Below are 571001 nucleotides of genomic sequence, written 5' to 3'. Positions count from 1 at the left end.
GGGTTTCCTTGATGGACTTGAAAAGCCATTGATGGCACTTGCAAACATCTGTAAAATATCTATTCATTTATTTGAGAGAGAAAGAGAAACACAGAGACAGAGAAGGAGAGTGAGAGAGAGAGAGAGAGCACTCCCTTTGCTGGTTCACTCTCCAAGTAGGCACAGTGGCCAGCACTGGGCCAGGCTAAGCTGGAGCCAGGAACTCAGCCCAGGTCTCCCAGGGCTGGCAGGACTGCAATTACTGGAGCCATCGTTGGCTGCTTTGAGGACGTGCATTAGTAGGGAGCTGGAACCTCAGGAGGCCTCCCCTTGGGAGAGTCGTCCCAGCCGCACTCCCTGGCAAGTAGTCCTGGCCTTCCACTGCCCGCACAATGCGTCTGGCGCTGCGCTGCCTGTGGGGGACAGGAGGAAGACCACACACAGTCCTTGTCTGCCCGTGTCGGGCTCCCAGATCGGGGGCCTTGGGCACCAGACCAGAACCTGTTGCCTGATTGGTACAACACAACAGTCACTAATCACAGCTGTCGGGAGAGCCGAGCGACGTCAGGTCTGCAAGTGCATCCACAGAATGCAACTGGAAGTGGGATCTGGCTTCTGGGAAGCTCTGGAAGGGCACCGGAAGCAGCATCGGCACGGCCTGGGAGTCGCCCTTTGTGCCAGCTCAGCAGCTTCTGTGCTGGGACTTGGAGAGACTCATTTTTGATAGCGGAGCCGTGTTCAGATCGGTGACTCGGCAATTCTGGGCTCAATGATGCAGCAGTTTGAAGGCTGGTGGATACAGGCACAATTACATACACAGGGTGTTTATAAACCGGGGTTGCTGACAGTCACAAGAATAACCATGGCTAAGAGTGACAGAGCGCTCGCTGTGCGCCGGGCCCCAAGTGAGTTTACGGATTGACTCGCACAGTCGTTGGGTTGCAGGCACGGAGGACACCTGGCACAGGCTCCTCCCCCTGGGCTGCGGCCACCTTCAGGGCCGGTTCATTCTCGTCGTTCTCACTGAAGCCTCCCATAAGCCATGTCCCCTCTCCTCAAAGTCCTAGAAGGTCAGAGCCAGGGGACCTTGGTGAGCCCCTGCCGGGCTCCTCATTTCGCAGATAAGGCAATAAAACCCACGAAAGGGAAGCTCATGCTTTTCTAGACGACCGAGAAGGGCTCTCTGAACGCCCCGGTAGGTGCTCAGACATCTGGCCTGGAGGCGGGGCCACCTCTCACTGACCACCAGTGATCTTGGGTGGGGTCTTCAGGTTAAGGGTCACGCCGGGGTCAAGATGGGTACATGCGTGCTCCCCAGGATTTCCGTCCATTCCACTCTCCTTTGGGGCTATCACTTCCTGCTGTGGTCCGGGCCACCTGGGGTCCCCTCGGGTCAAGCGACTGAGGTGGGGGCTCGGGGGACACCTTCAGCGAGGCACGGAGACTCCGCTGCGTGACAGGGACCCGAGCTGGTCACTGCAGCACTGTGCAAGGGGCAGAACCCTCACCTACTTGTGGCCACCCTAGGAAATCGAAACCACCATACACCCAGCTAGCTGGGGCTGTGCTTGGCTTCCCATGACCCCCCAGGCCCCAGCCGGTCTGTAGGCCAGTGCCTGGGACCCAGAGGCAGACCTCCGGTTGCCCCAGAGCCTCTGCTGTGTCCCTTTCTCTGTCTCTTGGACTAGATAGCCGTCCTCCATGCCACCTGAGCCTCCCTGGGCCAGGCTGAGCTCCCGCCTCAGCTTCCCAGAGTCCTGCAGGGGCAGCATCTCCCCAGGGCCCTGCTCACACGGCACAGCCACCTGTGCATTGACTTCTACCCGGAGAGACAGCTGTGTGCACGCTCATGAGTGCATGTGTGTGTGGGTGTGTGTATGTGTGCATATGTGTGGGTAGATGTGCCTGTGTGCAAGTGTGTGCATGCATGTGTGTGAGTGTGCATGGGTGTGTGTGCAGTGTGTGTGGGTGGATGTGTGGGTTTGTGTGTGCATGTGTGTGTGGGAGGCTCACACCTTCGCTGCTCCCTGCCCACGTGTGCTTTTCCAAGTTGGAATTATTCTTCCCTTCTAATGGTGGCCGCCTCTGGGCCACCCCCAGCCTTTCTCTTCTCCTCAGGACTGGATCTCCACCCCTGAGTCTCCTTAGCCCACGCGCCACACTGCAGGAGCCCAGGGAGCAGGTGGCAGGGTGGCCGCACCCATACATGCAAGGACTTCACGACCCCCGGGAGGACTGGCAAAGCCCGCAGCCGGGCCCCGCCCCTGGAGTTTCTGATTCAGAGGGTCCCGGTTAGGGCCCCGGGTGGTGCTGCTGCCGCTGCCCTGGGGTCAGCTCCGGAACGCGGATCCCTGCGTTGTACAGGCAGCAGCCCCAGAACTCGAGATCGGGGTGAGGCGCGGGGGGGGGGGGGAGCCAGAGGAGCGCCGTGCACGCGTCCTGCTCTGTGCGGAACGGAACGGGGGCGTCCTCGGTTCTGGGTTCCGCCTGCGCAAGCCGTCAGGGCGTCTGCTGGGGCCAGCGCCGTCAGGGGAACAAAGGCCGCGTTCAGCCTCGGCTCAGCCCCAGTGGGCTTTGCACTGCGGAGCTGCCGGCGTGGAGGGACTGATATTTTATTCAGCGCGCTAAATGGCTGACAGGAGTTGAGTGTGGTGAGGGAGTGTCCTGGAAATGCCTCCCCAAGGCCTGGTGCCGGAGAAGCGGAGGCCCGGCCCCTCCGCCGGTGGACAACCTCGTTCGGGGGAGCTTGTCCGGGGAAGGAGGGTAGAGTGGCTCCCGTGAGACTTTGGGGTGTGTTTGCTTTTCACTAAGAAGTAGCCGTCTGGGAGGAGCGGGAGCCCGCGTCGCTGTCCTTGACAGTCCAGGGTGAGGCTGGAGACGGAGGGGGGCCAGCCCTGAGGGTGTGGCCTGTTGAATGGACCTCGCAGGGGCGCCGTTGGGATAGGGCCGCCACGATGGCCCGGCCTGGCACAGCGGCCCCTCGGGATGGGAGAGGGGCGCCCCCGGATGCCCCCACCCCCGGAGCCAGCAGGGCGGGAGGAAGACCAGACGCACCGCAAGCTGAATTGGGAAGGCACACCTGCTTCCCCGGGAGAGCGGCGGGCGGGCGGGGTGCTGGTGTATGCGTGGGCGACCACCTGTCTCACGGGCTCGGGGGCCTTGCTGTGGGGAATAGGACGCCAAGGCTTCCAGGCTTCCGCTGGGGGAGAGGAGGGCGCCAGGCCATCATCCTACAGAGCCTGGAGCCCCACCTGCAGGCTTCTGGGGCTGTGGCTCAGGCACCGCGGCCACTCCCAGGGCACTGGAAATACCAAAGGGCAGGAGGTGGGGGGAACGCTGCCTGTGGGCGGGAGTGGGCAGGCTGAGGCTCCCTCTGGGAGGTCCCTGGGTCCAGCCCTGCTCTGGCGCTTGGCTTTGGGAACGCCACTGGAAACCCTGAGCATGGAATTAAAGGGCTTTACTGCCGGGCAGAGGTGGGTTGGCGTCCCAGCTCTACCGAGTCCTAGCTGGATGACTGCGGCGACCTATTTGGGAACTCCCAGTCTTGTGTGAAGTGAAATGTTGCCGGTCATTTCCCACCCACCAGCCCACACCCCTTCTCCTTCACTTGTACTTGGATGGAAGGTGCTTAGGGAAGGAGAACCATCCATCCATTCAATGCCAGCACCATCGGGTCACTTTCTATTAGGGACTGATTTAGCAGCACACATCTGACCCAAACAGACCATGAGATGTAAGGGGAAGGCTGTTGGGAGACTTCACAGAAGAATTTTTCTTCCTGATATGACTAGAAGTCCTGCTTTCATCTCCCTGCCAGGAATGAGATGGGGTGAAGATGTGTTCCTGGAGCTGTGGCAGTCATCTTGTCACCATGAGGCAATACACCTAAGAAAGGAAAGACAGCAACCGAGCATGATGGAACAGAAACTCGGGGAGGGACTGGATCTTGACTGCTTGGCTGAGCTGCTGCGTCAGCGCTGGGTTGTCCCTCCTGCTGACTCGCCATCTGAGAGTGAAGAATTGTTTCTCTGTAGGGCATTGGCAGTTGGGTGCCCCGGCGCCTGCAGGCAAAGCGTTCCTCCCAGGACACAGCCGCCTCAGCAACCTCACAGGGCAGTCGCGAGAATGAAGTCAGACCAGAATCACGCAAAAATTCCAAGCCCGAGACCTGGCTCAGACTCTGTGTTCAATACACACTAATTTCTTCCTTCCCCTCTATTTTTGTCTTTTAATGTTAGATTTTTTTCCCTCTCTGCCAACCTCACAGGGTTGTGGCAAGGACCAAGCGAGGTAATTGTTATTTATTGCCTCGGCGATGGTGCATACCGCGCCGCCACAGAGCCTCAGTGGTGTGCCGCGGCTCCAGAACGGGAGGCACCGCCAGCTTGCATCACGAAGGGGCCCACGCGGGGCTCTGAATCCTAACAGCCAGCGAAGAGAATCGTATCTCAATAAAGCCGTTGGAAAAGAGATGACTCCAGGCGGAGGAGCGAGGTGACCCCCGGGGGGGCTACTTCCGGTGCCCTCCTCAGTGTCAGGGCCACCTCGGAGCCTCGCCTTGTTCAAGTCCCAGCCCGCAAGGTTTCCCCCAGCGTCCTTGGCAGCGAGCGCTGGATTGACGGGGGGCTCTGTGGGGAGGGCGAGGGGGCGGTGATAGCCGTTCGCAGTGCGGCTTGCACACACCTGGAGCTGGCCACGAGCCGCGCCAGCGCAGGGGTCTGGCCGTCACAGAGGCGCCGTGTGCCGAGCACGTGGGCTGTGCACTTGGCCTCCTTGACAGACGAGGAAACGGAGGCTCAGAGAGGGGAGGAACTTGCCTCGGGTGGCACAGCTGGGCCTGGGGGAAAGCAGCTCCGCTACCAGACAGGCTGAGCCCGGAGCCCTCCCTCGGAAACACCAGCCCCAGCCACCAAGGGGAAGCTTCCGCAGGAAGGCTGCTGGCCATGGGGGAGGCGCGGGCCTGGGCTGCTGTGTCTTGGTGGTCCTGACCTCGCGAGCGAGCTGCGTGAGACAGTCTTGTTGCCACTCAGCCTTCCGTGCTGGGCGGTGACTAGGACGCTTCCAGGTGTGATGCTCCAGGTAAGCTTGGTCTGAGTTCGTGTGTCCATCCATCCATCCGTCACCTGTCCGCCCGCCCACCCCCCCACCCATCCATCTACCCGTCCACGTACATCCGCCGTGCAGCCGGCCGGCCAGCCAGCAGATAATCTGTGAGTCCCCTGTGTGCCGGGCACTGTTAGAGACACTGAGCAAACAGCAGTCGCGAGACTGGGGGTGCCCTGGCCGTCGTGGCCAGCGGATCCTGGGTCCTGTCCCTGCGGAGAGGTGGCAGCGAGCATCGTCACACCTGTAAGAGGCAAGATTGGCATCCTTTAGGCTCATAGTCGTAGGTCCTCACAGTCACCACGCTGCCGTTCAAGCTGCAGAGAGCAGACGACAGGCGCGTTAGAGCACAGCCATTAGAACACAACTTTACTTGCAGACACAGGCCTGGGGTGGGGGGGGGAGACTGTCAAGAAGCCCAGCGCTGGGAGGGGCTCGGAGCCCCGTGGTTTTCAGCCCTGGCCGCGCATTGCAATCACGTGGGAAGCTTGCAAACAGCCCTGGCGTGGGAGCCCCGTCGTTCCGTCAGACTCCGGGGAGGACCTGGGCCCAGGGACTCACTCCTGTTCCACAGGTTCTTACCTGCAGCTCAGCGGTCGCACAGCCTGAACTCAGCGACACACCCAAGGTGGCAGAGGGCCCCTGGGTTTGATTTGCTGACTCAGCGCTGAGCTGAGCTGCCTGGCAGAGGGACTTCCGCCTGTAAGGGCCGGGGGCCTGATCTGTGAGCTGGGCTGAAGACGTGATGGCGACGGTGCCGACACGCCCTCCGGGGAGAGCTGAGTCCTCCCCCTCTGAGCATCAGCACCCAGGGCAGTCGTCAGGTCGGGCTCTGGGGAGGACCAGAGCCCCTGTACACTGTGACGCTGGGCAAGTGACACAGCCCCTCTGTCCCGAGGCTCCCCTCCCCCACTCGGAGCACAGGGACGGTGACAGCGCTGCCTTGCGGGAGGGCTGTCGGATCAGAGGAGGTTGCACAGGGTGAGGGTTTGGCATCACTGCCGGCACGGAAGCCGTGCTGATAAACAGCAGCTGCTCTGGGCACAGCGCTCCCCTGTCATCCTGGTGTTAGACTCAGTCCATGCCTCCCGGGCCGTGCTGTGGGATGCTTTCAGCAGTCATTTGGGGAGTAAAAACCAAATGACTCTCTCTGTAACTGCCTTTCTTTTCTTTTTTATTCTTTTTTTAAAGACTTATTTATTTTTATTTGAAATAGTTACACAGAGAGAGAAGGAGAGGCAGAGAGAGAGAGAGAGAGAGATCTTCCATCTGCTGGTTCACTCCCCAAATGGCTGGAGCTGTGCAGATCTGAAGCCAGGAGCCAGGAGCTTCCTCCAGGTCTCCCATGCGGGTGCAGGGGCCCAAGGACTCGGGCCATCTTGTACTGCTTTCCCAGGGGCATTAGCAGGAGCTGGATTGGAAGTGGAGCAGCCAGGACTCAAACCAGCGCCCATATGGGATGCCGGCACTGCAGGCGATGGCTTAACCTACCATGTATGCCACAGCACTGGCCCCAGAAGCCATCTCATCTTTCGGAGGGCAGTGATTGGCAGAACTGGAACCCAGAAACTGGGATTCTGTCCCAGACCAGCCCCAATAAGAGGGTGTAGCCCGTGAGGGGAAAGTGCCCTTAGGCTATAATACAAATGAGTGGAAACTGTGTTTGGGTTTCAACAGGAGCCACTTGTCTGGCCAGACGCCTGATAGGAGGGGAGGTTACTTAAAACAGGACATGCCCAGGGAGCAAACTCAGTAACCTGCCCAGTCACCTGACTCCTGCGTGGTCCTTGTCCTGGGGAACGGGGTGGGGGTGGGGGGGCACCAGTCTTGGGCTGAGTCTTGGTGGGTGGCAGGAGTGGGCCACACAGGTGGAGGGGCAGGCATAGTGGGGGGAGTTCTGAGCGGGGGTGGGGGCACATTCAGAAGCACATACCTGGCTTGGCCCGATGAGGGCTTCAGGGACAAAGGGCAGCAGGTGGCCCTCAGTGGCAGGTGGAGCCCTGTCCCAAGGGCCCCGCGTGCCACACCAGGAAGGTCCTGGCTGTCCATCTTTGGCCTTTACCCATCCTGGACGGTGAACCCCTCAGGGGCAGGGAGTGAGGCCAGCAAGGTGCCCCGGGCGGAACAGCATGTCGGGTGTGGAGTGGACGCCCTGGGGGTGGCCCCCCTGTTCTGTCACTCTCTGTGGATCTTTGTAACCCCGAGGCCTGCAGCAGTGCCCGCCCACAGTAGGAGACAGGAACCGCTGGTGGATGAGTGAACAAGGGAGCAAACCCCTGTCGGGGATGTGTCCCCTTCCTCCTGGCCAACTGGGGGGCAGGGTCATCCTTTATGGCTCACCCCCTCCCTGTAGCAGCCCCCACCAACCCTGCCTGGATCCTCAGCCCTTATGTCTTGCACATGGCCAGGCTGAGTTCTTCTGTCTTGGGAAAGGATGAAGACACGGTGGGTGCTCTGTCCCTGCCCTTTGGGTGGCAAAGACAACTGTCCCTGTGACTGCTGCCCCCTCCTCCGTTTCCTGCTCTTCGTGGGGCCAGACTCAGAGAAGTTGCTTGCAAGCAGTGGCTCCAAACTGCCCCTGTGTGCAGACCATCTGCTCGTCCAGCCTGCTGCCCTCACTCCGCCCCTTTGGGCCGGGCCCAGCTGGCTGATGCCCAAGCGGTGATGAAGGACCCGGAAGTCCCTGCCTCGCCCGCCCCTCCTGCTGGCTCTGCTCGCTGAGAATGGAACCCACGGGGTCGTGGCTAAGACAGGGTTGAACCTGGATGCGCACCTTGCAGCAGGGATGGTGAAGGAGGCTGTTCAGGAAGGGATGGGCCCCTCGTGTTTCTGCCCCGCGGAGAATCCGTTTCAATCAGGAGGCTGCTCCGTCGTCAAAGAAGCCAGCATTCCTGTCCCCTCCCGTGTTCAGTCGGCCGGGACTGGGAGGGCAGGCCCAGGGCACCCTGTGTGCAGTCGCGGAGTGCCTGGGGGAGAGAGCATCCAAGGAGGTGGCGGCTGCCCTGGCATCCGTCACGGGCTGACATCCTGCAGACTGCTTCTCAGAGGGCACAACCTGAAGGATCTGAGCTCATGGGCCGGTGTTGTGGCACGGTGAGTAAAGCCGCCTGCAGAGCCGGCATCCCACATGGACGCCGGTTCAAGTCCCGGCTGCTCCACTTCTGATCCAGCTCCCTGCTATGGCCTGGGAAAGCAGTGGAGGATGCCCAGGTGCTTGGGTCCCTGCACCCGTGTGAAGCTCCTGGTCCCTGATCTTAACCTGGCTCAGCCCTGGCTGTTGCAGCCATCTGGGGAGTGAACCAGTGGATGGAAGACCTACCTCTCTGTCTGTGTGTCTCTCTCTGTAACTCTGACTTTAAATAAACATCTTTAAAAAAATAGTTAAGCAAATGCATCACAGGATGAATCCATCTGCAAATAGCAACAAAGGTCGCTGCCCAGACCTCCTGCAAACAGCACGGGCCTCCAGGAGGTTCAAGGCCTGAAAAATGAAGAAGGTTTTTTACTGTCCTAGTGAAAACCTTGTTACCACTGTTTGGTGATCTATTGTGAAACAGCGCCAACATTCAGTGGCGTAAAATCACAATAAACATTGATTGCCCCCCTCCAAAAGAGGGGACAAATTCTAATTCAACCAGGGAAGAGCTGGGGGCCCCTCCGAGCCAGTCCTCACTATCGGCTTCTTGACTGGTTGCGTGGCTCTTAGTTACACTCACGCTGAGAAGCAGCGAAGGGCACTGGTGATGAGTTCTGAGCTGGACTCTGGACAGAGGCTTTTCTGAGCTTCACACAGTGTAAACTGAGGCACGGGGCGGGGCGGAGTGGGGGCATGGAGACCCGGGCTTTTACACAGAGAAATCTGCAGGCCAGGCTTTGGCTTGTGCCGCTCTCCCCGGCATTTGGCTGTGGCCTGGGTTTGCGTTCTCCGTAGGCCTAATGATGCTGAACGTGGTCAAGCTGCTTATTTTCTCTGCTTCTCTTTTTTTGATGCATTTTTAGGACAAATAAAGATTGACATTTTTTGTTCATTTAAAAAATATGCTGTTTATTGGGTTGTTTTTTTTTTTATTGGCTTGTTATTGAGTTTTGTTTTAAAAAGCTTATTTATTTGAAAGGCAGAGTGAGGGAGAGCGGTCTTCCCTCCGATGGTCCACCCTCCAAATGCCTGCAGCAACAGGGGCTGGGCCAGGCTGAGAGAGAGCCAGGAACTCCAGGCAGGAGTGGGGGGGATCCAAGCCCCCCAGGGTGCACATCCACAGGAAGATGGACCAGAAGCGAAGTGGGATTCGGTTCTGATGGAGGACGTGGGCACCCCCGGGCAGTTAACCCGCTGAGCTCTGATGGAGGATGTGGGCACCCCCGGGCTGAGCCGCGGGCCGTCCTGTTACCAAGCTCTGCGAGTTCTTTCGTGCCCTGGACCCAGTCCTTTGCTAGAGACACGCTTCGCAGGCTGTTTCTGTGTCTGGGCTCTGTCTCTCTCTCCCTCTTCATCCTTATCTCTTGCCGAGCAGATTTCTGTCTTGATGTGGTCCAACTTCCCATTGTTTTCTCTTGTGCCCTGGACCCAGATTCTCAACCCAGGTCTGGGCTTCCTCATGGTGCATTTAGCAGGGCTCCCCCCACCCGGGCAGAATCCCCCAGGGAGCGTGCTGGGCCAGCCGAGCCGGGGTCTCCACCCTGGAGGAGCTCCTCCCTGGGCCCAGGTGGCTCTGGGAATCTGCATGTTTCACAAAGCCCCAAATGGTTGGGTGATCAGCCAGGAGTGGCAGAGGCTTTAGCGCAGGACCCCCTGCCCCCTGCCCAGCCCCCCTGAACCTTCCAGACCTGCTCACTTCCCACCTTCCTGGCTGCGTCCCTGCTGCTGCTCCTGGTGGTGTTTCTGGCTCCGCCTCTGGTGTGGCCTCTCCCCCCGGCTCCCCCCCAGCTCCTCAGCATAGTATTTGACATCCGGAAAATGATCGGGACACGCTCTCCAACCAGGAGGCCCACTCTCCGCCAGCAGTGGGGAGAGGCAGCCCCACTCCACGCAGGCACTAAGTGGGCCAAGCCAGAAACCTTGTCATTACTGACCTTGGTTCCTGAGTGCTCTGTGTCACGCCCCTGGCTGTGGGCGGCCACTTAAGCCCAACCAGAGGGCTGCCCACCTGCAGAGACTTTTATCTTCAAGGAGCTCCAAGATTGGCTCACAGGGGCTGAGAGGGACACTTCCACAGGGAACAGCCGAGGAGGCCTCCAAATAAAAGAAAACGGAATTCGGAATTCGCTCACAGCAGTGGGTGGAGGTGGGGAAACAGAGTGAGTTTTGGTTTAAGAGCAAAACCAGCGTCGGGAGGGTTGTAGCAACTCCCAGCCGCCTCAGAGTGCCGCCTGCTTTTCCCAAGCTGACTAGGAGTTTGTGGGGCCACAAAGTATTTTTCTCCTCAAATTGTGGGCTCCCAAAGCAAACAGCAGTGAGGAGACCCAGATCCAGGGCTCCATACAGTATTTTATTTAATTCTTCCAATAACCCACGAAGTCAATGTCACTATTCATATCGTTACAGGTGGCGAAGTTGAAGTTCAGGGAGTGCGGGAGCCAGCGTGTTGAAGGTCCCAGAAGCTGAGCTCCTGTAGGAACAGGCCTGAAGCTGGAGTGGTTTATAGAACGTTGGTGGGGTTTCTTCCTCACGGGACATCCCAGGTCAGCAGGAGGGCTGTGCACCTGGAAGTCACTCAGGGACCCAGGATCCTCTGCTCCGTGGCTTCGCCACCTTTTCTGCAAAGAGAGATAGCGTTTTAGACTGTGCAAGGCATGCATGTGGTCTCTGTCCTCGCTACTCTGGATGGTGACAGCAGCCTGGGCCACTGTGCAAATGAAGGGGCGTGGCAGCGTGGCAATTAACTTTATTTTCAGAAACAGGCTTTACGTGGCCCGGGTCTGTAAGCTTGCAGCAGCCTCGGCCCCACTGCCTCCCTGCTCCCACACAGACACACAGGGGGCTGAAGCTGGGATCCAGGAGTGTGGGTGACAGGGACCCAAGTACTTGAGCCGCCACCTCCCAGGGTGTGTATTAGCGGGAAGGAGCTGGGCCTGGAACCCAGGCACACCGATATGGGATGTGGGCATTGCGTGTGGCATCTGAAACACTACACCAAACGCCCACCCCATCTCTGTGAGTTCTGTGGACACTCCCACTCCCCTCCACCCAGCACAGGGAAGGCAGAGGGCTGGGGGAGGCGGGGCATGAGGCCCGCTGGCGGAGGAGGCCCCAGGCTGCACAGATGGGCGAGGCACCCAGCCTTCCCTCTTCCTGAATGGCTGTGGGAGGAACGAGGCCGCCCCCCACGCCTGTCACGGAGCTGCTGCCCACGTGTGAATGAGAACAGCTTGCCAGGGGCTCTCGCGGCCGTGGCCTGCTGGGGAGCCCTTTAGTCACCTTCCCGACCTGGCCTGGAACCAGAGCACAAGTTGCATGACCCCCGGTGCTGTGACCTCTCAGCCTCCTCTGCTGGGCTCCTGGCTCAGGTCCCCAGGACCCTCAGCTCTGCAGGGAGCTTGACCTGCGGAGGAGCACGGGTTTGCCCGGGGCAGAGCCCCGAGTGTGTGAAATCGATGGCTCGGTGCACACACACACACACACACACACACGCTTTTCTCTCCTGCAGAGTCTGCAGCTCCTTAAAGGGGTTTGTGACCTATAAAAGGCTCTGGCTCGGGGAGGGGCTCCAGCGCAGGCCCACGCGGCGGGTTGTGCCCAGCGAATCTGGGTTCCTAGCTCCGGGGCTACTGATGCCCAACCTGATGCAGGGCTCGCCTCTTCCCTGCGAAACCCTGACAGCCTTCTCCAGGGCAGGTCCGAGATCACATCGGCCTGACAGGTGCTCTTCCATCCTCCTCCTCCTCCCTCTCCCCCTCCTCCTCTTCCTCCTGCTCCCCGCCCCCCTCCAGTGCAGGCCTAGTTCTTGCACGCACAGGAGCCAGCCTCCTGTGGCAGCCACACTCCAGGCTGCTGGCAAGGCTCCCAGCGTCGGGGAGTCACGTGCTCCATGTGGACAGCAGCATCCGAGCAGCCCTCCCCACGGGCTTGGTTTTTCAGCCGCCTGGGCTCGGCCTTGCAGAGGAGCTCGGGGGTTCCCCAGCCCTGAACTTGGCTCCCTGACGTGAGGAACTTGGCTCCCTGACGTGAGGAACAGACAGGCCGTGAGCACGCTGACGCCCTGGATCATGGCCAAGTGCGGCCCACCTTGGTTGCATCTACATTCCTCCCAATCCTCCCCCCCACCCCAAGATTTATTTATGTATTTGAAAGGCACAGTAATCCAGAGAGGAGAGACAGAGACAAAGAGATCTGCCATTGTCTGGTTCATTCCCCAAGTGGCCACAACAGAAGCCAGGAGCCTGGAACTTCATCCGGGTCTCCCACGTGAGTGGCAGGGGCCCGAGTACCCAGGCCATCTTCTGCTGCCTTCCTAGGTGCATTAGCAGGGAGCTGGGTCAGACATGGAGCCGCCAGAACGCTAACCGGCACTCAGGTATGGGATGGCGGCAGCGACTTACCTGCCAGGCCCCACACCAGCCCCTCCCCGGTTCTTCTGCAGGGGAGGGAGCTTCGGCTGGTGGAGCTGCTCTTGCACATTTCGGCTGCCTTCCCGGGAGCGTTAGCAGGAGGCTGGATCGGAAGCAGAGTGGCCAGGACTTGAAGCAGCCCTCTGATGTGGGAGGCAGGCAGCCCACGGGGCAGCTTAGCCCGCGGCGCCACGACGCCCGCCCGCCCCTTCTCATTCACTCTTCCGGAGAGTGTCCTGCACTATAGCTGAAAACTCTCACTAGCATCTCCATTTCTTTTCATTAAAAATTCTTCATTTATTTATTCTATTTATTTGAAAGGCAGAGGGAAGGGGGGGGGGAGAGAGAGAGAGAGAGAGTCTCTCATCTGCTCCAAATGCCCACACCGTCAGGCCTGGGCCAGGCTGAAGCCAGCATCCAGGATCTCGATCCAGGTCTCCATGTGGAAGGCGGGGCCCTGCCACCTCCCAGGGTGCTCATTAGCAAGAAGCTGGGCCTGGAACCTGAAGGACGCTGGCGTCCAAGAGACAGCTCAGCCGCTGTACCAAAAGCGCACTCCGAGAGCCCCGGCTGTGTTGTCGCTTTAGCGAGCAGGGTTCAGCGGGCCAGAGGCGGAGTTCTTCACTTCCCTTCCCAGTAGGGTCTGTGGAGCTTGTATTCCCCCGACTCTGACGGCTTTGTTCTAGAAACTGGGGGGCACGTGTGCGTCTGGGCGGCGTGTGTGACACCGCGGCCTGGGAGGGGGGGGCCTGCGTCACGGAGGCTTTCCCGGGCGGTGGGACAGCCCCGTCTCTGGCAGCAGCCAAGGTTCCTGGTGCACGGATGCCGTCTCCGTGAGATGAAGCATGGAACTGTGTCCCCGCCATCCCTGAGTAATGGCCTCCACTTTGGAATTCTGGGAGAGTGAGGGCTGGCTAGCTTGACAAGGGATGGTGGCTGCGCAGGCTTCAGGGTGACATTTGGGTCACAGGAAGCTACAAATGCCTCCTCTACTTCTTCCCCTCCCGCATCGCGCCGGTGCACGTGGGAAGTCACCAGTGCCATCTGAGCTTCCGAAGGTCAGCATGGCTGCCACTGTCCCTGCGTCAGCCAGGGGCTCCACGGCAGTCCCAGAGGCCAAGGGCAGCTTGATGCTGCGGTCCCGGCCGGATCCGAGAGTCGTCACGGAGCTTGGCAGGCCTAAGGCGTCTCCGGTCCACGAGGGTTTCTCCCAGCCCTGTCCTGGCCACTCTCATGAGGCTCAAGGCCTTGGCCGTGTCTCCGGTGAGGGTTCCTGGTGCTCAGCTTGCCCTCGGCGTCCCCAGACTCCTGCGCCATCATCAGATCCCCCAACCACAGCAAGAGCGGGTACTGGACATGCGCGATGCCTACGTGGAGAGTTCTGGAAAGAAAACCCCTGCGCACCTTACTAACCCTGGGAGCTCAAGCTGCAGTGAGGGTCGTTCACCTCAGAGGAAATGTGACAGAACGATTGAGGCCCACTCAGACATCCTATATGATTTTGCTGCTCTTAGGGGCTGGTGCTGTGGGGCAGTGGGTAAGCTGCTGGTTGCAACACCAGCACCCCGCAGGGGCACCGGTGCCAGTCTCGGCTGCTTCCCTTCTGATCCAGCTCCCTGCAATGCTCCTGGGAAAGCAGTAGAAGATGGCCCAAGTGCTTGGGCCTTTGCCATCCATGTGGGAGACCTGGATGAAGCTCCTGGCTGCCTGGCCCAGCCCCGGCCATTGTAGCTATCTGGGGAGTGAACCAGTGGCTGGAATCTCTGTCTGTCTGTAACTCTGCCAGCTTCCCCGGCGCACGGCACTTTAGCTACAATTCTGCAGCTGGCATTTTTCACTCTGTAGAAGCAGAGCATCTCCCCAGCTCCGTCCTGTCAGCCTCTCATCTCCAGAAACAGCGTTTTAATCACGGCTTGATATTTCTTTGTCTGGTTGCACCAGAAGTGACGTTCCCAGGCCTCTATTTGCAGGCAGCTATGCGGTTTGCGATTTCTCACGATGATAAACGCTGTGCAGGTGAGGTCTTTATTTGGGTTGTTGACAGACAGAAACCAGGGAGTCAGCCCCTGGGGCCGCCCTCTCTCCCTAGGGGCTGGTCTTGGCTCAGGCCTCCTCAACACCTTGTTCATGCTGCGAAGAGCCACCGGGAGTCCCTGAGCACCCCAGCCGGCTCCCAACTCCTCACCTGAGCCTGCTCCATGCAAAGAGAGCTCTCCCCCGCAGCAATCATTTCCTAATTAACTTAGAGACCACAGCATATGTAATTAACCATGGCAACCCTGCCGGCCATCTGCCTGTGTTTAGATTTTGAGGAAGATGGCTCATCTTGCTTTCCTTAGCTCCCTCTTTTCAAGGGCTGGAGCTCATTTCCAGGACCCAGGTTGCTGTAGGGATGGAGTGGGGGCCCTGCCCTGCCTTGCTGGTCGCCTCTCCAGAGTGACAGAGGCAGGGAGCGGGAGGTGGGAAAAGCCCTGGGCGCTGAGCCCCTGCCTGGGGTTGAGGCGGCCCAGGGAAAGGCAGCACTCGCTTGTGGGTGTGCTGGTCCGGGCCCGGCCTCCACCTGCTGGCTGCTGTCCTGAGGTGTGGCAGTGTCCGATGGACAGGTGAGGCCTCAGGTGGCACTGGCTCAGACCCCACCTAGTTCCTCTGGTGAAACCGCAAAGGGAAGGGGGCGTGGCTTTAGCCCCTGAAAGTGTGCAGACCGCATTCTCCCACCAGGGACTCTGGGGTCCTGTGATCACATGGGGCTGACATGGGAAACGCAGAGTGATCTCTGAATCCCCAGTACAGCAAAAATGCCTTTTTTGTCCCCGGTATTCCTCACATAGCCTGGACCGGGAGTTCCTGGAAAAGGCCCAGTGGACCATTGGTACAGTGGGTTCTGGTGACACCACCTCCTCCAGGGAGTCTTCCTGGACCATCCTCCCAGGCTGAGTTGGAAGGGAGAACTGGTTGTCTGCCCCTTTCACAGCCTGCAGAATTCTACCCTAGGCTCTGAACTCCAGGCTGTAGCCGGAGTCCCAGCAGAGGGCAGGTAATGTTGGACTGAATGCGACCAAACACAGACACAGGTGTTCAGGCTTCAGCCTCCACCCCCGCCCCCCTCCTTTGCCCAGCAGCTCCTCTGAGACCTTCTTGGGGGTGGGTGTCACACGTGCTTTGGGATGGCCCCCCAGGGCTGCCATATGGACCTGTTCCTGCTGCCAGGCTGGCCGTGCACCCCAGATCCTGGAGCTGCCCCCGCTGGGCAGCGTTCCCTTTAACAGATGTGCAGCCAGGCCTGGAAGGCGCTGGGGTGGGTACTGGGAGCCAGGTAGCCTTGTGCTTTTTGGCGAATCATTTCTGCCCCTTGAGGCGCCTCTCTCAGACCCGGCGATCTGATTGGCCCCTTCCCTTCCCCGTGTCCTGTTACTTTATAGCTAAGGATCCCTGGCAGGGGTCAGCAGCGGCGAGGACAGGGACCAGGACAAAAAGATCGAGAGTCCGTTTGAGCAGGAGCTCAGGAGACCAGAGCTGCCAACCAGACTGCAATGCAGCCTGCAAATAAAAGACCCACGAGCGCAAACTTCCCAGGGCTCCTGGATCGACTTCCGCCGTCCTGCAGCCCTGAGCAGCTCTCTGCCTTCGAGATGGGGGAGATCTGCTCCCTGAGGCTCATCTGCATTTCCCCTCCCCGCGCAGCCGCTGCAGCCTGCGCGGAAGTCGGGGCATCTGTGTGAGGAATCAGGCGCCTCTGGTTTGTCCCTCCCCAGGGCCGCACGTGTTCAACCCCGGCCCCACTGCAGCAGCTGGGGGACTTCTTTTCTATCAAGGCCTGAACGGAAAACTGAGCGGAGGGAGACGACAATGAGATACGGCCTCACACGGGGAGCCCTGGAGAATGCCTGGGAAGGTGTCTGCGGCCACACCCACCCTGAACGTGCCCCATCTCGGAAGCTAAGCAGGGTCGGGCCTGGTTAGCACTTGGATGTTTTATTTTGAAAATAAAACTTTTGGATTATAGCGTTTTTCCCCCCATAACCACCCTCCCACCCACAAACCATCCCATCTCCCACTCCCTCTCCCATCCCATTCTTCATTAAGATTCATTTTTAATTGTCTTTATATACAGAAGATCAACTCTATACTAAGTAAAGATTTCAACAGTTTGTGCCCACACAGACACACAAAGTATAAAGTACTGTTTGAGTACTAGTCTTACTGTTAATTCTCATAGTACAACACATTAAGGACAGAGATCCTACATGGGGAGCAGGTGCACAGTGACTCCTGTTGTTGATTTAACAACTGACACTCTTATTTATGACGTCAGTGATCACCTGAGGCTCTCATCATGAGCTGCCAAGGCTACGGAAGCCTCTTGAGTTCACAAACTCCGACCTTATTTAGACAAGGCCATAGTCAAAGTGGAAGTTCTCTCCTCCTTCAGAGAAATGACCTCTGTCTTTGATCCCTGTATTCTTCATAGACCTCTCCGGTGATTCTGTCACTCGGGGAAATTTGAGACTTACCTCCTAGCAGGGGTCACTAAACAGTCTTAGCAGTGACCTTGGCCTTCCATTGTGGGTACCCTGTGGGGCTCACAGTCGGGATAGTGATTAAGCCCAGGGGCAGAGGTGCCAGGCTGCCGGGGGGTCAAGTGCTGGTTCTTCCATTTCTAACTGTGCAAGCTGGGGCAAATGACTTGATGTGCCCATGCCTCAGTCTTCTCATCTGTCGTGTGGGCTCAGCCACATCCTTGTCTGAGGGTCTTTGTGAAGATTAATGAACAGAAGCCCTTAGCACGTGCCTGGCAGGTAGGAAATGCGTCCTCAGGGTACCAGTCCTCTTCCCCCCAGGGTTTAGTGCTGATGCTTGCCCAGGGTCTGAAAGGGCTCACGGTCCCGTCTTAGTGCCCTCACGCGCTTGCTCCCATGGTGCTAAGCCCTGCAATCTAAGTGGCCTCTACAGGTAGAAGAGGCCTGAGTCTCCCCAGGTGACTGGAGGGGCAGAACTGGGACAAACAGGGCGCTGTTCCTGGCAGGGTCACGTCCCTCTCGTCTTTGGCTCAGAGAGGAAACACTTCTCACCTCCCCAGCCCTGGGGTGCACATACCAGAGGCCCAGAATCTTCTCTCACCAACGCCAGATGGCCATGTCACTCTCAGCATCCGTCCCCAGGGGAGGCCAGAGCCAGGGCGGGGTGGGGGTGGGAGCGGGAAAGCAGCTCCATCTGTGTCAGGTGCCACAGCCCGAGGCTTCTGCTTGCACCACGCTGGCCCCAAGCCCTGGCACGCACGGCTGCCTTTGAGTCTTTTTAAAAAAAGATAAATGTGTTTATTTATTTGAAAGAGTGACAGAGAGCGGGAGACAGAGAGGGAGACACACACACTCCACATACACACGGAGATCTTCCAGTTCATTCCCTAAATGTCTGCAGTAATCGGAGCCTGGCCAGGCAGAAGCCAGGAAGTCCATTCTGGTCTTCCACATGGGTAGCAGGGGCTTAACCACTTGGGCCATCCGCCACTGCTTTCCCAGGTGCATTAGCAGGGAACGGGATGGGAAGTGGAGGAGCCGGGACTCGAACCGGTGCCCATATGGGATGCTGGCACTGCAAGCCAGGGCCTTAACTTGTTGTGCCACAGCACCAGCCCTTATTTATTTGAAAAGCAGAGTTAAGAGGGAAGGACAGAGAGATCTTCCGTTTACTGATTCACTCCCTAAATGGTCGCAACAGCCAGAACTGGGCCGATCTGAAGCCAGGAGCTTCATCCAGGTATCTCATGTGGGTGCAGGGGTCCAAATACTTGGGTGCTCTTCTGCTGCTTTCCCAGGCACATTAGCAGGGAGCTAGATCAGAAGTGGAGCGCTGGGACTTGAACTGGCGCCCATATGGGCTGCCAGCATTCCAAGTGGCCGCATACCCTGCTGCGCCACAGCATTGGTCTCTCCTTTGAAATTGACAATGACCCTGGGGAGTGGGTAGGGAGGTCCTGCCTGCCCCACTTAAAATTCTAGTTTTAGAAAAATTTTACTATTTTCATTTTATTTGAAAAGCAGACACACACACACACACACACACACACATCTTCAATGCAGTGGTTCACTCCCCAAAGGCCCACAACAGCCAGGCTGGGGCAGGCTGAAGCCAGGAGCCAGGAGCTCCATCTGGATCTCCCAACTGGGTGCAGGGGCCCAAGCACTGCTTTCTCAGGCGCATGAGCAGAGAGCTGGATCAGAAGTGGAGCAGCTGGGACTCGAACCGATGGCCATATGGGATGCCGGCACTCTAGGTGCTAGCTTTACCTGCTACGCCACAGCGCCGGCCCCTGAAACTCCATTCCTTAACCACACATACACACTGAGTGGGCTCTGGGTGGGAACAGGGGAGCGAGCCAGCGGGGGTTTGGCCCAGAGGACACGCTCACCCCCTCCCCCCAGGCTGGTGTTTGGGGCACAGAAATGCTTCGTGGTGGAGATTTCCCTGTAACCGGCTCATCTGTCCCGGCTTTTCACACTTGCGTTCATAATCGCAGCCACTGATGTGTGCTCACTTATTCTGTTTTGCAGGAGAGGAAAAAAAAGCCAATGAATTTTTAATCAAATTCTGCTTGAGGATGTGAGCAGTGAGTCAGAATTCTTCCGCGTGGAGGGGAGGTCGTGGGGCTGGGGTGTCCTCCCCACGGGTGCCTGAGGCAGAGCAGCATCCGGTGAGGCTGCTTCCCAGGGCCCGGCGCAGAGGGCCCGGTGCCCCTGCACGCCTTCTGTGGCAGGGTCCCCAGGCCTCAGGAGGCAGCAGTCGGCGGTGGGTAAACCCGGGGCGGCGTGGGGGCGTTCCAGAGCTGGCGCCCAGGCAGATATTTCCACAGTCAGCCGTGGGATTGGCAGGGCTCCTGCGGCCCAATTATGCATCCCCACTCCCCCACCTGCTGCTCCCCCTCTCTCCTCTGCTTCCAAAACCATTTAAAAATGTAAAGCCTGGGGGCCAGCACTGTGGCGTCGTGGGTAAAGCCTCCACCTGTAGTGCCGGCATCCTATATGAGTGCCGGTTCTAGTCCCAGCTGCTCCTCTTCTGATCCAGCTCTCTGCTATGGCCTGGGAGAGCAGTAGAAGATGGCCCAAGTCCTTGGGCCCCTGCACCCATGTGGGAGACCCGGAAGAAGCTCCTGGCTCCTGGCTTCGGATCAGTGCAGCTCCAGCCATTGCAGCCAATTGGGGAGTGAACCAGTGGATGGAAGACCTCTCTCTCTCTCTTTCCCCCTCTCTCTGCCTCTCCTCTCTCTCTGCAACTCTGACTTTCAAATAAATAAATAAATCTTTTTTTTTTTTAATGTAACACCTGGGGGACTGGCGATGTGGTGTAGTAGGTAAGGCTGCCACCTGCAATGGGGCAGGTTCAAGTCCCAGCTGCTCCACTTCCAATCCAGCTCCCTGCTAATGCTCCTGGGAAAAGCAGCAGAGGATGGCCCAGGTGCTTGGGCCCCTGCACCCACATGGGAGACCTGGATGGAATTCTGGGCTCTCGGCTCTGGCCTGGCCCAGCTTGGCTGTTGTGGCCATCTGGGGAGTGAACCAGTGGATGGAAGATCGATCGATCGATCTCTAACTCTGACTTTCAAACAAATAAACAAATCTTTAAATAAGTAAGTAAATAAAAATGTAAAACCCATCCCCGGCTCATGGGCTCTGTGGGAGCCGACAGCAGTGGGTTTGCCTGTGGGCCAGCACCGGCAAGCCCATCTCTGGCTGTATCTTGGCAAATCACCAGACGAACTGTTCTGCTTCTCAGAGCTTCACATAACACAATTACTGGGCCCCTCTGTGTGCCTAGCTGCTTAGCGGCTGCAGTGGGAAGAAGGCGGAGATAACTGGGGAAGCTGAGCTCTCCTCGTGGGAGGTGTGATGTGGAAGAAGCAGCGACCCTGGAGCGGGTGGGTGAGCTGGGGCCACGCCTGCTGTGCCTGCAGGAGCCAATCCGGAGGCTGCCGCATTCCTTGCAGGATTAAAGCAGCTCAGGAGTGCGCCCGCCCGCCCGTGCTGCAAAGCCCTGATTCACAGGGTCTGCATTTGGAGAGCTGAGCTTACACATAGCGAGCGAGAGCGAGAGCCGACTGACAGCCTGACGACTGTCGAAAGTTCTGATGCCAGAGCTGTCACAGACGCCGAGAGCAAAGAGGCTGATTGAGCTGCTGTCCTGGGGGACTCCCTACGCCAGGTATTTGCACCTGCGCTCATTTGGGAGGGATTTACACCGTGTATCAGTGAGGATTGGATTTAGCTGCACTCTATGGAAAAGCCAAAGTAATAGTGGCTTAACAGGGATAGAAATAGGCCTCTCTCCGGGGCCAACGCTGTGGCGTAATGGGCTAAGCCTCCACCTGCGGTGCCAGCATTTCACATGGACAGCGGTTCGACTCCCAGCTGCTCCTCTTCTGATCCAGCTCTCTGCTACGGCCTGGGAAAGCAGTAGAAGATGGCCCCTACACTCACGTGGGCAGACCCTGATGAAGTTCCTGGTTCCTGGCCCAGCCCTAGTCATTGTGGCTGTTTGGGGAGTAAATCAGCAGATGGAAGACCTTTTTCTCAGTCTCTCCATCCCTCTCTCTGTAACTCTACCTCCAAAATAAATAACCTTTTAAATAAAAAAAAATAAAAAATAAATAGGCCTCTCTCAGTTAAAGTGGAGGCAGGCAGTCCGTGACAGCGTTAAGTCCCCATAGAGCCAAGAACTCGGCTATTTCTCTTTTGCTCTATCATCCTGGCTTGTAACTCCCATTCCACAGACATCTCATGGTCCACCATGGCTGCTAGACCTCCATCCATTGTGTCTGCATTCCAGGCCTGTGAGAGGGGAAAGAGGCAAAGCAGAGGACTAAAGGGGCCTCTCCAGGGATTCCACAGACGCTGGCTTCCACGCTGTGCTCTGCGTCTGATCTGCTATACCTAAAATACAAGGTTCTGCTTTTAAAAGCGGGGGAGCACATTTAGCCTGGTGGTTAGGACGGGTCCCACATCAGAGCACCTGGGTTCAAGTCCCAGCTCTGGCCCCTGGCCCCAGCTCCCTGCTAATGCAGACCCTGGGAGGCAGCAGTGATGACCCGAGTGACGGGGCTCCTGCCGCCCACGTGGGGACCTGGATCGCCATCGTGGTCTGTGGCCCTGGCTCTGCCCTGGCTGCAGTGGCATCTGGGGAGGGAATCAGCAGACGGAAAATCTTTCTCAAATAAACAAAGATGAGGAGAGCAGCCCCAGGGCGCCAGAGCGCAGACAGGATGGCTGTCTGGGTGGCCACACGGAGGGCTTCGCTGGGGCAGCGAGGCTGGGCCTGGCCTTGAGGAGCTGGGCTGGACTTCAGTCGGTGGACATGAGCGGAGGGGCCTCCAGGCTGGGGAAAGCGCGGAGCAAGGGCTTCGAGGAGGCCCTGGCAGATGGGTCTGGCCCGAGCCCCCGCGCGGCAGAGTCCGAGGGTGAACGCCGGGCACAGTAATGAAGTGGGACACCGGGACAGCGGGGACCCTACTCTCCTCCCCACTCATGGCCTCCCCTTCCCTCAGTGCATCGCACACTCCCACAGGGTGCTCCTGGGCCCTCTTGCAGGGGCTTCCTCAGCATGGTGCCAGCCGCTGGTCTCCCCCCACCACCACCACCGCTGCCGGCCTCCCTCCAGCTCCACTCGGCCTCTGGCCAGCACAGTGCACTCACCTGGGGTCGCTCCAGCCCTCGCTGTTGGCTGAGAATTCTGAAAACTCCCCTTCCTCCAGTTCCCTCCACGGACCTCCAACCTGCTCGCCAGGGTCCGCCAAGGTGGGCTGGGCCGCGGCTGCCAGGCCAGGGCCTCTCTCTCTGGGGGCCGCAGGGGAGACTCCACTCGCTCAGGGCAAGTCGGTGGATGGCTGTGTTCCATGCACAACTCCCGACAGCCACCTGCGTGCCAGGGCCCAGGAGCCCACCATGTGAGGCTGCTGCAGGTGAGGAGCCTGGGAGAGAGGGGAGAGGACTGGACTCTCGTGGGAAAGCCCCGAGGGAGGAGGTGGGGGGACCGCTTGCCAAGGAGGTCTGAGGGCTAAATCACTGAGCCCGCCAGGCAATGTAGGAGGGACTGTGTCCCCCCCAGCCCCAGCACCTGGAGGTTGCTACGTGTCTCACGGTGTTGAAAGCTTGGTCTCAAAACGGAGGTGGGATGGGCTAGAGAGAGCAGTGGTTGTCTTCCCGTACAGCATGGGTCTGGGGAGGGGGTGGGTCAGGGGAGGAGAGAGAAGAGGGGCGGGAAGGAGGAGGGAGGAGGGAGGGAAGGGAGCCATCCCTCCATTTCGGACTTCATTTGCTTAAAAGGAGGCACAGGGCTACTGAGCACCTGCTGTGTGAGAGAGGGGCTTGGATAATGGCCAGCGCCCCACTCAGGACCGCATAACGTGGAAGGAAGAGGAGGGGCCTCCATAAACACCGCTGCACCTGTTCTGTGGAGTGCGCAGGACAGATGTTCTCACGCCCATTTCTTAGGTGACAGAGCTGAGGCATAGGCAAGTACACCTGCTCAGGGTGACTACCCAGTGCCCCTTCTGCTACATCAGGAGACCTGCCCAGAGCCCTGGGGGATGTGGGATTGGGCAGAATGGTCAAGGGCTGCGGTCTGGAGCTGGACTGCCTGGCTCCAGAGCCTGGCTCCTTGCCAGGCTGTGTGGACCTTGGGCAAGTCTCTTAACCTCTCCTTTACCTGTAAGATGGGAGGAATGGCAGTTACCTCGACTGAGACACGACACAGGCCTGGCCCAAAGTAAGCCCTTGCCAAATGACCTGCAGCCCTCTCACACCTGGAGGTGGGCGGGCCGAGGCAGGTGCTCCCGGCAGAAGCAGGGGCTGCCGGGACCCAGACCCTGGCAGGACCTCCTTTCTGCGCCCAGACCCGCCGTGTCCCCTGCTCTGTCCCTGCTTCCTCTCCCTCGCTCCGGCTTTCTCGCATCGATTCTTCCCTGCTGCCCTGGCTCAGCACTGGCACGAGCCCCAGGGGCTGCAGATTTTACGGACCCCTCCCTCAGCCCCTGCTGTGGCTGTGGGCCCAGAAGCAGCTCCAGGTTGCTTTGACATCCTTGAGGAGCACATTCCAGAAATATCAGCTCGGGTCACGGTCAGAGCCTGTGGCTTTTCTTGGGGGGGAGGGAAGGGGGAGAAGAGGCATCTGCAGGCAAACACCACCCCCACCCCTGCTGCTTCTGATTCTCAGTCCATGTGGTCCCCTAGTTATTAAAAGAGAGATACGTAGATTGCCAGATCAACCGATAAATTGATAGATGGATCTATAGATGGACAGATAGAGATTAGATGTGTTATTACAACCGGCCTCTGGCTTTGTGGAAGCAATGAGAAAGAGCTGAAGGGAGTGCCAGGCTCTGAGGCTTTCGCTGCTGTTGCTGGGAGATTGTTTGTCAGCCTTGGAAAGCAGGTGATCACCAGCCCAGGTGGCTGGCCAGGTCGGGGCGCCGGGAGGAGGGGGTGTCACTTCTGATCCGCTGGCTTGGTGAAGAGGTTCAAGTGAAAAGGTTAATTAAGAATCAGAGGATTGGCCATCAGGGCAAGTCCTGTGTACACAGCACGTGGGCCCCGTGTAGACACCATGACTGCTTTCAAAAGCCCATTCATTTCGGGCTTGTTGGCATTCAGCCCGCCCCCGCCAGCCCACTCACGACTGCTCCGGGCCAGGTGAGCACTAGGTTTGTCGTTCCTTGCGGGAACCATGAGAGCAGATGAGGCACGGGCGGTGCTTTTCTGGTGCTCATTCGGGAAACGGGGCAGAGCAGCCACACGGGCGTGGCTCCAGTCCAAGCAGCTGCTTGCCTGCTCGTGTCAGTCCTCTGTCTTGGGGCAGGTTGGAGTAGATCAGCTGTTCCTAATCACGATGACACTTCCTTCAAACTTTGCCCCTACAGCTGGCTGATGCAGCTCCTCCAGCCCAGATGGCCTGCACTGGTTGGCTGACGCGTGCAGAAGATGCTGTGAAATGTCACCCCAGCCCCTCTTCGGGTCTGAGGTCCTCACCTCTCCAGCTGCTGCTGGTAATATTGGCAGTAGGGTCCCTCTCCAGGAGTGCCTCAAAGGCAGCTGCCTCACCAAGGGCACATCACCTTCCTGGGGGCAGCCAACTCTGGGGGGGGGATTCAAATACTCACCTGTCTGGCCTCAGGATTGGAGGCTCTTCCAGCTCTGGAGTTCCCAGTAGGATGGTGTGAGGTCCTGGTTTTAACTTCAGCCAGTTCAACTCCTCTTTGTTTAATCTCACTTCCTTCAGTCTCCTCCTCACTCCCCACCCTCAATTGTTGATGCCAAAATTTCTTGCATGGAAATCTCCTTTTCAGAGTCTGTTTCCCAGGTAACCCAACCTAAGGCTGCGCAAAATCTGAGAATGGCCAGATCCAGCCATCACCAGGGGCCATCCGTGTACTTGGCAAACAAGTGTCTGGCGCCTCTGGCAGCCCCTACCCTGGAAGGCTTCCTGGGTGAAGAAACTTTCCCAGGGGCCATGAAGGGTGAGCAGAATGTGGGAGGAAGGGAGGAGACAATGAATTTAGTGGAGTCATTGTGTGTGTGTGGCAGTGGTCAAGGTTTTAGTGCAGCACATGGCAGTGACCCAGTGAGTGCCAAATTCATTCATTCTAACTCTGGAGGGTCATGCCTGGCTTCTCATGGGTGCTGTGCTGTTGCCCACTGAAAATCCTCTCTTGGTCCTGCCACCCGCAACCTTTAAAGCCATGATCCCTCTCTGCCTCTAGTCAACGTCACACAAGGCTAAGCTCCAGATCCATGGTATTGTTTTAAGCTGTTGTCCTGAATCTGTCATTCATCCCATTTAGAGTCTTCTCTGAACCGGCCCCGGAGGCCTCAGCTGCTCTTTTGCCCTGTCTACTGGCCGGGGCCTCTCCATGGTTTCTTTGATCTTAATGTTGCCCTCCCAGCCCTCAGCCTTTGACTCCCTTCTCATTTGTAATCCAGGCATCACCCTCATCCCATCCGTCTGCTGCTGTGCCAGGCATCTCTGCAGCCCAGCCCTAAGCTCTGCTCCAGGTGGTCAGATGGCCTGCTGGCCTGGCAGCCCTGTGACCGCAGATGAAGTTCAGGAGTATTGCAATGGGGGCCTGCAGCCCTTGGGGGAGTTAGGGACTGCGACTGGCTGGGAAACCTGACTGCTGTGGTTGGCTCATTCTAAGCACGGCAGGAGATGCTGTGAAGTCCCCTCCTTTCCAAGGGTCTTCATCTCTGCTGTCACCTGCTACAGCTTGGCTCTGCTTCCCAGTCCACTCTCCCAGGACAGAGGCAGGTTTGAGTGGGGCTGAGTCCTCATTGAGGCAGCTGGAGACTTCATTATGAGGGAAATCATGAAACAGAGTCACGGGAGAAGGGAGAAGAAAGGGCGCTGTCCACGGTGCTGAAGAGCAATCCTAGACATGATTCGCTGCTGCGCTTCTGTTGGGGGTTCACTGGACTGTGCACTGGGAGAAACTAAGGAATGCAACTCTGCTTCTGCCACAAAGGTCTTTTTTTTAAAAAAGGTTTTTTTTTTCTTTATTTGAAAGGCAGAGTTAGAGAGAGGGAGAGGCAGAGGGAGATCTTCTAGGCACTGCAGTTCACTCCCCAAATGGCTGCAATGGCCAGGCTGAAGCCAGGAGCCAGCAGCTTCATCTGGGTCTCCCACATGGATGCAGGGGCCCAAGAACTTGGGCCATCCTCTGTCGCTTTCCCAGGCACATCAGCAGGGAGCAGGACTGGAAGTGGAACAGCCGGGACTCAAACCAGTGCCCATAGGGATGCCAATGCTGCAGGCAGCGGCTTAACCTGCTGCACCAAAAAAGGTCTTTTAGGCCAGTTGCACACAATAAAACACCCACATGAGAACATATCAGGATAATCCCAAACAGTCCAAATCACAGCAAGTCTCAGAAAACTGCACAGGGGACAGTTCTGGCTGGCTTAATAAAGGCATGCCTAGGCCAAATCCCATTTTAGGATGTAGGTGCTTTGCACAGAACCACTTTATGATGAAGTGCTTTCTTTAATCATCATACTATTCCCTGCAGTATTTAAAGCCTAAAGGTCTTGGGTATAAAACTAGTTGATTTAAATGTAGCAGTGCAGCAGTTTAAATTTAGGTGCTATTGCTATGTTTGAACTGTAAGCATGTTATTGGCATTGAGTTATGTCTTTTAAAAGGGATTGCTGAGTAATTTTTTCTGGGTTTCCCAGCCCTAAACCATATGGCCATGGTCTTTCAATCCTTGACCCTATAAACCCCAGAACATGTACATGACAGTGACTCTGCCACATCCACTGCTGATGGGGGTAGAGTTTCTTTTTAGGTCTCCTCTTCTGTCCTTCCTGCCTCCAATATTCTGGGGACTTCCATATATGAAGACAATGCCTGTCTCTCCCTTCTCCACTCCCCATGTGTCCCCTCTTGTCTTGAAAGAGTAGAGTTTGCAAATTTAAACTCCTCCAGCTGGGAGCCTCCCCTGCTTTTCCCATTGGCTCTCAGGAGGCAGCCTGCCTTTGCCTCCATCCAGACTCTGTACCACTGAGGAGGCCAGCTCAGCTAGTGAGCAAAGGAACAGCTTTAGCTCTATCCTTGGGGTTGGAAAAATTGGTTCTTGTTGCATCAATACACTGATCCCTGACCAACTTGCTGTATGAGGTGCGGGCTACATATCTGTTGGCCTAAGTTTTTCCTTTCAAATGAGGAGTTGACTGGATAATCAGACTGTTCCTGGTGACTCATCTTTCTGTGAGTCAGGAGGTATTGGCTGGGTCTTGACTTGCCTTGGATGAATATGCACCTCATCTATTCATCCACACATCCATCCATTTGTCTCACCTCCTAAAGTCTTTCCTCTCTGAGAGTTAATACTCAGGGAATTCTTCACCCATGGGCTCACTCTTTTATTCTTATCAGGGACTGATTCTCTCAATTTTATGTGATTTCCTACCAATAGACTTGGGCTAGCCACCATGGACCCTACTCCAACCCAGAACCTTTCAGCCATCAGCCCCAAGACCTTAATCAGAGCCAGCGTACTTGTGAGCTCCTCTGACTTCTAGAAACTCTCAAAAGAAAAGGCAGAGGGCACAGCCAGCCCCAAAGCCTCCCACTTTGGGAAAAGAAAAGAATGAATACTGTCGCTCCCCCTCTTCGTGGAGGAACGACACTAAACCCTGCCTAGGCTTCATATCCGAGTCACGGCCCCATTATGTCGCTCCCCGTCTTCGTGGAGGAACGACACAGGACCCTGCGTTGTTCTTTTGTCTGCTCGGTCCTCCCCGGGTTTGCTGCTGGTTCTTCCCGGGTTGGCTGCCGTCCCTTCCACCTCCGAGGAAGGGCGGTTCCCCCTGCCACATTCCCCACTTCCATGGGGGAGCGGCACACCGCCGGCCGGCTCTCTCGGGGGCTGCTCAGATGTTCCTCAGGTGTTCCCCTTAGATGTTCCTGGTGCATGTTGTCTCTCTCCTCCTTTATAGTCCTCTTCCACCACTCCCAACTCTGCTACCCACACGCCGAGTACGCTGCTCTCCTCCAATCAGGAGCAGGTCCTACAGTTTATTGGTTGAACTGGAGGCAGCTGTGTAGAAGCTGTTTCTCCCTTCTCAGCGCCATATTGTGGGAGAGCAGATGCATAGAATAAGTCTTAATTCCAGTAACTTAGTCCAGTCCGAGTTGCTCCCCACAAATACCTTTCCCTCTCTCTGGACAGAGCCTGCACTCTAGTCTTTAGGGACAGACTGGATGAGCCCAGGAGGAGGCTGGTGCAGAGAGAAAGGTGTGGGGATAAGACACAAGCCCCAAGTCAGAGGGTGATAAGAATTAGTCAAGATTTCTCAGAGAATCTTTTTGAAGAGGCGCTGAAGGAGAATTTGCAGAGATATGGGGAGAACTGTGTGTTGTCAAGACAGAGGCAGCAATTGGCAAGTTGACAGTGCTTGGGGAGCAGGGAGCGCCAGTGGGCTCCAGTGGGCCAAGAGAAGGGAACACGAGATGTGTTTGGTGAGGCAGAGCGGTGGGGTGGGCATATGATGAGGGCCTTGCCTGCTGGAGTTGGCTGACTGCGCTGGGAACGAAAGACAGGTTGGTCCCGATGCAGCGTCCCTGTGGGTTGGGTGTTTGTCCCAGGGCTCCCAAGTGAGGGGAGATTGCAGGGTGCAGACAGAAGTCGATGTGAGTGTATGAGCACGTATGAGCACATGGCATTTCATTTGGGTCATTCTGGTTTGATCCAAATTAATTTTAATTTGGTCAAGAGTGTTAACGCGATGTTTATTAGTGATTGGTAATTAGCTTCAACTCAAGCCAAGACCCCCGGGGCTGGCTGTCAGGCTGCATAATTGCTTCCCTGCCAGAAGAAAGGAAAATGAGCTTAAAGGTTTAGTAAATACCGGGGTGAGGAAGAGAAATGGATTTTTTTCCTCTTCAGTCCATCAATGTTGTTATTCTCAATTGCTTCCCCTTGGGCTCCACGTGGCCCCCACATCCCTGAAGTTCTGTCATATCTGGCAGGATGGCGATGGAAGAGGAGATGCCGGGAGGGTGGAGGGTCTGGGGTGTTTCTCAGGGGACGCTCAGCCATGCTGGGACAGGCAGCGGCACTGCCCAGCCACCTGGATCCAGCCGACTCCCAGCTCTTGCCTCCTGCCCGGCTGCCATTCAACTTTCCAGATGTCCCAGTTGTCTATAGCTCTCTTTCAGGGGCTCCAAGGGTTCCCTTCCAGGTCTCCCACTTGTTCCCACCCCGGCTGCAGCAACAATGGGGCCAATGGAGAATTTGCCACCGCTGCCCCATCTGGCGACAAGGGCCAGGCTTGGGACCTGCAGGAAGGTAGAAAAGCACGTTGGGCTTGTTGACACACGTGAGTCACCCTGCGTGGGAGTAGATGACAGAGATTATGACTCAGTGAAGGAGAGAGAATGTGGGTGAAGCTGGGGGTGGGGGGTAGCTTTACCTGCCCATGGAAATGTGGACATTCAGGGACCTGGTGTAGCCTCAGCTGGGGTCCACTGATGCCACATTGGCTGTGGCTCCGCTGATCTCAGGTCTCTCTCCAGGTCACCAGTGTGTGTGGCTTGGGGGACCCTACTGTGCAAGGTGGGGGACTCAGCAGCACCGCCTCCTTTCCACATTGCCAAGTTTTGGCGTCTGTCTCCATCCCTGACTGCTGTTTCTAGGTGTCCATCATTCTCAGAGAGAAAACACTTCGGGTACCCTTGGATCAGCTAACAGATGGGGAAGTCCCTGGCCTACCCCAGAGGGGGACGAAGTCACGTGGTGCATGGAGACAGGGCTCTCCACTTACTGCCAGAGGGCAAGGAGAATTGGCCTGCAAAGGCAGCTGGGCAGACGGCCACAGGTTCAAGACCTTACTCCCATCTTGCAGACCAGGGATCCCGGGGTGGATTCTGCGAGAAAGAGAAAGGGCTATTCCCATGGGGACCGCCCTGAACTTGAAGCTTTCCCTTCCCTGGCTCTTCCCTCCAGCCCAACTTGCCCACCCCAGAGCCCAGCACCCCTCTGCACCTGAGCTGCTCCCTGCCTGCTCTCCTCCGTCCTGCAAAGCTCAGCCCTGCCTCGCCGCCGCTGCTTTCCCTCAATCGTCCGTGCCTGCTCCTCTCCTCCTATCACTCCCGTCCCTTCCAGGTCATCCTTGGCACCACAGCCCTTCAAGCAAACTGTGTGGTGCCGATGCCGGTGCGGGGTCCTCCGGTATTGTCAGTGATTTCTACTTCTCCTGCCTCGTTTTCCCGCTGGTCCATAGAACAAAGCCCACACTCTCCTCGGCTTCTGTTGGGATCATGAAGATCCTCGTAGGATGGGGGAACCATTCACTCTGGGGACCAGCAGGGGTTTTGAACACCATTGGGGAAAATCTCCCCACTGTAGAGATGAGAAAACTGAGGAGAGGAGCGTTTGGGCCAAAGTCAAGTGGCCGGGGGCAGAACTGGAGATCAGGTCCTCCTGGCTCTTTGTACAGGCAAGGAGGACGAGAAGGAAGGGGCTTCAGCTGGGAAGCAGGCACCGTGGTGCTGCAGGTTGACCAGGGCCAAGGCGGCCAGCGGGGGTCAGGGAGGCCTCGCATGTCAGGGAGCAAGCGGCCATCTGCCTGGGTTGACGCAAAGGCCTCGGGGTGTGCTGTGATTTCCAACGGGCAGGTGAACAGAGAACAGCCCAGGGTCTGGGGAGAAGAGGTGCCGATGAACGGTTTATTCTCAGGTTCTGCTGCTGTTTTGCGGGGGGGGGGGGGGGGGGGGGGGGAGGGGCAGGCTAAGCTGCACAAACAGGTGCGGTGGGGCGGGGCTTGCCCAGAAGAGGCACTGTTCACGGTGGCAGCAGGGAGGGGGTGTTTGGTGCAGGGAGCACCGCGCTGCAGGGCCTGGCGGTCCCAGCCTCAGTCAGGGCCCAGCTGTCTGATCTCAGCCTGCTTGTCTCTGCTCCCGTGGAGAGCTCCCTGGAGGCCTTGAGAGTGGGATGGAATGGGAGTTATCCCCCTTTTCTGGAGTGGAAAAGTGAGACTCATGGTGGCTGAGTGTGTGCAGAGAGAATGGGGAAGCAGACACGGAAGTGAAGAGACCCTGGTCCAGGCTCCACCTTCCCCGCTGAGTGGCTTTGTCCAAACCGTTTCGGGTTCCTCACTGCAGGGTGGGGGCCGGACTGCATGAGCAGCTGCCAGGCTCCTGTGATTGTCGCAGCCACGGCAGGCACATGCTTGCGTCTTCTGGGATCATCACCCCTGCCCCAGCCCCAGCGCATCACAGCCGTGGCCCCAGAGTGGCCGCGTGGGCGCCCCAGCCTAACGATAAGTGTTCAAAGCTTGCTCCGTGCTTGGGAAGGAGCCCCGTGCAGAGCAGCAAGGTCACGGTCACGGGGACCTTCGGCCTCCCCAGGCCCTCCCCTCCTGGGCTGGGTGTGTCCTGGGGGGTCACCCACTGAACAGGCAAGACCGGGTGCCCTGCCCCTCTCTGGGCTCAGGTAGCTCCAGTGCCCCCCAGGGCTCCGAGCTGGCTTTTCCTCCGTGTGTCTCCAGTGGATCCTGCCCCACGGGAGCCTGATTTAGCAAGCGGCAGAGATGCTAATAGATTCCCTGGGGATGGCACGCTGGGCGGGAAGCTGGCAGCGGGCGGCCCACTGCGCCGGCAGCTCCCACGCCAGCCTGGCTCCCGCACTGCTGCGATGTCCCGGTCAAGGGCATGCCCAGCCCTCCAGGCCTTCAGGCTGCATAAGGGGGCCCCGTGCAGCTCTGATTCCAGCCCGAGTGCGACAGCTTCGCAGCAGGGCGCACCACTCCAGCAGGATCTGGGTGTGTGGGGGGTGGGCAGAGGATGGAAATAACCATTTAGGAAAACCTGGTGGGGGAGGATGACTTCTGCAGGCACCACCTCTTCTCTTCCGCTCCTCCCCTCTGCTCTGTGCTACAAACCAGAGAGGCCGAGCAGCCGGCCCAGGGCCACACAGGGGGCGGGGGGCAGAGGCAGGGTTTCTCCAGGCCCACCGCTCGCCCCACTTCACCCCATCAGGGGCCTGGCTGTGGGAAGGAAGGCCAGCACTTGGAACCCCGTTCACAGGCGGACGGAAGGGGGCTCTGATTCTTTTTTTTTTTTTTTTTGACAGGCAGAGTGGACAGTGAGAGAGAGACAGAGAGAAAGGTCTTCCTTTGCCGTTGGTTCACCCTCCAATGGCCGCCGCGGCCAGCATGCTGCAGCCAGCACACCGCACTGATCTGATGGCAGGAGCCAGCTGCTTCTCCTGGTCTCCCATGGGGTGCAGGGCCCAAGCTCCTGGGCCATCCTCCATTGCACTCCCTGGCCACACCAGAGAGCTGGCCTGGAAGAGGGGCAACCGGGACAGAATCCAGTGCCCCAACCAGGACTAGAACCCGGTGTGCCAGCACTGCAAGGCGGAGGATTAGCCTAGTGAGCCGCGGCGCCGGCCAAGGGGCTCTGTTTCTTTCTGCCCTCTGCCCCCGCGGGAGTGAGGACCCTCTTTCTGACCGACCAGCCTCAGCTCGCCACTGCTCGTCCTCGCTGCAGCATCTTCCACTCATGAAGACTGCCCCCCCCCACTGCCCGCGAACACCCGCCTGGACTCCGGCTGCAGGCAGAGCAGTTTCCCACGCTGCTTCCACTGCGGTACCCACGGGTCTTCCAGAGCGTGAGCATACCTGGATTAGGGGAAATGAATGGTTGAGGGGCCGGCTGGGCTGTGGCTGCCCAGGCAGGAGAATCTTGGATCCGGGCTGGCTGGGCTGGCTCAGCACAGCGCCTCGGGGCTCTGAGCCCGAAGCCACTGCGGCTCAAAGGGGTGGTGCCCTGAGTAGAGGGGGCAGGCCCAGTGAAGGCCGGGAAGGGCTTCCACCCCTCCAGCAGCGGCCACGAGTGGCCAGGCCCAAGAGCACAGTGGATACTAAACTCTGCCTTCCTGGGACCACCTCTGCTAACAGCTGGGCCCCTAGGCCTTCCTGTGGGCAGTCGCCCTCCGAGGTGGCGGGGCTGTGGTTTCCCAGGTGCTTGCTGTCGCCCCATCACTGTGCGGGCACCGAGCACCCGGGCTTGGGCTGAGGAGATGAGTGGGCGTGGCTCCTCGATGCACTTGGACCCCTGGGCTCCCTGTACTCCTCAGCCAGGGTCCAGGATGGGATGCCCGCGGGACACAGCTGAGCCCCGCCCCAGCCCAGAGTGGGCACTGTTACCAACCTGCAGACTCTTGGGTTGAGGCCCTGCGATGCGGGGGTTGGGTGTCACCCGGCATCATCGCAGAAAAGTGACCCCTCCTGCCTCGCCCCTGCGTTGTCAGAGTCACACCTGTCTTCCTCTCACACCTGAGCCCTCGCGTAGGGCAGAACAAGCTCTCTGCTCTGCCAAAGCTTGTCACAGCCCCTAGGGTCAGGGGTCATTGAGGGGGACCCTGTGGGAGGAGGGATTGAGTGAGAAATGGCAGCTTTGAATTAGCCCCCCCACCTTTTTTTTTTTTTTTTAAGGATTTACTTATTTATTTGAGAGGCAGAGTTACAGACAGAGGGAGAGACAGAGAGATCGTCCATCTCTGCTAACTCCCCAGATGGCCTCAATGGCTGGAACGGGGCCAATCTAAAGCCCGAAGCCAGGAGCTTCTACCAAGTCTCCCACATGGGTGCAGGGGCCCAAGCACTCGGGCCATCTTCTACTGCTTTCCCAGGCTCATTAGCAGGGAGCTGGATTGGAAGTGGAGCAGCCAGGACTCAAATTGGCTCCCATATGGGATGCTGGCACTGCAGGCAGAGGCTTAGGCTACTACACCACAGCTCTGGCCCCATTCAGTTACACTTTAAAACTGATGGTATTTTTAAAAAAGATTTATTTTATTTATTTGAAAGACAGAGTTATAGAGAGAGGTCTTCCATTTGCTGGTTCACTCTCCAAATGGCTGCAATAGATGGGGCTGAGCTGATCCAAAGCCAAGAGCCAGGAGCTTCTTCCAGGTCTCTCATGTGGGTGCAGGGGCCCAGGGACTTGGGCCATCTTCTACTGCTTTTCCAGGCGCATTAGCAGGGAACTGGATCAGAAGTGGAGCAGCCAGGACTTGAACTGGTGCTCTTATGGGATGCCAGCACTGCAGGCCAGCGCTTTAACCTGTTGAGCCAAAACACTGGCCCCAACTGATGGTTTTTTAATGTCTGTTTTATGCAGTTGAACAGCAGTTTACAACCCAAAGCACATATGCAAACATAAAAGGTGTAGTGTTTATTCTACAGTTCCTGGATACACTCCAGTTGCTTTGTGGATTCCTGGTGATCCAAGACTCACAGGGATGGAGGGAAAATGCGTGCATTTTGTTGGCCAGTGGGTCACTTGTCAGTAGGTCACTTAAACTCCCCAGGCCTCAGTGCTGTCTTCTGTAAAGTGGGCTTCCTTAAGCATGAAAGTGATACCGTGAGTAGTGAAGAGCTTGGCGGACATGGGATGTGCTTGGCCACTGGTGGATTTCACACTTGCTCTCATGGCTGCTCAGCCAGTGCTGTGTCCTGGGGCCTGATTTGGAGTTGACTCGTGGCCTCGATGTCCTCGTCTGCAGAATGGGCAGCAGCACTCAGATCAGAGCGTTGGCAGGGGATAATTCAGAGCTCAGAGTGTGAGTGCGCTGGGGCAGCCTGGACGCCGGGGTGGCTTTATCCCTTCTCTCTCCTCTGCCAGCACCCCCCACCTACCACCACCCCTCCACCGTGCACTAGGCCCAGCCTCTCCAAGACCCTCCCCACCCCGCTCAGCCTCTGCAGCGACACATCCATCACAAGCCGGGAGCCCTCGCCGGGGCCAGGAGCGGAAGCCCTAATCGCAGGTTGAGACCCTGTTTACGGGTCTCCACCAGGCTCACAGGCTCCTGTGACCCTCGGTCCTGTGCCTTAACGAAAGCACTGACTGTGCAGGGGGAGTGCAGGCTGCGATTTCACAGGCCTCTGCCAGTTTCACACTTGCCTGCTTTCCCGGGGCACAGGCTGGGGCAGTCTGTCCACACCTGGTCTTTGCATAACGTGTCCAGGCTCTCACCTCAGTGACTCGCTCACGCCTCCCAGCAGAACTGGAAATAGGAGCCTGCAGCGCAGGGCCCAGACAAGGCAGGAGCAGTGCGAAGCTGACGCGGGGACTGCACCCTTTCTTTTAGCACCCCCCTTCTAATTTTCACACCAGGAACTGGGCCACAGCATCTTTCTCCTTCAGCCTCCCCAGGGGCCAGGATGTGCGCTCCCAGCCCACCTGCCCCTGCCCCTGCCCCTGCCCCTGTCCCTGTCTGGATCCTCCTACCTTGGCCTTGGCTGTCTGCTCTGAGGACAGTGGCAGGAGATCAATATCCTAATGGCTGGGATCGGCCAAGCACACGGCTGGTTCTGGAAGTTCCTGTGAGACAGTGGCCGTCACCAGGAAGCCTCAGGGAGACCCCGCCCCACTCGTGTTGGAGACGCTCAAGGCTGACCGTGATGTCAAAGAGTGCAGCTGTCACGGAAAGGGGAGTGTGGCACCTCCTCAAAAAATTAAAAACAGGGGCGAGGGCTTGGCCGAGTGTCTAAGATGCTGGTCAGGATACCCACATCCACACCGCAGTGCTCAGTTCCAGTCCTGGACCAGCTTCCTGCACACGCCCACCCCCGGAGGCAGCGATGATGGTTCAAGTCCTCAGGCGCGTGCCACCCATGGGAGAGACCTCGGCTTTTCCCAGCTCCCAAGTTCAGCCCAGCCCCAGCTGGTGTGGACATGTGGGACATGAACCAGTGGGTGGGAGCTGTGTCTGTGTCTCTGTTCCTTGAAACAAATGAAAAACAGAGCGTCCATGTGCTCCTCCATGGCCTGGTGGAGGACCTGTCTGTAGGAAGTGGGATCAGCCTGGAACAGAGACATCTGCATCACAACTCACAGCAGCCAAGAAATGGGCTCTAAGTGTCCATCAGCGGACGAGTGGATCAAGACAGGGTGGCACCTACAGACAGGGAGTAGTATGCACCTGTTACAAAGGTGAACTCCTGGGATTTTTGACAGCGTGGATGAACTGGAGGATATTGAGTGAAATCAGTCACAGAAAGGCAAATACTGCATGATTTCACTTGTACATGGAACTTAAACAGAACTCCCAGAAGTGGAGACCAAAACGACGGTTTCCAGGGGCTGGGCGAGTGGAGGCGGAGCTGGGGCGACCCTGGCCCAGGCAGGCACAGTTTCAGGGAGACAGGAGATGCGTTGGCGCCACTGAATTCATGCGCATTGCTGAGTGGATTTTAAGTGTTCCCACCGCAAAAGGCTCAACTTGCGAAGTAATGCATGCGCTAATTACCTTAATTTAGCCCTTGCACAATGCACACACGTTCAAAACACTCTGTTCAGGAGGAGGGGTACGTACACTTTTATTTGCCAGCTGCAAAATATAAAAGGAGCAGGCATCTGGCCCAGCAGCCCAGCCGCCAGCGTAGATACAGCGTCCTGGAGCGGAGCGCTCAGGTTCCAGGCCTGGAGCACAACGCAGATTCCATTCCTTGCGGTGCATGTGCACGGGGGGCACAGTGGCAGGGGGTGGCTACCCCAGCACGTGGCTCTTTCCAGCTGGAAGAAAGTGGCATCCGTGCCCCTGGATTTTCCCCCTTGACTCAGCCCCAGTTCGCCACACATGTATCATCTACCATGTTGCCACACAGAGAGTAGCCACAGTTGAAATTGTGTTTTACTCTTTAGTGTTTACTTTTTTTTTTTTTGTTCTTTTTTTGAGAAGTGAAGAGACAGATGCGATCCCATCTCCTGGTTCACTTCCCAAAGGCCTGCAAGGGCCAGCGGGTCTGAGGCCAGGAGCTGGGAGCTCCATCCGGGTCTCCCACTTGGGCACCAGGAACCCAGCTGCTGAGCCACCACCGCCGCCTCCCAGGACGCTGGAATCGGGAGCCGGAGCTGGGCATCGAACCCAAGCGCCCTGTTGCGCAATGCAGGGGTCCTGATGCTGGCCTGGATGCCTGGCTGCGCATATTCAGAACGGTTTCTTGTGTCCACCTTATAGACAGCTCATCTCGTCAGTTTCTTCTTAGCCAGCTCCGTTTTTTCCACGGCACGCGTCAATACAAGAGCCTGGCATCTGAACGTTCAATCTGTGGAATCAATACATAGGAGCAGGAAATGTCTGGGTCAGCGGGCATACGCAGTTCTGATTCTGAGTGGCTCAAATCGCCTTTGTCAGCGATGACACGACTCACCCAGCAGCACGTGGAGTGCGCGACGTTGCTGATGCGATGACAGGGGAGGCCTTATTTGCATTCCTTTTCTGAGTGGGGTGGAGAGGCTCCTGGTCCTTTCCTGAAGACTGCTCACCTGCCGCACCTGCCAGCCCTGCCCCGGCAGCTCTTCTGCGCTCCCAGGTGTGGGGGAAGCTTCGCGTGCTGAGACCAGGCATCTTACCCTAAGTCTGTCCCCGCCCCTCGGAGGAAATCTCAACTTTTACGTAGTCAGACTTACTGACTTTTTTCTTTGGGGCTTCTGGCTTTTGTAGCATGTTTTGTTTCTTTTCCTTTCTTCTTCTTCTTCTTCTTCTTCTTCTTTTTTTTTTTTTTTTTTTTTGGACAGGCAGAGTGGACAGTGAGAGAGACAGAGAGAAAGGTCTTCCTTTGCCGTTGGTTCACCCTCCAATGGCCGCCGCGGCCGGCGCACTGTGGCCAGTGCACCGAGCTGATCCGAAGGCAGGAGCCAGGTGCTTATCCTGGTCTCCCATGGGGTGCAGGGCCCAAGGACTTGGGCCATCCTCCACTGCACTCCCGGGCCACAGCAGAGAGCTGGCCTGGAAGAGGGGCAACCGGGACAGAATCTGGCGCCCCGACCTGGACTAGAACCCGGTGTGCCAGCGCCGTAAGGCGGAGGATTAGCCTAGTGAGCTGCGGCGCCGGCCTTCTTTTCTTCTTATAAGACTTATTTGAAAGGCAGAGTTACAGAGAGAGAGAGAGAGAGAGAGGCCGGCGCCGCGGCTCAATAGGTTAATCCTCCACCTAGCGGCGCCGGCACACCGGGTTCTAGTCCCGGTCGGGGCGCCGGATTCTGTCCCAGTTGCCCCTCTTCCAGGCCAGCTCTCTGCTGTGGCCAGGGAGTGCAATGGAGGATGGCCCAAGTGCTTGGGCCCTGCACCCCATGGGAGACCAGGAGAAGCATCTGGCTCCTGCCATCGGATCAGCGCGGTGTGCCGGCCCCAGTGCGCCGGCTGCAGCGGCCATTGGAGGGTGAACCAATGGCAAAGGAAGACCTTTCTCTCTGTCTCTCTCTCTCACTGTCCACTCTGCCTGTCAAAAAATAAAAAATAAAAATAAAAAAGAGAGAGAGAGAGAGAGGGAGGTCTTCCATCCACTGGTTCACTCCCCAGGTGGCTGCAATGGCCAGGGCTGGGCCAGGCTGAAGCCAGAAGCCAGGAGCCAGAGCTTGTTCCGGGTCTCCCACATGGGTGCAGGGGCCCAACCACTTGGGCCATCTTCTGCTTTCCCAGGCACATTAGCAGGGAGCTGGGTCATAAGTGGAGCAGCTGAAACTTGAACCACTGCCCATATGGGATGCTGGCACCACGACACTGGCTCCTGTAGCATATTTTAAAAGGACTTCCAATATCCAAATTAATTTAAAATCTTCTAACAGCATGTTTACAGTTAAGTCTTTATGTTTCAGACTTTGAGAATTATTTGACCCAGGCCCTCGTGTCTGGGCAGAGGCTTTGAACTCTTCCCGTTCATTTCAGTTCATCGCCAAAGCGAGCCTCGTGCACACTCCGGGGCGTGCCAGGGAGGTTGCCTCTACTCCACTTTTTGGACAAAGAGAGACTCAGATCAACTTCATTTTCCAGAGAGCTACCCAATCGCTGCATTTATTTAATAAATAATTCATCTTAAACCCAGTGATGTGAAACATGAACCTTGCCCCATTCCACATGGCTGCTTTCGCTCCATACTTTTTTTTCCGTCCCATTGATCTGTCTGTCATGTTGTGTTCATGGCCATAGCTTTGCGTGATTCTGACTATCTGGTGGGTGGAGGCTGCACTCTTTTTCCGAGTGTTCTTGCTCCGTTATTTTCCAGTGTGAACTTTAAGGAGAGCTTGACTAATTCCACAAGGGAAGACCTTGGAGGGCTGGTGTGGGACGCAGGGGCCCCTGCCCGCCCTGGGTCCCGGCATGCACAGCAGGGGGAGGAGCTGCCCAGTTACAGACGGCTCCGGGATGCTTCCTTCTCTTTCTCCATCTCTCTCCTTTTAAGATTTATTTATAGGCCGGCGCCGCGGCTCACTAGGCTAATCCTCCGCCTAGCGGCGCCGGCACACCGGGTTCTAGTCCCGGTCGGGGCGCCGGATTCTGTCCCGGTTGCCCCTCTTCCAGGCCAGCCCTCTGCTGTGGCCAGGGAGTGCAGTGGAGGATGGCCCAAGTGCTTGGGCCCTGCACCCCATGGGAGACCAGGAGAAGCACCTGGCTCCTGCCATCGGATCAGTGCGGTGCGCTGGCTGCAGCGTGCTGGCCGTGGTGGCCATTGGAGGGTGAACCAACGGCAAAGGAAGACCTTTCTCTCTGTCTCTCTCTCTCACTGTCCACTCTGCCTGTCAAAAAAAAAAAAAAAAAAAAAAAAAGATTTATTTATTTATTTGAAAGGCAGAGTTAATGCAGAGAGAATCTTCCACCTGCTGATTCACTCCCCAAATGGTCACAGCAGTCAGGGCTGGGCCAGGCTGAAGCCAGGAGCCAGGAGCTTCTTCCAGGTCTCCCACGTGGGTGCAGGGGCCCAAGCACTCGGGTCATTTCTGCTGCTTTCCCAGGTGCGCTAGCAGGGAGCTGGGTGGGAAGTGGAGCAGCCAGGACTGAAACTGGTGCCCACATGAGAGTCAGGTGGCTGACTAACCCTCTGTACCACAATGCCAGCCCCTGTCCCGATCTTTCTAACCCCATCTCTTCCCCGCCTCCAGCCCTGTCCTCTGCCCCCCATCTGTGGTTCGTTCTCTGAGCCACACCTTCTCCGCCCCATCTCAGGTGTTAACTCTGTTGTGCTGTCAGGGACTGTTCTGGAAAGTTTTTTCAGGGCTTCTGGTCAAACCCCTCCCCGTCTTCTGCCTCTGATCTGGCCCTTTAATGTGGCCACTGAAACCCCCAGACTCCCCGCAGCCCCGGGGCTGTGGCTGGGGATCCCTGCTTACCCAGCCGGGGCGGTCAGCCCATCACAGCCCACACACAAGTGCGCTCAGCCGGAGTGAGCTCAGCTCTGACTTCCTGTAGTCTCTCCCGAGCTCTCCCGCCTTGACCCCTTGTGCACATCGTACATTCAAACAAACAAACAAACAAACCTCCACGTTCCGATCCTCAGAGCTCCTCAGAGGTGCGTGCAGGCCTCGCTCTCAGCTCCACACGCTGGCCAGGTCCTGGCCTAGGTCGCGATCCGGGAAGCTTGGCCGGCTTCTCACGTCAGGAGCAGATTCAAGGAACCCGAGTGAATTCCGGATCTGCCCGCGAGGGAACGGGGGTCTGTCCTGTCTCGCTGGCGCCTCTCTCCCCGCCTGGACTGAGCCCCACTCCCTCATCCAAGCAGGCTCCCCCCCCAGGATTGGGGGTCCCGGGAGCGCATCCTCTGGAGGCAACTGAGAGGGCCCTGGGGACGTGCGCGGTGACAGGAGGCAGAGCCAGAGGGACAGGCGCCCAGCCCCAGGAATGGGAGCCAGAGCTGGCGATCGGGGTCCCCTTCCCAGGGCTCCTAGCACCTAGCGGTGCCCCTGGACCCCCAGGCAGAGTCCCTACACTGCCCGCTCCGTCCGCGTCTTGTCCAATGGTCACAACCACTCCGGTGAGCCGAGTTCAAGGTCTGCCTCTGGCTCCCGGGTCCAGAGGGTGGGACCCTGGGTAGAGACCCTGGGGAGTCTCGGGAGAGACTACAGGAAGTCAGAGCTGAGCTCACTCCAGCTGACGCAGACCTCCGAGAGCAGCCACGGGCTCCCGTGGTGGGGACCTGGACTAGGTGGCCAGCTCCTGGCTTTGATTGCAGGCCTTTGGGAAGTAACCCAGAGGATGGGACTCTCTCCTTCTCTCTCTCATTCTGTCTCTCAAATGAGTAATAACATTAATAATAACAATAAAACACAGACCAGATCATTTCGCTCACTGGTCTCAGCGTTCCAGCAGCTTCTCGTGATGTACGGACCTCCCCAAGGCCGCGCAGAGGCAGCCGGAGCTCAGCAAAACCCCCCTCCATTCCCCTGTGCCACAGCCCGCCGCCGTGCTGCCCCCACCACCGCACTGCACTGCTCAGTCCCTCACGTGGGCTGGGCGATGGGGAAGGGGGAGACGGGCTCATCTCCCTGAGCTGACTGGCCCAGCGTGCATGGACAGAAAGTGCTAGAAGTGTCTGCACCACTTCCCCAGGTTCCTATGAAGGTTTCAATCTGGAGTTCCAGGCTGGATTCCACGGACCTATCACACTAGATGTGCTGTCACTGGAGTTTGTCCTGGGGAGGAGGGCCAGCCCTTGGACCTAGCTATGCACCTGTTCCTCCCTTCACCCTGTCCCCACTCCTCATCACCTGGGGACCTCTGTGCCTGTCTCCAGGCCTCACCATCCTCCCTTCCTTTGGAGAAGCCTGGCCAGAGGCTCTCTTGTTGTGTTCATGCCTGTTCTCATAACAGTCCCTGTGGATGGAAAGAAAAATGTCACCCAGATAAAGACACACAGCAAGAAAACCAAAAAAGACAAAGAGTGACATTTGGAAAAGTTTAGACAAGAATGGCTTGAGCAGGGCTGAACTTGGGAGGAGGGAGAAGGTCAGGGCCTGGGGGAGGAGGGCAGTCAGAGCTGATGCGGCCGGGAGATGTCCCGTCTTCAGTTCTACCTCTGTGGCTGCTAAGGCTGCCAGAGCGCCTGCTGTCTGTCGGCACCTCCCACCTACCTTCTCATTTAATGCATACAACAACCGCGGGAGGCCATCAGTATATCTGACTCAAATGGAAGGTGGGAAGCTGCGTTTCAGGAGGTGAAGAACTTACCCAGGGTCCCATCTTCAGGCTGCACACGGTCCCATTTCCATCTGACTCCAGATCTTAACCACCCAGGCTGTGGGGCTGCGGCTGGACCCTGCCTCTCCGGTCCTCTGTGGTTAGCAGCTCCGGGTCACCTTGAACGAGGCTCGCTCCCACGGGCGTCCTGGTGCTCCTGGAGAGCAGAGTGGGGCTGGAAAGAAAGTAGCTTGGAAGCCAGACACGACTGAGTCCCAACCCAGGCTTTGCTTCTTACAGCCGCGGGACCCTGAATCCCGTATTTTACTGAGTGAGCCTCAGCTTCCAGGCCGGCTCTCGCAGGCCAGGCTCCGGCAGACGCTTTAGGACTGGCCCTGGTGGCTTTTCTGCTGGGGCTTATGCAACGGGGCAGCCACTCGCCAGCAGGAAGCCACACCAGCCCCACCCCGAGCCTGGGACGGCTTCCGGGAAAGCCAGGTCGGGGAGCTCTTGTGGGCTCCGGTTCCAAAACACTGGTGGGACAGGAATGCCTTAGGGATCTCCGCCCACTGCCTCATCTCTGCTTCTCTGAGGGTCAGCGTCCCCTAAGCTGCTGCTCCCCGACTCAGTGCTCCCAGTTGTACCCCTGAAGTCCTAACTCTTCTCTCCAACTCCAGTTATGGCAAACGGAAAGAAACTTGGATTGGCTAGGCTTGGATTTCCCACCATCTTCTTGACCAATCATTGAGACCCAGGGGTAGAACAGTACTGTGATTGGTCAGGCTTGTGTCAGGTGATCACGCCTTAGCAAGATGGCTGCTCCCATTCAGAGTACGGCAGGAATGGACAGGGCTTTGCACAGAACAAAGGAGTGGACGGGTCTGAGAAAATTAACAAGTACTTTTAATCTTTAAAATCTCAAGTCTCAAAAAAACAATAACTAAAACGCCAATCCTCTGTTTCTGGTCATTCCCATCCCATGCTGAAGTATTGCTGTGAGAATTTACCTCTTGCCCCCTCGTCCCCAACCTCATGCTTACGTCTCTGCTCACCACCCAGTAGGCTCAGCTGGCCTGATGGGTTCTCAGAGTCCAAGGAAGCCCTCCCTTTTCCATCCACCTTTGTAAAAATTACTATTATTTTAGATTTGTTTATTTATTTGAAAGGCAGAGTCACAGAGGGAGAGACAGAGAGAGAGGTTTTCCATCTGCTGGTTCACTCCCCAAAAGACTGCAACAGCCAGGGGCGGCACCAGCCAAAGTTAGGAGCCAGGAGCTTCTTCCAGGTCTCCCGCATGGTTGCAGGGTCCCGAGCACTTGGGCCATCCTTTGCTGCTTTCCCAGGCACATTAGCAGGGAGCTGGATTGGAAGTGGAGCAGCAGGGACAGAGATTGGAGCCCATATGGGATGCTGGTGTCACAGGCAGCAGCTTAACCTGCTACGCCATAACTCCAGGCCCTAACCAGCCATCTTTAAAAAGAAAAAAAGCTTATTTGCTTTAAAAATTTATGTGAAAAGCAGAGTGGCAGAGAGAGAAAGATCTTCCATCTGCTGGTTCATGCTCTAGATGCTTGCTACAGCCAGAGCTGGGCCAAATTGAAGCCAAAAGGGCCCGGAGCTCTGTCCAGGTCTCCCCCAGGGGTGGCAGGGACTCGGATCCTTGAACCATCATTGCTGCCTCCCAGGATGCGCTATAGCAGGAAGCTGGATCAGAAGCAGAGAAGCCAGGACTGGAACTGGCACTCCGCTACGGGATGCAGGTGTCCCAAGTGGTGGCTTAACCTGCTGTGCTAACACCTGCCCTTCCAGCCACCTTGAACGTCTTCCCTCCTCCCACTGAAATGTGCAGCCCTTGTGAGTAGGCACTGTCTGTAAGCAATCGCCTGTCATTCAGTGCTAGTGGCTTGATCAGCTTGTCCGCATTTCATTTCGGCAGGAAAGAGAACGAGGCCTCAGAGGACCTGCTTGAGGTTGTTTGAGAGAGAGGACGAGAGGATGACGTCCTCCTGTGGCCAGAATTCCCATGTATCTATTTTAACTGTTTTATTTTGAGATAACTGAAGATCCCCATGTTGTAAGAAATAGCACAGAGAGAGCCCAGCTGCCCAGTATTCAGTTTCCCATGGTAGTATCCTTTTTTTTTTTTTAAGGTTTTATTCATTTACTTGAAAGGCAGAGTTATAGAGAGGCAAAGGAGATAGAGAGAGGGAGAGAGGGAGGGAGAGAAGATGGGAGGGACGAAGGGAGGGAGAAAAATTTTCCATCCACTGGTTCACTCCATGAATTGCCACAATGGCCAGAGCTTGGCTAATTCTAAGCCAGGAGCCTGGAGCTTCCCACATGGGTGCAAGGGTCCACGGACTTGGGCCATCCTCCGCTGCCTTCCCAGGCACATTAGCAGAGAGCTGGATTGGAAGTGGAGCAGCTGGGACTTGAACCTGTGCCCACATGGGATGCCGGCACTGCAGGTGGAGGCTTTATCAGCCACACCAGAGCAACAGCCCCCGTGGTAGCATCTTGCAAAACCATACTGTGATATCACCACCAGGATACAGTGCGTTGACATTGACATCGACACAGTCAAGATGGAGACCATTCTACCCCAGCAGAGGTCTCCACGCTGCCCTCTCATAGCCATGCCTCCTTCCCTGTCACCCCGCCCCTCTCCGTGACTGTCCCCTGCCATCCGGACATCCTTGGCAGTGAGTCCTCTATTGTCTTCTACCCATTTTCTAGCTGGATTGTGTTTTGTCTGCTGAGTTTTGAGCGTTCTTTGTGGATTCTACAAGCTCTTCACTGGGTACATGGTTTGCAAATAATTCTTCCCCTGGGTGTGTGACTTTTCTCTCCTCTCAATGGGCCTTTCACCAGCGTGTGTGAGCTTATAACCATGAGGAAGTCCAGCATGTCCATTTTGCCTTTTATGTTGATGCTTTTGCTACCTTGTCTAAGAGCCCTACCTAGTTCTACATCCTAAAGATCCCCCAGTTTTTTTCCCATAAAAGTCTTATGATTAAATCTGTGATCATTTTTGTGTTAATTTGATCTAAGGTAGAAGACTTGGAGACTTTTAGCATCCTCTGTTGCGAAGCTGTTTTCCTCCTTTGAATCGGTTTTGTGCCTTTGTCAAATACTTGTGTGGATCTATTTCTGTCTCCCCGGTTCTGTTCCGTTAATCTATGTATCTCTCTGCCAATCACACACAGTCCAGACTCCTGGAGTTACACAGCAAGTCTTGAAACTGAGTATACTGATTCCTTCCATTTCTTCCTTTTCAAAATTGCCATTCTGGTTCATTTGCCATTCTATACGAATGTTAGAATAATATTGTCTGCACTCGCAAAAAAACCTTGCTGAGAGTTTCAAAGAAATTTAATAAACATCAATTTCAGAATTGACATACTTAGCTGACTTATTTCATCTACTTGGTAGAGCTTTTGTCACACAAGTTCTGTGGATTTCCACTTCCTTTTTTCTCCTCTTTGCTATTGTGTCCTTAATTTTTGTGTTCAAGGGTTTATTTCTGGCAGATAGAAACATAACCGATTTTTGTGTGTCCATCTTGTGTTCCGTAACCTTGCGGGGTCTACTTATTAGTTCTAATGCCACTGGTGTTGCAGGAAGCAAACAGTTGAGACAGTGCTGTAGATGGTGAAGGAATTCTCTAGAGCAGTCAGGTGGAGTGAGCAGAACGAGATTTATTGAACACACCGCGGGGAGCAGCGGGCAAGCAAGACAGCTCTAGCCGACTGCTGCTTCAACATCGACGCCAAGCCAGGAACATACTTGTAACTGCAGTACCTGCTGCTTAGTGACGGTGAGGTTTTCCCATGTTGGAACAGGTTTTCCCAGATAGGTGATTTGCATTTCTGGGTGGAGCTGGGGACCCTGTGCTGACCTTCGCCTTGGGGCTTTCCCAGTGGGGTAACCCTCCACAGTTTGCCCATGGAGCAGTTTTCTCCCTTCCTCTCTTATCTGTGTGCCTTTGATTTCCTTTTCTTGCCTTATTGCCTTGGCTAGAACTCCCTCAGCACTTGTATGAGAATGGTGTGAGCAGGAATTCTTGCCTAGTCCAGAAAATAAGAGGAAAAGCATTCCGTGATACATCTCTAAATATAATGTTAACTCTGGGGTTTTGGCTGGCGCTCTTGATCAAGTGAAGGAAGTTCCTGTCTACTCCTATTTTCCTTGGAGTTTTATCATGAGTGGGCGACGGGTTTTTGTCTAATGGGTGCTGAATTTTCAGAATCAATTGATACCGTCATGTGAGTGTGGTGGATTTCAGTGATTGATTTTCTCTTCTTTTCTTTTCTTTTCTTTTCTTTTTTTCTTTTTTTTTTTTTTTTTGACAGGCAGAGTGGACAGAGAGAGAGAGACAGAGAGAAAGGTCTTCCTTTGCCGTTGGTTCACCCCTCAATGGCCACTGTGGCCGGCACACCGCGCTGATCCGATGGCAGGAGCCAGGTGCTTCTCCTGGTCTCCCATGGGGTGCAGGGCCCAAGGACTTGGGCCATCCTTCACTGCACTCCCGGGCCACAGCAGAGAGCTGGCCTGGAAGAGGGGCAACCGGGACAGAATCTGGCGCCCCGACTGGGACTAGAACCCGGTGTGCCAGTGCCGAAGGCAGAGGATTAGCCTATTGAGCCGCGGCGCTGGCCAATTGATTTTCTCTTTTTTTTTTTCTTTTTTTTTTCTTTTTTTTTATTTTTTGACAGGCAGAGTGGACAGTGAGAGAGAGAGACAGAGAGAAAGGTCTTCCTTTGCCGTTGGTTCACCCTCCAATGGCCACCGCAGCTGGCACGCTGCGGCCGGCACGCTGCAGCCGGCGCACCGCGCTGATCCGATGGCAGGAGCCAGGAGCCAGGTGCTTTTCCTGGTCTCCCATGGGGTGCAGGGCCCAAGCACCTGGGCCATCCTCCACTGCACTCCCTGGCCACAGCAGAGGGCTGGCCTGGAAGAGGGGCAACCGGGACAGAATCCGGCGCCCCGACTGGGACTAGAACCCGGTGTGCTGGCGCCGCTAGGCGGAGGATTAGCCTATTGAGCCGCGGCGCCGGCTTGGCCAATTGATTTTCAAATACTGAGTCAGCCTGGGCTGTGGGATGGACTTCACTTTGCACATTGCTGAGTTCTAATTGCTCCTACATTTTAAAGGATGTGCGTGTCTACATTCAGGATGTTTGCGTTACTGCCTTTCTCTGACTCCACTTCAGGGAAGTGGGGAGGGTGTTGTCTCTCCATTGCCAGGTGCCAGTAGAGACCCAAGTTCCCCACTCAGAGTTCATTGGCACCCAGTGGAGGGGAGGGCTTCCTGTTGTTGCTGGCTGGGGGTGGGAGCGCCAGCCCCCACCTGGTCCCCACTGACACTGCAACGGCCTCATTCCCACTGGGTCATGGTGGAGCCCCTGGCTGTCCCCGGGGGCTCCCCTGACGTCCCCTCTGCGGACTGTTGGGGTGCCTTGCTGCAGAAGCCCAGGCTCCTTTGCTGACGTGCAGGACAAAACTTGTGTCCTGTGGCTTTCAGCTGGAGCAGAGTGATTATTGTCTAGAAGGTTTTGTGTTGTTGGCGGTCCCGTTCCCACTCCTTTAGCTGGAGAGAGAAGGCTTTTGTTGGGGCTGTTTTTGTCTGCACCTGTTGGTGTTTCCGGGTCATCTGCTCTTTCAGCTCCCGGTCTGGTCTGAAGGAGACACAAAGAAGCAGGGAGCTCATGGTCCCCTCCTTCCTTGGGCTACGAGGGCTCTGGTCCGTCCACCTTCCCTCCACCTTTCAGTCTTCGGATGCTTGCTTGGACGTACAATGTGCAGCCTTTTTCATTGCCCTGGGTGGGAGGAATGGGGAAAAATACATGCTGGGGTCTGACTGTGCCCCCAAATTCACATATTAGAGACTTAATGCCTAGTGCACCAGAGTTGGGAGGTGGGGCCACGTGGGAGGTGTTCATAGGTCACAAGGACTCCACTCCCATGAATGGGTTGATGGCACCACAGAGAGGGTGTGTAGGGGCCAGTTCACCGTCTTCTGCCATGCCCATGCACTGTGTTGGAAGCGGAGGCCAGGCCCTCCCCAGAGGCCGGTGCCTCCAGAGCTGGGAGAGAAGCTTCCGGTCCTGTGAGTCACCCAGGCTCACAGATCGTGTGTTTCCAGCACAGAGGGACTGGGAAGAGATGTTTACTGCATCTGCCCAGCAAGAGAAACCTTATTTTAAATAAAACTCTCAAACACACAAAGCAGAAGGGTATCCTGAGCCCCATCACTTGTCTTTTAAATTAAAAATATTTTGCCAGTTCTATTTTAATCTCCTGCCAGAAACGCACGTCTTCCTACGTATGCATTGCACGTCTCAGCTTCGCACTCCTGCGGGGAAGCAGCCTGCGGAGCTCCGCAGAGCACAGAGGCTCCCGGGCTCGTGGTCCAGGGTCGGGTGAGGCCCTGGGTTTGGCCTCTGCCGGCGGTGTGCTTGCTGGCGCGGTTCAAGGGCAGCACAGGACAGCCCATGATGCGAGGGAGGGTGTGTCTCTGTTTCCAGCCATGTGACCTCCTAGAAGGCCATCAGGATTTAATCTCGGGGCTTCACCCTAATGACCTAATGTAGTCCAATCGCTTCCCAGAAGCCCTACCTCCCAACACCAGAGCTGGGTTGAATTTCCACCCTCTCCATAACGTTAACGTAAGATGTTGGTGACCAGACCTTTAACACATGGACCTCAATATCCCAAGTAATACTCAAGCAATTTGCATATATACATATGTAGATGTAGTATATTTAATGTGAATTAATATACTGTTAATTCATACAAATCATTTTAACATAACTTGAGGTTTACAGAAAAGCCGTAAGAATGATGTGGACTTCCTGTTTTCTCCCCGCTTGGCTTCCCCCATGTCAGCATCTTACATTACAAGGACACGCGTCGCGACAGGGAGACGGACACTGTTACAGGATCACCAGCAGGACGCCAGCCTCTCTGGGTTTCACTGGTCTTTATGTGAACAGCTGTTTGTTGTTGTTATTGTCCCAGGGGTCAGTCTTGGATCCCACACTGTATTTAACCACAGTTGGTTCTTTGTTTTTTGCACTATGGGATATGGTAGAAAGCTACTCTGGGGGCCAGTGTCTCGGCAAGTGGGCAAGGCAATGCCAGCATCCCATCTGAGCACAAGGTCAAGTGCCAGCTGCTTCACTTCTGATTCAGCTCCCTGCTAATGCACCCGGGAAAGCAGTGGAGGGCGACCCAAGAGCTTGAGCCCCTGGCATCCACATAGAAGACTGGAAGATGCTCCTGGCCCCTGGCTTCAGCCTGGTCCAGCCTGGGCCGTTGTGGCCACTGGGGGAGAGAACCAGTGGGTGGAAAGTTTTCTGTCTCTCTCTCTTTCTCCCCGTCCCCTGCGAATTTTCCTTTTAGAAAATAAATAAAGACGTCTTTAAAAAAAAATAAAGCACGTAGGAGGAAGCTACTGTGGAAGGGAGATGGGATGAGGTTTTAGAAACACCACTGTGGTGCAGGTTTGCATGGTTCCATCGAGCCTGTGCGGGGGACAGGCCCCCAGGGGTTTTAACAAATGCGTAGCCATGTCATCACTCCGGCAGGCGAGATCTAGAACATTTCCGTCAGCCCCCAAGTTCCAGCCTACCCCTCGGTCATCACCCCCTCCCCCGTCTCCAGCCCTATAGCTTGCTTTTTCCGGAAAGCCACATAAGTGGAATTGCATCGGTGTGTTGATCCAGTTTACCGCGACAGGGCATCGTGGAGCTTCCCTTGCCGGCCTGCTCGCGGGTGGCCGCCTAGGAGCGGGGCTGCCAGGCTGTGCGGGGAGCATGCGCGGACTTCACGGGAGGCTGCCGCTTGTTTTCAGAGGTGGCCGCTACCTGTCCGTGTTGCCACCTGCAAGCTGTGCAAGTTCCAGTTGCTTTGTTCCAGCAGCATGTGAACTGTCAGTTATTTTTACTCTCTCTTTTTTTTTTTTTTTTTTTTTTTGACAGGCAGAGTGGACAGTGAGAGAGAGAGACAGAGAGAAAGGTCTTCCTTTGCTGTTGGTTCACCCTCCAATGCCCGCCGCGGCCGGTGCGCTGCGGCCGGCACACCGCGCTGATCCGGAGGCAGGAGCCAGGAGCCAGGTGCTTTTCCTGGTCTCCCGTGGGGTGCAGGGCCCAAGGACCTGGGCCATCCTCCACTGCACTCCCTGGCCACAGCAGAGAGCTGGCTTGGAAGAGGGGCAACTGGGACAGAATCCGGCGCCCCGACCGGGACTAGAACCCGGTGTGCTGGCGCCGCTAGGCGGAGGATTAGCCTAGTGAGCCGCAGCGCCGGCCTATTTTTACTCTTTTAAACGATTTATTTATTTATTTGAAAGTCAGAGTTACAGAGAGAGGGAGATCTTTCATTTGCTGGTTCTCTCTCCAGATGGCTGCAATATCCCCAGGGCTGGGCCAGGGAGAACCCAGGAGTTTCTTCCAGGTCTCCCATGCAGGTGCAGGGGCCCGAGTACTTGGGCCATCCTCCACTGCCTTCCCGGGCGCATTAGCAGGGAGCTGGATGGGAAGTGGAGCCGCCGGGACATGGTCCTGCTGTTGCTGATACACAGCTTGGTGAGTCTCAGAGCTTCTTAGCCCTGTTTCTCTCTGCTGCCTCCCCTCCGCGGTGCCGGGAGAGCAGGCGATGACCACTCACGGTCGAGAGAAGCAGGACTGGCTCTCGGGATTTCCTGCACGCGAGGAAGTTCAGGCCCGCAGGCTTCAGGGAGGAGTGGCAGCAGGTGTGTCGAGGAGGAGAATCAGGACAAGGGCCAAGGCGGGAGGGGCTCTGGGGGCGCGGGGCTGGCAGGGATGGGGCTCGGTGCCAGCCGCCCAGGGCAGCGGGGCCTGGAAAGACCTGGCTCGTTGCTCGGGCTTCTTGGGAGTGGGAAAGGTTCACCGAGGGCCCAGAGGAGGCCCTGCTGCCCACGCAGCCTCCCTCGCCCTCCCAAGCCTCCCAGACATTTCCAGAGCCGCCTGCACTCTCCAGGGATGCCTGCAGGCAGGGGGGTGGGGGGTGGGGGGTGGGGAGAATGGCCTGGGAACCAGAGCCTGGCCTGGAGCCCAGCTGTGTGGCATCTGACTCTTGGGGAGGGTGGCAGAGAGGCCAGGTCCCTGGGGCCTCCCAGGACAGGCGGGGACAAGGAGGAGCAGCTCAGGTTTCGCCACTGCTTGGCATATGGCCTGGGCTCCAACTGGCCAGGCCCTAGCCCCTGTGGGTGGTGCCTCCCACCAAGAAATGGCCAACCTTGCCCTGCTCCACGGGGCCACCCAGGCTGGACCGTGGGCCCTGGGGCCTAGCGGCAAAGGGCCCAGATGTGGGTCTTGGGAATGAGGACGCTGGGAGGCCTGGATGAGGAAAAGAAGGCAGGCGAGGGCCGTGTGCACCTGTGGGTGTCTGGGGGGAGGGGCAGGGAGGGGCATCCTGGAGACTTGGAGCCTCCCAGCTGGGCCTTGGTTTATTGTGTTTTTTGTTTTTGTTTTTGTTTTTGTTTTTACTCCAAATTGTATTGAACAATCCCAGCATTACCTGGGATTTGTTTTTAAAAACTGTGAATGCCCGGGCCCTGCCACAGAGGGCTGAATTAGCATCTTGGCCTCGGGTCCCTGCATCTGGGTGTGGAATGGGCGGGCGCAGGCTGGTTTCCGTGTGGCTGGGCTGGTGCCAGCACCTGGAGAACCCTGTCCTGAGTCCGGCAGCCTGGGGCAGTCTAGGTTAGAAGACAGGGCGGCTGGTTCAAGGAGGTGGGAGGAGCCAGAGGAGGGAGCCAATCAGGAGCAGCAGGTGCAGTAGGGTGGGGGTCGTCTGGAGGGAGAGGGAGCTTCAGTGGGGCCAGATGGAGCGCTGGGGCTGGGTCCAGGGAGAGAGGGGCCTGCACTTGGGCTGCAGGACCTCCCAGCGCCATAAGTAAGGCGGGTGGTTCAGAAGGGTTGGCACACCCCGTGCTACTTGGAAGCCCCCTCTGCCTGTGAACCCAGAGCAGCCCTGGGCCCCAGCCGGTCCACCTCCCTGTCTGACTGGGCTTGGAGGGCGAGAGTCCCAGCTGCTGCTTGCTGACTGTGCCACGTGCAAGTCACTGAAGCTCTGACGGTGCTGCTGCTTCTGTAAAGCGGGGGTGACAATGACACAGCACCCCCCCCCGGCGTTCCAAAGAGGGGCTGCAGAGGTGACAAGTGTTATGTGAATTTGGTGTGACTCTTGACATTTTTTTACATATAAATAATGTGCCCACAGAAAAAATATAATATTGTGTGAGTGTGTGTGTGTGTGTGTGGCTGATTTTACACAAAGTGTCACAGCTCCATGTCATGCAGAAAATGCTTCTTTGAAACCCAAGGCTGTGTGCTTGAGGTCTAATTAGGGCATTCCTTTTATCTGCCAGGTAGCGGTTCCAGTCCCGTCTCTCCCACCCATCATCTGTGTTTGTCTGACATTAAAATGGAGGTAAATGGCCCCTTTTTTGTCTTGCCTGGGCCTGGCCAGACGGGCTGCCTTCGGCCACAAGCCTAGTAGACTTGGGAGAAGCCAGAGGCTGCTGGGGAGGCCGGAGGGTGAATGTCGCCTCTGAGCCTGGAGGCTTTATGCCCTCCGCGGGGCTGCCGCCTGGTTTTTTCACAACCTCCTGGAAGGAGACAGAGACAGAGAGGGAGCGAGTGGCTCACATCTCCATAGGGGAACTGGAGTGGAGAGACGAGGGATCACCGTGATCCCAGAGAGGGGGCCGGGGCCACGGGGTGGTTGTACCACCACCGCCCCCTGCAGGTGAACCGGCATTTAGCCCAGTGGTTAAGATGCTGCGTCCCACCTGGACTGCTTGGGTTCTAGTCCTGGGTTCAAATCCTGCCTCCAGCTTCCCGCTAATGCAGACCCTGGGAGGCAGCAGATGATGGCTCCAGTGATGGTGTCCCTGCCACCCACATGGGAGAGCTGCACGGAGTCTCTGGCCGCCGGCTTCAGCCCAGCTCAGCCTCAGCTGTTGCAGGCATTTGGGGGAATGAACCAGCAGATGGGGGCATGCTCTGTCTCTCAAATCAAAATGAATAAAATGTTTTCAAAATCAAGATGGGCTACATAAATTTGCAAGGATCGGGTTGAACTATAAATGCAAGGCTTGTGTTCAGAAAGTGTTAAGAAGGTCTTCAGCCAAAGCAGGCTCCTTCTAGGCTCTGGCTGACTACACAGGCTGCATCTCCATGGATCGACCTTGCCTGAGACTCCCCCAGGGGGTCCTATTGGGTGGGGGGAGGGCGCAAAGCTCTGTAAAGGGAGCATTGTAGGGAAGCGCTGGGGGCTTTGTGTGCCGCAGCAGAGCTGGGGAGCTCACTGCCCTGGATGGGTTGTGGAGCTCTGGTCCGCCCAATGTGGGCTGGGATCTGGCCCTGGGAATGGATTCAGGGGCCCAAGCACTTGGGCCATCTTCCACTGCTTTCCCAGACCACAGCAGAGAGCTGGATCGGAAGTGAAGCAGCCGGGACTTGAACCAGCGCCCATGTGTGGGATGCTGGCACTGCAGGCAGTGGCTTTTCCCCACTATGCCACAGTGCCAGCCCCCTGGGTGTCTTGTTAAGATGCAGATTTTCATCCAGTGGGCCAGGGGTGGAGCCTGAGTTCCCAGTCGGAGACACCGCATGCCACCAGCCGCAGTCTGAGTGGCACGGGTACTCTGTGTTGTCCCTTTAACGGGTGCTGAAGTCTGGAAGAGAACTTGCAGTGACGGCCATGGCTTATCCAAAGGCGTGACTACCTAACAGTGAGCCGTGGGGTGTGCTGGTGCTGGGGGTGGGGGGGGGCTCTCCAGGGACCGGCCTTTTGGGAGGCTGGTTTGTCTATCTGTGCAGCAGGCTCAGCCTTCCGGCCCTGGCTCCTTAGCTCCCTACTGCGCCTGCCCAGCTGGGCCATGGGTGAGAACATCTGGAAGGGATTCCCTGGAACTGGAGGGAATTTCCAGGCAAATGAGGCTCTGTCGGCACTGCCGGGAGCACCCACCCCTGCCATCTGCTCCAGACGTCAGTGTCTTCTCTGTGAGAAGTGGCAGTTCCCAGCTCCCGTCTCTGCGGCTGCCGCCTGGGCCCTGCTGGGTGGCCCGGGGTGCCGAGGGCTCCTCCCAGCAGGAAGCAGGCCCCTCCCTTTCCCCTGCAAGGTGAGGTACCTCCAGATTCCAAAATCCAAGCTCCTGGGGCGGTGTTAGCACTCCGAATTTTCTCATCCCCAGCCAGCCTGACCGTGTGAGCTCTGCTCTGCGGGGCGTCCCCCACTACATGCCCACCTCCGTGCCTGATGGCCTGGGGGCCAGGGGCTTTCCTGTCTGGCCTTGTGTGACCCCCATGGGAGCTCTGAAAACTGCTCCTCTTCCAGAGGTCAGGTCACTGCAGCAAGGGCAGAGCCAGGATTTCAAGCAAAGCCACTTGCCACCAAAGCCCAGGGTGAAGCCCTCGGTCACTGCTTCGCTGTGTCCTCCAAGAGCAGGTGGTGGCCAAGGGGACAGCAGGACACCTGGGAACCCATTCAGCCAAAAGCTTCCCCCCACTCCCCTCCAGCCCTGAGGGACCTGTGGGCACTGGGTTTTGGGTGGGCAAAGAGTTTCGAGTGGGCATGTCCCTACTTGCTGCTTTGTACGACAGGAAGGACATCAAGTCAGAGAGGTGCTCAGAGGCCCAGTGCCAGTGCGGGAACTCCCCAGGGACTGCTGGGAAGAGCTCGCTCTGTGCCAGGGCAGCAGGTGGGAGAGCCAGGGCCTGGGACAGCCGCGGGTCCTCCTGCCATCCCCCGCCACAGGGACTGGGAGGGGTCATCAGACGCTAAGCCCAGGTTACCCCTCTGTTATTCGTACCTTTCCCCACTCCGTCGGCCTTGCCCCTCCCCCCTGACCTGCGTGCCCCTGGCCCCGGAGTCCTGTGCTGATGGGCAGGTGGGTGAACACGTGTTGGTGTGAGGACCTCGAGCCCCTCTTCCTGCAGGCAAGGCTGGGGCTGCGAGGCCACCCAGACACCACAGCAGCTCTGTCTGCACCGCCCTGCTGGCCTCTCTGTCGGCTCTGCCCCCGGCTTTAAACCTGAGCCGGGCAGGTGTGCCGGGGGAAGAGGGCCCCTGGCCACGATTGCCAAGAGATGGAGGGCCCCTGAGGAACAGCCTTTGTTCTGGTCTTCTGGTTTCACAGCTTGGGGAGATTAGAGACAGCTCGCATTCCCCTGAGGCTGCGGTTCTGCAAAAGCCGGCCAGCGGGGCCCTGCCCTTAAATGGGAGGACAGACATGGTCATTTTACAGGGATGGCACCATCTCAGTCCTGGGAGAGAACAAAGGGGCAGTGGCCACCGTGTCAGGCTGCCTGGGGACAGGGCAGCCAGTGGGCCACCTCCCTGGGCCCCAGAGCCCATCTGGAGGAGGGAGGGGGCAGTTCAGAAGCTCCGAGCGTGGATGCGAGGGGTGAGGGTTGGGGTGCAGCTGGGAAGAACAGGCGCCAGGTTGCTTAGCAGTGGCCGGGAGATGGCACAGGCCAGAGCGAGCTGGCCCCAGAGGCCGAAGGGCCCTGTCTCAGTTCTTTTTCTGTTGCTTTTACGAGAACCTGAGACTGGCGACCTAACAGAGAAAGAGGTTTATTTTGGGTTATGGAGGCCCAAGAGCATGGGCGTGTGCAAAGGGAACCGTGTGTGCGACAGCAGGGGGCGCCAAGTCAGCCTCGCCCCCACCACGGCCACCCGCTCCTTCCTCCTGGCCAGGGTGCCCCTTGTGTCGGGAGCCGGCGCCGAGCTGGTGCTGAGCTGGCAGATGGGTCCCCGGGTCTTGATGTAGAAGTCACAGGAGCCGCAGCGACGCGGCCCTGGCCCGGGGCTGCTGGACATCCAGCTGCAGGGTCGGTGCTGCCCCCGGCTCCGCTCCCAGGTTTCCCGGGTTTGGTGAGAGCTGCCGGAGTCACCTTGCATCTTCCTGGTTCTGTTGCAACCCAACCTTCATCCTGGGCCCAGCTGCACAGTTTCCCCCACACCCATCTGTGCCCGGAGTCTCAGCTCCCGCCTTATAAAGTGAATCCAATCACAGTGCCTGCGGCCCGGGTGTCTCAGGATTGCAGGAGCTCCCTGGGGCTGCGGTCGGCACTCCTGCCGTATACGGCACTCCCTTGTCCCTTGCTGTGGCCTCCCTGCCTTGTTTACAACAGCCTGGTCCTGTCTGTCCGTAACTGAGGGGTGTGGGGTGACTGCCTGCGGCCCTGTCAGTGGCACAGGGGCGGAGCGACCAGAGCTGTCATGTAGTGAGTGTTTGGGAGGACGGACCCTCTGCATACAGCAGTCACACCGTGCTCACAGCGAAGCTGCTGGGAGGCCTTGCTTACGCCTGTTTCAGAACCGAGGGCACAGAGGTGCAAGATTCTCAAATATGCTATCTGCGTCCCACAGCCAGTGAGTGGCGGAGCCTGGATTCAAATCCAGCCCTGATTCCCAAGCCAGCTGGGCTCTTTGAAGCACCCCACCGTGTGAGAAAGGGTCACCCACAAGCAAAGTCCCCCAAATCCCAAAGCCAGGACAGCAAGACGAGCTCAGGTGAGCCCAGAGACCAGGAGCAGGGCAAAGCAAATGGCCCTGGAGACCCCAGGGCTGCCAGAGTGGGCAGCAGGCAGGCAGAGGTTCTGCCTCTACAGAGGCCTGTTCACAGCCACGGCTGGTGCAGGGGGAGAAGTCTGGGCCATGGTGGCCGGTGTGCAGACGGAGGGGGGCTTGTGCGATGCCCCCGGGCCGCACATTCTCCCCAGTCTGGCAGTAGCTGAGAGGATAAACTCTTGGCCCCCAGTCGCCATCGTATTTCTAAACCAATCTATTTCTCCCAGAGCCCGAGAAAGGGCCAGGCGACATGCAGACTCACCTAAGGTCAAAGACACTATTCCAGGTATGACTGCTATGGTAACCAGGTGACAGGTGAAGTGGCTCAGAAATCGGGCGGGTGAGAGAAGTCCCTGCTTGTACTACGTAGCACGGCCTGCAAGGAAGAAAGGGCTCTTTGTGCGGCTGTGAAAGGCATCCAAGCCCCGCCCTCCCCACCAGACACATCTCCCCGGGCAGCCGCTGCCCCGCGCGGCCCTGTGCGGCCTGGTCCTGAGGCACCTGGGCCCCACCATGTGAGAATGTCACCCAGGAGCCGGGTGGCTGGAGGAAGCAAAGTCCCTCAAATCCCAAAGCCGGGACAGCAAGACGAGCTCAGGTGAAGCCTGGTTCCCCCCGGGCTCCTAGCCTTGCGGCTCACGAGGCCTTGGGGCGGATCCATCGCAGCTGTCCCTTGGAGACGTTTTGACATGCAGTTTCTTTGAAGGTGCTATTTCCCCTCCTCCCTTTTGGTTGTTTATTTATCTGTTCATATATTTTTTTTTGAAGATTTATTTACTGGGGCTGGCGCTGTGGCGTAGCGGGTAAAGCCGCCGCCTGCAGTGCCGGCATCCCATATGGGTGCCAGTTCAAGTCCCGGCTGCTTGACTTCCAATCCAGCTCTGCTATGGCCTGGGAAAGTAGTAGAAGATGGCCCAATCTTTAAATTTACTTATTTATTTGAAAGTCAGAGTTACACAGAGAGAAGGAGAGGCAGAGAGAGAGAGAGAGAGAGAGAGAGGTCTTCCATCCACTGGTTCACTCCCCAATTGGCTGCAACGGCTGGAGCTGCGCTGATCCGAAGCCAGGAGCCAGGAGCTTCTTCAGATGCAGGGGCCCAAGGGCTTGGGCCATCTTCTACCGCTTTCCCAGGCCACAGCAGAGAGCTGGAGCAGAAGTGCAGCAGCCGGGAAGTGGAGCAGCAGTGCCCATATGGGATGCCGGCACTGCTGGCAGCGGCTTTCCCACTTCGCCACAGTGCCGGCCCTATTCATTTATTTTTAATTCTGTCTGGGGAACAGTGTCGTTCTCTAACACAGCCATGGGGGAGTCTCAAAGGCAGAGGTGGCAGAGCCCCAGGAAGAGCGTATGCCCAGGCGGCCCCCAGCCCCGCCACAGCCCCCAGGCGCATCCTCTCCCCAGCTGGAGCTGTGGGGAGCCATGTTCCTAAGTCTTCTTTCTATCCCAGGATATTCGTAGGAGAGGGGTGCCCAGCACAGGAGGCCACGGGGCTGGGTGAGGGATTCCTGTTTGGGAAACAGGACACTCACAATGTCAAGGTCAGGGCCTAGGTGGGCAGCAAGGCCGTTTCAGCCCTTGAGCGGTCCTGGCCCCGGCACGTGCAGGTGTTTCAGTCATCTCCGAGGCCGCAGCGGAGAGGGCGGGGCTGTCATGTGGACACCGTGCAGAGGAGGTGAGACACCACGCTGTCCCACGACGGCTGCCTCCACCCCTCCCGGGCCCCACGCTCAGTCCTGACCCATGGCGAGGCGTGCTGCATGCCTCCCCCTCCTCCTGAGGCTGGGCTTGCCTTGGGGACTGGGGCCGAATGATTGAGGTCCAGGGTTTCTAAGGCAACATCCTCAGGACCTCACTGCTTCTGCCGGGGCTGCTTGAGGAAGAACCAGGGCGACCCTGGGAGAGGCGGAGGTTTGGGCTCTCCTGCCTCCTGGGTAGGTAGGGGAAGAGCTGGGGGGGGGGGGGTTGCCGAGTGAGGCCGAAGCAGCCGCAGGTGGGAAGGCGTGAAAGCCCACGTGCGCGTGACGCCACTGGGCAACTTCCTCCGTGCAGGGGCTCCCTCCACCCAGCCCCCTCTGCCGCTCAGGGCCAGCACGTCCGGCCGCCTGCTGGACTCTCCCCTCCTGAACCAAAGCCTTCTCCACCCTCAAGGCCCTCGCTGGCCTCCCTCATGTCTGCTGGGGGTGGGGGCTGCAGAGTCACCAGGGTCCCCCCAGGTGTGGGCATCCAAGCCTCCAGGGATGCAGCCTGCCCAGCTGGAGCCCAGGCCTGGAAGAGCCTTCCCAGAGGGCTGGAGGTTGAGGGTAAGGGCTGGTAAGTGCAGGTGGGGGGTCCTCTGGGCAGGGTCCGAGATGGGAAGACTGGCGGCCAAGGTCACAGGCCTCCCCCACCCCGGCATCCCTCCTGGGGGGTGAGGGCCATGTGGGGGGGCAAGGAAAGGCCCACAGGAGCCCCCAGTACCATCTCCAGGTTAATAGTCACCCTGCCTCTCCACCACCCGCCCACATCTGCCACTTCCAGCTGCACGCCCAGGGCCCCACTCCGGGCCTTTCCCCTCGGTTCCCTGGGCTGGGCTGGCTTGTGCGGGCACCGTCCCCCCCACTCCCCTCCAGCCCATGCCTGCACCCCCTGCACTGCTCTTCTGACGCCTCCTTCGCCACGGCCTCCACGTGCTCACAGTCCTCCCGCTGTCTCGGGTGGAGCCCGACCCACCCGAAGCCCAGTGGCCTCCGACCCTGGACCCTGCCTGTCCACAGTGTGGCCCCTGGGTGACCTTCTGCCTCCTGCACTCTGGCCTCCCCGTTGGGCCCAGCCCTCCTCTGCGTGGCCCCACTGCTCCGCCCTCACACCCCTTTGCCCCCTAGTCTGCCCGACCTGCACCTGCTGAGGCTCCAAGCCTGCTGTCTGCTGCCCCCAACCCCGCCCTGGGACGGAGCACTTGGGCTGTGGCTGGTGCCCCCGAGGAGCCAGATCCTGAATTTCATTTACATTCCTCTAAATTTATCACTGTGGTCTCAGTTCAGTCACTGGAAAATTTTAAACATGTTTGGAGCAATATGGGTAAGTGTTTAAACTGTAAGTCTAATGAAACCTCCGCACAACACCCGTTAGCCCACGAAATGCCCGCATCTCGATTTGCCATCCACGTGGAGGTGCGCTCGCGACTGTGACACACACTGGATTTTCAAGACTGAGCACTCAAGAAGAGACCTCACAGTGGGATTAGTCGTGTCTACTGCCTACAAGTCGAATGATCACATGATGATACATTGAATTAACACAGAGAGCAAGCAGCAAAAATGTAGCTTAAAATTAGTTCCATCTGTTTTCTATGTACTCTTATAAAAAGATTTATTCACTCATTTGCCAGAGTGATGGAGAGAGAGGGGGAGGGAGGGAGGGAGAGAGGGAGAGAGGGAGAGAGAGAGAGAGGTCCTACATATGTTGGTTCACTCCCCAATGGCCACAAGAGCCAGGGCCAGGCCCGGCTGGAGCAAGGACCTGGAGCTCCATCGGGGTCTCCCCTGTGGTGGTGAGGGACCACAGCATCTGGGACCTGGGTCAGAAGCAGAGCTGCTGGGACCTGAGCCGGTGCTCCAACAGGATGGGATGCTGATATTCCAGGAGGTTGCTGAACCCACTGCATCACAATGCCAGCCCCTCTATACACTTTTTAAAAAAATATTGTGGGGCCAGTGCTGTGGCATAGCAGGTAAAGCCCCCACTTGCAGTGCCAACATCCCATATGGATGCCAGTTCAAACTCCAACTACTTTACTTCTGATTCAGCTCTCTGCTATGGCCTGGGAAAGCAGTTGAAGATGGCCCAAGTGCTTGGACCCCTGCACCCACGTGGGAGACCTGGAAGAAGCTCCTGGCTCCTGGCTTCAGATCACCGCAGCTCTGGCTGTTGCAGCCAGTTGGGGAGTGAACCAGCAGATGGAAGACCTCTCCTTCTCAATCTCTCTCTCTCTCTCTCCCTCTCCTTCTCTCTTTGTGTAACTCTTTTAAGTAAATAAATAAGTAAATCTTTTAAAAAATATTTATTATATTTGAAAGGCAGATTGACGGAGGGGGGGCGATTTCCATCTACTGGTTCACTTCCCAAATGCCCACAACAGCTGGGCTGGGCCAAGTGGAAGCCAGGAGCCAGGAGCCAGGAGCTCCATCTGGGTCTCCCACATGAGTGGCAGCAACCCAAGTACTTAGGCCATCCCCTGCTGCCCCTAGGCCCATCAACAGAAAGCTGGATTGTAAGTACTGAGTAGCTGGGACTCGAACCAGCACCTGGTATGGGATGCTGGCATTGAAAGCGGCAGTTTTGGGTACTGGACCACACGGCTCACCCCTCTTTGTGCTTTTAATGTGGCTGCTTCCTGAGGCTCAGTCCCCGGCCGCACATGGTACATTGGCCTCAGTAGGACACACACGGCTGCAAGTGCATGTGTGTATTGATGTGGCCTTGGGTCCACACGTGTGCGTGCACAGCTGGCGTGAGCACACAAGAAGGCAAGGAGGCACACCCAGGCGAGGGTTTGCAGTGGAGCCCGGTACTCATGGGGAGTTGACATGGGGACAGGGCCGAGGGTGTGCAGCCGGAACAGACAGTGTATCCTTGGCGAGTTGATGAGAATGTCATGTAGGACAGAGCCAACAGCTGCCCTGGAATCAAGACGGATGACAGCCCCTGCCCAGAGCTCGCCGATGAGCCCTGTCACTCTATCACTGAACGGAAATTAAATTGGCCTGGCACAGTTTGCTGCTCCCAAAGCCAATTTGGCCGCGGCTGTGTGGTGTGTTACGTTCTTCGGGGTGGTGTCTAATTGATCATGAATGACAGAGGTGTGGCCTGCAGCGCTAACCTCGCCACAGGAAATCCGGAGGAAGTATTTGTTCCTTCTCGAAAGATGTGGCAGCCGAGCCATCCGCCCATCCGTGGGCCACCGAGCCAGCCACCCGTCCACCAGTCCATCCACCTGCCTGTCCATCCTTCCGTCCGTTCACCTGCCTGTCCACCACTCCATCCCTCCGCCCACTGAGTCACCCACTGACTCAGCCATGAAGCAGGTTGCCTGCAGCGTCCCGGGCAGTGTGCAGAAGAGCAGGCACTAGGGAATGGGTCAGAAAAGCCAGATTCCAGCACCCATGCCTGGGCAGGTCTCTGGCCTCAGTTTCTCTCTGGAAATGAGGGAGTTGGACCAACACTCTGGAAACCCTTCTGGGTTCTGGGCCACTTTCTGGAGAGACAGTTCATATCCCAGGCTCCAGGGTCCTGTGCATCACTAACCACTAAACCCCGCAGGTGGAGAGCTGGGCCGGCAGAAATGGGGTGGCACTGAGATGTCCAGGGTGCAACTCGGAGGTCTTGTGTGCGTTTGGTGACACCGCAGGCACCGGGGGACCAGGTCAGTGAGCCGAATCTGACATTAGGGTTTTGGGCGGTGCATCTTCCTCACCATTTCCACCAGCAGTGTCTCTGTTGGGGCAGTTCCCTTCCGAGGTCCATCAGATGAGCTCCCACCCTTCCTATCCCCGCCCCCTGCCCCCTTCCTCTCTGCGCCTTGTCTCGTCCCTCGCCCCTGAGGCCCTGGCCATCCCCCTCCAGCTGGCATCTCAGCCCCCAGCACCAACCCCAGGCCCTGGCTAATGGGCACAGAGTCGCAAAGCTGGATGATCTGGGCACGGAAGGCTCCATACCGCATGGCGAACAGCAGGCAGAGAGAAAGCTCCCCAGGATCCCAGTCGGGGGAACATCAGTCTTCGTAATGGAGGTGCCGGGTTGTGGCTGTCTAGATTGTGGGTGGGCGGAGACAGAGGCGAGAGGAGACGGCTCCCTGCTTTGATGCTGCCAGCCAGAGCAATTTCCACTGACTCCTCCTCCCACCTGCCCACCTCGGTCTGCAAACCCAGGAAACGCACAAACACCAACCACAGGCATGATGGCACATTGCAAAATCCTGGCATGCAGGGGAGAGGCTGGAGGAAGAGGGCTTTGAGAGTCCCTCTCCGACTTGACCTCCCCTCTGCCATTCAGCCCGCGAGCGGACCTTGCTTCTGTATCCCGGAGCCTTGCCCAGAGCTTGGTCTGCAGTTGTTGGCCGCTGAACCCTGTGCACAAATGGGAGTCTAACTCAAGGATCGCTCTACGAAGATTTCTCCATGATGAGCCGACTCTGGAGCAGTGAAGGCACGATTCAGTCATTCATTAAGCATCACTCATTCCTGGTACCATGCTGGGTGCTAAGGTGCAAGATAACCAGGAAATTCAACCATTCAAAAACAGGCATTAAGCTTCCCAGTGCTGTGCTGGGCCAGGGAGACAGACAATAAGCAAATAAACACCCAAAAGAACCCGATGGCTTCAGGTTGTGGAGATGCTGTGAAGGGAGTGGGGGCGGGGGGAGGCTGTGACAGGGAGCTGCTGGGTGGCCCAGTGTGGACAGGGACAGTTAAGGGACAGCCCTCCGGGGCCTGAAGTCTAAAGAGGCAGTGCCAGCACATGCAAAGGCCCTGGGGCAGTTCTCAGTGGGTTTGAGGAACAGAGAGGAGACCAGTGCAACAGGAGTGCAGGACATGAGGACGGACAGGTCACTGCTCTCCAGGGGGGCAGCAGACAAGCCAAGAGTCAGTGCAGAGAGTTGAGTGCCTCTGTGAGGGTGGGAACACTCAGGGAAGCCCTGAGCTCAGCCTGGAGGAGGCAGCCTTAGCACGAAGTGCTGACACTGTGTTCAGTACTTGCCTCCAGCCCAGTGGGGCCTCCTCCTCCCATCCCCAAGGACCTACCTTCGGGGACGCCCTCCTTCCCAGGCCGAGAGGGCAGCACGGGGGTGGGACCAGCTGCACCTGCTGAGGCCCTGAGGGACTTCCTTGCCCGAAAGTTTCTGGAAGCCTCCTCCTCCGAAGCTGCAGACAGCGGCTGGAGCAGCCAGGGCGAGCGGGCTTGGCGGACGCCTCCTTTCATCTCCCCCGTCTCCCGGGAGCTTTCATAGTCTGGAGCTCGGCTCCAGCAAATAGCCCCGTGCTGCCTTTTATCTGCTGGCTTTCAACAGGAGGCGTCCTCTCCGAGGGCCTTGCCCGGCGACAGCAGCGCCAGAGCTGTCTGAAACGCCAATCCACGGAGCGGGCCACCCAGGCCTTTGAGTGATGATGAAAAGTGACCGCGCAGTGGCAGCAGCAACATCAGCGCTGCCCCTATTAGGGCCCGGGCGGGCGAGGCGCTGGGCGAAACATTTTCTCTGCACCATTGCCCCCACATCCCACTACCACATTACAAGGCTGCGGTAGGAGGCTCAGAGGGGTTAAGGAGCTTGGCCAAGCTTGCACAGCAAATAGGTTCGCCCGAGGACTGTCCACTTCCCCTCTCTTTCCTCGACAGCCCCTTGGTTCCCGATGCCAGCCCAGCTGCACCTACATCGTCTGGGAGCCTTGTTAGAGACGACGGTGTCGGGTCACTCCTTCCTCATTCTGTAGTTTAGACGGGGCCCCGGAATGGCTGCTTTGGGTTGGTTGGTTTCTGTCCCAGCAGGTTCCCATAACAGATCTGGCTAGAGCCAGTGCACTTGGGTGCAGGTGCAGTTAGGTCCCTCTGGAGGTGAGCGCAGGTGTACGCTGGCCCCTGGAGAGCAGAAGGCAGAGAGGGGAGCTGGGCTGGGGGTGGGGAGGTCTCCGTAAGGGGCACCTCTGACTGCCCGGGCCCTCCCCTGCCTCTCCTCCCCGCCCCTCCCCCCTCAGTCAAGAGCCAGGAAATCCTGGCAGCGGGGAAGCCACGGCTGAGAACGCCAGAGCGCGCAGGGGTCTCAGGGCACACAGGAGGGGCCGGGGAGAGGGGCTCTGAAGCTGAAAGCCAGCCAGGCAAAAGGCAGAGGGAAAGTGGGATGGGGCTCTCTGAGGTCCTGGCCCAGGGTGCCCGAATGGAGACTCTGAAGAACCACACCCGCAGACCGCGAGACTGTCCACTGAGCGAATATTCCCGGGGCTGATGTGTGCACCAGCTCCACTCGGAGAGGGACCGCGGGGCAGAGGGGGGTGCACACGCTGCCCGGGGCCGGAGCCTCCGTGCTGGTTGGCACAGGTCAGTCCTTTGACACAGTTTCGTGAAAGGAGCGAGGGTCTTCAATCCCAGTGGGTAGGCGCGTCCCGGGACTGTGGAAATGAAGTGTGTGAACACCGCAGCTAAGTGAAGCGAGCCAGGCCCAGGAAGGCCACTGCCCTGCGATTCCGATTCCGATTCCACATAGCTGGGGTGCCTGGAGCGCTCCAGGGCGTGGAAACAGGCAGTAGAATGGTGGGCGCCTGGGGCTAGGGTGGGGCAGGGGAGCTACTGTTTAATGGGCTCTCGGTTTCAGTTCTGCAAGATGCAAAGATTTCCGGAGGCCGTTGTTCCACAGTGGATTGTTGGCACTACTGATCTGTGCACTTGAAAATGGCTAAGAAGGGGGCCGGCGCTGTGGCGTGGTGGGCTAAGCCTCCACCTGCGGCGCCAACATCCCACATGGACGCCTGTCGAGTCCCGGCTGCTCCACTTCCGGTCCAGCTCCCTGCAAGTGGCCCGGGAGAAGAAGCAGAAGAGGATTGGGCTCCATCACCCACGTGGGGGACCCAGATGAAGCTCCCGGTTCCTGGCTCTGTCCTGGCCATGGCAGCCACTTGAGAAGTGAACCAGCAAATGGAAGATCTCCCTCTCTCTCTCTCTCTCTCTCTCTCTCTCTCTCTCTCCCCCCCCCACTCCCTCTCTCCCCCGTCTCTGTAACTCTGACTTTCAAATACAAAAATAAAACTTTAAAAAGAAATAAGGAAAAGCTGGACCCGCAGGAGGTGGTGCCCTGAGTGACGGGTGCATTATTTTAATCGCCCAAAGGAGAGGAGGAGAAATTTTCCTTGGGCAGATGGAATCGCCGTGTGCAGAGCGGGAAGCAGGTGAGTTCCTGCCTACGTAATTAGTAGTGCTGGCTCAATCAGCTTGGCCGAGGGGGGCCTGCAGGAAGGCTTTTAACAAAAATAAGAAATTGCAAACTGCTGGCAAATGGCCCTGAGTGGGTTCTGGGTTCGGAACCACGGGTTTTGACAACCAAAGGGTTTCCCGAGTGGGCGGGGAGAAGCCGGCTTCGAGCAGGAACTGGGACCTGTCGGTAGCGGAAGGCACTCGCCCGTGTGCAGCAGCAGGGTTAGGCTGCATCCCAGTGCAGCCGAGAGATCTCACTTCAGCTAGCAGAAGGGCTGGGACGTCAGCGTAATCGGTCCCTGCATTACGGAAAACAAATCCCCCTGAGGATGGACGTGCATCCCACGTCACAGGTTGGTGACCCCAAGGATAAACCGTTCCTCTGGTTTGTGCTTGTTGGTGGCGCCTGCTGGATTTGCAGACAGTTGGCCAAGGAGAAAGCAGTGGCCCCGCTATGGCGCTGTCCTCCATGGTGCCCCCCAACCATGTCAACAACAGCAAGTGCACAGGAACTGGCGCCAGCAGGCAAGTGAGGGGGCCTGAGACTGGGCAGGGCCCACCCTGAGCGGGGCGGGGCGGGGGGGAGGAGAAGGGGCAGCCAGAGTCCCTCCCCCTCCCTTGCCCCTCAGGAAGACTTTATTTATTTATTTATTTATTTATTTTGGACAGGCAGAGTGGACAGTGAGAGAGAGAGACAGAGAGAAAAGTCTTCCTTTTTTCCATTGGTTCACCCCCCCGTGGCCGCTGTAGCCGGCGCACTGCGGCCGGCGCACGCTGATCCGAAGCCAGGAGCCAGGTGCTTTTCCTGGTCTCCCATGTGGGTGCAGGGCCCAAGCACTTGGGCCATCCTCCACTGCACTCCCGGGCCACAGCAGAGAGCTGGACTGGAAGAGGGGCAACCGGGACAGAATCTGGCGCCCCGACCGGGACTAGAACCCCGTGTGCCAGCACCACAAGGCGGAGGATTATCCTAGTGAGCCGCGGTGCCAGCCTATTTATTTATTACTTTTAAATACTGGGTCATCCCCCTGATAAACACTGCCTTGTCCAGAGTCAGCCCTGTTTCTTTTAAACATTTATTTATGTATTTGAAAGGCAGGGTTACAGAGACAGAGAGAGGTCTTCAACCTGCTAGTTCACTCCCCAAATGGCCCCAAAAGCCAGGGCTGGGTCAGGCGGAAGCCAGGAGCCTGGAACCCCATCGGTTCTCCCAGGTGGGTGTTAGGGTCCCAGGACTTGGGCCACTTCGCTTGCTCTCCCAGGTGCATTAGCAGAGGGCTGGATGGGAAGCAGAGCGGCCCTGGGACTTGAACCTGCCCTGGCGTGGGCTGCTGACATTGCAGGCGGCTCAACCGCTGCACGGCCATGCTGCTGGCCCCCTGGGGACACATTTAGGTTCTGCTGTCATCACAGCATTGCATTCGCGTGCCTTGGACAGAGCACACAAGGGCGGCGTCAGCCCTCTGAAGGGGACCTGGGTCCCCAGCTGGCACAGCTGCCAGGTGGCATGGGGTAGGCACCAGCACCAGGCAGGCTAGGGTGAGTAATGGTGGGGGGGGGGGGGCTGCCTGGGACGGGGCAGGTGTCTGCGCAGAGGCACGACTGAAGGGAGGGAAGCGTGCCTGCTCCAACCAGAGGGCTGCGTTGCAGGAGGGAGGGTGCGGGCAAGGACAAAGCCCGGTGTCCGGTGCCCACTCACCCGCTCTAGCACCCCTGTGCATCCAGTGGGGAGAGACCACCTCCCTCCTCCAGGAAGCGGCACCCAATCCCAAGCCGTTGGAGCCGAGCGTCCTGTCTCCATGGGCATCCACCTCATTTTTCTTTTTCAAAAAATCAGAATGAATTCCATTAAGAGAAAATCGATACACACAGCATAACCAGCAGCACTCGTGTGCCTTTCGCGGGCTCTGTGCCTTTTGCAAGGATTCTTTGGAGCTTCTTCCCCCTCCCCTGGCCAGAAACCTCCGTCAAGGGGTCTTCCAGGAGCTGGCCCCACCCTCTCCTCCTGCAGGCCTCTGCTCTGAAGCCCCTACCCACAGCCTGGCTGCTCCCCAGGCAGGCCCCACCCAGGCCAGCCTCCCGCACACCTGCTCAGTCCAGCTCCCAGCTCCCTGCTCTACCCCCTCCTCCAAGAAGCAGGCTCTGGTCTCCACTCACCGCCTGTGTGACCCTGGGCCCTGGCCAGCCTCTCTGGGCTTTGGGTTCCTCCAGGTGTTCTTCCTCCAACACCACTTTGAGTGCATTAGGACCAGGGCCGTGAGCTGCTATTCCCACGTAACAGCCTTCAGTCTGCTCAGCAAATGGGGGTCTCTTGGTAATGTGCTCCCTTCTCTGGGCCCCCAGTGCCCCTGCTCCTTCCTCCCACCTTGGGCACTTAACTGCCAGAGGATTTACCCTTGGAGGCAAGCAGCGGAGCCCTGGCTCCTCTGTATCCCCCTCCCACAAGGCCCCTGCACTTGGAATCGCCGTCAGGGGACCAGCCTGGTGGGGACAGGTGTAGGGAGCAGTGGCAAGAGTCCCGGGGCGCTTGGGGGTTAACAGCAGCCCTTGGAGCCAGCTCTGCCATCTGTGGAGCCCCGGGCTTCGGGGCTTCAGCCTGGGCTGGCCCCCGGTGTCCTGAGCTGTGGTCTCTCTGCAAGGGTTCCCATGCAGGATGTGGCTACTGGAGTCAAGGACGAACAACCTTAGCTACTTAACCAGTAGCTGCTGTTGCCTGGTGGGTGGGTGGGACGGGGGAGGCTGAGAGCCGTTTCTCTTCAGGGAGCTTAGGGTCTCACCTGTGCCTGCCTCGTACCTTCCCCAGGGCTCAGCAGCCCCAAGGGAACTTGCCAGGGCACACTCACCCGTGTCAGATGGACCCGCTTCTTAGGCGTCCGCGCTCGGCCCAGGAAGGGAGTCAGAATACCCGTGTGTCGCTGGGATAGGTGTGGGCCGACAGGCGCCCTGCATTCTGGAGAGCCAGGTGTCCCTGTCCCTCAGTGGGATGAGGCTCCAATCACCCGTGGAGGTAACCGCTTGCTCCCTTCCTCCCCGGTCTCACCTCTGCACTCCCCAGCTGGGACTGCCTGGGATCATCCCCTAAATAAACCTCTCGCCTTTGAGTCCTTACCCCAGGGGCTGCTTCAGGGAAAACTCAACCCCAGACGGTAGATACAGGCGCAACCTGTCTGGGGGCAGATCCAGAGGTAAGTATCAAAGGTAGCAATGTTCATGTTGACGGCCCAGCAGGTGCACTTCTGGGGATTTATCTGTTGACACTCTTGCTTGTGCCAAGTGATCTAAGAATAAGGTCACCTATCATGGCAGTGCTTGTAAGAGCCAAAGGTGATCAACACCCAAACGCCTGTCACTGGGGATGACTTGGCTAACAGCTCCAATTGGTGGAATATTATACAGCCATTAAAAAGAAATGCAAGAGGGACCAGCACTGTGGTATAGTGGGTAAAGCAATCCCCTGCAGTGCTGGCATTCCATATGGGCATTGGTTTGAGTCCCGGCTGCTCCACTTCCGATCCAGCTCTCTGCTAATGGCCTGGGAAAGCAGTAGAAGATGGGCCAAGTCCTTGGGCCTCTGAACCCACATGGGAGACCTGGAAGAAGCTCCAGGCTCCTGGCTCTGGATTGGTCCAGTTCCGGCCATCAGAGCCATCTGGGGAGTGACCCAGTGGATGGAGACCTCTATCTGTCTCTCTCTCTCTGCCTCTGTGACTCCGTCTTTCAAATAAACAAACAAGTCTTAAAAGGGGCGGGGGGTGCAAAGGAACATTCCTTATGAACGGATTTGTAACAAACTCCAGGGTAAATTGTCAAATGAAAGGAAAGCCAAGGTGTAAAACAGAAAGATATAGAGCCGCGCGCACAGGCATCTCTGGGGACAGGAGGCACCTGGACACGGATAACCCCGGGGCCTCCGGGGAGAAGATCGAGGAAGCTGGGGCGGGGAGGGAGAGTTTCAGGGTATGTTCCGGGCCTTTGGATTTTCCTATCACATGCAAGTTTAGTGGAAGGTGACCCAGGTGCTTGGGCCCCGGCACCTACGTGGGAGACCCAGATGGAGCTCCTGGCTCCTGGCTCCTGGCTCCTGGCTTTGGCCTCCTCCAGTATGGGCTGTGTGGCCATTTGGGGAGTGAACCAGTGGATGGAAGATTTATTAATCTATCGTCTGTCTCTCCCTTTCTCTCTCTCTCTGTTGCTCTGCCTTTCAAATAAATAAATGGTAAATCTTTTAAAAATACGCACACACGGCTCAGGAATAATGAAGACAACAGGTGCACGCCACGCTGTTCTCGCAGACCTAGCCTGTCTCAGGTGAGAGGAGCCGTGGCCCTCCTCCTTTCTGGTTCTGCACTGCCTCCCCGGGGGCTTCCACTGCAGGGAAGGAGGCCCGAGTCCAGCTTTCCCCCAAGTCCATGCCGGCCTGCCCGGGACAGCAGCAGTTCCAGCCCTTCCTTTCCCGGGCGCTGTGGACGGCAGCATGCCAACAGAGGAGAGGATGAGACTGGGGCGGGGTGGGAGGATGCAATCGCCCTCCCGGGTGAGCTCCCGGCGAGATCCTGGGCGGCCCCAACTGCTGCTGTGGCTCCCAGGACCTGGCGCAGTGCCTGTACGCTTGCGTACAGCGGGCAGCTGGCTGGAGGCATGTCTCTGCCCCAGGGTTCCAGGCATGCCCCTCTTTCCACCAGCAGAGCCCTGGCATTGCACACATTCAGTTCATACTCCCAGCTCTGCCCTCCTCACCGCCAGGTGAGCTTAGGTGGGTCTCGTCACCCGAGCTTCAGGGCCCTTACCTGTGCGATGGGTGCAAAGTCTGCACTGAGGACTACCTAAGATGCCAGCAAGGTGGGCGACACACACTGGGCTGTGCTGGGTACGTGCCTCGCCCCCTGCCATCCTCGGACAAGTAGACATCACCCCCTTGCCTCCATCACCCCACCTCCTACTGCGACCGAAGCCTGCCCCACAGGCAGGGGGAAAAGCTGCCCCCTCACCAGACCCAAGGTCCCCAAAAAGTCAGGTCTGAGTCCCAACAGCCATGAGCCCTGCACCCCCAGCCCCTCCTGCTGGGCACCCAGTCCCCCACTGCTTCCCTCCTTTCTGCCTCCCCCATCCCCGACCCCCGGGCCCAGAGACTCCCCTGCGCAACCTCAGCTGCAGCCGTCCGGGGTCAAGGGCACCAAGGGCACGATCCTGCCCTGCCCCACCACCCAGGGAGTCAGGAAACAGTTCCGGTGACAAGAAGCAGGGGCCCAGGCTGGCAGGGACTGACAAGATGCACCTCCCAATAAATCCCCACAATTAGACCCTGCAAACAGCGCCGCGGTCGCTCCTTAATCTATGGCGGGGAAGTAGCTTAATATTCCTGGCAACCAATTCTTGAACTAAAAATAGTTGGCGTGTGGCTTCGCCTCTCCCTCTTCAGCATCTGGTGTCTGTCGCTGTCAGGCAGGGCCAGCCCTGGTGCCCAGCTCCTGTCCTAGGGCTGGGGGGCGGGGCATCAAGGGTTAACCCAGCCTCCGCTACAGTGGTGTGGGGGAGGGGAGCCAGCCAGAGCTGTTTTATGTTAAGTGTGGAGGCTCTGAGAGGAGGCAGCCTGCCGCCCACCTCCGCTGCCCCACCCAGGCCACTCCCGCCCTCACCAGGACGGAGGAGGGGCTAAGTGAGCTGATGTCTTGGGTGCGTCTTGAGTTCTTGCTCGTCGTGAGCCCTGGCAGCTGCCAAGTCTTCTGTCCCCAAAGCATCAACATCTCAAATGCCAACCCCTCCCGAGCGCCAGGCGGCATGCACAGAGCCACCGCCCTCTGTCCGAACGCACGCACTCACAAGCACAAGACACACCCAGAGAGACACACGCGCACACACACGCAGCTGTGCAGACACACGCGCACACGCACAGCTGTGCAGACACACGCACACACGCAGCTGTGCAGACACACGCGCACACACACAGCTGTGCAGACACACACACGCACTGCTGTGCAGACACATGCACACACGCACAGCTGTGCAGACACACGTGCACACGCACAGCTGTGCAGACACACACACACACGCAGCTGTGCAGACACACGCGCACGCACAGCTGTGCAGACACACACACACACACACAGCTGTGCAGACACACGCACACACACACGCAGCTGTGCAGACACACGCACACGCACAGCTGTGCAGACACAGGTGCTGGTGCACCCGCAGGAGGTTGCTGCACTCCACTTCTTTACATTTTTTTTTGACAGGCAGAGTGGACAGTGAGAGAGAGAGACAGAGAGAAAGGTCTTCCTTTGCCGTTGGTTCACCCTCCAATGGCCGCCGCGGCCGGCGCGCTGCGGCCGGCACACCGCGCTGATCCGATGGCAGGAGCCAGGAGCCAGGAGCCAGGTGCTTTTCCTGGTCTCCCATGGGGTGCAGGGCCCAAGCACCTGGGTCATCCTCCACTGCACTCCCTGGCCACAGCAGAGAGCTGGCCTGGAAGAGGGGCAACCGGGACAGAATCCGGCGACCCAACCGGGACTAGAACCCGGTGTGCCGGTGCCACTAGGCGGAGGATTAGCCTAGTGAGCCGCGGCGCCGGCCCCACTTCTTTACATTTTTATTTATAAAATAAACTTACCTTATAACTCCATTTTTTTAAAAATTTATTTATTTATTTGATAGAGTTATACAGAGAAAGAAGGAGAGGCAGAGAAAGAGAGAGAGAGAGAGAGAGAGAGAGAGAGGTCTTCCTTCCGATGGTTCACTCCCCAATTGGCCGAAATGGCCAGAGCTGCGCTGATCCGAAGTCGGAGCCAGGAGCTTCTTCCAGGTCTCCCATGCAGGTGCAGGGCCCAAGGACTTGGACCATCTTCTACTGCAATCCATCTGGGACTGGAAGTGGAGTAGCCAGGTCTCAAACCGGTGCCCATATGGGATGCCAGCGCTTCAGATCAGGGTGTTAACCCACTGCGCCACAGTGCCAGCCCCCTAACTCCATTTTTCCATGAAAAATCATTCATTCATTCTTTGAAAGGCAGAGACAGGGTGGGGATGGGGGGGCGCCCCCCCAAATGCTTGAAACAGCCCGGACTGGGCTGGGCCAAAGCCAGGAACTCAATGCAAGTCTTGCAGGAACCCAGTGAGTTGAGCCATCACTGCCGCTGCCTCCCTGGGCCCGCACTTGCAGGAAGCTGGAGTCTGGAGCCAGAGCCAGGAGCTAAACCCTAGCAGTGCAGTGTGGGGCCGTGGGGCCCCGACTGCTCCGCTTCTTGTTTTGAACTCTGGCTTGGACGGACAGGAAACTTGTTTCCCAAACTGCAGGTGGGAAAGCATTAACCTAGTGCAACCCCTTGGCTACAAACTGAAGCCAAGTCCAGAGAGAGGCGGGTCCAGCCCAGGCTGAGCGGCGGGCACGTGGCCAATCCCAGGCAGGGCCCCGATGGCGCTGGCTTCACAGCGGTTGCCCTCTCCAATGCCGCCGCCGTTGTGGTCCCTCCTGCAGGGCTGGAGTTCCGTGAGGGGTAGGGGCTTGCTCAGCAGGTGCCTGCTCCCCCGCTGGATGGCACGCTGATGGGGCCAGAGTGAGCCGTAATGGCCCCAGCGCTGCTGCAGCCTGGGACAAGGTCAGCTTTAGCTCATTAGCTGCTGAGCTTCCCCCGAGCTTAGGAACCTGGCAATGACCATGAAGCAGAAATGCAGCCGCTGGCAGGGTGGGCAGGGGGCGCGGGAGAGGAGGCGGGCCAAGCTTCCATGACAGTCTGAGCAAGCTATGAAGAGAGTGTGGCCTCTCCCTCCCCCTCTCCCGCTGGTCTCTCTCTCTGAGAAGCAGCAGAGGAGGCCAGGGAGGCAAGGCCCTGATGTGCAGAGAGAGGGAGCCGCAGGGATGAGTAATTTTGACATAGCTCCGCCAAGTTAACCTCAGAGGCCGCGCTGCTCGGGGGGCGGCCAAGGAGCCACTTGAAGCCTCTGTACCCCCTCTCCCCCCACTCCCCACCCCTCTGGGAACTGCATCTCAGCATGGGGGCTAGCGGCTCAGGGCCCACCAGAGCCTGGCCTCAGGCCTCAGAGCCTTGTGGGAATGGCAGCTAGGGAGCTAGGCAGGTTGGGCGGGACAAACATGCACTCCTGGACAGAGGAACGTGTGCTGGACTGGGGAGAAGCTGGGAGCTGCAAGCCAGCTGGGGGTTGGGGGTGGGGGCGGGTGGGTGAGGAGGATCCGGTCCCCTCCCCTGCGGCTGCTGCCCAGGGAGGCGATGTGATTGTATAAGACGTGGAAGAGGAGATGCGGGCTGTCTGGGCTGGGTCCAGGGCTGGGAGTGCCAGAGCAGGCCTGGGACAAGGAGAAGCCCACAGCGCCAGCCTGGGCGCAAGGTTGGGGGGCTGCGATATGCCCCTGGTGAGGGAAGCCCCTCCCATGTCTTGCTGAGTCCGGGAGGAGTTGTATTGTTTCGGGGGCTCCAATGGGAATCTGACTCACAATAAACAAAGCTTCCAGAGCCTGAGTCACACGTCAAAATGCCAGTTTGTTTTTCTGTAATGGGAGTCTGTTTGGCTGCCTGTGTCAGCAGCCTGCTTTAGGAGCAGAAGCCCAGCGTGAGTCTCCACACCATATCATCCAGCTAAGAAACTTGCAACAAAGCTGTGATGTTCTCCGGACTTCCGTTTCCCCTTCCGAACCGGGCAGTAGCGAAGGCTGCTCACCCGGGATGCAGGGAGCGTACACAGAACAGCTAGTGCTTCTTCGCCTTGCATTTATTTTTGGCTGGTGATGAATGCCCACAGCACAAAGTTCCAAAGGCAGTGAAGGGAATTAAGCTGACCCGTGGATCCCCTCCTGCCCCACACCCCCACAGCAATCGCGCCACCCAGACCCCTCGTTATCAGCCTCTGCTGTGATTGTCCTTTCACTGTGGTGCTGATATATATAACTCACTGTTTAAAAAAAATCTAGGAGTGAGACTTTGGCACAGCCGTTAACGTGCCTCTGGGGATGCCCGCACCCACGTCAGGGTATCTGGTTGGACTCCCGGCTACTCTACTTCCAATCCAGCTTCTTGTGAACGCGCACCCTGGGAGACGACAGGTGATGGGTGAGTCCCTGCCACCCACGTGGCAGACCCAGGCTGAGCTCTGGGCTCCTGGCTTCCACATGGGCCGGCCCAGGCTGTGGCAGGCATCTGGGAAGTAAATCAACAGATGGAAGATTTCCTTCTGTCTTCCTCTCTGTCCCTCTGCCTTGCAAACAAAAATGAAAATAAATAAATAAATAATTTGAAATAAGATTCCACCAACCACTACCCCCCTGCCCTTCCACTTCTCCCCCCATCCCCCTGCCCTGCTGGACCTCTCCCCTAGGTCTCTGTACTTTTGTTTGGGGTTGATGCCCATCCTGCCTTCAGCCTTTGGCCTTGTCTGTCTGGCCAGGCCCCTGGGAGGCCTCCCCACCCCTCCGCTCAGTGGGGTCCCGTGGAAGGACAGCCTCACTGTGCACTCACTTCCAACCAAGGTCTCTGCAGGAAGGGGTGACTGAGACGTCTCCAGATCATTCGAGGGACTTATTCAAGGGACTGGCTCTAGATCCAAGCATGGGATGGGGAGACCATGGTGACCACGTCTCCAGTCCAAGGGGAACGGAGCTGCTGCCAGCCTTAGGTCCCAGGGGGCAAGGAGGAGAGGTTCCGGGACCCTGGAGGAGAGTCCCAGAGAGAGGCTGCCGGGAGAATATCAGGGACCCTCTGGCAACAGCCAGCCGGTCACCACCAGGCAGAGAGGTGAGGGGTAAATCCCCGCCCTCACACTCTTCCTCCAACCGTGGCTTCCTATTGGCTGAACCCATCGGGAAGGGGGCAGGGGAGAAAGCCCAGGACACAGAGCAGATGGGGAAGGGGAGGGGGCGGAGGGGAGGCAAACCGGAAGTCCCCAGCTCAGCACCTGACCTTCTCACATCCCCCACTGACCCCTGTTCTCCCAGCCCCCCAAGTCTATGAGGCAGCCCCTGACCAGTCCTCCCATGCAGGCCTTCCTCTTCTGGAATGTGCTGCTGCTATGTGGCCGGGGGACTGCGCCCCGGTCAGCACTTCTCTGACATAGGCTTGCCTGGGAGGTGCTGGCCCCCGTCCAGGCTGCAGGGGCCTGGCCAGATGGCGAGCAGCAAAGCCCAGGCTGGCTTGGAGCCACAGGCAGCAGGAGGCCTGAAGGAGGCAGCGAGGCCTCGGCCACTTGGGGGCAGGAGTGGCAGGGCCCAGCCCCCATCCCCGCTGTGTTACAGGACCTCGGCTCCACTGAGACTTGCAAGGGTTGTGGCGTAGCGGCCTGAGGAAGGCAGTGTGGTGCAGTGCGGGTGCAGGAGGCCAGGCTCAGGGGCCTAGGCGTGGCCCAGCTCTGCGGCAACACACCTGGGCATGGGCAAATGTCTCCATCCTCCCCGTGGACCCCTTCTCCCATAGACGCCACCCTAGACAACAGGGTGAGGGGCCAGAGCTGTAGAGCAGCGAGTTAAGCCACTGCTTGAGACACCCACATCCCACATCAGAGACCCGGTTCCAGTCCCGGCCGCTCCACTTCTAATCCAGCTCCCTGCTATTGAGCTTGGGAAAGTGTGGATGGTGGCCCAAGTGCTTGGGCCCCTGCACCCACATGGGAGACCCAGATAGAACCTCAGGTACCTGGCTCCAGGCTGGCCCAGCCCTGGCCATTGTAGCCATTTGGGGAGTGAACCAGAGGATGGATGCTCGCTCTCTCCCTCTCTCTCTCTCTCTCTCTGTCACCTGCTCTGTGTCACTCTGCCTTTCAAATAAATACATAAATCCTTTAAAACCAATAAAACGAGTAAAAATGGAAATGTGATCTCACCCCCAGTCTGTTCTCCTCTTCCTCCCCACCCCCCTCTAGCATCAGTCCCAGAGGCGTCTCTTGACTCTTGGGATCCTGGGGAAAGTGACTTGGAAACCCTGGCCCAGGGGCTCCCTCAGTGGCTCTAGGCAGCTCTCACATGCTGTACATTATAAAATGTGTATAAAAATAGATGAAATATTATCACAAATCCCCATGCAGCTACCCCCCCCCCAGAGCCAACAATTAATACCTGGTGGCACGTCTTGTTTCATCAATAGCCACATGTACTTCCTCCCTTACCACATTATTCGAAGCAAACCCGGTGCATCGGGTCACTTCATCTGTACACATTCCAGTCCGTGTCTCTAACAGGTGACGACTCATTCTCAATACATAAGCACGGTGCCATCATCACACTTTTTAAAATCAACAGTCGTACCCGAAATCGTCAGATGTCTAATCAGACTTCGTGTTTCTAATTGTGTATTTATAGGGCTGGGTGGAGGTGGGGGTTTATTCATTAGAATCAGAGTCCAGATGAGGCCACGACACACAGTGTGGCTGCTGAGAAGTTGCTTGGGCCTCTCGGTCTTGTTCTGTGGATCTGAAGTGGCCAGTGCAGGTCAGAGTGGTCACTTGTGTGGGCTTTTCTGGGGATGGCAATGACATTTCCAGGAGACCTGTCCTGCCTTGAGCTGTTTGTAAGGCCAGAGGGGAGGGGAGGGGAGGGAGGCAGTGAAGAGGAGGGGCTGAGGTCTTGAGCATCCTGCAGGTGTAACAGCCACCTGCTGGGGTTGGGGGCGCGTCCCCATCCGGGGCTGGGGTGACACCAAACTCTAGAAGAGGGGCTGCCTCCCTGGTGTAGAGAAGGACCCAGAAGAGGAAGGGAACAACGATCGCCCTCCCTGGAAACAGGAGCTGGGGCCCAGTCAGCTGACAACAGCGCCTGTGGACTGCAGACTTCCCATCCTGCGTCTGCGGAGACACGACTTTGCAGGAAGCTGCAGGAGCTCACAGAGAAACCGCCCGTTGTGTGCTTAACCTCTAAACTTCTGTAGGACAGAAATGGCGGTCCCTTCCCCGCCAGCCCAGCTGTCTCCTGGGAGAGCTCTTCTCACTGTAAAATGCAGTTTCATGAATAGGAAAAGAGACAAGGTATCACATAAAGGAGGTAAGGGGGCAGGGCCGGGGACCAATCTGGGGGAGGGGAAGAGCTTTGCCAATGGCCCCAGAGTCGTAAGTCCTGGTTCCACTAGCTGCCATGCGGTGGCTTTAAGCAGGACCCCCCATTGCTATTCCTGGGGTACCAGTGTATTAGGGATTATGGGGTTCAGGAAGTATAAGGGAGGAGGGTACTCTGGCCTTTCTGATTCTGATTCAAAGTCTTTCAGACTCTGACCAGTTTGATTTTCAGACTGAATAGGAGGTCTAGGTTTGGCGTAGGAACGTGTCGGGAGCTGTCCATGGTGCTAGGCTGTGGACCAAGCCAGGGTTCCTCGGCACTGCGGGTAACGTGAGCCAGATGACCCTCAGCCATACAGGGGCTGTCCTGTGCTTTGTAGGCTGTTATGCAGCACCCTGGGCCTCTACTCATCACTCCTCAAGTCAATGAAAAATCTTGGGGTGCTGTCAGATGTCCCCCACAGGGGGACAGCAGGACAAGAGGATCTGGGCCCTTCTTTCGATGCTGTCTTTCTAGCCACCACCTCTGAAGTTTCCAGTTCCAGGACATTCCCAAGGTGCCTCCCATTCCCCAAGCCTTCTTCCTTCAGTGTGTCTTAATTGTAAAAGTTTTGTTGCGAACACACACACCCCAGTGCCACCATCCCCAACAAGCTTCAATAGTACTTTTGACCACACTTAATAAATGCAAAAATATGGTAATCGTGCCCAGGGTAAGGACACTTGCCCTTGGCAGATAACTGACAGGACTGAGACTTGGGGGACAGGAAGGGAGGAGTTTGCAGGTCACCTGGGGAGTCCTCTGGCTGAGCCACGCCTTCTCCTGCTACCACTGCCAAACTCTGCCCCGGCACTGTCTCTCTTCTTCATTTGTGCCCATCCCTGGGGAAAGGGGAAGGGGGAGACTCGTCCTGCCCACCTTCCTGGAGCAGGACCTCCTCCGGGTGAGGTCCTGTACCAGAGCCAGCTATGTGATGTCCTGATGTCGTGCAAGGTCTCCCCCTCTGAGCTCAGCTTTCTCATGTGAATGGTGAGGCTGTGAAGGAAAGCCTGGGTCATGGTGTGTGTGTGTGTGTGTGTATGTGATGGGGGGTTGTTCTTACAAGGACTGAACCGGAAAGAGCCGTGCCATCCCAGCGACCCAGAAAATCCACAGCCACCCCCGCTATGATTCTGTCCAGCCTTGCCCAGTCTCCTCCCCTGCCCTGCACCTGTTCCTTGGGCTGTGCCTGCCTCGAGTGTCCCGCTCACCTGTCCACATCAGCTTCCTTCACTATCCAACTCCACATCCACCTCTTCTAGAAAAATCTTGCCCCTGACACAGTGGTGGGGTCCCTTTCCTCCACTAAGCTCCTGTGGTGATGCCTACAACCCCATGCCACAGTGGAGCATGGTGCAGGGCAGAGCTAAGCAGTTGATAATGATGACAATGATGATCATTGATAATGTTTAGTAATACAAGTAGCTAGTGCCAGGCACAGTGCAAAGCATATGATACATTTTAGTTCACTTAGTGAGAGCGGCCCCACAGCTGCCTGCCTGCAGACCCCCGAGCAAGCATCGCCCCCTTGACAGAACCTTTCCTGCTGGCCCCGGGCAGAATTCATCCTGCTGCCTCCATGCTCACAGTGCCTGCTCTGTTTTTGACCTAATTTCTCACTAGCTTTTAATTATTTATCAAAGCAACTGCTTCCCCTCCCGGGCTGTGAACATCTTGAGGGCTAGAAGTCTGTTACATTCATCTTCATTAACCACGGGGTCCAACAGTGACTGGCATGTAGTTGCTACTCATTCAGTGTTTGTTGAATGGCTGCACAAACCAATGAAGCAATTAACACCGTATCATCCCACGGTGGAGGGATTTTAAAAGCTGCTCCCTACACAGGGTCATTTTCCAGGCCTCATTCTCCAGAAGCGTTGTAGCTCAGTGCTATCCCAAGCCTGGTCTACACACGGGCCTGTGTCTGCAAACCATCTGCTGTCAGTCAGGGTGACAAGGTGCAGAAATTGAGAGTGAGCATTTAGGACACTTCGAGCAATTTGGCAGAGTAGTTTTATGTCCATTGGCTCTACCAGGGTTTTTGCACTGGGCTTTTTTTGGTCTTGTATGTCTTTATTATTTCATTTTTCTAGTAATTCATTCCCACTGTATTTTGCGGTTGTATCACTCTGCAACAGACTAGAAATTGAAGAATGAGAGCCAGTGCTATGGCATAGCAGGTAAAGCCACCACCTGCAATGCTGGCATCCCATATGGGTGCCAGTTCGAGTCCTAGCTGCTCCGCTTTGGATCCAGCTCTCTGCTATGGCCTGGGAAAGCAGTGGAAGATGGCCCAAGTGCTTGGGCCCTGCACCCGCATGGAAGACCCAGAAGCTCCTGCCTCCTGATTAGCACAGCTCCAGCAGTTTTGGCCAAGTAGGGGGTGAATCAGCAGATGGAAGATTCTCTCTCTCTCTCTCTCTCTCTGCCTCTCCTTCTTTCTCTGTGTAACTCTGACTTTCAAATAAATCTGAAAAAAAAAAGAAGAAACAGATATCACAGATCACAGCACTTTAAAACAAGATTTCAGAATAAAGAGCAGCGTCTGTGTCCCTAGTAGCCTGAGAAGCCCAGTTCCCGAGTATCAGTCAGCACCAGGCTGCTGATGGCCCAGCCAGCAGGACCCGGAGCAGGTACGTATGTGGGGCCCGGCCACCACGATCTCTCCAGTCTTCTCTCCGGCTGTCTGGAAAGACGTGAGTGCCTCTCTCATTCCTGTTTGGATTCCTCACTTGTCTCCGTTCTTCCCAAGCTGATGGGTTAAATGAAAGGCAGCTGACTGTGGCCTGGGTCCAGGCAGGAAGAGACCACAAAGGAGGGGCGGGGCTGGAAGAGCTGCTCAGGTCCGGGCTGCCGAGGACCTAGGGGCAGACGCTGGCATCCTCAGGCCCCAGCATTGGTCCTTGAAGGGGAAAGGAGATGGTTTCAGGACAAATGCAAGGGAATAGTGAAGCTTTTCCAGAGGCGGTGTGAAACAGGAGGCTCCCCTGACTCCCCAGGGGCGGTCAAGGCCAAAGCTATACAGAAGCAGGTTGTGGAGTGAGGCAGAAGCCCCCTCCCCCCACCGCCCTCCTCTCCACCTCTGAAATCAACACAGGCAGGATAAAATGCGCTCTCTGTTGACACCACTTCAGGAGGAGAGAAGGGTGTGCTCCCAGGCTAAGAAGGCAGGAAGAGCAAGACTTGATTACAGCCGAATCGATGGCATTAGCATATTTAAAGATCAAGTCAAGGGGAGGACGACGGAGCTCGCCGAGGCAAAATCTGCTGGTGTTAATGAAGCAGACAGAAACACAGAATCTAAGAGAAATTCAGATCCTGGGGCCGACTGGTCCCTGGGAACGGGGCTCCAAGGTGGGGCTGGGGAACCAGGCTTTCTCTCCCCTGATTCCACCGCCCACCTGCTCATCACAAATCCTCCTCGGGAGACCAACCACGCTGCCCCCAGCACGGTAGTGTGTGACCCAGCCCCCCGTGAGAACGATGGTGACGGGGAGTGTACAGATTCTGCATGAGGCTCTTGCTTTGAGCTCTACAAATATCAACTCACAGCCAGCATCATGGTGCATAGGCGTAAGCTGCCGCCGGCTGTGCTGACAGCCCAAATCAGGACGCCAGTTGGAGTCCTGAGTCCCAGCTACTCCACTTCCAATCCAACTTCCCGCTAATGTGTCTGAGGAGGGTAGAGGAAGGTAGCCCAAGTGGGAGACCAGGATGGAGTTCCTGGTTCCTGGCTTCAGCCAAACCTGGGCGTTGTGGCCATATGGGGAGTGAACCATGGATGGAAAAACTCTCCCTCCCTCCCTCTCCCTCCCTCCCTTTCAAGTATATAAATAAATAAATAAATAAATAAATCTCATGGGGGGGTAGTCAACTCACTTAAACTTATTCAAATCCCCAATGAGCCCCCATTTTACAGATGAGAAAGTTGAGGCACTGTCAGATGCTCTTCCAGAGAGCTGAGACCCAAATCCAGGCGTCTGACTCCAGAAGGTGCACTCCAGCCGGCTCCCTTTGCTTTTGGCTGAGAACAGTCAGCTGGCTTTCTGGTAGGTAGGGGCACCTGTTCTGGGATTGGTGGTGGTGACTCAGCGCCTGACTCAGCACGACCAGCTCTGGGGCACTAACCTAAGGGGGTTTTGTAAGATACAGGACTGTGGTGGGCTTCGCCTGGAAAGTGCGGGCTGTGTGGTTGGGCAGTGCCCCGAACGCCAGGGGAGGACTAGGCATGGCAGCCGTGGGGCTGTGGACAGTCACCCTTCTGGGCGCTCGGTTTCCGGCCCGTGAACCGTGTGCGTGGGATCACACGGCCTCCTTCGAGAACTCCAGCCCCACGCCAACGCAGTCGGACCCCTGAACGCAGCGGCGACGCCACGCTGTGCTGAGAAGGGAGTGAGAGGGAGCTGGCTCAGGCCGACAGTCCCCTGCGGCGGGCTCTGGAGCGGGCGGGGAGCTGCCCGGGGCGCGGGGGGCCTGGGGTCTGCAGCCCGGAGAGGTTTCCTTATTTCTGCCTTTCCAGCTCTGGCGGGAGGAGGAAGAGCGACGAGGAAGTCAGGAGTTCTGACCACCTAGGGAGCTCATTCCGGAGCTGAGCTGGGCTGCGAGCTGCAGAGCCAACCGGAGCGAGACCCCGGGCTCCGGCTCGGCAGCCGACCCCTACCCTGGGGCCGCGGCCGACAGGGGGCGCTGTGGCCTCCTCTGCGCCGGGACGCGGGGTGCCCAGCCGCCTTCCCGCGGCCCCACGGCCGCGCTCTGGTGCCCGCCAGTCCTGCCTGGCACCACCACCTCCCCTTCCTCTTAGGCTTCCTAGGTCCAGGCAAGGGGCGAAGTTTGTAAAATGACTGAGCGAGCGAGAGAACGAATGAATAAATAAGGGCTCCTTCTGCAGGACTTGGTGTCAAAGCAGAACGCTGGCCGGGGTCCGTGGCGGTTGAAGGGGGGGGGGGGGGCGAGGACCTCCGGGCCGGCCGCCGGGCGGGAACTGCCCAAACGCAGACCTCGGCTTTTCCCGGCTCCCGCGGCGGCTGCGCTCAGTCGGATCGCCCCAGCCCCCACCAGCCTCGCTCGCGTGAATTCACCTGGGCCCCTCAGATCCCCCCCCCCCGGAGTCCTTGGACTCCCTTGGACCGGACCCCAGGCCGGGCGGGAGGCAGAGGCCGCCCCCTCTCCCGCCGCCTCCCACCCCCTCCCGGCTCCCCCGGGCTGCGGCGGCCGCCGCCGCTGCCCGCGCGCCCCGCGGACTGCCGCAACCCGGGGCGCGGGGAAAGGGGGCCGGCGGGGCTGGGGAGGCGGGGCGCGGAGGAGGGGCCGCGGGGAGGGGAGGGGGCGGGGAGCCGCGGGGCAGGCGGCGGGGGCGGGAAGGAGACGGCGGCCAGACCCGCCCGGGGAAGGGGCGAGCGAGAGCCCGCCGCGCCGGGCCGGGCTGCGGGGCTGGGAGCGCGGGCGGCGCCCGAGAAGCCCCGCCACCCACCCCGAGCCGCACGAGCCCCCCACCCCCGGCCGGCGCCTCGGGGATGCCCGCGGGACCCAGGCAGCCAGGACGGTGACGGAGCGAGCCCGAGGATGGGACGGCGCCCGCAGCTCCCGCTGGTCAAGGTAAGAGCGGGCTGGCGCGGGACGGGCCCGGGCTGCGCGGCCGCGGGTCGGGGGTTTAAGGGGGCAGCCCGGCCCTGGACCTCTGGAGCCGGGGCTGGGGGTTGGGGTAAGGAGAGAACTCGGGCGACAGAAAGCGAGCGTGTGGCGGAGCTGCGGACGCGCTGGGGAGGAGGGGTCCGCCCACCCGGGAAACAGGGAACCAGCTCTAGGGCCGAAGCGGGGTGCACCCCCGCCGCTGCCCTGCAGACCCCGGCCCAGGTTCCTCGCCCGCCCCAGCGCTCTCTTGGCTGCTCCCGGTCTGGTCCCTTCCTCCAGTCCGGGGACGTGACTGCCGCCTTCGCCCCCTCGCCCCGGCCCCACCGCGCGATCCGGGAGAAGGCGATGCGCCTGGCGGCGGTGGTGGCAGCGCCCGCGCTCTGAGCCTCGGCCCAAGCAGTGCCCGCTGGCGCGGCCGGTCGCCCCTGCTCGGGGTCTGGGGCGCGGCTCGGCGCCCGGAGTTTTGGAAGTCGCCGGGCCGCACGCCTGGCGTGTACCGGATGAAGTTCCGGGGTGGCTGGGGGCCGCTGCGTGATGGAGGTCGCCGCCGGCCCCAGCCTAGCGCTTCCCGGCTTGCTGGGTGTCCGTGCGTCGGCGGTAGCCGGCCGGCCGGAGGGCTGGGTGGGCCTCGTCGGGGTCGCAGGAACCCCCCGCAGCGCCGGCGTGGACAGCCTGAGCCGCCCACGGAGACGCCACCTGGGCTGGGCACAGGGCGTTCAAAAGCATTTGCATCCAAAAGCCTGGAGTGGATTTGGGGGAAGGGTACAGACAGACTGAATTTATCTTCCATCAGTTATTAAACCGCCTGTGCATAAGCCCACTCGCGGCGGCGTGGCTTGAGTTAAGCCACCCGGATTGAGCATGGCAACCGCCGCCGTCCCCCTGAGAGGCTCCCCATAAGTTGTTTGCGAAGTGGCTGAGGGTCTTCTCGAGCCCTATTGGCCCCCACACCCATTCGCAGAGAGCCAGGGGTGAACCCGGAGATTGTTTTCTGGGTGATCAGAGGCCTGGGGGAGGAGACAGAGGGAGAACCACCCAAGAGCCTGAATAAATGTCACAGACGGAGAATATTCTCCAAAAGGCTGTGTGTGCTGAGCCCCGGTCTAAATGCACAAACCAGTTAGACCAAGTTCATTCTTTCAAATGGATTCAGTTGGTTTTGTTGACGTGGAAATACACCCAATGTTCCTTCTCCTCTGGCCTTTCATGGAACTGTGTGAACCTTTGTTTAGGATTATTGTGTTGATCCTAAAAGATAATGAGCCTTTTCCTTTTGTGGTGGCGTGGCTCACCGGTGGGCTGTGTACCCTGTGTGTGGCGTGGTAGGTCAGGGTACCCAGTAATTGCCCGGTGACGAGGGGCTCTGAGTGAGCAGCTCATGCTGGTTTCTATTAAACAGTTGCTTGTTTTCTTGTATTTCTAGAGCAGGTACAATTTTGCTGGGCACTGTTGTACCTGCTTTGCAAATATTAAGTCATTTGTCCTCATAATGGGCTAGAAGTAGCAATTAAGCCGGAGGAACAGAAAGGCCAAGTTCAAGGTCGAGGTCCAAGGGCCAGCGAGTGAAGGAGATGAAATCGCACCCCAAGCATGCCGAGCTGAGGCTGTGTTTTGTTTGCTTTTACCAGGAAAGGTTCCGAGCTGCTTAGCTCTCACTCTGGACATCCTCGGCCAGGCCCCAGGAAGTTTGCTCAGAGCAGAAGTTCGGATCTAGGGTTAGCATGAACTCCAGAGGTTAGCCAGTGTTGGGAAAGGGTCTAACCCATCCCACCCCATGGGCCTGGCACTGCCCTGGTTACAGAACACTGGGGGAGCACGTGTGACAGCCATGGGAGTGTGGGTGTGTGAGAGAGTGGACGAGGGAGAGATGTGTGCATTCCTGTTCGCGGGCGAGGAGGGGACTGGGGAGAAGTTGCCCACCCTCACCCCCAGGAGAGGGGCAGCAGATTGAGCACCTCTGGTTGCCCTCCCACCAGCCACAGCCTCCCTGGGAGATGCCCGGTGGCTCCAGCAGTGACAGGAGGGGTGGCCAGGGTCGGGCCCAGGTGACTTCAGAGTGAGTTCTGAGGAGGGAGCTCCTTTTGTTGCCCTCGTTATTGTTAGAAAGAATTTTGCAGCATTGGGTGGAGTCAGGAAACTGAGGGGGCCGTGGACCCCTACCCTCCACCCAGCTGCTGGCAGCATGTTGAGGACAACCCCTCAGGGCCTCTTCCCAGGCAGGAGGTCTGGGCCAGGGCGATGGACAGCCTCCCTCCCCCTGCGTCACATCAGAGGTTGTGCTGTGCCCCGTGCCTCGAGTGGGACCGTCCACCTCTGCATCTTGCTGTGAACCCACGCACTTGGCCTTCCCTCTGTGAGTGTTCCTTGGACCATTTCCAGGTCGTTTCTTTGATTAAAGAATTCAGAGCCAGGTTTTCGAGGGGAGCATTGGCAGGGATAAGGAGGACAAAGAAGTGAGCTCAGGATGGGCTGTGGGCTGCTGGGGGCCGTGGGGACAACTGGCCTGGCCACAGACCTGGGGCACAGTGGCGGTGGGTAGCAGGGCAAAGCCAGGCCACACAGCTGACTCGACATGAGCAGCCCCAGGCAGTGGTGCAGGTGCGGCCAGTCCAGTTCCCAAGGAATATGCAGACGACGGACGGGCAGGGCTGCCCCAGAGCCCAAGGGCAACATCCGTCCTCGCCTTCTCTCGTGCTGGGTCCCTTGGATAGCCTCAGCAGCCAGCTGAGTTCAGCTGCACAGCAGAGGGTCGCTTGCCAAGCCGGGGTCTGAGTCTGCCATGGTGTGGCTGAGGGGTTTGGGTGCAGGGCCTGGTGAGGTGTTGGGAAGACCATCGGCCTGGGAGTCAGGGACCTTGGTCCAACCAGCACTTCCCCGGGGCGCTTGCTGTGTCTGGATTCAGGAGTACTGGGCTCTAGTCCCCAGCACCTTTCAGGTCTTCATGGAAGCCCCTTAGGGCCACGGCCCCACAAGGAAGGTCAATGTGGCCACTTCAGCTCCCAGCTCTCCCCCTGTCCAGCTGAGGGACCTTGGTATGTGGGAGTTGGATCTGCCCACTCTGTCTGAACCTCCGTGTCCCCAGCTATGGGGGGGGTACCTAAGCTGTGAGGTTGAGATCAGGACGAGATGAATTAGTACAGGGGACAGTGTCTGGAACACCATCTTGCTCCCAGAAAGGCTGTAAGGTGGCTGCTCCTTGGAGACATGAGATAATGCCAGGGGCGCAGCACTCGGCCCCTGGACAACTGCCGCGTGGCAGGTCTGCGTCTTTCACCCTTAGCAGCACTGGGCCCAGCAGTGCTCTGCACATGGTAGGTGTTTCACAAAGGTTTGTGCACCCAGTGGGTCACAGTTTGTTGCTTCCTGCAGCTGGCATGGAGACCCCATGGCTGCCGGCATGGGATGCAGGTGTCGCGTCAAAACCAAGAAGGTGGGGAGATGCCCGCCGCCCAGAAAAGCCATCTCGAATGCAGCAAAGACCAGCTGTCTCCCTTGAGCCCGCTGTGGTTATTTAAAAAAGAAAAAAGAGCACAACACACAGGCAAGGCGGCAGCCAGTGATGTGCGGGGTGGGGGTGAGGGACGGCTCCAGAGCAGGGAGCTGGGACAAGAGGGGCTGGCGTGATGTCTCCCAGCTTAGACTCTGCCCTGACCGGTGGTGGTGCCGTCATAAGGAAGCCGGAGCACTGGTCGGGTAAGGCCAGGTGCAGACTTTGGCTCTTTCTTCTTTTTTTAACAACCAAGCAGGTTTCTGGGGGAGTTCTACTCTTGCAGTTCAAAGAATGAATTTGCTAACGACACATGACTTCTGTCTACTTAGATCCCTGGAGGCCCCTGTCGACAGAGTCCCTGGGAACCTGGGAAGTAGCCCCACAGGGTCCTTTGCCAACGCTTTGGGGGCCCCGTGTGGCCGTGAGCATCTTGTGTGGGTGGGCACAGCAGGTGAAGCACAGGTGGAGTTGAATCATGGCTCTGTTATGGCGCCCTGGGCAAGTTAGGTTATCACAGTGAACCTCAGTTTCTCCATCCACAAAAGGAGGCAAGGGAGGGCACGGAGCCCACTGATGGCACAATTATAGGGGCTTCCTGGGTTGTCAGGGTCTGGCACATTGTGGGTACTTCATCAATGCTGGCCAGCACAGTCGCTGAGGCAGCCTTGCCATCAGGAGGAGCAGCACTGGGTACTCAGACTGGCCACGGCCGGCAGCCGAGCCCCGAGGTCAAAGGGCAGAGGCGCCTGTAGTTTGCCCCCGACCCGTGTGGACCTGTGTGGCGTGGAGACGTTTGATGGTGATAGCAGACCTGTAGGGGGAGGCTAATACATTGCTAACTCACAGATGCAAATGATTGTTTTCCGTGCAACTGGCTGGGTTCTATCAGGCAGCCAAGGATCAGCCGCTTGTTCCCAGAGTAGATGGAGGGAAGGGGGGAGGAGGCGGCAGAGCCCCGGAGGGAGGACAAGCACTCCCTTTCTGTGAAATGGGCGCATTGCGATTCGGCGCTGGCACGCGGACGCCCTACACACAGCGCCATTGATTGGACTCAAATCCTTGGCCAGACGTGTAGGGCAGCTGTCCGCCCACCAGCCAGAACCACGCATTCCGGGACAGATGACGGCGCGGGGTGCCTCTGTGTCCCGTCAGCACGGGCCATTTCACCGTGGTCCCTGGCCCTGCTGGGCGAGGGCAGCCGCCTCCCGGAGGTGTGGTTTGCAACACCTATGCCTGCCCCGCTCGCTCCCACCTCCAGCCAGGCTGGTCCCGAGCCAGTGTGCCTAGGTCAGCACCCAGGAGAGAAACTGGCCAGACTGGCCCAGCTGCTTTCCCTCTGCAGAGGCCAGCGGGGTGGGGGTGGGGGGTTCTGAGCTGAGCAGCTGCAGCCCGGAGTCTCCCACCAACTTTTTTTTTGGGGGGGGGCAGTGATGAGATGGCTGCCACGCTGCCACTAAAACGAAGACCCCCGTCCGATGCATCCATGCTCCCCTCTTTCCCCAATCCCCCCCTGGCGGGGGGAGAGGCTCAGCAGAGTGCAGAGGTGCCAGGCGTTCCTGGAGCAGCCCCTCCCTCTGTGCGGCAGCGGGGTGGTGGGGGCAGCCTTTGGGCAGAGCCAGGGACACAGTGAGGGCTGGGCAGGGCAGGGGGATTCTGGCTCCCTGAGGATGGGCTATGGAAAGGTGGGGCCATCTGAGGCCCAGGCCCCCCAGGGCTGGGCTCCCCCCACACTGGGAGCTGTGACCCCTGTGACTGTCAGAAGCAGAGTCCTGGCCCGGTGCCCATGGGTCCCTCTGTGCGGGGGCGGGGATGGTTATTACAGAAGATTCAGACAGGCACACGCACACGCACACGTACATGCTAGCTCAAGTCAGCCTGGGAGAGGGAGGGGCCTGCGGGGCCCGGCGGGGGGGGGGGGCTGCGAGAGAGGTGACCTGCGCGCCTTCTTGCTCTCACTGTCCCCTTGGAGAGCAGGAGTGCCCCTGAGTTCTGGGACCAAAGCTGGCATTGCCCGGGAGCCTCCTGAGGCGTCCCTAGCGCCCTGGCCATCCCTGCTGACGCCTGGGCCTGCTTCAGCTCTGTGAGGCTGAGGATGGTGTGGGAGGAGGGAGGAGGGAGCTCCCCTCACCATCCCACGCTCTCCCCACCCCAGCCCCTGCAGCAGAGTACAGAAGAAACAGCCATGGCCTTTGTGGTCCAACTGTCGCCCAGCAGGCATTCTCTCTCTGTCTCTAATGTGCACACACACACACACACGCACACATGCACACACACACCCTAGGGGAATGAGCCATGTCGCACCCCGCGCCCCCGCCATCCTCTCCGGGTTGCAGGTGCGTCCCCAGCTCCCCTCTCCTCTACGCAGGTGTGTAACACCTGCCAGCTCCAGGCCAGGCCAAAGGACCAGCCCCCAGAGGCGCAGCTGGACCCAGGAGCTGTGGGGCTGGCAGTGGCAGTAGATGACAGCTGAGACGGCCGCTGCGGTCAGTGCTTGACCACACATGCCTGCCCAGGGACCTGAGAGGCTCGGCCACGCCTCTTGTCATTCAAGTGGGGCAGTGTGCAGCTGGGCCTCCCAGGGAGACCGGCCCTGGCTCCCGGGCTTGGTCTGAGCCCTGCTGCTCCTCCCTTCCACTCAGTCCCGCTGCACGGCTCAGCTTCCCTGGCCCGGGCGCATCCATCACCAAGCTGGCCCCGCGCCAGGGCTCACACACATGGCCTGAGTGAGCCCCCAGGGCCATGGAGTGAAAGAACCAGGCACCCCCAAGTCCCTCTGGCCATCTGGAAACTCATGCCTGCCCCCCTGCTGGGGCTTCTGTGCCCTGGTCCCACTGCACCCATTCCTGTCTGTCGTGTACACCAGAGCCTTCTACCTCCTCCTCCAGGAAGCCCTCCATTAAGACCTCATGTTTTCCCTCGTCCCAGAGTCTGGCTTTTCGCCGTGCCTACTGTGGGTCAGCCTTACTAACCAGTCCCTGTTCCCACCTTGCCTCCTAGCTCTGCCTGGGCAGGAGGATTCCTTTAAAAGACTTTATGCACCTGGACCGCACACAGGCAGGGCCCGGAAGCTGCGGAGTGTATCGGAAGTGCTCTCCCTACTCCCGCTTCCTGCTGGACTCCACCTGTGCGGAGGTGACAAGCCAGACGGCGGCTGAGCTAGCTGCCTCCACGTGGGCACTTAGGGCCCTGCTGCCAGCCCTGCCTTGTGGTTCACTCCCGGGCCCCCAGCACTGGGCATGGCTCCCCCACACAAGAGCAGCGTTTTACTTCCTGGGGGTGTGGGCAGGGCTGGTGGGAGATGGAGCCAGAGGAAGGTGGGGGGCTTGAGTGTGGGTCCAGGGCTCGTCTGTCTCCAGCTGGAAGAGACGAGGGTCTCGGTGGCGGCCTGGGGCTCCCTTCCCACCGCTGCCCTGGCTGTGCTGGGGACAAGGCAGAGGCCCAGAGCCCCAGCAGCTGCCCGGCCTTCCTGCCTGCGCAGGGTTGGGCAGCCGCTGGCTTCTGTCTCCCTAAGGCCTGACCCCCGTGCTGCAGCCAGGCGCTGCTACGTGGGGCTGGGCTTGGGTGCGCCTCCCGCCCTGAAGTTGGGAGGGCAGGAGGCCTGGGGGTGGAGCCAGCTCTGCGGCTTCCCGGCTGGATGACCTTGGGCAAGTCACACGCCCGCTCTGGGCTTCTGTGACCTCCCTACTGGGCCAAGGTGGAGAACGAAGGAGAATACAGCTGTGCAGCATGGGGCCTGCTGCCTTCACGGCTGGGGCCCCTCCCTCCCGTCACTCAGGACTCACCTCCTCTTCCGGGAGGCCCTCCTGGAGGAGCCAGCCCTGTGCCCTGCTCTGAGCTGGGCAGACCGGCACATGGTCCCACGGTGGAGGCTACGTCTGACAGCGTCTGACCCGGTCTGGAGCCTGGCCTGGGAGACAACTGTGGTGACAGCGGTCAGATGTTCCAGCCAGGACACATCCTCGTGGACGTTTCCCGGCCTCTCGGGGCTGCCGGTCGGCACCCGCACCCATCACGCGCATGCGCGCGCACACACACACACACACACACACACACCCCTGAGCTGGCAGGTGCCTCTCTTCCCAGCCCAGCACGGTTGACAGGCGGCTGGCCTGGGTGGGTTAGGATGCTGAGCGACATCCCCGGGCTTCCCCCACGAACGCCAGCAGCCTCCAGTTGTGGCCGCCGTGGTCTCAGGCAGCGCGGACAGGGACGGCGCCCCCTCCTGGGTGGTGCAGGCTGTTCCTGATCTCCGCCCTCCCCCTCCCAGCCCAGCAGCCCCCGAATCGGCCTTCTCCAGCACGAACAGCCTCACACCCTTGAGTCTTTGCCGATCAAACAGGAGCCCACTTCCAGCCGGCAGCCGGGTCACTCTCCCTCCAGCCCTCTTCACGTCTCCGATGCAGCTCCTTCCAGGGCCGCCTGTTCTGCAGACACCCAAGCCCCCCCCCCCCCCCCCCGCTTTGCACTTCCTGGAAAACACAGCCGAGATGTCACCTGCGTGGCTGGTGTCTCCGCAGCTGTCCTAACACCTCCTTCTGCTCCCTCCCCAACAGGGACCATGTCCCAGGGCCTGGGAGTCCCCACTCATGGCTCAGTGCTGTGTGCAGGCTCCCAGCCCCGAGCCCGGCTCCCCTCCTCTCAGCCCCTTCCCTGCCCCACCCGCAGGGCACAGGTGCACAGCCCTGTTCCCGCCGCCAGCTCTGGGGGGCAGAGGCAGAGGAGACCTGTGCCCAAGTGTTCATGAGGATGCAGGCGTGGGACGAGGAGGCAAGCAGGCGGGACAGCAGAGAAGCAGGCCTTCCTGCCTGGGGTGGGGTGTGGGGCTCCAGCCCCAGCCCCTCCAGGCCACACCCTGGGGCGTCACCTTCTCTGTAAGGGCCAGGTTAGACCAGGGAGGGAGGACGGGGCAGGGAGGCTGAGCAGGCAGGAGCTGTGAGCCTGCTAAGAGGGGGCCGAGTGAAATGCATGAGGTAGTGTCAGGGTTCCGGGGTGCTCCGCACCCACCCCCATCTCTGCAAATCGTGTCATCCCTGGGGCCACTTGGGCAGGAGGCTGCCGGCTCCCAGGAGCAGAACACCTGGGAAGTGGGTGCCTGCGCCCTGGCTGGGCAGGGGACCCACAGGTGCATTCCTGGGCCCAGCCGGGAAGGAAGCAGTGGACTCGGAGAGGAGCAACAGCGAGGGCCTCCAGCCCGGGCCGTCAGGGCGCCACACCGCTCTCAGGCCCATTGACAGAGGGGAAGCTGAGGCACAGAGAAACTAAGTGACTCACACAGGGAGGAAGGGGCAGATGGAAGATTCCACCGTGGGTCTCTCTGGTCCCGCAGTGAGAGCTGGCCCTCTGCTCTCCTGTAAGCCCTGGGGCCAGAGCGTGTTCAGACCTGCGCAGTTCACAGATGGGAAAACTGAGGCAGGGAGGGCACAGGTGTGTCGGGGTCAGAATGGGAGCCCAGCCCTGCACGGCCCGGCCCCAAGTGCTTTTTCTTCAGCGCGACTTTGTGGTGTCCAAGGAGGGGCACACTGGACACGGGGAGGATCAAGGACCAAGCGGAGGGAGGCAGCTGCTCCCAGGCAAGAGGCAAATGGGGAGAAGGGGCGAGGGGATGGGAGTCACGTCTGCACCCCACCTGCACCCCACCGGCAAAGCTGAAGCTGTGGGAGGTGGAGACCTGTCCATTCATTCTCTTTGATGTTCATTTACGCATTCAACAGGTTGGGGTCTACTCTGTGCCAGCCCCTCCCCCTTCAGGAAGCCCCTGGGTGTTGGCTGTGAGCTCAGTGGGCAGGCACCGTGGGAGGGCAGGGGCTAGGCTCAGTAGGGGGCGGGGCCTGGCAGAAGGCCTGGGAGGCAGAGACACCCAGGCGGCCCCTCCCTGAACTGTAGGCAGGAGGTTTTGCAATGCACAACAGCAAGTTAAGCTAATTAGATGTAACAAGAAAGTATTTCTCCTCTGCTTACCCACTTTGTGGGGGGTGGGGGCACAGGCTCTTTGCCTTGAGGTAGGGACCAGGCTAGGGTCCACCATGGAGGGAGGAGGGGAGAGGCTGTACTGGGTGCAGGGCCTGGCCTGGTCCTTTCCTGGCCAATCTGTCAGGGCCTCTGGCCCCAGGGGCGGGGGTCTCGGCTCCGCCCTTGGTCAGCCCACACTGCCAGTCTCTGGGCTCGGGCCCTAGCAAGCCCATGTTCACGGCCACAGATGCAGCCCTTGGAGCCCTGGACAGGCTTCTGAAAGGCTGGTTACAGGCGTGTTTATTTCTGCAAAGCAGATTCTAGTTTCTAAATGCAACCAGGGAGCCAGCTTCGTGAACAATCTGGATTCATGACCCCTCCCATTCTCCACATTTAGCTCCTCTGCTCTTGGCTTTGCTTAAAACAGGCTGCACCTGGGCAGCCTGCGCTGCCGGGCAGATGCTGGGGCACTGTGCACCTGAGGGCCCGCGAGGGCGGCCAGCAGGTGGCAGTGTGGGCCAGAGGCCTTGCCTGGGGTCAGCAGCGAGGGCTGCCATTTGGGCCTCCCTAGGGAATCAGGCCCCACAGCCGCCCCCCTCCCCACCCCAGGCCAGGGAAGGCAGCAAGGTGCAGCCTGGCCCTGAAGCGGCCTCCTGGGAGCAGGTGTCTCCACTCTGCTATACCTCGAAAGCCTCACTTTCCGCCCCAGCCACTGAGAGGCATGGAGCCAGGGGCGAGGGGCTACCTAGGTGCGGGCCTGCTGGCTCCTTCACAGGCCCCCCGCCCACCCAGCAGCCTGGAAGTCCCCGCTCGCCTGCTCCCGGCCGCGTCCACTCGGCTCAGCCCCTCAGGAAGCCTGTGCTGTGCTCCGGGCCCGGCTCCGCCCCGCTGTTCTCACCTTCCTGTGTGGGGTGTGTCTGACCCTCGGCTCTTCTGGGTTCCCGTCTCTTTTCCCCAGATCACGAACCCCAGCCTGAGGCTTGCAGAGCCCCTGAAATCTGGTGGTCTCAAACGAAAAATCCCCAGCTCTCCTTTCAAGCCGAAAAGCCCCCTCCCCACAGGAACGCGTGGGGCTGCCGCCTGCCCGAGCGGGGGCGCTGTGGGAGGGGGAGCACTGTGGGAGGGGCCCCTCCAGCCTTGGCCTCGCTCTAGCAGCTGCCGCCCCGGGGAGCCCCACCGACACCTGTCTGCCAGGGACTGTCACTATTGGAGGAATCTCTTTCTTCCGTCCCCCCAGCTGGTCCCCATCCCTGTGACTCCAGCGTCCCCACTTCACAGATAAGAAAGTTGAGTCCCGGAGGGGCATGACTGGGTGGGGAATCGGACTGTGGCCTGGCTCTGTCAGGTCAGCACGCACCTGACCCCTGGGGGCTATTATGAGAGGGGAGGGGAGAGGCTGGCCCCCTCCTGGTCCTCAGGAACTTCTGGGGGGGCAGCCCCAGCTGCTTCCAGGGCTCCCCCTCTTCCAGGGGCCCTTCAGGACCCTCCCGAAAGGTTAGTCACCGAATCTTCCCATCAAAGGAAATGGCACTCCTGTGCCTTAAAGACCAACCCAAGCCCCAGCAACGCAGTTATTTATGGTTGCTAATAAGCATTTTCCGGGTGTGATTAACCTTTATGCCAGAGTCACACTGGGAATTGGGATGGCAGCCTGGGTGGCCTGGGGGGGGCGGGGGCGGGGGCAGGGGCAGGCGGCTGCCAGGCTCAGCCCCGCAGCCGCCCCGTTCCGCTCGCCCGTCCCTCGTGTCTGAGCCTGGGCCTGGCCACTTCCCGTGTCCTTCCTCGGCTTTAAGGGCAGACGTGGCTCCCCGCTTACCAGATCCTAGCTCGGAACAGGTTGTGACCTTGGCCGTGTCTGTCACCCCAGCTGTAAAGTGAAGCCTGCCCCGTCTGCTTCCGGCGGTGCAGTGCCCTCCTGTGCCAGGAGCCCTGCCTCCTGGGACAATCCTGCCAGCGGTGCTGGAGCCCAGCTGCCGCGCGCCTGTGGCCTGCTCAGATCTTGCCTGTAAGGTGCGGTTCTGCAGGGCTGTGGAGGAGACGCGGGATTGGTTTTGGAGATGTGTTTATTTGGGGTTGGCCCTGTGGCACAGCAGTTGGAGCTCCCTCCTGTGACACCTGCTCCGCTTCCCATCCAGCTCTCTGCTGATGGCCTGGGAAAGCAGTGGAAGACACTGCCTTGGAGTGCTTGGGCCCCTGCACCCACGTGGGGGATCGGAAGAAGCTCCTGGCTCCTGGCTTCGGATCAGCGCAGCTCCAGCCATTGTGGCCATTTGGGGAGTGAACCAGTGGATGCAAGACCCCTCTCTCTCTTCCTCTCTCTCCTTGTAACTGCCTCTTGAGTAAATAAATCCTTAAAAAAGATGCATTTATTTGAAAGGCAAAGTGACAGAGAGAGAGAGAGAGAGAGAGAGAGAGAGAGAGAGAATCTTCCATTCCTGGTTCATTCCCCAAATGCTTGCTACAGCAGTGACCGGGCCAGGCCAAAGCCAGGAGCTGGAACGCCATCCAGGTCCCCCATGTGGGTGGCAGGAACCCAGGTATTTGGGCCATCATCTGCTGCCTCCCAAGCACATTAGCAGGGGCTGAACTGGAAGCGGAGGCAAAAGCAGGACACCATCCCAGGCACTCTGCTAAAGGCAGGATGCAGGTGCCCCAAGTGGTGGCTCACCCCAGTGTGCCACAGCACCCACCCCCAGGCACAGGCTTTAACTGGGGCCTGCCCAGCTGGGGCACAGCAAGACTGTAGTGTGTGAGTGCCCCAGGAGCAGGAGAGAGCACAGTGCCCTGGCCGCCGCCCGGGGACACGCAGGAGCAGCCCGGACTTCCTGTGGAAGGACAGCCACTCAGGAATGAGCCGGACACCTTTGTGGTCCGCGGGCAGCATGAGAGGCGCGTGGCCCAGCCTCTGCTGAGGGGCCGCCCTTTCTGGGGGGAAGGGCTGGTGTGGGGACTTTCAGCAGCCGGGGGCTTGGCCTCCGCTGGGGGACAGTGGCCTTGGGAACCGCCCCGCTGAGCAGTGTCAGGGACCCCGGCTGCCAGGACGCCTCAGCCCCATCTCTGCGGCTTCGTGTTGGTTTTCTGTCTGCCGCACGGTGACCCCTGGGATGCTGAGATGCCCTGGGGACTTCTGTGTCTGCCATCTCTGTCCAGCCTGGACACATGAGGGCTCTGTGGTCAGGTGGCTTTTGTGCGCGTTCAGGACAAGTCCAAGGCCTCCACTGGGAGCCTCGAGGGCACATGGCTCAGGGCATGTCCTGTGCACTGGGGACGGGGGCTGGGAGCCGTTTGCTTTGGGGGGCTTGGTGAGAGGGTGCGCCCTGGGACTGCAGAGTTCACGAGGTGAGGAGGGGGCTGAGAACGGCAGCGGCAGGGGTGTGGAGACCCGGGAGGAGCCAGCGTGCAGGGGAGGTGACCTGGTGGTTGTGTGTGCATAGAGTGAGGTGGAGCAGGCCGCAGGGTAGAACCATGGTCAGCAGGGTCCTGTGTGCCTTTGCTAACTCGCCTGTGGCTGGGCCGCCTTTGCTTCTGGGTGCACGAGGTGGGTAGTGGGCAGGGGTCGGGTGAGACGCTGTGGGCAGGGCTTCTGAGTCCTTCTAGAAGGGACCCCTGGCCATGGCAGCTGGCTGCCTGCCTCTGGGGACTGAGCAGAGCCTGGGCGTCTGCAGAGTGATTCTTCTGTATGAATTTTTGTTTTTATTTGGGGGAGAGAACGCTCCCACCACTGGTTCACCCCCGAAACACCCGCAGCGGGTGAGCTGAGGCCACAGTGCAGGCCCCAGGGCCTGCCTCAGCAGGACGCTGCAACAGGAGCAGGTGTGGGCCCCGGGCACTCTGCCAGCCACCCAGGCGTCCTATCCAGGGCTCCCTCCTGTCTCCATGTGCGCACTTTCGTGTGGAATTCGGGAGTAAAGCTATTTCCCCGTCTCTCTGGAGACTCTGAAGTTTAATTACTGATTAATAAAGTGTGGGCGTTCCTTGGGGCTGGGGAGATGGACGCCTTTGTTACAATCCCTGGGGAGCCCGCGGAGCCATCGCCGGGAGGGATCCCGGGGCTCAGCACGGGGGAGGGGGAGACGCAGGGCTGGGGGTGCTTGGGAGACCAGGGCTTGGTGCCGTGAGAGCAGAGACCCCCACAACGGGACAGGACTGGAGTAAGCAAGCCATGAAATGCTCAGGCAGGCTCGGGGGGGGGGGGGGGGCAGCACAGCTGGTATCAGGGTCCAGGCGCTTCTTCGTACAGGAGGTGGAGGGGACCAGGCTCTGACTAGGAGAGGCACCCGGGCAGGCCCAGGGCAGGGCGAGGGGCAGAGCGTGCCTGCGTCATGGGGTGGGGTGGGTGGGGTCTCCCGCCAGAAGGGAGGTGGGCAGTGTGCTTCTCAGGACCGCGGTGAGGTCCTGGTGCAGGGAGGGGCTGGGTGGAGGAGCCCCCCTGAGAGGGGGGAGGAGAGCGAGGCCTCCTCCTCCTCCTCCTCCAGTGCAGTGTGGGAGGCAGCACTCACCAGAAATGAGACTTCAGTATTTAAAAAAATTTAAGATTTATTTGAAAGGCAGAGTTAGAGAGAAATCTTCCATCCTCTCGTTCGCTCCCCAAATGGCTGCAATGGCTGGGGCTGGGTCAGCCCAAAGCTTTGAGCCTAGAACTCCATCCGGGTCTCCCACGTGGGGGCAGGAGCCCAAGCACTTGGGGCATCTTCAGCTGCTCTCCCAAGCGCATTAGCAGGGAGCTGGATCGGAAGTGGAGCAGCCGGGACTCAGACAGGCACCAACATGGCATGCTGGCATCGTCCCACAGCGCCGGCCCCACGACTTCTGTATCCTGACTGTTCCTTCTGCCCAACGTTTCAGGTGGCCCAGCTCTTTACTGAATAGTCTGGTTTTTATCTTTTTGGAGGGGGGTGTGTGGATATGGGTGCTCCTGAAGAGGGGCCCCTCCTGGCACAGGGCCTGTACGGCTGCCGTCCCAGTGGGGCTGCATTCCAGAATGAGAGCGACTCGGAGCCCGGGAGGCGGTTCAACAGCGAAAGCTCTTGGAGGAATAGGGTGGCCTTTTTTGTAGGCACTTTTCATCCCCTCACCTGCAAATCAGCCGCGCAGGCCCCAGGGAGGCACAACTGTAGTGATGGGGAATAAGCGGGGTGGGGCCCAGGGCCCGGGAGCAGCTCATTAAGCAAGAGGCCAGAGCACCTGCAGGTGGCGGGGAGGAGGAGGCTGATGAGGGTCTGGGCACCCAGGTGCTCGGTGGGCGGGTGGGAGACAGCGTGGGGGAGGGGGCATGCGCACGTGCCTTGGTGGCGGCCCCAGTCTGCAGGCAGAAAACTCACTTCTCTCCCAGTGGAGGTTGGAACTCCTTCCTTTACCGGCCTCCCCGCGACTGGGGCAGCTCCAGACCTTCCAGGCAGAGGCCACAGAGGCCGAGGCCACGAAGACTGGGTGTCTGGGAAGAATCTGCCATGGGGGGGGGCAGGAAGCTGCAGGCCCGACTCCCCCTGGCACCAGCCTGACTGTGTCCCCCGCCTCTCTGTGCCCGCAGGCCCTCCTCCTCCTGGGGCTGAACCCCGTGTCTGCCTCCCTCCAGGACCAGCACTGCGAGAGCCTGTCCCCGGCCAGCAACGTCTCCGGTGAGCTTCCCGTCAGCCCCTGCGAGATCCCGCGTGGCTGCAATGTGGCTCTGGTCTCGCAGGACCCACGCGCGCGCACACACACACACACACACACTCTCCCACTCTCCCAAGGCAGGCAGCGCGCCTCTCCAGGGCGCCCGGGGGTTCTCCAAGGAGTGCTGTGTGGATGCTGCCTGGGCGCCAGGGTGGGGGGCAAGCCCACCCTGATGGGTTAGCAGCCTCTGCCGCGGCCCCGGGAGGGGCGTGCAGCAGGTGCAGCCGGGTGAGGCAGGAAGGCCGCTGTTCCCTGCTGCCTGAACGGCCCCAAGTGCAGCACCGGGGCAGGCAGCTGAGCTGGACTAGGCTGAGCCAGGCTGTTACCCTCGCAACCCAGGCACAGAGGAGCACCGCGGGTGCTGGGGCCTCCGTGGCGCCCTGCTCCACGCCTCCTGGGCAGGGGGCGCTGCGCCACTGCGGGACTGCTGACGCCCGCCTGCCCGTGAAGCCCGACTGTTTCCAGGGCTCTCTTTATTCGTTCCCATGAGAGTCAAAACCCAGCGTCTCCACAGACGGGGAATCCGGGGCACAGAGAGCTCTACCCACGGCCCAGCACCGCACAGCCAGCACCGGGGCCCTGCCGTCTGGCGCGTGGACTCCAGAGGCCAAGACTATCCTAGCTTTGGGTGTGGCCCTGGCCATGGCTGCCGCTGGCACCCAGGGGTCTCTGCTGGTTCATTTCCTCTTCCGGTCTCTGCTCCGTGTGTTCACGGAGCACCTGCTACACAGCAGCGCCCCCCGCCCTGGCCTCGTAAGTCACGGGGGAGCAGAAAGGGGTCAAGTACACAAGCACAAGTCCTGTGAGCAGCGGCTAGGGAAGAGACACAGGGTGTCAGCAGGGAGGCGGGAGGCGGGCGTTTCGGAACTGGGCCTGCGGGGAGAAGAAGCTCCCCACCTCAGAGCTGCTGCCTCCCGGCCCCAGGCTGATGGGGTGAGCGCTGGACTTGGAGAAGACAGGCCCGGTCCCTGTGCGGCTCCTAGCAGGTGCTCGGTGCGGCCCTGGCTTGGAGCCGGGGGCGCGGTAGCCACAGGAATGAGCAGCCCTGAGTCCCTTGAGCCTCACGCACACTGTAAATTGGGGGTGGCAGTGACACCTGTCTCAAGCGTCTGTTAGGGGAACAATTGCACCGAGTTCTATGCAGTGTCCCACCAGCTGTGGTATGGGTGTTACCGTTGTTGGTAACTTCAGCAGGCTTTGCACACTGCTTCCTGTCTGGCTGGATGAAGGCCAGGGGCTCACCACAGTGCAGGTGGTAGGGAGGCGAGGACAGGAGTGGTGCAAATCTGGGAAGGCTTCCTGAAGGAAGAGGTTTCAAGGTGCATGTTGTTGAGAGAGCCTCTTCTATGTGACTGGCAGAGGAGCCAAAGCCAGGGCTGACTGAGGACGAGGGGGTGGGTTTGGCGGGGGGCCGGTGAGGGGAGGAGGTGCTGGGAGCCTGGAGCATCTGGCTGCAGAGCTGGTCAGGCCAGGCCATGGGAAATGGGTAAGTTAAGTTCTTGAAGGAGGGTCTGACATTCTAGCAGGGGGCGGGGAGCAGGGGAGGCTGGGCCCCGCCCCCCGCTGCTCCAGGCCAGGTCAGGCTCCAGAAGAGTGACATCCCTGAGCCACACGGGTGTCACCCGTGCTGGAGGCCACCGGCCAGGACAAATGCATTCCTGCATTGTACTCAGAGCCGCAGGCCCTGCCCGCCCGGCCCCCGGCAGGCGAGCCGTCACCCTCACCTCGGCCTCTGGTAGCTGCCATTTGTCTTCTGACACCAAGACCTACCCCGATGGGCGTTGGTGGAGACAGATGGTGGGGTGGGCAGAGGGGCCAGGACAGATGGACGGGCGTCTGGCCAGGGCAGCTGGCACCAAGCCACGGCCTTAGGGACTGGTGCCAGGTGCAGGGAGAGAGTGGGTCCCCCGCCGGAGGCCTCATCCCGTCTCAGATCACAGCTACAGAGCTCATAAACCCAGAGGGCAAGCAGGACGAGCCAGACGCTCCGGGGTGTCGCCCCACGGCGCAGTCGGCCGCCCCGGCCCCGGGCTGGCGGTAGAGGATGGTAATAGTCCTCACTCGCCCACCCTGAATGGTGAGGCTCTGGTCTTCATCATCCTGACAGCGCAGTCAGCAAGTCTCCCGACTTCCGCTTAGCAGAGGAGCCTGCGGCTCGGAGAGGTGAAGCCGCCCAGGCACCCACAGGTGCTGAGCATTGGCCCCAGGATTCCAGCCACACGGGCCTCATTACACCAGCGCCACGTTATGCGGCCACCCGGAGGGCCACGGGGCCCAGGGCAGTGCAGCCGGCCGGCTGGGGGGTGCAGGGTCACCACGTGGGGTCGGCCGAGTCGGGCTCCGCTTTGCCTCAGCTCCTGCTGCACGCCTGGCACTGTACCAGGTGTTGGCAGAGTCTCCGAACTCCCACCCGCCTGTCCCAACGCACCACACACCCTGCACCGGCATCTCCCTCCTCTGCCCACCCCCAGCCAGCCAGGCCAAGAGCAGGCTCCCCACGTCCCCTCGCCTCCACTCCATGCCGGGCACAGCGCCTGCCCCTCAGCCCAGCGGCACAGTCCTCCGAGCGGGCAACAGCGGCTGCCCGGGGCTGCTGGCTGCTTCCCGTGGGCAGCCTTGGCTGAGCCCCTCTCCTGGGTTGAGACCAAATGCGGGAGGGGTGGGCTTCACAGCTGCGGGGTACCGCCGAGCGCCCACCTGCCCTGTGGCTCGTGCGGAAGCCCCTGCCAGGAGACTCCATGTCACTGGGGCAGGGTCCGGGGCCCAGGGCCCCGCTGGAGTCTCCCCCCTTGGAAGCACCTGCAGAGCATGCTGGGACCCTAAGCGTGGTGGGGGAAGAAGCCAGAGCCCAGTGTGCGCAAGCACCACTCAGAGGCTTCCTACTGTCCGTTAAGCAGCCCCCGGGCCCCTGGCACAGAAGGGCAGGGGGCTCAGAGATGACGGGTGCCCTCCACACTGCTGCCCTCTCGCCTTCTTTCGCTTCTGAGCCCAGGGCGCCCAGGAGCTGTGCTCTGTGCACGTGTGGGCTCGGAGGAAGCTGCAGGACCCCTGCTAGGTGTGACTTAGCCCCTCTCTGTTCTCGCACGAGGGCCGCTGTTGACCATGCTGAGTGGGCCGATCTCTGAGAGGATCTAGCTGGCCGTGAACGAGCCGGCACACCGTGGGGTGGCAGCAGCGTCAGCACCTTGGTCACACCAAGAGCATGCTTGCCTCAGGGCCTCCGTACTTGCTGTTCCCTCTGCCTGGAACACTTTTCCGCAGGTGTGCACGCGGCTCCTCCATCGCATCCTTTGGTTCTCCGCTGAAATGGTAGCATTTTAGAGGCCGTCAAATTACCCCAGCACCTCCTTGACCACCCTACGCGTCGTCTCACTCCGTTGTCCTTCTCGCTGGCTGATTGATGGCTCGCTTGCTGTCTTTCCCAGGAAATGCAAACACCGTTGGCAGGGCTTTTATTTGATCCATGACTATCCCCATCGCTCAGTGCTTCTGAATTCAGAGAAATCATTCCTCCCCATCAGTACCTTAAGTGACCAGGAGGGTGCGCTGTGGGGAGGCAGTGGCTCCTAACCGCTCAGCCTTCCAATGCGGGGTCGTCCAGTGGGAGTGGTTATCTGCAAGACCCTCTTGTTCTGGTCCCAACTGCTCCTCTCTCCCCAGGTTGGGAAAGCACCCCCAGGACAGCAGAAGGGGTGGGGCTTCGTGGCGGTGGGCCCTGCAGGGGGCTGTGGTCCAGGAATCTGCCCAGCAGCCTGAGTGATAGGGGGACTTCTGCCTTGTCCTCACCCTCCCCAACCCCAGCGCCTCTGACAGGTGTTTCTCTCCACCCGTTGTCGTCTGCCTCTCCCTGTTTCAGCCTCGGTGTGTTTTTAAAAAAATGTTGGCCGGCGCCGCGGCTCAATAGGTTAATCATCCGCCTTGCGGCGCCGGCACACCGGGTTCTAGTCCCGGTCGGGGCGCCGGATTCTGTCCCGGTTGCTCCTCTTCCAGGCCAGCTCTCTGCTGTGGCCCGGGAGGGCAGTGGAGGATGGCTCAAGTGCTTGGGCCCTGCACCCCATGGAAGATCAGGAGAAGCACCTGGCTCCTGCCTTCGGATCAGCGCAGCGCGCCGGCCGCAGCGGCCATTGGAGGGTGAACCAACGGCAAAGGAAGACCTTTCTCTCTGTCTCTCTCTCTCACTGTCCACTCTGCCTGTCAAAAAAAAATGTGTTTGTTTATTATTTGAAAGACACAAAGAGAAACAGGGAGACAGATCTCGCACCTGCTGGTTCACCAGGCCAGGGCCGGGAGCGAGAACTCCATCCTGGTCTCCCTCCTGGGTGGCAGGCGCCCACGTGCTTGAGCAGTGAGGGTCTTACTCCGCTCCATCGGGCCGAGGCATCTTTGTTGTCTGCGTTTCCTCTGTGTAAAGCACTTGGCGCCCGGTCAGCCCTCAGCGGATGCTGCCGCCATCTCCTGTCACCTTCGCAGACACGGGTATTAGACACCAGAAAGGGCGCTTGACTCGAGAGTGAAATCCGCCTGGCCACCTGTCTCGGTTGCTCCTCACTTTGGCTGCGGCCGTGGGCAGGTCAGTCAGCTTCCCCCGGCCCCACTGTCTCATCTGTGAGAGGGGAACAGGGACCTTAGAGGTAGGGGTTGGGGGGCCAGGGAGCAGACCCCCCCAGCACTGACCTGTGGCCTCACATCCTCCGTGCCCTGGAGCCCAGACCCCGATTTCTTTCTCTGAAGCCCACTGCTCCGAGCCCTGCTTTGCACCGGCTCCCTCTGAGTAGCTTTGATGAGGAGAAGCCGGTGCCGCTCAGCACTGCCGATCCAGCAAGGGAGAGGAGCCAGGTTAACCCGGCACTGTTTTCTGAGCGATGGGGGCCAGGCTCATGTGGGGAGGCAAGGGCTTGGCAGCTGCCGGTGCCCGGCCCTGGAGAGGCTGCCTCCCCACATTGCTTCCTGGCTCTCCTGAGCTGGTGTGCACGTTCCTGTGCCAGTGCCAGGTTATTTGTTTATTTTTTTAATTAATTATTTATTTATTTGAAAGGCAGAGCTACAGAGAGGCAGGGAGAGAAAGAGAGAGGTCTTCCATCCACTGGTTTACTCCCCAAATGGCTGCTGAAGCCAGAAGCCAGGAGCTTCTTCCAGGTCTCCCACGTGGGTGCAGGGGCCCAAGGACGTGGGCCATCTTCCACTGCTTTCCCAGGCCACAACAGGGAGCTGGATCAGAAGTGGAGCAGCTGGGACTAGAACCAGTGCCCACATGGGATGCCGGCACTGTAGGTGGCGGCTGAACCCACTACGCCACATCGCCAGCCCCCAGTGCCAGGTTATTACCCCCTGCCACCATGACGGGGACCCTGGGTCTCAACAGCCCCGTGCCAAGAGGAAGGCAGAGAAGGAAGGGGCAGCATCGGGAGAGGTCCCGGGACGGTGCTGGGCTGCAGAGCCCATGCCTGGGGGACACCATTCCCCAACCCCCAACTGGTGCATCCTGAGAGGCTCAGCTGTGCCCCCCACTTCTCCTCTGCAAGACGTGGCCTCCATGAAGGGTGAGCGGTGGAGAGGGCCTTGGCCGCCGTCTTCCTGGTGCAGCTGTTCACCTCTCCCGTGTGTCACTGAACTCTGGGAATCTCACAAAAGCCGTAGGCCCTTCTGCCCATTAAAACGCAGGTGCACGCCCTGTTTTTCCTTATATTCTGAGTCTCTGTGAACCCATGAAACTTTAAGATTTTATTTATTATTTATTTGAGAGGTAGAGTTACAGACAATGAGTGGGAGAGACAGAGAGGTCTTCTATCTGCTGGTTCACTTCCCAGATGGCCACAACAGCCGGAGCTGCACCAATCCAGGAGCCAGGAGCTTCTTCCTGGTCTCTCCGTGGGTGCAGGGCCCAAGCACTTGGGCCATCCTCCACTGCTTTCCCAGCCACAGCAGGGAGCTCGATTGGAAGAAGAGCAGCCAGGACTTGAACTGGCACCCATACAGGATGCTGGTGCTGCAGGTGGGGGATTAACCTACTGCCCCACAGCGCCAGCCCCCCCCCCCCGCCATGAAGCTTTTAATGGGCTGAGATTAAGGATGTCTGATCTAGTCCCATTTCATTTTACTACAAATGAAGCACTAAGGCCCAGAGAGGGCAAATGATTTATCTAGGGCCCCACAGCAAATGTGTAACAGAGCCCATGCTGAAGGCTTTTCCACTCCCTGGGTGAGGTCTCCCTGCCCTGCGCCTGAGACCCCCTCCTCAGTCAGTCCTCCCCTAAGGCCCAGCGTAGAGCACGGTACACACGAGGTTTGCTCAGTGACAGTAGATGCAGGACTGGCTGGAAGCCCGCCTGCAGCATTGGCTGGGTCTCCCCTGCGGGACCAGGGCTCGCTTCTATGGTTTGGTTCCAGAGGGGGCCTGGGGACTGGGCCAGGGATCAGCAGGGCCTGTTCCGGAGCGTTCCTGGGGAGCTCCAGTCTGTCCCAAGTGAGGGGCCCAGGGAAGTGTCCTCAGGCTACAGAGCGGGGAACCCGGTGCACGCCCAGTCCTCCACGTGCCAGCCAGGACCTCAGCCTTCAGCCCCACCTGCAGCCGTCTGTGTTCCTCCTCCGCTCTGGAGCTCACACTGGCTCCCTAGTGCCATAGCATCAGGTTCACACTCTGCGCTGGGGTCGTTGCTCTCGACCTGCCCCGAGCTGGTGTGTAAGTGTGGGCCACCGGGGCGGTGGGCAGGACCCTGCGCGTGGGGGGAGGGTGTCTGTGCCTGCCTACAGCCTTGGGTGGGGATCGTGCTCTGCCTCACCTGTTGTCTCTGACCCCAGGACTGCAGTGCAATGCATCTGTGGACCTCATTGGCACCTGCTGGCCCCGGAGCCCCGCGGGACAGCTCGTGGTTCGGCCCTGCCCTGCCTTTTTCTACGGCGTCCGCTACAACACCACAAGTAAGGGGGGAGCGGCTGGAGGCGGGGGAAGTGATAATAAGAGCGATAGTGACAGCCCCTGTCTGCCCAAGGCCAGCTCTGTGCTCTGCTGAGCTCATCCCTGATGATTCTCCCCACGCCCCCAGAAGACCCTCAACTGTTACATCACTCAGAGAGCTCAGGCAACTGGCCGGAGGTCGCGAGAATTCGCACTTGGGTCTGGCGGGCACTGCAGCAGCGGCGGGCTGGGTTAGCCCATCTGCGCCTGCGCACACCCACGAGGCAAGAAAGGACCTGTCGGAGCGGCCCCTGCACTGTGGCTGAGAACCCCGAGCTCGGAGAGGTCCAGGGCCTGCCCAGGGCCCTCCAGCCAGCGGGCGAGGGGACCAGGGTTTTAGATCCAGGGCCCTGACTAGCATCCCAGGCCCATGCGTCGGGTGGGAGCCGGGGTCTGTCCCAGTGTTTGATTGCCACATGAGCCTCTCTGGCTCCTGAGGCCCCGAAGCCCCATGCTGGGCTTTGCAGCTCCCTGCTATGCCACCTGCCACCCCCGGAACTCATTCGCTCTCCCCTGTTAGTGACTCAGGCCCTGGCTTATCAGGATGGCGACAGTGCAGGCCAGCGAGGGAGGAGGCCCACAGCCCTGGGAGCCCTGAGTTCACAGCACCCAAGGGTGGCCGCAGAGCCCAGTGTCCCCTCCCAGGCGCTCTGGGCCCCCCTCTAGGAACAGAGAGGGCCATGTGGACAGCCTTTCCGACTTCTTCCAGCTCGGATTGGTGGAACTCCTTCTGCCCGTCCTTACCACATGGATTAAGGGGGTTAAGGTTGGGGGCTGGAGCCAAGGAGAGGTGGGGGGTCCACCGGGAGACAGGCTGTGGCCCTCCTGGGGAGGCAGGAGGGCAGGACAGGAGGCTGGGGGCAGCCATGTCTGCCAGCTTTGCGTGTCCCGCAGGAGTCCCGGCCATGGGAGGGGCCAGGAGGAGAGGGAAGCCAGGAGGGGAGGGGCACTAAAGGGGGACATCCCGGGCAGGGAAAGGGGCCTACAAGAGCAGCTCCAGGGGAGGGTGGGGGTGTACAGCGCAGCCTCCGAGTTAGTGGGGCTGTTTTACAGCGAGAAGGCCGCTCACCTCCGAGCCTGGGGCGGGGTCAGAACCGGGAGCCTGAACCCCCACTCTCCTAGGGTGCAGGCAGCACCAGGGTAGGTGCATCAGGGAGTGCTTCCAGGAGGAGGCGGCTCTCCTTCACGGCAGCCACTGCCCTCAGAGGGGCTACCGTGTCAGAGCCCGCCTGTCTCCTCCCTCGGTACCCCTGCCCCAGCCCGAGGCACCCTCCTCCCTGACCCTGTCCCATCCTCTCTCGGAGCCCACCCTCCGGTGGCTCCTTGGGGACAAGTCTGTGCCCCAAGCTGGGCCTGCCAGGCTCCTGTGGGCCCAGCCTGGCCAGCCCTGGTGAGCGCACTCCACTCTGGACCCCTTCGGCTACTCGGCCAGTCCCAGCCCCAGCATTTGCAGGCTTTGGTGCCAGGGCGTGAGCTGCTGGATCTGGGTTCCAGTCCCGCCTCCGGCTGCATCGCTTGGCACTGGTCGCCTCGGGGCCTCGGTTTTTCTAGCTGCAGGGTGGGTGGGGTGTTGGGCCAGGTGCTCCCTCTGCAGGCCCAGGAAAGGCGCTGGGAGGGGTGTGTGGGGCCCCTCGGCGTGGGGCCCGCCTCCTGGGGCGGGGCCATCACCAATTCACTCACTGCCGTGGGACTCCCGACTTCTCCTTCTGCCGCCCGGGCTTCAAAGGCGGAGGACAAGGTTCCAAAAATACCCGTTTTCCCGTGAGCCTCCAGAGGACTGCTGGCTCAGCAGCTGAAGGCAAGGAGGTCGCTTCCTCCCCGCAGCCGCTCCCACGGGCCGGGCCTGTGTCCTGCGGGAGCGCCTCGGCCTCCCCCACGCACGTGAGAAGGCTGGGCCGTGCCAGGGCAGGGCTGCTCCCCTCATCCCCCAGCAGCCCTGCGGGGAGGGGCCGAGGGACTGTCCCGATTCTTACGTAAGGCTGTGTCAGCGCAGCTTGCAGACGACCATCATAAAAATACCAGCTCACGGCACACGCCAGGTGCCGTCCCAAGCGCCCTGCACATTAACTAAAAATACCTGAGCGCAGAAGGGGAGCCGTGCGTGAGACACTGCGGCTTACAGAGAACGAAGCTGCACGTTAAGTGACCTCCCTGAGTCGCTCGATGGCGCGGGCTGGTGCCAGGATTTGAACCCAGGCTTCCTGTCCATGGCAGAGACCCCAGGCTCCCGGGCCCCTCAGCGGCCCCCTCCCCTGGGGGACCGGATCCCTGACCTGCAGCTCAGAGACCCAGCAGCCTCTTTGCCAGCTGCACAGAGACACAGATCCGCAGGCAGAGGGCAGGGGAGCTTGGCCCCGTGTCCCCACTGGCTGCGGGACCTCTTGGGGGTGGGGAACAGGCCTCCCACCCTCACCCCAGCACCTCCCTCTGGTCCTGTTTCTGCCAGCAGAGGCAGCCCCCAGGCTGACACAGTCCCAGGGAAGGGGAGGACAGGAGAGGCACGTGGCAGGGGCCACTCACACAGCACGGCTGGCCTCTGGCAGGGCTGCAGGCCCAGGGACTTGGGGCTTGGGTCTGCAGGGAGGGAGGCCCCGTGGGGCTGGCTCTGGGCTCCACTTCTCCCCTGGCGCTGGAGCCGGAGTGGACTCACGGAGCGTGTCATCCCTCTGTCTCCTCCCTGTGGGACCCAGGGCCTGGTTCACTCCCCAGACGGCAGGGACCGCGTGCTGCAGGAAGCTGGGCCCGAAGTGGCCCTGGGATAGGGGATGCTCTCTTCCACAGCTTCACTGCGGACACCCAGCCAGGCGGCCCTGCGTCCCCAGGGGAGGGGCGGACACGCAGATGCCCGGCCGTTCTTCCATCACTGACCGCCCTCTCTTTCCAGACAACGGCTACCGGGAGTGCCTGGCCAATGGCAGCTGGGCCGCCCGCGTGAATTACTCGGCCTGCCAGGAGATTCTCAACGAGGAGGTGAGGCTGAGCCCAGAGGGGCTGCCCTGCTGATGGGTGGGTGGGTCAGAGCCGTTTGCCTGCGGTGGGGCCGTTTGGGGCAGGGAGCCCCAGGCTGGGACGGAGACCCTGTCAGAGAGCTGAGTGGGAGCCGGAGCTGTTGGCTGGGCCTGGCACTGTGGAGTGAGGGCTGCGCTTCGGGGGCACCCAGCAAAGGCTGAGGCAGCCAGGCGCTGGGTGGGCTCTGGGCGGGCCCTGGATCACCCTCCGCAGGCTGCCCGACCTCCGGCCACTGGCTCAGTGCTGAACCTCTTCCTGGATGGGAAGGTCCCCTGCATGCATGGCCAGGGGCTTCCCGGCATCCCCGACCCCAGAGAGCAGACGTGTGGTCCACCTGCAGCTCCAGGCTCTGACCTAAGCAGGGGCAGCCCTGGGCTCCTGAGCACCCACACACTGAGCCAGCCTGGGCCGTCCTGGGCTGGGGGAGTTGGGCTTGGGTGGGGGCTGGGGCTCCTTCCCTGGCACAGAGCAAAGGTGGCAGGAGGAAAGGAATGGGGAGTGGGGCCCGCTCGGAGAGGCAGGGGGCTCCTGGCCAAGGGTGGGCCCGGCTAAGGTGGGAAGTGTTCAGTCTCCACTGTATCTGCCCGGTGCTGGGTCCCTGGAGCCAGAGGCAGACTCGGTGGCCTCCAGCTGAAGTCCAGGCCCCCGACCTCTGCCCCATCCTGGAGGGCAAGAGTCTACCCCTTCCTGGGACATCAGCAAAGCCAGAGATGCCACAGCTGCTCCCAGCCTCCCCGCTGCACTGAGCGGAGTCTCCTGATTGTCAGAGCCCAGGGCCTCGTGCGTCCTCATCTCTGCTCCCACCTAAGCCCCCTCCCCACCGAGGGCTGATGGGGGACACTCACAGTCCCCGTTTCCCCCAGCATCCTTCAGGGACCCAGGGACAGGAGGTCAGCTGCCCTCAGCCCTCCCTTCCCCTTGCCCTGCCTGGGGCGGGGGTCTCTGCCTCTGGCCACCAGCAGGGCTGGGGCGGGCCGGGGTTGGGGGCGTCACTCACCGCCCCATCTTCGGCAGTGCAGTGGGAATGGTGGGGACTTTGGGGACAGACAGTCTGGGGTTGGAGTCTGAGCCGGTGCTTCCGTGCCGTGCGACCTTGAGTAGGTAACTGCGGCCCGGGCCCCCTCGGGAGCTGACAGTGACTCAGGTCTCTGCGTCCTGGCAGGCCGGAGGGCGGCGCTGGTGTACATCTCACCTGGGAGGGCAGGTGCGCATCTGTGACTCCGCCCCATCGGCCCACCTCTGCCCACGAGGCTGCCCCGTGCTGGCCTGGCTGCCTACGGCTGAGGGGTTACCCTACAGGCCAGGCCCCTGCGGGCTCCCTGGCCCTTCCAGAGCTGTAAAGAGGAAAGTACCCATGCCTGCGCTGAGTCCTAATTAAGCAGCAGTGCCCTGGGCTGTGACAGATGGAGGAGTCACAGACATCTACCCGTGAAATGGGACTTGTGAGGGCACCCAGAGGCCAGGTGCCCACGGAGACCTGCGTGCAGCAGGCACCACCATGTGGCCCTCCTTGGGGATGGCACGCAGCCCCTGGCGCCGCGCTGCACCAGCCCTCACACACTGTCTCTTGTCACTGCAGCAACCTGCCACACTGTCCCCCGCTCCCTCCTCAATACTTACACACACCCTGCTCTCCTCCCCTCTCTGCTGGCACGTCCTGGGAGGACACATGCTGCTGGCCCGTATAAGGGACTCTGGGTGTCCAGGCTTGTGGCCGGGGTTCAAGGCTGGGGTGGGGGCGGGGAGGTTGGACCAGGGCCCGTGGAGCAGGAAGGTGCCCAGCAGGCACCCGGGCTGCTTGCTGACCTACAGCACCTGCCCAAGAGCTGGCTCTGTTTTGGTTTTTAAGATTTATTTATTTATTTGAAAGGCAGAGTACAGGGGGTGGTGGCGGGCAGAGAGAGAGATTGATCTTCCATCTGCTGGTTCACGCCCCAAATGGCCACAATGGCTGGTACTGGCCCAGGCCGCAGCCAGAAGCCCAGAGCATCTTCCAGGTCTCCCACGTGGGTGCAGGGTCCAAGCACTTGGGCCGTCCTTTGCTGCTTTCCCAGGCGCATTAGCAGGGAGCTGGATCAGAAGTGGAGCAGCCGGCGGCTTTGCCAGCTGCACCACAACGCCAGCCCAACAGCCTGTTTTTCTCAGGACTCCCAGGCTCCTCAGCGTGGGGGTCACTGGGTCACGACTCCTGGAGGAGCGAGGGGCTGCGGTGTTGGCTGTGGGGCGCCGGGTGAGCAGGGCGCACTCGGGACGAGGCTCCGGCCTACAGAATCTGCCATTTCTCGTAGCAGTGGAGATGCCCACATCCACGTTGGAGCACCCAGGCTTGACACCTGGCTCCGGCTCCTGACGGCTCCAGGAACCGAGTTCCTGCCACCCACGTGGGTGCCCTGGGTTGAGTCTGCAGCTCCTGGCTTCAGCTCTGCCCAGTCCTTGGCACTGGCCACCTGCCAGGGCGCGCCAGCTTCCTCTTGGCGGTCACGACCGCCTCTCGGGGTGCTGCTGTCTCTCCAATAATGGGCCAGGTCTCGAGTTGTCACTGGGAATTTCTCAGTGTTGCTGGACGCGTCTGTCCCTCGGGCTGTCTGAGTGTTGGTGCAGCTGTAACAGAGCACCAGGCACCGGGTGACGTACGACAAACAGAAGCGCACTGGCTCCCAGCTCTGGAGGCTGGAAAGTGCCAGGTCAAGGGGCCAGGGGTGAGCGAGAGTGTGCCCAGGAGCCACTGAGCACACTTTCCCCCGGGCACCCAGGCCCCCAGTAACTGCACCGGTCCATCCGGGAGCCCTCACCGCCTCAGCATCTCTGAGCGGCCCCAGCTGTCCACGCCTCCCCGCTGGGGTCGGGTTTCCAGTGCACGCACTGAGCCCCTGGTGGTGGCCACCTCTCAGGGTGATACTCCCCGGCAATCTCCACGGGGTCTCTGCCTCTCAGCTCACCTCGGGCTGATGTGGGCAGGCGAGAGACAGCTGGACCCCAGCCCAGGCCCGGCAACTTTGAGCCTCCCCTTCGGCCTGCGTGGAAACAGGCCCATGAGACCCCCTGCTCCTCCTCCCCCACCCTGAGCTCCCCAGGGATCCTGGGCTCCGTGTGGAACCAGAGCTGCCCAGAGGGAGCCTTGGTTTTCATTCCCTGCTCATCACCCATGGGCGTCCCAGCCTCTTCACGGGAGGTCCAGGGGTGAGGGCCAAGTCTCCCATGTCACTACAGCACCTGGTGCAGTGCTCAGCATTCAGTAGGTGCCTAATAAATACACACACACACACACACATGCAAACCGAAGAGCCTGATGTGCAACTGGGGCGCCGCGCTGTTCTCAGCTCCACAGCTGCGATCACCCAAGGGCTTCTCAGCACGGCTTTGTGGGAAATTTAATAAAAGGAAGTGAAGCCCCAGCCGCAGACAGGCTGCGATGTGTGCGGTCTTCCCAGGCTCCAGCCTGTGGCGTCTGCCGCCGCCCGCCGCGTCTCACACCTGCCTCGGTTTACACCTCCTGGGGCCTGGAAGCCTCCATCCCCAAACCCAGGGGCTGGACCGGAGCTCCCCAGGGGAAGGGGTACATCAGGGCGGGGAGCGCAGACGAGGGATGCTGGCCTTGTTCCCCGGTGAGCGTGGGCCTCCATTCCCGGGGGGGGATCGGGGAGGGCTGGGCCCGACCTCTATGGCCAGCCGCGACGGTTGCAGGGTCTGTCAGTGCGCGGAAGGTCTGTGGGGGCAGGAGCTCTGTGGCGGCTCTGCAGGCCTGCACAGGGCCCTGCAGGGACCCGAACCTCTGCCTCATCGTCCCTGTCCCCACCCCCATCCTGAGCCTGCGAAGCACAAGGGAGGGAGGTGCCGCCAGGGGCCCCTCCTGACCGCGGCTGCCTGCCTGCCCCAATCTGGGCATCCAGAAAGGGGGTGGCGACTGTTTAGGGAGGCGGGCGTCTGCAGAGAGCTGGGGACCAGTCTGTCTCCCACTGGGAGACAGGGACCTTTTGTCAGCCTTGGAGTCCTGGGCCATGGACGGGAGGAAGAGGCGGTTTTGGAATCGGGTGCCATCAAGTGGTCACCACGCTTGGGATCACTCTTCCTGCCCAGTGAGTCACCATCACCTTCAGGCTCCTGCCCCGGCTCGCGCTGCGACAGCAACAGAGAGCAAACCTGTGCACGAGGGCCACGGCGTCCTTCCTGGCGCTGGAGGTGGCCGGGATGTGGGGGTGACTCGGCTCAGAGTGTGTGGAGGGCGGAAGTCCACAGGCGGGTGCCTCTGCCCCTTGCGGTGCCACCTGGTGTTTGGGCTGCAAGGACACAGAGGCAAGGCAGTTGCTGTGTGCATGCGAAGCAGGCACGGGGGCAGCAAGGAGATGCGGCTGAAAGCCCGGAGCAACCACGGAGGCATGGTGCCCCCCGGCCGTGAGTGACGCAGCAGGGGCTCAGGAAGGGGCGGTGACCATTGTGTGCCACCTCTCCCCCCTGCTCGCGCTGTCCTGGGGGAGCTGCTCCCGCCCACCAGTGCCAGGCCTCACCTCTGCCCCTCTCTCCGCCTTAGAAGAAGAGCAAGGTGCACTACCATGTGGCCGTCATCATCAACTACCTGGGCCACTGCGTCTCCCTGGTGGCCCTCCTGGTGGCCTTTGTCCTCTTTCTGCGGCTCAGGTGAGGAGGCCCGGGCACGCCCTCCTGCTCCCTGGGGGCCTTGAGCAGAGTGAGGAAGTAAGAGGCGGGGTGGCAGCGTCACAGATGCCTCGGGTCTCCCAGAGCCCCTGGCAGGACCGCTTCTGTCCCCTCGGTGATGGCCACTGGGGTGGAGCTTGGGGAGGGACAAGGCCCAGGCTCACCTCCGTCACCCACACCCAGGCTGGGCTGCTCCCATTGTCGGGGGCCAGGCAGGTGGCGGCCCCCTCCAGGTTGAATGTGCCTGGGTCCCGGCCCTACTGCCAAGGGTGCAGGTGGCGGGGCCAGCCAGGGATGGGGACAGATGGGTGCTGGAGCTGAGCGGCAGGGCTGGGGAGGGACTTCCTGCCGGAGTCGGCTGACTCCTGGAATGGCGTGGAGCTGCAGGACCGCTGCTGGGGGTGGGGCTCCCCAGGAAATGTCGGGCTCCGCCCCCAGGAGCTTCCATCTGGGTGGCCGGAGGTAGTCTTGCGGCCACCTCCCTCCCTGTGTGACCCGGCCCTGCTCCGAGCCTCAGTCTCCCCGACCGCACCTCTGGGCGGAGCGATGCCGGAGCCCAGCCCTCAAGCTGTCTCTCCCGCTGGCCCGTCCTCCTGCTGCCGGTGCCGGTGCCGGCGCCACAGGAGCATCCGGTGCCTGAGGAACATCATCCACTGGAACCTCATCTCGGCCTTCATCCTGCGCAACGCCACGTGGTTCGTGGTCCAGCTCACCATGAGCCCCGAGGTCCACCAGAGCAACGTGGTGCGTGCCGGGGGCCGAGCCCGGGTCAGAGGAAGGGCCGTGGGCGGGGCTGCCCTGCAGAGCAGTGCTGCCCGGGGTGGGACGAGGCCCGGGCCCAGGCTGCCCCCAGCTCATCACCGTCTTGGTGGGGGGTGGGCAGGGCTGGTGCAGGTTGGTGACAGCCGCCTACAACTACTTCCACGTGACCAACTTCTTCTGGATGTTCGGCGAGGGCTGCTACCTGCACACGGCCATTGTGCTCACCTACTCCACCGACCGCCTGCGCAAGTGGATGTTCGTCTGCATCGGCTGGGGTGAGCCCCGCCCCCGCCCGCCCATCCCCGCAGCCCCAGCCGAGGGGCTCCCTGACCTGTCTCTCCCCCAGGTGTGCCTTTCCCCATCATTGTGGCCTGGGCCATCGGCAAGCTGTACTACGACAATGAGAAGTAAGTCGCCACCTCCCCTTGCTGACCCCCATTCAGGCTGCTCACCCAGCTCCGCCCATCGCCCCAGGGCCGGGGGTGGGGGGAGCTTTGCAGGCTCCCTGGCCGGGACCTCGGCTTCTGCAGCGATGGAGGCAGAGTGGGCAGCTGGACTCGCTCTCAGGCTCTCTCCCAGGACATGGCCTGAGGCAGGGCGGGGCGGGCAGGGTCCAGGCCCCTGTATCCGTCCGGAGCTTTACCAAGAGCAGTCGCTGGAGCCAGCCTGCCCAGGATGGCGGCTGCGTCACCGAATAGCAGCAGAACATTGGGCTAATGACTGCCACCTGCCTCAGTTTGCACATCTGTAAAAGGGGCATCTACTCGTCGTGCCTGCCTACAAGGGTGGTTGTGGGGGTGACATTAATGAACATAAACAGAGCATTTAGAACAGTGCCGGGGGACATGTTTCTGTTAGTATTAGACCAGTCTTAACAGGAGTCCATGGATTCCATGGAAGGTAACCCAGAAGGCCTTGGGACTCGTTCCAGTGCAGCAGCCCCACGGATCCTCATAAAGTAGGCTCCGGTGTCCCCACCCCCGACGGTGGGCTCGACGCACCTAGCAAGCTATGAAGAGCACCCACGGAGTGGGCGTTGGGTGCAGTGGTTAAGGCACCACTCGGGATACCCACGCCCATGTCAGAGAGCCCGGAGTTGAGTCCCAGCTCAAATCCAGCTTCCTGTTACTGTGCGCCCTGAGAGGCAGCAGGTGATGGCTCAGTGGTTAGAGCTCCTGCCACCCACATGGGAGACCAGGATGGAGTTCCAGGCTCCTGGCTTCTGCCTGGCCCCGCCCCAGCGGTTGTGGGTGTTCAGGGAGTGAACCAGCAGATGGGAGATCGCCGTCTCTGTGCCTGCCTGGGCTCCGCCCCGGAGAGTTCAACGTGACAGGTCGGGAGTTGCGGGAGGCTGGGCGCTGGGATTTTTAGAAAACTGATGCCAGTGCACAGCCGAGGTTGGAGAACCACAGCGAGAGGCGGCCATGGTGGTGGTGGTGGGGGCAGATCTCTGCCACAGGAGCATTCCAGCCCCCGCTGTCCCACCTGCGTCCAGGTGGCCTCCATCCACGGCCCCTCTGCTTCCCCACAGGGGTGGGGAGAAGGCAGCTCAGCCCCACTGGGCTCGACAAGGGGCCTGGAAAGTTACCTGTTGGGTTTGTGAGGATGACGCCTCCCAACACAGGCTCAGTACCCACTGTGTCTGCGCAGCTGGTGGGAGTTGGGGGTCTCAGCCGGGAGCCAGCTGTGGGAGATACGGTCAGGGGCCTGCGCCCAGGGCAGGAGCAGGGGGAGTAAACAGCCCAGGAGGTGGTGCCAGTGCCTGCAGGTGAGCAGGGCGTGTGCGGTCTGCACGAGCAGAGGAAGAGCGTCTGAGTGGCCCCACCTGGTGGTGGGATGCAGACACTGCAGCAGAAGGGATCTGGAGCGTGCGGGCTCAAAGAAAGGCCAGACCATTTGGCCTACCTGGGGCTTTTTGAGAACTTGAGTTTTGTAGCCAACTTTTAAAAAACCAGGCGCTTTCACGAAAAAAAAAAAGCCCATTTCCGGTTTTTGGAAGCATCGTGAGATGCCCATTGTGGATCTGCACGCGCACAAGGCCGCGGAGCTGTTGGAGGGAGATTTAGGGAAATGCTGAGCAGCTGTGCCTCTTGCACAGGTGGTGCCTGTGGAGTGTCCCCTCTCGGTGGTTCAGGCCGCAGCCCCTTGGAGTCAGAGATTGCTGTGGGGGGGGGGCGCCCTCCCTCCCTCCCCAGCAGCCCCCAGCGGGAGTGCTCAGCTACAGCAGGGGCCACGGGCAGAGCTGAGGAAGCCGGGGTGGTTGGGTCTCCCTGCTGTACTGCTTGTCTCCCATTTGACTGCTGTCCATGGAGGGTGCTGTCCATTCTACAGACAGGATCACTGAGGCCCTGCAGTGGGATAAGGTGGCTTGACCTGCCACCAGGGTTGAAATGGGGGCACCCCGCTCCTGGCTTTCAGCCCCATCCCTGCCCCGGCCAAGCACCGCCCCTCCCTGTGCTACTGGAGTGGACTCAGGTGGCCCCGCCCTCTCTGGCCCTCTAGGTGCTGGTTTGGCAAAAGGCCGGGGGTGTACACCGACTACATCTACCAAGGGCCCATGATCTTGGTCCTGCTGGTAAGAGCCGGGACGAGGGCAGGGGCCAGGGCACAGCAGGGAGGGGTGACCCCCCTCCTCCCTGCGGACAGGAGAGGGGCCACCCCAGGAGGGGAGGTGCCAGCATGAATGAGCTGGAAAGAGAACGGCGGGGAGGGGCCAAGGCCAGAGGGGCCCGGCCAGCCCCCACCGCCCAGCCCCCCGCACTCCCACTGCAGATCAATTTCATCTTCCTCTTCAACATCGTCCGCATCCTCATGACCAAACTCCGGGCGTCCACCACATCTGAGACCATCCAGTACAGGTAGGTGGTCCCCGCCTCCCCGCCCCCGCGCCGGCCATGCTCCTGGGCGGGGCCTGACTCGGCCGCCCTCGCCCGACCCCAGGAAGGCTGTGAAGGCCACGCTGGTGCTGCTGCCGCTGCTGGGCATCACCTACATGCTGTTCTTCGTGCACCCCGGCGAGGACGAGGTCTCCCGCGTCGTCTTCATCTATTTCAACTCCTTCCTGGAATCCTTCCAGGTACAGCCTCGAGCCCGCCCTCAGGAAGCTGGGGATGGGAAGGGGGCGCCCCCGGGCCTTTGACCGGTCTTCTCTCTCCCCCCCAGGGCTTCTTCGTGTCCGTGTTCTACTGTTTCCTCAACAGTGAGGTGAGGACCAGCGCCCTGGCTCCGGATGGCTGAGGGTCCCTAATACTGCCCGCTCTACCCCTACTCTTGCTGTCAGGGGCAGTGGGCACAGGGGCCGGAAGCTGGGGTTTCAGCCTCGCCCACAAGCCCTGGGCCAGGGGCCACGTGTGGGTTGAAGGTGGGCAATCTGTGTGGCAAAGGCCAGAGGGCGCCTTTGTATGAATTAGAGGTGCCCCTTCCTTGGGACCCCTGGGAAACTGTCCCAACAAATATGGAAATCGGCAGTGGCCCCTGTGTCCTGCACACCTGGACAGCTCCTCGTGGCAGCCCAGGGGCGGGGAGGGGTCCTGAGCTCCGGGCTCGGCGTCATACACTGCCCCCGCCCACAGGTCCGCTCTGCCATCCGGAAGAGGTGGCACCGGTGGCAGGACAAGCACTCGATCCGTGCCCGTGTGGCCCGCGCCATGTCCATCCCCACCTCCCCCACCCGCGTCAGCTTCCACAGCGTCAAGCAGTCCACAGCGCTCTGAGCTGCAGGGCCACCGAACGGCCCCCGGACATCTACGGCTGGGAGTGTGATGGCCAGGCCTGCCGACCCCCGTCTGTGGAGCCACCAGCACGTCCCCACGGCCCTGCCCCAGGAGCAGCGGCCAGGACAGCCTGGGAGGGCCAGGACCACCCTGCCCTGGCTAACAGCTCTAGGCGCACGATGGCAAATTGACCCGTAGGACTGGGCTGGGCCCCGATCCTCCCTGTGGGATGGGAACAGGAATGGAGGCTGGAGACCCCACAGTGGGAGCCGCCTTCTCCCAGAGCACAGACTGACCCCCACCCACTGGAGACCCAGCACCCTCAGCAGCCAAGTTTGTGGGGGGAGGGGGTCTTTGTTGTCCCAGGGCATCATGGGAAACTCTCAGGACAGCTCCAATGACCATGATGCTAGCTCCAGGTCCCGGTGATGCCTCTGGACAGGGAACCAAGACCATGAGGTCAGGAGCCCTGGAGACATCATTAGGAGCTGGGTGATGTGGTCGGGCCGCATTGCCAGAAGTCCCTCCCAGGCCACCCGATGGTCACTGATGCTGTGGCACTTTCTCCAGAAATGCCCTGCCCTGCTGCTCTAGGGCGTTTGCTGCCTGCAGGCCATGGCACCCCCAGCTCCTGTCACCTCCCGGCCCTGGTGGCTCTCCTCTCATGAGAGGATGGGGGATAGTCATGGTGGGCCCCAGCCAAGGCCAGCCCTCCTTTGAGGCAGGCAGAAGGTCCCGGGGGCCCTGCAGCCACCCGCTCTGGGGCAGGCTCGTGAGCTGGGCAAAGGCAGGCGTGGGGCCCCTCTGCCGAGTGCCCTGGTATGCAGTGGCTCTGGGGACACCCAGAGACCAGTGCTGGCTTTCCCACCACACGCGGACTGGCCCAGCCTCTGCCCACCCAAACGTGCCAAGGGGTTGGGCAGCCCGAGCAGGTCTCTGGACAGGGGGCTCTTGGGATGAAGATGTTGGCTCCAAGGAAGGAGCCGATGGGAATAATAACAGTTATCTTTGCAACCGGCATTTGTGGAGGCCTGGACTTTGCCGGGGCAGTGGGGGAGGGGGCCTCCCCTCCAGGGGTCTCTGGAGGCTGGCACCATCACACCCCATGGAGAGCAGGTGCGAGGTGAGCCCCGGGGTGCTGCAGGGCCCCGTGAGGAAGGGACAGTTCTGGGCAAGGAGGTGGCCATGGCTGGATTAGCCATGCAGGGAAGGATGCCACGGGTGAGGGGCCGGCTTCAGCCAAGGGGGGCGGTGGCGATGGGCGGGAGTGGGCCTCAGGACAGGCGCTGAGTGAGGAGCAGAAGTCTAGGATGCATGCATGAGAGTTGCGTGGGCTGTCACTGCTGACCTGGCTCGGAGCCTCCTCGAGACAAGATTCTAGTGTGGACTTGGGGGAAGGGAGGCCAGGGAGGGTGGGGGCCCTCTGGGGTGTGGAGCACCCCGGCCTGAAGGGTGCTGGGTACTGAGACATCAACTCCCGTCAGCCACTGGGGGGGGCTGCCCCAGGCAGCTTCAGTTCCTCTGCGTTTTCCACATGACATGGTCTGCAAGGAGGGCTGGCAGGCCCATGGGGGTCAGTGTGAGAAGAGCCCAGGGTGGGTGGGACAGCAGGACTCCACCCCGGTGCACACAGCCTGGGCCTCGCCCCTGGGTCTGGCTGACAGGGCCTGTGCGTGTGTGCATGTGTGTGTGTGAATGTATTGTGTGCATGCGTGTGTGTGTGTGCGTGCATATGACGTGTGAATGTATTGTGTGCATGCATGTGTGTGAGTGTGTGTGTGTGTGTGTGTGCATGCATGCATGGGGGGGGTGGGGTGCTCCACAGCTCCTGCCAGAGGAGAGAACCCAGGTTGGAGTGGCACTGGACCCAGGGAAGAGCCCCGGATGGCTGGAGGCCCTGCTCTGCCGGTTCCCTAAGCTACCCTTATAGAGATGGGGTGGGGCCCAGAGCATGCTGGGACAGCAATGGGCCCATGGCTTCCAAAGGGCCTTGGAAGGCGTTTGGGGAAGGAGAGAAGCCCCACAAGGGTGCCTGCTGACCTCCAGGGAGACGTCTTACTCACCTCTGCCTTTCACCTGACAAGGCTGTCCCTGGGCGGTGTCACCTTTGCTGCGTGTGCCCGGTTGAGGGAAGGGCCCGGCCGTGACACTGTGGGAGGGCGCCCAGGCTGGCAGTGCTCAGAGAAATGGAGCGGCTGGGGAGCCCCAGGCAAGCGGGAGGAGGCCTGGGAGGTCGGGCTCCTCCCATCCAGAGCCTCTGCGGAGAGGGGCCTCCTTCCAGCACGGCCGGGACAGCCTGAAAGCCAGAGCTCGCTGGGCACCTGCATCGCCCGGAAGTATTCCTCTCCACACCAGAGCCCACGGCGTCCCCCACCTGCATCTATCTCCCCCCACACACACCGAGACCCTCCTCCTGGGTGCCGGACAGCAGCAGAGGAAAACCCAGCCCAGGCTCGGCTGTCCCTGAGTGTCCAGGGACTCCCCTCCGGGCCACATCAGTCCCCACTGCCATTGGCCGGTCAGCCCCACCCTCTGGGCACCGGGCCAGGGAGGGGAGGAGGGAGGTCTCGGAGCCCACACAACCCACCTGAACTGCGGTGCGGGCATCTGCCCAAGGCCTCGCAACCCCCAGTCCTTCACAGGGCGCACTGTCTCACGGTCAGCTGGCCCCCCGCCACGGGACCCTGCCCACTGGGTCCGCTGAGGACCGGGCTGGTGGCTCCTGAGAGTCCAGGACTCTACCCTCTGCTGCCCAAGTCTGGGGGCTCCAGCTTCTCAGAGGCCAGGGCTGCCGGGGTAGCCGTGGGTCAGGAGGGCAGTGAGGAGGCCCCAGATTTCTGAGTGTCCCCAGGAAGGCAGCGCTAGCCAGAGTCCAGCACAGAGTCCCGCTGGGTGGGAGTGATGTGGGCTGTGCATCCACACATCCCCTACCCTTGCGGTGCCTGCAAACAGCGCAGCCATGGCTGCCAGGAGCCGGCGTCACCACCCCGCACCCACGCAGGTGGTGGGGGGCCCCCAGCCCCGGGGTATCATCTCAGGGTCAGCTCATGCAGCGCCTGGCCTCAAACTCAGCTGCCCAATCTCAGCCCACACCGAAGAGGTGCTTTCGGTGGTGGACCGGCAGAAAAGCCCCTCCCTTGTGGATCATCTGGTCTTCACGCCATTGAACGCACCCAGAGACTGAGAGACCTGCCCGAGGGCCCCCAGCCTCCAGGGCATCTCCCCCTAATCCTACCCCGCAGGTGCTCCAGCGAGGTTGCCCTGCCTGCCCCGCTATTTCCAATGCCCCCACCCAGGGAGATTCTGCTTACTGCATCTGTGGCCCTACAGCACTCAGAGCCTGGCTGCCAGGGTCTCAGGCGACCCACTCCTCGGCCCCACCCCCAGCGTCCCCAGCCTGTCCCCACCTACCTCAGAGCATCACCCCTACCCCTACCCCTACCCTTGCCGGCCAATCCCTGTAGGTCCTGCTGGGCCAAGTCTGTTTTCCAGAGCTCTCTGTGTATGGGGGACACCAATGACATCACTGGAGATGGCTCCAGAGACCCTCCCCCCCCCAGGCTGCCAGACTGCAACCCCATCCCTCTGTCCCCCAAGGCATCCTGGAGACCCCTGCTGCCCAGCCTCCCACCCACTGGGCCCAGGCAGGTGGGGACAGAGACAGTGGGAGGTGGCCTCGGGTACCAGTGGGCATCCAGCGAGGGTGGCTGGGCATGGAGGGGCCGACCTTGGGCTCCTGCCTCTGACAGCTTCTTTTCCAGCGCTACGGGGAGGGAGCAGGTGGCAACAGTGCCACTGGAGAGATTGGAATTGGCCCTTGTTTTATTTTCCTATTGTGATAAAACACATACAACAGGCTTGCCATTCCAACCACGTTCAAGTGCACAATTCAATGGCATTCAATGTGTTCACACCCCATTAAGTATGTACAGTGATTCCGTGTCAATCAAAGCTCCACTGGCAATGCCACGCGGCCATCACCAGCACAGAGGCCGGGAGGCTGTCCCACCCCAGCCCTAGCCGGCAGCTGCCGCGTCCCCCCCCACCGCAGCCACAGCCACAGCCGCTGGCCCCCGCCAGTCAAGGGGCCTCTTCTGGACAGTTCGTGTCAGTGGAATGAGTCCGACAGAATTTGCCTGTTCCTGGACATGTTTCCAACAGTTCCCTCGCCACTGTAATTACTGTTTGTGATCCAATTAAATGCTATATTAATGGATGAATCAGAAGTATACAAACAAGGAGAGACGTTTCTCATGCCAGTCAGCTGAATGCTTTCAAAGACACGATATGAGTCACAAAAACATTGCTGTCAATTTAGATGTGGATGAGACAAATGCGAACAATTGGGTGGGAGGAGGCTGCCAGGTCCCGACTGGCTCTGCCTGCGACTGCTCTGCAAGGTGAGGTCACTTCAGGTCACTGCCACTTCACAGCCTGGCAGCCGGGGCTGGAGATTGCGACTGGTCCATGCGGATTTCCCAGGGAGATGACTCAGAGCGACAAGGGTCAGACTCCTGGCAGAGGAGGTGCTTCAGGAGAGATGGGGGCGCTCTGCACCCTGTGTGTTATGGGGTCAGCTGTGAATGGGACCTCACTTGGAAACAGGGTCTGTGCCAATGTAATCAAGTCAAGACGAGGCCACTAGCATGGACCCTAGGGGCCGGCGCTGTGGCGCACTGGGTTAAACAGCCCTCCTGCGGTGCCAGCATCCCATATGGGCACCAGTTCGAGTCCCGGCTCCTCCACTTCTGATGCAGCTCTCTGCTAATGTGCCTGGGAAAGCAGCAGAAGATGGCACAAGTGCTTGGGCCCCTGCAACCACGTGGGAGACCTGGTTGGAGTTCCAGGTTCCTGGCTTTGGCCTAGCCCAGCCCCAGCCATTGTGGTCATTCGGGTGTGAACCAGTGGGTGAAAGATCTCTTTCTACTCCCTGTAACACTGTCTTTCAAATAAATAAGTAAATCTTAGAGAAAAAGAAGGGGCTATGTTTTTCTGGAAGCAGGGGTGAAGTTGGCAGGGGCTGTGCTGTCAGGGGCCTGGGGCAGGGAGCAGAGCAGGGCCCAGAGGCCTCAGGCTGGAGCTGAGGGCTGGGGGCTGAGAGCCGCACTGGCGGGGGAGGCGCGTGCATCTGAGCTTGGACTCTCGCTGTGCTCCGGCCCTGGGCCAGAGCCCTGTCCTGAAACAGTTATCCAGAGCCACTGTGCGCCCGCTGCCCTGCTGGCGGCCAGCAGCGGAGCTGCTTAAAGAAAGAAGCTGGGTCTGGCCAGGAGGTGGCAGGGATGGCCACAGACTGGCGGGGAGAGCACAGGAACATTGGAAGCCAAATCCCCTGCCCAGTCCCCAAACCCCTCCCTTGGGTTCCAGGCCCCAGGCGCCCCCACCCACATACCAGCTGCCTGGACCAGCCCCTACCTGCACCACCCCCACCTCATGGGGGCCTGGAGTGGCCTGCGAGGGTGGTCCCAGGCGGCCTGAGCGAGGGCGCGGGCAGAGCTGGGTGTGCAGAGCCCAGGCCTGGGGCTCCGGGCTTCGTCAAGTTCCCTCTCTCGGTGGGAACTCTACCCTGCCGGCCTCAGGGGCAGGGCAGGGAGGGTGGCACAGAATCCAGCTCCGAATGTCCCAGAGACATCAAGAGCCCACGGTGTGACCCACACAAGAGCCTCTGAGCTATAGCCGGGGCTGTCAGCCTCAGTCTTCCTCGCCGGGGACATGGGTGCTTTGGGACAGAGACCCACGGGAAGCCAGTTTCTCTGTCGTCAGAGCCTGGGTCCCAGGCGCTGGCTCTGTGCAGGCACCCAGCCCCCCTCCCCCCCGAAACATACACACACATACTCTTCTTCCCCGTCCCTCATGACATCCTTCTCCTCCTTGTCGTCGAAGCTGGGGCACAGCCCATCCTCGAGTGACTGGAGAGAGGGACAGGGAGAATGGACAAGGCGCCACACCCCCATCAGCCCAGGCCCCTGAGGGCTCCCATCACTTCTGCTCGGTTTCCACCGGCAAAGCCAGGTCACGTGGTCATTCCGCTGCCAGGCAGGCTGGAAACAATTTGCGGCCGTGTGCCCAGTGGGAAAGCAGCCAGCTCCGAGGGGTGGCCTATGGCCCCAGTCCCCTTTGCAGGGACACAGTGAACACAGACAAGGGACCTGGCACAGGATAAGTGCTCAGAGCTCGGGGGCCTCAGCCCCTCTCTGGTCCAACGCCCTTACGTCTTTGTCCAGAGAGGAGCAATGCCTGCCCATGATGGCCGGTGCATCAGGAGCAGAGGGCCCAGGGTGCCATCACTTCGTGTTTCAATGCAGGTCTGGTCCCCCGGGGCAGGAGCTGAGCCTGGAGCCAGGCTGGGGGACAGAGTCCAGAGAGAGACCCTGCCACAGCTTTATGACTGGGTAGGTGTGGCCCTGGTTTCCAGGACAGGGGGCCGCGCTGCTCTGTGACACAAGGCCACACCCGCTCCTGGGAGGGGAAGTGGGCAGAAGGCAGCTGCCGCCTCGGGACGACGTAGTAGACGGCCGAGGAAGATGGCGTGCCTGGGTCTCCTCCTCCCCACGGGCTCCCTCCTCCTCCTCCTCCTCGCCAGCACGGCGGCCCGGGGGGAGTATGGCGTGGTCCACGTGGTGTCGGACAACTGGAGCAAAGACTACTGTGTCCTGTTCAGCTCTGATTACGTCGACCTCCCTCGGGACCTGCAGCACGCCCCACTCCTGCCCCTGCACATCAGCACCACGACGCCCTGGTGCCCAGGCGGGGACGCCTTCCACCAGGCCCGGCCCAGCCCCCCAGACCAGCAGCCCCTCCGCCACACCACCGCCATGGTCATGAGAGGCAACTGTAGCTTCTATGCCAAGGGCTGGCTGGCGCAGGGTCGGGGCGCCCACGGGCTACTGATCGTGAGCCGGGTCCAGGACCAGCAGTGTTCAGACACCACCCCCGCGGCCCGGGACCCCCGCCAGCCCCTGCCCGACCTCACCATCCCCGTGGCCGTGCTGCGCTACACCGACATGCTGGACATCCTCAGTCACACCCACGGCCACGGCGGCGTCCACGTGGCCATGTACGCGCCCCCCGAGCCCATCATCGACGTCAACATGGTCATCATCTTCATCCTGGCTGTAGGCACCGTGGCCCTGGGCGGCTACTGGGCTGGCCTGACCGAGGCCGACCAGCTGCTGCGGCGCCGGGCCCGAGGGGGAGGGGGGCCCGGCGGACAACATCAGCCGCGAGCCGCCGCAGCCGCGAGGGGCTGGGGGGCCCTGGAGGAAGAGGACGCCGACAGCGCCGTGGACTTTACACCAGCCATGACGGGCGCTGTGGTCGTCATATCCTGCTCCATCATGCTGCTGCTCTACTTCTTCTACGACCGCTTCGTCTACGTCATGATCGGGATCTTCGGGCTGGGCGCCGGCACCGGCCTCTACAGCTGCCTGGAGCCCCTGGTGCGCCACCTGCCGCGGCGCCACCGCCAGGCCTGCCCGCAGCTGCCCCTGCTGCTGCTGCTGGGCCTGTGCGCCGCGGTGACCCTGCTCTGGGTCGCCTGCCGCAACCAGGACCGCTGGGCGTGGCTCCTGCAGGACGCGCTGGGCGTGGCCTACTGCCTCTTCGTCCTGCGGCGCGTGCGGCTGCCCACGCTGCGGAACTGCGCCTCCTTCCTGCTGGCCCTGCTGGCCTTCGACGTCTTCTTCGTGTTCGTCACGCCCCTCTTCACCGGCACTGGCGAGAGCATCATGGTGGAGGTGGCCTCGGGCCCCGCACACTCCTCGAGCCCGGAGCGGCTGCCCATGGTGCTCAAAGTGCCCCGGCTCAGCTTCTCGGCCTTGACGCTGTGCGACCAGCCCTTCTCCATCCTCGGCTTCGGGGACATCGTGGTCCCTGGCTTCCTGGTCGCCTACTGTCACCGCTTCGACGTGCAAGTCCACTCCCGCCAGCTCTACTTCGTGGCCTGCACCGTGGCCTATGCTGTGGGCCTGCTGGCCACCTTCGGGGCCATGGTCCTCATGGAGATGGGCCAGCCTGCCCTGCTCTACTTGGTGTCCAGCACCCTGCTCACCAGCCTGGCCTTGGCTGCCTGCCGCCAGGAACTTGGCCTCTTCTGGAGCGGTCAGGGCAGAGCCAGGACACCTACCTTGTCTGTGGCAGCGCTGTGCGGCTTTGAGCAGAAGCAGGAAGGCAGAGATGTCTTCAAGTGGGAGGCGGCCGTCGACCAAGGGGCAGGAGACCTGGAGAGCCCCCCCAGGGAAGACCCGGCCGCTGTTGTCCCCGTATCTGAGGACGAAGCCACCAGTCCAGAAGGCCTCAGCGAGAGCTTGGAGGGCTGGAGCGATGCCAACCTGGATCCCACCGAGCTGCCCCCCGCCTCCCCTGGGGCCTCGGACGAGCTGACGCCGCTGATGCCAGTGGCCGTGCTGGTTCCTCTGATGCCCCTGAGGCCACCGCCCTCGGAGCTGGGCCATGTGCACGCCCAGGCCCAGGCCCACGATGCCGGCCTGTCCCGGACGGGGCTACAGAAGAGGAAGGGCCTGCGAGTCAAGAAGAGCATGTCCACGCAGGCGCCCTTGTGAGCGCCGTGTGGACCAGAGCCACGCGCGACAGCTGGAGATCGGGCATTAAAGAGATTCCATACGCAGCCGGGGCTCTTGGCTTGTTAGGACGACGGGACCGCAGCGACCGCAGAGCGAGTCTGGGCCGTGCCTGAGGGGCCCTCAGGGACCTCTGACAGGGCACGTGACCTGCTCGAGGTCACTCAGCAAGGTCCCCTCTCCCTGACTGCCCCAGCCCCCATGCCAGAGCCCCGGCTCCAAAGACAAACCTTGGTTTACCAACTTAGCTTTTTTATGTGAGACAGAGAGCGTGCTCTCATCAGCTGGTTCACTCCCCAAATGCCCACAACAGCCCAGGCTGGACCAGGCCAAAGGCAGGAGCCAGGAACTCCAAGTCTCCCACGTGGGTGGCAGGGACCCACCTACCTGAGCCGTCACTGTGCCTCCCTCGGTGGACATTGGCAGGAGGCTGGAGTCAGGAGCCAGAGCCAGGAGTTGAGCTCGGGCCCTCCGTTGCGGGACGTGGCACTGCCAGCCCCAGCTCCTCTGCCTGTCTCAACCCCAGCCCGTCCCTCCACCCCACCCCGCCCTCTCTGCCCATCTCCTGCCCACACTCAGGCCAACAGGACAGTGACCCGATCTTGATCTCTTGATTTTTTTTTGGGGGGGGGGCTTGGTAAGCATTTATTTACAAAGCTATTTACATGTGAAGCCCAACCATTTAGGTTAGATGCTATTGCTGTTCATACTAAATGCATTATGTGTATTTTACTAGTTTTAACCCTGATGTTTCATGAGGCACCATGCCTCACAAACTTTCAGGTTCCCATTCTTTTGTTTGAGCATCCCTACTTTGAAGGTTGTAATTAGCATAGGACTAAGTAGTCTGTGATTTGGTTAGCAATCACTTATTTTCATGTGTGGCATTCCTCCCCAAATAATTCTTTTATTTCCACTTTGCTCTTACTTCATTCAGTTCTGAAATACAAGTGCCCAGCATAAAGTCAAGGTGTCCCATCTTAATCCTGTGATGAGCAAACAGCCATTTTTCCAATAACATCCCACAAAAGATTTTCCCACATGTCATTATAAATTTAACTCAATATTATTTTAATTACAAATATTTTAAAGACAAACAGGTGACTAAATATGAAATAGTCATATTCAGAATATTTGTTTACAGGGCTAGTTAGCTGAAGACAACCTTTCATTAAGAAAACCCCACTGTTTCAGTCTGTTTACAAAGGAAACAAAAAGCCCATAAAAAGTAGAATCCAAAACTAAGTTTTCTTTTCATGTCCACCTTTTCTTTCTGGATGTTTTTCTTCAATAGCTTTTCATACAGATAAGCTTCCAGGATTAGCCAGAAATGGCTGCACTTTTCAGCAAGCTGTCCTTTCAATGGGAAGACAGCGACCTGCACTGGTAGTCAGTCAGCCTTTATCCAAGTAATTTTCCATTAAGTATCTTCCAGATGTTTTGGAATTTTCTCCTGCACCTCAGCATCTACACAGAACTGCTCACTCACACCGAAGAGCGCCAGCGCCATTGTTCCTGGCGCCCGAGGAACAACTCCCAAGTCCCGCCGTAAAAGCGATCTCTTGATCTTGATCAGCTCCCTTGGCACATGCTGTTCCCTCTGCTGGGATGCCCTTCCTGCCCCAGACAGAAATACTGAAGCCTGGCTCCCTAGAACATTCCTCAGAATCCCAAAGGCCTCACATCCACTCTGCTCAAAGCACCCAGACAGCAGCACGGGCCCCCGCTGGCCCCGCACTCACCCCAGACACTGGGCGTGCCCCTGCTGTGGGCGCCATCTGGCGCTGGCCCCAGGGGAAGGCCCTGTCTGGATGGGGGAAGGCAGGGGTGGAGGACCGACAAGACCATAAGCCGAGGGCTGGTATTGTGGCGCAGCAGGTTACGCTGCAACCTAAGACGCTAGCATCCTATATCAGAGCACTGGTTTGGGTCCTGGCTGCCCCACTTCTGATCCAGCTCCCTGCTGATACACCTGGGAAAGCAGCAGGTGATGGCCCAAATACTTGGGCCCCTGCACCCATGTGGGAGACCTGGATGGAGTACTAGGCTCCTGGTTTGGGCCTGGCCCAGCCTCAGCCATTGGGGAGTGAACCAGCGGATGGAAGATCTCTCTCTCTATGTCACTCTGCCTTTCAATTAAATAAATATATATATTTTAAGACAGAGGCTGAGCATTGTGTCAAAGCAGGGGTGGGCAGAGTTGGCAAGGCTGGGGCTAGGGGTGGGGAATCCAGCAGACAATGGCTCTGGCTCCCATGCCTGCCTCACTGATCAAGTCAGCTGGGCAACAGACAAGCTTCTCTGAACTGAAGGTGTCTCGTCTGCAAAATGGGACTTAGAATACCGTGCTCACCTGGTGGCATGGGCATGGCATCGGCAGGTCCATCTTCAGAGGACCCTACAGTTTTTAGGTCATTTAACACATCTGGGTGTTGCTTACTCAGAACAAACAAACTCGGTGATGGAGGGCTTCCTGGAGGAGGCCATGTTGCAGGAGAAGCGGTCATCCCGACAAGCAGCTAGGGGTCCGGAGCCAGGCTGCCCACCAGAAATCCCAGCTCGGCCACCAACTGGAAGAATGTCATCGAGAAGTGACTCTCAGTGCTGCCGTCCCCTCGTCTGAGAAGGGGGTGACAGGGCCACCCCTGGGTCACCGGGAGACTTGCCGTGTTGCTGTGTCGGCACGTGAGCAGAGCACCCCAGGGCACGAAGTTTACTCCCCTCCCCTCACAAAAGCCTCACAGAGCCAAACAGGCCACATGGCTCCAGCCCTCCTGCCTCCCTCCTCCAGAGCCTCCTCCCAGCACAGCACAGCCAGACCCAGCCATACCCACTCACCCCACAGGATGTTTTCTGGAACTTTCTGCTCCCTCCCACGTGCCCCTCCTGGGTTCTGTCATCGCGCCCAGCAGTGCCGGCACGTGCGCTTAGGGTCCTTGGGTCATGCTCCCCTGTGGAGGGCAGGGCCTCCACTGGTGCTGGCTGGAGGAATGAAGGAAGGAAGATGTGAATGAATGAAGGAAGGAAGATGTGAATGAATGAAGGAAGGAAGATGTGGAGGAATGAAGGAAGGAAGATGTGGATGGATGAAGGAAGGAAGATGTGAATGAATGAAGGAAGGAAGATGTGAATGAATGAAGGAAGGAAGATGTGAATGGATGAACGGGAGTTGACCCAGCCTGAGTCGTACGTAGAGAAAAGGGGGCAGCAGGCAGTTAGGTTTCCTCCCTGGGTTTGGCTTGTGTGGGGTGGGGACCGAAGGGTCTGGTCCGGGCCTGGGGTGGGGGTGCAGGCAAGGGGACCCCAAAGCCACACAGGGAAGATGCAAGGCCTTGGCAAGCAGCGGCCGAAGGCCCAGCCTGGACGAGGGCCGAGTGCGGTGCCCGGGGCCAGGACCCCGACTGCACGGGTCGGCAGCCCCTCCCACCCGAGCCAGCGGCCATCTGGCCTGGACAGAGCGGCCGCAACAGGCTCTGGCTCGGCCCCAGCCCAGGCAGCCTCCCCGCCGCAGCCCTGCGTCACTGGGCTCCACCCCCTACCGGGGCCCAGGCCTCTGCCCCCTCAGCCCCCCACCCCGGGGCGGGCGGGAGGACAGAACACAGCCCCAGGGCGGGCACTCGGGGAAGGTATGGGCAGGTGAGGGCTGTGACCGCTCCCCCAGGATAGGCTGTGTGGTGCCTGGGAGCAGCAGTGGGACAGGGATGAAGGCCCTGAGCTGGGGCCTGGGGTGGACAGGCATGGGCGGAGGGGGGGAGATCGGGTACTCAGACCCCACCCCAGCTGCACTCCTGGGAAAAGTCCTGGCCGCCAAGGCTGGGCCCCTCCCGGGGCAGCCCCTGGCCCATGTGGCCAAGGTGGGGATACCATGGTAAAGCACTCCCCAGGGGCTCAGGGGACCTCGGCTGCCCCAGGCCTTGGGCAGCCTCTCCTCCTGCCCTGCACCCTCCACCCCCTCCCGGGGCCTCCCTCCTGTCCAGGGACTCGGCCTACACGGCCCTCAGCATGTGGCAGGGCCTGGAGGCAGGAGAGGAGAGGGCCCTTCCTCCCACAAGAACACGCGGCTGCAAACCTGCCCATTTCACAGAGGGACTGGCGAGGACTCTGAGTGGAAGCGGGGCCTGGCATTAGACCAGGCACCCAAGCATTGATGCGTGTCAGGATCCCCAGGCACCCGCAGCAGACACCGACTCCTGGCTCCAGCCCACAGGTTGGTTCGGCAGGGTATCACCCCCCACCCCACCCCGGCCTCGGGCCCAGCTGGGCCAGCAGGCGGTGGAAGGGAGACTGGGGCTAAAACACAGGGCCCCACGAGCTCCCACTCCCACCTGACACACAGTCGCCAGGGCCCTCGCAGGCTCCCCTCCCTGGGCCCGGGGCCACCTGCCCCACCTCAGGCTCGGCGGCCACCGCTGCCTTGGCTGGTCCTGGCCTGGAGCAGGCGCTGAGCCAGCTTCAGTGACTGCTGACCTCACGGCTCCCTGCTCTCTCGAATGCCTGTCTGCGTCACGGGCTCTGTCTCGTCATGCACTGGGCCGGGCACATAGTAGGTGCTCAAGAAAACGTCCATCAGTGAATCTGTTGGGTGAATCACGCTCCTCGTTTCTGGCCGTGTGACCTCAGGGACACGAGCACTTCCTTATCAATGAGAGGGAACAGGGCTGCCTCCCCCACGGCATTCCTCAACCATGCAGGCGAAGCGTGGCCCAAGGCCAGGCACAGTCAGGGCTCCCGATCGTGCCAGTGGTGCCGCTGCCGAGGGCCTCGTGCCTCCTATAGGCCCTGCCTCCCTTGGCCAGTCACCAAGGGGTGACTGCACCAGAGGGGTGCAGGAAACTGCGCGTATGCACCCGCACCAGACACGCACACACCCTGCCCCTGCACACTCAGCTGCACACATACACGGGCTTTGCCTTGCTGCCACAGCTCCCTTCCCCATCAGGCCTCTGCAGGGCTTCGGGGGCAGAGCTGATCTCTGGATTTCTCACACAGGGTCGGGGGGCTGGTGGTCAAGGTCCCCACCCCCCAAGCCTACCCCTTTCCTGTGGGGCAGACAAGGCTCAGACCAGAGCCCTGCTCAAGAACAGACTCGCTGCCCAGCTGCTCTGAGGAGTACAGTCGGGGGCCTCTGCTTCCAAGCCCAGCTCATGCCCTCGGCCACAGGGGGACAGAGAGGTCAGCTAGTGGCTGGGCAAGGCAGCAGGGTGGGGTGGGGGGCACCAGGCCACTGTGGGGGGCACCAGGTGACTACTCAGCCTCCAGCAGGTGGGTTTGCCCAGGCCAGTGGCTCCCCCTGCTGTAGCCTGCATCCCTTCTCCCAGCTTCCCCCACTGTACCCCACCTCCTCGCCCCTCTTCCTCTGGTGCTCCTGACCACTAGAGCCTGTGGCAGGGACGGGGGGTGGGGGCTGAGACAGGAGTGGGCGGGAATAGGGTCCTCGAGGCCACACCCAGGGCACCAGGGGGCCCAGTGGCCTCGTTTAGTGCCAGCAAGAACTCCATGGGCCTGCCCAAGGTCACAGGCACCGGGTCAGCACAGAGCAGACACAGCTCCAGTCTCCTGCCTTCTGGCCCAGCATCTGGACCTCAGTCCCCGCCCTTCTGCTCAGCCCAGGCACCGTGCGTGCCCTAAAGTCACCTCCCCAGTTCCCTGCCTGGGGCAGGTGCAGCCGTGCACTTTCTTCTGGGTGCTGCTGTGATTCAGCACCAAGCACCCTCCCCCCCCCCCACCCGGGCTGCAGAGAAAACAACGCTGGACGCTGGGGGAGATCTGGGCTCAAAGCCCAGCTTTGCTGTCATCTGCTACCTGGTGATGGTGAGCTGAGGGCACGTCTCCGTGCCTCGATTTCCTCATCTGTAAAATGGGCTGCTGTAAGAATGAAATGAAGTGGACATGTGTAGGAACAGCTCACGCTGGCTAGGCACTCACAACACGTCAGGCATGGGTGCCGTCCCATGGCACGGGGCCCAGGAAAAGAGCTCCAGGACACTGCCAGACGTACCTCCCAAGCAAACTTCCAGGCAGGGTCCTCCCCACCCCTGGACTCCTCTGCCGAGCCCAGAAGGGTGGGGTGGGGAGCAGGGCAGGCTCCCTGAGCCTGATCCAACCAGAATGCTTTGTGCGTTTTTCCCCCAGTGGCAACCCAGAGCCTCGGGCGTTCCTGTGCTGCCATCTGCTGGCCATTGAAGGTGAGAGCAGGCAAACACACACTGTGATGGAACTTAGCAGCATGATAAACGGCTATTTAATATAAACAGTAAACTACATACCATATAATAAAATATACCCAGTAAACTTCAGCACAGTTCAGAAGTCCCTATTGCGCCAGGGTTAAACCTTTAGAATCTGGGCTGGAGCAGGCAGATTGTGTTGGAAGGAGGTTTTGGTGTGTTAGGGGATGACATGGCTCCAGCACAGCCTCTGGGCCGTTCTTGGTGCCCTGCCCCATCCCCGACCCCACATAACCAGGCCACCAATGGTCCCAGACCCCCAGGGGCCCTACCAAGCCGATTCCCAGGGGGATGGCATGTCCTCCCCGCCAAGGCCCGAGCCAGCTCAGCCCTCAAAGGTCACAGGTGGGCACACCTGCACAAGGTTGACTGAGCAGCTGGGAGGGGCTTGGGTGCTGACGTTCTTAGAACTAAATGGCGTTGAGTAGCTTCTCCCAGCCTCTTACAGGCCTGAGGGGCAGAAAAGATGGGCAGGAGAGTGAGGTCTGAGTGGTGGCGTTGACAGAGCTCCCAGACTCTCCAGAACTGAAGCCAGAGAGGGAGTGCAGCTCACCGGGGCCACACAGCCAGCTAGTGACAGGCCGGGTCCAGCAGGAGCCTGGAAACGGATGCAAGGGTCTTTCCGGAACACGGTCTCCTTCCAGACGCTGCTTCATGAGGTCTCAAATCCTCCTGCATCCGGGGGTGGGGGTAGGAAGCTCCCAGACCCAGAGAGAAAAGACACCTCCCGGCAGAGCCATCACTCCTCGCCATCCTGCAGAAGGCGCGCCTGACCCAGACACCGGCCTGAGGGGTCTGACCTGACCCAGACCCCGACCCCACTCCAGGCTGCTTCCCAGTGCTGGCTCCAGTCCTCTTCCCACACAGCCTGGGGCAGCACAAGGGCGAGAGCCCTGCCTGGGCCGCTGGGGGTAAACTGCCCAAAAGCTATCCATGTCTTGACCCCTGGAGCCTGCGGGTGTGAGCTGATGTGACAGGGCAGGGAGCCAGGCGAAGGACCTACCCGGTGCCACCCCACCCCGCCCTCAGTTCGATCACAAGAGAAGGAGAGGAGGGAGGAGCACACCTACACTCATACACTCATACACACAAGCACATAGATAGACACAGACATACATGCACACACATACACATATATACGCACATGCATGCATACACGCAGACACACAAGCACACATACACATAGACATACATACACACATAGCTACACACATACACATGCATATACATACACCTACACACATACATACACACAGAGAGACACATGTGCACATACATGCACACAAAGATACACACATATACACATGCATGTGTACAGGCATACGCATGTACACAGATAGAGATATACATGTACACATACATGCATGAACACATACACATGCATATATACACGTACCTACACAAATACAACCACACACATACACACATACCTACACACATATACACACATACATGCGCACACATACACATGCACTACACACCCACATACACACATACCTACACACATATACACACATACATGTGCACACATATACACACATACATGCGCACACATACACGTGCATATATACACACACTACACACACATACACACATACCTACACACATACACACACATACATGCGCACACATATGCATGCATATATACATGCACTACACACATATACACATACCTACACACATATACGCATATACATACATACACATACACATGCACATATACACGTACTACACACACTCAAACACACATACACACCTATCTACACACATTTACGCATATACATACATACACATACACAGACATGTGCACTCACATACCTGCACATATACATATATACATGCATGCACACATACACACACACGTGCACACACATCTGCATGTATGTACACACTTGCATATATACACACACATATGCACGCACACACACAGAGAAGGCCACGTGATAACGGAGGCAGAGACTGGAGTGACAGGGCCACAAGCCGAGGGTCCCCATGGGCTCCCACGAGAGACCAGGAACGGAGTCTCCCTGCCGCTCCACCCCCGCCTTGGAGGGAGCACGGCCCCCACCGCTCCATCTGGAGCAGCGCTGCTGGTTTCAGACTTCTGGCCTCCAGCAGGGTGAGCGTAAATTTCTGCTCTTTTTTTAAAATATATATATATTTTTTTTTTTGAAAGAGAGAGAATCTTCCATCCACTGGTTCACTCCCCAGATGTCTACAACGGCCAGGGCTGGGCCAGGCTGTGCCAGGAGCCTGGCGGCCTCCCAGAGCGCGCGTCAGCAGCCAGCTGGCCTGAGGCGGAGGAGACGCCCAGCCAGGCCTCCGACCTGGGAGGTGCGCGACCCCGGGGCATCCTAGCCATGGCCCCACACACCCCCCACGGCTGTAATCGCCCTGGAGAGCTAACCTGCGCCTATGCTGTGCGTATCCCACCCAATCCTTGTTTGATTTCCGGAGGAAGCGCCAGGCTGTTTGCCACCTCCGCTGGGTGCACCGGGAGTCCGCTCTCTGTGTCCTCACTTTCGGATGCCTGCGGGGTGGCAGCTCGCTGCTGTTTTGCCGAACGTTTCTCCCCGACGAACGATGCTGGGCAGCATTTCCTGGGCTTAGTGGCCGTTTGTGTCTCTGCAGAGACGTCTGCAAATCCTTACCCATCTTCGAATGCACCTGCCTTTTGCCTGTTGAGTTGTTGGCATTCTCTACTTATCACTCCCTTATCCGATGGATGACTTGCAAGTATTTTCTCCCATCCTGTAGGCGGTCTTCTTCCTCTGTCTTTTCTCTTTTCTGGTTGTTTGACAGACAGTGAGCTAGAGAGAGCCCCCATCCACTGGTCACTCTCCAAATTCCCGCAGCAGCTCCTGGCTGGGACCAAAGTCGGGAGCTGGAACTCAATGCAGTCTCGCGCAGGGATGGCAGGGACCCAGCTACCTGAGCCACTGCCGACACCTCCCAGGGTCCGCGTCAACAGGGAACAGGAGCCAGGGGCTGGGTGGGGGCCAGGCACCCCCAGATGGGGCACAGTTGTCTGAAGGTCTAGTTCAACTGCCAGGCCAAATGCCCTCCTCCACTAGCATCTTTTTTTTTTTTTGACAGGCAGAGTGGACAGTGAGAGAGAGAGACAGAGAGAAGGGTCTTCCTTTGCCGTTGGTTCACCCTCCAATGGCCGCCGCGGCCAGTGCGCTGTGGCTGGCGCACTGCGCTGATCCGATGGCAGGAGCCAGGTGCTTCTCCTGGTCTCCCATGGGGTGCAGGGCCCAAGCACCTGGGCCATCCTCCACTGCACTCCCTGGCCACAGCAGAGAGCTGGCCTGGAAGAGGGGCAACCGGGACAGAATCCGGCGCCCTGACCGGGACTAGAACCCGGGGTGCCGGCGCCGCAAGGCGGAGGATTAGCCTCCACTAGCATCTTTTGAGGCACAGATGTTTAACTGTCCCGAAGTCCCGGCGATCTGTCTGTCTTCTGTGGTCTAGCCAAGTGTCCACGCCAACCCCAACACTGACACATTCACCGAGAGCTTCCTCCTGAGAGCACAGGCTTTCACCGGTGGGTTCTGTTAACTTGGCTGTCATCAAACTGGGCAAATCCCTGGCTATTTTGCTCTAAATAGTCTACCTAATCCGAATCCTGACTTTGGCCGGGCGCTGTAGTATTCTTTTTTTTTTTTTTTTTTTTTTTTTTTGACAGGCCGAGTGGACAGTGAGAGAGAGAGAGAGACAGAGAGAAAGGTCTTCCTTTGCCGTTGGTTCACCCTCCAATGGCCGCCGCGGCCGGCGCGCTGCGGCCGGCGCACCGCGCTGATCCGATGGCAGGAGCCAGGAGCCAGGTGCTTTTCCTGGTCTCCCATGGGGTGCAGGGCCCAAGCACCTGGGCCATCCTCCACTGCACTCCCTGGCCACAGCAGAGGGCTGGCCTGGAAGAGGGGCAACCGGGACAGAATCCGGAGCCCCGACCGGGACTAGAACCCGGTGTGCCGGCGCCGCTAGGCGGAGGATTAGCCTAGTGAGCCGCGGCGCCGGCCGCTGTAGTATTCTAAAGCAAACTCCGTGCACGTAGCGTTCACTAACGGGACTCTCGGGCTGTCCTTCAGCACCGTGAGGACTATCTGGCCGGAAGCTGTGCGTTGTAGAAGATTTATGTAAGATCGATCTCCTGGTTTTACTTCTAGGAAACTGGGGGAGGGAAATCACAGCTGGTAATGCACTTTGCTGAATGACTTCCTCGGCGACGTCTGTGTCACCGTGTCCGCTGCGTGTGCTGGAACACGGTCGAGGCCCCTCCCCCACCCCTCCTGGCACCTCCGTGACTGGTGATGATGGCACGTGCTTCAGTTTGCTGGTCTCTGCTTAGTGCGTGGCTTCTGTCTGCGCGTTCTGCTTATTAACACCGTACGCTCGCCCCCGGGCTCAGCACCAGGTCCAGCCAGCCCCCCTTCCTGGTGGTCCTCACTAGGGACAGCTCTGGGGTCTGGCTTCTCTTTTCCAGTGTTACGGACTGGCGGGAGGCTGAGACAGGTGGGAGAGAAGGCTCGGGAGGGTTGCCGACAAAGTCCCAGGTGGAAGGACCGGCTCTGCTGCTCTGTTGCAGAGGGGACTGTAGAGAACAATGACGCAGGCATACCCCCGGGCAGTCATAAGAAACCAGGCAGGGACGCTCCCTCTACTCAGATGGAAAATACTTGGCATGATAGACATGCTAACTCCTCCATTTGCCATTGGCCATTCTATATATGGACCCAAATCCCACACTGTTCCCCATAAATGTGCACAATTATTACTTGTCGATTAAAAAAAAAAACCTTTCCAAGCCTATTTCAAGAGGCCACCTGTGGGGCTGGTGCTGTGGTGCACTGGGTTAAAGCCCTGGCCTGCAGCACCAGCATCCCATAAGGGTGCTGGTTTGAGTCCCAGCTGCTCCACTTCTGATCCCTGCTAGTGCACCTGGGAAAGCAGTGGAAGATGGCTCAAGTCCTTGGGCCCCTGCACTCACGTGGGAAACCTGGAAAAAGCTCTTGGCTCCTACTTTCAGATCGGCTCAGCTCTGTCCACTGTGGCCAACTGGCGAGTGAACCAGCAGATGGAGGACCTCTCTCTCTCTGTAACTCTGCCTTTCAAATAAATAAATAAATCTTTAAAAAAAAAAAGAGGTCATCTGTTACCTGAGCCATTAGGGTCCTTGTTCAGCAAAGGTCGCCACGCGTGGCCCTCTGCCTGGAGCTCAAGGCTGCCCACCACATCAGTCCAGCTGCCTCTCAACAGTCCTGCAGCCCCTGCGCACCGGGCACGGGGTCACTCTACTCATCCTCCGCCTCCCCCCAGCTCCCACTCTGCTGGCCCTGTCCAAGGTCCTGGGATGGACACAAGCAGGTCCATGGTCCCTGACCACCGAGGGGGTTCACGGTCGAGAATGGGGTGGGGAGGGCACAGGGGCAGTCTGCTGAGGCCCTAGAAACCACTGAGAGCCATCCGGGTGAAGTGAGAGGCGGCTTGGAAGGATGCAGGGGTCCCTCCAAAGGCAGTGGCAAGCAGCCCAGCGGGGCTCGTGTGTCCTGGAGCCGGAAGCTGTCTGGCTTTCCAAGCTGCACCATCTCGGGATGTCGGCTTCCTCCCCTCCTGCCCGCCCGCCACGCGCCACTGCTCAAGCTTTCTGCATAGCCCCAGCTCTCCATCACTTCCTCAGAGCCCAGGGGTCACCACTGTGGGCAATGGGTCTCTTCAACTGCCATCCTTAACTGGGAGAGAGAAAGAGAGAGAGAGACCCTCCCTGGCTCAGATGGACAGTGTTTTCTGGGCCCTGGCTTGGACATGCAGGCTTGGGAGTGGGGGGGGGGATGGACTTGAGCAAGATTCTTGGGTGTGTGTGCGCATGCAGGACAGGCAGCTGCAGAGTGGCTCCGTGGACACCCTGGGCCCGCAGCCTCGGCACCGCGTGGGCACGGGTGGTGAGTGCACTCAGAGACCCAGGGACGGAAAGTGTGGGTCCCCTGAGTGGACACTGCTCTAGGGGCAGGCGGGGCGGCAAACACCTCAGGCTCTGTGGCTTCTGTGGCGACTCTGCCGTGGTAGAGCGCAGGGAACCGGCCCCTGGGGTGGGGGCGGCGATTAGCAGCAGTCAGAACACCTGCAGCAGTTGATACACCTGCGGCCACATCACACCACTCGGCTCTGATTCTCCTCATCCAGCTCTGGCCATTGCAACCATCTGGGGAGTGAAGCAGCAGATGGAAGATCTCTCTGTCTCTCTCTAAATAAATAAATAAATCTTTAAAATTAAACAGCAAAAAAAAGAGGGTCTGGGCTCAGAGATGTTGAAATCACAGAGATGCTCCTCTCCCACCCTTGCAGGATGAAGCGGCTACCACGTGACGTGGAGGGTGCCCTGGGAGGACCCCAGTTCTCCAGAGGACCAGAATGCATGTGAACTAGCGCCTGAGCCCAGGTGAGATCTCGGCCTGGTGAGTCTCCACACAGAGGCCCGCCTGTCCCCCACCCACCATGCCACATGGCGTGGTTTGCCCCAGATTGTTCTAGAGCAGCAGAAAGCCCCCACAGGGTAGCTAAAGACGCTCCTACAGAAGCACGGGGCGGGTTAGATGGGCCACACTGAGATGGCCATGGAGCGCCTATGGGTAGCCCAGCAGTTGGAACCCCGGGGCTGCGGTGAGCGCCTAGGCCACCATCCAGGGAGCCTGAGCCTAAGGAAGCCTCTGGGGCTGCTTGGTGGGTGCTGTTCCCAGGTCACCACATAGCCTCGGTAATAAGAGGGGTGGGGTGGGTCTCTCTCTTACAGCCCTTTGGTACTCAGTGGTTCACAACCCACTAATGAGGCCTTGTGTACAGAAACAGCACAGGACCCCCGACCAGAAGGAAGCTCCGTATGTGCTAGAGTGGAGCCGACCCCAGGGTGCCTGGTGAAGGTGGGAGAGAAGGAAGAGCAAGAGCATGGGGCTGCGCTGTGGCATAGCGGGTAAAGCCACCGCCTGCAGTGCCAGCATCCCATATGGGCGCTGGTTCAAGTCCCGGCTGCTCCACTTCCCATCCAGCTCTCTGCTGTGGCCTGGGAAAGCAGTAGGAGATGGCCCAAGTCCTTGGGCCCCTGCACCCATGTGGGAGACCCAGAAGAAGCTCCTGGATCCTGGCTTCAGATCGGCGCAGCTCCGGCCATTGCGGCCATCTGGGGAATGAACCAGAAGATGAAAGATCTCTCTCTGTCTCTCCCTCTCTCTGTAACTCTGCCTTTCAAATAAACAAATAAATCAGGACCCTACTTGCACAGATGCATGTCCTGGAAGAAGCATCGAGCTCTCATCTGATGCAAATGCACTCAGCAGATGAGACTCCTGCAGCCAAGAGTGGAGCCTCGCAGGAGTGGCCACACTGAGTGTGGAGGAGGAAGTGAGGTCCAGCAGGGGGCGCCGACGGAGCCGGAAGGCTCTGGGGGAGATGCTCCCGGCTTGTGGCTTCATCTCGGCCTCTCTGCCTCCCTGTGTGTCTCACGCTCTCCCGGCCTGTCTCTTGTTGTGGGATTTAAGGCCCTCCCAGCTGATCCGGGGCGGTCTCGTCCAGAAATTCTTAACCACAGGTAAAGGCATTTTCCAAATACAGTCACAGCCACAGGTTCCCGTAGACATCTAGTTTTGGAGGCCACTGTCACCCACAACCCCCTCCCCACCAGATGTTCCGGTCTAGACTGAGGACAAATGGAGCCCTCACCCGTCCCACCCTTACTGCACCCGACAAGGTTTCCTGTTAGTCCCACGTGAGACCGGACGGGAAGATGCCAAGGGAACAGGCTCGGCTCTTATTCTCGGGAGGCCAGTGAGTGAGTGGCCTCGCAGTTCAGACACCACGGCCCGCGTCAGAGTACCTGGGTTCCAGTCCCAGCTCCAGCTGCCGATCTCAGGTTCTGGTCAATGCCCATGCTGGGGACAAGAGTCAGCGGGTGCCCACCACCCACGTGGGAGGCCAGGATCACATGCCCTGCTCCTGGCCAAGGCCTTCCCACACATCGTGGGCATCTGGGGCGTGAGCCAGAGAGCTGATGGGCTGGCTCTCTCCATCTCTATCTTTATCTCTAGATAGATAGATAGATAGATAGATAGATAGATAGATAGACAGACAAGGAAGCATTGCGTGGGTGTGGCCAGAGCAACAAAGAGAGATGGCGCCTCTGCACCCCCACTCAGGGCAGCAGCCGCCTGCCCACGGCCCCCGGCCCATTTCCTGAGCTAATGGGGAGCGGGAGTGGCTTGGACAGCGTTCTGGGAATTACAGGGCCCCTGAGCGCTCCCGTCTGCAGCTTCCGCTCTGCCAGTGCAGGAGGCTTTACCATTGCCAGGACAGCAATTAGGGAGCGGGGGATGGGCCAAATGGCGCACTCCTGGCCTCAGCAGCCGGCGTTCTGTGCGGCCTGTCTCAGCGCCAAGGGGGTGAGAATTTCCAGACAAGGCGCATCCCTGCCAGCCTCTAATGTCATTAGCTCAGCAGTGCTGAGCGCAGCGAGGGGCGAGCAGCCCAGCCCCACCTGACGCTGGTGGGAACCTGGTGCCTGGGCCAGTGGGGAGAGGAAGCCCCTGGGGGGTCAAGGAGAGCTGCGGCCTCGGGTACGCGTGGCAGAAACAGGGAGTCCACTTAGACTTGGGTTCTCGTCTCAGCTGTGTGAGCGTGGAGTTTGAAAGAAGTGCTAGAAAGCATTAGGCACACAGACCATGGGGCGTGGGAGGAATGGGCACCGGCTCTGAGCAGGCACTTTCCCGGAGAGAGGCGATGAAAGAGGCTCCCTCCCTCGAGCACTTAAAGCAGCCAGCACAGGAGTGAGTGCGAGGCTGGTGACACCGGAGTCCAGTCTGTGGTTAGCCGCATCGTGTCACGGTCAATGGCTCAGTTTTGGCCATTGTGCGATGGGCACGAAGGATACTAGGAAAAGCTGGGCAAACGCTCCATTTTCACAACTTGTCTGCAAGCCCAACCGTTTCCAGATGAAACGATCAACAGCCCCCCCCACCACAGACAACAGCAAAAACGGCCGCGGGGCTCGGTGGCGGCTGGCCTGGCCCACGCTTCCCCAGGGGCTCCAGGCCTGGCCGCGTCTCCCATGGCTCGGGTCCCACTGCAGGGCTTCCCCCTTCTTCCTCACACACCCGGCCACCAGCGTGGCACCCACCACCAACGGTGACCGCAGGGCCCTTGGGTAGACGGAAGTTGGCTGCCGAGAAGGCGGGAATCTCCCTCCAGGACTCAAACACCATCCGGCCTCTCTCATCTTCCTGTTCCTGCTTCCCCCAGGTGGGCTTTCTGCTCGAAGCCAGGACCACGGCCACGTGGAGAGGGGTCGTGTCCTCCAGTGCCAACTGGGAAAGCCAGTGGGGGCGGCCAAGCGAGGGTCGCCTGCTCCTTTGCATGGCCAGCAGAGTGGTCCCTGTATCAGGAGCCCTGGCCAGCACCACTTAGCTCCGATGGACAGAAGGAGCACCTGTCCCGAAGAAGGGGACATGGGTGGCCCAGGAAGGGGACAAAACAGTGGGGATCCGGTTTCCCCGGCTCAGCCCACGGCCCAGCCCTGCTGTGTGTGAGGCCAGCTCACAGCAGTGAGGTGAGACCTGGACTCTGTCTTCCTTGGTCTTCTCTACCCGGCAGGTGCCCAGACTGGACCAGCTAGGGACCCCATCACCCCCTCCTTCAAGGCACTCCCCTGGAAGTCACCAAAAACCCCGGATGCTACTAAGGCAGACTGCTCTCAGCAAACTGCCTGTTTCCCACTTGAAAATGTCTCCAAAAGCACGGTGTCTGTGTATCAGTGATGGGCTCCTCTTCCCGCGGCTTTTCCAAGAATCCCAGCTCTCTCCAGAGCTAAGAGACCCTCGGAGGCCTCCTGCTCCAGCCCCTTCATCTCAGAACGAAGCAGCACGCGCAGACAGCGTGTGCCTTTCCCCCAGCGGAGCCAGCTGGCTCACAGGATGGGCGGCAGGGAACCCTAAAAGTTAATCAGCACCCAGAGTTTCCGTCTGATGTTTGTGAACTTGAAAAAATTATATTTATTTGAGAGAGAAAGAGAGAGAGAGAGAGAGAGAGAGAGGTCTTCCATCTGCTGGTTCACTCCCCAACTGGCCACAATGGCTGGAGCTGTGCTGATCAGGAGCCAGGAGCTTCCTCCAGTCTCCCATGCGGGTATAGGAACCTAAGGACTTGAGCCATCTTCTACTGCTTTCCCAGGCCATAGCAGAGAGCTGAGCTGGACGGGAAGTGGAGCAGCTGGGACTCGAACTGGTGCCCATATGGAATGCTGACATTGCAGGCGGCGGCTTTACCCACTACACCACAGCGCTGACCCCGTGGAGCAGTTGTCTTAACCGCTCCACCAAATGCCTACCCGTTTACAAAAAGTTTAAGAAAAAAATACAATGAAAAATTTCCTGGGCTTTCTTTGCTCCTTTTTTAGAACTTAAAGTTCAACCTATGGATTTAAAAATAAGAATTAAGTCGCAGTTTTCTCTTTGCTTTCTTTGACCTCAGCGGATGTGGAGCAGTACTGAGAAGCGGGCTTTGGGGACCTGTCGCGAACACTTCAGGGGCTTTGGGAGGGAAGCGTCCTCCCCAGAGATTGCGCTCAGCGCCGCCCCTACCTGGGGATCAGTTCCGATTTTCCTTTGCAAGTGCGAGACCCCCCACGTTTGCAATTGTGCAGCACAATGCTTCTCCAGCCTGCTCCTAAGTGTGATTCCATATCCCAAAGCCACGGTCTCACTGGGAGAGAAAGAAGTCATTGTGGGGGAACGGGCACAGCACGCAGGCCGAGCCGCAGCCGCTGGACACAAAAGCCGCTCTGTGGCTTGGCAGAGCCAGCCAGCATCCTGCAGCCCCGGGAGAGCACTTCCTGTGCTCACGCTCCCGCAGCCCTCCTGAATTTGTAAACAACAGAAACATAACACAAACAAGTTGTTTTGGAGCTTGCTGGGCAGGTTTTTTTTTTTTCCTCAATAAAGTGTTTGTTGATGAACTGCAGGCGCTTTCTTGTTTTTTAACCCTGTGTGATGCCTGCACTGCAGTGGACGCTGCTGGCTCCTTCCAGCCGGCCAGGCCCCTCCGGGCAGCAGCTTGTAGCAGTCAGGAGAGGCTCACGCTGGTGCAATGACAAACGGTACCCAAATCTCAACGGCTGACAAATGCGGGACTGGCGTGGTGCTGCAGGGGGTTAAGCTACCGCCTAAGATGCCGGCATCCAATATGGGAGCACGGGTTCAAGTCCTGGCTGCTCTGCTTCTGCTCCAGCTCCCGGCTAATGCATCCTGGGAAGCAGCAGATGATGGCTTGGGCCCCTGCCACCCGTGTGGGAGACCTGGATGGAGTTCCAGGCTCCTGGCTTTGACTGGGCCCAGCCCCAGTTGTTGCAGCCATTTGGGGAATGAACCAGCCGATGGAAGATCCCTGTCTCTGACTCTGACTCTCTGTGTCACTTGCAAATAAATAAATCTTTTTAAAAAATGTTGTTCCTCTGCACAGTGCACTTGTCCCTCAAGGAACATCAGGGAGCTTGGAGCTTCCACAGTGAGGTCAGCAAAGATCTCTGGAGGGCCTCAAACAAGCCATCAAACGCTCCAGCCCAGAAGTGACACCTGTCACTTCCCTTCTCATCACATTGACCCAAGCTCACCACACAACCCGGTGCAAAGCCCCCGCGGGGAGGCGGGGCCGGGGCGGGGCCCATTGCTGCATCTGCACACTAGGAGAGGCGAGAGGCCCGGGGGCCAGCACAGGCCTCCTGGGCTCGCAGGATCCCCACCTCCCGGGAAACAGCATCTCTGAGCGGAGCCTGCGCCGACGTAATTAGTCAAAGGCTTTAGTATCGGCCACGAGCAGGGCCTGCATGGGCCTGAGGAACGGGAGGCAGGTGTGTAGACCGAGGCTGCGTGGCGCAGTGCTGCTGGCTCCTGGGGGGAGGGCTGGGGGGGGGGTGAAGGATGCCTGCAAATCTACCACCCCCGGGACAGTGCCCCCTGTCCACGGCTGAGAAACTGAGCAATGCAGAGTCCACATCCAGAAACCCAAAACAAATCCTCAAGCCACAGCAAGCAAACTGCAGCCTTGGGCTCCGCCCCCACTGCTGTCAGAGTCCCAGGGGAGCGGCTGGGCAGGGCGGGGGACCAAGTACCGCCTCTGCTGACCGGCAGCCCGGGGCCCTCAGTCTCTAAATGCCAGGAGCACCCTCTCCCCAGTAGAGACCAAAAACATCTCTAGACATTGTCAAATGTCCTGGGGGCAACCCCCCCCAGGTTGAGACCCCTGCTCGGGTGGGTTTGCCAAGGGCGTCTCCGCCATGCCGCGGAGGAGGGAACCCGAATGTGGGCACCGCAGGGCCTGTATTTAAGTCCCACAATTCCGATCACACGAGGCAGTGTCGTGGGGGTTGCAGATGCTCAGCGGGGTGGCCTGGATGACAGGAGGAGGATGGGGCAGACACAGAGCAGGGGGGTGGGGAGAAGAGGAGGACGAGGTGGGGAAGAGGCAGCTGGAGGCAGTGAATACACCCAAGGGCATTCCTGGCCGCACCTGTGCCTACCTATAAAGAGGCATCACCAGCCCTAAGGAGGGGCCGGCGCTGTGGCGGATAAACAGGAAGGAGTGCACCCAGAGAGAAGAGCTGGCACCTGAGAATGGGGGGTGGGGGGCTCAGGTGTGTGCGTGTGTGCACCCGTGTGTGCGGTGTGTGCACACGTGTGTGTAACTCCACCTTGCTGTCAGTAAGAGGCTCAGAACACCTTCAGTTCAGTTGGAAGCCACCCGGTGCTTACAGCTCCACCGTTATCACAGAACCATTAGGCTTTGCTGACCCCTTCCTGGGTCCTGGCCCGTGCTCAGCTTTAACCAGAGGCAGGGCAGGGGCTGGGGGTGGGGGGGACGCCTGGTGCAGCACCCGCCTTTCCCCCTGGCCCACCTCAGGATCCAGTCAGGCCTGCCCAGCGCCATCAAAGGGGCTGAGCTGGATGTAATCAAAGGCTGCAGGGCCTACTAACCGACACGGGTGGGCGAGACAGCTGCACGGCCTCCTCCACAGCGCCCTGGGAAGGGCTCTCCGCTGCTTTTTTTTTTTTTTAATTTATTTTATTTATTTGAAAGAGTTACAGAGAGAGATAGGCAGAGAAAGAGAGAGAGGTCTTCCATCCACTGGCCCATTCCCCAGATGGCTGCAATGGCCGGAGCTGCACTGATCCGAAACCAGGACCAGGAGCTTCCTCCGGGTCTCCCATGTGGGTGCAGGGGCCCGAGGACTGGGGCCGTTTTCCACTGCTTCCCCGTGGGCATTAGCAGGGAGCTGGATCTAAGAGCAAAGACTCGTACGTGGGATGCCGGTGTTGCAAGCCGCGGTTCAACCCGCTGTGCCACAATGCCGGCCCCGTGTTTCTGTTTGAAAACATATGGTTTGCGGTGGGATTTGGTGTGGTGGTGAAGGAAGTTGGGAAACCAGCACCCCAAATCGGAGGCCTGGGCCGTGGTCCCAGCTCTGCTCTCCACCCCAGCTTCCTGCTCACTCGCCCCCTGGAGGGCAGTAGGTGTGACTCAAGTACTTGGACCCCTGCCCTCCATGTGGAGGGGTGGGGGGGCTGAGTTCCAGGCCCAGCCCCAACCATTGCAGGCCTCTGGGGAGTGAACCAGCAGTTGGGAGCTCGCTCGCTTGCTCTCTCTCAAGTAAATAAATACTATTAAAAACAGACAGTCGTGGCCAGCGCCATGGCTCACTAGGCTAATCCTCCGCCTTGCGGCGCCGGCACACCGGGTTCTAGTCCCGGTTGGGGTGCCGGATTCTGTCCCAGTTGCCCCTCTTCCAGGCCAGCTCTCTGCTGTGGCCAGGGAGTGCAGTGGAGGATGGCCCAAGTGCTTGGGCCCTGCACCCCATGGGAGACCAGGAGAAGCACCTGGCTCCTGCCATCAGATCAGCGCGGTGCGCCGGCCGCGGCGGCCATTGGAAGGTGAACCAACGGCAAAGGAAGACCTTTCTCTCTGTCTCTCTCTCTCACTGTCCACTCTGCCTGTCAAAAAAAAAAAAAAATACAGTCGTACTTCGTATATGCTGTTGGTTTACTAACAGAGCCCACGGGCAGCAGCCCGGTAGCCGTGCCTACAACGTGCACATTTGCTCTTTAGGGTGCGTTGCAGCTCAGGACGGCACAGAGGTCCCGCACTGGGGGCCATTTTCTACTTTTTTGTTTTGTTTTTTAAAGATTTATTTATTTACTGGAGAGGCAGAGTTACAGAGAGAGAGAGAGAGCGAGAGAGAGCTCTTCCGTCTGCTGGTTCACTCCCCAAATGCCTGCAAGGGTTGAGGCTGGGCTGATCCTAAGCCTTGAGCCGGGAGCAGCTGGAACTCAAAACGGCGCCCACATGGGAGGCGGGCAGCGCAGGCAGATGTTTAACCCACTGGGCCACAGCGCCGGCCCCGGTGGGCCATTTTCATCAGCAAAATCACCAGTGAAAAACGCAAAAATGCAAAAAAAAAAAAAAAAGGCACTAGGTAGACGATGGAAAGGACCCTGGCTTACAGTCTGAGAGTTGGCCCAGGAGGCAGAGGGCTGCCTTGTTTGACCTCAGCCGGGAGGGGTATCGTGAATGGTGGTGAACGGAGAGTATGCATGGGGGAGGGCGGGTACCCAGCAAGGGGACAAAGGCGCCAGTGCGGACTGGCGAATGAGTACACACGCGAAGGCCTCCGGAGGGGGGGTACTTCGATCTATCAATCGTCTCGGGATGGATTTCCTCTAGAACGTGGGGGGAAGGCGGGAGTGAGAGCTGACCCCAGGCAGCCACACCGGGTTGCCTTGGGGACAGCCTGGCAGCGCCGGTGTCTGGGTCGGTCCCAAGGCTGGGCAGGCTGGCCTGCACCAGCTGCCCACTCCCGCCTGGAGCAAGGCCGAGCCCCGCGGAGCCTGGGGTGTCCCCAGGACCCAGGGCGTGCTCCACCCCCGTGTGCAGGAGCAGGAAGTCCATGTGTCATGGGGCTGCCAGTGCTGCCAGAAAAGCAGCCACCCAGCCTGGCGCTCCAGAATTTTCCAGAACAAAATGATAAAGTCCTTGAGCCGCCAAATCCCAGGGACTCGTCCAGGCAATTATTTACCTGGAAGGCCACACGCTGGATTGATGGGTTTTGTTTACTGTTTGAAAACAGACATCTCCTTATGGGGGGATGGGCGTGAACCCACTCCCCTCCGTGTCCACTGAGCTTAGCAAGGGCCTTCCTGGCCACTGAAGGTGGACTCCATTTACGTAGAGTTTGAGTTGAAGACTGGTTTTATTTTCATTTGAAAGGCATGGTGACACAGAGAGTGAATTCGCTGATTCACTCCTCCAATGGCCACAGTAGCTGGTACAGGGGCTGGACCAGGCTGGAGCCAGGGATTCCAACCGTCTCCCACATGGGTGCAGGGGCCCAAGCACTGGGGCCGAGCTCTGCTGTGTCCCAGGCGCCTGAGCAGGGAGCTGGATGGGAAGTGGAGCAGCCGGGACTCCGGGGCTGGGGTGCCCACATCGCAGTGGCTAAGCCCGTGGCCCCGGGGCCGAGTTTCATTTGTAAACAGTGCACACATCGGTTGGAAACTGGTCATATAAAGCTGCCTGGTTGAAATGTAAACCCTGATTTTTTTGCATTTCCCCAGTTACATTTTTTTAAAAGACTTTATTTGTTAGAGCAGATTTAGGTTCACCATGGAGCAGGAAGTGCAGAGAATTCCCATGGAGCCTCTGTTCCCTCCCCTCGCCTCCCTGGACACCCCCTCCCCTCTCAAGCCTCCTTTGCAGGTGGGGAGCGCCCCAGGAGCCGGGTGCTAAGGTTGTGGCCAGTGTGTGCGTGTGGCCCCCAGCGCCGCGGTGCCCTGCAGCGCAGCCTCACTGCCTGGACCCCCGCCCCCGCCCCTGCACTGCGGCCCACCCCTCCCCCCAGCACCCCGCAGCCCACCTCCGCCCCACTGATGCCTGGGAGCCACAGGTGGTTTGGCCTCCGTAGTTTTGCCTTCTCCGCAGTGTCATGCACACGGAACCATGCAGCTTTCCGGATTGGTTATCTCTGGATTTGAAGAACATCTAACTCTAAAAGTCACCTGTAAAGCACACCATGTGGTGAAGGACTGGAGAGCTCGGCAGGGCTGTGTCCGCTACCCACGAGAGACCCACGCGTGCGGATCTGCTCGAAGGATGCACGGCTGAAAACCCACTGCTCTGGTCCACAGCAAACCCAGGGGCCGGTGTTGAGCATGGCCGTGGACGCCTGCATCCCTCACCGGGGCCGGGGCTGGGTCCTGGCTCGGATCTCAGCTCCAGCTTCCTGCTGATGCGCCCCAGGGGGCTGCAGGTGAGGGCTCCCGCGGGGGGGGGGGTCCCTGCTGCCACTCGGGTGACGGCCCCAGAATGAGCTCCTGGCTCCTGGCCTTGGCCTGGCCTGGCCCTGGCTGTTATGGGAATTTGGAGAATGAGCCAGCAGTTGGGAGTCAGTCTCTCTCTCTCTCTCTCTCTCTCTCTCTCTCTCTCTCTCCCTCTCTCTCCCTCTCTCTCTCCCTCTCTCTCTCTCCCTGCCTTCCACACTTTGCAGTCAGTGGCCGCATGAGGACTCGGTACAATCACGAGAGAGATGCCCGTCTCTGCAAGCTGAATGGAGAGCAGGTGGCGACAACCAGGGCCAGTAGGGCCAGGCCCTGGGCCGCGGGGTCTGACGCCCGGTGATTTGGTTTTGGTGATTCCGGAACTTCGGGGCTGCGTCTGGCAGCGAGGGGGATTTTGCAACAGATGGCAGGGCTGAGGCCAAGCGAGTGCTGCTTGTCTTTTCCCGGTGCGGCTTTCTGGGGCTCCCCCCTCGCACCCCCAGCTTGTCTGCCTCCTCAGGCAGCGGCCCTCCTGGGGCTGGCGGGAGCCAAGAATAACGGGAGGATGACCTCATGGGCCGCCAGCCCCGGCCCTATTTCTGGAGTGCGGGGTCAGCCCTGCTGTGTTGACAACACCACTCTGTGCTGAGTCATGAGCTGCCCGAGCCAGGGCCACCCTGCCCTAGCCCCTTTGCCAGACCCCAGCCCGGAGGCCGCCGGCGTCGCCATGGCAACGGGCACCTAGGGCCAGGCCAGAGGCCCTGGGGAAGCCTTCGGCCCACAGAGCGCCAGGCAGAGCTAGGCGGGACATTGGGGCGCGTGCGTGAACCCGCGCCCCAGGCCCCAGCTCCTACATTAGGGGACCCGGCGTGTCTGCGGAGGCCTGGTCGTAGCTGTCTTTTCCCTGCTGTGACCCAGGCGGCCTCTGCGAGGCGACTGTCAGCGTCTGGTCAAAGCGCCCTGCAGACGCGCCCCAGATCCGGATCTCAGAATTTACAGCGCAACATAAAGGCATTTGAAAGCAGCAGAAAAGGTGATTTTTTGAACCGGAAACTATCTCAGAGGGCAAGGTGAGCCCAGTGAGGCGGCCCCCCCACGCCCCCTCTCCCCCTGGGGTGGATTTAGCTGCTGGTCACAAGGCCCTCTGGAATAAAAATACCTTGTACAGCCTTGCTGGCAACTATACGCGGTTATGTGGAAGTTCTAGCCAATAAGACGTTAGCAAGAAGGTCACATGTGACTTCCAGGAACTGTCCTTGCTGGAGACCGGGATGCAGATGTAATGTCTGGAGCTCCAGCAAACCTTTTACAGTGTGAGGCAGCATATTAAGGAGGGCAGACAGCTCTCTGCTGTGGCCAGGGAGTGCAGTGGAGGATGGCCCAGGTGCTTGGGCCCTGCACCCCATGGGAGACCAGGAGAAGCACCTGGCTCCTGCCATCGGATCAGCGCGGTGCGCTGGCCACAGCGCGCCGTCTGCGGCGGCCATTGGAGGGTGAACCAACAGCAAAGGAAGACCTTTCTGTCTCTCCTCTCTCTCTCACTGTCCACTCTGCCTGTCAAAAAAAAAAAAAAAAAAAAAGAGGGCAGAGAAACCAGCAGATGGCTATGGGTTCCCCTGCTGATCTTGGAGCTTCTTAAACACCACGTGACTGCTACTTTTGGACTTTACGAGAGAGAGAAAGTTTTGCCTTGTTGAAACCCCTGTTGCTGTTTAAATTTTATTTGCTTGTGTTGTTTGTCCTCAAAAGGTGAACCTAAGACTGATTGAGGCAATCATTAAAGAACTGTACACAGCACCTCATTGTAACCTTCAGGGAAATGGGTTTTTTAAACCTGTACCATATGGAAAAAAAGCATGGGGATTTTTCGCCTGAGGACCCATGAATTGAGAAGGGGAGGATCTCATCTTTTTTGGAAACTTCTAGGGAAATCTAGCGCTTCTGTGCGAGTGCGGACTGACCCGAGCGGTGGCACCAGTAGAGACTTCGAGATCGCAGCGCGAGCGGAGCCGGGGTGGCCAAGCATCACTCGTGTCCGCCACGGCCCGCAGGTGGCAAACCGGCCGAATGCATTCAGGGAGAAGCCGGAGACAGAATTTACTGCCGGGATCGGGAGCCGTGGCCGAAGCAGAGCGGAGGTGCAGGTGGAGCCTCCCTCCGAGCCGGCGGGACCAACTCCCGCTCTGCCCCAGCCGCGGTAGCGGCCCGCAGACGGCCGGCTGGAACCTCGGAGGGCCTGGCGCTCCGCCGCGGCCGCTGGGCACACGGCCCCTTGACCCGCCCCGCCCGCCCAGGGCCCTTCTCCCTGGGGAATCCCAAGAGGACCAGTTTAGCTCCGCAGCCATCACGGACCGTTTGCACCCCATCTTCGGGGGTCCCTGACCCCATGACCCGGGCCACCTTGCTGGGGTCTGAGCCCTCACCCCCCGCATGCGCCACGTCCTAATCCCTGGACCCCGCTCCGCCACTGTCGGCGGCACAGCGCCCTCCACCGCGGGAGAAAGTGAGGATGGAGGGTGGGAGGTCGTCCCGGCTTCCCTGGGGGGCGACGTGCCCCCGCTGGCTCCCTCCAGGTGGGCAGGCAGGCGGAGAAGAGGCTGGGAGAGAGGAGGCAGAGGCTGGCCACGTGGCTGCTGGCCGGACCCAGGCCACGCCCAGAGGTGGAAAGTTGGGGAGCAGGTGCTCCCCCAGAGCCTTCATGGGGCAGCCCCTGGTGACACCATCATTGTACCTCCCTCCCCCGCAGCTGCTACCCACGTGGTCTCAGAAGAGGAAGACCCTACATGTGCTTTGTGGGCTGCTTGTGGCCAGCTTTCCCTACTAGGCAGATTCGAGTCCCGGCTGCTCCACTTCCAATCCAGCTCTCCGCTGTGGCCCGGGAAAGCAGTGGAGGATGGCCCAAGTGCTAGGACCCCTGCACTCACGTGGGAGACCTGGATGGGGTTCTTGGCTCCTGGCCCAGCCCTGTCCATTGTGGTTATCCCGGGAGTGAACCAGCGGACGGAAGATCTCTCTCTGTTATGCTGCCTTTCAAATATATACATTAAAAATAATAATAATAAAGTGGCTTTGACTTCAGCTGAGTGGCCTAATGCGTCACTGCGGCCACAGGACGCAAGCCCACTTCCTCAGTCAGGACAGAGGCTCTCCCTTAGCGATCACGGGGACACCGGGGGGCCCTAGAGGGGCCCAGGTGACAAACGTGCTCCTCCTCGGGCTGCTGGACACTGGCCCCTTGCCCGCTGCTGTGCAGACGAGGAGCCCAGGTGCCCAGGCTGTCATGGATTGCACCTCACTGAAACACTCGCCCGTCCCCGGGGGTACTCCCCGCTTGGGGACGAGGACTTGCAACCCTGCAGAACGCAGGAAGTCTGATTCCCCAGGGGAGTCACTGGCATCATCGCTAGGGGGCCCCCTTCAGCGTCCACCTCTGGTTCCCAGACCCAGGTGTGTTTTCCATCAGTTTTCTGTTGTTGCTTCAAGAAAGCACAGCAGAGCTAGGGGCTTGGAACAATGCGGGTCCATCAGCCGAGCGGCCTGCAGGACCCAGGTTGCAGGAGGGCCCCAGGGGCCAGCAGGGCTGTGTTCCGGCTGCAGGCTGCGGGGGAACCCGCGGCTTTGCCTGCACCGGCTCTGAGTCCACCGGCGCTCCTGGGCAGCCACGCCGCCTCTCTTGGCCTCTCTTCCATGTCCTGTCCTTGCTCTCACTGCAGCCGAGAAAGGACCCAGGTGATGACAGCGGGCAGCCGGCTGGGTGGCCCCGGACCTCGGCCATCGGCAGGTGCACAGCCATAATTAAACCTGCTCAGCGATGGGGCGATGGAAGGTGACAGAAGCCGGTCCCAGGGATCAGGCCGTGGGCGGCTTCGTGGGCTGTCAGGGTGTCTGATTCAAGGTGTAGAGGGCACCCTGGAGCGTGGCCCCCTCCTCAGACAGAGTCGTGGCTCTGCTGAGCTCTCATCAAGTCACTCCCAACCTCTGTCAGCGTGGCAGCTTGCTGGTAACATCTACAATACGACCACAGATCCCATGGCCCTGGGCCTTGGCCATGGAGAGACTCCACTTCGATGTCTGTGTGGGGGATTTCGTGGCCGTGAACCAAACACTCTGCGACCCTCTAATAATAGCACTTAGACCTGCAGGCAGGAATGCAAGCCCCTTCTCTCTCTCTCTCTTAAATAATAAAACTGTGAAAGGACCCCTCACATAACCGTAGGCAAGCGAGGGAGGGGTGCCCCGTATGGCACAGCTCTGGTGGGTGCTCGGGGGTCCGAAGCCTCTGCAGGGGGCCTGGCCCCTCTGGTCCTGCCTGCCCCCTCCCAGCTGCACCACCTCCATCAAAGAATGGATTCTTGCTGGGACCACCTGACGCTGTGATGTCATTGTTGTGACACAGCCCAGTTAACCAAGGGTAGGTCCACGTACAAGGTCACTTGGTCTCCCATGGTCAGGCGCTTCCCCCCCTCCCCATCCCTGGGCATGGCAGCCAGAGTTGTTTGTCAAAGGCCTTTGGCCCTCGCCTGCAGATGGCGTGGCCTTGCTCCAGGGCCCCGGGGACGCCTTGCGCTCCACAGCTGGGCCGCACTGCAGCCTCGTTCTCATCGCGGGCTCCTCCAGGACAGAGCCCCTGCCGGTCGGCAGCCAGTGCCGAGGCTCCTCCTCTGGCAGCCTGGACCTGCTCCCCGCCCCACTGACTCCTGGCAGCCTCCCCTGGTGTCTGCATATTGCCAGAAAAATCCCAATAGGGCCGGCGCCGTGGCTCAATAGGCTAATCCTCCACCTTGCGGCGCCGGCACACCGGGTTCTAGTCCCGGTCAGGGCGCCGGATTCTGTCCCGGTTGCCCCTCTTCCAGGCCAGCTCTCTGCTATGGCCAGGGAGTGCAGTGGAGGATGGCCCAGGTGCTTGGGCCCTGCACCCCATGGGAGACCAGGAAAAGCACCTGGATCCTGGCTCCTGCCATCGGATCAGCGCGGTGCGCCGGCTGCAGCGGCGGCCATTGGAGGGTGAACCAACGGCAAAGGAAGACCTTTCTCTCTGTCTCTCTCTCTCACTGTCCACTCTGCCTGTCAAAAAAAAAAAAAAAAAAAAAAAAAAAATCCCAATAATTCTGGAACATACCATACCGTCTCCCGAACCCCAAGGAAGTGCTATGTGTCGGGCTTCCTTTTCCACAGGGAAATCAATCATTTCACTTTGACCTTGACTCTGGATGGGCTGTCCTGACCACAGGACCCCTGAAATGGTTCACGGTGTGGCAGTCTAAGTCTGCACCGTGTTCACCTCTCCCCCTCCCCTCCGGAGTGCGTGGAGCTTACAGCGCCTTTCGTGTGCTGGCCCTTTGGTGTGTCCATGGCGCATTTAGCACGATGTCGTGTGATCTCCTGCGGAATGTCCGGATGGCCTGCATCTCTGCTTCCTCCAGCGTCCTAACGGGAGACCTGAGCCACAGTCACCTGACGGGGAAGCGCGTAATAGAAGGGATCAGGCAGGTGTCTGGCACAGTGTCGAAGCACTGTTGGAGGTGCCTGGTCCAAGTCCCAGCTCCGATTCCAATTCCAGCTTCGTGGGCGCCCTGAGAGGCAGCGGTGAAGGCTCAAGTACTGGGGTCCCTGATGCCCATCCAGGAGACCTGGATGGAGTTCACAGCTCCTGGTTCCCACCTGACTCAGCACTGGCTATTGCAGGCATTTGGGGAGTAAACCAACAAATGAAAGAGTTTGCTCTCTCTCTCTCTCTCTCCCTGCCTTCCATATAAATACAAAATGTTAATAAAAACAACATGTAAAGCATCATTAACGCTAACTGAGGAGAACGATCAGGGTGCTGGTGGGCAGAGTGCAGAGACAGCTGGGGCTCTGGGAGCCTGCCTGCTGTCAGGGCGGGGCGAGATCTGTGGTGTGCAGCGTCTATGTGGGGAGCCCTGGGAAACAACCCCCCCAGGAGGTGGGTGAGGGGGCTGGGTGCACAGAGGGGGTTGGGAGTCAGAGCTTGACCCAGCGTGACAGTGCAAAGGCTGGGAGAGCCACAGCGAGGGCCGGGGCTGTGAGCTCCTAAAGGACTTCCCACGGCGAGGGCCATACGTGTGCGCTCACACGCACCTCTGGCAATGTCCCAGGGGACGTCAAGGAGACAAACCCCAGCCCTGGGACCAGCAAGGGCAGCCTCTTCTTCTCTAGGGCGTGGCGGACAGAGCTTAGCATCCCGCGCCCCCGGGAGCCCTGCCCGCTTCTCGAAGCGCGGGTGAGGAAGGGTGGCGATATGTGAGAAAACGGGCATCACCTGCATGGTGACAGGGGTGGGGAAGGCATCCTGGCCCCAGCCCCGGGCGGGGACTGCAGATGCCACCCACTGCCCGCTCCCCGTGGGTGTGACCACCATGGAGCCGCTTCCCCGGTAGGGCGAAAACAGAATGAAGTCGCTCCCAGCGGCCTCGCTCCGTGATGCTCAGACAGTCGGTCTGTGCCTGCAAAGACTCTGCAGCTGGCGCTTTCCAGGAAGCAACTGGAAGCTTAGGGCACAGAAGTGTGTGGGACCAGGCGATCACCGGCCCAGGAGGCTGGGGCAGAAGCAGGAGTGAGCGGAGGAAGAAGTCGCAGCTCCATGCTGGTCTGGGGGGGCCCACGGGGAACGCTGCAGTCTAAGAGCCCATCAGACGTGTGCAGTGAGGGCCCCAAGGCCTGGGCCTTCCCGGAGGGCAGGGGCTTCTGCGGCTGAGATGACCCCGGAAGGGACAGCCTGTGCCGCGGTGCCCTCCCGGGCAGGAGGTGAACTGAGCGCCTGGCTTTTATCTTTCCCCGGCCACCCCCTTTGCTGGCAGCTTACCTGCACATCGATGGGCAAGTTCGGGTTCTTTTCCTGTTTCCCTAGAGGCTTTTCGCCCCCAGTATAAAACAGCCATGGGGGAGGCCTGGCTGCCACCAAGTCCTCCCGCCTCGCCCTCGGGCCCACAGCTGCCCCTGTGTTTCTTGGTTAGGTTCCGGGACCTGGAGGCTGTAATCGCTGAGCTGACCTTGTGAACAGCGTAGGTGGCAGAGGTCCTCAATTCGACAGTCCTCTGGAACACTGTTAAACAAAGGATTTGAGGCCCAGAGAACATAATGAATTTGCTGAATTCCTACAAGACGGTAAAGATGTGGGGCCAGCATTGTGACACAGCTTGCGACACCAGCATCCCATGTGGGAGAGCTCGTTCAAATCCTGGATGCTCTGTTTCCAACCAGCTCCCTGCTAATGCACCTGGGAAAGCAGCAGAAGATGGCCCAAGCCCTCAGGTCCCTTCCAGGTAGGAGACCTGGATGGAGTCTCTGGCTCCTGGCTTTGGCCTGGCCCAGCCTGGGCTGTAACGGCCATTTGGGAAGTGAACCAGCAGATGGAAGCTCACTCTCTCACTCTCTCTCTGTCTTTTTCTGTTACTCTGCCTTTCAAATAAATATTTTTTTAAAAAAATGTAATATTCAGACTCAACTCTCCTGATACCTGATCCAGTTTTCTTCTTCCTTTGCCATCTGCCTTCCGTGGCGCTACACATCTGGCTTCGGTGCCGAACTTGATGGCGAGATCTCTGTCTCGGCAGGAGGGTGGGCCTGCACCCTCTACCTGAACGGCTCAGCCGCCAGCTCCCTCGGGGCCTGACTTAACCAGACGAACACTCAGCTCCACGTCGCACACAGCTGCACGGCGGAGCTGCCTAGTTGCTTCCAGCACCCGTGACCTGGATTTAACGCAGGCAAATGTGGCCGTTCAGTACCAGGGGACCACACCGCCACCAGTTCTCAGCTATACAGGGACACTGCAAAAACTGCAGAATAGCAACACGGAGAGGCAAGTTCATTTCGGCGAAAAAAATCCATGTGTCGGTTTTTCATATGAATTTGCATGAACTCTCAAAAAGCCCCACATACTGTATCTTAGAGAAATTTGAACATGGAGAGATATTAAATTGACAGACCATGTATTTTGCACATAGAAACCAAAGCATTGATTATGAAGATGATGAAATAACTGAATGGCCACTGCTTGCCAGTCACTGTGCAACAATGTAGCTTTAACACACACACACACACACACACACACACACGCACACACATTCTCTCATTCCTCTTCCAGCCAGCTTTTCTGGACTGACAAGCAGCTCCCCAAATTTCTGTGGCTCACACAATGAATGATATTTCTTGCTCATGTCACATGCCTTTCCTTGTATTTTTTTTTTTTTTTAAGATTTATCTATGGGGCCAGCACCGTGGCATAGCGGCCATATGGGCTGCTCCACTTCCAATCCAGCTCTCTGCTTTGGCCTAGGAAAGCAGTGGAAGATGGCCCAAGTCCTTGGGCCCCTGCACCCGTGTGGCAGATGTGGAGGAAGCTCCTGGCTCCTGGCTCCTGGCTTCTGGCTTAGGATCAGCCCGGGTCTAGTCATTGCAACCATTTGGGAATGAACCAAGGGTAGAAAATTCTCTCTCTCTCTCTGCCTCTCTGTAACTGTGCCGTGCAAATAAATAAATCTTTTTAAAGAGAGAGATTTTATTTATTTATTTGAAAGGCAGAGTTAAAAGAGAGAGGGAGAGATAGAGAAAGAAATTTTCCATCTGCTGGTTCACTCCCCAAATGGCCACAACAGCCGGGGCTGGGAGAGGTCAAAGCCAGGAGCTCCATCCTGATCTCCCGTGTGGACGGCAGAGGCCCAGGCACTTGGGCCATCTCCTGCTGCCTTCCCAGGTCGTTAGTAGCGATATGGACCAGAAGCAGAGCAGCCGGGAGTCAAACCTGTGCTGCTAGGATGTGGGCTGTGGGAGTGGCCACTCTGGCAGAGGAGAAGAGAGGGACACTCACAACCCCTCAGCCCCAGGCTCCTGTCTGGCCCTGCCTGCGTTGCGTGGGCAGTAGCGGGCCAAGATGGTGATCCTCCCACAGGAAAAGGGTAAGGACAGTAAGACCTCGGTTCTTCCAGAGGGGTCACCACCCAGCCCTCCTCACCTCCAGAGAGTGAGGAACCTTGCCCAGCGCCTGGGCTCCTGGAGACCAACCACATCTTTGCAACTGCGCTACAATCCCAGCCAGCCTGCAAGGGTACTGCTGGGTGGAGGCAGAACGGGGATCCCCGAGGACAGGGGCTGGGAGCACTCCAGTCACCACCTCGGGGAGCACACAGGTGAGAGAGTATCACGGCCGCCGCGGGCTCCCAACACAGGACACCGCCCTGGGCAGGCGGAAAGAGAGCCTAGATCACCGGGGCCTCGAACCCAGGGGGCGATCAGAGGTTTGTGGCATTTTTGATCTGGCTAAGGGCTGCAGGGTGGGTTGGCACAGGGAGAACGTGAGAGCAGAGACCGACAAAGGCTGCACACGTTCAGAGCCAACAGAGGCGTCTTGAACAAGGATCTGGGCGGTTGGAAGAACAAGTCAAGGCCAGAAACTCAGACCCTGTGGCTTCAGAAATTCGTTCCGGGGCCTGCGCTGTGGTGCAGCAGGTTAACACCCTGACCTGAGGCACCGGCATCCCACTATGGCCTGGGATAGCAGTGGAGGATGGCCCAAGTCCTTGGGCCCCTGTGCCCGCCTGAGAGGCCCGGAGGAAGCTCCTGCCTCCTGGCTTCGGATCCGCGCAGCTCCGGCCGTTGCGGCCATCTGGGGGAGTGAACCAGTGGATGGAAGACCTCTCCCTTTCTCTACCTCTCTCTCTGTAACTCTGCCTATCAAATAATAAATAGAATAAATCGAAGGAAGGAAGGAAGGAAGGAAGGAAGGAAGGAAGGAAGGAAGGAAGGAAATTCGCTCCAAGAAACCGTGCAGGAGGCCGCGGGCCACAGGAGTGCCTGGGTTCTGCTCCACATTCCAGCTTCCTGCCGGGGACACCCTCCTTGGGCAGCTCACCTACCTGGGTCCCTGCCACCCAGACGGACGTCCGACCTCCTGGGCCAGCCCTGGCTGTTGCAGGAATTTGGGTACAGAACCAGATGGAAGTCAGTATCTTTGTCTCTCTGCCTCTCAAATAAAAATGAAAATCAATGATATGTTTTTTTTTTTTTCAGTTAGCCCCAGCTCCATCATCTACCCGCTGCTCCCAATAATAATTAAACCCGTGTGAAGACAGGATTTTCACTGTTTGCTTTTTATATTAATCCAAAAGCATATATGGGTCTAAAAAAGGAGCCATGCAAGGAAAGGCTGAGTTCAAGCCCCCGTCCGCGAGGGTGAGACGGCCGCCCCTGCCCCTTTCTGTCTCCCACGTCGGGGCTTCCTCGGAAGCTGGGGATGTGTGGACCCCCAGGGCAGCCGCAGGTCAGCTTCAGGCTGCCGAGAGCCATCCCGGCCGACGGTGCCCTGCAGGCACTGGTGGACCCGCGTCGGAAGCTGCACCTGCAGCCGCGGCTGCGCTGCGATCCGATCTGGACTCGCCATGGACGCTCCTCGTTTAAAAACGAACCCATAACAGTAGCACCACGACACGGATCGATGAAGCAAAGAAATGACCTTGTTCAATGACAAAAAAGGGTGACAAGCAGCAAGGAGACAGGCAGCGGGGCCGGTGACCTCCAGCCGGGAGCGCCTTTCGGGGGGACCCAGGGGAGAGGCGCGGAGGTCGCAGGTGCACGGAAACCCGCCGCGGGCTCCCGACATAGGACACCGCCCCGGGCTGATGGAAACCAAAAGGGCAGCATGGCAGCGCGCGTTCAGCTAGGGGCCGGAGGGAGGAGACCCCCCAACAAGACAAAGGCTGCAGCCGCGGGAGGCCTAAAGTGCGCGTGCGCTACGGAGCGCGCGTGCGCGCGGCTGTCCGCGCCGCGGCCCAAGACGTGGGGGAGGGGACTCGGGAGAGGAGTGAGCCGGGGGCCGTGGGCGGGCCGCTCTCGCGCGCCCCCTGGCGGCCGGAGGAGAAGGCGCCCGCGGAGGCCTCGCGGCCCGCCCCGCCCCTGGGGTGGCTCGTGCCCCCGCGGCTCGCGCCTGCGCCTCCGGTCGGGCTCGGGGACGCGCCCCCTCGCCCGCGCGCGCGCGCTCGCAGCCACCGCCACCCACCGGCTCCGGCACCAGCAGCAGCGCCGCCGCCGCTGCACACCGTCTGCACACCGCCAGCGCCGCCGCCTTCCCTCGGCTGCCCGCTGCAGTCCTCGCCGTCTGCCGACTACCAGGTAAGCGCCGGGACTCAGACACCCGCCTCCCGTGCGCTCCGCAAGCCGCCGCAGCCGGAGTTTAATGCCCACCTGCGGCGGGGGCTGGGGCCGGGCGGCGTGGACCGGGGCGCGTGTGTGTGCGTGCGCTTGTGTGGCTGGGGTCCCGGGCGGAGGCTGTGCCCGCAGGGTGGGGCGCGGATGGTGGCCTGGGGGAGGGGGCTGCGCTCTGTCCTCCATCGCAGCCTTTTGCCGCAATGGGCGTGTGTGTGTGTAGGGGGGAGTCCAATGACGACCCCCGAAACCGAACCTCAAATTCGACTTCTCTGCCGCTGTCTGCCGAGAACAAGACCCGGATCGGGTTCTCGAAAAGACGATGGCTCGCACACCTCCGTGCCCGCACCTCCCCGGCGGCGCCCTCCTCGCCGCCCCCTCCTCCGTCCGTTCCTCCTTCAGAAAGCCACAGGGGACATTTGGGGGCTGGGAGGAACCCGAGAGATGGGGAGGGGGCCAGGCGCTGTCATTCCAGCCGCCCTTCCCCCTGCGCGCGCCTGGCACGGGGACTCGGGCAGCGCCGCGCCCGCGGAGAAATGGTGCGCGGGTCCCCGCGGGGACGCCCTCCGAGGCAGGCGGCCCCGGGCCGTGCGACGTGGACGGACTGCGGGGCCGCGGCTCCCGGCTCGCGGGCGCGCACGGCCGCAGCCCTGCACAGCCGGGCGCGGGGGCTGCAGGTGCCTTTCGGGGCGGGTCCCTTTCTCTCGCTCTGCGCCGGGCGCTCCCTGCCGGAGGCGCGGGGCTGGCGCGCAGGGCTCGCCCCTCACTGCGGCAGTGGGTGTGGACCCGGGTGGGCGGCGGAGGGGGGAGCAGGCTGTGCCTCCTCCCACTCCCACCCCTCCCCCGTTTTTTCCCTGCCGAACGCGAGGTGCCATCTTTTTGCGGCTGTCACGTCTTTCTGTTCCCAAGCCGAGCCGGGTGGTCGGGCTCCGCGGAACGGGGCACGGACTGGCCTTGGGTGGGGGGACACCATCAGCCCCGAAATCGCGGCGTTTGGATGCTGCGGGAGTGAGCGCGGGGGTCGAGCACGCGGAATTTTCTTCGACAGCTCGCTGCTTTGTTCCTAGAGCTTACGTGATCCGTGCTCGCGGCCCCGTCTGGGGGTTTCTTCCATTCCACGAGGGCGTTTAGCCAAGACTCCTAGCCCCCTCGTTTCCCACCCTTTGTCGGCTCTTGGTGCTTGCCGGGGGTCCATGAGCCCTGGTCACGAGCCTCCGGGGCGCTGGTGGAACAGCCGCCACCCTTCCCGGAGGTCAGCCCCACGCGGGGGAAGCGCCCTCCCTGCCCAGGGGGGTGGGATTCGGGGTCTGGGCGCGCCGTGCCCCTCCCGAGGCTGCCAGCGTCCTGGGGGACACGCCCGCGCGGCTGTCCGGCGATGGGGGCGCGCTCGCCGCCGGCGTCTCTCCCGGCTTTACGCCCTGTTGCTACGCCAGGCTGGAGAATGTCAAGAGGGGGCGTGAGGTTCCCTCGGGCGCCACCGCCACACCCATTTTTTTCCAGACCCACCGAGCTAGCTGAGTGGGGAGTTGCCATGGGAACCGCACGCGTCCGGTGACGGACCCTGGCGGCGTCGCCCCGCCCCCTCCCCGCGGAAATTGGGGACCCAGGGCGGGCCTCGAGATGCGCGCGCTGGGGAGTCCCCCGTCCCTGACCTGTGGCTCTTTCTAATTAGTCCCCGGCGGCCGCAGCCACCCAGACAGGCGTCCCGGATGTATTTTATTATCTTGGCTGGGCTAATTAATATTGCTAAGTGCGAGATTTTCACTTAAGAGTCGGAGTTCGTCGCCGCATTTGGCAGTGAGACGGGGGTATGCGGCCACCTCCCGGGTGATGGCTTTCCGCTTTATTCCAGCGCTGGAAACTGGTGTGGGCGTGGGGCTCCGAGAGCGATGAGCGTGGTCGGGCCAGCTCGTCCGCGCAGGCCGCTCGGGTTCCGCTCCTTGGAACAGCCTGGCTGGGGTGGAGCGCCCGCAGGAGCCGCCCCGGACTGAGTCAAGCATCCTTTTCCCCCAGCCCTTCGCCCCTCGGCAGCGCTGGGGCGGCCCGGGAAAGGGGGAGCCCTTTGCAGCCCCTGGGGAGGAGAGGGAGCCCGGCAGGCACAACACCTTTAGCCCGGTGCCATGGTCCGAGATTTCGCTCCGTTTTGGGGGGCTTAATGGTGTCACCCCAGGACCTTGAGGGAATGCGCAGCGCCCAGCCCCCGCGGTGGTGCCTGGGGACACTCTCACCCCCGCCCCCTAACGGCTCCAGCAGCGGGGGGCTCTTTTCCCTCCCGGGAGACCCCGCTTACCCCCTGGTACTCAGGAACCTATAGCTCCAAGTCCTGGCCCAGTGCTGGCTCCCCCTTGGGACAGCGACACTGGCCGGCCCCTCCCCCACCCTGCCCCCTCCACGCCCATACTACGGTGGAAGAGAAATGTCTCTCCCGCTTGGCTGATTCTGAGCTGTGTTTTATGAATTTCCGGCCCCTCATCTCTAACCCACCCTCTGAGTACAGAAAGAAATGTGTGGCTGGCTGGAGGGGGAGAGGAGGGAAAGCCCCCCCCCAGGTCCACAGCCACTCATGACGCTAATCCACCCGCTGGCGTTTGCCTCCGTAACAGGTGTGTTTGGGGCAGTAGCCTGGCTTGGCTTGGGGTTCACCTTGGATGATTTGGGAGGGTTTGTTGGCTTTGCTGGGTGTTGGTGAGTGACAGTCGGTGAGTGACAGTCGGTGGCTTGTGTGTCCCTGCTGGCCCAGGCCTTCTCTGCACACGCCCACCACGGAAGGGTGTGGCTTTTAAGTGGTTTCTAGTATCAGGCTCTGCTCCCCAGATAGGAACAAAAGGGATGAATGCCCCTAGGACGCTGGGAGGAAACTTGGAGTGGGTTTGATTGAGCAGAGGTCGGGTTCATCCCAGCTGGAAAGAACCCCTGCTGCTGACCCCCGTGGCCTTGGAGTTCAGGGCCACCTGGAGAGGTGACAGGCCTGTGGCTCCCTTGGTGTAGGCTGACTTTTCCTTCCGGATTTTAACAGCGCCTGCGGCTCGTTTCCCGACATCGTGTTGTATTCCAGGTTCCCGCGGCTCTCAGCTCTCACGCCTGTGGCTTAAACAGTGCCACCGCTGTGTGCATAGACGCTTACTTCTCCAGCTGTGTCTGTGATCGTCCTTAACAGGCCTTCCTGGCCTGCCTTCCAGTGTTCAGTTAGCATCTTTCTTCTTGTGCTCCGCCCAAAGGATCAAAACCAAATGTGTCTTAAGGACCTGAGTGGAGCAAGACATGCGGGAGGTTCTGGCCCTTGTCCATTCAACAAGAAAGTGCGTGGAATACAGGGCAGATCGGCGCTTTCTTCAAGGTCCTGCATCAGAAAGATTTGGGGACAGACCAGCCCGGTTGGTCCCAGCTGGGACCAGATGGCAGCCAGACAGCTGCGTGTGCCCCGGAGCTGCAGCTCATGCCCCCTTCCCTGCCCCGCGCCTTCCCCCTTCCCCAGGGCAGCTCTGCCTGCTCACAGCCCCCAGCCTGGTCCCCTCAGCTCACCTTGCCATTTTGGGCAGAAGGTGAAGAAGTGCCCACCACCTGGGCGGGGCGGGGGGGAGGCCCCATGGGGCCACCCAGGAGGCCGCACCTGCTGGCCTGCAGGACATGGGGGCTGGGAAACCCCCACTGACTGCTCCTCCCCCACCACCCAGAGACCCCTCGGCCCCTCCACACCCTCCGAAATGCCCATCTGACCATCAGGAGCCCGGTGCTTCCCTGGGCAACCTGGAGCAGTGTTGTGGATGAGTGGAAGCAAAGACCCCAGCCGCTGGGCAGCGACAGGCAGGGAGCCGCCACTTCCCTGTAAAACCGAGGTTCTTACACGGCCACTGAGGCGTCCACAGGAACTCCTTATTTTCACACCTGGGGTGGGTGCACTGGTGTGGAGTGGTCAGGCCTGAAACTGGACCCCTCCCTGCAGGCCTGAGATACCCCGGCACTGTTGTGATTGACTCTCTGATTTTATCCTCTCCGCGTCCTCTAGGGGGCGCTGTTGTTGTCACCCTGCCACAGACAGGGAGCCCCAGCACAGAGAGGCTTAGACACTCCTGGACGGCCACACAGCCATTGAGTGCTGGAGCTGTCAATCTGACACTACCCCGCCCCCTTTCAGCCACACCTGGGTTCACTAGACCTTTGTGAGAATCCCAAGCACCAACCATGATATGGACCCAGTGGAATGTTCTGATTGCACAGACTCAACAAATGAATTTTTACAGGCGTCTGTGATTGGAGCATGGCCTGGGATAGGGTGAGAGAGCTGTGGAGTTAAAACTCCCAGTTTCTGATCTGCCCCAATGTGTGAAACAGAGAGATGCCCCCCGCCAGGAACCCTAAACCTTTCCCAGGGTCTCTGGATTGCTGTGTCATGGGAAAGCTGGAAATCAAGACTGGAGCGCTGAGACCTGGATTCAGCCCTGGTTGTCACTGATTTCTTTTTAGACTGCTATTTATTAATCCCACATTTCATTTTTCTGGAACTCACCCTCTTTTTTTAATATAAGATTTACTTATTTATTTGAAAGGCAGAGTTACAGAGAGGAAGAGAGAGAGAGAGGACTTCCTTCTCTGGTTCACTCCCCAAATAGCTGGAGCTGGGAAGCCAGGAATCTGGAGCTTCTTCCAGGTCTCCCATGTGGGTGCAGGGGCCCAAAGACTTGGGCCATCTTCTACTGCTTTCCCAGGCCATAGCAGAGAGCTGGATCAGAAGTGGAGCAGCTGGGACTTGAACCGGCGCCCATATGGGATGCCAGCACTGCAGGTGGCGGCTTTAACCACTAAGCCACAGCACTGGCCCCCGGTCACTGACATTTTAGGGACATCAGAGGCTCTATGCCTCTGAGGTTGAGCATTGGCACCCTGATGGGTATAACTCTGAGACCCTGGGTGTGTGTGGAGCAGGCTGGGCTCAGGCAAGCCCTTGTGGAAGGATCCCAGGTCTCCCTTGGCAGAGGTGGGCCCTGGAGGTATTGCCCCGCTCCTGGGGTGCAGACTCTGCAGTAAAGAAATACTCATGCTGTGGGCTGCAGGGCCGCCTGGGACCCCTCTGTCTCCGGGACACTCTGCAGTCCACACACACACGCACGCACACACGCACTGCTGGCCTGTCTTGTCCCCAGTGCCTTCTTAGACGGGCTGCTACCCTGTGCACCGGCCACCTCTGCCAGGCTGCCCCCCTGCCCAGATGGCGCCCATCCGAGTGTAGGAGGCTGCTAGCCCAGCGCGGGTGTGAAGCTTGTTGGGTTCTTTGGTTTGGAAACGCCCTGTCGGTGTGCAGGGCTTCAGGAAATACATACGCGGATGAGCTCCAGGTGGCGCATCTGGTGACGGTTTCCCTGCATTCGGGGATGTAGAAATTCGAACACCAGCTCAGTTAATCCCCAAGAAGCGTGCCTCAGCTATTCAAGGTAACGCTGTACGTGCCTTGAGGGCTACCGCTGTGTGGGTCCCCGGTGCAGGCCGGATGGGCCTTGGGGGGATGCAGACCCCAAGCCCCCTACTTGCTGTTGTGGGGATTCTGTGGAAGCCTCTGTTGTCTGGACCTTGGTGCGTGACAGTGCCGGGGTGAAGTGAGGTGACGCAGCACTCCCCAGGGCCGGGCACGAAGTAACCGCTCACAGTGGCGCCGTGGGCAGCGTCCTCTGGGCAGACGCTTGCAATCGCGTGCGTGGGCAGAGGTGTCGGCGATGCTGCTGGCACCAGGTGTAGCAGAGAAATTGCTGCGCTGAGCGGAGATCCAGCCGGAACGCGGCGTGGCTGTTTGGGTGGAGGCAGAGCCACTGGAAGTCGCGCCCGCTCATGTTCGGACGTGCCACGGGCAGGCAGGCTGATTTGTCATCCGTCGTCCTGCTCCGTCTTCTTCCTTCCTGAAACCCGCCCCCTGCCAGGAACAGACCACCCCAGCCCACCGTCGGAGGAGGGTGAGCGGGCTGCTGCCGCGGGGTCAGGGGGCAATCTCGTTCACTCACTGAGCGAGAAGTCTGCCAGGGCTGATGACGGCGGCGGTGGCAGTCACGGAAGGCGTGGAGGTGGAGGAGAGACTTGACGGCGGGGGAAATGTGCCAGTGGGCAGGCGGCTTCCAGATGGGCTGTTGGGAGTGTGTGGAGAAATGCTGGATGATGCAAACTCGCCCTGTACTAGGTCTCGGAATCTCAGGCACCTGCTAGCTTCGCTGTATATGAATTCATAAATCAGGCTTAAGAAGCCTTCTTGGGGGCCGGCACTGTGGTGCAGTGGGTGAAGCTGGCACCCCATATCGGAGCACTAGTTCTAGCGTGGCTGCCCCACTTCTGATCCAGCTCCCTACTTATGCACCTGGGAGCGCAGCAGGTGATGGCCCCGGTGGAAGACCAGGATGGAGCTCCAGGCTCCTGGCGTCAGCCTGGCCCAGCCCCAGTCATTGTGGCTATCTAGGGAGTGAACCAGCAGGTGCAAGTTCTCTCTCTCTCTGTCCCTTCCTCTCTCTCTCTGTAACTCTACCTTTCAAATAGATTTATTTATTTAAAAGTCAGAGTTACAGAGAGAGGGAGAGAGAAAGAACTTCATCCGCTGGTTTACTCCCCAGGGAGCCGCAATGACTGGGGCGGGGCCAGGCAGAAGCCAGGAGCTTCCTCCAGGTCTCCCACGTGGGTGCAGGGGCTTGGGCGCTTGGGCATCCTCTGCTGCTTTCCCAGGGGCATTAGCAGGGAGCTGGATTGGCAGCAGAGCAGCCGGGACACAAACCGGTGCCCATGTGGGATGCTGGCATTGCAGGTGGTGGCATTACCTGCTTCATCATGACACCAGCCCCAACTTAGCAGGTTTTTTTTTTTTTTTTTTTTTTTTTTTTTTTTTTTTTTTTTTTTTTTACAGGCAGAGTGGATAGTGAGAGAGAGAGACAGAGAGAAAGGTCTTCCTTTGCCGTTGGTTCACCCTCCAGTGGCCGCCACAGCTGGCGCGCTGGCAGGAGCCAGGTGCTTCTCCTGGTCTCCCATGGGGTGCAGGGCCCAAGCACTTGGGCCATCCTCCACTGCACTCCCGGGCCACAGCAGAGAGCTGGCCTGGAAGAGGGGCAACCGGGACAGAATCCGGCGCCCTGACCGGGACTAGAACCCGGTGTGCCGGCACCGCTAGGTGGAGGATTAGCCTATTGAGCCGTGGCGCCGACCAACTTAGCAGTTTTTAAGTCACTATATCAAAAATCATAAAAGTGATGGGTGTATTTTAGACGCTTTACTCTGACTTAAACCATATCCGTGTGCCTCTGTTGCCCAGCTTTGGCCGGGAGCAGCCTTCTGCTGCTGCTCGGGGCAGCTGGCTGCAAGCCCTCCTTGTCTATTTTGCCCACACTGACTCATCTAGGGCTTTGGAGTTTGGCCCTAGTTTTGGATGTATACTGTGGAGCTGTCTAAGTGCAGAGAACCTGGAAGGTTGTCCTGTGCATTTTGTGGCCTGTGAACATCCTATTGATGCTTCTCACCTTCATGAGGTCTTTCCAAAGCATTCGAGTCCATTTTCCATCAGCTGATGATGTTGAGAGCCCAGCTCTCGCTTCGTAGTCCATCGGCTTGCGGCTGAAGTTATGTGACGGTCCCGCAGGGTTTCTGGACAGCACAGGTGACCTTCAGTGAGTGCCTGGTGGAGGCAGGAGGCGGTAACGCCAGGCCCTGGGGACCCCAGCCCCTCCTGTCTGCAGAGCTTCATTGCTTGTCCTCACTGGGCCGGCCTGGGTGGCAGGAGAGAGCCCACAGGGGGACTTGGGAGCTGAGTCCTCCCTCTGCCTATCTTTTTATTTTTTTAAAGAATTATTTATTTGAAAGAGTTACAGAGAGACGTAGAGACAGAGAGAGGTCTTCTATCCGCTGGTTTGCTCCCCAAATGGCCACAAAGGCCAGAGCTGAGCTGATCTGAAGCCAGGAGCCAGGAGCTTCTTCTGGGTCTTCCCATGCGGGTGCAGAGGCCCATGTACTTGGGCCATCTTCTACTACTTTCCCAGACCACAGCAGAGAGCTGGATTGGAAGTGGAGCAGCCGGGACTCGAACTGGTGCCCATATGGGATGCAGCACTGTAGTCTGGGGATTCAACCTGCTGTGCCACAGCGCCAGCCCCCACCTGTCTTTTTGTTACTTATCTTCAAGACACAGCACTAGGAAGCCGTCCACACAGAATCGCAATGAGGGGGCTTTACAGAAATGGCCCCATCAGACTCTAATGTAAATCCATTTACTCTGCTAAGTCCCTGAAGGAGAGAGTTTCAGATCCAGGTCCAGCAGCTTATAAGCGGCTGTAAGTCAGGAGTAAACCTGAAGCTGCTGACGGCGGGTCGCTGACGGCCTCCCTCCGGCCCTGTGCCCGCTGTGCTACACTGAGGCGTGGAGACGAGAGGGACGTAAGTGACGTGGGGTCCCAGCTGCTGGGTTTCCGTCCAGCTCTGGCCCAGTCTTCTTTCCCTGGGGAGACTAGGACCTGGGTCGCGGTTCTGCCCTGCAGAGTCCCCGTGACACCCAGGTATCCGAAGGCCCTGGTGCGTCGCTGCCAGTCACGCGGGCTGCAGCCAGCCCCTGATGAAGGAGGTGGTGCCGGGAAGGACCAATGCATGGAACCAGGGGACAGGACCCTTCCCGGGGTGCGGGCCGACTCTCCACAGAATTGGATCAAGCTGAGCGTAGACAGAGCTGTCCTGGGTCAAGTCCAGCTTTGCCACTGACGTTCAGGGCATTTCAGGCATGCTTGTTGCCAGCTGTTCCTAGTGGACAGTGGCACCTGTCTGTCGTCCTTATCATGCCCCCTCCAAAGACCCTGAGAGGGGGAGTGAGGGCATGGGAGGTCCCATGGAACAGGGTCTGCGTTCACTCCTGGCTCCAGTTCCCTCCTAAAGCAGACGCTGGTGGTGGCTCGAGCGACAGGGTCCCTGCTCCCCACATGGGAGACACAGACTGAGTCCCAGCTTTCTGTCCCCAGGCCAGCCCTGGCCATTGCCAGCATTTAGGGAGTGAACCAGAAGATGCAGGCTCTTTTTCCGTCTCCCTCTGTCTCAAATAAAGTTTTTTAGAAGGGATGTATTAGGACCGGCGCCACAGCTCACTAGGCTAATCCTCTGCCTGCGGCACCGGCACCCTGGGTTCTAGTCCCGGTTGGGGCGCCGGTTCTGTCCCGGTTGCTCCTCTTCCAGGCCAGCTCTCTGCTGTGGCCCGGGAGGGCAGTGGAGGATGGCCCAAGTGCTTGGGCCCTACACCCCATGGGAGACTGGGAAGAAACACCTGGCTCCTGGCTTCGGATCGCTTGCAGTGCGCTGGCGGTAGCCACCATTTGGGGCTGAACCAATGGAAGGGAGACCTCTCTCTCTCTCTCTCTCTCTCTCTCTCTCTCTCTCTCTCTCACTAACTCTGCCTGTCAAAAAAAAAAAAAAAAAAAAAAAAGAATGTATTGGAAGATCAAAAATCTAAGGCCAAACGCCTAAGGGAAGGTTACTGCTGAAGAACTGCTGTGGTTACCTGTATAAAAAGCACGTGTGTGCGTGAACGTTCACGCCTCATTTGACGTGTGTCTGCATTTTCTTTTTTTTGTATTGGGTTTGCTGAGCAGCTTTCGGCTTTGGTGCCGATCGTGCGTCAGAGTTGAGGTCCATCCCTAGGCAGGCCACGCAGTGGTTGTGGATGACAGTGACAGCGTCTGTGGCTTCCCACTCCCCTGGGCGCGTGAGCACTGTGGCGCAGCCTGCACGTGAACTGGTCCCTCTCAAAGCTGCTTGTCAGGCAGCAGCCCTCCGCTGCCCACTTTCTGTCCTGACCACAAGGACAAGGGGAATTGGACACACTGGCCCCAGCCCACTGCTCAGCCTGCTGCCACCCCCCGGTGAGGCCAGCTTGGAGACGAAGCGTTTCTCAGAAGGTCCCTGAGTCCCACTGAGTCCTGGCGGGCTGTTCTCCGGCTGTTCTCCGTAAACCCGGCTGGCAGCCCCTGGGGTCGTCCTCGGGGATGACCGCGTCCCAGGTTCCCTGCTATGGCGCTGAAGACGCCGATCTCTCTGGGGTGTCCTTGCGGGCTGAGCAGATGGAGATGTGTCCGTTTCAGCGATTAATCACGAACCGATGTTGGGTGGCTGGTGGGAAACACAGACACAGAAGCTCAGGAGGGAGGATTTTATGTTGTACGTTGACAATTTAAGATGAGGGAAAAAAAAAAAAACTTTGAAAAGATCTGGCTGTTTGTTGCAGGCAGGCCGCCCTCCAGAGCGAGCCGGCCTCTGTTGTCATCGGCTGTTTGAGCTCTCCAGCCCTGAGTTGAATTATGAACTTCCCAATTATCAACCAGGAGATTTCTGGTAAAGATGATTCCTGGACCTCGGGGTTTCTGTCTGTGCCACGGGGATTCTGTGGTCTCTCTCCAGGGGTCCCGGAGGCCCTCCTCTACTGGGGAGTCCTGGAGCTGAGTTAAAAGGGCCAGCGAGAATTCCCGGGAGTGTCTCAGAGACCAGCGCTGCAGAGAGGGGGAGGCTTTGGGGGCCGCAGCGAGGGTCCTGATCTGGCCTCTGGGGGCCAAGGGGAGCCTGACCCTGAGTGATAGAGCAGCGGCCACCCCACGCCTGAGCTCAGCCAGACGGTACAGCGCATCCCGGGCGCGGGCGCGGCCAGCAGGGCCTGTGCCCGGCCTGCACGGTGCCCTTCTTTGGAGGCCGGTGATCCAGGTGATGGGGAGGGGTGGGCGTGGCCGCGGCAGGTTCCGGCTTCTCTGCAAAGGGACTGGGACTTCCTCCTTGGCTGTGTTGTGGCCCTAGGATGGAATTTGCTGGCAGCTTTTCTGTTTTCTCAGGATTTTCTGTTTCTTCCCCGTCAGACAAGGACTCGGGACAAAATGTGGTGTTATAATCGTGGCCGGGGCGGCCCCTCCCACCGCTCAGAGCAGTGCATCATGAAACAGTGATTAAGTTCTACAGATGAGGCTTTCATGGCGTCATTTTCTGGTGGCTGCTTGGTGGCCCGGCGGCTCAGGGGGCCGGGCCCAGCTTACCCACCTCCCCCGTGAGCCTGAGGTTTCTGTGCCCATGGATGGTGGGAAGGAGGCTGGCTGGTAGCGGGCCCTGGGCACTACCACGTGGTCAGGCCTGAGCCCAGGTCCTGGGGGTCCAGGGGCCCCACAGCATGGCCTGCTCCCCTCTGCTAGGGTGGCTGGCGTCTGAAACTCTCCTCCCCCACAGCCTGGGGTTTCCTTCCTCCCTGCTTTCCAGCACTCTTCTCACGGGCACTGAAGTGGGCGTGGTCCATCATTAGGGAAACAATGATCAAATACTCCCAGTTTCCGCCCACAATTCACACCCAGTGTATTTTGCATACCACTGTTGCACCCCTGTCACCGGCCTGACACCACCCACACAGGTAGAGAACAAGCCCCGCCCTCATGCTCGGCTGGGCCGCCCAGTCCCACTGTACCCACCGGCCAGCCTGCCCCTTGGCTCCTTAAGACAATGAGCCCTTTGTGCCCCTGCCCCACCCACAGGCCCCCTGCTGAGAATGTCCTGCTGGCCTGTCCCGCCCCCTGCACACAGCAGTGGTTTGCACTCAAGTCTTGGCTTTGCACCTGGGTCTTATCTGTGCTGGTGTGTGCTTCCCCTCACCCACTCGGGGGCTGGGCGCAGCTCACAGCGGCTGCAGTCTGATGCTAACCCCCCAGGCGGGTACTTTACCTGTTGAAATAGTCAGACTTCCACCTGCTAGTCTGCTTCCAAACACACTGCTGGAAAATCCTAAAACCACATTTCCTTTAGAACCTTCTAAACCCGCAGCTCCGCCCTGCCCCAGGCCGATGTAAAGTCTCCCGAGGGGCCAGTGCCCAGCCGGGGGTACCTTTCATCCAGGAATTGTTCCCAGGGGAAACCAAGGCCCTGGGGGTCTCACCTCAGGGGAGGCAGCCTCCTGCTGTCTCCCTGCCCGGGCCACTGCTGCAATGCTGTGCCCTCCAGCCCCCGCCCTGATCTTGTGTAACCCGAGCCCGGAGAAAGTATTTTAAACAGCTCTCTCGCCTGCGGCCCCGGTGGTGACGACAGAACCAAGTTTAGTGTCGTGGGCAGGTCCACATGCATCTCCCAGCTCACATAAAACACGCGGAATGTCCACCCCCACCACGCTTCCATGGGCGGTCCACTAGGGAGGAGCGCGGAGAGGGGCCTGGAGCCTCCCCCAGGAGGGAGGAGCAGCCCTGCTAGCTGGTCGCCTCTGCAGGGGGGAGCGTAACTAAAGGTGAGTGCTGTCCCTGGGCCCGGGTCGCCCAGCACTGCCCGCCCCTCCTTGCTGAGCAATGGCTTCGTTTCCTCCAGGTCTACAGCAGTAGTAGTAGCTGTGTGGGCGTGGGCAGGAATTAGGTGTACACGGTCTCCCACGTGGGTGCAGGGGCCCAGGCACTTGGGCCATCTTCTGCTACTTTCCCCGGTGCACTAGCAGGGAGCGGGATCGGAAGTGGAGCAGCCGGGACTGGAACCGGCACCTATGTGGGATGGCAGCATTGCAGATGGAGCTGAACCCACCGCACCACCATGCCGGCCCCTCCAACCATGTTTCAAACCAGTTGCAAGCCAAGAGCCCACATGTGAGACCCCACCCTTGTTGCTGTCTTGTGGGGGGTTTTTTGGGAAGGAGGAATCAGGGCCAGCGATTATTTGTGTATCTGTGGGAGAATGAGCCCAGGTCCTTGACTTCTTCAGGTTGAAGTGAAAGTACTGGGTGAGTAAGGGGACAGAGGACAGCAGGAGAAAGCAACAGTGGAGCCCCCCATTCTCTGTCACGGAGAGGGGACCCCGAGCTGCATACCTGGGAGGGCCTTTCGTAGGCCCCCTAACGTCCCTCTCATCCCTGTCACGGGTGTGGGGGCCGTGGACTGGGCTGGGGCCGAGGGGTGCAGGCATTCCTGAGTGCTTTCCAAGCAAGGAAGGGGCACAGGATCAGGCCGTGGGCCCCAGAGCTGTAAGTGTGGCTGCACGTGGAGAAAGGGTCCCTGCAAATAGAATGAATTAAGGATTTTGAGAAGAGGGGGTTTCCTCTGTTCTCTGGATGGGCCTTTACTGCTGTCCCATGGGTCCTTGTAAAGCGAGGCAGAGGGGGGCTGGCACTGAGGGTGCCAGTTCGAGTCCTGGTTGCTCCTCTTCCAATCCAGCTCTCTGCTACAGCCTGGGAAAGCAGCGGAGGATGGCCCAAGTCCTTGGGTCCGTGCACCAGCGTGGGAGACCTGGAAGAAGCTCCTGGCTTCGGACCGGGCCAGCTCTGGCCATTGTGGCCATCTGGGTAGTGAACCAGCGGATGGAAGACCTCTCTCTGTTTCTCCTTCTCTCTCCCTGTCTGTGGAACTCTGCTTCTCAAATAAATAAATAAATCTTAAAAAAAAAAAAAAAAGTGAGGCAGAGGGAAATTAAAGACACAGAAGACAGCGTGGTGACGGAGGCAGAGATCGGAGTGCTGTGGCCAGGAGCCGAGGTTGCTGGCAGCCACCAGGAGCTCGGAACGGCTGTGCTGGGGCTTCCCGGGGAGCGTGGCCCTGCCGGCCACAGTGGTGCCAGTTTCAGACTCCTGGAATGAATAGCTGCTGATTTAAGCCCTACCAATTGTCTGTGGCAATTGGTCACAGCAGACACCTGAAACACACACAGGAGAAGCGTGTCCCTTGCAATGTCTGGGATATACTTATGCTAACAGCCCAGCGGGGCCTCCTTGGTTCCCAGGGTCTGATGGGTGCTGTCGGGGAGGGAGCTCTGTGCCACGGTGCCCCGGAGCCGATCTGAACTTCACTGTGCCTCCGGAGGAGAAAGGGGGCAATTAGGCAGGTGTAGGCGATTTGTCCTTTCAGCAGGTCATCTGAGCACTCACGGGAGCTGTGTGGGCGTGGAGGACTTAGCTGCTAATCCAGGACCTCGGGGCTCAGCTTCCAGCCACTGCAGAACCAGCGCGTGAGCTGCGGCCCTGAGCGGAGCGCAGATGCCTCCGTGACACTGTGACACCTTGCCGACACCTGAGCTGCCCCCCGGGGATTCCATAGGGGTCGGGTTTCCCACACTAGGATCTTGGGGTGGTGGGGCCCCCGATTTCAGGCCTGAAAGGGGAGGATGGCGCTGGCTTCAGAGTCCCCAGAGGGCCCCTCAGGGGAAATGCAGTCACGGGTCACACTCAGCGGTCCCTGTGCACTCACACCTGCCTGCACAGGGAGTCACTCGCTGTGTGGTCAAGACTTGCAGGGAGCCCGGGCCCGATGTCCACCTGGGGTGGGGGGCTCAGTACAGGCCCCTTCCGCGCTGTCTGCGGGAGTGAGGGTTTCTCTCGCTTCTCATTGGCTCTCCGGTCCCCGTGCCTGCAGGCCTCCCTGATGCCCACAGAACCCGGGGAGTCTGAGCTCAGGGGAAGGGGTCCCAGGACATCCCAGCACCGTTCCCGATATCCAGGCCTGGTGAAAGAGAAAACCACGCAGCTCACAGGGAAGAGACAGGAAAGCAGCCAGGAGATGACACGTGCTTCCCTCCCCGTAACAGAGACTGCTGCTACAGCCCCAGCAGGGGCCACTGGTGGCTGCAGCAGCGCCAGGGATTGGGGGTGTGCGCAGTGCACCTGCTGAGCACTCGCTCTCAGTGGGGGCAGGACACCCCCGCCGATCCATCAGGGCCGTCCCTGGAGAATTGCTTGTTGTGCAGAAGTGTGGGAAGAAGAGGGGAGGACTGGTGACAGCATGGGGCTAAAGGGCTGCAGCGGAAGTGAGCAACGGATGTCTGGTTCCCTGAGGGCGCCCTTGGGACCTCTGCGGGGAAGGCAGCTCGCGTTCCTGCCGCGGGATGGTCCATGTGGCTGCAGCCTAACCCAGGTTGCTGTGGGGCCAGCGCTGTGGTGTAGTGGGTAAAGCTGCTGCCTGCCGTGCTGCTGGCATCCCATATGGACGCGGATTCAAGTCCCGGCTGCTCCATTTCCGATCCAGCTCTCTGCTATGGCCTGGGAGAGCAGTAGAAGATGGCCCAAGTCCTTGGGTCCCTGCACCCACGTGGGAGACCCAGAAGAAGCTCCCGGCTTAGGATTGGCCCAGCTCTTGCCATTGCAGCCGTTTGGGGAGTGAACCAGCGGATGGAAGACCTCTCTCTCTCTCTCTCTCTCGCTGCCTGTGTAACTCTGTCTTTCAAATAAATAAATCTTTATTTTTTTATTTTTATTTATTTATTTATTTATTTTGACAGGCAGAGTGGACAGTGAGAGAGAGAAACAGAGAAAGGTCTTCCTTTGCCGTTGGTTCATCCTCCAATGGCCGCGGCAGCCGGCACGCTGCGGCCGGCACACCATGCTGATCCGAAGGCAGGAGCCAGGTGCTTATCCTAGTCTCCCACAGGGAGCAGGGCCCAAGCACTTGGGCCATCCTCCACTGCACTCCCTGGCCACAGCAGAGAGCTGGCCTGGAAGAGGGGCAACCGGGACAGAATCCGGCGCCCTGACCGGGACTAGAACCCGGTGTGCTGGGCCGCAAGGCGGAGGATTAGCCTATTGAGCTGCGGCACCGACCCAAATAAATAAATCTTTAAAAAAAAAAAAGGTTGCCATGGCAGCCACCGGGGAGAGAATTTAAGTTTGGGCCAGGAGATGCCCCCACTCTCATTTTCCCAGGTATGACCTTTTCATTACCATAAGAAAAGTGCATGTGTGAACTCAGGCACCAGTGCCCTTCAGTGCACGGAAATATCTGGAAGAATTTCTTCTAAAGGCGCTCCAAGTGCCGCTGGACCCCGCACCACAGGCCCTTCAGCTGCCTATGGCCAAGGGAGGCCTTTGTGGGCCCACCTGCGGGCTGCCTGGGCGGAGGAGCCGTCCGGATGAGCTGTAGGAATAGAATGGCTAGCGGGCTAGCCGAGAGCTGGGTGTGTCCCTGCAGGTGGAGGTGGGCCAGCCGGGAGAGCACAGCCCCTGGGCCACTGCCCTTGTCCTAGCCTTAGCTGCCCTGGTCCTTGCAATCCAAGTGAGACCCTGCCTCCGCCCCCACGGGCAAGCTCCTGAGGCGACACTGGCTGCTGCTGTCACTTTGCGATTTTAATGCAAATCCTTCCCCGTCCAGACATCCTCCCCGCTGTCTTCTCCTTCACTTGCTCTGCAGGGGCCTTGTTGCATTCGTTGCATTTGCAGCCTTTTGGCGAGGGGCTGGGGGCCCAGCAGGGAGGAAGTGGCGGGGTGGAGCCTGGAGTGACTTCCGTGGCCGGGGCTCAGCTCCCTCATTCCTTGAAGGACTGAGAGTGCAGCTCTTCAGCCCCACGCTGAGAGGCCCCGCTCCCGGGACGCCAACTCCACGCTGAGAGCGGCCGCCAGAGCAGCGGTGCTCGGTGGCTGTGTCCCGGTGCGGCCCCCTCCCGCGAGGCCAGCAGCTCAGCCGTGGCTGCAGTGAGCACCTGCCACTCACTCACCTGCCTCAGGACCCTACAGCCCTGTAGGACCCAAGCCCCGGAGCCATGGAGGTGGAAGAGGAGAGAGTGGGTCACCTCCTGTCCCTCCTCCCCACGCCCCTCTGCCTCCCCAGCTTCTAGTGAGGGGACATCAGCCTTGCAGGGTGTTGGGGGCCACAGCTGTGCATGGAGCAGGGCCAGAGCCTCCTGAGAATGAGGGCACTGAGCCCCGAGAGGTGGAGGCGGAGCTGGCCCAGGTCTCCTGGGTCCCTCGCCCACGGAGATCCCCGCTCCTGCTCTACCTCAGGCCCCCGTAGAGGGACCCTCAGGGCCCCCTGGCCCGTGGTGCAATCTCACAGTGGGCACTTGGCCAGGAAGCACCAGTATTTGAGATTCCTGGAAATGAAGGCTTGGCCTCTCAGGCGCATGCTGGTGGCTGGAGCAGTTGGTCTGATTGACAGATGCAGCCCCTGTGTGGCAGCTTTCTAGAACATTCCAGTGCCTTCTGCAGTGTGAGGAGCTCTTTTGCTGTCTCCTGGTGGTCCCATCCAGGGACAGCCGTGTGACACCGGCCTTGCTCGGTCACCTGGCTGTGCCCAGCGACGCCCCTCGGCCCGGGCCGAGCCACCAACGCTGGGGCCGACTGATCACAGGAGCCGGGCAGGAGCAGAGATGTGACCAGGACTTGGCCTCCTAGAGAAAATAATCAAAACAAGCAAAAGTAAAGCCAAAAGTGCGTCCCTCGAAGAACATTGAGGGCAATGTCCTTCTCCCGAACAAGCCAGCTGAACCTGACTGGGGCCGGCGCGGTGGCCAATGGGTAAAGCCACCATCTGCAGCACCCAGCTCCATATGGGCATCGGTTCCAGCCCCGGGGGCCCCACTGCCGATCCAGCTCCCTCCTAATGCGCCTGGGAAGGCAGTGCATGTGGCCCAGGTGCTTGGGCCCCTGCACCCACCAGGGAGACCCGTAAGAAGCTCCTGGCTTCTGATCAGCCCAGCTCCAGGTCTTCCAGCCATTTAGAGAGTGACCCAGTGGATGGAAGATCTCGCTCTCGCCCTCTGTAATTCTGCCTTTCAAATAAATAAATCTTTAAAAAAGAAAATCAACACCGATTTCCTGGGGAATGTCCCAGAATTCCTGGAGGCCGCATGGCCATCACCGAGGAAGGGGCTCCCACATGGCAAGCAGGCCACGCCACACCCCTCCCCACGTGTACTTCAGTAACAGGCAGCACCTGTCGCTGGAAAACGAGGTGCCTCCTGGCCGTGGGGAGGCGCTGCCCTCCGCCAGGCCCTGCGTCCCACCTCGGGAGGGGGCCGATTTCCGAGTCCTGCCTTTGGGACTCTCCTCCTGTCAGTATCCTCTTCCCTCCCCCTCGCCCCGCCCCACCGGTGCGGAATGAGTTTACTGAGCTGTTAGTTTCATCGTTTTATCCTTGTTGTGCGGGACATGCACCAGGACGGACCCGCCTCTTCCAGCCATGCCGGCGCCTGGGTGGGATGTGGTGGAAAGGCCCCCGGCCTTGGAAGGGAGCTGCCAGGGTGGGGGGATGGGGGCTTGGCTGTGTGACCTGGGCCAGCGGCCTGGCTCCTGCCCTGAACCATGGGAATATTAGCACCTGTGGCAGGGACAGCAGGGCTGGGGGTCCAGCCCCAGCGCTACTGAGCGCCTGCTGGGTGTAACCTGGGAGCAGCCCCAGGCAGCCAGGGTCAGCGAGCTTTGTGTGAAGCAGGTGTGGAGCAGCAGGTGGGCTGTGGAGGGGCTCTGGCTCTGCTCTGCGAACATGAATTCTCTCCCAGGTCCGCGCTTCCACACGCGTGTGTGTGTGTGTGTGTGTGTGTGTACACGTTCTGTTATACCTGAGTAGTCTGGCTGCCAGAAGTTGAGCACGCAGTCGGACTGTTAGGATCAGCAAGAACAAGAGCAAGACGATGACTACCCGGACACGGTCCTCCCGCCCAGTCCTCTGTGGGACTCCTAACCCCCAAGGGGAAGGGACCAGGAGGTGCTGGAGGGTGGGTGCCTCCAGGAGAGGTGGAGCCCCGGGAGCCCCGCCCCGTCCTCTGCGGGAGGGCGTGGCCGGCAGGTGCTGCCTCTGAGGAAGTGCACACTCTCCACGTGAGACCCTGCCGGGGCTGTGATGGCCTTCAGCCATCCAATCTGATGGGTTTTTTAAAAAAGATTTATTTATTTATTTGAAAAGCAGAGTTACATACAGAGAGGAGAGGCAGAGAGAGAAAGGTCTTCCATCTGCCTGTTCACTCCACAGTTGGCCACAATGGCTGGAGCTGGGCCAATTGGAAGCCAAGAACCAGGAGCTTCTTCCAGGTCTCCCACGCAGGTGCAGGGGCCCAAGGACCTGGGCCATCTTCTACTGCTTTCCCAGGCCATAGCAGAGAGCTGGATCGGAAGTGGAGCAGCTGGGACTTGAACCGGTGCCCATATGGGATGCTGGCACTGCAGGTGATGGCTTTACCCGCTCTGCCATAGCACCGGCCCCCTGATGGGGTTTTGTTACAGCAGCCAGACTGGGTCCAGACACAGTCCACAGCTACTCAAGCCCCGCCTTTGACCTCCTCTGCCCTGGCCCTGGCCATGCCCCTTCCCCATGTGCCCCTCCTGTGTACCCCCCTCCCTCCACGTGCCCTCCTCTTGTGCCCCCTCCACAGGTGTGCCCCTCCCCAGGCACCTTCCCTCCCAGGCACTCCTGTTCTGCAGAGGCAGAGCCCTCAGCCCAGCCCTCCCCTGCCCCTGCTTTGCAGGCAGCGCCCTCAGACCTGGTGCAGAGAGCGCTCCTCACCATCCCCAGGGCTGTATCCATGGGGGATCCCCCATTACAGAGCTGCCTCCACTGTTTCCTCCCTCTGCCCCCACCACCCGCTCCTCCCCTCACTGTGGGGCTCAGAGTGGAGGCAGGTGGGGCTTAGCTCCGAAGGGCTTAACTGGGCTTACCAAGGACTGGGACAGCTCAGAGCCACTGAGCCCCGCCTCAGTCACCAGCTGTGTTCCCAGGCCCTGCTGGGCTAGCCTGGGCACCTGGCTGCCTTAGCTCAGCCCTCGGGGTAGAGCTCAAGGGCCAGGGGCACCCTTCCCGCGCTGTGTCCACACATGCAGTGCTCTGGGCGGCACGGTCCTTTTATGGTTTCTTACATGAGGTGTGGGTCTGGCTTCTCCCCGAGCCCTCCCTGCTGCTGTCGCCGGGCCGGGGCTGGGTGCTGCTGACCAGCCGCCTGCTCGGAGCTGCCGGTGACTAAGGATCCAGCCTGGCTGCTCTCACGTCTCATCTCGTTGCCGAGATAGCCCAGCGGGTGTGCAGGGTCCATTGCCATTGTTCTCGTCTGGGAAGACTGAGGCCCGCCGAGTGGCCAGCTAGCCTTTCTGTGGTCCCACGGCCCCTGAGGGCCACGCAGGGCGGTGCAGTAGCCTCCTCCTCAGCCTTCACCCTCCAGCCTGAGGGCTGTCCACTCCCGAGCTGTGGGCCTTCTGCCTGGCGGCCCCACAGCATGCCCACTTCCCATGATGCCGCTCTCGGCCCTCCCTGTCCCGCCAGGGTGCTGGGCTGGCGCAGGGCCCGTCACCCCCAAGCGCCTTCCAGTGCCTGGGGACCCGCAGTCAAGGCCTCCGCGGCACTAGTGGCAACTCCCCGAGAGACCGGGCACCCTTGCAGGGTGGTATACCAGGGGCCTTCAGCCTGGCTTTGTTTAATGAGAAGGTGGACTTTTTAAATTTTTTTGAAAGGCATAAAGACGGACACTCCTCAAATGCCCACAGCAGCCAGGGCTGGGCCAGGCCAAAGCCAGGAGCCCAGAACGTCTCAGAGTCCCACACGAGCAGCAGGGACCTGAGTCCTTGAGCCTCCACCTGCTGCCTCCCAGGGTGCACATTGGCAGGAAGCGGAGTCGGAAGCAGAGCGGGACTGCAGCCCAGGTGCTCCAGTAGGGAGCACAGGTGTCCCTTAGCTGCTGTTCCAGATGTCTGCCCCAAAGGTAGATTTTTTTAAAAAGATCTATTTATTTATTTGAAAGGCAGAGTTACAGAGAGAAAGAGTCGGGGTGGGGAGGGTCTTCCATCCGCTGGTTCACTCTCCAGATGGCCGCAACAGCCGGCTGGGCCAGGCTGAAGCCAGGAGCTTCTTCCGGGTCTCCCACACAGGTGCAGGGGCCCAAGGACTTGAGCCATCTTCTACTGCTTTCCCAGGCCACAGCAGAGAGCTGGATCAGAAGTGGAACAACCAGGACTCGAACCGGGGCCCCACAATGCTCCAGTGCCAGTCCCCAAAAGTAGACTTTTGATAACTGCTTTTATCCTCAGATTAAGACATAGACAGAAAGTAGTTAGAATTTTCTGACGGATTGTTAAAAAAAAAAAAAAAGGCTCATTGTGACGTAAGTGGAATCTAGTACGTCAGGGGACACGACTGTTCAGAGGCCAAAACTGCCGGCTGGCGCCAGGCACCCTGCAGACGCTTGGTGATGACGCGGGGATGTTTGTATCTCCACAGTGAATGGAAATGGGTGTGAAAGCGAGGGAAACTGGATCACAGGGTTTGTCCTCCTGCCTCGCCCCACCCCACCCCAGACCTCTAAGTGGGAATTGAAGGACGGATCCCCTTTCTCGCCCTGGCCCGTAGGATTCCTAAGTAGCAGCCTCGGGCCAGGAACCATCGTTTTGGGCGTGTTTCTCGTTGGGTGGCGAACGCCTGGTGCTGTGCAGCCTGCGGGCAGCTGCTGTTCCGAAAATGGCAGAAGCGGTCAGAGCACGGAGGCCCTCAGCACACTGGTCGCACACCGTGGCTCTGAGAACCAGAGAGCCACCCCTCAGCCCCTGGGCTGGGCCCATCGAGTGTGGCAGCCCCAGGGGAGGCCTGGCGCCCGGCCCGGGCTCCTGCAGCCTGGAGGGAGAGGAGGAGGTACATGGAGTGTTTGACTTGTAAGTGATGGCAAATCGCTTGTTACACCCCAGGTGCAGAAAACCCAGTGGAGCAGGGTGGCGCCCGGGGGCACTCACTTGAAAACAGTGGTGCTGGAGAGGCCCTGGCCAGCGGTCACGGCTCGTGGGAATGAGAGGCTGGTGTGGCCAGATCATCCCGACGACTCAGGGTGGATCGGAACTTGCACTTCTGCGAGCTCCCCCCGTCTTTAAGTGCTGGCGACCGATGCAGACGTCTTAGCTGTCTGGATGGCTCCTGGGCTTTTGTCTGGTTTACACTGTATCTGGAGAGTTCAAGCTGGACAACAGGAAGAACTTCCCGTGGGGACGATTATGAGATGTGGGGAAAGGGATGAGTCTCTGGGGGCAGCCCCAGTGCCTTCCTGTCAGTCTGAGAAGCAGGGGTCTAGACCATTCCCCTGAATCCTCAGGGCTGTCAGCAGGTGTATTTTTGAGTGACGGCTTTCCCTGGGGCCTCTTGCCGGCCCCCTGTGCAGTTCTGAGACTTATCACCGAGGCCTTGCGTCTTGCTCTCTGCGGACTCTCTTAACCAGGGACGCGCTGCCAGATGCCCCGCCAGCGTCCCGACAAGTTAAGCCTTGAAGCCTGGGAAGGTCCAGCATGTCCGCTGAGGACCACACACCCGGCCCCGGGCTGCTCGGGGCTCGCTCAGCCCATGTCCTCCAGCAGCCGAGTCCAGCAGGCACACACTCCCTGGTCTCCGTCGCCGAGGTGCGGGACCATGGGGCTGGACCTTTGGTGCCGCGGTGGACGCCGCTGGGGACACCCACGTCCGTGTCAGAGCACCTGCTTCAAGTCCTGGCTCCATGTCCAGTCCAGCTTCTGCTCAGGGGCACCCCGGGAGGCAGCAGGTGAGGGCTCAAGGACTTGGGTCCCTGCCGCCCATGGGAAACTTGGATTGAGCCCCAGACTCCTAGCTTCGGCCTGGCCCAGGCCTGGCAGTTGCAGGTGTGTCTGTCTCTCTGCATTTACATAAAATGAAAATAAAAGTCTAAAAACCATATTTGCTTCGTGCCTGAATAAAAAAGATTCAGAGTTTTAAATGCCATGAGAAAAAGCTTCTGACATCATAAAAGCCTGGGACAAATTGTGTGTTCAATATAATCTTTTTTTTTTTTTTTTTTTTTTTTTTTTTTTTTTTTTTTTTGACAGGCAGAGTAGACATTGAGAGAGAGAGACAGAGAGAAAGGTCTTCCTTTGCCATTGGTTCACCCTCCAATGGCCGCCGCGGCCGGCGCGCTGCGGCCGCCGCACCGCGGCCGGCGCACCGCGCTGATCCGATGGCAGGAGCCAGGAGCCAGGTGCTTTTCCTGGTCTCCCATGGGGTGCAGGGCCCAAACACCTGGGCCATCCTCCACTGCACTCCCTGGCCACAGCAGAGGGCTGGCCTGAAGAGGGGCAACAGGGACAGAATCCGGCGCCCCGAACCGGGACTAGAACCCGGTGTGCCTGCGCCGCTAGGCGGAGGATTAGCCTAGTGAGCCGCGGCGCCGGCCTTTTTTTTTTTTTTTTTTTGACAGGCAGAATTAGACAGTGAGAGAAAGAGAGAGAGAGTCAGAAAGGTCTTCCTTCCGTTGGTTCACCCTCTAAATGGACGCTATGGCCAGTGCTACCCCGATCTGAAGCCAGGAGCCAGGTACTTATCCTGGTCTCCCATGCGGGTGCAAGACCCAAGCACTTGGGCCATCCTCCACTGCACTCCCTGGCCACAGCAGAGAGCTGGACTGGAAGAGGGGCAACCGGGACAGAATCCGGCACCCCAACCCGGACTAGAACCCGGGGTGCTGGCGCCGCAGGCAGAGGATTAGCCTAGTGAGCTGCAGTGCCGGCCTCAACATACTCTTAACTATGTTCTAAAACACACAGGAAAAAGCAAAAAGGAAATTTATGAAAACATCAATAGTGATGTCTTCAGTGGTGGTATTTCTGCCTTTTTTGCTCTACTTGATAACACATGCATATGTTGCTTTCAATATAAGGACAGTTTTAAGTTTAAAATTGGAGTTGAGGAGTCTTCTTAAAAAGTACCTGTCACAGGCCCACGCTGTGGCCTAGTGGATAAAGCTGTCGCCTGCAACACCAGCAGCCCACATGGGCACTGGTTCAAGTCCTGGCTGCTCCACTTCCAATCCAGTTCCCTACTAATGCACCTGGGAAAGTGGCAGAAGATGACCCAGGTGCTTAGGCCCCTGCACTTTCAAGGAAGATCTGGAGGAAGCTCCTGACTCCTGGATTCGGCCTGGCCCAGCTCTGGCTGTTGCAGCCATTTGTGGAGTGAACCAGTGAATGGAAGATCTCTCTTTGTCTCTGCCTCTGTCCTTCTCTGTAACTCTTTCAAATGGATTAATTAGTTAATTATCCATTAGTTAACAAACAAAACAGTACCTGGTACAGCTCAATACTATTCTTTTTTTTTTTTTTTTTTTTTTTTTTTTGACAGGCAAAGTGGACAGTGAGAGAGAGAGACAGAGAGAAAGGTCTTCCTTTGCCGTTGGTTCAGCCCCCAATGGCCACCGCAGCTGGCGCACCACGCTGATCCGAAAGCAGGAGCCAGGTGCTTCTCCTGGTCTCCCATGGGGTGCAGGGCCCAAGCACTTGGGCCATCCTCCACTGCCTTCCCGGGCCACAGCAGAGAGCTGGCCTGAGAGGGGCAACCGGGACAGAATCCGGCGCCCCGACCGGAACTAGAACCCGGTGTGCCAGGGCCGCAAGGCAGAGGATTAGCCTAGTGAGCTGCGGCGCTGGCTTCTTTTTTTATTTTTAAAGATTTATTTATTTTATTTGAAAGAGTTACAGAGAGAGGAAGAGAGAGAGAGAGAGAGAGGTCTTCCATCTACTGGTTCACTCCCCAGATGGCCGCAATGGCCAGAGCTGAGCCAATTCAAAGCCAGGAGCCAGGAGCTTCTTTTGGGTCTCCCACATGGGTGCAGGGACCCAAGCACTTGGGCCATCTTCTGCTTCCCCGGGTGCACTAGCAGGGAGCTGGATCAGAAGTGGAGCAGCTAGGACTCAAACCCGCACCCACGTGGGATGCCAGCACTGCAGGTGGAGGCTTAACCTTCCGTGTCCCAGCGCTGGCCCTGCCGTTTTCCTTCCCACACTTCCCCTCCCCCCTGGTCAACCTCCGGTCATCTTCAACATCAATGTCATTTCCCCCAAGACAGTTCTTAGGGACGAAGAAATGTTGTGGTGTCTGCAGCTGATTCTCAAATAGCACAGGAAAAATTTCATACTAAAAAGCATGCACACGTAGGTGTCGTGATACAGAGGGATACGCAGTCATCCCTGGGGGTCTGTGGGGCAGTGGGTCCCAGACCCCTGCTGATGCCCAGCTCCACAGAAGCCCATTGGGTCCGATGAATTAATTTACTTCCTGTTGTGGGCCGGCAAAAATGCTGGGGGTGGGGAGGCGTTGGGTGTGACTGTCTTGGGAGGAGGAGGCCAGTGTCCTGGCGCCTGGGGTCGCGGGGCTCTGCTGACCGCACCGCGGGAGGCCCCGAGTCAGCGATTCAGGGAGGCCAAGTCAGCGGTGTCCTGTTCACGGCCAAGGTCCGCTCCGGGCTTCTCGACCCCAGAGGCCAGCCCTGTGCCTCTCCTGCCGCCTCCTTGCTGAGCTGTGATGTTGTCTCTCCTCCTGTTTCTGTCCGGCCCGCCTGGCCCATCTCCCCACCAGCAGGTAGGACACCACAGCCCGTTCTTTAAAAGAGAAAGCAAAAGTGTCCCTGTTCCTCTGCCCCCTTGGCTGTCCCCTCCCAGGGAGGCTTCTTGGAAAGCCTTGTGGACGCCTGCAGACTCCCTGTCCTCCCAGGTGCCCAGCCTGGCCCCAGCCCCGCCGTCGCCTGTCACTGCTTGCTGTGTGCAGCAACGAGCAAGCCCCACCCGCCAGTGGCTTCACAGGGCGGCCACGGCTGCCTGACTCATCTCCCTGTGTCCCTGGTGCTCAAACGCTCTTTCCCGCCCGTGGCTCGTCCTGGTGCGCGGAATCATCCTTCGGGTTCCAGCCTGAGCGTCCCCTTCTCAGGGGAGTTCTCCCCAGCGCCCCTCCCCGCCATGCTCCTGGGACGCTGTCTTCCCAGGCCCCTCCAGGAGGCCAGAGCGGTGTCCTGTAGCTCACTGTGTGGCCCCAGCACCTGCCCCCAGCTTGCCTGCCTTCACCACACCTGGGAGCCTCGGAATCACCTAAGCAGCCTTGGAAACCACGTGGTGGGCCCCACCCCCAGCCCCTGAGTCTGAATACCCGGGCTGGAGCCAGACACCCAGACACACCCAGTGCTTCATTTTATTTTTATTTGAAAGGCAGAGTTACAAAGAGAGAGAGGGAGAGACAGAGAAACAGATCTTCCATCTGCTGGTTCCCTCCCCAGATGGCCGCAGAGGTCAGAGCTGGGCTGGTCTGAAGCCAGGAGCCAGGAGCTTCTTCTGGGTCTCCCCTGTGGGTGCAGGGACCCAAGCACTTGGGCCATCCTCCACTGCCTTCCTAGGCACATTAATGGAGCTGGATTGGAAGAGGAGCAGCAGGGATTCAACCTGGTGCCCACACCTGCTATGCCCACCCAGAGCTTTTAAGGCACTGAACAGAACACGAATCCACAAACCTGGCACCACCGGCGCTCAGTGGACTTTTTTTTAAATGAATAAACTTGTAAAAATTAATCCCACTCAGACAGGCTGCCAAAGATGTTCCCTAGCTAACAAAGGCTGTTTCATCAAAGTTCACGTTTTCATTTCAACCAAGCTCTGTTCTGCAGGCCCCGTCCGTGTCTGGGGAGGGTGTGATCGCGCCCATCACAGAGACCAGTGAGAGGTGGCACTAGGGGAGGGGCCCAGTTCAACCAGGAGTGCAGGTGACCCAAGCCCGGGGCCCTGGCGCGCACATACGGCAGATTGGTGCCGGCGTTCCAGAAGCTCAGGACGAGGTGTCTGCCAGGCCTGGTGGATCCCGGGGACCTGCCCTGCTGCCCTGCTCGGCTCGCCTTGCCCGGAGCACTCCTCCCCCGGGAGTGGTGCAGTGGCAGCGCCCCTGGCCTGAGCCCGGGGAGCGGGGCCATGCAGAAGGTACTGGGGAAACGTCTGCCCTGCCACAGAGCAGGCCCTGCCTCCCCTGTTGCTATCCGCCCGCACTCCGGTCCACTGGTTGCCACGCCTGTGGTGTTCACTGCCCACGGCTTGCATGCGCTCACGGAAATGCTGGGATGACCCGGCGTCCTTTGCTGCTGCTAGGTCCCTGCAGGGCAGGCTCCCCGGGGAGCAGGGGATGGGGCTCAGCTCCTTCCTGGGTGGGCTTTGGGCGCTCTGCGTTCTTGGAGCAGTTTCTGAGTGCGCTCCCCACACCTGCTCCGGAGCCAGGCGCCCGTTTGTTATTGGAAGCCAAAGGAGAGGAAATGCAGACGGTCCCAGTTCTCAGAGAACCTGCTTTTACTGCATCCCAGGGCTGCCTCGGGCAGGTGGGGTGGAGGGTGACAGCCTTGATGGGCTCACGATGAGGGAGTCGCCTGCCCAAGGCCGGCCGGCCCGCAGATCACAGAGCCAGGATCTGCACCTAGATCCGTGGGCTCCAAAGTGCTGCTTCTCTGATTTCCAACACTGGATTCTTCTCCTACTCATGGCACCTGCCCCCCAGCCCTGGGGAAAGGCAGACCTGGTTTGGAAGTTTGTCTGCCCGGGCTCACTCCAGACCCACACATTTCTGCTTTGTCACGGCTGCCTGGTCCCCGCCAGTGGACCGGGAAGTAGGTCACGGCGGCAGGGACCACAGGCTCTGGCCACCGCGTCTGATTCCAGGCTGAGCAGGGGCCAGGCGCAGCCGGCAGCACCGCGCTCTGCCAGCCCTGCTCGGATTTCACATCCTGCCCTGAGAAGCATCGCCAGCCTGCATTCATTGGAGGCTGTGAGAGAACGGAGCCTTGGCGCCAGTGGGGAACTTGAAGGCCTGGGGAAGCCACCCTGGTTCTCCTGCAGGTCCGTGGGTGCCTGAGATGCTCCTGGTCAGGGACTGCGCCCTGAGCCCCGCGCGGAGCACTGCTGTGCGGAGCCCCTGACACCTGGAGCCGCTGCTCTCACCACCTCCCCTCCAGATGACAAAATGATCTTCCAAAAGAATCATGGGGGCTGGCGCTATGGTGCAGCAGGTAAAGCCGCCACCTGCAGTTGCTGGCATCCCATATTGGCGCCAGTTCAAGTCCCAGGTGCTCCATTTCCTGTCCAGCTCTCTGCTATGGCCTGGGAAAGCAGTGGAAGATGGCCCAAGTCCTTCAGCTCCTGCACCTGCATGGGAGACCCAGAGGAAGCTCCTGGCTCCTGGCTTCAGACTGGCCCAACTCTGGCCGTTGTGGCCAACTGGGGTGTGAACCAGCAGATGGAAGACCTCTCTCTCTCTCTGCCTCTGCCTCTCTGTAGCTCTGCCTTTCAAATAAATAAATAAATATTTTTTTAAAAAAATGTTGTAGGACATAAAAGGAAGAAAACACCAGTATCTATTAAGAGGATTTTATATCTACCTGAATCTGGATCTTTTGGTTCCAGCATGTTATAATGATATTTTGTGGAAATCATTGTTCAGTTAGTAATAAACTTTACCAAAGATGAGACATGTGCAAAAATTGCCTGTGGTTTAACAGCTCCTAAGTCGCACCGCTAATGCACCACTTTATTTTCTTGATTAATTCCTTAGTTATGTAATTCAACAATTTGAATAAATTCCCATTCAAGAAATATTACTCAGACTCAGTAAGATGTGGCGTGTGTAAGTGAACTTGGTGCTTACCAGTCAATCACACTCTGTCTTGCTGTTTTAAATTGGGTTTTTTGGAAGAATTTATTTATTTGAAAGGCAGCGTTACAGAGACAGAGTGCTGGTTCACTCCCCACATGGCCCCAGCAGCAGCAGCTGGGCCAGGACAAAGTCAGGAGCCAGGAACCAAGAACTTCATCCGGGTCTCCCACATGGGTGCAGGGGCCAAGCACTTGGGCCAACTTCTGCTGCCTTCCCAGCACGTCGGCAGGGAGCTGGATTGGTAGCAGAGCAGCTGGGACCCGAAGCAACACCCACATGGGATGCCTGTGTTTCGGGGCAGCGTACCCCGCTGTGCCACAGCCCTTTATTGCCTGTCCAGGACAGCTTCTCCCTGCACCCCATTCTTGGCCTCCTACATGGCATTCCAGGCCCCTTCCCTGGGGGAGCTCAGGAGATTACACCCCATCTGTAGGACTGGGGAAACTGAGGCCCGGTGTCTTGCTGTGCCCAGTTTATTGAGGGAAGATTGGTTTCCTGCCAGACCCCAGGTCCCTTGGCTTCTTCCTGGTCAGGAGGAAGCAGCTCTGAGTTCAAGTGTGTGGGGAGCAACTCGGACTAGACTAAGTTACTGGAATTAAGACTTATTCTATGCATCTGCTCTCCCACAATATGGTGCTGAGAAGGGAGAACCAGCTTCTACACAGCTGCCTCCAGTTCAACCAATAAACAGCAGGACCTGCTCCTGATTGGAGGAGAGCAGCGTACTCGGCGTGTGGGTAGCAGAGTTGGGATTGGCTGAAGAGGACTATAAAGGAGGAGAGAGACAACATGCACCAGGAACATCTAAGGGGAACATCTATCTGAAGGAACACCTGTGCAGCCCCCGAGAGAGCCAGCCGGTGGTGTGCCGCTCCCCCGCGGAAGTGGGGAATGTGGCAGGGGGAACCGCCCTTCCACGGAGGTGGAAGGGACGGTAGCCAACCCGGGAAGAACCAGCAGCAAACCCGGGGAGGGCCGAGCAGATGAAAGAACAACGCAGGGTCCTGTGTCGTTCTTCCACGAAGACGGGGAGCGACAAAGTGCTCCAGGTGTCTTTGTACATGAAAATGTCTTCCGGCGGGCCGGGGCCATTGTGTAGCGGGTAAAGTCGCCGCCTGCGATGCCAGCATCCCACGAGTCCCAGCTCCCTGCTATGGCCTGGGGAAAGCAGCGGAGGACGGCCCAAAAGTGCTTGGGCCCCTGCACCCACGTGGGAGACCGGAAGAAGCTCCATCGGCCGGGCTGAGCGCTGATCCTTTGAGGGTTATCTGGGGAGTGAACCAGTGGATGGAAGATCTCTTTGTCAATAAATAAATCTTAAAAATAAATAAATAAATAAAAGTCTTCTGCTGGATTTTAGCTATTATGTTTACTTTAAAAGTAAGCCAGAAAATGCTGGCGTTGAGAAAGCTGAAATGAGCCGTTGGTTTGAGTGGAGGAGCGATGTGTCCCCGGCGCTGGCTCCTTGCCACCCGTTTACCCTGCGTGAGGGCCGAGGCTGCCGTTAGCTGTTTAGACCTCGGGCTCTGGTCTGTGTCTCAGCTGCCGGTGGTCGTTAGGACATCGACACGGGGAGTGTTGCTTCTGAGCGGTGCTTGCGTTCACGCCTTCTTCTGGAGGATACTTTATCTTGTGAGGTTTGGTTTAAATGTGGGACACTTTCTCACTGGACACTCACCCAGGGGTGTCAGGAGCCATGTGGCTGGGGATGCGCACCCCGCCGGCGCCTCTCGGGGGACCTGCGCTTGCTGCCGGCCCCTGGCCAGTTAGAGAGTGCACCTAGCCAGGTTGATGCAAGGTCAGCGTTTCGCGGAGACACTGAATCCTGCGCGGAGACAGGAGAGCAGCCAGGGAGCCGGGCTCCCGGAGGCAGAAGCTGATCTCCTGCCTCCCTCTGTCCTCGAGGCTGGGTGACTCTGCACAACTTGCTTAGCCTCTCTGTTGCCACCTCTACAAAGTGGAGTCACCTCCTGACCAGGCCCAAGGACCCTGGACCCACGGCCGTTTCCCCCTTGTAGAAGGACTCTGATCCTGCTGAGCGTAAGGGCTGTGGGTTAATAATTGGGAGAAGCCATGTGGAATGTGCGGGTCAGATATTTAGGCCTGGTTTGGCCCTCTCTGGCTGGACGGATGCGAGGGCCCTGGGGAGCCGACCTCCTGCAGGCCCAGGTGTCAAGGGCGGACCTCTTGGACCCAGGCACCCAGCGCTGGAATTTGGAAACTGACTGTGGGGGCGGGGCAGGGGGCGGAGTCTGTGCTGAGCGTTGTCCCTCCCGACAGGCCTCTGTTCCTTTGGGAGAATCTGGCAGCCCCTGCTGGGCTACCATCTCCTCCATCAGCCCCACACGACTGTCCCCCTCCCTGTCCCCGTCATTCTGCACCCCGCTTGGTGCCACCCTTTCCCACAGTGGGCTAGATCGGGGCTTGACCCAGTTGCCTTCTCTCTCCTGACCCTTGGACTCTGTTTCTCTCTCGGTTTCCCCTCCCCAGCCAGACCCCAGGGGGCAGGGGCATCTTCCACCCCCGTGGGCCACTTGGAGCACGTGGTGGACAGCGTTCCATAACGTGAGGTGACCAGGGTGAGGTCCCTTTGCTTGGAAGTGACCCTGGGCCTACATTCCTGCCCACAGGCGTCCAGGGGCTGCCCGGGGATTGGAGGGCCCTAGGCACAGGTGTGGCCGCAGCATATACACAGCCTGCGGCCAGCATCAGGAATGCATTTTGAGCGTAGAAAGCGGCCATCAGTTTATTCCCTGGCTGACAGGCCCACATCCGCTCCCAGAGTTCCTCTGAGTGTGGTGCAACGAGCAAGCCCATCCCTCGGGCCCCGACTCCCTTCTGCCCATAATAATAGAAGCTGCTGACAGCCCCCGCATGGCAGCCTGATGCAAAGTGACCTGAACTGCAGAGACTCATGGATGGGTCGGAACTGGTGCCTCTGAAGCACGAAGCATTGTTCTTCCTTAGCTGGATTCTGTCCTGGGGGAAGGCCCTCCCCCAGTTGCATCATCCACGTTCCACACCTGGACACCTCTCAAAGCCGCCTCCTGTTTCAGGCCAGTCCCAGCTGGGTTCCTGGATGCCCAGGAGGCTGCAGCCCACAGTGGCCACCTCGGTGCACTCAGTGTGTGTGCCTGGGGAGGGGGAGCCACGGGGGGGGGGCCAGAGGTGGTCCTGGAAAAGGGGCCTCCCTCCCCTCTGTGCCTGCTCCTAGGCAGCAAATGTGGGTGACCCGAGAGCTCAGCAGGAAGCTGCTGGGAGGGGCTGTCGGCGGGAAGGTCCAACTTCCAGCACAGACCACGCCACCCCGCCTTGCAGTGTTCCCTCCACGCGCCCTGCACCGCGCAGAGGTTGGCGCCATAGAAGCCCCTCCCCGTTCCGCGCAGGTCTCCAACTCCCTCCCAGAAGCAGGTGTGGGCAGAAGGGAGGGCGGGCCCAGCAGGTGTCGGGGAGCAGATGGCTGTCACTCCGGAGCCCTCCATGTGCCCTGTCAGACACCGCAGGCCCTGAGAGGTTCTGCACCGTTTAGCTTGAGCGTAAAGAAGGGAAGCCTACACGGAACCAGGTTCAAATCCTGGCTCTGCCACTTCACCTGCTGAGGCCTTAGCCGAGCCCCTTAACTTCTTAGAGGCTTTTAGAGCCATTGGCTGCAAATCAGTGTGGTCAGTACCTGCCTCTGGGTGGGGATGGCAGGGGAAACTGAGGCTGCGGCGTGGCACAGGGTCTCGAAGCACCTACCACACGACAGGCGCCTCCTCCCCACAAGTCAGGCTGTCATCAGTGCGCTGGGCCGCAGTGACTGTGCTGGTTCCTGTGGCTGCTCTAACGGGTGACCTGGTGCTGTAGGCATGGAGGTGAGGGAGGCACCGTGCCTGTCACTTGCGAGCGTGAGGAGCGATATTCCACAAACAGCCATCCTTCCATTCACGGGGCACCTGGGCCGCACCGAGCCTGGGTGAGGCCTCGCTTGTTAGCTGTGGTTGGGAAAGTAGGCCAGGAGCCTCACTCCAGGAGCCCACCGTGTGCTGGGGAGGCCCGTGGGTGCGACTGGAGTGTGATGCGGCCCGAATACTGCCTGGGCGAGGCAGGTGGAAGCTGGGGAGGTCACGTGAGCCTTGCCCGTCTCAGCAAGGCACAGGCTTCCAGCCCCAAGTGAGTGTTGTGTTTCCAGTTCCCCCAGGTCCCTGACCGGTGCGCCTGAGCCACCCCTGCACACCTGAGCCTCGGGAGGAGGCGCGGTGAATGCCGCCTGCACCTGCCGGCTCGGGGAGGCCCCTCTGCAGCTGCCCCTGTGACCTCCCACAGCAGCACCCGCCTCCCCTCACTCACTGCCATGTCCAACTCCGTGTCTCCACGGGCTATGAACCGCCAGCCTGCCCACCCGCAAGGCACCCCTGAGCCCTGTGTTTCTGCCGCAGCAGCGGGGAGCCCCCTGTGTGGTTTGTTTTAACACAGACTTCTCCTGCGATCTGTTTGAGCCAAAGCTGGACCGGCCAGCAGGGCGGGCAGCCGAGCCTCAGACTGAACTGCTCTTCCTCCTGATTCCTTCAGAGCCAAGCTGGTCTCCGCCGGCGGCTGGAGCCACAGCCCCCGCCCACAGGACACGGAAGGGCATCTCTATTTAGATTTAGCGAGAGGGAGTACATTTCATCTCAAGCTCCCTTGTAGAACATCTCTGTTTATTTAGAGAGCAGCTTTATTCCGATGATAACTCGCATGCCATGCATTCCCCTGCCTCCAGGTCCAGCTCAGCGGGCTTCGTGGTCCTTCCTGGAGTTGCTGAGATGAGCCCTCGGGGGAGAGGCAGCGGGGGGGCCCGAGTCCTGGGCCTCCCTCTTGGTGTTGTGTGTTTGGACAGCACCTCCACCCCTACACGGTCTCTACCCTTGGGTGTAGGGTTTAATTTCCTGCTGTGTGTCTTCATACTGAGCCTGGAGCTCAGTCGGGTCTCCGTGTGGGCGGCAGGGACCGCAGTACTAGAGCTGACACCTGCTGCCTCCCCCCGAGGTGCATTAGCAGGAAGGTGGAGCAGAAATGGGGCGTCAGGGCTTGAACCTGGCCCTCTGGGGTGGGACGCAGGTGTCCCAAGTGGTGATGCACCCGCTGCCAAATGACTGCTCCTTCACACCTCTTATTTATTATTTGTTTTTAAAATATCATTTTTTATTTTGAAAGAGTTAGAGAGAGGGAGACAGAGAGAGAGAGACACGGAGAGAGGTCTTCCATCCACTGGTCACTCCCCAGATGGCCACAGTGGCCAGTGCCAGGCCAGGCTGACACAAGGAACCAGGAGCTTCTTCTGGGTCTCCCACATGGGTACAGGGCCATCTTCCACTGCTTTCCCAGGCACATTGGCAGGGAGCTGGTTTGTAAGAGGAGCAGCCGGGACTCGAACCAGCACCCGTATGGGATGGGATGCCTCTGCGCCAGAGCGCTGGCCCCGCCACGCTTCTCTCTCCCCGGCCTTCGCTGCTTCCTCTGCTCTTCTCCCCGCCTTCCTCCCGGGGGCCTGGCTGTGGCTTCCGTTTTGAACACAGGCAGCGTCCAGGCTGCCCTTGGCTTCTCTGCGAGGCTGCCTCTGAAGCGGTGCCCCGGCTGCATTTTCCTCCTCCCCCTGGTCCTCCGCTGAATGGACCTGGACCCTCGGCGCTCGGTGTGGTCTGTGACCCTTCAGTGTTGATCAGTGTTGACCGCTCTCATCTGGTTGTAAGCACGTTTTCCACATGGCACAGCCGCGTAACTCCCCACACATCCCTGCTGGGGAGGCCCGCGGCGGCCTCCGTGCGTGGCACTGTGTGCTCAGATGCTGCGGCCAGTTGTCTCCTGTTTAGGGACATCCCGCACACCCAGCCTTTTGTCCCCAGCACTGTGTTCTCATACCACGGGGACCTCTGGCCAGCGTGGACGCTTCCCCCTCCTCTCCTTACAAAGCAGCTGGCCTCTCGCAGGGGGCACCAGGACATGGTTTTGGCCCTGTCCCCAGGGCATCACGGGACCCGAGGATGATCTCACAGGGGCTGCCATCTGCCCTGCCTGGCCCGAGGCTGCGTTGGGAGGGCCAAGGGGGCACCACGTGTCTCCTGTCTCGGGGACTTGGGAACAAGAGCCCTCAGAGAGAGCTGCGGCTCTCACAGTTTCTCTCGTGCTTCCAGGCTCTCCAGATTCTAGAACTTGCTCCAGGCTCCTCTCCAAGCTCAGCCTGGGGTGGGACTTTGTTCTAATGCAAGTCCCAGGCAAAGCCCTCCCTGTCCCTGGGCGCTGGAGGGGGTGGGGCTCTTTGCCCTGAAAAGCCACTTGCTCTGAAAACACAACAGGGCCCAGGGCTTGGTGCTGGGAGGGAGGTGAGGTTTCCGGGATCTGGGCCGGTAGCCGGAGCCGCAGCTGGCACTCACCTGCTGATTCCTGGGAGCTGGCGCCGGTGTGAGCCTTGCTCGTCCTTTAATGCCCGTAGTTCAGAGGCGACAGCTGGAGGTCCGGGAAGGCTGAGTGACCCACCCGAGGCCGCCCAGCTTGTGGGTGAAGAGTACGGGGACCCCGGCCAGCCCAGCCCAAGCGTGGCTGTGCTGTTGTCCACTCTGACCTTAAGCGGTCACACAGGAGTGTCTGGCTGCTTCAGCCACACAGAACTCAGGGGTGGCATTTGCTGCAGCTGTCAAGATGCCATTCGGGGAGCCAGTGTTTTGTGACAAAGCAGGTTAAACCCCGCCTGCGACACCGGCACCCCCGTGAGTTCCGGCTCGGGTCCGGCTGCTCCGCTGCCCATCTAGCTCCCTGCTAATGCACCTGGGAAGGCACTGGTAGATGGCCTAAGTGCCTGGGACCCTGTCACCCACATGAGAGACCTGGGTGAAGCTTCTGGCTCCTGACTTCCACTTCAGCTATTTGGGGAGCGAACCAGTGGATGGAAGATCGCTCTCTCTCTCTCTCTCTCTCTCTCTTGCTCTTTCTTGCTCTCCCTCTCTCCATAACTCTGCCTTTCAAATAAATAAAATAAATAGTAAGATGCCTTTTGGGACCCCTGTATCCCACATTAGGGTGCCTGGGTCCAGTTGCCAGCTCTGGCTCCTGTCACACCCTACGAGGCAGGCTCATGTACTCGGGTCTCTGCCACCCCTGTGGAAGACCTGGTTCAGTTCTGGGCTCCTGGCTTCAGCTGTCGCGGGCACTTGGGGAGTAGCCAGTGAACAGAAGATCCCTGTTTCTCTGCCTTTCAGATCAGCGTGCGGGGATGGGTGTGGGTGGCCACTGGGACTTCCGGCGCGCGTGCAGCGTGCTGTTTATTTCCAGGGCCAGGCGGTTATTACTTGGGCAACTGCTGATTAGCAATGGACTCCCGTGTCCTGGAGGATGTCCTCAGACTCAAAAAATAGAAATGAAAACCTCCTCCAAACTACCACCTTCCTCCCTAATTCTCCCTTTCTCTCCCCGTCTTCTGTGTCGTCCCCCACTAATAAGATGTCCCGGCCGGAGAACCAGCATCCGGGCCTGCCCTGCGGCCTTTGGGCTCCTGCTCCCCCACCGCTCCCGGGCATGTTCCTGGTGAGCTGCGACTCCCAGGACTCCAGGCGCTCCGTCTCCTCTGTGCCTGGCGGTCGCCTGCTTTGAGACAGGGAACAGAGCCCCCCCACCCCCCACCCACCCCGGCCCCAGCCTGCTGACTTCCACCCTCCCTGGCCGCTTCCTCGGCTTCCCAGGCTGCCCCAGTGCTGGTCCTGGCCTCTTCCTGCAGTCCCACCTTGACCTCAGGAGGTCCAGCAAAGGCTCCTTCTTGGCCCCCACTCTGACCCCTTCACCTCGCCCCTCCTCGTCTCCGTCACTCAGGCGTCACACTTTGCTCCTGTGCCGTCTTCCACACACACCTTCCCAGGGGTCCCAGTGAGACAGGTGCCTTCATCCCCGGGTTAGAAATGGAGACTGCGGTTCAGAGGGCAAGTGACTGGGGCAGTGTCACTCAGCTGGACGATCCCCGCTCAGCCTCCTCCCCAGGGCTCTTGACTCCTTTCTGCCTAAATCGCCGAGAGATCCGAGCCCTCGGGGAGGTCTGGAGCCCGGGCCTGCACCTTGGAAGCCGGGTGCTCAGGAGGTGCAGCCATTCATGCATCTAACAGGGTGGGCGGGGTGCCTTCCAGGAAGGAGCTGGGGTAGTGCGGTCTCTCGGTGCACCTGTCAGGTACACACGGCTATGGCAAAGCCCCAGGTGCAAGGGGAAGCTGAACCGGGGGGCCTCCAGGCTCACCTTCGAGCCTGGGTGACAGGTGCCTCCCCCCTGCTGTGAGGACGCAGCCGTGCCACGTTAGCAAGGTGCCTCCAGGAACAGACAGCCCAGAGCTGTCAGTGAGCCCGAGTGGCTAAGGAGGAGCAGGTGCTTCCAGGAACCTGTGATGCTCCTCGGCAGGTCACCCAGGGACACCTCTGAGAGCACTGCCCTGGCCAGGGCCTGCCGGGGGAGGCCCATCCGCCCTCAGAGCGGCCGTCCCGTCACGTCCACGACCTTGCTCCATGGACCCACAGTCCATCCCAGCTCTCACGCCAGCAACTCTCACTTCCTAAGCTCAACTTTCCAGCAAATCACCACACCGGGCTCTGTCCCAGCTCCACCACCCCCTCTCATTCCACTTGGGGCTCCTGGCTGCTCCGTGCCTCAGTTTCCCCAGCTGCAAAATGGGGCTCAGATCACCCATGCAGTTCACTGAGGTGCAGCTGGAGTCCCTCCTCTATGCTAGGACTTGGAGTGGGACTGCAGGAGTCATGGGGGGGGGGTCTCCAAAGACCCACCCAGCATCAAACCAAAGGCTCTGACCCAGCATCCAAGCCATACGTGCCCTTTCTCTGATAAATGGGGATAATGGACAGCAACGTCCCCGGCTTCAACAGGTGGCTGCGAGGATTACATGAGAAAATCCGGGAGCAGGGCACTGCTCCCAGAGGTGTCCCTGGGTGATCTGCCTGGCTATAGAAATATTTACTCTTGGGGCCAGCATTGTGGGTCAGAGGGTTAAGCCGCCACTTACAATGCCAGCTTCCCTTGTCAAAGTGCTGGTTGCACTCCTGGCTGCTCTGCTTCTGATTCAGCTCCCTGCTAACGTGTTTGGGAAAGCAGAACAGGACCAACCACGTGGGCCCCGCACCCACGTGGAAGCCCCGGATGCAATTCTCGACTCCTGGCTTTGACCTGGCCCAGCCCCAGCCATAGCAGCCACTCAGGAGTAAACCAGAAGATGGAAGATCTTTCTGTCTCTCCCTCTCTCTGTGTCACTCTGCCTTTCAATTTTATATGTTTGAATGGCAGAGTGACACAGAGAAGGAGAGGCAGAGAGAGAGAGAGAGAGAGAGAGGGAGGGAGGGAGAGGTCTTCCATCCATTGGGGTTCACTCCCCAATTGGCCACAATGCCCAGAACTGTGCTGATCCGAAGCCAGGAGCCAGGAACTTCTTCCGGGTCTCCCACGTGGATGCAGGTATTTCTTTTTTTTCTTTTTCTTTTTTTTTAAAGAGGGGCTAGCGCTGTGGTGTAGCGGGTAAAGCCTCAGCCTGCAGTGCCAGCATCCCATATGGGCACCGGTTCGAGTCCCGGCTGCTCCACTTCCGATCCAGCTCTCTGCTGGCCTGGGAAAGCAGTGGAAGATGGCCCAAGTCCTTGGGCCCCTGCACCCGTGCAGGAGACCTGGAAGAAGCTCCTGGCTCCTGATCGGTGCAGCTCTGGCCGTTTTGCGGCCATTTGGGAAGTGATCTAGCAGATGCAAGAGTTCCCTCTCCTAACTCTGCCTCTCAAATAGATAAATAAATATTTTTTAGAAGAGAAGAGAGCCCAGCTCAGTGTCTCTCCTTAGAGAGTAAGAGCAGTTGGCCAAGCAGAGCACATTTGCCTTGGTTTGGACATCAGAGGGAACTCCTTCTTGTCCAGCTGGGGCTCAGGGTTCGGGGCACCTGTTTCCGGGAGAGCTGCAGCGGTGACCAGGGGCCCTGGGGGCTCCGCTCCTGGGCCCGGCACCCCACCTCGTCCACCATCAGGGCTCTCGTACGACACAACGGGGCTGGCGGGAAAAGACAGCTCTGAACCATTTTTATCACTGTGAGCGATTTTGTAAGCACAGTGTGGCTTTGCCAGTGGCTACAGAGGAGAAACTTTTAAGCACACTAAAACCAAAACCCTGCACTTCACCCCAGAACTGTGCCGGCACAGCCTGTGGACTGTTTCCAGCAAGGGGACGGGAGCCAGGGCACCCCCCCCCCATGCCATCCCCCACGACACCCGTGTGCACACTGCAAGCTGCCTTCGCCCATGCTTCCGCCCCGATGCCGGTGGTCCCGTCTGGATGATTCCAGCTGCTTCCCACCAGCACCCCTCTTCCCTCCTGCGTGTGCCTCCTCTCCTCTCCACCTCATCTGGCAGTTCCGCTTGAAATGTGGGTCTTCTATTATTGCTAGTCCAACTCGGTTCTAGAACATTCTGTGGTGGGCTGTGAGGTAGAGACCACCGGCTCCGACTTGAGCGCCTCCAGCCATGCTCTGTGGGGTGGGGGTGGGGGCGGGGGCCACATCAGGAGGTGCAGTTCCTCAGACCCCGCCCCGTGGGGACCAGCGGCAGGGAGGCAGCGCCCCCACGCTGTTTTTAAACCTTCAAGGCTCCTTTCCTTTAGCTGCGTGGGTTTCCTCAACGCCTGCCCCGGGCTCATCTTGAATCTTTAGAGGAGAAGGTTCTCCAAGGTGCGGTGAGACCCCCGCCACAGCCTACGCCCTGGCTGGGCCGCTTCTGGGGCCAGACCTGGGCTTGAGCCCTTGGGGCCGTAACAGGCTCCCTGTGTGCCCTGGAGAGACCTCCTCGTGCGCTCTGTGCCTCAGTTTCCTCCCTGTGACAGCAGGCACCGCCGTGAGCTAACCTGCGAATCCAGCGAGTCGGGCTGGAAGGGCTTGGAACGCTTCTGTCGTCGGGGGCGTCCTGTATCCCCCCCCCCAAAGTGCCAGCTGAGGCCTCCCCGCCCCAGCCCCCAGCAACAGAAAGAGGGGGCGCCGAAGCCAAAGTCAACTGTGGGAGCCAGGCTCGCTTTGGCTGCTTCGGCTTCCGGGTCGCCCGGCTGGTGGTCGGGGTCCGCGAGGGGTCGCGGAGGGTTTCCGTGGGTCGGGCACAGCGGCTTGGGCGGGCTGCACCGCCCAGGCCAGCCTTTTCCAGCGTTCTCGGGGCGTTCGCACGGGTCGGGGCGAGGGCCCCCGGCCGTGGCGCGCTTCTGCTTAGTCACGCGCGGCCCGGCGTCCGCGGCGCGGCCTCGAGGCTGTGGCGGGCCGCCCGCTCGGGCGTCTGGCGCCCCCTAGCGAGGGCCGCCGCTGGGCTCCCGCCCCGCGGGCTGTGGACGCGGGAGGCTCCGCGGGGCACGGAGCCTGCACTGCGCCTGCGCCTGACCAGCCAGCCGCCTGACCTTCAGCTCCCTGGTCGAAAGTTGATGATCTTGCCAGGGCGATAGAGATGGGGTTCGGCCGTGGCCAAGTCACCCGCAGCAGCATACTGAGCCGCGTCAGCCTCAGTTTGCTCATCCGGAAAGTGGGAGCAGTGACGCCCCTCCCCACGGTGGCTGTCTTACAGGGGTCCCTTCCGGAAAGCCCCAAACTCGGAGTGGCCTCACTCAGACCCCTCGCTTCCCCAGAGAACATCCTAGAACCTGAATTAGTGCCCTGAGTCAGAAGTGAGAGGGAAGGGAAGCTGGGCCCTCAGGAGCCCCCCGGGGCATTATCTTGGGGTCGTGAGCTGTTTGTCACCAGGGGTGGGGTGGATATGAAGGGCTCTCGGCAGGAGGCCCTCTCCCTGCCCTCCTCACAGGCTGCCCTGAGCGTGCATGGCGTGCTTCGCCGAGGGGCGCAGAGGCCGCCCCCGGGAGTCCTGGGGGCCCAGGGGTCCTTATCCACCTGCAGACATTCAGAAGACGGAGCCCCTCAGCCGGTGCACAGGAGCTGTGGGCCCGCTAGTGCGCTGGGCTCACCTCCTCCCTGGGGAGTTGATGATCTAGGAGCAAAAGATGCCCCGGGCTCGCCTGCACACGCTGGCCTCTGCCGGGGCACCGGTCCCAGCCTCCCAGGACAAGGAAGAAGCTGAGGGCTGCCTGGGCCCCTGCAGGTCTCCGCCCTGGCCCACAAGCCGCCCCCAGCACCCCTGCATCCAGCCCACGTGCGCCGCTCTTGGCAACAAAGCCCCGTCCGCAGTCCTGTAGACGGACAGCTGTCAGGGAGCAGTGATGGCCGTGGTCACCGCGGGGACGCCATCCTCACCGCCGCGCCGGGATGGGACCGGGAGGAAGAAGCCAGTCCCCAAAGGCCCGGTGACTCCGACCCCCAGAGGTGTCCGGAACAGGCAGACCCACCCACGAGGGAAGTGGGTCACGGAGGCGGGCAGTGCAGGGCTTCTTGTGGGGGTGAGATGCCTCGGAGCCACGCCGGGCTGGTGCTTGCGCAACTCCGGAAGGTGCCAGTGCCACTGACCTACCCACTGTGAGGGGCTCCTGTTAGGTTGCATGACTTCTGCCTCCGTCCAGGAAGGGGGGCAGCGGGGTGAGCACTGCCTGTGACCTCCCACGTTGGAGCCTTGGTGGCAGTCCCTGCTGCTCCTCTTCCCATCCAGCTCCCTGCTAACACACCTGGGAAGGCAGCAGCAGATGGCCCAAGTGCTTGGGCCCTGATACCCAGGTGGGAGACCCAGATGGAGGTCCTGACTGGGGCTTTGGCCTGGCCCCTGGCTGGTGGGGCTGTTTGAGGAGTGAGCAAGCAGGGGGAAGACCTTTGCCTCTGCTTACCTCTCTCACTCTGTTTCCGCCTCACCCCTACAGACCTTTCCCCTCCTTCCCACCGCTGGCCTCCGTCTCTCTCTGCCCCTGTGCAAGGCACACGTGGGGCAGGAGGGTGTGGTCCTCTAGGAAGAGGAACCTGGCCGCTGAGCAAGCCCCTCCCCTCCGGGGCTCGAGATTCCAGAGTGATGGGCGCCCCCCCCCCCCCGGCCCTGTCCTCAGTCTCTCCAGGAGGCCGAGTCCTTTCCCAAGGGGGCCCAGGGATGCTGTGTTAGCACCCAGGGCCTGCCTCTGAGCACTGTGTGGGGCAGCGGCGGGAGGGAGGGGGACAGCAGGGAGGCTCACCCGGCTCTGCTCCTTGTCCCATCCGTGTCCACTGAGGTCCCGGGAAGATGTGACCGTGGCACCTCTGGTCCAGGCCACACCTGTTCAGGTGGTTTTCAGTCGGCCGTCTGCAGGGGGTCAGGGCCAGGTGTGCAGCTGTGGCCCTGGCCCGGTGGTTCCGCTGCCCTGTGTCCGGTTCTCCAGAGAACTCACCTGGCAGTGGAGTGGGGAGGTGCAGGGGAGGAAGGAGGCGGGGCTGAGGTGCGGCCCTGGCTGGATGCCGCAGCCATCTGCCCCGCCCAGGCCTGGGCTGGAGGCTGGCTCAGCACACGGGCCCCGCGGGCCCTCCGAGAACCGGATGTTAGCAGAGTCAGAAGTGAGCCCGGGGTCTTCGGGTGGGACTTGGGGAGAAGGCACCCGGAGGCTGAGGGAGGTGCTGTGGTCACAAAGCTGCCCCTTCCGTGGCCAGACCTGTGCCCCACGTCTCAGGGAGAAAGGCGGGGGTGCCTCGTGGTTAGTCCAGGATGAAAGAGCAGGAAGTGAGGGACCGCTGAGCGGCCCAGCCTTTGGCCCGCAGTCTGTGCCTCCCGCGGGCTCTGGGGCTTTGGGCTGGTGACTTCACAACTCCTCTAAGTCATGGTGTTAATGATGACAGCAGTGGTGGTGATGGTGATGACAAGGATGGTGGTGATGGTGATGATGAGGATGGTGGTGATGACGGTGGAGGTGGTGATGATGATGGTGGTGGTGATGATGGGGGGGTGGTGGTGATGATGGTGGTGATGATGATGGTGGTGATGATGGGGTGGTGGTGATGGTGATGACGAGGATGGTGGTGATGGTGATGACGATGATGGTGGTGATGGTGATGACAAGGATGGTGGTGATGATGGTGGAGGTGGTGATGATGATGGTGATGATGATGATGGTGGTGGTGATGGTGGTGGTGATGGTGGTGGTGATGGTGGTGGTGATGATGGTGGTGGTGATGATGGGGGTGGTGGTGATGACGAGGATGGTGGTGATGGTGATGATGAGGATGACAATGGTGGAGGTGGTGATGATGATGGTGGTGGTGATGATGGTGGTGATGATGGTGGTGGTGATGGTGGTGGTGGTGATGATGGTGGTGGTGGTGATGGTGATGATGAGGAAGGTGGTGATGACGACAGTGGTGATGATGATGACAATGGTGGTGATGATGACGATGGTGGTGATGATGATAGTGGTAGTGACGATGAGGATGATGAGAATGACGACGATGACGATTATGATAGTTATCTTAGAGGGTTGCTGTGAGGGCTTTCTGAGGTGCATCATGGGCATCTCCTGTCACCAGGCCCAGGGTCTCTGCCCTTTTGCTGCCCAGCCCGTGTCCATCATAGGCTGAAAGGGACATCATACTCTGGGTTTTGGACTTGTGTCCACATCAGGTAGACCCTCAGGCGTGCTCCAGACACAGGCTTGTGTTTCCCGACAAGGCCTGCGGGCTCCAGATGCTGGCGGGACTGGGGTGGGGGAGCTCTGGCTGTGGCGGCCATTTGGGGAGTAGACCAGGGATGGAAGACCTCTCTCTCTCCGCCTCTGAGTCTGCCTCTCTGTAACTCTGCCTTTCAAATAAATAAATCTTTTAAAAAATATTTATTTATTTGAAAGAGTCACAGAGAAAGAGAGGAGACAGAGATCTTCCCTCCACTTGTTCATTCCCCAGATGGCCATAATGGCCAGAGCTGGGCCAGGCAGAGCTAGGAGCCAGGAGCTTCTTCCGGGTCTCCCACATGGGTGGCAGGGGTCCAAGTACCTGGGCCATGTTCCGCTGCTTTCCCAGGTGCATTAGCAGGGAGCTGGATTGGAAGCAGAGCAGCCAGGACTCAAACTAGTGCCTGTTTGGGAAGCCGACACTGCCGACACCTTGTAACTCACTGCACCACAGTGCAGTGCATATTTTATGATGCATGAAAATGATAGGAGGGGTCGGTATCCTCTGCCTGCAGTGGTGGCATCCCATATGGGCACTAGGTTCTAGTCCCAGTTGCTCCTCTTCCAGTCCAGCTCTCTGCTGTGGCCCGGGAGGGCAGTGGAGGATGGCCCAGGTGCTTGGGCCCTGCACCCGCATGGGAGACCAGGAGGAAGCACCTGGCTCCTGGCTTCGGATCGGCGCAGCGCTGACTGTAGCAGCCATATGGGGGGGTGAACCAGTGGAAGGAAGATCTTTCTCTCTGTCTCTCTCTCTCACTGTCTATAGCTCTACCTGTCAAATAAATAAAAAAGAAAAGAAAATGATAGGAAATCCTAGTGCTCTAAATCAAGTTGGGTCAGAATGCAGCCAGGCTCACTCGCCCATCCCCAGAGGCTGCAGTCTCTGGTGGCGGCAGCAGGACCACAGAGGCCGCCATGGGGCCGCAGGGCAGTACCCGAGCTGTGCACTGCTCGGACCTTCACAAGAGACAGCTCCAACCCCTGACCCGAAGCTGGAGTGGAGTCCCTCTTCCTCGACAGATCTACTAAAAGCAAAGATCCATAAACAATAAAACATGTAAAATTCCAATGGAAGCCTAGTGGGGTAGTAGAGTAAATTTTCTAGAGCTTCTTACGTGAAGCAAATCCTGGTATCAAAATGCAGTACTGGGGGCCAGCCCTGTGGAGCAGCAGGTAGAGCCGCCACCTACGATACTGGCATCCCATATGGGTGCCGGTTCGTGTCCTGGCTGCTCCACTTCCAACCCAGCTTCCTGCTAATGCACCTGGGAAAGCAACAGAAGATGGCCCAGGTACTTGGGCCTCTGCCGCCCACATGGGAGACCTGGATGAAGCTCCTGGTTCCTGGCTTTGGCCTGGCTCAGCCCTGGCTGTTGTAGCCCCTTGGAGAGTGAACCAGCAGATGGAACATCAGTCTCTCTCTCTCTTACTGTCTCTCCCTCTCTCTCTATAACTCTGGCTTTTCAAATAAATAAATATTAAGAAAATATACAAATTAAAATTGACAGCAGAACAATATTTAAAAGCACGCAGGAAGAGGCGGCCCCGCTGCCCTCCTTGCTACTTGAGTTCTGGATCCTGATCTCTTTCCCTGACCCCAACCCAGTTCCGAAACCCATTCTGGCATTTTCTCAGATCTCCTTCTTGGGCCCGGCCCGTCCTGTCCGTCACCTCTCACCCCGGCCTTTGAACCAGCTGCCCGGGATGCTGCAGGCTCCTCCTCTCCAGTGGGCCCTGCCTTGCACACCTCTGGGAGGCCGCTCCTGCCTGTGGGTAAAGCCCCAGCTGGCAGCCTCTCCCTGGTGTTCGCTGTTGGTCACAGGCGTGGTGGCCGTGTGGATGGACGGGGAAGGCAATTGCAGGTGCAGCCGGGCTGGTGGGAACCACCTCTGAGAAAGCAGCTCATGGCCCCGTCCGCACCCACCCGCCTCTGATTCCTCTCCACGCCCATTTCCTGCTAGGAGCACTTCAGACGCGTTCCAGGCACTGAGTGCCGACGGCCAGGCCTGTGTGGAGCATGGCCGGCCGCTGGGCGCCTTTGACCCTCTCCTCCGTGTGCAGAGGAATGGGCTGGCTGACGGGGTGTGTGGACAGTGGCCTGGGGCAGGCAGCATGAGGGACCTTCCAGGAGAGCAGGATGCAGGGAGGCGTCACACGTGCGGTCCCTGGCTTCCACGCCTCCTCCCAGGCCCCACTGGGTGAGCTGCTCGCCCCCAAACCCAGCACTTAAAAGTGTGGGCCGCCGTTGGACGGGGGCAAGCTGACCACTGGGCAGTGCTCGGCCCCGCGTGAGGACTGAGCTCCGCCTGCTTCTTTGCACAAGGTCGGGGAGCTCCAGCATTGTCCTTTCTGCTGTGGGGCCCAGAGCCGTGGGCCGGGGCAGGTCCCTTCCCCAGGGGCAGCGCGAGGGCCACGGGGCCACGAGGACGGCAGGGAGGGTGCAGGGCGGGAGACTTAGAGACCGGAATAAATTAGAAAATGGCTATGCTCTCAGGGGGCGAAACTAAATACTGCAAAGAGATGAAAGTGTGGAATTATGGAACAAGGCAAAGCAGCGTGAGCCATAGCAAAACAGCACACACACAGCCCAGAGATTCAAACTCTACGGTGTTGTGAAGAGCCATAAATACACACTGAGTGCAGACAGCTCAGAGACAGGTGTGCCACGTCTCCGGCGTCTCTGCCTGGGCTTCGGGGCGGGGGTGTGCCCTGGAGGGCGGGTCCCCGTGGACTCAGGTCAGCCCAGCAGGAGGGCCACACGGGAAGACACAGCTGAGGCTCCTGCTGGTCCCCCCGCGGGCTTGGGGCTGGGGGAGTCAGGGCCCCTGCAGTCTGGGGTTTGGTTTCGCTGCTGGTTGTCTCCTGGGTGAATGATCAGTCGCTCCTCCGTGCCACACACGGGTCACCAGAAATGGCCTGCAGATGCCCTCCCTCCCCTGGTGGGTCTTCCCCTCTCCATGAAAAAAAAAAAAAATCAAACAGCAAGCCAGCCTGCGCAATGGTCAGGGCGGGCGTCGCCTCTCCTTCTGCCCGCCCTCACCCTCACCCTCCCGTCTCTCCTCAGGTGAGCCCTGACCCAGGATGGCTGAGCCCCGCCAGGAGTTCGAGGCGACGGAAGACCACGCTGGAGGCTACGCTGTGCTCCAGGACCAGGAGGGTGACACGGACACCGGCCTGAAAGGTTAGTGCACGGCGGCGCACGACACGCCAGGTGCCGCGGGGGTCACAGCCTGAGCCACCGCTCCGGCCAGGGCTGGCATCCAGCCAGCTGTGTAAAGGTTTTCCACACCCTGGTGTGCGGTCACCAAGAAAGCGAAGTTCCATGCCCCTGCGAAGGCCGAGGTAGCTCAGAATGGGCGGTGATCTGACAGTCCACCGCGGCAGCCTCGTGACCGGAAGTGGCGGGGTCCTGGTCCCCTGGTCGCACCGTGTCCAGCGCACGACTCCAGGGTTTCTTACCTCGTCCTCCGTCAGGCCTGTCTGGCCCCTGTGTGGAAAGAGCTGGTTTGTTTCGGGATTCCTGGCACCGCTGCGTTAGCAAATGGCATCCACTTCCAGTTCCGATCTCGCAGATGGCGGCACCTCGCTGGCCCAGGGGTGCTGGGGGCGCCGCGAGGAGCTCTGCGCCCCTGGTGCCGCCAGGGGCCTGGGCTGTGTGAGGACATCTGCAGGCCCACCTCTAAGGAGACAGAGTGGCGCCTCCCACTCGTCTCCCTTCCGCTAGGAATAGGGAAGCACCCGGAAGTCAGGGACCTCCCGGGTGGGGGTGACCTCCGCTGGGGCGTCCACCCGGAGGGTCCCTGCAGGGGTGGGGTCCCTGAGTGGGAGGCAGAGGCAGCAGCCGCCATCCCCCATCCTCGCAAGAAGAGGTCTCAGGACCTGGGGCCGGTGGGAGGAGCCCTGTGTCCATCTCTGGAAGCGCAAAGTGTTGGAATAAGAGGAGCTTGGAGAGCGGGGATCGGGAAGGGGTCCCGTGGGGGCAAGGCATGGCGGGGGAGATGCAGGCTCCAGCCAAGCCCCTCCACCTGGGTCAGTCCCCTGAGTGGTCTAAGCCTTGCTGGCTAAGTTTCAGCTCCGCATGGAGGAGCTGCCTGGGTTAAGAAACCTGTGGCGCCCCTGTGCCCACCTCCCCTCCCTCACCCCCACCTCCGCAGCCCCTCCCCTCTCCCTGGTACCCAAGGTGTTAAGTGAGGGGTTCCTCCCCCCCCCCCCGCCTTCCTCAGAGGGTCATTGCTGCAGGGATGAGGATGGGACTGGGGCGGGATTTGACCTCCTCCCAGGTCTGCCCACGGGCAAGATGGACCAGGCTGCTCCCCCCGCCTCGGGGTCCTGACCCTGCTCGGCACCCCTTACCAGAGCAGCTCCGAAGCACTCCGTGGTGTCCGCAAGGAGCTGTCACCACCAGCGTCCCTGTGCGAGCAGAGGACATGGCTGGCCTGTGGCGCTGCTGGGGCAGAGCAGGGTCTCAGCGCCTCCCTCCACTCGGCTCTCCCAGGTGGAATCCGGGTTACAACACAACGTACCGGGTGCTGCGACGAAAGCCCTGGAATCTACCAGGGGCTCCCAGTAGACGGGGCGTGGGGTGTATGCTCACATGCCGGCTTCACAATGTCTCTGCAATTCTAAAACTGCTCTATGGTAACAAGCTCCTTTAAAATATTCTCCCTGCCCCCAACACACACACACACACACACACACACACACACGGGGATTGCTTGAAGGGGAAACCAAATTTGCTTTGTGAAGAAAGAACGGGTTCGAGCCGTTATTTGGGTTTCCAGGCTGCCTGCGGTGTGGTTGCCGGAGCCCGCGCCCCCTTAACATAGAACATTCAGGGAGGGGCGTCCAGTCTGGAGGTTAAGACGCCCACACCATGCAGCGTGGTGCCCGGGGGTGAGCCCCAGCTTGGACTCCTGACTTCCGCGTCCTGCGAATGCACACCCTGGACAGAAGTGGTGATGGCTCAAGTGACTGGGTTCCTGCCACCCGCACGGGAGACCTGGATTGGATTCCCAGCTCCTGGCCTCAGCCCTGGCCACCACAGGATTTAAGGAGTAAATCAGCACTTGGGGTCCCTCTCTCTCTCTCTCTCCCTCCCTTAAATAAATCAAGTCTTTAAATAACTTTTTTAAAGCAAAATCAGGGATGGGCATTTGACGCAGGAGTCAGCTCGCTTGGGATGCCTGCGTTCCCTGTCCGAGAGCCTGGGCTCAAGACATGGGGACAGCAGAGGACGGTCAAGGGCTTGGCTCCCTGCCACCCACCTGGGTTCCTGGCTCCTGACCAGCTGTGGTGGGCATTTGGGGAGTGAACCAGGGGCTGAAGATTGTGTGTGTGTGAGTGTGAGTCCGCCTTCCAAACAATAGGAAAAGCAAAAAACACAGTGAGAAGTCCTCCACTCAGACGTATCTAATGCAAACTTTCAATTACTAATTGTTCAGAAGCTGCCATGAAAGGGATACTTTTGAAGATAATTCGCTTATTCAAAGAATATGTTTCCCAAGAAAGCAAGCCATACCAAGGTTTTCAGAGTTCTCATCAAATTAATTCTCGCTACTGAGGGTGGAAAACGAGCTATTTTTATGAGGGGAGTGACAGTTTGACTCCACAGAAGGTGTCGCCTTACTAACAACACCTGAGATAAGTGACAAAAGACTGTTTTGAATATTGACAAGAAACCACATGTGCGACATCAGGACAGAGAGGAGAGATGCTGCAACAGGACTAGGGCAGGGGGTAGCCCAAGGGGCGGCCACAGGGGGGAGTCGGTTAGCTGGTGGAATAATGCACCCTCATGAATCCAAGGGGCGGCCACAGGGGGGGAGTCGGTTAGCTGGTGGAATAATGCACCCTCATGAATCCAAGGGGCGGCCACAGGGGGGAGTCGGTTAGCTGGTGGAATAATGCACCCTCATGAATTAAAATGTGCTCGAGGGTGAATTTGTCACACCTTCCAGGTAACCACCCAAGAGAGACCTCTCCTCCCCTCCCTTCTCCCTCCACGGAATTCCTGGGCATCTCCACATACCCACACAGCCAGGTCTTCAAACAGTTCATGGCCAGTGCATATTATGAAAAAACTACATGGCACCAAAAGAAACTCATCTTTTAATTCCATTTTCCCGTGATTTTTATCCGTAGCCTTGTGCCCTGGGCAGTGGAGGCAGAAGAGCTGCCTGGAGCTGCCTCCCAGGCCCCCTGGAGCACACCTGGACTGAGTGGGTGTGGCCAGAGCCAGGTGTCCAGGGCCCATGTCTGACCATGGTTGTGGAGTGTCTGCTTTCAAGGTGCACTTGAACTCCACTTGCCTCCCATCCCCCTTCTGCTTCCTGCACAGAACTCGTCTCCCCGTCCCCCAACAATGACTCGGGCCACCCCACCCCAGGTCTCTCCGCGGCCCAAGGGACACCTCCACTGAATGCCTCAGCTGCACCTGAGCACCCTGGGGGCACCATCCATGCCCAGGGCCCCCCAGTCCGGCACCGTTCCCAGGCTTTCTGCTGTTGGTGGCCCCACCAACAACCAGTCCATCATGACCCTGGCCAGTCCACACCACAGCCTCCCATGGAACCCCTGCGACCTGACCGCCACCCTTGCCCCAGCCAGACCACCTCATGCAAACCAGGGACAACAGCAGCCGCGTGTCATCCACCAAGGGCCAAGAGCCATTCCTTAGGGCAGGGCTCAGCGAGCCAGGTTTGGCCCCAGCTGGTGAGCTGAGAGCGGTTCTCACTTCTCGTGAGCTTCAGTGTTCAGCATGTGGCTTCCGTCTGCCAGGTTCTCATGCTTCGGAAAAGTGGCTTGGAGAGGAGGGGGAGGTGGGCAGTGAGGAGCCCGCCCAGCTGAGCTTCCAGAATGTTCCATGCAGCAACTCCCCCTGCCATCTCATCAGTCACCCCTGCCTGCTCAGGAGGCTGGAAGCAGTGGCCTTAGCTGGCACAGCTCTGTCTCGAATTGGGGAAGTTGGGGAGAGGGAAGGCAGGCAGGCCCCCAGCCACCTGTGCTGGGCCATGGCAGGAGTTTGCAGCGTCCCCAGGTACCGGATGGGGTACTGACCACCTGTGCACGGTGACTGCCCAGTAACGCTTGATTTCCTTGTCTGGCCACAGCCCAGTTGTCCATCTTGCACAGTGGCCAGCTCCCTGCCACATCATCGTGACCAGTACTGGAGAAAAAGGACCCAAGTTGCTGCCGGGGAGCGGCGGGCGCTGGGCCCCTCATCCAGGCTGGCGGCCGTCATCCCCGCTCCCTGCGGCTTCTCGCGTGCAGGCACATAGCTACTGCTTTAAACAAGCTTCAAGCACTTTCATGCTCATGGAGGCCCTCGAGTGGGTGGCACGGTTGCCATGCCCATTTTACGGGAGAAAACCGAGGCAGAGGGTGGTCAGGTAACTGCCAGAGCGCACAGCTGGTAGGTGGTGGAGCCAGGGTGGAGCCCCTCTGCCCGGCTGCAGAGGCGGGATAGGCCCCCCTGCCTTCCATATACCAGTCTAAGCCATGAACGGGCCGCAGAGGAGACCCGCTCACCACCCTGTGTGTGAAGGGGAGGAGTTTCTGTCGCACAGAGCTGAGTGCGTTCTCCAAGCTGACGTCCGTGAGGTTGAGGGAGACTGGAGACCTCCGCGGGCCAGGACAAGACGCGGGGAAGCTGAGGGAAAGCAGCCGCTGAGCAGTCCTGACAGGGCTCAGAAACGCGGTGCGAGAGTCTCACGTTACCACTTCATCCGTCCATCCACCCAAACGTTCAGTAATCTGTCCATCCCTCTCTATCCGGGCACAGATCCAGTCATCCTTCCCTCTAGCCCATCATAATCTGGATCATCCTTCCATCTGCCCATTCGTCCATCTGTCCACCCATCCTCCCGCCTATCCATCCGTTCATCTGGCCACCTATCCATCCACCCATCCATGCATCCGTCCATCCATCCGTCTGCCCATCTGTCCATCCATCCATTCATCTGTCCGTCTGTCCACCCACCCATCTGCACATCCGTCCATCCATCCATCTGCCCATCTATCCATCTGTCCATCCATCTATCCATCCGTCTATCCGCCCACCCATCCGCCCATCTGTCCATCCACCCACCCGTCCTCTATCCACCCACCCATCTGCCCATCCACCTGCCCACCCACCCATCTGCCCATCCACCCGCCCATCCATCCATCCATCCATCCATCCATCTGCCCATCTACCCGCCCATCCGTCCGTCCATCCATCTGCCCACCCACCCATCCGCCCATCTGTCCATCCGCTCTTCTGTCCTCTATCTGCCCACCCATCTTGCCCATCTGCCCCGCCCACTTATCTACCCATCTGTCCATCTACCATTCCTTCTGTCCATCCCGCATTCCTTCCATTCAGACACCCATCCAGTCACGTAGCCACAGAGCCATCCACATGCACACTCATCCACTGATCCACCGTGACTTTCCCTGATGACCGTGGGACCAAGACAAATGTGGAAGCCCAGGGTCACCCCCATAAACACCTGGCTCCTCCACAGAGGTGGGGACCATGTCCCCAAGGGCAGAGCCTTCCTACTGGCCAACTGCTTTCACCGACGTCCACGCTCAGGGCCCGCCCACAGCGCCGGGGGAGGCAGGTGCAGTTGGTGTCATTGCGCTGTTTCACCTGGCAGGAAGATGTGGGACTGCAGCCTAGCGCGCGCTCGGCTGTAACTGCATTCCTGCTCGTCCCTGTGGGTCCCGGTCTCACAGCTCCCTGCACACCGGGCCCTCCGGAAGTCTCAGCCCCTGCGTTGTAAGGCCACGGCTTGCTCAGCCCCACAGGCCCACAAAGGGACCTCAGCGGACTGGCTCCCGGCGTCGCGGGGGAGGGGACCTGCCCGGCCTCCGGGGTGGGGCTGCAGTGCCCTGATTCTGTTGAGAAGGCAGATGCTGCCTTCTGAGGACAGCGCCGGGTGGGGGGGATTCAGCCTCAGACGGACACTTCCTCTGTAACTCGGCCTGTCCCGTGCATCAGCCTGGAGCTCTTTTCGTCGGGCTCTGTGCGCCCAGAGCGGATTCCTCCTGCGGGGAGGGCGTTGGGTCCCGTGTGCTTCCAGGACTCCACCTGTCTTGTCCGTAGCCAGGGGAAAGCAGTGGGGTCACGGGCAGCTCAGCGCCCCGGCTTCTCGGTGTCGGAGCCCCTGCCCCACTGGCACCGCCCACTGATGAAAACCCTGCGTCCGTCTCTCCGGGAGCAGGCAGCCGTGGCAGCATCCTGGGCCCGGGGCCCGGGCAGCGGCTGGGTGGGGCGGACGGGGGCTGGCCCCTTCGTGGCTTCATGGTTCCGTCACGTGACTCGTTCCTGCTCCCTGGGGTCCAGCTTCTCCTGAGGTCCGAGGGGGCTGGAGCGAGGCAGCCATTCTGAGGGGCTCCTTGTGTATGTTCCAGAGTCTCCCCTGCAGACCCCGGCCGATGACGGATCTGAGGAACCAGGCTCTGAGACCTCTGATGCTAAGAGCACTCCGACGGCCGAAGGTGGGGCCCCTCCTCGTGCTGCTTCTCCATCCAGACAGCCCCCACCCGGCGCCTGCAGCCTGCGCTTGGCCCTGCTTTGCGCCCCTCCTGGCTGCCTCTGCCGCTTCCTCTCCCGGCCACTCGGGGTGCTTAGCAGGACGGCGCTGCGGGAGCCTGCACAGGCCGGGGGTGGGCAGCTTCATCCGGCCGTGCTGGGGGTGGGGGGCAGCCGTGCTTGGGTCTGTGCCTGGCCCCATGGGGTCCCATGGCGGTCATCCTCCCACAAGCCCCTCGCAAGCCCCCTTCATTCTTCCTTCAGGGGCCACCAGGGCCCAGGGAAGGGGCCGGTCACCCTCTGGGCCTCGTCTGGATCTGGTGGCCTTCGTTCCGTGGCTCTGGGGCCCCGGCCGTGGTCTTTGCTCCAGCTCTTCTTCTCACCTGTCCACCCAGATGTTTGGGGCGCGGGTCCCTGTTAAGGTCCCTCAGCCCTGGTTCTGATCACCCTCTTCTCATCCGCGTCAGCCAGACCCCTTTTGACTGCAGGGACAGGAACCCAAGCAAGCGGAGTGCATGTGTGCAGAGGGCGTCTGCCCCAGTCAGGAGTCTGGACACGGGCAGCAGCTCTCCGGTGTATGGTGCTCTTTGTCTCTGTCTTCTGTCTTCCTTAAGTGTTGGATTATTGCCTCATGGTTGCAAGATAGCTGCTGCACTTCCAGGCATCCCATTTGCCTTCTAAGCAGAAAACGTAGAAAGCAAAGTGATCACAAACGTGTTCCCATTCCACCAGGAAAGCAAGGCTGCTCTTGCTTTGTGTCCCGTGTCACTGGTGAGCGCTGGACGTCATGGCCGCCCCTGGCTGCGAGGGAGGCAGGCACGGCAAGCGTTTTGCTTTTCAACCTCTTTGGTAGAGGAATTCCAGGGAGAAGGGAGGGCCGTGGGAAGGGGCTCTGAGTACTCCGTCCACGGTGTCTGTCCGTCCCCCTCTCCACGCTCCCTGTGGGGCGCAGGGTCCCGGCTCAGCGCCCCTCCAGGCCCCAGCCTCCCCACAAGCGCCCGCCACCTGTGGGTTAATCCAGACAGTGGCTGTCACATGCCTGCAGGTGGCTTGGTGTGTCCCTGGAAGGTGTGGCCGGTGTGGCACCCCTTCCCCGAGTGCAGGCCAAATGCCCCTGCTCTCCTTAGGGGCTGTGAGCCCACTGTTCCCTGCTTGTCCATTAGGACGGTTTTGCCGGGTCACCTGCCGTGCGGGCATCCTGCCCGGAGGGTCGCCCAGCCGCCTCTTGCTGCTCTCTGGACCCCAGGGCAGACCCCGGAGCAGGCGGGCGCTGACCGGCGGTGACCTCTCCCACCACCGCAGCTGGCGAGTCCTAGTGTGGGCCAGGGATGAGTGCCCACTGCCGAGTGTTTGGACGAGAGGCCACGGCAAGGCCTGGTTGGGCTCTCTCCATCCCGCCTCCCCCGGGAGCTCTGGGTCAGGGCCTTAGAGCTGAACGGTTCGTGGAGGTCGCCCGCAAGGGGCGCTGTCACTTTGCAGATGTGGAAACTGAGGCCCAGAGAGGCCAAAAGGCCCGCTCACGGCCTCCCAGTAAAACCACAGGCCCCACCCGGCGCCTTGCACCGCCTGGTCCCAGTCCTGCCTTCCTGCACGGCTTGAAAGCAGAGACAGCTGCGGGCGACCCCCGGGACCTCGGGGCCCCTCCGCCGGCTCTGCCCGCCCGCGCGCGGCCGTGGGCTGGTGCTTTCCCCGCATGCGGACTGGGCCTGCTGCCCGCGCGCGCTGCCCCTGCTGCCCCTGCACGAGCCCCCGGCGCCGCCCTAAGCCGCTCTCGGTGGTTTCCAGACGTGACAGCGCCCCTAGTGGATGAGCGAGCCCCTGGCGAGCAGGCCGCCGCCCAGCCCGACGCGGACATCCCCGAAGGAACCACAGGTGAGGGCGGTCCCCAGCGCCACCCGCCTGGGGCCCCCGGCTGCAACCCCCCGAAGGGTTCCTGCGGTGTCAGGGACGCGTCCCCAACGGTGCTCCCCGCAGCCACTGGGGAGGCCCACGGCCCCTGCTGTCACCCCCGCGGAGCCACCTCTGCTCTTCCAGTTCACGCACCAGGAGGTGTTCCCGGGCGGGGTGCGGGGGAGGGCGCTCTCCAAGGGCATCTGACGGCTGTGGAGGAGCCCGGTTCTGTCTCCCGGCGTCCTGCACGGCTGTTGGTGGGACGTTGGTCCCTGCCTGGGATGCAGGTCCTGGCGGAGTCTGGAGCCCACCGTCGCCCCAGGTCATCCCAAAGCCTCTGTAGTCCCAGAGCTGGGCCGGCGGAACACAACTTCCACACACGCCCTGCAGCTGTTTCAAGGCCACTCTCTTGTGTGGACTTTGTCTGATTCTTCTAGATTCTTGCCCCACCCATCCTGGCCTCCATCCACAGAGCCCTCGCTCTGCACTGTCCTCGCCGCAGAGCCGGCTGTGGATACCACTGGAGGGGCCCACGTGCCCCCTCTCACCGGCTCTCACATCAGGTCCGCAGGTGACACACACAAGCCACATTCACCCATCCCACAGGGGACACAGCCCGGTGTCTGCAGGTGCCACCTGCTTGGACCAGCACCCCAGCCACCCCCTACCCCACACCCCTCTCTCCAGTGAATCTCCCCCAGAGCTGCTCCCGACCCCGCGTCCTCAGTGGGGTGGGGTGGGAGCCTGCGTACTGGGGTCAGCTCTCAGCCACAGTGGCGGCAGATCCCGTCCCGTCGGTGGTGCCCCCGTCGGGTCAGTGCGGCTGCCCGTGTGGCAGGCCTGCCTCGCTGGACAGCGGGGAGTGGCCCTCAGCCGTGCGCTGCCCAGCCGGAGCCGACCTTCCGCCTCCCTTCCTGTCTCCGAGCGCCCCTCACCGGGGCAGCAGCTTTCAATTGCAGGCCAGGTTGTGGCTCTTCCAGGAAGGTGGGTTAGCTCTCCCCACCTCTTGGCAGGGACACAGGAATGCCACCATTTAGCTGGCCTTGCTGTCACCCCGCACCTCTCTCCTGTTCCTGTAACCTTGTTGGAAACTTGGTCCACGCCTGCCAGGCACTGTGCTCTTGGGCACTTGGCCCAGCTTCTTCTTGGTGCTATTCTCAGATGCCCAGGCTGTCGCTGTCACCTTGTAGGCAGCACGGTGTTGGCTGCAGGGACCCCCAGGCAGGTCTTGCCCATGAGCCCACCCGCACCATGGCAGCCCCGGGACAGCCGCCAGGCTGGGCGTCCGTGCGGTCACTGTGTAGCTGTCTCGTGACTCAAAGACCCTTGCTTGTGCGTCATGCGTGCTCTCCGCCGAGGTGGTGGCCTGGCGCCTGTGTTTTAGCAGAGGTGGGGTCGTGGCAGGTGTGGGGGCCCAGCTGGCTGCCCCCCCACCACCACCACCTGCTGCAGCCACGGCCTCTCTCTCCCTGGACCCGCCACCTTCCCGGCACTCTGCGGGCCGGGCAGCAAAGCGTTCCTCTAACTGCGTGCATCCTGTGCGTCCTGGTGCAGTGAGGCCCGGACTGCAGGGAAGGCGCAGTCACCCGTCAGGTGCGCGGGTGTCATGGCTCGTGTCCGGTGAACCCTTGTCCCCGCCGTCCCCTGTGGTAACGTCTGCAGAGGAACCCAGGCTCGTAGGGCGCGCCCTCCCCGCGCGCTTTAGAAGTGTGCCGGAGGCCCGGGGCCTGCTGAGTGCAGTCAGTAACTCTCTCTGCTTTCGTCTCCTCACTTGCCGACGCGGGCACCAGCTGAAGAAGCCGGCGTGGGAGACACCCCCAACCTGGAAGACCAAGCTGCGGGACATGTGACTCAAGGTCAGTGTGCCACAGTCAAGGTCAGTGCGCCACAGGTGCCGGCGCAGCCGGGGGCTGGGAGCAGGGCAGAGGGAGCACTGGGGGGTAGGGAGGAGTCTGCTCGTTCCAAGGTGTTCAGTGTCCTGCGGGAAGCTGGCCCTGCCCGGGCAGGGAGCTGAGAAGGAGTGGCCGCGGTGAGGCGAGTGTGAGTGCCCGCAGGCCTGTCCCCGAGCAGCACCTCCTCCGCGTGGTCACTGCCCAGGCCTGGTCCTGTGCGGCCTCCAGACCATCATCCGGGTCTCTTCTGTGTTCCAGAAAAGCGGGTTTTCTGTAACCATTTGTCACAGGCATTTCCAGACCTTTGGAAGTCTGAGAGCCTCCTGGGTTTAGGACATGGAGAGGTCAGAAAGAGATGGCCCTTGGGCTGGGTCTGTTCCCTGTCACCTGCCGGGCAGATGACCTTGGCCGTCTCGCGGACAGTGTGGAAGCTTCCGGTGGCAGCGGAGCTGGGAAGACGCTGCTTACTCCGGAGAGTGCTAGGGATGTGCCGGCGTGCCCGGCGTGGAGGCCGCTCCTGGGCTATCTGGCTGTAGGAGGCGCTGCACCCACAGAGGGGTCCCAGGGGGTATGTTGAGGCTCAGTCTCCACCCCTGCTCCCAGAGGGGTCACTGCCCTCTGTGGGCTCCTGGTTCTCTCGGCTGACATGTGAAGGCAGAGTGCTTTAAAAACGTTCTTAGGGTGTGAGTCCCTCAGGGGTCCCCGTCTGTGTGAGATTCTAGAATCCCGACTCCCGCTTCCTTGAGGTCGGGTTTTGAGCTTCGGTGAAAGTGGAGACCTCGTAAATATAACCTCTAGAAGTGGTCGCCTGTGCCCGGGTCTTAAAGAAGGGGAAGCGTTTTTCCCACAGATCTTTATTTATTGGAAAGGCAGAGAGACAGAGACAAAACACAGACGGACAGAGACCTTCTAATTGCTGGTCCACTCCCCCGGCCCCTGTGACAGCTGGGCTTGTGCCAGCCCACAGCCAGGAGGACTCAGGTCAGCCCGGGAGCTGGGCCTGGGGCAAGGGCAGAGGTGAAGCCGAGCTGAGGCGGCCTCCCCGCGGTGCCCGTGGCCCAACCGACTCCCGCGGGGTCCCCATGTCGCCCGTGTGTCCACGGCTGCGCCCGAGTGTTCTCCCACCTCTCCCTCATGTCTGAGCCCCTCCCTGCAAGTGCCTGAATCCTCTGGGGTCCAGGTCTGGCCTAGAGGCGAGCTGGGCAGGAGGATGGGTAGTCTCTTGGTAGCAGGTGAGATTCTGAGAGCTGGAGGCAGGAGAAATGCAGGTGCTCAGTAGGGAAACTGAACCGCACAGGTCGCCTGTCCCTAACACACAGGTGGCGCTTGTTTGCGTGAGAAAGCTGGAGCCGGCTAGGTGGGCATGCAGCGATGGTTTGGCCGGTCAGACCTGGCCCGGGATCTGCCCCACGCCGGGCCGTGCCAGCCTCGCGAGTGTGCTCCTGTTGGAAGGAATCCAACCGTGGCCAGTCCATTAATGGCCATCTTTGATCCTCACGCAGCTTGGAGCATCCAGTCTCCCAGAGCAGGCTCCGGGCATGGTGGGCAGCAGTGAGAGAGAGAGGGTGGAGAAGGGACCCGCCAGGTCCATGCAGGCGCCTCGGGGGACGCAGGTGCTCTGGGCTGGGGAGCAGCTCCTCTGGTGCCAGGGCACGGGGCACAGGGCAGCTCCAGAGATGGTGACGTCCCTGTGCCCAGCACAGGAGTGATGCCCATGCCGGAAGGGGCCTGGGAGGTCCCCAGGGCCGAGGTGAGGAACTGAGGCCCCGCAGAGGGGCAGTGCTCACGCAGTCACACAGGAAGCTGGTGGCAGGTGGACCCCTCATTGGTGCTGGCCTTTCAAGCACACAGACCCCTGGATAAGCCCAGGGAGGGGCTCCTGCTTTGTTAGGATGCGCTGTTTAAAACGCCCTTTCCCACGTCGCAGTCGGGTCCCCTCTCTTAAACACTGCACACGCCCTTGCTAACCTTGGACCACTGCTGCCTCTTCAAATCCAGAGGCGCTGAGAGTTGCCAGCTGGCAGAGGGCAGCACCTGGGCAGCCTGTGGGCCAGAAGCAGCCAGAAGCCTCGGCTGAGTTGGTCACACCCCTTCCTGAGCAGCATCCCGTCTTCCCAGAACCTCCTCCACCAGGAGGCCCTCAGGAGCTCCGCCAAGAGTGGGGACCAACACATGGGGACCTGGCCAAGGAGGGCCTGGCCTTTCCGAAGCCTGTGTCCCCCGGATCTCTGCAGAAGGGGCCTGAGATCATCAAGGCCCAGGAAAGCCTGGGCAGGGAGCTGGGGCTCCAAGGAGGCCAGGCCTCGGACCCAGGGCCCCCCAGCCTGATCTGCCAGGACGTGCCTGCCCTGTCTGGGACTCCCCTTCTGCCTGAAGGGCCCAGAGAGGCCGCACACCAGCCCCCAGGGCCAGGACCCGTGGCTGCCGAGGGAAGCCCTGAGCTGCTGGCGTGCCCGGAGGGGCACCAGGGCAAAGAGAGGCCTGGCGGCCCGGAAGAGGTGGATGAGGACCAGGACATCGATGAGTCCTCCCCGCAGGAGTCACCCCCCTCCCAGGTGTCTCCAGGCCGAGGTGGGCCACCCCCCGGGACCCCGGGGCTCCCCGCCGGCGGTGCCGTACCACTCCCTGTCGACTTCCTCTCCAAAGTTGCCACAGAGACCCAGGCCTGGGTGCCCGTGGGGTGCAGCCCGGCCCCCCCGGGGCTGCTGGCAGCAGAGCCCGAGGCGCCCCCTGAGCTCCCCCTGCACGGGGAGATCACAGCCTGTGTGCAGCACCAGGAGCAGGAGCTGGCACACTCCAAGCCGGATTTGGAAGGGACTGCACTGCCGGGGGGCCCTGGAGAGAAGCAAGAGGCCCAGGGCCCCTCTTTGGGACGGGACACACAAGAGGCTGGTCTTCCGGAACCGTCTAGAAAGCACCCCGCAGCTGGTCTGCCCGGGAGGCCCGTCAGCCGGGTCCCGCAGCTCAAAGGTCTGTGTCTTGAGCACCCTTGCTCCCTCCCCGGTGCCTCCCGTGGCTGCCCAGGCTGCGGGCACTGCCCCCGAGCGCCGACGTCGGCCGGCCCGAGGCTCTTGGTAGCACGCGCTGCTCTCACGCTTGCCCGCCCATCTGCATGTCACCGACCCCATCTGGCGCTTTCTGCCCTCTCCCATTCTCTGGCCACTCGACTGACCCAGCACGGCCCCGCTGCCCATGACAGAGGGTGGTGCTGCCCAAATCTCTGTGTGCCTCGGATTTGTGGGCATTATGCGTCCCATTTCACAGATGAGGGAACCTAGGCTCAGAGACGCAGTGCAGGTTGCCTAAGGTCACAGAGCAGTGACCAAGCTGACTTCGGAGTCCAGGAAGGGGTGATCTGAAACCCTCCCCACTCCCTGCCCCGCCTTCCCTCCTGCCAGGGATGCAGGGGGCACTGGCCTGGCGGCCGCCAGTCTCCTCAGTGGACAGCACACACACACCGCTGAATGCCCCGCCCCCACCCCGCGCTGGGCAGCGGAAGCACTGTCCTCCTGGTGGGCAGAGCCTCAGGGAGTCCCCTGGCTGGTGGCGGCTCTCAGGGGCTGGGGAGGTGGGAGGGGAGGAGAGGCCATGCTTCTGTTGCTGGAGGCAGCCTGGCCTCAGGGCAGGCGCAGGGGCTGAGACCCGGGCATTGTAGGCTCCGTGCAGGGCCCGGGGATGGATGCTTCTTGGCGCTCAGGGCTGCAAACAAGCTGAAGGCAGAAAAGCCAAGTCTGTATCCCACTTCACATATCGAGACGGCAGGGGACAGAAAAGCGTGGCTTGAGAGTTGACTCCAGCGGTTCCTGAAATATCCGGCTGCACATCGCGCGCTGGGCGGGGGGTGGGGGTGGGGCCTGGTTCCGCACTCCGGAGCCTGGGAACAAGGCAAAGCAAGTTAAGCAGGCTTGGCTGCGGCAGGACCTGCCAGGGCCTTCCGTGCCGAGGTGCACCGTGACCTCTGGGCAGGCTCCGCTGCACGGATCGCCCAGGTTCGCCGACCCCACCTGCCGCCCCTCCTGGAAGGGGGCGGGTGCAGCACTGCCCCCGTGGGGAAGCCTGGGGCCAGCACATGCTTTGCTGCCACATGGGGGAGCTGACTTGAGTGGAGGAAGGGACCGTGTGAGTCGCATCCGCCTGGGGCTCCTGTTCAGAGGCCCCGGGGTGCCCCTCCCGTCTGGGTCTGAGAACGAGGCTGGTCGCTACGGGAATCCAGGCTCCAGCACCTGCGGGAGGCCCACCGGAAACCCAGACGGGGCAGTGGGCGCGCAGGGACCAGGGCCAGCCCCTGGCCGCCGAGTGCAGAAGCGCGGAGGAGGGCGCGCAGTGCGGTGGCCTGCGCTCGCAGAGGGGCGTGGCCTCCCGAGCAAAGCCCCCTGTGTGCGATGTGGTGCAGAGGCAGTGAGTGGGATGTTTGATGCGACTTTGTTCGTAGCTAACTGGGGGAAGTGGCCAGGATTAGTCTCCTTGGAGGGGTCGTGGAGGATGACCCACCCTGGCTGGGGGAGGAGTGGGAAGGTATTGGAGGCTCCGGGGTGGGTGCAGCCGGCCATGGAGGAACGCAGCCGTCTCTGCTGGCAGCATGGGCAGGGGACCCAGAGGTGGTGCCAGCCGGCCCCAAGGCCCTACGGGTGCTCAGGAAGCCAAAGCCGAGGGAGGCCACAGGGTGGAGACGACCCCCACCCTGAACCTGAGGTCCTGTAGGTGGCCGGGCCAAGCTGCCCCGGCCCTGTCCATGGTCCTGAGGCTTTGATGCGCGCTGGCCCTGCTGGTGGGGCTGACCCTGCCACAGACCAGAAAGGAGTCTATGGGTAGAGGCGCCTGCACCGTCCACTTTCCCTGTGTCAACACGCAGCGTCCCTTCTGCATGGCCCCACCTCCAGCCAGCCTGCTGCCCCCGCTGCCAGGCCGCTCCGTGCAGTGCCCCTGGCGTGCCGTGTGGATACTAACCGTGGGAGGCCTTCCAGGCTCAAGGGGCAGAACATCCCCTGGGTCTCTTCCAAACCCAGCTGAACAAAATGTGCCGTGCCGATTTGCAGGCACAGCCTGGCTCTTTCTGTGGCTCGGAGGAGCAGGTGTAACATCCGTTCTCGTTTTCTATCTTGTCAGCTCGCTTGGTCAGTAAAGGCAAAGATGGGACTGGAAGCGATGACAAAAAAGCAAAGGTGAGTGGATGGCAGCGGGAGGTCCTCTGAGGCCGGTCAGGTGTCCTGGGAAGCTGTGCTTTGTGTCTGAGTTTTTCCCCTCTACAGCGTGGGGGGAGCAGTTGTCACCGAAGTGAAAGTGCTATTTGAAATGCATCGCGGTTTTGTGCAGGTTTTTAAAAGCCCAGCGTTGGTCCTAGTTGTGGTCCCTCGGCCAGGGCGGGGCTGTGACGAATCCACGCAGCTCATTGTGCGGTTTGGATGTGGCTTTGACAGCAGACGAAGCTGGGCCTGAATTCTCTGCTGAGAAGTTTGCATTTTGCGTGTCTTGCACTACAGATCTAAGCCAGGCATACAATGGGTCTTCAGAAAGTTCATGGGAAATGTGTATTAAGAAAAAAACAAAGGCATGGGTTTCAAATCCACTTGCTCCAGCAACAAGCTAATCTTCAGATTCCATTTCCCTGAAAACTTTTTGCAGTCCCCTCACATATACTCAGGACGCAGAGAGAAACCTCAGGGGCTTCTGGGCAAACCCTGCAGGGAGGGGCTGGGAGGCCAGAGGGCAGGGGAACTGTGCCGGGGGCTGCATCCCTGGGAACAGGCCGAGCAGGCGGGAGGGGGCTGGGCACCCGAGCTCCCGCCGGGCTGCTGGGGGGGCAGGGAAGTGAGGGAGGAAACCGCCCCCCACCCTGCCTGCTGAGCGGAGAGGCGCAGGCCCCACGGCCCTCGTCCATCTGCGGTGTGCAGCCGGCAGCGGCCGGTGAAGCAGCCTGGTGGCCCGGCCCCTTCCACCTCTCCCTTCCCCGTGGTCCCTCGCTCCATGATGATGTGACTTGGAAGAGGCTCCCGTAACCGCACAGTGGTGTTTTTCTGCAAGTCCCACCGTGGCCCTAGGGAAAGCCTGTTTCCCTTAAAGGAAGCTAATGATTGCAGCAGGAGTCCTGCCTGGAACATGCGGCCTTTCATCAGGCCCGCAGTCAGGGCTGGCCCGGGAGGGAGGTGCTGAGGGCCCCCCTGTGGGGGTGGGGGGGACGCCAGCCTCATGCAGGCACCCACTCATTCATGCGTGCATGTATTCATCCGCTCAGTCGGCACACACCCAGGCCCAGCCTCTCTGCCCTGGAGTTGCCTCACAGACTAGCAAGCAGACCATGGCCAGGTGTGGGGAGGGGCCTTGCGCAGCTGGGGAAGGAGGGTTGCCAGTGCCCGGGCCAGCTTTTCCGCCTTGGCGCGTGCCCCGAGGCCTCACCGGGAAGCCCCGTGCCCCTGCTTTGCAGCTGACTCCTTCCGTGGGACCCTCTGGACGTAGCCTCTTTGATTCCTGGTGATGCAGAGTAAAATTCCCTCTCCCCTTCCTCTCCCGGGGCCACGCTTCCTGGTCAGACTCCCACAGAGGCAGTCAGGACAAACCGTGGAGTCACGGCCATCCTTTAGGTGTCGTCGCTCCCTCTCGGAGCGCCTCCAGCCACGTGGCCCCCAGTCCCATGGGGCACCCACCCCAGCCAGGCTAAAACCTTAGGTCCAAGTGCCAGAGTCCGCTTCAGCCCAACTAGGATGCCCCAGGCGGCGTTAAGATCCGATCTGCCAAGACTTCTGCCGGGATGCAAGCACACACCCAGCCTCAGCGCTGCCGCCGGCATCGTCAGGACTCAGGGCAGGCACAGGGTTCCGCCAGTGTGGGAAGAGGCCCAGGGCCAGTGGGCAAACGTGAGCGCCCCTCTGGGTGGCGCATCTGGCCCGTGGCAGTGTGGGAATGCTCCCCTGGGAAACGTGCCTTGGCCACGTCCACTGCGTTAGCGCCTGAGAAGCACCTCTGAGCCGGGGCTGTCCTAAGTTGGAGGGGCTCAGGAAGACCCCAGGGTGGAGAAAGGGCACCCAGACCTCTGTCCATCTTGCACGCTTGCTGTTGCAAGCGCCGCCGCGTGGGAGTGAGGAACATCACGTGCACGTGGCCGTGGCTGTCGGATGAGGAGGGCTCACATTTCCTGTTCCTGCCCATCAGAGGGGCTGCTGAGGGACCCGGATGTGAACCGTTGGGGGATGACCGCGTTAAGCAGGGACCTGCCTTATTTATTTTTAGTTGCTGTCCATCTTTGAGTTTGTTTCCCTCGCCATGTGCTGACTTTTGTTTTGATTTTATTTATGTTTGTGTTTAAGCCATCCACACCTTCCTCTGCTAACACCCAGAGAACTAGGCCCTGCCCTAGCCCCAAACGCCCCTCTCCTGGTAGCTCAGACCCTTTGATCAAACCCTCCAGCCCTGCCGTGTGCCCAGAGCCAGCTTCCTCTCCTAAACACGTCTCTTCTGTCACACCCCGAAATGGCAGTTCTGGAACAAAGGAGATGAAGCTCAAGGTAAGGACTCGACCTCTGGAAAGAGCAGGCTGCCCGAGTGCTCAGTCCTCCAGGCGCTGAGACCTCCTCCCTCCCCCCGAGGAGCGGTGGCACAGCCGCACGTGCAGACTCGCCGGGACTCGGGCCAGGGGCAGGGGGCTCGAGGCCATGCCTCTCCGCTGCCCGGGCCCCTCGCAGCAGCAGCCCCCAAGACACCTGCTGGGACCCTGGCTTGGCAACCGCCCCTCTAATTGGGCTCCTCCTGACTTTGGTAACCGGAAGTGCCTCTGGTTCACCCTTGGCGGCCACACCTGTCCCTCCCGAACCAGCTCCTGCTCCCTGGCTAGTGTCAGTTTCTCACTGGAGTCTGTGCTGTGTGTGTCTCACGGGCGCCTCTGAGGAACCAAACCCACAGCTGCCCCCCACCTGTGCCAGGTCTTGCTCGTCACCCCGGGCCCCGAGCACACCTGACGTCTCGGTGTCGCTTGGGAGAGAACGGAAGAGTGGCTTCGCTCTGCAGCATTCTTGGGTCGGGCTCCACAAACAGTGTCTCCAAGGGCCTCTGAGGAAGCAGCCAGCACCAAATAAACCCATAATGAAAGGCAGCAATGGGGCCACCGCGGCCCGGTGTGCCCGTGCCTGCCCACGGGGCCACACCGATGGCTCCCACGGGAATCGTTGGCAGGACTCCTGCTGATCACCACGCTGAGGGCTCCTCTGGGAGGAAGTGGAGATGCGGGCAGGTGGGTGGTGCTGTGGGCTTGTGTGACAGAAGGCCCTTGTGGCATCTGGTAGGCAAAGGGATGTCCCGGTCGTGGCCTCCTCAGAGTCCTGGTGGTGGAACGGGGCTGGCATTGGCGCTAGGTGGCAGTCCTCTTTGGCACGGTAAAAACCACTCTACCCTGATTCGGTTTACAGGGGGCTGATGGGAAAACTGGAACGAAGATCGCCACACCCCGGGGAGCTGCCCCTCCAGGCCAGAAAGGCGCAGCCAACGCCACCAGGATTCCCGCGAAAACCACGCCCTCCCCCAAGACCCCGCCGGGCACTGGTGAGAAGGGTGTTCTCCCCGATCCTGGCCTGGGGAGCTCCCAGCAGGTGCAGCCCTGGCCGCCGGGTTCCCCTGGCACTTAACAGCCCTCGGAGCTGCTCCGCGCCTTGCAGCCTACTCAGCCTCGGAGGGCTCACGTTCACCTTAATCCTGTGGACAGTTTGCTGGGGAGTGCTGAAGCCCCACGTGTTTCCATCAGGGAGCGAATGGAGGCACCGGGCGTTTGCCTGCTTGATTCTAACCAGCTCGAGGGAGGGGCGGCTGTAACTGATTAGGGGCAGGTGGGGGCTTTTCTCTGCGCTGCCCCCCCACCCCCTGGTGTGAGGCATTTCAGTCCCCAGGTGAGACCCATGGGGCAGCGGCTTGGCCAGGGCTCAGCCCCGGGTAGCGGCACTGCCGGGGGCGAAAGGCGAGGGTCGTGGCTGAGCAGCCAGCGGCTCTGCCCGCTCTCCAGGGCTCTGGGGAAAAACCACTGCCGGCTTTGATGACCTGGGCAGTTTCCGGCGAGCCGGTTGGCGTCCGTGGTGCTGTTGGGAACTGTCCCCCTTGTAGCAGGTGAGGGACAGCCTGGCTGGGCGTCTCCTCTCTCCCACGGCCCTGGTGGCCTGCTCCAGGCGGCCGAGTTTAGATTTTGCACCACGCGGCAGGTGCCTGGTCTGCATTTGCTCATCAGTGGTGCCAGGGAGTCTGTGGCTCTGGGTGCAGGCTGTGGTTGGGGCCTGGCCTGGCTCCTGGTATCTCCACTCAGGGCCTGCCCTTCATCCGCTGTGTGTCTTGGCCGCGCCGTGTGCCATGGGGTGGTGCCTGCGGGCCTGGTGGCTTGCTTTTCCCTAGCTGGTGCTTTCTCACAGAGGTTTGGTCTGGGGTCATTGCCGACCTTGGTTGGGTTTCATGTGTGACTTTGACCTCGCTTCTTCCACTAACTTCATGCAACGACTTGAAACAAGGGCACACCTTGTGCCCTGGCTGCCTGCAGGTGGGCGGTGTCCACCCTTGGGCTGCCCCCTGAGCACCCTCCCCACCCCCCGCCGCCGCACACCTGCTGCATGATTCGCCCCGCCGTGGACGCCTCGTGACACTGAGGCTGTCTCTGGACTTTTCTTTCCAAGCTACCAAGCAAGTGCAGAGAAAGCCGCCCCCTGCAGGGCTCAAACCGGAGCGAGGTAATTGGGAGCCTGCTTCGCGGGTGGACCGGCCTGGCGGGAGGGGTCGCCCCGGCCTGTGTTTGCAGCGCTGGGGGACCTGCGGCTGAAGGAACGGTCCACTCCCGCTGCCTTTGTGTGTGGCTCGCACGGATCTGTCTGTCCGGGGGGCTTTCTGGTCCTGTGTGTTCTCGTTTGCTTTGAGGCCAAGGGCATGGCCAAGGGGTAGGGATGGGGGGCATTGCCTCGAGATATCTGGAGGTGCTGCAAGTCTGACCGTCTGTCCCTGCCCAGGGCTTAGACGGAGATTCCCACTGGCATATCTTCCTCCACATCATCGTCGTCCTCCTCTAAGGTTGACTGATTGATCTGAAAGGCAGAGTGACAGAGAGAGAGAGAGAGAGAAGGGGGGCTCTCCTTCATCTGCTGGTTCACTCCCCAAATGACTGCAGTGGCTATGGCAGGGCCAGGCCAAAACCAGGAACTGGAACTCCATCCGGGTCTCGCATGTGGGTGCAGGGACCTAAGCACTTGGGCCGTGCTCTGCTGCTTTCCCAGACGCGTCAGCAGGGAGCGGATGGGAAGTGGGGCATCACGGGATGTGGGCGGTACGTGGTGGAGGCGGCCGTGCCACACTGGCATCTGCCACGCCTGCTCCGTGAGCACCAGGTGCGGTGCTTGCACTCTGCCTCCAGTGGGTTCTGCCCCCTCCCCACTTTTCAAGCGAGGGCTCAGGGTGGGTGAGTACCCTGCCTGAGCTGACTAAGTGGCATGAGAGGATTTGAGCCACCACCCCCCAACACTGTGGCCCAGAGACAGGACACCGAAGGGCCAGGGGGCCGAGGAGGCAGCGGGGCGGAGCCGGCCGTTCCCTGTGGGTCCTGGGCCACGGAGCTGGGCTGCAGGATGGTCGGGGAGATCCTGACTCCTAAACCGCGGGGCTTCGTGGGGCTGCGGTGGGCACGGGGGCTGGTCGGGGCGGGAGGGGCCGGGCCTCACCGCTGCACAGCACAGCCCTGCCCCGGGGACGTACCGGGCTGGGTGTGGCGCCCAGAACTGTGTTTTACAAGCCCTGTTTCCTCTTCAGCAGCTCCCAAGATTCTTCTTTCCAAAAGCTTTTTCATTTTTTATTTATTTGAAAGCCATAGCGACCCAGAGAGAGCTTCCATGCGCTGGTTCACTCCCCAAATGGCCACAACAGCCAGGGCTGGGCCAGGCTGAAGCCAGGAGCCAGGAACTCCACCCGAGTCTCCCACGGGGGCGGCAGGGGGTCACAGACGCACGTTTGGGGGTAGAGGGCGCCGAGAGGAGGGAGAAGCGGAGCAGGAAGAGATCTCTGCAGCCTCTCTGGGGGTGGCAACGACCACGTCCCGTGAAGGGGGCGCTGGGGAGGGAATGGCAGGCGGGCGGGGCCGCTCCCTGGAGAGGCGCACCTGCTGTTGTGGGCTCCACGGGTGGCAGCAAGCAGGGGCAGGAGCCCAGCGAGCTTTGGGGGGGACCTTCCCTCACCCCGGGGGCCATCGCGCTCTCCCATTCCCTGGCGAGCCCTGAGCTCAGACAGGGCAAGTGGCTTGCTGGGAGCACATGGCTAGCTGGAGCCCATCTCCCGACCCCGGGGCTGCAGGGCAGAGTTGGTCCTGTCCCAGGCGGTCCTTGCTGACCACTGGGAAGTGAGGGGTCTCCGTGCCTCTGGGAGGAGGCAGGAGCAGGAGGTGCCGCTCAGAATGGGTGCAGGGCTTCCTCCTGGGCGTGGCTGAGCTTCCTGGACCCCATCCCATGGTGAGGCTGGAAGGAGCTCCAGGACCGGCGGCTCCAAGGCCTTTGCTGACCCCCGTGTGCCTGAGCCTTGACCTCACTGCCTTCCTCCCTCCCAGGTGAATCGGGGAAATCTGGGGACCGTAGCGGCTACAGCAGCCCCGGCTCCCCCGGGACCCCCGGCAGCCGCTCCCGTACTCCATCCCTGCCCACCCCGCCCACCCGGGAGCCCAAGAAGGTGGCAGTGGTCCGCACTCCGCCCAAGTCGCCGTCCTCCGCCAAGAGCCGCCTGCAGACGGCGCCTGTGCCCATGCCAGACCTGAAGAACGTCAAGTCCAAGATCGGCTCCACCGAAAATCTGAAGCACCAGCCAGGCGGTGGGAAGGTAAGGGGTAAGGGTGCGGGGGGCCGTGGGGGTGCGCGCCCAGGGGAGACGAGACCCTGGGGTTCCCTCTGTCCTGTGCCTCTGTGTACCGCAACTGAATCCTGCAGGCAGGCGGCGCCCCCGGCTTCGACGAGGCGTGAGGCTGCGGGAGTTGGTGGGACAGGGGCAGAGCCGGAGCTGTGGGCTGTGGTCAGGGTGCCGGCAGGGCTGAGCCGCCGGGCTCCTCTCCTTGGCCTGCAGGTGGCGCCTTCCTCCACGCAGGCTTCCCCCAGGCCAGCTCCTGTCCCCGTGTGTGTCCGGTTCCCTGTCAGTGTTTCCAGATGAAGCTGCTGGGAGTTGGGCCTGAACGTAGAAACTTGGGGTGGAGACAGCTCAGCTCGCAACGCCCCCCATGCCACACCGGGGCAGACCGTGGAGGGAGAGGAGGCTCGTGTGGGGTGCACTGGGCCAGGACTGTGCTGGGCTGGGTGCTCAGGCCGTGAGCGGGCGCTGGCGGGGTTGTCCCTAGGGGGCGCCTTCCCGATTCCCCGCACCTTGCTCCCCACGGGCTGTCAGCCCCCACTGGCCTTTCCCATAAGTGAGGGGGTCCTGCCTAGCGGGGCAGCCTAGGCAGCCTCTTGGGACCAGTGGGCACCAGGGGTCTTGCCCCTCCTCCAGGCAGGGGCTGGGTGAGGCCAAGTGCCAGGTCTCAGGGATGTGACCTGGGTCTCTGGACCCCAGGCTGGGCCGAGCCCACTCCTCCGACTCTGTGGCGCCTGTGTATGCCTCCGTGGGGTCTGCCCCTTGCAGAAGGGGCTTGGGGGAGGGGCTGTTGCAGGCAAGTGTTGGCCTCTGTGAAGCCAGGTTCCTGGGTGCTGCGACAGTGTCCCTGGAGACCGACGCCCACCCTGGGCACTCAGTGTGACCTGACCGGTTGCCTCGGCACTGAAGGGGACAAACCACACTGGACACAGCCACTTGTCCCACTTTGTGGAGACCGCAAGTGGCTGTGTGAGTGCTCCCCACATAGCCCCCACACAGCCGCTGGGACCCCAGTGCCTGCACCGTCAGGGATAGAAGGACAGCCAGAGACAGGACGCATGCCTGCCTTGCACCCTCACCCAACCCTGCCCAGTCAAGGCAGGGATGAACAGCGTCTGTCATGTGGCCATGAGGACACCGCCTGGTTCCCTGGCCTGGGAGGGAGCTGAGCCTCTCTGGTGCCCCCTGGTGGCAGGAAGGACCTGCCCCTCCCCACTCCGCCCCCGCAGTGGTCCGGCCTGGATGGCTTGGCTCTCCAGGGGCTGAGCTCCACCATGGGCTGTGTCTGCTGACTTGTGAGGCCCCATAACATCTCAGATGTGACCTTCGGAGCTCTTTTCCGGGCCTGGGCCGCCCCCGGGGCACTGGGCCTTGGCTTTGCTTTTGGACTATGGGGCACCTTAACCACTTTTCCCATCCCCTTCCCTCCCCAGCATCCTGCTTCTACCACCCCTTGGTGACCCCTGGGGTGGACACAGCAACCCTGCTGTCACCCCAGCCCTGGATCCCACGCCAGCCTCTGCCGCACCCCATCCCGTCCCATCCCTTCTCTCACCACCCCTGTTCCTGCCTCCGGGTTCTCGGCTGCACCTCTGGTCCAGCCTTATCTTTCCTTGCATTCTGCTGGACAGGGAGCTCTCTGCCCACAGCCTGCTTGCTCTTTCCATCAGCCAGGAGTGCCTCTCCCTTTCTGTCTTTATCTCTTCCTCTTCTTCAAGACCCAAGTTCAGAAGCGCTCCTTGAAGAAGTCTCCCCAGATTCCCCCTGGGTCTTCTCAAAGCCCCCGGGACCCTTGATCCCTGTGAGCCCGTGGTCTGGGTGATAATGGAGGGCAGGGCCATCTCCAGCATCCTCACTGTTGGTTTAACCCATCGTGAGTCAGCAGTTCAGGTTGCTGGGGACGGAAGCCTCAGCTCGGTGTGCGAGGCGCTCCCTGTAAGCCCTGGGCCACCTGAGGCGGGCTTGGATTGCGGGGGTGCCCTGTGGCCCAGGTCAGCAGTTCTGCTGGGGAAGATGACTCTGGGGGCCAGGCCAGACCTGCCCCTTGCACCCTGGGGCCGCCCCGCCAGTGTGTGGGGGGGAGGGGCAGGCAGGTGTCCCCAGGGCAGGGCGCAGGCAGGACTGACTTATCTGTGGCAGCTGGGAGACCTCAGCCACAGCCGCCGCCGCCCTACATGTTCCTGTCCAGGAAGTAGGGAGAGGAGGGAAACCGAGCGCCAGGGAGGGGGTGAAGCCCCAGAGAGGCCCCCAGGGGTCTCCCGCCACCCCTTCTGGACTGGAAGGTTCTTCAGGGCCACGCTCAGATCTCTGGGTCCCTGTGGCCCCGCATACAGCAAGTGCTCAATGCTTGTTTGGCTACAAAAGGGACAAAGCTGTGAGTGAAGACTGTTGCAGCCACCCTGAGCCGAGTCGGGGAGCCCTGCCTCCCCCAGGCCCAGGCCCGTTGTCTCTCTGCCGCTTGCCACGAGGCCCACAGGGAAATGAGCTTGGAAGGAAAATGCAGACAGTCACTGGGCCACACCAGGGAGCAGGCGGGTGGCTGGAGGCACTGCACAACTGAGGGAAGGAAGGGCCTGATGTGGGATGGGGCTCGCGGCCCCTGCCCAGCCACAGGTGCGCATCCCTGCCAGGCGGGCCCTGGCAGCCAAGGAGAGCCACAGGGCAGGGGTGGCTTCCTGCTGTTTTGCATTGCTGTTCACTCCCCAAATGTCCCAGGGGCTGGGAGTGAACCAGCAGATGGAAGCTCTGCCTTTCAAATAAATAAGACCTGGCCCGAGGCCCAGGGCAGGGGAGAGGTGAGCAGATGGGAAGGGGCTTCGTGGCAGACGGGGGAGCTCGGCAAGAGGCTGCTGGGTCACCTGTGCCGCAGGGTGTCCCCCACAGATCCAAGCACACAGACCCCCGATTGCGACTGTTGGTGGCCTCACAGGGCGGGCTGCACACCCTGTGCCCAGAGGATCATGGGAAACCACAGCCTGGAGGGTTTCAGAGCAAAAGTGAAAGGAAGCTGGGCCTGGAGGGGCTGTGGGGGCAGAGCTTAGGGAGCCAAGGAAGGTCCAGACGGACAGGCAGGGCCCCACCAAGAGGCTGGGACGGAGCAAGAGAGACAGGGTGGTGAGGGCCCGTGTGGCTCCAGCGTCAGGGTCCTGGGGCCGAGGTGGGCAGGCTGTGGGGACCTGCGGGGAGGGTTGGCAGAGTTGACCAAGAGGCAGGGGGTGTGGGAGTTGTGGGGCAGCAGGCAGGGCCTCAGGGGCCTGTGTGTGTGCTTCCTAGGGACCCCCAGGGCAGTCCCGGGCACCCTTGGGCCTGCAAGGCCAGGAGTCCCGGGGCTGCCCAGGCCCACAGGGGCAGTGCAGGCGCATGGCCAGGAAGGGGCACGGAGTGGGTGGTCTGCTGGGCTCTGGGCAGTGGCGCTAAGTCACCTCTGAGGATGTGAAGGCCCAAGCCTAAACAGAACCTGGAAGCCCAGGAGGGACAGGGAAAGGACAGGGACTGGCGGCAATAATCTAGGTGGCCACAAGGTGGCGGTGGGAGGCTGGCAACGTGGGGCACCTGCCCAGGAGCCGGCTCCGCCCCGCTTCCTTCTCTGCATCTGGGGGTTGCTTTCCTCCCTCTGTGGCGCCCCGGCTCCGGCTCCGGCGCTCGCCTCCTCTTCCTCCTGCCCGGCTCTCGGACCTGCTTTCCCTCCTCCCCGCCCTGTCTCGTTCACCGCTGGCCATCCCAGAGAGCTGGCGGGCTCTTTCACTGCAGGCTGGACTCTAGCTGGCAGAGCTGGCCTCTCCCGTGGCCACTCAGTGGACTGGGGCAGAGGTGCAGGCTGTGAGCCCCGCCAAGGGCCGGGCAGAGCCAGGCCGGGATGCTCCTCGCACACAGGTACGCACGCACGCAGCCCGTCACAGCTTTCGGGAGGTCTCGTCTGTGCGGTGTGCTGCAAACGGCTGTAAGGGAGTTTGGGACGGGGGCAGCGGCTGCTGACGGCCCCTCCCCCCTCGGCTCCGTCCCCTCGCTGCCCAGCGGACCTGACACAGGTGCAGGCTGACCGCTTGGACGGGGACTCGGGGTTCCGGCTTGGGGAGCCAGATCCAGGCAAGCCGAGCGTTCAGGGCTGCTCCGGGCCTTCCAGGAAATGCGTGATCCTGAAGTAGACGCGGCCCCGGCGCCCGCAGTGCCTTCTCCAGGGCAGAACTCTGGGCACCGACACCGCCCCTCCGACGGGGGTCCCAGGCTACACACCTTGGCTCTGCCCCTCCTGGGGGGTGCCGGCTCGGTGTTCAGGTCAGCCTTGAAGACATCCTGTCTCTAGCCACAGCTCACCAAGGGTCTGGGGGGCTGGGGAAAGGGAGAGGCACATGGAAAACCACTTCTGTGTGCATGGCCGGCCTGGTGCATGCCCAGGCTCTCTGGCTCAGTCCCCACGGCAAGGTTATCTTCCTTGAAAACCTGCTAAGGGTTCTTCCTCAAACCAGGAGTGTTTCCCAGCCCCTGGTGTTTCCTTTTTTGCCTTGGCTTCCAGGGAGCTCAGGGCTCTATGTAACAGTCTCGTAATTGACAAATTGAAGGCCTTTTAACATTATCACTGAAATTTTTTGCTTTATTATTGTGTGTGGTTTTTGTTTTAGTTTTTTTTTTTTTTTTTTTCCTGAACTGCTCCTGTTCTTTTTGAAAGTAGGCAAATCTGCTTCTGGGACTTACTGAACCAAAAAATGGCAAATAAAAAAACTGCCCCCAAAGGAGGAGGTCACACGAGACCCCTTAGTATCTGAAGATGGGAGGAAGTGACTCACAGATGTCACACGCAGGGTGATGGCCATGAGAGAGCCCCCCCAGTGGGGTCCTGTCTCCACATTGCCGGTCCAGTTTCACTGGGCTGCCTACGGGTACTGGTTGTGTTGGGTTTAAGAAGCACATGCTCTGAGAGCAGCCCAGGCGTGGCTGTGAGGCGTCTGCCAGCCCCACAAATACACTTAAAAAAAAAATTATTTATTTATTTGAAAGAGTTACACAGAGGAGAGGCAGAGAGAAAGAGGTTTTCCGTCCAATGGTTCACTCCCCAGATGGTCGCAACGGCCAGAGCTGCGCCGATCTGAAGCCAGGAGCCAGGAGCTAGGAGCTTCCTCTGGGTCTCCCACATGGGTGCAGGGGCCCAAGGACTTGGGCCATCCTCCACTGCTTTCCCAGGCCAGAGCAGAGAGCTGGATCGGAAGAGGAGCAGCCAGAACTAGAACCGGCGCCCATGTGGGATGCCAGTGCTTCAGGCCATGGCGTTATCCCACTGCGCCAGCCCCACAAATACATTTTTTTTTTTTTTTTGACAGGCAGAGTGGACAGTGTGAGAGAGAGACAGAGAGAAAGGTCTTCCTTTGCCTTTGGTTCACCCTCCAATGGCCGCCACGCTGCAGCCGGCGCACCGCGCTGATCCGGAGGCAGGAGCCAGGAGCCAGGTGCTTTTCCTGGTCTCCCATGGGGTGCAGGGCCCAAGCACCTGGGCCATCCTCCACTGCACTCCCGGGCCACAGCAGAGAGCTGGCCTGGAAGAGGGGCAACCGGGACAGAATCCAGCGCCCCAACTGGGACTAGAACCTGGTGTGCTGGCGCCGCAAGGCGGAGGATTAGCCTAGTGAGCCGCGGCGCCGGCCCACAAATACACTTTTAAAAAGAATAAGACTTGCTTGGAAGGCATCGGGAACATGTAGGGTGTGCTGTGGCGCTGTTTGCTCCCGGCAGTGTGGGGTGTGCCGTGGGAGGTGCACGGTGGTTGCACTGTCTCAGCGTGTCCAGTGGTGGGCAGCGCGTCCAGGGGTCGCAATGCAACAAGCTGCAGTAGTGATTTTTATTAAGGTGCTGAGAACATTGGTTTACTTTCAGAATCCTACTTTTTGTTTTCTAATGAGGAACACATAGTATTTTTGAAAGGACTATGAAAACATGACATAGGTGAGCATAGGTGACTTTCAGATTCAGATCACGCAACGGATGTAAGGCGAGGGCTGGAGGCAGGTCGGGGCCCAGGCCCCCAGCCGCGGCGCCCCCCGCCCAGGTGGATCTGCTGGTTGTTGGCTGGGGGCTGCGGCCATCATTATATACATGGTGGGTTCTAAGAGCCTGGGCGCCCTGCCTCCCAGTGCCGGGTCCCGGGAACGCTGACCCTGCCGCACCTGTCTGCTCTGTGGGACCCATGGGTCACCCCCCGCTCAGAGAGCGCAGTGACACCTGCTAGGACAGGACCCAGGAACCTGCATTTTTGTCCCGCCCACGCGGCCTTGGGCTCTGCGTGGCGCCAGGGGAGCAAATTTGCAGCCTTAAACCAGACTCTCCCAAGATTCTAATGCTGGAGGGGGTGGGCTGTGGACTTTGGAAAGCCGGGTGCCTCTGAGGCCACAGGAAGCCTCTGCTGGGTCAGTGCGGCTGCCAGGGCTCCGCGCTCGTACCCAGTCACCCGCTCAGCACGCCTGCCTCCCGCCCCACCCCGATACCCCAAGTCCATCTCTGCGCGCCGAAGACCCTGCCCTGGAGGTGTGGCTCAGCCGCCCGTCCCGCCCCAGACCGCCTTGGGTGTGCTGTGTCACTCATCCTTTTTTCTGGCTATCAAAGGTGCAGATAATTAATAAGAAGCTGGATCTTAGCAACGTCCAGTCCAAGTGTGGCTCAAAGGATAATATCAAACACGTCCCCGGAGGCGGCAGTGTGAGTACCGCCACACGTTCCCCGCTCCCCCGCCAGCGGCCCGAGGCGCACGCTCGCGAGACATTGCACAGAATAAAGCGGCCTGGGTCCCCCACATCTCCATGTGTGTCCACTGCTCCCAGAGACGCCTCCCCAGGTCCTGGCCCTGGGGTCCTTGGGCCTCCGCAGCCTGGCGGCGGCGCCTGCGCCTCAGCTGTCACCTGCTGCACCCCACCCCCTGCAGGTTCACTTTGAGGGGCTCCCTGGGGACAGCAGCCTGTTGGGCCTGCCATGTGGACCCTGCGTTCTACCTTGCCTACCCCAGGGAGAAGGGTTGCGCCTGTGCACCCTAGGTCTCCCGCGCCTTTGAGGGAGGAGCTGATGCCTAAGCCGCTGGGCTTCTGTTTAAAAGCAGCCCCTCCCTCTGGCTGAGGCCAAACCAGGCGTGGCAGGTGGCCCTGCCCACAGTGCAGATCTGGGGAGACACGCTGTGGGGGCGCTCTTCCACTTGGCTTCTCCGGTGTCCCCGGGGACCCCCTTGCGTCCTCAGTGACACAGGCAGGGGATGGGAGCCTTAACTCGCCACCCGCCCATGTAGCGTTGTCCTGGCTGAGCGACACGTGGGGACCCTGTTCCTCCCAGGCTCCCACCTCACTGCCCCAGCCCTAAGCTTCTATGCCCTGGGGAGCGGAGCGCTGAGATCCTTGGGGTCCCCCTGGAGGCGGTTGGTTTCTGAGAGCCAGCTCCTCTGCTCAGTGCTGCGCTCTGCTGCGCTCTCCTGCGCTCTGCCCGAGCCCCGCCCAGAGGGTTTATTCTTGCAATGACTGTGCCGCTTCCCCGAGGCCGGCGCTCGCCCTGCGGCTGCTGCATGGGGCTTCCTGTGCTTCCGCACGTGTCTGCTCCGTGTCTCCTCTGTCCCCCCTCCCCGCCTCCTGTCCACCCCCACCCCTTGCCTTCTGCCCAGAGCAGAGCTGTGAGGACCCCAGCCAGCCGGTGCTCCGCCGTCGCTGGCTCCGAGTGCAGTTGCTCTGGGCAGTGGTTCTGACCCCTGTTCTCTGGCCTCCCCCAGAGAACAAGGTGGAGTCTGGCTGTGTGGGTCCTGCAGGTGGATGCTGGGAAGAGGGAGCCCGTGGGCAGCCTGGCCCTCCCCCCGCTCGCTGTGATGGGTGACCGACCACCCCTCCCACGTGTCCTGCACTGTGCCAGCCTATGGGCTAGCCATGACCTGCAGATAACCACAGAAACCCCAGGCTGACCCTGTGCATGGCCGTGGCTGGTGGCCACTGCTGTCTGCAGGGGCCTTACAGAAAGCTATCACGGGGAGAGCCTTTGGGGTCACTAGCCCTGCCCACCGACAGCCTCTGGGTCCCGGGTCTGCTCCCTAGCCGGGACAGGACAGCCCAGTGGGCAGGCCCAACTCTGCTCCTTCTGGGCCCCCCCCGGCTGCTTCAGGGGTCTGTTCTTGCCCCTCCTGGCCTCCTGTCTGCCTGAGCACGGCCCTGGTGCCCACCTTCCTCCCCTGCTTCCCCCTCCGCCACCTCTGCACCCCCCCCCCACACCCCTGTAAGTGCCGGCCTGGCTTTCACCAACTACAGTGATCTGGGGTCAATCCAGTTTGCACCCAAGTAAAAGTCCATCCTTTTTTTCTGGTGACCCTGACAAACCCAATCTCAGCTGCAAGGCCACCTTCTTGGGGTAACCCCGGGACAGGGAGCAGGAGCCAGTGGCTAGTGGCGATGGGCTTCTGCACCCTCTGATGACCCCACATGAGGCCTGGGCAGTGTCCCCGGGGACCGGTCCACCACTGTGTGGTCCTGGGCTGGGACCAGCGGGCAGTGTGGGGGCCGTCATTCCCCACCGAGTGCGGGCCTCTAGGACCAGGCCTACTGAGCTCGCTGAGACACTAACTGTGGTGCCTGTTCTGTCCGTGTCGCTTGCTGTCTTGGTAAAAACTAAAATGTCCGGGACACTGGGTGCCCAGGCGCCGGCTGGCTCTCAGCCGGGTCACCAGGCTGCTCAGGGTCCTGCTTGTTACCCGCACTTCTCTTGTGGGGCTTCTGGGCCTGGGGAAGCTTCTGGAATAAGCTCTGCCCAGCGGCTGCAGCCAAACGTGGCCCTGCTGAGTGTGCTGACCTCTTCGTGGTCCGCGGAGTGTGAGGGGAGTGGCTTCCACATGTGAGTGTCCGCCGCGCTGGGCAGCGTCCCTGTCTGCCCCCCAGGGTCTCGGGCTGTGCAGGGACTGCAGCCCCCAGCCCCTCCGTTAGCTTGTGAAGACTCAGCTGCCCCGGGCAGGGCTGGCAGAATCTTAGCAACACATTCTTTCCTCCCCACGGAGGGCGTGTCCCTCACGGCCGGCCGCTGGAGCCGCTGAGTGCGCAGGGCCGGCTTACACAGCTGCTTCTCATTGTGCCACGCCCACAAGGAATAATCCTGTTTGCTTTGTCTCCCTCCTTCTCCCGCACTCTCATCCCCAGGTGCAAATCGTCTACAAACCCGTCGACCTGAGCAAGGTGACCTCCAAGTGTGGCTCACTGGGCAACATCCATCACAAACCAGGTGGGGAGCCCGCAGGGTGGGGGGGAGGGTGCTAGGTACACGGCGGGCGGGACTGGGGACGAGGTCTCTCGGACGTGCCATCGGGAGAGCCTTAGGGCCTGGGAGGTGTGGCTGCCCCAGCAGGGCCACGCTGGCCAGCACCAGGGAGGAGGGAGGCTGGCCGCGGACCCGATCTGGTCCCAACACGGGGACGCTTTGCCAGCTGCACCAGCTACCACCGGAGACCCCTGCGCCACTGCTGCTCTGACTTTGCTTACACAGAAATGATGCAGCTGGACCCCCCCCCGCCCCCCCACCCCCACCCCCGAGACCTTTCAGCAGCGAGGCCTCTCTCTGTCGCTGCCCAGCTCGGGTGCCACAGAGCACCTGGACCATGGCCAGGGCGGGGGCGGGACGGAGCTCCTTTAATGGAAATGTGAGCGCCCCCTTGTGGGCGCAGTCGGAGGTCTGGCGCCTTCACTGGGGGAGGCGGCCTCTGGAGGAGCGGTCAGGAATGTGGTTCCCGGGATACTGCTCCCGCCCAATGCAAACTGGCCACGCGCTCTGGGGAGTTTCTCCAGGAAGTCCTGCCAGACAGCTCCGGCACAGCTCCCACACTTGGGTGCGGCTCAAGGTCACGCAGAGAGAAAGCATCCGGGTCTTTCCTGAGTGTGCACTTGGGTATTCAGGTCCTCAGGGGCTGGGGCTGGGGCTGACAGGGCATCCGTGAGGAAAGACTCGCGGGCAGCCTAGCGATTGAGGATCTGCAATCCTCTCTCCTGGCCCAGGCTGCCACTTAGCTTTGCGTTGGCTAAGGAGGAAGAGTTGGCAGAGAAAATATTTGACACACACCTTGATGGAGAGAGAGGCCGACCGTTTCCAGGCCTTTGTATCTGAGCCGCTTACACTTACGCTGCTCCTGTTCACTGCTGAGCAGCGGAGTGCAACCTTTGTCTGGGGGCTGCAGCCCTCCCTCCCGGTGTGTGGGGTCCACCAAGAGCCGGAAAAGGTGGCAGGTGGCTCGTGTGTGTCTCGTTCCAGGAGGTGGCCAGGTGGAGGTGAAATCTGAGAAGCTGGACTTCAAGGATAGAGTCCAGTCGAAGATTGGGTCCCTGGATAACATCACCCACGTCCCTGGTGGCGGAAATAAAAAGGTAGGGGGCGGGGTGGGGCGGGGGAGGCTGCCTTGGGTGTGGGGTTCATCCCTGTCTTTCTGGGAGGAAAGCGGAGGTTCTCCTAGTGCCTGCTGGATGTGGCGTCTCAGCCCTCGCTGGCCCCTGCAGTCCCTGGGAGCTTTAGCCAGGTTGATGCCTTGGCCCCAACCTGGAGCTGCTGTCCGACTGGTCTTATTGTTTATTTGAAAGACAGAGCGACAGGGGTCAGAGAGCTTCATCCACTGGTTCATTTCTCAAGTGGCTGCAACAGCTGGGGCTGGGCCAGGTCAAAGCCAGGACTCCATCCAGGTTGCAGGGACCCAAGCAGTTGGCCATCTTCCACTGCTTTCCCAGGCACATTACGCAGGGAGCTGAATGAGAAGTGGAGCAGCCGGGACTTGAGTTAGCGCTCTGATAGGGGATGCCAGCGTTGCCATGACGCCAGCCCCAGTATCCAGTGCTTTCAAAGTTCCCAGGCGATCCTGGAGTTTTGAAGCTCCTTGGAGGAATCAGCTGTAGGCCCTGGCGTTGGCAAACACCACGGAGGTGGAGGTGAGAAGCCACGCCCCAGCCAGCCCTGGGGTGCCTGCAAGTCCCAGGAACATAACCTAGTTCTCTAAATGGGTTACCGAGCAAAGAGTGATGATGCAATCCAGCTCTCAGCCAAGCCTCAGCCTGCCACGGCAGTGCCCACACGGAAGCTGCTGGAGTGTCCAGGCTGGGAGAGGGAGGGGCCCTGAGGGTGAGCCGGGGGCTGCCATGCCCTCTTCTGCGTGGATGCGGCCCTGGGCTCCCCACCTGCCCACACGCGCTGGAAGTGGCTCTGGCTCTTTCCAGCTGCCCGGGGAGTGGCCGAGGGAGCAGGGACGTCCCAAGGTGGGTGTTGCACCTGCTGCAGCCCCCACCCCTCCCCGGCGTGCTCACCTCTATGCTCTGGTTCTGGAGAGGCAGACACCCTGGTCATGCGTGTGCCGTGTGCAGCAGGCAGCCCACTCCGCTTCTGGGGAGAGCTGGTGGGAGAGGAGCCTTACAGTCCCTGGATCCCCACGTCATAGCCCCCTCCCAGGCCCTCTCGGACCCCAGCGTGGAACTCACGTTTCCATGGTGCGTCTGCAGACACAGGTGCAGGCGTGCTCTGTGCCAACCACCGCTAGAAGTGAGAAAGCATGGGGGCCAGGAGCTGGCGTGCCCCCAGGGGCATAGGGGAAGAGCGCCGTTCCTGGGGGGAGGACAGGTTTTCTGCCCAAGCCCAGGGCTCTGCCACTGGACTGCAGCACTTTAGGGTCTGGATTGGGCCTAAAGTCAGCGTCTGATCCTCTGGGTGAGTGAAGGAAGGGCTTTGCCGTGTCTGGAATATATATAACTTGAAAGGCAGAGAGGTGGCGGAGGCGGAGGGGAGTAGGACAGGTGGAGACACGTTTTCGAAGTGCAGGTTCACTTCCCAAATCCAGCAGCCAGGAGCCTAGAACTCAACCCCGATCTCCCAGGCAAGTCCCCCATACGTGTCACTGCTGCCTCCCAGGGTATGCGTTAGCAGGATGCTGCATCAGAAGTGGAGTAGCCAGGACTGGAACCAGGCACTCTGATGGGAGGTGGGCATCCCAAATGATGGTTTAACCCACATGCCAAATGCCCACCTTTCCTCTGTTCCTAACCTATCTTCTGAGACACTCAGACAGGGTGGGCTGGGCCTGCCCCTCTCAGAAGACCCCATCCAGGTCCTGGAGGATCCCTTTTGGGTACCGTCTGCATTTCCTTGGGGTGTTGAGCAACGCTGCCAGCAAGCAGTGGAGCGTACAACCAGCCTCCTGGGTTGCTCTCACTTTGGGGAATTTTTGGATATTCCCAGGAATCTGCCATTTTTTTCTTAAGAAACAATTCAAGTTTTAAAATGTTTTATTTATTTATCTGAAAATCTGAGTGACAGAGAGGGAGAGAAGGGGGGAGAGAGAGAGAGAAAGAGAGAGAGAGAGAGAGAGAGAGAGAGAGAGAGAGAGAGAGAGAGAGAGAGAGAAATAGATCTTCCACCGGCTGGTTCATGTTCCAAATGCCCACAAGCAGCCATGGCTGGGCCAGGCCCAAGCCAGGAGCCAGGAGCTCCATCCCGGTCTCCTGGGCCCAACTTCTTGACCCTCCCTGGGTGCACAGCAGCAGGAAGTGGACTGGAGGCAGTGGTGGTCTCCGTGCCGGCACACCCACACCCACACCCGAGCAGCCATTTAACCCCTTGCGCCACAATTCCGGTCCCAAGAAACAAAGCTTCAGAAAATACTCACCTAATGTTCTTCTCAAAGTTACACATGGCCTCTCCAGTGCGGTGACAGGAAAGGGTCCTGCTTCCAAGGCACCGACCCCGAGTGAACAAAAACACGCGTTTGCCTTCAACAAGACCAGCTTTCCTGAGTGCCCCCAGTCAGGCCCCGGCAACAAGGGCTCTTGGGGTCCACAGGCCCCTGTGACGGCACGGAAGTGCAGGTGCCCGCACACATCTGCTCGGGCAGCATCTGCTTTTCCAAGGTGCTCCGAGAACACAGACCTCTTACTGTCAGCGCAGGTGGAGAAGTCCTGGGGCCGCTACTCGGGTCGTAAGGAGAGCAGGTGTTCTGCACCACTCACTGCTCCAGCCCGTGCTTCCTGCTTCCAGATTTCCCAGTATCCTCTGGTAGTCCTGGCTGCTTGTGGGTGCTCCCTCAGTCTCCCACTGGCAAGGGAAAGAATGGGCGTGGCCTGCGGCTGGGTGTCCATGGGGCTGCAGATCCTCCATCCACACTTTCGTTTGAAGCAGGCACGCCTTGCGACCTAGTAGTGCGCACTGTCTGGAGGGTACACAAGAAACTTGCCACGCTATCTCTCCGGGAGGCCACAGGCACCACAGGCTGGCCCTGGGGTGGAGGTGGGGGTGGCGGCAGGGCTCAGTGCCCCCTCCCGGCCCTCCCACACCCTCCCCTTCTCCCTGCAGATCGAAACCCACAAGCTGACCTTCCGTGAGAACGCCAAAGCCAAGACAGACCACGGAGCGGAAATTGTGTACAAGTCGCCGGTGGTGTCTGGGGACACGTCTCCGCGGCACCTCAGCAACGTGTCCTCCACCGGCAGCATCGACATGGTGGACTCGCCCCAGCTTGCCACGCTAGCCGACGAGGTGTCCGCCTCCCTGGCCAAGCAGGGTTTGTGATCGGGCCTCCGGGGCGGTTATGGCCGCGGAGAGAAGAGAGTGAGAGTGTGGGGAAAAAGCGTAATGACCTGGCCCTCCGCCCTCTGCCCTCCCCGGCTGCTCCTCACAGATGGGTTAATTGGTTCATCACCTGCCCTGCTTTCGTCACTCGGCTTGGGCTTGGGACTTCAAAACCAGTGATGGGAGTGAGAGCAAATTTCCAAATTAATGGGGGCTCATAATAAAACAGTTTGAAACACATGTGGAAACCTTGGCCACTCCCAGCATTTCTCGGGCAGTTCCTTTTGATTCTTTTGTCTTCCCCTCTGAGTAGATGTGGGAGGAGCAGCTCTGAAAGTGGCTGCTGGGAAATTTCAAGGCACAGGGGCGCCCGCTGCCTCTGTTCCCATCCTGGGGGCACCCAGAGGCAGCGGTGGCAACACAGGATTTTAAACTTTGGTGGTGTTCGTGGAGCCACAGAGGATGGCCACTTTGAGAGTGAGGGGCGGGGGTGGGGCTGGGGAGGAAGGATGTGGGGAGAGCAGACACTGCCCTTTGCTGGGCACCGGGGGAGCCCCCATCTCAGACCCCGTGGCCTCCCGGTCTGGGTGGCCTGGAGTCTGCCTTGGGTGGGTGTCCCTTGCTCTAGAGCACGGCCGCAGGCGGAGACAGTGGGCAGAAGGGAGGGGGGCGGGAGGGTGGCACCTGTGGATCACACTGACCTTGATGCCTGTTCCGGTGTGCTGGCCGCTGCCTCCCATCTGCGGGCTGGAGTCCTGGGCAGCTGTCCCTCCCCTCCACGGAGATAGTTCTGAAGGTTGGAACCTGCAAGCCACGATTTTGGCCACCTCACAGACCTGGGACTTTAGGGCTAACCAGTTCTCTTTTTAAGGACTTGTGCCTCTTGAGGAACCCAAGCCTAGGCTTCCGGTGCCTCTGAAGAGGGAGGTGCTCTGGGACATGGGTCCTGAGCCTCCCATCCCTCCCAGGGCCACTGTAGCCCCCCTGGCCATCCCATCTTGCCTATGTGTCTGCTGCTGAGAGCCCAGTCACTGCCTGTCCCCTCATGTCACCCTGTCCCGAGACACTTGCCACACCCACCCCCAGTCACGGACACAGGTTGGCTGTGGAAGGCACTACTGTAGAGTGAATTTGGGGTTCAACCTCAGGTTGTTGCTCCAAGTCAGGTGCCTCCCACAACCACCCAGCTGACCGTGCGCAGGTGAGCCGGGGGTGGGGGTGGGGTGGTGGGCCATGGCTTCCTCACTTGGAGAGTGCCCTCCCCCGTCAGGCCTGGCTGCCAGCGATGGCCCCGAGGTGCACAGGCAGGGCTCGCAGGGCAACACCACGTTCCTGCCTGCCCCCTGCTTCCACCCCAGCTGTGACTGCCTGCCTCCCCGGAGCCCAGCTGCTGTCCAACTCCACCTGCATATTACCAGCCACACGCCCCCCGGAAACGGTTCTCCCCCGAGTCCCAGCTCTGCTGGAGCAGCTGACCATGTCCATAGACCTGCCCTTCCCTCCCACCTGCACCTGTCACGCTCTAGTTGGATTTGTCTGTCTATGCTTGGACTCACCAGAGTGACTGTGGTAGTGAAAAACAAAAAAGGACGCATGCATCTTGAAATGCTCTTGCGGAGGTTTCTAATCCGCCCTCACCGGTGTGCTGGAAGGCTCGCCCCCATGCTGGGACTTGGCTCCAGGAAGCCTGTGTGGCTATGCTCTGCCGGGCGCCTCCCAAGTTCTGAAACGTTTACGTCAGCACCTGGGACGCAGCGGAGACCAGCTTCTGCCACCTGAGGAGGACTCAGCCGCAGAGTGCACGATGGGGCACCCTGGCGTCCCCACCAGGGCTCCCTGCCTCAGGCCAGAGTGCGCTGTGCTGGCTCGAAGCTGGTCCTCTCTGCTCACAGCCTGGAGGAGGCCTAGGCAGTCCTGATGGAGGAAGAGGACGCCAGGTGCTCCTGGGGGAGAGATCTGCAGCCCCTAAGGGCCCTTCAGCTGCGGCAGGGATCGGGATGGCTGCCCAGCCTGGATGGGCTCCCGAGGCCAGGGCTGCCTGACCGGCGAGGCTGACCAGTCAGGAGACAGCATCCCCAAAGCCTTGGCCTGGGCAAGCCCAACCCCCTTGTACAACTGCACCAGTGCCTGGGCCGGGGCTGAGCGGCCTCAGGCCTCGTTCTGCCACCTCTGGTTTGGGTATAGTTAAAGGCAGTCCTGGCGGGCTGGGTGGACAGAGCTCTCCATGCCAAGAACTGTCTGGGCCCAGAACTTTCCACTGAGGCTCCCCAGTGTCCTCCAAGTCCCAGCTGCCGTCTGAACAGTCCTGAGGAAGAAAAAGAAATGTGGCATCAGGACTCGGCGGTGATTAGACACCTGCCCCCCCCCCACGCCGCCCACCTTGGCTGCGTTTCCTTTCGTACCTTTTCTGCGTCCTCTTCCTGCAGCGCCTGTGCCTAAAGAGCAGGTCAGTGCTGGTGGGGGGCTGGTGGGGGGCTTTAAAGAACAGCCCCCCCCACCCCCCGCCACCTCCAGAGCCCAGGTCCCAGGTCCCTGGGTGAGTTAGCTGGGGCACACTCCACACCTGGTTCCTTCAAGCTCTCAATTTATCACTAGTTCCATGGAAACCCACTTGGGTGAGCCTGTATCCTGTTTGCAATTGCTTGCTGTGCTTTGGGGGGAGGGGGGAGGGCAGTGTAAGAGAAGTTAGCATGGGCAGAGGGAGTCTTGGAGTGCAGCACACTGCCTTGCAACCCTTTTCTTTACGACCGCAGCCACATTTGCCACAGGGAGTGGCGTGCCATGGAGCCACGGGTCCTTGGGGCTGGCTTTTCTACCGATGGGAGGAAGTCTCAGCTGCGGCAGGAGTTAGCTGGTTCCCTGCCCCTTGCTAGCCAGGCCGTGTTGTAGGAATGAACCTGAGATCTAGTGGCCTGGGCCCTCTCGCGGAGTCTCAAGCCTACCATCACGCCTCCCCCAAGGCCCTGGCCATCTGTCCCTCAACGGCCATTCTCCCACTTGCTTTGACCACGCAGCCCACTCCCAGCAGCTGCTGGGATCGCTTCCTTTTTTGTTTCCCAGGTAAAGCCAAGAGGTGGGGACAAGGGCAGAGGTGACCATCAGCTTGTCCTGTCTACGGTCTGTGGCTCCACGAGACTTCAGATTTCAGCTTTGGAAAGGGTTGCCCTGGGCACTGACCCAGAGTCTCACCTCCTAATGGACTTAGCCCATGTATTTGCCATGCTGGGCAGGACAATTTCTGGCACCTGCAAGTCCCATGATTTCTTCAGTAATTTTGAGGGTGGGGGGAGGGACATGAAATCAGCTTAGCTTAGCTTCCTGTCTGTGAGTGTCCATATAGTGTATTGTGTGTTTTAACAAATGATTTACACTGACTGTTGCTGTAAAAGTGAATTTGGAAATAAAGTTATGACTGATTAAATAAGCCTGCATTCATGGTTTTTTAACAGACTACACATTTTTTTAAAAAAAGATTTGTATATTTGAAAGGCAGAATCACTCACAGGCACAGAGAGCGGGGTCTTCCATCCTCTGGTTCACTCCCCAAATGACTGTAATGGCCAGAGCTGGGCCAATCTGAAGCTAGGAGCCAGGAGCTTCTTCCAGGTCTCCCACATGGCTGCAGGAGCCCAAGCACTTGGGCCATCTTCTACTGCTTTCCCAGGACATAGCAAAGAGCTGGATCAGAAGTGGAGCAACCGGGACTTGAAATGGCACCCATATGGGGTGCTGGCACCACAGACAGTGGCTTTATCCACTACACCACAGTGCTGGCCACATTCATGGATTCTAAGAACAAGAAAATGACACAGGATGTGTGATTTTCAGTTCTTTCCCATTATTGAAAGAACTCGGGGCATGGGGGAGGGGGAGCGGCATTGTGGTATAGCAAGTAAAGCTATCCCAAATGGGCACCAGTTTAAGTACTGGCCGCTCCACTTTTGATCCAGCTCCCTGCTAACACACGGTCAAACGTGGCCAGAGTGCTTGGGCCTCTGTCACCCATGTGGGAAACCTGGATGGCATTCCTGGCTCATCCCTGTCCACTGTGGCCATCTGAGGAGTGAACCAGCAGATGGAGATCTGTCTCTCCTTAACTCTAAATAAATCTAAAAAAACAAAACAAAACACAACACAACAACAACACCCTCACAGAGATCACAGAGAGTGACAATATTGTCAAAAGCTAGGCATCAGAATTAATGCTCACTCTGGGACCCTGAGGGTGAAAGAGTTCTCAGACTTGTTCATTTCCAGTTGATTCTTTCCTTCTGGTGTGGATAAACCTTCTTGGTTCTATGCAATTCGAAAGGCAATAAACAAGCTGTAAGCTGGGTGCCACTGTGTGCCACCCTGAGGGTAGGTACATAGGGTTACTTCCAAAGTTCATGGAAAAATGGCATCAAAAGATAGGTTCAAACTACCCGCGCGTAGTTTTAGAACACATTTTCCATGAGCTTTCTCAAGACCCCTTGAACAACAGCTTTTAATTAGTTCAGGAGTCTGGAGCTGAAGAACACCAAGCCAGTCTGCTGAGAGAGCAGCTTAGATTCCTCTTAGGTTCATACAGCTGCCCTGCTCTGCTCTGGCTCCTTACTACAGACCGAAGAACAGTTCTGCTAAACCAAGACGGAGGCACCAGACAGCTTCTCTGTAGCGATGCCACAAAGGACAAGCTGTGAAACAGTGACCCACCATCTCATTATTCCTGGGTGATCATATCAAGGTCATGATATTGAAATCTTGGATTTTCACACCCAGTTTCAAAAGCCTCTCTTCCTCCCCTCCTCTACTCCTTCCCCGGTGGCCACTGAAGATGACCCAGGCAGCAAGAGGCCAGCCTGAGAGAGGCTCCCTCTGCACACACCGCCCGCGGCACCTCACCGGGCAGCCTCTGCTCTCTCTGGCTAGACTGCCATAAACAGAACAGAGAAGGGGGTAGAATGAGGCCTGCTCATTCCTACCAAGAAAATCAAGCACTGTGCCTCCTTCGAAGAAAGATGCTGTAAGCTCAGGTAGCACGGTGGGCGCCAGCCCAGGCTCTGTGCAGACCAGCCACTGACTGATGTGAGAAGTAAAGCTCCAAGAGCAAGCAACTTAAGCCTAGGGACACAGCATCACAGCACTGGCCTCACTGGAGAACAAGGACCACCGAGGGGCTATGGCCACTTCAGCCCAGTAAAAAGAAAAGGCAGAGGCTCTACAGGATGCCCGGTCCGCCCTGTCCGCCCTGCCCCACCCCGCAGCGGGAACTAGCACAGTGCATTCACTGGCGATTGCCAGGTGACGGCGGAACAGAGACCTCCCGACTCAGAGCCAGTTATCACACACAGCCCGACACGCCAAGAAACACCCGGCACATACATAACATTCTGTAACTCTTTTTTTTATTATTTTTTTCAATTTTTCCTTCCTTTTTTTTAAGCACGAGTCTGTGCTTTGCGAACAGAATCAAGACATTAACAAAGATCAGCTTCTCTGAAGAAAAGCATTTCTATAGAACAAAGACAGCTACATGTTTCGCTGCCATTACACAGCTCAAAGCAGGAAAAGAAAATATTTACAAAATACAGTTTTTTCAATTTTTTTACAATGCTAAAAGGGTTATTCAGAATTTTCAACCTTATAAATAGAAGAAGCACTTTATGCATAGGGATATGGTGCATTATTGTTTTTGAAAGAAACAATGACAAACCCTTTAACTTGCAAACAGAACCAAAAAAAAAAAAATCACTAATGTTGAAAATTGTGAAAAAACCCCAACCATTAAGCAGTTTGTCTACTATTTTTATACGATTACAAAATGGCAGGAAAAAAAAAAGTCCTTCCCCCCTCCCCCTTTGGTGATGTGATTATACATGAGACAGGCACAAGGTTAACAAAGGAGGGAACGGGGGAGGGATGGAAACCACAGCCAGGACTAGACGATGTTCCACAGGCAAGGGGTGTGTGAAAGAGGAAAGTCCAATTGACACAGGAGTGGATCAGCTGGTGAAAGCAACAGCACACAGGAGAGATGGCTGCCCCTGCAGGGGAGTGGGAACAGAGGTGCAGCTGTCCTAACTGCACCTTCACAGAGCAGCACAGGAGGCAAGTGCGTTCCGAGTGGAAGGACCGGGTGTGCATGGCGTTTGGGGGAGCCACGAAGGAAGGGTACAGAGGGACGGGCTGGGGCAACCTGAGCAGCTGCAGCCAGGTTACAGTGAAGGAGTCATGGCACATGGCCAAATGCAGTGAAACTGAAAACGGGTGACAGGGAGCAGCTTTCTGCCAGCTGAGGGCTCAGGGAGTACAGCGGGCAGGTGGGGGGAGACCGTGGTGTGGGAGATGGGGACCTGGCCAGAGCTGAACCAAGTCACTGATGAGAGGGGAAGGCGTTAAGAGCCCAGGGTGCCGAGCTCTGTCCCACCCTAACCTAAGAAGGCAAAGCTGAACTGGAGCTTTCCATTCCCTCTGCGCTTTTGGCATTCCACCCTGCCCACAGGGGTGAGGGAGAAGGGTGATCATCTAACTTCGTAGGTCCAGTGATTCAACAGTGCAGAGGCTACGCCAGGACCAGGCCAGCAGGGTCTTATCCTGAACTTCTGTTTGCCAACTGGAGGAAGTGCTCAGGTGTGTGACAAGAAAACATGGAAACAAAAACAAAACAAAAATCAAAACAAGAAAAAAATACCAAAGTAGGATCTAAATTCCTTAAATTCACTAAAAACTGTGAAAATTTCCGGCATATGATGTTTGAATATCAAACGCAGAGATTTCTGAAGCTTTAATGCCAATAGTTAGTGAGTCTGTTTAGATTCCCATTTCCCACTCATCTGTGAGTCGGGCGCTGAGCTGTGACTGTTGCCGCCAGATGCCGACTCTTGAGGGGAACAACGGGAGGCAAGGTGGGCGCCACCTCTGCCTCCCTGCCAGTCTTGCTGCCTGAGGTGCGCCGAGTGCAGCGGGCTGCCCGTTCCTGCGCATCCAGCTGGTCCTCACACTCGGCCTGGGGACTGTAGGCCAGGGGGAAGGTGCGCCGCTCCCATGGCTGCACGGACTGTGGGCAGACAAATCGCCTTGGTGAGCACCCAGTCCCATCTAGCTGCTTTAGTAATCCAGGAAGACCCCTCACACAGTGAGCAGCACCCTTTTAATAATACAGCCCCACCTTCTCTTCAGACGGTCAATTTCAAGTGTAATCCCTTGTCCCCTCAAAATGGGGAGGGTCATGAGATGGATCCATCCTTAGCAGGTGCTGAGCCTCCCCAGTTCCACCCCCAGCTCACCAACCCCATGCGGAGGCAGTGTCCCTCACCTGCTCGTCCAGTCCCAGCTCCGGCGTGGAACATCGGGTGTCTTCGCTGGTTAAGTGTCGCAGTGTGTCCCGAGCCACAGGGGTGAGAGGTGCTGAGTGCAGTTCTGGACTAATGGGGCTCCTAGGGGACTGGCCGTGGGAAAACTCCGACAAAGAGTGGCTACTGCTGACGTCGGGAGAGGCAGGCTGGGGGGTAGAGGGGTTGGCACTGCCCAACTGAGGGGTGGTCCGGCCGTCTGATGACCTGTAAGACCTGGGCACCAAGGAATGCAGATCTGAGTATTGGGTAACAGGGGACTTCTTGTCTGTTTATTTCTGGGGAGTGGGGAGAGGCATGAGAGAAGCCGAAGAAGACACCATAGTATTTTTTTCTAGCAGCCAACCACCTATTCCACTGCTGCATAGAGGGACAGGTACACAGTATGACGTCAAAGAACCGTGTATGTCTGGGGCCGGCGCTGCAGCCCACATGGCTAATCCTCCACCTGCGGCACTGGCATCCCATATGGACGCTGGTTCTGTCCCGGTTGCCCCTCTTTCAGGCCAGCTCTCTGCTGTGGCCCGGGAGGGCAGTGGAGGATGGCCCAAGTGCTTGGGCCCTGCACCTGCATGGGAGACCGGGAGGAAGCACCTGGCTCCTGGCTTCAGATCAGCGTGGCCCCGGCCATAGCAGCCAGTTGAGGGGGGTAAACCAATGGAAAGAAGACCTTTCTCTCTGTCTCTCTCTCACTGTCTAACTCTATCTGTAAAAAAACAAAAACAAAAAACACAACAAAAAACCCACAAAAAACAAACAAACTGTGTATGTCTTAATCCCAAGAGAAAGCATGGCCAAACAATGCTGGGGAGGAGCCCTGCCATGGCATCCAGTGATTCCATGGGAGAAGAGAAACTGGTCCGGACCTTGGAAACTAGTAGTCGTCGTCACAGAAGGCAAAAACAGAGTTCCAAAACATTCTACTTGAGCACCTCAGGGCTTCTGCCATTATTGGCAATAAACGGAGACAAGTAGTTACATAACCACAGTATACTGCCCAGAGGAGGATTAACCTTTGGTAAGGCCTCCTTAAGTCCTCTGATTAGACCACCATTGCCATCACCCCTAACCAACTTCCAAATACCACAGCTGACCACTACACTTTGTCAGAATCAGACAGTGGGTCATTCAGCAAAGATCTAGCATTTGGCTATTTATACCCCACTACAACAAACAACAAGGAACTTCTATCTGAGCCACTGCCCACAGATGAATAGAAGAGCAGACTACAGACAGAGAGACCCCAAACTCCCTGTCCACCCTCCCTCTGCACAGGCTCCAGGTGTCTGTTCCTGGCCCATCACCTGCTGCCGCGCCGCTGGGGCGGTACGCTCGTAGTCCACAGCCACCGTGCTCTCTCCATCTCCTCGCATTTGGCATGCAGGGCGGCAAAGGCTGCGTCGGATAGGTCCTCGATCTGCAACAGAGCAGCTTCGCTGATGCCCTTGTTCCCCCAAGACGCTGAGCTGAGTATGTGTAGACTGACTCTAAAATTACCCCCACCACCTCAGGCTCGTCAGTGAGCACTGCAGGAGCTTGCATTTGAAACCCATAGGTCTGGAGGCACCCAGACGGATATGTGCACATGCGTGTGCGCCCTCTTCTAAAAGAGAAAGGATCACGCCATTACCTCCTCATTCTCTTCATCAGGACTCCCCTTCAGAGACTGAAGATCAACCTCCCGCCAGCTGCAAAATGAAGAAGGGGCAATCATGAGACACATGCAGGCTGCAGCTTGGGGCAGGACCCATTGAGTCCATGCAGGTGTCAAGTGTATGGGCTCTGAGTCTTTGGGTGATACTGTTCTCTGCTGGGCAGACTCTGTCCACTTACCCCTTACCTCTAAAAGAGGTCCCACATTCAAATGCCCACAAGGGTCCAAAATGGGAAAAGCTGTGTGGGAGTGCAGCTGGGATGCTATGACAAACTCAAGCAAAGGAAAGGTTTAAAGGGGACCAACAAATCTTGCCAGTTGACTGCTACCACACAGGAATGCAGACATAGGTTTATCCAATCCTCTGATTTGTCAACAAATAATAAATTTGCATGTGAAATCCTACTTTGATGCTGACAACAAATTCAGTATTTTAAGATATAATGGATGCATTAACGCATATGTTTTAGACCAGTAATAGTCACTGGACTGTCAGGTTGTGATCTCTGGTTGATGCAGTCACTTAAAGGATCAGAGAGCTACATTCAAAATAATTCACTCCTATCAGGTAAATCCTTCTCCAAAGAGGAGACAGAACACCCAAAGGAAGCCAGGGCCCAAAGCTTGGTCAGAAGAGAAGAGGGAAAGGGGCAATAACAGAAGAACGGGGAGAGGGGAGGACTGTTTTAGGGCTTCTACCTGGGAGTAAGGATCTCCTTGTATTGCAGTTTCTCTACACGGGTTGTTGCAGCAACAGACATTGGGATGACAATGTTGTTAATATCAAATGAGCTCTCTCCCCTTCTTCTCCTTACCGGCTGCTGTAAGACAAAGCTAAGTTTAAAAGGAAGGCACAACTCCACAAGCCTTGCATCATTCATCCAAGTCTTAAGCAAGATCACTGATAACCAGGCCCCTGGTCTTTGTGTCAGCCCAGCAGTGAATGTGGCAGCTGCTCACACCTAAAAGATGATCTTCGATAGCAAATCCTTTAGAAAAGAGTAGGTAGTCCTGAGGAGTAACTCCCCAGTCACAAATTCCACAGGCACTCTCTTCACGGGTCCACATGACAAACTTTTGTTCAATTTTATAGAGGTGAGTAGCTTCAGGACTTAAGCCAATGACTGGGGTTTCTCTTCCTCTATAAATACCTCTATTAACAGCCATCCTTTTAAATCCTCTTTTTTTATCTCTATGACTCTTAAGACTCACAGTGGTCCTAATTACGCCTTGAGGCAACTCTTCAAGTTAAAAGTGAAATTCCTTCTGAAAGATGCCCAAAGGATGAGCCCATGTCAACAGATGACCTAACCCTGGCTGCTGTGAAAGCGCCTCCTCCTCGGTGATCTGAACTCCTCAGCTAAGCTGCACCCCATCTGGTCAGCCCTTACGGATTCCCCTCGTCTTCTCCTTGGGGAAGAGCTAAGACAGACGGAGGGAAGCTGACTACACTTCACGCTCCTGGAGAAAAGAAATTTGCTTCTACAGGAAGTGAGTAAGATCAAACCCCTGGGTAGATAAGATTTCCAACTGACCTAATATCAGAGGTGGAGGTGGGCATCTACAACTGATAGATCAAGAAAGGAATAAAGCAGGGACTAAATGTTGTGGTCTCTCCGATGGAAGAATAAAGTCTACAAGCTGTTTCCTTCCCAGACAGCAAATAGCCTACCCTGAAACAGACTATTAAGTGAGCTATGAGAGGCCAGAGGCAAACAGTGGGATGACAAACACGCTGCCATGGCAACGATACAGCTGAAAACCCCTAGGAGGCTACACTCACACCCATACCACTAAGTATGGCTGGCTCACAGGGAAGGGGTTAGTGAAGGAAGAGCCTGTGCCCTACAACTCATCTATCCTCTGTTCCTGGAGGTGATAGATAATTTATTCATCATCCCAGCATACTCTCAGAGAATATTAAAAACCAGCAATTCCTGGGCCAGGATTTCAGCTACTGGCATTTTTTATTACAAGTGATCACACTGTCTTTTTCACTTCAATTTTCTTCTTTATCAAATGAAATTAGACTCACAGAAGCCAAAATGGTTGAAAGGACTCATACCAACCAGCCAAGAGGCCTCTGCCACTGGCACATCTCTGCTGAAACTTGACGTCCCACTAAAGGAAGCCTCAAGAGAGATTCTTCCCTATATATCAGTCAACAAAAAATGTAAAGCTTCTGGCAGAAACAGGTATGTGTTTTCCATAAATTTTCTAGGCCTGCTCTTAGTGCCCCCAAGATAAAAGACTGCGAGGAGCTGGTTGTGAGACTGTTTGATAGGCGCTCTCACCCAACACCCAGACCCCTGAAATTCTGTCAGCTCCTCATTTGGTTACATTTAATTACTCTCTTCTGTTTACAGCAAGCGGTAAAGGGCAGGTCATGAATGGAAAGTGGTTCCCAAAGCTGGCTGTACATCAGAAGAAAATAAGCACTTAAAGAAAGAAAACAAAGAAGAGCTGTAGAACTTGCTCTCCTCTCTGACTTCAGTGGTATTTCCCCCACGTCCCTAAGGTGACTCTGATGCAGCGACCCACTTTGTGAAGTATCGCCATGACCCCCACCCACTGCATCTTCAGTGTGCTCTAGCTTCTCTACTTGATTCCAATTACGTGGCCTCTCTCACTTTTATTATTAAATAAATCCACATTCTTTTTTTTTTTTGGGTAAATAAATCTAAATTCCTTGAAAAACTCTGGCAGTACAAATTTATACTCAAGAATTTATATTTAAGAAATAACAAGCAAATGAAAGTGTAAAATGATCCAGGCCTGAGCTGACCTCCAGACCCAGAAGGACTTGCAGGTGAGACAAATAGTAAGTCCTGGATCTCAGGGTTCGGATTTTTAAAATCAGAATCAGACCACCGTTTACAGCCTCCATCTACTGTGAAGCTCCTCACTGGTAGGTAACTGAGTTGGAGGGGCAACCGCACACCTGTGCAGCTGACCCTGGTGTGTGGAGAAGGTGCCGAAGGGGAAGGAGTTCAGGTCTCCTTTGTAAGAGAAAAAAGAGGACGATGTCCATTCCTACCTGCTTGCTGGAGCCTGGTGAGTACATTTTGTGAGCTCAGAAGTTTCATCTGTACTCTGAACAGCCTCATTAAGTGCCTGTGCAATGCCCCAAACCAGCCTCAGAGTGTGTGGTACAGTGGTAAGGGAGTTGGCTCTGCAAATCAGACTGCCTGGTTTGAATCACAATTAAAACCCTCACAAACTGCCTCATCCTATGCCATTTATTTAACCTTGGAAAACCTTAGTTTTTATGCCCACAAATGGGCGTTTCTAATGCTACCTATATCTCAAATTACACTACAAGATGAGATGGGGCAATACACATACAGCACTTATCAAGGACACACAGTAAGTCCAACCAATATTGCCAGTTCTAGTCTAATTATTATAGCAAAGCATCCTCCGTGGGTACAAAGCACCTACGGGTGTAAGTGCTTGAGGGATTGAAACACCAGAGTAACATCAATGGGGCTGTGCCCAGAATGGCTGAACGAATGCCCCTGTGGATGAGTGGGAAGTGTTCCCCAAATGGCCTGCCACTCTGAATCTGCTGGATCTGTAATTCTCTGTACAGATAAAGACACATGGACTCTGCATTCCCCTTTCCCTTCTAGCACCCTAACACCCTGTGCTTATTCTCAGTATTACACTAAGACTCACCAGTAGAGAACGGACAAGGAAATCAAATCTCTCCAATGCCTGTTAAGTATCTATCTCTCCTCTATTCCTTCCTCTCTGGTCACTTCTTAGGCCAACAGGGTTAGGGGCTATGGTATTGAGTTCTGTGTGAAACTTAAGTCTTCTTGGAATAGCCACAGACCACCATCACATTGAAAGTATGGCTCTACGTCAAGCCTTCTATGGATGATTCCACACAGCCATCGCTACAATGAAAAACAACTTCACAGAATGTCAGGTACCATACCACTCTTGATTAAAAAATGCTGCCTAGTTTCCACACACATTCTACCTCCTGACACTGTCCTCCAGTGCATTGAGTGAGCTGTAACCCTGCGAGGGGATATGTGACCCACTACACAGAGGTACTTACAGATGTGCTGGCTGTAACCTGTGCACTGGAGCTGGTGGGTGCAGAGGAGTCTGATGAGGTGGAGAGCTGTCGCACCAAGGGACTGTGTGGTTGATGGTGGGCGGCGGCCAAGTAGCTCGAACTGCTCATGTCTGTGTGATGCTTCAACACTGCAGAAGTCAACAGAAAAGGGACGAATACATGGCTATCTTAACCAGCTCTACTTCTAGTAAAAGCTAGGAATGCCAGCAATATACATTAAAGGCAAAAATCATAGCATTTGGCCTAGAGAATAAAAAGGTGAAGCAAACTCATTGATGGGAGGTAAGGGCCGGGCAGGTGTTGCTAAAGCTGTAAGAAGTGACCTGCATTTAGGAGCAGTAGTGTCCCACTACTCTGCCTTCCTAGAAGGTGAAGGACAAAGCTGGGAACAATACAGAGAAGCTTGGGCTTGCCCCAAAAAGCCCTGAGCAGGTGCAAATGCAGGTAGGTAGCGGTGCCGGGCCTGGCCCTACCTTCACTTCTCTCAGATGAATGGTCTCGCAATCTCATTTTGCTGTGGTTTGGGTCATGCACGGGTGGCGGTGCGTTGAGCAAGCGCTCTGCTTTTGGTGCAGTCACTCGCTCCACCACGGGCACGGCCCCCATATCGTCTAAGTGCTGCCTGTGGGTCCTGTCAGGCCGGCTTTGGTGATGGGACAGCTCTGAAGAGGGGAACAGAAAAAGAGCTGTGAAATACCTCCTCTCAAATATTTTCTTACACCCATGGCAGCAGGATAGTCCTTTGGGACCAAAGCTTCTACTAAATAGCACAATGGCTAGGACAGACACAAGAAGCCCACAAGTCAAGAGACATGACAGCAGCCCATAGAAGACAGCCTGTGCCATTAGGTGGAGCAATGCCATGCCACTGCTGGTTGTTCACTGAACACTTTGGTCTTGCTCCAAGAATCATGGTGAATGGAATAGCTTCCAAAGTCCACCTGAGAGCAACCACAGCCAGCAATAGTAGTAGACTGTGAGCTGAATTTACATTAGTCAACTGGCTTGTTCAACCCCAATGCACCAGTACAGCAAATCAGTAGTATGGGAATATAAAAAGAGTGAAAAATTCCTGGGACTCCAGAGGACTTCCTGGTTCCCTAAAACTTACTGGCAGTTGTCAGGAAGGAGTTGACCAACTTGTGCCTGTCTTTGCGAGTTGGATCTGGCAGACTGCCTGGCATGGGTGCCCTGTGCTTAAGTGAAAACTTTTTGGGAGGTTTGATTTTGTCAAAAGGCTTGTTCTGCCACTGAGATTTCAGCATGCTCTGGAAGTGCAGGCTCGTGGGAACATCTGCAAGAAACACAAAGCACTGAGCATTAGTCCCAGCATGGCCTCAGGCTCCCCTGCTCCCACAGCTGTATTCACCGCTGCTAGCGGTCAGGGTTGACATCCTCTCCCCGCTTTCATTTGCCCAGTGATGTCACATGGAAGATGCATTTGTGAACTCTAAGGAAGATCATTTTTCTACTCATTTTTCTTTTCTTAGTTCCAAGGGGGTAGGGGGGACCCAAACTTTTTTTTTTTTTTTTTGGACAGGCAGAGTGGAAAGAGAGAGAGAGAGACAGAGAAAAAGGTCTTCCTTATTGCTGTTGGTTCACCCTCCAATGGCTGCCGTGGCCGGCGCGCTGCAGCCAGCCCACTGTGCTGATCCGATGTTAGGAGCCAGGTACTTATCCTGGTCTCCCATGGGGTGCAGGGCCCAAGCACCTGGGCCATCCTCCACTGTACTCCCTGGCCACAGCAGAGAGCTGGCCTGGAAGAGGGGCAACCGGGACAGAATCCGGCGCACCGACCGGGACTAGAACCCGGTGTGCCGGCGCCGCAAGGTGGAGGATTAGCCTAGTGAGCCACGGCGCCAGCCAAAACATCGTTTGTTAAATGGAGTTTTTTTATTTCATGTATTCCTCTAAGTTTGTTGACTTCATTGGTCTGAAAGATTGAAAACATCCTTTTCTATTCTTCTATAGACCTTACAACATTTTAAACCTACTTTCTAACAATATAAAGTTAATCTGGATCTTTTCATTTAACAAATATTTATTGAGTGTCTAGAACATTACCAGGCACTGTACTGAACACTAAGTTCTTCCTCCACCCCCTACCCACCCCCTCCATAGACTATTCTCCTTGCTTTCCCAGCCCCACCATCTCCCACTTGGAGATTATGTAGGTTTTTTAGTTGACCAGATCAGTTAAAAAATCTTTTAGACTTAATTACTTTATGCACATTTTTTTTTTCCCTTAAAGATTTATTTGAAAGGCACAGTTACAGAGACAGAGAAAGAGATCTTCCATCTACTGGTCCACTCCCCAAACGGCCACAAATGGCCAGGGCTGGACCAGACCAAAGCCAGGAGCTAAGAGTTTCTTCTAAGTTTCCCACATGGGTGCAGGGGCCCAAGCACATGAACCATCTCCATAAGCAGACAGTGGGAATGGAAGTAGAGCAGTCGGGACACAAACTGGCACCAATATGGTATGCTGATATCACAGGCAGCAGCTTGAACAGCCATGCCACAATGCCAGGCCTTGCACACCATTTCTTAAATTATTTTTCCAAGACAATGAACTTGAATAATTTTTTCAGAAAAGGAATTTCTCGATTTAAAACTGTTTTCCTCACAACCTTTTATTTTCATTGTCTTCTAATATCCAGCACTGTTTATAAAAGGGAATCTGATTCTAGCTGGTCTGATTTTTGCCTTTTAAACTTTTGCCAAAGACAGAAACAAAACAAAACAAAACAAAACAAAACAGAAAAACCAAACCAAAACAACAAAAAACCCACCACCACCACCACAAAAAACACTTGTGGTGTTGCATTGACTCTGCAGATTAATGCAGGAAGACCTGACGTCAATACTCCTTCAATTAATGAAAGTGCTATTTCTTTCCATTTACTCCACTGTGTTTGGTAGTTTTCAAGATTTTTTATGCTATTATAAAAAGTAATATTTTAAAAAAAATTTTACTAACAAATATTAAAATGAGTTCAAAAAATATAAAAATGAATTTTAATACAAAAATCGTGTATCCTGTTATCTTAAAACTCTTTATAGCTTTTATGTTGGTTGATTTCCACAGAATATTTTGTGTCTATAAACATGTCATCTGCACAAGAGACTGTGTTACATCTTTCTATCTGGATGACTTTTATTTTTATTCTTTGACTATCAGGCTGACTAGGAACTCCAGCAATGATGTGTGACTTTTAAGATTTTTCTGTATTTTCAATATTCTGATATTTTGCTACCATAGATATATGTGTGAATCATTTTTAGGGTTCTACAAAGCTTTCCAGGTCATTTTAGAGTACATTCACTTCAGCTCCCAGTTCAGTAAAGCACCTGGGCCCCCTCCCAAGTCCCAGCCTGAGTGTACACCACTGCTTCAGCATGGAGTGAAACACTACCACCTGATGCAAGAAGGCACTGGTTGGGGTGGGGAAGCAAGAGCAAGGGAAAGAAAATTCAACCTAGCAATTTCAGGATACATCCAAATTTAAAGACAAATGCTTGGGGCTAGCACCTGTGGCAACAACATCCCATACAGGCGCCAGTTCAAGTCCCAGATGCTCCACTTTCAATCCAGCTCCTTGCTAATGGCCTTGGAGAGCAGCAGAAAATGGCCCAAGTGCTTGGGCCTCTGCACTTGGGGACCTGAAGAAGCTCCTGGCTTCAGATGGGCCCAGCTCTGGCCACTGTGGCCATTTGGGGAGTAAACGAGAGGATGGAAGATCTCTAACTCTGCCCTTCAAACAAACAAATGCATCTTCTTCTTCTTCTTCTTCTTCTTTTTTTTAAGACAAATGCTCAGGGTCCTATTCCTACTCTGTGTGTACTTTTTATCCTGGGCAAAGAACTTCCTTTAAACAGCTTCTATGTCACAGCAATTCACTTCTACATGCACATTGTACTGCTCTTTTTTCCAGTTATCCTGTCAGTTTTCCATCTTTCAAAAATCACTGCAGGGGCCAGTATTGTAGCTCAGTGGGTTAAGCTGCCACTTGATGTTAGCATCCCATATCGACGTGCTGGCTGGAGTCCTGCCAGCTTTGCTTCTGATCCAGCTTCCTTCTGATGTGTCTGGGGAGGCAGCAGATGGTGGCCCAAGTAGTTGGGCCCCTACTCCTCATGTGGGAGACCCAGATGGAGTTCCTGGCTCCTGGCTTTGACCTCTTTTGCCCATTTAGGAAGTGAACCAGCAGATAGAGTCTCTCAATATCTGTTTCTACCCTTTCCTTTTGTTACTCTACCTTTCCAATAAAAAAAAAATCATTACAAATTCTAGTCATTGACAGCATGTCATATTCTTTTCCAAAACTACTGCATACTTATTCTATCTAAATTCTATGTTCTAAATGCTTAGGGGGTTTGGAGAGAGAAATAAATTAACTTCACCAAACTCATTATTATGTGGCAGGCACTGCATCAATTCATCATGCCTATATCAATTAACCTTCACAATAATTCCATGAGATAAACATTGGTAATGCTTAAAGACAGGAAACGGGACAGTGCTGTGGCACAGTAGGTTAATCCTCCACCTGCAGTGCCGGCATCCCATATAGGTGCCAGTTCTAGTCCCGGCTGCTCCACTTCCAATCCAGCTCTCTGCTGTGGCCTGGGAAAGCAGTAGAAGACGACCTAAGTGCTTGGGACCCTGCATCCACGTGGGAGACCCAGAAGAAGCTCCTGGCTTCAGATGGGCCCAGCTCCGGCTATTGTGGCCAATTGGAGAGTGAACCAGCAGATGGAAGAGCTTTCTTTCTCTCTCCCTCTTCCTCTCATGTCTGTAACGCTACCTCTCAAATAAATAAAATCTTAAAAAAAAGGGACCATCATCTCCTGCAGGAACCCGGAACTGAAGCACAGAGTAGTTGAGACCCCATCTGGCTCTGATACACAATGCAGGTATTCCAGGCAGTTGTGTCTGAATCTGCTGTACCATGACACCTGCCCCTGCCAGAAAATGTTAGCCACTCTCTCCTACAACACAGGCAATGGCTTTCATGACACTCTGAAGCACAAGCTGGAACCCCAGGGCCTTCCCAGGACTGAAATGAACATATTCCCAAGTGAATAAAATAGATAACATTCTCGGGGATTTTCCCCAAGCAACCCCAGTTGCACAGGCCTCTCTGAGAGTAGGCTACTGTACTTTAAGGCAATGAAACAATTTAGGAAAACTAAAGTTTTAATTACAAACATTTGTGACATGTATAGAGAGTGAGACATTTCCAAGGACAGTGTTCACTATCTTTTGAAATTTCTGTAATCAGTCTTTCTTTTCCATTCATTAAAAAGCAAATTCCCTGAGGAATAGGCATTTATCCTGATGTTTAAGATGCCAGTTAAGAAACCCGCAGTCCCACATCGGAGTCCCTGAGTTTAACACTTGGTTCTGGCTCCGGACTTCAATGGTGGGTTCCTGCTATCCACGTTGGAGACATGGACTGCAATCCCAGTTCTTGGCCCCGGGCCCAGCCCTGGCTATTTTGGGCATTTGGGGAGTAAACCCACAGATGGGAGCTGTCTCTTTCTGCCTCTCAAACAAAACAAACAGATGAGCAAATTCACTTATTCCAACTTCTTAAATAGGTATGTCGAACAAAACAGAATTCCTCATCAATCAACAATCAAAAACAGTTTAGTGGTACTGGTGGTAAAAAAAAAATTCTTTGCTCTAATTCAAAGGGGATGGAAAAGGTGTGTAGAAAATGAAGCCAGGTTTAAAAATAAAAAGGTAGGAGACATGACAAATCTGGATACGATGAAAATAGCAATCAATGAGAAATATGCAGGTCTCACTTCAGGTCCTAGTCCCATCACTGAAAAGAAGGGGACAAGAACAAATGCTATAGGAGGACTTCAGTTTCTTCATATCTAAAATGAGATGGCCGGCGCCATGGCTCACTAGGCTAATCCTCCGCCTGCGGCGTCAGTATCCCGGTCTAGTCCCGGTCAGGGCGCCAGATTCTGTCCCGGTTGTTCCTCTTCCCGTCTAGCTCTTTGCTGTGGCCCGGGAAGGCAGTGGAGGATGGCCCAAATGCTTGGGCCCTGCGCCTGCATGGAAGACCAGGAGGAAGCACCTGGCTCCTGGATTCGGATCCGCGCAGCGTACCACACGGCGGCCATAGCGGCCACTTGTGGGGTGAACCAACGGAAAAAGGAAGACCTTTCTCTCTGTCTCTAACTCTGCCTGTGAAAAAAAAGTAAAATTAAATTAAATTAAATTAAATGAGACAGCAGGGTGGGAGCCAGTTGCAAACTAGCACACATGCTTTAACTTCCCCTGCTCTGTCCGCTACGGACAGTGTTTCCTCTTGTCCCCAAGATCACAGATTCTTCTCAAAGAGTCACTCCAAATAGCTACTATCCATTGAACAGAGTAGGCCCTAGGGAGAACAGGACATCTACTTCTTATTGCTAGACTAGACGACCACTTCATCTCTCAATCCTGACATGCTGGACGAATGACTCAATGGAAACTCCCCCTCACGTAAATGGAAGTTGGCACAATTGTAGAATACTTCCCAAGGAATACCACCTTTTGTCCTACAGTTGAGAAGTTCAGCAGAATCAACAGTAACTTCCCCTATAAACTTGCTGAATAAGCATTGAGGGACAATGCTCTGTTTAAGGGAATCAGGCTGCAAGAAGTCTGTTTTTTTAAACTGCTTCCATTTAAGAATGAACAGGAACCCGTCTACATTCCCTAGTCAGTGAACAAAAATGTTCTCACAGGTACTGCTGGCGTCCACTCACACTCTAAACAGTAAGAACACCTGGGATATGTAGAGAATTAGAATCTGAAACAGACTGCACATAGGATCTCAAAGTAAATAAAGGGACATAAAATGGAAGTACACAAAACTGATCCATTTCTAAATTCCATATTCACATAGGCACTGGGATATAACTGTTATGACCAGAGAAGAGAGTACAGTTCCTTATGAAGCAGATAATAGGACTATTAAACTGATTACTATATATGTTATCTTAAGTTTCTATTTCTTCAAACAAAATAAAGGGCGAATGAAAACACTTCAGGCCCACCACCTTCTCACATTCCATGATTCACCTGGCTGTTTGCCCGCTGCTTTCTACCATTTTCTTAAGCACCCTTTTTTAGGGTGTTTGTGTTTGTACTACTCACTTCCTCCTCCTGCAGGGAAATTGTGGTAGCCGCATATGTACTGTGGCAGGCTCCCTTCAAAACAGCACAGATATGCACAGCCAGCAGATGGCGTGCTTATTAAGCTATTTATACAAACAAAGTTAACATTCTTCTCAGGGATACACATCCTCTGCACTTCTAACTAGGGATTAACTTAACTGATTAGGTGAGCGATAAGGAAGCAAAGCCCTTTATACTGGAATCTGAAGATTACACCCTAATCCCTCCACCTTCCACAGCCAGGCACAAAATTGTCGATAATTACTCACTTAACTGAATTTGTATCCCATCTAGGCACACTTAATGGGAGTGGTTGGTACAGACATGGTGGCAGCCATAACTCAAGATGAAGAGGAGCAGTTGGTTGTGATTCTAACTACACTAACTGCTTAGGAGCCACCAATAAAACTCTACTTAAAAGATGTGTTTGGGCCACAGAACAGCTAAGTACCACATTCAAACACTTTCTAATGTGGAGGATGGGCCCTTACAGATACCCAATAAATGAAGATACTAGTAATTCAACAGAAACATTTTATATCAGAGTTTAGTAATAACTACTTATAGGCTGTATTCTCAGTATTGTACAAAACAGAATTATCCCAGTAAGTACAATATTAAACAGGGTAATCAAGACAACCTACAGAAGTATAATCCAGTAGTTCACAAATCCAGTAGTTCACAGAGATCCGCCTCAGATGGTAAAAATATATGCACTCTCATTTACAGTCTCATAAGAATTTAATCATCGACTTTCTAGTCTAAGCCTTAAAGCCATTAGGAGGGGTAAGAGTATATCTGACAGTAATAATGGTATTTAGGGGAAAGAAAATGAAAACTGGATGGTGTTGTGGCACAGTGGGTTAAGTCACCACCTGCAATGCCAGCATCCCATATCAGAGCATCGGTCCAGTACTGGATGCTGCTTATGATCCAACTCCCTGCTAATGTGCCTGAGAAGGCAGTGGAAGATGGTCCAAGTGCTTGGACTCTTGCTACCCAAATGGGACGGAGACTTGGATGGAATTCTGGGCTCCTGGCTTCATCCTGGCCTAGCCCTGGGTGTTTGTGATCATTTGGAGAGTGAACCAGCAAATTAAAGATTTCTCTCTCTCCCTCTCAATCTGTTACTAAGACTTAACGAAAGTCTTAATAAGAAAAAAAATGGATAAAGATTAGAGAAAGGAATGCCCCCTCTCTCCTTCCTTTCACCCTCACTTCTAACAACGGTTGCTTGGCATTGGGACGGCAGGGGTAAGTATAAAGTATGCAAAGGAGAGGGGTACCCGTCAGATTTCCTATCATGACGCACTCGGCAGGACAGAAGTGTCCACAGGGAATAAAGTTCCTCCTGGTAGATGTTGAGTGATGGAACAGGGAATGTCAGGCAGATGGTCTAGGTGCATCTAACTGGGTACTGGGAAAGACTACCAAAAACTGTACAGGGTGATGTTGCTGACAAACGAACATACTGCTAGTGGGGTGACAGCCAACAAGAACAATGATGGGGTTCAGGCACTTTTCTTGAAATATGAAGTCATTCAATTCATTATAATCCTGAAAGTAATCAAAGAAATGTTCCCAAGTCTTCTTGGTGGCTCTGCCTGTAGCCAGACACTTGAAATGAGTTGAAAACTGACTTCTCTTAATAACCTGTCTGGAAAGCAACATGGAACACATTGAAAGGAATGATATACATCAGATGACCTGGATTTGAATTTTTAAACTATTCAAACTCATTAGTCATTTAGCCTCAGATAAGCCAAGACTTTGCAACCTCACGACTCTGGCAAGATTCCTGACTAGCTTGCTATCGTTGTACTCCAAATTCTCTGCTCTTACCAGAAATCACATGGCAATAGGAATACCACAGCACCTTTCTCATAAAGGGTGTTTGGCTACAAGATTTAAGTGACCCAGAAATAACTCAATCACTTGAAGAACAGATGTAGGATAGGGGATTACAGTCAGCTAATGTTTGATCAATTGTCAATTAAAAAAGGGATTTTCAGGGCTGGAGCTGTGGCATAGTAGGCTAAGCTGCTGCCTGCAACACTGGCATCCAAAATGCACACCTGTTGAGTTGTGGTTGCTCTACTTCTGATCCAGTTCCCTGCTATGTCCTATGGAAAGCAGCAGAAGATGGCGCAAATATTTGGGTCCCTGAAACCCACGTGGGAGACCAAGAAGAAGCTTCTGGCTCCTGGCTTCAGACAGGCCCAGCTCTGGCCGTTGCGGCCATCTGGGGAATCAAACAACAGACGGAAGATCTCTCTCTACCCCTCTATCTAACTCTGCCTTTCAAATAAATAAAAATAAATCTTAAGAAAATAATAAAAAAAAAAGTTCACATCTTACTCATGGATTTTTCTCACACTACATCAGTTAAGTCCTAAATATCAATTAATTCTTATTTCGATGGCTCCTATTTTAGTTTTTTGCAAAAAGGTGTACAGTCTGTTTTCAAGGAATTATTAAAGTTAGAATGATTCTTTATCCTCAAGAGATTAAATAATGGAAAGTCAGTACATAAACAGCCATAAAATAAACCATAACCATGAAATAAAATACCACAGTGATTCCAGAAGAAATTCTTAATTTCTGCAGGATGGAGGCAGGTCATGAGATTATGTGAAAATCACTAAAATCATTCCAGATGATGGAATCTCTGACTTCCTGTAGCCTATCTAGGGCAGTAGTTTCAAAATGTTTTTGATCATGCTCCCCTATTTGAAATGTAATTTAAAAAAATCATAAATTCATATATGTATATATATAGTTGCAAAGGCATTTTCTAGAACACTATGCTGATTCACAAATATTATGTGTCAATTAAAAAGTATTTTTGGGCCGGCGCCACAGCTCACTAGGCTAATCCTCCACCTTGTGGCGCCAGCACACCGGGTTCTAGTCCCGGTCGGGGCGCCAGATTCTGTCCCGGTTGCCCCTCTTCCAGGCCAGCTCTCTGCTGTAGCCCGGGAAGGCAGTGGAGGATGGCCCAAGTGCTTGGGCCCTGCACCCCATGGGAGACTAGGATAAGTACTTGGCTCCTGCCAACGGATCAGCGCGGTGCGCTGGCTGCAGCGCGCCAGCCATTGGAGGGTGAACCAACGGCAAAGGAAGACCTTTCTCTCTGTCTCTCTCTGTCCACTCTGCCTGTCAAAAAATAAAAAAAGGACTCAAGCCAGCATGCTGGCATTGCAGGCAGCAGCTTAACCACTTATGCTACAATGCCCGCTGTCCACACCCACCAAATTAAAAAAAAAATCTAAATCCCAGAGGATGTTTATTCAGGAGATTTAGGAACTCTCAGAAATGGCCCTTTTGTTCAATGTCCTTGGCATCCACCGTTTTTTATTTTGGGGTATGACTCCATACAATGAGATTTGTTATGGTTTGGAGGAGTGTCCTTTTCTTCTCAAGTGGAAGGTACTTGACAAAAGAGAGGTGGGAAGAGTTGGTTTTGTGGTACAACAGTGCTGGTGACACCAGCATCTCACGTTGGAGTCTAGTTCCAATTTTGGCTGCTCTGCTTCTGATCCAGCTCCTTGCTAATGTGCTTACGTAAGCAGAAGATGCCCAAGTACTTAAGCCCTGCTACCCATGTGGGAGACCCAGATGAAGTTCCTGGCTCTTGGTTTCGAGCTAACTCTGGCTGTTGCTATCATTTTGGGGGAGGGAACTAGCAGATGGAAGATCTCTGTCTCTCTCTTTGCCACTCTGCCCTTCAAATAAATAAATCAACAAATGATGTGTTTTCTTCTTCTTCTTTTTTTTTTTTTTTTTGAGAGGCAGGAAAGGCAAGGTGGGAAAGGAGGACTAGCAGAAACAAAGACTTAATGGGCAAGTAACCTCTAGAAAAACATTACATGCTAACTCTGAGGATCCATGCTTATGTATACCCTGAAAAGCCATCATATAACCACTCACACCTCAACAGAACATTCTCCCAGAACAGGGCTGCCTATTCTTTTAGCATCATGGTACAGATGATACATTTTAAAAGGTATACATGGGGCCAGTGTTGTGGTGCAGTGGGTTAAGCTGCCACCTGTAATGCTGGCATCCCATATGGGTGCCAGTGAGACCTGGCTGCTCCACTGCCAATCCAGCTCCCCGCTAATACACCTGGGAAAGCAGTGCAAGATGGCCTAATTCTGTGGGCCCCTGAACATGTATGAGCAACCTGGAAGACATTCCTGGCTCCTGGCTTCAGTCTGGCCAGCCTGTGCTATTGTGGCCATTTGGAGAGTGAACCAGCAAATGGGAGATTTGTTTTCTCTTCTCCTTCTCGCTTTCTAACTCTTCCAGAAAACAAATAAACCTAAAAAAACAAAAACAAAAAACAACAAAAAAACACACACACACACACAAACAAACAAACACACCAAAGATATACATGGACCAGGTTTTCTACAGCTGGAGGCAACAGACACTAGGCCCCTCCTGATCACCTGAAGTGAGAGGGAAATCTGAACAAGCTGCACTCTTTCAGGGGCACATTTCTGGTTTGGTGCATCTGTTGCACTCTTTGCGAAATTCTAAGAGAAGCGTTTGCTGACAGAAAGTGTGACCTTGAGAGTATTTGAATTGTACCAGGACAACGGTTGATTTCTTGTACCTGGAACTCTCTCTTAAGTCTCATTTATTGGACTTCATATTCTATTATGTTTCTTACCATCTGGAAATGCTAGAACAGGGTGAACACAAGAGTCCAACTGGGAAAGACGTTCCAACAGAGGGGCTTCATAGTGGATCTCAGGAGGCATGGTGTTGACACTGCCTGAACCACACAGTGCACAGAAGGGATTCACATCACAGCCAGAGCGGACTGTGCTATTCCGGTGAACCTGTGAAAAGCAAAACAAATGATAATTCAGCATCGGATAAAAACCAGCTCCCCAATCATTATCCTAAAGATTCAGAAAACCTTTTAAGATACCTATATGACTCTGCTAACGAGGTTTCCATTTCACTGGCATACTTTCAAAGTGAGCCGAAATAAACAAAAACCCCCAATAATTTCCAATAACGAAATCTTTCCTTGAGGCCCTCAGAGCTTACCCAGGGTACAGTAACCATGTGTCAACTTAAACATTATTAACTGCTTTGTTAAGAACACTTCACAAAAAACAGTATGCGTTCACCACCTCAATGGTTTCCAACAGTCTGCTCAGGTGAGGAGTTGGCTCCCAACTGCCGGATGGACCCGACTTGCTCTTTTCACTCACTCACTTTTTCACTCACTGGTAAGACTTCAATAATCAAGCACACTTCTCACCTTCTTTTCTCACCTCCTCCATAAATTCACATGGCTTTAACACAAGGCAGAAAATTTCTTGGTAATACAAGTAACTCATTAACTATCCTTTAAATTAGCCTAAAATCACCAATACAAAAATTCACATGTAATTAATGACAACAAAAAACAATGAACACAAATGGTTAAGTGTACACAAAGTTTTTGTGTTAGATCCAAGAGAACAGAAATTCCTTCCAATCTTTGTAGCCAAAATAATCAATAACCACTCCAGCTCAGTTAAAAGTCTTCATCAGATTTAAAAAAGCTGAGGTCATGGTGAACACAGGACCCTTACATCCTACTAAATTTGACATTTGCAAAAGCATGACTCAGTCATTTGGGCGCCACAAAATCCAAAGGACTTGGAATGGCATGATGAGAAAAAAGAAACTGGAATGGCACTATAAGACAGTATCCTAGAAGCAAGCATCTACCATGAGGAAGACCAAGAGAGAACATCACAACTCTAACATTTGCTAGAGCTGCAGTTATTTCAAGCAGAGACAGCTCTTGAAAATGGCTTCCCTTTGTGGACTTGCCGGGAGAAAGATGAATACAAGAGCGACGCGGTCTCTTCTCAATATCCCCCAACTGCCTCCGCCCAGCAGCCATCTAGATGGAGGCCAGGGAAGAAGGTCTTCTGAAGTTTAGATTGCGCAAACTGCACTTCAGAATTTTTAAAAAAGATTTATTTATTTTAAAGTCAGTTACACACAGAGAAGGAGAGGCAGAAAGAGAGGTCTTCCATCCACTGGATCACTCCCCAGTTGGCCGCAATGGTTGGAGCTGTGCCAATCCAATGCCAGGAGCTTCCTCTGGAACACCCACATGGGTGCAGGTGCCCAAGGACTATCTTCTACTGCTTTCCCAGGCCATAGCAGAACTGGATTGGAAGTGGGGCAGCCAGGACTTGAACCGGTGCCCATACGGGATTCTGGCACTGGAGGTGGTATCTTTACCCACTACACTACAGTGTCAGCCCTAGTAATTCTTTTTTAAAAATTTTTATTTGGGGCCAGCACTGCGGGTTAAGCCACCACTATCTACAGTGCCGGCATTCCATATAGGCGCTGGTTTGAGTTCCGGCTGCTCCGCTTCCAAACCAGTTCCCTCTAATGCACCTGGGAAAGCAGCGGAGGATGACCCAAGTACTTTGACCTCTGCACCCATGTGGGAGACCCAGAGGAAGTGCCTAGCTTTGACTTGGCCCAGCCCTGGCTATTGCAACCATTTGGGGAGTGAACTAGCAGATGGAAGACCTCTCTCTTTTTCTGTCTCTCCTCTCTCTTTCTAAATAAACAAATAAATCTTAAAAAAAAAAAAAAAAATGCCTGTTCTGGAAGTAAAAATTCCAACAACCTGCAATTTGCTGATGCTACTGAAAGGAAAAGATACTAACCATAAACACAACACTTCTGCAGAGACATCATCGCACAGTCTTTTGGGAAAAAAGTATTCTTTATGCCCTATTTGATCAGGGCTGGCTTTCTAGGGGGTACAGCATTTTGAGGTAAAGAGATGGAAATATGATGACAGGGATGAAAACCACATTACCCAGTAGATGGATGGGAATGTTTAGGAAAATTGGTTAGAATACAAAAACTGTGCCAAAACTTTGAATATTAAAGACTAAAAAAAAAGTAAAAAGTCAAAATAAGAAATCTTAGAAAGGAAACATTTTTTCTTCCTCATAACTTGATTCAGAAAATCACTTCCCACTTTGTGTGAAGAAGTATACTGACTGAAGTCAAGACCCAAGAGATTTTAGTGTAGAGTACTGGAGCTTTGCTTCATTCTAATGTCTACCTCATGAGCAGGTGGGCAGGAACAGATTAATTAACTAGATAAGCCGTAAGACTAGTGTAATAAAGAGAAAAGGAATGGATATTCTATATCTAGCACACACTTAAGACCTTTTCCAAAAAAGCACTAGTTAGGTGAAAAACTAGCTACCTATCCTATTTAGAAATGGAGCGTTCTATTGCAGCCATATTTTAAGCCTCTATAAGCTACCCTAAGAGAATTATCCAGGATATTCAAGTTAAAATGAAATCTTAACATAGTAATGCTTTCTAAAGAAAGTATCTACAATATGCAGAGAAGACAGGCATACAAATAAAACACTAGTGTGATTATCATGCGGGTGGAGTGGTTACTGAGGGCTGTCATTTGCTACATTACATAGAGGCCTATAATGTTCTAATGTTGTATATGTTTGTATAACATCCAATCAGGAAATAGTATGCATGCTAGAAAGGGGGAAAGTCTCAGACTAGTCTGTTTTTTCAGTGAGGTCTTTGAAAATATTAAAGAACAGGTAATTTCCAGTAATTAAAATGGTTGGGGGCCAGTGTCGTGGTGCAGCAAGTTAAGCCACTGCTTCCAACACAGGCATCCCATATCAAAGTGCCAGTTCAAGTCCTGGCTACTCTGTTTTCGTCAAGCCTTTTGCTAATGCCCCTAGAAGGCAGCAGGGGACAGCCCAAATGCCTGGACCCCTGCCACTCATGTAGGAAACCAGGATGGAGTTCTGAGCTCATGGCTTTGGCCTGGCCCAGCCCTGACTATTGCAGGCAACTGGGGAATGAACCAGCAGATGGAAGATTGATCTTTCTTCTTCTGTCTTTCCCCCTCTGTTGCTCTTTCAAATAAATAAACAAAAGCTGAATCCTTATTTAAAAACATGACAAACAGAGGATAGCTTCATGGTGCAGTGGGTTAAACTGCCACTTATAATGCCTACATCCCATATTGGAGTGCTGGTTCGAGTCCCGATTGCTCCAATCCAGCCTCCTGCTAATGCATCTGGGAGGGAACAGGTGATAGTTCAATTACTTGGGCCCCTGCCATCCAAGTAGGAGATCCAGATGGGAGTTCCTGGCCCCAGGCTTCAACATGGCCCAGCCTCAGCTGTCATGGTATTTGAAGAGTGAACCAGCAGACGGCATAATCTCTTTGTGAGGCACTATATAGTGTTTACACGTGAGCTGTGGTTCCAGACTTCTGGCTTTGTTGCCTGATTCCATTATTAGCTGTGTAACCTCAGACAAGTTACTGCTGTCTGCACCTACAGAAACTGCAGAGTACCTGAGAAGGTTGTTTGGAAGATGAAATATTTAGTATCTTGGTTCACAACTCTGTTACTTCTACAAAGTCATAAGAAATATTTTTATTTAAAGGGAGAATATAATGATAGAACATTTATCGTCAAATTTTAAATTCTAGGACCTTCAATAAATTGTATGACGTCAAATTTACCCGCCTGGTTAAAGTACTGATAATGCCAATTTCATGGAATTGTGGGGAAAGTAAAATGATTTCATAAACTGTTAAATGTACTTAAATTAGTAAATGCTATCACTCTAACAGTTGACATTTTGAGCCAGAAGATTCTTTGTTGGTGGTGGTAGGGGGCCCGTACTGCACACTGTCATTACCTAGCATCTTCTTTGGCCTCTAGTCATGGTATACAGACCACCTCATTCCTCTCTGTGGCAACCAAAAATGACTAGATATTATCTTATGCCTACTGTGAAGGCAAAATTGGGACTCACAGATTTCAAATTATGGTAATCCCTCCTAGAAAAATTCAAAGCATAGGTTCTGCTATGATTTGAATGTTTTGGGCCCCACATTCATACAGGAGTTTAACCCCCAAAATCTTATGAGAGAGTAGATACCTAATCCAGTTACAGTCATTAAAGGTTGGGGTTTTGGAAAGTGATTACACTGAATTAGAGCCTTAGGAAGGAAACCCTGTGACTGAACCCTTGTGGCTCTGTAAGGACATAGAGACACAAGTCACTGTGGGACTCTGCCATTATTGGAGGCTACAAATGGGGTCTGCCTGACCCCTGACTATGAACCTCCAGAATTGTTCAGCCAAAATAAACCTCAGGTTAGGCTGCCTCAGGCACTTCATTAAAGAAGAGCTGACTAACAAGATTCTTGTTAAATATAAACGGAGAGAATATTTCAAAGACTGCTATGGCCAAGGCAAGAAGACTCAAGAAGCCTAAACAGGCCATGACCAGGCAAAGGTGAGACCATCTGAACAAGAAGAATGACTAAAATGGCTTGAAATGATCAAAAATATCTTTAAATCAAAGATTTCATAATAATACATGTCATTGATTTCCTTGTATAATGGCATGAAACTTATTTGGAAAATTGGTAAATAAAAGGAAATAAATAATACTCAAGCTCTTTGCTCATTATAAACAAATAACTAAAAACTTTATAGATATATTCTAGCTAATAAATAAAACAGAAACGATACAAGTAGCAAGTCATCACTCTTCAACTCTTAATGAAATGAGTCTAGGATGTGATCACCAATAGTAAATAACATAAAAAGTATGGCTACTTTTTTTTTTTTTTTGACAGGCAGAGTGGACAGTGAGAGAGAGAGACAGAGAGAAAGGTCTTCCTTTGCCGTTGGTTCACCCTCCAATGGCCGCTGCACCGCGCTGATCCGATGGCAGGAGCCAGGAGCCAGGTGCTTTTCCTGGTCTCCCATGGGGTGCAGGGCCCAAGCACCTGGGCCATCCTCCACTGCACTCCCTGGCCACAGCAGAGAGCTGGCCTGGAAGAGGGGCAACCGGGACAGAATCTGGCGCCCTGACCGGGACTAGAACCTGGTGTGCCGGCGCCACTAGGCGGAGGATTAGCCTAGTGAGCCGCGGAGCCGGCTCGGCTACTTTTTTTTTAAGATTTATTTTATTTATCTGAAAGACAGAGTTACAGAATGAGGTAGAGACAAAGAGAGAGGTCTTCCACCCACTAGTTCATTCCCCAGATGGCCACAATGGCCAGAGCTGTGCCGATCCAAAGTCAGGAGCCAGGAGCTTTTTCCAGGTCTCCCATGTGGGTGCAGCGGGCTCAAGGACATGGGCCATCTTCTACTGCCTTCCCAGGCCATAGCAGAGAGCTGGATTGGAAGAGGAACAGCCGGGACTAGAACCAGAGTCCATATGGGATGCTGGTGCTTCAGGCAAGGGCTTTAACCAACTGCACCACAGTGCTGGCCCCAAGTATGGATACTTTTTAAATAAAATCTGATTTTTACTTATTTGTAAGGCAGAGACACAGAGACACAGAAAGAGTTCTTCCATTCGTTGATTCACTTTCCAAATGTCTGCCGGCAGCTAGCGCTGGACCATGCCAAAGCCTGGAACTCAATCCAGGTCTCTCATATGAGTAGCAGGGACTCAAGGACTTGCGCCATTACCTGCTGCCTCCCTGCTATGCACCTGCAGGAAGCTTGGTGGAGCCAAGATGCAAAATCAGGCACTCCAATATGGCACATGATGTGGGTGCCTCATGCAGTCAATGCCTGACCCTATTATTGTTATCTTCTGATGCAAGTACACAGGGCTGCTTTGTGTCTTTTTTTCAGGAACTCAAACCTGGATCTGTTCAAGTCTCTAAATATAACAAGTTTTCAGGGAGTGGAAAGGAGAGAGGACCACTGAATTTTAAGTGCACAAAAAGTAAGATGTACTAGGGCTGGCAATATGGCATAGTAGGTTAAGTCTCTGCCTGTGGTGCCAGCATTCCATATGGGCTGCTCCACCTCTGATCCAGCTCCCTGTTAATGGCCTGGGAAAGCAGCAGAAGATGGCCCAAGTACTTGGGCTCCTGTACCCATGTGGGAGACTAAACGAAGTTTCTGGCTCCTTATCAGACCAGCTCTGGCCATTGCAGTCATCTGGGGAGTGAACCAGTGGATCAAAGATCTTTCTGTCTCTCCCTCTATCTGTAATTCTACCTCTCAAATAAATAAATAAATAAATCCTTTAAAAAAAAAACTAAGATGCATTAATGAATAGATATATGATAAAATTTTAGTGGAAGAAGCCAGGGGAATGAATACAAGTATTCACTGTAAAATTTACTCAACTTTGCTAAATATTTGAATGATTTGGTAACATAATTTGGAAAAGTAAACAATACCACAGGACTTCTGTTGCTGGCCATGGTGGGAGTTAAAAGTGACTCCATTAACCTTCTAGTCATAAACTCAAAAACCTGGTATTATGGGTCTGGTAGAATTCGTCACCCCAAAACTCACACAGCAGTTTGAATTCTGATATCTTAATGTTAATAGTTGATAAATTAAGGGTGGGGACTTGATCTTATGATGGTGTTTGACAGGTAGGGCCCATGGGCAGTCTCTGAATCACTAGGGTGTGAGGGCTGTTCTTGCCAGAGGTTTGAGTATTTCTTTCATTGTGGCCTGGTTCTCTCTCTTTTCCTCCTGGCTCACCACTGCTGCCACACCCATCATACCCAGCCTCCACCAAATGCTGGACTATGGGCCCACTTGACTCTAACCTCCACTTTAAGCTTCTTTCCTAAAGAAGCTCCTCTGAAGTATTTTGAAGAAACAAATGGGTGGCCTCTATGACTGCCTAGAGTTTATTCCTAGAAGAACAACCCAGACTGTAGAGCAGGGGTAAGGAGTGCAAGCAGAGGACAACAGTTTCACTGAACTTAGGAAACAAACCTTGAGAGATCAGAATTCAGAGGCTACCATTATAGGAAATTGTAGGGGAAATTTTTCAAAGAGGAAAAAGCTAAGACAAAAAGCTACAGAAATCTTCATGAGACCGTGAATGCTGGTGAATACTAAACAGCATGTGTATTTAAGGGACTCAAAAAATCCATGGAAGGCAGCGGGTGTTGTCCCAGCAGTGAAGACGCGCAAGTTCCCTTGCTGAGTGCCTAGGTTTCAGTCTGACTCCAGCTGCAGTCTCCAGCTTCCTGCTAATGAAGGCCCTGGGAGGCAGCAGTTCAGTCCAAGTAACTAGGTTCCTGCTGACCATGTGGCAGACCTGGCTTCAGTGCAGTCCAGTCATTGTTGGCATTTATAGAGTGAAATATTGGATGGAGGTGCTGTCTGTCTCTCAATAAAAGCATAAAAAAAGTTCAAGGAAAATGCCAATTATGAAAATACTATGCATGAAATTCAAAAAAAATTTTTTTTTCAGTAAAATAGACTTATCTTTTTTTAAAAACTTATTTGACAGGCAGAGTTATGGACAGTGAGAGAGACAGAAAGAAAGGTCTTCCTTCCATTGGTTCACCCCTCAAATAGCTGCTACGGCCAGAAATGCACTGATCTGAAGCCAGGAGCCAGGTGCCAGGTGCTTCCTCCCAATCTCCCATGTGGGTGCAGGGGCCCAAGCACTTGGGCCATCCTCCACTGCCTTCCTGGGCCACAGAAGAGAGCTGGACTGGAAGAGGAGCAACCAGGACTAGAACCAGTGCCCATATGGGATGCCGGCGCCACAGGCAGAGGATTAACCAAGTGAGCCATGGTGCCGGCCCCAGACTTATCTTTCAATTCCATGCCCCACAAACTTTTGAAGTGAGACCAGGCAAAGAGCAACTGGAGAGCCATGAGCTGAATGGTTTCCAGAGCTCACACGGGGTAGGAATCTTGTATACTATGACAAGCCAAAGTGGCACACAGCATTCCAGAAAGACCTGTGAAGATTGTGTCCTAGGTGTGGTGCTAAACTAAGTAAGCAGGTTAACTGTTCAACCACTCTAACAAAGGACAAATAATTATCTGGAAACAAAACAAAGTCTTTTTAAAGAAAGATAACAACCCACATGCTACAGCTGTGTAAAATTAAATATCTAGCATCCAATAAAATATTGTTAGATACGTCAAGGTGCAACAAAATAAACCTACAGGTAAACAATTGGAAGAATCTAGGTCACAGGAAGTTAAGGGATAAATAATCCAGTTTCCTCTAATAAACTGCATGAAAAAGAGGTATGATGGATAGCTTGTAAAACACCAACATTCTCAGTGAAAATAACTGGAAAAGTCAAATTTAAAGCAAACATATACACAAACAATTCAAAATATCAAGGAAATGTTAACATAACACAATATCGAGGAGCTAAGAGTCCAGGGAGCAGAGAATCATATAAGTGAGCTCACCTTTTGCAGCTATTTCTTCTGAAAGACACTGGCTGACTCTGGAAAACATGTCTACAACCTGGTCCCTTGGTGGAGGGCTTTCGTGGTTTTAATTGACTGAAGGGACGTTAGAGATGTGAAATGCCCAATCTCTGGTGAAAAGAGGATGAGGAACTGAGGGTGAATGGTGAAGGGCAGGAGACTAAAGCTCAGCAGGACGCCCCTGAAAAGCAGCGCAGGACTGGCGGCCTCACTCTGATGAGAGACTATGAGTTCAGGACATTCTATTCTACATTTTTAAAGATTTTATTTATTTACTTGAGAGACAGAGTTAGAGTTAGAGTTAGAGTTAGAGTTAGAGTTAGAGAGAAAGGTCTTCTATCTGCTGGTTCATTCTCCAAATGGTCGCAATGGCCAGAGCTGGGCCAATCCGAAGCCAGGAGCCAGGAACTACTTCAGGTCTCTCACACAAGTGCAGGGACCCAAGCCTTGGGCCATCTTCTATTGCTTTCCCAGGCCATAGCAGAGAGCTGGATGGGAAGAGGAACAGCCGGGACTTGAACCAGCGCCCATATGGGATGCTGGCACTGCAGGAGGCGTCTATTTACGTATTATGCCACTGTGCAGGTCCCTCAGAATATTCTAAAGGGAAGCAAGCGCTCTGCTCAACATGTCAGGCTCTCAGCAGGAGAAGGCAGGAAATAAGGTTAGGCTCTCAGAATGAACTCCGGGTGGACAGAGCCTTAGCCAAAGTGTAACCCAGCCACGATTCAGCTCAGGCCTCAAATGCATTAAGGTTTTCAACCTTACTATATATGCCCAGGTGGGGACGAAGGTGAAAGCCTCTGAAGAAACACATCATTAAAGGCTCCAATACACAATACCCAACACTAGCAGAAACAAAATTCCCAATAATCCAGATTATGGAGTTAGCAAAAATTTAAAAATAAATGTTTAACAGAGTCAGGAAAATATATTTCAGGTAAATGAAAGGTCACAGCATTTCTTAAAATATGTGAAAACAGAATCAAGTAGAAACTTAAGAACTCAACAGATGAATGTGACCTATTAAAGACACACAATGAAAGAGTTGTGGTAGGTGAATTGTTAGGTTAATTACAACTATAGAAACTACAGGACAGAAGAAAAGACTAGAAATTATATAGCAGAATATAAAGGGCACACAGGGAATTGTGAAGTCCAATGTACTTGTAATTAGAGACTGAGAAAGAGAATGAGGCGAGAACAGTATCTGAAATGATCACTGCCAAGTTTGTATAAAAACTAGTGAAAGAAACCAAGGCACAGATCAAAGAAATTCTGTAAAACCCAATATGGAAGAAAACACGAAGAAACCACATATATGCCTATCATAAAATTGTTTAAATGCAAGGAAATGGAGATAAAGCAGAAACCTATAAAAGACACGTAATTCACTGGAATGTGTAAGCCTTGTCTGGATCTTGATTCAAACAAACTTTAAAAATAATTTGAGAGGCTGCATTGTGGCGCAGCGGGTTAAAGCCCTGGCCTGAAGTGCCAGCATCCCGTATGGGCGCCAGTTCTAGTCCCGCCTGCTCCTCTTCCGATCCAGCTCTCTGCTATGGCCTAAGAAAGCAGAAAAAGATGGCCCAAGTGCTTGGGTCCCTGCACCCATTGGGAAACCTGGAGGAAGCTTCTGGCTCCTGGCTTAGAATTGGCACAGCTCCAGCTGTTGCAGCCATCAGGGGAGTGAACCAGCAGATGGAATACCTCTCTCTGTCTCTATCTCTCTCTGTAACTCTTTCAAATACATAAAATAAATCTTTAAAAAAATTATGTATGAGACAGTTTTAGAAATCTGAAGACTGTTCTATTCCTTGAATATATTAATTAAGAAATCATTGTTTAAAATAACAAACATTAATGGTGGGCAACAATCACCCCCAACACTGGAAAGATATTACTTGATTGAATCTTAAAACAGCCTAAACTGGCAATTTACAGTAACTAGTATTAGATCCTTTTATGTTGGTAAATATTTCTTAATAAGTAGAGTTCAAGTATTCCAATAGGACAATGGACTACAATAAGAGACAATTTTGAAATCTGTGTCCAGTACTCATGGTTTGCAGTATGAAAAGTGAAAAGTTAAATGTCAAAGTCGAACAAGCTGTAGCATAACCTCCTATGTGGGATCTAACGTGTCAAATGCAAGTACAAGGGGTGCTTAAAAACTCCATGGAAAATTCATGTTGTAAAGAAACTATGCATGGATTTCAAAAACTTTTTTGAACCAAAATAAATTAACTTTTCAACTCCATTTCCACAAACTTTTTGAAGTATCCATGTACTACTGTTATTAAGAAATATGTGCAAAGAACTGAAAAATCAAAACTATATGTGCACAGCAATTAAAACAATACTAAACACTGAAAATAAAATGCGTAATCATGACAGACCATTATTAGTACTTTCTTGTAAATTTAAATAATATATTTTAAAATAGATCAATAAGTCAACATTGAAAATAAAGTTTCTATATTTGTATTTATTTTAGGATGGATGTTTAACAATATCTACTTATTTTTAACTTCATGGTGTTTAAAGGGGTGAAAAACATTGGTGGGTAAAAGTTTCATCTTGAAACTTTAATTTCAGTATTGTCAAATGCATAGGGACAATCTACAAAGAAATTACAGAGTGCTAGGCAGTTTTTCTAAAATGTTTCTCCTGGAATCATAGTAGTTCATTAGTATGCTTATTCAGCATTAATTTAAAACGAGCCACTTGGGACACCTGCTTCGTATATAATAGTGCTGTTTTTTTTTTTTTTAAAGATTTATTTATTTATTTGAAACTCAGAGTTACACAGAGAGAGAAGGAGAGGCAGACAGAAAAATGCGTCTTCCATCCAACGGTTCATTCCCCAATTGGCACCAATGGCCAGGGCTGTGCTGATCCGAAGCCAGGAGCCAGGAGCTTCTTCTGGGTCTCCCATGTGGGTGCAGAGGCCCAAGGACTTGGGACATCTTCAACTGCTTCCTAGGCCATAGCAGGGAGCTGGACTGGAAGTGCAGCAGCAGGGACTCAAACCAGCGCCCATGTGGGATGCCAGCACTGCAAGCAGCGGCTTCACCCACTACATCACAGTGCTGGCGCCAGTAGTGCTGGTTTGATTCCTGGCTCTTCCACTTCCATTCAAGCACCCTGATAATGTGCCCAGGGAAAGCAACAGATGATGGACCAAGTACTTGAGCTCTGGACTCCTGATTCAGGTCCTAGCTTTAGCCTAACCCAGCCTCACCCACTGGGGCCATTTAGGTGTGAACCTCTCTGGCGTGTGTGTTCTCTCTCAAGCCTTCAAATAATCTTAAAAATTGTGGAAACAAAAACATTTTTCTTTTAAAGGGTTTTAAACATCTTTTATGAAATATAAGCAGTGATTATGGCCATGATGTGCTTGCTCTCCAAACTGATTCACCTATCACAATACAGTGGTAAGAGCTATCTGTATACTCAACACTTCGAAATTGTGATAGCTATTATATCTGCTGCTAAATCATGTTATTTAAGTGCATAAATTAAGAATTAAATTTTTATTTAAAAAATTTTTAAACATTTATTTATTCTAAAGGCAGAGTTACAGAGAGGGAGATATGGGAAGACACAGAAAGAGACCTTCTATTTGTTTGCTCACTTCCCAAATGGTCCCAACAGCCAGGGCTGGACTGGGCCAGGTAGGCTGAAGCCAGGAGTCTGGAATTCCATCTGATTTTCCTACATGGGTGGCAAGGGACCACCTTTGTGGCCATCATCCACTGCTTTTCCAGGCACATTACAGGGAGCTGGATCAGAAGTGGAGCAGCTAGGGCCAGCACTGTGGCTCAGCGGATAAAGCCACCATCTGCAGTGCTGGCATCCCACCATATGAGCGCCGATTTGAGTCCCAGTTGTTCCACTTCTGATCCAGCTCTCTGCTACAGCCTGGGAAAGCAATAGAAGATGGCCCAAGTGTTTGGGTCCCTGCACCCGCTTGGGAGACCCTGAAGAAGCTCCTGGCTCCTGGCTTCAGATCAGAACAGCTCCAGGCATTGTGGCCATCTGGGGAGGGAATCAGCAGATTGAAGACCTCTCTCTCTGCCTCTGCCTCTCTGTAACTCTGCCTTTCAAATAAATCACAAAAAAAATTTTTTTTAAAGAGAGGCTATTAAGGTTTTTTAAAAAAAAAAGAAAAGTGGAGCAGCCAAGACTTGAACGGGCACCCTTATGGCTAGCGGCACTGCAGGTAGTGGCTTAACCCACCACACCACAACGTTGGCCCCCCAAACCTTTATTTTTATAACCATTTCAGTATACTTGGTTTTCCCTAAAATACAAAGTACATTATTTCATGCATTAAAATTTTATTCTGAGAAGCCCAAAGGTTTCACCACAAAGATTATGCCTGAATCCAGCTTAAATCAACAGAAGAAACTAAGATTGAGCACTCAAGATTAGGGCAGTAAAAATAAAGTTTTGCTCAACCAGCCAGGGAAGGAATAAGGAAGCTTAATATCTACCCTGAGACTTCAGTGGAAAAAGTTACATGAGAGAAACTGAAAACCCAGTCCCAACCCATGTTCCGATAAGGCATCCAAATTCCCTCTACCTGTGTAAATCCAGGAGCCTTATGTTAAGAACTGGATATTCAAAAGCCACCTAGATTATAAAGGCCCATTTAGAAGCTAAGATGTCTATGTTAGGGACTTCTACAACTCGGAGTTCACAAAATTCCTACATGGCAATCGTATCCCTCATATGAGCTGCCAAGTTTTTATAAATACAAGGAACTTAAAAGTTCTTCACACAATAAATTCCACGACGCAGAGCTCCAGTAAACAGGCAGTGGGAGTAAAAGGGAGTTCAATTATTGGTAAGTATTCATAGTACCTTATCAATCTATCTTCCAGACTAAGAACTGAAAAAAAGGACTCAACCATCAAATCAGTAGCAGAGACAAGAACCAAAGGCCAGAATTTTAAGTATAAAAGTATTGTCCCTCACTCTCAAATTCATCCAGAACTGAGTTTTATGCAGAAACTGAGTTTTACCAGAAACTCAGAATATGATCTTATCTGGAACAAGCATCTTTGCAGATGTAATTAGTTAACACAAAGAAATATTGGAGTGAGCCTTAACTCCAACGAGTACCCACAGAAGGCAGTGTGGACTCCAACACACAGATCACATGGAAGAAGGCCATGGGAAGGCAAGGCAGAGACTACAGCCCTGCTGCCACAAACCAAGGAGCGCCAGCAACCACCAAAAGAAGGAAGTAGTGAGCCAGGGCTCTTTTCCAGGGCTTCTGGGAGGGAGAGGTTCACCACGCACAACTTTTTTAAAATTTTCTTGACAGGCAGAGTGGATAGTGTGAGAGAGAGACAGAGAGAAAGGTCTTCCTTTTGCCGTTGGTTCACCCTCCAATGGCTGCCACAGCTGGCGCGCTGCGGCCAGCGCACCGTGCTGATCCGATGGCAGGAGCCAGGTGCTTCTCCTGGTCTCCCATGGGGTGCAGGGCCCAAGCACTTGGGCCATCCTCCACTGCCTTCCCGGGCCACAGCAGAGAGCTGGCCTGGAAGAGGGGCAACCGGGACAGAATCCGGCGCCCCAACCAGGACTAGAACCTAGTGTGCTGGTGCCACTAGGTGGAGGATTAGCCTATTGAGCTGCGGTGCCGGCACCCACAACTTGATTTCAGACTTTCAGCCCCTAGAACTGCCAAGAGAATAAACTGTTTTAAGCCACCCAATTTGTGGTAATTTTTTATGGCAACTCTGGGAAAATAACATAGTTGGCTACTATTTCTTAAAATTAATAAACAAAATGTCTGGATAGATCAACTTGAAAAATGCCCTCCTTTACAGCACCATTCATTCATTGAAAGTGCTACCTCTAACAGTTCTCTCAATTCCTTCTGTCCCATTCTCCGCTGAACCCACTCAAACCCTTCATCCTTTTTCATTCTCTATTCAAAACTGCTTAGCAAGGTCTCAAACAACCTTGGCCCCATCAAATGCAATAGCCTCAATTCGCAGTCCTCGTCTTTGCCTGCCTGTCTGTAGCATCCGACACAGATGGTCACTTTTCCTCACCACACTTGTTTCCCCTGCCTTGCACACACCACTCTCCTCAGTTATAATCTGAGTTTATTCGTCACTGCTTTCCTCCGAATTTCAGACTTCTAAGCCTTGGATTAGCTCATGATTCCCACACTTCCTTACTGGGCTCCCCAAAACTATTTCCCTCTGCTCATTATTCTCCCCAGTAAGTAAGGCTCTAGGACATACCACATAGTTCTTTTATTAATTTATTGTCTGCCTCTAACAACCAGGGTACCACATGAAGGTAAAAATTTTGGTCAGTTTTTGTGTATTACCAATGCCTAGAACAGAACCACTCATTGTAGGAGCCCAGTGAACACTGAATGCGTAAATGAACAAAAACAAACTGCTAACAGCCACTCTGTGCTAGGAACTTACCATGTTACACACTTTTAATCCTCAAATAATGCCAAGGCTCTGGAGAGGAGTGGCAGTAGGGGAGTTAACATGTTCCAAATCCAAGTTTACGCCTTCATAGTTAATGCTCTTAACCCCTCAGTTGCACTAATTTTACTAGACTATTATTTTATTAGTTTTCAAATAAAGCCAACTCTGCTATGAAGAACAGGCAATCAAAACTGCCTCATAATTACAACTTTGTCACCATTTTCTCTGTGAACACAAGTACTGTGTAACATCGACTTGGACATTTCAATGGCAATTCCTTGTTACGGTGAATCTTTCCACACTACCACTTTCAGCAGTAACAGCACAGGTGAGAAAGCACACTCTCCTTCAAAACGTTGACAGCAGCACTAAAACTTTCAATTCCTCCCATTTCTGTTAAAAGCTTAGGTCAGTACTTTCCAGACCTGGCTGGAGAGTCACCTAGGAGCTCTTCTCCAGAGCAGCTGACTCAGAACCCCCAGGAAAGAAGGTGCAGGAACTCAGTGTGAAAGCTCCTGGGATGAACCGCAGCTGGCAGGAGCCTCCCCCATCTCCCACAGTGTCTGGCCTGCTATCTGACCACGGCCAGCTCTCACTGGTACTGACCTTCCTGGACAGAGGAACGATGCTGCTGGGTCGAACAAGCCTCCGTTTCTTGCAGCTCAGAACGGGACGTGTTCGCGCTGCCACACAGGTACCATCAGATGATGAAGAAACCAGGTTCAATCGTTGCTTTTTATGTAACTGTTCCTCAGCATCAGAGTTGTCACCTGGAATGTGGTCTGCCAAGACAGGCTGTAGACTACAGGGGATGAAAAAACAGTCACTTCTCAGAAAACACAAGGAAACAAAGTCTGGAACACTGGCTCAACCGCCTCTACTTGTAAATGTTCACAAACACAAATAAGCACGCCATAGCAGAAGCAGGTCATCTCTTGCTACCCTAAGAGTGCGTGCATGTGGCTCTTGGTGCACATAAGTAACAGCATGTTTGTAAAGTGGGAAAGTCAGTAAATAAACTCAGGTTCTAGGGATGAAGTTCTCTTCTGCAAGAGAAACATGAGTAAAGACTGTAACAGATAAGAGAATAATGCATTTTGCAAATATTAAGGAGTTGCTTTAGAATTAGTTTTCCCATGACACTTTAATTTTAGGGATGTATAAGTGTATGTATTTCATGACCATCCTCGAACCTTCATCAAGATACACTCACAAATGCAAATCTTCAGGGATCTAATCTGTCCTAGAGAAGAGGAGTTTATGTAAACTAAGACCAGGGACAATAATGACAATTCACAGTAACTGCAGGACCTTTATTTTTCTCCATTTTAGGCCATGGTAAGTAAAAGCAAAATACAGCAACATATCAATTAAAATATATTTGCTACAACAGAATGCATGTAAAATGTTAATAAATTATAAAGCTTTTACTTCTTTAAACCAGGGTCAGTCCCAGCTAGAAGTAATTAGGTATTCCAGACTCACCTTTCACAAGCCTACTAAGCCTAAGTAGCAGAGGGATGAAACTTACGTGTTAATAACTCCATTGACAGGTCTCAGTGTTCCACATGATTTGGTAGACAATGATTCTGAAATATGACCAACAGCAGGGGTACTATGGCTTTCCAGTGGCTGAGAAATACTGTCAATCTGAGTAAGGAGAAGAAAAATTAAAAAAAAAAAAATACATCAACATTTCCCACTGAATTCACATGAAGCACTGAAAATTTCTGATAACCAACTTGAGAACACAAATTTGTATAGCAGAGGAAAAAGTAAATAATGAAGAGAATCAAGCTTTTGTGTAGGAGCAAACAGGGATAAGGAATTTAAATATTTATCACACTAAAAGAAAAAAAAGGCTTACTGACAGGGAAATGACCTCAACAACTCTATGGAACAAACAGAAATTCAGCCCAACAACCAAATGGTAACATTAACCTTTAACTAAGCTCCAAAAAGGCTATACTTACATTAGTATCAAAACAACTACAGGAGATACTCAGAAACTGATGGGAGGCACCCATTATGAGAAATCTGCATGGACTTCAAAATTTTTGCACCAAAATAAACATTTTTTAATTCAATTTTCCCACAAATTTTCAGAAGTATCCCTGTAAGAAAAAAATCTATAGACTGTGAATATCTAATGTGTAATTAATTCTAGCAGTGTGAGCCAGAAGTAAAATTTCTCAAAAACTGTTTCTCTATTAAAAATACATATATACAGAGAAAACAAAATTAATAAAATCTCGATGAATCTAATTCCCTAGTGCTAACTACTGTATTTAGACTAACAAACCAAATATGTATAAAATATAAAATGAAGTAAGAGAGATGGGGAAGAATATGGAAAAGTCTGAATTTCAGAATTCAAGATAAAGCATATATTTACATGGTTTGAAAGGGGCAGCTACAAGTATCAGTCACATGGAGTCTCTGAGCTAACAATAAAACTGTGGATGTGGTTATTATTTGGTTCTGACAGTGGGGAGTTTTGAAGTTTGGCTTCCTGTCACGGCTACCAGGGCACTTCAGGGCCAGTATTTTGATCTTGAAATTTTACTTTTTAAGCATTGCTGAATTTCTTTTTGATCCTCATACCCCTAAGCTGAAAACACAAAATGTTCTGCAGAACTGAAAGTAGTATTGGAGTAGTATTGGACAAGTACCAAGAAGGGATCAAGCTACCCAAAAAGCCAGATCAAAGAACAAACACAGGTAAGTCATGTAAGTATGCTATAACAAGTGAGCATCGGGAAAATGTTATCTACCTTGCTAGACACCCTGTACATCTTCTAAGGCATCACAAACACCCCTAATAATTATATTAGTCAAGGCTGTAAAAGTCATGATAAATTTGGTAGACTCAATAGCCTCAGAATCTACAGTAATTTCCCTTAGGAACAACAGTTATAAAATTATTTCTATCCTCTGAGAAAATATTTTAACCACTCTTAAAAATTTACCCTACAGGGATAAATCAACCATAATGTATCAAATCAGAATATTAAAAAGAATCAGCATATTTCTTCTCTTTACCAGGAAGTTTAATAAAAAATTAATATCTGCTATGGCCTGGGAAAGCAGTAGAACATGGCCCAAGTCCTTGGACCACAGCACCCACATGGGAGACCCGGAAGAGGCTCCTGGCTTCGGATCGGCATGGGTCTGGCCGTTGCGGCCAATTGGGGAGTGAACCAGCGGATGTAAGACCTCTCTTTCTCTGCCTCTCCTCTGTGTAACTCTTTCAAATGAATAAATCTTTAAAAAATATATATATATACGTATATATATATATTGGTCTGGTATATATAGGGGCCAGTGCCGTGTTCTAGTCCTGACTGCTCCTGTTCCAGTCCAGCTCTCTGCTGTGGCCTGGGAAGGGCAGTGGAGGATGGCCCAAGTGCTTGGGCTCCTGGCTTCAGATTGGCGCAGTGCCAGCCGTGGTGGCAATTTGGCAGAAGATTAGCCTAAGTGAGCCACGGCGCCGGCCCCCATTTGGTTTTAAATTGTTTTTTATTTACTTGAGAGAGAAAGAGAAAAAATGAGAATCTTCCATCTGTTAGTTCACTCCACAAAAGCCCCCAAGGGCTGGGCTTGTTCCAGGTTTCCCACGTGGGTGGCAGGGATCCAAATACTTGAGCTATCACCTGCCACCTCCCAAGGTGCACCATTAGCAGAAAGCTGGAATTGCAAATCAAGTTGGGACTTGAACCCAGGCACTCCAATCTGGGATGCTGGTGTCCCAAGCAGTGCCTAACCACTGAGTCAAATGCTTGCCCAATAGTGTTCCATCTGGAAAAAGAAAAGAACTTATAAACACAGGGAATTTCATTTAGTATTCCATATTCACAATGCCTTGAAACAAATAAAACACTCCCTATTCTGAAGTCTAACAGACTGCAAAAACACAGAGGGTAGAGAAACAAAAACTTGAGAAAAGTAAAATCCACATAAAAATATGAAGTTTGGTCATCACAGCAGTGTTTTACAGCAACAGTGTTTTCAGAAAACTGAACTGTATCTCAGCAATCTGTCATACAGGTAGAAAGAATTCAGCTTCTCACAGCCAGAGCTTGGAAGTTATCATAGAAGTTTCCATCTGAAATTTATCTGATGTTCAGACATAGACTATGAGTTTATGCATCCCATAGTCAGAAGAATAGAAAAACTCAAGTGGCAGATAGAATGCTTTTGTAATTCCCATCTCTCCAAAGCAGGGTGCCAGAGTATTACATTTTGAAGCACTCTTAAGGTTAGAGTAGCAAGAAGGGTTGCTGAACTTTCCTGACTGAAAGAACCAGCATAAAACTATTGAAACAGCAATAAGAGGGGCCGGCGCTATGGCACAGTAAGTTAATCCTCTGTCTGTGGCGCCGGCATCCTATATGGGGCGCCAATTCTAACCCTGGCTGTCCCTCTTCCAATCCAGCTCTCTGCTATGGCAGAAAGCAGTTAAAGATGGTCCAAGTTCTTGGGGCCCCTGGACCCGGTTGGGAGACCCAGAAGAAGCTCCTGGCTCCTGGGTTTGGATCGGCATAGCACCTGCTGTTGCAGCCATCTGGGGAGTGAATCAGAAGTCAGACCTTTCTCTCTGTCTCTCACTCTCTCTGTCTGTAACTCTACCTTTCAAATGAATAAATAAAATCTTTATAAAAAAACAGCAATAAGATATGAATTTGTTATTCATATAAAGGAAGCACCCGTTTTCATTACTCTCTTGGCCAGACCAATTAAGTACGACAAAGAGCCCTCAAGGAAAAACAGATTAAATTGTATTTTTTTTTGGAGGGGGAAAGAAGACCCAACATTTACTAGATTTATTTTACATACACCAAAATTAAACTCTACCTACAAGGTATATGTATTTTTTCACAATTATTTATTTTATTTTATTTTTTATTTTTTTAATTTGACAGGTAGAGTGAGAGAGAGAAAGAGAGAAAGGTCTTCCTTCCATTGGTTCACCCCCCAAATGGCTGCCACAAGCTGGCACTGTGCCAGCGCTGCACTAATCTGAAGCCAAGAGCCAGGAGCCTCTTCCAGGTCTCCCATGAGGGAGGCAGGAGCCCAAGCACTTGGGCCATCCTCTACTGCCTTTCTGGGCCATAGCAGAGAGCTGGACTGGAAGAGGAGCAATTGGGATTAGAACCCGGCGCCCATATGGGATGCCGGCACCGCAGGCAGAGGATTAACCAAGCGAGCCACAGCGTCAGCCCCGGTATATGTATTCTTTTTTATTAGAAATATGCGTTTAGTAGAAATATGCATTTTCTTAAATGCATCACCTTCATTTGGGCTAGAAAATTTAACAGTTTGGTTTCAGTTAGCTATCAAAATAAATTAAGATTTTGACTTGTATGAATTACTTCACGCCTCAAGCACCCCATCCTGGTACTCAGCATAGTTTTGGTTTGCTTAAAGTCACCAAAATATCCCTGGCCTATAAACAGTATACCAGTCATTTCCATAAATTAGCATTATGGCCAGAAACTTGTGCTAAACTCAAGTGCAAGGTTCTGAAAAGTTCCACTTCCACCAACCTAAGTATCTAGACTTATATTTCTGCATGTTTAAAAAAAGAAAAAAGGGTCGGCGCTGTGGCTCACTTGGTTAATCCTCCGCCTGTGGTGCCACTATCCCATGTGGGCACCAGGTTCTGTCCTGGTTGCTCCTCTTCCAGTCCAGCTCTTTGCTGTGGCCCATGAGGGCAGTGGAGGATGCCCCAGGTGCTTGGGCCCCTGCACCCACATGGGAGACCAGGAGGAGGCACCTGGCTCTTGGCTTCAGATCGGTGCAGTGCTGGCCTTAGTGGCCATTTGAGGGGGGTGAACCAAAAAAGAAAAAAGAAAAACCCCACCAGGATCATGTGCTTTACTTTCCTACGTCTATAAAGCTTATGATGAAAGAAAACTGAATGCTGAGTTAGTTAATTTTAGAAAGTTTCAACCAGCATAATGCTGTCACAAGTCCAATGGCTCCTAGACTTAGGGTTTATATTTACCAACACTGTTGAAAATATGCATCTAGAAGCTAAAGAAATACAGCAATTGCAATGTCTTATAAATCCTTATTATGTAATTCATTCACATAAAGCCCAATTAACTTTAAAAGGCTTAATTTGTCAGTGTCTGTGTGGTTTTTAGATTGATTTGCTTATTTATCTGAAAGAGTTAAAGAGAGAGAGAAGGAGAGAGAGAATGAGAGAGGGAGAGAGAGAGAGAGAGAGAGAGAGAGAGAGAGAGAGAGAGAGATAATCTTCCATCCATTGGTTCACTCCCCAAATGGCTGTAATGGTCCAGGCTGGAACAGGCTGACACCAGGAGCCTGGAACTCCATCTGTAGGTGGCAGAATCCTAAGAACCTGGGCCATCTTCCACTGCTTTCCCGGACACATTAGAAAGGAGCTGGGTTAGAGGTGAAAAGGTGGGACTCCCAAACCTGCTCTCATGTGGGATACCTGAGCGCTGCAGGAACTTGATTCTCAGTGTTTTAATGCCAGGACAAAGCACTTCTTAGCCGGCATCTATCCCTCTATCCAAAAAATCTGATCAGGAAAATACACCATTCATCCTCCATGTTGACCTCAAAGCTATAATAAGGAAAAAGTTGTGCTTGCTTAACCAATGGTAAAAAGAACGTATCTTGCACTATTTAAAAACATCTATACCTAACATTTTTAGCATGCCTTTCTAGTGAAACGGCATTAGTACTTCACTTGTTTTTCCCATCACTTCTGTAAAGTAAGATGAGTACGAAACGAATAAAAGAATAAATCTCATTTTACAAAAACTGAAACTAACAAATAACCATGTTCCACGTCAACTGTCATAGAAGCAACACTGTTTTTGCTAAATCAACCAATCAACCAAACAAAAAAAATCATCCTCAATTTCAAATCCCGTCTTTTAAAAAATATTTACCCAAGGGTCAGAGATGTGGCATGGCGAGTAATGCTGCTACCTGCAACACCAGCATCCCATCCCCAGCTCCTCCACTTCTAACCAGCTCTCTGCTAGGCCAGGGAAAAGCAGTGGAAGATGGCCCAGGTGTTTAGGTCCCACATGGGAGACCTGGAAGAAGCTTCTGGACTTGGACTGGCCCAGAGCTGGCCGTTACAGCTGGCTGGGGAGTGAAATACAGATGGAAGATCTTTTTCTGTCTCTCCCTCTCTCTGCAATTCTTTCAAAATAAGTAAACCTTAAAAAAATAACAAACTTACTATAAAAGGAGATATGGGAAAAACATACATGGATCTGCTTATTAATGTTAAGAAATAAAGGAAGGATCACCCAGAAACTAATAAAAATTGTTTCACTGCAGGAGACAGGTGAGAACAGGACGGAAAGAAGGGAGAAATGGGAAGGGAAGAGGGTAATAAGGGACTGTCGATTCTCCAACAGCTTTAAGAATCATAGTAACCCTTCACAAAAATCAACTGTTTTCTGTGGGAGGCAGGAGGGATGGGACACAACAACTGGAATACTGTGTAAAAGATGAACTTAACCGAGTTGCCAAACAGTAACATAATCACACCCGTACAGGAAAAAACTAACCTATTTAACTTAGCAAATAGCATTTTGATTGTATATAATAGGAATAATGCACTTAACGAAAATATTGTACTTTTCAAATATACTTATTTGTATATGGGGTAGCAAACATGAAACTAATGTAGGGGCCAGCGCTGTGGTGTAGTGGGTAAAGCCACCTGCAGTGCCCACATCCCACATGGGCGCCAAATCAAGTCCTAACTGCTCTACTTCTGATCCAGCTCTCTGCTCTGGCCTGGGAAAGCAATAGAAGATGGCCCAAGTCTCTCCCTCTGCCTTTCCTTCTCTCTCTGTAACTCTGGCTTTCAAATACATAAATCTATAAAAAAAAAAAAAAGAAACCTAATTTATTTGGGAACCAGAACTGAACAAGTATCAATAAGGAGGGGATAATGTGCTGAGATTGATGACTTCTATCACTAAAACTATGAAAACTTCTGAAAGATTAAAAATAGAAAATAAATGGAGATAGATGTGGATTAGAAGATTAAAATAAATAAAGAAAGACTGTCCTTTTAGTCTAACAATAGGACATCATCTAGTAAGCCCACCTAAAAGTCATCAACTCTTGGAAAATTATTTACTTTTGTATACTGATTATAAACTACTGAGTAATCTTATTTTAGCATCTTTTCCTCCAGTATCTACACACAATGATTCCTTCTTTCATTAACAAGTCACTGTATTCTCAGAAATATCTCAAAGAAATATCTTTGAGAATCGTGTCTAAATTCCTTAAAACGGTACATATTCTACATCATAATTCCAGTGAGCTTCAGATTTTAAAATACAAAATAAACGCAGCATCTCTGACATCATTTTACAAGTCTGATTTTTTTTTTTTTTTTTTGTAAAATAAATAGGCACTAAGTAACTACATTTAGCAGGGGGAAGCTGATAGTGAAATGGATAATCAAATGGTTAAATGTGAGTATGAAAACTTACAACTGCCCTTTGCACAGGTGACCTAAGATGCTTTAAGGCAAAACTGAGAAGACACTTTTCTTTATTAAAACAGCTAAATAACAAAAAGGCAAAATTAAGTACTGCCTTCCTACAATGAAACCTTTTGCCTGAAAATTAACATGTTGGGCACAGTTTTGCAAATATTTATCATTTTAAAAAAGCATCTATTTATTAACAAAGGAAAGATAATACTATTTATTAAACTGTTTTCATATTTATTTCACTCACTCCAAAAGACACTCTACTGTATAATATAAAAACTAATGCAGCCAACACAAAGAGGAAGATGGCCTTGACCTTCAAGAACCTTAACAAAGTTAACACATCAGACATAGATGCACAAGTGAATGGGGGATAGAGAAAGGGATCAATCCCTAAAGGGGGCATGCTCTAGTGTGTATAAATTATTTCAGAATAAGAATCAACACAGTGAGACAGTGTTATGTCATATCCATTAAAAAGCGCTGAGGTGAGAGAAAAAACTTAACTGTAGATTCCTAAATTCTGTATACAAACATATGAATGTCTATACAGAACATACTCCTAATCATATATGCCTCAAGTTTCCTGTACCATCATACCACCAGCTGACCTTCCAATCTACCTGACCATATGCTTTCTCTCAATTTTTATGCTACCTAGAGAAATCACTAAATTCGCTTTAAAACAAACAAAAAAACCCAAAATTCTGTAGATAGTGTATAATGAATTTACATCATGGACTGGAATAGTGGCAAAATTTGATGTTCTTTATTGAACCCTGCTTTGCAAAAAGAATCCTCAATCTCTTCATGTCGTCACATTTATCCCTAGAAACACCAGGTGGCTTCCAGACTGGGTGAACCACCTTTGCAAGATCTAAACATCTCCAAGATATTTTTCTTTGGAAAGTCAGTTTCTTCCATATCATATGAGTTTTTGCTAACAATAAAAATAAAGGATAACAAACTTTGCCAACTTGCAGATACAAGTGACTGGCTAGTTTGGCTCACAATTTAAAGAGCCAGCACTGCTCACTACTAGCCTCTAAGGGGGCATAATCAAAAATATAAACTAGGGTAATGGGACTTTGGAGTTTCCAATTAAGTCACTGGGATGTAAAAGTTAAATTTTTTTTAGGGAAAGTAAAAAAGTGAAGGAAAGAAACAAGTGCTCTTGGAATTTAGAAAGAAGTTATTAATTAACACAGAAACAGGGAAAGAAACAGGGAAAGAAAGACCTCACATAAGAGGAAGATTTGAGCTAGACGCTAAGGATACAGAAGGGTAGGGAAGATGAAGGTATTGCCATTGTAGAGTAAGATGGAATCACCCACAGACAGCAGTATTTTCCATGTTTTTGTGAGTTAAACTTCCAGTGTTATCTTCTAATAAAAAGATTACATATGTGTGCGTAAATAATAAAGTTCACGGGAAAAGGAATTTAACATATCTTGGTACAAAAAACTGAAATGCAGGCACACATTTTTTCAAATACACATTTTCTGGCAACCTTATGAAGACCTCTCATTTTATGCAGGCTCAGAAAGGTATTTTACTTCTCAAAGGAGTCCTATCTCCTGAGCCTTGGCAACACTGTGCCATATCTGCTTTGGCTGTGGAATCTTCAGAGTTAGCAGGTGCTTTTAAATTCTAAGGTCAGCTACGAAGCTGCAAGAGAGGCCTTACGTTGCCAGGAATTCAGATCCTGAAATGCCAAAGTTATTAAAGGGTTTCCTTCCTTCAGCCGGTACGAGGATCCTCCTTATTGAGAATAAGTTGTATTGAAGCTACACCCTGAATTCTTCATTTCCTATTTTCTATCTTTTAAACTTACCAATTTATCAGTTCCATGATCTGTCTTCACCTCAGAGCTAAGAAGAAGTAAGTCTGCTGTCGTATGCTCTGGGGGAGGTGCCTCCCCAAGAACTATCAACCCCTGCAGGACAGAGAGGAGAAAAACAGCATAAATGAGCAGTTTAAATTGCAAATTTAATTTAGGAGTTAATCTCTAAAGGGTTGGGGGCAGGGGCTGATCTACCAGTGGCCTTTTCCCTTTACACGGGCAGGAGCTTTTCATCCTCAGAGCTAGTTCAACAAAAAGCCCAGCAGCAGCGAAATAGTAAGTCACAAGACTCAGATCTATACTTCCCGTCTCCTCCACTTGAATGCTCTGACTTTCATGGCTTGTCAGCTGTTTAGCATCCTTTATTCAGATCTTCCAGATCTTGAATCATTATCAGCTTATGCTATTTTGTCCTGTATTACTAATGAAACTCTATACAGTTTTTCTAGTTAATATGACTGCAAATGTGCTGTAAGGATTACTAAACTGAATGGGCTACTATTCTAAATGATGAGCTCAACCAACTGTATCTGGGCAAGCTGCTGCCTTTGATGCTGCTATCCCATAATGGAGTGTCAGTTCCAGTCACGGCTGCTCCGCTTCCAATTCAACTCCCTAATATGCCTGGGAAAGCAGTGGAAAATGGCCCAAGTGCCATCTCGAGGTCTCTTCTTTAAACCATGATTCTCAACTTATGTGGAAACTACCTTTAAGTAGACTACAATGGAAAACTCAGATGGAGTTCCAGGCTCCCGGTCTTGGCCTGGCCCAGCCCTACCCATTGTGGCTATCTGGAGACGAACCAGCAGATGGAAGATTTCTTTCTCTGTCACTTTGCCTTTCAAATAAAAAACTAAAACTGTCATTTTAAAATATAAGGATGTTCATTAAGCATCACAATTAAACATGCCAAAGGATAAGCCATGTTGTCAAAATGCCCACTTAACCACCCAAACACCTCAAAAACCCACCCTCTGCTGATCTTCTATACCCCATTTAAAAATTTTTTTCAAATTACATATGTGATTACATATTTCAAATTATATATGGGGCCGGCGCTGTGGCGCAGTGGGTTAAAGCCCCAGCCTGCAGCTCTGGCATCCCATACAGACCCCGGTTGGAGTCCCGGCTGCTCCACTTCCTATCCAGCTCTCTGCTATTGCCTGGGAAAGCAGTAGAGGATGCCCAAGTCCTTGGGCTCCTGGCTCCTGGCTTTGGATTAGCTCAGCTCTGGCTGTTGTGGTCATTTGGGGAGTCAACCAGCAGAATGGAAGATCTCTCTCTGTAACTCTTTTTTTAAACAAGAGAAAGACAAATCCATGCTAGTAAATGCTAACTGTATTCACACAGACACAGAGTAATCTCTGAGCCCAATAAACAGAGAAAAGTGAAAAAGCTAGAATTCTAAGCACTACTACAGAGGGGCCTGGCACCCACCAGCTTCCAGCAGAGTGAAGGTAACAGGTTTTCCTTTTTCCTCATAATGCACAGTAGTGTTGATTCCAAACAGTTTTTGTCAAGACAAGAAAGAATACAGAAAGGGGTACAGATGCTTTTCCCATTGTATTATGCTTAATGTAGTTTCCCCACAATAAGATGACAACCATGGTACAGAGGGGAAAAAAAAAAAAAAAGACCTCAAAAACAGGGAGAAGCACAAGAGGGAAAAAAAATAAAAATAAGACAATGACAACTTGCTCCCAGGGACTAGAGGAGGGGAAAAAAAAGTTGGACTCCATCAATGTTTTCTACTAATATTATCCTTGATGAGCTCTCATACTCATCTGCACCTGCATCGGTAAAGCAGCTCTCTGGTCCTTCATGCTGTCTCCTCCTGCGGGCTTTGTTCTGTGTTTACTTGAATGTTTTGTCAAATCCATGTCCAGATCTGCATTTGATTTCAGTGGACTTTGAAGATCGATCACTACACTTTCACTCAGATGAAATTCTTTGACGAGAACTTTATTTTTTGAAGTAAGGATTTTCAACAAAATAAAAATCTATTCTGTAACCTGATTTAGCATCTTCAAATTCTGTCACTTCCACTCTGATCAGATGATGCAGCACCTTTTCAGATGGTTGACAAATGTTGTTACCCAAAAATTTGGGATTTTGATCAATCATGACCTCTTCTGGCAAAAAAAAAAAAAAAAAGGCTGGCAGAGTTCACCTCTTTTGTGCTTTCAAAACCTCACAGGTTTGTTCATCCGTTCAATTGCTCCTTGTTGCTTTTGTTCTCCCTTTGACAAACCCTGAGAGGTTGATGTGCCTGATGGCCTTGGGCAGAAGCTGGTCTTGGTTTCTTCCTTTGAGGCAGGAGTAAAAACAGGCATTATGGCCAGGGCTATGCTTCAAGGAAAGTTCAAAAACCAGGACCAGGCAGGAAGAAGCTGAGAGAACTGGGCCTTAAAGAACTTTTCAAGTCCAAGTCTCACCTTCTTCCAAGAAAACATCCCTGGTTAACAGAAAACCTAGTTGTGGCCAGACTTCCTAAAGCATGTAGTTTCCTTAAACTACAGAGCAAGCACTATCTGACTCAATCAGAAGTAACTGCAAATAATTTAATCAGATTAAGTTTTGTCCTTTCGTGTAGGCCCTGAATACAAATGACTGCTCTCTCAATGAAAGGGAAATACAAGCACAGACACACTGGGAAAAGGTTGGCACTATTTAATGTTAGGCAGGATAAACTACACTTTATCCTGGTGACATTTGAGAAAATACTAGGGGGAAAAAAGTTGAACCATACTTCGGGGGATATCTGGGAGAAGAACTGATGTGGACATTTCAAGGTAAGCGCAAGCCTAATGATTTGAAGCATAGCAGGACACTGGTATGGCTGGAGTGAACGGAGTAGAGAGAGACTGGTGGGAGCTGACGTCAGAAAAACACAATGAGAGAGCTCTTTCCGGGTCTATCAATAGTGAGTACTTCCAGCTTTTTTCTTAGATAGGAAATCACTACAGAGTTTAAAGAGGGAGAAATTAGCTGATTTAAGAGTTTAAAAGATCAATCTAGCTATTATACTGGAATAAAGACTGGGGTCAAACACAAGCAGAAAGAAGAGGTGGCTGGACTCTGCATATACACAAGTGTTTGAAGACAGAATCAACCAGCCATGTAAATGTGCTTGCAGGATGTAATAAGATTCTGTAATTAGAATGAAGTTCTCATTCTGCTCAGAAGTATTCTGAAAATACATACATTTTAATCATACTTATTTTTGCAAATATGTGCTCAAAATGTGTTAATATACATTAGTTGCCGCAGTGATATAACAGTCATCCATATATTGTTTCCTCCCACCAAAATATAGAAGTTCTCTATAGAATACAAAACCAAATACTGCATCCTTTAATCTGCAGTGTACCTCATACCCAAAAGGATGCAAGCAGCTAAAAGCTGCTAAAATCTATTCCTGCAGGTAGCATTTACTCAGTCTACTTTGTGTAGGGCAGTGTGAAAACCTGAGAATAAGAAAAATAAGAGTCTACCATAAGGAAATTTGTTCCTCCAGCCTTGAATAAAGAAGCAGGCAAAGTATTACAATTTTTTTTGCCAAAAGAAGTTCAACAAGCAGAGACACAGCCCAACTGGAGACACTACTGACAGTGAGGCTTTACAGAGGCAGTCTAAAAGATTACTTCAAATTTCCCAAAATAACCTTTATGCCCTTTTCCATATACAAGTTATTATATTCCACATCAAAATTTACTTGAGAAAAGCTATACTCATGTTTACTAGCCATGAAAGGAAAGGGTATTATTAGCTTAAAAAAAAAATCAAGTTCCACTCTACATTTGTCATGGTAATCTCAACATGGGCTTGCCTAGTGCTATGATGAATACTGCTCAATCCCACTCCACTCAGGGGTTTAATATCTAAAGTCTTACATGAATGGGACCTTGAGGGCAGAAATCTAATCCAATTATAGTATTTGGAGGTGAGGCCTTTGTCAGGAGATGATGGGACTCACAGGGGCCCAAGGATGAGGACCCCATGATTGAATCCTGGCAACTTTCTAAGAAACCACAGACCCAGGAAGACACACACATTTTCCATCTCCTGCCAGGTGATGCTTTGTGCCACTTCCAAACTCTGCCAGCAAGCACACCACTACCAGAGGCAGAAACAACGGGCCCAACTTGGACTGTGAACCTTGAAGATTTGGAGGCTAGCCTGGGTCTCTCCCCAGAGAGATGTCCTCGTGTCACAGACGCCAATGCCCTGCTGACAGTCTACGTTATGTGCCCTTGATTGTAGACGACTCAAACCCAAACCTATTTAAGAGAGTTTTCTATAAAATGCTTTTTTTAAAAAAATTCTATTTTTAAACCTTCTACCATTTGAGATACATGTATTGTAAATTCAGGGAAGGGGAGGAGGAGTCTGGCACGAACTGGCTCAATGGCAACCTCCCCTGGGGGTGCCTGGTGGGAGGGGCTGGGGACCCAGGCTGGGGCCCTGATTCTCTAATCCAGAGCCGCCTGAGGAAATTGACTTCTCATGTTTTTCTCCTGAAATGAACTCTGTTTTAAATTGGAATCAATTTTGTTCCTTTAAAAAAAAATCTTGATGTTAAATAAACCTCTTCCCTTATATAGTTAGTCTACCTCAGATTATCTTGTTAACAAAAGGCTATTAACAGAAAAATCAGTGATGAGGGTAGGGCTGTTTCTGTAACTATACATGCAAATCTGGAGGCAGCTCTGGAATTGGTTAACTGGCAGCTGTTGGATAAATCTGGAGGATCAGGCTAGAAAATGCCTAGGCCGGTGCCTTGGCTCAATAGGCTAATCCTCCGCCTTGCCCAGGTTGGGGCGCCGGATTCTGTCCTGGTTGCCCCTCTTCCAGTCCAGCTCTCTGCTGTAGCACGGGAGTGCAGTGGAGGATGCCCCAGGTCCTTGGGCCCTGTACCCGCCTGGGAGACCAGGAAAAGCACTTGGCTCCTGGCTTCAGATCAGCGTGATGTGCCAGCTGCAGCGCACCGGCCACAGTGGCCATTGGAGGGTGAACCAACAGCAAAAGGAAGACCTTTCTCTCTGTCTCTCTCTCACTGTCCACTCTGCCTGTCAAAAAAAAAAAAAAAAAAAAAAAAAAAAAAAAAAAAAAAGCCTAGAATGCAGTAAGTGAGGGCATTAGACGATTCTGGAGAGGGCTCAGGAGTAGAAGACTTGAATTCTGATAATAAAAGCCATGCTGATAAGGTTTCAGACCAAAATGATGATTCTATTGAGACCTAGACTAAAGGTCATCTCTGTAACCAGGCTATATTGTATCTATATCAGGAGACTGTGTGTTATATTTGGTAGATGAGATCTCAAGGCACCAAAGCATTCGGACTGCAGCATGGGTGTTATTGGCCAACTTCAGTCAATCATATAGTGAGAAGAAGGAGCAAAAACCAGCCAGGTGGGAAGATTTGGAAAATTTGCAGCCTGGCCAGAGAAGACGGTCAGAAAAAGTCTGTGCAGGACAAAAGAGTGTAAAGGAGAAACTGCCAGCTAAGAAGAGGTGGCCTTATGCTAATTTGCAGAACAATGAGAACAGGGCCTTGAGGGCATCTTAGAACTATTCTCCAATCACCCTTTCCAGCACAGACAAAACTGTTTTCAAGCCTGTAAGCACTTTCCACAGGTTTGCCCAAAACCTCCTCAGGATTCATTTCCCTATATTCAGCCTGCAAAGCACTCCAGTGCTGTCCACAGGCACAGGTTACTGAGAAGCTCAGCAGGCCAAAGACACAGTCATAAAAGCTTCCATCAGAATGTCAAAGGAAACCCTGGGAAGCCTGGCAGAGTTGCAACACAACCTCCATGGTCAGAGAGTGCTAACTTGAGCAACAGCTCTGGAGCCATACAAGCCAACCTCAGCTCTGTACTCACTTGGATGTATGACCATATCACCTCTTTTGACCTTCCACTTTTTTATCTTTAAAACTGCATACAAGTGTAAATTGTTTAGTGCTTGGTGCTCAAAGACTTCATCATAGTGCTACCTAAGGGCAAATGCATATTAGTTCCATAGCTTATTTGTTAAGAGTTGAACATATCTGCTCAAAATTTATGTCTTCTAGCACCCATGAATGTGACCTTATTTGACTCAATTAGAGGTCACTACAAATAATTTAATCAGATTAAGATGAGTCCTTTAGGCCGGCACCGCGGCTCAATAGGCTAATCCTCTGCCTTGCGGCGCCAGCACACTGGGTTCTAGTCCTGGTCCGGGTGCCGGATTCTGTCCCGGTTGCCCCTCTTCCAGGCCAGCTCTCTGCTGTGGCCCGGGAAGGCAGTGGAGGATGGCCCAAGTACTTGGGCCCTGCACCCCATGGAAGACCAGGAGAAGCACCTGGCTCCTGCCATTGCATCAGCGCAGTGCGCCGGCTGCAGTGCGCCAGCCATTGGAGGGTGAACCAACAGCAAAGGAAGACCTTTCTCTCTGTCTCTCTCACTATCCACTCTGCCTGTCCAAAAAAAAAAAAAAAAAGAGATGAGTCCTTTAGTGTAGGCCCTGAATATAAATAACTGCCCTCCCAATGAGAGGGAAATACAAACACATACACACTGGGAAAAGGTTGGCCACAACAACAGGGAGGCAGCTAGGAAGGAAGGATGATCACGGACTGCCAGAAGCCAGGAGGCAAGAAAGAATTTTCCCCAGAGCCTTCTGACGGAACATGGTCCTGCCTGATTTCAGATTCTTGGCCTCGACAATTGTGAGAATGTATTTCTGTTGCTTTAAATCACCCAGTTTGGAAAGTTTTGTCCTAGCCCCTAGGAAACTATTGCATTTGTTGAAAAAGATATTCTATAAATATTTAATAAAGTTTTAGGTTTTCTTGATGTATTACTTATCTGAACTATCATTCTAGTTGTATTCTTCCTGTCAGAACCTTAACAGACACCATATATTCAGATTGCAAAGAAAATATATTACTAAACATTACCAAGTCTGAAGTTTAATAATCTATAATATACAAACCCTGGATAAAAATTTTAATATTGAGATATATAAGATTTCTGAAAGTTTTGCAAAACTGCTCTGTTACTGGGTGTTGAGCTAAGAGATAAAACAGGAATCATATATAAGTTATCTTTTCATACAAAGGTGGTGAACCTATAAACTAGCACACACTGTCAAGAATCTGAACTATGCATAAAGAACCAAAGCATTGGGGAGTCAACATTGTGGCTCAGTGGGTAAAGCTGTCACCATCTGCGATGCTGAAATGTGTATGGGTGCTGGTTCAAGACCTGGCTGTTCCACTTCCGATCCAGCTCCCGGTTAATGTGCCTGGCAAAGCAGAACTGTGTCAACTGCATGCATCTAAGTTTTTAAGAAATGTGTTTATTTATTCAAAAAGCAAAGAAAGGGAGAGGGAGGAGGGAGTAGAGGGGAGGGGAAGGGGAGAGGAGGGAAGAGGGAGGGAGAGGGGAGAAATGAGAGGGGAGAAATGAGAGGGAGGGGGGAAGGGGAGGGGCAACAGGAGAGAGAATTTTCCATTTGCTAGTTAACTCCCCAAATCCCTGCAACAAGCAGGACTGCGTTAGGAGCCTGGAATCCAACCACTGGAGCTATCACCTACTCTCTGCCAGAGTGTGCACTAGCAGGAAGCTGGAACTGGGAATGGAGCCAGGACTGAAACTCAGGCAGTCCAATAAAGATGTGTTTTAATCACCGAATCAAATACCTACTCCTAATTTTGAAAGAAGTTAGGATTTAATTTGCTCCTTCTCCTAAGGGAATAAAAGTATGTGTGTGAATCCTCCAGACTATATTCTCAATTATAATATGCTCTACTGAACTTTTAGAGATTTATATAAAAACCCAATTTGGAAAGGAGATGTAAGTATTCCCCAGTGGAATTTTTGGAGTAAAAGGTTTAAATCATTAGATACAGGACGCCACAGAACTTTTACTCTAAACCATGATCATACTGTTCGTCTAATTCAGCTGGTCACCCTCTAACTTTTGGCCTACTGATTAATGTATACCATTCACAGTTAAGCAATTTTCATAGGGCTTTGAACAACACTACAGACAAAAAAAAAAAAAAAATCTGACACTTAATTTTCCATGTAAATTTCTCCCAAACTGAGCAAGACTTTTTTAAACTTGATTTTTCAGGAAGAAAATTCTCACATAGTGTCACTATCAAAGATAAAAGGTTTAAGTAACAATCACTTCTCGGTAGACAGAACACAGGAAAACAAAAATCCCAATCTCCTGCGTCTTACTCTGCCTAAACAATCTTTTAGGAAAAGCCTTATTTCTTAACAAGAAAGCACGGGAAGCTTAGCCGTACAACAGGAATGCATCTAAGCAAAGCAAGCAGGAAGGCTGAAAATCCTCAATAGTCATCGCCACTTTTTCATAAATGTAACAAATATGACAGTTACAGTCAATGGCTTTGTTTCCTGTTAGCCCAGATGTTCATATGTTTTGTTAGAAACATGTGTTCCATTAAACATATTGTAACAGTGTTTTCTGTACTATACTAAGCAACATTAGGCTCTTAAATAAATTAAACCACCGAATCATATCATTAAACCACTTACCTTGACAAAGTAAAAGAGTTATTGAAGGAGTAGAAAAAGATAGGAGAAAAGGGATAATGGTAGTTTTTAGCTGGGTTGAAAAACACCAGATACTTATTGCTTACCTTATTAGCACGTATCTGTTTGTAAATATCTGTTTGCTGCCGAATTCGATATTCCAAGTCGGAAACATGAGCCTGAAGCCAGTTCCAGCGACTGACAATAGCTGCACGGTCTGCAGCCCATCTCCATTCTGACCTTCGTCTCCTAAAAGGAAACAAACCGAGTGAAATCCAAGAGTAGCATAACATCTGCACCAAATGAGACAAGGGGTGAGGTCGGTGAGTGTTAACTTCTAGAGGCCCTTATGCAGGCTAACTCTAGTGTCAAGAAAAACCCAAGACCAATACACACAATGCACACGGATAAAAGTGAATAGATACTTCCAAATTAACCAAGTAGAACTGGCTTCTGGTATCCGGAACACCATTTCTCTGAATATTGTGAAACACTATTTCTCTGAAACTGCTCTAATTTCTCAGGAACTACAAGTATTTTCTTCATTAAAATAAGGCACATAAGAATAAATCTGAGGCCGGCGCCACGGCTCACTAGGTTAATCCTCCGCCTAGCGGCACCGGCACACCGGGTTCTAGTCCCGGTTGGGGCGCCGGATTCTGTCCCGGTTGCCCCTCTTCCAGGCCAGCTCTCTGCTGTGGCCAGGGAGTGCAGTGGAGGATGGCCCAAGTGCTTGGGCCCTGCACCCCATGGGAGACCAGGAGAAGTACCTGGCTCCTGCCAACAGATCAGCGTGGTGTGCCGGCCGCAGCGCACCAGCCGCGGCAGCCATTGGAGGGTGAACCAACGGCAAAGGAAGACCTTTCTCTCTGTCTGTCTCTCTCACTGTCCACTCTGCCTGTCAAAAAAATAAATAAATAAATAAATAAAATAAAATAAAATAAAACTCTTTATAACACCAAAAAAGCTAATTAATACTACATAAAAATCTTTACAGAGAAAGTAATAAAACCTGATAGGCATAAAGATCCTAACAAAAGGCAGGACACATTTTTTGGGAAAGCAATTCTTACATACATCCATAAATTCAAACAAATTCCAATCGAGTTTCCTACAAAGTTTTCAACAGAAGCTAAGAAATAAGCCCAAAAGCTCCTATGACGGGGAGGGGGAGAAGGACCAAGGGCAGAGAAATTCTGCCAAGTAAAGTATAATGTGAACTTATATTAAAATATATTAAAATATAATATGAATTAAAAAAAAACAAAAACAAAAAATGACAAAAAGCAAAAGCAACAGAATAAAAAGCCTCAAAGCCGAGAACTGGACAGTTGAAAGACATAGCATTCAAATAAGTGAGGAAAGACTGAACTATTCAATAAATGATATTGAAATGGCCATTTCTTTATATGGAAAAAGTAACATTAGTTCCTTTCCTCACATAGTAACCCATAATTTTGGCTTCTCAAATTGTTAAATCTGAACAAACTTGAAAAAACAGGATGATATTTTTGGGACTTGGAAGAGGGAAGGATCTGTTACCATCTAATTTCGTAACAAAATTAAAGATCTAATGAACAAAGTCACTGGTTTATAGAAGGTATCTATAACACATAACTAAAGACTAAATATCAAAATATATAAAAGAAATTTTTAAATCTAAAATGACAATACTTAAAATTATTAAAAATTAATTTTTACTTATTTGAAAGAATGATTGATTTTTCTGCCTCCTAGACAATTCCCCAAGTGCCTGCAACAGCTGGGACTGGGTCAGGCCAAAGGTGTGAGCCAGGAACTCAGTCCAGGTCTCTTTGGTGGCAGGGATCCAAATACAAGCTGCCTGCCAGGGTACACATTAACTGGATGCTGGAGTCAGGAGCCAGAGCCTGGAACTGAAATCAGGCACTCTGATAAGGGATGCAGAAATTACGTGTTATCTTAAACACTGTACCAAATACCCACTCCCCTCCAAAATATAATCTTAGCACACTTAGAAAATTCACATGAAATTGTAATGACCAGTAAATATAAAAAAATATTACAAGTCTCATTAGAATTTGGCTAAAATATTATTAGGTAAATAGTGTCATTTCAAACCCAGATTGTAAAAACTCAAAGTCTGGTAAAACCAAAGGTTGTTGACTGACACACACACACACATATATAAAACAGCAATTCATACATTGCTCATAACAGTAAAAATGGACAACAATGCTTCTAAAGAGTAATTTGGAAATATTTTGCTAGGTGAAAAATGTAAACCCATGCATCATGAAATTCCGTTCATGAGAACATAACCTATACATGTGCTTGAGAAAACAGGCTTCATTGCAGTAGTTTGTAATAAACTAAAAATTAATTACAATCTAGTTTTGGTAAAGCAGGTAAATAAACTATAATTTATTCTTTAATGTACTTGCAAACAGCATTAACTTACACTGTATGCTATCAATATGATTAAATCTCAGAAGTCAAAGTTGCATGGGAAAACATATAAAAAGAAACCAGCTAAGAGTAAGCACCATTACACGTACACAGAAATGTATTAAGGGGTTTTAATGAAATACTGTTTACCAGGACAGGTATCATGGTACAGCTGCTTTAGTTGCTGCCTGAGACACTGGCATCTTATATCAGAGCATCAGTTTCAGTCCTGCTCCACTTCTGAGACAGCTCCCTGTTAATGTACCTGGGAAGACAGTAGAAGATGGCCCAGGTACTTGGGTCCCTGCTACATACAGAAGAGACCCAGATGGAGTTCTGGACTCATGGTTTGGCCTGGCACAGCCATGGTCATTGCAGCCATTTGGGGAGTGAACCAGTGAATGGAAGATCTCAGTATTTCTCCCCTCTTTTCTCTGTAATCCTGTCTTTCAAATAAATATATCAAATCTTTAAAAATTATTTACCGATGCAATCACTGCGTTGAAATGATTAAATCCATTGTTAAATGTAAAGACTACACGAAAACTAAAAAAAAATAAACAAACAGAACTGTTGAGAATACAAATAAGTAATGAATGTATGATTATATCCGTAACTGATTTACAACAAATTCATTACCTCTGGCAGAGTTGTTATTTAGTTCTACTTGTAATGTATTTTAGTAGTTGATGCTCTGTGGCACAGTGGGTTAAGCTACAGCTTGTAACACTGGCACCCCATACTGGAGAGAAGGCCGGAGTCTCACCTGCCTTGCTGCTGATCCAGAACCCTGCTAAGATATATTGGACAACAGTGGATAATGGCCTACGCAAGTGCTTGGGTTCCTGCCACTCGGGGAGAGTCTAGGATGGAAGCCCCTGGTTCCTGGCTCCAGTCTATTTCATCCTAGCTGTTGTGGACATTTGGGAAGTGAACCAGCAGACAGATATCTCCCTCTCTCTCTCTCTTCCTATGCCTTTCAAATAAATAACTGAATGCATAAATACTAAAAAATTCTTTCAAAATCTACAAAATATTTTTCCAGAAAGAAGAAACAGTTACATGATGCTTAATCCCCCTATCTTATGAGGATATACATACTTGGTGCTATACATATACATAAGCTTCAACACTGGTTAACATTTAATATTAGGTACAATATAATGTCAATAAAAGAAAATGCAACCACAATAGGGCTAGAAATAAATTAATCAGAATTATTATAAGGACCAAGGACAGCAATGGTATTTGAACATTTTATGGTCCAAACATAAGCCATTCAATTCAACTACTGTGATAAATTATTACCAAATTATTTATCTTCTTTTAGTAAAAAGACAGTTTACATTTCCTTAGTCCTGATGGAGTCATAATCAGTAGAAGGTAGTTTTAAGTACAGTTATCTCCTTTAGTGCTAGCTGCAGGTCTAATTCCAACCTAAATTCAGGAAAGAGGCCTCAACAGATCAAGAATAACAAAGGGAACATTCTTGAGCTATAAAAATCCTTCTCTGCCTTTTGTGAAAGGGACAAAGCTAATTAGCTGTCATACCTATTCCCAATTTTCATTTTCATTTTCATTCTTCAAGGCTCACTCACCATCTTCCTATCTTGTATTTCTTGTTTCTACAAGCTCTTTTCCCTTCTCAAGCTGCCACCATACCAGGTCCCCATCTATCACCCCCTGGTCCAGTGCAACAGCCTCCTCGGCTGTTCTTAGCACTAGGCCAATCATCCTATTTTCCCTACATAAACTTTCTCAAATAAACTCAAAGTCCTTCCTGTCAGTTTTATGTTCAAGGAAACATACAACTCTTCTGCTTCTTTTCAAATCCTGAGTATCCAAGGAAACAATGCCGTACAAAGGAAGGCAAGTATTGTGAAAGACTGCAACTAGAAGCCAAAGAAGATGGTAACACAACGTGGTCTTAATGATATTTACTCAGAGAAAATTTTAACAAACTGACAGGTAAGTAGCTGAAACAAAACATTACAGATGAAAATCAAAGCGAAATTAAGGTTCACTTCTGGGCCAATTTATGTTACTTCCTCCTTAGTCAACCTTGGTTGATGACGAATCCTGGCAATCTCTCCCAGTGATTCTGAACTTAGCTCCTAAGTGTTCTGGAACACCAAGCACTCTGAATTGGCAATGAATATGAACCGTATTTGTTATCTCTGAATTTAGGGGAATTTTTTTTTCTTGTGTGTTTACCATTAAGGGGGGAAAGGGGAAAAGAAAGTAGAACACTTAAAAATCTGTGTGAAAATGGGTAAGAAAATTACCTGAAACATTTTTTTTAATTCCTAAGAATCTTGACACACAAATATCTTTTTCTCCTGTTGTTAATGAAAATCCCTTTTCCCAGGTCCTGAGGTCAAAACAACAAAGTAAAAGGCCTTTTGTTCTAATATTCCTCATGTATTCTTTTAAATAACAATATCAACTGATCTTCCTGATATCTTTTGGGAGACAGGTCAGTAAACTAATTAAAGAAAGGCAGCACTAAGGGATTACTAGCAGCAATCTTCAATTTATGAACAGGTTTCATTCTAAAAATACATCTGTTACATGATGATTCAAAACAGGAAGTGATTTCCAACAGATAATTGCCACGTTTTCATTCCACAACGTTGCTCAAGTTCTGACTGACTATAAGGAAAACTCTAGTGTCCACAAAATATCTTATGTTTGAAATACCACCAGTATGAGCAGAAAGCCAAGCTGTGAGCAAAGAGTAAGAAGCACAGAGTTAAAATCTGAGGTCAGTGGTGAATATGTTACTATACTCTCACTGCAAAGCAGAATGCTACATTATGGCAAAAATAAGAGCTCCACACTTTGCAATTTTCCCCCTAAATAAAAACAACAGTTTATTCAAGGTAAACTGTAGATGTTGCTCCCTAACATTCAAAATACAGATTTCTTACAATGATAATTTATGCCTCAAAAACAGGAGGCACTGATTTAGCATTAGGGGCATGCTTACTGTTACAAAGACTCAAAAAAAGAATACAGACTAAGGCAGCAGAATGATACTTTAAAATTCTATACTATGAATAGCTTTTTCAGTTAGTTAAATGCAATAAAATAGGATACCAATATTTGCTGTTGTAAAACTATATGACTAGTAAATTTTAAGTTGCTGCCTATGTGCCAATATTGGTTTATGTAAGAGATATTTGTTATATAAATACATTTCTATTTTTAGGTATGTCGACTCATGTTTGAAAACTTTTTTTTTTTTGTAAAAACAGGGTTAGTTGTAAATCTTAAACAAGGGAGATGGGGGGGGGGGGGGGGGAGGCAGGCACTGGCGTAGCCGCAGTGCCAAGTGTCCTATATGGGTGCCAGCTGCTCCACTTCTGATCCAGCTATGGCCTGGGAAAGAAGTAGAAGATGGTCCAAGTCCTTGGGCCCCTGCACCCATGTGTGAGACCTGAAGAAGTTCCTGACTCCTGGCTTCAGAACGGCCCAGCTCTGGCCACTGCGGCCATTTGGGGAGTGAACCAGCAGATGGAAGACCTCTCTCTCTCTGGCATTGTGGTGTAGCTGGTTAAGTCGCTGCCTGCTAATGCACCTGGCAAAGCAGCAGCAGATGGTCCAAGTACTTGCACTCCTGCCACCTATGTAGGCTCCAGGATTCAGCCTGGCCCAGCACTTACCAATATGGCCATTAGGGGAGTGAATCATCGGACAGAATATTGTTTTCTCTGTAGCTCTGCCTTTCAAATAAATAAATAAATCTTTAAAAAAAATGACTAGGACAGACAAATCAACATAAGGACTTTTTTTTTTTTTTGAAAGGAGATTTAACCTCTTAAATGGGAATCAAGCTCCTTTTATTTTATTAGAAATTATACACTGAATCATCAAAAGTGTCAATAATATAATCTTTTTTGGGGTAATACAAGAGGTAATGGTTTAATTAGTTAATGTAGAACCAGTCACTACTGATTTGGGTTTAAAAAAAAAAAGAAAAGAAGCTGGGGGAGGCACTGTGGTGCAGTGGGTTAAACAGCTGCTTTAAACACCAGCATGCCCCAGTGAAATGCCTTGGATCAAATCCTGACTACTCCACTTCCAACCCAGTTTCTTTTTTTTTTTTTTTTTTTAAGATTTATTTATCTGGGGCTGGCGCTGTGGCTCACTTGGCTAATCTTCTGCCTGCGGCGCCAGCATCCCTTATGGGTGCCGGGTTCTAGTCCTGGCTGTTCTTCCAGTCCAGCTCTCTGCTGTGGCCCGGGTGGGCAGTGGAAGATGGCCCAAGTGCTTGAGCGCCTGCACCTGCGTTGGAGACCAGGAGGAAGCACCTGGCTCCTGGCTTCAGATCGGCATATCTCTGGCCGTGGCGGCCATTTGGGGGGGTGAACCAATGAAAGGAAGACCTTTCTATCTCTCTAACTCTGTCAAAAAAAAATAAATTATAAAAAAGATTTATTTGAAAATCAGAGTTACACAGGGAAAGGAGAGGCAGAAAGAGAGAAGAGAGAGAGAGAGAGAGAGAGAGAGAGAGAGAGAGAGAGAGAGATCTTCTATACGATGGTTTACTCCCCGATTGGCTGCAACGGCCAGAGCTGCGCTGATCCAAAGCCAGGAGCCAGGAGCCTCGAGCCTCTTCCGGGTCCTCCCGGGCAGGTGCAAGGACCCCAAGACTTGGACCATCTTTCACTGCTATCCCAGGCCATGGCAGAGAGCTGGATCGGAAGTGGAGCAGCTGGGTCCTGAACTGGCACCCCTATGGGATACTGGCGCTTCAGGCCAGGGTGTTAACCCGCTGCACCACAGCACCAGCACCAACCCAGTTTCTTGTTAATACATCCTTAGAGACAACATATGATGGCTGGTGTAAGTTCTTGGGTTTTTGCCACTCACTCAGATAGGGTTTCTGATACCTGACTTTGGACCGGCCCAGAACCAGCTGTTGCTGTTCTTTAGAGAATAAAACTGCAGATGAAAGGTCAGCCTCTCTGCTGCTCTGCTTTTGAAATGAATCTTTAACAACTCCATCTTCCATGCCTACCTACTGCGCTCCAAATGGAAGAGGTGAGTATTTCCTTCTTCTCACAAACTACAGCAAAAGCTATCGATTTATCTAAAAGTAACACCAAAAAGATGGATATATAATATAATAAACACCTGATCTACCTACTGCTGTCCCTAATTAAGTCATCTAGTTCCACTCAAATATGGAAAATTTATATGTAAATCCAGTTGAACAAGGCTAGTGAATTATCTCTTTTCCCCGATGTAGAAATTTTTGTAAAACCCCATAAAGCAATGATAAATATGTCAGAAATATCTGAATGGTGGTAATTCCATTTTTATTTATTTCAGCATTATCTTCAGCTCTTTTCTTTTAATGCAACAAGTTTTATTAACAAACTCAAAGTAAAAGGCTGTTCACAGCATGTTACAAAATTTCACAGTGCTAAGCGCAATCAAAAATTGATAGATAAACTGCTGACAAAGAGTTATGTGCTACATTTTTTTTTAAAGATGTATTTATTATTGGAGATGTAAAACCACAGATAGAGGGAGAGACACAGAGAAAGGGCTTCCATCCACTGGTTCACTCCTGAAATGTCTGCAATGGCCGGAGCTGCGCAGATCTGAAGCCAGGAGCTTCTTCCGGGTCTCCCACGACACTGGTGAGGGGCCCAAGGACTTGGGCCATCTTCACTGCTTTCCCAGGCCATAGCAGAGTGCTGGATAGGAAAAGCAGAAGCCAGGACAGGAACTGGCGCCAATAGGGGATGCCAGGGCCGCATGCGGAGGCCCAGCCCACTGACAGCGGGGGCCCCAATGTGCTACTTCAAGTGAGAAAGCAGCACTCTGAGAACACCTCAGAGATTTACATTCTGTAATCTCCAGGTGATTCAGATGACTTATAAAACCAACAGAGTCAAGTAACCTGGAGACCAAAACCACCCACAGACAAAGCTCGCCAGGTTCACAGAATCCAGACTGAGGTTAGGGTCACTGTGGGACAGGAATAGGAAATCTTCAAATTATTAAGTCAAAAGGGAAACAAAGAATCAACCCCAAACCCCAAACTCCCTACCTAGCTCAAAACCTGCTTGAAACAAATAAGGGAAGGAGCAGGAAGAGAGGTTCAAGCCAGGACCTGACTTTTATTTACCAGATGGTAGACATGTAAATTGACACCCGGAAACAACAGCATTATCTGCCTCACAGTGTTACCATGTTCCTAAAATGCTGTAATCCTCACTGGCATGTACAATGTGTATATTAAATAAGAATAACTATTTAATAAATATAATAACAATGGATTTCAATTCTATTTCATACAATGTACAAAGAGGAAAGAAAAATGGGAAGATGAGATGAAAAGAAATCTGCAAGAGGAAATTCAGGAAGCACTGGTGTTTCCCCTAGCAATGTGCCATATTGTGAGTTTCCTGAGTCTCCAGCCCCACTGCCATCTCAAAGAAGTAAAAGGTAAAAACCAAAGTAGTCCATGAGTATAAACCTCACATTATCAGCAACAACTTCAATGATATCACTCACCAAATTTACAAAGATGAAGGGAATAAGGTACAGGAGGAAAAATAATCAATGTCTAGTATTAAATATCTCATTTTAGCTCTAAATCAAAAAAAATTTACAACACAAACTTTATTATAACTTAATTCTCTTCTGTCACTAGTTAGTAGACTGATTTTAAATTCATCCCCAGGCTGGCTCTGGGAATTGAATGTCTAATTCTTTCATTTTAAACCAAATTACCTCTGAAACTGAAAAAAGACTTGCATTTTTGAGCCTTGACTCTAGTTAGGATGCTCATGTCCCACGGTGAAGTGACTAAGACTCCTGGCTACCACAGCTCCTCATTCCAGCTTTCTGCTAATGTAGACCCTGGAGGCAGCAGTAATGACATGACTCAAGTAGTCAGGTTCCTGCTACTCACATGAAAGACATAGACTGAGCTGCCGGTTCCACTCTGGGCTGGCCTAGCTTCAACCAGTGCAACATATAGGGAGTGAACCAACAGATGGCAGCATTATTTCTTTTAAAATACATTTCTGTATTTTAGTAGATTATTTAAAACAGGCATTCAATCTGTCATGAACTATCCCCTCCCTCCCTTCCTTCCTGCCACTTAACAATGTTTAAGCAATTTTTACTTACTAGGGATTATATTAGGAGTTGAAGATACAATAATAAACAGGAATTGTGGCTTGTTAAGTTTAAATGGAAGGTAAGAAATCATAACAATGACATCAGGTTTTTTGTGGGAAATCTAGGACAACTTTTAAACTGGGCACTAAAGCCTAAATTAGGACTTGGACAGGCAAACTGGCAAAGGGCAGAAGACACCAGGGGGATTGTGGAGCCTTAGGAAGAAGCAGCAACATGTGGACAAGGGGAAGAATCCACCAACGTTGGCCTGAACATCACCAGCAGTCCTGACCTTCCCTTGCTTCTTTTATCTCAAACCTTTCTTAAGTTCCAACACAAGACAAAGGATAATGAACTCACACATAACCATTAATGAACTTTTGGCCTATCCTATCCTCATTTATAGTATCTATCCCATACCCACCATGGACTACTTTGAAATCAGTCCACAGTATCCCATCATTACCTCTGTAAAGATTTCAGCATCTATCTCTAAAGAGTAAGGTCTCTCAAAAACATATACATAAATACTGTCATAATTTAAAAACCCGACAAGTAATTCTTTAATGTCAAATATCCACTTACTAGTTAATTTTTCTGGATTACTTCAGTTGTTTTGTCAATCTTATTTGACTCCTGTATGGTCATGTTTCAATTTGGTTAATACATCAAGGTTTTTTTTGTTTGTTTGTTTGTTTTTTAATCAGAAAGAGTGACAGGGCTAGGGGAGAGGGAGGGACACAGAGATTCATCTTCCAAGCACAGGCTCACTTCCCAAACAGCAGCAATAGCCAAGTCTGGATCAGCCCAAAGCCAGGAGCCAGGAACTCCATCCCGGTGTCTCACATGAGTGGCAGGGACCCAAGTACTCAGGCCATCATTTACTGCATTCCCAGGCACATTACCAGGAAACTGGATTGGAAGCAGAGCAACTGAGACTCAAGCTAGCACCCCAATACAGATGTGGACATTGCAAACAGTTAGTTAGTTAACCTGCAAAGCCACAACACCAGTCCTGCATCTCAAGGTTCTAATAGATTTTTCTCTCCTCTATTTCTTCCTCATAATTTGTAGGAAAGAATACAGCTATGGATTTTGCTGACTGTACTCGTCACAAAAGCCTACCTATGATTTTGAACTTTTAAAACCAGCAGACGGAAGACCTCCCTCCCTCCCTCCTGCGATGCTGGCATTCCATATTTCCCCAGTTCATTTCCCAGTTGCTCCACTTCTGGTCCAGCTCTCTGCTAATGGCCTGGGAAAAACAGTGAAAGATGTCCCAAGTGCTTGGACCCTTGCACCCACGTAAGAGATCCAGAAAAAGCTCCTGGGTCCTGGCTTTGGCCTAGCCCACCCTGGCCACTGCAGCCGCTTGGGGAGTGAACCAGCAGCTGGAGGAACTCTATCTCTCCTTCTCTTTGTGTAACTCTGATTTTCAAATAAATAAATAAATGTTAATTTTTTAAAATAAATTCAATGAATCCATAGCAAGCTAATTTAAAAAAATACTTTATTTATTTGAAAGTCAGAATTACACAGAGCGAAGGAGTAATCTTCCATCCGCTGGTTCACTTCCCAGATGGCCATAATGGCCAGGGCTGGGCCAGGCAGAAGCCAGGAGTCAAGAAGTCTGGGACTCCTACATGGGTGGTAGAGGTCCGAGCACTTGGGTCATCTTTTGCTGCTTTCCCAGGTGCATTAGTAGGGAGATGGAGCAGAAGTAGAGCAGCTGTGTTTCAAACTGGCACCCATATGGGATGCCAACATTGTAGGTGTACCCACTACACCATAAGGCTGGCCACACGGCAGGCTAATTTTTAAGTCAATAATTCTGTCTGGCCTATGAATGATGCTATAAATATCCAAATGGCCCATGGTAGCAAAAAGGTCCCTCACCCCTGCTTTTTTTTTTTTAAGATTTATTTATTTATTTGAAAGTCAGTTACACAGACAGAGGAGAGGCAGAGAGAGAGAGAGAGGTCTTCTGTCAGATTCACCCCTGCTTTTACGAATGATTTAAGGTGGGATGGATATTTGGCACAGTCATTAAGTTGTCACCTGACCCCCACATCCTGTATCAGAGAGCCTGGTTTGAGTCCCTGTGGCTTCCTGCTAACAGATCCTCTGGGAGACAGCAGGTGATGTTCAAGTTCTTGGTTTTGGCCTGATCCAGCCTGAGCTATTGCAGACATTTGGAGAGTGAACCAGGCAGACACAAGATCTTTCTTTCTCTTACCTTTCAAATAAAGTAAAAATAAGCCCTCCTGAAACATGAGGCAAGGGATCTGCATTAATAAAACACTTTTCAGATAGTCGTTAGGCAGAAGACAAGCAAGCAAGACCACACTTTCAGAAATACCACTCTACAGATATCGAGGTTTAGGAACCAAAAATATAAAACTTCAGGAAATTGAAGTTGAACCAAAAATTAATTTGTTGGTTAGTTAGCAAGAAATTCTGGTCCAGGCAAGATGGTATAGATGCCCCACTCCCATTTCATCCCTGCTGTAAACATAAATACAAACCCTACAAGGGGTAACAGCAACAAAAACCCCAAAAACAAAAATCTCTGATAAGTAGGAAGTGGAAGGCAAACTGAGGTAGGGATCCCAGGACAGAGGAAAAACATGTTGACAAGGTGTCTAACAAACTGAGAGCAACTCAAGCCTGGCATTTTCCAATTTCCAAGACTGTAATAAAAAGTAGCCCAGAGAAACTCATTCCTCTCCTGGATGAAGGGGAGTACTGCCAGAAACATCCAGGGAATCTTGCATCAACAGCAAGGATCAACTAACAATGAATCTGAACGTAGCAGCCAGACTGGTATTGTGTTACAGGGTAGTGGGATAATACTACTTTTCTACCCCAAATCTAGTCTGGCTGTTTCCAATCTGAGTAAAAACCCATTTACTTACAACATCTACGAGGCTCCCAAAAGGTAGTACCCACTACCACCAGCATGTACCTGCTACTTCTCTGACCCTATCTCCTATTCCATTCCAGGCTCATTCCATTCCACTGAACATCTGAGTCAGCTGAACCACAGGGCCTTTGACTTGCTATCCCCAAGGCAGACATTCTCACTTTGTCATCATTTCCTCAAGTCACTCCATAGAAACTTTCCCTTAACTTTTCCATTAAAATCCTAGCCCTTCCCCTTCCCCCCAATATATACATCTTTCCTTCCCTCCTCCTGGCTTTATTAATACAACTTTCATGAAAAAGTATTTTTAATTACCTATCTTATTATCTGTTTCCTACACTAAAACCATCTCCAGGACAGAAGTTTTGACTTGCTCACTTTCATGCTTTATTCACACTGAGAGCTTTGAACAATACCTGGCCAATAGCAGGTACTCGAACTTTTATTAAAAGAGAAGGCGAGATCGTTGTGGCACAGTAGGCAAAGCCGCAGCCTATGATGCTGGCATCCTTTGTGGGCACTGCTTGGAGTCCTGGCTGCTCCACTTCAGATCCAGTCCCTGCTAATTTGTCTGGGAAAGCAGCTGAAGAAGGCCCAAGTGCTTGGGCCCCTGCCACCCACACGGGAGACCCCGAGGAAGCTCCAGCTCCTGGCTTCAGAGTGGCCCAGTCCCAATCCTTGCTGGCTATTTGGGGAGAGAACCAGAGAACAGAAGTTCACTTGCCAGCCTCTTCTCACCCATTCTGTAACTCTGCCTTTCAAGTACATAAATCAGTCTTTAAAAGGGGTGAGTGGTATGTGGGAGACCTGCAAGAAGCTCTTGGCTTCACACTGGCTCAGCTCCGGCCGTTGCGGCCATTTGGGGAATGAACCAGCAGATGGAAGACCTTTCTCTTGTCTCTCCCTCTCACTATATGTAACTCTACCTCTCAAATAAATAAATAACATTCTAATAAATAAATAAATAAATAAATGGGCAAGTGGGTAGAGGGAAGCAGGAAGGGAGAAGGAAAGAAGGAATACAGGTTAGAAGTGTGATGCTAACTCCCCCCCCCCCTTTTTTTTCAGGCAGAGTGGACAGTGAGAGAGAGACAGGTGACTTCACAAGCCAAGGATATAAATGAACATGCAGCTTCTACCTTGTTCACTGAACATGGAAACTCCAGGTAAGAGATCTTAGAACCCTAAGACTGCCATGCTGAAGAAGCCATGTATACAAACTTAAAACAAGGGTCCTAGCTGAGTCAAGTCATCCAGGCTGCCTAACAAAATACCCAACTTGTGGGCGAAAAAGTTGGAATTGCCTCTCTAGTCCCAAATGTTTCAGACCCTAGCCTCCAAATCTCCTCAGGTGAGGCACCACATACTAAAACACAGAAAAGCCATCTCATCTGTATCTCAACTTTTATCCATAGAATCTATGGGGGAAAAAAATTCAGTTTAAAGTGATTTGTTAACCTGCAATGAATAACAGAAATAGTTGTTATCCTATCAAATCAAGTATTTCCATCCTTTACCACCCAGCATTGTATGGTATATTCATCAGTATTAACTCCTCTAAAACGTTAGCACACATACACCAGGAGTCATGTTTGAGAATGTTTAGGGTAACAGTACTACAGAGCAATGGAACAGCTCTAATTAACACTCCCCACCCCGACTCAATTCAGAAGTCCAATCTGGCAAGAGCAGGAAAGCAGCCAGAATGTTACTAAGAAGGCAAGGGGTCCGATTTTTTTTTAATTCCCTATGATGAAAGCGTATCATTTAGAGTAAATGGCATAATCAACTTTGACTTAGTACTATGTTCTCCAAAGAATACTATATTTTAAAAGCAAAGCAAAAACTATACAAGTATAGTTGTGTGACACATTTTTATGTACTATATAAAAAATACTTCCTATGCACCCAAATAAAGTAGAGAAAATAGTAAGAAACTTCAGGTACTCACCAGGAAGCTCTGGGAATACATACAGCTGTTTTGCTGTTCTCTCACCACTTCTCTTGTATTTCTTACAGCCCTGACCACACTGTACTCTAATTACATAATTAAATGATGTTTCTTTCCCTTTCTTTGATCAATTGTGAACTCTGAGGGAAGGACAAGGTCTATTAATCTTTGCATACCTAGGGTATAGCCCAATGTTTGGAACTGTGAGGATACTGAATAAAGTTTGCACCAAGAATCAAAATGCCTTGGAGATTATACTTCTCAAAGGCATATATATACATGTACTAGTGCACATAACCTATTGTGGTTAATAAAGTACTGAATTAGAAACTCTAGCTAAGGAGCCGGTGCTGTGGCTCACTTGGTTGGTCCTCCGCCTTGAAGCGCCAGCATCCCATTTGGGCGCCAGGTTCTGGTCCCAGTTGCTCCTCTTCCAGTCCAGCTTTCTGTTGCGGCCCGGGAAGGCAGTGGAGGATGGCCCAAGTGTTTGGGCCCCTGCACCCGCATGGAAGAAGGGGAGACTGGGGGGAGGCACCAGGCTCCTGGCTTCAGACCGGCGCAGCGCCGGCTGTGGTGGCCATTTGGGGGGTAAACCATTTGGGGGTGAACCAACAGAGGAGGACCTTTCTCTCTGTCTCACTAACTCTGTCAAATAAAAAATTAAAAAAAAAAAAAAAAAAAGGAAACTCTAGCTAAAATTTATCCTTGCCATAATTAAAAACTCAACATTTGCATATTGGTTCGTGTCCCAGTTGCTCTACTTTGGATCCAGTTCCCTGCTAATGGCCTGGGAAAAGAAGCTGAAGATGGCCCTGCCACCCATGTGGGAGACCTTGGGGCCAGCACTGTGGTGCAGCAGGTTAAAGCCCTGGCCTGAAGCACTGGCATCCCATATGGACGCCAGTTCATGTCCCGGCTGCTCTTCTTCCCATCCAGCGCTCTGCTATGGCCTGGGAAAGTAGTAGAAGATGGCCGAAGTCCTTGGGCCCCTGCATCTGCCTGGAAGACCTGGAAATGGCTCCTGGCTTCGGATGGGTGTAGCTCCAGCCGTTGCGGCCATCTGGGGAATGAACCAGCGGATGGAAGACCTCTCTCTCTGTCTCTACCTCTCTCTGTAGCTCTTTCAAATAAATAAAATAAATCTTTAAAAAAAAACTTATGGAAAAGACAAGGGAAAATTACCAAAATGTTAGTGTTTATTGGAAAACAGGATTACTAATGATTACTGCTTGGTTTCCTGCATTTTCAAATGTTTAAGTTTTTTTTGTAGAATTTAAAAAATTGTAATTAAAAAGAAAAATCCAAACACTCCAGTGTTTCATATCCTAACATTTCTATCCTAACAATGAATCTGAGTCCCAGATTTCACTGTTACCATTTTATACCTCTCATCACAAAAAAGCAACTTTCAATTATAGACAAGTTATAGGTAATCAATATTGCCATTGTTTCTACCATAATACACTTTCAGAAAGAAAAATTTTAAAAATTGCTAATCCAAAAGCAACAATTTTTTTAAAAAAAGATTTATTCATTTATTCAAAAATCAGCATTACACCGAGAGAGAGAAAGAGAAGAAATCTTCCATCCGCTGGTTCAATCCTCAAATGGCTGCAATGGCCAGGGCTGGGCCAGGCTACAGCCAGGAGCCAGGAGCTTCATCTGGGTCTCCCACATGGGTACAAGGGGCCCAAGCACTTGGGCAATTCTCCATTGCTTCTCCAGGCACATAAGCAGGGAGCTGGCTCAGAAGTGGAGCAACCGGGACTTGAACCAGTGCCCATTTGGGATGCCAGTGCTGTAAACGGTGGCTTAGCCCACTGGGCCACAACGCTAGCTGAAAGCAACAAATTTTATAGAAAAATTTTGGAATTCTTGAAAGCATGGATATTCTACTCTAAGAGTATTAAGTGCCTATTGTATGACTTTAACTATAGGAGATACACCAAATTAAAAAAAAATTAGTCCCTGCCACTAAGATCCTGTATTCAAAACAATATGATCGCACAGCATGTAAGACGGCACTTCAGAAGCTCATGTCCTATATCAAGCGCCTGAGTTTGAGTTCCAGATTCACTCCCAATTTCTGTTGTGCACCCTGGGAGGCAGTAGATAATTAATTGCTCAAGTGGTTGGATTCTTGTCATCCATGTGGAAGATTTAGATTGAATTCCTGGCTTTTGGGCACCTGGGAAATGAACCAGTGGATGGACGTGCATACTCTATTTGTCTCTCTGTGTCTCATTCTCGCTCTCTCTCAAATAAATAAAAAAAATTTTTAAAAAAATATGGTGCCTAATTGACTCTAAGGTCAAGCTCAACAAAGGTAATGATGGGAAGGTCAATGAGCCTATTAGATATAACTCTCTGAAGGGCTCACAGGGAACTGGTCCACAAAGCTCAACAGAGACCTCAGGAATGTGTGGCTGAACCAAACAGCCACATTTTGAAACCATCACTATGGTTCTGCTATTTCTTACACATATTATTTACTATTATAAATCAGTTAATGGAGTTGCAATATATTAGCAACATCTAAGACAAAAAATGTTAAGGATGCTGTGAAGAGGGACCATATCTGCTTCAAGGAATGAATGCAAAAGTGAAGGGTAATTAAGCAAAATGGAAAAGAGGGCTACTGTAGACATCTGATTTGTACGAACTTAGATCTGAGGAAAGAAAATGGAAAGAAAGAAAACGCAGACCTTTGTCAATGACCGAGAGCAGAGAGAGGACAGCACAGCATGAGGCAGTATCTCTGATTTAGTGAGCTAACACTGACTAGCAACTGAAGTCTGTAATTTACATCAGTTCACTGTTCTGGGTTTTGACAAATGTATAAAGACATGTGTTTACTATAACATATACCAAAAACAGAGATAGACTCAAAGAGTGAATGCTATCTGAGCATCTCACTATCTTTATCATGGCAATATAAATGCAATTCAACCTTTCCTCTGTTCCCACCTACTTTTACCTACTTTTTCCCCTATCTTCTCACTGGAGTAAAGAACACCTTCCATTCACTTGCTCTGACCAAAAAACATTTCTCTTTCACAACCTATACATCCAGTCCCTTCTAAACACAGGAATCTTCAGAACAGTCATGGAAAATGTGTACTATAAAAACACTATACATCCATTTCAAAATTTTTATACAAAAATAAACTTGCTCCCTTTTTCAACAAACTTTCTGACATACTCTTGTAAACAGAGAATCACTTCTCACAAACTCCACCACTACCACACATGACCCGGGCCACCATCTTCTCTAAAGTATTATGACAACCCTTGGACTTATTTTTCCACTTCTAACTACAGCAGTCAGTGGTCTTTTCAAACTAGGTCATGCCACTCCTCTGATCAAAGGAGGCACTGGCTTTCTGCTTTAGAATAGAGCCACTATTATCACCTGTCTCCCACCTCCCTCAGTTTCCACTGGCTTGCTTGCTGTGAATACTGCAGGCAGGCTCTGTTCCAGGGGCTTCTGCACCTGCCATTTCTTTTGCTCAAATGTCTCCCTAAACGTCCCCACAGCAGACTGTGTGTCTCTGCACACAATCCTACTGTCAGCTCTGCCTTCCCTGATGATCCCATGTAGTGCCGCAGCATCCCTTTATTCCCCACTCCTTTGACTTCTCCATGTACTCACCGTCACCTGACACAATACACATTAAACATATTTACTGTCTTGACCTCAAACTAGAAAACAGGCGTAGGGATTTCTATCTCTTTTGTTCTCTGCAGCAACTACAAAGTGCTGGCCTTCAACAATAAGCACTCAGCAATTATTTGTTGAATGACTGAACAAAACTGAAGAGTAATAGGTCCTAACGGTGACATAATAGAATTCTTAGGAAATTAAAACCATAATGTAGCAGCTTCAGTCCAAACAGACAAAGCCTCAATTGTCAACAAGTCGGAATGGATTCTGGAATCATGAAATGTTCCTTTACTCTCTCAAGCCTTTAGAAGTTCCTCTCTCAGAAAAGTGTGCGTGGTCTCAGAGCCTGAGCTTCTGCCCTTAGGGATTCCCTAATCTATCTTTTAGTCCTTATCATAGCCCCTAAATACACCAAAAGAAAGAGATTTAGGCTGTTACCATAAAGACAAAGTCTCATTTAGCTGGAAGTACATAAAGGTAAATATTCATGCTGCAAAATGTGAAACGCTTTTATCATATTCATAACAAAAGTGCTGTCAAGATTAAATGGTTAAGAAATATTGCAGTGGAGGGGGTCGCCTGTCAACTATAAAGCTTGTTACAAACAGTGAACCTTCTCTAATCAAGCAACTTTATACTTCAGTGCAAATAAAAACACTCCTAAAACCTGGAGTCTTTGTTTTCTTTCCTTTTTTTTTTTTTTTTGGACAGGCAGAGTGGACAGTGAGAGAGAGTGAGAGAGAGAGAGAAAGGTCTTCCTTTTCCGTTGGTTCACCCTCCAATGGCCGCCACGGCCGGCGCACTGCGGCTGGCGCATCGCGCTGATCCGAAGCCAGGAGCCAGGTGCTTTTCCTGGTCTCCCATGCGGGTGCAGGGCCCAAACACTTGGGCCATCCTCCACTGCACTCCCTGGCCATAGCAGAAGAGCTGGCCAGGAAGAAGGGCAATCGGGACAGAATCCGGTGCCCCGACCGGGACTAGAACCCGGTGTGCCGGCACTGCAAGGCGGAGGATTAGCCTATTGAGCCATGGCGCCGGCTTAAAACCTGGAGTCTTACCCCTAAAGGTATCTGGTCTACACAGGGGCACCTCCCCCAATGTCAGAGGAAGAGCCCCTTATCTCCAGTTATACTATATTGCAATATTCAGACAATCACATTCAGACAAAGCCTCTTACATAAAATAGGCAGAATGAGAATTCCCTGCTCACTAATACAAAAAACTCTGACGTTCATATAAGTATAGGAAAGAAAGAGAGTTAAAGAAAAATGTGGATGAACCAAAATTTCAAATTTACAGATCAATTAGTGCAATTGTGTTTGGTAGTAGCAGACTCAATCACTATTGTCTATTTCATGTCGGTCCTCAGGATTTAAAATCCCAAAAGGATAGAAACGGATGAATATATTACAAGTTAGTAGTGTTAGTTAACTGTCACTTATTACAACATGACAGGTCTGGTACTTGACAAACAAAACTAAGGTTTGTAACAACCCAACAAATTAAACAGTTATTCCAAGCTATTAGTTATCAGAGACTGAGTAATCTGGACAAAGTCATAGTCCGCAATTTAAATTGCATCTCAATAAAGCTGCTTGTTTGTTTTTAAGCTTTCGAACTTTCCCACTGAATCACACTGCTTTTCTTGGTCAAAACTAGAATCTACATGACAGACATACAAAGCATACTGGGTTGTGGACAATAGCAAGGAGTATTACCTATGAAATATTTTAGCATATAAATTAAAGGAAAAGAGCTTAAATATGAAAATAATCCATTTCCCCAATTCCATGAGATTCAGGTCTTGGATCTTTTTCACAGTGCCTCCTCCCAAAAACATTTAAGTGTCCTAAAACGATATATAAAGAAGAACTTACATTATCTTGTTCCTTCGGTTAAGTAGTTAAAAAAAAAAAAAAAAAAAAAAAAAAAAAAAAAAAAACGTGAAAACATCTCTGGCTGTACCACCCAAATGAATTTGCCCATCAGTAAAAAATTCTTCCTTCAAAAATTGGTCATGGTCACAGTCAGCCACCCTGTACACAGCATGCAACTGGAATGTGATGCTGATAAAGGACAGCAGTGCAGCCTCGGGAAGCCCAAAGGGCCTTTACAACTGCCACTCTGCAGACTCACCACCTAGGCACATGCAGAGGTCACGGGAGCCACTAACAACCATTCTTAACAAGACGTCTTTTCCAGATCATAACCACTTTCCCTCTAGGAGTTCAGAAGTCATTTCTCCCCATCTCAGTTGCTAAGGGTAAGTAGGCCAATCACAGCTCAAGGTAGCCAGGATTTCTGAAAAGGAAATGACTTTGGTGTTCTCTTCAACTTCAAGTATGAATCAGGGAAAAACAATACAAAATTAGCTGGAAAATCTATGCTCATCATCTTCAAAACATCAAATAAGAAAGTTTCAAGAAATAAAATGCTGGGGCCCAGCGCTGTGGCGTAGTGGGAAAAGCTGGCACAGGCAGTGGCGCCACCACATGGGGCACCGGTTCGAGTCCCAGCTGCTGCAGCTCTCTGCTTTGGCCTGGGAAAGCTGAAGAAGATGGCCCAAGTCCTCAGGCCCCTGTAATTGCCTGGGGGAACCGGAAGAAGCTCCTGGCTCCTGGCTCCGATTTGGAGCAGCTTCAGTCATTGCGGCCAACTGGGGAGTGAACCAGTGGATGGAAGACTCCTCTCTCTCTCTCTCTCTGCCTCTCCTTCTCTCTCTGTAACTCTTCCAAATAAATTAATAAATTAAAAAATGCTGATGAATAAACAGCATTATCTGTAAATTCTCCACTATTATAAATCATTTCCCACATCAGTTACCAGTGGAAGTACATAATAAGAAAGCACACATAGACTTTAAAACAGAACACTGCATTACTGAAGACACCTAAATCTTGCTTCCTTAATTCTTAACATGGCCTACAAGAGACCTGTCTGATCTTCCCCCTGCCTCTATCATCATCATCTCTTGGAAACATTCCCAAAGCCACTCCTTGTTCTTGTATGCTCTAGCTACAATGGCAGAGACCAAAGGTGAGTTCTTCAGCAGGCTCTCTCACAAGACTCTGTGTTTGCTATACTCATCATCATTACAATTTTAGTCATTTGATTCAAGCAATTTTTTTAACATCTATTATGTTTCAAGGTATCTTTGTTACAGTGGTAAAAAAAGGCAAAGCTCCTAAAAAAGAAATTTACATTCCAGAGGTGGATGGGAAATTAAAAAGCCAAAAATGTGTGTGAATGCATGCACATGCATTAAAAATATCACTTACAGGGAATGGTGTCTGAGACACTCCTAGGGATGCCCACATCTCCTACAGAAATATCAGAATTCAAGTCTAGGCTCCTGCTAATGTACACCCCAGGAAGCAGCAAGAGATGGCTCAAGTCCTTAGGTCCCTGCCTCCCACGTATGAGATCTGGATAGCTCCTGGCTCACAATTTTAATCTGGTCCAGCTTGTATGTGCTCTCTCATTCAAGTAAAATGAAAATAAAAGTGGCAGGGGGAGATTTTTACAAAATATTACTTATGAAATGTGTTGTAGGGTCCGGCACTGTGGCATAACAAGGAAAGCTGCCACCTGCAGTGCCAGCATCCCACATGGGAGCCAGTTCGTGTCCTGGCTGCTCCTCTTCCGATCCAGCTCTCTGCTATGGCCTGGGAAAGCAGCAGCAGATGGCCCAAGTCCTTGGGCCCCTGTACCCACAAGGAAGACCTAGAAGAAGCTCCTGGCTTCAGATCGTCCCAGGAACAGTCACTGTGGCCATTTGGGGAGTTAACCAGTAGACAGAAGACTTCTCTCTTTCTGCTTCTCTGTAACTCTGCCTTTCAAATTAATAAATAAATCTTTAAACAAGAAAAGTGTTATAAAGAAAAGCTGTTCTTTTATAGCTGGTGCTTAATAATATCTCTTTATAAAAAGTGGCAGGTACCTAAGAGCATGAATAAATGAACCAAGATGACAGGAAGTCAGGGGAAAAGCTTCCCAGGCAGGAATATGCTTAGCTAGCCACATTACAAGTAAGAAGATGAGCAAGACTGGGAGCACTATATGCCAAGGAAAAAGTGGTAAGATGGTATCAAAGAGGTAAACAGAAGCAAACAGAACCTGCACCTGAAGGAGCTCATAAGCCTACAATGAGTTTGAATTTTAGACTAAGTTCAACAACAAACCTCTGGAGAAATCAGAGCAGGGCATTTACATTTCGAAGGGGTTTTGACTGCTGTATGGAGAATACACTTTAGATGATCAACAAACAGAAGCAGAGAGACAAACAGGCTTCTGAGGCTGTCAAGGCAAAAGATGACAGCAGCTTGGATGAGGGTGCTAACCACAGTCAAGATGAGGAGGGCTGTTTGTATTAAGAATGTATAGGGGGGCCAGCGCTGTGGCATAGCAGGTAAAGTAGCTACCTGCAGTTCTGGCATCCCATATGGGCATCAGTTCGAGTCTGGGCTGATCCACTTCTGATCCAGCTCTCTGCTACGGCCTGGGAAAGCAGTGGAGGATGGCCCAAGTCCTTGGGCTCCTGAACCCATGTGGGAGATCCGGAGGAAGCTCCTGGCTCCTGGCTTTGGATCGGCACAGCTCTGGCTGATGCGGCCAATGGGAGAGTGAACCAGTGGATGGAACACCTCTCTCTCTGCCTCTCCTTCTCTGTGTAACTCTTTCAAAATAAGTAAATAAATCTTAAAAATTTTTTTTTTAATTTTAAAAAAGAATGCAATAGGAAGGTAGAGTCAGCAAGGTTTGCCAATAGGAAGAATATAAGTAGAAAAAGAAAAAAAAATCCTTCATTTTGTCTCTCCCTATGACTGCCTAAAGCAGGGGCCATGTGTCCTAGAACAGAGTTGCAGTACAATACGTTCTAGCTGAACTGATAAACGGAACACCTTAAAGATAAAAATTCCCAAATTTAAAAAACAGATATCCATGGAACTTGCAAACTCTATTCCACATAACAACCTTTCTGAAAATCAAAATCATGTATATAAAATTTGCTCATTTCAGAAAATGTATCAGTTTCTGGGCAACAGTGCTTTGTTATGAAGTCCAAGACTGGCTATACCATCTGACAGGATTACTTAAACTGACAGACATACCTCACCAACTAGTCCTCTGCTATCAGGAATCCATTAAATCAGTCATATTAAAAAAGTAGACTTTAAAAAAAATCTATATATACATATTTTATTTGAAAGACAGGGTGAGAGAGAGGTATCTTTCATCTGCTGGTTGACTTTCCAAATGCCTATAAAAGCTGGGGTTGAGCCAGGCTTAAGCCAGGAAGCTAGAACTCCATCTGGGTCTCACACATGGGTGGCAGGGACTCAAGTATTTGGGGGTATCATCTACTACCTCCTAGGAACTTTAGGATAAAGCTGGAATAGACGCAGAGGCAGGACTTGATCCCAGGCATTCCTACAGGGGATGCAGGTGTCCCAAGCGGAAACTTAACCTGCTGTACCACTCCTGCACAGCAAAGTATTCTTTGATAGTGCCAACATTAGAATTATTGAGGGAGCCTTTTAGTTTCTTTTACCAGTTTGTTATTTTTAGATAACATTCTAATTTACATCATAGCCAAGTTTTAATGGCTCTGCTAAAAGAGAGAGAGAGAAAGTTCAAAAAAATTAAGTAGAAAGACCATGGTCAGGCAGAAAATAGGCAAGGGCTCTCAACAATAATCAAATGAAAAGATGTCTAACTTCACTCATATAAAGTAATAGGGAAGTTTTTAAACTATGAATGCTACAGAATTTAACTGGAGGTAGGTCCTGGAATTTTTCTTCAATGCTTTCAGGCTGATTCTAACTTGCAACCCAAGTTGATATCTACCAACTCATCGTGATACAGATTACAGTAAATTTAAATAAAAATCTTTTATTTAACCTGAGCCCTCACAGTGGTAACACAAGTAGGCATTTTGGATCACAGATAAAAGAACTTGGCTTGGAATTGTAAAAGGCTTTTTCACACATAGTCAATCAGATCACACCAGGACAGAACAGAATTTAAATACAATCTTTCTCTCTCATCTCTCTCTCTCTCTCACACACACACACACACACACACACACCCTGGTTAACTCCACCTACATTCTTTCCTATGGCTTGCACTTTGGAACTGTAATGCTAACAAAGCAGCAAACCTAGACAGTCCATTTAAGATGTCTTCTTCCTGTAATGCTGTTTTAGCACTCTACAGAACAGCAACTGCTACCAAATACATCTCCCAATTAATCTTTGCCTAGAGGGGTCAGAACTGTACCCTAGCAGGTAAAGCAGCCCCCTGCAGCACCAGCATCCCATATGCATGCCGGCTGGAGTCCTGGCTGCTCCAAGTCCTTGGGCCCCTGCACCCATGTGGGAGACTCAGATGAAGCTCCTGGTTCCTGGCTTTGCCTGGCCTAGCCCTGGCTGTTGCAGTCATTTGGAGAATGAACCAGTGGCTAGAAGACCTCACTCCCTGCCCCCCTGCCAACTCTTGACTTCCAAATAAATAAATAAATCTTTACCTAGAAAATACAAGAGTACCACAGTTCTATCCTTCTTTTTCCCCCTCCCTCATCATTCATCAACAGCTAACCCTGAACATCTATAGATGCATCAAACCATTTACAGGAGTACAGAGGAATGAAATTTCCAGTCTTCAGTTGCAAAATAAATTTCTTTAAGACATTCTTTAGAACAGAAGAGTAAAGCTTTAATGAACACACAAGCCTTCTCATTTTCCTAACACGTCAAGGTGGCTGCTACTGTTTTTTATTCAATTACACTCTAGATTCTCTATCCTGCTTTTAAAGAACAAGCTATTCTACATATCAGTATAGACATTCAAACTGCCACCCAATTTTTAAATATCATAGATACGGCAAAACCCTTTCCTACAGTCAAGGCTATATTATAAAATAAAAGAGAAATTTAACCTAGGTTTTACACTGATTTCTACTCTCCACCATATATTAAGTGGTTCTTCAAAACTGATAGGCAGATGGGAATACAAGTAAAATAGGAGTAGCATTTTAAGGCATAGTATTAGGCTGAAATAATTCCTGGAAATCTGAAATTAGAACACAGGAGACTTTCATTGTAGATTTATATTTAAAATTCAACTGATCAATTAAGTATTTCCCTCAATAAAATTACTTAATTACTGCTTGTCCTATTTTAATCATGCAAAAGCATCCATCACTCTGCAAAACTGACTAGTATGCCCCATGCATTAAATAAACCTGAGTACCTAAAATGAACCTATCAGACAAAATAATTACAATGAAAATCCGTTATAAGATCATCTTCTGAGCCACTGCAATGTGAATGGTATTCTGCTGAACACTAAACAGTAATCAAAAGACAGTCTCCACATCGTCAAGCAGCTTATAAATTTGAGGATATAAGATTGAGAGCAAGACAGCAATAAAACACAAAATAAAGGCTAAATCAAGCAGTAAAAAGCTAAATTTTGAAATCTCAGACACAACAGTAATAAACAAAAATGCTGGTAAGTCAAATAAATAAGCAAAGTACAGGGAGAAGGACCAAAAACTTTTGTAGAGTTCAGGGGTGAGGGGGCAGAAAGGGGAGTATGCCATCTTCTGATGCCATCTTCTGGTTGACGCCCCTTTACAGATCTGTGTCTGCACAATTATCCATCTTTCTGAATGTCAAATATCAGTTGTACTAAATTTCCATTCTTTTGTCCCCTCTATAACATCATCAACTCCATTGCTTCGCATCTAATAGACATAAAAATATTTAAATTTTAAAACAAAATGGGTATTGGGCCAGCAAAGAACCTTTTAGACATAGATTCTAAAACATATATGGATGAAAGGTACTGTACAGAATTGACTTCGGTGGACCGACACTGTGGTGTAGCTAAACCTCTGCTTGTGGCATCCACATTCCACATGGGCACCCACCCATTCGAGTTCTGGCCACTCCACTTCCCATCCAGCTCCCTGCTAATGTGCCTGGGAAAGGAGTGGTAAATGGTCTAAGTGCTTGGGCCCCTGCAACCATGGGGGAGACCTGGAAGAAGCTCCTGTCTCCTAGCTTTGGACCAGCCCAGCTCCAGCCACTTAGGGAGTGAGCCAGAGGATGTAACTCTCTGTAACTCTGCCTCTCAAATAAATAAATAAATAAATAAATCTTTAAAAAATTATTTTAGTGCAATTTAGGATGGCAAGGGTGGTCTAAAAAAATCAGACTAGCTATGAGTTAATGCCTGTTTTAGTTGGATCATGCACAAATGCACGCACTATTGTCTCCACTGTAAGTTTAAGCTTTCTAAAGTAAGACACAAACGGGAATTAAGGGAGACTGACAAACACAAGCTCATGAAGAATCTCTCAATTTTATCCAGAGTTAACAGGAAATACAATAAGGACTGACAGGTTTGATGAAGGCATTCAAGAGGATTTAAGCAGACACTAAAGGTAAAAAGAGGCTTTGTTTTTGTTTTTTAAGACAGACAGAGAGGTCTTTCATCTGCTGGTTCACTCCCCAGATGGCCGCAATGGCTGTTGCTAAGCCTATCTGACGCCAGGGGAGCTTCTTCCGGGTCTCCCATGTGGGTGCAGGGGCCCAAGCACCTGGGCCATCCATCTTCCACTGCTTTTCCTGGCCACCAGCAGTGAGTTGGATCAGAAGTGAGCAGCCAGGACTCGAACCAGCACACATGCTTAATTTACTACATCACACTGTCGGCCCCATAATCATTCTTCTTAATAGTACACAGAAAGGAACCAAGCTTCTACCTTTTATCCCTAAAAAACAAAAATAGCAAATCAAAAAACAAACAAACAAAAAAACAATCTTTTCCTAGAAATGCTGAGGAAGAAATTGACCCACAAGAAGTGGAACTCCGGCACTATCAGCACTCACATTTCATTTATTTCATCAATAACGAGTATAACAGAAACGTTAAGATTGGCTGTCCAAAGGCCTCCTCATTTCTTCCACACACTTCCCACCTTTCCCGGTTCCCACTTCTCCCCTTGGTTCTCTGTTCCCACAAAGTTCCACAAACACTCAGGAGGAATCAAAAGCAAAATATAATTTAAGAGCCATCATTAACCAAATTATTCTGAAACATGGTACTTCTTGGTATACATCTCAAAAACTAAAGCAGGGGCTGATGCTGTGGCGCAGCAGGTTAAGGCCCTGGCCTGCAGCACCAGCATCCCATGTGGGCACCGGTTCGAGCCGTAGCTGCTCCACTTCTGCTCCAGCTCTCTGCTAATGGCCTGGGAAAGCAGTACAAAATAGCCCAAGCGCTTGGGCACCTGCACCCACATGGGAGACTCGGAAGAAGCTCTTGGCTCTGGATTGGCACAGCTCCAGCTGCTGCGGCCATTTGGGGAGTGAATAAGTGGATGGAATGCCCCTCTCTTTCTGTTTCCACCTCTCTCTATAACTCTTTCAAATAATAAAATAAATCTTTTTTTTTTTTTTTAAACTAAAGCAAAATGTTCATGGTTACTTTTATTTTCTGGGTTGGGAGCTGAGTCCCAAAAATAGCTCCTAGGCCATTGAAAAACCAAAAATAACAATTCTTCAATTATTTCCAGATTAAAACATTCCTCCTGACTACTTCCCATAGCTTAATTTTAATTCTGTCCTTTGGCTCTCCTCCTTTCTACTGTATTCATTTATTCTCAACCCACCTCCAACCTCTCTAAAGACTGATAGTCAGAATACTTCATGCTTAAGTGTTTTCTTAACTATTTCCAGATCTGCCAACCAGATCTGATCTCCCTTTTCTAACCACAGCAGCTTAGTACAAACACCTTTTGGAGCACTCACCTATTCCTTCCTGTATTTATCACATACAATCACTTACACTCAGCATCTTTAGTTAAACTGTATAACATTATTCTCAGAGCCATACATAAAGCCTATATTGCAGGTACTCACTGTTTATTAGTGAATTCCCTCCTTAATTCAAATAATTGTCAGAAACATTTTCAATGTGCACTTCAAAAATGTGACAATGCAGCTTCCATCTTCCTATTTTGAAACCTGTTTCACAAGAATGACTCATCATTCAGTGGAAACCTGCAGATGAAGAGCTGTCTAATGCCTGCTATATATAAGCAGCTCCCAGCCCTCTTTGCTGCACTCAAAAGTGAACAGAAGCAAAATGCAACTAAAGCTAGACGAGTGATCTGCCTCAGGTCAGTCAACCCAGTCAAGAATAGAAGTCAGGAGAACACTGCTCTCACATATGCAAAGTGAAAGGTACAGGTTCACAAATGAATAGCAGACCTAGTTAGCTGAATATATATGTGGCTAAAGTTAAAGTACTTTAAAAGTATACTAGGATGAGGCAACATTCCAAAGATGACACCAGACAGCAAACACCTGGAGTCAAAAGCCCAGCATAGTAAACCATCTGCACAGGTACAACTCATAATGTTAGAAGTCATCATGAAGCCAAAGATACATGGTACAAGTAAAATGTTCCTCTAACCAGATTGTCATTCAACTGTTTTAGGCGCTTAAGAATCAACCATAAAGCCATCAGATGCAAAGTATTACCATTAACAAATTCTAATTTGCAGGGTTGACACTGTGGTGCACTGAGTTAGGTAGGCCACAGCCTGTAATGCAAGCATCTCATATAAGAGTGCCAATTCAGGTCCCAGCTGCTCTGCTTCTGATTCAGCTCCCTGCTCATGCACTTGAGAAAGCAGCAACAGCAACAGATGGCATATGTACCTGGGTCCCTGGCACCCATGTGGGAGACCCCAACGGAGTTCCTGACTCCTGGCTTTGGCCCATGTGGCCATTTGGGGAGTGAAGCAGCAGATGGAAGATCTCTTTCTCTTTCTTTCTCTCCACCCCCCTTCGCCCTTTTAAATAAATAAACTAAACCTTTTAAACTATGAAGTCTTAAGTTTTGATGGAGAAATTGGTGCCAATTCACTAAAACATCACACTGAGAAAAGAAAAAGCCTGTGTTTACTGTGCTATCTCCCAAACCTAGAGCAATACCTAGGACATCACGGAAAATCAAATTCTAAATACCAGTTGTTTTTTTTTTTTAAGTAGTTCTTTATCAAAGTGATTATGTCCTCAGTATCCACGGGTTCCAAATGCATAGACTGAACCAATATTAGATAGATATTATTCAAGGCACTCTGGCGTAGTGGGTAAAGCCGATGCCTGTAGTGCCAGCATCCCATATGGGCACCAGTTCGAGTTCCAGCTGTTCCTCTTCCAATCCAGCGCTCTGCTATGGCTTGGGAAAGCAGTAGAAGAGGGTCCAAGTCCTTGGGCCCCTGCACCCAAGTGGGAGACCCAGAAAAACCTCCTGGCTCTTGGCTTTGGATCGGCGCAGCTTCAGCCATTGCGGCCATTTGGGGAGTGAACCAGCGGATGGAAGACTTTTTCTCTGTCTGCCTTTTAAATAAATAAATAAATCTTTATATTAAAAAAAAACACTATGTATAAAACATGTACAGAATTTTTTCCTTATTAACTAAACAATGTAACAACTTTTTACATAGCGTTTCACTGTATTAGGTTTTATAAGTAATCTACACATGATTCAAAGCATATGAGAGGATATGCACAGATGACAAACACTATGCCACTTTATAACAAGGCTCTGAGCATCCTCAGGTTTTGGCATCCCAGGGAATTCTGAAACCAATTCCTTACAGATAATGAAGGATGGCTACACTGATACCAGGCAACTCACAGAATGATTTAACGTTAAAATCTTCCAGTTTTTAAAAAGACATTTAAAAGAAAAGGAAATAACATGTTTTACTTGACCTTTTTTATTTTTAATTGTGGCAAAATCCTTGGACTAAAAACTTAACAACTTTTATTTACTTATTTATTTGAAGTAGTTAGAGAGGTAAGAGACAGAGAGAAGTCTTCCATCCGCTGGTTCACAACACAAATGGCCAAAGCAGGGCCAATCTGAAGGCAGGAGCCAGGAGCTTCTTCCAGATCTCTCAAGTGGGTGCATGGGCCCAAGCACTTGGGTCATCCTCTGCTGCTTTCCTAGGCCATAACAGAGAGCTGGATCGAAAGTGGAGCAGCCAGGATTCGAACCAGTAACCATATGGGATGCCGGCAGTGCAGGCAGTGGCTTTATCCGCTATGCCACAGTGCTGACTCCTCAACTTTTTAAAAGTATATAGTTCAATGGTATTAAGTACATTCCTAGTACTGTGCAAACATCTCCATCATCCATCTCCAGAACTCTTTTCATCTTGCAGAACTGAAATTCTGTACCCATTAAACAGAAACTCTCCATTCCTCCCACTCCCTATCCCCTGACAACCACTACTCTTAATTTTTGTTCCTATCAATCTGACTATTCTAGGTACCTCATGTAAATATTACTGGCATAATGTCTTCAAGGTTCACCCATGTTGCAGCATGCATCCAAATTTCCTCCACTAAATAACATTCCACTGCACAGAGTAGTACTCTACTTACTAGGGATACTTTCCAAGACCCCTAGCTGATACCTTACAGTGCAAATAGTACAGAACCTAATAGGCATGAACATATACTGTGCTTCTGCGTATTCACACAGAATGTGTGTATTCACACAGAAGCTATGATGAAGTTTAGTTTTTAGGGGCAAGCAGCAGGTGATGGCTCAAGCAGTTAGGTCTCTGATCCACATGGGAAACCCAGACTGAGTTCCTGGTTTCTGTTTGGCCCAACCTCAGTTGTACACATCTGTGGAGTCAATCAGCAAATGGGAGATCTCTGTCCTTGCCTTTCAAATAAAGATTATTTCTTATAAGTTTAATTTATAAATTAGACACAATAAAATATCAGCAATAATAAAAGGCTATTAAAATATCATAAAGTTATCTGAAAGTGGTCTCTCCTTAAATCTCTGTACTGTGCTCACGCTTCTTGTGACATGAGAAGATACAGTGCCCAGGTGAGGCGATTAAGGGGAATGAAGTGGGCATGGGCATTGTGACATAGCATAAGCCAACTACTGACCTTCAGGCAGTACATCAGCAGGAGGATTATCTAACTACTGGCTAAAAACCAAAAACAAAAAAACCAAAAGACAAATCTCAGATAAGGGCAGACCACTATATGTCACATTTTATTTTTCCTTCTGCTGAAGGACACTTTAGCTAATTCCACCGGCTTAAATATATGTCCTGAATATGTACATGAATAAATCAATCTATTAGGGAAAAAGTAGACTGTGGTCATATTTGAACTCTGCATCCTGAGAGGGAGGGACAGGAAAAGGTACAACAGGTACTGTTTCTTTGCCTTCCCAGCTTCATCCTGGCTCAGCCCAGGGCATTGCAGTCATTTGAAGAATGAAACCAGTGGATGGAAGGTATTGCGCGCGCGCGCGCGCGCTCTCTCTCTCTCTCTCTAACCATCTTTCTCTATCTCTGTAACTCTTTCAAATATACTAAGTCTTTTAACAATATCTATATATACTCTCTCAAAAAATTTTTCGAAAGACTGATTTTTGGGGCCAGCATTGTGGCACAGCTGGTGCCTGAGGTATCGGCATCCCATATGGGCACCAATTCAAGTCCCATCTGCTCCACTTCCCACCCAGCTCTCTGCTGTGGCCTGGGAAAGCATTGGAAGATGCCCAAGTGCTTGGGCCCCTGCACCCACATGGGAGACCTGGAAAAAGCTCCTGGCTCCTGGCCCAGTTCTGGCCATTGGAGCTATTTAGGGAATGAACCATTGGATGGAAGACCTCTCTCTCTCTCTCTCTTAAATAAACAAACAAATAAATCTTATTTCTTTGAGAGACATTGATTAATTTTATTGACAGATCCTCCATCTGCTGGTTCACTACCCATACGGCTGCAACAGCCAGAGCTGGATCAAGCAGAAGAAACCACTAGTCTACAACTCCATTATGGTCTTCCACATGCATGGCCCAAGAACTTTAGGCCATCTTCTGCTGCCTTTCCATGAACATTAGCAGGAAGCTGAACTGGAAGCGGAGCAGTTGGGACTCCAATTGGCACTCCAAAATGGGACTCCAGCATCAAAACTGTGCTACAAATTATACTCATGTTTTCACAACTCAATTAAAATTTGAAGGCAAAATTCCTCACAGTTCCACCTCCTCCTGAAAATATAATGATGCTGATACAGTTAATAAAATATTAAGTAAATGGATCAATTACACATATACCATATTAAATTTAAGAATGTACAGATAAACTGTGTTTATGTAGTTGGACTTAAAAGGACACTGCACAAAGAAAAATGAAGACAAAGGTTTAAATTGATGGCAGGCTAGATAAGGCTGCCAAGCTTAGAAACTGCTATAACAAAGGTGTTGTTATTTAGAATGCGGATGGTGACAGGACTACTAGACTAAGGAATACCAAGTCACAGATACTTATGTCACAGAGGGATTCAGAAACGCAAAGAGAATCCTTAGATCTAAAACTGGTTAAACTACTTACATTTAAGACAGCAACAAAAGATATGACATTCATTCAATGAGAATGGCTCTGGGTTAAGCTGCTGCTTGGGAAGCCCGCATCTCACATCAGAATGCCTGGAATTGGGTCTTGCCTCCCTTTCTTTATTTTTAAAGATTTATTCACTTATTTTTTAAGTCAAAGTTATACAGAGAAATGGAGAGATTAGGGAGGGAAGGGGAGAAAGAGAGAGGGAGACTCTTCCATCCAACAGTTCACTCTCGCATATGGCTTCAACAGCCAGCATTGGGCCAGGATGAAGCCAGGGGCTTCTTCCCAGATCTCCCATGTGGGTGGCAGGGGCCCAAACAATTGGGCCACCCCCTGCTGCTTTTCCCAGGCCATTAACAGGCAGCTGGATCAGAGGTGAAGCAGCTTAGACATGAACCAGCACCCATAAAGGATACCAGCATTGCAGGCAGTAGTTTTACCCACTATGCTACAATACTGCCACCCTGACCCCCACCACCCCAACCCCCACCTTTCTAACTTCCTAATAAACCTGGGAGGCAGCAGATGGTGGCCCATGTCCTGGGGTTCCTGCTACCATGTAGGAGACCCAGATGGAGTTTCTAGCTCCTGGCTTTGGCCACCTACTCCTAGCTGTTTGGGGCATTCAAAGGGTACACCAAACAGTGAATAGATGATCTCTCAGTCTCTCCCTCTCTGTCACTCTGCCTTTCAAATAAATCTTTTATTTAAGATGTTCAATAAAAATCATATGCCTGTCAACTGTCAGGATATAGACAGTGACTTGTAAATATTTGAGCAGATAAATTATCAGGACAGTTTTTTTTTTTTTTTTTAATGGAATGGAAGGGGAGAGGGAGTGGGAAAGGGGAGGGTTGTGGGTGGGAGGGACGGTATGGGGGGGGGAAGCCATTGTAACACATGAGTCGTACTTTGGAAATTTATATTCATTAAATAAAAGATTAAAAAAAAAGTATATTATCGCAAAAATTAAAGGAAAAATAAGAAAGCAGGCAGGAGGAAGGGTGGGATTGAAGGAAGGAGGGAGGATGCTGTGGGCAGTATCATTATGTACTTAAAACTGTATGTATGAGATGTATGAAATTTGTTCCATTTATATAAATTAAAAAATTTAAATTTTTCACTTAAAAAAAAAAAAGATGCATTTATTTATTTTAGGGGCCTGCGCTGTGGCGCAGCAGATAAAGCCACCGCCTGCAGTGCCGGCATCCCATACGGGCGCTGGTTTGAGTCCTGGCTGCTCTACTTCTGATCCATCTCTCTGTGATAGCCTGAGAAAGCAGTAGAGGATGGCCCAAGTGCCTGAGCCCCTGTACCCACATGAGAGACCCAGAAGAAGCTCCTGGCTCCTGGCTTTGTATCGGCGTAGCTCCAGCCAATTGGAGAGTGAACCAGCGGATGGAAGACCTCTCTCTCTTTCTCTCTCTTTGCCTCTCCTCTGTGTAACTCTGCCTTTCAAATAAATAAATAAATATTTTTTGAAAAATAAGATTTATTATTTATCTGCTGGTTCACCCCCAAGATGGCTGCACCGGCCAGAGCTGAAGCCAGGAACCAATAAATCTATTGGGAAGATGGAAGGAAGCATACATACATACAGTTATATGTAATTCTGAGTTGCTTATCAAAATGATTTCCTATTATTCTTGACTTTTAAAGCAGAAAAGAGAACCAATACAAGATGTAAATTGTCTTTGCTGTTTTCCAGCAATAAAAAGATCTAATGATACATACTACACTCATAAAAGCAATTTTTAAAAAAATTTATTTGAAAGGAAGATACAGAGAGACAGAGGGGAAGACAGACACAGAGAGAGTGAGCAAGCGCGAGCATGACCTTCCATCTACTAGTCCACTCCCCAGATGGCCCAGCAACAGCCAGACGTGGGCTGATGGGGAGTCAGGAGCTTCTTCCAGCTCTCCCACATGGGTACAGGGGCCTAACTACTTGGGCTGTCTTCTACTGCCTTCTCAGCTGCATTAGCAGGGAGCTGGATCAGAGGATTCTTATCTCAGTTTCAAAGAATTATTAAAAAATTTTTCAAAGAATTATAACAATATAAAAATTATAAAACAGAAATATAAAAATACTTTGTAAAATGTATGGGAGCAGGCATTTGGCCTAGCAGTTAAGACAGTGCTTGGGACATACCTACCCCATATCAGAGAGCCTGTGTTCAAGGCCCAGCTCCACTCCTGTTAATACACACCCTGGGAGGCAGCAGTGATGGCAAGTACTTGAGTCCCTGTCATCCACATGGCAGACATGGATGGAGTTCTCGGCTCCAGTTTGGCCCAGTCTGGGTTGTTACAGGCATTTGGAGAGTGAATAAGGTAATGGGAAGAGCTCACTAGCTCCGTTTCTCAAATAAAAAAATAAAAAGTTTAAAATATGGAATGGTCAACTTCATTAATAATTTATAAATGTAAATTCATTAAAATACTTTTCACCTATCCGTCTAGCAAACATTTTCCTTAAAAAAAAAAAAAAAGATTTAGTAACAACACATAAGCTCTGTACACACTAATAGCAAATATACAAATTCATCAAGCGGTTGGCACTGTGCCGTAGATCCAGCTCTATGCTATGGCCTGGGAAAGTAGCAGAAGGTGACCCAAGTGCTTGGGCCCCTGAACCTATGTGGGAAAGACACCTTTCTCTCTGCCTCTCTCTAACTCTGCCTTTCAAATAACAAATAATTAAATCTTTATAGTAATCAATATCACTTTATCTTGCTTTTCCTACTAAGTCCAATGCAATACATTTCTAAAAATAGCAAGTCTATAGAAAACCCAACTCCATAGTACACCACAAAGAATACAAATGCACTTAACTACAATACTGTTGAAGCTAAAAAGTCCTCAAAATCTATGAGACAAACTAAAAATACAAAATCTTCAGATGGGGCCGGCGCTGTGGCGCACTAGGTTAATCCTCTGCCTGTGGTGCCAGCATCCCATCTGGGCACCGGTTCTAGTCCTGGTTACTCCTCTTCCAGTCCAGCAATCTGCTGTGGTCCGGGAAAGCAGTGCAGGATGGCCCGAGTGCTTGGGCCCCCGCACACGCATGGGAAACCAGGAGGAAGCACCTGGCTCCTGGCTTCGGATCGGTGCAGTTCCAGCCGATGTGGCCAATAGGGGAATGAACCAACAGAAGGAAGACCTTTCTCTCTGTCTCTCTCTCTCTCACTGTCTGTAACTCTGTCAAATAAATAAATAATCTTCAGATGACATGCAGGGAAAAACAAAAGTTGAGAACATTAATAGCTAAACACCACACACAATACTCATACATTAAATCTCTCAGCAATTCTGTGAGGTCAGGATCTAATACGAGAGATGAAAAATCATGGGGGTCAGCATTGGTTCAATGATATACCCAGAACCATAATGGAGGCAGAATTTTGATTCCAAATCACAACATTCTATACAGGCCTCAGTTTCTGTGGTGGGCTGGTTCCAGGATCCAAAGGGTTATAAAACTCAAGGACAGTATTTGCATATAACCTATGTATATGCATATATAAAAGATTTATTTATTTATTTGAAAGTCAGAGTTACACAGAGAGCATAGGCAGAGAGAGAGAGAGGTCTTCCAACCGCTGGTTCATTCCCCAGTTAACTGCAACGGCCGGAACTGTGCCGATCCGAAGCCAGGAGCCAGGAGCTTCTTCCGGGTCTCCCTTGAGGGTGCAGAGGCCCAAACATTTGGGCCATCTTCTACTGCTCTCCCAGGCCATAGCAGATAGCTGGATCGGATGTGGAGCAGCCGGGTCTTGAACTGGCACCCATACAGGATGCTGGCGCTTCAGGCCATGGTGTTAACCCACTGCACCACAGCGCCAGCCCCACCTACGTAAAATCATCCCTAGAGGGGCCAGCACTGTGGCACAGTAGGCTAGGCCTGTCTGCCGGCATCTGGTTCCTGTCCTGGTTGCTCCTCTTCTGATCTAGCTCTTTGCTATGGTCTGGGAAAACAGTAAAAGATGGCCTAGGCACTTGGGCCAGCACCTACATGGGAGATCCAGAAGTGTCTGGCTCTGGGCTTTAGATTGGCTCAGCTTTGGCCACTGCAACTATTTGGGGAGTGAACCAGCAGGTGGTAGACCTTTGTCAGTGTCTCTCCGTCTCTCTGTAACTCTGCCTCTTGGGTGAATAAATAAAATCTTAAAAGCATCCCTTGGGGCCGGCGCCATGGCTCACTTGATTAATCCTCCACCTGTGGTGCCAGCATTCCATATGGGCGCCAGGTTCTAGTCCCGGTTGCTCCTCTTTCAGTCCAGCTCTCTGCTGTGGCCTAGGAGGGCAGTGGAGGATGGCCAAAGTGCTTGGGCGCCTGCACCCGGGTGGGAGACCAGGAAGAAGTACCTGGCTCCTGGCTTCGGATCAGCGTAGCTCCAGCTGTAGCGGCCATTTGGGGGGTGAAACAACGGAAGGAAGACCTCTCTCTCTCTCCCCCTCACTGTCTAATTCTGTCAAATAATAAAAAAAATCCCTTGATTACTTATTATACCTACTGCGATGTAAATGCTATGTAAACGCTGTATTACTACATTGTTTAGGGAAAAATGACAAGGAAAAATCTGACATGTTTAGTACAACTGCATTCCCCCCTGACTATTTTCTGTTTATGACTTGTTAAATCTGAGGATGCAGAGGACTTACCATGCTAACCTCAAAAGGAAGGAATGTTTGCACATAACATTAGAGGTAAAATCCTTCTGTTTCACATATGTGTTTTTTTAAAATAAGGAGATGCTATTATCAAGAGGAAAAAAGCAATATAATTTTTTTTAGTCTAAGGAAGGATAAAAATTACAGTAGTATTTTTTTGAAGGAAAGAAAGGTTTACCTTCTAAGGCTGATTACTTTCAAAATGCCTACAATTTGTAATAGCAGGGACAAATGGCACATTTCTAGACTTCTTATGGTATGCCCAAACTACACATAATCAAGAAATGTTTCTTGAATGGATGAATGATGGAACAAATGAAAGAACACTATCTACAATAGACAGGAAGGGGTGAGTATTGTAGCATATCAAGTATGGCTCAATCACTTGGGTCCCAGCCTCTCCCGTCAAAGACCCAGATTGAGTTCTGGGTTCCTAGATTCTGCCTGGCCCAACCCTGGATGTTGCCAGCATCTATCCATTCATCCATCTATCCATCGTCTCTCTCTCTCTCTCTTTCAGATAAATCAATAAATCTTACCTCTTCCCCAAAAGAACTGTTCTTTGTAAAACAGACAACAGATTGCAGATTTCCACCTCAGTACAACAGACCCACAACAAACTTCCGAATTAAGTTATGAGTTACATGCTCAGATTTAAATCAAAGAAAGCTGAATCAACTCTACCAATTGCTGGGACTCTCTAAATGAACTTTTAATATAAAAAAAATACACACTTAATATTCTTCATTTATGAAAATAAAAGCACACAAAGAAAGGTTCTTGTGATCATTTACAAAAAGCCAAGAGATGCACGTTTATGTTACCAAAGTATATGACAATTTGTTCATGGGTAACAGCATTTGGAAATTAGAGACAGCCCCTGCCCTCTGCCTTGGGTGAATTTACACCCAGGGGATCTTATATAGTAGCTGATTTTTTTTGTTTTGTTTAGGCAGTACCCTGACCCCAAAAGAATCATAATCACCTGCTCTTAGCTTTCCACATGCAAATATTAACCCTTTCAGGCCAAGCTGAGTGCTAAACCATTTTCCACATAAAATGGATGGCATTTCATCTAACTTCCCAGATTGTCTCAGATTATTTAGGTGGCACACAGCACATGATAATTTTTTTAAAGTTCACCATGAGGTGCTGTGACACAGTAGGTTAATCCTCTGCCTGAAGCACTGGCATCCCATATGGGCGCCGGTTCTAATCCCAGCTGCTCCTCTTCTGATCCAGCTCTCTGCAACACCTGGGAAAGCAGTACAAGATGGCCCAACCACTTGGGCCCCTTCACCCGCATGGGAGACCCAGAAGAAGCTCCTGGCTCCTGGTTTTGGATAGGCCCAGTTCTGGCCGTTGCGGCCATTTGGGGAATGTATCAGTGAATGGAAGACCTTTGCCTCTCTCTTTCTCTCTTTGTAACTCTACCTCTCAAATAAATAAATAAAACCTTAACAAAATAAGGCTCTATTCTAAATTCGGTTTCTTTTTTTTTTAATATTTATTTATTTGAGAGGTAGAGTTACAGACAGTGAGAGGGAGAAACAGAGAGAAATGTCTTCTGTCCGTTGGTTCACTCCCCAAATGGCCATAATGGCCGGAGCTGCACCGATCCGAAGCCAGGAGCCAGGTGCTTCCTCCTGGTCTCCCATGCAGGTGCAGGGACCCAAAGACCTGGGCCATCTTCTACTACTTTCCCAGGCCACAGCAGAGAGCTGGACTGGAAGAGGGGCAGCAAGGACTCGAACCGGCGCCCATATGGAATGCTGACACCGCAGGCAGAGGATTAACCCACTGAGCAGCGGTGCCAGCTACCTAAATCCAGTTTCTAATTCTTAAAAGCAGGAAGAAGGTCAAACTCTTTATCGGATGATAAAAAGAAAGGGTTTGGCTAAAAAGTTATTTCAGGACTGCTGTACAGGTACTACCCCAATTCCATCGTCCCATCCAAAAACCCGCTTCTTCTATTCTGCTGTAAGACTGCTCCACACAATGAGAGGCTATGGCGATTGGTTCTGCATGAAAGCAATGGCTTTTCCTAATATGCCTCAAGAGTGTGGCGAACTCACTGTCACGTTTCAACTCAATCTCTATGATGACTTCATTCCATATTTCAAAAACAGACACCAACACTTAGCCCTATCTCCTAAGACTCTTAGGAAGACAAATATGCTGATTTATACAACAAACTTTCTATTTCTACTTAACCAACATGATAATGTAACATCTGGCGATGACAGCAGATTCCCTAAACCTCCTTTATGGGGTATGTGAGAAGGGCGAAACGCTATCTCTAACAGCTGTCCTTCCGAAGAACACTCTGTGGCTCTGCTCAAACAGCCATTTCTCAGGAGCTAAATAGTTCTGAATTTTTGTGCACTAAATAGTTTTTTTAAGATTAATTAAAATACTAAGAAGTATAAATTTTTCAAGCCAGAATAATTTAGAAAACCTAATCTCTGTTTTGAACTAGGAATCAAACAAAACTCACCTAAGTGTTTCTAAAGCAACAGAAGCTCCAAGCCAAAAAGGTACTCTCTATCCATATTAGCTTCTCTAAAAAAGCCTTTAAACTCACTCTTTTTGTTCTCTATTCTAGACAGTTAACAACACAACCCCTCCACATAACCCCACAGTAAGAACTCACTATTGTGAAACTAAATCGTGAAAAGCACTAAAATTAATGCATCATTCTTCCATAAGCTTCTGAACAGGATTTCTGTTTTCACAAGAACTTTGCATACTCATTTGATCCTCTTAAAAACTACAGGAAATGAAGCAAGTCATCAAACCAATGTAGTTTACAGACAGGGAGACCCACTAGAAAAGGTTACATGGCTTAATCAGGATCACAAAGTGAGGAACTGCCCAACTGGGCATCCAGTCTCCTGACAGTACAGAGCTCTTTCCCCTACATGAATCCAAAGTGTAAAGTTGAAAAAAAAAAATCAGAATCACAAGGCAAAATCCTTGACAGAAAGGCCTAGGAATGTGTATATTTTTAAAATACTAGGGTAATTCTAATGAATATAGAATTTGAGAGCCCAAATTGAGGACAAGAATTTTGATTAGACATAACCCTGGCCTTGGCAGCTATGTAACTTGAGCAATTACTTGTCCTAAGCCCTGGTTGGTTTTCTCAGTGGTAAAATATAGAAATGTCCTAAAGTGCTTAGCACACAGATCTGAACACACAAGCAATAAACAACAGCTACCATGGTGGAAAATTTCTGTAATTTTTGACTTCTGAATACTTCTGATATTAGCAAACAGTGTACCAAACAGACAGGCTTTACACCTTGTTGCATCATTCCATTCCTTTCCCCAAAAAGATAGTTTTTTTTTTTTTTAAATGAGGCTTTCCACATGATTTGAAATAATTGGGGGATAAAAGGCATAAATCAACATTCTTCGAAGTTTTAAAGGGCCAGCACCATGGTACAGTGAGCTAAGCCATCACGTGGGACACCAGTACCCCATAACAGAGTTTCACTTCAACACCTGACTACTTTGCTTCAGATCCAGCTTCCTGATAATTTACCCTAGGAAGCAGCAACTACCTAAGTCTGTCCCCATGTGGGAGACCTGGATGGAGTTCCAGGCTCCTGGCTAGGGCCTGGCCCAGCTCGGCTGTTGTAGGCATTCGAAAGAGTAGATCACACATTCAAAAGGAAAAAAAGACAACTGAGTTTTGTCACTCACATGAATTGCAGCATTTTATACGTTTTTCATATTTTCTCCATCTATAAGACCATCGAGAAACTCCTTACTATAAGCAAGAGGAAAATATTCATGTGATATGGGCATCTCAATCACGGTGCCCCCATGAGGTCTTTCTAAAGGGTGTACAAATAAAACACACAATGGCTTATCATCAAGTCTTTTGTATCCCAAATCACTATCCTCAACAACTTAGACTAAAACAAAAAACTTAACCCCTTTCCCTACACTCCAGAATCTAATCAACCATCAAATCCAGTAAATTCCTTATCCTTTTTCTCCCTCATTTTCAACCAGGGCTACTGCAATTGTAGCCTTCATTTCATTTGACACAAAGGCACAAGTTTATATTTATGAAAGGCAAAAGGCACAACATGTAATGATGTCTTGTTACATGTCCGTAGTTATTCCTGGAGGAAGCAGAGGCCCAACAGGTATCTGCACAGGAATCGTCTCCACGCCTCTAATTCAGAGGCAGGTAAACTTTTTACGAAAAGGATCAGAAGTTAAATATTTCAGGGTTTTTTTTTTTTTTGTGGGCTATAAAGTCTCAGGCCCAGCTACTCAATTCTAATACCATAGTAATAAAGCACCCACAGACAATATGTGAGTAAATGAGCAAGTCTGCATTCCAGTAAAACTAGCTTCAGCCTGCATTTGGCCTGAAGGGCATGAGTTGACCACTCTGCCAATCCAATCAACAAATATCAACCTCCATAAATTCCCTAATAAATGATTTCTCAAAAGTCCCTTTCCTTACAAAAGAGAGTTCAAGCCCCTTGATCTGTTGCTCAAGGAGCTTAATCATAATTATCTATGATTTTTCCTTTCTCCCAGTCCTATATTCCAAATTTTATTCCATGACTGTGGTTCCCTATATTGCCCCAATTCTAAGCTTTTGCTCAACTTGTACATGGAACGTCCTTCTCTCCCTCTTTTCTTCCAAACACCCACACTTCCCTTATTTCTCTGATCTCTAATCTAAAATTAACTCTTATCTATCCTCCAATAGGTACCCCTATTGGGGCTGGCATGATACAGTGCATTAAGCTGCCACCTATGATGTTGGCACCCCATACTGAAACACCAGTTCAAGTCCCAGCCACTTTGGTTCCGATCCAGCTCCCTGCTAATGTGCTTAGAAAAGGAGATGATGGCCCAAGTGACTAGGTCCCTGCTTCATACATTCAAGTCCAGACAGAATTCCTGGCTCCTGGCTTTAGTCTGGCCCAGCCCCATCTTTGTAGCCATTTGGAGGGTGAACCAGCAGATGGAAGATCTCTGTCTCTGTCTCTCCCTCTCACTCTGCCTTTCAAATTAATAAAATAAATCTAAAATAAAAAGTTCCTTTAACAAGAAACACTTCCTCAACAGAGCATCCATGACACTTTATTTGTATGTTTTGTGACAATGATTGTTTCATATCTCATACCACAGTGAATTACTTAAGTATCTTAGCTCTTCTTAGCCTGTAGACAGATTCCACTTAAATCACCTCTTTATTTCCCATAGCATTTTAAACTCTACTGATAAGAAATAGATTTTTTTTTCTTTGACAGGCAGAGTGGACAGTGAGTGAGTGAGTGAGTGAGAGAGACAGAGAGACAGAGAGAAAGGTCTTCCTTTGCCATTAGTTCGCTGCGGCCGGTGCATCACGCTGATCTGAAGCCAGGAGCCAGGTGCTTCTCCTAGTCTCCCATGGGGTGCAGGACCCAAACACTTGGGCCTTCCTCCACTGCACTCCCTGGCCACAGCAGAGAGCTGGCCTGGAAGAGGGGCAACTGGGACAGAATCCGGTGCCCCGACCGGGACTAGAACCCGGTGTGCCAGCGCTGCAAGGCGGAGGATTAGCCTAGTGAGCTGCGGCGCCGGCCTAAAATAGATGTTATTTCTTTAAAAAAAAAAAAATCCTACAGTTAAAATCCTTTACATAGCAGGACTTTTAAGAAAATAAGCCTGGGGCAGGCATTTAGCCTAGCATTAAGCAGCCCGTAATCTCTCATCACAGCGCCTGGGGTTGGATTCAACTTCAGCTCCTGATTCCAGCTTTCTGCTAATGCAGACCCTGGGAGGCAACAGTGATGGCTCAAGTGATTGGGTTCCAGACACTTACATGGAGACCTGGATTGAGTTAATGGCTTTCAACTTTGGCTCTGGCAATAGCCCCCGCCCCAGCCATGGCAGCCATCTGGGGAGTGAACCAGCATATGAAACCCTTCTCTTTTTTTGCTCTACCTCTCAAATAAATAAATAAAAATTAAAGGAGAAAAAAAAAAAAACAAAACTAAAGCCTTTTTGGTCTGAATTATACTACCTAAAAACTAACAACACTGGCCCAACAAATTATGTCCTCAAAAATTAGTCTAAACATCATTATATAGAGAAGAGCATGGTAAAAAGGGAAAAACATAACAGGTCTAGGGTCAATTTGTCTGAATGCTGTGGGTCTCTGCTTCCTCCCTGCCCTTGAAAAACAGGTATAACAGGGTCTATCTAGTGATAAGAATAACTACTAGCATGTAATAAAGAATCATTAAATTACTAAGCATTATGACTTTCATAAACTTGAGAACAGCTAAGTTGATTGCCAAGACCCTATTTCGTAACCAAAAACGGATCATCTTCTGTGTGCAACGGTATGAATATGAAGAATAAAGACATGAGGGCAGACACTGTGGCACAGCAGGTTAAGCCACTGCTTGGGACACCCACATCCCATAATCATAGTGCCTGGGTTGGACACCCAGCCATTCAGCTTCTGATTGAGCTTCCTGCCAATGTACACCCTGGGAGGCAGCAATGATGGCTGGAATTCCTGGCTGGCCTGGCTGGGCCTGGCCCACCCCAGTTGCTGCAAACATTTGGCGTGAACCAGTGTATGAAGGCATCTCTGCCTCTGCCTTTCAAATAAACATTAAAAACACAACAACAAGAGAGAATAAAGACATGGGAGAGCCCTTAACAGTTAATCTGATAAAGATTGTTTTACAGAGAAGTAACACAACATCCCAAGTACTAACCTTCCAGCAATTTCTGAAAAGATAAAAGGTCAAAATTACAGAAAAAGAGAGAGATCGATCCTTTATCTGCTGGTTCACTCCCAGATAGCTGCAAGTGCAGGGCAAAGATAGGATCCAAGAGCTTCCTGCAGGTGCAGGTGCAGGAGTACAAGCACCTGGACCATCATCCTCTGCTTCCTTTCCAAGGTGCCTTAGCAGGGAGCATGACTGGCAGTGGAGAAGCCAGGACACTAACCAGTGCCCATATGGGCCTTTGTGACTGTTCTCTTTACCAGGAATGCTCTCCCCTCAGGTCTTACCGCACTTCATACTGATCTCAGCTCAAATGTTACCTCACTGCATTAGCAGGAAGCTAGATCAGAAGCATAGCAGCTCGACTTGCTGCACAACACTAGCCCCCAAAATTTTTCACTTCTTAATAACTTATTAGATCATAAAAACCTGAAGATACAGTATCAGGAGAATGACAAACTGCTTTTTTGAGGACAAATCAAGAGCTACATTACAACTATATGAGGACTTTTGTAATTTTATTACTAAAGCCATCTTTGAAGTAACATATCTCCAACAATTAATGTCCTCATTTAGCCTCTACTGTTACATAGGATGACACCATTTAGGTGAAACTAATACTGAAAACAGACACAAAGGAGAGACACGAAGAGGGAGGGGAATTTCAGAGATCATGTCTAAAGAATTTGAAAAGAGCAGGTGTCAAACTGACACAGGTAACAAGTTTTTTTGTTGTTGTTGTTGTTGTTGTTGTTGTTTTTTACTTTTAACAAGCAAACTCAAGTAATAAGTCAATTCACTGATACCAACCTAAAATACCCTGAATTATCTTTTACACCCTCACCCAAGTAAACCTTAAAAAGAGGGGACTGGTTAGGGCCAGTGCTGTGGTGAGGTGTATAAAGCTGCCACATGCAGTGCCAGCAGCCCATGTGGGCGCCAGTTCCAGTCCCAGCTGCTCCACTTCCGATCCAGCCCTCTGCCATGGCCTGGGGAAGCAGTGGAAGAGAGTCCAAGTCCTTGGGCCCCTGCACCCACAAGAAGTTCCTGGTTCCTGGCTTTGGACTGGCCTAGCTCCAGCCATTGTGGACACTTGGGGAGTGAACCAGCGGATGGAGGACCTCTCTTTCTCTGCCTCTCTGTAACTCTTTTAAATAATAAATAAATAAATCTTTTTAAAATTAATTTTAAAAAAGAGGGTATTGGCAAGATGGAGAATAAAGGAGCAGAATGCTAATTATCTGTAGAATAAATCATTCTGGAGATGCTGAAATCCATAGTAGTAAATAATTTTTAATATTACTCATACTTAAAATCACTAAGAACTCATTTCAACTACACCTATCTGGACCCTTGATTGTATAGAGCTAACAGGTGAAAGAAGCAACAGGTCACAAGCACATCAGATAAGGAACTTAAGAAACTTGGAGCAACACTTTTTAAATCTAAAAAGACTCAGAAAAGAAAGCTTATACTTCCTAGCCTTACCAGTCGGAACTTCCTGCTCATATTGCAATGATAGTTAACCCTAAGAATTATTCAGTTCTCTTGTCAAGTACATGAAGTTAAATTTAGTGAGAAAGTACAAAGAGACAGGTACCCAGCTCATCAACTCACTCTAGCTGAACAAGCTGAGGGAGAGACCAGGCTTGAGATACACAGGAAACATGAACTGTAAAGCTATCAGAGTTGGAAAATGCTCTTTAAAATTTCCTTTCTACTAAGACAGACACAGGGCATTTTTAACTTGTCATTTTACTCTTAAGTAAAATGGTGCCCTCTTGGGGCAGGTGTTAGGCCTAACAGTTTGAGACCAGCCAGGACACCTGTGTCCCAAATGATTAGTGCCTGGGTTCAACTTCTGGCTCTAGCTTCTGATTCTAGCTCCTTGTCAAAGTGAACTCTGAGAGGTCACAGTAATGGCTCAATTTAGTTAAGTTACTGCCACTCCCATGGGAGACCTGAATGAGTTGGCAGTTCCTGGCTCCCACTCACCCAGCAGTTGTGGGCATTTGGGGAGTGAACCAGCAAATGGGAACTCTCTCTTTTTCAAATAAATATTGCAAATAATGCCCTCTTATTACTAACTTTCTCTTTAAAAAAGACTTTTATTTGAAAGACAAGAGTTACAGAGAGAAAAATCCTTCATCTGCTGGCCCATTCCCCAAAACAGCCTAAACAGCCAGGACTGGGCCAGGCCAAAGTAGGAATCAGGCGTCTCAGCCAGGTCTCCCATATGGGTACAGGGGCCCAAGCACCTGAGCCATCGTCCACTGCTTTCCCAGGAGCATCAGCAGGAAGATGGATCAGAAGCGGATCAGCCAGGACCCAAACTAGCCACTAACATGGAATGTTTGCACCAAAGGCTGCAGCTCAACCCGCTGCACAACGCTGGCTCCAAACTTTATCTTTTATTAAGAGACTGTGGAAATAAATGTCATGACATTAACAGTAAAATATATAAATGAGACCACTAATACATAGTCCCAAAATGTGGGATGGGAATGGAAAACAGAGCAGCAAAGGATATAAACTCCCCAACTGTTTACAAGACATTTTCACGTACCTGATTCTCATACAATAGGAACAGAGCACTAATATACAGAAGGAATAAATCAGGGGCCGGTGCTGTGGCACAGCGAGTTAAAGTCCTGGCCTAATGCGCCGGCATCCCATATGGGCACCGGTTCGTGTCCCAGCTGCTCCTCTTCCCATCCAGCTCTCTGCTATGGCCTGGGATAGCAGTAGAAGATGGCCCAAGTGCTTGGGCCCCTGCACTCTAGTGGGAGACCAGGAGAAGCTCCTAGCTTCAGATTGACGCAGCTCTGGCCATTGCGGCCATCTGGGGAGTGAACCAGCAGATGGAAGACCTCTCTCTGTCTCTACCTCTCTCTGTGTAACTCTTGTCTTTTAAATAAATAAATCTTTGGAAAAAAAAAAGGAATAAATGAAAACTCCATAGAAGGGTTGGCTAGCTGAAGGTACAAGAGTAAAATATCTTACAAAACATCAAGAGACCACTATTTATTCACTAGTTGATACCAGTCCAGGGAAAGTGTGACCCCTCACCTCTTTTAGTTTGAAGAGATCAGCATCAACAAAAAATATCAGCTGGGAGAGAGACAATGTAGAAAATCTGTCCCCAGCAGGACTGTACCATGAGAGAAACCTCAGGCTCAGGAGTAATTGCCTAAATCAGCGAAGTTAAGACAGCAAAAAAGTTGATTAGCTCAAGAGACTAGGTGAGAAAGCTCCCCTCTCTCTAGCAGCCGCTTCAGCATTGTGTTCTTCAGTCAACACTACGCCCTCTAAATCAGACACAGCATTTTGAAATCATCTCCCTGCAGACCTCTTAAGGTCTGGAGAACTCAACTAACAAAACTAGTTTTGCTGTAGCTGGAATAGGAAAGGAAAAAAAAAAAAAAAAAGATGACAAAGCAGGAGCTGATAACCTTCTCTCCACCCCTGCTTACCTGAGGAAGGCTGACTGCTGTATCTGCATGTGTGAATCATATGCAATTGGAAATGATACTGTCACTTAGGGGATGTTCCCTCTCAGAACTGCACTTTAAAGAGGGAGAGGGGGTTAAAGGCAGAGAGACAAAGAGGGAGAGGGAGGTTAAATGTCCACTGTAAATTAAAAATGCAGCGTGAGTCACCAATTAAAGCCTTAAACACTATACCTGATACAAATAAAATGGGGTGGGGGGGACCTTCAGAAAGTTGATGGAAGGGCGGGTGCTGCAGCACAGTGCGTTCTCTGACTCCCAATTCCTTTTTGCTGCTATTGTAGACCCTGAGAGGGAGCAGCTGATGGTTCAAGTACTGGAGCCCCCACACCCATGGGACATCTGACAGAGTTTCTGGCTCCTAACTTTGGGCTGAACTTGCCCAGGTCCTGCAGTTGTGGGTATTTGAGAAGCAAACAAGTGGATGGAAGATCCGTGTCTTTTTGTTCCTTAACAAAATTTTTAAAATTTTAAAATAATCATGACTGTTTATTAGGTATTACAGAAATTTTTATCTGAGAACATATACTTTCCAAAAACTCTAAAAAGGTTTAACAATTGACTATGTACTGTCTCAAAGACATAGAGCTAAAATTTCAAAAACCAGAAAGAATATAAGCAGTATTCTTTGACCACAATGTAACAAAATCAGAAATCAACAATAAAAGATAGCAAAACCCAAAAACTGTACACTGGAAATTTTCACAAATCTTTCTCAGTAATTATGCTAAAGGGAAACCATCTATGAACAACAATGAAGGCTTCGCACACCAAACTTTCCTAACTTGGCCCAAAAAACACTCAGAGCAAATGTTACAGACTTAAGTGCATAGTTAAGAAAATAAGACAGATTCAAAATAAATGGCCTAACTGTATTAGTTCAAGAAGCACTAAAGGGGCCAGCATGTGGCACAGCAGGTTAAGTCAATACTTGCAATGCCAGCAACTCCTGTCTTAGTTGGCACTCAATTCCAGTGCCAGCTGCTCTGCTTTTGAATCAGCTCCCTGGTAATGCACCTGGGAAGGCAATGGAAGATGGCCCAAGTTCTTGGACATGGATGGAGTTCATGGCTTTGACTGGTCCAACCCCAGCTGTGGTGGCCATTTGGGAAATAAACCAACAGATGAAGATATCTCTGTGTCACTCTGCCTTTTCAAGTAAATAAATCTTCATTTTAAGAACATTTAAAATACTTCAAAGAAAGGAGGAATGAATAAAGATAAAAACCAATGAATAAACAAAAAGGTAAATTCAACCCACGTAACCAAAATTTGTTAAAAACTAATTGACAAAGCAGAAAATTTTGTACTCAAGTTAAATTAAAAATGAAAGGCGGCCGGCACCGCGGCTCAATAGGCTAATCTGCCGCCTTGTGGCGCCAGCACACCGGGTTCTAGTCCCGGTCGGGGCGCCGGAGTCTGTCCCGGTTGCCCCTCTTCCAGGCCAGCTCTCTGCTGTGGCCAGGGAGTGCAGTGGAGGAAGGCCCAAGTGCTTGGGCCCTGCACCCCATGGGAGACCAGGGTAAGTACCTGGCTCCTGCTTTCGGATCAGTGCAGTGTGCTGGCCGTGGCGGCCATTGGAAGGTGAACCAACGGCAAAGGAAGACCTTTCTCTCTGTCTCTCTCTTTCACTGTCCACTCTGCCTGTTTAAAAAAAAAAAAAAAAAAAAAAAAAAAAGGCTAGATAAAACAGGGTAAAGCAAGACCTATAGGAAGATTTGAAGAGATTATAAAGCAGAATTTCATGCCAAACATTTTGAAAATCTAAACAAGACTGGTGATATTTTAAGGAAAATATATTGTCAAAACTGAATCATGAAGGGGATAAAAACACCAACAAACTAGGAATCATCACAGAAAATTTAAAATATAAGCAAAGACGCATTCATAAAAATGCAATGCACAGTGAGCCTTTGGCCTGGAGGTTAAGACAGTTAACAGCCCCACATCAGGTGCCTGAAGCCTTCACTTCTGACTCCAGCTTCCTGCTAATACAGCCCCTGGGAAGCAGTGGTGACGGCTCAAGTGACTGGGTCCTGATTACCCAGGTGGAAGATATGACTGAGTTCCCACAGCCCTGGCAGTTGGGGTTATTTGGGGAGTGAACCAGCAGATGAGCACTCTGTCTCTATGCTTCTTAATAATTTTAGAAGTTTAACAACTGAAAAGGAAAAACAAAATGTAAACTTTTGCTACATGACAGGATCATGCAATCAAATCTAAATAACTGTTAAGAGCAGTAAATTTCAGTTTAAAAAAAAACTAGTACTTTCTCCTTTACATCTTTCTAAAGGCTTATTTATTTATTTGAAAGTTGAGTGGGGGGGAACAGAGATGACAGGCAATGAGAGAGATATTCTATCCATTAGTTCACTCTTCAAATGGTTCCAACACCTAGGGCTGGTCTAGACTGTAACTGGGAGCCAAGAACTCCATCCAGGTCTCCCATGTGGGTGGCAGGGGACCAAATATGTGGGCCATCTCCTGCAGCCTTCCCAGGTACATTAGCAGGGAGCTAACTGGGAGGCAGAGCAGCCGGGATCTGAACCAGTGCTCTGATATATGGCAGCTCAACCAACTGCTCCACAGCACTGGCCACAAAACTCAATACTTACCTACAAGACATGATCTCATCCTTAATAGTAGTAAAATCTATAAACTACAAATAAACCTAACAAGATACTCAAAACTTACAGAGTCTGAATCTTACTCTAAACACCAAAGACGCAAGAAGAAAATGAAGACATCTCTGGAAGACCTAAAGTTAAGATGTCATATCTCCAAATTAATGTACATGTTCAAAGTAATCTCCACTCAAATCATAAAATGATTTAAATAAGTTGACAGACTGATTCTAAACTCACATAGGAGAATAAAGTGAATACAATATGTAATTTGCCATACAAGAAGCCTGGAATCATCTTATCAGATATTTAAGATTATGATCAACTTGTATACCTTACAAATATAAAGAATACATTATAGTATTTAAACCTTTAGTAATTCAAACTAATGATACTAGTGCAGAAATGGACAATGGATCAATGAACAAGAAAAACAGTAAACATATACACAGACACAGCTCAACAAATGTTTCTGCTAATCACAGAAAAAGAACTGTCTGCTCCGCATTTTGTCTGGAGCTAACAGGTCGCCCATTGGGGGAATAAAAATAAGGTTAAAATCTTACTTCAAACCATACATGTAAAGTTTAAAGAGCTAAACATTCAAGCTACATGGGGGGACAGGGGAAGGCGTACTGTGCAGCATCAAGTTAAGCCACACATCAGAATACCTGGTTCAAGTCCTAGCTCCCCCACTTATAATCCAGCTTTCTCCTAATGTATCCCGGGAGGCAGTAGATAAAGGCTCGAGATCTTATACCCCTACCTCTCTTGTAGGAATAGATGGTGTTCTGGGCTCCTGTCTTCAGCCTGGCCCTGCCCCAGTTTGTTGTGGGAATTTGGTAACTAACAGATGGGAAATCTAAAGATTTCTCTCTGCCTTTCAAATAGTTTAGAAAATAAACTTAAAAAAAATAAGCTAACAGTCACCCCCCCCCTTTTTTTTTTAAAGATTTATTTTATTTATTTAAAAGACAGAGTTACAGAGAGAGGTAGAGACAGAGAGAGAGAGGTCTTCCATCTGCTGGTTCACTCCCCAGATGGTCACAATGGCTGGAGCTGCGCCGATCCTAAGCCAGGAGCCAAGAGCTTCTTCCAGGTCTCCCACGTGGGTGCAGGGGCCCAAGGACTTGGGCATCCTCTACTGCTTTCCTAGGCCACAGCATAGAGCTGGATCGGAAGAGGAGCAGCCAGGACTAGAACCAGCACTCATATGGGATGCCGGCGCTTCAGGTCAGGGCGTTAACCTGCTGCGCCACAGCGCTGGCCCCAACAGTCACCCCTTTTAACAAGCACTCCACAAAAAGTCCCTCCATTCCAAATAATCCCATGCCCTTTTGTCTTTATGCCTCTCCTATTTCTAATCAACATTATACTAATTTTCTAGTATCAAACTCCGGTCACAGGGGCTGGCATTGTGACATGCCAGGGAAAGCCGCTGCCTGCAACACCAGCATCCCATATGGGTACTGGTTTGTGTGCCAGATGCACCACTTCCTATCTGGTTCCAGCTAATGACCTGGGAAAAGCAGTGGAGGATGGCCCAAGTGTTTGGGCCCCTGCCACCCTCATAAGAGACCAGAAAGAAGCTCCTGGGTTCCTGGTCACAGGATGCAGTGACCATCTGGGGACTGAATCAGCAGATGGAAGATCTCTCTCCTCTCAAATACACAAATCATTAAAAAAAAAAAAAAAAAAAAAATCCAGTCATGTCCCAAGTTACCTATAATGTGTAATCACAGAAAGACTGTCGATGTGAACTCATGACCTCTATTACAACCTTGACTCTATCCTAATAATCTTTATTTAGCGCAGCACAGTCACTTGATCTGTCTCTAGGATTCTCTTCTGTATATGACGAATATGTGTTTCCCTCCAAAGTCATGTCTCATTCCATCAATCTTGCATCTGGACCATTCTTACGACTCCATGCCCATCATCTTGTTCAAGACCTTTATTTACAGCCAGCTTACTACAACAGCCTCCTCTATTTTAGTCTTGCTCTGCTTCAAGCTATCTCAAATCCCCAATCCATCCAGTCCACATCAGCATCAAATGATTCTTTTACAAGCACTTGAATTATGCCTTTTACTCCTTAGTGATTCTTGAAACAAACTCAAACGCACTGTGTTTGACATTCCAAAATGTGACTCCAACTTACCCTTCCAACCTCATCTTCTAATTTCCTGAACATTTTACCTTTGGCAGATAGCTCTTTTTACTGATTTCTTATAAAATATCCTCATTCTGACATTACTACTTATCCTTGGACCTGAATCACCCTATTTCCTCTTAATATCCAAACTCAAGTTCATCTCTTCTCAGATCTTCTGATCACCTCAGCCCATAGAAACTGCTCCTTTCTAAGATTTCAGCATTTAAGGTCTGTGCCTTATTTCTAGTACTGAGCATAAAATGTCTAATTCTAATGCTGCTTTTTCAACTTGAAGGTAAGGGGGGAAAATCAGTTACAAAAATTACTTTTTAATTTCATTTATTTATTTGAGAGGAAGAATTACATAGAGTCAGAGAAAGGTCTTCCTTCCATCCACTGGCTCACTCCCCAAATGGCCCTAACAGCGGAGCTGGGCCAATCCGAAGCCAGGAGTTTCTTCTGGGTCTCCCACATGGGTGCAGGAGCCCAAGCACTTGGGCCATCTTCTACTGCTTTTCCAGGCCATAGCAGAGAGCTGGACTGGAAGAGGAGCAACCAGGCCTCGAACCGCCACCCATATGGGATGCCGGCACCACAGTGGGAGGCTTAGCCTACTTCACCACAGCGCCACCACCCACAAAAATTTCTTAAAAAGACTAACCGAGTTCCTTAGTTCTTAAGTGTTTCCATCATTCCTTCTCTCAGAGAAGTGTTCCCTTGCAAGATGTTTAGAAGCAAGGTTAATCTTGATGACAAATGATTCTGAGAAGGCTAGTCTCCAAGTAATTATAGCACTGAAAATGTTTGTATTTATTATTATTAGAGAATTCCAGAACTGTTTTTCAGGAACTGCCACAGAGACATTTTTTGACTGACATACCTTAATTTCTATTCAGATTATTAACTCCAGTAAATTCTCTCAGCACCACTGAAGTACAATAGATAAAAACATATGCTTTAGCTCTTTGAAGATTTGCCTGCTAGGAAACACCCAAGAACAATTCTGTGCCTTACCCTTCCAAAAATTCATCAGCCAGTCTTAACACTCTTGGCCGAAATTACCTCACATTGTCTTACCTCTGGGTAAACCATGGAAGCTTAAGTAACCTAAAAAAGCTTTGGACATTAATGGAAATAATAATCTCGTATATATATATGTATGTATATATATATATACACATACACACACACATCTCATGTTAATGTCCTAAATGTACATGCACCTTGAAAATTTCAAAGTGACTTAAGAGCTCTCAACTCTTAGATCTGAGACTTGCTTATATTCAAATTATCATTCACAATAAATTAAAATAATTCTCAATTAAGGACATTCATTGCACTAAACTTCGTGAAAACACAAAATTAGCCTTTCTACTTATACTTTTTAAGTCGAATTACCTTTGTGATTGCTTGAATGTATTTTCAAAAGAGATTTGCCTCTGCGGGGTAGAGGCAAAATGTATCTTAAGCTTCATTCTGTTTCCATCTCACAAAAAGAGGCCTATGCTCTCAGCCTTGTAAGGATCTTTTAAACCCACTGCACATAGCATGTTCCCCCAGAATACTTGCTAGGTATGCTGGGCAGTGTCAGTTTAAAAAGAAAAATTTTGGGGGCTGGCATTGTGGCGTTTTGGCATACTGGGTTAAGTTGCTGCCTGCAATGCCGGCATCCCATTTGGGTGCCGGTTCAAGTCCCAACTGCTGCACTTCCTGCTTCTTGTTAATGCTCCTGGGAAAGCAATGGAGGATGGCCCAAAGCCTTGGGCCCCTACCCACACATGAAAGACCTGAAAGAAGCTTCTAGCTCCTGGCTTCAGCCTGATACAGCCCCAGCCATTGTGGCCACTGGGGAGTAAGCCAGCAGAGGAAAATCTCTCTCAGTAACTCGAATGAATGAATGAGCCTTTAAAAAAGAAGCATTTTCACCCATTTGGAAATCCAGAGAAACAGTGATTGCAATAACAGCTGAAAACTCTCAAGATCTATTGAGGATTTTTAGAAAAATCCCAAATACATTCATTGTCACAGTAAAATTCTTTGAAACACAATTGAATGAGTAAATGAAGGATTAAGCTATGCCAATTTCATCTATCTAAAAAGCAGTAATTAGGGGGCGGTGCTGTGCTGTAGTAGGTTAAGCCTCCACCAGCGGAGGCAGCATCCCACATGGATGCTGGTTCATGACCCTGCTGCTCCTCTGATCCACCTCTCACCTACGGCCTGGGAAAGCAGTGGAAGATGGCCCAAGTGCCTGGACCCCTGCACCCAGGTGGGAAATCCATAAGAAGCTCCTGGCTCTTGGCTTCGGATTGGCCCAACATTTGGGTAGTGAACCAGTGAATGGAAGACTGTCTCTGACTCTCGGCTCTGTCTCTGTAACTCTTCCTCTCAAATAAAAAATACAATCCTTAAAAAAATAAATGAATAAAGCAGGGGCTGGCACTGTGGTATAGTAGGTAAAGCCACCACCTGGGGGCCGGCGCCTTGGCTCACTTGGTTAATCCGCCTGCGACGCTGGCATCCCATATGGGTGCCAAGTTCTAGTCCCGGTTGCTCCTCTTCCAGTCCAGCTCTCTGCTGTAGCCTGGAAGGGCAGTGGAGGATGGCCCAAGTGCTTGGGCCCCTGCACCCCCATGGGAAGACCCAGAGGAAGCACCTGGCTCCTGGCTTCGAATCGGCGCAGCTCTGGCTGTTGTGGCCAATTAAGGAGAAACAGCAGATGGAAGACCTCTCTGCGCCTCTGCGCCTCTCCTTCTGTGTCTAACTCTGCCTTTCAAATAAATAAATAAATAAATCTTTTTTAAAGGCACTAATTAAAATTCTGCCTTTGCTATGTCACAATGTCAATTCACATTTATTCTATATAAATGAACTTTATAATCTGCAGTAACTTTTAATCGTTTCTGGGAAAGAGCAAAAGAACTTTACTGTTTTTGCTTCTTTTGAGGGGAATGGAAAGATGAATGTTTTTCATTTAGAAGGATTTCTTTGCACAGCATAACACTTCAACAATGGCTTTATTAAGCAAAGAGGATACCCATTTGGTAAAGGTTCAGCTTTATTATCTCACCACATTCTCTCCTTTGGAGCCATTCAAAGCAGTGGAGGATGACCAAAGTCATCCTTGGGCCCCTGCACCCGCGTGGGAGACCTGGAAGAAGCTCCCGGCTCCCGGCTTCAGATCAGCTCAGCTCTGGCCATTGTGGCCATCTGGGGAGTGAACAAGCAGATGGAAGACCTCTCTATCTCTGCTTTTCCTTCCTCCTGCTCTCTCTGTAACTCTAACTTCCAAGTAAAATAAATAAATCTTTAAAAAAATCAATAATTCTCAAAAACAGTGAAAAATTCTTTCTACTTTATTTACTCTCTCTTTAGTACTAATCCCACAAATGCTAAGAAAATAACCTCGAATTCATCCTTCGGTTTCTGTTGCTAGAATGTTGATAACAACCTCCTACTCAGACAACAAAATGACATAAAATCAGACTAAGTGGATGAAAGCCAATGAAAATATTCTTCAACTGTCCTTTCATTCAAGTTGTTGTTTTTTTAAGGTATAGGCTTTTGGTTTTGTTAATAGAGATTTATTTATTTATTTGAAAAAGAGAGAGAATCTTCCATCCACTGGTTCACTCCCCAAATGGCCACAAAAAAAACATTGCTGGGCCAGGCCAGGCCAGACCTAAGACAGGAGCTTCTTCTGGGTCTCACACGTTGGTGTAAGAGACCAAGAACTTGGGCCATCTTCTGCTGCTTTCCCAGGTGCATTAACAGGGAGATGGAAAAGAAGTGGAGCGACCGAGACCATATGGGATGCTGGCATTGGAGGCAGCAGCTTAACCCACTGTGCCACATCAGCAGCCTTGTTTGTTTTTAAGATGTATTTGTTTATTCATTTGAGAGCCAGAGAGAGAGAGGAAGAGAGATTTCCCATCTGTTGGTCCATTCCTCAAATGGTCCAGTTTCCTACATACGTGGCATGGACTTAGTATTTAGCCATAATCCATCAATTCCCAGGTGCATCACCAAGGGAGCTGGTTTGGAAGCAGAGTATCCCGGAGTTAACTAGCACTCAGATATGGAAGATGGGTGTCTAAAGAGGTGGCTTAACCTGCTGCATCATAAGGCCCACCGTCCCAAATTCTTAGAGTAACTAGGTTTGCCAGATACTAAAGAAAATTCTTCATAAACACTACATACTCATACATGCTTACATTCATGTAGCAGGTGTAAGCATAAGTGAACTCTAAAGAAACAGAATATAAAAATACTTTCTTTTCTTAAAAAGATTTTTTCCACCAACTGGGGTAATCAGATGATTTTCTACATATATAAGTCACTGCTTTAGACTGTCAAAAATGTCTGATTTAGCCATTTGATTGAAAAATTCATGACACAGGTCATATTACTATTTATCATAAAAGAGGAAAATGATTTAACTCTCCATCATCCCTCCCAGTCTATCCACACCCACCAGGGTAGCACACTGTCAGAGCACTTTCTAAAGGAGTTACCACAAGCAGCAAAGCTATCTCCCTTCAGGCTGCTCTATGCTTCATCATCTTCACCTCCTCTCCCATCTAGTTCCAGGAGAATAACAGTACAAAGATCTCCAGAGCTAGCTTCTACCTTCACTGTGACCTCAAGCAAATTATTTAACATATCCAGTCTTGGGCCTAAACTAGAAAATGGGGATACCATCAGCACATTAATGTTTTGAATAGTAAGATAACAAATGTAAACCACTAACATCTAGAAGGTGTGATCAATAAATATTATTTTCCTTTTCTCTTTTAAAAACAAAAACACTCCAGTCACTTTCTATACATTTGACTCTGCCCTAGCAAAATGCCTCTCTCCAGTCATCCAACTTCTACCCCACAAAAGAAATGAAAATAGGGTATTGTAGGCTTAAGAGTATATCATAGGCCAGCACTAGAGCACAGCAAGTTAAGCTGCTGGCTTCAGTGCCAGCATCCGAGCACAGGGTAGAGTCCTGGTTGCTCCACTTCCAATTCAGCTCCCTGCTAATGCGCCTGGGAAAGCAGTGGAAGGTGGCAGGAGTGCTTAGGCCCCTGCACCATGGGAGACCCAGAAGAAGCTCCTGACTCCTAGCTTTGAATGGGCCCTGCTCTAGCCATTGCAGCCGTCTGGAGTGAACTAGCAGATGTAAGATATCACTCTAACTCTTTTTAAATAAATAAATAAATCTTTAAACACAAAAGTAAAAAAGAGTGTACTTACATTTGGTCAAGATATAGACCATTATGTTTCCCTAAAATACATACTACCAAGTTACATTAGTCTCTTAAATATAAAATTAGTGGTAGTATTTTACAGGATTTGGTAGATGTCTTTTCATCAACCTAATCTAAAGGACAATTTGATTCCGTTTCTGCTAATACAACCAGTGTGTTATGCTTAGGCTAGAAGAATATGCTCTCTTACGCACTGTGTGATGTTAAGCGAGTCACTAAAACTACCCATTAGTCTAAATCTATAAAATCAAGACAAAAACCCTTGAGGCCAGCCTTGCAGCACGCACAACGCTAGCATTCCACAGGAGTTCCAGTTCTAGTCCCGGCTGCTACACTTCCAATCCAGCTCCCTGCTAATGGCCTGGGAAAGCAGTAGAAGATGGCCCAAGTACTTGGGTCCCTGCATCCACGTGGGAGACCCAGAAAAAGCCCATGGCTTCAGATCAGCTCAGCTCTGGCAGCTGCGGCCATTTAGGGGGTGAACCAGAGGATCGAAGACCTCTCTCTTTCGCTGATTCTACCTTTCTCTGTAACCCTTTCAAAATAAATTAATTAAATAAATATTTTTTAAAAAATGAATTAACACTTCTCCCTGTTGCTATTTTCCAATCTCCCCATCCCCCCGACACAAACCATCAATTTTTCTATCAGTCCTCATACTTGAGTTCTGATTATCAATATAATTATTAAATGTTACTAAATAGGCTGCCAGAGTAACCCACAATTACACTTCAACAATTTTTCAATATAAAGTCATCCTAGGACTCCCTGAAAATCAGAATCAGAGGATGCTCAAGTCTCATATAAAACGTAATTATCTGCATATAATTTAGGCACATCCTACCTTACATTTGAAATCATCTCTAAATTATCTGTAATACCTAACATAACATAAAGGCCACATAGTTACAACGCACTGTTTAGGAAATAATGACAAGTCTGTACATTTTCAGTACAGAAGCAATCCCCACCCCAAATACTTTCAAGCTGAATCTGTGGATGCAGAACACAGGGACGCAGAGGGCCCACTGTACCATGTGAGCAGTATGGGCCAGATTACTTCTAGTTAGCATAAAATTAATTTCAATATTATTTTATCACCTTGGTACAGAAAACCCTCATTCATAATTATAACATCAAACAGCTAAGTTGCCAAAAAGCCTTAAATAACAGAAATCAGAGTTCCTAAGCTTAGGGCCAGCATTGTGACATGGTGGGCTAAGCATCCTTCCTTGCCTGTGATGCAGGTATCCCATATGAGCAGTGGTTCCCAGTCCAGCTATTCCATTCCCAATACAGCTCCCTGATTATGGCCTAAGAAGCAGTGGAAGACGGCCCAAGTACCTGCACCCCTGCATCCACATGGGAAACTGGGAAGAAGCTCCTGGCTCCTGGATTTGCCTGGCCTAGTCCTGGCCCTTGCAGCCATCTGGAAAGTGAGTGAACCAGTGGATGGAAAGATAGCTCTCTAACTCAAATATATAAGTAAAATAAATCTTTAAAAAAAAAAAAAAAAAGAAGGGCTGGCACGTGGCGTAGCAGGTAAAGCCACAGCCTGCAGTGCTGGCATCCCATGTGGGCGCTGGTTCAAATCCCAGCTGCTCCACTTCTAATCCAGCTCTATGTTATGGCCTGGGAAAGCAGAAGATGGCCCAAGTCCTTGGGCCCCTGCACCCACGTGGGAGACCAGGAAGAAGCTCCTGGATCCTGGCTTTGGACTGGCACAGCTCTGGCCATTGCAGCCAATTGGGGAGTGAACCAGTGGATGGAAGACCTCACTCTCTCTCTCTCTCTCTGCCTCTCCTTCTCTGTGTAACTCTTTTAAATAAATAAATAAATCTTAAAAAGAATACAGAAATTCAAAGCTTTCTTTACATTTAACATATGAGCATAATAATTTTTTTAGAAACATTGTGGGAAACAGGAAAAAGAGAAGGCACTGGTGGACATAAAAGGAGATAACCTTAGGTATGAATTTCTGTCCAGCTTGCGGAATAGTTCATGTTGGTCAGTACTTAAGGGAGAGAGTGGGAAAATTAAAACACTACTCATTCTAACAGAATGTGGCCACAAACATTCCCTTTTGCAGGTATAATTTATTTTATTATGCTGATGGACCTACCAGGGTGCCTTGAGAAGGACACTGGAAACTCCTCCTTGTTATAACCAGCAAAGGAAAACATCTGAATGAAAAGTACTTAAAGCCCACCCCATTCAATAACCTTCCCCTTCTCGTAAATTTATTCAACCTGGTTATTCCCACCAAAAAATCTGGGAATCACATGATACCTTTTCCCTTTCTCTCAACACTAACTACTCAACACAACAATCAAATGCAAGTCCTTCTCACCACTACTTCCAATAATCAAATATCTTATTCTTCTATTACAAAAGCTCAGCCCTCTTGAAAAACTTATCCTAAGAGCCAATACACCTCCAACCACTTCAAAAATAGGGGTCTTCGGCCGGCGCCGCGGCTCACTAGGCTAATCCTCCGCCTAGCGGCGCCGGCACACCGGGTTCTAGTCCCGGTCGGGGCGCCGGATTCTGTCCCGGTTGCCCCTCTTCCAGGCCAGCCCTCTGCTGTGGCCAGGGAGTGCAGTGGAGGATGGCCCAGGTGCTTGGGTCCTGCACCCCATGGGAGACCAGGAAAAGCACCTGGCTCCTGGCTCCTGCCATCGGATCAGCGCGGTGTGCCAGCCGCAGCGCGCCGGCCGCGGCGGCCATTGGAGGGTGAACCAACGGCAAAGGAAGACCTTTCTCTCTGTCTCTCTCTCTCACTGTCCACTCTGCCTGTCAAAAAAATAAATAAATAAATAAATAAATAAATAAATAAAATAGGGGTCTTCTTTAAAAAAAAAAAAAATCAGGTTGCAAAACCTCTGTCAGTGGCTTCACAGTAAAATTTTAAATTTGGGGGTTGGCACTGTGGTGTAATGGATAAAGCTGCCCCCTACAGTGAAAGCTCAAATCCAGGCTGCTCCACTTCCCTCCCATCCAGTTTCCCGGTACTGCACCTGGGAAAGCAGTGGAAGATGGTCAAAGTCCTCGGGGCCTGCATTTAAGTGGGAGACCAAGAAGAAGCTTCTGGCTCCTGGCTTCGGATCAGTTTAGCTCCAGCCACTGCAGCCATTTAGGGAGTGAACCAGCAGATGGAAGACCTCTCTAACTCTGACCTGTCAAATAAATCTTTTTTTAAAAAAAGAATTTTAAGTTTGAAATGAGCAACAATGTACCTGAATGGTGTAACAACCAATTACCTCTTAGGCCTCATTTGTCATTACTTTTAACAGGCAGAGTGGATAGTGAGAGAGAGAGAGAGAGAGAGAGAGAAAGGTCTTCCTTTTTGCCATTGGTTCACCCTCCAATGGCCGCCACGGCTGGTGCGCTGTGGCCGGCACACCGCGCTGATCCGAAGGCAGGAGCCAGGTGCTTCTCCTGGTCTCCCATGGGGTGCAGGGCCCAAGCACTTGGGCCATCCTCCACTGCCTTCCCGGGCCACAGCAGAGAGCTGGACTGGAAGAGGGGCAACCGGGACAGAATCTGGCGCCCCGACCGGGACTAGAACCCGGTGTGCCGGCGCCGCTAGGTGGAGGATTAACCTAGTGAGCTGCGGCGCCGGCCTGTCATTACTTTCTTAAAAGGACTACACTTTTAAAGATAATTAAAAAGGAATCTTAATGAAGAATGGAATGGGAGAGGGCGTAGCAGATGGGATGGTTTGCGGGTGGGAGGGTGGTTATGGGGTGAAGAACCACTATACTCCAAAAGTTGTATGTTCGAAATTTATATTTATTAAATAAAAGTTTCCATAAGAAAAAAAAAGGACTATACTTTGCTCTGTTCCTTGAAAGTTGCCAAGCTAACTTCCATTTCTAGGACCTTAGCTTATACAAGTTACTCAATAAATAGCAAACTCTCCTTCTTTCCTTATCCTTCTAATTATTCAAGTCTCAGATTACACTTGACAGATTCATCCTCCCCATATGCTGACTACCTGGTATGTACCCTCACAGCACTCCCAACTTTGCTTCTGCGGCACTCACAATCCTATCTGTATGATGTGTATAATCTGCTTAAATAATTTATCTCTTCCTAACCTGTTCCCCATGAGGACAGGGCGATGATTCTGTCTCTTATGGTCCGCCACATACTAGTAGCATCCAGTATCCCAACTTATAGTGGACATGCCTTATAGATATAATGAATGAATTAATCAAGTCCAATATCTTCCAATGTAAGGTGTCTGAATTTATTCATTTGAATGGCAGAGGAAGACAGACAGACACACTTAGCTCCCATCCACCAACTGACTTCCCTGCTCACAATGACTGGAAACTTAACTCAGGTCTCCCACCTAGGAGGAGGACCCAATTACATGAGCGTGCACTGTTGCCCCTCAACCAGCCCTCTCCAGGGTCTACATTAGCAGGAAGCCAGAGTCAGGAGCCAGGGATCAAACTTAGGTAGTCCAACATAAGATGCAGGGCATCTTAACTAGCCCAAACATCCAGTCCCAACCTAAGGATTTGAGGTCTCTCCACACAGCATCTGTTTACAGACGATCACTTGAAAGTTCATTTCCTGATCTGTAACACTCGCTGAAATTTGTAAGCAATATAGAAAACTTCATTCTGAAGACTTCATTGAGAACCCGAACCCTCAAAAGCTATTGGGTTTATTTTGCAAACTGGGCACTGAGGGACAGGAATTGTGCAGAGCAAGTTAAGTTGCTGCCTAGGATGTCCACATTCCATACCAAAGTGCCTTGTTCCAGTCCCAGCGACTCGAACTTCCAATCCAGCTTTCTGCTAATGTGTCAGGGAAGCAGCAGATGACTACCCAAGCACTTGGATTCCTGCCACCCACATGAGAGACCTAGATGGAGTTCTGGGATCCTGGCTTCAGCCTGGCCCAGAACTGGCCGGGGACAACTGAGGAACAGACCAGTGGATGGGAAACCTCTTTCTGTCACGCACACACACATACACACACTCTCTTCTCTCTCTGCCTTTAAAATAAACACATCTTCAAAACAAAACTGAGTACTGGAATGTATCCAGAAACCATCCATTGCTATAGTCATCCAGACTAAAAACGTCAATCTTCGTTGACCATTTCCAAGGTTAACTGTCATTAAGTCCCGCTAAATTTAGCTCTACATCACTTCTTGAATTATGTCTTTTCCTTTTTATGCTATGTTTATCAGTTTCCTATACTACTAAGTCTCCAACATATCCCACTGTAGCCATGAAAGTCCCAACCCTTTTAACCTCTGTCTTCCCATATGTGCTGTGCCTTCTGCCTATACTGACTTCCAACAGTAGGCTACTACCGAAAGAAACTATCAAAATCCTGACCATCCTTCAAGGCTCATTTTTAATATCCTTTCTTTACATTCCTGTCAACCAGCTGTGATCTCTTCCTATTTCATCCTTATCAGCATTTATCTTATATTACTATGTGCCAGGCACTAGGTATTCATCTTTGTCTACACAGTTCCAGTCAAAACTATAAACTCCTCGAGGATACTTACTCACCTCCAACACTCTGTCTTACATACTTGCTCATCCAACAAGTACTTGTTATATGACCACTTTACCACTGTCACAAAAGTCTTCCAACTTTATTTTTTTTGAAAATGCCACATTTCATATCCAAGTGCCTGGGCTGAGTCCCAGCTACACTTCTGATTCCAGCTTCCTGCTAATGCACACCCTGGAAGGCAGCAGGTAATGGCCCAAGTGCTTGAGTCACTGCCACCCATCTAGGAACCCCAGACTGAGTTCCCAGCTCCTAGATGGCCTGAGACTCAGCTCTGCAAGCATTTGGGGAGTGAACCAGTTGATGGGAAATCTCTGACTCTGTGACTTTCAAGTAAATAAATAAATTTTTAAAAGATTTATTTATTTATTTGAAAGGCAGAGCTACGGAGAAGCCGAGGCCGAGGCCAAGAGAGGCCTTCTATCTGATGGTTCATTCCCTAAATGGTCACAATGGCCAGAGCTGTGCCAGTCCAAAGCCAGGAGCTTCTTCTGGGTCTCCCATGCGGGTGCAGGGGCCCAAGGACTAGGACCATTTCCCACTGCTTTCCCAGGCCATAGCAGAGAACTGGATTGGAAGTGGAGCAGTTGGGACTCAAACTGGTGCCCATATGGGATGCCAGCACTGCAGCTGGCTTTACCTGCTATACCACAGGCCCAGCCCCAGTAATTCTTTTTAAAAGATGTATACCCCAAATTCCTGTGACCTTTCTTCAGAAACCTACAATAAGCACTAAGAATAATTTTTACTACCTACCCACTTTCTCAAGTTAAAAAAAAAATGGAGGAGTAAAGGAAAAGAAAAAAAAACACACAAAAATTCCTATTTCTGCCAATGGATGTCATGTGCAAGTCCAGCAGAAAAGCAAAGAGCATTGCATTAAAGGTGCTCTGCGAATGGAAGGTTACTCAGCTCGGAAGTAAGTTCTGTAAGAACACAATGGAATTATCCCTACCTTTGTATCATACATGAAAAAAACATAATTACTTCGACTATGAAAAACAAATAAACCAAGAAACTAAGGCACTGAAGAATCAAAGCTGTAAGTCCCAAGAAATCTGTTGCTTCATGTTATACCAATTACTTAGAAGACTTCAGCCTCAGCTTCCCCAAATGCAAAGAGCGGTAAGAAAAGCTCCACTGATATTATCTAAAGATACAGACATTTCAAAAGAACATTTCATTCAATTCCCTCACTTGAATTAGAAAAGTAGTCACGTGATTCGTCTGTTGCTAGTTTTGGCAGAAAAGGGTTTAGAGGAGAAGATGAGACTTGGGTCCCTTGGCTAATGTCTCCTCCATCCATACTTCTGCAACAGGAAGAGTAGGAAAACGATAAATTAACTGACTTCGGCAGCATCATCTGTGTATACTGAATAAACTCAAGTAGGAGTTACAATATGTAATATTCCAGACTACCTAAAAAGCAAAACCTATAAACACTAGAAATTCATTCCATCTACGGGCTTCATTAACTCTTAAGTAAAATTCCCCAGGAGAAATACAGCAAAGTCACGGCAGTCAGGACTGTCCAAAATTCAAAGAAGTGTTTTAGTGTCTCAGAACTGAGCATCTCGTTTGTTTTTACTCAACCCTGATCTGGAATACACTTTAGAGGTATTAAGACAAATAAAAACACAGGTTAGAATAAACCAGAAATTAAAGCATAAAAATTTAAACAAACCCCACCAAGAATAAGAAAACAAAATGAAACCACAACTGAGACTTTTAAAAAGATCAACAGGGAAAGGTGTCTGGCATAGCTATTCAGATATTGCTTGGGACATCTGCATCCCACGTTCAAGTGCAGGTTTGAGTCCCAGCTCTTGCACTTCCAAATCAGCTTCCAGCTAATGCACTTCCTGAGAGGCAGCAAACGATGGCTGAAGCGGTCGGGTCCCTGTCATCCACAGGGGAGATCCACATTGAGTTCAAGGCTCCTGGCTACTGCTAGCATTTAGAGAGTGAACCAGCAGATGGCAGATCTATATCTGCCTCTCTGCTTTTCAAATTAAATTAAAATAAATAAAAATAAAAAGGTCCAACAAAAAGACCATTAAGTGTGGCTGTAAACTTCCAAAAGCCAACAGGAAAACAAAAACTCTGGGGCCAGTACTGTGGTGCAGTGAGTTAAGCCAACTGCTGCCTGCAACATCAGTATCCCATGAGCACCAGTTCAAGTCCCAGCTGCTCCACTTCCCATCAAGCTCCCTGGGAAAGCAGTGAAAGATAACCCAAGCATTTGGGTCCCTGCTACTCCTGTGGGAGACCCGGATGGAGTTCAAGGCTCCTGGCCTTAGACTGGCCCGACCTCAGCCATTACTGTCATTTGGGGAGTGAACCGGCAGATGAAGATCCCTCTGTCTTCCACATTCAAATAAATAAATAAATAAATTTTAAACAAACAAAAACTGAAAACGACTGAACATAAATTACAGTATCCAGGTAAAAACAGACTATAAGGCTTAGAAAAAAAATAGAATTACTCTTTTTTTTTTTTTTTGACAGGCAGAGTGGACAGTGAGAGAGAGAGAGAGAGACAGAAAGGTCTTCCTTTGCCGTTGGTTCACCCTCTAATGGCCGCTGCAGCCGGTGCACTGCGGCCAGCGCACCACGCTGATCCGAAGCCAGGAGCCAGGCACTTCCAGTATCCCACGCGGGTGCAGGGCCCAAGCACTTGGGCCATCCTCCACTGCACCCCTGGGCCACAGCAGAGAGCTGGACTGGAAGAGGAGCGACCAGGACAGAATCCAGCGCCCCGACCAGGATTAGAACCCGGTGTGCTGGCGCCGCAGGTGGAGGATTAGCCAAGTGAGCCATGGCGCCGGCCTAGAATTACTCTTGATTGCACCTTTTTCTCCCTGGGGTTCTCATAAAGATATTTAGGGAAAAGTCTATATGATGTGGTCCAGGTACCTAGAATACTAATCTAAGAATACTAAATGGAAAAATTATTTCAACAGCAAGTACTACTACAGCATAGGTCCAGAATTAGCAAAATGAAGAATGGCTCCCAGAATTCATAACAAAATGGGAGGAAGAAAAAAGAATAAAAACTCTCAGAGGAGAAAGCAGAGGAATATAAAAACCTAAAATGAAGGAAAGCAAACATACGAGCACACACTCAACAGGTATATTACATATATAATATTTTTACTTCTACAACTAAGAATTAAACATTAAGTCATTTATTAAAACAAACAGCTTCCTTAATTTCACAATCAAGGAGATGATCTCCAAATTCTCATGCCTTCACAGTGACATCATTAAACAATGATGTCATCACAACAAATCCAAGATGGTGCAGAATTTTTAAAGCAGTTATACACTCCCACTGTACCAAGACAGAAAGATACATGAAACATCTTAGAAAGATTTATGGTAAATAGTCTCAAACCAAACATGAAATCAGTTGACCAAAAAAATTAACCAAAATGGTGAGAAGATCTTCTCAAACATATTTCATTTAGCAATAATCAATTGAGTCAAGTATAATATAAACATAAAATTTGCCAAAATTCCAACAACATTAAAAAAAATCAACCTTTCTTGCTACTGTGACGATGTCTCAAGGATTGAAAAAAAAAAGGATCAATGTTTTCCTTCTTGGGAGGTAAGAAAAAAGAAAAAAGCCACAATTATTGGAGAAGAACTTATAATCTCCATAGAATTACCCATCTGTAATTTAATCAATATCAGTTAAGAACGACTGTTCCAACAGTCTCCTGTACCAAATGCTTTCATCATGGCTACCTGGTCTAAATCTAGCATATGAATGAATTCAGGGGGTTGGCGGAAGTGGGAGAAGCTGAAACCGATCAGTTGAGTCAAGCTCCTGAAGAATTAACTAACGTCTCATTCTAGGACTCAACTGTTATCAACGTGGTTATGAGATCTGGAAGGTACTATCACAGCACAAAAAAAGCTTCTCAGCATCCAAAGAACAACCTCCCTTTTTTTTCTTGTGGGTTTTTTTTTTTCAGTCTCACTGTCTGGCCAACTGCTGCAAGCCTTCAAAACACAGAAATCAATAAACACCTGGATAAATACAGCTTTAGGAATTAATCTAGAAGACTTACTCAACAAGAAGTTTAAAGTAATATATGCTTTGGAGCTGACACTGCCGCACAGTAGGTAAAGCCATCCCTGAGGCACCTGCATTTCATACAGGTGCCAGTTCAAGTCCCAGCTGCTCCACTTCTGATCCAGCCCTCTGCTAATGCACCTGGGAAAGCAGCAGCAGACGGCCCAGATCCTTGGGCCCTTGCACCCACGTGGAGACTAAAAGAACGCTTTTAGCTCCATATCAACCCAGCTTTCGGCACTGCAGCCATCTGGAGGGTGAACCAGCAGATGGAAGATCTCTCCCCCTGTCTCTCCCTCATTTATTTATTTGAAAGGCAGAGTTATACATAATCTTTTTTACAAAAAGCTGCATATGCTTTATTGATAATTTTAATTTAAATACAATTAGAACATTTACCTGACAGTAATTTTAATGTTCAAGTTTCCTTACTTTAACATGATCTGACACATGGAAACTCACTTTTTTAAAGCATTATTCCAATGGCTTAATTGCAAGAAGACTCAACCCCTAACATTTCCCAAAAATGACACCTTGGCTACCCTTTTATTTCACACCCTTCCAAGCACCACATACTTTCAAGGTATCTCAGAACAAAGTGGTGTATAAACAGATTAGTTCTAGAAAATCAAGTCACTAGATTATCCTGTAGACTAAGAAAAGCTCTCTTAGTTATCTTCACTTCATTAGATTGGAACGGTTATGCCAATAACATTACCAAAACTTAGAAATGCTTTCAGTACAATGTATCCTTGAAAACAGTAAACTTGTAATTCTAGATGTTTTTTTAAATACAAAATAAGCACATGCAATTTAAAATGCCACAACTACAAGGTTTGCTATCCTTTAAAAATACAAAATAATATTCACGAAGTTTTTTTAAACAGTGGTTTGGGAAGTATAGTCACTGGGTATGATGTCACAACTACTGGCAAGCTGATTTACGCTAATAATCCACTTAAAGGAAGACAGCAGCGCTACAGAAGAAGCAAACCTCTGAAACATGCCTGCTTTAAATGTGAAGATGGAAGCAGGCTGGAGTAAATTAACAAATGATAATAGTGTGAGATTTACAAGGAAGAAATTCAGCAAAAATTACTCAGACTTTTTTCTCAAAATATATACAAGATACACAGTTATCCAAGTGAATAATATAAACAAAATTGAGAAACCTAGTAATTACTGCTTAAAAGCATAGTTGTCAAAAAGTATAGTTGTCTAAACAAATAAACACTCCAGAAAAAAATGTAATCACCTTTTTACCACAAGCAAGGGAAAATTAACCCTTCTAACATACTCACACATTTCAGCCTTGTCTGGTAATCCAGACTTCGAAGATCTCTACCAAAACTATCCTGCTCCTGTTTGCCAACTTCTTATGTTCTCTCTTATAACACTTCTAAGTAGAACAGATCTATTTACCTTTGAGTATAATTATTTCCTTATGCGAATACATGAATGTAGGATTGGTAAGAAGAATAAGAATGGGGCACCTCTGGCTCTATCACACTAATCTGGAGTACCACCCATGAAGAGGTTAACAATTTCTCCCACCAACAAAGATGGAAAAACCAGGAACAATTTATCCCAGATATGCCAATATATTTAACTCAGCCAACAGAAAACAAAATATGAATCCGATAAAGACAGGCTCTTTTAGGAAGAGAATCAAGTTGTGAAAGTGGACTGTACTGAAAGACAACACAGAAAATACTCCAAAGAATCTTCTGTTTGTCCTTACAACATAAAAAAATCCAAGTGTTATACTGGAGACTGGCTATGCTCTCTGCTCAAAGTTCAATTTTAACCAACTATAAATTCCAGCTGAGTTAATTAGATCAACTAGACATTTGTCTCCACTTACTAGAAATCACAAAATCTGAACAGTCAAGCCATGAACACTTACCAAAATGTCCTACAGTACCAAAAGAAAGCTAATTGTTCACTGTGAAAGAATTGGATCATCAACTTTACAATTGTACAGTTTTACAAGCAGACTACCTTGGTTTTTCTTAATAAGACTTCAAAGGAAATTAAGACCTTTTAGCCTACAACAACCAAACATTACAGAAATACCTTCCATTTTTTCACTAGAAGGTAAAACACACCAGCCTAAGATTAGGAAATAGACAAGTGGAATCTAGGAATCTGTATGCAAAGAATCTCATTCTCTACACAATGAGGATGACTAAATCCTTCTTCCCTGACAACAATCTCAGAGCCATCTTTGCAGACAACACGCACGGATTCTACTCACAGGGGTACATGACGCTGCTCAGGATCTGCTCTCATCAGCTCCTCCTCTTCGATGTCAGACTCCCCTCCGGAACTACTGTCAGTGACATCTGAATCAAAGGCTTGCTCACTGCACCTCAAGTTGGATATGCCACTAGCTGTAAATCTTTCCAATTCTTCCGAAATCGAGTCACTTTTCAGGAAGTTGCTAAGTCCCTCCGAAGTGGTGGTCTCACTGGCAGCTTTTCTCAAGGCAGCTTCAGCTTTTCGAGTCAGCATCAACTGGCTCCTGGGTCTCAAAGACTCCAAGTTTGGCAGTTTGCTCAAAGTCTTCTCTAAAAATCCACCCAGCTGGTGCTGTAAATGCCTCTCCACCTGCTTGGCTTGCACAACCTGTAAGCGTTTCTGTAACCTGCGGGCACGGCTTTCAATATCAGCCTGCCGCCGCAATAAAGCTGTTATCCTCGTGTCAGAATCTAAAGCACTGAAAAGAATGGAAGACAGGGGAGACTTTTTACCCTCTAACTTGACACCTCCCAAGTGAGAGCTGGAGTCTGTACCAGGTGATAATCTACTGCTTCCTTGAAGTGCCGGCTGTTCCATGGAATTGACAGAAGATTTGTTTGCAGTGCTATTATTGCTATATATTGTGGTGTGTTCTGTATCAAGGCTTCTGTGTGGAAGAGTGCAATTGGTCATACCCCCCTTCAAGTCCCCAGATTCAGATCCCTCCACTTCACCCCCCTGAAGAACAGATGAAGTGAGAGCTCGTTTTCCCCCATTGAGGGAAGTGGAATTGTCATGATCAGAATGTGCTGAACTTTTAGTCAATTTCTTAGCCAAACCATTTACAGGTGCTTGTGGCAGAGATGTCTGACCACTTGTATTCATGGTTCTAAGATTTTCTAAGGAAAACTCCAAAACTGGCTGTCTCCCCAACAGCTCAGCCCGGAGTTCATAGGATTGTGATAAGAGAGGATGAGATTTAAGGACTGTCTGCTTGCTGAAGACCCCTTGCAATTTCAAAGACTCCTTTGAGGGAACGGGTGTTACATCGGAGCAGAGATAAGATGCCACCAGTGGTTGCAGCTTTCCCAAGTCTTCCTTGGTAGGATTATTTCGGAAGTCTAGACTGGGATCCTCTGCAGCAATGGCTTTTCTTTTGGTTCCGTTGGCAGCAATGAGGATGTTGGCGTTGCCGTTATTTTCGGCACTGCCAGGGGACAAGGTGGAGGATGGGGGAGCCAGCTTGAACCGGATGTGGTGTGCTTCGGCTGCTGCGTCAGTGAGAGCGGGCGCCATCGCAGCCATTCAGCACACAGAGACAGGAAGTCCAGCCTCTCCCGGTGCCGAGGCCAGCTCCTCGGCCCCTTTCTGCCTCCCCTGAGAACAGACTAGAAGAAAAAGAAAAGGAAGTTAGAAATACAAGCACATTCAAAAACAACACATGTTTCTAATACAAGCTCCACTTGAGGCTATTGTACCAACTATGCTGCTACACAGAAAACATGTTGGAGTCATTCTGGAGACCCAGATCTTTTATCCAGGGGAGGGAGGAGGGTACAATTCCAGCAAAGAGAAAGAATATTCTACCCTTCCTTTAGTCACTTGTGACCATAACCTGAAAGCTGCCAAATTTTCCATTCTTAAAGAGTTAATCAAGTCAACTCATATGCATTTAAGAGAAAAATTTCTTTGAACTTCTTGACACCGACCGATACATTTAAAGCCAATCTACCGAACCAAACATCCAATAATTAAATTAAAAATTAGTAAGAAAAAGCTATATGACAAATGTCTTATGTCTGCATTTTTCTGGCCACAAGATCCAGTTTTCATTAGCTTCTCACTTCTTTCTAAGTAAAGCTTGTGCCACAGGCTAATTTTACCTCACCTGTAATGCCAATTGGCTTCATCAATTTTATTTTCTTACAGATCACAATGCTCACCAATGTCTTAATTTACTGGCTCCTTCCTCTCTGCCTATGAATTTGCTGAGGTCTCCTCTGTCCTCTCAGTACAGTCCATCTTTCAAATTAATTGCCAACAAGTCTCTTTCCCTTTGCCCCCAAACCTCATTTTTTTCTTTTATTTTTTAAAGATTTTATTTATTTTATTTGACAGAGTTACAGGCAGAGAGAGGGAGAGAAAGACAGAGGTCTTCCTTCTGTTGGTTCACTCTCCAAATGGCCGCAACGGCCGGAACTGCGCTGATCCGAAGCCAGGAGCCAGGTGCTTCTTCCTGGTCTCCCATGCGGGTGCAGGGGCCCAAGGACTTGGGCCATCTTCTACTGCTTTCCCAGGCCACGGCAGAGAGCTGGATTGGAAGAGGAGCAGCTGCGACTAGAACCAGCGCCCATATGGGATGCCGACATTGCAGGCAGAGGATTAACCTACTGTACCATGGTGCCAGCCCCAACCCCAAAACCTCTTGAAACAACAATATGAATAGCTGCCTGTGCACTCTTCATCCTTCGATCATCATGGTTCCATCCCTACTCTTCTGGCAAAGATCACCAGCAGCTTCATTATCAAATCCAAATGATCTCAGTTCCCATTTGACTTCTCTGAAGCCTCAGGCAGTGCTGATCACCTTGAAATTCTCTTTCCCTGTGCCCTTGACAATGCCATCATCCATTCTCATCTTCCAGCCCCCTTAAAGTTTAGTGCTCCTTAAGGTCCTTTCTTCAGCCTTCTCTTTTCTCTCAACTCACTTACTTGGCAATAACCATTATTATGGCGAGGTCCACTAACTCTCAGAAAATCATTTTCTGAGTTGCTCTATCCAACATTCGCAACTCTAATCTTCAAAGCCCCCTGAAACTCAGAGCTCATGCTGTTCTTCTAACACACTCCTCTCAACCTGTTTCATTACCTTGGGTAACAGCATTGCTTTTATTTAGTAACCACGCCAAAAATTTCAATCACTTGCCTCTTTTTCACCTCCCTTGAACAGTTTGGTCTAGGAACAAAGGGAGATCTACATAAAGCTATTCTTTTAAGTATGGTCTCTGGACTTCTGGGAACTCAAAGACCATTTTGAAGGTCCATGAAATCAGATATATTTTCATAGTAAAACTAACATTAGCTGCCTTATTTATTGTGTTTACATTTTTTTTTTAATTTGACAGGTAGAGTAATAGACAGTGAGAGAGACAGAGAGAAAGGTCTTCCTTCCATTGGTTCACCCCCCAAATGGCCACCATGGCCGTACTGTGTTTACATTTGCAATGAGTGTTCACAAACAAAAGTGAGCAAAAATGCTGGAAACTTAGTACAAATCAAGGTAGAGGCATCAAACTGTAGTAATTATATTCTCCACTCACTCACAATTTCCATTAATTCAGTTCCACTTAGCTTCAATAAATGAATAAAAGCTATGAATTTTATTAAATTTTGACTTTTAAGTGCATGGCTTTTGTTTTTAATATCCTGTGGGGGGCCAACACTGTGGTGCAGCGGGATAAAGCTTGGCCTGCAGCGCTGGCATCCTATATGGGTGTTGGTTTGAGTCCCGACTACTTCTCTTCCAATCTAGCTCTCTGTTATGGCCTAGGAAAGCAGAAGATGGCCCAAGTGTTTGGGCCCCTGAACCTATATGGGAGACCTGGAAGAAGCTCCTGGATTCGGATCAGCTCAGCTGTGGCTGTTGCGGTCATTTGGGGAGTGAACCAGCGGATGGAAGACTGCTTCTGTCTCTGGCTCTACCTCTCTGTTTAACTCTTTCAAATAAATTAAAAATAAAAAAAATATTCTGTGGAAGCAAAGAGAAAACACACACAAAGCACTTTGCTGCATCATGAGGTCTCAAGAAAAAGCCCTGCACAACTGAACTACAAGTTTTTCATGGAATACTGCTTTTATAAGCAGGCAGAACGACTGACAGAAAAAATAAGATTGTTCAAACTTGGATAGTTACACATTTTCTGAAAAATGAACAAGTTTACCTGTCACTTCAAGGTTGATGGTTTTGTTGCCGTAATAGAAACTGAGTTTTTAAGCAAAAATCAGAATTTTTTTTTTTTTTTTGGACAGGCAGAGTGGACAGTGAGAGAGAGAGACAGAGAGAAAGGTCTTCCTTTTGCCGTTGGTTCACCCTCCAATGGCCGCCACGGCCGGCGCGCTTCGGCCGGCGCACTGCGCTGATCCGATGGCAGGAGCCAGGTGCTTCTCCTGGTCTCCCATGGGGTGCAGGGCCCAAGCACCTGGGCCATCCTCCACTGCACTCCCGGGCCATAGCAGAGAGCTGGCCTGGAAGAGGGGCAACCGGGACAGAATCCGGCGCCCCGACTGGGACTAGAACCTGGTGTGCCGGCGCCACAAGGTGGAGGATTAGCCTAGTGAGCCACGGCGCCGGCCAAAAATCAGTATTTATAAAACTTGTATGTACCATCATGACTTTGAACATTTTCCTAATACTTAAAAAAAATCTATTTCTAGGCCAGTGCTGCGACTCAATAAGCTAATCCTTCGTCTGCAGCACCGGCACACCGGGTTCTAGTCCTATTTGGGGCACCGGATTCTGTCCCAGTTGCTCCTCTTCCAGTCCAGCTCTCTGCTGTGGCCCGGGAGGGCAGTGGAGGATGGACCAAGTGCTTGGGCCCTGCACCCGCACGGGAGATCAAGAGGAAGCACCTGGCTCCTGGCTTTGGCTCAGCGCGGTGCGCCAGCCGCAACAGCCACTGGGGGGTGAACCAACGGAAAAAGGAAGACCTTTCTCTCTGTCTCTCTCTCACTGTCCAATCTGCCTGTCAAAAAAAAAATCTATTTCTAATTATTTAGTGGTGACATTAATGGATGTGAGGTTTTGATACCATGTAATACAATGTGTCAGCACTTGGAAGATCTGCATAACCCTGTGCATGATCAAATGACCAATACATGTTAGAAAATCATTCAGGGGTAAAATCAAGTGCAAGACACACCAACAGTTTCAACATAACAGAGAATGAAAAGCTTAGTGATACAGTTTTAGATTCTACATTACAACTAATCTTTTTTGTTCAGTTTGTGTATAATGTCAAAGGATATACACATTTATTGAAAAGACTATTAAATTTACTTTCTTTTCCAACTCTATTAAAATCTGAAAGGCTGGATTTTCTTTATACACTTGAACTAAAACAACATATCACAGTATCACAAAAAAATGAATGCAGCAGATATGAGAACCCAACTGTTTTTTTTATTAAGTCAGACAATAAAAACAATCAAAACTAAAGAACAATGTCATTCATTGAATTTTTGTTTTGGTTAAAAGCTATTCTTTATAATATGTAATGAGTTTATTTCAAAAATAACTAATTATTTTTCAATTTCTCGAAGTTTCTAATACAACAACTACTGGTAAATTAATACTCACAAAGCTCTTCCTGTTTCAACAATTTTTAAAAGTGAAAAGGGGCCCTGAAGCCCAAAGTTTCCCACTGAACTAAGTAAACCCTCCCTTCTCTCCCCTGCCACAAGACAGCAATCTCCAATCTTTCTAACACTTCTTACAGACATAGTAAGCCCTACACACCAAGACTCTTTACACAGTATGACAGTTCAACTCATTAAAAATGCTTAGTAAATGAGAAAACATTTATACAAACATTATTCAAATACAGATCCTATCTGTGAACATTCTATAAAAGAACTGGATCTTGGAGGCTTACAGAATTTTATTCCTTATGGACTTTATAGCATATGCTGTTCTGTGTGACCTAAAACATTCTGTTCACTTTTCCCACCTTCAATTTTAAATTTAATGCTATTGCTAATTCAGTATATTTATATTTAGACTTACTGATAGGGATCAATGCAAAATAATTGTTCAAAATACTGAGTCCATTTATAAGATGCAAAGCATTTTCCCCATCAACAAAAATCATTAGATCTTTCCTATTAATTCAATTTCCTAGTCTTTCAAATTAACATCAGTACACAGTTGATACTAGCAATGCAAAGAGGCATGTTATCAGTGCCAGATGACTAACACAGCACGTGAAAAGAGTAGCTGCACCCTACTGCCTGAGAGTACTACAGTGTAAGCCTCAGCCACAGCAGGAAGAGCCTCCCTCTGGGAACCCGAAAAGGACAACGTTACACAACTTACACAAATCTTAGGAAACCCAGGAGCACCCAGGGTCATAATTAACATCGCAGAAGGAAATTCTCCAAGGTTATTTTAGAATTATTTAATTCTTTAAAATTTACAACTTAAAAAAAAAAAACACACTAACTCAAGTTCCACCTCTTTTCAAACTTTTCTGACCATAACCCTCTGAAATCCCATCTATGAACGCAATATTAATCACATGCATGTCAAAGCAAAAGTTTATTTACTCTCTCCTTGGTCTCAACAGTCCCATAGGATGCACAGCCAGGAACAGTCACTAACAGGGTCCTCAAAAACTTTGTGAAGCCAGGCATGGTGGTTTGTGCCTGTAGTCCCAGCTACTCCGGAGGCTGAGGCTGGAAGATCACTTGAGTCCAGGGGTTTTGGGCTGCCGTGAGCTATGCCAATCTGGTGTCTGCGCTAAGTCTGGCATCAATATGGTGACAGGCCAGGAGCAGGGGACCACCAGGTTGCTTAAGGAGGGGTGAACAGGCCCAAGTCGGAAATAGAGCAGGTCAAAAACTTTGTGAAAAATTGAATTAAAAGGTAACTGTGGGGCTGGCGCTATGGCGCAGCGGGTTAACGCCCTAGCCTGAAGGCCAGCATCCCATGTGGGCGCTGGTTCGTGTCCCAGCTGCTCCTCTTCTGATCCAGCTCTCTGCTATGGCCTGGGAAAGCAGCAGAGGATGGCCCAATTGTCACAAACCCCCCCCCCCCCACAAAATCTAAATCTATTTACCTCTCTTAACTGACTTACAATGCCATACTGAGATTCAACACTACCACCAAAAGCACTCACAGCTAAGGTGAGTACTGACTCAATTGTGCAAATCTGGGGTTCATATCCTGGCTCTACCCCAGTAAATCACTTCCCTTTTCTGTCCCCTCAGTTTCCTCACCCACAGAAAACACAGCCTATCTCACATATTTTTAATTAGCCTAGTACTTGGCACAAACACATTACTACCTATACTATTATTATAATCTGATGACAGAAAGCCAACGTAGAAGGAATATGTTTCTTTCTTTTTTTATTTATTTGAGAGGTAGAGTTACAGACAGTGAGAGGAACAGACAGAGGGAAAGGTCTTCCCTCCGTTGGCCCACTCCCCAAATGGCTGCAATGGCTGGAGCTGCAGCGACCCAAAGCCAGGAGCCAGAAGCTTCTTCCCTATCTCCCACACAGGTGCAGGGGCCCAAGCACTTGGGCCATCCTCCACTGCTTTCCCAGGCCATAGCAGAGAGCTGAATCAGAAAAGGAGCAGCCACGACTAGAACTGGCACCCATATGGGATGCCGGCACTGCAAGCGGAGGATCAACCTACTGCGCCACGGCGCCAGCCCCAGGAATAAGTTTCTGTAAGACTTTTTAGTACATAATACAAAGCTAATGATTCTCAAAAACATCAATGTACTTACATACAAAAAAACACACCCAAAAAAATGGACATGGCACCTAGGGTGCATCGTTAGCTACAACAGACATAAATCAGCATTTAAGTTTAGAACTTGTTCTTGTTTTGCTTACTATTTACCCTCTGAGCCTAGATTTTAATATTTCATGATGTTATTTACAAAAGAAAAACTAAATGTGCAAGAATTAAATCATGAACTTTCCACCCAATGGAATATTACGCAACCATAAAATAGCAGTGCAAGGGCCAGTGTTGTAGAGCAGTCGGCTAAGCTGCTGCTTGAAATGGCAGTATCCCATATGAATGCCAGTCTGAGCCCCAGGTGCTCTGCTTCTGATCCAGTTCCCTGCTAATGAGCTCGGGAGAACAGCAGAAGATGGCCCAAGTCCTTGGGCCCCTGCAACCACTTGGGAAGACCTAGATTAAAAAAAAAAAAAAAAAAAAAAAGTTCCTGGCTTCAGCCTGGCACAGCCCAGCACTGTCCCAGGCTGTTGTGGCCATTTGGGGAGTGAACCAGTAGATGGAAGATCTCTGTCTCCTCATTGCCTCTCTGTAACTCTGCCTGTCAAATAAATAAATAAAGCAGGGGGTGGGGGGAAACGAGGAGTCTGGCACTAGGGCATAACAGGTGAAGCTGCTGTAGCACCAGCATCCCATGTGGATGCCAGTTTGAGTCCTGGCTGCTCTACTTCCAATCCAGCTCCCTGCTAATGTGCCTGGGAAAGCAGCAGCAGATGGCTCAAGTATTTGGATACCTGCAACCATGTGGGAGACCCAGAAGAAGCTCCTGGCTCTGGGCCAACCCAGCTCCAACTGTTGCGGCCATTTGGGGAGTGAACCAGCAGATGAAAGATCTCTCTGTCTCTCCTCCTCTCTAAGGCTGCCTTTCAAATAAATAAATAAATCTTCTTTAAAAAATAAAAGAGTCTTTTTTTGCCTACATAATAGCTCTACCATAATTATGTATTGCCTGCATAAGAAAAGCTAAGGATCAGGCTAGTGCTTCAAAGAATGAACAAAAAAAGAAAAGCAAAGGAAGTAGAAAGCAAATAATGGAAATTCTTAAAACACCAAAAAGCCCAAGTAAAGTAAAACATCAAATAGCTTCTTAAACTTAACTAAATTCCAAGCAGAATGTTGATTAAAACAATGATTTCCATCACACTTTTTAAATTTTTATTTATTTATTTGACAGGTAGAGTTACAAACAGTGAGAGAGAGAGAGACAAAAAGGTCTTCCCTCCGCTCGTTCACCCCCCAAAAAGCCGCAACGGCTGACTCCCCAAATGGCCACAACAACCGGAGCTGTGCCGATCGGAAGCCAGGAGCCAGGTGTTTCTTCCTGGTCTCCCATGTGGGTGCAGGGGTCCAAGCACTTAAGCCATCCTCCACTGCCCTCCTGGGCTACAGCAGAGAACTGGAGTGGAAGAGGAACAACCTGGACTAGAACTAGTGCCCATATGGGATGCCGGCACCGCAGGCACAGGATTAACCAAGTGGGCCACGGCGCCAGCCCCTTTCCATCCCACTTGGACCTAACAAATACCAAAAGCTTTACCCAACAGTTTAAAGCAGAGAAAAACTGTCAAACTTAAGCTTATGATAAATCACCTTTCTCCAAAGAATATGAAGCATTAAAAGCTATAATTAACTGATTAATCCTTGTAACAACCTAGGCAGTAGGTTTAGGGCTCAGATTATAATTTCCAGTTTACTGCTGGAGACAGGTATTAAAAACCAATTATATATTCAGAATAAAAACCCAAGCCTTTAAGATTCCAATGTTTATTTCATCTGGTAATCTACAATCTGACAAAGTAGTACAGATGAAGCTATTGTACCTGCTGTGACATACCAGTAAACTAAAATTCTGCAGTAAGCTTGTAGAGACAAAAGAGAAAGGCCATCTAATCGATATTGTTTAGTTATAAAGGGTTAGGCTAGGCAACTAATCGTTTCTCTCCTAGTTCCAACGAAGCATTTTAGGGGGAAAATGTAAAATGTATTTATCAAGCAAACACATTAAAGGAAAACTTCCCATTGGAGAGTCATGCTCTTCTCTACTGAACACTTAAACGTTTACATCCACTAATATACATTTTATGAGAGATACAAGCTGGGATAAAGTTCCCATTTCTGACCCCTAGTGTCCCTTTCCACCACATGCTTCCACCCAACCCCAGTGGAACTTCAGAGGCAAACACACACCTATGACAGAGCCTCTCAATTCCAGCACAACTTAAATCTTGGGTCCAAGCCGGCGCCGTGGCTCAATAGGCTAATCCTCCACCTTGCGGCGCCGGCACACCGGGTTCGAGTCCCGGTTGGGGCGCCGGATTCTGTCCCGGTTGCCCCTCTTCCAGGCCAGCTCTCTGCTATGGCCAGGGAGTGCAGTGGAGGATGGCCCAGGTGCTTGGGCCCTGCACCCCATGGGAGACCAGGAAAAGCACCTGGCTCCTGGCTCCTGCCAGGATCAGCGCGGTGCGCCGGCTGCAGTGGCGGCCATTGGAGGGTGAACCAACGGCAAAAAGGAAGACCTTTCTCTCTCTGTCTCTCTCTCTCACTGTCCACTCTGCCTGTCAAAAAAAAAAAAAAAAAAAAAAAAATCTTGGGTCCAATAATTTTCTGACATGAGGTACTACCCTGTATATTCTAGGATAGTCATCAACATCTCTGGCCTCAACCCATTAGATGCCAGCAGTATCCTTCTTCCACTAACAAAAATGCCTCTTGACAAGTCCAAGGGGTGGGGGAAATGCCCAAATCACACATTCTCATTGAGGACCACTGCCTAAAGAGAAAAAGATTTTACAGACACACACACACTTGCAGATATCATGCTCCTGTTATCCAAGGGGAAAGTTTAGGCCATCTGGGGGGACAAGCCAAAAAACTACACTTGCACTGAAAACTGAAGCAAAAATTGTCAAGAGGAAGAAAAGTTTGTTCATAATGATGTTCCTAACATCTTCTTCACAATTTACCTTTATATTCTGCACAGTGGAAAGGAGAAAGAATCAGGAGGAGAACAGATGGTCAGGGGAGTAATGCCCACGAAGCACCCAAACTTCATGTGAGATTTAGAAATTATCTTAAATTTCATTACATGAAAGGCTAGACTAGAGAGAAAGTAACAAGGCATTCTTATGAGAGAAAAGGGCAAAATAAAAAGCAAAACTGTGGGAAAACACAGGACATCCTTAGGGTTAAGAGAAATGAACAATCTGCTGGAAACACAAAGTGTATTTTAATAGCAGGAACAGTATAGAAAAAGGTATTTCTAAACCGGCATTCCATATGGGTGCCGGTTCAAGTCCCATCTGTTCCACTTCCGATCCAGCTCTCTGCTATGGCCTGGGAAAGCAGTAGAAGATGGTCCAAGTCCTTGGGCCCCTGCACCCACGTGGGAAACTCAGAAGAAGCTCCTGGCTCCTGGCTTGGGTTCGGCCCAGCTCTGGCCATTGTGGCCAATTAGGGAGTGCATCAGCGGATGGAAGACCTCTCCCTCTCTGCCTCTCTATAACTCTGCCTTTCAAATAAATAAATAAATCTTTAAAAAAAAAAAAAAAAAAAAGGTGGAAAGGTAGTTGAAGTCTGATCATTAGTAGACAGCCGTGAATAGCCAACCTTTACTAAGAGAAATCAGAGTATCACCAGAAGCTTGTCTAATGGGAGTGACACATCAGAGCTGTGTTCTAGAAAGACCAGTTGGACAGCATGGATTAAAATAGGTAAAACTGGGGCTGTCGCTGTAGCATAGTAGGTGAAGCCATCACCTGCAGTGCCAGCATCCCATGTGGGCACTGGTTCGAGTCCCAGCTGCTCCACTTCCGATCCAGCTCTCTGCTACGGCCTGCCTCTCTTTCTCTGTAGCTCTTTCAAATAAATAAATAATGTAAAATTGCACCTACGTGGCAAAGAGTAGTGAAAAAGCTACTGCAATAATCCAGACAGGCTGCAACGGGAACCTCAAATGAGGTGGACCCACAACAGAATAGGCAGACTCCTTCCAAAGCTTAAATCTAAAAACAACTCTTCATCCTTAAGATTCTTATCACTGTTTTCCTGTTTAAATTGCACAATACACTTAAAAGTTACTATCATTCAATTCATATTATCAAAGTGTTTCCTAATTGTCAATTTATAAATTACATTTCCAAGACAAACAAAGTTCCTTAATACCACCCTTCTTTCACATGCCCACCAACTCTACCTAGAACTTGGTAATGGGAAGTACCAACTGACTGGGTGGAGGTAGTATTTAAAAGAGGGGGAGGGGCATTTGTGAGGTAGTCTTTCAAGTATTTAGATTTTGCTAAAAACAGAAAGAGGAATACATTCTAATCAAGAAAATAATCCAATAGGGAGGATCTGAAGGGTGATCCACAACTTAAATGAACCAGGTAGTCCGCCGGCGCCACGGCTCACTAGGCTAATCCTCCGCCTAGCGGCGCCGGCACCCCGGGTTCTAGTCCCAGTCGGGGCGCCGGATTCTGTCCCGGTTGCCCCTCTTCCAGGCCAGCTCTCTGCTGTGGCCAGGGAGTGCAGTGGAGGATGGCCCAGGTGCTTGGGCCCTGCACCCCATGGGAGACCAGGAAAAGCACCTGGCTCCTGGCTCCTGCCATCGGATCAGCGCGGTGCGCCGGCCGCAGCGCGCCGGCCGCGGCGGCCATTGGAGAGTGAACCAACGGCAAAGGAAGACCTTTCTCTCTGTCTCTCTCTCTCACTGTCCACTCTGCCTGTCAAAAAAAAAAAAAAAAAAAAAAAAAAAAAAAAATGAACCAGGTAGTATATGTACAGCTTCTCAAAAACAGAGAGGAAAAGAGCAACTGCTTAGTGCTCTGTGTTGAAAAACTGGAAATCACATTATGGGATGCACTGGGAAGTATTTATTTTACACAGAAACAAATGTAGATGTTATGGAACACAATGGAGAGGAGACAAGTCTTTTTTTATATATAAAACAAAGAAATAATGTGGGCCTCCCAAAGTCCCTAACACTTTCTGATGCCAACAAAGCTTTTTAACTGAAAAGGGTTAATAATTACTAAAGGAATAACTAACTGGAGGATAGGTTATTATGATTGTAACGTTACCAACATTAATTGGCTTTTTAGTATGTCAGCCACTGATTACATTCTCTCAATTTTCACAGTAACACTGTAAGGTAAATACCATCATTGTCCTCATTTTATAGGTGAGGAAACTTGATGTTCTGAAGTTAAGTAATTAGTCCACGATCATACAACTACTCAGTGTCAGGGGCAGAATCTCTAACTCTAAAATTTATGCTTTGGGGATGGGCATTGTGCCTAGCAGTTAAGACACCCATGTTCCATAATTGCTCCAGCTCTTGCTAATCCCAGTGAGAGGCAGCAGGTAATCCAAGTAATTGGATTCCTATCACCTGGGTGGGGAGAGCTGGATTTGGATTGAGTTCTGGCTCCCAGGCCTAGGCCACCCACCTGCTGTGGGTATCTGGGGGGTGAACCAGTAGACAGAACCCATCCCTCTCGCTCTGAAACCCATGTTTTTATGGAACTGCACCAGGCAGTTTAGAGCTAGATTTAAATATGAAGGGCTTTAGCTGCTAGACACTGGAGTTTGATTTTTAGTCTTTAGAGGAAAATCAATGAGGGAACGCTTCCCACTGCATATCTCCAATTTTTATTAAGATGTCTATAGCACTCAAAGCACCACCTAAGTACCTATAGAAAGGATAAACACCAGTATGATCATGGAATCCCTAGACACAATAGGGGGCCCTCATACATGCAAAGTAGTAGGTGGGAGTCAGGGAGAATTTCCCAGAGGAAATAGCATTTAAACTGAAACCTGAGGAATGAGTAGGATACAGCATTTTCTGTCCACACAGCTACTTCAAGCATCCCATATTCAAAACCCATTCTCTGTCCACAATACCAAGTCCAAAACCACTTCCTGCCCCCTCAACATTCCCTCTGTGAGCGAATCATGATCTCAATCACTGACTTACCTCTCATTATAAATACCTCATTTAAAAATCTTCCAATGATGACAAGACAAAAAATGGACTACACAGGAGTCTGAGGTCTAATGTAGCAGACACCAAAAATTTTAAGTTTCCTGAGAGTGGTCCTGTGGCACGCATGTTAAATCACTGCTTGGGATGGCCACATCCCATACAGGACTGCCAAGTCTGAGGTTCAAGTTCCAGCTACTTCACTTCCAATCCAGTTCCCTACTAAAGCACCTGGGAAGTGGTAGATGATGGCTCAGGGACTCAGATCCCTGCCACCCACACAGGAGACACGAACGGAGTTCCTGGCTCTTGGAGCAGTCCTGGCTGCTGTGGCCCTTTGGGGAAATGAACCAGTGGATGAAAGATCTCTGTCTCTCCCTCTCTGTCACTCTGCCTTTCAAATTTTTTTTTTAAATTATGCTTCATTAGTGCCAAATATAGTAAGATTTTTCATCAAAGTTGCCTGGGTGTTAATGCACTGTGTTTTGCCTGAAGAATCAAGGCAGGCTTCCAGGAAGGGACCACATTCTGCTGCATTCGGAAGGGTGCACTGTGTGGAGGGGCAGTTTCAGTAAGAGAATGAAGGGCATGTTCCCTCCACCCTTAGTGCCACTGCCTAAATTCACAAATTCATTACACACTGCAGTCCTTCAGACAGTATGAATTTCTCAGTGATTCTTCCTCCTTCCTGTCAACAGGCCTCCAGTCTAGAGTGCACTAACAAAATGTTTATTAAAAGGGGAAGAAGGGGGAAGGGGGTGTAAATCTGACCATGTCCTGCTTAAAATTCTTCAGTGGCACGAAGGGTAAGGATGAATCCAAACTCCCTACACGCTTGTGCCAACCTGCTTTTTTATATTCAACCTCAACACCAACCTGTCCTCCCCACAGCCATCTGCATCTCAGGTGTGGCTACGCTCATGCTATTCCTTCAAGGCTCAGTTCTAAAATTAAAGGCTCTTTCAAACATTCTTCATTCCTTCCTGCCTCCCTTCCTCCAAGCTCCGATCTGCACTGCTATGACTCCCTGGGCGATAGCTCATAGTGTAAAATCAACTCAAATTATCTGTCTTTTCCCTCCTTGGGGGTAGGTGTTTGGCTTGGCAGTTGAGACACCACCTGGAGCACTCACATCTCAAATTGAGTGCCTAGGTTTGCTCCAAATTCTAGCTTCCAATGCTGATGTGCATCCTGGGAGTCAGGGCATTACCCCCTGGTTCAAGTATTTGGATCCCTGCCACCTACATGGAAGACCTGTATTGAGTTCGTGGCTCCTGGAATCAGGAACTGGCCTGGCCTAGACCTGGCTATTGCAGGCACTTGGGGAGTGAACCAGCAGATAGGAGATCTATCTGTCCTTCGTTCTGACAAATAAAGTAACTTTGTTTTTAAAAAGGAGGGTACTTGGGGCCAGTGCTGTGGCATAGCAGGTGAAGCCACTGCCTGCACTGCAGGCATACCATATGGGCGCCAGTTCTAGTCCCGGCTGCTCCACTTCTGATCTAGCTCTGTGCTATGGCCTGGGAAGGCAGAAGATGGACCAAGTCTTTGGGCCCCTGCACCCACGTTGGAGATCTGGAAGAAACTCTAGGCTCCTGGCTTCAGATCCACCCAGGTCCAGCCAATGAGGCCATCTGGAGAGTGAATCAGCGGATGGAAAACTCTCTCTCTGCCTCTGCCTTTGTAACACCACCTTTTAAATAAATAAATCTTAAAAACAAAAAATGGAGGGTACTTGTTTTCTCTCTATCCTCTACATGCAGCACACAGCTTGGCAGAAAGTAAATCAACATATGTTAAGTAACCCGAGTATTCTGTGTTACATGCATCAGACACAGATCCATTAGCACATAAGTGGGAATGTCTGATTATGAGGTGATGACAATGTCAACAAGAAGCAGGCATCAACTGAATCTAGAACAGACTTCACCTACCTCAAGTTCCAGTCATTCACATGCCAAACACCTGTATCCAGCTTGGAAAACCCAACTGCACTTTTTAAAACTATTAAATTTGGTTGTATAATATTTTGAAGGTACAATCTATCAATTTTAAATGCCAATTATCCAAACTTTAACTCAGCAATTATACTAAGAATCTACCCAACAGAAATATTCTCATGGGTACACAAAAATGTATATATGATTCCTTCACTTCAGAAATGTAATACCTCCTTAAAAAAAGAAGAAAAAAAAAAACCACCTAATTTTAAAAAAATTAAGCAGGGCCAGTGCTGTGGCACAGCGGGTTAACACCCTGGCCTGAAGTGCCGGCATCCCATATGGATGCCGGTTCTAGTCCCGGCTGCTCCTCTTCCAATCCAGCTCTCTGCTATGGCCTGGGAAAGCAGTAGAAGATGGCCCAAGTCCTTGGGCCCCTGATCGGCGCAGTTCCGGCCGTTGCAGCCAACTGGAGAGTGAACCATCGGATGGAAGACCTCGCTATCTCTCCTCTCTTTGTTTAACTCTTTCAAGTAAAATAAATAAATCTTTAAAAAAAATTAAGCAACAAAGCATAACATAACAACTAGAGTCACATTTAACAAAACTATATACATAGAAGGATGACTATATATCATACTATCAGTGGTGTTTATTCCTATCCTGTTACTGAATTCAAATTTTCTAAGACAAGGTAAGGTAGAAAAATATACTTTTCTCTCTTTCTAAGAAACTCTAATGATAAAAGTGCTTCTGAACAATTCTAAAATTAGAAACTTCTTGGAAGATTCCAAGCAAAAGTTATTCTTGGGGGTCCATGGCCAAATTCTAGGTATCTCATTGAAAATTAATTTTTTCAATGTCTGGGAAATGTTAAACGTTAACACTAATATCTTTCTGTCTTGAAGGTGCCCAAGACTAGGAGCTAAGCAGTAAATGACTAACAGCAAAAAAAACTGCAGTCCATACACTTGAGATCTTCAAACACCCTCTGTTCTCCATGGAAATGTGTTAACAGTTTAATGAAACTTTACTGACAACTCAACTCACTAGAATGATATTTCTGCAAAGCCTCTATATTTGTGAACGTCAAACTCATTAGCTTTTACTCTCTATCCCTTCACACCCTCTGGTGGAGGTGCTAATAAGCAGTTCCAAAGACCAAAGGGCAAGTACCAACAGGAAGTCTGGATATCAATTCTTAGCAATTTTTAGTTTATCATCTTAACAATAAAATTGTTATTCATCTTTTTTATTCCCCAACACTTCCCCTCCAACTGAATGTAACCAGTCTGACCTCACCTTGCTCCCTTTTTATAAAGAAATTAAAAGGTGAGGGACTCCGTTAAGCTTGAGGCCACTCAAGCAACTTTGGCTAAACAAGAACAGAATCTACTACACTTAACATTCAGAGTAACATCTCATTTAGGATTCCTGGTTCAAGTAACAAGAACCAAAGTTTTTGATAACGTTTAGATAAGACTGCACTGCATTAACCTCTACTTTACATTTCCTGACTTAACATGTTGGAAAGAATATTCAATTCTAAAAAAAAAAAAAAAAAAAAAAATAGAACTAGTAAAAAACAGGTACACTTACAGTTAACTACAACAAATTATACAGCTAAATAGTTCCCTGACAGAGGGTAGTCAAATGCTAAAATCCCTATGGAGCTGGCTTAAAATCTTGGAAAAGCAAGTCTTGTACAAAGTAACATTTATTAAGCAATTATTATTTGCCACCCAAAGTGAAAACAGAATTTAACATGTTTTCTCCATCTTGAAGGGCCTGTTGGCATAAAGGTTTACAATCTTTTAAATTCTTCTTTTAGACTTCCTGAAGTTTTTCATTTGTGAGTTGTGCTCTCTACTTTGGAGAAATCATTTTCCACATCCTCTGCGTTTTAGCTTTACCTTTATCCTATCAAAGAAAAGAAAAAGCTCAACGCATAAAGAAAAAATATCTACTGCAACCCTTATTGGAGTCTGGGCATTTTGGCAAATCACATTTATTGGTTTATTTTCTCTTACATACTTTTATGCTCCATCTTCAAAGACAAATACATGACTTAACACAAATGGTAACTAGCAGTTACCCTCAAACACATCAACTGGTCTTTTCCTATGACCCACAGTTATCCAATAATCTGCCAAGTGACACTCAAGGATATCACTGACCTCACATCTCTCTGGTAGCCTTCACATGTTGGGGACCTCTAGTACAGTGGCATATCTGTCTTTTCTAACTATATTATGAGGTCACATTTCAAGGAATGAGAAGTACTGGGGAGTGAGTCGTATTTTTGTTATGCACTATTATGCTCTGGTAAGAATTTTTTTAACAACTTTTAGTACACCAAGAGGCTAATATGCAAGTTATCAAGGTAGAAATTGTAATTTAAACATACATCTTCAGAAGTAACATGAGGACTCAAAAACTAGGCTTAATATAGATTTCCAAGAAACAGTGAAAGTCCTATTTTAGGGAAAGGACATGGTCCAAATCTTTGCACTGTCACAGTAGGCAAGTCAGGTATTTGGGGCCATTTCATTTGAGACACCTGCGCTGAAGGCCTTCATAAAGTGAGGAAGTAAAAAGGGCATTAATGTAACATATGCTGAGACCTGAAACAATGTAATCAATCAAAGTAGAAACTTATTGAGATGGACAAAATACAGCAAAGAAGGGTGTTTTGAAACTCTAAACACTAAATGATGAGATCTGCTTTGAGACAGTGGACCACAGAATCCACACTTTTCCTTTCCCTCCAAACTCAAGGGAATGGTGGTGACCTTTTTTTTTTTTGGGGGGGGGGGGAGGACCAGTAATTGTAAAATGCTATATACATATTTTTCAAAATCTGTGGAAAGTGAAATGAAAGGTAAGTTTATTTTGGCACAAAAAGTTTTGAAATCTAAGCATATGCGCCGGCGCCGCAGCTCAATAGGCTAATCCTCCGCCTGCGGCACTGGCACACCGGGTTCTAGTCCCAGTCGGGGCGCCGGTTCTGTCCCAGTTGCTCCTCTTCCAGTCCGGCTCTCTGCTGTGGCCTGGGATAGCAGTAGAAGATGGCCCAAGTCCTTGGGGCCCTGCACCCGTGTGGGAGACCCGGAAGAAGCTCGTGGCTCCTGGCTTTGGATCGGCGCAGCTCTGGCCATTGCAGCCATTTAAAAAAAAAAATTTCAAAATTTAAAAAACGAAAGAAATCTAAGCACAGGCAAGGTCTTCAAAAAGTCATGGAGGGCCAGCACTGAGGTGTAGTGGGCGGGGCCTCTGCCTGAGGAACCAGCATCCCAGTTGTGCTGCTCCAATTGAGACCCAGCTCCCAGCTGATAGCCTGGGAAAGCAGTAGAAGATGGCCCAAGTCCTTGGGCCCCTGCACCCACGTGGGAGACCCAGAGGAAGCTCTTGGCTCCTGGCTTCAGATCAGCCCGGCTGTGGCCATTGCTGCCATTTAGGGAGTGAACCAGTGGATGGAAGACCCTTTTTTTAGTCTGTCTCTGTCTGTAGCTCTGCCTCTCAAATAAGTAAATTAAAAAAAAAAAAAAAAAGTCATGGAAACATGTACTATGAAAAAGCTATGCACGGGATTCAATCTTTGTTGCACCAAAATGAATTTATCATTTAATTCCAATTTTCCCATGAACTTGCTGAAATGTCCTCATACATGTCTACAGAAAAGAGATCACTTAATTGCTACACCTTAATTGTCTCACCAAGAAAAAAAAAGGCAGCCACTACCAATGCCCTCAACCTCCAAGAAGCTGAATAAATATAAAAGGAATATACATTACTCTTTAAACGCATAGTTTTCTATGACTATTGTCTATAGAATCAAGTACAGGTTAGTTTTTTCAAAGAATATTTTAAAAACTGATTTTCTAATAACTAAGCTTTACTCACAAAAGGTCTTAACTAGAACCACTCAAACACTTCTCAGACAAGTATCATCAACCACAGTGGCCTTATGTTTACAGATTACATGAATAAGGTCCTATGAAACAGAACATACCTAAAATTAGTTTATTCTTCCGTTTAAAATACAATTCAAATCTGTAGTCAACTCCGTAACTCTAGAGAATGCAGAGATACTGGTTACAGTATAGCATTTCACTACTAGAAACAGAAGAGTATCTATAGTGTTTGAAGAAAAAAACTGAGTATAGCTATTTTCCTTTCTTCTCAACTTGATAAAAAGTTCACAAGTAAATTAAGGCCTTACTCATTTTCTAGCCTCCAGAACTTTCCTCAATAGGATAACGATAAGTCACCTAACAATCAAAGAGTGCTCTGCAGGTTTAACCACACAAATAACATGTGTGGGCAGGAAGACCGAAAATCAGACAAAAATTTAACATCTCACCTTGGTAAAGAACAAAAATCAGATACGGATGTTCTAAATCAGGCTTTCAGGAAAGATGTGGAAAATCGAATACTTCACTTCAATACATTCATATTTGGGGGAAGATCAAAAGCCTCACCCTACCACAAAGGCTCTAATACTTAACTGATCACTCTTTTAGCTGTTTACAGCCACAATGCACAAATATCCTTTTATATATCTTTAAATGAGGCAGTCATCAGAGACCACCATCTTCAACAGAATACAGACTAATCTTAATAACCTCTGTCTCACCTAATGTTTCCTTCCAAGCAGATCACACTTGAGAAACACAGTCAACCACCTCCAATCATGAGGGCCCCAGCAAGCACACTGCACACGCTAAAGGTCACAACTGTACACTTCGCTGGATGAACCAAGTGGAAACCCAACTGAGAAGTCCATGAGGGAAGACAGTTATCCCACACTTACAAAACATTTTTTATGTTCCCAAGGGATAAGCATTTTTTACCTTGCCTTATTTTTAGAACTACACATCACACTGCACATATCACATGACATGATGTAACTGCTAGCAAAGAAAATGGCCCAAACCATTGAAAATATACATCAGAGGAAACAGATCAATGCATGCTCAAGAATCACTGCGTTTCAGATTTACTCTCTTTAAACTGGAAAAACGTCTATCAAACTACGTAAAAACAAGAGACATATACTGTGTATTTTACAACAGAAATTTCCCCAACCGTGGGGAAAACTGACAAGAAGCAACAGATAATAACTTTCTTCTAAAAGCTGCAGGATTAAAGGCAAATATTCTCTGGATTAACAATGCAACAGAAATGTTCATGAAAAACCCTTCGGTAGAAAACAATTATGACTTACAAGTATTCACTGTTGTTAGGAGAAAAAGAAACACAGTTTTAACTGACAAGCATGCAGACACTTGGAATTTTCTCAATTGGTCTGTGCGTTAGAAAAGGAACTGAGTGCAGCCTATAAAAGAGGGGGAGGGGAAACACACCCACTTAAGCCTTTGTAAATAGTGGTACTTTAAATGACCCAAAAAGCAGGGAAAATAAAAACCACACGCTATCCTGAGAAACGGAACACATATCCTAACGTACTACTTTCCATACTTTGAAGTACTTTCCACACCAAGTTCAGTAACAATCTACAACTATATCATGATTATGCAAGTCAAAGATTATGTAATTTGATCGTTTATTTTAAAATGTTCTCCGACTCTAAAACTAAAACAACTAAAACATTTTGATCTCCCTAACAGGGTGGGAGAAGGTTCCTCTGGGCTACCATTTAAAAATATAAACATACACCCCAAAACAAACAAAAAAACACAATGATTGCTAGCCACGTGACAAAGGAGATGGCAACACCAGGACTGTGAATGGAGGGGAGGGAGGCGAGGCCGGAGGACTAGGAGACTTCTGGGAACTTTGGGGACCGCGGGATTCGGTCCGCCGACCCTCCGGGTTCCGAAGTCTCGTCCCCACGAGCGTGCCGCCCGCGCCCTCCGGGACAGTTCTGTGAACAGGTCACGGAGAGTGCTCCAGTGACCTCCAGGATAAGGGGGAAACCGGGGGAGGAGGAAAGAGCAATTTAAAGTGGCGCCATCATGTCACCCCCTTCTCCCCTAAGGCAATCAATAAGCAATAGTTAAGTAACACGTTTCTCTAAAAACCCAAACTGGGATTCCAACACTGCAAAACAAAAGGATTTTTAAGTAAAACATGGGAGGAGCGTTAGTTAGCGTATGGAAAACAATTATTTCCCGAAAATCAAAAGACCGTCAGCCGGAAAAGAGGCCCCCCAAAACGGCAGTAAGATTCCAACTCACTAAAAAACAAATAAATGCCTCTTCCTCTTTAGTTTTAAAAACACACACACAGCAAACACGTCCGCCTGAGGGAGACTAGATCTGAAAACGTAAGTGACCTCAATTCACAAGCAACAAAAATAATAAATACATGAAACAATCAGAGTTGTGATACAAACCGTGAAACGCGCAAGATGTTTCAGCAAAGAAAGGCCTTTCGCAGGCAAAAGAAGTTAAAGGCGAGAGGCAGAGTTTGTTTTGGGCATTTTTTACGGGCACAGACCATGTTTCTGGGGCCGCCTTTTTAAATAGAACGCCAAAGCCGAAGCTAGCGAACGAGGCGGCAGCTGGCGGGGAAGGGCCCGCACACCCCCGCCCTTGGGGCGACTCCCAGCCCGGACCCGCAGCGGGGAAGCCCGGAGAGGCCATTTAAAGTTCTGGGGATTTTTCCTCCCCTGCCCTGCCTTTCTAGTTACAACTAACAAAGAGAGGGAGAAATGGGAGCCACGGGGAGAGAGGAGAAGGAGAAAGGGCAGCGGGAGGAGGAGGAGAGGAGCAGCAGCAGCACCTACCACGTGATGGAGGAGCGTAGCCCGGGCGGATTCAGCCCCACAAAATGGGCGCAGTTTGCAAACAGCCCCCCGGCCTGGGCGCCGAGGGCCGCGGCGGGCGGGGGCGCGCGGCGGCGGCTCCGGCCCGGGCCCGCCGCTCTCCTCCCCCCCGGCGCCCGGAGCCGCCCTGACTTTCCGGGCGGGGGGGCGAGGCGGAGGGGGAGGGGAAGGCGACGGGGAGCGGCCGCTTTTTCTTCTCTTTCGGGCCCTTTCTCCGGCCTTCCGCCGCTCCGCCGGGGCCTGGGCACGGCCGGGGACCGCAGCCCGGCCGGGAGGCTGGACGGGCGGGGGCAGAGGGTGAAGCCGCCCCCCCGCCCCGCACAAACAAGCGCCGCCGTCTGCAGCCCGAGCCCGCACCCCGGACGCCACCCCCGGACGCCTCTTCCCGGCCGGGGAGCGCGCTCCGGCCGCCCCCCGCGCCGCCGCGGCGAGTCGAGTCGGCTTCGCTACGGCGCTCGGTTCTCCCGCCGGCTCGGCGAGCGGTGGCGGCGGTGGCGGCGGCACTGGGAAAATGGCGGCCGAGCTCCTTTTCCCTCCCCCCCTTTAATCTGAAGCGGAGGGAGAATGGAGCGAGCGAGCGAGCGGGCGAGCGCCGGGGACACGGGGAGGAGGGACAGCAGCGCCTCCGCCGGCTGCGGCAGCGGCTGCGAAGAGCCGCGCCGCCCCGGCGCGCCGCCAGGGGGCGCCCGCCGCGCCGCCCCCGCGGGCCGCCAGGAGGCGCGGCCGCCGCCGCCTCAGTCATGGCTCCTCGCGCCGGCCGCTTTCTCCACCTCCATCTGCGGAGGCCGCGGCGCCAGACCCCAGGCGCCCGGGCGTGCCGCACGCGGCACTGCGGCAGGCGGGCGCCGGGCCCTGGCTCTGGCCGCGGGGAGGCTGACCTGAGGCACGGACGCCGTCACGTTCTGTCGGCGCTGGGGCTGGCGGTGCCGCGCGCCAGCTATGAGGGGCAAAGCTACGAGGGGCTCGCGCCGGAGCGAGGGGACGTGAGCGAGGAGCTGTGTGCACTGTGTGATAAGGAGGCGAAGGCCGTCGGCGCCACGTTACTCCAGCGCTAACAGCGCGCTGCGCCGGGCACGGAGCCCCCTGGCCAGCGAGGCGGTTCCCGCCGCCCGCCCTTTGTCCTAGCTGCCGGCCTCAGCACACTGCAGCACCGCCGGGCACTAGCCCCAACGCCGCGCTCCGCAGCCGCCGAGGGGCGGGAGTGCACGGCGCCACCGCGCAGGCGCAGGCGGGGCCCGCGCCAGGCCAGCCCGGGAAGGGGCCGCCGGGAGCCGGAGGGGAAGTGATGGCCCACCGGCGCCGGGCCCGCTGGGAAGTGTAGTTTTCGTCAAGAAGCACGCGTCTTGTTTGGGGTGTCAGGACTTGGCAGATCCGCCAAAACAGGCAAATGGCATTACACAATGAGTATCTATGCTTTCTGCCGCCACCAAAAGGAAGTTCACTGCCATGCTCAAGTTTAACAAAGAACTCATAGAGAAACCCAAATCTCACAACGAAAAGCAAACTTCCCAGTTTGCTACCAGAGTTCATTTAAAGTTACAGTATCTTACCAGTTCTCCTGACCAGTGTATCGGTTCATTATTTTACTCCTTTTCCAAACAGGGCCTTAAAATAACGAAACTTTCTAGATTTAAGAAATTTAACAAAATAAGGAAAAGTGTTGTCTCTACAAAGTGCAATTCCACCATCCTTTAAAACTAAAGGAAAAGCTGCCAAAAGATGAGTTCAGTGCCTTGAGATGTAAAGTAACCTAAGGGGACCCGCACTGTTACACAGCGGGTTAAGCCATTACCCCCAGTGCCAGTATTCAACACGGACTCCAGTTCTTCACTCCTGATGCAGCTCCCTGCTAACGCGCCCGGGAAAGCAGCGGAAGAGGGCCCCGTCTCCACCCAGAAGCCGCTCCTGGCAGCTGCCTTTGGCCCGACCCAGCCCGGATGGACGATCTCTCCCCACTTTTCTAACTATGCCTTTCAAATAAACAAATACAAATAAAAACCTAGGGATTCATCAAGATTAGTTGGGGGAGGCATCAATTTTGAGAGGCCTGAATCCCATGTGAGTGCCTGGGTTGGAGTCTCCCTGTCAGTCTTGCACCTGCTAACTGGGTCTAACTGGGTCCCAGGCACCCACATGGAGACTTGGACTCAGTTCCTAGCTTGCAGGCATTTGAGGAATGGACCTGCAGATGGGATCTCTCGGTCTGTCTGAATGTTTATTGTTTTCTCTCTCTCTCTGCCTCTCAAATACAATTTTTTAAAAAAAATTAAGTGACAAGAAAAAGGAACAGTTCCAACAATTAAATCATCAAATTCAGCATATAAGAAAGGTATACTATACTACCAAAAAGGAAGATGTAAAATGCTCAATACTTTTTTGTGGTTTACCAGAACCAATATCCGGTGTTATGCGTCATTTCTGCTCATCAAAAAACACCCTCACTATAGTTTCAGAACAATTTTAGTCTGCCCACAAAGTTACACTAACTCACCAGCTCCTACAGCATCTGCACCTATATTTCTGTGAGTTTCCATTTGTATTCTTTTTAAAAATCACACTCTAAGCATAGTCATGGTTCCCCAAATATTAAAAATGGGCCAAACTACACCAAGAATAAGCTAATATATATCCAAAAGAGATGATACTTAGTCTTAGCTTTTTAAATGATAATCCTAGGGAAGACAATTCAATTGATTTTTAAAAATATATACACAGAATTCCACATAAATGGTAATTCCACGAAATTCAGAGTGTGTTAACACACAATCATGACCAATAGATGGCGAACTAGAGCCCTAATCTGAGTATTCTGAAATCTAAATTAACAGAAAAACGCCAAATAAGGCAAAGCCCTTTGCAGTGTATACTGCAGTGTATATTATATTCAGACATCCAGCACAAAATCATCAATCTTACTACTGCTGCAACTCTTAGAAACTCAACTGTCAGTTTTAATTAGGCCCCTAAATAACCAAAGTTATGAAATACATTTTTTCCAGTGGATTAGGAGAAAGCTGTGAAATGCTCATCTCTAAAAATATGCATTTGGAAGAAAAATAAATACCAACTTTCTCTCATCAGAAGTTCACAATATTTATGGACTTAAATCAGCGAACCTGTATTACACAGTCATCCAAAACCAGGTATCTTTGTACTCAGGCACTAATTTTTACAAATAAAGACATCCAAAGGTGAGCCATTATAGACACAAAAATCTTAGGGAAAGAAATGTGGTTTCTTAAAATTCCTCCAGAAAAACAGTTGATAGCAAGGCTATTTTAAATCTCACACACGTAAGTCTCACTTTTCAAGTCACTCTTAGAACAGTCATGGTTGACTTCAATATCCACTCTACTTCAAGTGATTGATTTAAACCCATTCTCTTTGCCAATAATTGGTCAGGAACTGGTTAGACATGAGAAGGCACCTCCAGAAGGTATCTAACACCGAATTCAATTTCTTCCTAAAATTGAGATGGAGGAAAAAACAGTTCTTCTTCCTCACTGACATCTCACACTGCTACCAGTCCCCTTGCAGCAAGCCTGAAGACGCTCCCCCGCCCCCAGCAAGGGGGCAGAATGGAGAGCTGCCACGAACCTGGGCCTTAAAAGCATTCAAGCACCTCAAGCAATCCCGACATCTGTGTGACTTCTGGACGCCCAGCCACATCAGAACAATGGAACAAAAAACACCCCTCGATTAGTGAAGCCTATTTGAGTTAGGTTTCTTAGACCTGAAGCCTAAAACATGATGATTAACTTTCCATCTTTTGGAAAGAATTTGCATATTACTTTATTACTTTGATTACATTATCATATTTTAGGTAACTAATTTATTTATTCTTCAGAAGAGACCACCCTTCCTGTACCCATACACAATTCCATATCCATCTATTCTCTTTGCATAGAAAAGGACCATCCCTGCTCACCATCATTCCTCCCCACTAATCCACCTTAAACTCATGTGATATATTGAACTGCCACCAGTGCTCTCACTCACTCTACTTATAACATAGCTGGGTGGCACTGCACTCCCTGTGGCTAAGTGTGCTCTCTGCAGTTCCTCTGAGGTGGTGTGCATACACCATCTTAGCTCTTCAAGCTAGCCCGAAAGTCTAAAATCTATCACTCTCCCCATACAACAAACACATTCCAAAGAGGTGTTCTCTAACTTCCCCACAACAGACCTTCTAACATCAACTCACAAGTTCTTAAACAGAATATTTTATCCCAAACTAAGCATCTCATATGTCCAAACTAATCTCAAAGGGACAAGGAATTATATCTTTTTTTTTTTTTACTTAAAGAAATCACAGTAACTCAGGACAAAGTACTACAGCCTAAACCACTGAAGTTCCAAAAGGACAGGGACCCACTTTGCTATACACCATCACACTCCTGAGACCTAATCCAGAGCCTGGAACAAAGGACACGTTTCATAATTATTCGCTGAATAAACAGAAAAGGTGTAACACAGTGATTCAGGGGCAGCCTGAGATCTTAATCCTGCCTCCATCACACCAGCCATGTTACTTTGCGCAAAATACTTACTCTGCTCTATAAAATGGAGATAATACCTACCTCTTAAGTTTAATTTTTATTATTACTATTACTGAATGACACTTCAAGTATTTCTCACAGTTCTAAAACTGAAAGGTTAAATATGAATTAAGTAAACATCAGCAACTCTTTTTTTAATTCAAACTTTCAAAGCTTACCTACGGGGCCAACGTTGCAGCATAGTGGGTTAAACCACTGCCTGCAACATCAGCATCCCAAATGGGCACAGGTTCGAGTCCTAGCTGTCCTACTTCAGATCCAGCTCCATGTTAGTGCACCTAGGAAAGCAGCAGAGGATGGCCCAAGTTCTTGGGCCCCTGCACCCATGTGGGAGAGCTGGAGGAAGATCCTAGCTCCTGGGATCAGACCAGCCCAGTCTTGGCTGTTACAGCCATTTGGGGAGTGAACCAGCAGATGGAAGATCACTCTCTCTCCTTCTCTCTCCCTCTCTCTAAATCTGACTTTTAAATGTCTCCCTCTCTCTCCTTCTCTAACTCTGCTTTACAAATAAATAAATGAAATGAAATAAATGCTTATCTACAGTCTCCAGCAAACAATGTTTTCATTCATTAACTCAGATAACACTATACACAATCATACTCGGAACTCCCTAAACACATTCTGAAGGGGCTGGCATTGTGGCACAGCAGGTAAAGCTGCCACCAGCAATGCTGGCATCCCATGAGTGCTGGTTTGAGTCCTGGCTGATCCACTTCCAGTCCAGCTCCCTGCTAACGGCCTGGGAAAGCAGCAGAAGATGGCCCAAGTGCTTGGGCCCTTGTCAGATACATGGGAGACCCAGATGGAGTTTCAACTCCTGGCTTCAGCCTGGCCCAGTCCTGGCCATTGCAGTCATTTGGGGAGTGAACCAGCAGATGGAAGATCACTCTCTCTCCCCCTCTCTCTAAATCTGACTTTTAAATGAATGAATAAGTCTTAAAACATTCTGAGAAATATTATTTGTAACTACAAGTCTAAAGACACATAAAAAGGTTACAATACATTTAATTCATGAGTACCTATTAAGCTCAAACCTATTAAGCCAACATTAAAAAAAATCATATCATGAAAGAAATCTCTTTAAATGAGATTGATCTGTGTTTTCATGTTAATATTTAACCAGCTAAATAGTAGAAAGCCAGAAAGAAATTTAAATAAAGAAATTTGGAATGCAGAAAGAATACTCAAGGTCATTTAGTTCAAGCTGTATATTCTGTCAGTGTGAAAATGAGGCCAGTAGAAGCCACTTAGAAGATTGCCCAAAGCCTTGAAGATGACAGACAGATAGGAGTCAGGGTCTTAGTCTCCAACTCTCAGTCTGTTCACTACAACCCCTCCTTCCAACAGAAACATTCTACTCACTTAGTGAACAAGAACTGTAAACATAATAAGGGTATTAAACCCAAATACTCCCTATTTCTCGGTTTCACAAGTATCAGGATGGAGCCAAATGCACGTAAAAGAAAGTTCTCACACTAATTAAAATGACTACAAGTAGCTCAGCAGTCAGGATTTTTTTCATTAAATGAAAGACTCAACTGATTCTGAATGTCATATACTCTTATCTACTGAATCCAGCATCAGCAAACTTCCAGTAAGACTAAACAATTTGAAGCAGTTGGAAAAGTTCTATAAATACATAGCATTCCTTAGTATAAATCCCACATAAACTTAAGATAATTTTCCTCCTAATACTAAGCAGTACAAACTCTGGAATTTACATAAAGAACTTATCATGTCACTATAAAAGTGACCCAGTAACTCATTGAGAAGAAAACCTAATTGTGAGGCAGTTTCATGATTTAACCATGTTTTAATAAGAACAGTAAGTAATGTTATAGGTTAACCCTGAAAGCTCTCCTAAATCCAGAAATAATTTTGGGATAATTCAAAAAATAGCATTAAAAGTCAACTGAATATAACTGTATCACTTAAATAAGTTCCCACAAGCTATAATTAAAATTGGTTGGTTTTCTCCCCTGCAGTCCCAGATATTTTAAAAAATCATTTATGGGGCCAGCACTGTGGCATGGTATAATGGGTTAAGCCACAGCCTACAACATCAGCATTCCATATGGACACCAGTTCAAGTCCTGGCTGCTCCACTTCTGATCCAGCTCCCTGCTAATATACCTGGGAAAGCAGTGGGAAGATGGTCCAAGTGCTTGGGCCCCTGCACCCATGTAGGAGGTCCAGAAAAAGCTGCTGGCTCCTGGCTTTGGCCTGGCCCAGCCCCAGCCTTTATAGCCAATTGGGGAGCAAACCAGCAGATGGAATATCTCTCTCTCTCTCTCTGTAACTCTGCCTTTCAAATAAATAAAATATATCTTTTTTAAAAATCATTTATTTATTTGAGAGGCAGAGACATCTGCTAGTCCACTCCTCAAATGCACACAATGGCCAGGGTGCTGAAGTCAGGAGCCAGAAACTCAATCCAGGTATCATAAGCCCTCCCAGGTTTGCATTAGCAGAAAGCTGGAATCAGAAGACAGAGCTGGGAACTGAACCCACAGACTCCCAGGTGGAATATGGGTACCCTAACATCTTTTTTTTTTTTTTTTTAAAGGCAGAGTTACAGAGAAGCAGAGGCAGAGAGCAATAGAGAGGTCTTCCATCCACTGGTTCATTCTGATCTGAAGCCAGGAGCCAGAAGCTTCTTCCGGGTCTCCCATGGCAAGGACCTGGGCCATTCTATACTGCTTTCCCAGGCCATAGCTGAGAGCTGGATTGGAAGTGGAGCAGCTGGGACTTGAAGCAGCGCCCGTTTGAAATGCCAACACTGCAGATGGAGGCTTTACCTACCACGCAGCGCCAGCCCCCCAACCCACATCTCAGCAACTAGGCCAAATGCCTACTCCTGCAATTCTGGATTTGAAAGTAGCTACACCAGCAATGACTTCCAGTATATGAAGTTGTTTTTTTTTGGGGGGGGGAGGGGGGGACATGCAGAGTGAGAAAGGTCTCCCTTTTGCCGTTGCTTCACCCTCCAAATGGCCGCCGCGGCTGGTGCATCACGCTAATCCGAAGCCAGAAGCCAGGTGCTTCTCCTGGTCTCCCATGGGGTGCAGGGCCCAAGGACTTGGGCCATCCTCCACTGCACTCCCGGGCCATAGCAGAGAGCTGGCCTGGAAGAGGGGCAACTGGGACAGAATCCGGCGCCCCGACTGGGACTAGAACCCGGTGTGCCAGCGCCGCAGACGGAGGATTAGCCTAGTGAGCCGCGTTGCCGGCCCACAGTATATGAAGTTTAACCAGGACTTTATATGAATGTTTAACTAAGTTCATCAAGGAGTTAGTTTTTTATCAGCTTTTTTTTTTAAAAAAGATTTATTTTATTTGAAAGTCAGAGTTACACAGAGAGAGGAGAGACAGAGAGAGAGAGGTCCAAGGAAGTTAGTTTTTTAAAAAAAGATTTTTATTTACTTTTATTTGAAATGCAGAATTACAGAGAGGCAGTGGCAGAAAGAAAGAGACATCTTCCAAACGCTGGTTCACTCCCCAAATGACTGCAATGGCCAGAGCTGGGCGTATCCAAAGCCAGGAGCCAGGAGCTTCTTTGGAATCTCCCACATGGGTGCAGGAGCCCAAGGACTTGGCCATCTTCTACTGCTTTCCCAGGCCAGAGCAGAGAGCTGGATTGGAAGTGGAGCAGCCGAGATTTGAACCAGTGTCCATCTGGAATGTTGGCACCACAGGCAGCAGCTTTACCCAATATGCCACAGTGCTGGCCCAAGAAATTAAATTAACTAGGCAAAAATATACTGATTACTTAGGTGGATTCTAATTTATTCTACTGTTTTGTACTTTAGAATATTTCAAAATCCTCATATAATTAAAATATGTAATTAGCCAAAAAGATTCACTGACCAAACATATCAGAAGGAGTGTACAAAATATTAACTTTCCCGATGAGGCAATGTCAAAGCAACATTCCCAGCACCTGCACACTGTGTCAGGTAGTAAGCTTGAATGTAAGAATTCGCCCAGAATTTACCAAGAAACTAGCTTTTTTCCCCCCAAATGAAACAAAGACAAATAAGCAACAGGCTTTGAAGGCAGGTTTGAGCAACCAAGTTGTAGGGGGCCTAATAAAACAGTCTGAGGGAAAAGAATGTTCAAAAAGACAAGAAGGCACCAAGTGAACAAAGTAAAAGGCATTTTAAAAACAGTTTTTTAAGTCAATTGCTAATTCCAAAGGGATGACGCAACTTGAAAAATCTTGCTGACAGCAAACCTGGGAATTTTTGAAGACAGCACACCTGTTCCCTCAAATGAAGCAGCACACCATTCTTGGAAAGAAATATTCCTTTTCAATCCACTAATTTCCGGATTCCTGAACTAGGTTCTGTGAACACTCAAGACCAAATGAAGAAGTAGTTGAAGCCACTAAATAAACAAAAGAAATCTTGCTAGCATGTCAATTTAATAAAAGATTATCATAAAATCAGATACATTTTTGCTTGGGAAAGCAGAGGAAGATGGCCCAAATGTGTGGATCCCTGCACCCTCCATGAGAAGCCCGGATGGAGTTCCAGGCTCCTGGCTTTGGCCTGGCGCAGCTCTGATTGCTGCGGCCATCTGGGGAGTGAATCTGTGGATGGGATCTCTGTCCCTCTCTCTGCAACTCAACCTTTCTAACAAATAAATTTGAAAAAAAATCAGATGCATTTTGTGACAAGCTATTCCAAACATACCAGACTCTGAGAGTAATTTAAAGGAAAATAATAGAAATACTGGTATGGATCCTTTGGAATACATATGGATGGTCAAACCCCCCAACATAGTCCCTTTATGTACATGCTGCAACTTTAAAACATCTAACATAAATTGTCATGGGTACAATATTATAACAGAGCCCATAAGCTACTGAGAACATAACTAGAATTCAGGAAATGCTAAAGTCCCTGTCTTATCTCTGTCATTCATTTACTAAGAAACTATATATAATTTTCTCAACAGCAATCTTTTTTCATTTCTGATTTAGACAAAAAACAAACTCCAATATGCAGTATTTTCAACCATATTCTAAATGATTTTCCCATAATCACAATTAGGCACAAATTTATCTAACAAAATTTGTTCCAAATGAACTATGTTTAGCCAGCAAAAAATAAATAAATAAAATAGCTGAACTAAACTGTATCTTCTGTATTATAAGAAGAGGTTAAAAAAAATCCTTCTGTTCAGGGGAGCAGGAAAAAAATCCACCCCCACTTCCCAGAACATGTGATGGTAGCAATATCAAAACATAGCTCTGCTGGTAAGATTTAGGCCAGGACATTCCATCTTTTTAACATGACAATAGTAATACTTGTATTCCTAACATCAATGATTTTGTGTAATTTTCAAAACAGAACAATCCCTTAAAGTTCTACCACTCATTCCCCTTCATTTGCAAACACTGAGTGCCTCCTGGATGCTAAACACTGTATTAGCTCTAGGGAAAAAAAAATTGTTACCACAATTATTTAAGGGGTAATCCAGAAAAACTCCTTCTATTCATTGATTTTTTTTTTCTAATTTTTATTAGTTCAGAGGCAAAGAAACAAATATTCTATCTGCTAGCTCACTCCCCAAAAGCCTTCAATAGCCAGGCCTGGGCCAGGTCAAAGCCAGGAGCCCAGAACTAAATCTGGGGGCTGCTGCTGTGGTGTAGTAGGTAAAGCTACCACCTCCAGTGTCAGCATCCCACATGGGCGCTGGTTCGAGTCCTGACTGCTCCACTTCCGATCCAGCTCTCTGCTATAGCATGGAAAAACAGAAGAAGGCCTAAGCCCTTTGGCCCCTGCACCCAAGTGGAAGACCCAGAAGCTGCTCCTGGCTCCTGGCTTCAGCCCAGCTCTGGCTATTGCAATCATTTGGGGAGTGAACCAGTGGATGGAAGACCTACCTACCTCTCTCTCTCTCTCTCTCTGCCCCTGCCTCTGTCTCTCTGTAACTCTGCCTTTCAAATAAATAAATAAATCTTTAAAAAAAAAAAAAGAACAACTAAATCTGGGTCTCCCATGTGGTTGGCAGGAACCTAAGTCATCAGCTGCTGCATCCCAGGGCACATATAAGCAGGCTGAGTAAAAATTCAAAATGGGGCAGGCACTTGGTTAAGTCACTGCTCGGGATCCCCCATGCAATTTCAGAGGCCCAGGGTTCAAGTCCCAGCTCCTGGGCTTCAGCTCTAGTTTCCTGTTAATACATGCTGCTCTGAGGCTACAAATAATGACTCAGCTACCTGAGTCCCTTTTGCTCACATGGGAGACCCAGACTGAGCTCCAGGCTACTGGCTTCTGCCTGGCCCAGCTCTGGTTGTTCCAAGTCATTTGGGAAGTGAACCAGCAGACAGAAGAGTCCTCCATCTTTTTCTTTTTCTCTTTCAAATAAAAACAAAAATAAATTTTAAAAATTTAAAAAGCCAAAGCTAAGAAGTGATTAAAGCATAATTAGCAAAATGTTGGCAGCTTTATGTTTCCAATTCCACTCTATGGTCCTGTTTCTGAAGCTTGCCTAAATCATCCCAGGAATGATAAAATTAGGTGTTAGTTGTAGCAAAACCAAAATGAGATAACAAAGCAAACCGTAAATAAAACTGAGAGGAGAATAAAGGAAACAAGTAGGCAGCAAGGATTTGAAGTGCTAGACTTAGAATCTACCTTGGGGACCAGCATTGTGGCAGAGCGGGTAAAGCTACCTCCTGGGTCATCAGCATCCCAGATGGGCACAGGTTTGAATCCTGGCTGTTCCACTTCAGATCTGGCTCCCTGTTAATGTGCCTGGGAAAGCAGCAGAGGATTGCCCAAATACTTGGGCCCCTGAACCCAAATGGGAAACCTGGAAGAAGCTCCTGGCTCCTGACTTCAGTCTGGCCCAGCCTTGGCAGTTGTGGCCATTTGGGGAGTGAATCAGTGGATCGAAGATCTCTGTCTATTTCTCTCTCTCTCTCTAACTCTGCTTTTCAAATAAATTAAAAAAAAATAAATCTTAAAGATTTATTTTATTTGAAAGGCAGAGGTACATAGGAGAGGCAGAGAGAGAGAGAGGTCTTCCATCTGCTGGTTCACTCTCCAGTTGGCCACAACAGCTAGAACTGGGCTGACCCAAAGCCAGGAACCAGGAGCTTCTTCTGGGTCTCCCACACGGGTGCAGGGGCCCAAAGACCTGGGCCATCTTCCATTGCTTTCCCAGGCCACAGCAGAGAGCTGGATTGGAAGAAGAGCAGCCAGGACTCAAACCAGTGCCCATATGGGATACCGGTGCTTCAGGTCAGGGCTTTAACCTGCTGCACACAGCGCCGGCCCCAATAAAATAAATCTTTAAAAAAAAATTTTGAAGGGTCCTGTCTGCTTGTTTCTGATCCAGCTCTCTGCTAACGCACAGGGGAAAGCAGCGGAAGATGCCCAAGTCCTTGGGCCCCTGCACCTGCGTGGGAGACCCGGAAGAAGCTCCTGGCTTCAGACTGGCCCAGCTGGATCTGAGCTGGGCCAAAATCAGGAGCCAGGAGCTCCATCCTGGTCTCCCAGTGTGAGTGGCAGGGACTCAGTTGAGGCCATCTCCTGCTGCCTTCTCAGGTGTATTAGCAGGAAGCTGGATCAGAAGCAGAGTAGCTGAAACTCGATTCAGCACTCCTCTATGGGATGCAGGTGACACACACCAACCCCAAGACACCTCTTTTAAAACACCAGTAACATCTTTAACTTTTATCTTCCAGCACTAATTATGCAATTTGGTATTGCTAAATGAGTGCTCCAACTTAAAACAAAATTATTTCAAGATGAAGCCAAGAACACATCTCAACTTATTTGATGTGGCCATTATTATTCTGACACTACAACCAAAGATATCACAAGAGAACTATAGATCAATATCCCTTATGAATATAGGCATAAGACTTTTCAACAAGGCAAAATAAATCCAGTAACATATAAAAGGATAATACACCATTACTAATTGTGATTTATTCCAGGAATTCAAGGTTGGTTTTTTTGCAACTGAAAGTCAAGTAATGTAATCTATAATATTAATAAAGGATACAAATATAATCACCTCAATAGATGCAACAAAGGCACTTAACAAGATCCAACACCCTTTTATGATAAAAAGTCAACAAACTAGGAAATAAGAGAAATTTTGAGCCGGCGCCGCGGCTCAATAGGCTAATCCTCCGCCTAGCAGCGCTGGCACACGGGGTTCTAGTCCCGGTCAGGGCACCAGATTCTGTCCCGGTTGCCCCTCTTCCAGGCCAGCTCTCTGCTATGGCCCGGGAGTGCAGTGGAGGATGGCCCAAGTCCTTGGGCCCTGCACCCCATGGGAGACCAAGATAAGCACCTGGCTCCTGCCTTCGGGATCAGCGCGGTGCGCCGGCCATTGGAGGGTGAACCAACGGCAAAAAGAAGACCTTTCTCTCTGTCTCTCTCTCACTGTCCACTCTGCCTGTTAAAAAAAAAAAAAAGAGAGAGAGAGAGAGAGAGAAATTTTGTCAATCTGATAAAAGGTACATATCCGGGGCCAGTGTTATGACATAGCAGGTTAAGCCACAACAACCTGCAACATTGGCATCCCATATGAGCACCAGTTCAAGTCCTGGCTGCTTCACTTCTGATCCAGCTCTCTGCTAATGGCCTGGGAAAGCAGCAGAAGATGGCCTAAGTACCTGGGCCCCTACCACCCATGTGGATACACAGAAGAATCTCCTGGCTTAGGCCTGGCCCACTGCTGGCCATTGCAGCCATCTAGGGAGTGAACCAGCAGATAGATGATCTGTCTATCTCTGTCTCTCCCTCTCTCTATATATAACTCTTTCAAAATAAATAAATGAATCTTTGGGAGAAAAATGGTATATATCCATTGTCAACAATTCACAGTTCACAAATGAACAAAGAGGCACACTGTTATCACTTCTATTCAACACTGTACTGAAGGTTCTAGTGGAGCAAATAGGCAAGAAAAATAAATAAAAGACATTCAGACTAGAAAGGAAGAAGTAAAACTACTTCCTTTTGCAGATGACATAACCTTGTGTACATAAAACCCTCTGGAACCACAAATAAGTGATTAGAAGTAATAAACAAATTCAACAAGTTTAGAATACAAGATCAAAATGCAAATGGCAATTAAGTTTCTCAACACCAGCAATAAATCTGAATATAAAATTAAGAAAAGCAATTTCATTCAAACAGCATTAAAAACAATACTTAGAAATAAATTTAAGAGGAGAAAAACTTTTATTATGAAATCTATAAAAATTACTAAAGAAATTGAGGTTAAATGGGAAGATCCTCTACCCACTGATTTAAATGTAACCCAGTTAAAATGTCCACATTTGGGGCTGGCATTGTGCTGAAGAAGACAAAGGTACCGCCTGCAACACCAGCACCCCATATGCATCCCACTTGCTCCACTTCCAATCCAGCTCCCTGCTGCTGCACCTGGGAAAGGAGCAGAAGATGTCTCAAGTGCCTTGGGTCCTTGCACCCAAGTGGGAGACCCAGTGGAAGCCTGGCCCAGCCGCAGCCCCAGCGGCAGCAGCCATTTGGGGAATAAACCAGTGGACAGCATATCTCTCATAGGCTCGATCTCTCTCCCTCTCTCTCTCTCTCTCCAACTCTACCTTTCAAATAAATATAATAAATAAGTCTTTAAAAAATCTGTCGCTGGCGCCGCGGCTCACTAGGCTAATCTTCCGCCTTGTGGCACCGGCACACCGGGTTCTAGTCCCGGTCGGGCACTGGATTCTGTCCAGGTTGCCCCTCTTACAGGCCAGCTCTCTGCTGTGGCCAGGGAGTGCAGTGGAGGATGGGCCAAGTGCTTGGGCCCTGCACCCGCATGGGAGACCAGGAGAAGCACCTGGCTCTTGGCTTCGGATAGGATCAGCGCAGTGCGCCGGCCGCAGCGCGCGGGCTGCAGCGGCCATTGGAGGGTGAACCAACGGCAAAGGAAGACCTTTCTCTCTGTCTCTCTCTCTCACTGTCCACTCTGCCTGTAAAAAAAAAAAAAAAAATCTGTCAACACTCCCCCCAAAATTGATCTACAGATTTAATGTGATCCCAGAGTACACAAAACAGTCTTGAAAAGGAAGAACAAAACTGGCAGACTTGGGGCTTAATGTCGTGGCACAGCAGGTTAAGCTGCCATTTGCAATGCCTGTATCCCACATCAGAGTGCCTGTTGGAGTCCCAGCTGCTCTGCTTCCGACCCAGCTCCCTGCCGATACCTGGAAAGCAGCAGAAGACGGCACAAGTGCTCGGATCCCTGCCACTCATGCAGGAGACCTGGACAGAGTTCCGGGCTCCTGGCATAGGCCTGGATCACCCTCTGCCATTACAGCCATTTGGGGAGTGAAACATGGGATGCAAAATCTCTCAATCCCTCTCTCTCCCTCCCTCCCTGCTTCCCTCTCTCCCAGCTCACTTGTCATTCTGCCTTTCAAATATATAAATAAATCTTAAAAAAAAAAAAAAACTGCAGGATTTCCTGATTTCAAAACATAATTCAAAGCTATAGAATCAAGAGTGAGGCAGGCCATGAGGATGAACACATGGATCACAGGAATGGAATCAGGAGTGCAGAAATGAGCTTTCATAGTGACAGTCAACTGATTTTTGACAACGGTGCCAAGACAATTCAATGGCAGAAATACTGGCCTTTTCAATCAACTGTGGTGGGACAACTGAATGCTCACGTGCAACAGTGTGAAGCCAGACACCTATCTCATACCACGTGCAAATTTAAAGATGGACCACAGACCTAAGTGTACAGGCTAAAGCGATAAAATTCCCAGAAGAAAATATAAGTAAATCTTCATGACTTTCGGAGGTCAATGCTTTTGGGATATGGCACCAAATGCACAGCAAAAAAAGAAAAAATAGATAAACTGGACCTTATCAAAATTATAAGTTTTTGCACATAAAGAGACCACCAAGAAATTGAAAACACAACAGAGAAGAGAAAAAGTATTTAAATCATGTATCTGAGAAAAGATTTGTTTTCAGAATATAAAAATAACTCATACAACTCAAAAATAAAAGGACAATCTAATTTCAAAATGAGTAAACAATTTGAACAGAAATTTATCCAAAGATGATATACAAATGGCAAAAAAAAAAAAAAAAAAAAGCACATGAAAAGACCTCATCATTAGTCAGCAAGAAAACTGAATTCAACCACAATGAGATTCCACTTCACACTAAGATGGCTACAGTCAAAAACTTTAAAATGTTGAACAAGTGCAAGTTTTAGCAAGGATGTGGGGAAATGGGAACCCTCATACAATGTTGTTTGAAATATAAAATGGTGGGGGCTGGCGCTGTGGCGTAGCAGGGTAAGGCTGCTGGCATCCCATATGGGCACCAGTTCTAGTCCCATCTGCTCCACTTCCAATCCAGCTCTCAGCTATGGCTGAGAAAACAGTAGAAGATGGCCTGGGTCCTTGGGCCCCTGCACCTGTGTGGGAGACCCAGAGGAGGCTCCTGGCTCCTGGCTCCTGGCTTCGGATCAGCACAGCTCCAGCCACTGCGGCCAACTGGAGAGTGAACCAGCAGATGGAAGACCTCTCTCTCTCTCTCTCTGCCTCCCCTTCTGGCTCTGTGTAACTCTGTGACTTTCAAGTAAATAAATAAATCTTTAAAAAAAATATATAAAACGGTATAGCTGCTTTGGAAAACAGTTTGGTGGTTCCTCAAAATGCTGAACAGATTTAGCATGTCATCTAGCAATTGTACTTAGGTGTATATCCAAGAAAATTAAAAACTGGTGTCTAAACGAAAATATATACAAGAATATTTATAGCAGTGTTAGTCCTAATAGACCCAAAACAGAAATGACCCAAATGTCCATCAACTGATTAATGGGTAAGAATACCATCTATGCATAAAATGATTATTCAGTCATTAAAAAATAAAGTACTGATACATGCTACAACATGGGTAAACCTTGAAGACGTGCTAAGTCAAAGAAGCCACTCATAAAAGAGCACATATTCTATAATCCCACTTATATGAAATGTCCAGAATAAGCAAATCCATAGAAATTGATGGCAGATTAGTGGTTGCCTGGGGGTGGGAGGAAAAAAGGAACAGAAATCAATTTCTAATAGATAACAGGGCTTATTGAGGGAAGGGGGCAATGGTGGCTGGAAATGCTCTAAAATTAGGTTTGTAGTGTACAACTGTGAATATACTAAAAAAAATTTAGACATTTTAAATGAGTAAATGTGATGTAAATTGTATCTCAATAAAGCTATCTTTTGAAAAAGAATAAAGCATTCTCTTAAAAAAAGATGAAGTCAAAATAGCACTTAATCTCTAAACAATTTACAAAAAAAAAAAAAGAACCACTTGTGAAAATGTGAGGCAAACCATAATTGTGCCATTGATTTCCCCTTGAGAGAGCATCTATGTCAGTACCCTACTATGCCTTCCCTGCAAGCTCACAGCTAACAGCACATTTAGCAAAAACTTAGTTTCCCTTCAAACTCAAGTAATTCCAAATTACTCTATGTGAAAGTGAAAGGAGGAAGACACAACATGTCAGTGACACTGTCGGTCACCACAGAAATGAGAGAAGCTAGCACATCAGAGCGAGTGAAGAGTTGAAGGAACACAAAATCCTGTTACTGGAAGAGCTTAGGGCTGGAATGTATTATTATTTTTAAAGCTTAAACAAAAGCAACAGTATTTTACTCTGCCTGAAGAATATTATAACAGATGGCTGGCAAGGCTTCTATAAAACAGTAGTTCAAAGAGAAAGTATTTGGCATCGTCTCCAGCACACTCCAGGGCCCAGAGAAGATGCCCTAACCCACAAGTGCAAGGATCTGAGACAGAATCTGTGTTAACAGGAAGACAGTATGCTGACTGGTCATTTCCAAGCTAGACTGATCATCTTCTTCTCTGCGAATCACAGTTTTCACGTTGCATATGATCAAATGTAATTGTGAACAGTACATGTCCATTCCCCCAGTCACCACCAGTCTGAGATAATTAATGCTGAATTGGCATTCTAGTTCTTGCTCTACCACTAGGCAGCAATAGGATTCTGGGCAAATGACTTCACTGCTCTCAACTTCTCTGTGTTTAAAATGAGAGCTTGACGGCCAGTGCCACGGCTCACTAGGCTAATCCTCCACCTTGCGGCGCCAGCACACCGGGTTCTAGTCCCGGTCAGGGCGCCGGATTCTGTCCCGGTTGCCCCTCTTCCAGGCCAGCTCTCTGCTGTGGCCCGGGAGTGCAGTGGAGGATGGCCCAAGTGCTTGGGCCCTGCACCCCATGGGAGACCAGGAGAAGCACCTGGCTCCTGCCATCGGATCAGCGCGGTGCGCCGGCCATTGGAGGGTGAACCAACGGCAAAGGAAGACCTTTCTCTCTGTCTCTCTCTCTCTCTCTCACTATCCACTCTGCCTGTCAAAAAACAAACAAACAAACAAACAACAACAAAAAAAACGAGAGCTTGACTAACTTAAAGCAGGATTTCTTTTCTACTTTTAAAGCTCAGTGACTCAGAAACCTGGACAACACAACAATAAGACATAAAGTAGGGTTCAAAGAATCTAATGTTTACAACACAAAACTTCCTTGGGAGAAAAATGATACAAAATTTTAGATATTACAATAAATGCTTTCTCAAAAATTAGAGAAGATATTCATGGTACAGTAGAGAAAATAACAGAGCCAGGAGCAGGTAAATGTTTAGCCTAGAAGTTAAGATACTCGCATCTCACATCATCAGAGTACCTGGATTAATTACCTGACTCCAGGGACCAGCACTGCGGGTAAAGCCAAGGCCTGCAGTGCTGGCATCCAATGTGGGCACTGGTTCAAGTCCCAGGTGCTCTACTTCCGATCCAGCTCCCTGCCATGGCCCAGGAGTGCAGTGGAGGATGGTCCAAGTCCTTGGGCTCCTGCACCAGCATAGGAGACCTGGAAGAAGCTCCAGGCTCCTGGCTTCAGATCAGCCCAGCTCTGGCCGTTGCAGCCATTTGGGAAGTGAAATGGCAGATTGGAGACATCTCTCTGTCTCTCTGCCTTTCAAATAAAATAAATATATCTTAAAAAAAAAAAAAAAAAAAAAAAAACACACCTGCCTCCAGCTCCTGACTGCAGCTTCCTGCAGTGCAGACCCTAGGAAGCAGAGGTGATGGCTCAAATAACTGGATTCCCGCCACCTACATGGGAGACTGGACTGAGTTCCTGGCTCCCAACTTTTGCCAGAGAAGTGCAGCCCTGGCCATTGAGGGCAATTGGAAAGCAAACCAGTAGATGGGAGTGTTTGCCTCATTCTATCTCTCTGCCTCTCAAATAAATAAATAAAAAACTGCAGAGGAGAACATATTAGCTAATGATCAACAGAGAGGAGTGACCTGTTAAGTCCCGGGAGGGCAGAATAGAGATCTGTTTCCCTTACCAACATTTCCTCAGCCCTTGCTCAACTCTTTGCATATTTAAGCACTCAAATATGTGCTGAACAAAAATAAACCAAAACACTCCATCAATGTAAGTCCTATCTACTCAAAAGAGGGGCCCTGGCTAAAACTTCAAATTCGACAGGATCATAAGACAAATTGATACAGTAACTTCCCACAAAAAGACAACAAGACTTCTAAAGGGAAATCATACACCAGTCTAGCCAAATTCTCCAAGAAAGTAAGTACATGAATGTAATTTATGTGGATTCTCATGGAAGTCTTAACAAGATTCTAAATAAAAAGTTATTTTTAAAAACCTGAATAACCAATAATTGAGAATATTATCATAAATGGGGCATGATTTAGACAGACACAGAAATTTATGGGTGCACTGGGGCCAGCGTTATGTGTAGTGTTAAAGCCACAGCCTGCAATGCCAGCATCCCATATGGGTACCAGTTCAAGATCCCACCTGCTCCACTTCTGATCCAGCTCCCTGCTGATGTGCCTGAGAAAGCAGTAGAAGATGAACCGAGTGCTTGGGCCCCTGCCAACCACAGAGAAGACCAGGATGAAGCTCCTGGCTCTTGACCTCAGCCTGGTCCAGCCCTGGCCATGGCAGCCATTTGGAGAGAGAGCCAGCAGATGCAAGGACCTTCTTGCATTTCTGACCTTCATATAAATAAATAAATCTTTAAAAAAAAAAGACATTTATGGCTGGATGAGACACTTCCCCAGATGAAGAAATATAAACAAGTGACTGATTTAAAGGAATGCTTTGGGAATGCTATATTTAACATTTTAATAAACTGTATGAAAGATATATGAGTACAGAGATACAGAGAACTTCCCATTTTGCAGACAGAATGACAAGCTTCCTGATAATAAAATACCAGCTGAGTTGGAAAACTAAGGGAACTGAAAGATGGAAAGGATTTCTAAGTGTATCAAATGAGAAACAACTGCAAAAGCTAAGATTTGTTTTCAGTTTAGAGAATACCGCAGCAAGCATGGAGGCTGTCTAAATGTCTGAAGGACAGTGCAGAAAAGGAGAAGCTAGACTTGCACCAGGCACTTCCTATATAGACAAAATTAGGCAAAGTGGAAATTCCAGAGGGGCACATTTTCAAATTATTAAATTATCAAATATAACTAAAGAGGTGGTTTCTCAGCCTGGATTACCTTTAAGAGCTAAATGAGATACAAGAGACACAAATATTGCAGGCAGGAAAACAGCAGGTATATTACAGCATGAACAAATGAAAAGTAAGGCATTTATGGGGGGAAAAAACCTAAGTTAAAAAGGACTCATGCCTTCAACTCATAAGGAATTTTTATTCTGCTTTTTAAAAAAATTATTTTAAAAACTGATTTTACCTATTTGAAAGGTAGACAGACACAGAGACAGAGATCTCCCATCTGCTGATTTACCACCCCCTCCCCAAACACTCAGAACAGCCAGGGTGGGCCAGGCCAAAGCCAGGAGCCTAGAACACACTTGTGGTCTCCCATGAGGGTGGCAGGAACCCAAATATCTGAGCCATCACCAGCTGTCTTCCAGGGTAAACATTAGCAGGAAGCTGAAATTGGTAGGGGAGTTGGGACTCAAATCCAGGCACTCTGATGTGGGTATTCCAAGCAGGCTTAACCACTATGCCAAAAGCTTGCCGAAAAAAAGGAATTCTTAAGTGGCTATACAATGCTCCCTAAAGACAATATGATGCACTATGCAAAAAATAAAGAAATAAAAAGACCAACTTCTATTTGTAACAACAAGGAAAGACTATAAATAGAACATATTCTCCTATCCTTCTACCAAATGATAATTATATCTAAAACTAACAATTCCAAGTGGTTACCATGAAGCCATGGGGGAAAGTAATACCAACAAAGATCCAGAGGCACATAAGTAGGAGAACTGGGAAGCTGAAGGAGGTGCCACAGGAGGTTAAAATTAAAAACCAACATCTTTAGGTGAGCAACATGAAAGCCAAGGGGCAATATGATCAAAATCAAACAATGTACTGATAGAGTACATACCAATTTATTTGCCAGATCTCAATATAATATTTCAAGCAATTTAGCTTGCAAATAGTCTTTCTACATAACAGAGAAAACAAACTTGTGAAACATGTTATCACCAAGAGGCATTTAGAGTTAAAAACGGACTCAAGAAGTGTTTACATTTATACACCTTACGTCCATTCTAGGGTGCTACATGATCAAAGTGACATCTGAGGCAAGTGCTGAGGCAGGGGTTGACCCTGCATTCTACTTCAGAGTGCCTGGGACACAGTCCCTCTTCTGCCTCCCATCCAGCACTCCTGCTAATGCACACCCTGGGAGCCAGCAGATGACGGCTTAAGTACTTGGGTCCCTGCCACCCACGTGGGAGACCCCAAGAGACTTCCTTGCTCCTGGCTTTGGCCTGGCCCAGCCCTGGCTGTTGGGGGCATTTGGGGAATATTGCTCTGAGTTGCTTTGCTTTTTAAATAAATAAAAATAAAACAAATAAACTTTTGAGAAAAGGGGAAGGCTGCATTATGACACAGTGGGTTAAGCTGCAGCTTGAAATGCTGGCATCCTGTATCAGAGTGCCGGTTTGAGTTCTGGCTGCTCCATTTCCTGCTAACACACCTGGGAAGGCAGCAGATGATGGTCCCGGTATCTGGGATCCAGCCACACATGTGGGAGACCTAGATGGAGTTCCTGGCTCCCAGCTCTGGTGTGGCCCTGACCTGACGGTCATGGCCCCTTGAGACGTGGAACCAGCAGGTGAAGGAGCACTCCATCTGTCTCCTCTTTCTCTCTGTCACTCTGCCTTTTTTTTTTTTTTTTTAAGATTTATTTATTTATTTGAAAGGCAGGGTTATAGAGAGACAGAGAGAAAGAGAGAGGTTTTCTACCTGCTAGTTTACTCCCTGAATGGCTACAACAGCTGGGGCTGGGCCAGGCAAAAGCCAGGATCCTAGAAATCAATCCAGGTCTCCCATGCAGGTGGCAGAGACTCAAACACTTGGGCCATCTTCTGCTGCTTCCCAGACACATTTGCAAGGAGCTAGATCAAAAGTGGAGCAGCTGGGACTCAAACTGGCACCCATATGGGATGCCAGCGTTGCAGGCTGGGCCTTAATGATTCTGTCTTTCAAGTACATATATACGGGGCCAGCACTGTGGCGAAGCCGGTGAAGCCACTGCATGCGGTGCCCACATCCCTTATGGGCACCAGTTCGAGTCTTGCCTGTTCCACTTCTTTTTTTTTTTTTTTTTTAAGAATTATTTCATTTTATTTGAAAGACAGAGAAACAGAGAGAGGTAGAACCAGAGAGAGAGAGGTCATCTATCCCGTTGGTTCATCCCCAAATGACTTTAATGGCCAGGGCTGAGCTAATCTGAAGCCAGGAGCCAAAAGTTTCTTCCAGATCTCCCATGTGGGTGCAGGGACCCAAGGACTTGGAGCAGCTGGGACTCAAACTGGCACCCATGTGGGATGCCAGCGCTGCAGGCTGGGGCTTTAACCCACTGCGCCACAATACCGGCCCCCTGCTCCACTTCTTTTGACAGACAGAGTGGACAGTGAGAGAGAGAGACAGAGAGAAAGGTCTTCCTTTGCCGTTGGTTTACCCTCCAATGGCCACCAAGGCCGGCGCGCTGTGGCCAGAGCACCATGCTGATTCGAAGGCAGGAGCCAGGTGCTTCTCCTGGTCTCCCATGGGGTGCAGGGCCCAAGCACTTGGGCCATCCTCCACTGCACTCCCTGGCCACAGCAGAGAGCTGGCCTGGAAGAGGGGCAACCGGGACAGAATCCGGCGCCCCAACCGGGACTAGAACTCGGTGTGCCGGCGCCGCAAGGCGGAGGATTAGCCTATTGAGCCACAGTGCCAGCCCCTGCTCCACTTCTGATCCAGCTCTCTGCTATGGCCTGGAAAAGCAGTAGAAGATGGTCCAAGTCCTTGGGGCCCCACACCCGCATGGGAAGACTGAGAGGAAGCTTCTGGCTCCTGGCTTTGGATTGGTGCAGCTCCGGCCATTGCAGCCAATTCCGGAGTGAACCAGCAGATGGAAGACCTCTCTCTCTGCCTCTCCTTTTCTCTCTGTGTAACTCTTTCAAATACATAAACAAGTCTTTAAAAACAAATACATACATATATACAAACATAAATCTTTAAAATAAAAAAGGATTTATATATAAATATAAATAAAAAGGACATATAACAGTGATAATAATATATATTGTATATTAAATAAATATATAATGTGTAAAATATATTTTATATTTATAAATATATAGGTATAAACATAAATTTAAATTTAAAAGTATATATAACAGTGATAACAGTTCTCTGCCATATATATATATATGTATGTGTGTGTGTGTGTGTGTGTGTGTATATATATATATATATCTGAAGTAAGCTCTAAGTTTCTAAGGTTAATACCTTATAACAGGGCCAGTGCTGCAGCGCAGCAGGTTAACACCCTGGCCTGAAGCACCAGCATCCCAAACGGGCACCAGTTTAAGACCTGGCTGCTCCACTTCCAATCTAATCCAGCTCTCTGCTTTGGCCTGGGAAAGCAGTGGAAGATGGCCCAAGTCCTTGGGCCCCTGCACCCACGTGGGAGACCTGGAAGAAGCTCCTGGCTTCAGATCAGTGCAGCTCCGGCTGTTGCGGCCAATTCATAAGTGAACCAGTGGATAGAAGACCTCTCTCTCTCTTCCTCTCCTCTCTCTGTGTAACTCTTTCAAATAAATAATATTAAAAAAACATATATCTTTTAACAATACGTTACCTCAAACCATCCCTTGGCAAGGGCCGGCCTTGGACACAGCAGGTTAAGTCACCACCAGCTCACATCCCAGCTGCACTGTGTCCAGTCCAGCTCCCTGCTAATGTCCTGGGAAAGCAGCAGAAGATGGCCCAAGTGCTTGGGCCTCTGCACCCACATGGGAGACCTGTATGAAGCTCCTGGCTCGCAACTATGGCCTGTCCCAGGCCCAGCCATTGTGGCTAACTGGGGAGTAAACCAGCAGATAAAAGATTTCTGTCTCTCCCTCTTTCTCTGTAACTCTGACTTTCAAACAAACAAGTAAGTAAGTAAGTAAACAGAAGAATATGTTAGGGTGGGCACACCGCACAGCAGTTCATATACTGCTTGAGACCAGGGGCAAAGTACGGCTCTGCCTCCAATTCTAGCATTCAGCTACTGCATACCCCCGGAGGCAGCAAGGCAGGTGACGGCTCAAATACTAAGGTCTCTGGCACCTATGTGGAGTTCTAGGATCCTGGCTTCTGCCTGGCCCAGCCCCAGTTGTTGCAGCCATTCAGGGAATAAACTAGCAGATACAAGACCACTCTGTTTCTCTCTATATATAACTGCCTTTCAAATAAGTAAATAAATCTTTAAAAAAAAAAATGGCAGAGTGACAGAGAGAAAGGGGAGACAGAGAGAGTGATCCTTCACCTGCTGGTTCCACGTCTCAAGGGGCCATGACCGTCAGGGCAGGGCCACACCAGAGCTGGGAGCCAGGAACTCCATCTAGGACTCCCACATGTGTGGCTGGATCCCAGATACCCAGAATGGGTTCCTGGTTACTGGTTTCAGCTTTTATAGGCACTTGGAGAGTGAACCAATTGGATGCAGCACTCTCTGTGTCTCTGTCTCTCCCTCTTTGTCCCTCTACCTTTCAAAAAAAAAAATTAACTTTTAAAAACTTTTTTAAGGGGCAGATGTTGTGGCACAGTGGGTTAAGCTGCTGCCTGGGATGCCTGCATCTCCTATCAGAGTCCTGGTTCAAGTCCTGGCTGTCCCACCCCGCATCCAGCTCCCTGCTGATTCACTTTGGAAGCAGAATAGGACGGCCCAAGTACTTGGGTTCCTGCCACCCATGTGGAAGACCTGGATGAAATTCTTAGCTCTTGGCTTCAGCCTGGCCCAGCCCCAGCTGCTACAGCCTTTTGGGGAGTGAATCATGATGGAAAATGTCTGTCTCTCTCTCACTCTGCCTTTCAAATAAATGAATAAATAAATAAATAAATCTTTCAAAAAATAAATAAAAAACTGGAGTTGGTGCTATGGCATAGCAGGTAAAGCTGCCACCAACAGTGCCAGCATTCCACATGGGCACTGGCTGCTCCACTTCCGATCCAGTTCTCTGCTATGGCCTAGGAAAGCAGTAGAAGAGGGCCCAACACTTGTGCCCCTGCATCTGTGTGGGAGACCTAGAAAAAGTTCCTGACTCTTGACTTCAGATTGGTGCAGCTCTGGCTGTTAAGGCCATTTGGGAGTGAAACAGTGAATGAAAGCCTTCTCTCTTTCTCTCTGCCTCTGCCTCTGCCTCTCCGTAACTCTGCCTTTCAAATAAGTAAGTTAAAAATAAATAAATAAATAAATAAGTTTAAATATTATATCATTTAATATGTAGTCCTTTGATTATATATCAAAATAATAATTTTTCTCATATGCCTCTTAGTCATTTACATTTCCTATTTGTGACCCCACCATCACATTCTCTGTCAGTACAATTTTTCTTAACTTTATCCCGACAAATTTTTTTCAAAGCCAGTTGAGATGGAGTCACTTATCAGTGATTTCAGCTCCCCCTGCTGGCCAAAAAATTACCACCAAGAACAAGTGCCAGAATAACTTCAACTGTAGCCTGTAATTACAACTTACTCATTTTCTGGACTGTTGCTACAAACATAATTTATACAGTGATAAAAAATAAAATTCTGTGTATCTAAATTAATAGTTAACAGAGCTGTTATGGCGAAAAGGAGGAGGAAAAATGCTTACTATGTGAAAGAATTACTGTGCCAAGGAATTCTAACAGTTCCCTGCCAGATACGCTACCTGGTTGGTACATCAGGGGCTTAAATAATATTCACTTCCTTCTACTTTATTCTACCATGTGAAAACATTCTTGTTACCACATTACACAGGGCTGTCAGTAAACTGGTTCTCTTTTTCCGAAAGCAAAATTAAGAAACCAAAAATACCTTATGCCTTCAGCATTCAATGGAAGATAGTTTAGGGAAGCAGGCATTTGGAACAGCAGTTAAAAAATCACTTGGGGGGCTAGCGCCGTGGCTCACTTGGTTAATCTTTGGCCTGCGGCGCTGGCATCCCATATGGGCACCGGTTCTAGTCCCAGCTGCTCCTCTTCCAGTCCAGCTCTCTGCTGTGGCCCAGGAAGGCAGTAGAAGATGCCCAAGTGCTTGGGCCCCTGCACCCACATGGGACACCAGGAAAAAGCACCTGGCTCCTGGCTTCAGATCGGCGAAATGGCCATTTGGGGGGTGAACCAACGGAAGGAAGACCGTTCTTTCTGTATCTCTCTCTCACTGTCTATAACTCTACCTGTCAAATAAAAATAAATAAATAAAATCACTTGGGGTACTGGCACTGTGGCAGGCAGTGGCTCAAGTCCCAGCTACTCCACTTATGATCCAGCTCCCTGTTAATGCGCCTGGGAAAGCAGCAGAAGATGGCCCAGGTCCTTGGACCCCTGAACCCACATGGGAGACCCAGAAGAAGCTCCTGGCTTTGGATTGGCTTAGGTCCGGCCATTTGGGGAGTGAACCAGCAGATGGACAATCTCTCTTTCTCTCTCTCTCTGCCTCTCTGTAATTCTGCCTTTCAAACAAATAAATACATCTTAAAAAAAAAAAAAAAAAAAAAGAAAGAAAGAAAGAAAGTTACTTGGGACATGAGCATCTCACATCAGAGTGCCAGCTCGGCTTCAGATTCCAACTTTGCACAAATGTGCATCCTGGGAGGCAGCAGGTGACAGCTCAAGTACTCGGGACTCCGCAAGCCACGGGAAGACTGAGACTGAGTTCCTGGCTCCTGACTGCCTGGCCTGGCCCTGGCTGTTGCAGGCATTTAGGGAACGAACCAGTGGATGGAAGATCCCATTTTTCCCTGTTTCTCTCTGTCATTCTGTCTTTCAAATAAATAAATAAAACTTAAAAAAAAAAATTTCCTGCCATCCCACTCTGAGGTATGTGGGTTCAATACCTGGCTCTGTCTCCTGACTGTCAGACTCCTGCTAATAGAGACCCTGGGAGGCAGTGGTGATGGCTCAAGTGATTGGGTTCCTGCCACCCATGTGGGAGAGCTGGATTGAGTTCCTGGCTCTCAGCTTTGGTCCAATCCCAGCCACTGCAGGTCTTTAGCAGAGAATGGGAGCTCTCTGTCTCTCTCTCTGTTTCTCACATCAATTAATTTAAAAACACAGCTAGGTGGAGTAAATTTCCAAAACACGGTAGAAGCCATTTTAAGCAGAGGTAGCTGCTGTGTGAAGGCGTAGCAGCAAGGAGCACCTGGGTGGGCAAAGGGACTGCAAGCAGTTCTCTGCTACTGAGTCAGGAGGTTCAGGAAGCGATGGAGGAGATGAACAGGCAGAGGCCAGATCACCAAGGGCCTGGGTGCTTGGCACAGGCCTTGGGACTTTCCTTTGAATGCTAGGGAAAGCAGGACATGATAGAATGATGACGCCTGCATGAAAAGATCACTTTGGCAGCAACTCAGGAGACGGAAGGCAATCAAGGATGATCATAAGGCAACTAGAAGTCATGCAAAGGGTGATGAAGGTCTGAACCCCGAAAGGGAGAACTCAGGTGACAAGGCAGAGTAGGAGCTAGAATCTCAGGAAGGCAGTGACTAAGCTGGCACAGGGAGGAATCCCAAGCCCTCCCAAACCCCTGCTCTGAGTGACGGGGCAGGTGATCATACCCCTTGCTGGAATGAAGACAGAAAAAGGGTTGGGGCTAGCGCTGTGGTGCAGCAGGTTAAAGCCCCAGCTTGAGGCACTGGCATTCCATGAAAGCACCAGTTTGAGTCTCAGCTGCTCCACTTCCAATCCTGCTCCCTGCTAATGGGCCTAGGAAAGCATTGGAAGACGGCCGAAGTCCTTGGCCCTAGCATCCACGTGGGAGACCCAGAAGAAGCTCCTGGCTTCCGACTGGCTCAGCTCTGGCCACTGCAGCCATCTGGAGTGAACCAGCAGATGGAAGTTCTCTCTCTCTCTCTCTCTCTCTAACTCTTTCAAATAAATAAATCTTTAAAAAAAGAAAGAAAGAAAGAAAGAAAGAGAGAGAGAGAGAGAGAGAGAGAGAGAGAGAGAGAGGACATGTGGAAGTCGTTGATGAAATGCCCACGGGCTATCTAAGTGGAGCTGTCCAGGAGGCAGCTGTGTACATGGGATTGGAGATCAACACATCTGCAAGTCATCCGTATGTGGATGGCAGGTAAGGCAAAGACTCATCGAGCTATCCCCTGGGATGCGAAAGGAGAGGGCAGGGCACACGGATGTTCTGAAGACTAAGAGTCAAAATGTCTGCAAAGACAACCATGAAAGAGGAGATGGAAATGTCAGGAAGATGAGGTTAGCCATCACTCCCCCGCCAGACACTCTCACGTGCTTTTCACGGATTAATTCACTTGTCCCTCACAACGTTCCTGTGAAGTAGGTGTTATTACTTTTCCATTTTACAGATGAGGTGACTGGGGCACAAAGAGGCTAAAACGACTTTCCCAAGATCACACAGTAAGTGGCAGGGGTGAAACTACCTAGGAGTCTGTCTCCAGGGTCCACGTTCTTGGTCACTATGCTACAACGCTTCTCGGAAATGAAGGGCCAGACGAGCCCCAGGCCAGGGGAGAAGAGAGTAGAGAGAGACTACCAGGAAGCCTCAGAAAATAAGGCAGAAAAAAACCTCCTAAATCTGGAGACAGACAGGAATCTGTGAGGGTGGCCGGTAGGCACGGCAGTCAAGACACCACTTGGGAGGCCCACACGCCACATGGGAGTGCCTGGGCTTGAGTCCCACCTCTACTTCTGACTCCAAGTCTACCTTCCTGCTAATGTGCACTGTGAGAGGCAGCAGGTGACGGCTTTAAGAGGGGTGGAGCGGGCTTTAAGAGGGGTGGAGCGGGCAAGTGTTTGGCTCAATGGTTACAACACTGCTTTGGGTTCCTGTGTCCCATATCAGAGTGCCTGATCTGAGACCAGGCTCTGCTTCTGATCCAGCTTTCTGGATCAGAAATGTAAACCCTGGGAGGCAGTAGGTGAGGGTCCTTGCCACCCACATGGGAGACCTGGACTGAGTTCCAGGCTCCTGGCTTTGGCCTGGCCTAGCCTCAACTGTTGAAGGCATTTCAGTAATGAGCCAGTGGATGGAAATGTTCTCTCTCTCTTTCCCTCCGTCTCTTTGCCTTTCAAGTAAAACAAAAATAAATACACAAAAATTAAAAAAGAAAATCTAATGGAGGTATTGGCCCTTTCCTTTCTATAAAAGTTCCTCCAGCCATCACTAACAGTCTATTTACTCTTATTCAGCAAATAATTTATACAAGCTTAGTTGGTTGGTAATCTAGACTACAACAGAAAGAGAGCATGAGGGTGAGTATTCGGCACAGCAGCTAAGACGCTCATGGGATGTTCACACTCTATCAAGAGTGCCTTGGTTCAAGTCCAAGTTCCACTTCTGATTTGGCTTCCTACTAATGCACACCTGAGAGGCAGCCGATGACGGCTCAAGTACTTGGGTCTCTGCCACCCGTTTGGGAGACCTGGATCGAGTTCTGGGATCCTGGCTTCAACCTGGCCCAGCCTTAGCTGTTGTGGGTGTTCGGGGAGTGCACCAGCAGACAGAAGATTTGTCTCATCTCTCTAATAGACAGAAAAGAAGGGAGAGAAGAAAATAGAAACAAAGAGAAAATAAATCAAAGGGAGGGTTGCTCGAAGGCTGAAGGGACAGTACAGCCTGATTCCAGGGTAAGAGGGGATGACATAGATAATAACAGGCAAAAGAACACAGAGAACTCCCAGGAGTGTGCGCTAGGTACAAGGAATCCAGCACGTGAGTACAGTGTGCTTCATGGTCTCCGAAGGCTCACTACATTCCAGCTCCACAGGAGGGACTGCTCAGTACAGTACAGCAACCACACATGCAGAACAGATACTGCGAGTCTTCAATGATAGTGGACTGTTATTTAAAATGTAAAACTTTGTGCAGGGCATTTTCTTTAAGGAGGAAAAATTCATCTAAATGATAACTAATGCTAAGTCTTAGCATTAGAAGTTTCAGGAAAGGAAACTGTCAAACAAAAGCATCCACAGGTCAGTGGTCACAGGTAAAATTTAAATATAAAACAGAAAAGCCAGCAGCAGCCAGACCACAGAGGCCTACATTCTATGTCCAAAGTTGTGTTTCGAGGCAGTGACAGGCAGACAGCGCCCTCATCTGCTGGCTGAAACTCTAAGACATCTCCTGGGGGCCAGCATTGTGGCATAGCAGGTTAAGCCACGGCACAGAATGCCAGCCTCCCATATAGGCACCAGCTCACGTCCCAGCTGCTCTACCTCCCATCCAGTTCCCTAATGGCCTGGGAAAAACAGTGGAAGATGGCCAAGTGTTTGGGCCCCTGCCACCCACATGGGAGATCCAGAAGAAACTCTTGGCTTCGGCTTGGCCCAGTGCTGGCCATCTCGGGAGTGAACCAGCGAAGGAAGATCTCTGTCTTTCCCTTTCTCTCTTTAACTCTTTCAAATAAATAACTAAATCATTAAAAAAAAAAAAAAAAAAGACATCACCTATTCATAGGAAGAAGCAGTTAATCCCACATTACTGGGTAGTCTTAGCTCCCAAAGCTCTTAGAGCCTTGGGTCTTGTTCTTATAAATTCATGAAATCCCAAGGTTCCATATAATCTTCACAAAGGATGAGACATGAAAAGATTGTAGTCTTGATCTTAATTTTTCAAATCAGAATTTTACTGAGCGCTAAAAAAAGGGGGGGGGGGGTAGAAGGAAACGAATATTTGGCTTAGTGGTTAAGCTGACACTTGACACCTGCCTCCCACATCAGAGTAGCTGGGTTCCAGTCCTAGCTCAGCTTCAGCTCCTGCTAATGCATACCCTGGTAGGCAGCAGATGATGGCTCAAGTACCTGAGTCTCTACCACCTACGTGGAAGACTAGAGATGGTTCCTGGCTCCGGGCTTCAGCCTGACCACTACCAGCATTTGGGGAGTGAACCAAAGGATAGAAAATCAGTCCATCTCTCTCTCACTAGCTCCCCTTCTGCCTTTCAAATAAATAAAAGAATTTTTTAAAATTTTTTTAAAAAAGAGGGGCCAGCTCTGTGGCACAGTGGGTTGAGCCACTGTTTGCAGCGCTGTCATCCCTTGTGAGCACCAGTTCAAATCCCGTCTGCTCCACTTCTGATCCAGCTCCATTAATGTGCCTAAAAGGGTAGAAGATGGCCCAAGTCCTTGGGCTCTGCTATCCACAGGGGAGACCCAGATGGAGTTCCTGGCTCCTGGCTCCAGCATGACCCAGCCCTGGCTGTCACGGCCATCTGGGGAGTGAATGTACAAATGTAAAATCTCTCTCTCTCCCCACCTCCCTCCCTCCCTCCCTCCCCTCTCTTTGCCTTTCAAATAAATGAATAAATCTTAAAAAAAAAAAAAAAAAAAAAACACACTACTTCTGTAAGTCATGATACCAAGTTGTACGAAAATGTTCATTCCCTTTAAATGGGTACTGAGGATCTACCCACCATGGGTGACACAAACCTGTGGGAGAGAGAAAGCTATTGGATGTTGTCATGAGTCCTCCAAGCAAACAGGTTAGACTTTTACTTTTCAAGTTAAAATGAAAGGCTGTGCCATAATCCAATATGACTGCTGGGGGAATTCTGGACAGACACATGAACTCAGGGAGAACTCCGTGGACAGACTGGAGCTACACTGCCATAAGCCAAGGAACTTTCACAAACTGGAAGACAGGCATGAAGCAGATCCTGCCCTTTGCAGCAAGCACATCTCTGCCTTGGATTTCAAGCCTCCAGAACTGTAAGACAATAAACTTCTGTCCTTTAAACCACCCAATTTCTCTTCTGTTCCAGCACTCCTAGCAAATAGATATCACAAAGAAAATTAGCAGTTTATGTTTACTGAGCATACACCTGGTGCTACTTTAAGCACTTCGAATCAATACTTTCATTTAATCCTTACAAAGTCCACCCAAAGACCAAGGTACCATAAGTATAGCCCTTTACACATAAGGACACCAAGGTTCTAAGAAGTTAATGAACTTGCCTGACATCACACAGCAGAGCACCCATTCATACTGCTAGGCTAGGAAGAACTTTTTTTTTTTTTTTTTTTTTTTGACAGGCAGAGTGGACAGTGAGACAGAGAGACAGAGAGAAAGGTTTTCCTTTTCCATTGGTTCACCCCCCAATGGCAGCTGCAATCGGCGCACTGCGGCTGGCACACCGCACTGATACAAAGGCAGGAGCCAGGTGCTTCTCCTGGTCTCCCATGGGGTGCGGGGCCCAAGCACTTGGGCCATCCTCCACTGCACTCCCTGGACACAGCAGAGAGCTGGCCTGGAAGGGGGGCAACCGGGACAGAATCCGGCGCCCCGATCAGGACTAGAACCCGGTGTGCCGGCGCCGCTAGGTAGAGGATTAGCCTAGTGAGCCACAGCGCCGGCACAAGAACTGTATTTTTTAAAGATTTATTTATTTATTCAAAAAGCATAGCAACTAGGGCCAGCACTGTGGCATAGCAGGTAAAGCCACTGCCTGCAGCACCAGCATCCCATATGGGCACCGGTTTGAGTCCCGGCTGTTCCACCTCTGATGCAGCTCCCTGCTAATGGCCTGGGAAAGCAGCAGAGGATGGCCTGAGTGCTTGGGCCCCTGCACCCGCATGGGAAACCTAGATGAAGCCCCTAACTCCTGGCTTCAGCATGGCCTAGTCCTGGCCACTGCAGCCAATTGAGGAGTTAGCCAACAGATGAAAGACCTCTCTCTCTGCCTCTCCCTCTTTGTAATTGCGCCTTTCAAATAAATAAGTAAATCTTAAAAAAAAAAAAAAAAAAAGAAGCAAAGCAAAAGAGAGGAAGAGAAGGGAAGAGAGAGAGAGATCTCTCATCCGCTGGTTCACTCCCCAAATGGCTACAATTGCCACATCTGGGCCAGGCCAAAGCCAGGAGCCAGGAAGTCAACCCAGGTCTCCCATGTGGGTGGTAGGGGCCCAAGCACTTGGGCTATTTTCCACTGCCTTCCCAGACACATCAGCTGGATTGGAAGCGGAGTAGCTAGGATTCAAACTGGCACTCCAAAAAGGGATGCCAGGGTTGCAAGTGGTGGCTTGCACCACAAATCTACCCCTATGAGGAATTATTATTACTGTGATGTTAGTGGTTCACTAAGCTAAACGCTACCCCACGATCTTTTACAGACAAACTACACACAAAAATCTTCTGAAGTGCTATTATTTCTAGCACAAAAGATGACCCTGAATCTCAGAGAAATTAAGAAAACCATCCAAGATCACTCAGCCAAGGATATTAGTATTATAGCTAATCAGCAACTTGAAGGAATAAACAATTCGAGTCCCGCTTGCACTAAAATTTTTAAGAGCAAGTGAAATTTTAAATGCCTGACCGTGCATTTCAATGTTAGAAATCTACCTCTATAAATTCAAAATCTTCACGGTCCCCAGGGATCTTGTGTCCTAGCCTGCGGCAGCCTTGGATGCGCAACCCTCCCCCACTGTTCAGGAACTCTGCTGCCCTCTCCTTTCTAGCCCTTTGCTACTTCTCTGCCTTCCAGACAGGAGAAGAAGAGGTGTGAGTGTTGATGTGCTGTGTTTTACCTTTTCAATTCTGCATAGAACTTTTTAAATTTGGTTCAAACACCAGAAAGTCTCCTTCCCACTCTTGTACCTGCCCAATTCCTGGACCTAACAGGTGACCAGTGCCATCACTCTCTGGTGACCAGTGCTGTCACTATCCTGTTTATCCTTCTGAGGCCTTTTTAATGCGCATACGAGCCAATACAAACTGTTTTCTCTTTTTTTTTCAAGTCACAAAGGCTAACCTTTCATACAGACTGCTCTGCATTGTGCTTTACCCACATAAGTATCTTTGAGAGCTTTCACATCACATGTTTGTAAGTTTATTTACTTATTTTTCATTTAATTGAAAAAGCAGAGCAGCAAAGAGAAAGATTTTTCCTTCTGCTGGTTCCCTTCCCAAATACCTGCAATAGCCAGGACTAGTTCAGGCCAAAGCCAGGAGCCCAGAACTCCATCCAGGTCTCCCAAGTGGATGGCATGGATGCACATACTTGGGTCACCACCTGCTGCCTTCCAAACACATTAGCAGGAAACTGCATCAGCAGCGGAGGTGCCAGGTCTCAAACCAGCACTCAAAGGTGTGCTGCAGGTATCCCAAGTGGTGCTTAACCCCTGCCCCACAGTGTCCACCCTTGCAGTACACCTAATTCTGTCCTCTACTTCCCAGGAGCCCTTTCCATGCAGTCTGGCCCCCAAGGCACCCAGCAGCCCCTTAGAACTACCTGAAACAGATGACAGTGGCTCCATGTCATACACCAAAGACCATGTGAAGAGTCTTCAAAAACTTAATGGAAAATGTATATAACGAAAAAACTATGCATGCATTTCAATATTTTTTCACCAAAATAAACTTCTAATTCTGTTTTCCATGAACTTTTTGAAGTACTCTCATGTAAGCGTTCTCTCCTCTGTCTTGTCTTTGTTCTTTTCTCCACCTCGTCCCACGCGCCTTTATCCCTGTTCCTTTCCCATCTCACCCACCCCTAAGCCCAGTAACAGCACCAGAAGCAGTATTGATATTGCTTATTCAGGCTTGGCAACATTCAGGCTTGAAAACAGATGTAGACCCCTGATACAGAGAAAAAAAGGGATAAGTGATCATTTCTATGGGAACTTATAATTAACAAGAGTGCCTTAAATTGAAGAGTTTTTGTTTGCCATTATTTTTGCTTTGCTACTTATTCTTCCTTTGGTATTTTAGTTTGTGAAAAGGTTAAGAAGGGCTCTCTTGTCTAAAGGCATGGAGATAAACACACAGGCCTGATATTTAAGTCATCCCTGAGAGAACGAGAGTTCATTCTGAAATAAGATCACTGGAAACAAGTAAGAACTACAGGGCAGGCACTTGGTACAGCAGTTAGGTCACCAGCGGGATCCCCATGTCCCACACTGGAAGGCCTGGTTTGAGTCCCCAGGCTCCACTGCTTCCAATCCAGCCTCCTGCTACTGCATCCAGGGACGCGACAGGTGAAGACTCAAGTGCTTGGGTCCCCAGCACCCGCATGGCAGACCTGGACGGAGTTCCAGGCCCCAGGCTTCGGCCTGGCCCAGCCCTGGTTATTGCAGGCATTTGAGGAGTAAACCAGCAGATGAAAGATCTCTCTGCTCATAGTTCTGTCTCACTGCCTTTCAAATAAAATGAAAATAAATTAAAACTAGGATTAAAAAAATTACAGAAAATGAACACTTGGCTCCAAAGCATACACCTTAATTGGTCTTTCATTTCTTTTTTCTTAAAAATAAGTAGCTGTTGGAGCCAGTGTTGTGGCTTAGTGGGTTAAGCCAACTCCTACAATTTTAATCCAAAGCCAGGAGCCAGGAGCTTCTTCTAGATCTGCCACGCAGGTGCAGGGGCCCAAGTGCTTGGGCCATCTTCCACTGCTTTCCCAGGCCATAGCAGAGAGCTGGATTGGAAGTGGAGCAGCCTGGACTCAAACTGGTACCCATATGGAATACAGGCGCTGCAGGCAGAGGCTTAACCTACTATGCCACAGTCCTGGCCCTATAAATAAATCTAAAAAAAAAAAAAAAAAAAAAAGGAAGAAAGGGCTGTGTTTTTTCACGCCCAGATCAAGTACTACAACTTTTAAGTTTTTTAAGTAATAAACACAGAAGGAAAATGTTAGGAAATAAAAAATTTGTTTAGACTTAGCAGATGTTTTCCATTGATCAAAGAGCTGCAAAGGGACATAAAATTAAGGCAGCCACACAACTCCATTATCCAGGAGGTAACAGGTGGTAACTCACAGACTGGGCACTGACTTCTGCCCTGCATTCCTGCCACGCCAGAGGCCTTTAACACAACTTCAGAGATTACTGAGAGATTTAGAAGTAAAATCTGAATATCATAAATATCTTTAAAAATAAGCTTCTATGTACACCACCCATCAGATAAAACCAAGGAGGGGCTGGTGCTGCGGTGTAGCAAGTAGAGCAGCTGCCATCACATACAGGTGCCGGCTCAAGTCCCAGCTGCTCTACTTCCAATCCAGCTCCCTGCTAATGTGCCTGAGGAAGCAGCAGAGAATGGCCCAAGTGCTTGGGTCCCTGCACTCACATGGAAGACCCGGAAGAAGTTCCTGGCTTCAGACTGGCCCAGTCCTGGCCGTTGAACCAGCAGATGAAAGACCTCTCTCTGTCTCTCCCTCTAAGTCTGTCTTTCAAATAAATTCAATAAATCTTTTTAAAAAAAAATCCAATACAAATGATTCCAATCCCCTTGCCAGGTCCTGGTAAGAAACACTTGCTAAGTAGAAACTCCCTAACCAAAGTCCCCAATTCTCTGGGTTCAGGACTTCTGGCTTTTCTCCCCATGCAACCCCTACAATGCTGTAATGCTACAGGGAGAACAGCTGGAAAACTGTGGCACTGGGACTTCCTTTATACTCCTATAAGCATGTATCATCCAACAACAGCAGCTGGAATATAAGAGAAGTCAGTCTGCATTACCTAACGATTTATCCCAAGCATCCATTCAGGATACAAAACTGCCCAACCCTCTGACTTGTCCACTGCATTGACCTGGAATTCAGGGCAGATGACCACACAACAATCTTCACTAGTATTGAACTCTGAAAGTGAAGCCAGTGGAGGGCTTCCATCACTCCACCTCCCTTGGTTTTTCCCCCACTACATACTCCTGTGTCTTAAACGCTGTCCTCCACTTTGTCCTAATGGAGAATGTGTTGGCCATCTATATGCAGAAGACTAAAAGAAGCCACAAGAGAACCAACACATCGGGGGCCGGTGCTATGCCTGAAATGCCGGCATCCCATATGGGCGCCGGTTCTAGTCCCAGCTGCTCCTCTTCCGATCCAGCTCTCTGCTATGGTCTGGAAAAGCAGTACAAGATAGCCCAGGTCCTTGGGCCCCTGCACCCATGTAGGAGACCCGGAAAAAGCTCCTGGCTCCTGGCTCCTGGCTTCGGATAGGTGCAGCTCCGGCCGTTGCAGTCATCTGGGGAGTGAACCAGCAGATGGAAGACCTCTCTCTCTCTCTGCCTCTCCTCTCTCTGTGTAACTCTGACCTTCAAATAAATAAATAAATCTTAAAAAAAAAAAAAAAAAAAAAAAAAAGAGAGAGAGAGAACCAACACATCAATGAGAGCTTCTTCATTTAAAGGACATCTATCCACTCTGCCCAAATAAGGTTTATCCTGTGAGATGAAACTTGGCCCAAGTGCCACCTGTTGAGAAACAAAGTAAAATCTCACGCAAAAGAGTAGGAGAAGCAGGAGGACTCTCCAAAGAGCTGCACACCCAAGCCAGTAGCTCTTAGAATGTTCTAATACTCCATATGAAGTTTCAGAGTAAACAGTTAATGACACATCTTTTGTAACACATGAATCAGCTACTGATTTGCAAGAGCAGGACACACCCTAGCACCCATGACTTTAAAGCACCTATTTGAAAGTGGACCTGAAGGTGGAACCCATCCCACTAGGACTAGAGCAGAATTTTACAACTACATAAGTTGTCACAATTTGAAGTTAAAAAGATGAACACATCATTATAATGGGAGATAATCCGAGACCTTCATTAATACTTTAACACCAGTAATTACAAACAGTAGCAACGCAAGGTAAGGAGTAACCAATCACTCCTGCAAAGCAATCTTCAAAGGGAGCAGTGACAGGTAAAGGGACTGAAGAACAGCAACTTCAAAAACCAGGATATTCTCCACTCTTCACAACACTAACGAAATGAGGCTGATGAGAGAAACACACATCTTACCTTAAGAGGCACCCGAATCGCATTCATAGTGTCAGAAGAGTTCAGACGAGATTCAGAAATGAGCAAACAGGGAGTCAGTGATCCCCTCAGTCACCAGGTAGGAGCAGGCAGAAAAACTTCCTGTTTTGAGAAGTTACCTAAAGGAGAGAGCTCTCAGTTAGACTAAAAAATAATACGGAATATGCAAGTAGTTTAAGCTACTTTTATATATATATATATATATACACACACATATATTTTTTTTGTTTGTTTCATTCATCCCAAAACACAGTACTCTTTGGAAAAGGGCAGATACTTGCATGTAAACATACTTTACCTGAAAAGACAAAGGTATGACATTTTAGAAAATATATAATTGCTTCTCAAAGAATCAGAAAACCAAAATCCAAGAAAGGGGAAAAAAATTTTAAGAGTACTTCATACACATTATGGAAAGGTGATTTGTTAACCACCTAAAAAAGGATCCTTACCATATTTAATTTTATATAGTAAATTAAAACTCCTCTTGATGATTCTGACCTAAAATTCTGAGCTTAAATTAAGTTTCAGAGCTGATTCTACATAATAAATAAAATCTATTGACCAAAGTACTACAAACAAATAAGGCACTTCTTCCCAGGAGATCTTTAAAGGAAACCCTTACAACTTCATTCTAGGATGAGAGGTGGCAAATCTGCCTGGAGACAGGAGGATGGACTAAATGACCTCTTGTAGGATCCTACAGTTCAAGTCCTAGGCCTGAATGAAATTCCAGCTTAACCAGTTACTGCTTCGCTTAAAATGGAGGCTTGCCCGAGTAGGGACAAAAATAACAGCACTCACCTCTTAAAAAAAAAAAATAAGGAAAAATCAAAGACTAAAGTATCCTCATTTCAAAAATAAAAACAAAAAAGCAAACCCTCCGGAGCGGGTCTGTTCCGGCTATGCCTCTGCACTTCGGCTTCGAGGACTTGGCATCACTCTCCGCCCCGCTCACCGGATCTGGGGGTGCCGGTGGGGGCGGGGTGCGAGGAGTTCGACTCTGGACCCAAGTCTCGGGCGGGGTCCGGACCCCTCTGCGAACCCCCCTCCCGGGCGGCGGGAGAGGAGAAAGGGGAGAGCCCGAGTTCTCACCCCTCCCCCACCGCGGACCCCAGTCCCGAACCTACCCCTCCGCACCTTCCCGCAGCCGGGCGACCCCTCCGGCCTGACCCCCATTGTTGGGGAGGGGCGGATGGGCGAGGGGGCTCCGGGCAGGGGCGCCCGCGGCCGTGGCCCCGGCTCGCTCCGGGAGGGGGCGGCCCGCGGGATGCAGCTTCCCTTCCTCTCCGCGTCGGTCCGTCCCACCTCGGCTCGGCCTGGCGCCCTGGGCTCCCTCGCTGCCCCCGGCCCGGCCCACCCCCCGGGCCGCCAGGCCCTCCGGCAGCTCGGCCAGCAGCCCGCGGTCCAGGCCTACCGGTGGGCGCGGGGTGGGGGTCCCTGTGCCCCACACACGAGTCCCCGCTCCCCCAGCCCAGCCGATTCCAGGGCCCTCGGCGGAGCCCGTTCCGCGGGCCCCTCGACCCTTCGCCTCCCGGCCGGGCCGCCCCCTCAAAGCCCCCCGGTCGTAGCCGCCTTCCCTCCCCCACCATCACCCCTACCCACTCGTGCCCCCCACCCCCCGGGGCACCAGTGCCAACGGCAGCTCCCCCAGCCCCGGACCTACCTGCACGGCTCAACCAAGCCTAGAGTGGGGGCGGGGAATCTTCCGCCCTCCTCTGTCTCTCATTGGGCCTTCCGGGGCTCCTCGTGGGCGCCATTGGTCGAGAGAGGGTGTCCATCAGAGCGATGGGGCGGGACAGAGAGGGGAGAGGGATGCTGGTGCTTCGGCGTCTCTGTCTCTGTGTTATCTCGCTGTCTCTGTCTCTGTCAGGGCCCTGGGAAACGAGAGGCTTTTGGACAGGAGCTCTGGAAAGGGGCCCTGAGGTGGGAGGACTGGGATTGGGAATCCCAGCGGTGCTTCTCACCAGTAGGCCACTCTGAACCCCCTGAGTCCCCTTGAGGTTCTCCTCTCCATCACCCCCAGCCCCTGCCCCTCACCCCTCTGGGTTCTTCATCCAGGAAGCGACGTGATGAAAACTCGAGGCCGGAAGGCCATAGGGAGAGATTTTATATATGAATCTCGAATTCGCACATATAAATGTTTATATGTAAAGCCAGTCACGTATACGGCTCCAAGGGCCTGGAGAGGGACACATCTTTTACAAACAGGGGAGGACTTCAGATAAAACCGATGGAAGAAGGGATCAAAAATCACTCCAGGCTGGCCACGGTGGTTACTTCCCGGAGGGCAGCTCCAGTGAGCAGGTGGGAGAAAGGCTTCCAGCTCACTGTATGGCCTTTGTATCCTTTGCTACTTTTAAAATCATTCATGAACATCCTAATTCTGAAAAAAAATTTTAATTGATTTAAATTTTTAGATAATCTGAGGTTGAGGTTGCAAAACCTGGAAATGGGGACAGCGTACAGATTTGGGGAGGAACCTTGGGTTTCAATATGTTCCATTCCAAATACCAGGGGTTAAGTGAGTGAAGGTGTCCCAGAGGCAACTAAAGTTACAAACTTTGAGAGAGCATGGGCAATCTGGCTTAGAAAAGATTTAGAGCTCTCTGCTCACCACATGATAATTCCCAGAGTCTCCCCCACACATGTAAAAAGACACCACAGTTAAAGTCAGGAGAGTGAGAAAGAAGGTGAAATAAGAGAAACAAAATATTGATGACACATGAAAGTTAAGGGAAGAAGCGTTTCTGGGAAAACAGAAATAATTGGGGCTGGTGCTGTGGTGCAGCAGGTTAAAGCCCTGGCCTGAAGTCCCCTGTGGTCACTGGTTCAAGTCCTGGCTGCTCCACTTCCAATCCAGCTCTCTGCCATGGCCTGAGAAAGCAGCAGAGGATGGCCCAAGTCCTTCGCATCTGGAGAGTAAACCAACAGATGGAATACCTCTCCCCACCACCCCCGTGTCTCTACCTCTCTTTTTTTAAAAAGTCTATAAAAATAAATTAATTAAAAAATAAAAATAATAAAACTTTAAGAGCCTCCTAGGTTTTGAGAATCAATACAGGGACACTCCTTAGGCTAAAAAAAAATCCATAAATTAGTATTCTTAACTTTTTCTTGCCACAGACAATTTTATCAGTCTGGTGACACATACAGATACCTTCTCATCATGATCCTGTTTGTTTGCTTTTATGTTTATTTTTTTAAAGATTTATTGTATTTATTTGAGAAGCAGGGTTAGAGAGAGAAGGAGAGACACAGAGAGAGAGGTCTTCCGTCTGCTGGTTCACTCCCCAAAATGACAACACCGTCCAAGGCTGGGCCAGGCTAAATCCAGGAGCCTGAAGCTTCAGCCCAGTTTCCCACATGGGTGACCGGGGCCCAAGCACTTGGGCCATCTTCCGCTGCTTTCCCAGGCACATCACCAGGGAGCTGGATCAAAGTGGAGCAGCTGGGACTTGGACAAGCACCCACATGGGATGCTGGAGCTGCAGGTTGCAGCTTAACCTACTGTACCACAACACCTGCCCCTGTTTGTTTGCTTTTGAATATTTATTTATTTACCTTTTAAAAAATATTTATTTATTTGAAAGGCAGAGTTACAGAGAGGCAGAGGCAGAGAGAGACAGAGAGGTCTTCCATCCGTTGGTTTACTCCCCAAATGGCTGCAGTGGCCAGAACTGGGCTGATCGGAAGCCAGGAGCCAGGAGCTGCTTCCGGGTCTCCCACGTGGGTGCAGGGACCCAAGCACTTGGGCCATCTTCTACTGCTTTCCCAGGCCATAGCAGAGAGCTGGAACAGAAGTGGAGCAGCTGGTGCTCGAACTGGTGCCCATATGGGATGCCGGCGCTGCAGACGGAAGCTTTACCCACTACACCACAGCGCCAGCCATATTTATTTACTTTTGAAAGATAGAGACGGAGAGAAATCTTTGCTGCCCAGATGCCCTCAGCAGCCAGGGCTGGGCCAGCCTGAAGCCAGGAGCCTAGAACTCAATCCGTGTCTCCCATGTAGGTGGAAGAGCCCAGGGTATTTGAGCCATCACTCGCTCCCTCCCAGGGTGAAGCAAGATAGGAAGATGGATTTGAAGTGGAGCCAGGACTCAAGCCTATGCAGTGGTATGGAACACAGACCTCCCAAGTGACAGATTTTAGCTGCCGTGCCAAATGCCCACCCCTCAGAGTGGCTTTCAGTGTATAGCAAACATATATAGGAATTCAAAGGAAACTAACTGTAGTAAAATATGGTTTTCAACTTTTTTTTCAAATGTAATATAGTAATGTATGTGATTTTTATTACTGTATTAAATAATCTAATGGCAGGCCTAGTGACCACCACAATTAAGGGATCATAAATGAGAGTAAATATTATTATTTTAAGATATTTGCAACAAATGTAAAATGAGAATATCTGTGATTTTTTTCCAACCTGCGGATGGAAGATATCTCTCTCTCTCTCTCTCTCTCTCTCTCTCTCTCTCTCTGTAACTCTGCCTTTTGCATAAATAAATAAATCTTGTGGCGGGGGCAGAAAAGAAGGGAAACAGGAGTAGGCCTTTGGAGGAGTGGTTGGAATGCTGCTTGGGTTCAAGTCCCTGCCCGGTTCCCGTTTTCAGCTTCCTTCTAATGTGCACTGTGGGCAGCAGGTGATAGTTCAAGTCCCTGGGTTCCTGTCACCCATGTGGGAGACCTGGATGGAGTTTCCCGCTCCTGGCTTCAGCCTGGCCCAGACCTGGCAATTGGGAGATCTCTATCTCTCTGTCTGCCTTTCAAATACATTTTTAAAAGATTTATTTATTTACTTGAAAGTCAGAGTTACACAGAGAGGGAAGGAGAGGCAGAGAGAAAGACAGAGAGAGGTCTTGGTTCACTCCCCAACTGGCCATAATGGCCAGACCTGCACCGATCCAAAGCCAGGAGCCAGGAGCTTCCTCTGGGTCTCCCACATGGGTGCAAGGGCCCAAGGACTTGGGCCATCTTTTACTGCTTTCCCAGGCCATAACAGAGAGCTGGATAGGAAGAGGAGTAGCCCGTACTAGAACCAGTGCCCATATGGGATTTCAGGGCTTCAGGCCAGGGCTTTAACCTGCTACGCCACAGCACTGGCCCCTCAAATATATTTTTAAATAAATAAATAATATTAAAAAGTCTTAATCAGCCAAGAATCTTCACTCTCAATATATTATTTCTGCTTAAATCAACCTTAGAAAACACCTTCAATTCAACTCTTTATTTCATACTTGTCAGAGGGGCCAAAAAATAGCATGAGTTCATAGGGTTGTTGTGGGGATTAAAATAGTTAATACATATAATAAATTTTTTTGAAAAATTTATTTTAGGGGGCCAGTGCTGTGGCTTAGTAGATTAAGCATCCACCTGCAGCATTGGCATCTTATATGGGTGCCGGTTCGAGTCCCAGCTGCTCCTCTGCCAATCCAGCTCCCTGCTGGTGGGCTTGGGAAAGCAGCAGAGGCTGGCACTTGGGCTCCTGCACCCAGGTAGGACATCCAGATGAAGCTCCTGACTCCCGGCTTTGGCCTGGCCCAGCCCCAGCCAGTGTGGCCATTTGGGGAGAGAACCAGTGGATGGAAGATCTCTGTGTCTCCTCTCTCTATAACTCTGAGTTTTAAAGAAGTAAATAAATAGTTTTTTTAAAAAAAGAGTTTTTTGTTGCTCATATTATAAAGAGCTCATTTCTATAAAGCCATGTATAGGGCTGACGCCGCGGCTCTCTAGGCTAATCCTCCACCTGCCGCGCCGGCACCCTGGGGTTCTGGTCCCAGTCAGGGTGCTGGTTCTGTCCCGGTTGCCCCTCTTTCAGTCCAGCTCTCTGCTGTGGCCAGGGAGTGCAGTGGAGGATGGCCCAAGTGCTTGGGCCCTGCACCCCATGGGAGACCAGGAGAAGCACCTGGCTCCTGGCTTCAGATCGGTGCAGCGCGCCAGCCATAGCAGCCATTTGGGGGGGTAAACCAACGGCAAAAGGAAGACCTTTCTCTCTGTCTCTCTCTCTCTCTCTCACTGTCTAACTCTTCCTGGAAAAAAAAAAAAAAAAAAAAAAAAGCCGAGTTGCCCACTGCTGGCGGAAGCATCAACCTTGGAAAAGACTGCTTGACCCAAGAAAGCCTCAGCTGTGCGCTGTCCGTATCCCAGCAGTCCCAGCACTAGGTAAACGTCAGCAGGAAATGCACCAGGGCCGCTGCACAGGAGCATTGGCAGAGCGTTGTTCCTCTGCCTCAGACGGCAAGTTCCTGAATGTCCAGGCACCAAACGGCGAAGTTGTGGTGCACACAGGCTGGGATGTTCAGTCCTCTGACCATGTGAAGCGTACACAAGTGTTTGTAACTATCTATTGAGCTAGATCAGAATGCTTTATGTGCTTTTCTGTGTGTATGTATTTTACCATAAAGATACACTTTAAAAATGTCCATAGGAAAATAGACCACGCATAGGGCAGAATGTCATAAAAAGAGGAAAATATGAGCGGCTCTTCAAGGAAGGACAAGCTGCTCAACCTCACCAAGCACCTTCATTTAAAACTCCCCAGAAGAATCATTTTCATCTACCACACACGCGGGGATAAAACACTGTTTGCGGCAGAGTGTTGGCAACAGAGGGGGGAAAGAGCCGTTGTTACGCATCACTGGTGAAAAGGTACATGGTTCTAATGTTCACGCACAGCAATTAGGCAAGAGACAAGAAAATTATCACTGCATCTACCTTCGATTCAGCCATTCCGCGTCTAGAAATGCATTCATTCATTCATTCATTCTCTCTCCTAAGTATTTGTTGTGCTCCTATTATGTGGCAGGCACTTTTTAATGCTTAAAAATTATCCTCTTGACATGGTTTTTAGAAAGTCTGGAAATATGGGGCTGTTTATCTCACTGATCTCACAGAGTTGTTCAAGGAAAAAGGCTTAAATCTCAACCAGAGATTATAATTAAAATCATATCAGAGCACATTAACTGGAGTGGAAAAAAGTATAATACATATTTTCTCTGTTTCTAATTTTTTTGTATCCTCTATATATGTGGGTAATGGTTTCTTTTTTTCTTTCTTTTTTTTTTTTTTTTTTTTTTTTTTGACAGGCAGAGTGGACAGTGAGAGAGAGAGACAGAGAGAAGGTTTTCCTTTTCCGTTGGTTCACCCCCCAGTGGCTGCTGCGGCTGGCGCGCTGCGCCGCGGATCCAGAGCCAGGAACCTGCCCCTCCTGGTCTCCCATGCAGGTGCAGGGCCCAAGCACTTGGGCCATCCTCCACTGCACTCCCGGGCCACAGCAGAGAGCTGGACTGGAAGAGGAGCAACCGGGACAGAATCCGGCGCCCCGACCAGGACTAGAACCCGGTATGTCGGCGCCACAGGCGGAGCATTAGCCTATTGAGCCGTGGCGCCAGCCATGGTTTCTTTTTTTTAAGAATTATTTTTTATTTAAAAGACAGAGTTACAGAGAGAGGTAGAGCCTGAGCCAGAGCGAGAGCGAGAGCGAGAGAGATTGTGTCTTCCATTCTGCTGGTTCACTCCCCAAATGACCACAACGGCCAGAGCAGAGAGCTGGATCGGAAGAGGAGCAGCCAGAATTCGAACTGGTGGCCCGCCCCAGTGGTTTCTTAACTAAACATAGTTCGTAGCAGAAGAAATAAAACCTACATGCACCTTACATAGGCTGGTAAATAAATTACGAAGAGTGCTGCACTCTGCCGTTGCTATCTTGCAATTCTTAATAATTTACTTTTGAACTTGGGTTTTCTAAGTGAAGTCCAGAGGAATGATGCAGCAAGTGCAAGAGCAGCAGCCACATGCACAACTGGGTGTCACCTGACCTTGCCTCCCACGCGCACACGAGCACAGAGTTCTGGGGCTTCCTGCCATCCAGGCGTCCAGCAAGCCTCAAAGAAGAGCAAGGTAAGTATGCGAAGCTCATGAGTGAGCAAGCCACGCCCGCAGCCCTGAGAGACCCTGCTCTGTGCTTGAACCAGAACTTCTCTGGTGGTAGCATCCTGAGAAGCAAGACTGTCTCACGCCCTTTCTTTCTTCTTCTACTTCTTTTTGTTTGTTTGTTTGTTTGGACAGGCAGGGTGGACAGTGAGAGAGAGAGACAGAGGGAAAGGCCTTCCTTTGCCGTTGGTTCACACCCCCCCCCAATGGCCGCTATGGCCGGCCCACCGCACTGATCCGAAGGCAGGAGCCAGGTACTTCTCCTGGTCTCCCATGCGGTGCAGGACCCAAGCACTTGGGCCATCCTCCACTGCACTCCCAGGCCACAGCAGAGAGCTGGCCTGGAAGAGGGGCAACTGGGACAGAACTGGTACACCGACTGGGACTAGAATCCAGTGTGCCAGCGCGGCAGGTGGAGGATTAGCCTAGTGAGCCACAGCACCAGGCATGTCCTTTCTTATTCATGTCACTTCTCTACTTAACCGATCACTTAGGCTGGAACAGTGACACAGAAGAGGAAGAAGGTCAGGGCAACCCACAGTTCGTCTTCCCTTCATTCCTCCCTCACTCCTAAGTCAGCGAAAGACACAGAAAGTTGTTAGAATGTGCAGGTACCAAGTCGGCACCACGGCTCACTAGACTAATCCTCCGCCTTGCGGTCCAAGTGCTTGGGTCCTGCACCCCATGGGAGACCAGGAGAAGCACCTGGCTCCTGCCTTCGGATCAGCGCAGTGCGGCCATTGGAGGGTGAACCAACGGAAAAGGAAGACCTTTCTCTCTGTTCTCTCTCTCACTGTCCACTCTGCCTGTCAAAAAAAAAAAAAAAAAAAAAGTGCAGGTACCAAGAAGTAACACCAGAACAGCTGAGTTTTCTTTATATCTATTGAGCTTCCACTGTTCTGCTGAGAAAAATCACAGGTGCAAGCACAGGCTACAAAATGCAAATTCTATAATTTCATTGATTCAAGACCCAAGTTAAATGCTCTTTAAAAAGGTATTGTACATTGGCCGGCACTCTGGCACAGCGGATGAGACTGCACCTGCAGTGCCAGCATCCCTTATGGGCACCAGTTCGAGTCCCAGCTGCTCCACTTCCAATCCAGCTCTCCACTATGGCCTGGGAAAGCAGTAGAAAATGGCCCAAGACCTTGGGCCCCTGCACCCACATGGGAGACCTGAAAGAAGCACCTGGCTCCTGGCTTCAGTTTGGCGCAGCTCTGGTCATTGTGGTCAACTGGGAAGTGAACCAGCGGATGGAAGACCTCTCTCTCTCTCTCTCTCTCTCTCTCTGTGCAACTCTTTCAAATAAATAAATAAATCTTTAAAAAAATGTATTGTACATTGGCTGGTGCTGTGGCATAGGGGATAAAGCCGCCGCCTACAGTGCCAGCATCCCATAAGGTGCCGATTCGAGTCCCTGCCTCTCCACTTCTGATCCAGCTCTCTGCTATGGCCTGGGAAAGCAGTGGGAGATGGCCCAGGTCCTTGGGCTCCTGCACTTGCATGGGAAACCCGGAGGGCTCTCCTGGCTCCTGGCTTTGGATCGCTGCAGCTCTGTTGCGGCCAACTGGGGAGTGAACCAGCGGATAGAAGACTTCTCTCTCTCACACACTCTGCCTCCCTTCTCTCTCTCTCTCTCTTTCTCTCCTCTCTCTGTGTAACTCTAACTTTCAAACAAAAAAATAAATCTTTAAAAAAAATGGGATTGATAATCATGTCTACTGTATACTATTATTGATAGAATCAAATATGCTAATAACAGTAAAATTTTCAGAATAGTTTTAGGCTACTACATAAGTGTTTAGTGCTATTATTGCTATTGTACAGCTATGATCAAATAGAATGGAATAGTATCTAGCCATAAAAAAGGGAAGGGAAGATCTACTCACACATACTGCTGCAGAGTGATCTCCAGGACATGCTGTTAAACGGAGGGGGAAAAAGGAATGGATAAATGTATGTGACATGTTTCTGCTTGTTTAAGGAAGGAAAGAAAGAATGCCACTAGTATGCACTTCCGTACACTTAAAACAAGCTTCTGGAAGACACAACAGTAACACTGTTGATTCCAAGGAAGGTTAGTACTAGCCAGCAGGTGGAAAAGGAGATGAGAAGAGAATTGTTTTCTTTAAGCTGTTTTGAATCCTGTCAGTGTATCACTTACTAAACATAAATTATAATTTCAAATGAATGATGAGCTCTTTGAGGACAGAAAATGTCTTGTATATTCTATTTTACACAGAGCCCAGAAACATAAGGAAACATTAGCTGAAATATTTTTTGAAAACGTGAAGAAAGCGGGGCCACCGCTGTGGCGTAGCAGGTAAAGCCGCTGCCTGCAGTGCTGGCATCCCATATGGGCGCTGGTTCTAGTCCCTGCTGCTCCACTCCAGCTCTCTGCTGTGGCCTGGGAAAGCAGTGGAGAATGGCCCAAGTGCTTGGGCCCCTGCACCCACATGGGAGACCCAGAAGAAGCTCCTGGCTCCTGGCTTTGGATCGGCACAGCTCTGCCTGTTGCAGCCACTGGGGAGTGAAACAGCAGTTGGAAGATACTCTTCTCTCTCTCTCTCTCTCTCTCTCTCTCTGCCTCTCTTTCTCTCTCTGTGTAACTCTTTCAAGTAAATAATAAATAAATATTTTTTTAAAAAAAAGAAAGAAAAGGCAGGCGTTTGGCACAGGGGTTGCGACGCTGCGCGGGCCGCCTACACCCGTGTCAGAGTGCCTCAGTTCGCGTCCCAGCTCCACTTCTGACTCCAGCTTCCTGCTAACGCAGACCCTGGGAAGCAGCAGTAATGGCTCAAGTAACCGGGTCCCTGCCACCATGTGTGAGACCCAGACTGAGCTCCCCGCTCTGAGTTTCCATTGCAGGTATTTTGGGGAGAGAACAAAAGGATGGGAGCTCTCTCTCTCTCTCTCTCTCTCTCTCTCTCTCTCTCTCTCATCCAGGCAGTTACACTCATTCCAGATTAGCTGGTCCCAGGCTAGCCCCTGCTGGGTGCACTGCCCACAGAGCAGGTACTGGGCTGGAGGAGCAGCAGAGAAGAAGAAAGCCAAATCCCGTGTTCAGCCAGTGATTACAGCGCACTGGGAGGAGAGTCAGAGTGAGGGAGGTTCAGGTAACCCAAGGGCGCGTTCATTAGAAGGGCAAGAAAATTCTGTCCCCAAGTTCCAGTGGCCCAACAGTAGCATTTATATCCTAGGGTATGGTGGCATCTTAGCTTGCTACACCACAATGTCAGCCCCTGAAATAGTAATTTTTAAAAAAGAAAATACTGGGACAAGTATGGTACAACAAGTTTAGCTGTTGCTTGCTCCCAGATTTGGCCTAAATCAAGGGTCATCACAGGCATTCGGGAGTGAATCAATCAATCACTCTCTCCATGTGTGTGTGTCTGCCTCTCAAATAAATAAAATACTTTAAAAAAATCTGTAGTTCAGGAGTTCAGTGCCTTTGTTAAAAGCATGTATTAGGTAATATGTCCTGCATTTTTTGTTCTCAATATTTGGTTCTTATTTTTATAGCATAATTTAAATGATACACTGGATGCTATGCTTGAAAAAAAAAAGATTTATTTATTTGAAAGGCAGGGTTACAGAGAGAGGGAGAGACTCAGAGAAAGATCTTCCATCTGCTGGTTCTCACCCCAAATGGCCCCAAGAGCCAGGGCTGGTTCAAGCCTAAGCCAGGAGCCCGGAACTTCATCCTGGTCTCCCAACTGCCTTACAGGTGGATGGCAGGGGTCCAAGTACTTGGAGCATCTTCCACTCCTTTCCCAGCCACATCAGCAGAGAGCTGGATTAGAAGTGGAGCCGTTGGGCCCCAACTGGTGCTCACGTGGATGCCAGAGTCACAGGTGGTGGTTTAACCCGCTGTGCCACTGTGCTGGCACCTGGTGCTATGCTTTTAAGTTCTGGATTGGAACCTGTGGAATTTCCAAAGGGCAAGCTTGTATGCCTAATGCATATGAAAATTTCTCTCACTAGTCAGTGGCTAAGGTGGCCTCGACCAGGCGGAGATGTACTCGAGATTGGAATCGGCAAGGAGAGGGCCCTGGGGAAAGACTGGGGCTGTAGATCCGTGGGACGGCACAGCGAAGGGAATGAGTTTCCACTTGCGATGCCCACATCCGTGTCACGGTGTCTGGCATCAAGTCCCACCTCCAGTTCTGACCCATGCCTCTCCCCAGCTCAGGATTTAATTCCACTGACTCACTGAGAAACAGTATTAGCACAGAGCAAGCTCCTCCTTTTGTCCTAAAAGACTTCAGACGTGAGTGATTAGCTGTCAGTGCGATACCTTAAATAGGGTAAAAGCTACACACATTTTAGGTACAGAGGATGAGGTGGGCGGCAGCAGATGATGGTTTGAGGGCTTGCGTCCCTGCCACCTACATGGGAGATCCAGATGGCGTTCTGGCTTCAACCTGGCTTAGCCCCAGCTGTTGTGGACATTTGGAGAGAAAACCACATGGGATGGAAGATCTCTTTGTCTGTCTCTACCTCTCTGCCTTACAAATAAATTAAATCAATAAACTTAAGAAAATGTAGCTATTCCAAACGAAGGCAGAAATAAGATCAGTGACGCATAACGAATGTCCCAGGGAGCAGGTGAGATTTGGGGGAGTCCAGCGAAAGAGTCAGTTGAAAAGCTGGCAGGAATTGTTCACGGAGCAGGCACCTGCATGGCAGCCACAGTCTGAGACGCAGGGTGTTGTCGGGTAGGAAGGCAGTCTCAGCCGTCCTTGACCCAGGGTTTCTCTCTACACCCCTTCCTCAGAAAGGTCATGGAGGCCTCTGCCATTGAAGTTGTCCTTAAAAAAAGTTTTTACATTTTTTTCATTTTATTTATTTATTTATTTTTTTGACAGGCAGTTAGACAGTGTGTGTGTGTGTGTGTGTGTGTGTGAGAGAGAGAGAGAGAGAGAGAGAGAGAGAGAGAGAGAGAGAAGGTCTTCCTTCTGTTGGTTTATCCCCCAAATGGCCACTACAGCCAGTATGCTGCGCTGATCTGAAGCCAGGAGCCAGGTGCTTCCTCCTGGTCTCCCATGGGGTGCAGGGCCCAAGCACTTGGGCCATCATCCACTGCACTCCCGGGCTACAGCAGAGAGCTGGCCTGGAAGAGGAGCAACCGGCACAGAATCTGGTGCCCCAACTGGGACTAAAACCCAGGGTGCCAGTGCCGCAGGCAGAGGATTAGCCAAGTGAGCTGCGGTGCCGGCCTCTTTTCACTTTATTTGAAAAGCAGAGAGACACGGAGTGGTCCTCCATCTGCTGGTTCACTCCCCAGATGCCCACAACAGCCAGGGCTGGGGCAGGCGGGCTAAAGCCAGGAGGCCACAACTCAACCTGTGTCTCCCACGTGGAGAGCAGAGACCTGCGCCTTGGGTCTGTCACCCGCTGCCTCCCCGGCTGCACTCTGACAGGAAGCTGAATCGGAAGTGGAGCGGCCACTCTGATACGGGATGCGGGTCCCGAGCCGGGACTTCCGGGCTGCGCCGAACGCCTGCCCCTGCGGTTGCCTTTCTACTTCGGTCTCCGGACAATTAGGATTGTTATCCCCATTCAGGGCTGGCTCTCAAGAAGCTCTCTAGATAAGCAATGAGCTCTAGATAAGCAATGAGCTAACCCAAACATCAATTCACTCAATTTTTTCCTCCCTGTTAACTTAGAAAATTGAAAGCAATTCCTGCCAACCATTCAAAGTATTTTGATAACAGGAACATTTTTAGTGTATTAGGAATTTTTCCTCCAAGATTTTTTTTGAAACATTTATGGGAAATTGGATATATACAAAGAGAGGTATTGCATGTGTATGTACAGTCTAACAAGCAGTTATAAAGCAAACACCCAGATGGCCAGCACCAGTGTCGGCATCGGCATTGGCATCAGCATGGAAGGCCCCTTGACTCTGCTGGACACTACGCCCGCCCCTCCTCTGGGCACTTTGGTCATGGGCGTCTCGGCCTCCAGAACTGTGAGAAATGAAGTCCTATCATTTATACATTACCCGGTGTGCTGTAGCTGCACAAACGGACTAAGAGAGGCTGTTCACAGTTTTGGGCAATTTAAAAAGCATTCTGTCATGGACGTTTTGTGCACAGATCCTGGTGAACATAGGAGCATAACAGAATGGGTATTTAGCCTAGTGGTTGAGACACCTGCATCCCATATGAGAGTGCCTGGGTTCGATTCCTGGCTCCGGCTCCTGACTCACGCTTCATACCATTGTAGTCCCTGGGAGGCAGATGTGATGGCTCAAGTAGTTGGGTCCCTGGCCCTGCAGCCCCTACCCGCAGGAGACCTCGTTCCCAGCTCCAGTTCTGGCCCAGTCAGGACCCTTGTGAGTATCTGGGAACCGAACCACCAGCAGTGGGAGTCGCTTCTCTCAGATAACTAATTTCTTCCTTCCTTCCTTCCTTCCTTCCTTCCTTCCTTCCTTCCTTCCTTCCTTCCTTCCTTCCTTCCTTTCTCTCTCTCTCTCTTTCTTTTTTCTTTCTTTCTTTCTCTCTCACCCTCTCTCCCTCCCTCCCTCCCTTCCTTCCTCCCTCCCTCCCTCCCTCCCTCCCTCCCTTTCTCTCTCTCTCTCTTTCTTTCAAGATTTATTTATTTATTTGAAAGTTATGGGGCTGGCTCTGTGGCACAGATGATAAAGCCACTGCCTACAGTGCCGGCATCCCATATGGGCGCCGGTTAGAGACCTAGCTGTTCCACTTCCAATCCAGCTCTCTGCTATGGCCTGGGAAAGCAGTGGAAGATGGCCCAAGTCCTTGGGGCCCTACGCCCACCTGGGAAGACCTGAAGGAAGCTCCTGGCTCCTGGCTTCGGATCGGCACAGCTCTGGCTGTTGTGGTCAATTAGGGAATGAACCAGCAGATGGAAGATCTCTTTCTCTCTTTGTGCCTCTCCTTTCTCTCTATGTGTAACTCTGACTTTAATAAATAAATACAATCTTTAAAAAAAAAAAAAAAAGTTTTTGGCTGCAACGGCCAGAACTGCACCGACCTGAGCCAGGAGCTTCTTCAGGGTCTCCCACGTAGGTACAGGGGCCCAAGGACTTGGCCCATCTTCCACTGCTTTCCCAGGCCATAGCAGAGAGCTGGATGGGAAGTGGAGCAGTCGGGACTTGAACTGGCACCCAAATGGGATCCCAGCACTGCAGGCAGCGGCTTTACCCGCTACGCCACAGCACTGACCCCCAACAAACATTTGAAAAGTGTACTTTATTCCTCTCCCTGAAAGTGAGCTCATTTCAAATGCTTTCACCTCATTTTGTCCAATTGTGAGCATGATATACAATATCACAAGCATTATTATTTAAAACTTTGGAACATATTTCTGAAAGAATAATTTTTAAAACCTGGAATCCGAGTACACAGATTATTTGTGCTTTAAAGCAGGTCACTGGCATCACTTGTAAAAACTCATGGTAAGACTGCTGCCTCCCGAGGCCCCAGTTCCCCTGGGAAGCGTTTTCGTATGGCCACCTCCCCAGCCACGTGGTCTGCGAGCCCGAGGGTGCCCACCGCCGCTCTCTGCAGAGCAGCACCCGGATGCGGCCGGCAGGTGGCTCCAACCTCCTCCTGCCGACGGGTCGCGGACGTACTGGCGACTCTGCAGCAGCTGTCACAGAGCGACCAGCTCTTCAGACAGTGTGTCTTTCCCCCAGGCTCCCGCGCAAGCTTGCTTCCTGCTTAACTTGCAAGGAAAATGAATGTAAACGCTTCCCTAGGCAAATGTGATGTCTTCAGTAACTTCTTTCGCATTGTCTATCCTTTGTCGCCCTGAACGTGAGGGTCTTCGCTCCACTGAGACTCCATCATGGCTCAACTTCTCTCTCTGCTCCTGCCTCCTCTCCTGCCTTTCCACACCCAGGGATCCCCAGAGCATTCCCTAGTAAATCCTTTGTGCGTTGCTCTGTTTCAGCTCGTGACACCTTCCTTTAACCAGTTCCCAGGAAGTGCCACCAGAGTAAGAGTAAAATGAAGAAGTGAAAGCAACGGAAGAACCACCAGGAGGAAGGCCACAGGGAATGCCCGGACAACAGTAGAGGGAGAGCTGATGGTGGCCGCTGTGCAGCGGGCCTGGCGCAGTCAGCCCTGGGAGAAGCAATTCTAAAGGCCACAGAAGGTGTGAGGTAGGAAGTCAGATATGAGCTTATGTGTGTGTGACATAAAGGCCTAAAGAGAAGACATCTATGTCCAGCATATGCATCTGCATCTCAAAGTCACCCTGATAACGTTTCAGGGGCAGCCCGGTATTCGCATCCTGCCCTGCCCTCTTCCACCTGATGACCTGCCAGGTGGGGTCCCGCCCCTTCTGTCTGAGAATCTTCCACAATCTCCCAGATGCAGCCCAGTATCTGCATTTCAAACACCCTGCTCCGGATCCCCATTCTCTAGGGGGTCCTGCTCACCCTTCCTCTGAACCCAGGATGGCGCCAGCTGGGCTTCCTCCTGTCTGATGCCTTCAAGGGAAAACTCGGATAGGAGCTTCTTAATATCTACATCCATAAAATCCTTTGTTTCTGGAGGAGATGTGTGAAGACAAAGACCCATCTCCTTAAAAACCCCCGCCTCAACCGGACTGCGCGCTCAGCCCTCTGCCTCTCTGCTGAGTCGCCCGCCTGCCTGGCCAGGTGTGTAATCTCTCCACTCAACCATGTAACCTTGCTCTTCCCCCAGTCCGAGCAAGTGAGCACTCTCTCTCAGGTCTGTCTGGAGAGGTGCCCATCCGCCCTTGTGGATGTCCCTGCCCTCATAAACTTTGCTACTTTTACTTTCCCCGCCATCCACCAGTAACAAAGGTACTTGGAGAAGAGTAATCAATAGACCAACCAATGCCGTGGGACATGTTGAGGGGAGATTGGGACAAGCAGCAAATTTTATAGAGTTGAATTAATGATAGGAATTTAAAAATAACCAATGAGAAACAAAGCAAATCATTCCAAGGAGAACAAACAACTGTACAAGGAAGGTGTTCGTACTGTTAGTGGCTCAGTTTGATCTAGCGGGTGAGAAGCCAGGGAGAACTCCCACACCCCACAGCAGGGAAGTGGACTGGAGGCCTTGCTCTCCTGCCTCCAGCTGCCTGCTAGTGCACACTCTGGAAGGCAGCAGGTGGTGGCTCAAGTAGTTGGGTCCCTGCCACCCACACGGGAGACCTGAGTTCCTGGCTCCCCGCTTCAGCTGGTCCCACCCCCAGCCATTGTGGACATTTGGGGGGAATGAACCAGCTCTGCCTATCTCTGTTTCTCTGCCTCACAAATAAAACTACAACAAACCCAACCCTAAAAACCCCTCTAGTAATGGAACTGCAAGCCCAAGTTGTTCTAACCACAATTCTGACTATATTGTAGGGAGATTGGGAAGGTTCTATGTGTAGAGAGCCCTGAGGGGGGACACACAGTCCTTCGTGCCCTCAGCAGGTGGGCAGTAAATAGATAACCCTTACAGCTTTAAAAAACAAAACAAAACAAAACAAAACAAAAAACCAAAGAGGCATTTATTTGGAGAGTTGGACACACGTCAGATTTGGTAAAGGACCTGAAAGTGATTTCCTTGGAGAAGAAACAGCTCTTCTTTTGGAAATCTTGAAGACCCCCCCCCCCATTTAAAACAATATGAATGTCTAAAATACATCATTAGGCCAATGACAAATTTGGAATCTGGATGGTGACTTAAGCATTGTAAACTTATAAACTGTAAATATACAGACTATATATATATATATGTAAGAGAATATTTCTGTCTTGAGGAATTATGCACTGAAGTATTTAGGGGTTAGGGGTCATGACATCTTTTTTTTTTTTTTTTTTTTTTTTTTGACAGGCAGAGTGGACAGTGAGAGAGAGAGAGACAGAGAGAAAGGTCTTCCTTTTGCCGTTGGTTCACCCTTCAATGGCCGCCGCAGCCGGTGCGCTACGGCCGGCGCACTGCGCTGATCCGATGGCAGGAGCCAGGTGCTTCTCCTGGTCTCCCATGGGGTGCAGGGCCCAAGCACTTGGGCCATCCTCCACTGCACTCCCAGGCCACAGCAGAGAGCTGGACTGGAAGGGGGGCAACCCGGACAGAATCTGGCAACCTGACGAGACTAGAACTCAGTGTGCCGGCGCCTCAAGGCGGAGGATCAGCCTAGTGAGCCGCAGCACCAGCCGACGTATCTTTCTTATCCTTGAGAGGCTCAGAAGAAAGTCCACGTAAGTGTAAATATACAAGCACATATTTAATTAATTGTAGTACACATTTATATGTATGCATGGAGGTGCTTCAAAAAGTTATGGAAAAGTGGAATTAAAAGTTTATTTTGGTGCAAAAAAATTCACGCATAGTTTTTTCATAGCATGCATTTTCCATCAACCTATTGAAGCCCTTCTTATAATAGCTTAGATAGACACTATAAACTCTTAGAATAAGAAAACTGATAAGGCCGGCGCCGTGGCTCAATAGGCTAATCCTCCACCTTGCGGCGCCGGCACACCAGGTTCTAGTCCCGGTCGGGGCGCCGGATTCTGTCCCGGTTGCCCCTCTTCCAGGCCAGCTCTCTGCTATGGCCAGGGAGTGCAGTGGAGGATGGCCCAGGTGCTTGGGCCCTGCACCCCATGGGAGACCAGGAAAAGCACCTGGATCCTGGCTCCTGCCATCGGATCAGCGCGGTGCGCCGGCTGCAGCGGCGGCCATTGGAGGGTGAACCAACGGCAAAAGGAAGACCTTTCTCTCTCTGTCTCTCTCTCTCACTGTCCACTCTGCCTGTCAAAAAAAAAAAAAAAAAAAAAAAAGAAAACTGATTATGTTGAATACCAGAACAACAGAGAAAAACCGATGACTCTTTTATAGCAGTGTGGCAGGTGCACTGGGCTGCTGAGTCGAGTTATTTCCCTTCTTGTCACAAAACCCCAGCTTGTGTCCAACCCCAGAAAATCATTACGATTTCTCTAATCAGCAATGGCAAACCTCTCCCCGTTTACCAGGCTCTAACCCAGCCAACGTCCTTTGCAGCCGAGGATGATTTCCACACAGTGTAAGCAAATGCCTGGTTTCTTCTGAGCTTTATTTTCCTCTTGTATAAAACACCTAACACACATCTTACCTTTCAAAACTGTAAAGACGAAAACAAGATTATTCTCATATCAAAGCGCTCCTCAAATGCTCAAATACAAAGCAAATAAACACTAGCATTAAGATACACAGGACTGGGGCCAGCGCTTTGGCATAATGGGTAAAACCACCACTGGCAGTGCCGGCATCCCATATGGCTGCTCCTCTTCCTATCCAGCTCTCTGCTGTGGCCTGGGAAAGCAGTGGAGGATGGCCCAAGTCCTTGGGCTCCTGCACCTGCATGGGAGACCTGGAAGAAATTCCAGGCTCTTAACTTTGGATCGGCCCAACTCCAGCCATTGTTGCCATCTGGGGAGTGAACCAGCAGACGGGAGACCGCTCTCTCTCTCTCTCTCTCTCTCTCTCTCTCTCTCTCTGCCTCTCTGTAATTCTGCCTTTCAAACAAACACATATTTTTTTTTTTTTTAAAGATACACAAGACTATGGGCACAGATCATTGGTATGTGTTAAAGGTTGGCAATGAGTTTGAGAAATGCCATTTGCATGTAACGAAATCTCTTTACCCAACCAAATCTTTTCAAGTGTTTAGGAACTAAGAATTTTGCTTCTCATATGGTATCTTGCACATGTATAAATACACACACACACACACACACACACAGGAAGCTCCCATTGTGGGGCAGCATTTGGAACAGTGGGTAAGACCCTGTTTGAGATGCCTGCATCCCATGTTGAAGTGCCCGAGTGCCTGAGTTTGAGTCCTGGCCTGTACTGCTCCCAGTTCTACCATTCCTGCTGATGCACCTCCTGGGAGGCAGCAGGTAATTGAGTCCAGCCCTCAAGTGGGAGACTCATATTGAATTTCCTGCTCCTGGCTTCTCCCTGGTCCAGCTCCCAGCTGTTGCATGCATTTGGGAGTAAACAATGTCTGCGTTTCAAATAGAGGAACAAGTATTGTGGCTCAATGGGTTAAGCTGCCTTTTGGGTCACTTGCATCCTGTAACAGGCCTGGGGTGGAGTTTTACTTCCACTTTCCATCCAGCCTCCTGTTAATGTGCCTGGGAAGGCAGCAGACGGTGCCCCAAGTACTTCTGCCCCTGCCACCCATGTGGAGACCCAGATGGAATTCCTGGCTCCTAGCTTCAGCCTGGCTGTTTGTGGGCATTTGGGGCATGATCCAGTGGATGGAAGATCTGTCACTCCACCTCTCAAACTGGTAATTTTTTCTTTCCTTTTGAAAAAGCTCCTATTCACTGATTCACTACCCATAGTCCTGCAATGGCCCCAGGCTGAGGGCCAAAGCTGGTAACATAGCAGGAACTCAATCCAGGTCTCTCTTCCACGTGGGTGGCAGGAATCCAAGCATGTAAGTCATTGCTTCTGCCTCCTGGGGTCTACATTAGCAGGAAGCTGGAGTCAATAGTCAGAGCCAGGAATTAAATCCAGGCACTTTACCTTGGGGTATAGGTATCTTAGCCACTAGGCCAAACACCCATCCATAAGTGATGTTTTAACTGACAAGGTATTGAGAAAAATCTAACTCCTCAGGTAACACATTCTATGGATTATTTTAAGGTGGTTATGACAATCCACCTCTAAGTTCTAGACCAGGAGCTGCAAAACTTTTATACAAAATGTGAGTAGTAAATAGCAAACATGAAAGCTCGGCAGGCCAGAGGTTCTGTGCAACTATTCAGTGACTGAAGTAAGGAAGCAGTCACAGACATATCTAAACAAGCAGATGTGGCTGTGTTCCAACAAAACGAAATGGGTAATGGGCTGAACTGGCCCATGTTCTAGACCATAAGTTCACTCCTCTATGGTGAACTGGTCTCATAGAGGTATGTCCTCCCACCAGGTCAATCTGTTTTTTCTATCATCTCCACTCATAGTCTTGTACTACACAATGTTTCAGTCAACAATGCAGCACGTATCCAATGGTAGCCTCTAAGACTCTGTTGGGTAGGGTGCTGCTTATGACACCTGTATCCCATATCATTATGCCAGCTGGAGTCCTCATTACTCTGCTTCTGATTCAGCTTCCTGCTAATGCATCATGGGAGGCAGCAGATGGCCCAAGGGCTTGGGCCCCTGCCACCCGTGTGGAAGACCCCAGTGGAGTTCTGGGCTTTTGGTTTTGGCCTGGCCCAGCCTTGGCTGTTGCAGGCATTTGAGGAGTGAACCAGTGGATGGAAGAGCTGTCTCTCTGTTGCTCTGCCTTTTAAGTATGATAATTAAAAATGTCCCAGTGAATGCATCACTCACGTGTCCGTGGTGTTGCTAGTGTAAACAAACCTACTGTGATGCCAATCATATAAAAATATAGCACATACAATTACATACAGCAAATACTTGCTAATAATAAACTGTTACTGGCTTCTGGATTCACTCTACTACCCTTCTCATCTTTAAAGCATGCTCCTAATTACAGTCTACTATAAAACAGTACGCCTTGTTACGCCAGCTCCAGCCGCACATGCCTCGTGCTCACTCCGTCTGCTGGTTGCATGGACACGTGACTGACCTCCAGCATGTAGGTTTGTGCGAGCGCACTCATGTCTGCACAGTGCTTTCATTCTACAAGAGCTTACCAAGCTTTAACACAGTAGATCCCTGCAGAAGTCGTCTGTGAGCTAAGGTTAGAGCTTCCGTGTATTGATGAAAGGTTTAAGTGAACTGCTCAAGGTCACACGAGCTTCTAAGGGAAGAAAATCTACATTTCCTAGATACAAGTTTAGCGACTTCACAAATATTTGTTGGAAATCTTAATTCTCCACTTTCCTAGCTTCACTATTCTTTTCTTGTTCACACTTCAGTGAAACATAATGCATTTTTATTTTTGGCTTTTCAAACAATGGTTGTATACTATACACTTTCAAGGTCTTGAGTATTCTGTTACTTATTTTTACTTTTATTCCAAAGGCAGGGAGACAGAGAAGAGGAGAAGTATCCTCCATTTGCTGGCTCATCCCCCCAATGCCCACACTAGCTGGGGCTGGACCTGGCTGAAGCCAGAGGCCAGCAACTAAATCTAGGTCTCCCATGTGGGTGGCAGAACCCAAGTACTTGGGCCATCACCTGCTGCATCCCAGGGTGCACATTAGCAGGAAGCTGAAATCAGAAGTGAATCTAGGTACTCCAACACAGGACGTAGGTATCCCAACTACTGTAACAAACACCCACCCGCCAAATTGTTTTAATGATGCTGACACTCTCTACTTTGATCACAACTTTAGTCAGGCTCCTGAGAGGCCTGACTAGGCCTGACCTTAGGCCTCCCTCTGATCTCTCAGAATTCAGTCTGAGTGAGAAATCTGCTAGATCAGTTTAGCAAAAATCACCCACCTTCGATATCTTATCAATCTGACAAGCTCTCAGAAATAATCCTATCAGGTCAGTTCGACCAGAAACCCCTTCTGCTTGATGTTTTCTCTTATTAATTTTCCACCCGCTGATCCTACCCTCTGCGATTCTTGGTTGTACATCTCCACCTAACCTTACCAGAGTCAGAGTGGAGTTCAGTCTCTCCCCTCTATCACAAGACCCCATTTCTGTGTACCCACACCTATCTTCACAACTCCCTTTCATTTCAAAGGTAGGCATCATATTCAGCAAGTGTCATGGATAATTCTTTAACAATGTTGGATATAAAAATAATGCTCATGATAGGGAAAAGTGGTAATTAAAAGTGCAAAACATGAAAATGAAGATGTGAAATTTTCTACTTTATGATTTGAATATGATTAATAGTTTCCTCTGAAAATTGGTCTTCTATGGTACTCTGTAGTAGAGTATTATAAAAATGTTAGAAAGCACACCTAACCATTAATGCTTGACATGCTTTGAAATATTCAGCTTAAGTCCAGAACTAAACTTCTATACAAAGTTTTGAATATAAATTATATTAACGCTATGTCCAGCTCTACCACTTAACAGCTGAACTTCAGTTTTCTCCTCTGTAAAATGGAGTAATACCTTATAGGGTTGTTAATGGTAGCCACAGAGCAAGTAACAGTACACAGAGTAGAATCTCATTAAACAAAGCCATTTAACAAACTTTACCCTTATGCAGAAACACAAAACCTATATGGAACATTTGTGAACCATGAATTGGAAACTACAAGCTAAAACACCCTCGCACGTGTAGGTTCCCGTTTATCCTTGTTCACTGACTGAACGGCAGCCTCAGGGAAGGTGAGTGTCCAAGCCGCTCCTGCGGATCTGCCCTGCGCACCTCACTTAGGTTCTCCCCTGTGGCTGGCTTTTCTTCGAGTCTGAGTAAAACCCTTCAGCTCTCTACACTCAACACACTAAGAGAATATTTTCTATATCTCACTTTCTCAGATCATGACTTTTACAACAGAATCTAAATAGAACAAAAAAGCCTTGTGTCTTTTTTAAAGGAATTTCAGAAATCGCTGACATGCAAAATTGTAGCTGCTTGGTTAAAGGGTTTTTGTAGTTTGAAAGAAATATATTCTAAAAATTACCATTTTTTGTCATAATATTTATTATGAAATTCAAAATTATACTAAAAAGGATGAGCTTTTAAAATATGTATATACGTATAAAGAGTATAGGTAAAAAGGAAAATTAGTGAAATCTGCCCTACAATTTGGTAGAACATAAAACCAAATCTTGCATTATCAGTTGCTGTGCTTTACTATAAAATACAGATGGCACAGCTCTTACGTAGCTTTAACAATTTGGTTATAGACTGCTTTCAAAAGTAATTTATTTGGATTTTTTCATATCCTTTAATGAATTGCAAATATATATACAGAAAAGATCCCTCCCCTGCCAAGCCTGTACAATTTCTGAAATAAGTCAGGAAAAGCAAAAAGAAGACACAAACTTCCATTATTTCAATGCAAACAGAACACATACATCACACCCACACTTGCATTTCCCAAGGGCTCATAAAGAAAATGGGCCGCCGTATTTCTCAGTGAAGACCCAAGACTATACTCTGGCTAATCAGACACTTCCAAACATTTTTCTTCAAAAAGAATATTTTTAATAGACTAAATACTGGTTATCACTGAGTTTTTGTATAAGGTACAACAGCAGCATGGTTCAAATGTTACTTGCAGTTCTTGGAAAAAATAAAAATTTTAAAATAATGAATTACAGAAAAAGTAGGGACCACCTTTCATTATTTTGAGTACCACCGTTCTCTTGAAAAAATATTCCATTCTTCTAGGATTCCAGAGTTTAGAATCATTTCCACAGGGGAAAAATCCAATGTTACATCATAACCTCTGAACGATAGTGTGTGTGTGTATATACATATATGTAGGTGTGTGTGAAAAGCTTAAGCAGAAAACAGGATGTCACAGTACTTAGTATTTTCAATTTCCTTCAAAGTAACTTCTGAAATCTGAAGCAACCATTTGCTTGACCAAAATGTGTTTCTTCTTCTGGTTGTTTGATCCCCATTCCATGCCAAAAGAAAAAAGAAACAAAAAAGAGAGAGACAGAGAAAGCGTGCGAACAGATTTCAAACACCTAAATGACTCTGAAAGTAGATACAAGGAACAGTGAAAACAGGTCCAGTGCGGGCTAAATGTCCCTCAGCCAGTTACGTGATGGCCTATGCTTTCCACACCTACTGTTACTCTTGGTCTCAAAATCAGTACCAAAGATCTCACCTCTGGCACAGGACGTAAATTCCTAGTACAAGAAGACAGCTAATCACATTTCCACAGATTCTGTTCTGAGCTTTGCTCTCTCCAGGCTCTCTCACACAGAACTATGAAGATTTCTATGAAATTCTAGATTTGATACTGTTATACAGCTGGCTTATGATATGCTCATTAAAAAAATAAAAAGATCTAAAATTAAATATTATAAAACTAATGGATAATAAAATGGAACATTTGTTAGAATCCAAGTGCTAGCCTTCGGGAATATTTAATGATATTTATTCCCAATCTTTCCTATTCTTATATATCATTTTTTAGACAGCACACATACATAGATTTAGGTAGGAAATTTTGCTAAATACCTTTCTGGCACCCAAGACTTCATCCTAGACTCTGACTTGAATTAATTTATAATGGTATCTAATCCATGTTCAAATGAGAAGATAAACAGTAAATTATAAAAAATTATTGAGTCTATCAGCTAAAAATATTTTTTACACATTTTGTAATCACCTTATTTTCACAGCTTGACTAACAATACAGGTAACCAGTAGATAAGTTTGTCCTTCATCAAATAATCCAAAATAATAAATGTAGGCCTGTCATTCATAAGAAACTATAATTTGTTATATTCTGACATTGGCACTTTATAAAATGTTAACAACTAAAGTTCCTCTAAAAATTTCAATACATTACAATAAAGGATATACACAATTTAAGACTGTTTAAATCTGTTACTGTGAAATTCCAATAATTTCCATTCTATATGCATAATTAGATCTTTAAAATTGTGGCATTCCCCAAAGACACCAACTTATATTATGACAAACTCAGGAGAGGACTTGTCTCCTTCACAAGAATGTATTTTTCCCAAGTTAAAAATTTCCAATATCCTAAATCCAGTCACTCTCAGTAAATGTTTTGATGACATACACTACTGAAAATAATCTGAAGCAGAGAACTGAAAAGAATGGAAATGACCTCAATGAAAGGTAACTGCACATTCTTGGACTCTGCTTGAACACTTAGAAAAGTCAAAGGATACTTGAACAAATATAGATTCAAAGTTATGATACAATTCTGATTGTATTAAGGCTTTCACTATCATGATCTCTTAAAGTCTCTCCACTTTAGTATTCTCATACTGATTCGCATGGTGAACTTCAAAGGTCATTAAGGGCTTTGTTTTGGCTTTTCAGTGGGGAACCACGCGAGCTTCTCCGAATGTTAAAGGTGATCCCACAGAGTTCAAAGAGAAGAGGCAATATGGTAAGGAACGACTTTACAGTTTGCAATACCAAGACAACAATGATCAACACTTTGAAGCAAGATGAATAAATTAAAATTCTTGGTTAGACATTAAGCATTCTTGCCAAGAATAAGTGTACACTGTATGGATGGATATTTGATTACTACATACGAGTCTCAATATGCCCAATGTATTTGTTTATACGAGACACTGCAAGTTTACGGTAATTTACATTCCTTGGCAATCAAGTTACTCTGTTATAGGCAATGTCTTTTATTGTTTTATCTGGCACTTGCTAACACCATTCTTGAAGAACCTAGAAATGAAGGTCAGTCACTCTGTTTATCAGAACAGAGACAATAAAACAAATTTTGGAAAAACGACCAAGAGATTCTGGTTCATCACCATTTTCCATATCTAATGGTTTCTTCAAGATAAAACATAACTCTTCCTTCCATGATAGCTTTCCAACAAAAGGAGATTAAAGAAAAAAAAAAAGAAAAAGAAAAAGAAGTTCCCCACCCTACCCCCCCACTAAATTGTCGTTCATACTGGTAAGAGAGCCAGTCTTGTTAGCAGCTAAATATTGCACTGCCTTTCATTCTGTGTACAGTCAGGGTCCAATGAAAGTGGCACACGCATGGTGTAAGTAATGGATGATGACACTGCCGGCTCAAGAGGGAAGTCTCAGTATATGGAGGGACAGAAACAAGTCAGCACTAGTCACACATCCAGTTGCAAAAGTCTGAGTTCCCAGGAGTTAAAATTCATCACTTTCAGCTGCATGTAGTTGTGTGTCGTCTGCATCTGTCATGCTGCTCTCCTGGGATTCATCTGTTCCCACTTAAAAAGAAAAGAAAAGTCTCAAGTAAATATATCCTATTGGTTTCTGAAAACAAGTAAGGAAAACTGTATCATATTCAAGGATGAGAGTATATAAAGACCCTTAAACATCCTGTTATCTCTTAATAAAATACAATTCAAGGGGCCAGCGCTGTGGCACAGTGGGTTAACACCCTGGCCTGAAGCATTGGCATCCCATAGGGGTACCAGTTTGAGACCCGGCTGCTCCAATTCCCATCCAGCTCTCCGCTATAACCTGGGAAAGCAGAAGATGGCCCAAGTCTTTGGGCCCCTGCTCCCATGTGGGAGACCTGGAGGAAGCTCCCGGCTCTTGGTTTTGGATCAGCGCAGCTCCGGCCCTTGTGGCCAGTTGGGGAGTGGACCACTGGATAGAGGACCTCTCTCCCTCTGCCTCTCCTCTCTCTCTGTAACTCTTTCAAATAAATAAATAAATCTTTTTTTTTTTTTTTTTTTTTGACAGGCAGAGTGGACAGTGAGAGAGAGAGACAGAGAGAAAGGTCTTCCTTTTTCCATTGGTTCATCCCCCAATGGCCACTGTGGCTGGCGTGCTGCGGCCGGCACACCGTGCTGATCCGAAGGCAGGAGCCAGGTGCTTCTCCTGGTCTCCCATGCGGGTGCAGGGCCCAAGCACTTGGGCCATCCTCCACTGCACTCCCGGGCCACAGCAGAGAGCTGGACTGGAAGAGGGGCAACCGGCACAGAATCTGGCGCCTCGACCAGGACAAGAACCCGGTGTCCCGGCGCTGCAGGTGGAGGATTAGCCTATTGAGCCGCGGCGCCAGCCCATAAATAAATCTTTAAAAAAATACAATTCAATTTCCTTATTTTATAGCAGGTCTGAGAAGACTGTTGCATTCAACCTTTTAGGATTTTAAAACTACCCAAACTGCCTCTCCCTAATGAATTCCTTATCCCTGCCCTAGAAATTAGAAGTAGCTCAAAAAACCCACGTGACATTTCCTCTAACTCAATTCACTAACTCTACTTTAAGGATAATCTTGGGACTGGTGCTGTGGGGCAGCAGGTAAAAGCCGCCACCGGCAATGCTGGCATCCCATATGGTGCCGATTTGAATCCTGGCTGCTCTACTTCTGATCCAGCTTCCTGCTAATGGCCTGAGAAAGCAGTGGAAGATGGCCCAAGTGCTTGGGCCCCCGTACCTATATGGGAGACCTGGAGGAAACTCCTGGCTCCTGGTTCTGCTTGGCCGAGCCCTGGCCATTGCAGCCATTTGGGGAGTGAACCAGCGGATGGAAGATCTTTGTCTCTCTCTGCCTCTCTCTCTTTAGCTCTTCCTTTCAAATAAATAAATCTTTTTCTTGTAAAAAAAAATTAAATAGACCTATTGGAATTTCAGAAATTATAATTAAAGAAAGCTATCTGTTAAGTGTTCTGGAGCAAAGCCTTCCAATCAGAGTTTACCCCATCAGAAAATTTTCAGTTGATATACTAAGTCTTGTTCTCACTGGTAACTTTAATATAGCCTCAGTCTAAGGATAGAGTAAGCATTGCCTTACACTATAATTCTTTGTTCTCTCTTCTTTCCTTGACCTCTAAATTGATATATTAGGCATATATTTGGATTTCCGATCTGCCAGAGCTGCTACAGATTTGTCAACACTTTCAAAGGTGCATACACTTATCATTCATTCACTTTAGCACTTATGTTTTCCATACGCCTGCACAGCATCTCCCACCTCTAGTCCTATGAAGCAGATAAGGCAGGTGGTATTAGTTACATACTCAAATGAGAACTGAGGCGCAAGGCAAAATTCAGCAATAGATTTCTGCAAGTCCACTGGCTGGAACCAACCTGAAGAAAACTAGGTTCAAAACTGAGACCTTCTACCTGATTCCATAGACATCTGATTATTACCTCACCCTGGTCACCTAAAATTCCACTTGGTATAAAGAAAATAAAACCCCATGGATAGAAAAACAAGCAGTCCACAAATCTTTATGCAAAAAGTAGCTTTCAAATACTCAAAGTCATATGTATGATACTCACTGATCTGTTCTTCTTGAGTTATTGGCTCTTCGTCATCTGGGAGATAGCGTTTATCAATTGCCTCTTTAATCTGGTTATTGGCTCCTTTAGGATCTAAATCCATAGCCCAAGAGAAATTCATCAGGGCGAGGTGTGTCTGACCTAATTTCTTGTAAACCTAAAAATAAACAGCAATACTACATTTTTCATTAAGTTGTGAGCTTCAGCTATAAAATTCTAAACATTTAAAGCTTCAATGGGACTCTTGATTTATGTGCTAACCCCATTCAGACAGGGAAGACATTTACAATCCACAGACGGACTCACGCTGGCTGTGAGCTGCTTCTGAGCGCACTCAGATACCACGTTCAGAATTCCCTGACTACCTTTCAGGTGTGCGTTTCCAAGAATCTCACTCTGACTTGAACACTGACAACGGGAAGAAATGGACTCCAAGCTGCTCGATTAGCAGTCGTTCACACAGTGTGGCGGGCACTTGGGCGGCAGCTGGGACCCTGTGTATGAGGCCTGGCTTCAAGCCCCTGTTCTGCTCCTGATTCCAGCTTCCTGCTAATACAGCCTCTTGGAGGCAGCAGGTGACGGTGTATGTAGCTGGGTTCCTGCCAGCGCACGGAAGACCTGGACTGAGTTCCAGGCTTCTGGTTTCAGCCTGTCCTAACCTCTGGCTGTTGTGCAGGCATTTGGAGAGTGAGCCAACAGATGGACGATCTCTCTCTCTCTCTCTGCCTTTCAAATAATATATTAAAAAAAAAAAGTACATTCACGCTGACTTTAAATATACTTCTATCAACTCAATATCTGCCCACAGTTGTACCAGTTAAATCAATTAGACACTGAGATCCCAGCCTATAAAATAGGAATCTTGGAAGCCATTTCTTCTAATCAAGACAATATTGAGGTATTAACAGTCTTCTTCTGGGGGATTTCTAAGTGTTTTTACTGAGAACTGGAAGCTAAGTGCTTTCCATGTGGTAGTCTCAGTTACAGCCTCATTACTTGCCTTTGGCTGCAAATTGCTAATCTACTTCCAATACCATTTTGGATTAGGATTATGGGTTATGTATTCTTGCTCCTTCATTAGGACATTATCTTCTTAAGATGTCAGAACTAAATCCATTATCTTCAGAGCACTTAGTTCAGAGCTCTCACTGAATTTTCTCAATAGATACTGTACACTAAAGTATTATGTTTATTCTTCAAAAGTTAATATTTGGTATGAAAATCACAGTTTAGGACCATGGCCTCAATCTTTACCTTTCCTATTAAGAAGTAAACAAGGGATTCTTTGGGAACAATTTGCTTCAATTCTTCAAGTTCTTGTAAAGCAGACTGAAAAAGGCAAAGAAAAATTTTAGAGCAGCAAAATTTTACATTTTGATTAAGCAATTATGTTTATTAATTTTCTAAATCATAAAACAAAAGCTTGGTGTTATCTTAATCAATATACTTCATTAATTCTTGTGAAAACAAAATGAAAAACATTTAAGTTACAACAAAAACTAAGAAATGGCAAGCACCCATCAAAATACACTGAAAACCCCCTCCCCACACACAGCCTCTTTTGTGAAACATGAAGGTGGTGACAATCCTTGCTTTTGTCACCATTCTACTTAAAAACAACAACCACCTTATCAGGTTGTGAAAGTGGTTTGAAAACTAAGTTACAGAATAAAGTAGCCTGAAGTTCCATCTGGTCTCCTTGAGTAAGCATTAGGCTTCAAGTATCAACCTACCCAATTTAACTAACAAAGTAAAATATAATCTTTTTTAAAAAAGTTAATGGAGAATGTGTCTTATGGAAAAATTGTGCCTAGATTTCAATTTTTTTGCACCAAAATAAACTTACCTTTTGTTAATTTTAAAACAATTTTTCATGGTTTATTTCAGAAGCAGGGAAAGAGGGAGACAGTGAATGACAGAGAGACAGAGGTCCTAGTCACTGGTCATTGCCCAAAACGCCCACAATCTCTAGGGCTGGGCCAGGAACCGAATTCAGGTCTTCTGTGTATGTGGCAGGGATCCAAGGACTTGCTCATCATCTGCTACCTCCCAGAGTGCACATTACTTGGAAGGTGCCATCAGCAGAGCCAGGACTCAAGCGTAGGCACTCTGATATGGAATGTGGGGTCCCAACGCCACATCTTTTTTTTTTTTTTTTTTTTTTGACAGGCAGAGTGGACAGTGAGAGAGAGAGAGACAGAGAGAAAGGTCTTCCTTTGCCGTTGGATCACCCTCCAATGGCCGCCGCTGCAGCCGGCGCACCGCGCTGATCCGATGGCAGGAGCCAGGATCCAGGTGCTTTTCCTGGTCTCCCATGGGGTGCAGGGCCCAAGCACCTGGGCCATCCTCCACTGCACTCCCTGGCCACAGCAGAGAGCTGGCCTGGAAGAGGGGCAACCGGGACAGAATCCGGCGCCCCAACCGGGACTAGAACCCGGTGTGCCGGCGCCGCAAGGTGGAGGATTAGCCTATTGAGCCACGGCGCCGGCTCCAACGCCACATCTTAACGTTTAGCCTGCCCCTAAATTTATCTTTTATTTTAAGTTTCCATGAGCATTTTGAAGTCCCCCTGTTTAACAGGAGAGTGTTAATGACAAAAGCAAACTGGAGAAAAGTATGTATACTTGTATGTTTTTTATTGCTTCATATAGTACAAATTTGATGGCTTGGGGCATGAAACATTTTTTCTGCCAAGGATTTTTAACATCATTTGTGGGCCTTACAAAATGATCTACTTAAAAATTAACCTGATACATGTTTAGGGAATTTTGAGTCCCGCCTGCAGTTGCCTTGGTAGGGTCAGATGAAAGGATTTCGAAGGCCTTAGATGGCCTGAGGGCCAGACACTTCCCACCATGAGTTTGAAAACAAATTTCTTATCTTATGGCTCTGTGGTTCAACATGAGTCTCACATGCTGTTGGCATGGCTGCCTTTCTTTCTGAAAGGAATCTGTTTCCTCTCTTTTCCTAGTATCTATAGGCTGCTCAAACTCCTTAACTAAGTGACCACTTGCCTCCACAGCAGAGCCAATCACAGCGGGTTGAGTGCTCATGCTGGTTCTGCCAGGAGCTGGGAAACAGCCTCCCTTTCAAGATTTGTGATTAAACTGGGCCAACCTGGACAATCCTGGACGACTCTCCCCACCACGAGGTCCAGACGCCTTGAGTACCCTGCCAAGTCTCTGTCAGTAAGGTAACACACTCACAGGTGTTGGGCACCAGGACTTGGAAATCCTTGAGGGTTCACTATTCTGCCTTTCTACTTTGTTAGGAATAGTTAAACAATATGATTATACAAATAATGAGGAAAAGATCTGGAGGAGTATGTTCTGAGCTGTAAATAGTCCACCTCCCTGGAAGAAAAGCTTATGCAACACATTCAACATTTTTTTAAAAAGATATATTTATTTATTTATTTGAAGCCAAGAGGTACAAAGAGAGAGAGATCTTCCATCCACTGGTTCACTCTCTAAATGGCCGCAATAGCCAGGGCTAAACCAGGCCAAAGCCAGAAGTTTCATCTGGGTCTCCCATGTGGGTGGCAGGGGCCCAAGCACCTGGGCCATCCTCCACTGCTTTTCCCAGGCCATTAGCAGGGATCTGGATTGGAAACAGGGTAACTTGGACCTGAACCGATGCCCATGTGGGATGCCAGCATTGAAGGTGGCGGCTTTACCTGCTATGCCACAATGCTGGCCCTTTAGTGTATTTTTAATATTTTTATGTGAATATTTTCTAATAAGCATTATTAATTGCATAAAAAGAAAAGAAAAAAATATACACAGAATACAGCAGTGATCAAAGATGAGCTAGTAAAGGTGCCAGAGGATTGTGAATTTAGATAATGTCAGATAATTTCTTTAGTGTTAAAACTTTAGAGGGGGTATAAAATATAAAGAATAAGGAATCAATCTCATTTCACAGTTCCCCAAAATTTAGTAATCTCCCCTTCTGCTCCCCCTGTACTTTAAGGCCAAATGTGATTTCTTAGCCTTTGTAAACTTATTGGTATTCCAAGAGAATAAAAAAACTTTATTTAAAATCTTATAGTGGGAAGTAGTGTGGAAAATAGCTGGGTAGTAGGTACACAGGAATTACAATGCTATCCAGCCAACTACAGTAGCGTTTGAAAATCTCTATAATCAAAAGGGATTAAAAAAAAAAAGAAGAAGGCAGGGCTGGTGTTGTGGTACAGTGGGTTAAGCTGCCACCGTAATACCAGCATCCCATATCAGAGCACTGGTTCAAGTCCCAGCTGCTCTACTTCCAATCCAGCTCCCTGCTCATGTGCCTGGAAAAGCAGTGGAAGATGTCAAGTGCCTGGGTCCCTGCCAACAATGTGGGAGATGTAGATAGAATTCCAGGCTCCTGGCTTTATCCTGGTCCACCCCCAGCAGTGCAGCCACCTGGGAGTGAACTAGTGAATGGAAGATCTCTCTCTCTTTCAAATAAATCAATCAATCTAAAAGCAAAGGCAACACACACACACACACACACTTTCACAGGCAGTGTATCTGTCTAAAACACTGTGTTTTCAGGCAATTATGCAAGGGGTCCATCTCACACACCCTAACCGCACCTTCTTCCTACTTGAGAGACTAAAAGGAACTGCAGGTGGAATGTGGATGAGACTCAGACTTGCTTGTCAGGGAATGACAGATTCATTACCTACAATAATTCTAAGAAGCAGACTGTTCTTCTTTCCTTCCAGAGTGTTAAATAGCACAGAATACACATGGAATAGAGTATTAAACAAAAGACCTGTGGTCATGGATATAAGTTAAAGACCACTGACCTATACCTGTCAAATACTACTAAGTTCTGATGAGGCCTGTATCATAATAAAGAGGGCTGAAACTGATTTTAATGCTTTAATGCAGCATTTCTCATGGGTTTTGGACTCAGGATATCTTTACACTCCAACTTAACTGACGAACCCAAAGAGCTTGTAACATGGGTTATAGATATCAACTTACCTTATCAGAAATTAAAAGAGTTTCTAAAAAATTTTATTTATTATTAACTTAAACGTAACAATACTTGGGAACTTCAAAAAATTCATGGAAAATGGAATTAAGAGTTAAGTCTATTTTAGTCAAAACACTTTAAATCTATGTTTAACTTTTCCATAATATGCATTTCCATGAAATTCAGAAGTCTGACTCATAATCCCCATTACATGCTAACATAGACAATGTATTTCTTAATGAAAAAAAAAATAAATGGGAAGTTCAAAATGTTTAAAAATAATGAAGAATTTCAGAACAACAAAAAAAGGGAGGGAGAGAGATGGCATTGTTTAACACTTCTGCAAATTCCTTTTTAATAAAAGATGGCTGGATCCTCCTATCTGCTTTTGTATTCAATGTTATTACAATAATTTTGGAAAATTTCAGAATCATTCATGACAGAATGAGAGTGAAAAAGGTAAGTAACATCTGGATATTGTTGTGAGAGTACATGTGACCTTCTAGAGCCCTTGAAAGGGTTTTGGAAACGCTCAAGACATTCCTAGACCATGCTGTTAAGAACCATTACTTTAAAGAAATCTTAGGATAACACTGTTACGGCACACACACTTAGAGCTGCTTTGCATTTTCTTCATGACTGCATATTACAAGTGTTATCAACTATCCATGCCTCCCCTCACCTGTTGATCTAGTTCCACTGACTCACTGAGAAACAGTAGTATTTAAGACTTAAATGATTAGATATCAGAACAATAGGGTAAAAGTTACAAATGTTTTAGTTACAGAGACATCAAGGTGGCTCTTTTAAAGCATTTGATTTTCATTTTGGAGTCAGAATATTTCAGAAACAATCAGTAACTTCTTCAGACTCTCTTGTATCAAAGTAAGCCTTAGCCAAGTCAAATCCCAAGCTCATACCCAAATATGCCTGTAATTATCTAAATATTATTCTGAAAAATTGATCAGTTTAGAAGTTGGACTTCTTGTATAGGAGTGATTTATATGGCATATTTGGTAGGTGTACTGGCATTAAAATGGCTTTAAGAAAAATAAATTGGGGGCCGGCACTGTGGCACAGTAGGTTAAAGCCCTGGCCTGCAGTGTTGGCATCCCATATGGGCACCAGTTCTAGTCTTGGCTGCTCCACTTCCAGTGCAGCTCTCTGCTATGGCCTGGGAAAGCAGTAGAAGATGGCCCAAATCCCTGGGCCCCTGCACCCACGTGGGAGACCAGGAAGAAGCTCCTGGCTTCGGATTGGCATAGCTCCAGCCATTGCATCCATCTGGGGAGTGAACCAGTGGATGGAAGACATCTCTGTCTCTTCCTCTCTGTAGCTCTTTCAAATAAATAAAATAAATCTTAAAAAATAAATTGAAGAAAATTCCTCAATTGAAGAATCTAACTATATTATCTGAAAAAGTATAATGAAGCAAAAATATAATAACAAATTTTGAATTTTAGTTATAGTAACTTAAAAGAGCAAGGAGGTAAAAATTGAATCTATTCATTAGGTTTAATTGCTTTTTTTTTTTTTTTTTTTTTTTTTTTTTTTTTGTGACAGGCAGAGTGGACAGTGAGAGAGAGAGACAGAGAGAAAGGTCTTCCTTTTGCCGTTGGTTCACCCTCCAATGGCCGCTGCGGCCAGCGCGCTGCGGCCGGCGCACCGCGCTGATCCGATCTGATGGCAGGAGCCAGGAGCCAGGTGCTTTTCCTGGTCTCCCATAGGGTGCAGGGCCCAAGCACTTGGGCCATCCTCCACTGCCTTCCCGGGCCACAGCAGAGGGCTGGCCTGGAAGAGGGGCAACAGGGACAGAATCCGGCGCCCCGACCGGGACTAGAACCCGGTGTGCCGGCGCCGCTAGGCGGAGGATTAGCCTAGTGAGCCGCGGCGCCGGCCCACATTAGGTTTAATTGCTTTTTTAAATAACCACAGTAGGACTAGAAATCTTTTCCATCAAAAAGGATTAATTAATAACAAAGAATAATTTACATACTTCATATATCTCTATTAGTCTTGAAAAAATTAAGATAGGACCAGTTTGATATTTTTCAATTTCATCAAATTTCAATTTGTACTGGAAGAATAGGTTTCTGCTATAGAGTCTACAAAGTGATTATTTGGCCCAAGTTATTCTGAGAACTTAAAATTTGAATACTTTTCAGTTAAGTTTTTATTCATTTTAGTAAGAGCCTTAATTTACTAAAACTAAAACTTGAAATTTGAATGAAAATCTGGATTCACAATCTATGACGGAATTAATTATAAAAAAATTCAATGTCACTTTATGTCTCCTATCTCTTTCTCAGTTTTCCTTATCTTCTTTCTTCAAAACTTTTTCTATACTACAGAGCCATGATATGAAAAAGAGAAATAAAGAAATACATCAGACAGGATCTAGTTTTCTTGTCAGAAGCTGACTCGCTATATTTCTTATGCACTCAACATGTATGAAAATGAAATTAAAAGCTTTTGAAAATGGATAAAATGAAATGCCTCAGATCAAAATTATAGTATAAATAGCATTTAGTTTATTAATAAAAGGGACACATTTTAAGCAATTTAATACTGAGGACCATTAAGAAATATATCTTACCTTATATTTTTCATTTGCAAATAAAACTGAGGCTCTGTGAAATTTGCATAGAGGGTTCTTGGGATCAATAACAATGGCTTTGTTTAGGGTATCCAAAGCCTTCTCAGACTTTTTCAGTGCATGCTGAACCTACAAAAAATAAAAATGTTATTGTTCCCTCTTGATACAATCTTTCTCCTTTTTTAAAAAAAGATTCATTATTTTATTTATTTGAAAGGCAGAGTTACAGAGAGGCAGAGGCAGAGAGAGAGGTCTTTCATTCATTGGTTTACTCCCTAAATGGTCACAGTGGCCATAGCTGGCCCGATCTGAAGCCAGGAAGCAGGAGCTTCTTCCAGGTCTCCCATGAGGGTGCAGGAGCCAAAGAACTTGGGCCATCTTCTATTGCTATCACAGGCCATAGCAGAGAGCTGGATCAGAAGAGGAGCAGCCAGGCATGAACTAGCGCCCATATGGGATGCCAGCACTGCAGGCAGAGGCTTAGCCCACTACCCCACAGCACTGGCCCTGGTTACCTTTAAGTTTAAAAAGGCAAGGAAAACCTTGATTTTTCCCTTCATAAGAAAAACCTGCATATTTAACCACATACTACACACATTTCAACAGGTCTTCTAAACACCAGACCTTTCAAAACTGTTCAAAGAACCTGTTTACAATTGTTTCATTCAGAACAAAATACTTTTATCAATTTCAGGAACTTTTCTGAAAAGTTAATTTGCATTACAAAATTGAAAATCATTGATCTCTAATACTGGAAAATGATAATTTAGGATATTTAAATGAAAAAGTTCAAAAATGATCAAATCTATTTATTCATCACATACTCAATACTCTATTGTACAAAATGCATGTTAAAAATAGAAAATGGATGTGGTTCTAGAACTTTAACATCACTATCACAAGAATGTGACAGGATTTACCTAACAACTAACTGAACTCATCTATGTTGAGATGTTAAATAGTAGCTCCCTAAAAGAGAAAAGCATATTCTTTTATCTGAAAATAAACTCCTCCAAATTTTAAAACATCTCGGTCAATAACTTTAGAAGAATGTCTATTTTAAGAACTGAATAGGTGCTAGCATTGTGGTACAGTAGGTTAGGCTGCTGCTGCAATGCCAGCATCCCATGTGTGCACCAGTTCAAGTCCTTTCTGCTCCACTTCCAATCTAGCTCTCCTAGTTTACCTGGGAAAGCAGTGTAAGATGGCTGGAGAGCTTGGGTCCCTGCCACACACAGGGAAGAACATATGGTGTTCCTGTCTCCTGACTTCAGCCTGGCCCAGCCCCAGCCAGTGGAGCCATTTGGGAAATGGAAGATTTCTTTATCTCTCTACTTCTCCCTGTAACTGTGCCTTTCAAATAAATAAAAATAAATATTTCAAAAACATAAATAAAAAATAAATAAAAACTGTCTAATGTCATGAAGAGGTCAAGATTTATTCAAATTTGATTTACTTCTCTTAAAGAGGTGACAAAATAATTTTAAGTAGTTAGTTTCTCCATTTTTAATGCAGGAAGTTAGCATGTAATCCCATCTGCTGGTTCACTCCCCAAATACCCACAGAAGTCTCTGAGCAGGGCCAAGGCTGTGAGCCAGGAATTCACTACTGGTCTCCTGTGTTGGTGGCAAAAACATTAAGGCTGCCTTTCATGGTCTGCATTTGCAGGAAGCAACAGCCACATAATCAGGTGCTGGATCCAGACACTCTAATATAGCACTTTGTCATTCTAACAGTGTCTTAATCGTTAGGCAACATGCCCACTCTACCATGTCAATGTTTAAGTAAATTATCATAGTTGATTTCAACAGTCAATAAAGAACTAGAATTCTTTCCCAAAATAAATAGTGAAGTTCCAAACTCTAATAATTCCTCATATTGTATGGCTATTCCCACAACAGCCAAACTTGCTAAGAGAAAAAATGAGGAGGTGGGGATGGGAAGAGAGAGAGATAGAGAGCCGTGAGAGGATGAGAATAAGAATGGAAGGTCTCATCCTTACAGAGAAACAACAAGATTGTAAAAGCAAACAAAAAGCATACATTTTTTTTCCTATCAAAGCACAACTTATGATCACACACATATAAAAATGGCGATCCACATCGTCTTAGAAGATTTAATTAAGTTATGATATAACCTGTTGTTCTGAGAAATTAAGACACTTGCCTGAGAGAAGAGGGCATTCCAGTGGTATTTTTTTTATGCCAAGCCAAAAAGATGATGTTTTTGGCTGTAGAAGACTCCAGAATATTCTTCAATAATAAAAAGCCTCGATTTTCACTATCCAATTAAGTTAATAACAAAAACATTGCAAAAGGGAAACAGAGCAATGATGTTTACAAGATTACTTACTACTCCAATGTGGCAAAGTAAAACTGAACTTTGAGGGTTGATATCAAGTGCTTTCTGGAAATGCATTTCTGCAAGGCTGAATTTTTCTTGCTTATAATAAATCATTCCTAAACCATACCTGAAAGTATAAAACAAAGTATAATTTTAGGAATTTTGGCTACTAATTTAGTTCAACTAATAAAAGGACAGTATAGTGCCTGGCATTATAAAAAACAATGGAATAATTCTGGTGGTCTCTGGAGGGAGGCAAAAAGTTATCAGTCATGATACAAAGCAGAAAAGCATTTTAGAAAATCACTTTCACAAGTATAAACATCAACTGAAACCAAAGTTTGATAATGGGGAAAAAACAAACCATGTCCAGTAGTACTGCAGTGTAGATTCAATAGCTCATTTTTACTGAATGGAACCTTGTTAAGTTCTTTACGTGAATTATCTCATTTAATCCTAGGAGGAATCAAGACGAGAAGTAGGCTAGGCTGGCAGGATCTAAAGACAGGAGGCAGAAACAAAAGCCGGGTCTCCCTCATGTGTAGCACGAACAAATCACTTGTGCCATCATTGCTGGCTCCCAGGGTCTTCCTTAGAAGGAAGCTGGAGTCAGGAGCTAGAGCTGGCTATCAGAACCAGCATCTTAACTGCTAGGCTAAATGCCTGCTCTCTCATTTTTGCATAACAAAAATGAGGCTTAAAGAAATTAAATAACATGCTTAAAGTTCTACAGGTAATAAGAATTATTTAAAAAATATTTATTTATTTGAAAGGCAGAGTTACAGAGAGAGAGAGAAAGAGACAGAGAGGGTAATATTCCATCTGCTAGTTCACTCCCCAAATGGCCACAATGGCCAAAGGTGGACCAGACTGAAACCAGGAGCCAGAAGCTTCATCCTAGTCTTCCAGGTGGGTGCAGGGACCCAAGCATTTGGGCCATCTTCTGTTGCTTTTCCCAGGCGCATAGCAGGGAGATGGACCAGAAATGGAGCAGCTGAGATTCAAACCAGTGCCCATATGGGATGCCAGGGACATAGGTAGCAGCCTTACCCACTACACCACAATGCTGGCTCCAAGGTAATAAAGATTTTAACCAGGTCCTTCCTATATGATTCTATTTTTTTTTAAGATTTATTTTATTCAGGCCGGCGCCGTGGCTCAATAGGCTAATCCTCCACCTTGCGGCGCCGGCACACCGGGTTCTAGTCCCGGTTGGGGCGCCGGATTCTGTCCCGGTTGCCCCTCTTCCAGGCCAGCTCTCTGCTATGGCCAGGGAGTGCAGTGGAGGATGGCCCAGGTGCTTGGGCCCTGCACCCCATGGGAGACCAGGAAAAGCACCTGGCTCCTGGCTCCTGCCAGGATCAGCGCGGTGCGCCGGCTGCAGCGGCGGCCATTGGAGGGTGAACCAACGGCAAAAGGAAGACCTTTCTCTCTGTCTCTCTCTCTCACTGTCCACTCTGCCTGTCAAAAAAAAAAAAAAAAAAAAAAAAGATTTATTTTATTCATTTGAAAGGCAGAGTTATATATATAGAGAGAGGTCTTCCATCCACTGGTTCACTCCCCAAATGGCCACGACAGCTGGAGCTGAGCTGATCTGGAGCCAGGAGCTGCTTCTGGGTCTCCCATGAGGGTGCAAGGGGCCCAAGGACTTGAGCTATCCTCCGCTGCTTTCCCAGGTGCATTTGCAGGGAGCTGGTTTGGAAGTGGAGCAGCAGGTGCCCATATGGGAAGCCGACACTGCAGGGTGGGTCTTTAACCCACTGCACTACAGTGCCAGCCCCCCTATACGATTCTAAAACCTGAACTCCTAACAAGGTTATTTCCACATTCTTTGTCCACAAACATATGTCATGTTCAGCATAAGCATGGTTCTATTTTTATAGGTTTCAAAATTGTAACTTTTAAAAGCTATGTATTAGGGTATTAAGTTTATATGCAGGTATTTCTCTTAAATTTTCAAACTGTCAAGTGAATAATGTACAGATGGTTTACATTAAGAAAACTTCTCTTGGCATTACTAGATGATGATGGAGAATAAACACTAAATAAATAAAAGCACAACATATTTGCTCTGCATGTCTAGTATTATTATAGTGGTAATACAGGTAAAGAAAGGATAAAAACAAAACTGTGCTAACACTGGTGAAGGTGGAAATAATAAAAGAAAGACTATTTATACAGTAGTTAGAATAATAAATTTGTTCAATGTTTTAAGTTATATTTAACTTCAAGTTAAATACCCCTGTATTTAAATTCCTCCCAGCTGGGCAGCATTGTGGCGTAGAAGGTTAAGCCTCTACCTGCAATGCCAGCATCCCACGTGGGCACTGGTTTCAGACTTGGCTGCTCCACTTTCAATCCAGCTCCCTGCTAATGTGCCTGGGAAAGCAGAAGATGGCCCCTGCAGCCAAGTGGGAGACCCAAGAGGAGACTCTGGGTTCCTGGCTTTGGCCTGGCCCACTCTAGGCATTGTGATCATTTGGGGAGTGAACAAGCAGATGGAAGATCTCTGTCACTCTCCTCTACTGTAACTCTGCCTTTCAAAAACAAAATCTAAATTCCTCCCAGCAAATGCTTGCCAAGTCTAAATAACTCCCTTTAACATAATTTTTGATACAGTGACTTTTTTAAAAAAAAAGAACACTACTCCTATAAAACAGCAGAACAGACACTACACAGGTAAGAAAACTAGATCCTATTATGAACTGAATTCTTCAAGATATTACAGACAACATATACCTATGTGAAGAAAAGGTGTTGTCAGCAAGCTTAACTGTTTCATGCTAGTATTTGTGTGTGTGTGTGTGTGTGTGTATGAGAACTTCAGGCAATGTAACTACTTAGAAATAAGATATAATCCATTAAAACATACATGCACACATCAAAGTATATTTTAGTAATTCAATACTTCAAATTTACTGATAGAATAAAACAATTCTAAGATTAATCCAAAAAATAAGAGTTACAATTTCAAAATTATACTTGTTGATATTTAAACTATTAAGTCAGTCAAAAAATAAATGTCAGCAGTAAATACGGTGTCAGGGAAGAAACAGGAACAAACTGTTGCCCAACTTCTTCATTTGATAAAAATTACTGACTACCAGCATCCACAGTGAATTTGCCTCTGAACTTCATTAACACTTACCATGCGTTGTAATGTCTAGGATTGACTCTGATAGCATTTCGAAAACAAGCTAATGCTTTGTCTAGTTCTTCAGTCAACACAAACTCATGTCCTAATAGAGTATAGGCATAAGCATAATTTGGATCAACCTGGATAGCTCTCTGGAAAAATTTAATTGCAATATCATGTTCCCGTTGCAGACTGAAACAGTTTCCTGCGGCACACCAAGCCTTAAAAAAATGGAAACAAAAAATATAGATTTAAAATTTTATTTTTTCTCACAAAAGCAAACCTATGACTAAAATCAAGCCTCAGATTTCATTTAGAACAGAAACTCAAAACTGAAGAGCTTTAATAAACAATGATACTCATTATTCACAGGTGCTTTATTTGCTACTTTGTTTGCTCGCTAAAGTTTACTTGTAAACCAAGATCAATACTTGCAGCACTTTCACGGTTATTGGCAGACCACGTATTTGAACTGCCCAACAAACATGTCTTCAGTTGAGGTCAAGCAAGGCAACTTTTAGCCTTCTTGTGTCAGCTCTCACATAGGGCAACCAGAGGACAGAAATGTAGGAAGCAGAGTTCAGTGCAGTGCAGGAAGCTCAAGATCTAGGGGCTGCTGGACAGAGTTTAATCCCATCCCCAAGATTTGTGACGGTGGCCTCAGGCAAGCCACCTCAACACTTCTGAACTTCATTTTCTCTTCTGTAAGTAAAAGAAAATAGCGTCTACCCAGGATGAGCTGCTTTCAGAATTTAACATTATGATGCATGTGGTATATGTATATATTCTCACACACACACACACAAGGGTACTTCAAAAATTTTGAGGGGCCAGTGCTGTGGCACAGTGGGTTAATGCCCTGGCTTGAAGTGCTCTCATCCCATATGGACGCTGGTTCAAGACCCGGCTGCTCTACTTCCGTTCCAGCTCTCTGTTGTGGCCTGGGAGAGCAGCAAAAGATGGCTCAAGTCCTTGGGCCCCTGCACCTGTGTGGCAAGACCTGGAGGAAGCTGCTGGCTTCGGATCGGCCCAACTCCAGCCACTGCGGCCAACTAGGGAGTGAACCATTGGATGGAAGACCTCTTTCTCTCTCTGGCTCTCCTCTGTGTAACTATGACTTTCAAATAAATAAAAAAAAAAATTTTTTTTTTGACAGGCAGAGTGGACAGTGAGAGAGAGAGACAGAGAGAAAGGTCTTCCTTTGCCATTGGTTCACCCTCCAATGGCCGCTGCGGCCGGCGCACTGCGGCCGGCGCACCGCGCTGATCCGATCTGATGGCAGGAGCCAGGAGCCAGGTGCTTTTCCTGGTCTCCCATGGGGTGCAGGGACCAAGCACTTGGGCCATCCTCCACTGCACTCCCTGGCCACAGTAGAGGGCTGGCCTGGAAGAGGGGCAACCGGGACAGAATCCGGCGCCCCGACCGGGACTAGAACCCGGTGTGCTGGCGCCGCAAGGCGGAGGATTAGCCTAGTGAGCCGCGGCGCCGGCCAAATAAATAAATAGTTTTAAAAGATTTAAAAAAAAAATTTTTTTTGGAAAATGGAATTAAATTTATTTTGGTGTAACAAAAATTTATTTTTTATTTTTATTTTTTTAAAAGATTCATTTATTTATTTATTTGAAAGAGTTACAGAGAGAGGTAGAGACAGAGAGAAGAAAGGTCTTCCATCTGCTGGTTCACTCCCCAGTTGGCTGCAATGGCCCGAGCTGCGCTGATCCAAAGCCAGGAGCCAGGAGCTTCTTCCTGGTCTTCCATATGGGTGCAGGGGCCCAAGGACTTGGGCCATCTTCTACTGCTATCCCAGGCCATAGCAGAGAGCTGGATTGGAAGAGGAGCAGCCGGGACCAGAACCGGTGCCCATATGGGATGCTGGCGCTTCAGGCCAGAGCTTTAACCTGCTGTACCACAGTGCTGGCCCCAGTGTAACAAATTTTTAAATCCATGCATAATTTTTCATTAATATCCTCCACAAACTTTTTGAAAATCCCATAAATGATTTCAAAATTATTTCACCCCAAAATAAACATTTTTTTCTCATTTTATTTGAAAGGGAGGGAAACACAGATAAGACAGTTAGAGGTCTTCTACTGGCTTGTTCACTCCTCAAATGCCTGCAACAGCTGGGGCTGGCTTAGTCAGGGCAAAGCCATGAGTCCAGAATACAGTCCAGGTCTCCCATGTAGGTAGCAGGGACCCAAATACTTGAGCCATCACCTGCTGCTTCCCAGATACACAGCAGCAAGGAAGCCAGGACTATAATTAGGCACTCCAATATGGAACCTGGGCATCCCAACAGGGGACTTAACTGCTGTATCAAGTGCTTGCCCCCAAACTTATTTTTAATTCCATTTTCTCACAAATCTTTTCTTGTTATTTTTTCTTTAAGAGGTAAAGAGACAGAGTGCATTCCCATCCACTGGTTCACTTGTCAAATATCCCCGCAATGACCAGGGCTGAACAGGGCTGCTGCCAAAGACAGAAACTCAATCCAGGGCCCCAAGAAGGTGGCAGGAATCCACTTACTCAAGCCACCGATGCTGCCTCCAAGGGGCTGCCCTAGCAGGAAGCTAGAGCCAGGAGCTAGAGCAGGGATTGAAGCCAGGTACTCCAATACGGGATGCAGGTTTCTTAACCACTAGGCCAAATGCCCTCTCCATGAAATTTTAAAAATTTTCTTGGGGCTGGCGATATGGCATAGTAAACTTAGTCACCACTGTGATGCTGACATCCCACATGGGCACCTGTCTGTGCCCTGGCTGCTCCTCTTCTGATCCAGCTCTCTGCTTATGGCCTGGGAAAGCAGTGGAAGGTGGCTCAAGAACTTCGGCTCCTATACCCACATGGGAGACCTGGAAGAAGCTCCTGGCTCCTGGCTTCGGATTGGCCCAGCTCCGGCCGTTGTGGCCATTTGGGAAGTATGCCAGTGGGTGGAAGACCTCTCTTTCTGTCTCTCCCTCTCTCTGTAACTCTGCCTCTCAAATAAATAAGTAAAATCTTAAAAAAATTTTTTTCTTGTGCACACACACACACACACACATACAAATACATTTCCCTCAGGAGAAATAGCTCAATATGACAAATCAGTGTTCACAATGACTGTAGAATTACCAAAAACAATCAGAACTGATTTTATTACATTCTAGGTTTAAATATGTTAACAAAAGTATTATTGAGTATTCTTGATATACACTGAAATATAATTCTTACAAACTGGAACAGGTGAATTAACTGTCTTAAAAATGAAAAAAAAATACAATTTATTTTAAAATTATATTTTTCAATCTATATAACTTCTGCTCAATGCATATTCTTGATGACAACAGCAATTTTTTTTTTTTTTTTTTTTTTTGACAGGCAGAGTGGACAGTGAGAGAGAGACAGAGAGAAAGGTCTTCCTTTGCTGTTGGTTCACCCTCTAATGGCCGCCGCGGCCTGCGCACCGCGCTGATCCGCAGGCAGGAGCCAGGTGCTTCTCCTGGTCTCCCATGGGGTGCAGGGCCCAAGCACTTGGGCCATCCTCCACTGCACTCCCTGGACACAGCAGAGAGCTGGCCTGGAAGAGGGGCAACCGGGACAGAATCCGGTGCCCCGACCGGGATTAGAACCCGGTGTGCTGGCGCCGCAAGGCGGAGGATTAGCCTAGTGAGCCGTGGCGCCGTTCAGACAACAGCAATTTTAAGACAGTCAAATCTTGATTAATCCTGAATGATTGATCTGTTCTGTGATTTTTCTATTTGTGAATCTGTACCATATATTCTAGGTACCATATATTTCTTGTCTGCTTCTCAGCCTGGACAGAGAAAAATAAGGGTGAGTGATACTAAACAGTGTTTAAACTATTTGGTTTATCTCCATCTGATAAGGGTGATTAAGGTAACTATGTAAACAAAGTGTTTTGGCTGTCTTACCTCTGGTGAATTTTTATCCATGTCTGTTAAGTCTTTTGAAAGAACTGAAAGAGCAACATCTTTTTGAAGATGCCAAAGTGTCGTAGAGTAGATCTCCATGCCTTCAACTCTGTAATTCTCAATTCTTCTAACCTCTGAGAATATTCTTTCAGCCTGAAATACAAAAACTAGTAAGGGGAAGGGGAAACAAGCAGATCCAGTTGACATGTCTACAGGGAGAGTACTGCTCAGTCTTCACAGGCTCTAAATGGTGCCTTTTATGTGGATTAGTAATAACACAAGAACACACTGAGCGACTTCCTGTGGAAGGTCAATATTGACATAACCAATCCTACTTATATGTAACCTGCTTTTGATACACAACTCATACAAAGAACATGAGCTCTGAAAAGAAAATTTGAGTTTCTACCAAACCACAGAAAATTTACATAAAGTCATAATTTAATAAAGACAAATTAATATTTTGCTCTTAAAAAACACTTTTCCAGTTTTACTAATGGTTTTATAGAATAATTCTCTCAGGAAAGATGATGGGAAGAATGAACTGTACAACACAGAATGTGCTTTTTGCACTGTCTTTTATTGAGAGGAAAGAGGCTCACAATCCTGTGGCGTGAGCAGCACTGAACACATCCACAACGCTGCCACAGCCGCAGCTGGCGCCCCCACCTACCAATTCCAATTAGCCTTGCTCTGCAGCTAGGTGGGCATCTCGGCACCTCTCCTCAGTGTCAGCTCCTATTTTTCTCCTCATCATATTCACAGCTTCCAGAACTGTGCTTCTCTCATCCTGAAGTTTGAGGTTTTAGGTTATATAAAACCTAAACTTGATAGATTAGTTTTCTAATCTATCAAATCTATCAAGTTAGTAAATTCAAAACTCTCCAAATTTAGTTCAGAATAAGCAATATCTGTGCCGTTCTTAATGAAATGATGAATGAGATGAAATAAGAAAAGAGCACTTATAAAACTGTGAACTTGATGATTTGTAATATCCCTAAAAATATCATGAAAGTTATAAAGGTAAGTTTTTCAAATAGGCATTGGTTATGAGAAGACAAATTCAACCACCAGTCAAATACAGGAACCTGTTGGTTTCAAATGCTTTAGAAACTACTGCAGGGTCAGTGTTGTGGCATACTGAGTAAAGCCACTGCCTGTGACGCCAGCATTCCATATGGCTGCTGGTTCGAGTCCTGGTTGGTCTGCTTCTGGTCCAGCTCCCTACTAATGACATGGGAAAGCAGCAGAAGATGGCCCAAATGTTTGGGCCCCTGTCACCCATGTGGGAGACCTGGATGAAGCTCCTGGCTTTGACCTGGTCCACTTCTGGCCTTTGTGGCCACCTGGGGAATAAGCCAGTAGATGGAAGATCTCTCTCTGTAACTGACTAAAAAAAAAAAAAGGGGGGGGGGGAAGACACATCAATCTAAGCTCAAACTTTAGTTAAGTCTGAGTTACCACTCTAAAATTAGGGAGAACAATAAAGTTTATATAATAAAAAAACTTGTGAAACAACAAATTAGAAATAATTTTGAAAGGGGCTTTCCAGTTTTTGCCTACGTGAATACTGTATGTACCAAACATGATTCTAGCAGAAGCAAAGTTTAAGGTTTCCTGCCTACAATCCTCTTTAATGTGTTATACAATATCCTCTGGCTGGAGGAGGACTTCTCCCTTAAATCTTTGCATGGTTCAAGAAAGGAGGTATAACTTTCCTTTCTGGAGCTCTTTTTTTTTTTTTTTTTTTTTTTTTTTTTAAATCACAACATATTCCACCATCTCTCAGTTTCCTTACTATGCTTCATTTTCCTTCATGGCTTGTTGTTACCTGTCCTAATACATTCCTTGGCTTACAATGTCTCTTCCTAAGATGTATGCTCCACAGAGGCAAGAAACTGTCTCCTTAGTTTAGGTCTAGAAAAGAGTCTAAGATATAAAATGCACTAAAACAAATATAGAATATATGAAAATAAACAGAGCAAAAATGTAACTTTGTCACTTTTAAATAATAATTAATTTTGTTAATATATTTCTTTAATGTTTTGGCTTTCTTTAAAAAAGAAAAATTTATTTATTTATTTGAAAGGCAGAATAACAGAGAGAGATATTTCATCTACTAGTTCACTTCCCAAATGCCCCCAGTAACCAGGATTAGGCCAGGCCAAAGCCAGGAGTGTCAAAATCCATCTAGGTCTCTGGCCCAAGGTCTGGCCTCAAGGCCCATACGCCTGGGACTCAAGTACTCCAGCCATCACCTGCAGACTTCCAGGCACATTAGCAGGGAGCTGGATGGGAAGTGCGAAGGACCCAGGACTAGAACCAGGCACTTCCATATGCTATAAAGGCATCCCAAGTGGTGGCTTTTACAGGCATTTCAAGACTGAACCAGCAGACAGATGATCCCTGTCAGCTTCTCTCTGCCTTTCAATTAAACCCATAAAATTTTTTTAAAGATTTATTTATTTAATTATTTGAAAGAGTTACACAGACAGAGAACGGTAAGCAGAGAGAGGTCTTCCATTTGCTAGTTCACTCCCTAGATGGCCTCAACTCCCAGAGCTGAAGCCAGGAGCCAGAAGCTTTTTCCCACACAGGTACAGAGGCCCAAGCACTTGGGCCATCTTTTACTGTTTTCCCAGGCCACGGCATAGAGCTGGATTGGAAGTGGAACAGCTGGGACTCGAACTGGAGCCCATATGGGATGCTGGCACAGCAGGCGGGGGCTCTACTTGCTTTGCCACATCACCGGCCCCGAAAAGAATTTTTTAAGAAGATGAAAAAATTTGAAATTAGAATTTTCTTTGCCTTTAGGTTACTCAACTTAACTTTTTTGGTATAAAAACATAAAGAACATATTAATATTAAAAAGATAAAAACCTTGGCCGGCGCCGTGGCTTAATAGGCTAATCCTCCACCTTGCGGTGCCGGCACCCCGGGGTTCTAGTCCCGGTCGGGGCGCCGGATTCTGTCCCGGTTGCCCCTCTTCCAGGCCAGCTCTCTGCTGTGGCCTGGGAAGGCAGTGGAGGATGGCCCAAGTGCTTGGGCCCTGCACCCCATGGGAGACCAGGATAAGTACCTGGCTCCTGCCATCGGCCGCGGCGGCCATTGGAGGGTGAACCAACGGCAAAGGAAGACCTTTCTCTCTGTCTCTCTCTCTCACTGTCCACTCTGCCTGTCAAAAAAAAAAGATAAAAACCTTGTGATAAGGACACTGTGTCCTCCATTAAATGTTTTTCTTCATAACCTTCTTCAAGTCTCTAAAACATATTAAATGCCAAAAACTCATTCTAGCCAATAACTTTATATACTGTAGAGGGAATTAAGGTCATAAATATTTTTTAGTGGTAGGTTTGTATTTCAGATCCAACTGAATAGGGTACGAGTCTCTCATATAAGAATCAGATACATACTCATGTTTACTGCAGCACCATTCCCAACAGCTGGGAGATGGAAACTACCTAAATGTCCACCAGCTAACGACTGGATAACGAAAATGTGGTACATATACACAATGGAGTCTTGCTCAGCTAGAAAAAGGATGAAATCTTATCATTCCCAACATGGATGGAACTGGTGATGGTCATTATGTTAACTGAAATAAGGCAAGCACAGGAAGACAAATATCAAATGATCTTACTATTAAAAAAAAAACAAACAACTGAAACAGGAGTCTGAAAAAACCAAGACCAAAACCAAAAACCAGCTGATCCCACAGGAGTTACAAGTAGAATGGTGGTTACTAGAGGCTTGGAAGGGAAGTGGAGAGCAAGGGATGAGGAAAGGCTGACTGACAGTTATCAGGCTACAGACAGATGGGAACTTTTGGCCATTTTCACTATTAAGAAATGTTAAATGCTTGAAAGGTAAATACTTACCCAATTGGACATTACATAATGTATGCATGTAATGAAACGTCACAGAACACCCCATATTCATGTACAATTTTTACACATCTGTTAAAAAACTAGATATGATACATTGCTGAATTGGTTCCTGACAAATTTATCTCAAGAAATTCCCAAGAATATAAATTACTTATCCCTTAAAACAAGAAAGTTTTAAATATAAATAAGTTATAAATCCTGAAAAAATAATTATATAGCTATTACATAATACATATTGACCTCTTCACCCCAGTCTTCACAAGAATGGGCATTTTAATGAAATCTAAACTGTCTTTAAAAGGCATATACACTCTCTTCTATACTTACTTGCATGTACTCTGAAAGTTCAAAATAGGCCCTTCCAATTTGGCACAGTACCCAACCAGTGTTGTAGTGGTGAGAAGGTAGGTGGCTCAAAATATTTATAGCTTCTTTGCAGTTGTATGAACACAAAGCTAAATAACCTTTGCCCATTTCACGAAGAAGGCTCATCAAACCTTCTAGGAGAAAATAAAATAGTAAACAAGGGAAAAAAACACAATAAAACAGTTTGGCTTTCTAGAAAGACTAATTACAAATTAATCTATTAACATTGTCACATCTATCTAGAAAACAATGAAAATACTACAGTACTTACAAAGAAATTTACTGAAAACATATGCATAATAAAATGGAATTCAACAAAGATAAACATTTAGAAACAGACCTGCTGCTGCTTTTTGCAGATTAAAAGCCTGGATCTGAGGTGTGATTGTGGATATTTTCCCTTCTGAAATGATGGAAGAATCCAATTTTGTAATTTCCAGGCTATCATTTATATTAGGTTGAGTTATGCCTCCTTTATTAGTTTTACTTTTTGTTTTTCTGTTTGGGATTTTAGGTGGAAACTTCATTTTTAATTTTTTGCTATTCTCCTGTAAAGGGGGGAAAATGAGGGAAATTCCACACCTGTTATAAATGAATTTTGGACTACCCTTCAACTTTAAGTATTAGATATAAAATAAATGTACAGTCTTGATTTATCTATATTTTTCTCAAAAGAAACTTTACTGCCACGTGTTCCATCAATGTGTATGCTGGCAGTCGGTCACCCACCTCTGTGAATTTATTTTCTCTGAATAAAACCGGTCTGGCTATAAATTTGTACACTGCCTCCTCTCTATTCTGTACCTCTTTCCTAACATATTTGGTGCCCTATGTGATGAGAGGAGTGAGGAATCAGCATCTTGCCCACAACAGCCACTCCTGCATTCTCTGGGTAAGAGCTGTAATCCCCAACCCTTCCTCCAAACTCTCTTCTCTTTTCTGAATTCCTATCACTTTTTACTGTCTCTAGCTATACCTTGCCTTCTCTTTCCTACAATCTCTTTTTTCCTTCAGACCCGAGCAGACCTGAGAGATACCTCTCCAGAACACGTTCTCACTCCCACTTGACTTGCACTTCTTATTTCCCAACAAATAACACAGCCAGAGCCCTTTGCCGGATTTCATCACTGCACACAACAGCGGACTTCATTTCAATCCATCAGACTGGTAAGAGAGGCCTCTGTCAGCTCCAGCGCCCTGGGGCAATGCTTGTGACTGGTTCATCTCCCCTGGTAGGAACTGGGGTGTCCGGTCGGTTTCCCTTGCTTGGAATCGGGATGCTGGCCTAAGCTCAGGCTTTCTTGCTCTCCTCTTAGGAAGACTCAGAACTTCGGTTCTCTGTTGGAGCAATCCTTTCCCAGGGGATGCCCTGTGAAAAGGACGCCTTCCTTCAGGCCATATTTTGCTTAATCCATGGGTTCTAAAATTTTTTGCATTTTACCCGACTCCCCTTTGGTCTGACTCTTAAAAAAGCTTGTGCAAGCTAGGCCTAAAGGGAGTGATTAATTAAGCTCTGTACTAAAATTTGGCTCAAAATGGCCAGAATTTGGCACCCTTTATCTCCAAACTCTCTGCAACCTTAATAGTTTTACACAGAGAAATGGCCAATGGTCAGAGGTCTCTTATGTCCAAGCTTTCTTGCTCCTTTGGGGTCATTTTCCTCACTCCAAGCTCTCAGGGAGGAAGGCCTGGACCCTTCCCTTAAACTTTCTACCTCCCCCCCTTCCCTTCTCTCCCTCTACCTGAGAAGCCGGCACCTCGGGTACCTGATCCTTTGCTCACTACACCCTTATCTCTTCCATCCCACCAGCAGCAGTGGCCACCATTCTACCCTCTTCCTCCCTGAATTCTCTTTACCTATTTCTCCCTGAGGAAGAAAAAACTCACTGTAAGCCGTCCTCCCTCATCTGTGATCCTGACTGACCCACCTAATCCTCCACTGGATCCCACCCCACTCCCTCCAGCTACCCTACCCTCTCCCACCTCCTCTCCATCTGCGCTCCCCATGAGGGAGGTGGCTGGGGTGGAAGGTCCGGTTAGGGTCTATGTGCCCTTCTCTCTTCAAAAATGTCTAGGCTCATTCTCAGAGAATCCCTCCAGATATAAGGGATTTCTCCACCAGACTCAGTCCTATAGCTTAACTTGGGATGATCTGTATTTAGTTCTATCCTCTACCCTAACTCCAGATGAATTTGATCGTATCTGGACTGCAGCCAAGCAGCATGCAGATGAGATGCACCGCCAGGCCCCAGACGGACCCCCAGAGGCAGCGAGAGCTGTCCCCAGAGCCAACCCTAACCTGGATTGGATTTACCAACTTGGGGACCCGGGGCTATAGGCCGAGACCACATGATCTCATGCCTGCTGGCGGCTATGGATAAGAACAGCCAAAAACAGGTTAATTATGAGAAGATCAGAGAGGTCACTGAGAACCCTTGCTCTATTTATGTCATGCCTTATAGAGGCATTGACAAAGTATACTAACACTGATTCCAATTCCCCAGAGGGACGGCTGTATTCAAATACCCACGTTATATCCCAATCAGCTCCAGATAACTGTCACAAACTCCAAAAATTACAAGATGGTCCACGAACCCCGGAGAGGGACCTCATACATGTGGCTCTTTGCATTGTTAACAATGGAGATGAGGAATTAAGGACACAGAGGAAACAGATAGAAGACTGAAGTTTCGGATGCTTGCCTCTGTAATCCACCAAGACCCCAATCATAAGCTAGTCCCAGCCCTCAGGGGCCCTGTTATTGGTGCGCCAATGCTGGGCACTGGGCCAAGGCCTGCTCCAACTCGAAGCCCACCTTAGTTCAAGGCTCTAGCCCTTCTGGGGACTGTATTAAGTGTGGCAATACTGGACATTAGACCAGGAACTGCCCTAAGCTGAGGCCTCCCCATGCCTGTGTCCCAAGTTCGGACAATGGGGTCACTGGAAGATGGACTGCCCTCAGGGAGGGAAACTCCCCTTTCTAGAACAGCCGTCTACTCAAACCCCCTGGCACAGGACACTTATCTGTTAACAGAATGAGGAGGCCCAGGTTCCACAGCCCCCATAGCAGATTAGTCCAGACACCCAAGGGTAATAGGGACAGTGCCTGGCAAGCGAGTTTCTTTCTTGGTGGACACTGGGGCTAGTTTTTCTGTTTTAAATGAGTGTTGCAGTCCACTTGTTCCTTCCTCCATCTCAGTTGCTGGCATGAAAGGCTTAACTGAACCGCCTAGTAAGATCCCTCCCTTGTTTTCTCCTGCATTCCTTCCTAACTGCCCCACCCCCTCTTAGGCAAGGGACCTTCCCACAGGGGATAAAACACAAACTTTTATGCTTCACATTTGGACCTTCCTCTCCCCACTCTCCACCCCAGACTCCCTCCCTTCCCTTGGTTAATCTTGTAGTGTGGGATACCTCCCACCTGGTAATCACCACCCATCATACCCCCATTCGCTTCTCTCTAAAAGATCCAACAAAGACTATTGCATTCTCCAATATCCTTTAAGCCCAGAAGGCCACAGAGGTCTAAAATCTATGACAGACTGCCTCCTCCGAGCTTCCCACTCACTCCCCACATTACACACCTATACCCTTGGTTAAAAAAACCAATGGTTCTTACGGTCTAGTACAGTACCTCCGACGTATTAATGCCACTGCCCATCCCATGTACCCAGTGGTGTCAAACCCTTACACGCTCTCACCCAAATACCCCCATGACTTTTTTCTTTTCTGTCCTGGACCTAAAGGATGCTTTCTTTTTCTTTTCTTTTTTTTTTTTCCTTTTTTTTTTTTTTTTTTTTGACAGGCAGAGTTAGACAGTGAGAGAGAGACAGAGAGAAAGGTCTTCCTTCCGTTGGTTCACCCCCAAAATGGCCGCCACACTGCACCGATCCGAAACCAGCAGCCAGGTGCTTCCTCCTGGTTTCCCATGCGGGTGCAGGGCCCAAGCACTTGGGCCATCCTCGACTGCCTTCCCAGGCCACAGCAGAGAGCTGGACTGGAAGAGGAGCAACTGGGACAGAATCCAGTGCCCCAACCAGGACTAGAACCCTGGGGTGTCAGCGCCGCAGGCGGAAGATTAGCCAACTGAGCTGTGGTGCTGGCCAGGATGCTTTCTTCATAATTCCTCTTGACACCTTTTCCCAATCACTGTTTGTCTTTGTCTTTACCTGGTCTGACCCCTGTCACCTAACTGGACATCTCGCTTGGACCATTACCCCAATGTTTCTGGAACAGCGGGCACCTCTTTGGGCAGGCCCTCCAGGCAGATCTGGCCTTATTCACCTGTCACCCAGCACCCTTCTTCAATATGTTGATGATCTTCTCCTCTATAGCCCCTCCCAAGAGACCTGCAGCTGAGAAAGTTTATAGGGTATCTCCAAAGAAGGCTCAGCTAATTTCCACTTCTGTCACCTTCTTGGGACTTCTTGTGACGCCAGACACTTGTGCAACTCCTCCAGCCTGAAACAGGCAATACACTCCGTTCCTTTCCCACGTACCAAGCGAGACCTCCTCTTTCTTGGGATTTGTGGGATATTTTCGCATCTGGATTTCAAACTTTTCTCATATTGCCAAACCGCTCTATGACGCTACCAAGGGCAATCTAGGCAAGCCCCTGCAAGAGCCTTCCTCTCTAGAGACCCCATCCAAACCCTAAAGAAAGCTCTTCTACAAGCATCTGCCTTGAGCCTTCCTAACCCACTTAACCTGCCTGTTCCTCCTCTACATTCATAGCTCCAAGGGGCAAGCACTCTTGGCCCAAAAGGCCAGGAGACTCTTTTACACCTGTGGCCCATTTCTCCAAAGGATTAGATGGGGTTTATCAAGGCTGGCCCCAATGCCCAAGGGGCATACCTGAGGCCAGAAGCTATCCCTTTATCAACCCTTAACAAATCTGGTCCTCTCATGGGTTGCATCAGCCTCCAGGCTTTTCAATCTGTATCGCCATCTTGTGTCCAAGTTCTTCACTCTGCCCTCCTCTAGCCCACAGATAGCTTTCTTTCTTTAAGAATTAATTTATTTGCTGGCGCCGCAGCTCACTAGGCTAATCCTCCGCCTTGTGGCACCGGCACACCGGGTTCTAATCCCGGTTGGGGTGCCGGATTCTGTCCCGGTTGCCCCTCTTCCAGGCCAGCTCTCTGCTGTGGCCCGGGAGTGCAGTGGAGGATGGCCCAAGTCCTTGGGCCCTGCACCCCATGGGAGACCAGGAGAAGCACCTGGCTCCTGGCTTTGGATCAGCGCAGTGCGCCAGCCGCAGCGCGCTGGCTGCGGTGGCCATTGGAGGGTGAACCAATGGCAAAGGAAGACCTTTCTCTCTGTCTCTCTCTTTCACTGTCCACTCTGCCTGCCAAAAAAAAAAAAAAAAGAATTATTTTATTATTTATTTGAAAGACAGAGTTACAGAGAGAGGTAGAGCCAGAAAGAGAGAGAGGTCTTCCATTCCACTGGTTCACTCCCCAAATGACCGCAAGGGCCAGCGCTGAGCTGATCCGAAGCCAGGAGCTTCTTTCAGTGTCTCCCACATGGGTGCAGGGGCCCAAGGACTTGGGCCATCTTCTGCTTTCCCGGGCCATAGCAGAGCGCTAGATCAGAAGAGGAGCAGCCAGGACCTGAACTGGCACCCGTATGGGATGCCAGTACTGCAAGTGGCGGCTTTACCTTCTACGCCACGGTGCAGGCCCCACGGATACCTTTCATTGCTGTTCTTCTTTCAACCCAGCTACTCTCTTCCCTACCACTGTCTCTGACCCCCTTGAAGCCCATTCCTGTCCTGAGTTCCTTGATTTTCCCCTGACTCACATTTCACACCTCACACCCAAATGCCAAACTGGTTCCCTGATGGCAGTGCTGTTAAGACTCCCCCTTTTCCTGCTGTAAACACAGGAATCGAGGTGCATGGTGATGACACCTCCTCCTCCTCCCTGCACAGGGTCACAGAGGCCTTATTAGCCTTGATCCGAGCCTTCACCTTAGTCAAAGGAAAGACAGTTAACACATACACAGATTCCCAATCTGCCTACAACATCATCCATTCCAATGCCCAGATATGGCATCGAAGGGGCTTTCTGACAGCCCGAGGGATCCCTATAATAAATGGCAAGCTGATTAAAGCTCTTCTTGATAATGCCCAGCTGCCAACAAAAGCCATTATTGTTCAATGCAAAGGACATCAGAAAGGTAAACAATACCTATCTGAAGCCAAAAATCAGGCTGATCTGACAGCTAAAGCAGAGGCTCATGGGGAGACACGCCACCTTTTCTCTTTAACCTAGCTCCTGTATGCTCAGACTTAGAAATCTCTCAGGTCAACAAGGGGCATCTGCAAAGGACTCAGGATGGTTTCTAGATGAAAAACTAATATTCTCTTCTTCTCTCCAAGTTACCTTTCTAAAAAACCTCCATTCTCTCTCTCACTCAAACTCAAACTCTCTTCTTTACCTCCTGAGATCACACATGCACCTAATTCCCACCATATGAGAAACTGCATATCTCAGACATGCAGCATCTGCCAAACTGCTAACCCCAATTCTAATATCAGGCCACCCCCAACCCCCACTCACCAGGTCCATGGATCACTCCCGGGAGAGGACAGGCAGACTGACTTCACCCATATGCCACCAATTAGAACACGTAACCTGGTGACGGGGGAACACCTTCTCGGGGTGGGTGGAAACTTTCCCCACCACTAAAAAAAGAGCTTCCACTGTTTCCACCATACTATTAAATGATATTATCCCAAGATTTGGATTACCTGCTTCTATTCAGTCAGTTAATGGACTGGAATTTGCCTCTCAAATTACTTAAATAGTATCTGCCGCTCTTCATGTCTCGTGGCATTTTCACATTCCCCATTGTCCCCCCTCTTCAGGAAAAGCAGAACAGATGAAAGGAATACTAAAACAGGCTCTAACTAAACTCTCCACCCAGTTCCACTTAGACTGGTTAAAACTCCTCCCTTTAGCACTGTTAAGAATCAAATCTCTGCCCTGGAAGCCCTTACTGCTTAGCCCGTATGAAATTTTCTTTGGAAGGCCTCTTCTTTCACCTAACTTCCCTCCCTTGCAGAATTCTGAAGCTATTCCTCCTCCTCTTGCTTTCCCTCTCACTGAAATGAGCTCTCACTTATGGAACCACGCAGACACACACCTACCCAAACAACACTCTCTCTGCCTCCCGACTGTATTCCCTCCTTTCAACCTGCTGACTGGGTTTATCTAAAATGAGGCCGCTCTAAAGCCAAAATGGAGCCAGCCCTACCAGGTGATATTGACTACCCCCAGCACTGCCAAACTCCCTTGGGTACATTTTACTTCCTATAAGTCTACTCCCACAGGACCCACCTTTCTCAGATTAACGCACTAACGAGATGTATTTACAAGGTAACTCTGCCTCATTTTGGCCATCGTTTCTGCTGTGGGCAGTGTTTCTAGTATCTCCTTTTTTTTTTTTTTTGTCCTCATAATCATAGTGCTCCTATTTCTACCATGTATAATTAACTTATTCCAAAAGTTCTTGCAGGAACAAATACCTGTTATATTTCAAGCCATCTCGCAAGCGCAACACAAGACTGCTCTTCAATCAATTTTATCTAGAGTACAGTCCCCTGTTCAAGTCCTGGCTCCACATCTGTCCCATATCAGCAGGAAGTAGCCAGAGAAATCCAGCACCCCTTCTTATCTATACTCAGAGCCAGGACTGATAGAACAAAGACATAAGCATTAGCCAATTCTCCTTCACTGCCCAAAAGATAAGCACTGCAATTTATTCCTTGCCCTGGAATCTCAGTTGGGTCTCACACCCATTGCCTTCATACCCCACCCTGTATTCTTTTCAGGTTCCCAAGGCCCTGCCCAGTTCTAGGAATTCACCTCTGCCTGCTACCCCAACCCTCCCACCCTCATCCCTCGCTCTCCTAAAACATAAAAAGGCCCAGCCCCTGGAGGTCGGAGCCTTCTGCCTTGTGTTCCATCAATGTGCATGCTGGCAGCTGGTCACCCACCTCTGTGAATTTATTTGCTTTGAATAAATTCAGTCTGGTTGCCTAAAAAAATTTTTTTTATAAAAAGATCTTCAGAATCAATTTAAAAAATATTTTAAAAATTTATTTGAAAGGCAAAACAACAGAGAAGGAAAGACTGAAAAGACTTATTTATTGCTTAACTCACCAAATGGCTGCAACAGGCAGGTTTAGGCTGCAACAGGCTGAAGCTAGGAGCCAGGAGCTCCTTCCTGCTCTCCTGCCTGGGTGGCAGGGGCTCAAGTACTTGAGCCATCTTTCATTGCCTTCCCAGGCATGTTAGCAGGAAGTTGGATAGGAAGTAGGGTAGCTGCGACTCAAACCTACACTCTTGATATGGGATGCTAGGCACTGCAAGTGGTGGCTAAACCTGCTGCAGCACAATGCCAGCCCAGGAATCAATTTTAAATGCAACAACTCTGAACAGAAATTATAATAGTGATGAAGTTTTGCTCCCTTTTAAAAGTCTATCACATGATCATTATTTAAAAATAGGAAAATAATAAAATGCAGGGAGGGCATTGTGGTACAGTAGGTTAAGCTGCTGCTTGGGCTGCTGTGTGAGATACCACATCCCATACTGGTTTAAGTCCCCACTATTCCAAATATTTCTGACCCAGCTTCCGGCTTTCTGCTAATGTTCCTGGGACGTATCAGATGATGGTCCAAGTACTTGGGGTTCTGCCACCCACATGGAGACCTGGATGATGTTCTGGGCTCCTGGATTCAGCTGGCCTAGCCCTGACTGTTGTGGGCACTTGAGTGAAATAAGATGATGTCAGTGTGTTAAAGGTCTTCCATATCATTTGTCATTGAACCAAGAAAATTTACCAATGGCCTAATGATGCCCTCTGATCTTTAAAAATGATTTGGAAATTTTAGACTCACAAGAAGTTGAAACAAAAACAGAAATTTCCATTGACTCTTTCTCCAGGGAATACATCTGACATAAACATAGGAGATCATCACATCCACAAAAGTGGAACTGGCACAACACTCCTCCTATGGACAAATCCACGAACTCTTGTGTGTGTGTGGGTAGTTCTGTAAAATTTTATCACATGAATGGATTTGTATAATCAACCACCACAATCAGGATACAGGCCTTTCTACCACTACTGAGAAATTCTTTTGTGCTATGCTTTGTCACATCCTCCCCCAGCTACCTCCTGATAACCGCTGACATACTGTTATTTATTGCTATAATTTAGTCAGTTTTTGAATTTATATAAGGACCAAGAAAACTCACAAGAATTACATATAGCTCTTCAAATAAAAAATTCTTTTCCAAGTTCCAAACAGTCTACTTTGTAGAGAAGGTGTTATCAGAGAACAGAAATTTTAGCAGGAGAAACATGCAGTAACTGTGACATGCAATAGTCTTTCAGTCACCTTGGTTGTAGAGCTGTCACTGGTGAAAAGCCGAGAACTCCTTCGAGGCAGTGCGTTTGGGGGAGATGTAATAGTGGGGCTCAATACCTGAGGTGTTGTACTAAAAAGAAAAGAAAATAGTATGTTTTATTCAGTTTATGAACATGAATTGTTGCTTCAATGCAGATTTATTTAAAAGCATGCATTCACCATCTAAGTACTTTAAAGTAGATGAGTATGGTCAGTCCTTTTCTGAAAACTTAGGATTTAAAACCTACTCATACTACTATTAAAGGATAAAGATTATAGCACAAGTCTTCACTCTGTCTAAAAATATTAATTTGAACTTAAAACAACCCCCATAAAAATTTGGTATTAATGAATAAGCACACCTATAAGCCAATTAGCTTTAGCCTTCATTTATATCTATACCAAGTTAGGGGAGAAGGAAAAGAAATTTGGGCATGAAAGTCTAAATCTGATGTATCTGTCAACAAACAAATATCACCAGAAAAATGAAACCTGGGAAGTTGTTTCTCAATAAACTCAAATAGCTATATCAAAAATTTATATGTTTACAGCAAAATGAGTCTGATACCTGGACACATTCTCACTTTAATAGCAAACTCTAAAATATAAGAATTCCTTTCTTAGAAAGTAAGCAAACTTAAAACCTAAAATGATTGGAGAATGAGTAAATTTATGGACTACTTATGGTCTGAAATGTACAGGAAATCTTACTAGTTTTCTGAGTCTAGGTCAAAGAAACTTCTGAAAATCTGAGATGCTGTGCAGGTCCAGCACTATCCTTATTCTTCTAGGAGACAGAGGCCAGGAGCAGGTGTTCAGCCTAGTGGTTAGGTAGGCAGTTATAGGATGTTCATGTCTTACATCCGAATGCCTGGGTTCTGGTTCCCTATTCCAGCTTCCTGCTAAGGTGGACACTGGGAAGCAGGTGATGGTTCAATGAGTTAGGTCTCTGGCATCCAAGTGGAAGACCCAGACTGAGATTTCCTGGTTCTCTGCTTTTGCCTGACCAAGTCCTCATTGTTGTAGGCACGTGGTGAGTGAATCAGTGATTTAGAGTTCTCCGCCCCCCCCCCCCCCAAGTCATCTGGCTTAAAAAGTATAAGGTCCTGGGGCTAGCGCTGTGGCATAGCAGGTAAAATCACCTCCTGCAGTGCCAGCATCCCATATGGGTGCCGGCTCGAGTCTTAGCCGCTCCACTTCCAATCCAGCTCTCTGCTATGACCCGAGAAAGCAGTGGGAGATGGCTTAAGTCCTTGGGCCCCTGTACCCACGTGGGAAACACATAAGAAGCCCCTGGCTCCTGGCTTAGGATCAGCGCAGTCCCAGCCATTGCAGCCATCTGGGGAGTAAACCAGGATGGAAGACCTCTCTTTCTCTGTCTCTCCTCTGTGTAACTCTGACCTCAAAATAAATAAAATCTTTTTTAAGTTTAAGTTCCTTTCTTTGGGAGGAACAACTACTCATGTTTGTCATTTATACCACAAAAGTGGGGGTAGGCATTTGGTACAGAGGTTAAGATATTCTTGGGATTCCCATATCCCATAATGGAGTTTGAGTCTTAGATACTCTGCTTCTGATCCAGCTTCCTACTAATGTGCACCTGAGAGGCAGCAGGTGACAGTACTTTGGTACTTTGGTCACTGCCACCCACTTAGGAAATCCAGATGGAGTTCCGGGCTCCTGCCATTATTTGAACCAGCAAATGGAAGATTTCTGTTTTTCAAAAAATAATATACTACAGGGGCTGGTGCTGTGGCATACTGGGCTAACCCTCCACCTGCGACACCAGTATTCTATATGGGTGTCAGTTCTAGTCCTGGCCATTTCACTTCCGATCTAGCTCTCTGCTGTGGCCTGGGAAAGCAGTAGAAGATGGCCCATGTGCTTGGGCCCCTGTACCCACATGGGAAACCTGGAAGAAGCTCCTGGCTTCGGATGGGCCCTGCTCCAGCCATTGTGGCCATTTGGAGAGTGAACCAGCAGGTGGGAGGCCTTTCTGTCTCTCCCTCTGTCTGTAGCTCTACCTCTCAAAAAAATACATAAACAAATATTTATATATATATATATATATATATATATATATATATATATATATATATAGGGGCCGGCACTGTGGTGTAGTGGGTAAAAACGCCACCTACAGTGCCAGCATCCCATAGGAGCGCCAGTTCAAGTCTCAGCTGCTCCACTTCCAATCCAGCTCTCTGTTGTTGTCTGGCAAAGTACTAAAAGTTGGCCCAAGTCCTTGAGTCCCTGCACCCACGTGGGAGACTTGGAAGAAGCTCCTGTCTCCTGGCTTCGGATCAGCACAGCTCTGGTCACTGCGGCCAACTGGGGAGTGAACTAATAGATGGAAGACCTCTTTCTCTCTCTGCCTCTCCTTCTCTCTGTGTAAACTCTGACTTTCAAATAAAATAAATAAATCTTAAAAAAAAAAAATATATATATACTATGAAGATAAATTACATTTTATCAATATGCTTACCTAGTTATAAAAGAGTTTTGCCTAAGAAGAAGGGAGGAATAATTTCATAGCATGGGGCAGCCTATAGAGAGGACAAGCTTGAGAATGCTGATGAGATTGCTTTAAATAAACAAGAAGATTATATGAGAGTAATACAAATCTTGTGGAGGTAGAGATAACAGTAAGAGTGTTCTGAGGATGGGAGGTTATGAAAGACAAACTTAAATTTTTTTACAGTTTTCATTGGGGTTCCATTAACTTCAAAGGCCCAAGTGACAGCAAAAAAATGCATGAAGCCTAAGGCACCAGAAAAAACCAGGGTACTGAGTTTGATGTATACATATATTCATACGTATCATAAATATATCAAACTCAAAGTATAAGTCAAAGCATAAATACATATATTTATATTTCATATAATGTGATCAATGCATAAATCTATAACTTTCCTGCATGTGACTAGGAGTGCTAAGCCATTGTAATTATCCTGAAAAACAACTTTCTAAATCCAAAGAACAGACTTCTGCTGCCAGTCATGATGGAGTCTACAGACTAGATTTTTTTTTTTATTTATTATTATTTTTTTTTTGACAGGCAGAGTGGACAGTGAGAGAGAGAGACAGAAAGAAAGGTCTTCCTTTGCCGTTGGTTCACCCTCCAATGGCCGCCGCAGCCAGTGCGTTGCAGCTGGCGCACCGCGCCGATCCGATGGCAGAAGCCAGGTGCTTCTCCTGGTCTCCCATTACGTTCCCAATTTAAATAATTATAACACTAAACAAAATATGTGGACATCAGACAACAGGTGAAAGATGCCTGAGAACTTTGAGGCCACAAAGCAGGAAATTATGCAAATAAGGCTCAGGGGTCTCCCTGTGTTGAGAAGAAATATTGGAAATTCCAGAAACCAAAGCAGCTAGAATTTGTAGGAGAGTATAAAAAAGTAGACAGTAACCAGGGCTGGCATTGTGGCATAGAGGGTAAAGTCTCTGCCTGCAGCACCAGTACCCAATAGAGGTGTCAGTTTGTGTTCCAGCTGCTCCACTTCAGATCCACCTCCTGCTAATAGCCTGGGAAAGTCTGTGGAAGATGGGTCAAGTATCCAGGCCACTGTCACCCACATGGGAGATCCAGATGAAGCTTCTGGCTCCTGGCTTTGGCCTGGCCCAATGCAGGTTATTGTAGCCAGGGGAATGAATTAGCATCTCTCTTTCTCTCCCCTCCTCCCGCCCTTTAACTCTTTCAAATAAATAAATGATACTTAAAAAAAGGGGGTGGGGAGCTCCAGAGATCTGCAGGGAGCTTCCTTACAGTTTTCAGTTGAAAGCTGATTAATATAGGTATTTAGTAGTATCAGTAACAGATCTGTCTGGTTTTGTTCCAGGTTCCTGTGGTGGGAGTTTGTAAGCCACACTTCCCAAGTGAGAGCGATATGTACTATTAATGATGAGATTCTATGACTCTGCCTGAATTTCTTCCAGTTTCTTGGCTTTTGGATTCTTTGAACTTTCTTGATCTGCAGGTTTACAGTTTTCATTAAATCTGGCATTTTTTTGTTCATTATTGAACAAAAAATCCCTATATAGTTTTAGAATTGGACTGGCTATGCTGAAAAGACCAACCTATTAGAGGGCTCTGGACTTTGAGTCAGGTGACTTCTGCCTGACCTCCAAGAAAGGGCAGGGCGACTGAAGATTTTTTTCTGCACAATAGAGCTCAAAGTTGTGTCCATATAATTCAATTCTAATAGACTCTAGACAGCAAAGTTCAATAGAAATTCCTGGTTTGTGAACACAACGATGAACTGGGAAGGTGACATGTCCTCATTTCACGAGGAGCTCCGTGTTCAGGATTTCCTCCCCGACCTGACCTCTTCCCATGTGTCTTTTCATTTGTCTGATCCTGATCTGTATTGGTTATAGCAACACTGTACATTTAAGAATAACACTTTCCAGGACTCTGTGAGTCTTTCTAGCAAATTACCAAACATTAGGAGGCAGTGAGGAATCCTAATTTGTAGCCAACAGGTCAGAGATGTGGGGAACTCTGAAACTTCAACTAGTGACTGAAAGTTCACACAGTTTTTACTGGGAACTATGACCTTAACCCGTGAGTCTGTAATAATAACTCTGGGCGGTAATTTTTAGAAGTGCATTACAGTATCACAGGCAATAAACTACTTGGAATTACAGAAATAATTACTGGAAGGGGGCAGGCAAACCAACTTTTGGCACCTAGCTGGGAATGGCTGACACTTTTAAGTCAGTGTGAAGGAATTTCATATCAAAGAGACCACTGAGTAGAGTCCTCAAGGGTACTGACTCAATAATGAGGTAACATTAGTTCAGACTAAAGGGTATTCCTGGTCCCGCCCAAGAAAACTTGAAAATGAAGCCTAAAAAGGATCAAACTATTTCCAAGTAGCTTAACTGCAGCTCGGAACAAAATTTAAAAATACCCAAAGGAACACACAAAATCTAGCACACAACAATATGGAATCTCCAATAAATGGCATCCAATCAAAAAATGCTAGATAAGATAAACAAGCAGGAAAATATGATCTAGAATGAAGAGAAAAAGCAGAAAGAAATAGAGAGATGGTATAGGAACAGACTCGGTATACAAGAACATTAAAAGAGTGAATAATAAAAGGGGGGGGCAGTTCAAGACCCGGTTGCTCCACTTCTGATCCAGCTCTCTGCTATGGCCTGGGAAAGCAGTAGAAGATGGCCTAAGTCCTTGGGCCCCTGCACCCATGTGGGAGACCTGGAGGAAAGCTCCTGGTTCCTGGTTTCAGATCGGCTCAGCTCCAGCCATTGCGGCCAAGATAAAATACATTCAATAACACAAAGAATACAAGTTTGTTGTAGCAGTTGATGCATGTTACAGTTTGTTTGTTTGGTTTTAATTAAAACGTATAATTCCATGAATTATGTTTACATATTATCCAGGACTAGTTTATGTAATACTTCTCTGAAGGATGCTTCAAGTTCCTTCCCACGACAGAGCCCCAGGCAATTACTGTCTACAATCTCATGATGGGGCATCCTGCCCTTGCATCCCAACAACACTGAGGCCTTTCAGACAGAATATGCACATGTGTCTCTGTTTTAAGACCCAGGCAAGGCCGGCGCCGCGGCTTACTAGGCTAATCCTCTGCCTTGCGGCGCTGGCACACCGGTTCTGGTCCCGGTCGGGGCGCCGGATTCTGTCCCGGTTGCCCCTCTTCCAGGCCAGCTCTCTGCTGTGGCCAGGGAGTGCAGTGGAGGATGGCCCAAGTGCTTGGGTCCTGCACCCCATGGGAGACCAGGGTAAGTACCTGGCTCCTGCCATTGGATCAGCGTGGTGCGCTGGCCGCAGCGTGCCGGCCGCGGTGGCCATTGTAGGGTGAACCAACGGCAAAGGAAGACCTTTCTCTCTGTGTCTCTCTCTCTCACTGTCTACTCTGCCTGTCAAAAAAATAAAAATTACGGGCCGGTGCCACGGCTCACTAGGCTAATCCTCCGCCTAGCGGCGCCGGCACACCGGGTTCTAGTCCCGGTCGGGGCACTGGATTCTGTCCCGGTTGCCCCTCTTCCAGGCCAGCTCTCTGCTGTGGCCAGGGAGTGCAGTGGAGGATGGCCCAAGTGCTTGGGCCCTGCACCCACATGGGAGACCAGGAGAAGTACCTGGCTCCTGCCATCGGATCAGTGCGATGCGCCGGCCGCAGCGCACTAGCCGTGGTGGCCCTTGGAGGGTGAACCAACGGTAAAGGAAGACCTTTCTCTCTGTCTCTCTCTCTCACTGTCCACTCTGCCTGTAAAAAAAAAAAAAAAAAAAATTACAAAAAACAAAAACAAAAACAAAAAGACCCAGGCAAATGCTCACTACTTTAGAAAGGAAAGAAAACTGTATGCTTCTTCTAAAATATTAACTACAATTTATTCTTCAGTCCTTAAATAGGAAAATAAATCCTATTTAACATAATTCTGGTAGGAGTAGATTATCATCTGTTAATAGACATGCATCTGAGGGAGGGAAGAATAAAATCTATGTACTCTTGACCTATCGAGAAGATCATGTATACAAGATTATTATGATGGAGTACTTGAATATCTAGTTTTAACAAATCCATTAGGCAATTAAACTGAAAAGCTATGTTGGCCGGCGCCATGGCTCAATAGGCTAATCTTCCGCCTTGTGGCGCTGGCACACCGGGTTCTAGTCCTGGTCGGGGCGCCAGATTCTGTCCCGGTTGTCCCTCTTCCAGGCCAGCTCTCTGCTGTGGCCAGGGAGTGCAGTGGAGGATGGCCCAAGTGCTTGGGCCCTGCACCCCATGGGAGACCAGGATAAGTACCTGGCTTCTGGCTTCAGATCAGCGCGGTGCGCCGGCCGCAGCGGCCATTGGAGGCTGAACCAACGGTAAAGGAAGACCTTTCTCTCTGTCTCTCTCTCTCACTGTCTACTCTGTCAAAAAAAAAAAAAAAAAAAAAAAAAAAAAAAAGAAAAGCTATGTTAGCTAACTTAGGTCTTATTTACATTTATAAAACTCATTCAAATTACACTGTTTTTTTTTTTTTTTCCCCAGGAAGTTAGATATTTCAAATTTTATATGTTAAAAATATATTCTGGTTATTCTAGAGGTCTTGAGTGTCAAAACCTGCCTAAATTGGAGAATAAATTTTATGGCAAGAAATGCTAAGCAATTTTAACTAATGACATCATGATAAATACCTTGTTTGTGGGCCAGCACTTTGTGTTTGTGCAACAAGAATTGGAGTTACCTCTCGACTATTTCCACTCTGAGAGAAGACAGACTTTGTTCCAGTTTGGCCAATTCTTGCAACAGACTGTAAAACAGGAAAAAGGTCTAAGGTTTGTGAATTATAGACTGCGTTGTAAATAAATAGATACCATGATTCTCCCCATCTACATTTTCCCAATGAAAAGAGATGGTACACATTATCATGTTAAAACACAAACTGGGAAGGGCATGAGCCTCGTGGTTAAGATTCCCTGTGTCCCACATCACAGTGCCTGGGTTCAATTCCTGGCTCCAGCTCCTGATTCCAGCTTCCTACTAGCACTAACTCCAGCAGGCACCAAAGATGGCAAGCAATTGGGTTTCTGCTACCTATATGGAAGATCAGGATTGGATTCTCAGGTCTCAACTTCAGCTTCAGCCCAGACCAAATCACAGAGCATTTAGGGAGCCTCCTCGCCTCTCAAATAAATAAATAAATAAACAGGATGGCCCAAGAACTTGTGCTTCTGCACCCATGCGGGAGACTTGGAAGTAGCTCCTGGCTCCTGGCTTCAGCCTGGTCCAATATGGTCACCACAGCCATTTGCGGAGTGAACCAGTGGAAGGAAGATCTCTGTTTTGTATGTCTCTCCCTCTCTCTGTAACTCTGCCTTTCAAATAAAAAAAAGAATACGGGTGGTATTTGGCACAGTGTTCAAGCTGCTGCTTGTAATGTCAGCATCCCATCATCGGAGGGTCTGGTTTCAGTCTGGGCTACTCCACTTCCCATGCAGCCTCTTGCTAATGTATAGCCTGGAAGATTACAGATGACGGCTCAAAGAACTTGGGTTCCTGCCGTTCACATGCAGGCCAGGATGGAGTTCTAGGCCTGCTGTTGCAGGCATCTGGGGAGTGAATCAGTGGACTGAAGATCCCTATTTCTTTGCCTTTCAAGTAAAATGAAAATAAAATTTTAAAAGAATAGCATTAAAAATTAAAATATAAACTATTAATATCAATTAATAATTGTTACTACATTAGTAGAGATGGTGAGCCTATTTCCTCATTTTAATCTCAGATTATTTTTACCTCAACATCATCCTTTTTTTATCACTTTCAATTAAAGGCTCAAAATTTACAAAATCTATTCTTTCTATCTCATTGTGATCATCCTCTATTGCAAACCTTTTATACTGAGGCAAAATACTGAAGAATTTTAGGAAAATAATAAAATTTTATATTTCTTCTTTGTCACTTAATAAAAGAGTTCTATGAGTTCAACTCATTTTCTAAAAAAAATCTTATTACTTTAGAAAATCTATGGAAATTGCTTTTTAGAATTAATATTTCTTTCCAGGGGTGGGAGTTTGGCTTACTAATTAAGATGCTACCTGGGATGCCACATCACCCATCAGAGTGCCTGGATTCGTGTCTTGCTCTGTAATTATGCTTATGTTGCAGCTCCTGTTAATGTGGAACCTGGGAAGGTCCTTGCCACCCACATGGGAGATCCATATGGAGTTTCTAGCTCCTAGATTCAGCCTGGACCATCCTGGTTGTTGCAGGAATTAGGGAGTAAAACAGCAGATGAGAGATCTCTGTCTTTCTGCTTTCTACATAAAAACATGTAATATTTTTCTTTAGTTTTTCTTATCTTTCATTAACTGGTCCCTACTCCCTTGGAAGGAAAAATATCTTTGCTTGCTTCTTCTGTCTTTTCTAATTTATTACTTTATTTCTATCCATTTTCATCACTTAGTTTCTTCTTAAAGTGATCTATGACTTTTTATATCAGTGAATCATTTTTCGCTACGAGACAATTTTCTTCAAAACTTACTGTTACCCTGGTTTCCTACAGATAATTTTCTTAAAGATTTATTTATTTGAAAGGCAAAGTTACAGAAAGGCAGAGAGAGAGAGAGAGAGGTAAAGGTCTTCTATCCACTGGTTCTCTCCCCAAATGGCCACCACAGCTGGAACTGGGCTGACCGAAGCCAGGAACTTCTTCCAGGTCTCCCAAACAGATGCAGGGGCCCAAGGACTTGGGCCACCTTCTACTGCTTTCCCAGGCCAAAGCAGAGAGCTGGATGGAGAGTGGACCAAGGGCTTCTTGGCCCTTTGGCTAAGATCAATTGTGGAAAATGGACCAGCTGGGACTTGAACTGGTGCCCATATGGGATGCTGGCACTGCAGACAGCAGATTTACCTACTACTCCACAGTGCTGCCCTCCTACCCTGCCCCCCTTTAAAGGTAGAGTTAGAGACAGGGAGGGAGAGAGAGAGATCTTCCATTAGCTGGTTCACTACCCAAATGGCAGCAACAGCTGGGGCTGCTCCAAGCCAAAGCCAAGAGCCAAGAGCTTCCCCCGGGTCTCCCATGTGGGTGCAGGGGCCCAAGGACTTGGGGTATCCTCTGTTGCTTTTCCAGGTGTATTAGCAGGGAGCTGGATCGAAAGTGGTGCAGCCGAGATTTGAACCAGTTCCCTTATGGGATGCCAGCATTGCAAGTGGCAGCTTAACGTACTGTTGAACAATCCCAGACCCAAGCCTGGGCCATTTAAACAGCTTCAATTATTGCTTCTAACACCAAGCATATTCTTTCTTCCAACTATACACTGAAAATTTTTACTTAATCTATAACCACCTCAGAATATTAATCTTCAAAATCCATCATCTCCCTTCTCTAAACCAGGACATCTATATTCACCAAAGGGACAAAACATCAGCCCTGTCCCTTCTTTATTTATGAAAGAATTATGTACTGCACTTATTGCTATACTTGGTCTGATATTTTTAGTTGATACTGCATATAAATTTATACATGTGACTTTTCTGAAATGCTTTGTAATAGGTAAGAAGAGAACAGTCAGAAGAGGAAGAAGTGGCTTTTATAATTTGGGCATTGAAATCATGTACCTGGTTCACTGCCTAAATTGTCCTTAATTGCTTTGGTTCTTCTTCTTCTTCTTTTTTTTTTAAGATTTATTTATTTAATCAAAAGTCAGAGTTACAGAAAGAGAAGGAGATGGAGGGAGGAGGAGGTGGGTAAGAGAGGAGAGGCGATGGGAAGGGCTGGGCCAGGCTGAAGCCAGGAATCAAGAGGTACTCTTCCTGGCCCTCCCATGCAGTGGCAGGGGCTCTAGCACTTAAGCCATCATCTGCTGCCTCCCAGGCACATTAGCAGAAAACTGGATGGGAAGCTGAGTAGCCAGGACTCAAATTGGGCACCCTAATAAAGGATGGAGGTGTCCTAAACTGTGGCTTAACCTGCTGTGTCAAAATGCCTACTCTAGCACTTCTGGTTTTGGCCTACTCATCTGGCATGCTATCAAGTTATTATGTCTATTTTTTTTATAACTTATAAAACAAATTTCTACAATTATGTCACTCCCATAATATAATAGCAGGTGTTTTTTTTTTTTTTTTAAGATTTATTTATTTATTTGAAAGTCAGAGTTACACACAGAGAGAAGGAGAGGCAGAGAGAGAGAAAGAGAGGTCTTCTATCCACTGGTTCACTCCCCAATTGGCTGCAACGGCAGGAGCTGAGCTGAGCCGAAGCCAGGAGCCAGGAGCTTCTTCCAGGTCTCCCATGCAAGTGCAGAGGCCCAAGGACTTGGGCCATCTTCCACGACTTTCCTAGGCGACAGCAGAGAGCTGGATCAAAAGTGGAGCAGCCGGGACTTGAACCGGCGCCCCTATGGGTTGCCGGCACTTCAGGCAACAGCTTTCCTCACCATGCCACGGCGCTGGCCCCATGGTTCCTAATTTTTTTTTTTTTTTGACAGGCAGAGCGGACAGTGAGAGAGAGAGACAGAGAGAAAGGTCTTCCTTTGCCGTTGGTTCACCCTCCAATGGGCGCCTTGGCCGGCGCGCTGCGGCCGGTGCACCGCGCTGATCCGATGGCAGGAGCCAGGAGCCAGGTGCTTTTCCTGGTCTCTCATGGGGTGCAGGGCCCAAGCACCTGGGCCATCCTCCACTGCACTCCCTGGCCACAGCAGAGAGCTGGCCTGGAAGAGGGGCAACCGGGACAGAATCCGGCGCCCCAACCGGGACTAGAACCCGGTGTGCCGGCGCCGCAAGGCGGAGGATTAGCCTAGTGAGCTGCGGCGCCGGCCCCTAATTTTTAAAGATCAGGTTTAGGGGTCAGCATTGTGGTATAGTGGGTAAAAATACGACCTGCAAAGCCAGCATCCCATATGGGGATTGGTTGGTATTCCACTGCTCCACTTCTGATTCAGGCCCCTGTCACCCATGTGGGAGACTTAGAAGAAGCTCCTGGCTTCAGCCTGGTCCAGTTCTACCAGATGTTCACTTTGGGGAGTGAACCAATTGATGGGAAACCTTTCTCTCTGTAACTCTACTTCTCAAAGGAAAAAGAAACATCTTACAGTATTTATTACAGGAATACTGGCAAATATTTTACCACATTTAGGAATATTCACCATGAAAATTTTATTAGCCCAAATATCTGGCTTTACATTTTTTCCATGTAACTATTAATGGTAATAAAAAAAAAAAACACACACAAACCAAGAAAATAAAACAGAACAAAAAACCATGGCTGGCATTGTAGCACAGCAGATAAAGCTGCTGCCTATAATGCCAGTTCATGTCCTGGCTGCTCCACTTCCGATCCAGTTCCCTGCTAATGGCTTGGGAAAAGCAGCTGAAGATAGCCCCAGTGCCTGGGCCCCTGCCATAAACGTGGGAGAGCCAGAAGAAGCTCTTGGCTCCTGGCTTTGCCTGGCTCAGCTCCAGCTGTTGTGGCCATTTGGGAAGTGAACCAGCAGATGGCAGATATCTCTCTCTGTGTAACTCTTTCAAACAAATACATAAATCTTTAAAATAACAACCAATTCCCCCCCCCCCCCCCACTGCTATATACACACAGTGGTAGGAAAAAGTAAAAAGAAAGGCAGGTATAATCTCTCTTATTTACATTCAAGATGACAGAAAACAATCTTCACTTGGCTAAAAAAGGAAATTGAAAGGAAAATATGAATATATGTTTACTTAGCTATATGCTGACTGCAGTAAGCTAGACTTTTTTTTTAAAGATTTTATTGGGCTGGGCCATGCTGAAGCCAGGAGCCAGGGACTTCATCCAGGTCTTCCCAATTTGGGCCATCTTTGGCTGCTTTCTCAGACCATTAGCAAAGAGTTGGATAGGAAGTGGAGCAGCTGGGACTTGAACGGGCACTCATATGGGATACCAACATCTCTGGCTGTGGCTTTATCTGCTACGCCAAGATTAGAATGCTAGCCCCAAGTTCTTTTTCTTTTTTAAAGATTAATTTGTGGGGCTAGAGCTATGGCGCAGCGGGTTAACACCCTGGCCTGAAGCACCGACATCCCATATGGGCACCGGTTCTAGTCCTGGCTGCTCCTCTTCCGATCCAGTTCTCTGCTGTGGCCTGGGAGAGCAGAAGATGGCCCAAGTCCTTGGGCCCCTGGCTTCAGATCAGCGCAACTCTGGCCATTGTGGCCAGTTGGGGAGTGAACTAGCAGATGGAAGGCCTCTTTCTCTGCCTCTCCTCACTCTGTGCGCTCTTACAAATAAATAAATATTAAAAAAAAAGATTTATTAATTTGAAAGTCAGTTACACAGAGAGAGAAAACAGAGGCAGAGGCAGAGGCAGAGCAGAGAGAGAGAGAGGGATGGAGTGAGAGAGGTCTACCATCTGCTAGTTCACTCTCCAATTGGCCGCAATGGCCGGAGCTGGGCCAATCTGAAGCCAGGAGCCAGGAGCTTCTTCTGGATCTCCCATGCATGTGGAAAAAGGTCCAAGGACTTGGGCCATCTTCTACTGCTTTCCCAGGCCATAGCAGAGAACTGGATGGGAAGTGGAGCAGCCGGGACTTGAACTGGCACCCCTATGGGATGTGGGCACTGTAGGCGGTAGCTTTACTCACTACTCCACAGCACTGGCCCCTGACCCTGAATTCTAATCTTACTTGACCCAAAGAGCAAAGTTCTGTGTCTCCTAACATACTGCTAATAAAGAGGCTATGACAATGATGGCATTCTTTCACATTTAGATCAAGAACTCCAGGATGGGCATTTGGTGCAGTAGTTAAGACGCCACTTGGGAACACCTCATTCTGTACTGGAGGGCCTGGGTTTGAGTCCCAGCTTTACTCCAGTTCCAACTTCTCGCTAATGTGCATCTGGGAGGTAATGGGGGATAGGCCAGGTAGTGGCTCTAATTTCTTTCTTTCTTTTTTTTTTTTTTTTGTAAAGATGTATTTATTTATTTGAGAAGTGGAGTTAGAGAGGGAGAAACAGAGAGAAAGGTCTTCCATCCACTGGTTCATTCCTCAAATGGCCACAACAGCCAGAGCTGGGCCAATCTGAAGCCAGGAACCAGGAGCTTCTTCCAGGTCTCTCATGTGGGTTCAGGGGCCCAGGCACTTAGACCACCTTCCACCGCTTTCCCAGGCCATAGGAGATAGCTGGATTGGAAGAGGAGCAGCTGGGTCAGGAACTGGTGCACTATGGGATACCAGTGCTGTAAATGGAGGCTTAGCCTACTGCACCACAGTGCTGGTCCAAGTAGTGGGTCCTTGACATTCATACAGGACAACTGGATAGAGGTCTAGGATCCTGCCTTCAGCCTGGCCAATCCCCAGCCTGTTGCAGGCTTCTTGGGGAATGAACCCGGGGATAGAAGATTTCTGTCTCTCTCTGCCTTTCAAATAATAAAAGTTTAATTTATAATTTATTTATTTATCTGAAAGGCAGAGTTACAACAGAGAAGGACAGAGAGGTCTTCCATCTGCTGGTTCATTCCTCAAATGGCTGCAACAGCTGGAGCCAGAGCTGGGCAAATCTGAAGCTAGGAACCAGGAGCTTCTTCTGGGTTTCCCATTCAGGTTCAGGGGCCCAAGCACTTGGGTCATCTTCCACTGCTTTCCCAGGCCATCAGCAGAGAGTTGGATCAGAAGTGGAGCAGCCAGGACTTGAACCAGTTCCTATACGGAATGCCAGTGCCACAGGAGGGGGCCCAACCTACTAAGCCACAGATCCAGGCTCACAATTTTAAAAATCCCATTACTCCTCTTAAAAACAAATAATTCTAAGGCAATGGCAGTTATATAAAGCTGGATTCTCTCTGAACCTTAAACAGATTAGACTTTAAAGCAAGTTTCTTTAATCAGTAAGAAAGCTGCATTTTACACAGAAAATACCTTTTTTGTAGGGGCTCCACTGGATGGCACGTCAATTACAGAGGGTGTATTAGTGTAGTTTTGTAAATAGGATCCGTCTCCAGGACTTGGGGTTTCTAATGGCAAAATCCCAAAACTGAGAAGAGGTTGAAATCAAGGTGTCAAAAAGTCATCAAGGCATATATAAAGCAGCAGTATACTTAAATTAGAAGGTCTAAAAGGAAGAGAATGGCAAATCAGTCTTGGGGGCAGTGAGTATCTGAGGGGCAGATTATAAATAAACTGTGAATGTAGACTATTCCACCCACCATAACTAAAATAAAACAAGAAATCAAACAGGGAATGATATTGTATAGCAACAACTAGTCTTAGGAGAATTATTAGAAATAAAGAATGATTTTATTAAAGCTAAGACCCAAATGATCTAAATACTTCACATTCTTGGAATTCCACTATTTATGGAATTTAGACACAATTACAAAGAAATTGTTACAAATTCATGGTTATGTTATCTCAGTAAGTGCCTGGCCTGGGAACTTTATTCCCATAAGCACATGACCTTTTATTTTGATATTCTTGCATATGTGTTCCCTAGGCTGGGTTCTTATGTGAAAACATATATGTACTTTTAATAAATTTGACAAAATAAATCATATTGACAGGTATCAACCAATACTTTCTGCCTGTTTTGGAACACAGCATTTTAACAGTAACTAATGTTGCTCTGATTATGTCATAAGCATGCCAGTACTTCAAGGAGTTCACTGCCTTCCACTGATATAAAGACAAAGACAGTATCTTTTAATGTGTACACTAGCTAATTGAGGCATATCTAAGAGCTTTTAAAATGTCTCCTAATTTAACATTACATTTTATTTTTCCTGGTATCTTTTGTTTTACTTCATTTTCTGAGAACTGGTGTGCCCCCTATTTCAACAGTGATTTAGGAGGCTTAAATTTATTTAATTTATATTACTATGAATCATAAGATCACATAATATGCCACATTTTAAAGTACCTTTTGTTTGACTTACCTCGGGGTTAATGGGCTAAGAGCAGCTGGTCCTCCTAACAAACTTCGACCAGTTTTTGGTTTATTTTGAACCTGTTTAGATAATATAGAAGTTCCTGTTCCAAGAGGGACAGTATCTGGTGAAATCACAGCTGAATCAATGTAAGACACTGAGGAATCTGTATTCAAGGAGTACTTTGAATTTGAAGATTCTAAATTCAGTCTGTTTAATTCCTAAAACAGAAAATTTCTCAATGTCATTTACAATACATTATTTAGTTCAGATTATTCTTTTTTAGCTTTATAATATTTTGAACATTAAAGTATGATACACTTACAATTGTGTCCTGGGGTGTTTCTGTAAGAACTGTCTCGGGCTGTCTGTGAGATAAACTATGATTAGATACTAGTGTTGTGCAAGTGTTGGGCAGACAGCTGCTAAAGTTCTGTAAAGATGTTAATTTAAAGGTCTGGTCAGGATCTGGCTTTTCACCTGTGAAGACCCCCCAAAAAAAGAAAAAAAACAAAAAGTTGCCTGTGAGGAAATGAAAGATAAAGTTTTTTTCAAGTACATATAAATCACTGGAAATAAAGCCTTACCCAGAATTTTTAAATTTTCCAGTCCATTTCTACTAATCAAAGTTATCTCCCATCTGCCTATCCATCAACTTATCACAAAAACTTACTCCTAAAATAAAGCTGCAAATTCAGGAAATAAACTAAACTGCAAGGACTCTAACTTGTACTAAAGCTCAGGAAAATCCAGATTTCAGAGTTTGTTCTAAAAACATAAAGCAACTAGATCTCATTTTTCTCAAGGCAAAGGGTGAGGCTGGAGTTGACACAGTAAATAATCAAGCTGAAGCACCTCCATGTGTACAGATACATGCTTTAAAGCAGTTAACGCATCCTAACATATATACTGAAACTCTCTCTCCCTGGATGGTCCAAGCCTTATTTATCTAATAGTTTCTATTCCAGGTATTAAATTCTTTGGGAATTCTATTAATTTTTTTAACCCAGAAAGTGATTTTGTATTATATGCACAATACTACCCAGTCTATAGGCCACATTTGAGGCAGACAGATGGCTAAAAGTAGAGACCACTGACTTTTTCAGGTAGAGTAATGAAAGGTCATATTATTCCTGAAACATTTTTCTCAATGACTTCTTACTCTCATTTTTACCAGCCTTTAACTTCACAAAAATATTTTTTTTGTGGATAGAGGATTTGTATTATTCTAAAAATTAAGTGGAGGGTGGGAGCAGTTCAGAAGGATGGAGAAGAAATGCAGGACCATGACCTCTGCTGCCTCCACAAACTTACCTATTTCACATAATGATTCAAAGGGAGACCAGAGGAAAGGATTTAAACTAAGGCTCTTTTGGTAACATTCTGATCCTTTGGCAAGCCGATCTGTCTTGCTGTGGAGGGAAACAAACAGATTTAAAAAGCTACAAACCCCAAAACACTTATTATGAAATTTTGGGTATAGAAAATTAGGTAAAGATCATGTAAGTCCAGAGAGCACTCTTCTTTTTCTTCTTTTTTTAAAGATTTATTTATTTGAAAGGCAGAGTTAGAAAGAGCGGGAGAACAAGATCTTCCATCTGTGGGTTCACTCCCCAAATGGCGTTAATGGCCAGAGCTGGGCCGATCTGAAGCCAGAAGCTGCTTCTTCCAGGTCTCCCATGTGGGTGCAGGGCCAAGTACTTAGGGTTCTGTTGCTCTGCAACCTTTTCAGCGCTTGGTATTGCCAGTTTGTTGTTGTTGTTGTTTTATAACAGGCAGAGTGGACAGTGAGAGAGAGAGACAGAGAGAAAAGGTCTTCCTTTTCCGTTGGTTCACTCCCTAGCGGCCGGTGTGCTGCAGCTGGCGCACCGTGCTGATCCGAAGGCAGGAGCCAGGTGCTTCTCCTGGTCTCCCATGGGGTGCAAGGCTCAAGGACGTGGGCCATCCTCCACTGCACTCCCGGGTCACAGCAGAGAGCTGGACTGGAAGAGGAGCAACCAGGACAGGATCTGGCGCCCTGACTGGGACCAGAACCCGGGGTGCTGGTGCCGCAGGTGGAGGATTAGCCTATTGAGCCACAAGTGCCGGCAGCCAGTTTTTATTTTAACCAGTCTAATAGGTATATATTACCATTTGATGATTATTTTTTACTTGAATTTCTTTAATGGCTATTGATTTGGTACATTTTTCACCTGCTTATTTACCACCCATATATCTTCTCTCATCAAGTATCCGTTCAAGTGTTTTGTCCATTTTCTAAGAGGATGGTTTTTTTTTTATTATTGAGTTCTTTATATATTCTACATAAAATCTGTTTTTTTTTTCCTTCAGTCAGTAGTTTTTATTTGCACTATTGTCTTTCACAAAGCAGCTTTAATTCCAATAAAGACCAATTTATTAACTGTTTTATGCACTGTCTTTTGACCAAGATGTCCACAAAATCTTTGCCTAACTCTAGGTCATAAAGAGTTTCTCCTATATATAATATATATATATTCTATATATATAGTCTACATATATTATTCTTTTCCACTAATTTTTTTTAATTAACTTGGAGGGAAATGGGAGAGAGGGACAGGGAAGAAGAGAGACAGAAAGATAGAGGTGGAATGTGAGCATCTTAACTGACTATTTTATAATTTTATGTTTACATTTAGATCCATGATTGAGTTAAATTTTTAATAAGACTTAAGGTTTGGTGTATGTGTTTGGCCTAGTGGTTAACACGTTGATTGGAAAGCCAATATCCCCTATCAAGTGCCTGGTCTCAGCTCTGTTCCCAATTCCAGCTTCCTGTTAATGTGCACCCAAAGAGGCAGCAAAAGATGGCTCAAGAAGCTGGGGACCCTGCCACCTATGAGGGAAACCCTGACTGAGTTCCAGGCTCCTGGCTTCATCCTCGTCCAGGCCCAGACATTGTGGGCCTCTGGGGAGTGAACTAGTGGGTAGCAGTTCTGCCTCTCCAATAGATAAGTGAATACGGTGTAAGGTTTAGATTGAGGCTCAATTCTTTCCCAATGGATGTCCAATTGCACCAGCATCATCTTTGTTTGAAAGTGTTCTCTCCTCCACACAATTTTTCACCTCTGTCAAAAATCAATATGCCGGCGCTGCGGCTCACTAGGCTAATCCTCCGCCTGCAGCACCAGCACCCTGGGTTCTAGTCCTGGTTGCTCCTCTTCCAGTCCAGCTCTCTGCTGTGGCCTGGGTGTGCAGTGGAGGATGGCCCAAGTCCTTGGGCCCTGCACCTGCATGGGAGATCGGGAGGAAGCACCTGGCTCCTGCCTTCGGATCAGTGCAGCGCGCTGGCCGTAGCGGCCATTTTGGGGGGTGAACCATTGGAAGGAAGACCTTTCTCTCTGTCTCTCTCTCATTAACTCTGCCTGTCCAAAAAAAAAAAAAAAAAAAAAAATCAATTGACCAGGGAGTAGGCATTTGGTGTATCACTGCTATTTGTTTAAGATACTGCTTGGGACACCATATTCTATATTAGAGTGCCTGTTTTCTGAATTCTGGCTTGGCTCCTGATTCCAACTTCCTCTTAATGCATATTTTGGTTCCTATTGTCTACTAGGAGATGTGTATTGAACTAAGGGCTCCTGGCTTTAGACTGGTACAGCCTCATCTGTTCTAGGTATTTGGAGAGTGAGCCAGTGAGTGGGTGGAAGATCTCTTTCTCTCTGTATCTAAGAGAGTGAAAATTAAAAAAATTTAAAAAAATGAATTGATGGAGGCCGGCGCGGTGGCTCACTAGGCTAATTCTCCGCCTGCAGCACCAGCACCCTGGGTTCTAGTCCTGGTTGGGGCACTGGATTCTGTCCCGGTTGCCCCTCTTCCAGGCCAGCTCTCTGCTGTGGCCAGGGAGTGCAGTGGAGGATGGCCCAAGTACTTTGGCCCTGCACCCCATGGGAGACCAGGATAAGTACCTGGCTCCTGCCATCGGATCAGCGCAGTGCGCCAGCCGCAGCACGCGGGCTGTGGCGGCCACTGGAGGGTGAACCAACGGCAAAAAGGAAGACCTTTCTCTCTGTCTCTCTTTCTCTCACTGTCCACTCTGTCAAAAAAAAAAAAAAAAATCAATTGATGGGGCCAGCGCTGTGGCACAGTAAGTTAAGCCTCTGTCTGTGGTACCAGCATCCATATGGGTGACAGTTTGAGTCCCGGCTGCTCCATGTATGATCCAGCTCTCTCCAAATGACCTGGGAAAGCAGTAGAAGATGGCCTAGATGCTTGGGCCCCTGCCCCCACATGGGAGACCCAGAAGAAACTCCCAGCTTCTGACTGGCCCAGCTCCTGCCTTTGTAGCCATTTGGGGAGTGAAACAGCAGATGGAAGACCTCTCTTTGTCTCTAACTCTGCCTCTCAAATAATAAATAAATAAATAAAATCTTTAAAAAAAAATCAATTGACTTTTCAAGGTCTTGTTTCTAATTCTTTAGGGTATGATCAAGAAGTATAATTATTGGATAATATAGTAAATCTAATTTTTTGAGAAGCTGTATTATTATTGTTACGTGTCATTAAATTCATATGATTTGCTAATATTTTATTGAGTTTCTTATGTTTGTGTTTCTAAGATATATTGGTTTCTAGTTTTTTTGTATAATCCTTGGTTTTTGAATCAAAGTGATAATGGCCATATAAAATAAGTTAGAAACTATCTCATTTTTGGGGAAGAGATTGTCTGGAACTGGGAAAGAATTTTAACTACAAATCAGCATTTCCTTCATAATTTCCAAACAATTCAGATTACCTACTTCATATTTCTATTTCTTATGTGAGCTTCAGTAGTGTGTGGTTTTCTAGGAATTGGTTCACTTCATTTAAGTTGTCAATTAATGTGCAGGCCGTTATTTTGAGTTTTTAGCATACAGATCCTCTTAATATTTTCAAGGTAAGTAGATGTTTCTGCCTTTATTTTTGATTGATGTAATTTTTGTCCCTTTTTTTAGATCAGTTTTATCAATTATATTGACCTTTTCAAAGGATCAGCTTTTGATTTCAGTGGTTTTCTCTGTTATTTTTCATTTTTCTGATATCTGTGCTTCATTATTTCCTTCTTTCTGTTTCTTGGTTTATTTTGTTCCTCTTTTCCCAGTTTCTTTTGGTGAAAGCTTAGATTACTTATTTGAGACTGTATCTGTCTAAAATACCTTTGGCTACCTCATAGTTCTTAATGTTGTATTATCCTTTTCACTTAGTTCTCTCTCTCTCTCTCTCTCTCTCTATATATATATATATATTTTTTTTTTTTTTGACAGGCAGAGTGGACAGTGAGAGAGAGAGACAGAGAGAAAGGTCTTCCTTTGCCGTTGGTCACCCTCCAATGGCCATCGCGGCCGGCGCACCGCGCTGATCCAAAGGCAGGAGCCAGGTACTTCTCCTGGTCTCCCATGGGGTGCAGGGCCCAAGCACTTGGGCCATCCTCCACTGCATTCCCTGGCCACAGCAGAGAGCTGGCCTGGAAGAGGGGCAACCAGGGCAGAATCCGGTACCCCGACCGGGACTAGAACCTGGGGTGCCGGTGCCGCAAGGCGGAGGATTAGCCTGTTGAGCCACGGCGCCAGCCTTAGTTCAATATATTTTTAAAATTTCTTTTGAGGGGCAGGTGCTGTGGCACAGCGGGTTAAAGCCCCTACCAGCACTGCCGGCATCCCATATGGGAGCCAGTTCAAATCCCAGCTGCTCCACTTCCAATCTAGCTCATGCTAATACACCTGGGAAAGCACTGGAGGATGGCCCAAGTCCTTGGGCCCCTGCACCCACGTGGGAGACCTGGAGAAAGCTCTTGGCTTTGGATTGGCTCAGCTCCAGCCATTGTGGATTTTTGGGAGTGTACCAGTACATGGAAGACCTCTCCCTCTCTGTCTCTACCTCTATCTATAACTCTTCGATAAATAAAATAAATCTTTCAAAAGAAAATTTCTTTTGAGATTTCCCCTTCACCCTGTGAGTTGTTTAGAAGCATGCTATTTTATTTCCCAGTAGTTACAGGTTTTTCTGTCTACATATAACTTTTTATCATCTGTTTTAACCAAAGAATATATTTATAACATTTCATTTTACTTAATATTTTAAGAGTAAAAGACATAGTAGTCTTTAAGAATTAATATTTCAGGGTGGACATTTGGCATAACAGTTAAGATACCACTTGCAATATATACTTGTGCCATATACTAGTGCCTGGTTCGCAGCTCCATTTCTGATTCCAATTCCAGCTTCTTGCTGTTGTGCATCCTGGGAGGTAGCAAGTGATGGTCCAAGTAATTGGACCCTGCCACTGACATGGGAAGACTCAGATAAGAGTTCCTGGCTCCTGGTTTAGGCCTGACCCAGCCTTGACTATTGCAGGCAATTGGGGGAGCGAACCAGAGGATGGAAGGTCTGCCTCTTTCTTCACTGCTCCCTTAATAAAATTTTGAAAACTAATCTTTCAGTTTTTAATATATTTCTCCTATCATATAATTTACAATCCTCAAATATCTACTTCTTTTGGAAGTCACCCTATAGATTTGAGACGATATCAATATTTACTTTCTACAGTTTTTCCTAGTTACCATCTCACTTGTTTTCTTAATCAAGTAGAATTGATTAGTTTCTCATCTGAACAAAATGCCATTCATATTTTATCATAGCACTTTTATTATAACAAAAACTTATATAAATTTTTATTTACTGCTTCTCTCTTTCTATTCTATAAAGCTTGAGGGTGGGGACTGCGAGTTATTTATCTTTATGTTCCCAGTACTGAGGTCTGCATCTAGCTATAATGAGGGGATAGATTTTAAGCTTCTTGAATGAATGACAAGAATCATAGTTACATAAACAAAATTTATTACTTCCAGTCCTTTTCTTAAGATAAACGAACACATCCATATTGCTTTACTTACTTTATGTTCTAAAGATTGGTGTCAATGACTAGACATACCTCTACAACTTATGCAATGGGTCTCAAAATTCAGCCAAATATTTCATTCTGCTCAAAATTACATTTTCAAGGTTTTTAAAGACCTCCATTCAACTAGCTTCAGTTTATCTTAAAACAGATGCTATCCTGGTTCTTTAGCCAGCAGCCCCAGTCACTATTCCTATGATACACAACAGAGGACATCTACACACGTGAACACTACCATGGGCAGACTCATCATTCCTGTTATCCTACCTGTATCTCTATCCTGTACTCCTGAACCCCACAAGTAGTTCAGAAGGAAATCAGTGAGAACAATGCTATCATAGTGATAAATTTGAATTCACTCTCACTTTTAAAAAATTTAAATAAGTTTAAAAATTATTTGTAAAATTACTATTGTAGGAAATTTCTTGTTACATATCTCAAAATCTCCTGCTCATACACCATTTGAGGAACATTACTGAACTTTGTCTTCCAGTCTCTAAGGAGCTGCAGTGCTATTCCGGACTAGAGAAAACAAACAGCATTCTTTTCTTTTTCCTTAGTGCAAAGATTCTCTCCTCATCCAAGGCGAAAAATTAACAGTATGGGAACTCAGCAGTTAATCAGTGCTGCAGTAGCTACTAGTATCATTAAAGCTACCTGGAGAGTCGAAAACTGAATCACCATTTCACATGTTTAACAGGTAATGGAATCAGAAGACTGCATGACTCAGACAACCATTATTTCAGACACAGATCAACATGGGCTTTTTTAAACTACAAAACATTCCCACTTGGAAATCACTTTTGTGGTAGTTTGAATCACTTTTACTTACCAATACACATGTCCCAACAATGAAAGAGTAAAGCAAGCTGAATCACCAAACTCAGTAACGATATCATCATGGCTTTTCTGCTTATTAAATACTCCACCAGATAAGATCTGTTCCCCTTCTGCAAGCCTTTAAAATGCAAATTTACAGATTTTTAAAAGTCAATATGAAAAACACTTCAGGTAAAGACATCCTTCATTACCAATATACATCTAATCATGAGAACATATATAGCAAAAAATTCATGGTACTTTTGGAATAGTGGTGAACACGTATTTACAATCATTTGAGAGGCTGAATATTTATGACCTCAAAATTTTAGTTTTGAATTTAAAAACAGAATCAGTTAAATTTAGTCTCTATGTACAAATCTAGTCTAAGTAATATTCATTACTCATGTCAAAAGATATAAAAGATAATCATTATACTGCAGAAAAAATATGAATGGTTCTTCATTCACAAATATGGTAGCCCTTCTTAGTTCTTTAATTATTTGAAATACGAACATGAAAACAAAACAAGACTAGCATTTTAAAGTTGCATATTTTATGGACTCAGCCATTTTACAGCTTATAAATGAAACTTGGCTACCAGTTTATCTCTTTTTACTTGTTAATTATATTTTCTTGACACAGAAAATCACACACTCAACTAATGAAAAAAACTTATCTGATTTCACTACATTTTTTAGCATATCAGGTTGTAATGGTTTATATTTTTAAATTAAAAACAATCAAAATCATCATGTAGAAAACTCTCAAGTTTACACAGCATATCCTGAACATAGTGATGATATCTAAAGTTCTTTTACCCATCACAGGATTTTAACAGGCAAATTAAATGAGTTTTAAGATTTCAATATTAAAATCTTTGGAATTTAAAGGTAATTTAATGATAAATGTTATGGAAATTTTATTGATATTTTAACTTAAAAGTCATCAATTAATCACTGTATACTTCATATCATTATATATCTACCTTCGGTGACTATGAGAATTATTTGTATCTTCCCACTATAAACCTAAAAACCAAAAACATCTACAGGCTTTTACAATTATCTCTTAAGTCAGTTTTACCACTATTCCATCTCCTATAGTATAGAAAAGAATTTAACAGAACATGACTCTATCTCTAGATGCCTCCATTTTTTGAACAAGGTTTAAATGTAATGCACAAAAAGCAGTGCTCTTCTGAATCTGTCCCCTTGCTTTACAGGGGTAGATAGTAGTTCCCAAGTAAAATGATCCTGAAAGGAATCTATAAACCATCTAGACACAAGGGATTATTAGTTTCAAGTGATGGGCAGATTTTCAGGCTTATTCAAATTGGTCTAACACTGAAAGCAAAGGAAAGGAAACACATTTGTGATCATTTTGGAAATTGATAACAATTAGAATTAGTCATAACAATTTCACCAGAGTTAAATTCCATTATGTATTACCATAACAATGATATTTGCCCATAACAAAAGTAATGCCACAGACAATAGTGGCAAATGTTATTGAAATACAAATCCCTGCTACCAAAAAAAGAGGAAGCTACCGAGTCAGTTTAATCCGTCAGTAGAATTTTATCCAAAATTCTAGTGTAAGTTGAACAAAATTAGGCAGAAAATATTTTAAAACTTACTTGCTCAGATCAACACAACATTTTGCAAGCAGGTATTTACACTGTGGTGTAGTACAACTGTGTCCTTTCAAGAGTCTATATGCTTTATATGCCTTTCCTGAGCGGTAATAACAGGTTGCCAGTAAAAACAAGGCTTCTTCGGAGTGCACTAAGAACAAACATTAGAAGAAAAATTGACTATTGTTCAGTATACTTAGTGGTTATCAGTTTATCTGTCAATAAACAAGTTTAGCAACAAAAACAAGGAAAGCTATTTAATACAAAAAATCACTCATTATTTCAAAATTGAATTAGAGAGAAATATTTTGATGATAGAGCTAACAGTGCTCTTAAATACTTTAAAACCATGTTTGGAGTAAAGGTACCATAGAGGACTGGGGAATATTATAAAATACTCCTTACTGTGTGAGAAGGAAAGTAGCAATACGTGAGAAGAAAGCAGCTGGCTGGACTATACAGGACTCTGCAAGCTATGTAAAGATTTAGGGACAGATTATTACAGTAAATTCTTCTAAAGGTTTGTCTTCTTTCCTTTTCTTTTTAAAAACATTTATTATCTGAAAGTCAGAGTTACACAGAGAGGAGAGGGAAAGAAAGAGGTCTTCCAATTGCTGGTTTACTCCCCAATTGGTAGCAATGGCCGGAGCTGTGCCGATCTAAAGCCAGGAGCCAGGAGCTTCCTCCGGGTCTCCTATGTGGGTGCAGGGGCCAGGGACTTGGGCCATCTTCTACTGCTTTCCCAGGCCATAGCAGAAAGTGGAGAAGCCGGGACTCGACCAGCACCATATGGGATGCCGACACTGCAGGCAGCGGCTTTATTCGCTACACCATAGCACTGGCCCCACTTTCATTTTATTTTTTAAGGACTTATTTGAAAGTCAGAGTTACAGAGAGGAAGGGAAAGACAGACCTTCCATCGATTGGTTCATTCCCCAGGTGGCCATAATAGCCAGGGCTAGGCCAGGCTGAAGCCAGGAGCTTCATCTGGGTCTCCCACTGATGGCAGGGGTCCAAGCACTTGGGCCATCTCTGGCTGCTTTCCCAGGCCATTAGCAGGATGGAGCAACTGGGGCATGAACTGGTGCCCATATAGGATAGTAACATCACAGGCAGTGGGCTTTACCCAGACTTCCATTTTTTTTTTTAAATAAATATTTACTAATTTCAGACAAAGAACTAACTCCCATTCACTGAACTCCCCAAATGACTGCAACAGATCAGGTTGGGCTAAAGGCAGGAGCAGGATCGCAAACCAGGTCTCCCAGGTGGGTGGTAGAAATCCAGTCACTTGATTTACCCCCTGCTGCCTCTCAGGGTCTGCATTAGCAGGAAGCTGGAGTCAGGAGCTGGAGCCAGGAATGGAACACAGGTGTTCTGAAATGCAATTCGGAAGGGAGGAGGGTGTCTTAAAAGGTAGACTAAATGCCCACACCCTGTGAAGGGTTTTAAGAAGCAAAGTAAAGAGAACTGGTTGACTTGAAAGGCGGAAAGGCAAGAGGCAGGGAAGGGCAGATACGGGAATTTCAGGAAGCTTTTCTACTAAGAGACAGTGGTGTCTAAAATTAGATTTTCTTTGTATCCATCAGTAATATATCTGTGGATTCAACCAACTGTGGATCAAAAAAATTATGCTTGTATGTAATACGTATGGATATTTTTCCTTGTTTTATTTCCTAAACAGTATAGCACAACTATTTATATAACATTATATTTATATAACATGCTCAGGCATCCCATATGGGTACCAGTTCATATCCTGGCTGTCCCTTTTCCGATCCAGCTCTCTGCTAATGGCCAGGGAAAGAAAGCAGTGGAGGATGGCCCAAGTGCTTGGGCCCCTGCACCCACATGGGAGACCCAGAAGAAGCTCCTGGTTTCTGGCTTCAGATCAGCCCAGCTCCCACCATTGCAGCCATTTGGGAAGTGAACCAGCAATGGACGACCTCTCTTTCTGTCTGTCTCTCCCTCTCTCTGTAACTCTGCCTCTCAAATAAATAAAATAAATCTTAAAAAAAAGAAAGAAAAGTCTTGGATCAATAATGGCCTAAAAATCATATACTATGCCATATCTTTAGTATAGGGTACTTTAAAAAGTTCATGGGAAAACAGAATTAAAAGACAAGTTCACAGGGGCTGGTGCTGTAGCATAATGGGTAAAGCCTGCGAAGCTGACATCCCATATGGGTGCCGGTTTGAGTCCCAGCTACTCCACTTCGGATCAGGCTTCCTACTAATGTGCCTAGGAAAGCAGTGGAGGGCCCGAAGTACTTGGCCCCCTGCCACCCACATAGGAGAGCCAGATGACAGAATAGCTCTCTCTGTCTCTCCCTCTTTCTTTGTAACCTTTCAAATAAATAAATAAATTTAAAAACAAAAAAAGTTAATGGAATACGTGTATTATAGACAAACTGCATGAATTTCACAATTTTTGCACCAAAATATATTCATGTTTTACTTCCATTTTCTAATAGATTTATTTATTCGAAGATAACAGTTATAGAGAGAGGGAGAGACAGAAAGAAAGACGTTCCATCCGCTGTTTCAGTCCCCGGATGGCAGCAATGGCTGGAGCTGGGCTGATCTGAAGCTAGAAGCCAGGAGTCAGGAGCCAGGAGCTTCTTCCAGGTCTCCCACATGGGTTCAGGGGCCCAAGCACTTGGGCCATCTTTTATTGCCTTCCCAGGCCATTAGCAGAAAGCTGGATAAGAAGAGGAGCAGCCACGTATGGGATGCCAGCACCGCAAGTGGAGGCTTAGCCTACTATGCCACAGCACTGGCCCCTACTTCCATTTTTCTAAGAATCTTCTTAAGTACCCTCATAATACTCTGAATATTTGCCCTTAGTAATGACCTTAACACAACTTTAGTAAACAATGTTTTTAAGTGTTGCTGTTGCCGCTGCTCACTAGGCTAATCCTCCGGCTAATCCTCCGCCTACGGCGCCGGCACACCAGATTCTAGTCCCAGTTGGGGCGCTGGATTCTGTCCTGGTTGCCCCTCTTACAGGCCAGCTCTCTGCTATAACCCGGGAGTGCAGTGGAGGATGGCCCAAGTCCTTGGGCCCTGCACCCACATGGGAGACCAGGAGAAGCACCTGGCTCTTGCTTTCGGATCAGCGTGGTGCGCCGGCCACAGCGGCCATTGGAGGGTGAACCAACGGCAAAGGAAGACCTTTCTCTCCGTCTCTCTCTCTCACTGTCCACTCTGCCTGTCAAAACAAACATGTGCTGTTTCAGACAGGATGGGCTCTCAATACCAAGACGAACAAAGAGAAATAAATGCTAAACTTTTTTGCATTTATTTCTCTTCAGCTGAGCCCAATTCACTGAAATTAATAAGCCCACTGTAATCTAAACATCTGGTCCATTAATCATTGAGAGAGGGAGAAAGATGGTGAGCAATTTTATGGTAATTTAAAATGCATTTTTATTAAAAATAAACAATTTAAGGTGTAGGATGCAAAACCTACATTCATTTAAGATAAAGATTAGACAGACTTAAATCAATTTTGAGCTTTAGGTTAGGACCCTAAAAATAACCTAGGAATGTATGCTGAACCAGCGTCTTCAGTTGGCTCTCTTCCCTTCTCTTCCTTTTACTAGCTACATTCCCAGTTTCACATGGTCTCACAGACAGCAATTCCTTATAAAAAAAATGCAGACAAAATTTATGTCTGATTAATCATCTGAATACATACTGTATTTCCAATATCTTTCTCTCTTTCCCCAAGGCTTTACCATATTAGCTGCACCAATGCATTTTTTCCTCATTTAGTCCACAACTACTACTATTTGTTCCTAGGTACTCATTTCTATCCACTCTTAAGAGTTAATAATGGAGAAAACTCTTGGTCAGTGGGATCACACACTGGCAGTGGGAAGAAAAAAATACGTGCTTACAATGAGGAAAGGGGACATGAAGGGAAGAGGATGAAATTAGGACAGAGTTTTTTTTTCCTCCTTTCCCTAAAGGGCAAATTTCAACTCACTAGTTGATTGTGAAATAAATTGAGTTTTATCTGTATTAAGAGAATAACAGAATCTACTCAACAGGAAATATCAGAGTACATCATATATAATAAGATAAAAAAATTATGAAAAGCTATGTATTATGAGACGCTTGGGTGAGAATTTGTAAAGGACCTCTCAAGTGAAAGAAACTCTAGACTCTTTACCCAAATTATTATATTTTATCCTTGAAACTATCTTGTTAAACTATCTTTTAAAGATTTATTTATTTATTTATTTGAAGGCAGAATTACAGAGAGGGAGAGAGAGAGAGAGAGATAGAGAGAGAGAAAGTCTTCCATCTGCTGGTTTGCTCCCCAGTTGGCTGCAACGGTTGGAGTGTGCCAATCTGAAGCCAAGTGCCAGGAGCCTCTTCTGGGTCTCCCACACCGGTGCAGGGGCCCAAGGACTTGGACCATCTTCACTGCTTTCCTAGGCCACAGCAGAGGGCTGGATTGGAAGTGGAGCAGCCGAGGCTTGAACTGACACCCATGTGGTATGCCGGCACTTCAGGGCGGCTCTATTTGCTTTGTCACCGCGCCGGCACCAACAGTTAAATCTTGAAATGTTTCTCTTCCCATTTTAAAGATGAGTAAAATAAGGCTCAGAATAACATCTTGCCTCAGATCAAATGGTTATGAATATGAGGTGAGACTTAGACCATTTTTCTATGTTATATTACTCTTACGCAGGTTATATAAAGCTCTTGGGAGAAAGGCAAATAGGTGAAAAGGAACTAGTGGAACTGAGAAACTATTTTAAGAAATTGATTAAAGAAGATCCTACCCATCAACTTCTTTAGCTTATTGCCTGTTGGGTATTTTCCCCCCAAACACAGAAGCTACCAGTAGTGACACAAGAAGTCACTGAGAAAAGGAGCAACCAGCTTACATCCAGCATATCAACTCTGATCGACTTATCTTGTCAGCCCAAATACCACGTGGACAAGAATTCTGAGGTTGGTTTAGGGGCATAAGTACCGTAGTAGGGTAGTAATATCCCCTATTGTACATCAGAGGAGTGGCAGGTATTTGAAATCATGGAAATCCAACAGTTACTGCTCATGGACACTGATTGAAGATTAAGTAACTAATAGTATTTAAGAGTCATAGTACTCAGAAATAAATCAATAAATGGTAGAATTATTGTCATTATTATTGAGCCAGGATAGTATCTGCTCTCATTGTACTTAAATTCTAAAATCTTTCCTTCTAGAAATATAGTTAAACAGAGTGACTGAGTTCTATAATCAGAAAAACTAACATATACCGAGCAAAATTTTGAGGTATTAAGCATTGGCTAAGGCACAAACAGAATGTGGATTAAACAGCCTTATGTGGACTAATCTGGGTATCCTCCCACCAAGTCTACAGGCAAATTCAATCATTTGAATTCTAAGTCACTAATTTACCATCTTTAGTTGCCTAATATAATTCATCTCCATCAGTTTTTGCAAAGATGTTAATTTTAATCCACTCTATATTCACAGTCTTAATTCACCACTAACCATAATATCCAACAAGTAAAAAGTAGGAAGACCTCAAAATATATTTAAATATGTTCATAATAAGCCTTGCTTTTGTAGAATTAAGCAGAGTAGGATGATCTATTGTACAAGGATTCTTCAAAAAACTCTTCGAAAATGAGTGGATTTCAAAACTTGCTGCACCAAAATAAACATCCTTTAATTCCACTTTCTGTGAACTTTTGAAGTACTCTTTTCTTCTTAAGCCTTCCACTTCTCATCCTTCCAATCTTTTCACTGGGACTGCAAACTCCTGCTGCACAGGTCTTCCCCTTGCCTCCCTACACTCCCATTCTCCCTGGAGGACCTGAGGGCACTCTCATAGGAATGCTAATTCCCTGGTATCCAGAGTTACCTAAGGTCGGTTTCTGCCTCAATTCTCAAAACTTTTTCTAAGTATTCCCTCTTGTCCTTTTGGGATATGCTCTGCTCCTGAAGCTCATACCTTCTCATAACTCTCATTAAACACTGTGCTTCATCAATTAAAGCATTTTTATTCTTATATATTTTCCAACTCAATCTCATCTAGACACCCGGTACCCTGATCTCTCCCCTGTGCCCCATATATATAGTAGGATGTCAATACTTCCCAAATTAATTTATAGACTTACATAGGTCAGCACTGATCAAAATATCTAATTCCCAAGCAAGAATAAAATGAACAAGCAAAAATGAAAGAGTAAAAAAAGGGGTGAAGATTTTTATGATGAGAAATACACCTTATTAAATAGTAAGAGAGAATACAGTCAATAAAAACAACATATAAAAGCAAGTAAAATACCATGGGGGAGAAAAAAAGGTATTATTTTAAAAATAACACCAAATAAATTAAGAAGTAATACAGAGGGACTGGTGCTGTGGCGCAGTGGGTTAACGCCCTGGCCTGAAGCGCAGGCATCCCATATGGGCACCGGTTCGAGACCCAGCTGCTCTGCTTCCTGTCCAGCTCTCTGCTATGGCCCGGGAGGGCAGTAGAAGATAGCCCAAAGACTTGGGCCCCTGCACCCATGTGGGAGACCCGGAAGAAGCTCCTGGCTTCAGATCGGTACAGCTCTGGCCATTGTGGCCATCTGGGTAGTGAACCATCGGATGGAAGACCTCTCTCTCTCTGCCTCTCCTCTCTCTGTGTAACTCTGACTTTCAAATAAATAAATAAATCTTAAAAAAAAAGTTTGGCTCTTATTTTACTTTATATAATTATAATGTTTAAAAAAATTTAAACTATTGGCCGGCGCCGCGGCTCAATAACCTAATCCTCCACCTAGCATCGCCGGCACACCAGGTTCTAGTCCCGGTCGGGGCGCCGGATTCTTTCCCGGTTGCCCCTCTTCCAGGCCAGCTCTCTGCTGTGGCCAGGGAGTGCAGTGGAGGATGGCCCAAGTGCTTGGGCCCTGCACCCACATGGGAGACCAGGAGAAGCACCTGGCTCCTGCTTTCGGATCAGCGCGATGCACCAGCCGCAGCACGCTGGCCGTGGCGGCCATTGGAGGGTGAACCAACAGCAAAGGAAGACCTTTCTCTCTGTCTCTCTCTCTCACTATCCACTCTGCCTGTCAAAAAAAAAAAAAAAAAGAGAGAAAAAGAAAAATTTAAACTACTAAGAACTATATATTTATTGTAGTTGAAAAAGACAATTTCCAGCCACTGAAGCAATAGAAAAAATTACAGGGCCAGCGCCGCGGCTCACTAGGCTAATCCTCCGCCTTGCGGCGCCGGCACACCGGGTTCTAGTCCCGGACAGGGCGCCGGATTCTGTTCCGGTTGCCCCTCTTCCAGGCCAGCTCTCTGCTGTGGCCAGGGAGTGCAGTGGAGGATGGCCCAAGTGCTTGGGCCCTGCACCCCATGGGAGACCAGGAGAAGCACCTGGCTCCTGCCATCGGATCAGCGCGGTGCGCCGGCCGCGGCGGCCATTGGAGGGTGAACCAACGGCAAAGGAATACCTTTCTCTCTGTCTCTCTCTCTGTCAACTCTGCCTGTCAAAAAAAAAAAAAAAAAAAAAAAAAAAAAAAAAAAAAATTACAAATAACAAAACCAATGAATCAACAGAATTAAGATTAGAAAGCATCGATCTGGGCACATAGGCAATAAGCAAAGACACAGCTCACAAAAATGGGAATAAATTTAAACACATGAGGAAAAACCCTGAATCGCTAACAGCTATAAAGACGTAAGCCAAAATACTTCAGATTTCTCATGTAAGCAAAGATAAAAAAAAAAAGAGCCAAATCTGATGCTGATGAAGACTAAAAATGAAGCATATTCTTACACTGCTAGCAACAACCCAGATTTTTACACCTGCCTCTGCTGGGGTAACAAGTAGGCAAAACGTACATGTTGTAGAACTGATCATAACCTTTAATTTGTAAATCCCATTTTAGAGTATATATCCCAAAGAAATGACTTGAAGAAAAAGCTGTACACAATTATACATATCAGCATCTTAAAGAGAATTACAATACTTTAATGACAAACAAAACATACATTAGCAGTAATATAGGTTAAGCATTTATCAGATGATGCCAAGTGCTTTAAATACATCTTTTCATTTAATTTTTCCAATTCTATGAGGCAATTACTATTATATGTATTTTATAGTTGAAAAGTATGAACTGCTCAGGCATCAAGTAACTTGTCTAAGGTTATACAACTACATATTTAAGTGCCAAGGTTAGGATTTGTACCAAGGCTGTAAACTCTAAATCCTTGCTCTCAGCCACAGAACATAAGCTCTGTTCTTAAAACAAAACAAACAAAAACCTGGGAAAAAGTACCTGAAGACTGGAAAGTGATTAAGTAAATTATAAACTTGAATACACCTGACACAACTATTTAAAGTAACAAGTAAGGGAGAAGGTAAAGTTTTTATGAACTAGCGTCAGTCATAAAGAAAAGAGAGACCCAGATGCTTCTAACAGTCATAAAAAGTGATAGACTTCCATGTATTGTATTCATTTATGGCTCTACAGAAATAGACAGATTACAAACCTTCTGCATACAGCCGTTCTGCGAGGAAAACTGCATCTCGATAAGCATAGTGATTTAGTGCTTGCCAAATAGCAGCCTGCAAGTACAGGAAAAAGAACATAAATATACATATGGTTTCAAGGTAACACCTAACAGAGAGGCTTGCGTCTAATACTCAAAATTAGTATCCCTAAATTAAGTGATAAAATCCCAATGTTCACAGAGCAAACTCCATAGTTTGTTGAGTAAGGCTCTTCACAGCATGGCTCCAAAGACAGCTGAATTAATGCAGTCAACTCTGCAAGGACTGTGTAGTCTTTTCCTTCCTTTAATCAGGTTGTCATAACATAACACCTTCAAGGGTACCTCACAAAGTTTGTGGAAAAGGGAATTGAAAGACGTCTACTTTGTTGCAAAAACCTTTGAAATCCATGCATGTGACGGTTTTCAAAACCATGGAAAAATATGTATGTGAAAAAATATGCACAGAATTCAGAAAGAAATTTTATACCAAAATACACCTATCTTTCAGTGCCACTTCTCCATGAACTTTTCAAAGTATCCATTTATGAGATAGGACATTTTAAGGGCTGTGGCAGGTTAAGCCTCTGCTAGTGATGCCAGCATCCTGGCTGCTCCTCTTCCGATCCAGCTCCCTGCTAATGCACCTGGGAAAGCAGCAGAGGATGGCCCAAATACTTGGGCCCCTGCACCCATGTGGGAGACGCAGATCAAGCTCCTGGCTCCTGCCTTCAGATAGACTCAGCTCCAGCCGCTGCAGTCATTTGGGGAGTGAACCAGCAGATGGAAAATAGCTCTCTTTCTCTAACTCTTGCCTTTCAAATAAATAAATTAATTAATTAAAAAAAAAGAATATATATACATTCTGGTATGGCTCACTTTTCTTTCCTTCTTTTTTTGGACAGGCAGAGTTAGACAGTGAGAGAGAGAGAGAGAAAGGTCTTCCTTTTTCCATTGATTCACCCCTCAAGTGGGTGGCCACTACGCACTATGGTCGGCACGCTGCGCTGATCCGAAGGCAGGAGCCAGGTGCTTCTCCTGGTCTCCCATGTGGGTGCAGGGCCCAAGCACTTGGGCCATCCTCCACTGCACTCCCAGGCCACAGCAGAGAGCTGGACTGAAAGAGGAGCAACAGGGACAGAATCCGGAGCCCAAACTGGGTCCAGAACCTGGGGTGCTGGCGCCGCAGGCGGAGGATTAGCCTAGTGAGCTGCGGTGCCAGCCAAATGGCTCACTTTTAAAACCCAGTATTTTGTTTTTGAAATTCATTGTTGATGATGTGTGCAGGCAAAATCCATTCATTTCATTGTTGAACAAATAATATTTCCATTGCAACAATATACCAAAGTGAATTTTACCTATTTTAAAGTATTACGACCATTTGCAGTGAACAATCTTATGTTTATCTCTTGAGGTAAATGTTTAAGAATCTCTCCAAATTTGGATGAAATTATTGGATCACAGAATATGCTTATGGTCATCTTTATTTAGTAACATAAAATCACTTTCTAAAACTTAATTTACACTCACATTAACAATATAAGTTCTTATTATTCAACATCCATGCCTATGCTACATACTGTCAATGAAATGAAAGAATCTGATCTTTAAAAATATAGTTCACAAATTTATAATTTTACTAGTAAACTACTTTTGAGATATCTCAAAATTGATCAAGACTGCTATTTTTGGGGCTGGTGCTGTGGCATAGAAGGTTAAGCCTCTGCCTGCAGTACAGTCATCAAATATGGGCACCAGTTTGAGTCCCAGCTGTGCCACTTAAGAGCTAGCTCCCTGCAAGTGTGCCTCAGAAAGCAGTGGAAGGTGGCCTAAGTACTTGGTACCTTGCTACCATGTGGGAAACCTGGAAGAAGCTCCTGGCTTCTGCCTGGCCCAAGCCTGGCTGTTGTGGCTATTTGGGGAGTGAGCCAGCGGATGGAAGTGCTCGCTCGCTCTCTCTCTCTCTCTCTCTCTCTCTCCTGTTTCTGCCTTCCAAACAGATGAATAAGTCTTTAAAAAAAAAGATTTATTTTTATTTTTAGCACATACAGTAGCACATAATTTGTTGATTTAACACATAAGAGTTACAACAAAACTAAAATCTAGGGGCAAAGCACTGTGGTGCTGTGGATTAAGCAGTGCTTCTAACACTGTCACCCAGGTTGGAGTTGTATCTACTCTGCCTCCCGTTCTGCTTCTTGCTAATGTGTCTGGGAAGGCAGTGAAAAATGGCCAAAGTTTAGGCCCCTGCCATCCATGTGGGAGACCTGGATGGATTTCCTGGCTCCTGGCTTCCACCAGGCACAGATATGACTATTGTGGCCATTTGGGGGAGCAAAGCAGCATATGGAAGATGTCTCTCTGTTGTTCTGCCTTTCAAATAAATCAATAAAGAAATCTACTTGGGGCTGGCGCTGTGGTATAGCAGGTAAAGCCAGCGCCTGCACTGCTGGCATCTATGGCCGGGGGAAGGCAGTAGAAGTTGGCCCAAGTGGTTGGGCCCTTGCACCCCCTTGGGAGACCTGGGGCAAGCTCCTAGCTTCAATCGGCGCAGCTCCGGCCATTGTGGCCAATTGGGGAGTGAACTAGCAGATGGAAGACCTCTCTCTCTCTCTCTCTGCCTCTCCTTCTCTCTCTGTGTAACTGACTTTCAAATAAATAAATAAATCTTAAAAAAAAAAAAAAAGAAATCTACTTTAAAAAATGTAAAATCCAGGGGCTGGCGCTGTGGCTTAGCAAGTAAGGCTGCCGCCTGCAATGCTGGCATCCTATATGGGTACCAATTCAAATCCTGGCTGCTCCACTTCGAATCCAGGTCTCTGCTATGGCCTGGGAAAGCAGAGGAAGATGGCCCAAGTCCTTGGGTCCCTGCACCCATGTGGGAGACATGGAAGAGGCTCCTGGCTCCTGGCTTTGGATTGGCCCGGCTTTGGCCATTGCAGCCATTTGGGGAGTGAACCAGAGGATGGAAGACTTCTCTCTGTCTTTCAAATAAATACATTTTTTTTAAAGTAAAAATTTTTTGAAGTAAAATCTAGCTATCACTAGTTAACATTATGACAGAATATCCGTCTAGATTAATGAGAATAAATGATCAGATGTGGGTATTTGGCATAGCAATTAAGGTACCGCATGGGACACCAGCATCCCCTAACAAAGTACCTGCAATTGGGCCCTGACTGCTTGATTCCAGCTCCCAGCTGATGTGCACCCTGGGAAGCAGTCGGTGATGGCTCAAGTAACTGAGTCCTTGACACCCACATGGGAGATCTGGATTGAGTTTTGGGTTCCCTTCTTTGGCCTGGCCTGCCCCAACACCTAGCCATGTAGGGCATTTGGGGAATGAACCAGAGAATGCAAGACCTCTGTTTCTGCTTAATTCTCTCTCATTCTCTTTTTTTTTTCTTTAAAGATTTATTTATTTGAGAGACACAGTTGCAGACAGAGAGGAGAGACAGAGACAGACACACACACACACACAAGGAGAGAAAGAGATCTTCCATCCGCTGGTTCACTACTCAAATGGCCGCAACAGCCAGGGTTGAGCGGATCCGAAGCCAGGAGCCAGGAGCCCCTTATGGGTCTCCCATGTGGGTACAGGCACCCAAACACTTGGACCATCTTCCACTGCTTTCCCAGACCATTAACAGAAACCTGCATCAGAAATAAGGAGCCAAGACTCAAACCAGCAGCTCATATGGGATGCTGGTGCTGTAGGAGGAGGCTTACCCTACTACATTACAGTGCTGGCCCTTCTTTCTTTCTAATAAAAAGAAATACATTTAAAATAAGTGACCAATATGTCCTGAATATAGTAAAGGCTCAATAAATTTTGCTGAACTTGTAGACAAGCAAATGTTTAGAACATTGTTATGAATATTATGATTTATAAAGTTAAAAGTGCTAACAGAAGTCAATAACTTAGCCAAGGGAGTATTTCTCAAGAATGAAAAGTAATATCACAGCCACTATGGAAAACAGTAGGGAGACTGAAATATCACTCAAACATGGAATCCAAAAAAGTTGATCTCTTGTAAGTTTAGAGTTGAAAAGTGGTTATCAGAGGCTGGGAGAGAACAAGGGAGAGAAGGAAGGGGAATGGTTGGGTCAGGTATTCTATTGCACAGTAGGGTTACTACAGAAAATGACACTGTCCTGGTACTTTTCAAAAAAGCTAGAAGAGAAGATTTTCAACAGCTTCACTATTAAAAAATGCTGCACATTCGGAGATACAGGCACATTTACCCTCATCTGAACATTATACAATGTATACATGTACTGAAACATCACGTGGGGGCCGGCTAAGTGGCTCCCTTGGTTAATCCTCCACCTTGTAGCGCCGGCATCCCATATGGGCATCGGGTACCAGCTCTCTGCTGTGGCCCAGGAAGGCAGTGGAGGATGGCCCAAGTCCTTGGGCCCCTGCACCTGCATGGGAGACCAGGAGGAAGCACCCAGCTCCTGGCTTCGGATCAGTGCAGTGCCAGCTGTAGTGGCCATTAAGGGAGTGAACCAACGGAAGGAAGACCTTTCTCTCTGTCTCTCTCTCTCACTGTCTATAACTCTACCTGTCAAAAAAAAAAAAATTTTTTTAAAAAAAAGAAACATCATGTGGCACCACATAAATATGCATAATTTTTAAAGTGTCAACTTAAAAATAGTAATTAACTTATTTTGGGGTCTCCACAGCTTCTTGTTTAACCTTATTTATAACAGCTTAAATTTTATAAAGTCTCAAAAATGTCTGACCATTCCTATCCAGATAGAAAGGGAGAAGGGAGAATTTAAACTTATTGTTAATAATAATAAAGGCAGCATTTCCCCCTCTCCAATGTTAATGTTCTTAACCCAGCCATTTCCCACTTTCTTTTCTTTTCTTTTTTTTTTTTTTTCCAAAAGATGTACTTGTTTATTTGAAAAGCAGAGAGAGAGATTGATCTGCCATCTGCTGATTCACTTCCCAAATGCCCACAACAGCCAGGACTGGGCCAGGTTGAAGACAGAAGCCAGACCACCATCTATCAGGGTCTCCCGCATAGCAGGAACTTAAATGCTTGAATCATCATCTGCTGCTTCCCAGCTGTATTAACATGGGAAGTGGAAAAGCCAGCCTGGCACTCAAACAGAGGGTGTGGGTGCTCCACAAGGCAGCTAAACCACTGTACCTCAATGCCTGCCCCCATTTCCTGCTATTTCAAAGAATTATCAACGATTTTGTATTCAAAGTATGGCCCCTGGAGTAGCAACACTGGCACCATTTGGCAGCTTTCTAGAACAGCAGAATCCAGATCCCACCTTAGACCAAATCTGCATTTTTAAAATGATCTCCAGGTAATTCATTTGTATATTAAAGTTTGAAAAGCACTCATTTGACGTGTTGAATTAAAAAACTCACTCCACAGAATCCCCAAAGCCAAAGAGGTTGTCTCATCCAATATTAGTCTAAGATGCCATCCATACACAATTTCTAATTCTTCAGGCCATGTCCTTTAAAAGAAAGGCTTGAATTACTGAAGTTCTAATTCCTTTTGTTTGCAGGGCTTCATGTTCCTTCTTGGCCCTAACCCAATTCTTCTACCTACTAAAATACATATCAATTAAAATTAATCATGAACATATCTGTAATAGTCAACTTTTCATTGCTATAAAAAAATCTCTGAGGAAACTAGCTTCATAAAGAGAAAAGGTGAATAATTTTGAGAGATTCAGGTCCAAGTTTAGGAAGGCCCATTGGCTGGGCCTCTGATGATGGCAGCACTAGTGCAGCATGGAGTGTGGGTAGACCCTCTGGGAAGGGTCTCATGGTGATTCAGGAAGCAGAGAGATGGTGGGCTAGGCCTAACTCCACTTTTATAACCAAGTCTCTTCTGAGAATGCCCCCTATAATCTAAGGAACTCTCATTAGGCCCATTTCCTAAATAGCATAATGAACTAAGTTTCTATTACTACTTAAGGGTTTATCTACATGAGTTAGGGAACCAAGTCTTGTTCAAACCATAGCAATGTCCTATCACAATCCACCCAAATTAAGTGGGTTACAAAGGAATTTCCCTTTTGGTCTGAAATTTACCATCAACTTCCATTCATTTCCCCCCAAATATTTTCAGAAGTAGTTGGCATATTATGTAGAGGATTCCAACAGAGTATACAAAAATATGAGATAGTTTCTAGGCCCCTAATCAGAGAAATTCTGGAATTTCCATATGCTTATAGACTCTGTACTAATTATAATAGTAATGCTGATGATGATAATAATTTATCCCAACATTCCCCCACTCATAATTTCCAGAAGACAAAGGGTTTCATACAACGTAATTTTGTCATTCCCACAAAATGTGTACTTAGGATATATTTTTACCTTTTACCACAGTAAAAGGATTCATTAGTAATCAGAGTCCTCTCTATTACTTAGGGGATTAAGATAGGAAGAGAAAAATAAGGCCACTAAATACAAATAGATCTGTTAGGGCTTATTAATCACTATATGATTCTTCTCCAATTAGAGCCACTTAAGTTAAAAAGGTGCCAAATACAAGCTGTGCTGAAACAGCCAGAACCCCCAATAAAATGTTCCAGCATATTTGCTAGTGATAACACTTCCACATACCATCAGCCAAGGATCCTACTCCTTTACTTCTCCTGACAGCATCTGCCTATGGTAGATTTCAAAAACAGACTTGGCTATTTACAAAGGCACACACCATTACTGTGAACAATTTTTTTTTGTGCCAGACTACTGTATATGCCAACTACTTTTTAAAATCTAGGAGTTCACCAATGAACAGTTTCTGTTCTCATAGAGTGTCTTTTAGTGTTATTCCTGTCTAGATCAGTGGCTCTCAAGCCTGATCTGATGAAATTCTGTCCTAAAACTACAAAATCACAATCTTTGGAAGCTGAGATTGAATTTAGGTATCATTGCTTATAAATCTTTCTACCAGTGTTGGACACTGGGCATAGTGGTTAACCTGCTACTTGGGATGCCTGGATCCTGTACTGGAGTATGTGGTTCGAGTCCTGGCTTTGCCTCTGAGCCAACTTCCTGCTAATGTGCACCCTGAGAGGACAGCATATGGTGGCTCATGTACTTTGATCCCTTTTACCCACATGGGAGACCCATTGGCCTGATCCAGATCTGGCTGTTACGGGCATTTGGGGAGTGAATCAACAGATGGAAGATCTCTCTGTGACTCTCTCTACCTCCAAACAAACAAACAAAAAACCAAAAAAACTCAATAAAACTAAATTTTATTTTTATTTTTTAAAAATATTTCTTATTGCTAATAAGCAAGCATTCAGGGGTCAGAATCATTCTCCTACTTCACTGGGCAAGCAGCTCTCCTCCTTTTAATAACATACTCTTGAAAGAGTTACAGAAACTATGAACCTCTTTCCCAGAAAACAGCATAAATAATAAAATAAAATCTGCAGATATACTAAAAGGTATATGGCTTTAGTGAATTAGTATACATTTGGGGCTTAGTACATATGTGCATAGATAATAAAATCTGTACAGTACCAGGAGTTCATTGAAGATATCTTGGTTCATGAAGAATGATTAATCTGGGACTGGCTCAGTGGCGCAGTGGGTTAAAGCCCTGGTCTGAAGAGCCCACATCCCATATGGGCGCCAGTTCTAATCCTGGCTACTCCTCTCCTGATCCAGCTCTCTGCTATGGCCTGGGAAAGCAGTGGAAGATGGTCCAAGTCCTTGGGCCCCTGCACCCGCATGAGAGACCAGGAAGCTCCTGGCTTCGGATTGGTGCAGCTCTGCCCATTTTGACCATCTGAGGAGTGAACCAGCAGATGGAAGACCTCTCTCTGTCTCTAACTCTCTCTGTAACTCTTTCAAATAAATAAAATACATCTTTTTTTTTTTTTTTTTTTTTAAGAATCATTAGTCTGGCTGATGGAGGCAGTAACAGAGTCTGCTTTATACACACACACACACACACACACACACACCATTTATTAATTTAAAAGGCAGAGTTACAGAGAAGACAGATCTTCCATCCACTGTTTTACTCCCTGAACGGAAGCAACAGCTAGGGGCTGGGCCAGGCCGAAGCCAGAAGCCTGGAACTCCATCCAGGTGTCCCAGGTGGGCGGCAGGGGCCCAAGTACTTGGGCCAGCTTCCACTACCTTCTCAGGTGCGTCAGCAGGGAGCTGGATTGGAAATGGAGCAGCTTAGATTCAAACCAGTACTCCTATGGAATGCCAATGTCACATGTGGTGTCCTAACCCACTGTGCCATGATGCTGGCCTAACTTGCTGTGCCACGATGCCAGTCCCTAGAGTCTGACATATTTAATAGGTGTCGAATAAATATTTGTGGAATTAAATTTAAATATTTAAAGAACAGGCCAAGTTGCCAATTTAGAAATATTTAAGCTGCAGCAGAGGTCGTATGTTTTAAAGAAAGAGACTAAGGTTTAAGAACCATTAAGTTAGCTGGTGCCGTGGCTCAATAGGCTAATCCTCCGCCTTGCGGTGCCGGCACACCGGGTTCTAGTCCCGGTCGGGGTACCGGATTCTGCCCTGGTTGCCCCTCTTCCAGGCCAGCTCTCTGCTGTGGCCAGGGAGTGCAGTGGAGGATGGCCCAAGTGCTTGGGTCCTGCACCCCATGGGAGACCAGGAGAAGCACCTGGCTCCTGCCTTCGGATCAGCCCGGTGCGCCGGCCAGAACGTGCCAGCCGCAGCGGCCACTGGGGGGTGAACCAACGGCAAAGGAAGACCTTTCTCTCTGTCTCTCTCTGTCTCTCTCACTGTCCACTCTGTCAGGAAAAAAAAAAAAAAAAAAAAAAAAAAAAAGAAGACCTCAGGGGCGGCGCTGTGGTTTAACGGGTAAAAACGCCACCTGCAGTGCCATCATCCCATATGGGCACCAGTTTGAGTCCCAGCTGCTCCACTTCCGATCCAGCTCCCTGCTATAGCCTGGGAAAGCAGTAAAAGATGGTCCAAGTCCTTGGGCCCCTGCATCCAAGTAGGAGATCCGGAGGAAACTCCTGGCTTCAGATCGGCTCAGCTCTGACCATTGCAGCCAATTGGGGAGTGAACCAGCATATGGGAGACCTCTCTCTGCTTCTCCTTCTCTGTGCAACTCTTTCAAATAAATAAATCTTTAAAACAAAACAAAACAAAACAAAACATACGACTTCAATTAAGTTCTTAACAGCTCCTGGCACATTCCTGATAATTATGCAATAAATTTTAGCTGCTGCTGCCATCATCTTCCTAACATTATCATGTCTTCTTCCCTGATCAAAACCTTCTAATGATTTCCCTTGGAAAGCTTCACAGACAAAATAAATATCCATAGAATAAAGCACAAACTCCCTAGAAAGATATTCAAATCATTTTGCTTTAACATCCCCTTCTCAGCTGTTTTCATCTCACCAAAACTGCCTATAATCTAGAACCAGTTCCTAAAAATCCACTGTATTTTTGCTAACATCATTGCCTCTGTTTGGTCTACACTTTGTCTTAAATTTCTGTCTCCTGAGATTTCTGTGATGGTTTCTTCAAAATTCAGCTTACATGCTACTCTGCCTTTCATGAAGACTTCCTAGATTAACTGCTCTGCCCTTTGATTCTACACAATTTTGTGTACACTTCCTTGTATCAGGCTGTTTATTAGATTTGATTACATAATTCGGCTAACTAGACTGAAACTTAAAAAAAAGGTTTTTATTTATATTCTGAGAGGTTCTGCAATAGCTGGGGCTGGGCCAGGATACAGTCAGTCCAGGTCTCCCACATGTGTGGCGGGGAAAAATCAGTTGAGCCATCACCTGTTGCCTCTCAGGAAGTGCATTAGCAGAAAGTTGAAAGCAGAGCTGAGACTCAAACTCAGACATTCTGATATGGGATGAAGGCATCCTAAGTAGTGTCTTAACCACAGCACCAAATGGCTGTCCCAACTGCAACTTACTGGGGCAGAAAAACAGATTCTACTTTTCTCTGTAATTCCCTCATTATCCTTGTTAACTAGCCATTTCCTAACTAACCTAGATAACTGCCTTTAAACAGTGCATAATCAATGTTTGGTGAATGAGTATGTGTTGTGGAACTCTGAGTCCATTTTCCATTTACTGACCTATAAACTTTTAGAAACAATCTGGAGCTAAAATATGAGACAGTTCTATTAAAGTTAACTTCTGGGGCTGGCACTGCAGCACAGTGGGCAAAGCCGCCACCTGCAGTGCCAGCATCCCACATAGGCACCAGTTCGAGACCTGGCTGCTCCACTTCCGATCCAGCTCTCTGCAATGGCCTTAGAAAGCAGTGGAAGATGGCCTAAGTCCTTGGGACCTTACACCCACTTTGGAGACCCAGAAGAAGCTCCTGGCTTCGGATTGGCGCAGCTCTGGATGTTGTGGTCAACTGGGGAATGAACCAGTGGATGGAAGACCTCTCTCTCTCTGCCTCTCCTTTTCTCTGTGTAACTCTTTCAAATAAATAAATAAGTAAATCTTAAAAAAAAAAAAAAAAAAAAAAAACAACAACCAGAAGACAGACTGCCCTGTTTCATACTGATCTAGAATATGTTGAGCACCTCCTTCCACATTACTCAGATCCTCTACCTTGTCATCTAACTCAATATGCTTACCACTTTTGAAAAACATCATTTATCTATTTAGTAAACATTTCTTGAACATCACACCTACTTGTTGCTACATGATCTTGATTTCAGAAAAAACAAGTAACATAGGGCTGCTGTTGAGGTGTACCAAGTAAAGCTCCCACTTGCGATGCCAACATCCCATATGGGCTCCAGTTCATGTCCTGGCTGCTCTACTTCTGATCCAGTTCCTGGAAGGTGGCCCAAGTATTGGGGCCACTACCACCCATGTAGGAGACCTGAATGAAGCTCTTGGCTCCAGCCTGGCCCAGCCCTGGCTGTTGTGGCCATCTGGAGAATGAACCAGCAGATGGAAGATCTCTCTTCCTGTAACTCTTTCAAATAAATAAATGGATCTTTAAAAGCAAATAATAACATTTAAAAACTTAACTAACTTGGGAAAATAAAGTTCTTCAGGTGAATCATACAAAGTCTTAACATTTTGGATACTCAGGCCTTTACTGAAGTCACAATAAAATATTGTGATTAAGTCAGCCATTTTTCCAGAGACAACTATTTGGTCACTGTCACTGTGGGTGCTTTTGTTTTCTTATCACGTAGCTGGGAAGCTAAACCTTGGAACAAAAATACGAGCGGTTGGTAAGGACTGAACAGAGGGTCAGGTTTTAAATACACGACAGAATCATTGTCATCTAGTCAACACCTCTAACATTACAACACAGGAGACAGAAAAAAAGTAATATGATAAATTATAGGTGTTCTCCTGAAAGACAACCCTCAGTCATGTTGCTCAGAAAATGTTAGGCTAAAGGGATTCAAATCTCATCTGACTCAACAATTATTTCCTGAATGCTTAACATGATTTTCCACACCCCAATACAGGGCAGATAAAGAGGATCCCTCTGACACTAACCAAGACATCCAGGTCATTTATCTGAGCTTTAATCACCTGTAAAATAAAGAATAAAAATGCCTACCTCTGAGATAGGTTTATGAAAATCTAGCTCAGTGTTTGGCTAAATTCTAAACCCCTACAGAAATGGATCTGGTCTTCTAGACTGCGTATGATGTAGGGTTCTGGAACCATGCATAGTATCTTCCAAATGACACTTGCATAATCAGACAACTGCAGTAATAATGAAAGGAAGAAACATAATAAACATTTACATTTTGAGGGAAGACCATATTCTGCCTAATTCTTTGTGTCTTAACCAGCTTCTCTGAATTCTTTTCCATCCTATCATCTACTCTTTTCCTGTGAACTTTCCACAAATCAGATCTGATATTACTCTTTTGCCTAATTTAAAATTCTTCAGTGGCTTCTTACTGCCTTTAGCATAAAAACCAAAGCCAATAAACTAGGCAGTGTGCTGGAGCCCACTTATCTCTCCAGTGTTTTATCTGAGTACCAGAGGTGGGGGTTGAGGAGAAGAGGCACAGGAAGAGGTGTGGAGAGAAAGAAACAGGGTGGGGGAGGAGCACATGTTTCCATCCACTGGTTCACTCTCCAACTACCTGCAACTTGGGAGCCTCCATCCATATCACATGGACATGGGCGGCAGGAATCCAACCAATTGAGCCACCACTGCTGATTCCCAGGGTATACATTAGTAGGAAACTGGAATCAGGAGCTGGAGATGGGAGCCAAACCCAGGTAGTCCGATGAGGACACAGGCAGAATTCCCAACAGGTGGGTAACCCCTAGGCCAAACACCTGCCACTCCATTTAATCTTGTATCATGTTCTTTTATGCTTTCAATGCTACCACCTCCAATGGTCTTCTTTCAGCTCCTCAAACCTGCCATGTTACCCTCTGCCGCAGGTCCTCTACACCTGGCACATTCTTCCCTTCTTCCAAACTGCAAATTGTGGTCATCCCTCAGATGTCTTTCTCAGAGGAGGTTTTTCAGGGACCTGTCCCCCGAGTTGCAGTTAGGCATCCTTATTATATACTCTAAAATCATAAAGTATCTTTCCTTTGTTATATTTTCTCACTGTGGTAATTTTACATTAATTCAAGCAAGCATGTGAGTAATGTCTTTGCTTCTGTATTCTAAACTCCAGGAATGTAGGTACTACATTTTGATTACTACTATATTCTCAAATGGGGCAGGTGCTTATGTTTAAAGAATAAACAAAAAATCTTTAATTTCTGATAGTCCTCCCTTTGTTAGCATTCTTATATGTTAGTCTTAAGTTTCTCTGGATTCCTGTATAGCCAATAATTAAGGAACTTTGGGATGATGAAAAATTATTTTGTAATATAAATAATTACCACCTTGTTACTCCTTTATGAAATCCAGGGATTTCTTTTTTTTCTTCTTTTTTTTTTTTTTTTTTTTGACAGGCAGAGTGGACAGTGAAAGAGAGAGACAGAGAGAAAGGTCTTCCTTTGCCGTTGGTTCACCCTCCAATGGCCGCCGCGGCCAGCGCACCGCGCTGATCCAATGGCAGGAGCCAGGTGCTTCTCCTGGTCTCCCATGGGGTGCAGGGCCCAAGCACTTGGGCCATCCTCCACTGCACTCCCTGGCCACAGCAGAGAGCTGGCCTGTAAGAGGGGCAACCGGGACAGAATCTGACGCCCCAACCGGGACTAGAACCTGGTGTGCCGGTGCCGCAAGGCGGAGGATTAGCCTAGTGAGCCGCGGCGCCAGCCTAATCCAGGGATTTCTAAGAACACACGTGTTTAATTTTGTTGTAAGTGAAAGAAAACTGTGAGTAGAAAAGAAATGCACAGAATTTGCTGGAGACATCAAATTGGTTTCAAATTTGTGTGTCATCACTTTCACAAGTGTGATTTTGGGGAAAACATTTAACTTTTCTCAGCCTCGATCATCTCTGTTGAAAAATGGGGCTCTATTTCTTGGAGTTGTGTGGATTATATAAAGTGATACATTTACAGTGTTCCTAACATACTGATACACATTAGATACTTAAAACTTTTTTCTAACCAATCTCTAAATATAAACAAGTTCAATAAATGTCATTTAGTTTCCATTATATAACATTGTCCCAATATGTCTGCTACAATTGCTTATATTTAACATATAAGCCATAAGAGATCCAAATGATTCACAATACTAAGGATCACCAGAAAAATCTGACATGCATATACTAAGGTCATAAAGTCTTAAACTTTGAATCTTTTTCTCTTTGAAATTAAAGAAATGAAAGAGCCAAAAAATAAGTACTATGTTCAAGATTTTGATTCTTTTCTGATTTAAAGTCAAGCTTTACTCAGAACATCTTTACAAACCATTCTTAAGAGCATCAGAAAGAAGGTGAAGTCATCCATTTCAAACTTCTGTAACTCCTAGAAGTAAAACTTAAAGAGCCCCACATACGGCAAACACCCCCACTCTGCTCAATCACCTCTAAAGTCCTGAGTGACGGTGTCTCCTGAGGAGGGAGTGGGAGGAACAGACTCTTCTCTAAGGCACTACAGATTAACAGCTGATGGAGAGCAGAGTTAAAATCAGACCCCTGGTTATCACCCTTCTACCCAACAAAACAGCACTCCTCTCCAGAGTTCTGCAGATTAAAACCAGATGTCTGAAATGCTGCTAAAAGAAAGTTATGAAGCCAGAGAAACACTCCTTCCTCCCACTTCCCTCCAAAAAAAAAAAAAAAACACAAAACCTAAAAGAAACCCTACTGTTTAAATTAAGTTAGTTTCTGGCTGTGTGGATTTAAAAGATACATAAACCACAGTATAAATTCCTTGTTAGCTATTCTTAAACATTAAGTATTATTTTAAAACCATAAATAAATCCCCTCAAGTTTGTTCAGACTTAAATGCATTTCAAATTTTCTTATTTTTGTCAAAAAAAGAAAATGGTTGCCTTTTTTTTTTAGACCATAAAGGAAATGGATAACATAAGCTTCAGAAAATAATGTAAGGGGGAAAATTGTATAATTTTCATCTTATACATTAAAATCTAATCTCTAGAAGTTGAATTTAGCTTAGGTCTTTATCATTGCTTCTCATTCTGGTCAGTTTTGCCCCTGAACCCTACATTTAACAATGTCTGGGGAGCAATTTTGTTTGTCACAAGTGGCAGGGACATCTAGTGGGTAGAGGCCAGGGATACCGTACACTCTACAATGCACAGTCCCACCCATAGCAAAATATTAGCTTGTCCTAAATGTCACCAGTGTCAAGAATAAGAAGCCTTGGCTTACATTACAATACAGCCGGACCATTCTACTAGTTTGCACGTCTAACTCGTGTCTCTCCCCTCCTTCTCAACACCAGGTTAACAGTCCTCCAAGGTGCTTTCATTATATAATTCTGCTCAAAAACTCTTCTGCTCATATAATGGCTGTTCCTTATTGATACATTAAATCTGAACTTCTCAGCCTGGATGTTACATTTCCTATAACCTTATTCTACATGGCTCGAAAACCTTACCTCTGACTGCCTGATTCTCATTCTAGCCAGGACTATAATACTGTAACGTCCTCTTCTTCCTAGACGACATGCTCAACCTTGGGTCTTTTGGTCACATCATTTCTTACCAAGAATACTCTATCAAGACAAACTCTTCCTATCTTCTAAGGCTTTAAGTTCTGCTACTTCAAGAGGATTTTCCCATTTTTCTTGCCTACAAGGATCTCTTTCCTGAATTCCTTTATTAGTATCTGTGCAAACAAATACATACTGATTTGTAACATCACCCAATTTTTTTGGGTTATGTATTCTTACTATTCCAAGACTAGAACCCTCAAAAGATTATGATTTAAGAGTCCATTCTTCTCCTTACAACTTAGTTTGTTGATTGCCTTGCTTCAAATCTGCTCATCCAAGGAGTCTCCATTTCTTAAACAACACTACCAAAAGAACAATCATGATATCGACCAGTCCCCCATATCCAATCAATTTCCATGTCTTACTGATTCTACCTCCCAACTATTTCTTAAATTTCCATCTTTAAAACATCTCTCAAATTTATCTATTTTCTTCTTACTCCACTGCCACCACTTTAGTCTAGATTACCGTCATCTTTGAGACTAGTTTTTATTCGTTCCCTCCTCACCATTATATTTCTCATACAGTAGAAATCGGTACTCTTTGAATCCATGATAAATGCTGTCCCCAGTCATCTTATACCAAGCCAAAAATACTCCTTCTACCTAATGAACTGTAAAAGGATATGGTATACATAGTACCCAATTACTATATTGCTTATTAAAATGATTTTCAAAAGGCTTGTTTACAATTTCTTCTGACATGTTTTAAAAGTCTTAACCCCAGGAATTACTGATAAATCTATACAAATATCTGCCTCTTAAAACATTTTATTCATTGGGTGACTTTTATATACAACCAAATTAGCACTGATTGAAGTCATTTAGGCCAGTGTCTCTTTCCCGAAGTTACTTTGAAAGTAACTGAAGAACTTTTGTCTCAGAATATGATTTTTGTAAAGACTCAAATATTATGTTTTTCTATGAGAGGTAATTTGAGAAGGCAGTTCCATATTAAAAGTTTAAAGAAAAAAAGTAAACAGTTGCTCAACTTTTCTGTCTACTATTTCCTACACCTGGCAATATAGTGAACCCTAAGGCAGTCTAGAAAGAAACAAATTTCCAGCTTACTCTCATTCCTTTTTAAATATATACAATCAGTCAATATATATTTTTTTAGAAGACTATATCTTGTCCTATTTTTATTCTCTTCTTTCCCATTTTCACCACTGTCCTTGATATTTGTCTTTGGAGCCAAAGTTGCTTTTCCTCGCACTGCTCCAGATCCCTTGACTGCTTTCTTCTTACACTACAAGAGCTCAACCAAATTACTACCAAAATTCTCACTTAGCCATAGCCTGAAACTCCCTACCACCACCCCCAAATCTAACATGGGGGGGTGGGGAGACAAATTAGACTTTTTAAGACTTAAAATATCTAAGTGTATTATTGCTAAGAGTATTTTAAAGAAAAATAGGAAACCTGATGGGTACTATATAGAAGCAAGCCATTTATTTTCTTTTTCATACTTTATACAGTTGAAATTATTATTAAACAGTGGTTATATGCTATCAATGTAACTAGTTCATCACTTTAGAAGGTTTTAAGGGCCAAAGAAAAGGAATCACTAAGACAAAATTACAAGAGTATGAAATAGAAACTAATCACTTTGTGATGAAAAAATTCTTAAAAATTACTCCATATTGGGAAGAGAAACTGCTGTGGAATACCTTTGGAAAAACTGATACAACTTGCAAACAGGTAAATTTCCTAAGACAGAATCCTCCATTATATTAATTCCAACACTGACAGCTACATGGGTAAAGAACTGGAAAAGAAACCAAACCAGGAGGAATGAGAATTTCGTGCTGTGAAGAAAAATTAAGCATGTTTATGGAAGTACTGATGTATTAAAATATTTACAATTTGAAATCACAGGCCTATTAGGGACAATATGAAGGGATTTCTAAAATTGATTTTCTTCATAACTTCAAAGTTTATGACTGAGTGACAGCAGCTGACAGAGGTCAGCTCCTCTGTGATCGAGTCAAAGACCATATATGGTGGGATGAAATCTCCCAGGCCCGATCCATCACCAAGGGACAAAAGGTTCCGTTCTTCAGACAGGCAGGGGGGACAGTGACCTGCACTGCATCACCCTCGTAGGAGCCCACAAGGGTCCTCCCACGCCAACAGAGCGCGGAGCCCCAAGGCACCCCTTGGTGTGGTACGGCAGTGATGGACGGAAAAGCCGTTTGTCTTCCATTTCCTGGACGCCTGACGAACTTGAACAATCAAATGTTCCCGATTCCCACCACCGGTAAAGGAAAAACCCAGGTTTGCCCTTTCCACCCCCCCCCCCCCCAGCATAGGTGCTTGCCCCTCAGCACTGGGCCTTGGAGTTCTCAGATCCTCCTCCTCCGGTGGGAAAGTCACTGGGCAAGAAAGGCAACGTGTCTGTTACCAACACAGAAATTAATATTAAAAATACCCATCCTACCTTCCCTCCCTCCCTCCATCCTCACCCGTGTAACAAAACAAAACAAAAAACCCTGCAAAGTTGCCCCGCCATTACGGAGCTGACACAAGCTCGGATCCAAAGTGCTCCTCACGCATCCCTCAGCCGAGGGGGCACCCAGGGGCGTCTCGGGCCGCCTCCCCTCAGTCCGAGCCAGGCCAGGCCCCTGGACTACCAGGAGGGGCTGGGCTGGCCGGACGTGGGCTCGGACGGGAGAGCGCCCATTATCCTCGAAACCCGCTCCCGCTCGGGACAGAGGCAGCGCGGGATCGGGAGCAACACGGCTGCGGCGGCGGGCAAGGCCTCGGCTCGGAGGCAGGACCCGCAGCAGGGGAGGCGGGAGAGGCAGTCGGGCCTAGGCCGCAGCAGGCCGCGAAGTGGCCATACGCGGCTTCCCGACCGAGGCTGCGGGCCAGGCCTCGGAGAAGGGGGCTATCGTTACCTGGACGGGTTCCTGCAGCACCGTCATCCTTGAGGCTCAGGCCCACTCTCTGCAGTGCCTCAGGCCCCCCCCCCGTAGCGGCTTCGGCCCGGCCAGCCCCGGCTCATTTAAACTCACCAGCGACCGTTACCGGGGGATGGGGGAGGCCGAGCGATTGCCGAGCCCCGCCGAGCGGGACACGGAAATACCCGAAGTGGAGCGAGCTGCGCGAAAGCGAGGCGGAAAGGCCCGAAACAAGTCGGAAATGCCCGAGATGGGTCGGTGGAGGAGGAGACCGTTTGCCGGAAATGGGCGAGGACATCCGGAAACTGCCGATTCGGCCCGGGCGCGTAGGTTCCTCTTCCCAGTCACGCCTTCACCCACGCACGCCACGCCCAATCGGCCACGCTAGACTGCACCACGCCCAATCGGCAACCGGCAGTCGGGGAGTGGCGTCACGGAGCGGGCGGGGAGCGTTACGTGGCGGGGCTGCGGTCTCGGGTCTACTCCGCCTTTCCGAATGAGTTGGTGCACGGTAGACTGCGCAAAGGGTAACACAGCAAAACGCCAGGGTTTGGGGCTGATGTAGATTAATCAAGAAGTGTTTCTCTCGAGTTTAGGGCATTCATGCATTCCAGAAGTACCCATCCACGGCTCGGGGGATATTTGGGAAGATTTCCACGCCCCAAAGTTACAGGATGGCTTCTGTCCTCAAGGAGATGGCCGTCCATTTGCAGGGAAAATGACGGGACAAAAGAGCTCATTACAAATGTAAAAATTAAGAAGATTGAGGAAAGAGAGAAAGATGCTAAGTGGGCTTTGAAGGATGGTTAGAATTACAAGAGAAGATAGTGGTGGGCGCCAGTTGGAACCCTGGCTGCTCCACTTATGATCCAGCTCCTTGCTAATGCTTTTGGGAAAGCAGCGGAGGAAGACCCAAGCCCCTGGGCTCAGGCACCCACCCAGAAGAAGCTCCTGGCTCTTGGCCTTGGGCTGGTTCAGCCCCTGCTATTGTGGTCATTTGGGGAGTGAACCAGCAGAGGGAAGATCGATTCATTCTCTCTCTCTTTCTCTCTCTCTACTTATGCCCTTCAAATATATAAAAATAAATCTTGAAGAAAAAAGCGAAGGTGAAGGCCAGAGATACTTGATCAGTCTGGTAAGAGTTAAGGCAGTGACTGGAAAGGGTTAACTTAGGTGCCCAGAGCATGGAAAGATCTCAAAAGGCAACTAGGAATTTTTATTCTTGATAGGAAAGGTTTTCCGGTGTATTGGGAGGAGTTTGGGATTGGAAGTCCAGAGGCGTGGTTTTGTATGTAAATTTTTATTTATTTTCATTTTATTTGAAAGGCAGAGACAGACAGACACAGATCTTCTGTCTGTTGGTTCACTCCCCAAATGCCTACACTACTTGGGGCTAGGCCAGGTCAAAGCCAGAAGCTCAGAATTCAATCTGCGTCTCCCACAAGGGTGGCAGGGACCCAGCTACTGGGGCCGTCACCTGTTGCTTCCAGGATGCACGTTAGCGGGAAACTGGACCAAGAAGCAGAGGAGCCAGGACTCAAAGCAGACAATCCTATAGGGGGTGCAGGTGTACCAAGCAGTGTCACCCAGTACTCACTTCAGAGACCTCTGTGCTGACTTACATAGTCACCACCAGCTATTTAAAATTTAATTAGTTGAAATGAAGTGAAAAAATGCTCCTCAGGTGTCCTAGCTATATTCCAAGGACTCAGTAGACCTATGTGGCTAAGGACTCCCATGCTGGACAGTCACACAGGTGAATGTTACCATTGTTGGCTTGGTTAGCATTGGAAGACCCCAGATGGCTTCAAGGCTCACATGACCAGGGTCCTAGTGCTGGCTGTTGATTGAGCCGCTCAGTTCTCCTCCATGTTATCTCTCCTGGCTTTGGCTTCTCTTCAGTCAGTCTAGTCCCAGCTTCTTGATTTGGTAGATGGCAACCAGGTGGGCAAAAATGGAACCTGTGAGGCTCCTTATGACCAACGTCTGTAAATGAAACCCAGTCCTTTTTTTTTTTTTTTTTTTTTTTTTTTGACAGGCAGAGTTAGTGAGAGAGACAGAGTGAAAGGTCTTCCTTCCGTTGGTTCACCCCCCAAATGGCCACCACAGCTGGCACATTGTGCCGATCTGAAGCCAGGAGCCAGGAGCCAGGTGCTTCCTCCTGGTCTCCCATGCAGGTGCAGGGCCCAAGCACTTGGGCCATCCTCCACTGCCCTCCCGGGCCACAGCAGAGAGCTGGACTGGAAGAGGAGCAACCGGGACTAGAACCTGGGGTGCCAGCGCTGCAGGTGGAGAATTAGCCTACTGAGCCGTAGCACCAGCAACCCAGTCCTTATTATTGGCCAAAGTAAGACACACAACCAACTGGAATTCACCAGAAGGAGAAAGAGACTTGACTTCTTCATGGGAGTATGGCAACGTGACATTGCCGAAGTCCTGTGCTACGAGATTTTTGGACCATCTTTGGAAACCATCTACCATACCAGGTATGAGATGAGAAAATCTGATAGTGGGAATGGAAAGAAAGTGATGGGTAAGAGATAGTAAAATTTGACCCTTTTAATGGAACACAATACTCCAGAGTTACTCTGATACGTTCAGAGTGCCATAGGATTGGGACAGGCGTTGGCATAGCAGTTAAGGCACTGCCGTATTGGAGTGCTTGGGTTTGAGCCCTGGCTCCACTCAGCTCCAACTTCCTGCCATGCACACTCAGAGGCGGCTGGTGATGGTTCAAGTAGTTGAGTCTGTGCCACTCTGGAAGGAGATCTGGATTGGATTCCCAGCTGTTAACTTCAGCCTGTCCCAGCCCTGGCTGTTGCAGGCATCTAGGAGGTGAGAAGGCAGATGAGATCTCCCTCTCCCTTAAAAAAACCAAGTCTCTTTTCTGACTTTTGTTCACCAGTCTAGTATCTCTGTTGTTAGTGTTTTCTTCTCATCTACAACAAGACCACATTGTTTGACAGACCTGCTTGAAGTCACCATCCAGCAATCTCTCTCTCTCTCTTCTTCAAAGATTTATGTATTTATTTGAAAGGCAGAGTTACATAAAGGCAGAGGGAGAGAAAGAGAGAGAGAGGTGTCTTCCATCATCTGGTTCACTCCCCAAATAGCTGCAATGGCCAAAGCTAGGCTGATCGAAAGCCAAGAGCCAAGAGCTAGCTTCCTTCCTTCCTTCCTCCCTTCCTCCCTCCCTCCCTTCCTTCCTTCCCCAGGCCATAGCAGAGAGCTGGATTGGAAGTGGAGCAGCCAGGACTTGAACCGGCACCCACATGGGATGCTGGCACTGAAGGCATCGGCTTTACCCACTACGCCACAGCACCAGCCCCTCCAGCAATCTTTTTGTATCTCTCTTTCATCTGTTATCCAGCATGGTTAACTGGTGAGTGCAGTTGGTTCACACTAAACTATCTCAAAAATGGTAAATGATTTATTGTGCTTGGCCTTCTTCTTGGTCTATTTAATATTCAGTTAGATTTGGAGGTTTGTATTTGAGGAATTACTGTCCTTATGGCACCTGCTATTTTTTCAAGTATCTTAAACTCAAAATGGCATGTTAAAGGGGGTGTATTTTTATTCTCTCCAACATCCAGTCATAAAGTCCCTATTTCCCAAATATACCTTCATCTTTCTTCTTGCCTGAAGTCTTAGCTTCGAAGATAAGTCTGGTGATGTTAGGACTCTCTTTCTGTCCTAGACCCCCCCACAACTCAGGACTTCCGTTGCCTTCAGGATGTAGTCTGAGCTCTTCACCTTGCCTTTCCAGGCTTTTCAGGGTCTGGTCCCTGCCTCTTTACTCAGCCTCGTGGCACTCTTCCCCCTTCATACTCTACATTCCAGGTGCATACAGCTTCTTGATCTGCAGTCTTGCTTCAGAGCTTTTGCACATACAGCTTTGCCTACAGCTCTCTTAATCCCACTCATCACCTGCCAATCTCTGCGTACCCTCCAAATGTACTTCTTGCAGGTCTTCTCTGGTCCCCTGGAATAGGTTGGCTTGCCCTGCTGTTGGTCTAGTGCTACCAGACAAGTCATTATTCCCATCATCCTTTACTGTAATGCTTTGTTTAAGTGTCCACTTCCAGTCTAGCCTAGAGCTCCGAGAAAGCAGAAGCTCTACCTGCCTTGTTCCTGGATGTAAAGTACCCGGAACATATTAGATCTCAATCTCCTTTAATGAATAAATAGAATGTACTCACACCTCCTTATCTAAAAGGAGTATGTTCTTTTTTTTTTTTTTTTTTTTTTTTTTGACAGGCAGAGTGGATAGTGAGAGAGAGGGAGACAGAGAGAAAAGTCTTCCTTTGCCGTTGGTTCACCCTCCAATGGCCACCACGGCCAGCACGCTGTGGCCGGCGCACCATGCTGATCCGAAGGCAGGAGCCAGGTACTGCTCCTGGTCTCCCATGGGGTGCAGGGCCCAAGGACTTGGACCATCCTCCACTGCACTCCCGGGCCACAGCAGAGAACTGGCCTGGAAGAGGGGCAACCGGGAAAGAATCTGGCGCCCCAACCGGGACTAGAACCCAGTGTGCCGGTGCCGCTAGGTGGAGGATTAGCCTAGTGAGCCGCTGCGCCGGCCAGGAGTATGTTCTGAGGTCCCCAGTGGACACCTGAAACTGTGAGTGGTACCGGTCCTGCATATAGTATGTTTTTTCCGATGCATTCATGCACAAATGTAAAACCTTTTCCATCTCAGTAAGCACAGACAGTGTGGATGGCGTGGTGATTTCATCTTGCCACTCCGAACGACATGCTGATGAGGTTTTTTCTGGAATTTTGCATTTTTAAAGATTTATTTATTTGGGGCTGGCGCCATGGCTCACTTGGTTAAGCCTGCGGTGCCAGCATCCCATATCAGCGCTGGGTTCTAGTCCCGGTTGCTCCTCTTCCAGTCCAGCTCTCTGCTGTGGCCCGGGAGGGCAGTGGAGGATGGCCCAAGTGCTTGGGCCCTGCACCTGCATGGGAGACCAGGAGGAAGCACCTGGCTCCTGGCTTCTGATCGGCGCAGCACCGGCCATAGCGGCCATTTGGGGGGTGAACTAATGGAAGGAGGACCTTTCTCTCTGTCTCTCTCTCTCATTGTCTAACTCTGTCATATTAAAAAAGTTTATTTATTTATCTGAAAAGCAGAATTACTGAGGGGCTGGCATTGTGGCATAGTGGGTAAAACCACTGCCTGCAACACTGGCATCCCATATGGGCTCTGGTTTAAGTCCCTGCTGCTCAACTTCCAATCCAGCTCCCTGATAGTGTGCCTGGGAAAGCAGCTTAAAATGGCCCGAGTAATTGTAAGAAACCTGGAGGAAGGTCCTGCTCCTGGCTTTGGCCTGGCCCAGCTTTGGCAGTGGGAACCATCTGGGGAGTGAACCAGCAGATGGAAGATGTCTCTGTCTCTGTTTCTCCCTCTCTCTCGGTAACTCTGCCTTTCTAATGAATAAATAAATCTTAAAAAAGGAAGAGAAAAGCAGAGTTACCGAGAGAGAGGGTGAAATGGCCGGGGGGTGGGGGGGAGGGGGAGAGTACTTTCATCTGCTGGTTCACTCCCCAAATGATCACATGGCCAGATCTGGGCCAGGCCAAAGCCAGGAGCCTGAAACTCCATCCAGGGAATTAAGGTTAAATCAGTTTGTAAAGGTGGGGGCCCTGATCCCACAGGATCTGTGTGAGAAGGGGCACCTGAGGGCTCGTCCCCTCCCCTCCCCCTCTCTCTGTCTCTCTGCTCGTGCATGAAGGAAAGGTCACGTGAGAACTGGCCAGGGAGAGAGCTGTCACTGGAAATCAATTTGCTGCCATCATAATGGACAAGTAGCTTCCAGAACTGTGAGAAAGCAATGTTTTGTTGTTCAAACCACTCAGTCTATGGTATTTTGTTGTAGCAGCATAAGAAAAATAATACAATTGATTATTCTATTTATATCTTGTCCTGCTAAGGAAAGAGCCAAATCTTAAATTTCTCTCTATTGTGCTTTGAAAAGCATCACATTTGTAAGTATTTTAAAAACTATCAACTGAGAGAATGTCCCTTATATATTTTAGACATTCTTCTTAAACTGCTTTCCCCTTACTCGTGGCCTTGTGAAGCCCTGCCCATGCTTTGAGGCTCAGCCCCAGTGTCACTCCCTGTCCTACCCAATCTAATTAGTAGCTACCGCTGTTGTCCTCTCTCATGGTCTCTGTTTTTTCCTTTCGCAGTACGTATAGTAATTTGATGTCCCCATCACCTACAACAGTAACCTGCACAAATATAATACATTTAAATATTAAACATATTTTGGAATATCTGATGATCGAATCACTTGGCCACTTATTTGTCTCTTATTGATCTAAACCGTTTTTTTTTTATGCTTCCTTTGTGGAGAATATGCTGGTCTTGCACCTAAGTCCTTAAGAGACCCAACGTCAAAGCAGAGTCTGGCATGTTTCAGCTCATCAGAGAAAGCGTCTCGGGTTAAAGTGAACTCAGAGATGTGCTGAATGCCTCATGATGGGAGGGCGAGGGAAGGCAAAGGCACAGGCGAGCAAGAAGCTGGTCATGGTGTGTTCTGTAAGCACGTGAGCTGCCTGAGTGAAGGCCATGAAAGCTTGGAATGGTGGTGTGAGGGCTGGTTCTAGGCTGATGATTTAGATTTTGAAAAAATAGACTTAGGGATCGGCTGGTGGCGATTGAACCGGAGAGTGACCTCATGAGAATGGATTCTGAGAACCATTTGCTGACAGCTGAGGATTATGTGCCTTGCAGGAGAGAAAGATGAGAGACGGGCAGCGCCGCAGAGGCTGCCTGGGGAGCTGGCGGCTCTGAGCCTCCTTTATTCTAGGATCCCACGTGGCTGAATGTGAAAAAAGATGGAAAATCAAAAGAGTTCCAAGCACCAATTTGAAGTTAGAAATATTCCCATACAGTTCCTTCTCCCAGAGGCAGTCAGATTATAACCAAAGGCTGCTTGCTGAGTACAGACTTGCTGAGTACAACAAAAGAGTATGTCGAATGTTCTTTCTGGCTATTGTCTGTCTTTCCCCAGAAGGATCGTATATATGCCTGACTGCTAGACAAAAATATTATGTCTTCTGGAGAGGACACCCACCAAATGATAGGTTGTTTCTCCCTTTTTAAACTAGGTTCTAGGTAGACTTTGAATTCCTTCCACATTTCTCAGATAAATAGTAGATCAATGGCTTAAGCAGACTTGATTATATTCCAGTCTTGAGTATGCACCATGATGTCTCGAATAGACATTGTTGTTTATTTATTTGTTTGTATTACAATGTACAATTTAAGAGATGGGGTATGGGCTAGGTTTAAGATATACTAAGTTTGGACTGTCTCAGATGAGAAATGTCCAAAGGTCAGTTGAAAACATGAAGCTTGAACAAGTTGGGGAAGAAGTTGGAACTGGTGCTATAGATGTTTTTTAGGCAGAACTAATTTCGTCCTTTTTTTGTTATGTAATACCTTGAAAATCTTTGTGAGAGTATTCATCATTACATGCAAACCATGTGTTTACATGTCTGCCTCCTGCATGTCAGGCAGTGAGCGTCTTGGGGCCAGGGATGGCCTCTCATTCCACTTAGGGAAGCACCCACCTACTCTCGGTGCTCAGCAAGTATTGGCTGAACAAATGACGGAGTAATTTAGGGGAAGACAGTCAAGGAGAGGGAGGCCAGTGGCGGAACTTCGGGGCTGTAAGTGCAGCAGAAGGGGAGGTCCATGACAAGGCTACAAAGTCAGACCACAGGGAAGTCACTGTCTTGTGCTCGGGACGGTCAGAATTCAGGAAGCAAAAGAGGAAGCTGATGAGAAGGGAAACTAGGGAAAGAGAATCATTCTTTTCATTTCACTTTATTTTATTTTTTAAAGGCAGAGTGACAGAGGGAAGGAGAGAGAGAGAGAGAGAGAGAAAGAGAAAGAGAGAGAGAAAGGTCTTTCACCCACTGGTTCACTCCCCAGATGGCTACAACAGCCAGGGCTGGGCCAGCCCAAAGCCAGGAGCCAGGAGCTTCATCCAGGTCTTCCACGTGGGTGCAGAGGCCCGAGGACTTGGGCCATCTTCTGCTGCTTTCCCAGGCCATAGTAGAGAGCTGGATCAGAAGTGGAGCAGCGGGGCCAAGAACCAGTGCCAGTATGGGATACCGGCGTTGCAGGTAGTGGTTTAACCCACTACGCCACAGTGCTGGCCTCCAAGATCTCTCTTCCTTCCAAATAAAATGAAAATAAATAAATTAAAAAAATAAACAACCCTATCCTTAAATGCTGAGAGGAAGTACCTGCTAGGAGCTGCCCTTACTGTGGGTGCAAGGGGGGCTTTCATTTCACGCCTCCTTGCCTTGGGGTCCAGGCTCCTCCCTGAGAGAACCCCTGTCAGCTCTGCCTGCTTCCTCTGTTGCCTTGGTGTAATTCACTAGGTTCTGGTCTCAATTACGCCATGACTTGCTGTGACCTTGGGAAAGTCACCCCTTCCCCGTGGGCCTCCAAAGTCCCTGCGGCTGGCAGTGTGTCTGGGAGTGTGCGGTTTGGATGACCGAAGAGCATTCCTACTTGTCCTCTGCCACTTGGCAGCTCTGTACCGTGTTGCCAAACACCAGCTATCCTGGCCTTAGATCCTTAGGTGGACTGTCCCCAACTTGTTGTTGGGCCCCTCCCCGGGTCCTCCCCGTGGGATTCAGCTTGGAGACATGGCAATGGATGGCCCTGCCTTGATTGCAACTCGAAAGTGAGCTGTGACCATTCAGACTGGCTGTTGAGTAGTGAGGCTAAACCTGAACTCTCATCTGCTTTCTCCAGCAATGTGAGAGCAGCCAAGGAAATGAAGCTTGGGGGGATGATTTAAAGCCCCCTGTGAGGGGATGGCGTTGTGTATAGCAGGTAAAGCCACAGATGTGCCGGTTTGAGTCCTGGCTGCTCCAATTCTGGTCCCTGCTAGTGTGCCTGGGAAGGCAGCGTAGGATGGGCCGAGTTCTTGGGCCCCTGCCACCCTTGTGGGAGACCTGGATGAAGACCCTGGGTTTGGCCTGGCTGGGCTGGGAGTGAGCCAGCAGATGGAAGCTCCCTCTCTCTAGCTCTCCTTCTCTCCCTGTAATTCTTTCAGATAAATAAATAAATCTTAAGAAAAATACAAAGTTGGGCTGGCGCCGTGGCTCACTTGGCTAATCCTCCGCCTGCGATGCCAGAATCCCATATGGGCTCCGGGTTCTAGTCTCGGTTGTTCCTCTTCCAGTCCAACTCTCTGCTGTGGCCCGGGAGTGCAGTGGAGGATGGCCCAAGTGCTTGGGCTCCTACAGCTGAATGGGAGACCAGGAGCAAGCACGTGGCTCCTGGCTTCGGATCGGCATAGCTCTAGCTGTAGTGGCCATTTGGGGGGGTGAACCAATGGAAGGAAGAACTTTCTCTCTCTCTTTCTCACTGTCTAACTCTATCTTTCAAATAAAAAAAAAAAAAGAAAAATACAAAGTGTTCTGAGAGCCAGTGCTGTATGATCCTCGCCATGTGATTTTCAGACACCTTTCCCCTCCTCTGCTTCATCCTTGACCTTAAGGGTCACTGGTTTTCCCTCTCTCCTCGTTAGGAAGACATTTTACACACATGATTGTGTTAACCATTCTAATTTATGACCTTTATCAGTGGCCCACAAAAGACCTCTCTTGTTTAATTATTTCTTTATTATCATTTATCTCATTACCCCATTGATCCAAAACATGTCCACGATAGACAATCACCAAACATTTTTAGTGTATATTTGTTTTGTGTTCCTGAATAATGGGTAGCCCTTCCAGTACATGTGTTAGTTAAAATTTTAATAATACGTAACCTGAGATACCCAAAATGTTGTAATTTCATCATGCAATCAATGTAAAAAAATTGTTAATGAGATATATTACATTCTCTTTTTTGTACTGTCTTCAAAATCCAGTGTGTATTTTTCTTGTGCAGCATGTCTTAATTTGAATGCTAAATTTTCATCAGAAATACTTAATCTGGGGGCCTGCGCTGTGGTGCAGTAGGTTAAAGCCCTGGCCTAAAGCTCTGGTATCCCATATGGGCTCCAGTTCTAGTCCCGGCTGCTCCTCTTCCAATCCAGCTCTCTGCTGTGGCCTGGGAAATCAGTGGAGTATGGCCCAAGTCCCTGGGCCCCTGCACCCACGTGGGAGACCCAGAAGAAGCTCCTGGCTCCTGGCTTCAGATCGGCGCAGCTCCGGCCATTGCGGCCATCTGGGGAGTGAACCAGTGGATGGAAGACCTCTCTGTCTGTCTCTACTTCTCTCTGTAACTCTTTCAAATAAATTAAAAAAAAATACTTAATCTGTATTTAGATTTCATAAAATTAACGTACTTGTCTAATAAGTGAATTAAGTAACAAAATCATTAAAATTTTTTACCAGTTTATTTATTTGAAAGGCAGAGGGGGAAAACAATTTTTTACTTATTTTTATTTATTTGAGAATGGAGAGAGAGAGAGAGAGAGAGAGATCCCGTCTATTGGTTCACTCCCCAGATGCCTGCAACAGCCAGGATGGGACAGGCTGAAGTCAGGAGCTGGGAATTCAGTCTATAGGTCTTATGTGGCAGGGTCTCAACTTCTTTTTTCTTTAAAGTTATAACTTGTTTTTTCCTTTTTAAAAAAGGTTTATTTTATTTATTTGAATTACAGAGTTACAGAGAGAGGAAGAAGCAGAGAGAAAGAGAGTGCACTCCTGTCTGCTGGTTCACTCCCTAAATGCCCACAATGGCTGGGCCTGGGTCAAGAGGGGCTGCTCCCCTTCTGATCCAGCTCCCTGCTAACGCACCGGGAAAGCAGCAGAGGATGCTCAAACACCTGGGCCTCTGCCATCCATGTGGGAGACCCAGATGGAGTTCCTGGCTCCTTGCTTTCACCTGGCCCAGTCCTGGCCATTATAGCCATTTGGGGGAGTGAACCAGTGAATGGAAGATTTTCTCTCCTTTCTCCCTCTTTCTCTCTGTAACTCTAACTTTCAAATAAATAAAATAGATCTTTTTTATTTTTTAAAGAGAGACAGAGAGAGGCCTTCCATCCAGTGGTATACTTCCCAGATGACTGCAATGGCCAGAGCTGCACTGATCTGAAACCAGGATCCAGCAACTTCCTCTGGGTCTCCCATGCAGATGCGGGGGCCCAAGGACTTGGGCCATCTTCTGCTGCTTTCCCAGACCGTAGCAGAGAGCTGGATCAGAATTAGAGCAGCCAGGACTTGAACTAGCACCCATATGGGATGCTGGTGCTGCAGGCTGGGGCTTTAACCTGCTGCGCCACAGCGCTGGCCCCTGCTTATTTATTTATTTTTTTAACTTTCCCTTTCCCCCTATTTCAACTGTTAGACTTTTCATAGCTGACATTTCTGTTTGGTTCTTTATGTTTTCTTGTTCTGATGTCATATTGGTGATAGTTCCCTTTATCTCTTCTAGCATGTTGATCAGGTTGTTTTTAAAATCTTGGTGTGTTCTTGTATTTCACCTTCAGGAACAGCCCGCAAGCGAGGAAGCTGTAGCCTCTGGAATTGTCTGTGCGCCTTGCCTGTCTTGCTCTTTTGCCCGCGGGCATGGAGCTCACTGTCAGGCAGTACAAACCAGTGCCCCTGAGCCCAGGTCAGAGTGGGGCATCAGGGAGCCTCAAAATTGAGAGCCAGGGGCTCCAGGTCAGGCAGGCTCAACCCACAAAATAACTCACGTCCAGCCTTCACCCTCTCCCACAGGAACAAGTAACCTTGGGGGGAGCCACTCCTCAGGTGGTGATTCACCTGTCCTGAGAGTTTAGAGGGACTTGGGGGGGACACATCTGTCCCAGATGGGTTTTGCCAGCCCCTCATAAGTGTAGTGCGTCTTCAGTGCCCTGACGTCGCCCTTACCAACACCCGCACCACAGGTTTGAGTCTCGGCAGGAGAGAGGGTGGCGCTGCTTTTACCAAGACCGCAGTGAAGGAAATGGGAGGTCAGTGCCCTGATCCCTTGTTTGACTCCACAGCTGAGCCTGGTTCCTTCCCGCCCTCACCAGAGCCACCCGACCACACGCACCCCGTTCAAAACAGGGCCTCCCTCCACCCAAGGGCTTCCTCTCAGTTTCCTTCACTTCCTGGTGCTTTCTCTTTGTAATTCTTCCGTGGCTGATCTGGGGAGAGGATGCAGCAGGCACACTAGTTCCGTCAGGATCCAGACTTCAGGGTATTCAACACTTGCTCATGATAGACACTGTTCCAAGCACGCACCTGTATTAGCTCATTTAATTCTCCCAACTACCCTACAGAATTATTCTGTAGTTCCATTTTACAGATGAGAAAACTAAGGCATAAAAAAGTTAACTAGCTGGACCACAGAATTAGTTGAGATGGGACTTGAACCCAGACAGTCTGGCTCCTGAGTGGGGCCTCTCAGTTCTGCTTTGCAGTAAACCCAAATTACCCAGTGTCCTGGGGGAATGATTGATGTAGTCTTGGCCAAGGCATTGCCCTATGATGTCCAGGCTTGTGAGACACTGACCAGAAGCAAGGAGGGAGGGTGACAAGGACGAGGCTTTAACAGCCAGGTCTGCTGTCAAGAGACTCCAGCAGATCTCGCTCAGGCAGGGCTGTGGTGAGGGGATGCGGGGGAGCCCACCCCAGTGAGGACTGAGGTCAGTTCTGCCCTGTGCCTTGGTCTCTGAATTTGACGTCTGATGTAATGAACTGGTGGGCATGGGATTCTGCCCTGGGTTTTCAGTCCCTGAATTTGAGGTCCTTCCGGTGGCAGCATTCAGGTGGGCCGCGCTGGTGTGGGGACCCCAGATGCTCCCGGAGACGGCTGCTCTGCTGCCGGTATCCACTGCTGTCCTTGTCTCTTCTCACTTCCGCCTCTCTCTGATCGGTCAGCACTTCCCTTACGGGCCCTGTGGAGAACGCTCCAGATGAGTAAGACGAAGACAAAGTCGCAGGCCTGAAGCAGAACGAGCACCCTGCGAAGTGAAGCCCCTGACTCCATTTGCCGGGCCCCCCCAGGTCCGAGTGGAAGCAAGACCAGCGCCTGGCGTGTTGGTTCTTTTTCCCAGGGACCGCAGCTCTCTCCCGGTGGCTGCTCCGCGGCTGCTGGAGGAATCAGGAGCTGATATGAGAAGCGGCTCCTCGCCGGCTGGGGCGCCTGTGGCCTGACTTCAAGGCTGCAGCTCCTTCTCTGAGTGTTTGGTGATGGGCAGTGGCCCTGCCACGTGCTTTCCACACCCTGGGTTCCCAGCTGCTGCCCTGCCCCTCCTGCATCCGTCCCACCTTGTCCTTATTCCTAGACACTTATGATCCCCTCAGCTGCTGCCTCCTCACCTGGCCCCTCCCCACATGGACCCCCACTCCCCCCCCCACCCCCGGGAGCTGCACACCTGCTCTCCGTGTGTCTGGGAGCACCCAGTGGAAGCAGCTCTGGGAACCTCTCCCAGGAGCCACAGGTTGTTTGCTCTGCCTCCCGAACTTTCTTCCAGTGCAGATCTCAGGACAACCTGAGAACGCAAGGTCGCAGTCACAGGTCCTGGGGACGTGCAGCAGCCCTAGATGAGGAGGTGGCACCGTCAGACCGTCGACCATCACTGCCTCCACAGTCCACTCTCGCGGTTTTCATGCCCTTCCATTCAGCTCTCCAGCCCCCGCCTCTGTTCCCATGCAGATTGGACACTTCACTTCCTAGAATGGTCTTTTCTCCCCGCAAAGGAAAAGGAAGCAGAGAAAAGAAAGCAAGGAACCATTTCCTAGCTCTTTGTCTTTGAGGATCCTACTTCTTTCTAGAATGACTTGTTTTGCTACTGGAAGGGGACATCACGAGGGCATTTCCTTCAGTGGTTATTTAAAATTTTTAAAACCGTGGAAGCATCTTTCAGACAATGGTCGTGGGCACCCCAGTGGGTGAAACCCACAGAAGTGGCTCCTGAAGTGGAGCTGAGCTGGGGGAGGAGCAGGGTGCGCCTCTCTAGCCCTCACAGCCGAGTCTGCAGGTGGCTCCTCAGGGTTCTGTGGGGCGCCCTTTGGAGCATCTTTCTCTTCAGAGACAGCGAGGGGAAGGGCTGCAGGGCAGGGCTGGTGCCTGGGCCTTCCTGCTTCCCGCACGCAGCTTCTACAGGAACCGCAGTTTGTGTCTCCGTCCAAAGCCGGCCGCAGCCCTGCTCCAGGAAGGGATGCAGTTGCGGGCAGACGGGGAGGAAGGGCGGGGCTGCCGCTTCTTCTGTCTCATCACCAACAACCTGAGCTCCTAACCCCCACGGGGCAGGTCAGGGAGGGGACTGGCAGGGAATACAGAAGGGCGCAAGCAGTGCTGCCTGGTGCGAAGGAGCAGGCGACAAGGGGTCAGGGTGGCTGGGTGAGGAGTGAGCAGGTGAGGCAGGAGAAGAAGGGACCACAGCCCGCCGCGGGCCTGGCACTGGTCGTGCTCTAGGATTCCCTGGGGCTTCTCCTGGCCTCAGTCTCCTTGGGAGACATCTCTGCCCACCAGCGCTGAGCAGGTGTCCAGGCCATAGGAGGGCAGTGTGCATGCTGGCAGTCAGAATGGGCCCGCTGAGCTCCGCCTGGATGGAACCCTGAGGCAGCACCGCAGTCGCCCTGGGCCTTAGATGCCTGACCTGTAAAGAGGGACGGGAAGAGGTGGTCCCTAAGGTGCCGCTGGCTCTGGAAGTAACGATCGGACACGAAGCCCGTGTCCAGGGCAGATGTGGGTTCCTGGGTACTGAGGATTGTGGGGTATGGGGGTCTGGGCAGTCTCGTGGTCTTGTCTCACAGTGGAAGAAACTGGCCCCATGCCTGCTAAGCAGCTCTTCCGCTTCTCTTGGCTTTATTCCTCTTTTCCTCCGGACACTGGAACCCAAAGCAGTTGTGGGGGCCGAGTGAGCTTCTCTTGTTTTTCTCAGTATCTTACTGAGCTTTAAAGTTGTTGTTGTTGTTTTCTGACAGGTAGAGTGGACAGTGAGAGAGAGAGACAGAGAGAAAGGTCTTCCTTTGCCGTTGGTTCACCCTCCAATGGCCACCGCGGCCGGTGCGCTGCAGCCGGCGCACCGCGCTGATCCAAAGCCAGGAGCCAGGTGCTTCCTCCTGGTCTCCCATGGGGTGCAGGGCCCAAGCACTTGGGCCATCCTCCACTGCACTCCCGGGCCACAGCAGAGAGCTGGCCTGGAAGAGGGGCAACCGGGACAGAACCCAGCGCCACGACTGGGACTAGAACCCGGGGTGCTGGTGCCACAAGGCGGAGGATCAGCCTATTGAGCCGCGGCACTGGCCAACTAAAACAGTACATGCTTGTTATAAAAATTTCCACTAATACAGGAAGTGAAAAATGTGAATAGACTGCCAAGTGCCAAACTGCTGCCCCTGCCCGAGGCCGCCAGGGCTGTCTGCCTCTGGGTGACGGTTTGCTGCGCCTCCACCTTGACCTTGCTGTGAACACACACAGGTGTGCTTTTCTGCCCCCGTAAACAGGACCACGATGTAAATGACTCACGTAGAAACTTTAGAAGGAGGCACACTTGGGTTCCAGCTCATGGCTAATTATTTGAGTGGTTTTGTCAGGCTGTTCCGTCACTTCTCGCCTCCATTTCTGCCTGGGTAAAATGGCAGTAATAATAGCGATCTGCTGGCCGGCGCCGTGGCTCACTTGGCTAATCTTCCGCCTACGGCGCCAGCACCCCGAGTTCTAATCCTGGTCGGGGCGCCGGATTCTCTCCCGGTTGCTCCTCTTCCAGTCCAGCTGTCTGCTGTAGCCCAGGAGGGCAGTGGAGGGTGCCCAAGTGCTTGGGCCCTGCACCTGGCTTCGTTTCAGCGCAGTCCTGGCCATTAGGGGAGTGAACCAATGGAAGGAAGACCTTTCTCTCTGTTTCTCTGTGTCAAATAAAAACAAAACAAAACAAAAAAAATAGAGATCTGCCTTCTAGAATTGTGGTGCAGATTTAATGAGATTCGATATGAATAGTGCTTAATAGTGCCCAGTAGGCACCACACACATGCTCTCACACTCTCCAGGGTACAAAATGAATTAGTTATCTAGTAAAAACCAGTCCTCAGTTTCTGCCACACCTCTCTGCTTCTCATTCAGGTTCCCCTAGGCACATGCTAAGTGCATAGTATTCATTGCATGAATGACTGTTGGGGGTGGGGTGGAAGATCTAGGCACCTGAGATCTGTGGAGTTCCTGGGATGCCTGCTCTGGCATATGGAAGCCTTGGCCCTGAGGGTGGGGAGGGTGTAGGACCGTGTGGGCTGCTGGACCAGCTGCCGCCTCAGGGCCCCATGCCTGGGAGTTGAGCCTCCGGGCAGAGCGCGGTGCCCAAAGTGGCTCTCAGCTTAAAGGCTCTTGGCTTGAAAGGAATGTGCAGTGGGCTGCCTCTGCTCAGGAGGGTCTAAAAAAAGCCTCAGCCTCTGCTGGGCTCTGCGTGAGGGTTATCAGCTGCTCGGGTCAGCTCATCTCTCTGGCTGCACTGGCAGTTTTGAGAGGGTCTGTTTGGCCCCTGTGGGTGTCTGCCGATTGGCGGGAGGGCGTCAGCCTGTCCCAGAGGTGGAGGCCGGGAGGAATGAGGAGGGAAGGGGGGTGTAGCCCCCAACCTGGTGACAATGCACAGTTGTCAGCTGTGCCCTGCTGGTGTTTCTTCCTTTTATAGTCAGCAGCAGTTGTCTTGCTTGCACCCAGCCCCTCTGTGGGGGCTCCTGAGCAGGATAAAAGGGGAGGGAGGCGGCCCTGTCTCCCATCTCATCCGCCAGGCGCCGCGTCGCGGGCTTCTTTCCCAGGTCCCATCTCCACCAGTGATCCTGCGACAGCATGCCTCCCAAGAAGCCTGAGCCCAAGAAGGAGGCAGCCAAGTCAGCCCCAGCGACAGCTCCTGCTGCAGCCCCTGCCTCAGCTCCTGAGCCCCCCAGAGATCTTGCCTTTGACCCCAAGAGTGTAAAGGTGAGTGAGGCTCGGCTCCAGGGATGGTGGTGGGGGTGAGGCTGAGCATCCTGTTTGCCCTGGAGGGCGGGAGTTTGAGTGCCTGGGGCTGGGGATGAAGACCCTGGCATCCACGCCCTGGATCCCTGTCCCAGGCAACCGAGCAGGTACTGGGGCTGATGAGGGGTAGCTCGGGGCATGGGCCTTTTCCCTCAATAGTAGCTCGGTGCCCTGTTTGGGAGGCCCTGCTCTGCCATCCAGGTTTGCCTAGCAGAGCTGCAAATGGTGGGAGATTAAATTAACCAAGGCCTCACCCTTTTGGAAGGTGGAGGCTGTGGTAGCAGAGAAAGGAGGCTGCGCTTTGTCTTGGAGGAGTGTGCAGACGCTCCCTGATGGCTGCCAACGGGCAGGGTGCAGGTTCCCCAGGTGCAGGGGCCTGGCAAGGTCTCTGTTTACCAGCGCTCTCACAGTGGGAGCGGGCGGCTAGGAAGGGAGGCATAGGCAAGGTGAGGGGGCACCCGGGTCCCTCTTCTCCTCCTCCCTGCACAGGTGGGTCCCTCCCGTGATCTCTGAAGGATGCAGAGGACTGGCCTGGCCCAGCCCAGGCTGAGAGCTTCCTCTAGCCTGGTCTCTTTTGCCTCCTGAGCTCCATCCTCTGTCCCGCCTGGCTCCCCTTCCACCAGAGCATTCCTCCCCCTGGATCTGCTCTGGGCGCTGCCCGCTGTCAGGCCCAGCTGCTGAAGGAATGGAACGGGAGGGCGTGGGCCGCAGAGGAAGGGGTCCGAGGCCCCTGCAGAGAAGCAGTTTTAAGTGCTGGCACCAGAATGGAAGTGGCCAGGTGTTTACTATTAATAACGGGCTGGGAGTGGTGGGCCCCGCGGGAGCTGAACTCAAGCGTGGGCTGGGGGTGGTGAGGAATCTGGTCAGAATAAGGGCGTGTGTGGTGCAGGCAGAGAAACTCAAGCCCAGAGCTCTGTGTGGCCCTCCCTGGCCCTCTCAGGATTCGCGCCCACACCCCTAGCAGGGATGCCTCACGTTTACTGTGCTAGGGACTTGGGGCTGAGCCCTGGCAGTCCCCACCAAGGGCAGGAGTTAAGCAGAACTGGCCTGGCCAGGAGATGGAGTCAGCTGCCTCATTCCTGAGGTTGGGTATGGCTCACTCTGGGGAAACTGAGGCTATGGTAAGTCTGTGAAAGTGCCTGAAGACTTTCTAGAACATTCATCTCTCGCTCTCTGGGCGGAGCCTGGCGCACAAAGCTGCTCTGTTTGCCTCCAGTTCCCTTGCCGCCCTTCTGTCTGCCCTGTTCTGCTGGAGGACCATACATGCCTGTAGCATGCTGCCACGCCTGGCCCCTGGCATCGACCCAGTTACGGGCTCCTGATGTGGGACAGGCGCTCCCGTCTTGACCCGTAACACTTCTCTGTCCACCCACCTCTAGTTTCTCGCCCCAGTGGTAATCTCCTCTTCCATGTCTGCATCTGCCAGATGGAAGTGGTATCTTTTGTGAGAGCCGTTTTCCTTATTATTATACGTCTTAGCTCCTGACCACCTTTGGCAAAAGCATCCCTTCCTGGGCACAGTTAGTTTCCTTCCCAGTCTGACCACACCTGCAACCCCAGGGTCCCTCCCTAGCAGAGGGCAGCTTGGAGAGGAGACGGGACGCGTGTGGTCCAAGCAGCAGCCAGCGGACAGGGGATGCCATGGGTGGGGTGAATCAGGACAATGAGGGAACAGAGGAGCGCAGGATCCCAAATTAAAGTGCTGGCTCATGCTTGGTCATCAGCATCATCTTCAGAGCCTGCCTCTTCCCTTTTGTGTACTCAGTGTTGAATTATTTTGTATTATGGAAGAAATCCAAAATCTATGCCTTCATTCAACACTTACTTGTTGAGTGCCTTTTACATGACAAGCATTTCAGTGACAAAAATCTCTGCCCGCTGGGGACCCTGGTTTCCAGGAGACCAAGCGCACACCGTGGCAGGACTAGAAAAGGAATCTGAAGTGTGGCAGGCCAGGCAGATTACCCCGGCTGTCCCAGAGTGCCTAAGAGGGACATGGGCTGAGGAGGGGCCAAGGTGGAATGGGATGAGAGAAGGCTTCAGTGAGAGAAGTGGACCTAAAGTCAGCATCAAGTGGAAGAAGAGAGTCCACGGGTGGGGAGTGTTGGGCGCCCAAAGCGCGGGGAAATATAGCCTGTGTGGGAGAGGAATGTGGCCTGGGGACAGGCTGCAGGGTGAGGGTGATTTTGGCTGGCAAGATGAGAGCTTTATCTCTGACCCTTCGAGTTTCAATAGGGCTTCAATGTAGGTCCTCAAGTTACCTAGAATAGTTCTCTCTCTTCATCTTACCCAGAGCCATCCATTAACGAACGAGTGGTGTGAGAGAGCTGGGGCAGGGGCATTGCTGTATAGCTGTCAGCTGGGATCTGTTCCTCAGGGACTCCTTCCACCCTCATCAGTGGCCCGCTGGAGGTTTGGCTTCCCACGGAAGGCCTTCAGCAGTGTCCCCCTCACCCGTCTCTTCTCTCCCCACAGATAGACTTCACCGCCGACCAGATCGAGGGTGAGTATGGCTAACACTGCTGCCCCTTGGAGTACTTCCCAGAGAAGGAGGAGGAAGAGGGCGAGAAGCAGGTGTTCTCCACGTAGGAATAATCATTCCCATCCTCATTACAGCAAACCCACACGGAGTTCTTACTGTGTGTTGGGCGTCGTCCTAAACACTTCACATAAATTAGCTTGTTTAATTTACGAGCAACTATTACCACTTCCATCTGATAGGTGACTAAACAGACACGCTGAGATGGGGCCAGCTGCCCAGGCTCACACAGCAGTCGGTGGTGGAGCCAGGACACAGACTCAGACAACGGGACTCCAGATCTGTGTTCTCCACCACTGTGCCAGGCTGCTGACGTAACAGAGGCTCCGCAAATCTGAGTGCCCTTTCTTCCCTTCAGCCTGAAAGTCTCCCCAGGGTATTTGGAAGCCCCTATTTCTGGAAGGCCTGCCTTGGGGTTCCGGCTTTCCCGTCCCGGTCGTGAGGTCTGCCTAGGTGCTCACCCAGTAGGCAGGGCCAGCAGCAGGGACCAGTGGCTGCCCTGGTCTGCCCGTGATGGCCATCAGCAGCTCTTCTCCATCTGCGATGGGACGACTGAGGATCTCTCAGATGTGTGTGGTGTACTGTTAAGTGCAACTTCAGGACACGCCTTGAGATCTCCCACTCTCCCCTAATGCTGCCCTTCAGCTACTCTTTGGTAGGCGTCTGGCATTTGGGCATGGACTATTTCATCATGTGATAGCTACGTGTCCCCAGGTGTAAAGCAGGGGTCATGGTCATTGCAGCGCATCCCTCTGTCCTGCAAATGCCACCTGAATATATAATCTCAGAGCTTGGGAGGGACCTTGAAAGAGCACTTGGTTCAATGCCTTCATTCTAAGCATGCACACTGTTTCTAAAGTGAAACGGGTGAGTGCACGTGACTTAACAAACAAAACAGCCAAACGTAAAATCCTTAAAAGTGAACAGTGAAATGTAGAAGTGCTATTATCAGGCTGATCCATCGTCCAAGGACAGCCATTGCTAACAAGTCTTCATGGACCCATGTATAGGGACATCAAGGAGTTTATACATACACCATATGTATGAAGCTCACACAAATCAAGCCATGTGATAATACTGTTTTGTACTTTTTATTAAATATATGTATTTGGACTTGGTAATACATAACATTTAGTAATCATATCTGTATATATTTTCATAATTAACACAAAGAGTTCCACCTTATTCTTTTAAACAATCATATAGATCCTCCCACATGGTTGGAGCGTTTTTATTTAATCAAGACTCTATTGGTGGACCTTCAGTTGTTTCCTGTTGAAGGATGTCAACATGCTTTCCCCAGGTGCCCTTCCTAGCAGTGGGTCCAAGGATATGTGAATTTTTTTTAAAAAGATTTATTTTATTTATTTGAAAGACAGAGTTACAGAGAGAGGTAGAGACAGAGAGAAAGGTCTTCTATCTGCTGGTTCACTCCCCAGATGGCCGCAACAGCCGGAGCTGCACTGATCCAAAGCCAGGAGCTTCTTCCAGGTCTCCCACATGGATGCAGGGGCCCAAGGACTTGGGCCACCTTCTACTGCTTTCCCAGGCCAGAGCAGGGAGCTGGATCGGAAGAGGAGCAGCCGGAACTAGAACCAGGGCCCATATGGGATGCTGGCACTTCAGACCAGGGCTTTAACCCACTGCGCCACAGTGCTGCCCGATATGTGAATTTTAAATTGTAATACTGGGGCCAGCGTTGTGGTGTAGTGGGCACAACCACCGCCTGCAACATCTGCATCCCATGGGGGTGCTGGTCCTTGTCCAGCTGCTCCACTTCTGATCCAGCTCTCTGCTATGGCCTGGGAAAGCAGTAGAAGATGACCCAAGTCCTTGGGCCCCTGCACCCACATGGGAGACCGAAAGAAGCTCCTGGATCCTGGCTTTGGATCAGCCCAATGCTGGCCATCTGGGTAGTGAACCAGCTAGTGGAAGATCTCTGTGTCTTTCCCTCCAACTTTCAAATAAATAAATAAATCTTTAAAAAATAAAAATAAACAAAATGGGGGGAAAAGGATCAGGCATTTAGTCTAATAGTTAAGACACCAGCATCCCATGCTGGAGTACCCGAGTTTGAGACCCTTTTCTGGTTCAGGAATCTGGTCTCCTGCTGGTGTGGATCCTGGTGGGCAGTGGCGATGGTTTAAGTAGTTGGCTCCTTGCCACCTACATGGGAGACTTGAATTGAGCTCTTGGCTCCCCAGCTTTGGCACTTGGAGAATGTTGGCATTTGGGGAGTGAACCAGCAGGAGTTCTGTCTCTGTCTTAACAGTAATAATGATGATAATAATAATAATGATAATAGCTATTGCCAAGTTACCCTCCAAAAATGTTATACCAGTTTACTTGCAAATAGAGCATGAAAACTGGCACATGCAGTTTGAACCTAGTGAATTGAATATAGCTGTTTTATAATGCTCTGTGGTTATTTAATTTCAGTTGATCATTTTAGGAGTGCTATGAAATTCTTAATTTTAATGCATTTAGTTAAATATATACTTATGTAAATATGCAAACATAATGGTACCAGTGAGGACTGGAAAAGCAAGTAATGATTAAAAAAAACTTTTTTTTGGTTAAAATTTTTTATTTCCTAAATGAGAATCCTAGTCAAAGCCAGTTGGCACAGCTGGCGGCCGCTTATCTTCCTGAAGATTTTTGGGAGTTGCGAAGCCCTCATCCCTCTGACCTTGAAGACATTTTTCCTTATGGTGGATTAGACTTGCTTCTTCTTTAATTGTACCCCTGCTGTTCCTTCCTCTGCTCTTTGGTGAAGCTGATGATGGTTTTTCGAGTTGTGGTGGAAAGAACGTTATTTGAGATATGTTATTTGGCCTAAATATATTTGCCCTAAATCCACCTGTATAACTTTGGGCAAGTCACTTCTTTAAATCTCACTTTTCTTATCTGCAAAATGAGGTTCTTTTTAGTTCAGACATTTTGAGTTCTACCCAGCACCCTCGGGACACTTCAAGCTGTCTGGAGATGGTTGCCTAGTCTCTGCTTAGCTTTCTAGCCTCTGGGTGATGTGGCCCCAGGTTCTGTTATGTGTTTTGACCCCCTCAAAGGAACTAGCTTTTTTTATTTATTTAAGATTTATTTATTTATTTATTTGAAAGTTAAGAGTTACACACACAGGGAGAGAAGGAGAGCAGAGAAAGAGAGATCTTCCATCTGCTGGTTCACTCTCCAGTTGGCTACAACGGCTGGAGCTGCGCCGATCTGAAGCCAGGAGCCAGGAGCTTCTTCTGGGTCTCCCACTTGGGTGCAGAGGCCCAAGGACTTGGGCCATCTTCTACTGCTTTCTCAGGCCATAGCAGAGAGCTGGATGGGAAGTGGAGCAGCCAGGTCTCGAACTGGCTCCCATGTGGGATGGCAACACTGCAGGTGACAGTTTTACCCATTACACCACAGCACTGGTCCCAGGAACTAGTTTTTTTTTTTTTTTTTTTTTTTTTTTTAATGTTTATTTGAAAGTCGGAGTTACACAGAAAGAAGGAGAGGCAGAGAGAGAGAGAGAGACAGGTCTTCCTTCTGCTGGTTCACTCCCCAGATGGCTGCAATGGCCGGAGCTGCACTGATCCGAAGCCAGGAGCCAGGAGCTTCCTCCGGGTCTCCTATGTGGGTGCAGGGGCCCAAGGACTTGGGCCATCTTCTACTGCTATCCCAGGCCATAGCAGAGAGCTGGATTGGAAGTGGAGCAGCTGGGTCTCGAATCGGCGCCCATATGGGATGCCAGGCCAGGGCGTTAACCTGCTGCGCTACAGCGCAGGCCCCCAGGAACTAGCTTTTAACCCTGATTTCCTGCTCTGGTTCCTGTCCAGATTTTCATATGCTTCTCAAAGGGGGTCACATCCTGGGACTCGCTGCTCGTGTGGGCAGAGAATTGAGAACAAGTTTCCTTGGGCTCAGGAACACCACCTCTGACACCTCCAGATCACCTGGGGCTAACTAGTCCTAAACTTCAACGCTCCTTTTCTTTCATATTTAAAAAATTTTAAATTTATTTTTGTTTTATTTGAAAAGCAGAGAGAGAGAGTGCGAGCGAGTGAGAGTGCAAGAGTGACAAAAAGAAAAAAATGAGAGGAACAGACACAGAGAGGTCTTTAATCCATTGGTTCACTCCCCAATGCTTGTAACAGCCAGGGCTGGGCCAGGCCAAAGCCAGGAGCCCAAAACTCAAGCCAGATCTTCCACATGGGTTACAGGGATCCAAGTACTTGAGCCATCACTTGCTTCCCTCCAGGGTATGCATTAACTGGAAGCTGAGTAGCTAGGACTCAAACCAGGCACTCTTCTATGGGGTACGGGTGTCCTAAGAGGTGATTTAGCTGCCGGGCCAAACACTTAGCCCAAATGTTCAGTTTTCAGGTGCATCCCACACTTCCCAGCAGGCTGAGAAACAGATTGGCACATGAGTCGATGCAACAAGCAAACTTCTTCTCCCAACCTCCCCCCTCCCCGGAATTTTGTTGGTTTTCTTAATAGTTGGTCAGAAGTGACATCTGCGTTGGTTTATTTATGAGGATTTTATGAGGTGAGGCAGCTAGGCGATGGGGTGCAGTTGCCTCCTCCGAGCCCGGGGCAGGCTTCCTTCCATCTCCTCCCGTCCCAGCCTCCTGTTGAGCATCACTTCGAGGAGACACCTTTACCAGTCATCTGATCTCGCTTTTCTGAACAGAGTGGAAGACTGAAAGGTCTAAATTCAGATTCAGCTAACACACGTGTGTTTACTGAGCGCTGAACTTGTGGCGGATTTAAAAAGTGTGAATTATTTTTGAAGTTAAAAATTAAATGCTTATAACAAGACTGTCGGATGGATATTATTTCCTTCTTGCAAAGGATACAACCAAGGTCTGGTGAGGCTCAGTGACTTGGCCCTGGTCACATGGTTGAGTGACAGAACTGGGGTTAAAGTCAGTAAGAGAGTACTCACGGCAGTGTTCGACCATTTACTGTGTGCTGTAGAAATTATGTTGACTTTTACTTACATGATTGTATTCCATACGTAATGTGCTTAACCACATTACTGCATTAATCTGGATACAAATGAAAGACCCTGTGAGGGAGGACCTTACGGAAGAGAAGAGATTTATAGAGGTTAAATATTTACTTGCCCAAGGTCACATAGCTAATACGCAGTGGAAATGGAATTTGAAGTCATTCAGTCATGTGAAAGGTGTGAAGTTTTATGTCGTATAAAGTCCTGTGGCGTTTAATAAGGAGTTGCGAGTTGAGGTCTGGATCTACTGAGCTACATGGAATGATTTGTAAATCATTCTGATGCTGCCTCGCAGGTGTTAAGAATTTCTCTCAAGTGCTGAGAGCAGCTTTTCTCCTACGTGGTTCACACATTTCTTGGGTTTATGTGGTTAATCTGCTTAGCTCTGCTTTGTGGGCAGCAGAAGGTAGCTCCGGTGCCGCTCCTGGTCCACATGATCCCCACTGATGAACTGGTGCGCAGGGCCGAGCAGCATCTGAATCTGGCCTTGTCCCTTGGCTGCCTGCCCTGGTCCGCGTGGGGAGTCCACTCTGCAGCCCTGAGCTGGTGGCAGATGTAGGAAATGTGGCAGTCAGCTCCCTTACCACGTGCTGCACACCGCACTTGGCGTGCTTGGTGACGCGGCTGCCGCCTACCCCAGGGGGCGCTGTGTCCCCGCATAGAGTTAGGAAGTTGAGAACCCACAGAGCTTAGCAGTTTGTCCGAGGCTGCAGGCAGGCCCATGGCAGAGCTAGGGTCTGCCTTGCCACGGTGTCACCTCGTCTGGCCTGGGAGTCCTCTTTCCGCCTGGAACAGGCAGCGATGATCATGGTCGACTTTCCAACAGGTCTTGTCACAGTCCCAACTGCCTCACATACTGCCACTTCCTTTGATGCTCCCAGGACCGGGGAGGGGTGGGGCGGAGCTGTTACTCCCTTTATATGACAAGGAAACAGACCCAGCCACCCAAGCCTGCTTCCCAAGGTGGAGCCGAGATGAGTCCCCAGGAATCCTCACTCCTGTGCCGGTGCTGTTGGCTTCTCTGGCCTTTTCCACAGTGAGGAACCTCACCTAAAGTAGGAGGCTGGGGGTGGGGGGTGGTAGAAAGGGTGGAAGAAGGTGAAACACTTGAATTATGTGGCAACCGCTGATGGGAGAGATGGCAGCCCAGCGCTGGGCTGTGTGGGCATCAGACTGCCACTTCCCTTGTCAGAAGCTGGTTCCCGGGAGAGCCTGGGCCAATGGCTGCAGTGCTTCGACAAGCACAGTGACCTGCGGCTGAGCTGGGGTGGGGGCTGATCGGCCCAGCGACTGCCTTCACTCGGGGCCAGGGGCTGCAGCGGGGTCTTCTCTCTGCAGAGTTCAAAGAGGCCTTTTCTCTGTTTGACCGGACCCCGACTGGCGAGATGAAGATCACCTACGGGCAGTGCGGGGACGTGCTGCGGGCCCTGGGCCAGAACCCCACCAACACCGAGGTGCTGCGTGTCCTGGGCAAGCCCAAGCCTGAAGGTCAGTGCAGCTTGCAGGAATGGCCTCTCCCGCCTTAGCCCCACAGCCCCCCGGCCCCTCAATTTGTCCCCCCAGCAGCCTCAATCTTTCTTCCCCCTTCAGCACCAGCCTCCCCTCTCCAGGTCAGCCCAGTTCTGTTGTGAGATTTATCTAGAAGCCCCGACACTTCAAGAAGAAGAGTGTGGTCTGGGCTATGCTGTTTCCCTGCTGAGACTGGGAGCTCCCAGAAGTGAACCCCTGTGGTTTCATTGTCTTCCTCTGGCTGCCCTGACCAGGGTGCTGGGCACACAGCTGGCTGCCTGGGAACCTGTAGCCAATGCCCGTCCCCACTCCCAACCCAGCAGTCCTTGGTCGAGGCGTCAGTCACAGCGCTGTGTCCTGTGACCCTCGTGAGTTGTGTCACAGATCATTTGTTTCTGACAGTGGTGAGGGCAATGACCTTGGCAAGTTATTTACTAGAGGCTCGAGTAGATTCAAGGTTAGTCCTCTGATGATGCCTCTCTCTCACCTGCCCTGAAACCGGTAGGCTTCGGTGGCCCCAGCAGGACTTCTTGGAAGTCAGAAGATAATCTAGGCCACTTCTGTTTTGGAGGGGTTCTGGGAGGCTATGAAAGAAACGCCAATGTTGGTAGTATTTAAAGGTGGCCTACAGTTATTTAACTAAAGCTTGTGCCACACTGCAGCATGGGAGAAAGGTGTTATTTGCAAGAGAACTGCAAACTGATAAAAATGATTGAGAGTCGCTCCAGGCAGCAGGCTCCAGAAGTGGATCCAATGCCGTCACGCAAACAGTTCTCTCGTCAACCCTGTCAGTTTGCTTCCGTGACTGCGTCTGTCCCACGTCAAAAGTCCGAGTCGTGCGTCAGGCTCGGGCTGCGGGGCCCTCTGGGTCTCTCAAACTCTGCTGCCGCCGGCTGCCCTCAGCCCCTCGGCCAAGGGGGAGCTGTAATTCCTTTTTCTGCCTACTCTACTCCTTTCGCCGAGAACAGAGCGAGAGGAGAGGTCTCCAAGGCCTCTCCAGGGGCAGCTCTGGGGCCTGCAGGGTCACAGAGCAGCTGTGGCCAAGCCCTGGCTACCGGCCGGCCTTGGCCTCTGCTCCCGAGCACCTGCTCACGCTGCTTTCTCTGACTGTCCCCGGCTCTCCTGAAGACATGAATGCCAAGACGCTGGACTTCGAGACGTTCCTGCCCATCCTGCAGCACATCTCCCGCAACAAGGAGCAGGGCACCTACGAGGACTTTGTGGAGGGGCTGCGGGTCTTCGACAAGGAGAGCAACGGCACGGTCATGGGCGCTGAGCTCCGCCACGTGCTGGCCACCCTGGGTAGGCCAGCCGGCTCGGACGAAACCTGCATAGGGGAGGCGAGGGGCCAAGGGCTCGGATTTTGGTGGTGGTGGTGGTAGGGGGGCTATATCCATGGGTCCCTGCATCCCGGGTCCACGTCCTGGTCCAGGTGCCATCTCCCTGGGCTCTGTACGAACAACCTCCCAGCTGCATTTTCCCCGCAGGTACCAGGGTTCAGGAGAGAAGAGGAGAGGAGAGGAGAGGGGAGGGGAGGGGAGGGGAGGGGAAGGGAAGGGAAGGGAGAGGAGGGGAGAGGGGAGAGGGGGGAGGGGAAGGGAAGGGAGAGGAGGGGAAGGGAAGGGAGAGGAGGGGAGAGTGGAGGGGAGGGGAGAGGAGGGGAGGGGGAGAGAGGAGGGAAGGGGAGGGGAGGGGAGAGGAGAGGGGAGGGGAAGGGAAGGGAAGGGAGAGGAGGGGAGAGGGGAGAGAGGAGGGAAGGGGAGAGGGGAGGGGGAGGGAAGAGGAGAGGAGAGGGGAGGAGAGCAGGCTGGCAGAGCAGAGGTTGCTGCCAGGCCTGAGTGGTGGGACTTGGGGGTGTTGTCCTGTCTATGTCCCAATCGCTGGAGCCCTGTGGCTCTCAGGCAGAGGGGGAGGCTTCAGGGACCAGGCAGGGCCTCAAGACTCTTGGCGTCGCCCTCCAAAGCCTGTGCATATGTTTGGTAAAAGCCTGGGTGGGTCCAGGGCGTCTTGGTCCTTCAGACCCAGGGGCACTCGACTGTTGCCTGGCCCCTCTTTGTCAGCTGTCATTAAGAGCCCCACCTCCTGATCTCCACCCCAGGAGAGAAGATGACTGAGGCTGAAGTGGAGCAGGTGTTAGCTGGCCACGAGGACGCCAACGGCTGCATCAACTATGAAGGTATCAGGCCTTGTCTTGCTCCCCAGGGCACCCAAGGGTGGGAGGGCAGGCGCAGCTTGAGCTGGGCTGGTTCAGGAGCAGGATGCAGGCATCGGGTGGACTTTGGGGGGCCCCATCCTGGGAGTAAACATCCTCATGTGATAGAAGTAGGATGGGTTTTGGAGAGAGCTCTGTGAGACGTTGGTGGTGTGACCTTGACCATGTCACCACCTCCTCTGAGCCTCAGTCTTCTCATCTGAGCAGTGGGGGTGATGCTGGGTCCTTTCTCAAGGATGTGGGCACTGGCAGGGACACTGCAGCTCCTTTGACCTGTGTTGAGGATCAGCAGGAAGGGAGGACACAGCAGAGGTCAGATCTCTTCCTGTCTCCTCCGTCTCCTACAATCCCCCAAGGAAGAGAAAGAATTCCAAGTGGCAGGCAGGCCCGATGCGTGGGGCAGCGGGCATGGCCTAAGGGCCGGGGAGGGGCTGAGCCGCCGGCTGTCCTTTTCTTTCTCAGCGTTCGTGAAGCACATCATGTCTGGGTGAAGCGCATTCCTCCTGGTGAGTTCAGCCTCTCTCTCCCGGTCCCTTCCGGGGCCTCTCGGGGCACGGGAACACCACCACCTGCCCTTGGAGGGGAGGGGGCTTCCGCCCAGCCCCTCTGCGCTTGGTTCCTGTCTCCTGCCTCCTGCTCCTCCCCTCCCTGGCCTTGTCACCCCATCTGGGCCCTGATCAGTCCCATCTCCCTGCTCCCTGACTTCCGGGGCCTCTCAGGTCTGGGCCTCCTGTCCAAGCCCATGGGGGTGAGGGTGCCGGATCCCATAGGAAGAGGGGAGCCGGGCCTGGGCCCTGGGCCCTTGTCCTCCTCCCCCCTTCCCCGGGTGCCCCTTTGCTCAGGCTGGCCACACAGGGACTGGAGTCTGTGGTAAGGCAGTGCTTCCTTTCAGGTGCCTGGCTGACAGCCTCAGCCACGCCAGGGTGAGTTGGCGAGAGGCCCAGAACGAGAGCCTGGACTTATGCCTGCACCACGGCCCTGAGGCCCTCAGCCCCGCAGCCCTCCCTGTGAATAAACAGCTCCACCAAGGCTGGGCCCAGCCCCTGACTCTGCTCCGTCTCTGAGCTGTGTTTTTTTTTTTTGTGTGTGTGTGTGTGTTTTAACTAATTAATGAATTGAGCTGTTCTTTGAGGTTTGTCCAGATTGTAGTGTGTGCGTGTGTGTGTGTGTGTGTGTGTGTGGGAGAGAGAGAGAGTGCGGATGTCACCTGAGGCCTCCCGTGTGCACCGAGAAGTGAGTCTGTCTGGGAGACAACGGCGGCAGCCATGGCTCTGAGATACTGGGGTCAGACCCAGGAGTGAGGGCTCTAGAAGCGTCTGCGTGGGAGGAACTGGAGTTCCCAGACTCCCTCTGCCCCAAGTCACTGCCAGGGGCTGATCCAGGAAGTCCCCCAGGGGTCCTTAAACACACAGACCCTCAGCCGATGCCGCCTGCAGCACATCCCCACGGTTGTGCGCCAGCCTCTGGGATGTCGCCACCTTCTCCAGCCCCTGGCGGTCAGGGTGCCACTGACACAGTCAGTGTCTGTGCGCTTGGCTCTCCTAGACAAGTGAGCCCTTTAGCGTCTGTGTTACTGCACTCAGCACAGCGTCCTCAAGCGTTGCCCATCTTGTGGGGAGCATCAGAATCTCCTTTCTCTCTCAAGGCTGACCAAATTCCCGCTGTAGGGAGAGCCCGTGCTTTGGTTTGGGCCCTTGCTTCTTCATGTGGGCCTTTTGGGCGCCTCCTCCTCTGAGCACACAGCCCCTGGTGCCTGAGTCAGCCCTGCATGTTCTGGAAGTGTCACTGGCTCCAGACCCAGCACCCCAGCTCAGGGCCTCGGAGCGGGGCAGGGTCAGATCACGGCCTTCCCCTGGAAGGGCAGGGAGTGGGGAAAGGAGGGTGGGAAGACCAGTGACTAGGAAGGAGGAGAAAGGTGGTGGTGTGAAGTGAAAGACCACATGTAGGAGTGGACGCACTTGCCCTGCCGCTCAGGGACCCCATCACCCCAGTGTGTGTGGGGGGTCCTGCACCTGCGAAAACTCCCCGAGGTGGAGGAGACACTTCTCATGGTCTCTTTGCTGCCCTGACTGTTGGAGTATCCGGCCACAGAACTTTGTGGAACATCTATGAGTTTAGTTCTGGCCAGAGCTGCCTGCCTGTCACAGGGCGCTAAGAACCCGAAGCCCAGAGTTGCCCTTCTCAGAACTGGTAGTCTGGCTGGGGCAGTGAGACAGGGGCCCACGTACACAGCTTTTCTTTTTTGAGGAGAGCTCCTAGCTTTGAGAGTGAGCTGGTTCAATCAGAAAAGCAGACGCCCGGGGCTGGCTCTGTGGCACAGCGGGTTAAGCCACCACCTATGACGCTGGCATCCCATATGGAGCGCCAGTTTGAGTCCCGGCTACTCCACTTCTGGAGCACCTGGGAGAGCAACAGTGGCTGGTCCAAATGCTTGGGTCCCCTGCACCCACAAGGGAGACCTGGAGGAAGCTCCTGGCTTCAGCCTGCCCAGCGCTGGCCAGTGTGGCCATCTGGGGAATGAAGCAGTGGGTGGAAGATCTTTCCCTCCTGTAACTCTGACTCAAATAAATAAATAAACTTTGAAAGAAGAAAGGCAGGCAGGCAGGCAGGGCCCTTGACAGAGCTGGGAGGGGAGG

At 50.9% G+C, this 571001-nt stretch overlaps 6 protein-coding genes, 3 long non-coding RNA genes and 1 other non-coding gene across 61 annotated transcripts; 5 read left to right on the top strand and 5 right to left on the bottom strand.

The window, feature by feature from the left end:
• Nucleotides 1–83188: 83188 nt before the first annotated feature.
• On the top strand, nt 83189–117462 carry CRHR1 (corticotropin releasing hormone receptor 1). Its single transcript, NM_001163115.2, is given in 13 exon segments — nt 83189–83240; nt 98246–98333; nt 105169–105288; nt 108210–108295; nt 112863–112969; nt 113611–113731; nt 113871–114024; nt 114096–114156; nt 116252–116324; nt 116522–116607; nt 116690–116825; nt 116912–116953; nt 117322–117462. Coding segments are annotated over 13 exon segments (1248 nt in total). The 5' UTR covers nt 83189–83207.
• A 6521-nt stretch (nt 117463–123983) lies between these two features.
• On the top strand, nt 123984–126115 carry SPPL2C (signal peptide peptidase like 2C). Its single transcript, XM_008271643.5, has one exon. The coding sequence runs from the start codon at nt 123984–123986 to the stop codon at nt 126018–126020; it is 2037 nt and encodes a 678-aa protein (XP_008269865.4). The 3' UTR covers nt 126021–126115.
• Nucleotides 126116–159552: 33437 nt separating this feature from the next.
• MAPT (microtubule associated protein tau) lies at nt 159553–241361 on the top strand. Of its 34 annotated transcripts, XM_051825014.3 has the most exons (15): nt 159564–159735; nt 205520–205636; nt 211852–211938; nt 213758–213844; nt 215653–215718; nt 217753–218724; nt 220861–220916; nt 223056–223253; nt 224151–224283; nt 225393–225446; nt 227300–227565; nt 234178–234270; nt 236724–236805; nt 237826–237938; nt 240898–241361. In XM_051825014.3, the coding sequence occupies exons 2-15, from the start codon at nt 205537–205539 to the stop codon at nt 241111–241113; spliced, it is 2523 nt and encodes an 840-aa protein (XP_051680974.1). In that variant the 5' UTR covers nt 159564–159735; nt 205520–205536; the 3' UTR covers nt 241114–241361. The 34 variants fall into 34 exon arrangements, 33 of the variants coding, with proteins under 33 accessions (XP_051680986.1, XP_051680974.1, XP_051680980.1 ...); XM_051825020.3 differs by lacking the exon at nt 223056–223253; XM_051825016.3 differs by lacking the exon at nt 225393–225446.
• Nucleotides 185383–186128, bottom strand: LOC149121114 (uncharacterized). 2 transcript variants are annotated; one of them, XR_016223558.1, is made up of 2 exons: nt 185990–186128; nt 185383–185606 (listed from the first exon to the last, which is right to left on the bottom strand). It is a non-coding gene; the product is annotated as an uncharacterized LOC149121114 (long non-coding RNA). The 2 variants fall into 2 exon arrangements; XR_016223559.1 differs by lacking the exon at nt 185990–186128 and adding an exon at nt 185707–185833.
• On the bottom strand, nt 193018–194488 carry LOC149121113 (uncharacterized). Its single transcript, XR_016223557.1, has 2 exons — nt 194276–194488; nt 193018–193706 (listed from the first exon to the last, which is right to left on the bottom strand). It is a non-coding gene; the product is annotated as an uncharacterized LOC149121113 (long non-coding RNA).
• LOC138846054 (uncharacterized) lies at nt 238812–240639 on the bottom strand. The gene is made up of 4 exons (XR_011383440.2): nt 240475–240639; nt 240215–240271; nt 239034–239088; nt 238812–238948 (listed from the first exon to the last, which is right to left on the bottom strand). It is a non-coding gene; the product is annotated as an uncharacterized LOC138846054 (long non-coding RNA).
• Nucleotides 241362–246483: 5122 nt separating the features above from the next.
• On the bottom strand, nt 246484–431329 carry KANSL1 (KAT8 regulatory NSL complex subunit 1). 7 transcript variants are annotated; one of them, XM_017349250.4, is made up of 16 exons: nt 431199–431329; nt 429515–429651; nt 369455–370826; nt 300130–300271; nt 291459–291560; nt 282653–282771; nt 281728–281923; nt 266053–266224; nt 255303–255485; nt 254665–254853; nt 254171–254319; nt 250801–250922; nt 250078–250135; nt 249752–249864; nt 248411–248663; nt 246484–248152 (listed from the first exon to the last, which is right to left on the bottom strand). In XM_017349250.4, the coding sequence occupies exons 3-16, from the start codon at nt 370741–370743 to the stop codon at nt 247925–247927; spliced, it is 3315 nt and encodes a 1104-aa protein (XP_017204739.4). In that variant the 5' UTR covers nt 370744–370826; nt 429515–429651; nt 431199–431329; the 3' UTR covers nt 246484–247924. The 7 variants fall into 7 exon arrangements, with proteins under 7 accessions (XP_017204739.4, XP_069916659.2, XP_089172996.1 ...); XM_070060558.2 differs by lacking the exon at nt 254665–254853; XM_089316870.1 differs by lacking the exons at nt 429515–429651; nt 431199–431329 and adding an exon at nt 392557–392672.
• On the top strand, nt 375838–376141 carry LOC149121112 (signal recognition particle RNA). Its single transcript, XR_016224432.1, has one exon.
• Nucleotides 431330–453514: 22185 nt separating the features above from the next.
• On the bottom strand, nt 453515–540430 carry CDC27 (cell division cycle 27). Of its 3 annotated transcripts, none has more exons than XM_008271658.5 (19): nt 540171–540430; nt 522161–522236; nt 513644–513791; nt 512018–512143; nt 505605–505702; nt 504616–504770; nt 504300–504511; nt 503287–503401; nt 496086–496201; nt 488903–489002; nt 479834–480041; nt 479455–479627; nt 475241–475393; nt 471342–471550; nt 468203–468320; nt 465851–465979; nt 459541–459615; nt 458287–458443; nt 453515–456257 (listed from the first exon to the last, which is right to left on the bottom strand). In XM_008271658.5, exons 1-19 carry the CDS (start codon nt 540195–540197, stop codon nt 456175–456177), a joined length of 2478 nt encoding a protein of 825 aa, XP_008269880.3. In that variant the 5' UTR covers nt 540198–540430; the 3' UTR covers nt 453515–456174. The 3 variants fall into 3 exon arrangements, with proteins under 3 accessions (XP_008269880.3, XP_002719506.3, XP_089172989.1); XM_002719460.6 differs by having other exon boundaries at nt 479455–479624; XM_089316863.1 differs by having other exon boundaries at nt 540288–540426.
• A 229-nt stretch (nt 540431–540659) lies between these two features.
• On the top strand, nt 540660–569417 carry MYL4 (myosin light chain 4). Of its 10 annotated transcripts, XM_002719462.6 has the most exons (9): nt 540660–540700; nt 542351–542659; nt 556905–557064; nt 559579–559606; nt 565983–566132; nt 567282–567455; nt 568252–568329; nt 568828–568871; nt 569258–569417. In XM_002719462.6, exons 3-8 carry the CDS (start codon nt 556936–556938, stop codon nt 568854–568856), a joined length of 588 nt encoding a protein of 195 aa, XP_002719508.1. In that variant the 5' UTR covers nt 540660–540700; nt 542351–542659; nt 556905–556935; the 3' UTR covers nt 568857–568871; nt 569258–569417. The 10 variants fall into 10 exon arrangements, with proteins under 10 accessions (XP_002719508.1, XP_051681038.1, XP_069916657.1 ...); XM_051825078.3 differs by lacking the exon at nt 542351–542659 and having other exon boundaries at nt 540682–540700; XM_070060556.2 differs by lacking the exons at nt 540660–540700; nt 542351–542659 and adding an exon at nt 543389–543555.
• Nucleotides 569418–571001: the final 1584 nt, after the last annotated feature.

Source organism: Oryctolagus cuniculus, chromosome 17 (genome assembly GCF_051225735.1).
Source record: "Oryctolagus cuniculus isolate XC-2025 breed Fujian yellow rabbit chromosome 17, ASM5122573v1, whole genome shotgun sequence".
Classification (NCBI taxonomy): domain Eukaryota; kingdom Metazoa; phylum Chordata; class Mammalia; order Lagomorpha; family Leporidae; genus Oryctolagus; species Oryctolagus cuniculus.
Note: the sequence above shows the minus strand (reverse complement) of the source record. Positions and strands in the feature narration are given on the sequence as shown.

Excerpts from the sequence above, each read along its gene's own strand:
- SPPL2C (XM_008271643.5), top strand. The coding sequence starts at position 123,984 with ATGGCGTGCCTGGGTCTCCTCCTCCCCACGGGCTCCCTCCTCCTCCTC.
- MAPT (XM_051825014.3), top strand. The coding sequence starts at position 205,537 with ATGGCTGAGCCCCGCCAGGAGTTCGAGGCGACGGAAGACCACGCTGGA. Across the intron at positions 211,939-213,757 it reads GAGCACTCCGACGGCCGAAG|ACGTGACAGCGCCCCTAGTG; the intron begins GTGGGGCCCCTC and ends GGTGGTTTCCAG. Across the intron at positions 236,806-237,825 it reads CAACATCCATCACAAACCAG|GAGGTGGCCAGGTGGAGGTG; the intron begins GTGGGGAGCCCG and ends GTCTCGTTCCAG.
- KANSL1 (XM_017349250.4), bottom strand. The coding sequence starts at position 370,743 with ATGGCTGCGATGGCGCCCGCTCTCACTGACGCAGCAGCCGAAGCACAC. Across the intron at positions 291,561-300,129 it reads AACAGATACGTGCTAATAAG|GGGTTGATAGTTCTTGGGGA; the intron begins GTAAGCAATAAG and ends TCTGTCCTGCAG. Across the intron at positions 250,923-254,170 it reads AGGTTACAGCCAGCACATCT|CAGCCGGTAAGGAGAAGAAG; the intron begins GTAAGTACCTCT and ends TTTGTCTTACAG.
- CDC27 (XM_008271658.5), bottom strand. The coding sequence starts at position 540,197 with ATGACGGTGCTGCAGGAACCCGTCCAG. Across the intron at positions 479,628-479,833 it reads TCTGCAAAAAGCAGCAGCAG|AAGGTTTGATGAGCCTTCTT; the intron begins GTCTGTTTCTAA and ends ATTTTCTCCTAG. Across the intron at positions 471,551-475,240 it reads TGGATAAAAATTCACCAGAG|GCTTGGTGTGCCGCAGGAAA; the intron begins GTAAGACAGCCA and ends CATTTTTTTAAG.
- MYL4 (XM_002719462.6), top strand. The coding sequence starts at position 556,936 with ATGCCTCCCAAGAAGCCTGAGCCCAAGAAGGAGGCAGCCAAGTCAGCC. Across the intron at positions 557,065-559,578 it reads TTGACCCCAAGAGTGTAAAG|ATAGACTTCACCGCCGACCA; the intron begins GTGAGTGAGGCT and ends CTCTCCCCACAG. Across the intron at positions 559,607-565,982 it reads CACCGCCGACCAGATCGAGG|AGTTCAAAGAGGCCTTTTCT; the intron begins GTGAGTATGGCT and ends TTCTCTCTGCAG.